The sequence below is a fragment of the Equus caballus genome, chromosome 17 (assembly GCF_041296265.1).
Source record: "Equus caballus isolate H_3958 breed thoroughbred chromosome 17, TB-T2T, whole genome shotgun sequence".
Classification (NCBI taxonomy): Eukaryota; Metazoa; Chordata; class Mammalia; order Perissodactyla; family Equidae; genus Equus; species Equus caballus.
Window position 1 is genome coordinate 37,517,066 of NC_091700.1, and position 576,716 is coordinate 38,093,781.

Here is a 576,716-nt window from a genome sequence, read left to right on the forward strand (position 1 = left end):
TAAAAAACACCAGGCAGAGCTAAATAATGTTGTTGACAGAGGTGGTAAAACAAATGGTGGTTGCCTACAGAGATGAGGGAGAGAACTCTGTTCAAGGAAGGGCAAAGGGGGCATTTCTAGAATGCCATAATGTTCTATTTCTTGGCCTGCTGTTGCTTTATAATTATTTGTTAATTTGTACTTATATTTTTCAAGCAATCTTCTATAAGCATATTATATTTTATAGTTTAAAAAGGTTCAAAATTGATTGGCCCTTCCTTGATGTGGATAATTGACATACAGTCTTATTGTTTCATATATCAGCTTCAAATTCTCAAGCAGGCTCTCAAGCCCTCTTAAATCAGTCCTAATTTATTTATCCAGTCTCATCTCTTGGCCCTCTATGATATGTATTCTATAAATAACCAAGGCAACCTCAAAGAAGAGTGGGGAAAAGTCAGGAACAGAGAATTCACAAAAGAAGAAATAGAGATGAAAATGATTTTGAAAAATCAACCTTACTAGCAAATAAAGAAATGCAAACATTTGATATATATTCTTTACTTATCAAATTGGCAAAATAATGATAATATTCAGGATGTTAATAATGATAATATTGAGTATGGTAAAGATGTGGGGAAACAGGAATTCCTGTTAAAATGTAGACAACAAGAATAATGAAAGGAAAACAGAATTTAATTGAGCAATAAGGAAATCAGCTGAATGCAATGAAGTGATGTTAGTTGACAAAAACACCCAAGAGACAGAGAGGAGAAACTAATCTCAATCAATACGAAAAAAATTTGCTTGAGAGAAATATCCAGATTACATAATCCAAACAATACATAAACTTAAAACTTTTTTCTAAAGTCATAATTCTTCCCTCAAAATGCTTTGACAATGGTCAGTTCCCTCTTTGTTTGGCTCCAAAAATCTTCGCTGTGAGACTTACCAACACTGTTATTAATCTCATCTTGTCAGGGGACAGGAGTTCCATAAGGGAAATTCAGAAAAGCAGGATATTCCAATGAAGTTAATGCTTGAATAACTTGAAATGCTCTGAGAATTATGGAAGACCCTTCTGAAAGACTAAAATGTTGCCTTGATGATTCCTTAAGTCTACCAAATAAAAGCAATTAGAGAGTCCTTTAAGGGGTTAGACATCCAGCAGAGAAGGAGCTAGGTAAGGGGAGGTGGGAAAACAGAGGATAATATTTCCAGAGAATGAAATAACACTGTGATATCTACTCACAAGGCTGACTACAAGCAAAACAATGACAAGGATGCTACTTTCTAACCTTCTCATTTCTCCATTTCTAGTGTGGGGCTTCTCTTTTTTGCCCTTTCATTAAAAAGTTAAATATCCTAAGTTCAGTTTGCTACTACAGTGCTTAAGACTTCTCAGGAAAGTCCAGCAACTTCCATTTCCCATTCTTTGTGGCCATTTCCTATTCTTGCAAATTTTCTCCGCTGAAATATTAAACGGGTTAACATTATGCTTCTCATTGGAGGCATTTTAACTAAGACTCTATACCTAACTAAGGAAGAGACTAGATACTGCACTTCAGCTGTCAGAGGAAATATAGAGGGTGGAGCTTTTGCATGAGCTTCATCTGTGAACGTCATCTATAAGTAATCCTTGTCCCTTCCTTATATCTTGCCATCTGGAAACTGTAAACTAATCCAGGAAAAGAACATTCCATCAAAAGTGAGAAAGTCTCAATTTTTTGTTTCAAGATTTATGAAAAGAACAATTGTTGCTTACTGGAGCTACCATTGTAAGTCAAGGGCAAGGACTGCTCACAATCAAATCGGGAAAATAGGGGTTTCATTTTAGACCCTAACACATAGCTCTTTCCTATCCTGGGCAGCTTGTTCCTCTAATCTTTTATGCTCTGTTCAGTTTTCCCCTATTTTCATGTCTTATCTATGTAATAGTTTAAAAAGATCTAATGTTATCATGTACTTTAAAGTTTGCGTCACTAATAATAACTCAATGTGTTACTTTCTAAAAGATATTTGCATTTTGAATAGAGAACACCCTTTTGATTCAAAGGAAGAGCGTTCAGCAGTAGAATTTCTGAGGTCAGCCTCAGGTTGAGAGGGCAAAAGTCTTTTCTGGAAACCTCTCAAGGCAATACTTTATTTTGATACTACTCTTGACATATTGTTTAAATCAGAGGCTGCAAACTGGTATACATGGGCCAGATTGGGGCCACATACATCTTAGATAGCCAGCATAGTATTTTAACTAAATATGAGCCAAATATAAATATTTGAATTTCCAGATTCTCTTGAAAAAAAAAAAAGAGGATGTTTGTCAATACTATCCTTGAATTTCCACAAGGCAACAGTTGTTTGGAACAAAATAGTTCTACCCTTTTACACAGGCCATACACTTTCTGATTTGCCACAATTCACATTACTCTCTTTTTCTTTCACAAACACTTGGGTCAAATGAGAGTTGCCATTTACCATCAAGCACCATTTTTCTTATAGTAGAAAAATATCGGTTTTTGTGTATCTTCCAAAAGTGGGAAACTAAGAGACAAAGAAGGTCACTTGACTTTTCTTGTCCTTGGTCCTACTTTACTCGTCTATCCTCCTTTGTTGGTCTCTGTAGACATTTGAGTTTAAGTAATTTAACATGCCCGTCAACATCAAGCCATTTGGCCAGAAAAAAATATGTTTGAGCATTAAATTTGGGTAGAAAAAGAGGTTGTAAGAAAAGGAGAGATTGAAGAGTCATTTTATATATAGCAAAAATATAAATGTCTATTTCTAATATTTTTGCCTTCCGCTCCCCCCCCCCCAAAAGAAGCAGTGGAAAGTGCTGCAGAAGTGCACAAGTTGGAGGACTGTGCTCCGTGTACGCAGAGGGGAGGCGGGAGGAAGGACTCACAAAGTAATTCTGGAGCCAAGCCTTAAAGGATGAGAAGGATTTTTCTTGGCAGAGAGAATTTTATTACTTCATGATGAAGCCTGGAAGTAAATATTGGAACTTTGGCTTATTCTTTCCCAATTCAATTTTTTTCTTATAGCGTTCATTGCTATTTTCTGCACTTAAACCCTGCCACAAAGGGGTCAGGATAACACAGATACATTAAATCGTACAATCTCATGTCAGTCACTCCCACTGTGATTGTGTCAATCACTCCCACCAGAATCACTTCTATTAGAATTTAAAGGTGAGAAACTTGCAGGGTGTAGAAAGAGTCCTGGAGGTGTGGGCCCTGTGGCAGAGTGGTTAATTTTGCACGCTCTGCTTGGAAGGGCTGGGGTTTACCGTTTCGGGTCCTGGGCGCGGACATGGCACCGCACCGCTCATCCAGCCATGTTGTGGTGGCATCCCACGGGGAAGAACTCAAATGACCTGCAACTAGGATATACAACTATGTACTGGGGTTCTGGGGGAAAAAAAAAAGAGGAAGATTGGCAACAGATGTTAGCTCAGGGCTAAGCTTTCTCAAAACAAAAAAAAAGAAAGAAAAAAGAAGGAGTCCTGCAGATGGAGCCACGAGCCCTGTAGTTGGGTTCTGGTTCTGCTTCTTACTCCTTGAGTGACTTTGAGCAGGACAAAACTTCTCTGAGTTTCTGCTTCCTTCTCTATGCATTGTAGATAGAAACAATCCCATTTTGCCTGCCTCACAGGCTGCTATGAAGTTCAAATGGAAGCGCATGAAAACACATTTTAATCGGTGGCATGTTCTTCAAATATGAGGTATTATCCTCAAGAATGTCCAGTATACAGCACATACTTAATGCTTTTTTTAAATAAACTTTTTATTTTGGAATACTTGAAAATTTAGATATATGGAAAATTTGCAAAGGTAGCACAGAGTATTCCTGCATATCCCTCATCCAGTTTCAGTTTCCTCTAATGTTTTCATCTTACATTACTGTGGTACATTTGTCAACACCAAGAAACCAACACTGGCACGTTACTATTAACTAAACCCCAGACTTTATTAGGATTTCACCGTTTTTTTTTTTTGCTCACGTCCTTTTTCTGTTGAGGACCCCATCCAGGATACCACACTGCATTTAGTCTCCTCTGATCTGTGACAGTTTCTCAGTCTTCCCTTGTTTTTCAGAACCTGGACAGTTTTGAGGAGTACTGACCAGGTATTTGCAGACTGTCCCCCAATCTGGGTTGGTCTGTTGTGATTAGATTGGGGTTATGGGGTTTTGGAAATGATACCACGGAGGTGGGGTGTCCTTTTGTCACATCATATCAGGGGTACCTGGTATCCACGCATCACTGGTATTGTTCACCTTGGTCACCTGTTGTCTGCTGCCTACTCCACTGTAAAGTTAGTACTTTTTCCTTTTCATAGTATATTCTTTGTGAGTCATTGAGTCCAGTCCACCCTCAAGGGAGTCAGGGAGGGGATAAATTCCATCTCCTGGGGCGGGGTGGGGAGTGTCTACATATGTTATTTGTAATTCTTCCATAAGGAAACTTCATGTTTCTAAACCATGAAATAACAGAAACAATATTGATTGATGTGAGGCTCCTTTTTTATTCCCTGCTTACTTAACCTCTGGTACGAGTGCTAAGATGAGCCTTTCAGCCAACTGGCAGGGAATGGGTGGGAGAATGAAGAGTCACCAGAGACCTACAAAATCCACAAACTACAAAATGTCTCTTCATGCTTGGGAGTTAACTATGTGTGATTCCAGGCCAGTCAGTGCCAAAGAGCCGTGCTTCCTAATGCGGCAGACCATACTCCTGTGTTATCGGTAGATGTCGCTATTCAGTAACAGCCATGTAGTTTCTAGCCCACAGGGTCTTCACCTAAATACTCAACTCGCTATAGACTGAAGAAGCAACGTGCTATTCCCATTATTTTAATTCTCTCCTGGAAGGATATTTTAAAATTTTAATAATCAAAATAAAATTTATTTGGTTTCTGAAAACTAATCTGTATAAAATGGTATCTGGGGGTTTATACATCAGTTCTAAAGTCTGAAGTCCATTTTAGTAGGAACAACTTCTTCATATGTTTGTACTCAAAGGTGTATCTCTATTCTCACAATGGCCAATAAAGTGAAGAATTAGATCATTGATAATTTTGCAGACTAGTGTGTTTTGTCTTTTATCTACACAGGTTATTAATTGTTATTAGCTAGAATTGATATAAATCAATGAGGGCTATACCACTTATGAGGTTACGTAATAAGGACTTTGGGATTGTATTAATGTCTTCCATATAGAACCCAAACTGCTTTCATTTATCTGTCCCTGCTAATCTGGATTGTCAAGACAGATTCAGAGACTGCAAGGGAAAAGGAAAGAAAGAAGGGAGGGGGCTTGGTGGAGAGTCGGATTGATTGGAGGAAAGAAAACAGACCCACAGATTCTAGCTTTCGGGAGCTTCACCCTCAGGTTTCTTGAGCTCACAGTAAACACATAGTTCTACCACTTCCCCAATGTTCAATTTTCATTAATTTGATGTATTAAAGTCCCCAAAATTATTTCCAATGGAAAAGTTTTATTGGCTACCATTTTGTGTAATATAGCATACTAAACAATACATCAAAATCAGGGTACATTTTGATACTTTTATTTATATGGAAAATTTGGTAGAATTTGTCTTCTCTTTTAAAAGGAATTGTGGGAAACATAACAGATGGGATATTGAACAATCATATTTTATTTTATTTTATTTTTATTTTTTTAAAGATTTTATTTTTCCTTTTTCTCCCCAAAGCCCCCTGGTACATAGTTGTATATTTTTAGTTGTGGGTCCTTCTAGTTATGGTATGTGGGACACTGCCTCAGCATGGCCTGTCGAGCGGTGCCATGTCTGCGCCCAGGATCCGAATCGGAGAAACCCTGGGCTGCCAAAGTGGAGCACGTGAACTTAACCACTCGGCCACAGGGCCAGCCCCCTGAGCAATCATATTTTAAAAAGAAAGCTCACTTTAATTTTATATAGAAATTCATCTTAAAAGGGTAGTTCAGACCTGTTAGTAATTTTGAAAGTGTTGGATTATTTGTTACTAAATGAATTCTAGGACAGTAGGACAGAAATCTTACTAAAATATAAGCTACCATTTATTGAGCAGTTACTCTGTTCCTGACACTGTGGTTTAAGTACTTTATATCTGTTATCTCGTTTAGTCTTTAGAATAACAGTACGGGAAGATATTATTATCTCCATTTTACAGATGAGCAAATTGAGTTTTAGACAGGCTAAATAACTTACTTATCCAAGTTGAGAAAAGCAGTAAGTGACAGAGCCCAGACTCTGCCTGCTCTAAATCATAACAGGCCTTCCTCCTGTAGGAGGTGATTCTATGGCTAAATCAAATTCAGATCAATCTTATCTTGGTAGCAGCAAGTCATTATGCGATACCTGATACTTCTATTTACCTTTACTTATACATCAATACTTAGTCCAAGAAACTTTGGAAAATATCCAGACCAAAAAACAAAACAACTTTTCTCTTTAATATAAAACAAGAAAGGCAATTTGGTTTAGGTTTGTTACACTATTCTATGACCCCTAAAATAGTCTTGATCTTTGCGTGCTCCTGGCAGAATAACAGCACCCTGAAATTCATCTTAAAAGAGTAGGTCCCACTTTTATTGTAGATTTGAACATGCTGGATTCTTTGTTACTAAATAAATTCTAAAACGGCAGGAGAGAAATTCTGCAGAACCTGACTGGGGAAAATAAACAATTCAAAATTGATGGTTTGGATTAATTTACTACATCGAGAAGCTTCGTGTCAGGTTGTTCTAGCATTCTCTAGCACTGATTAAGTACAACAGAATTGTTATTAAGGCTTTCGGCTGTTGTTTTTATCTAAGAAGCATAAGAACAAGAAATAGGGAAAATGTTAGTCCATTGCAAAATGGTGCATCTTTTCACCTACATCCCTGTGGGGGTTTACTGAACCCTCAAGATGTTTATTTTATATGGTTTTAGCTAACACGCTACAGCAGGGAATTTCCTGACACTGGCCTGATTGGCTATTGGTATTCATGTTATGTCTCATTATAGAACTGTGCAACCTTTTTTTTTGGAGGAGAGAACAATACAGTGACCAGATCCCTCACTTTACACTGTTACCTTGTGGCTAAGATCAAGCAACAATTTGGTAGCTAGACCAAGCCCAGTGCTGGGTGTTGCTGACTTCCACCCCTGCGTTTAGATCTCCTATTGGAGCTCCTTTTTGTGCCTTTTCCTATTCTGCTTCTTTACAGACAAAAATGAAGGTTAGGGAGCATCAATCAAAAACCGGATGTTTATTCCCTGTCTCTTCTGCTTAACCAGACTCAAAGGCTCCTTTGAATTAAGTAATCCAGGGCTTTCCTCTCTTCACTACACTATAATTATTAGTTTTCTAGACAATCCAAGCTCAAACAAGACTTGTGACACTTTTGGATCAAAAGCACATGGTAAGTGAAGACAAAGTTTAGCAGTAAGTATATTATACGCATTTCTGATTCAGCATCATGACCATGAAAGAAATAATAGCCATATACGTAAAAACAAAAACAAAGGTGAAGGGAGAGAAAACAATTGACAGGGAGTTTATAGCAAAGATAGAACGTGGGCTTCTCTTGGCCTAATGCCATCTTCAATATAACTATACTAATCCAAGTCTACTCCCATGTTATGTGTCAGGAGTGCAGACATTGGGTGTTAACCAATTATTAGCAGAAAAGTCAGACAAGGTTGGACTGAAACCTAATCCATGCTTAGGCCTGGAAGGAAAAGTACTGAAGGTCCAATCTCCTTTTTGCTGCATTTCTGCCACTAGGAGGCTTCTGGTATAAAGAAACAAATACTTAACATTCAGGAAAATCACATTAGAATCCAAGCACTACATTCATTCACGCTCTACCACTAACTAATATGAATAAATTGATTGATTAATTTAATCTCAGGTAAGTGGTCAGATATGGTGGTGAATAACCTTATTAGGTAAAGCCTCAGCCCTGTGTAAATGGGTTATAACCGAACTCATGTCTGAGTCATTATTAGTATCGTCAAGATCCAGACTCTGGGTCTGAGCTCAGGTCTTGGACTCCTCATGTAGTGCTCTTTCCACAGCTGAACACACTGTGGATTTTGATGATGATGGTCAGAAGCTGGCTCTGACTCTTCCTGGAAAAGAGAAATTTTTTTTGAAGACAGCATAGTGGTGTATTTTATATATTCTTTCTCAAACCAGTAATAATGTGGGGTTTTTTGTCTTAATATTTTGGGTCAAAGGGTCTCTAGGATGATATGGAACTCATGCTAAACAGATGAAAAGTTGTTGTTTTTAAAGAAGTGTGCTTTGAAACATAGTCTAATGATATATTTTAAGTTTATTTTATATTTTTAAAAAGCAGACTCATGTTTGAGCCAGTTAACACCTGAGGAAGGCACAAATCTAAATCCCCTTAGCAAGAGAACATATTTTTCACTTGGATTGGGGGAGATGGAACTGTTGTAGTGTCTTTGGCCGTGATGACCCCAGAGGATGCACAACAGTGAGAAAAAGGTGGAAAGCTGAGATGCTCAAACAGTACAGGGAACAGAGACTTAAGTTTCCAAGGGCAGCCTAGGAGAGAGGTCTGAAAGGGTTCAGAAAAAGTTAGGGATGCAGGAAGAGGCAATTGAGAAGGGAGGGTCCAGGAAGAGGGACCCACATGGCTGCTGTGAAAAATGACAGTGGCAGTAGGAGACAGCAGCCCCTGTCAAACTCGTCACAACATGGGCTCCAGGACTAGAGGCCCAGTATTCCGGTATTCCATTTCAGACGGCTGGTTTTGCAGTGCTGAAATGCAACCCCTCCCTGGTCCTCCTCTACGTCTTTAAAGAAACTTTGGAGTCTTACTTTGGAGATGAAGACAAAGAGGGCTTCTACCCCTTGGGGTTTGATGTGAGAACCCTGGGGTGACAGATGTGAGACCTACAGCTTAGTGAGGAGAGACTAGAGTTTCTCCAGGCAATTTGCATGAATATAGGGGCCTCTCTGGATGTGGGTTTAAGCTATTACAGGAGTGCTAAAGAGAAAACGGACCCCAGAAGAACAGAAGGGAACAGAAAAGAATCTAGTAGGACTTCAGACCAGGTCTGGATTGTTTTCTACACCATTGCTGACACACAGATCTGCTCTTTGAGTGGACATTTACTATGTTGGAGTTCACAAAAAGTCTTGAAGTGCACGTTCCACTTGGGGAAACTCCCACCCTTCTTACTCTGACCTGAAATATGCTTCTTGGTAAGTCGTTCTGTGCAGTGGGTTAGATTTAGTTATTCTGTGCTTCAGAGAGCTCGTTAATTGATGAATGACTTCTGCTTCTAATTGAACATTTTAAGAATGTAAGTAATCCAGGTTATTTGAGGAAAGATTAGGACACACAGATAAGCCAAAAGAAAAAAAATCCCTCAGTCTCACCAGATTTTAATTTTAATAATTTGTAAGTAATTGTTTATTCCAATTACATAGTAAAGTTTTACCCACACAAATCAAGGAGTGGCTGATTTGGTTAATATATTTCTAGATACCTAATGATTTCATATTCCAAACTTTTAATTTTTGCTATATGGAAATATTTCCAAGGCATGTTATATAATTATGTGTCTTTAAGTAAAACATAGACGTATATAATGTAGTCTTTTTAGATGATAAGATGATATGGGTTCAGACATTAATTATTTTATCAATTTATTCAGCACCATTTTAATCACCTGCTATTCACCTTATTGATGAGAGAGAGTTTCCCCATCCTAAATAGTGTGAGATGGCTGAACATATGACACTTGACACTGGACAGATGAGATGACAGCAGTTTATTAGTCACATATATTCACGGCTGGGGAAGGAGGATCCTGCACGTCATGTAAGGCCACACTTGGGTTGCCCTTGGGAGCAGAGTGAATCAGCAGGGGCTGTGAGAGACAGGCTTTCTAGTAACAAGAGGATGAAGTGACCCCTGGTTCCCACAAGATCATGTGACTGACTTGTTTGGATAATTTTGTGAGCTGGTAGGGCGATGAAACCCATTAGGTTGAGGACCAAGCAGGGTGCAGGTAAGCTGGCCAGTAGGGGAGCTAGTTGGGTGGGCAGCCTTTCTTTCTGTGTTGGGGGCATATCTGGCAAGAGCAGGGAAACTCTCAGCTGGGCCTTTGGGGCCCTGAGAGGCTCAAAGTTGTCAAGGCAGCCCATGAAATTTTAGGCCTTACAATGTAAGCACCTGCTATGTGCCTAGCAGGATGAGTAAGGTAATTCTTGAAGAGCTAACCATCAAGTTTGGGACACATGTTCACAACCAAATCATTGCAATGAATGTCATAAGCTCTATAGTGGAAGTAGGTATAAATTGATTGGAAGCATAGAGGAAGGATTGGCTAATTGAGACAGTTGGAAAAGGCATCATATTGAACACCACTTATTAGACTGGGTTGTTACTATACAAGTTTACAAAAGGTTGGGCAACATAGCTTATCATCTCTTTGCATATAGTGAATGTTCCTTCGACTGCTAACCTAATGCCAATGTCTTCCTCTGGCATATTAACACTCAGGCAGTAGCAATTGAGTCATTGGATCCCTATCTTTCCCATCCCTCAGCAGACATGGCAAGTACCCTATATCTGTGCTTTCAAGGTAGAAGACACAGCATTGCTATTTATCCCTCTCTCCCTGGAAACAAAGCAAAACAGAACCAAAACCCAGAAACAGAACAGTTGTTTTCTCTATCTCTCTCTATCTCTGTCTGTCTCCTCCCTCTCCCTCCCTCCCTCTGTCACTGTCTCCCTCTTTCCCTCTTTTCCTCCCTCTCTCTCTCTCCTCCCCCTCCCTCTGCTGTTTATCACCCCCATCACCACTTCTAATGTCTATCTGCTGACATGGCTGATGTTGTATATTGCTCTTAATTCTATTTTTATTTTATTCTTGTATCTTCTGCTTCTTGTCACCTCGCCCATGCTCTTTAGCTTTTAACACACAGAGACACTGATCTTTCAAAGACATAACTAGCCAAATAGCATTCTCTTTTCATCCACACATTCACTCTAGTTGGCAAGTCACCCAAGCACAGCATTTAAGATATAATCTTCGGCAGTTCAACTCACCTCTAACTGCTGAAAATAAGTTCTCTCTTTTCTCCTTGACCCCATTAGTACAGAAGTGGTGTTGCTGGCATATTGGTCATAAAACAGTAATATTTACTTAATATTTAAACATGCTTACATTCAGTTTGTGATAGTTGATATTGGAGTCTCTGATGGAGGCGAATAAATAGCACTTCTCTTCCCAGCTGCAATCTGAACCAATTGAGGGGAAAAGTGGCAGATGGAGACCAAAATATCACGATTACTATTGATAAAGGCTGACATGGAGGACGGAGCTTCTTGATGGGCAAAGGGCCAGCTAACTGAGCCCCAGAGCTCGGCAGATTTTCCCACTCTTTCAGTCTCAGCAGTGTGGACGAGGGCGGGCGCCCCGGAGCTGCAGGGGCAACTCCTGCCCCACGTGGAGATTCACCCACAAGCGAAGAGCAGAGCCAACCAAGCACACAAGGGGTTCCTCCCGGAGTCTCCATTTGCCCCAGGTGCTCAGATGAGCAGAAAGAGGCCAGCTGCATTTAAGAAAACATTCTCCTGAGGAAAACCAGAGAACTGGGGAAGCAGCATTTCCCCTCAACCATTTCACAATGGCTGTAATATGAAGTTATTTACTTTAGAAAATTCACTGTTCGTTGAACCTTGTTAGTATTGTAATACCAAATTAAGTGTTTAAGTTTTGGCTTTCTGCTCCTAGGTCATTTTATTAACACATTCAATCCTTGCAATGCATCTTATTTTGGTGAAGAGGGGATGATTTAAGATTTTAAAATACTGTAGAAACAAATCCCCAAAGGCCCAGCTGTGAGTTTCCCTGCTCTTGCCAGATATGCCCCCAACACAGAAAGAAAGGCTGCCCACCCAACTAGCTCCCCTACTGGCCAGCTTACCTGCACCCTGCTTGGTCCTCAACCTAATGGGTTTCATCGCCCTACCAGCTCACAAAATTATCCAAACAAGTCAGTCACATGATCTTGTGGGAACCAGGGGTCACTTCATCCTCTTGTTACTAGAAAGCCTGTCTCTCACAGCCCCTGCTGATTCACTCTGCTCCCAAGGGCAACCCAAGTGTGGCCTTACATGACGTGCAGGATCCTCCTTCCCCAGCCGTGAATATATGTGACTAATAAACTGCTGTCATCTCATCTGTCCAGTGTCAGGTGTCGTATGTTCAGCCATCTCACACTATTTAGGGTGGGGAACCTCTCAAGTGGCACATATTATTATCCACAAAAAAATAATTCTTGTCTCTTTCTATAAAACTTATTATACTCATCTTTCCATATATTCTGGGAAATGTTTTAAAAAACAGAAAACGTAGTCGTAACACCGAAAAAGCCTGAGATGATTTTTGATACTAAAAGTAAAAAGAAAAAGAATTTAAAGGTAGCAAAAGCATGACACTGATTCAATATTAAACATAGTTATGTGTTGCTTTAAAATGCATACTGGGTCATGTAGGAAAAATATAGATAATGTATTACAGACATTTTCCATTTTGATGGTTTAATGTGAAGTATTTACTATGTTAAATGTGATTTAACATTCCACATTTTTTTCTTCTTATGAATAAGTTACTGATTTAAAATTTGTATCCTACTTTAATTCATAAGAGAATAATATAGAGAAATTATATGGCACTTTATATTTCCAAAGTCATTTGCAAACTTTAAATGAATAATGCAGACAGCACCCCTAGGAGCAGACCAGGGACTATATGTACCTTATTTCCATGAGAGTTCCTGAGGAAAATAGTCATATGAATCACTATGTTTAGAAATTGTACATAACTAGACATATGCAATTTCTACAGGGGGAGGGGTCTATCAAACACAGGAAAGAAAGTGCATAGAAAACGAAATAGGCAACCCTACTATAATAGGGTGTTGGGTTAGCTATGGTAACTGTATGTATAAAAATGGGAGCACAGGCATTCTAACAGCAATACACCTCTCACTCCGAGACCACGTGAAATGGAGACCAGGAAACTTAAGAGGTCACTTGTCTCATGAGATTTTTTCCCTATATGTAAGATGGACACAGTGTAGTAAAATACCACAGCAATACCCATCTCGAGTTGTCTTAAGAAGGGATTCATGAAGGAAAAGGTAGTTTAGGAATGAAGGAAGGAAGGAAATGGCAAAAAGGAGGCATTTACCATGATCTCAAACTAGTTATTTTAACCCCTGTTCACCGCTTCTGTACTGAAAACCGTGATTCCAGTTTTTCAGCTAGTGGAGCATTTCTTGGGGTATCTCACAGCATCTGCGGAGGAACAAATGATATATTCTGATAATGGGCTGATGGGCTCCACAGCCAGGAGCAGTGAATGACACTCCTCCCTGGCTCTATTTAGAGCCTCTCTTTCGTCCTTTACTGGGGCTTTTTGCACCCTGCACCTTCCTGATCTCTTTCTCGCTGGTCTGTATTTGAGAGAAAACTTCTCGTATCAGGCCATTTTATAATGCTGAGAATTTCTGTCTTTTTAAAATTCTCAATGTTAAGACTTAACTTAACAATGTTAAGACTTAAGACTAAGACATTTTGAAAACTATCTTCATAACTGTTCCTGTTTCTATTCCCAGATTTTAAGAAAGGGGCATCTTCTGTATTGCATGCTATTGACAACAAATGCCTGTGGCAGCCACCATTTGCTGGAGAATAAATTGTCCCTTGGCAACATTCTGTCCTCTCTGCCCTGCTTAGTGTCTCCGTGCTGTGTCTAACCCACTTTACCGTGGTGCTGGCTCTTGGACTGCAAGAGAACAGTTAGTTCGAATAGTCTAGTAGGTACTCATTTATTGCTGATAAGTGTGACTTAACCAGCTAAGGGTTATCGGTCCTATCCAAGAGAAGTCTGAGGATAACAGCAGCCTAACGAAGATACCAAGGATCCAGACTCTACCACTTCACCCCATCATTCTTGGCGTGCTGGCTTTTGTCCTCATGCATGTCACCTCATGGTTGAAAGATGGCTACTGTGCAACAAGATGCTATCATGTCCGTTTTCTAGGGTAGAAGAAAGAGAAAGTGGATGTGATGGTGCCAGCACCCCTCGACTTTGGTCTCATTAGTTAGCACTGTCCCATGGCCACTCAAACTTGAAAGGAGGCTGGGAAATGGAGATTCTAGCTTTAATTGCTTCTATGGGAGAGAAACATATGGAAGAAAAGGGTTGGAAATGAACATTGTATCAGCCAAATTATAGGATCAGCCACAAATGTGAACTGAAGAATTCCCTTTCCAACCTCTCCCCAATGGTCAAAAGTGATGGATGGACTTTGTACTGTTTCCTGTTTTCCACTATCATACTCCTTCCCTAATTTCACCCAGAACCCCCAATTTGTTTAAAAAACAAAAAGTTAAATATCCACTCTGTAGGCTGCATTAAACAAGGATAATAATCACAATGACATTGATTTGTTCATTAATTCCTTCAGTTAATGTTCAATTATTATCTATCTTCTGTTGTCAAGCATTGGGATACAATGTTGACTAATGTGTCTTTCCTGTTATTGAGCATATGTCTTATCTGTACAGGTGTTTATCAATTAGGAATGCTTTCTGATACTAAAAGTAGAAAATTCAAGTAACCATGACTTAAACCATGTTGACGATCTATAATTAACTTTTAAAAAATTCAAAATGAGGTGTACAGCTCCACAATGTTAAGGTGCTAGGATTATATCTCTGTGATTCCCCTCACAGTTACAAGAAGGCTGCCATAGCTCCAAACATCTCATCCTTCAAGAATGTGTCCAAAGGCAGCTCAGGATGCTGAGAGAACTGTTCTCTCAGGCTTTCTCCTTTTATCAGAGAATACAATCTTCCTCAGAAATCTTCTCAGTAGACTCATTGGCTAGAACAAGGTCATGTGGCCACCACTAGCTTTAAGGGAGGTTAGAAAAGTATCTAGTGAACAAGGGAGGAGGGTTGGGAGTTAATACTGAGTAGCCAACCAAGAGTGTTGTCGTAGATGCTTTACAGCTTTCCACATACTTTGATGTTCATGATCTCATCTTATGACTCAATGGGACTACTATCCAAACATGCTAGAAACTCAAACCTGAAGTAAGAGGTATCAGTGACATCTGCTATGTGGGAACTTCTGGGTGGGAAGTAATTTAAGGATCCTTTGAAGGTGCAAATTTAATGCAAGGGTTTTAAAAATGTTATAATGCATTTTGCCTTCTAAGTATGCATACAAGAACCCAAGGAGTAATTCAGAAGATTTTATAGTTTGGGAAGATAATTACATGGCGGAATGAAAAGAGAAATCAAGGATACAGAGATTCTAAGCTCAGCTTTGGATAAGACACTGGAAGGATTCTGAGCCTCTGCACACTTACCTATAAAATTATGTACCTGAACAAACTTAGATGACCCCAAAACTCCTTCTTGTAAATAAGAGTACCTGCATAATCATGATACTAGAAGTCATGAGCTAGAAGAATATTAAAAATCATCTATTCCAACTTCTTTATACAAATGAGAAAACGTAGGCTCCGAAAGGTCGCTATTTGTCCAAATTCACTCATTTAAGTTAGAAATTCGAGTCTCAGTATATAACACACTACACTTTCCCAAATAATTGATATTGTGTCCTGATAGATTTTCTTGAAAATCCAGTCTCTTCCTCTATCTTCTTTTTTGTCTTGGGCAGAATCTCTCCAACGGCATTTACTCTGTTCATTAGAATGCAGATAATGAGATTTTTTTAAAGTTCACTTGTTAGCTGTAAGTTCTCAGGAAAATTACTTAACCTTTCTGTAAAATAATAATTACACCTTCTTCGTATTTTTTTTTTTTTTTAGAGAATAAAGTAATTTAAAAGAAAAGTTAGTGTGGTGACTGGCACACATCAAAAACGTCATAGCAGCCATGCACCTCACTGCTTGGAACACCCCTAAGCTTGAGAAAGTGTCCTGGACCAATTTCCCCAGCAGGTTGTGTGGAAGGTGAGTCAGAACCTCACTATCAGTATTTAGTCTTTATACAGTCATATCTTCTACCTGCACTTTATATAGATACGAAGGCTCTGTGTGATAACTAAGGGTGTGGTACATAGCTGGAAGTCAGACCAATCGTTAATATGCTGTCGCTGAGCTCAATAACCAGTGATTTGTACAAGATGATTTAAATCAGGGATTCTGAATCTGGGATTCACGGATGGGCTGCAGGGGAACAGGAAATCATCTGATATTTCACTGAAATAGGTTTTCTCAACCTTGGCACTATTGCTATTTCCAGCTGGATAATTCTGGGGGGCAGTCCCATTCATTGTAGGGTGTTTGGCAACATTCCTGGCTTCTACCCACTAGATGCCAGTAGCACTGCCCTGACCATGAAAATCAAAAATATTTGCAGACCTTGCCAATGTCCCCTGGGGGGGCATACTCTCCCTTCTCGCCCTTGAGAACCGCTGTGATAAAGCTTAATACATGCATTTTTTTCCTAGGAGGCTCATCAGTTTCATCATGTTCTTAAAAAGGTCTATGACCTCAAAAGGGTTGGAACCAATTACTCAAAGCCTTTCAAAATAATAATGAAAGAACGCACATCTCCAGCAGCAGTTCTGGGGAAAATGTACACCATCACGGCTAATTAAAATGGTGCAATTTGAAAAGTTACTATGGAATATATACCTACCCATTTATTTCTTTCAACTACTTTGAAAAAGCACTTCATAAACTGCATCTGAGGAAGTATTTGCTTCACAAACCGCTGTTCCCAGATGGCATGATTCTTAAAATACTGTCTGCAGCAGAGACTCCCATTGTCGTCTACTGAAAGTAGCTCGAAACTTCCAAAGGTGTTGGCGCTAATGACAAGCCAAAAAAGACCTCAACTCCAGAGGGGAAATCAAAATCAGTTGTCTCAGAAAAGCAATTCAGTGGTGGTATTGATTGCAAGACTGATTAGACAGGGGGATGGAAGGGAAGGAAGGGAGGGCGAGAAGGGGAAGAAAGGAGGGAGGGAGGGAGAGAGAGGGCGCGCAAGGCCTTGAAAGCAGTTCCCAAAGAAAGTATCTCTTGGGAGAGGCGCGCTGGAAGTCTCCCCCTGTCTTCTTCCTGGGCTGTCTGCAAAGGCGGCCTCCTGATGGAGTTGCAGAGCCTCGGGCTCTCCGCTCTTGTCTCTCATTCCCACGCCCACACTGGCCTTGTTCATCTTCTTCCCAAGTGACTACATTCCAGGAGACTCCTGAAAGCTCAAAGGGGTCATTTTAGCCAGTCTTTAAGGGTCTCCTTCTATCTACATCTCCTAAATGCGGCAGGAAACTGGAGCTTAAACCCCAAACACCAGACCCAGAAAAGCAGACAGGGAACGTGTCGCATCTTCCGTGGCCCCTCGGGAGCAACCGAGAGACAAGCAACTTTCTCCCCTACTTTTCAGTCTGCCTGCCTCCTCCACTCTTTTTGAAGGAGTCTCGAGAGGAGGTCACGAAAGGGCTTGGGGCTGGAGAGCCACGAAATCTGTCCCCGGGGGCTGAGCTTGCACCCCGTCAGCAGCGGGGTGCGCCCCCTTCCCTCCCCACCCCACCCCACCCCACCCCACCCCACCCCACCCCACGGACTGGGAAGGTCGCCGGCCGCCCCGCGTCCCCGGACTGTCTGCTGTGGGTCTGCCGGCGCGAGGGGAGGGGACAGGAGAAAGAGGAGGGCTCGGCAGCGGAGGGGAGGAGGCGGTGCGTGCCTCGCCTGCCAAAGGGAGAGCCGCTCCGCTGCTTGCGAGCCGGGCGCCCGCGCGGCCACAGCGCTCCGCCCGAGCCTCGCCGGACACACGCGGGGAGCGGGGGCTCCGCTGGGCGCGCGCGGCCGGTCCTCCGCGGACTCTCCGCCTCCTGTCCGGCCCGCTCGCTCTCCCACGTCGGGCCCGGGATCGCGGCGGCTGTTAAGACAGCGGCGAAGGAAGGAGCGTCTTCTTTGCCGTGGATGTTCCGCCCGGGAAAGACAGCAAGTTGTGCGTGCGCCCCGAACTCGGGAGAGAAGGTGGCCGCCGCCCGCCGGCCATGTGAGTAAAGCGCTCGCCGCCCCGCGGGCGTGGGCTGCGCTCCTTTCTCTCCGGGCCCCCTCGTCCCCGCCGCCGGAGTTGGGCTGCTCCCGGGCTCCGGACTTCCTGAGCTTGGCTGCTCGCTGGCCTCTCGCTGCCTGCCGCGTCCGCTCTTGGCGTCTGCCTCCGGGGGGTGCTGCCTTCCCATCCTTATCCCTCCCTTCGCCAGGGGGCCGGCTGGAAAATGCCCCTCTCCATCCTTTTGGGTTGAGGGAGCATTGTGTTTTCAGGGTGCAGGGCGGGCGAGGCCACGGCAGGGGGCTGACTATGGGCTTGTCTGGGAGAGATGCCTTACCCCAGCTGGAGATGAGGGCCCTCCTACCCCGGTGCCGCCCCGCGCTCGTCTTCCCCAGTCTCATGGCCCAGACAGACCAACTTCAGCCATTAACGCTGACCGCAGTTGACAAGATTTAAAAAAAAAAAAAAAGAGGTAGCCGGAGCTCCCCCAAAGTGACATATTGGACTAGAAATAAGACGGCGGGTGGAAAGAAAACGATAGGGGCGAGGGCTGGGAAAGGGGCGAGGTGAGGGAAGAGGGAGTTTGCTGTGGACTCAGAAAGCTGGAGTTAAGAGTTCTGGGCATGCAAATGTAAGGTGCGTGGGCTCTGTGCTGCTGTATTCATTTCTTTACGGAAAGTGTGGGAAATGGTTCAGGAACTCTTTCTGAAAGGGAAGGAGGGGTGGAACCATTTGAATGACTGGGGTTCGATGTGGAATACTGGAAAGTATGGATTGCTTTTCAGATTAGACAATCTGACAATCATTCAGCAGGAGGGATGGTTCCATTAATTTTATTGGAACCACTGAATCAAAACTGCAGACAGGAGAATAAGTCATACACAGCCTTTCTTTCATTTTCACTAGAAGACAGTTAAGACCCAAGGAATTCACAAACGCTACTGAGTGAGAACTGGGAGTGCCTAATGGTTCCATCCATTCTATGAGCCTAGACACTACATAATGTTTGTTGAATTTATGGTGCTCTGCAGTTGTGAAAATGATCTTAATTATTTTGTTTGGGCTCATGCAGAGAGTTACTGCACCTAAAGGGACACAGAAAAGTTGCTGCGAATTATGAGCATGAACTTCCAAGCCAAATAAACCATGATATGGTTCATTTTATTGTAATATTCAGAATTATGTTTGCTGCCAGTAAAAATGCTACATTACCCTTAATGTGAGGATATGAAATGAATTCACTGGCATGGCAAATAAAAGTCCTGAATTTCTTTAGGTAAATAGCTGTCAGAGTTAATTTGGGAGCATTTATAGGAGATAAAGAAATGAAAAAGCTTTGAGCTAGTTTGACAAAACTTGAATTATAGAGAAGTTTATAGAATTAGTTCATCCCGCTTTTGAAGTGTTGAGGCAAGTTTGAATGTTTATTAACTGAAAGTTGTAGACCAACTGAATTGGTGTTATCACGTCTCTAAAAACATTTAACTTTTAATATTTCTTATTGTTTTACCAGGGACCATCATCCTTACTACAGAAGATGGGAACCTGATGCCCAGTGAGACTGAAGACCTGTTCCATTAATAGACACTCCCCATTACAGAACTGTGGATTACCTGTGGTTCCCTGGTGATTTCACAACTTCCCTCACTCCTGTAGTCCCAGGGCAGTCACTTTGGGTCCTCATTGCCCTATCTGGTGAAAGATGGCATCCAGCCTGACTTGTACCGGGGCGATCTGGGCTTTGCTCTCTTTTCTTTGTGCTGCCACCTCCTGCGTGGGGTTCTTCATGCCTTACTGGCTCTGGGGATCACAGCTGGGCAAGCCTGTGTCCTTCGGTACTTTCCGGAGGTGCTCATATCCTGTGCATGATGAGAGTCGGCAGATGATGGTGATGGTGGAGGAATGTGGGCGCTATGCCTCCTTCCAGGGCATCCCCAGCGCAGAATGGAGGATCTGTACCATCGTGACAGGCCTGGGTTGTGGCCTCCTCCTCCTGGTGGCTCTCACTGCCCTCATGGGTTGCTGTGTGTCAGAGCTCATCTCCAGGACTGTGGGAAGAGTGGCTGGAGGAATTCAGTTTCTGGGGGGTAAGTGACTTGCTAAACTTGAGTTGTTTACCAGAATCCCAAAGCAATATTGAAAATTATGTTCCAGTTGTCTACTGAGATTACTATACTTGACACTTGGAATGCTCGGGAGAAATAGGCACGGAATTGCTTTGGTGATAGATTGTTAAAGTCAAAGATTTTTACTGGAATTGCTTTACAACTTCAAGAACTCTTAATTCCTGCACATCCTTAGACATATATACATCATTGGCCTGCTAAGTACCACCTACGTGAGGCAGTAATATCTAGGTTGTTTATAATGTAGTAGGGGAGACAGTCTGCATTTCATAGCTTCTTGCTCTTTATGTTCAACAGTAAGCAATTAGATGATCTGTGTCTTTCTGGAATCCTCAGGTCTTTAGAGTTGAAGACTTCTTCGTAGAAAAGATTTTTGATTCAACATTGTCATCATGAGTCTTTAATACTGTTTGATGGATGAAAAATTGACCCTTGCCCAATCTTAAACTATATTTCTGAGTAAGTGGTAACTGTTTTAAAGGCGAGATCAGTTTTACATTAACAACCATGAATTTCTTTATGCTACAAAGATAGCTGTAGGCTTAATGACCTGGTTAGGATTGAAGTTCCCTCGATGGTCTTGCCGTGAAGGGAAAAAAAAGAATATTTAGCAAATGATGTGTGCTTGGCCCAAATGGACTGGGTAGTCTCACTAACACCAGGAGAGGTTTGATTTTTACTTGGGTTTCCTCCAACAAGTATTGCTTCAATATCTCTGGTCATATGGTTTTAATTATACTTTATATATTTTCCACTGCACCTTTCACCTCCATTTTTCAACCTGACGGGCTGAACTTGTCTGATTTATAATCTGCTCTGGGGAAATATGACAACCTTCATAGATAGTATAGAGTGAGGGGAAATAGGAAGCCAGGAAAACGTATAAAATATATTTGTAACTTCCTTACAAAGTAAAAGTCTGTTACTCTTCCATTTGGTGTTTTCTTACAGTCTTTTGTGACAAATCCAGAAGAAGCAAAAGAAATAAAAATGGATAGTTCTGAGATAGAGTCTACAATGTTGGAGAAACCCCAACAGATTATTTCAGAGTATTTAATATAAAACTTTCAAGTAACATTTTAAACAAGAAAATTCTTATGCTGAGAATACAAGTGGCAAAAAGTTTTGTGTTTTGAGACGAGATAGAGTTGTCTGCAGTTCTTTATTTCCTCACCGGATGTAATTTTGTTCTCATCTGTTTTTTTCCCTGTGGTTTTGCATCTCTGCCCTAGGATGCAATCTGGGGACTTAACCGTCCTCTTGTTACTGCTTCAGTGTTCGACGTCGAGTAACAGTCTTGCATGTGATATTCATACAGAAATACAGTAAAACTATTAGGACACATAAAGAGGTGGTTGTTGAAAGTTGAAATATAAATCCAGAGTTGGAAAACTTGTTGATCCTGCAGATTTTAAGAATAGATCTAATGCCAGGAGTATTTAAAATTTTTTTCTTTACGAATAAACTTGATTTGCTGTTCGTGTTTCACTTGGCTCAGGAAAAATGCTTAGGCAGTTTCTTTTTCTCCTCTTATGGTAAATGTTACTTTCCATTTTTTTCCTTCATTTTAGGGCAGGGACTGCTATTATTTCTGGCAGAACAGGAAAATGCTTACAAAGAGAAATCAGTTTTTATTGATTATCTTTAAATGTATAATGAAGGAAGGCACCAGGAAGTGAATCTGACACCCAGGAGATTTATGCTTCCCTCTGTAAGCCATGTATAGATTTTTTGGAATTATATAGAGCTAAATGTCCTACTTTATGGAAAAGTCAAGGGGAAAGACCGTTGGGGAAGTTGTATATATTTTTCAAAGGACTGTTTTGTTTTCTTTGTATATGCTTTTTGTGAACTCTGGCTTGGTAAGAACCACTGACATTAAGCTAAGGATGCAGTTTATTACTAGAGTTGGTATTCTCTCATTTCTCCTAATTATTTCTCCTATCTGTCAAAAAAAAATTCTGAATGTAAAACCTAAGAGGCTTTTTCCCATTCACACCTCTTGAAGGCACAAATAAGTAAGTACATCCCACTACCCAAGATAATAGTAAATTTTGAATAAAAAAGTAGCTTGAATTATGGAAAAGGTTTTGAAAAATCTGCCATTCATCACTATCATTATCACTATCAATTAATGGTAGATCAGTTGACAAACGCTTCAAAAAGAATTCCTCCTGTTGTTCATTCCATAATTGTTTGGATTTTATTCCTAAAAACTAAAGTGGTAAGTAAGTTTATTTTATGAGTTTTTCCTAAAATGGGTGTGTTTCATAAAAACTGCAAAATACCAAACCAGTGAGTTCTCTGAATTCCATAGTTGGCAATGCTTCAGACATGCAGTCAACATACAGACTGCTCTGCTAGAAGGCGGATTCTCTCGCTAAAAATGATCCACCCAGAAAGGTTATGTTTAGCTAAAGTTAGGGCTGCTCCAAAAACAACAGGAAGCTGGAGAATGGCAGAGTACAGAGGCATCCTGCGTAACCCTGCCTGCTGTGTCTGAGTTTGCACATATGGTATAACATCAGGCAGGGAGACCCCTGCAGGACTTTGGATCTAGTTAAAGGACAAAGTGTCAACCTTAATTTTGAATCGTCTTGCTATGCTTGGTTAGAGGTTAAAATGTCACCTGTCAACTGATAGAATAGCACAATGTGGGACTGTTGTCCATGGACGTTTGCTCCCTTCTAGGAGGAATGCTTCCAGGAATCAAGACGTTTGCATTTCCTGTGGTCACTGGCACATCAACTTTAATTGCTACCATGTCCATCTTACATTTTAAGTCACGTTTTTGTCATGATTTTTTAATTTCTTTTTTCTTTTTTTTGAGGAAGATTAGCCCTGAGCTAACATCTGCCACCAATCCTCCTCTTTTTTGCTGAGGAAGACTGGCCCTGAGCTAACATCTGTGCCCATCTTCCTCTACTTTATATGTGGCCCACCTGCCACAGCATGGCTTGCCAGGTGGTGCATACGTCCGCATCTGGGATCCAAACTGGTGAACCCTGGGCCGCCGAAGTGGAGGATGGGAACTTAACTGCTGCGGCACTGGGCGGCCCTGTCATAATTTTTAAAAACCAGTCTGTGTTGAGTTTTACCCTCAACTGAGTTTTTAAAAGGCATGTAGAAAGACTTTGAGAAAGGTAACATATAATAAAAATGTTAACATGTATGTAGTACAGTAATAGTGTTTATGAGAAAGAGGTTTTTTTTTGCTTTTTTTTTTTTTTGTGGAAGATCAGCCCTGAGCTAACATCTGCTGCCAATCCTCCTCTTTTTGCTGAGGAAGACTGGCCCTGAGCTAACATCCGTGCCCATCTTCCTCTACTTTATATGTGGGACGCCTACCACAGCATGGCTTGCCAAGCAGTGCCATGTCCACACCTGGGATCCGAACCAGCAAACCCCGGGCCGCCGAAGCAGAATGTGCGAACTCAACTGCTGCGCCACCAAGCCAGCCCCAAGAAAGAGGTTTTAATGTTGTCTGTTGAATATGAAATTATGTGCTTTTGAATACTCTTGTAGTGATTAAGTACTTTAGCAGAGTTTTAAAAGATTAATGTCAAACTTTTGATGTACGTGTTAGTAAAATGTCTTATTTACGTGCTCTGTAAGTGAAACATATAAGAGCATTGCAAAGACATATTAAATCTATCTATAAGTTCTGCCAACTGAGGCTTACGAACGTCAGGATCTGAATTTGTAGATTTCATGTTAGGAAAATGAGGGTGCTGTAAGGAGAGGGCACCAAAGAGAGTCCCCTAGTTCATTAGTTTGAACGTGAGTCACATCTATGTATAAAATGGGTGTGGAATGCTAATCAGTGGCAAACAACTACCTTTCCAGTTTAGACTGTGTTCTGTTCCAAGAAGCCAGGGGAGACCATCTCCTCAACTAATTGATAGTTAACTGCTGCTCAAGACATTAATGATGACAAATTGTTTCTTTGAGCATCCCTTTCTCTATGTGCTGGAAGCATCATTGCCTCTCCAGAGTTCCCTCACCGTAGGGTCCCACCCGGGCCTGTCTTTCATCCCTTTAGGATGAGAGCTTGGGACTCTTCTCCACTTGGTCCACTTTAACCCTGATCTGTCATATGATATGCCACATTACGCTTTCCTTCATATCCAGGCTCTCTGTCAAGTGACAGCTGAGGAGTAAGATCAATGATGTGTTGGCGTATTAAAGGGCATAGTGACTTTTTAGTGACAGTGTCTTAACTGAAAGATGTTGCCCTAATTTTCAGAAATGCGGGCATTTCTTGGGTCAGTTGGGGGAACAGGCAGTGCTCTTTTGTTCCTCTTTGAATTACACCTTGTAGAGTACGAACTACTCCTTTTCCATTCAGCTCCCTCGGACTTGTGATATCAGGTCCAGGGGAGGTGTCTTGAGTTCTGAGCCAGGGTTCTCAAATGTAAGTGTGCATCAGAATCACCTGCAGGACTTTTAAAACCGTTTTTGGAGCCCACCCAGGAATTTCTGATTTAGTAGGTTTGGTGGGGTGGGGGCTGATAATTTGCATTTCTAACAAGTTTGCGGTTGATGCTGGTTCTGAGACCACACCTTGAGAACCCTGTTCTAAGTTAACTATTTCATATTTTGAAAAATGTGACTTCGGGTAAATGGTTTACTTTCAGAACTTATACTAAGTTTAGTTGTATCATGATCTGATATAAACCTCTCCAATTGGACCATAAAACGACCCCCACCTCTGTAGTTTGGTATTGGCTGAGCACATCCTTGTTCCATCTTTTCTTGTTTTTGTCACAGAAAATTTTCCTGGAGTTCTCTCTCTTAATTTGTATTATATACTTATTACAATTATTTTTAACTTTAAACATAAAACTTCCAGTTGTTTTACCAGCAAAATGAATTTATTTGGGAATAGCCAAAGAATTGCAACTTGGGATATGCATGCTATGGTGGACCATATGCAAATCTAACAAACAAGGGAGAGGAACATTATTTTGTAGAGAAAAAGGAGGAAACTGGAAGGGGTTGTGTTGACTGAAAGTCCATTGGGGAAAAACAAGAGTTTGGGGTGGTGATAGTTTCTCCTTGGCTAGGTTGCTGGGGTAGTTGATTTCTGTTTGAGATGAAATGTACGCTTCTCCCTGTAGTTGAAGATTCTTTCTTGTTGACATCTTTTTGTCAGGGTCTGTAATTGACTGTCTTTCCTGTAATTGACCTCGAGTGGCACTATATGGGAGCTCCCCTTTCTGGCTTCCTGACTCCATTTTAAATGAGGTTTCCCTTTATTAATTTTCACATTATAATACATACATTATATAATATATTCATATATATTATATATATTCTTTCATTTACCATTGTCGTATACCAGAAACAAGATTCTGTAGTTGGAGAACTCAAAATAAGACCTTAATACGCCCTCTGTAGTTTTCATGCAGTGGATTTTCAGTAAGGAATTGCTAATTGAAAGACATGGAGACCATTCTGCAGATCACAGAGAGGAGCCAGGACAGCCCTTGGACAACTTGGTAAAGCCATGTGTATCTCGGGAAAGCAGAATGGTTACCCAGGAGGGCACTCAGGAATCAGCCAGTCTGAGCTTCTGCTGCCAGGGAGGATGGTACTTAAGTCAGCTTTGACAAAGGAGAAGCTCACCTGGTCTTAAACATCTCTAGGGAAGAAGATGATGCACTCTTGCTGACTAGTAGTACTTTCTAGGGCCACAGACCACACCTTTTATCACAATCAGATGTCCTATGTACATCTCTAATAAAGAGGAGCAAGCTTGAGATGGAAGCCTCAACAGTGCAACGGTGCAAGTGGGGCTTTGCCAGCCAGGAAGGAGTGAAAGGGAGATGCAGTGTAGACAACCCAAAGAAAAGCCATGGATAGCATCTACTCCAAGCTCTGGATTTGTTAAAGGTAGGGATGTTGACGAATTAACTGATGTTTTATAAAAACGAAAACACCAATTTTCTATGTTTGTATCTAATAATGTTTTAAAATTACATCTTCAAATAGTCATTGTTACAGCCTTAGTTTTTCAAATACTTATTTTTCCTCCAGAGGAACTTGTTTTACTAAGCCTTAGTTTGGAAAGTTGTTTTTTTTGTGTGTGGAAGACTGGCCCTGAGCGAACATCTGTTGCCAATCTTCTTCTTTTTTGCTTGAGGAAGATTGTCACTGAGCTAACAGCCATGCTGATATTCCTCTATTTTGTATGTGGGACGTCACCTCAGCATGGCTTGAGCAGTGCGTAGGTCTGCGCCCAGGATCTGAACCTGTGAACCCCGGGCTGCTGAAGCAGAGTGTGCAAACTTAACCACTACGCCACCAGGCTGGCCCCGTGGAAAGTTTTTCATTGTTTTCAGACTTTCCTATGAAGCCTCCAGGTTCTCCATATTGATAATTGACATCAGCATTCAATACAATATTCTTTTAGTTCTCTAATGGGCCTAAAAGTCACCTGAGAGTTTATTCCATGGGGAGAGTCCCGAGCCCTGTCCCAGAGAGTCTGATTCGGTGGGTGTGGGCCCAGGTGAGGCACTTTTAACAAACTCCCCAGGGATTCTAGACACGCATGATCCACAGACTGCATTTTGAGAAATGTGAACCAATTTAATTCACTTCAAACCTTACGTGTTACTGGAATGGGGGCATAGACTTATACCAAGTGTTAAGCTAATTATGGGTTATCAATCTCTTTCCATCCATAGTTGTTATTTTGGGGACCATGTGATATAAGCAGCAAATATCAGAATTAGTGTAGGAACAGAGCAGTTTATAACTGTGTTCTCCTTTTATTATTTTACTGACCTTACGTGTTACTGGTGATGGTCACACCTGTGTATAGACTCAGAAAGCAGAACTAAATCTTTTCCATGCTATGCTTGAATGATGACTCTATTTCAATTTGTGACTCCAGCTGCAGATCACAAACACGCTATCATTCCCAGTGCTTGTTTTGCATCCCTCACCCTGTGGCAGTGTGCTGCTGCCAGTCCACGTTAGTTAGGATACGCTCAAATCCCCGTATTCTGTCCTGCCAGGTGTACTCAGTTTTTCCCTGTTTTGAGTTACTGGTTTTTACTTCCTGAGATTGTATCTCTGGAGTCAAAAATAATAATGATAGTATTTCTTAAAATGGTGAAGTAAAGAGTTATCCATTGCTCTTGGGCCTGTCACGTTAGCAACTACGCAAGATGTTTTGTCTAGAATTATTTAGATTGTTCTTTTTGACATGGTCCACATCTTCACTTACTTTGCCTGGAGTAGAGTCTTTCTAAGAGAGTGATTTGATTTTAACGTAACTTCCCTTTGTTACCACCAGCTGACACACCTGTAGCCAGATACTACTGAGGCCAGGGTCAGTGTGGGTTAGTTAGCCTCGCCAACACAGACTGCAAATTGATTAGCTGTCTTGTAAAAACGTGTTGTTATTTACAAAGAAAACCAACTGAGGAATGTGAATTCTTAACTATTCCTGTTTAAAAACCTCAAAATGCACACTCAAGAGAGCTTTACATCGTTCTCTACAGGATCACAAGATGCATAAAATTTGCGCTCCGCACAAAGTCATCATTGTTACACTGTTAGTACTTGAACTCTCCAGCTACCTCCAAGTGGGCAAGGGTGTCTTATGTGTGTGTTGGTTATAATTAGAAGGAATAACAGCATTAAGTTCAAAACTTTTATTGTTTGACGTCATTAAAATTCATCTTTTTCCTCTTAAGTCATCACTCTCAAGTGTGTTCTGAGGAACTCTGATTCCTGGGTGTACCAGCAGGTGTTAACAGGAAAAGTGAAAGTTTTGGGAACAAGTAAACTTGAGAAACACTTGGTTATGGAAAGTTAATAGATTTCCTTACAGCAGAACTCACAGAGCCTTTAGTATGTTGATACGTATAACCAGTCTCCTAAGGGGAATGGGGAAAGTATAGTATTAAGTGCAGAATTAAGTGTTTTCCTAATATATTTGTGTCCAGCACCCAGAATGGATGGGTGATCTGTGGAACGTAGTCAGTTCTCATTTCCCCCAGTGAGGCAGATAATTTATTCTTTTTTATAGTTGAGAATACTGAATTTTAGAGGACACCCAAAGTCATCCCATTAGTTATCCATTGAGCTGTTTATGCTATCCCCATGATATTAAAGTGTTAATTGAAATTCTACCTTGTATTATATATAGAATTCAGAATTTCTGACCATGATCGATAATAAGTCTCTTAATATGGATAGATATTTTTATTGTTTCTTTGGTCCTTAGTTTATGCTTATAGTAGGATAGAACCACTTGTAGTGTTATGATATAGCAACCTTTTGCCATTTCTTAAAAAATACGTTACAGGTTAATGTTAATAAGGTAGTATGTAGTAGAGAGACCATTAGGGGAAAATGCCAAAAGCAAACATTCTGTCTTTTAAAAATTATTTAACAGAAGAACTTGATCTCTCGTGATTGCATGCTGGCGAAGTTTTCCAGTGTAGGTATTCCATTGTTAGAAGGCCTTGTGATGATTCTTTGTTAGGGCTGAAGATAATGCTAATTCCAGAGGACATACTTAAGTAACAAAGCCAAGGAGCTCGTGTCTCTCTTCAGAAATGAAGGATAAGGTTCTACTTTTTCAATCTTGATCAATAAAATGTTATGATAGAAACAAATGGAGTTCTGGCTAGGTTGCGCTAACAGAGTCCAGGGGTTTCCCAGGGCTTTGGAATGTTCGCTGTTAGAAGCTCAGGAGCTTGGATTCAACACTGTCCCGGTTCTGGCGCATTGATATTGTTGACTAATGATTGTGTTGCGGGGGAGCCAATCCCTTGTTTTCTTTATATGGTAGATGTCATACCAGTTAGTTATTTACTCTTAGAATTTATGAAGCTCTAATTGTAATGGAAGCTCCAGAACTGACCTGCTTATAACTTCAGTAATTAATTTACCGTTGCGTATTTTCAGTAATCAGACAACACTAGATACCTTGATGTACTAAAACATGTGCAGATCTTCCCCGATGTACGATGGGGTTACACCCCAATAAACCCATCTTAACTTGAAAATTTGGTTAAGTCAAAAATGCGTTTAATACATCTAACCTACCGAGCATCATAACTTAGCCTAGCCTGCCTTAAATGTGCTCAGAACAATTACATTGGCCTATAGTTGGGCAAAGTCATCTAACACAAAGCGTATTTTATGATAAAGTGTTGAATATCTCATGTAATTTATTGAATACTGTACTGAAGGTGAAAAATAGAATGATGCTATGGATACAGAATGGCTGTAAGTGTATCTGTGGCTGACTGGGAGGTGTGGCTCGCCGCCATTGCCCAACATCAGGAGAGAGGATCGTACTGCATATTACTAGCCCAGGGAAAGATCAAAACTCAAAATTCGAAGTACAGCTTCTACTGCCTGTCACTTTTGCACCATGGTAAAGTCAAAAAATCGTTAAGTTGAACTATCTTAAATTAGGACCAACTGTATAAAAATACTCTCAGATCAAAAGGAAGTTCCATTTTATTGTTCTCTATTTCTCTTGTATGTCTTACCTCTTCAAATAGAGCAGGAGCTAAGGTTTATATTTTTCTTCCAGCCCTACAGTGATTAGAATAGTAAATGACATCTTATAGATTCAATTAATACATGATGTATTGTTTAGTTTTAACTATGTATTAGCAACATTTTAAACTGTGAGGTGTGCCCTTGTTCCTCTCTACTTCACAGGAATATTTCAAAGGCAAAATAAAATAATGCCACAAATGTGAAGACATTTAAATTAATGCCCCCTTAACTCCTGTCCCTGCATAATGTTAGTCCTTTGAAAAAAAGTGTTCTGTAGTCATGTATGTTGAAATGATACTGCCTAATACTACCTCTCTCTTCAAGCACGTTTTAAAAGCTCTGAATGAGCTTTATTTATTTTCTGCAATAAAGAAACCAGCTGCTATGGTCTGAATATTGATGTCCTTCTGCAAATTCATTTGTTGAAATCCTGATGCCCAATGTGATGGTATTGGGAGGTGGGGCCTTTGGGAGATGATTGGGTCATGAGGGTGGAGCCCTCATGAATGAGATTAATGCTGTTTTAAAAGGAGTCCCAGAGAGCTTCCTTGCTCCTTCTACAATGTGAGGCTACAAGGAGAAGTCTGCCACCCAGCTGGCATCCATCCCTGACTTCCAGCCTCCAGAAACGGTAAGAAATAAATTTCTGTTGTCCATAAGCCACTCAGTCTGTGGCATTTTGTCATAGGAGCCCGAATGGACTAAGACACCAGCTTAACTTTGTTGAACACTGTGTTTCACAAACTTATTTGGGAATGGCAGAGTGCTATTTACCTGTAATAGGCATTAACATCTCTTTGAATTAATGACCAGCAGAGCAAACTTTGGGAAATGCTGAGTTAAAGTATGTTGTAAATCCAGGGGATTAGTGTTTACAGGAATTTAACAGTATTTGTTGAATGCCTCCTATACGTCAAATACCCTGGTAGGTGTTGGGATGCAAATTGAGATAAGGTGCCTGGAATTGAGGAGCTCACAGTCTTATGGAGAAAGCCAACATGTGAGGTGTAATTACAATGCAAAGGACTCATGATAGATAACACACACTTGCGTGTTTTGCCGCAGAGAGTCATCAGCTGGCAAGGCTCACTCGGCAGCCAAGTAAAGTGCTCAGCAGCCTCACATAGTGTGCCAGTCATTTTCCATTCTGCCCTCCTCCTGCTTGGCTGTGTATCACAGGAGATTACATTTCCCAGAAGCCTTGACACTTGGCATCTAGGTAGGTTCAGCCAGCGGGAGGCACTTTTGCAAGACAGGAGGCAGAGAGAAGCCAGTGTATTTCTCCCTCTCTAGCTCCTCCTTGGGTGATATCTCTGGAAGCAGTTGTCTCTTCTGGAAAGCCCTGCCCTTCATGGTCCCAGCTCCTGTCAGGAAGCCAGCGTCACGAGGATACCCTAGTTAGACATCTCAGTTCTTCTAGTCATTGGTAACACCATCTTCTCCCAGTATCACTCCAGTCTAATGGATGAGAACAGTTGCCAATTTCTGGGTCACCTCTTTAAGTCTTGTTTGGCTTTTTAGCTCTTCCATCATGTGTGTAACCAATTTCCTGTGTTAAATTAACTTCTCTGCATTTGAAATACCTAGGATGGTTTCTGCTTCCCTGGATAAAATGTAATACATAATTCAAATTCCTACTTCAGCCAAGTGGTGGATTTTGTCATACCATGAACTTTTGTGAGTTTTGGTGAATAGACAAAAATCACAAGTGTTTAATCTAGGAATACCCAGAGTCCATTAAAGTGTGAACAAAATGCTGTAGGAGCACAGGAGAGGGAGTGACCTGTCTGGAGGGATCTGCGAAGGCTTCATAGCAGAGGTGCTAATTAAACTAGGTCTGAAGAATGAGCAGAAGACCCTGGGCCTTGGGGCAGAGGGTATGTCAAGTTCTCAAAGCCAAGGAGTTGTAAAAAGATCTGAGGTGAGTTCGGGGAATGGCAAAATACTATAAGGTATGAGGCGAGGGTGACGTGACACACGATAAAATGGGGAGGACATAGGAATCAGGTTGTGAAGGGCTCTGTTTATAGTCCATACTCAGGATTCTATACTTATTTAAACTAGAGCTTTTGAGTGGTTATAGGTAAAATTGACTTACAAACCATATAACCTAGTAACAATGAGGAGTAAAGATTGATTTGGGGAGCAACCAAAACCAGGAAAGGTAGTGAGAGGCCTGTTATACCTGTCTCAGCCAGAGATGGTGAGAAAATCATTGGAACTGTGGGAATAAAGAGAAAAGGAGTTTGAAGACGTTTCTGAGGTAGAGGCACACCAGTCTTACTGCTCCTATTTTTAGAAGAATAGATGAGTAAATGAATGAATAGCTCAGTAATTTTATGTATCTGTTTATATAAGAAACCAGACATTTTCCTTTTTTTCCTTCTAGTCCCTCAGAAAATTACAAACAAAACAAAACAAGAAAATATGACTTAAATTACAGCAGCTCTGTTTTTGATTATAGAGTGAGACATTTTAAAAAGTAATAAGTAATGTTGTTACCATGGTGTGTAGATATAACTTACTGTACAATTTTACCATGTGGATATCTCTGATTTTAGAATTGTTAGCATATTCGTCTGTGTGAAAGTGAGAGCGCCTGACTGCTCAGCACACCCGGGGGCTTCTCAGAGGAGCATTTGGATGACAGCTCAAGTAGCTGTCAGACTCATTGAACTTCACTGGCTTCTCACAAGCAGACATTTTCTTTTTCTCTCCCTAAAAGTGCAGGAAATAATGTGTGTAAATATGTAAACAATAAGTAGATGTAAGATTGAATTTATACATCTTATTTTCATGAAAAATTTTGACATTTTTAGTTATACTTTTATTTATAAAGAAATGAATGTTGTTATCAACATGTTTATAGTTGGAAATTGCTGTTACCTGTAGTAAATGCATCTTTTAGTTTGGAAACCTAGTAGAGTGCTGTCATAGTGTGTGTTAGTCATGTTACAGCTGCATATTAAGGGAAAGCAAGAAGGGAAACTAGTTATCCTCTGATTATTATTGATGAGTTAGTGTTATGTCCCATGAGCCAACTGCATTGAAGGCCATGAATCACAAAATGTACTTGTGTCACCCCAGTGTAATTTATGGTTCCCATATATTTGTCACATCAAATTTTTGAGAAAAAGTAATGCGCCTTTGAGCTCTAAACTAGTATGATTCTGTGGTTAAATCTAATCCTCTTTTGATATAGTGCTCCTTGGTGAGAGTCACTATATGAGGCATAACGTTCTTAGCTGCTTCCATTTATCTCTACCACTAAGCTCCTGCATCTACAAAAACACACACATGCCCCTAAAATTGTCTTATGATGAGATTACCCAGATTGTCCTCTCAGCAATCTACTAACATTCCTCCCATTTCGTAGCAGATTGCAGTTGATGATGTTGGGTGGGATGAGCACACACAGGAAGTACTGGCTTCCCTACAGGACCTTGGCATTCCAGCATACATGTGGCTGGAAAGGGGGAACATAGGTAAAGGATCAAAGTCGGAATAGCTTTTTCTCAGTCCTGGCTACCGTTGGCTCCCCGTAACAATCTAAGCTCCCATATCATTTCTCTTCCCGTACTATGTGTGTACAGTTGTCTTGGATGCAAATATAAAAGTTTCCTTGTTCTCTTCATGTCTAGAAGGGAACTACAATGGACTCAGTATTTTCTACAATTTGGTGTATGGTGCATCATTTCTGTTGCTGTTTGCTTATTTTTCTCATTTGGGGTTGCATTACCTCGTCTAAATGGAAAATTGTAATCCTTAGGTATTAAGGAAATTCCTTTATAGTCCCTTTAGTCACTTCTGAGTAAGTAAGAAATAATTCTCCTAATAGTATTCCGAGGAAGAACATAAATTTCAACTTTAAGAGAAGTTGCCCCAGTGCTTACAAGGCTTGAAAGTGTTGACATACTAGATGCAACTACATTAAGAAAAATGTACTGTACAGTGGTACTTTTTTTCCAGTCATTTATTCAACAAATGATTTTTAAGTGCCTGCTATGTGTCAGCTTCTGTTCTAGGCAATGGAGATACAATGCTGATCGGAAAGGTATAGTTCTTGTCTGCCTAGAATTTTAGTAAGAGAAACGAACGTTGATCAAATACTCCCCAAGGTGAATGTGAAATTACAAACGTGATAAATGTTAGGAAGAAGAGGTGCATCCTGGGCAATTGTGATCTAGGTAGGGGATGCTAAGGAAGGCTTTCCTGAGGACATCAGGTTTGAGTGGAGACCTGAAGTTGGGGGGGTACAGGGTAGGGGAGAGCATCCCAGGGAGGGAACAGCAGGGACAGAGCACTCAGAGTGAGCGAGCAGGTTGCCTTTGAGGTGAACTAGAGCAGAAAGCATGAGGGAGGATGAGTAGACGAGGCTGGAGAGGCAGGCAGAAGCCAGAGGGATTCGTGTTAAGATTTTGGTTAGGAGACTTGAGAAGTTTGAAGCCAATGAAGAGATGAAGAGGTGCTGCTTGTCCCTGTACCTGCTGACACGAAAAGTTTGTTCATTTAAGGCAGGTTGTTGAAGAGTTAAGTTGAGAGGTAGTTGGCTGGAAGGCACCTGGATTCTTTCGCTTATACCAGTCCTTTTGAGGTAGAGGTAATGATTGTTATATTTGAAAAGATAAAAAGTCAGTGTGAACTTTCAATATATTGTTTGAATGGGTAAGTTAAATAACACTGATATCTAGGTATTTGGTTACAGGGTGCAACTCTTAAAATTTTGCACCCCGTACTTTTCTTTTACCAAGTTTCGCAGACTTGTGATTACTTAATTTTGCAGTTATATGTATAATGGCTTTCTTCTCTTATTGGTATATCACCCTCAGGGCAGAGGCCTCCTCTGTTGTATTCACCATGCTATTCCCAGAGCCTAGCAAAGGGCCTGGGAAAGAATAGGCAATAATAATTTTCTCTCTGCCTGATACTTGATAATAAGGTCTCTTTGGAAAGCTATTATATGTGTGTTTTCAATCCAGTTCAATTTTGCAGCTGTTGATTAAAGTTATATTTTGCAAAATGGTAGATGTTAGGCCTGGTGTTGAATACTGACTTGAATATGAGAGTGTCTGCCTTCAAGAGGCTCAGACTCTAGGATGAGGAATTGCAGAGACAAGTGGGATGCAAGTGCTAAGAGGGTTCAGAGAGATGTTATTTGGTTGATGTCCTCAAGATCTCGTGAGATATATGTACTGAGTAGGCTGTGGAACAGGTCAGCTTCTGCCAGCCTTACCCAAACTCCTTAGCCTTTCTCATGAGTCTTCAGCATTGCCCAATGAAAAAACAAAAAGGGCCAAGCATGGGTATACCAGGAGTTTGGGATGTTTTGCTACTGATCAAATTCCTTTGTGAAATGCTTTTCCATTCGTTCGGGGTTAGACTAGGTAGCCACATAATCATTGAATTGCAACCTTCTCTCCTACCCTGCTTTACAGAATCGACTCTGTCTTTATTTCCTTGTATTCCCAACCCTCCCAGTCCCCCACTAAGATGAAAGTCCCACCAGACTGTTCTTCACTTGGTTAGGTCTTGCTGCCCACTCCCTAGAGATCTACACAGTGAGACTCTGGGAAATGTCAGAGTCAAAGAGAGATCTCAAAAATGGCATGAAAATGCAATCAACGTGACCTGGCAACTGATTGCGTTTGGTGAGAGTGAGCTCTCTGTGTTCACATCGGTGTCCCTCCTTGAATGAGGCTGCCGTTATGAAGAGTGGGATGTCTGAAGGAGGCGTGGTTGTGAGGCAAGATGATGAGTTCAGTTCTGGACAGTTTGTGGTTCAGGTTCTGGTTGGACTTCAAGGTGGAAGGTCAAGTGGGTAGCTGGAAACATGGGCAAAGAGCTCGTGAGAAAGATCAGGGTTAAATATATAGGTTTATAAAAATAGTGTCTTTGAAAACCCTCATGTAAGAGAGTATTACTTCATTTGTTCTTAAAAAGACATAGCTTTAAGTCCTGACATTTTCTTTTACTATTTGGCTCTCATGGTTGGATTGCAAGCTCCTAGCTATGTCTAACTTGACCTTCAGCTCTAAGCCTCTCCTTGGATAGCGCCAACTGCTTAATAGCCACTTGACTGGTGGACCAGGATTACAGAGAAGTTTGCACTTTGTAGGAACAGATTTTATTTTTCTGGAATAGATTGCAAGAAAAATCAAGGTAGGAAAAGAAATCATTCTGCATGATGTTCACTAACACAAAGGTACCTTGTGGAAAGAAGATTCTAGAAATGACCATGTAGTGAAAAAGCAGAGGTGTGAAGGATGAATATTTTAACCTGTCTGTCTCTCTCTGTTTTTTTCTGGTCTCCTGCTTAAAGATGGCATTCTATTTTGATCACCTAGGGAAAGAAAGTGAGTTCGTTTATCTCATCCACCCACTGGTGGCTATCCTGATTATAGCCTCCTGGTAGGCACTATTTAAAATTCAATTTGGCTGCCTCTGCCCTTGGTGCTCAGTAGGTTTCATTAAATTACACAGCAGTGAGCTTTTCTTCTCTGTGTGGCACCTTTTTATGTACATTTGACTTCAGTGTAATTTCAGACACTTGTGCATTGTGTGGAGTGGTTTTACCGTAATAATCTTGCAGTCCAGTTAGAGCAGATCTGGAAATCTGAATCTGATGAGATTTTAAGATGGTGGAAAATATTGGACGAAGGAAGTATTTTTATTTCTCTGTACTCTCCCTATTTAGCTTGTTAGGCTTCTAAATTGTGGCAGATTGTTTTTGTAACATTACTTACAGCATCAGCTTAGGATAACAACAGTTTTTCCCACATGGGATGCTTCAGAGTTTTACATGCAATCAGATCCTAGAAAAAACCATTTCTGTAAGACTGTAAGTAAAATGAAGTGTTAGTACTTTTTTCCTGTATTAGCAAATCTTCAAGTACTGCCTTTGTTCACGTGTTCACATTATTCTGCGGCCGCATGTTGTCATGTAAAGCAAGTGAACACAGGATCTGGACAGACATGGCTGAATTCTGCCACTGGTCTGCCTCATGGCCCCGGGCAAGTTACTGATGCTCCGCCTCAGTTCCTTCACCTAATACTACTAGTAATACTAACTCATTGGGTTTTCATGCAGTTTAAATATATGTAAGTCATGTAATCTCAGGCCTGGTACAGTAAATTGCCAATAAATGGTGACTATTACTCGTAGTTCATTTGGCTTCAAATACAGTTAGTGCCCCTCATTCTTTACTCAGATATTTATTGGATCTTCCTCTGTGCTAAGCAACATTCTAGATATTGGGGGTAAAGTAGTGAATAGAAGCCGACTAAGAAAGAACCATAGGGAAAGAACCATAAATAAAGAACTTCATTGGGTTATACTTTCGTCTACTTTTAGTGTGCTCTTGCTCCCCATGGCATTCCCCCAACCAATTTTTGAACTAGTAATATTCTTATCTGCAGGTGACTTATTATGAGGACCTAGTAAAAGCATTTTGTTACTAGCTGTATGTGACCTCCACAGATCATAGTTTGAGATGCAACATAGGTGTACATAGATATAGATATATATACAATATCTGTATAGATACTCTCAAAGTCTAGACAAGTGAGTTTCTTTAGCATATGGCCCCATGTTGTGGGTTTTCTCTGTAATGATGGTATTTTTTTAAAAACATATCATCTGTAGGTTCTGTGAGGTCTTTCCTTAAACCTTCCATCTCTCCTCCAATACACTCCCATGTATTTGTAGCCTAATTACTCCTTGTCCATATTTTAACCCTTTTGAATAACCACAAAGACCAATTGAGAGTAAATTCAACTTCCAAAGAACTCAACTTGGAGAGAGCTCCAAGTCAACTAAGATCAGCTATTTTTAATACAGCGTTTTATAAGGCACCAAACACTTTTGTACACATTTTCTCCTTTAATCTTAAGATCCTGCTGCAGCTCTGTGCTTGAAACTGTGGGAGGTGCTATGGGAAATGAAAGAAGTAAATATAATACAGGGCTGTGACCTCGAGGAGTTTACAAATTCATGGCTTTGGTCACTAGACTCTTTCCCTCTGAAAGAGGTCATTGTTATTCTACCCACAGCAAGCTGCAGAATTGTGTTATATAGCTCAATCATTATTTTATCTTGACAAAATGAACCATGCCAGTGATGTTTGCAGGTGTATGCTGAAGTGATATTCTCTAAGATTAGAGCTCAATTCAGGGGTTTTGGAGCTTTCATTTCTGATCCTCTGGGGAATTGAACAAAATAAAAAGAAAGTAATATCTTTGATGGTTGTGTCTAATTCTTTAAAAACTGTACCAAATATATTGTAGGAGACAGATAAAAAGTACTTTGAAATTGAAGATAGAGGAAGGATAGAAGAATGTGCTGTAAAGGTGTGAATTATTTTGATATTAGAGGCTGAATCCCATAGAATGATGATAAATTTTACTGTCTTGAATATCTTATGAGATAGTTAACGTAATGTGTAACTATGTCTAATTGGAACATGCTACTACAACGGTCATGATCTCTGTGTGACCATTTAAGATGCCACCTGACATTCAATATTGTTCTCACTGAGTGTCATGGTATACTCTCACATTTGTTTCAAAGGGCTCAGAAGACCTGTGCTAGACCTGTGCCGTCACTGGCCTCCACTCCCTTCCTGCACGCCTGACTCCCTCCTGTCCATCTGCGGGTTGCTTCCAGAGTAAGCTTCTTGGCTGTGATCATGGCCCTTCATGCTCTTAGTACCTCGCTTGCTCCCTTTAGGATGAGGATCTTCCACAGTGTGCCCCCAGGCTTCATTTGTCACACTATCATCCACTGACATCCTTTCTGTGCGTTCCATTTTGGCCAAACTGAATTTTATGATGTTTCTTGTGCACTCTCTGCATAGTCCCACTCTGGAGCCTTTGCTGACACTGTTGCCTTCACCTTTTTCTTCTCCTTTTCACAGGCCTAAATTCTTGTCTTTCAAGGCCACATCTGAATGTTGACTTCTCCATAAAGTCTTCTCTGATTACACAGCTTGAAGGAATGCTGCCTTTTTTGAGTTTCCTTAGAACTTGTTCAACATTTTTCTTTGCTGGGGGGGACACCAAGGGGAAGCACTATCTACCATGTGTGATTGTCCGTCCCCTGCTGTAATGTCTCAGCACACTCTGTACTTACCACAATTTTCACTTTCGCTTGACTGATGATTTGCTTAAAATGATTCTGGAAATTATTAAATCCAGGTATTTGATTTGATTGCTGACCTGAGCATGATCCTAATCTGGGGTCTATGACGTGCTTGGCCTGTGTTCTCCATGTAACACTAAATTCCCCCCCTTTCTTTTGGCTAGGCCACTCCTTGTGTCCAGGACTGTCACCCTCATAGTAAAATACAGATTCTGTGGAATTTTCTGTTTTGGATGCCAATAGCCCTATGTTTAAAAGAAAGATATTTTTAAATGTAAATCTTTCTCATCAAGTTAATTTCAAAAGATGATCTTATTTTAACCATTTTAGTTACATTCAAACTGCAGTGAAAACAGCAGTGAAATAGTCATCAATTGAAGATGTTACTGTGAGACAGCTCACAGCTATTACTTCGTGTTGGTTTAGTCATTTTTGTCAGAGGTCTTTAGCAGGGTGCTTTGGTCCTGTCACTCCGTGATGATTGATTCAGCCATTTACTGTAGAAAAAAACTAACTTGGTTGCTCCTCTCCTGAAAAGGAGAAAGAGAATTGTCAGTGATATGGGTTGAGACTGAGAAACCTTCTCTTCAGTTCAGTCTTTGTGGATGGAGAGCATGTCTTTTCTGGCAAACTGCCGGGACATCCTGGCTTCTGTGTTCCCAACATTTCTATTTCAAAATATTAGCAAATCTGGCGTCAATATTGGGGTTATTGGAAGGAGACCCATAAGTCATCAATTAATGTGGATACCATGAGGTTCATTAGGGCCGCCACAGCAGACTACCCCTGGTGGGTGATCATGATTCAGCTCGGGGGGGGCGGGGGGTGCGTGGAACCTGGCACTTTTGAGATAAGTGGAGCACTTGAGTGTGTGTGCATTGACTTTCATTCCCTTCACTTGTACTTGGAAGCACTTGTGCTCCTTTCCGAAATGCTAACCTTTCCACATTTATAAAATGATTTCCCAAAACTGCGAACTACAGTTGGCCCTCGAGTGTTGGCTACTTCTGTTCTGCTTGGAGGAGCTCTGCCTTGTTCCTCAGTGTGGAGCACGGAGGAGAGAAGGGGAAGGTGCTTCGGAAGACCAAGAGGATCAGCCAAGCTGGATGTATTTGTTCAATTTAGCAATGTGTCCTTTTTAACTGTCATGTGGAATTTTTGCTCAAGTTCTAAAGGTCAGTTTAGCACTTAAGTATTTTTCTTATATAAATGTTATCATTGTTTTCCTGTTTTGTTTTTTCTTTAGCCTATTAACTCCATGAGGATAATGAATATGTCAGTCAATTATTAGAGTTTCTCACATTTTAGCACACAGTAGGTCTCAACAAATAGCCATTGAATGAATGATTGAATGAATTATATTCTGTTAGGAGGTAAGAACATTAGATTGATAATGTTCACACCTCTCATGCAGGACTGGTGACATAATTTGTGTGGCTCAGTGCTAAATGAAAATGCAGAGGGGCCAGCCCAGTGGTGCAGCAGTTAAGTTCGCATGTTCCATTTCCGCGGCCCAGGGTTCACTGATTCAGATCCCGAGTGCAGACCTACACACTGCCCGTCAAACCACGCTGTGGCAGGTGTTCCACATATAAAGTAGAGGAAGATGGACATGGATGTTCGCTCAGGGCCAGTCTTCCTCAGCAAAAAAGAGGAGGATTGGTGGCAGATGTTAGCTCAGGGCTAATCTTCCTCAAAAAAAAAAAAAAGAGAAAGAGAAAGAAAATGCAGAGCCCCTTATTCAAACATTATTAAGACTTTCAAGATGGTGCCAGTGGAGTATTGAGACCAGGTGTGGCTCTATGCAGTTGTACAGGTCACACGTCATGAGGCCACCCTGCTCTAATGAGGAGGAAAGAAGCCAGAGGTTTGAATGCCCATCCTTCTTGCTTTTGCTTGTGAATTAAACATATTTTATTCTTTTGTTTCTCGTTAATAGCGTGAATGCTTTGCTTCTTGGATTCCTAATGAAATAGGGAGAACAAGTACTTAATAGTAGTACCCGTCACCCCACAAATTTCAACTAATGTTGAATTTACCGTCTTTGAAGTCAGGCTGTGCCAGTTTTCTTAGCATAAAATTTAGCACAGTAAGCTCCAGCAACCTGAGCAATCTTTTCTCATCCACAGTGCTAGTATTTTACTGACGCTAACTGTGTTGCACTAGTAAATCATTTTGACCCAAATCTAGTCTGTTTGAACTCTGGTAAAATGATTATAAATTAAAGCAGTGAAAAATGAGCTAATTTCCTCTTTAGCTTTGGAGACATAGGAACAAGTTCAAAATGGGACTGCCAAAGACTCACTGGTCCCAGGAAGAGGTGAGAGAAACCCTTATGTTTCAGAAATCCCCTGGGGTAGGTTTAGTTTACAAGAGAAATTGAATTGTAATAAAGCAGAAGGAAGAGATATCTCCTCCAGGGCCACTTGCACGGTACATAAACCAGAATGGAAAGTAAATGTTGGCTCCTCCGCGGTCTCCACAGATTTCGAAGTAAATTGGTGATTTCTAATCAGACTTGTCAGCGTAGATTATCCTTCAGCTGCTGAAAGTAAATCTGAAGATCAGGAGCAGCCTGCAGTCTGCACCCGGGCTGCCCCACGGCTAGTAGTGAGCCGCGAGGAGAAACTGCACATCCCAGGCACAGGGAACTGGACCCCGCGGAGGATGGTGCCTCGCCACTTCAGAGCCGTCCCTGTGTCCTCTTACCTCGGGACTTTGAACTTTCCGAATGTCACGTTGCTACCAGGGTCCTTTGCTGCTCCTTGTCCTTTAGTTGACTGCCTTCATGGCGTATCACTTTTTACCAAAAACTAGTCCTTCTGGAATTAAAATGAAGCTAAAAATAAGTCTGGCCATTTGTGCTTCTTGATCCCTGGACATAAAGATTTAGTAGTGAAAGAGGAAGATGTTGTGACTAAAGTGATAAATTATGATGATCTGTGGATTTTCATTATATTAGTTCTTAAGTTATATAGATAATGAAATGCTAGTAGACTGGGAAAATGTGTTTAAAAGAATCATTACTGAATTGTATGTTAAAGTGTGAGATGTAAGGAAGTGTACTAGCAGCTTCTGAAATGATTGTCCTGTGGACATTAGCTGGATCACAAACCAGGGTTTATTAACACATTATCTTTCTGCCTTCACATCTATGCTCTGTGCTCTGCTACTCCCGGGAAAGGTAATATAGCTCTGGTCACCCATGTATGTGGTCATGATTGTGTTTTCATTTGGTGAGGCAGCGGGGAGGAGGGAATAGAATGAAAACTTGTTAGACTCAGCTCCTTTCCTAATAAATGTAGGAACCACATCTTAAGTCCTCCCCACACACTTCCAGCCTCTTGTAAAGCAGTCTCATTTTGCAAGGACCTCAGTTTGTCATCTTCGAACTACCTACTGATGCTGGACCTTGCTCTGCAGTGTACTGGGAGGACAAGATTTAAGCGCACAAAAATTGATGAATAATCTAAATGTGAAATATAATCTATTATATACATTCTGTAGGCTGAACACTTTTATTTGTAATCTCTACCACATTTCGGTAAGGGAAGGTTGGCCCTATTTTACAGATGAGAAAGCTGAGGGTTAGAGAGGTCAAGCACATGGTGAAGCTAGTGACGAGCTGTAATTCAAACAGGGATCAGGTAAGTCCCAAACTGTTTCTCTTCCCACTATAATAACATGCTCCTTTCCTCTCTATGACGCAGATGAATTGTAGTAAAGCTGGACATTTTCTTTCAAGAGACAAGTCAGTTTTCTCTGGAATGATCATAGAAAGTGCCATAGACCCATTTGTAGGTTTTGAACTAAGCCTGGAAACATCTATGGTTTGAATAATTAGGAAATAGACGAAAAATATTTCTGGCTTTTAAAAAAAATATTTTATATGTATTTACTAAAAAATTTCAAGAAGATTAACTATTAGCTAACTCATAAATATTCATATTAGAAAGAATTTACTAGATGCAAGATTATTTCCAATACTTTCTCGTGGGGCAAAGTAGAACAAAGATACACTGTCATTTAAAGATTTGTTGAGTATTTTGTAAGAAGTTATATTATGTAAAACAAGAGCTTATAAAGTTCTGACCTTCAAGCCCAGGAATTTTCTACTCATGAGTGGTTGCTTTTCCTTAGATGTAGACATTCATTCTATTTTTATTGTAATCTATTTTGATGATCATTGGCCCCTTTAAATGGTATTCTTTGGGGGCTGGCCAGGTGGTGTAGTGGTTACGTTTTGTGCTCTGCTTCAGTGGCCCAGAGTTCACAGGTTCCCATCCTGGGTGTGGACCTAGCACCCGCTTATTAAGCCACGCTGTGGTGGCATCCTACATAAAATACAGGAAGATGGGCACAGATGTTTGCTCAGTGACAATCTTCCTCAAGCAAAAAGAGGAAGATTGGCAACCGGTGTTAGCGCAGGGCCAATCTTCCTCACACACACAAAAAATTGTCTGTTTTTATTAAGATCTTCTAAGTATTTCTTAATTCCAGAACAAACTCTATGTGGGAAATTCTTTTTTCAAAACATACATACGAAAGATGCTTTCCTTTTGAAGGCTAAGACCTATTGATATATACTCATGTTTAAATTGTAAAATAATCTACTCCAGGAATTAATTTGTTTCATCTGTTCTTTTTTTTCCTCCTTAATAGATAGAGGAGTATTTAAGCAAGAACAAATCTTTATTCTCTATTTTCACAGGAGAAAATCTCTATTAAATTTGTTTTGTACCCCAAATGTTTTTGTATTTAGAATTGTATACTGTACATTTTTAGAAATCTTAAAGAACAATAGCCATGGCTTTGGTTAGATAAAAATAGTATGCATGCAATACATTTAGTTTCAACCCTGGTTCTTTTTTCTTTATGGGAGTATAAGCTGGGAAGTCTGCCATTATTAGACATTAGATTGTGTACCTCGCCTTTAACTTCAATACCATACTTCATTACTTTCTTGTGAATTCTGATGCCCTTGCCTGTGGCTTTATGACCTAGTGGCTCAAACATCACGTGGCTGTGGCTGTCTTAGAGGAGGAGAAGGTAATGGTCACTAACTGAAGTCTCCTAATCCTCTTACTTAGGAGAATGATAGCTTTTTCCACCAGTTTTTGATGGCTCAGCTGCGTAACCTCGCAAGGTAAAGGTTGGCTATTTGTGCAATAGCTGAGGCTTAAAGCGAAAGGTGATGATCAAAACCGACAGAGGACAGAAAGGTCAGGAAGACAGAAAGAGTGAAGGAGATGTGGGGAAGCTGAAATATTATCGAAATGAATAGAAGGAAGACAAGTGGCCAAGCTTACCTTGGTTGAAAGTTGGACTGTGATGTGTGTGCCTTTTTAAAAGTTATAAAGCTTTCACTTCTTAAAGAGAAGTTTTTGAGTGACAGGAGGTACACATATGTATAATATCATTTAATGACCATAGGACTTGAACCTCTAAATTAGGACTTTTATTTCATACATTCATAGAAGGCCCACGTCTGGGCCCAGCATTGGTGCAGGTGTGTCCATATCTGGAACGAGGTCTCAGACTTTCATCTGATCCCCAGTGGGGACTGAGACACACACACACAGTGTAAAAAAACGACAAACCACTACTACAACTCTGAGCCCTAGATGAGTAACTCTTTAGATTGTTCTGTGTCTTAAATGTTTTATTTTACATTTGATAGTATTCAATTTTAGGTGACTTTCAAGTATTTCTATGAAACTTACTAGTTTGCTGTCTGATTGTTACTTATGTAGAGCACAAATACTATTCTAGGAATTCCTTGTTCTGTGGTATATTGTAGTTGTCCAGCTCACGTCTTTTTCCCCTGATTTAATGATTACATTTATGATCTTTTCCATATGTGGTCAAAAACACTGGCTCTTCAGCCTGATTTGTGGTATGAGGCATCTCTTGAGAGTTCCTAAAAAGAATAAGATTGGCTAAAATTTGGACTACACGAAATGGTTAGTTTTTGTTGTTGTTTATACATTCCAATGGCTATATGGTTGTACTAATGGGAATGAAGGATTCTTGTTTACTGAGTCTGATTGGATGAGGAGATAAAGAATGTAAACAATGGGTGAAAGAAATTATAGGGTTCTCTCTACTTTGAACATTCCTCTTCAAGAGATAGCCTCATTTATTTTAAGCTATTTCCTTAAGCACTTAAAAGAAAACAACAACAGCAACACCACACAGACACACACACACACTGTTACCAGATTGACAGTTGATGTTACTTAAAATGAAACCATCTGACATCTGCCATGGCTTTAATCATGATTAAGCCCTTGTTGTCCGCAAATGCTAATTGTGTGGCTATTTCCTTGCTTAGCTTTTTGAGTATCATTCTATCATTTAAGGTTCCACCCCCCCCACCTCCTCTTTTCTTGCCATTGTTTTTTATGAACCCCGCTGGATAGTTTAAAATTATATAAATCTTCTCAGGGATGAAGCAAGATTTCCGTTATCTCAATTTTGTGAGTTTGTGGTTTGGAATATAAAGGAAATCATTGAGGGAAGTACGAGTTTCCCTTGCTTCAAGTCACCAGAGCCTTCCAAGAACATGTGAGGAACTGGAAAGGCGAAATGAAGAAAGATTTGCTTGTGTTGATTGCTGATCGATCCTGATATAACTTTGGCTTCCTGTGTTCCTGTGATCAGTTCCTGAAGAAGAGTTGGCAAACACAGCAACATGCGAGTTTGGTTAAAGGGAGCTTTGGAGTCAGCACGCCTTTGGGTTTTAATCCTTTCTCTCTGCTGTTTAAACTTGTGAGCTTAACTTTAAGGCTGTTTTGAGGCACTTGGACTTTAACTTGATGTGACGGTGAGACATTGAAGGGTGTAAGCAGTGCAAAGTTATTGTGGTTTTGTGGTTTAGGTAGACTACCTTCTGTAGAATAGATTTATAAAGAGGTGAGATGTAGGGCAGAGGATCATTAGGAGACTCATGTCCCATCTGGTGAGAAGGAGTGAGGGTGTAAACTAAAGCAGCAGTTGAAGTGGGGAAGAGGACTTGGGGTTTGAATCTATTTTGGAGGCGAAATCATCAGGACCTGGTATTGGGAATGTGTCTGTGGTTGTGTCACCAATTAAAACAGAGTTCGGGGATAAAGGTGTACTGAGGGATATCAATGATTTCAATTTTGAACACTATTGAACTTGCAGCAGGTCTGTCTCGCAACCAGTTGGATACGTGGTGGTCACGTTTGAAGGAGATCGTGGCAAGACATAAATTTTATACTTGTCATTATATGGTGATGGTAAAGCTATGAGAGTGAGTGAGATAATTAAGAAAGCATGTAGAAGTCAGTAGACCACTAAGCATAATATATGCTGAATAAGATATGCCTTGTAAGACTTACTAACATGACATTACGAGTCCAGGAAAGGTTAAGATAAAAAATATTTTTTAGAGAGTGGACGGGATGAAGAGAAGTTTAAAGACAGCATATGTGATGGGCCTTTGAGGATGAGGAGAATTTTAATAACGGAATAAAATTAAAATATTAATATAATTAATATAAAATATTAAAGATATCATCCAGGAAAAGAGAGAAGAATCTGCAAAGGTGGGAAATTGTGGGGTGTGTTTGCGAAACTACACACAGTGTAATTTTGCTGGAGTGAGGAATACAAAAGGAGTAAAGAAAGATTAGGCTTGAAAAGCTAAATTGGAACCAGAAGCTGCACATGTGGTTTTTCATTATGCCATTGTTCTCCTTCTATATAGATATTTCACAGGCTTCTAGATTTTTAAGGGAAAAGGCACATGATAGTTTACTCATCTCTCATCATTCTAAGTCATCCCTTCTAGACAGCCAGAGCCACCCTGTGCTTGAACAGGTGCTTAAGACTTCTGGAAATTGTTTCATCCGTTTGACAACCTTTCCAATTGTTAGCATTTTCATTATTTCGTTATTTAAGGTTATGCTTTCTTTCCTGTAACTTCTGTTGTTTCTACTTGGACCCTCTGTATATACAAGAAGATTAAGGTGTTAATTTATTCATAATACTCTTTAGTAATAATATTTCAGTCAGTTTTGAATCCACCTTACTGTCCTGCCATCCAATTTACATTTTTTCATTTTGACCATAAAGAACATTAACGTTGTCAAATACCTTGCAGAAATCAAGACACATTATGCCTGTAACATTTTCTTAGCTTCTCAAAACTAACAATGAGGAGAATTTAATACAGTTTATTCTTAGTGATATAGCACTGCTTCCTGGTAATCTTTCCCTTGAGTAAATCTTTTAGACCACTTGGTTAATAATTAAATCTGCAATTTTGGGGGGGTTTCAATATAAAATTATTGATCTGTGGTTCCAAAAACTAAAATTTCTAAATCATTTTCCCTTTTGAAAATGAGAGCAATAGTTTGAAGGGTTCTAAGACCTGGTCATCTAGACTGTTTATGCTTGCTGATATCCTTGTGATCACTTCGTTGCTAATAGGTCCCTTATATTTATAAACTCTTAAGTCACCATGTTTAACGATTATTCAAATATGTTTGCAAAGACATTTGTAGATAAACATTGCATAGTTTAGAAACCAAGCATCATTCCAATGTTTAGAGTTTTCATCCTTCCATCCATCAACTGTCTATTCATCCAGCAATATTTCCTTTCTTTATATTTACTCTATGCCAGGCACTGAGCTGAGGGCTAAAAATATATAAGGGCTAAAGGTACAAAGCAGACATGATCTTTGCTCTCATGTATCTTACTCTACTGGGGTTTTCAATTTTCAAGCAGTAATGAAAATCAGCATGGAAAATGGTTTCAAGCACCAGTGAAAATACTTAACTGCTCAGGTTGAGGAAGGATGATTGAGGAGAATGGCTGAGGGTTCACCATATAACTGCCTCTGTTTGTTGACTCCTCTATTGTTCCTCGATCTGCAGAACAGAGGTCACTGGATAAGTTAACTTAGATTCTGGTCTGCTATTGGGCAGCAAGGGAAGAATCCTTCCCTGAAGGCCGTGTTAGCCTCTGCCTAAACTGGACAGGACCAACATTGGTGGTGGTTGGTGGGGAGCCAGAGCCTGGAGCTTCTGAGATGGGCAGGAAGATGTTTTGACTTATGGCATCAGGCAGAGGGAACGTGAAATACAAAATATGAAAACAATTTCAGAGTGCTTTCCAAATTTAATTTCTGGGATAAAATATTCTGTTTACAGAATAGAGAGAAAGCTGGCTAGTTGAGAAATGTAGCTTTTGGGAATGATTTGATTTGGGTTAGTTTTTTGTATTCATATAGGCAGATATCTATGGTGTTTTGCTCTGTTTGCATAGTTTTATGTTTTTATCTAGTCTGAATTGAAATTGATAGGTAGAAGTGTCACCAACTAATGGCCCTAAGGATCTCAGGGGAGGTTTTGGAAGCATTTAACTGTTTCTCCAAATTGTTGTGTTTTTTTTAAAAAAAATTTTGTTATGTTACAAGATGCAATCACCAACGGCCCTGAACCAGCCCCAGCCCCAGTGCAAGACCAGTGCCCATACAGATGAGCCAGCTGAGCCTGCACAAGTGAATGCCCACCTCTCCCTTTTGAATATTCATCCACCATTGGAAATAAAAAGCCCCTGCTGTCCAGTGCTCTGGGAGAGCCATGACTTTGGAAATGATTCTACATGGTCTCCTATTTGCTGCAAATAAACTCTACTTTGTGTGACAACTACTTCTGGGGGAAAGTCTGATTTTAACTCACCTGGAAGTGAACCCGCTTTGGTTTGGTAACAGAAGCAACATTTTCAGAAGTGAGCAGGTCATTGTCCTGAGTAAACTGATGGAGTGTGTTCTAAAGCACCATGCAAGCTCACCCAACGTTCATAGACCACAAAAGGGTGTTTCTCCTGCTTAAGTTTATGTTGTATATTCTATTCTGGGTTTTTGGATCTGCTATTTCAGCTTTGTATTGCTTTCTTTTAACATTTCATAAGAGGCAGTATTTCCCATTCTCTGTTGTTATAAAAACTGTGAAAATACGTGCCATCCATTTAAAGAAACAAGTGGATGTCCAGAATTTTTCTCTACCCAACACTAGTTTCATGTATAAAATGTATTATGTTTCGGCGTTTATGGTGTTTAGCAGTTGCAAAAAAATAAATAATTCTCTAACTAAGGCCATTTATTCTCGCTCTTTCCATAGTGGGAATGGATAGAGAAAAGTTATATTAATGAAGCATTTTCATGACTCTACAACAGAGATTGACAAACATTTTCTTGTAAAGAGCCAGATGGTTAAGTATTTTTGGATTATGGGCCATAGGTTTTCTGTTAAAACTACTCAACTCCATTTTTGGGATGGGAAAGCAGCCATAAACAATTAGTAAATGAATTGGAGTAGCTGTGTTCCAATAAAACTTTATGTATAAAGACAGGCAGGATATAAGCTCTGCTCTGTTGTTGCTGAGCCCTGCTCTAGAACAGGAATTGGAAAACTATGGCCCTTGGGCCAAATCTGGCCTGAGGCATGTTTTTGTATGGCCCTAGAACTAAGAAGTTTTTAAAGAGTTGCTAAAAAAAGAAAAGAAAGAGAAGGAGGAGGGGGATGGAGAGAGGAGGAGGGGAAGAAGGAGAAGAAGTGACAGAGACTTTCTGTGGTCCGCAAAGCCTAAAATATTTACTGTTTGGACTTTTATGGAAAATATCCATCGGCTCTTGCTCTAAAAGATCAATTACTTCTTCCTTGATAATTTCAAGTTATGCATTTGATTTTGTGCTCATTTTCTATTTTCCTGTGGTTAAAGTCTCAGTGATATGGAACAAGAAAGCTTATTAGTCAGATAAAATGTAGACTTAAAGTTTTGATAATATGTTGGATATCAGAAAAAATAGTACTGTTGGTTTTCTTTGGTCACTTCATTCTTTTAAAATTTAAGATTTTGCAGGAAATTTTTAAAATGTGAATTATTCTGTTTTCTTGAAAATGTTAAGTGGAAATATAAGGCACAATTATGTATTCCTCTTTAATTCTGTGCCTGAAATTTTGAGTCTCCTGACCTTTATTTGGGACAGAGCATGCTCTATCAATGCCAAGACGTTAAAATAATTGAAATATTCTTTGATTTTAGCCAAAAAAATAATACTAGTTAACATTTATTCAGTACTTACTATGTGAAAGGCCCCAGACAAAGTACTTAACATACATTTTCTTACAGGGATTCTGGAAGATAGGTGTGATTATAAACCCCAGTTTTAAGGCTGAAGTGATCAATGCAGAAAGAAGTTAGGTAACTTTGTCCAAGGTAACACAGCCAGTTAATGGCAGAAATTGGATTTGAACCCAGGTTTTGGACAACTTCCCCAAGTAAAGGTCACTTTCAATTTTCCTTCAAGGCCCTTTAAAGTGAGCTCTTACCCGTTCTCACTTCATCAATCTCATAAACTTTCGTGAGTCATGCTGCAAAACATAACATATATGGCGAGTCATTGAGATACCATTTCTGCTTTCTAAGGATTTATTATCTCAAAATGATGCTTGAAGTATAGCAAGTAGAAAAATAAGTTGCCTTAACAGGAAATAAAGAAAAAGAAGGTGCTAGAATGTTAGCAGTCAGATGTTCCTTTGTTCCTCTCTACAGCTAAATACAATTTCCATCCTCTTAAAGAGGGGGTGAGCACTTCCATTTGAAGACTTCCTCCTTCCTTTTCTTTCTAGTCTTTCCAACAGGATAAAATCATGCATTGACACTTTGAACTTGAGAGACATACACTTGCTATAAAAAGTACTTACAGTTTCTCAAGTTCCCAGAAGCTCTTTCTGTATTTGAGTTTGTGTTTCAGATGTATTTTTGGGTGTAATAGTTTAAAAATTGAGTTAAAATAGAAACAAAATGGCCTTGTGGCTTTTCTATTGATTTGGCTCTTTTTCACTTGGCAGCAAGCTTTCTCATCACCTTTGTTGCTCCCCACATGACTCCCATGAGCTGGTGTGGGTCTGGAATCCCCGCATGCAGTGGGCTGGGACTCATTTGGCCTGGAAGCCCCAGTGTAGGTGGCGGAGGCAGTGAGTCAACACGACTGGAATTTGCTCACTTCAGAGTGATAATTCTCATGCAAATAGTTCTCAGATTTTCAACAGAAGGGCTTGTCAGCCTCATACTTTTGAATTGACTCTGCCAGGAATTTACAGAGTTTTACTAGATTACACAGAATGTTCTTTTATAATACTCAAATGTTCATTCAGAAATAACCCAATTAATGCAGCTTGAAAAAACCCCCACCATTCCCACCCAGATCCCTTTCAAACTACCGGTCACCTCCTGACTCTGATTCTTTGGTCCTTTCCTCCTCATTTGGTGGCTTGTTTTCTGCTCTGTGATGATTGTGCCAGCTTCCCGTCTTATTTTAACAACTACGCAAATATAAAAACCACAACACCAAAATTATAGTTGGAGCTTCATTTTGCACTATTTAAGAACTGTATTGCTATATGTAATTTGCAGTAAACTTGAACTCAAAATGAAATTAAAAAACCTCTTTTTTTTGACCATAAGGTTTAGAAGTGATACTTTCTTTGACATAAATTGGATTATTTTCTTAAGAGAATATTTTATCCCTCTGTGATGGGATGTAATTTACTTTCATTGCTCCCCCTCTATTTTTCCTTCCTGGCTTTATCTTCCCTCTGGATAGGGGATGAGCTGACGGCAAGCTTATTTCAGGACAGTTCGCTTTTTATTCTAAGCAAATGGTATCTTTAAACAGCATTGATCATTCTGGTCTGTGAAGTGTTCTTAGAGCATTGGAATGTGGAAGAAGTGTTTATGTCTTGGGATTGCCACTCACCCGGAGTGGTTCCTCTGTGAGAATACAATCTTTAATTTATTGCCCTTTATATTTATTTTACTTATTATTGAAGGATGCTAGCTATACAATATCAAGATATAATGAGGTATCTAGGCAGAGTGTGCAGAACATTGCCCCATCAGCATTTTTTCATTTTGTCATTTAGAATTAGTATACTGCCCCAAATTCCAGATGAGAGTTGTTCAATGGCAGAATATGGAAGTGGTATTCTTAACCCTTTAAAATCAAAGGCTTTATATTTAAATAAGTAAATTTAATCTTTCATCAGTGTTTCCATTTCCTAAGGTCCAAAATCAGTTGACTTGCTGATGGTTAGCTGCTTTCAACTTGTATGTTTCCCAGAGGCAACCAAAATAGTGTAATGTCACAGAACGATTTTATGGAAGTCTCATTTGGTGTCACCGTAATTCTTTTTGATATACAGTTCACCTGTAGGTGGGGTAGTTACAGGTGATGTATTACAAGCAGAATGGAGGACCATTATTTAGTGGTTTTGAGTTTTGTCCTGCGTGGGCTACTTACTGCAGTTTAGAAATATGAAGATGCACACATACTTGTTGCTCTGGCTCAGTCTGGATAACACAGTCTAGATGGATTGCGTATAAATAGATAGATATTTAATATTCACTTTTTCCTTTACTGCCTTCATTGGAAGGAATCCAAAGAGGTCACCTCATTTACTCCTGGAGGTAGACTTTACCATTTTTATCCAACACTCCTCATTAAGCCCTCTATATTTACAATGGTGTGCTAGGTGCTATATTCAGAGTATACTAAATAGAGTTTATCCTTGGCCTTGGTATTTGTCTGCTGATTTGGCTAAACCTGTGCTATATTTCTTTTAAAAAAAAAACTCTCCAGAGGAAAGCAGCCCAGGATTTCCTGGATTTGACGACTCTGGATGGCAGGAAGCCTTCCAATGCAATGATAACACAGCCCACATCAGTCACTGAGTGCTCGCCATGGGCCGGCAGGGCACTAGGAGACCGATGTCCATATTACACAGTTTTGGTTGGCTTTGAGGCCTAGACAACAAATGTCTGTTCTGTACTCGACAGCCCTGAGGGATTGTGTCTATTAGCCTCATTTTACAGGGGAAGAAGCAGAGGCTCTGAGAAGTAAAGGAACATGCCATTCTTAATTTTGTTTCTAATCCCCTGAGTTAGCTGTTAGACTTTACGACCTGATATTGTGGCTATAATCTGTTACCCTGGCAGGAATAATAAAATATAGAGACATGACAATGGACTAATAAAGACCTGATGAGGAGCAACAACCTCCAATCACCTTAAGAAATGCTGCTCCCAGGAAAGTAGAAATGATGTTCCAAGTCCCACATCCCTCCTTCTCTTCTCTGTTTTGTTCTTATTAGCCAAGAAGGCATTAAAATAGGCAACGATGCTGCTCTTGAGGATGCCTCTGTACTGCTGACTTGTAAGCTTTTACCTTCTAGGAATATTTTTGGTCCCTTGTCTCATTATCCAACACCTATATTGAACTGTGTAAGTCACTTATCAACCCACCGGACTCATTTATTCTAGTCACTTAGGAATACGTGTGCTTTTTTCTTGTGCACAAGCATATCTTTCTGTATTTTGTTTCTGTCATCAGCAGATTTAGTCACTTTAGGGAGAATGGAATAGCACAGAAGGGGTTTTCTCACTTGATCCATCCCTCTAGTTTTTTTGCTTTTTATATGATCTTTATAATTTAAAGTTATTGGAATTTCAGCTCCCTCTTATTTTTATTTCATCCTGATTTTTATTTTTAATATTTAGCCTGGCATTTAAAAAAGTCCTTTTTTGTCATTGTTGCTTTGCTGGGTAATTCAGAGACGCTGCGTGTGTGTGTGTGTATTTCTAGTATTGTCCTGTGCCCTTTATGACTCATTTAGTGAGGAAGTAAAAAAATTATTATTACTCCTACTGCATTCATTACCAGCTAACAGTCATCAGCTTTCTGCATAAAATATTTTTTCTTTGAATACCCTCCATTTCCCCTCTGTGAGGAATTTATTCTCCCCTTGGTGCGTGGGGACAAATTATATTCATAATAGCCATTAATGATAATGGGAAGAGTGTGTAAATCTTTGATGCCTTTAAAACTGAATGGTGCCCAGGTGGGTCTTTTTCTCTATCTTGCCTTTCCAGATTTTGTTTGGCAGCATGTACCATGGGTTGTTTAAAGTGCCTTTCCTCATATTTTCTTCTTTATTGTATGCACATGATGTGTATACACACACACGTGTGCGTGTGCACACACACACGCACGCATTCACAGGTGTGGGCTTAGAAAATTGAGATAAATGAAATAAGCTAAGTTCTAACATGTGATTTTGTTCTCATAGAGAGCCTGACTCTATGTCTGAGTTCTGGGTCTCTCCTCTGTGCTTCCGTCACCCCCTGGACTCCTGGCATGGCACTTCTCACGCTGGGTGAGGATTGCTCTTTATTTGGTGGGATCCCCGTGAGGGCAGGAATGGACTTGATTAGTCCTCCTCTACATCTAGTGCCATGCATGCCACATGTGGATGCTCATTAAGATTTCACTACATAAAAGAATGAATGAGTGCGTGAACCAGAAAGTGAAGTGTCTGCCAACTTGACCTTGGCAATATTCTAATGCTAAAATAAATATCATGTGACTTATTGGAGAAATATTTCTTCTTATGTCTAATGCATGAGATATAGTATAGGGAGGTGAAAAGAATATGGAATTTGAAGTTAGAAGATTTGGACCTCATCTTGCTAATCACTGCCTGTGTGAGTTTTAGGAAATTTTCTTCAAGCCTTTAGCTTCAGTTTTCTCATCTGTAACAGAGGGATTAATTCCTATCTTAGAGGGCTTTTGTGAGAATTGAATGGTGTCACGTATTGACTTTGATTCAACCAGTATTTACAGAGTATTCCCTCAGTGCTGGGCCCTGTGCTAAGTTCTGAGGATAAATAAAACTCCATCCCTCTTATCCTGAAATTCATAGACTGTGAAAGTTCTTCTCAGAGTCTAAAGTGCACCAGAGTGAAGGCGATCTTGCTAGCACTGTCAATTCTGATTCTGTAAGTTTAGGGAGCATCTGAGATCCCCAGGAGATGTCAATGCTGCAGGTCTATGGACCACATCTTGACTAATAAGGTTTTAGGAAGAGGTTGGCAAGCAAGTATTAATGCAGGTGGTAAGTGCTGCTGTCCTGACATTCTAAAAGTACGAGAGAGCATAAAGAGAGCAATCAGCTAGTGCTGGGCAGCAGGAAGAAGGCAGGCAAAGCTCCGTAGAAGTGGGTCATCTGAGTCCTGAAGAGCTGAGTCAATTTACCAGGCAGAAAAGTAGGAAAGGCCTTTGGTCAAAGGCAACAACATGGATGTGGACCTGGGCCGGCTCCAGCATGGAGAGTTAGGAAAGCATGGGAAGAGGAAAGATGACAAGAGAGGAGGCTAGAGGGCTCACCTGGGGCCAGTCGGTGAAGGGACGGTCCTGTATGCCAAACTAAGCCCTTAGGCTCAACGCTGCAGTCAACACGGAGTCATGAGGTTTAGCAGAGCCGTTACATGATACTTGTAAAACTGCTTTGAAAATAGGCAAATGCTATAGCATGTTAGGTAGTTTCCATAACTTAAGGTAGATTATGCTGGAATATTCCCAGGTAGTAAATGAAAAGAATAAGACTGTAGATGAGAGGCGGGTTTAGGTTTCCGTGGGCTTTGGAGACAAACAGCAGGAAGTGAATTCTGGCCTCACTAGAAGGATTTTACTGTCTAGCTTGATAGCCTTGAGAAAATCTGTTTACTTTCTGAATCTCAGTTTTCTCATCTACAGAGCAGAGGTATTAAATACGATCTCATAAGATGATTGTGAAGATGAATCATTGACTTCATTGAGACGCCATTTTTTGGCAAAGCATGCAGTTTGGTGCCAGCAGGAGGTGCTTGCTAACTTATGACTATTAATAATGTTGATTTGAGCTCTTATAGACTCTTGCCTAGGAAATAACTTAGTGAATTTGGACAATTGCCATGCTGATGGATTACTGAGGGCCTTTTCTCCTGTGTGCCATTCTGGTGCCTTCGCAGACTGGAAGCTCAGGTGGTCTTGTGGGTGGCAGAGAGCACTGGATGTCTCTTTCGATAATCCTGTGAGAGAATTTATATGATGTTGAGTAAAGAGTGGGAAGGATTTTCTTAAATGTTTAAAAATAAAGAAATCAAAGAAATGTTTTCTTTTTAGGGAAGAGAAGCTGGAGGACTGCCCTAGTAATGGCCCAGGGATTTATTCCATGGAACATATTGACTGTGTTTGAGAAGGTTTTCCCGACTCAACTGGATCTAGATTAGCTGGTGTCTCTGCGTTCCGCAGCAGGCAGTGGCCATCTGCAACACAGGACTCATCTATTTTGCCTCCTCTACTAGACTTTGAGCTTCTTATGTCAGAGATACTCGTCTTCCTCATCTTTGTTTTCCCACTGGCTGGAGCAGGGACACAAAGTTGGCTTTCAAGAAATGCTTTCATCTTCACGATTATTCTGAGACATATTACCCTCCCTAAAAAGGAGTGACACCAGAGGAGGTGGGGCTTAAGGAGCTCTGGGGATCTGCAGTGTCATCTTCAATCAGTCCAATGCTGATTCTGTGCCCTATTTTGGATATTGTTTTTGAGATCCAACTGCCCCTCTTGAACCCTATCTGCATCTACATCTTGTTTCCTATTCATTAGGCCAATCACAGTAGAATACAGACCTTGTCTCCTCCATAATTCCCATTTCCAGAAACCAGATGCTGTCTCTGAATCCCAGCCTGGGGAGTGGAGCCAGTGGGCCTCTACGGTGGGTGTTGGATGTGGCCGTCCTGGGAGGACATTACCACCTGTCCCTGGAGGAGAGGCACTGGGTGCTCCCTTGGCCTTCAACCTGAGATCTCCTTTGCCTCTAACTGTCTCTGAGACTTCCAGCACCTGCCTGTTATCGTCTCCTTGGATGCTGTGTTTGGTCTGATAGACGGGGTCTCATCTCTGGACTGGCGTAGAACCTGTCTCTGAGCACCTCGCCAACAGGGAGCCCTGGTTCCAGGGTCTTCCCCTCCTAGTCTATTTTGTCCAGTTAAACTTGAGTGGACCAAGACCAAAGGCATGATTACATTAAATGAACAGGAATTTTATGGAATGGAATGTTTCATAGAATGTTCTTCATTTCCAATAAGGATCTTTAAAAGGTCAACTTTGCTTAAATATATGCAAAGAGGGTGGCATTTAGAGATTAGAAAACATCATTTAAGAAAATGAGAGATTCTTCCCTTCCTAAAATAGGGCATCCTGCCTAGGATTGGGGAAAGCGTTAGGTAGATCAAGGCTTTCTACTCTCTCTAGTATTTCTACTAACCAAAGTTGTTGTCAGATATTTCTTGACTTTATTTCATATGCCACCATACAACTTAAGCCAAACTTGTGTCAGACCTATTTTTGTGAATAAATTTATTGTGGCTCTTTTTATGGCATCATCATCCTGCCTTCTAGTAAACAGAGGAAGTAAGTGACTTTGAAGCATGTGCTACCTGCAAAAATAAAATATTTCAGCATTATGAGAGAATGTTGAATGATGAAAACAAATAAGAGCATTATGTAGGTGAGAGATAACTTGCATCCATGCATTGTTAAAGTGCTTTTGAACTTTCTTTCGGATGGTGGAGAAAGGGAAATTAACATTTCTTTAGTATCTCGTATCTGGTCACTGCATGGGCATTATCTCATTCAATATTTACAACCTCCAATGAGGCAGGAATTATTATCCCTATTTTTCCAATAATGAAATGAAGGTTAAATAACTTGTTCAAGGCCCTACAGCTCATCTACAAAGCCTGTGGTTTGTTCACTCTCTATAAGACCAGTATTTTAATATTCACAATAGTATCTTTTTTTTTTTTTGAGGAAGATTAGCCCTGAGCTAACATCTGCAGCCAATCCTCCTCTTTTTTTTTGCTGAGGAGGACTGGCCCTGAGCTAAGGTCCATGCCCATCTTCCTCTACTTTATATGTGGGACGCCTACCACAGCATGGCTTGACAAGCAGTACTTAGGTCCGTACCCGCGATCTGAACCAGCGAACCCCGGGCCGCTGAAGCAGAATGTGCAAACCTAAGCGCTACACCACCGGGCCGGCCCCAGTATTCACAATAGTATCTTGATTAACTTGACCATGTGGTAGGAAGATTTTGCTCTTGTTAATTGAAATTTCTAACTAATTGAAAGCCATGAAAATACTCTATTTCTCACCTTTGTTAAAAATCTTTCAGAATTATATTGGTGTCTTTTGCTGTCCTTGTAAGTATATTATACATAATTTAGTACTTACAGTTTTTGTTACTGAAAATCTTGCATTTCCTAACATTTATTATTGTGAACACCACTTTCTCTAAACTGATGTTTAAAAAGCTCGCTGAAGCTCAGTGCTAAGTTAGTCTTAGCCACTCATTTCATAGATGAGGAAATATGGACCCAGAGGAATTAAGAGGCTTTGCTCAGGGTCACAGTGCTTCTTTTTAGAGGTAAAATATGTGCATGTAATTACAGAACTCTCTTCTGAATATAATATATGCCTGAAAGTAGCTATCGCATGAGTCCTGATAACAACTTATTTTCTTTCTTCTTTTTACAGCGGAATTAAAAAAAAATGGTTTGCTTAACAGAGAGCTCTGCTTTTCAAAGTTTTACTGTATTTAGAAATTACCCTGACTTATATGATTCTGCCAAATATGACAGACAGACAAGGGTGAGAACAGAAAGGGAATATAACAAGTCAGGGTTCTGATTCTAAATGGATTTAACATAGTCTTATTTGTCAGTTTCCTGGAGAGGAGTGAAATAGCTGATGTTGTATTGTGATACTTAAGTTTAGAGATTTGGAGTCAAAGGCTCACTTTCTGCTGTGCATAAGTTTCCATTTCTGATCATGGAGCAAAGATGTTTATTTGCCTCACATCTGGATTTAGCTATTGACCAGAAAACTAAATTCCCTCTGAACAAGTCCTCTCCTCTCTTGGACTCCAGGATCCATAGCATATTACATTTAACGTATTAAGCATTGTGCTGGGTATGTGAGGGATGCAAAGATTCACATGCCATACTGTCAAAGAATTTACGACCTTCCAGCATTCAACTAAGTATAGATTAAACTATAATGAAAAAATTGCCACAGTAGAGGCATATGTGGGATGTTGAGGGGAAAGGACAATTCCACCCACGGCATTAGGAAGCAGGTGTGAGTGGAGGGGAGGGCTGCATGTCTGTCGGAGAAGAGGGTCATAGAGTTGTCAGTAGTTGAATCAGTTGATTGGGATTCAGTAGATAGGGAAGAGAGGAAGAAAGTAACAATTCAAAGGCACAGAGATGTGGAAGAGCACGGCCCATTTGGGTGATAATTCTAGCTTGATGTGACTGAAGAGGTGTGGAGAGATGCAGTAGGCAATGACTAAAAGGAAAGACTGAGAGCAGATGGCGGAGGATCTTGAATGCCGTGCTAAGCTGTTCAGAACATTCGGTAGGCTACTGGGAGCTATTGAAGTATCTGAGATGGGCAATGATATGTCCTAACATGCATTTTAGTAAAATAATGATCTTGATTTAGTAAGAAAATTACTCTACTTTAGTGACTGAAGAATGTATAAAAAAACAAAAGAGTAAAGAAAGGAGATGATTAGAAGACAAATGGTGAAGGCCTTTACAAGTGGAGTGCAGAAAGAATGGAGAAATTCGGAAAGATTTGAGACCTACTTCTGTATAGAAGCTACAAAACTAAGTGACTGATTATGGGAGAGGCAGAGGTCAAAATCGACTGAATAATCAGTGATGATACTGGTAACTGAGAAAACACAAGGGAAAGAGAAGAGAATGGTATAGAATGCAAGCTAAGGAGCAACTTGGGAAAGTAGGTGATTGTATCAGTTAGTTTTTGCTATGTATCAAACCACCAGCAAATTTCACGGTGAAACCACACCATGTATTAATTATGCTCTTGAGTGTATGTGTCAGAGGGGTGGTTCACAGGTCTGGGCTGGCCTGTCTCACCTGCTGTCACTCATGGGTGTGCAGTCTGCAGACAGATTGGCTAGGGGCTGCCTGGTCTAGGATGGCCTTGGCTGGGATGGCTGTCATCTATTTGTTTCTCATCCTCCAGCAGGTTAGCTCAAGCTTGTTTTCATGACAGCAGGGCTGGATTCCATGGCATGTAGAGTCTTTTTTTTTTTAAAGAGTGGCTGTCACTGCTTTTTTTCTCCCGAAAGCTCCAGTACATAGTTGTATATTCTAGTTGTAAGTCCTTCTAGTTCTTTCATGTGAGCCGCCGCCACAGCATGGCTACTGACAGATGAGTGGTGCAGTTCTGTGCCCAGGAACTGAACCTGGGCTGCCGAAGTGAAGTGTGCTAACTTTAACCGCTAGGCCATCAGGCTAGCTCTGTATGGCCTTTTGACATCTAGTCTTCATACTGGCATAATATCAGTTCCACTGCATTCTTTTGGCCAAAGCCAGTCACAAGGCCAGTACAACTTCAAGGGGTCAAGCTGCAAATTTTCATTTCAAGGAGTATAAGTATAGGGAGGGGTGAAGAATGGAGGTATTATTTTAATCAATAAGGCTATTATTTTAATCAGTCTACCACAGTGATTCATAATTATTAGGTGATTATAAAAATAATTTAAAAATTGTGTCCCATTAATTCTGCTTCCCAATGAAGATTAAAATGAATGATTTTCTAATGTAAACATAAAAGTGTTGGTATTTGTTTAAATTTGTCTCATTTTGTTGACATTATAGGAATATTCTTCTGGTTTTCCTTCACTTAGTTCTTGCTGCTTTACATTTCTGCATTTAATTCCGTTCAAAAACATTGATGATGTTTTCCTCTTTTATTTAAAATTACCCACAGAAAAATAATAGTTAAGTAGACAGCCAAGCCTGCAAGTGTCAACCCCCTCTTATCATCACCTCCAAAAAAGCAACATTAAATAAAAGGACTTGAATAAATGAGTAACTGTGCCCTCATTGTCTCTGGGAGCCCTTCATTTCACATTCTTCGGAACTGCATGGGCTGCTCTGTAAGATGCCACGGTTGGCAAGGTGTGCTTTGTCTCTATAATTCTTCTGTATCATTCTTGTTAATGATGTTTTGCTAGCCCCATGCAGAGCCTTTGAATAACTTTCTCAGAAAGGACCACCCACAGTGAAAATATTAAGCCTATCCAGTGGACTTGAATATATCCCTTATGAAGTGGAATCTCTATGTAAAATAGACACTTGGGAAGCAATTATTATTAATTACAGGCCCTTTTATCACAGCTTTTGATCCTCTGCATGCACCAATACTCACTACTGCTGTCCATGTTGATGACAGTGGTAGAGCCCAACAATGGCTTTGATGCTGTTAAGAACAAAGGGGTTTTAAAAAAAATACTCAGTTTAACAATTACTGTCACAATCATAGTCTTTGAACATGGTCGTGTGTGTTCCTCTCAGTTAATGGATTCTCCTTATATTTATGTTGGCCCCTACCTCTGCTTCAAGGGCACATGTGTAAGCTGGTCTGTTGACATTGCGGTTAGGTTGCCCAGGTGTACAATTTATTTTGATCAAAAACCCTTGTGAATGAGCTAATTACATCCAGTTTCTGACCCCTGAAGGGAATGATAGCTGGCACAGGGGTACTGGTTTTTGAAATTTTATGTTCCCATGAATTTTTTCCAATGTTTGAATATTGCACTTGTCCAATGAAAAGCACAGGCCAACTGTATTTCCCTTATGCACACATAATTAAGAGAGTTAGCCAAGATATTCTGAATCACTATTAAGTGGAAACTTTTAGGTACAGAGGGCTACATTTATATTAGTAACTGAAAATTTAAAAGTATAAAAATGTTACTTTTTATATGTCTTAAGCACATTATTCAATGTGTCACAACTTGACTTCAAGGAATGGAGGGAGGGATAGGCAGGAATGAAAAAGGAGATGCTGGAAATAAAAACTAGATTTCCCTTTAGAAAAAAAATCAACGAAAACCTAACTAAATGGAGAGATATAATGTGTCCTTGCGTTGGCAGAGTCAATTTTGTTAAGATGTCAGTTCTCCCCCAATTGATCTGTAGATTCACTGCATTCCTAATCAACATTCCAGCTGGACTTTTTGTAGGTGTTGACAAGTGCTTCAAAGATTTCAGTGGGAAAGTAATGGAACTAGAAAAGCTAAAACAATTTGGAAAAGGAAGAGCAAAGTTGGCAGACTCACACTATCTGATTTCAAGCTTTACTAGAAAGCTGCATTAGTTAAGGCAATATGTGTTGGTGTGAGGATAGATACATAGACCAATGGAACAGACTAGAGAGCCCAGAAGCAGACCCATATATATATATGTGCAAGAGAAAGTGACAACAGATAGGGTAAAAGGTCAATGATAGGTCAAGTGGGTAAGTGGTCTATAGGTGTTCTTTGTACTATTCGTTTTCTTGCAAATTTTCTATGTGTTTGACATTTTTTGAGATTTAAAAGAATTCTGCTTTCCTAGTAGAAAACTCTTAACACACTTTAAGAAAATATCCAAGAATCAAATAATTCAGTTTGGGAACATTTCTCTTAAATAAGCAATTAAATTTCCCTCTGTAAATGCTTTTCAAGAATGTAAAGCCTGTTAACATAATAAGCACATGTAAACTGAAATTTATCTTATTCATAAAACCATAATAAATAGACTCAGAGCTAGTTAATAGCTTTATAATTGTGGCTGGAAATACGTATTACTGCATTACTTTTTTTTTTTTAATTTTTGTTTTTTTCGGATGTACATCATATTTCAGATTCTGGATACATTACATCATGTTCACCACCCGAACACTAATTATAGTGCATCCCCTCACATGTGACCCTAATCACTCCTTTTGCCCTCCCCCCTCCCCCCTTTCCCTAATGATAACCACCAGTCCAATCCCCAGTGCTATGTGTTGTTGTTTTTTTTTGTCGTTTTTATCTTCTACTTATGAGTGAGATGATATGGTATTTGACTTTCTCCCTCTGATTTATTTCACTCAGCAAAAGGAAACCATCAACAAAACGAAAAGACAACCTAACAATTGGGAGAAGATATTTGCAAACCACATATCAGATAAGGGGTTAATATCCAAAATATACAAAGAACTCATACAGCTCAACAACAAAAAAACCAACAATCCAATTAGAAAATGGGCAAAAGATCTGAACAGAGATTTCTCCAAAGAAGAAATACAAATGGCCAACAGGCATATGAAAAGATGCTCAACATCATTAGCTATCAGGGAAATGCAAATCAAAACTACAATGAGGTATCACCTCACTCTGGTCAGAATGGCTGTAATTAACAAGACAGGAAACAACAAATGTTGGAGAGGGTGTGGAGAGAAGGGAACCCTTGTTCACTGCTGGTGGCAGTGCAAACTGGTGCAGCCACTATGGAAAGCAGTTTGGAGTATCCTCAGAAAATTAAGGATAGATCTACCATATGATCCAGCTATTCCACTGCTGGGTATTTATCCAAAGACTTGAAAACACAAAGGCATAAAGATACTTGCACCCCTATGTTCGTTGCGGCATTATACACAATAGCCAAGACTTGGGAGCAATCTAGGTGCCCATCAAGGGACGAATGGATAAAGAAGATGCATTGCTTCTTATATTTATTTTTAAAAATGTTTAAAAATGGAATAAAACCACTTCAGTTATATAAATGTAATGACAAACCATATATCCGGAGAGATTATGATTGCGACAGACCACTGATAATACAGTATCTGGGGTAGGTGAATAGTGCTATCACTCCAATACAAATTCAAAACCATAAAAGTAATGGCTATTTTTTCTGCTAGGAAGTAAAGTTGTTTTTTATTTTTAATGTCAGGTTTATTGAGGTATTATTTACTTGCCGTAAAATTCATCCTGCTTAGTTAACTGTTACGTGAATTTTGACAAACACCTACAATTGTGTATTCTCCACTACAGTCAAGATGCACAAAAGTTCCTGCAAGCCCTTTGTACTCAACCCCTCCACATTCCCTAGCCCCTGACAACCGGTGGTCTGTTTTCTGTGCCTATCGTTTTGCCTTTGGAGAATGTTATGTAAATGAATCATATACTATGTAACCTTATTTTTTACAAAAAGAACCTTAATGAGATAAAATTCACATGCCATACAATTTACCCATTTAAAGTGTACAATTCAGTGGTTTTTAGTATATTAACAAAGGGGTGCAACTATCATCACAATCAATTTTAGAACATTTTCATCACTCCAAAAAGAATCTCAATATCCAGTAGTAGTCACTCCCTGTCTCCCCACAACCTTCTCAGCCCTGGGTGACTGCTAATCTACTTTCTGTGCTAATGCTACCTTTTGAGTCTGGCTTCTTTCACTTGGCATAACGCGTTTGAGATTCATCCATGTTGTTGCATGTAACAACACTTTATTTCCTTTTATTGCTGAGTAGTATACCATTGTATGGATGTATCACATTTTGGTATTATATGTGCCAGTTGAAGGACATTTGTTTTCTTTTACTTTCAGTTTTTAGTGATTATGAATAAAGTTGCAATAAACCTGTGCCTAAAAATTTTGTGTGAGCATAAGTTTTCTTTCTCTTGCGTAAATGACTAGGAATCAGATTGCTGGATTGTATGGTATATGTGTGCCTAACTTTATAAGCCAAACTGTTTTCCAAAGTGACAGTACCATTTTGCATTCCTACCAGCAGTGTATAGGAGTTCCGGTGCTCTGCCTTCTTGTCAACACTTTGTATAGTCTGTCTTTCTAATTTTAGCTGTTCTTATGTGTGTGTAGTAATATCTAATTGTGGTTTTTGTGTTGTGTTTAATAAACCTTTGCTTAACCCAAGGTCACAAAGATTTCTTCCATGTTTTCTTCTAGAAGTTTAACTGTTTTAGGTTTTATACTTAGGTCCATTTTTGTATATGGTGGAGGCCAAATTTTTTTTTTTCTATATGGACATACAGTTGTTCCAACATCATTTGTTGTAAAGACTATTCTTCCTCCATTGAATTGCCTTTGCACTTTGGTGGAAAAATCAATTGACCATATATGCAATTTCAATCTACATTTTCCTAATGATCAGTGAGCATTATTTCATATGCCTATTTGCTATCTATGTCACTTCTTTGATGAAGCATCTCTTCAAAGTCTTTGTTCATTTTGTGATAGGTTCGTTTTAGTAGGATTAAGTTTTGAGAGTTTCTTATATATCCTGGATAGATGTCCTTTATCAGATAAGTGTTTTGCAAATATTTTCTCAGTCTGTGGCCTGTCTTTTCATGTTCTTCTGAATTGTGTTTTTCAAAGAGCAGAAATTTTGACTTGGATGAAGTCTAATTTATCAATTTCTACCTGTATGGATTGTGCTTTTCGTGCTTTCAAGCTGGCTCCTTCATCCTTGTGACATACATTCATCTTTTTTTCAAGCGCTTCCTCATTTTCTGGTATAACAAGATGCCTCAAGTCTCGCCTTATGCTTGCCCTGCCCACCATAGTCTCAGCCATTTCTCCAGACCAGCCCTCGTTTCTTTTACTGAGGCATGGGATTAGGCAGGCTGAATTTTGATAATTACTTTTTATCTCTTTCCTCCCCTAACACACACCATAGATTTATGAGTTATCCTGCTTAGTACTTTTGGGCATGAATTTTATTCTGAAGTTAACTATGACTTTTCCAACCAAGAAATAATAAGGAAAAAGGAAAGCTTGTCAGTGACTGTGAGTTGTCTTAAGACAAATCATAATGCGTCCATAGCTAATCTGCCTCAGTTGCTAACCGTGGGAGATGTGTTGTTATCCAAATAATGGGAATATAATAGAAAAGACACTAGTCCTTTCTATATTTTAAAAACATTCATATCGTCCTTTAATTTGAGATTTTGCTACTATATGTGGAATCTGTTGTTTTTCAAAGATTTTCTCCTCACGTTGTCAGAATATCAACAATCAAACCAACCATAGAGGAACACAGTCTCTGATTCCTAAATTTGCCCATTGATTTGTCATTGGGGAGAAATGTCTGCTTCAAATTCCCAATGTATATTCTATTATGAAATCTTTTGAAGTGGGTAATTTCCCAGGTAATGTTTCCGTAATATTTTGTTTAATTTAATTTAATTTAATTTAATTTAATGACCTGGTTGTACTCTTTGGAAGCAGTCTTTCTTAATGCTTTGTTTCACCTAGCCCTTCTTATCTTGCCCTAGTAATTGTTTTATCTAAGACCTTTAAGTTTTGTTGATTTTCCAGGGGTAGGATGGAATGGGGTGAGGGTGGGTATGTATAGACCTGTTTTCTTCTGAAAAGGAAATAGTTAAGTTTGTGTCTAATGTACTGCATTACATAGCATTCCCCACTTTGGGGAATTTTGGCTTCACTTAACCTATTGCTTCTGATAATTGAAATAAATAATTTATGTCAGAATGACGCTTCATTCTTAACAATGTTAGTAGACAAAGAAAGGAATAAATATTGAAAAAAGAGCTAGGAAACATTAGGTGTGTTCTATGATTTGTAAAAAATTTATGATTTCAAAATTGGCTGAACCTTTCTACCCATGGCATTGTTTCAGATTTAGCAGTATCCAACAGCAAGGCTTCATTTCTCAGTAGCTGGTCCTGGTCAGGCTTGCTGCAGTATCTCACTGTTTTGCAGAATGTTCAGGATATAGTGTCTGTGTTCACTGATTTAGTTAGTTGGATCATAGTAGGAATGAATTTAAGACCAGTTCCTTGGACAGACTCTCTATAAAGAAAAGTACCTGGCCACAAACCACACCCCCAATCTCAGCCATCAGCTTAGTAAATGCCTGTTATTGGTGGATTAAATGGTTCAGCAAAAGTAACAAGGTTAGAAGCCGGAGATTTGGTAGGAGGCCTCTATGGAAGTCAAGGAGCAGGAGGACAAAGGTGTGGAATAGGGAGTAAAAGTAGGGTTGGAAAGAGGACAAAACAAAATAGGTGGTACTTGGTCCTTGATTGGAAGTTGCAAGTGGGAAAGAGGGATGGAGTGGAGTGAAGAGTGACCCCAGGTTTCTGGTTCTGGTGCTTGGATCTCCGGCTGTATCTGGATGAGAAGGTATAGATCAGGGTAGCGGTTCTCAAACTTTAGTGTCCATCAAAATGAGCTGGAGATTTGTAAAACACGTATGATTTACTCTGGAGGTTCTAATTCACTAGATTGGGTGGACCTAAGAATTTGCGTGTCTAACAAGTTCTCGGGTGATGCAATCTTGAGAACCACTGGATTATTGGTTCTCAGATTAAAATATATGTCAGAATCTGTTCAGGTGCTTTTTGAAAATGTAGATTTCTAAAACTAAAACTAGTTAAGTTCCACTCTCTAGGGGTCAGCCCAGAAATCTACATTTTTAATGAAGACTGGAGATGACTTCTAATGTTGGTGAGTCCACAGGCCACATTTTAAGGATCACTGGTCTGGATGAAGGGCAATCTCTGGAGGCAGTCAGGCATGGATTTCCAACTGGGTCATCTGGCCTCAGTTTTCTTATTTGTAATCTCATCATGAGATTTCACAGTCTAACAGCTAATATTTATTGTAGACTTACTGTGGGCGAGGCACTCTCTAGTCACTTTACAATACATTATTTTATTAAAGGTTTGCCACACTTTCTAAAGTACATACTCTTATTATTCCCATTGTTCAGGTGATGGAACTGAGAGCGGTATCTTGCTCAAGATCCCAGAGCTACTACATAGATTTGTACCTCTCTCTGATCACACAATTCCAGCGTCACTTACTGCCTGCATGGTATACAGTTCTCGAGGGTGTAAGAGTGGTGCAATTTAGGAACTGAGGGAATATGTATGGCTGGAGGGGTAGTGGCTAGTGAGGGGCCCGGTACCAAATAGGATGCCTTCTTTCTGTTGTTATTCTGTTTGATTTTTGACCAGTTACTTGTGGTTGCTTTTTATTCATTTTTAGTAATTTTGATTTATGAAAATTAAGTTGGGTCTTAATTTGCTTACTTATAATAGGTCTATTGGTGTTATTTATTAAATAATCCTTCAGATAATTAGTTAGATGAATAATGCAAACTTAGTAATGAAAGAATACTTGAAACTTTTTGTACTCTAACAATTTTTGACATACAGGTCATTCTTTAGGACTTTTTTGCATTGACAGTTTCATTTTAGTATCATTCTTTTTACCATCTTGTAATCTTCTTCATCCTTTGCATGTGAATTATTAATGTTAGTTTATTATTTTATAAGGAAAAGATCATTCTCGTTCAATAGGCTGAGAGGGTTTCTGTTCACTTTTGTTGTACTATTTTTGTGGGCAATAATTATGCCCCACTTATCACCCAATGAAGACACCAAGTGCCCTCCTAGAAGGATCACTTGGAACTCCTTAGATTCTTAAGGAAAAGCTTCATGAAGAAAAGCAGTACTTATGTATCATTAGATTCTCTCTTCTGTGTGGTCACCCTCCACTTATTAGCCTTCCGGTTTTTGGTTCCTCCTTTTAGATTTCACCACTTCATTTCTGTCATCAGCAAATCGCCAAAACAGCTTGAACTTTCATGAGCTGGAAAAGTGTCTAATAATCTAATTCCCTGCTCATGCATTCAGAGAAGTTTCTAGAACCAGGAAAGTTCATGTAGAGACAAAATGTGCTAGCCAACGCTGACTGCAGAATAAATTATTTCTCAGTGAGAGAACCAAAACAATTTTTCCCCCAATTTTACTTGTTTTTTTCCTCTCTTTTGGTAGTATCTTCACTTAATTCTTCAAGTTTTTAGGCAAAATTAACATTATTTCCTCTCATTTCCTTCTACTTTCCAATAGTGATAACCAAGTAGTCTAGTTCTCGCTGGAAATGATATCTCCCTTGCCACTGAAGTAAAAGTCTGGGGTAGTTTTCCAAGCTGTTGAAATACAAAAGAAATAATGCAGTGGAATTGGTAAAGAAAGCTGTAAATAAACTGTTTTTGTAGATCATAAGAATTTTTAAGAGGTTTTTGATATTTTACAGATATGTTTGACGCATTTCATTGAGATATTGCTTTTCTACTTTATGCTAATTGGCATCGTACAATTTTAGAACTGAACACAATCAGTGCAACATCTTTATTTTAGGTTATAACCATAGTTTACTGCGACCCGAGGAGCATGTGACTAGGCATAGTTATGCCATAGCAAAGCTGGAACTAAAACTCACATTTCTTGACTCCCAAGCCAGCACCATTTGTACTTAGAATTTCTTGTAGATACTCTTTTCTCTGGGCTGGAGAGAGGAATTCAGTAAATATTTGTGTCTATAGGGACTAGATGTCACTAGTCTTATGTAGAGGAAAATAAGCGAGCTACTAAAGGCGGGGACTACAATTAAGTAAAGGAAACTTCAGAAAGAATCTCCTCAGGAGACCCCAGAGAAAGTCTTCCATTCATTAATAAACAGCTATTAGCTGAGTGTGTATTATGTACTGGCACTATGGTAGACAGTGGCATAAAGAGGTGAAAGAGACACATATGTCTGTGCAAAAACAAAACCCAAAGTATATTGGGATAGAAAGTTCTAGGTTGATAGAACAAATATTGACAAAGATCAGCAAAGTGTAGGTAAGAACTAGTGCACTTTCCCTGCTAGAAATAAACTCTTCAAAAACAGGAGGTGTTGAATGGATAAACAAAATGGGGCATATATGTACAATGGAATATTTATCAGTCTTAAAAAGAAATGAAATTCTGATACATGCTACTACATGGATGAATCTTGAAAACATTATGCTAAGCCAGACATAGAAGGACAAATATTGTGTAATTCTACTTTTATGAGGTACCTGGAATAGATTTATAGAGATAGAAGGTAGAACACAGGTTGCCAGAGGCTGGGAGGAGGAGGGATGGGAAATTCTTATTCAGTGAGTATGGAGTTTCTGTTTGCAATGATGAAAAAGTTCTGGAAATGGACAGTGGTGATGGTTGTACAAGATTTTAGGTGTACTTAATGCCACTGAATTGTACACATAAAAATGATTAAAATGGTGAATTTTATGTTAGGTATATTTTACCACACACATACACAAAAAAGTGGGGACATGTCTTATTCATCATTATTACCCATTCCCCAGCACTTAGCACATGACAGGCTCAAGTATTTTTTTAACTGAATTGAACCAGGTGCCAAAGAAGGAACTGAAGAGAAAGTTGTGATATACATCATGTCAGGAGTTGCAGAGAACTGGGGATTCAGCTCAGGCAGGCATGATGGATTCCCGCAGCGGGAAGAGTGCTTCCTGGAGGGTTGGCATCCTGACAGTGAATGGCTTGTTACACAATCAGGGCTGGAGCCTTCTTGGAAGGTCTAGGCTATTGCTTGGTGCAGAGGAAGCACAGTGGAGTGACGAGCCAAGAAGGAAAGACTTTCTGTAGTGTATGCATGTGTGTGTGTGTGTGTGTGTGCACATGCATGCGTGTGTCTGTGTGCGTGTGCGTTATAGCTGTGTTTTCCGAGGAAAGCATCTTGTATTAGTTTGGATACTTTCTGCTACCAGTTCATTCTTGCATTTCTTCCACGATATATATGTGTGTGTGTGTGTGTGTGTGTGTGTGTGTGTGTGTGTATATATATATATATATATACAGCTCAGTAAAATTTTACTATGTAAACACCGCAAAACTACCATCCAGGTGAAGATAGAGAATATTCCCAGCACCTTGGGAGGCCCCCCAATCCCTCTTTCCAGTCAGGCTTTCCCCTAGCTCCTATAGTAACTTGTTCCATGCGGTTTAAATGAGCATCTACTGTGTGTCAGACACCACTGTAGGCACTGGAGCAGATGCAAAGATGAATAAGGTGATCCCTCTCTCTAGCAGATCAGAGCTCAGAGATGTAAATAAACACGTGAACAAATAATGTGATAACTACTCCAATAGATGTATGTAGAAAGGGCTGTGAGAATAAAGGGAGATAATGCACATGAGTTGGAGGACAGTCATATGCCACAGAGCAACGTTTCAGTCAACAATGGACCACATGTACGACGGTGGTCCCATTAGATTAGCACCATATAGCCTAGGTGTGTAGTAGGCTATACCATCTAGGTTTGTGTAAGTGTAGTCTGTGATGTTCGCACAATGGCAATATAGCTTACCGACACACTTCTCATATCCATAATGACGCAACAGAACATATCCTGTTGTTAAGTGATGCAGGACTGTAGTTAGGAAGGCTGTGCATTAGAGGTGAGAATTAAGTCTGACCTTGAAGGACACTAGGTAGGATGCGGAGAGGAGAGTTAGAAGATGAGTCCTCCAGGTAAGGAGAGCACCAGGAGTTAAGGATCAGAGAAAGGAGTAAATGTGGCAGCGGGTTAGGGAGGGTGTAAAATCCCACAGGACCGCATAATTGATGACATAATGTTGCACAGGTAGGGGACAGCCTGTGGAGAGCCTTGAACACTGGGATGATGAAACATGCCTGCAGGATTTAATTTAATTTTTCTTTCTGTCTGAAGTTTTTCATAAAGAGCAAATGTGGAAGAATGGCAGAATTTGATCTGTATTCAAGCTGTGTCTTTACGGCCACCCAAACCAAACTCCCCTCAGTGTGGTTGTCCATGTGATCCATTTCCTCAGCAACAGCCCCGCTGGGGTGGGGTAACGGAGGGTGCTCCCCGGAACAATACTGGATTGTCCAGAGGCAGCTTACGTTCCCATAGCTGGGAACGCTGATAGTTATTAACACAACCTGCTATGTTACAGGAGAAATAGACCTTTGCTAATCTTGTCAGGCTGACTCATCTTGTAGAGGAAATTATACATCTAGTATAATTGTTTCTTAGTGACAGTACTTGCCAAGCATTAGCCATTCCTATTTCATGTTAAACGTGTACTCAAAACTGCAATGTGTATTTTAGTTTCCCTCCTGGTTCGTATCTGTTCTGATGTTTAAGAGAAAAAAATTTGTAAATGCCTTTGTTGCTGCTCTTTGGTAAACTGTCTTTTATCCAAGTTAATAAGGAAAGAGGCAATCCCAAATTAGCTAAACAGAGGTTTGACAACTTAAAATCCTTTGAAAGGAGTATAATTTTATTATTTCCTCATGAAAACAACTTTTTCAACTTTAGGTAAGTATTGTCCATTGAAAGCCTATTTTACAGAAGGATCAACTATTTTATAATTATGATATTAATTGCTAACCTCCAAAACTCCCACAATGGCTTGAAAATGTATTATATCGAGTAGATTACATATATTCCTGATGATCTTATTTCTCATCCAAAACTCCTTTCTGCTGGATTAGGGCAGAGATAAATCTCCCCTCCTCTTGACAAATTTACATAAATTTCAGGATGCAAATTATTGAGAAATACAGTAGTATTTCTAATAATGTATGTATTGTGTCCTGGGTAAGTACAGCACTTAAAAGCAGATATTTTAAAAACAAGTAACGTGTTTTTATAAACAACTTTCTAATAAGACTGAGTAATTTTTTATATTGTTTCTGGTCAATTTAAATTAAGAATCCAAAAATAGTACCTAGAATTAATTAAAGACTCTAGTGTGGTACTTTTTCATGAATCTCCTACTTTACTGCCCAGTTTGAACCATAAAGTATATTACCATGAAAAATGTGGTCCCATACACAGCTTTGTATTTTATTTCAATTACTTTTATGACCATGAAACTTGGCAGGGCTGCTACTCCTCCACTGTTCTCCTCCCATTTCCAAAGAATTTATAGGCTATCTGAACTCTGTGGGGTCTTCTTTTGTCCCTAAAAATTTGAATCATGATTTGCGTTTCTTTTTATTAATAGAGGAGCTATATAACATGAATTTTCTCTGTTTTTACTTGTCATCTCTGTGAAACTCTTTTTAGTCTATTCAAATTTCACACCGTGCCATTGTCTATAAAAGTTTATTACGCACAGTTTTAATGGCAGAGCACAAAACTGCAGAGACTCAAGCTTTCCATTATAGGTAAACTTTTAATAGGCAATCTGAACCAATGGTGCAACTTAATTAACCCTCTAAATATTTTATCCTGACTTCTATATTTCTAATGTCATCTTGAAGAGAAATCTGAGTGTGTGGGGATCATTTTTGCTGCATTGCTCATTTATGAGCATCCAGACAGACTGACACATCTATTTTAATTGAACCTCTACTTACTTACTAAGAGGTGCTGACCTCACTTATGCCGTGTGTGGGTTAGTTGAGTCCAGTTTGCCCAGCGGCTTATCCACTGAAGGTAGTTTATCCAGACCCATTGGGAACCCATGTTTACTCTCCCAGACCACTGGCACGTGTGGCATATTGTGCAGGAAAATAGTGATTTGCTAAGTAGCCAGCATCCCGAGGACCTGAAAGAGTGAGCTGGGTTCCAGTGGTGTAGTGAGATGGAGGTCCAATGGCTTTCCCAGTTGTCTTCAAAAGCTTGTCAAGTGTTGATCAGTTGCAGAACCAGAAATCCCTGGTGTATTTTGGACAGAAGAGCCTTCTCAGAGTTGAATTTCCTTCTGATAAGGTTCTTTCACTTTATAGGCACAGTGATTTTGTTTTTTAAAAATAAAATCTGAGTCACATGATGGAGAAAAAGACTAGCTGTATAGGAAAATAGTTGGCAGATATTGTGGATCTCAAAGTCAGTAGGAACCATATGCTGCTGCTGTTCCAAAAGCAGAGGAAAAAAGAACTAAAAGGATAAAGTAATGCCATATTGTATATTGTGGCCAAGGACTATATTTGTTATGAGCCCAGCATCTACTTTTAATTGCAGGAATAGATTAGGAGTCAGCAAACTGGCCTGTAGGCCCCTGTTTTTGTAAATGAAGTTTTATTGAAACACAGCCATGCACACTGATTTATGTATTGTGTATGTTTGCTTTCATGCTACAACAGTAAAGTTGTGTAAATGCAGCAGAGTCTATATGGTCCGCAAAGTCTAAAATATTTACCATGTTGCCCTCTATAGAAAAAGTTTGCCAACCCCTGGGGTAGATGTATAATCCTATGGTAGATGAATAAATCACATTTCGCGTAGAGATATTTTAGTCTAAATTAGAGATACCCTCACATTCAACCTCTAATTTCTTCAGTGGATATCTTAAAAAAAAATTTCTGTATAGCCAAATTAAAATTATTATACATAACAAAACTATTAGTAATCCCTTAATGTAATCTCATGCTAGTTCAAATAAAAATTTCTGAATTGTTCCCAAAATATAATTTACAACTGGTTTGTCCACGCCAGGAGCGAATCCAGGGCTATGCCTTGCATCTAACGTTTGTGTCTCTCAAGTCTCCTTTACGCAAGTCCCTTTTATCATGGCACTGACTTCCTGTAAGGGCCCTGCCGTTTGTCCTGTAGAATATTTCACCTTCTGCAGTATATCTGATTGCTTTTGAGGGGTATCAAGTAGTACGCTCCTCTCTGCCCTTGATTGACTGTAAATTGAAAGTTGGGTCTCAACTGAATTCAGGTTAAACATGGTTGTCCAGAAATCATGAGAAGTGATCCTTAAATCTGCATCAAAGCTGAAGATTTGTGTCACCCTTGGTGACACTAAGATTGATTATCAGCTTAATCAATGAATTATTTTAAAAATATGAAAAGTGGCTTCTAAGAAGTAAAAACGTAGTGCCAGAAGTAGAGTTAGAAATGGAGCTTGAAGCCTGACGTTGATTTCCTGCTGTCTGTCCTGTCCCAGGCTGGCCCTCAGCGTGTAACCTGACCTTGACTCTCTGTTGCTTTTTTAAGTGATTTTGTCCCTGGATCATGTTCTGACTCGATGAAGTTCTGTAGTAATGGTTTAGTGGCCTATTTTCCTGATAATTGTGTCTGGTTTGGGTTCTGAGTTGTGAGGGTCTTGCTTTGTTGTATTTCTTTCTTTGTTTTTAAGTAAAGGAATAACAGAGAAAAGCAACACAATGAGTAAAGATTGTAAAGATTGATAATTAGATGTGAAGAAAATTAAAAGGAATTGTGATCGATACTTAGATAAATAGAGAAACCCAAGCTGTAAGTTAAAAATTGCGTTTAGGTAATTATAACCATTTAAAAATTTGAATGAAGTTTTAAAGCATTTAAATTACCTGGTATGGAAGGGTGTAGAGGCTTCTTCTCTGGCATGAAATAAACTGGATATGTAAGGATAAATCTGCCTGGGCAGACACACGCTGGAACTTGTGACCTTTGAAGACAGACTTTCATTGTGTTACTCTAAGTTTTCCATTTTGCCTTGTAACTATTATTTCTGGGATTCATGAACTTGTGTTTTACAGCCCAGGTCTAGTTTCGTATGCATCTTAGCTAAAATCGTGTAGTGTTATTTTGTGTGTATGTTTAGGACTGTGAACTTAGAGCTGCCAGGGACCTACCCTGTCTCATGATTTTCAGGCAGGAATGCGTTTATGGCCCTTGCAAGAGGAGGGATAGAGTGAGAGGCGGGAAGACACTGCAAACAGAACAGTGAATGAACTTTAAAAATTCCCACATGGCTCAGAGGGCTCCCGTCAGTGGGGAGACCGTTAATCAAAATGACAGGTGCAGAAGTACAAGCCTGTCAGAGGGAACATGCTGAACAGCCTTGTAATGACCTCGGGGAAATGTCTGAGCTTCTCTTGGATATTGGATGTATTAGAATTGGTAGAGAGAGGAGAGAGCTAAGATTCAACAGTTGAAAAATAAAGTCATGCTTCGTTGTTTTGGGAAGAGTGACTGCCTAAAAGAAACTGCCTATCACCTGCCTGTGATGTCTTAAGTAGACAAAAGGTAAATCAGAACTCGGTTCATTACTGAGTGATTCACTATTATACTAGTTTAAATAGAATTGTAACTGCATTCTGCTGGTCAAACATGCAAGAGAGCTGGGTTTAGGGGGAAATGCTGGTGAATGATAGAAGGAGAGGGGTCAGGAGAAGGTGGAGAGAGCTACTAGACTGGACTGTAGGTGTGACCCGTGCAAAATGAGAGAAGGGAGGAAGAAGGATTGGGTGGGAAGAGCTTCAGACGTCACTGCAGTTCTGAGGAGACCTCAGCCAGGCCAATGGGGAGTCCCTGAGCACGAGTTGCCCGTGAGAAGAGCCCTGAGCCGGGCAGGAATGCCTCGATCTAGTTGTACCCTCCCTGTGCTCCATCACTGGCTGGGAGGACCTTGGCACTAGCGCAGACAGCCTGAAGATGTGGTGACCAGTGTCTACTTCATTGACCCTGCTCCCTCCTTGAAGGGAGATCTGAGTGGGGCAACTCCATGGCTGCCACAGCCAAGACTGTCCACAAAAGCAACCTCTGTCACTCCTACCTCTCTTCCTTATAGGGTTTCCACGCACTTGTAGCAATCGCTTAGTTGTATAGTTAAATTTAACACAGAGAACGACAATTTGCAACATACATTTCTTTCACATTTTAGAGATTGCTCCTATGTTTTGATAATGTAAATTGACTACTTGCTGCTTGTGAACTTAGGGCTGTGACCTGACAAACAGGTAGATCTTTTGCCAACTAGATAATGAAAAAGACACAATGCATAAAGAAAATGGTGGGATTACCGTATCTCGTTTTTCCTTTCTTACAGAGTGTCAAGTAGAGAGCTGAGGTAGGTAATCAATTAATGCTTCATGAATGGTTGAGTGAGTTTATTCTGATTTCTACTTACTGATTAGTTATTTATTTAGAATTATTTGTTTGGAATGCTGACTATCTCTGTCTAATCCCACACCCCTTCTTTCTTGTGTCCTGAGCTTAGTTTTTTATTCACTATAATAATTAAGAACAGATGATTATGACTCTTAAAGGAAAAGATGAAATCACTGCAGAAGAAAAGTGTTTTTGTCTCTAACAAATCTTCAGTTTGATTTCTTATTTCCTTTAATTTAGCTATAAAATTTAACAGTAGACGAATCTACGTAGGTCAGCTTCAACCAGATAAAAATTGAGAGCTAGTAAACAGAGTATGTACAGACTACCACTGAATTCAGAAAGCAACCTGATCCAGTGCCTGAAATTCCCATTTAATGGTATATAATGACCTTACTTTCCTACTAATATAGCTAAAAAATATCCATCCTTCTGTTCTCTTAAATTTTTATTTAAATTTCTTCTACCAAGAGATGCATTTTCACCTTTATAATGCCAGGCAAATCTTTAAAGGAAGATGAGCGATCATTGGAGTCACCAAGCCGCTCTGTTGTATTGAGCTCAGATCAAAAAGAAGAGGGAGAAACAAGGTCTATAGAATGTAGTGAGTGACAGTGTGGATGACAGTGGTGTTATGGGGTTGAATCGGGTCCCCCTAAAAATATGTGGAAGTCCTGACCCCAGGTACCTGTGACTGTGACCTCATTTGGAAACAGGGTCTTTACAGATGTAATCAAGATGAGCTCATACTGGCGGGCTCTAATCCGGTATGACTGATGTCGTTATAAGAAGAGGGAAATGTGGACAGAGTCAGAGAGAATGTCGTGTGACCACGGAGGCAGAGGTTACTGTTAAATTGCCGCAAACCAAAGAAAGCCTGGGGCTGCCAGAAGCTAGAAGAGGCAACGAAAGATCCTCCCCTGGAGGCCTGGCAGAGAGCTAGCCTTGCCAACACCTTCATTTTAGAATTCTAGTCTCCAGAACTGTGAGAGGCTAATTTTTGTTGTTTTAAGACACGCAGTTGGCGGTACTTTTGTTATAACAGTCCTATGAAAATCATATAAGTAGTGTTTTAAATGGTAAGAGAGTGAAGATTGCAAAAGTACCAATGAGAAAATAATATATAATTATGAATTTTCATTTATTTGAACTGGTGATGCATGGATACGGTCCACAGTTATAAAAGAATAAAAGAGGATATAGTGAAAGTGTCTCTTACTACATTTACCCCACCTGCCCAGGTCTCCTGCGGAGGAGGTCCGCTGATACCGTTTCCTTGGATATCATTCAAAAGTATGTAATGCATTTACAAGCATGGAAGAATATTTCCTTTCCTTTCCCAACCCCTCTCAACAAATTTTGTTGTTAGTGTACTCCCGTCGATTCCGCCCCCTAGCGACCCTGTGTACAGCAGAGCGGAACCCTGCCTGGTCTTTTTGCGCCATCCTCTCGTCTTCCAGCGCTGCACCAGATCAGCCTCTGCTGCCGTTCACAGGCTTTTCATGGCCAGTTTTTTTCTGAAATGAGTGCCAGGTCCTTCTTCCTAGTCTGTCTTAGGAGGAGAGCTTTCTCTGGAAGCTCCTCTAAAACCTGTCCACCATGGCTGACCCTGCTGATGTTTGAAATACCAGTAGCGTAGCACAACTCAGCTGCCACAGTATGGCAATGACAGACCGGTGGCGACAGGTGGTGTGGTTCCCTGCCCAGGAAACAAACCCCGGCTGTGGCAGTGAGGATGCCCAATCTCAACCACTAGACCATCAGGGCTGGCTTCTCAACAAATGGCAACATGCTCTTTACGCATTTTGAACCCTGAGTTTTTCATTTACAATATATTTTTGAGATCTTTGCATATTAACACTTGTAGAACTACTCTGTAATAAGGAGAATTTAAATTTGACTTCTGTAGAGTTCTTTGTTTATGAAACCCAATAATTTTTCTGTTGCTATTACTGCTGCTATTATTAGTGTACCACACTATCATATGGAATGCGTAATACTACCGTGCTTTGAAAACTACCATGTGCTGGGTACTATGCAGCATGGTTTGCATATTTTACTTAACCTGTTCTTGGGTAGGGGCAGGAGGATTAACAAGAAAGCTTCAATTTCCTTGGCCTAAAGAACATAAAAGAATGTTTACTATTGGAACAGGATCAAGTTCCATTTGTGCTGCAGGCTCCTGAAAAGAATAAAAATGGAAATTTTTATAGGTAGTCCTGATTACTGCCAAACTGCCTGAAGGTTAGTTTTATGTTAAAATCCTTATCTCTTATCTTTTGCTTGTCATTACTAAAAGAACATTATTTCTTTGGTGCTATAAATCTAACTTTTCTTTGTACAGAACTTATGCTCAGCAAAGCAGAGCCTGGTTTTTATTTTCCTGAATGTTCTTAACTAGGATCAAAACAAGAGTACATTGTATTTTGTACTGAGGATGTTAGCCAATTACGTGTGCAACCCAACCTGCCACCCTTGAATCACTATGACTGTCACCACCACCCACGGTTCAAATATGGGTTTTTCAATGGAAACTTGACAGCTGGGAATTGGAAGGATGTGGAATGTTGTCTGTGGCCACAAAGAAGTGGGGAAATCTTTGGCATTACTGTCCTGCTTCAGCATGGAAATGTAACAGATCACATGACTTCTAACACGATCCAGAAATAGGGTAAATAGACCAGGACTTCTGAAAGTATACCAAAAGACTTCATTCTCGGCGCGGACTCCAACAACAAGGAGGACTCCCTTCTGTTGTAATTGATTGTGTCTTTGCAGAGCTATGTGGTGGCAGAGACTGATGATTTTCCATCAGCATCCCAGCTAGGGAGTTTATACCAGCCTCCTTTGCAGCTGAGTGTGGCAGGTAACCAAGTTCTGGTCAGTGGGATGTGGATGGAAGTGATGTGTAGGGGTACTACCAGGCCAGGCCCTGGAAAGAAATGGGTGCATATGCCTTTTCTGTTTCCTTTCCTGCTCTTCAGATACACATGTGATGCTGGAAACTGGAGCTGCCACCTTGGTATCAAGAGGGAATCAATGTGTTGAGGATGGCAGAGCCACCCTACCACCATGGACTATTCCTCAAGGGAGAAATAAACCACTCTCTCATGAAAGTTCCTGTATTTTGCAGTTGCTTTTTGTTTAAGCAGCTTAGATTATGCCCTAATACACTCGTATGCCCAGATATTGGTAGGGAAACTGGCCACCCACATCTTTCAACTACCTTCTGGAATCAAATATTAAACATGCAAATTGCAAGTCTCAGAGCAGCCTAGGTTCCAAGATAACACTTCTCTTGTTTTCTTTATTTAATTTGGTGTTTTAGAAATGTCTGTGACATGAAATGAGACGAGTTAGTATCAAGTTGGTTATAGCAATTTTTTCCAAGCTGCTTTTTAGGAAAGCTGTATTAATGAGTTAAGGGTTCTGTACCCAGTTCCAACGTGAGGGAGAGGGTTCCCCCACGCCAACAAACAATTCTCTGACACCCGCTGGATGTCCTACAATGCAGCTCAATTCTGACACTATCCACTCAGAGATAACATCAGATTCCACATGTTAAGGGCTCAGTCCAACAAGACGGCCCTCCATTTCAGATGTCAATCGCAAGTCCAAATTGTTACTTGTACTTCTGACCAACTGGCTATATAAATCAGAGGTTCCCATGACCCCTTCTTGGGTTTGATTAACTTGCTAGAGTAAACTCTGGAAACCCGTTTACTCACTAGATTACCAGCTTGTTACAAAGGACATTAAAGGATACAAGTCAAGAGCTGGATGAAGAGATATGTGGGACAAGGTCCTGAGCAAAGGAGCTTCCGTCTTTGTGGAGCTTGGGGCCCAACACAGTGGCATGTGGAAGCGTTCTGGTTCCCCACCCAACCTGGGGAAGCTCTCTGAACTGCCTCCTTTTGGGTTTTTGTGGAGGCTTCATAACATAGGCATGATTGATTAACTCATTGGCCATTGATGATTGATTCTGCCTCCAGCCCCTCCCACTCCCTGGAAATCAGAGGGTGGGACTGAAAGTTCCAACCCTCTGTTCATGGTTGGTTCTCCTGGCAACCAGCCCCCATTCTTAGATGCTTTCCAAAGTCACTTTATTAACATAAACCCAATTGTGGTGGAAAGGGTCTTGTTATGAATAAGAGGACACTTTTTTCACCTTTATGTCTCTGAAGAGATCTCAAGAACTGAGAACAGGAGACCAAATAGTAAACAAAAGATGCTCCCATCACTCTTATCACTCAGGAAATTCCAAGAGTTTTGGTGGAGTTGTGCATGAAGACCAAAATATATGGTTATTATAAATCACAATATCACAAGAGTGTTCTTCTAAAAAAGGTGTGGGGGATGATTTGAAGATGCTAAGTGTGAAAAGTAGTGAGTCAAACAATTTTAACCAGTTTCTTCAGCGCCTATAATGAGAAACTAGTACCACTAATCTGCCACTGGGAGGATATAATGTGCAGGGTTTTCCAATATTATTTGGCCATGGATCTCTTTGGGACGCTTATGAATGTTTTGTGTAACTAGGGTTCTCCTGAAACGTAGCTTGTGATTACAGTGTTACAACTGTCTTGTGTTTTCCTGGTCTGTGGACCGTCTGTCTCTATTAAAGAAGACTATGTGTCTCATCCATTTTGGCTTGATCAAAACTTTAACTCTTAGAAGGCAACCGCATTTGCCTCATATTCAAGGTCAGGAGGAGTTCTTCACATTCAGTCCCCTGGGCTATAAACATGCTACAAGGAAAAGTATTAGTATTTGTCTTCATACAAAGAAAATTATATAAATTTGAATAATGAAATAAATATATTCTAATAAGAAACCGCTTTATCTGCTATATATTACTTGGATCATCATCTGTAATATTTTATTGGCAAAAATGGCGATGTTGCAAGAAAAATAAGTTGAAAAATCATTGTTGGTGTTACTAGAGCCGTGGTGATTGTTGGGTTGGAAAACATCAACTGGGGCTGTATTGTGGGGGGTGTGATTTTATACTTAATTTGTAGGTACTTGGGAGCCACTGAAGGTTTCTGAACAGGGCAGGCGTAGAATTAGTGTTGTTCTTGAAGAAGAGTAATCTGACATCAGAAGCAACAATGGTTGGGGGTAGGCAAATGCTGGAGGGAAGCTGGATGATCGGGCAGGAGGCCATTGCAACCCATCCGGGGGAGAGGGTTGAAGGGAAGATGGTTCAGGGGTAATTTTCAGAATTTCTGTGTTTCACAGTCCTACTGTTGGCATTATATTTTGTCTAGAGCTGACGTGTGGGCTTTTAGAAACATAAATCAATACTAAAAGATTAAAACATAGAAGCACACGACTACACTTGAAAATATAAAAGCCGTGTCTGTCTCCTGGTTGCCGTTTGACAGCTGTTGATGAAGTGCCTCAAATGGTTCTTCACGGTTTAAACTTATGTCACATGACCTGTTGCCCCATAACTCCTCATCCTTGACCGTATTTGTGGCAGAAGGGTTGAATCATGAAATTATGTTCTGCAAAGAGTCATTTGTTCAGCACAAGTTATTTACTCTTTAGTTGAATTTCCCATGCGCTTAATGTGGTGGTTGAATTCTTGCTAGGAGATTTGCAAAGCCTCCAGGCCGCATGTATCCAGTGTCCATGGTTGCTGGAGGGCTGTGGTACTTGTAAGGCATCTGCAAGAAGTCCGATTAGCTTTTGCCACCTAAAGCTCAGAGTGTGAATTCCTAATTTAAATTTGGTCCTTCTGTGTGGTGCACTTTTAGTTCTAAGAGTATATGCTTTCTTCAGTCCTGCAACAATGTTTTGACTTGAGTTGTCTAGGTTCTGCACAGAGCCTCAAGGTACATTTTTTTTAATTTAAAATAACCTCTTCCCTTTTATATAGGTGCGTTCCAATTTTTTCTTTGTTTTTAAATTTTTATATGTCTAAAGGAGAACAAAATATAAGCACAGCTGTCTACACAGAGACAATGAGGTTCGTTAATTCTCATCTGCATAAAAGCCATTTCTACCAGTACAGCCTCTTTTTCTGTTACAAACTAGGTGCAATTTGTCCAGAAAAATGAAGGATGTTTCCTAGTAGTATGTCACTAGGATATGGCCTATGTCTAGATTGCTTTTAATACTTGCTCCTGAGTTATACCGGTAAACTTTCCTCACACAGATCTTTGGAAAAAGCTGTAGTTTGTTTATTAGCTGTAATACATGATCCTGGCATGAGTTAACTTGCAGACAATTACTCTGTGACAAGCTGAGGCAGATAAGTGTATATTGCTTGTAATACGGTAGATACTTCTTGAATGCCACCCTTGTTACAAGTTTTAATTAACTGAATCTCTTCCTCTGTACAGCAAGCAAGAGGCAGTGGTTTCAGAGTTTCTGCTTGATTCTCTACCCAGCACTGTCGTTTCAACAGGATGTCCTTTAAGGAGGCTTCTTTGTCTCTGATGTTATGTAGTTGCGAGCTTGAACTGTCACTGCTACTTTTAGGCTCTTTTTCACATGCTGCTTACCTAGGTTCCGTCACAGGTGTGCAGGATCTTTCATTTACCTGATCGGGACTTCCATTTGCCCAGTTCCAGGGGACACTATTTATAGAAAATAGAAAGTGGACGGTGCCCTTTGGATTTGTGGAATGCGATGACACTGATCTTGATTACCCACATTGGAAACTTTCCAGTGATAGAATGTGCCCCATCCCCAGTGGGAGTGAGTTCAAGTTCTTAAACACAGGCAGGTCTGATACTGCACAGTCTGCCACTGCCCAGCCTTCCAGGCACCTCTCTTCCTCCCGATCTCCCCACCCTCTCACAGTTCCCAGAGGGGGAGCTGGGGTTTTTGGAGGTCTCCATGGCTTTACACACTCTCTCCTTTAGAAATGCTATTCCCACTCTAGGTTCGCCTAAAGAAATCCTACTCATTCATTCAGTAATCTAACCATTATTGAATACCTACTATGCGTCATGCCTTGTACTAAGCATATAGAAAGTGCTCAACTATAGTCTTGAACTGGATAAATTAATCCTTGGAGAAGGCTCAGCATAAAATTACCTCTTTTATAAAACTTTCTCCTTCTGGTACTTTGTGCAAAACTTCTTGTAAATGATCATTTTGTTTTCATTTACATTGTGTTGTGGTTGCTTAATTTACCTGAGTATTTTCTCCTTCTGGATCATGAGTGCTTTGAATACAAGATCTTATTTTTTACTTGTTTCCCAACAAATAGCTCAGTAAATTGGAAAGAGCAAAAATTAGAGTAGAATAGACTGTTTGAATTCCAACGCCATCTCTTACCAACTGGACAAGTTAATTAACTTTTCTAAATCCTGGATTACCGATTTGTGTTTTGGAGATAAGAACATCAAATTAAATCAGTTCCACAAGGTTTATTTGTTTTTACTGTGTCCTTAGACTTTAAATGAGAACATGATTGTACATTTCCTGTACAGTGCCTTCCACACTGAGAATGAACATACTGAGGTGTCTACTCATTATAGTTCTCTTCTTCCCCTTTCCTGTACTTTGAACATAGTAGGAACTCATGAATGTCTACTGAATAAATGGACAAAGCACATATGTTTCTATCATTAAATATGTTTAGCAATGAATGAGAGAATTGGCATGAATTTTGTATATTATTTCTTGGCAGTGGCATCTCTGCTAATCAGCTCCTGGGTAACAGTGACCTTGCCCTCTAGCTGTCTTAAACAGCAACTAACAGGCTCAGCCTTAGCCATCTTTCTCTCTTTTGACAAAAGAAAGTAATTATTTGAAAATCTAGTCATATACATTTTTTTCCTTCCAAAAAAGATATAAGCAACACAATAAACAAAATTATTATTCATTCTGTATTAATCCTTCCTGCCAAATGTGAAAAATGAATTTAAAAGGAATTCCTGGAAGAATATCTGAGGACCTAAAAACAAAAATCATGGTTTTATTTTAAGCTTGTCAATAGGGGTGACAGGTGCAAGAATTGTAGCCCAGATGTACGGGAAGCAGCTCATAAATTCTATTTCTCACTGTGTTTTATCTTGCCTGCCACTTTCCCTAAAATGGAAATAATTTTTAATATCATAGAGAGAGAGATGGGAAAGTTCCACTTTTATTTGGAAAGGTGACACTGTGGTGAATGAACATTCACGGGGACACTTGGCACTTATCTATTTTAGTGGCTGGCTTCTGGGAGAGAGGGATGCCCTACAGCTTGGCACTCAAGCTCTTCAGGATGCTGCTGGGCCTGTCATTACTCTTCCTCTTTGTGGTCTCCATGCTCCTGTTAAAGGCACTAGGAGGTGACCGTGGGACCTGATTAGAAGTCCTTTTATTTTCCTAAGCCAATATTCAGAGGCTTAGCTCTTTTTAATTAGAGAGGAGAGGAAGGATTTTTAAGTTTGAGGGGGGGCGGTAGACATCCCCATTGAGAAGGAGATTCAGCCTGGACAGGACTACAGTACATCAATGAGTGTAGAGCTGGCCTGGACTCTGAGGCCCAGCGTGGGGAGTGTGCCGAATCGTCTTTCTGTTTGACTTCTGGCTTGTTTCATAGTGTGGACCACTAGATCCTTCTTGTTACCAACAAAAGCCACAATGGTGACTTGTCTTTTTGTAGGGCTGTCTCCTGTGGAAGGAGATGAGATTCTGTATGACGTAAAACTAGACCATGAGCTACGGAGTCTGTGCAAAATAGGAGGTAGGTCAGATACAAACCATATTTTCTAGCCTAAATTTTTATGACTGCAGGTATTATTTCTAACAGAAGTAACTTGGAATTCTCAAACCTATAATTCTGACAACTTGGTCGAACCCCTGGCATGTGTATGGAAGTTTCTGCAATGTAAATAAGGAGAAGTGTGAGAGTAGGTCCCTGTCCTCCCGATTTTATAATCTATTTGGGGAGGCTAAAAGCAATTGCTAAAGCTAAGTAACAAGGAAACAGGAAATAACCAGTACGTAAATAGAAGCTGCCCTCAGTTTGATACCAACGCCGGGAAGTTCTTGGGTCCAGTGCAAAACTGGAGACCTGACTTGGTGTGTTCTGACCACAGAGCAGTAGATGGTTTCTGCTCTGGGGAGCACAGTGTCATCCTGTGGAGTTAACTTTGGCTAGGTAGGTCCCAATCTAACAGCGCAAATGTGTCACAGGAAAGAAAGAAGAAACAATCCCACTGCTCAAAGAGGTGGAATTTAGCTTTCATTAGGTTGTAGAATATACACTTTTTTTTTCTTTAACAACAGATAGAACCATGTTGTCTATAGTTCAAGGATGGACAGGAGACAGAAATCTCTTATTCACATGAAGTTAGCCCTAACCAAAGCTATTTATAGTCTCTTCCCTAAGTATTATCCTGTTTCCCACAAAGCTGCCTTGCTTGTTGCACAACATTATATGTGGCTTTGGTCAAAAGTAGACCACGTCAGGCAATAGCGTGAAGGTCAAAGTCCTCTTGGCTAGGGATGGATGTGAAAGGTTGGTGGATTGGGGATCAATTGAGGAAAGGAGGACATTGGGGCAAATGCAAATACCGTACAGCATTGTTTAGTAAGAAATCTATATGATCAGATGGCGGAAAATATAAGAGCTTTTAACCCAGAATGCTAATTTCTAGATATTTATACTTTTTTGGTGTATCAAAAGTCACTGAGCCGTATAGGTACCAGCACTTACTAGAATTTATTGAGTACCCCTACACTGAGTACTAGGGACTTGGGATACAGTTGTAAATAAGCTCTTGAAGCTTTCATCAGTCGATATAGGAGTGTTGCCTATTTACCAAGATTATTTTTAGGTTTTTGTCTGTTTGGTGATATGATAATGCACATATTTATTCCTAACCAATATTCTTTAATAATATTATAATTTAATAACCAATAATGTTACGAAACAGTGTTAATAGCGGAAGGTGAGAGGCTTCATTTTAACGGGCAGGACTTGGTTCTCTCTAGGATGCTGCATTTGTTAAGGTTTAGTGCCTATTGAATAACACTCTCTTTGACTGATCAGAAGCATTTCTTTAAACTTTCCCATATCCACTGAGTTTTAAGTAAAATGAAGAAAAACTGTTATTATGTATTAGTAACCTTGAGACTTTTTATGAGGATTATGCTTTTACTGTGTTGGTGATAAGAAATGCCTTTTGTGTGAGTGGTGCCCTGGTTTCTATCATACGATTATGAATGATTCCTAATGGATCAGCTTAAAAAGAGATAAAGCCTCTTGAATACATGACTTTTGGGTACATGTCTTTGGCCTGACCGTCCTTATTTTTTATTGTCATTGTTCTTCAATGTCAGAGCGCATAAAGAGGATGCAAGGTTACGTAGGCAGTTAAGTACCATTTACCAGTCACCCTCCCTTTCCAGTGGCTCAATGCTATTTAATTTAACCCTTGAGTAGTTATTCTGGAATTAGCGTGTAACGTTAAACTTAACTATGGCTGGACATGAAGGCTTAAGATAATGTTAAATGCAGAGAAACTCCTTACTGAATTGGATGATATCCTTCCAGAAATACAACACTATGACAAAAGATGTTCTTCTGGAAATTAGTTATTTTATCTTCTTTCATATAAATTTTAAGTCATAAGCAGAACTATGTCACAATGTTTTCAGTTTTGTTTTTTTTTTGTGGGGGGAAGATTGACTCTGAGCTAACATCTGTGCCAATCTTCCTCTGTTTTGTATGTGGGACACCGCCACAGTGTGGTTTGTCGAGCGGTGTGTAGGTCCATGCCCGGGATCTGAACCTGTGAACCCTAGGCCACTGAAGCGGAGCGTATGAACCTAACCACTATGCCACCAGGTTGGCCCCAATGCTTTTCAGTTTTGAAACTCAAGTATTAGAAAGACAATTTCCTTTCTCAGGCAGTGACTCCAGAAATAAACCCATATTAAGGATTTGCAATGAAAATGACTTTTAAAAGGATCTGAGAGGTAGAAATATGATTCACATCCAAAAAAATTAAAAATTCCAAAAAACCCTAAAAAACAGGCCACCCAGAGGGTTGCAGCAAGATCGGAAGGAAGGCAATCAACAGCTCCTTTGGCCACCTTCTGCCCATGCTCTTCTCCTGCTCCTGTGTGCAGAACTCAGATGCCCGAAGCATTTCCCATGGGAGGGCTGCAAATGCAGTTTTTTTCAGTCATGTTCTCTTTCATTTCTATCAGCTGGGCTCATTTTCTAGCCATTATTTCATCAGCAGCATAGCAAAGTTGCCACTCCTGGCAGATAATAAAATTATTCAAGCGATTTTATTTCCTTTGCTGATCTTATATTCTCATCATTCTGTATATCCCAGACTTGGACAGAACCCCCACTTATATGCTATTTTAGTAACATTTTCTACTTACCTATAAGATTTCCCATAAAAGTAGTTTATTATTCCTGTACCTACTAGTGTTAAGGTCAACCTCTCCGGGGGCCTCTAAGCTCCATGATAGTGGGAGACCCATTTGTCTCATTTCCCACTAAATCCATTGCTGCATACTAGGTGTGGACAAAGGCAATCAAATGTGGCTACTATTTATACCATTCGTTTAAAGTGCTATTGGTAAAAGAAGACCAGGGTTTTCTAAAAGTCCAGGTACCTTTCTCCTTTTGCACAAAGTACTGTCTACAGATCAAAACGGGTAACTGCAAGGGGCCGGCCTGGTGGTGCAGCGGTTAAGTGTGCACGTTCTGCTTCGGCGGCCTGGGGTTCGCCAGTTCGGATCCTAGGTGCAGACATGGCACTGCTTGGCAAGCCATGCTGTGGTAGGCATCCCATGTATAAAGTAGAGTAAGATGGGCACGGATGTTAGCTCAGGGCCAGTCTTCCTCAGCAAAAAGAGGAGGATTTGCAGCAGATGTTAGCTCAGGGCTAATCTTCCTCAAAAGAAAAAAAAAGGTAACTGCAAAATGCTCTAGAGGGTTGAGTCAAGCTCTGGTTCTTTTCTTTTGGTGAACCTTTGAGTCAGGCAATGGTACCAGTTCTAAGTAGGTTCATTTCCTGCAAATTTTGTAATATAAATTTTGTGTAATTCATTATGTGTAATGAATTTTGAAAGGTGTATTAATAAATTTGGTTTTGATGGACCCACTTAGAATCTCTCCCACCCCTCTTTTATTCCAGGCCTTTCCTATGAATTGCTTTCCTTAAAAACTGCTGATTAAACCATGTTTATTTGGAAGAAAATCCAGTCTATACAAAATAGACTCAATTTCCCTCAATATATGTACTAAAGAGATATTTGTTGAACAGTTAATTCTCAAAGGTGCCGTGGCATTTTTACGTCTCTTGGCTTCCTTCTTTCCTTTATCTAAGCTTCTGTTTCATATTTCCTACCATTAGTATGTTCTTTCCATCTTTAAACTACGACTGTTTGTATTTCAACCATCCTGTCATCGCCCTTGCTTTTTATTATCGTTTATTCGTATGCATGCCATCTTGTCCTGTGTTCCCTAATACAACTATTCAAACAGTCCTTTCTTTTCAGTGTTAAGATGGTGTTAACTCTCTTTTGAAGTTCACCCAGCCTATTTAGGGAGTCTCACTTTAGTCTTAAGGCTGTACTCCATTAAGCTCTTTTCTGTCCCTCTTCTCTCATTTATTCTAAGACCAGTCTTAATTCTGGAACTTTTACTTACTTTTTCATCTTTTGTAACATAAATGGGCCTTGTATTGATATACCTACTTAGAGAGCAGAGCAGCTGTGGTAGAAAAAGATAAAAAAGTAAATTCTGTATCTAAGATTTCTCTCCCAGACCTTTTACAGTTTTTTTTGACATCATTCTGGAATATTCTCCAGAATCCAATCCCATTGCAAAGTTCTCTTACCAATGAAGAGTCCAACAGACTCGTTCCTCCTGTGGTCTGGATCTTCATATCTGTTAATGCAGCTTCAGTCTGCACTAACTTTTTAGTAATTAAGCCACATCGTTGGCTAGTATTGAGTTTTCAGGAACCTAAATCCCTTATAATAGTAGTAACAGCAATAGTTACAAGAAACTGCATTCTTTCTGTATAACAGGCCCTCTGCCTGTATCCATTCTAAAGCGTGAGGTTATATAGAATGTGAAATAAAGGCTTGAAGTGGTTCTGTAAATTATCCAAGCTTATGCAATTAGTAAGGGTCAAGGCAGGTATTTTTAAATTTTTTGCTTTTTCTCCCCTGCGATGACTTGTGAAGTTGTCTTTCTTTCATCCTACATTCTAATGCTGCTCATTTCGGGCTTTTTTATGTATTCATATGATATTCCAGTTATGGTAGTTTCAACCCATTCTTTGAGGCTGATTTTGTCATGCTATTTTTTTCTATCCGTCTCGTATATTTGCATCCTCCAATGACCTGATAAATGTTCCTTCTGTGTCCGCCTGAAAGTTATTGACAAAAAGTGCTTGTCAAGACAGGACCGAGAACATAGGAGAGTTGCCCACCACCTGAAGATTCCTGTCATGGTGACTTCCATTCATCAACACATTTTGGATAGAATTGATCAGCAAGCTATGGCTCCATTTAATTATACTATCATTCAGCCCCTATTTCTATATTGTCCACAAGAAGAATTTAATGCAACTGAAATCAACAAGAGTGAGCCACCACTTCAGATCCTGTGCAAACGACAAACAGAACAAAACACAGTCTTTTTGTGGTTGTGGGGAGGAGGGAACAGGCAAGTACACAGGTAATTGTAGTTAAACATGATGAGTTTTCTCCATATATATATAAAACTAGAGAAATATGAAATGGAAGAGAATAGATCTTTCCTAGGGGGTTAAAGAAGGCTATATCTGGATGGTAGTCTGCCCCCTGAACCTTAAAGGGGGTGTAGAGGGCTGTGTGGGCTGAGAGGACATCGCCTGTACATGTGGACATGGACTGGTGCAGACATGGGGGTGGAACAGCCAGTCATCTACTCTGCCTTGTGAAGTGTGGGGTGCTTGGGAGAGTGCAGTAGGCAATCGTGTTGGAGGGCTTGGTCATGGACTGACATGGAGAACTTTTGTCATGCTAAGGAGCTTGGACTTGGCCACACCGACAGCAGTGTGCCAGTTAGGAGCACAGACTCTGGAGCCAGACTGCCCAGGCTTGAATCCTGCTGTGGCACATATTGCTGTGTAACCTTAGGTGAATTACTAAAACCTTCTGTGCCTCAGTTTACCTCTCTGCAAAATGAAGTTAAAATATCAACTACCTCTTAAGGTTTTTGTGAGGATTAACTGAGTGAATATTTGTTAAGCACTTACACATTGCCTGTCAGATGGTAAGCGCGAAGTGTTTGTTCAAGAGGAGATTTTTGTCTTTGGAGGAGGAAAGTGATGTGACAAAAATTGAACAGCAGAATGCTCCCTCTGGGGTCAGTGAGAATGCTGGACTAGTGAGAAGCCCTGTGTGTACGGGAGACTGGGGAAAGGTGGAGGCTGTAGTGAAAGCAATTAGAAAGCCAATAGAATGAGCCACTTTCATTCAGTATTCCATTCATTTTCCTTCTGCTAATTGGCCTCTCCTTGTTGCTTGGTCAGAGTTAAATCTCAGTGCACAAGCTCCCATTTTGTTCTCTTCCATCTTCTGAGAAAAGAAATTATCAGCCAGGCAATTCGGCCGTCAGGCATCTTCCAGCTGCTCTGCAGTGGGCACAGTAAGACATGTTGTCGATATTTGGATAGATGATGGTTCTTCATCTTGCCTACATCTTAACCTCTGTAATTTGAGGAAAGCGTCCAATTCACTGCTTTCTGTGTGGAGGTGGCTAATAAACAACAAACACACGTAAAAAAAACCCAGCAACAGCATATCTGATCAGCAGTCCTGCTGTATGTAAAATCCTGTGTCTGTTGCTGACGAAATGGTATGAGCCTGATAATCAAGCCGGAAGTTCTTCCTGTAGAGTAGAGGAAATGGGATTTTCATTTTTAACCTCTAATCTGCTTTTCATCACGTGAAATGTACATGAAACACACATCCAGCAAATGGTAGGTTAACAGTAGACCCTGGCTATGTGTAATATTTGGTATTTCAGGACACTCTGAAGTTCTGCTTTCTAAGATTCAAGTCAAGATAAAAGGCTCACGTGAGTATTGTAACGCACAGCCCTGGTGGTGAGTCTTTGTTTCAAACTTGGAAGCAATATTGATTGAAGCTCTGAGCAAGGGCCCTTGTTTCTGTCTCTGGATTTGTCGAAATGATCCATCTAAAAGGCTGTAGGAACGTTATGCTCCCTCAGACCTGTGAAGGTAAGACAGTTGTTAAAAGGAAGGCACAGAATCGGTGTCTGCAGAGACAGTTTCAGGATGATATGGAGTTTGATTCTAGGCCTGTGTTTTCAGATCCCAGCATCTCCAGTTGCCTTTTCCCCACAACAAGCACTACACATGGCCCGTCAGTTGTCCTTCCACAGTCCTGAAGTCATTCTCAACCCTGGCTGCACAGTGAAACCACTTTGAGCACTAAAAAATATCAATGCCCAGGCCTCACACCCAGAGAGGCTGATGTGATTAGATTGGCATCAGTGATTCTCATGTGCAGCCAGAGTTGAGAACCTTTGTTCTAGAGACCGCCTGGACCTCAGGCAGGAGGGATCTAAGGAGTTGGAGGTGTGCATTGGCTCAGCTTTCCCATGATTATTGCTATTGTCTGGCTTTGACATGGCTACACTTTTTGAAGCTGATTTCTCTACCAGCATCAAAGACCCGAATCCCCTTTGACCCACTTCTGATGACAGAAGTCCAGCCTTCTTTCCCTGTGGCTGAATGAGTTCACGACTTGTTAATCTGCCCAGTTCATCACAGTCTCTGAAAGACCAGAGCTTTTTATTTTTTGCCCATGAAGAATTGGAGCCTGGCTTGGTGAATTGCCGCTAGAATTCCTTGGTCTTAACTAGGTGTTCTATATAGCACTATTCCTGAATGCCCCCTTTCACTAGTCTCGCTCCTGGGACGTGTTCTTGCCTCTGTTGGGTGTCTCTGCGATGAGGTCTGCTCAGAACAACGACCAGGCGCCATGTTCCCAAGTAGCTTTGCACTTGGTTGATTAGACCTGATGCACATGAAGCTGGGTCTTATCTTGTTTTCCCACTGTTTATTGGAGCTGAGAAGCTGGATCTAGTTCTTGATTTGGGCCCCTTCAAATCTACTTCCCTCTGTTCTAACTGTAGGTCATTGAATTCTACGTAGCCCTTTACATAATGAAAATTATTAATTCAAATGAACCCATTTTGAAGACCAGGCTGCTGGGCATTCTGCTTCTGGACAGGGATGGTGGATCTGAACCTTCAGAGAATTCTGATACATCCTGTTTTCCACTGAAATCACTGATTTATGAGGCTTGGAATCCTTTCTTGTGTGGACGATTCCTATGAATGTCTCCAACTGGTGAGACCAGTGGTTAGTGGATGCCTAGGGGCATCATAGGTCTGTAGGCAGGTGGCTTGAATGTTAGTGATTTGCTTTGGGTGGATTTAACCTCATTTCAGTGATTTTTTTTCTTTGTTAATAATACCCAGAGTGCTTCATATATTACCTTATCTAGCCTCCAGAAGTCCAGGTGTGAGGATTTGTGGATGCTCTTTCTCTTATTGAGATAGAAGGAGAAAGCGTGGGGCTCCCATGAAGATCACAGGAAGAGTAGGAATAGATGGCAGCTTCCATTCTCAGCCTTGTATATTTCTCATATATCATGCTTAGCTTCACAAGTTTAGCTAGTGAAAATGCTTAGAAAAAATTGATCTATTAGTGTTCGGTCAGTAAGGATTTTGTTTGTTGTTAAAGCCATGACTTGAAATTCCCTGGTCTAACTGATGTGACATCAGTTACAGATGGAGGGGGAGATGTAGAAGATGGCAAACTAATATTTGATAACTCTTTTAATATTCAGAGTGTTCTGGGGCTTTGATGCTGACCTAATCAGTAATTTGAAGAAAAAGTCCCTGCTGGCTCCATTGAAAAATTCATATGTTCAAAAGCCAAATTTAAGGCAATTAAATTAGTGACTTTTTAGAAGTGGACTTATTGTAGAATTTCTACAGTTAGCAAACTCCTCACACATATTTATATTTGAATTGGACTTGTAAAATTTACAATTTTATGCATGAAACATTTCTGTAGACATGTTGGTAATCTGTGTTTTTGAGGCAACGTAGGAGGAAGACTTATTTTAATGATATTCTTTCCATTTTGGTAGAATGTTGCTGACCTTCCCAGATTTGATTGCTTTAAAGTAAATGGTTTTTATGTGAGGGTTGCTTTTTGTATTGTTGTGGGTTTGAAGAGAATTAGCCAGAAGCTGGTTATGTTCTAGTATTCAAAAAGTCACTAAATAGCTTTGAGTACCATTTGTCTGTCACTTGACCCTTTCTGAGTGAAAGCCTCATTTTAGAGTGATATGCATTGATTTGGCAAATCTTTTGACAGGCAGGTTGAACTGTGACCCTGAGGAGAGAAACCCAGTGGAATCAGCTTGTGGAAGTCCTGAGCTGGAGAGGGTGGGGGTTTTGGATTCGCTGAAAGCTTATGGAAGGGAGGCGTATCTGACTTCTTTTCCTTTATTTTTTAAAGTTAAATAGTCTTCAGTAGTGTTTTGTTTTGTGATGGCTCCTTTTAATTTTTGGTAAGAAAGAAGTGCTTCTGGGAGCCTCTCTTTATAGGTACTGATGGATAATTCTGAATTACATTTTTGAGCTCTTATAGGGTTAACTATTTTGCTCTTAATTCTTAGCCCTAAAGAAAATGAAAATGTTAGGATAATAATGTATAGCGAACGCACTTTCGCCTGCCCTTCTAGCTTTCTTAGTTATGCATATTGGCTCACATTAACATTGCTGGTGTACGTGAATATGTCTTGAAAATTCACCTGGACCAGTGGTATCATGATCAAAATAATAAACTATATGCATCATGTGAAAATTTTTACTATCAAGAGAGAAATCCAGTTTGAACTCCATATCTAGTTTTCTAACGGTTTTTTACATACCCAAATTGGTAATATACTTACCTTCACTATGCTCTTAGTATATGTAGACATAGTTTTAGGATTATATAAAATTTGACTAGTTTGGATAGTATGAAGCAAGATTCCTAGAAATAAACCCCAATTTTAAAATATTTACATATTTTAAATAGTTTCTCACATACTTGGGCTCTGATTTTCCAAGCAACTACTTTGCTTAACACCTCTTTTATTAATTCATTTTCAAATGGAAACCAAGTAAGCTTTGGTTCTGCTGGTTTGTCAGTTCTCTGAGTGTTCCGCCGTGGACTGCATGCTCTTCATCATTGTCCGTCTGCAGGGAGCATTGGCACACACACCTGTTGGGGCCTCATCTCTGGAGATTCTGGTTCCTTAAGTCACAGATGGGTGCCTGAGCATGTGGATTTTTGAAAAGCTCTCCAGGTGAATCTAATGTATCTACTATTGTAGAAGGACTCAAATAAACCCCAGACAGGTGTGGCCTTTAAAGACTTCAACTCTGAGATTCCTTACAGGTTGGTCCAGAGTGAGGTATCAGAAAGTTTTAGAAAGATTTAGAAAACTTACGAAAATGAGAAGTTAACAAACAGAAAAATACACATTATAAAAGAATGGTCTATCATTCAGAAGGACTTTCTCCAGGGCTATTTCAAATAGAAAGCTTCTCTAGTACATTCAAAATATCAATGTAAATTCTTAAAAAATGTGAAATGACTGACGTGTAGTTTTTTGAAACACAGCTACTGAGGACAGTGGCCAGATTGTCCCAGATCTCTTGTCTTTGACCAGAAAAGAAGTTGTTCGGGACCTGAACTGTTGACTTATCAATACTTTAGGATCTGGGAAAACTAACTCAAAGTTTTACATTATTATTATTAATAGGGAGGTTCGCATATAGTTAAATTTGATGAACATGTAATACATTTTTCGACAAAAATGTAACAAACATGCAATGTTTTTTATTATTGGTCTTTCCTCTCAGTTAATAATGCTTTTTATTTAAGCAGTTTCTTCAATTTGCATCTCCTTTCCCTCTCTCATCACCATTTGTATGTTTGTATGGCTAGAAAGATAATGTTGACGATACTGAATGATTAGGTCAAATCACGGAGGACTTTGAATTTGGTGCTATAAAGCATTTAAATTGTTTTCTGAAAGTAGGCAAAGCCAGTGAAGCAGGAAGGTGACCTGATTAGATTTTCACTTTAGAAAGATTCACCTATGCTGGATGAATTGGAGGGAAGGGCACCATGGAGATTGGAAGCCTAGTTAATAGGTTATTTCAGCAGCTGGAGCTAGAGACGATGATATAGACCTACCTAAAGCTAGGGTGGGTGGAGTGGAGGAGATGGGGAATGGATACGGTGACCACATAATGTATCCTTCCAACCTGGACCATTGTGAGTGTGAAAGGAAGCATTATTAATAATTGCCGCAGGACAACAGGCATCAGCTGGGACTGTCCCAGACGAACATATATCGGTACCATGTGTGGGGAGAATAGAGACAACTACTAGGGATCTTCAAGAAGTTGAGGGAAGTTGGACGGAAATTTGGATGTGGGGAATGTCTGGGCTGGAGACGTGTATTTGGGGTCTTCAGTATAGAGAGGATTGATAAAAGCTGATGCCTGGCTTCTTGAGGTTGTTTTGGATTTTGAATAAAGAAAAGGAAGACAAGGACCTTGTATCTATTTGTAAAATCAGAGCAGAAAAGCATTTTTTCATCTGATCCTCTTGAAAATCTTGAATGCTTAGAGCATAAGCAGATAGGGTTTTTTTTTTCCCTCCCATCCCATAAATCTTCGCTGGCTTAACATGTGGTATCTTCATTACCCTCTTTGTACTTCGTTATTTTTTTGTTTCCCAATCAGCAAATTGCATTTTAAATAGTCTGGGGTACTCAGGAACTAATTATATAATTTGGAAGTGTCAAAGTTCTCATTACCCCCCTGCAGTCTGCAGTGTTTTTCTTTGGAACCCTCAGAACACTTGGCAAGCCTTTCCCTTTAACACCATGCTAGGGTTTCTTTAAAGCAATTTCTAGGAAAAGGTATTATTTTTGGATCCCGTAGGGAGATCAGAATTTTTTTTTTTTAATGTCCTTCTCTCCTTAAAACTGCATAGCACACTCTGTGTCCAATATGAGAGATGGAAATTGCCGTCACGTCGTGTGCTTTACATCAATGGTGTGCTCTGCAGGCTGACTTAAGAGACCCGGTAATATGTTGGACAGCTGAAGTGATACAGCTCCCTCCTGGGCTGGCACTTTTGATGTTTGCTTTGTGTTTTGACTATTGTCTTTGGGATTGTAAATTACTCCAGAAAGCTCATCAGAGTCAATTAAATTCAACATCTAATTTTCATCAAGGTTTTTGTTTTATTCAGTTTTACTGTTCAGCTAATTGAGGCTTATGGAGGTCAAGTGCCTTGGCCAAGGTCGTCTAGCATGTCAATGTCTTAGCTCAGATGAGTTTTCTTTTAGTCCCTGTTGATTCCTGTATTATGCACTCATCAATCTGTTAATTAACATCTGAGTCATCCTTGTTGCTCTCCTGATGAACTGGCTGTGTTTAAGGGCCCTCAGCACCCTTTATGGGAAGTTTATGGGAAGTCTGCACACTCATGCGTTATCTTTTATCTGCAAATGAGAAACATATAGGGATCAATTATGATAATCTCCTGCACGGCAGATGCAGCTCTCTGGGGATTTGTCACCCCACGCCAGTGAAATCAAGCTGCGGGCTGCTCCGGCTCGCCACTGGGATGCCTGTGTGGGGTGGGAGATAAGTCATGCACTGTCTGGTATTTGAAGCTGGCATGGCAGAAGGCAGGGTGGCCTGCACATAAATTACTTCATTTCAGGGGCACGAAGGCTTTCCTTTGCCAGGAGAGAAATGTTTTGCATTCATTTCCTAGAGGCTGCTGGAAGTGTGGCATGACTGTTAAATTTTTGTTGCTGCTGCTGAAGAGCCTTGTCTGCTCAGATACCAAATGTGAAGCTCGCAGGAATCCTGCTAGGAGACTATTCCACAAGGATTAGACAATAGAAACCCGCAATTAGCTTCCATAGTCGTGAGCCTTCTAGGATATGCTAGAATGCGAAACACTTTGAAAAATTCCTTGGTTGAAATTTAATTTAAGTGAATAGCATGAATAAAGAGAAGGGTATACTGTAATTATATCTAACTTTTGAGGTATGAGTTCATCTAAAGCTATACTCAAGCTACAGTTTTTTCTCTCCTGTGAAACTGTATTCCCATAGTAATTCATTTTTTTAATGAAAGCAAATTCTTTTATTATTGGTCTCCCCTCTCAGTTAATAATGCTTTTTACTTAAGCCCTTCCTTCAATTTGTGTCTCTCCCGTCCTTCCCTCATCACCACTCGTGTCCATGTGCCTGGGAAGACAATGTTGATGTTCATTTAGGGACAGTCTGTGAGCCAGTTAATCGCCTACCTCCGCACAGATAGCTCGGGAGCTGCTTTGCTGTCGGGCAGAGATAAATTAGAAAGGGAGAAAGATGATTTAAAGCAATGCTTTCAAATGATTATCAAACAAAGGCAAGCATTTAGGAAGCTGTTAAGATGGAGAGAAATCCCCAGAAAGGATATGACGACGGACTTTATCTCGCAATAAGGGCGAATGGTAAAAATAAAGTGTCAGCCCAGGCACATTTTGTGTCAATTCAAGTGAAGAAAGGCCAATTTGGCACAGCAAGTGTTTGGATCATATGCTGTAAAATGCACAACCTTGTTTCCTGATGCTGATTTATAGCATTGTGTGCTTCAGGATTCATTTTGCCCTCTGAAAAAATCCTGGACCCTCCATGGAAAAGTAGGCAAAGCCTGAAGTGGCTGCAGACTTCAAGGCGCATCACTTCTTGAGGGTGACAGGGCACATTCCTGGTTTATATGGCTTTGTGCGTGGAGCTAACAGGCAGGGACAGTATTTTGTCAGAAAAACCATAATGTGTGAAGTAGAATAAGATTCTTTGCAGGTGAAGTGGGCAGACCTGTTAGAGGGGCAACCACTCCATTTAAAGGGGATTCGGGTCTCATCAGGATCAAATGAAGTTGAGCAGCAGTGGCTCAGACGGCCCTCAAAGAAGTGCATCCGACTGCTTTGGTGGTTATTTATTGATCTGATCTATTCCTGCAAATGTCCGGAAAGCTCACATGTTCATCTTACACCTTCTTTGAGCTTGTTTCTAACACGTGGCATTTCTTGGGGGCTAGGAGTCCTTATGCTTTAGCACTTACTTTGCTATTTTTCTTTTGATGTTTGGCTGGCTGGAATGAAAAATTTTACATCTGTCAGTTGTGTCCTTGGTTAGCTTCTTCAGCTTTGGGGTTATTGAATTCTTTCTTTTCTGCGTAAGAGCAGAAATGCATTTACATTTAAGTCGAGGCCCTGCTGCTCCATGCCTGCCCCTGGTTTTGGAGCTCTGCTGAGTTGGCGGGGTGTGCCTTTCCCTCCTCCCATCCCTTGGCACTCTGTTAATCTCAGCAGAATAATAATGAGCTACTCCGGCGAGATTTGTGGCTCACATGTCTTTGGTAAGTTTTGTTTTCACGTATAGCACGGTGTTCCTGCTTAGACTATCGTGGTCCCCGTTGGTAACCTGCTTTTCAGAGCAGATACAACGTGGTGCCAGGGGACCAGCATTGATGCCAGACCACTCTTCCTTTATCAGCGTAAACACTGAGTAGACTGATCAGACTTCAAAGAACAGACGTTAGTCATTGCTCTGCTGAGCCACAGGTGCAGAGTGAGGATAAGGCTCTTGTCTGTGCTTTGTCACTGTGGCTCCACTCTTCCTTTTAGTCTATGTTTTAGTCCATTTATAACCAGGGAAATAAGAGGGAATTGCAAAATCCTGGAGCTTGCTGGGACTTTAGAAGTCATCTTTCCAGTCATTCAGTTCACAGATGAAGGGAGTGAACCCAGTTACTTTAATTCAGCCGGTTTCAATAATCAGTGCCTAAGACTGGGTCAGAATGTGGGTCTCCTGACCCTCAGTCTAAAACATTCTTCTCTAATCACTCAGCTTCTCACTGAGGTGAGGGTAATGACCAGGAGCAGGGATTACAGAGACTGCTTGTTGGATTTCAAGAAGCATGTTGGAAAGAGTGGGGTCATCAGTTTTTTTGACTGGTTCTCAGAGTTGGAAAGAGGGGAGCATTCTTGAATATTCCATAAGGATCTAAGTATTAGTCTCTGTAACAGCCTTTCAGTTTTGCCTGGAGAAATCTGACCTCTTGCTTTCATTATTAGTCAGGAGACATTGCTGTTCCTGGACTAGCCATTGATTTTCCACTTGCTTCAGCTTTCTCCTGTGTAAAGTCAGAATAATAGTCCTCATCACCACAGGTAGGAGATGATATGAGCCTCCATCTGTCCTAAGTTTCTTGTGTGGGAGGTTGATCATTCTGGGGGTGATCTAAATCAGTGGTTCTCAAAGTGTGGTCCCCACATCAGCATCAGCATCACCTGGAAACTTGTTAGAAATGCAAATCCTTGGGCCTCATCCCTGACCTCCTCTGTATCACAAACTCTGGGGTAGAGTCTAGCACTCTGTGTTTTAATGAGGCTTCCAAGTGATTCTAATGCACACTAAAGTGTGAAAACCACTGATCTAAACAACTCTTTCTCGCCTTCCTCTAGCATAGATGATAGTCACGGAACTAAGTTAAAAGATAGTATGTATATGAGAATAGACTAATATTCGCAGAAAACTAATTACCACTTAAACTTCAGGAAGGAAAACCAAGTGTTCTGTAGCTCTTTGTTTTGTATTCCATGCCTTTATTATTAGCTACATGGGGTGGTGGGGTGGGGGGGGGGCTGGAAATGAGAATCTGTACCCAGCTGTAAGCTCTGTAGGGCAGGGGCCACACCTGGCATGTTCTCTGTTATTTCCACAGCATCTATCATAGTCTCTAGAAGGCACTTTGGATTGAGCATTTCTTGAAGGATGAATGAATGAGTTTAATATGCCTTGGCACTATAGCATGTGGATGAAGCATGAAATTGGACAAAGAACAAGTCCAAAGTCCAAGTTTGATCCTCTTTAGCTGCGTAAACTTTGTTGGGTTCCTTATTCTTTAGGGTTGAGGGTCCTCGTCCATGTAATGATAGGATTGAGCTACAGTCGCTATTGGAGGGCTCTCCCACTCTAACATGGAATATTCTGTGAAAGCAGGTGCAAGGGCAAGTGGAGTGTAGGTAAAATCTCAAGCTTCATTAAGGCTTAGTTTAATTAGTTCTTTTCCATGGGGTTTCCCATGTCTCTATCAGTCCATCAAGATCTTCCTTTTCTAATACATTGATTGTATTTCTCTCTCTGCCTCCCCCTACCCAATTTTTTTATGATTACTTGGCTCTTACTTGGAAAAAATGGAATATATTCATACTAAAGCTATTGAGGACAGGCGCTAAATTGTATATATTATTTATCCCACAGTATACTAGTGCAGTAGGAATCATATAATACATATTCAATAAATACTTCCTGAGTGTAATTGGTGAAAAGCATTATGTGAACTAATAAGGGTTGTATGCATGTTCTTACCATGAAGGTCAGAATCATAAAGACCTGGGTTTAAATCTGGGCTTAGAAGGTGTATGACCTTGGACAATGAAGTTTATTCTCTCTGAAGTTCAGTTTCCTACCTGCATAGTGGAAATAATACTTACTTTATAGAGTTATTGTGAAGATTAAATATGGTAACATGAAAGCTTCTACTATAGTGCCTGGCACAGAGTGAACACAATAAAATATAGTTTACTTTCCTTATTTTCACACTTCCTTGTGAACTAGCTTTCTAAACATCTATAGAACATACATACTTATGTATATATATGCATATATACTTGTGTTCATTCTCAGAACTTTCTATCTTTAGGTAGTTTTAGCCCTTAAGACTTTCAGAGAATGTCTTGAGAGATTCAAATAAAGAAGCCCTCTGGAAGATGTAGAACAGAAATATAACCCAGAAGCAAAACTGAGTGTAGAAGATGATCCAAATTTGAGAGTATAAGAGATAAGAGCTGAGAAAATTTTACCTGGATGATTAGAATAAAAGAGTTGCTTTAGGTCATAATTCCATGAATGCCATAAAAAGTGTCATTCCCTTCTACTTCCAACTGTAAGTTATTTGATATGATCTAAAATGGTTGAACTTAGGACAAACACTCTCAGAACCAACATTTCCAGCTAGTAAATTTTTTAATTTATTCACTAGTATTCGAAAAATGCCTTTTGAACTTACAAAGGAAGAGATGTGGGGTCAGGGAGGGCAAAGCCAGCAAATGGTGAGGATATTTCTTCTCTAGCAACACCCAGCACATCTTGGCCATAAGTCTTGATAAATGTCATTTCTCCGGTAGCCAAGAGCAGAGAAATGAAAGGCAGAACAATGTAGGCATGTCTGGGTGGGCCTTTCCCACCCCTGCCAGCCATCCAAACCTTCCAAGGGCAAGGGATGGTCCTTAGAAAAAAAGTGGCAGGAAGAAAGCCTGGATTCTTATCTTGTCTTCTTCCAAATTCCAAACATCCCAGGCCCAGTCAAGCTGCCCCAACTGTTTTTAGAATTGAAGAGCAGCCTGAAGATATGAAAATTTTCCAAAACGACTTCACAGAGTAAAATAAAAAAAGAGAACAGGATTGGCTCAAACATTTTGTAACTGATGACAGAGAGAAATTGGTTTTTATTTCTTATATATTTTACATACTATGAAAGGAAAAAATGAAAAGTCTGGCTTGGTTTTCAGTCAAGGAAACAGATGCCACACAGACAGAGCTGTAGAATGAAGTAAGATAAGATAAAACATGAAGACAGAGCATTAAGCATGAAGAAGAGGTCAGGATTGGGAAGTTGTTGACATTGTAGGTAAACATTGGAAACTTTATTTGAGCTTTATATTTATTGAGTCTTCCATTAAAAAAAAATCTTAATCATTCATCCTACTTCAGAATCAGAAAGCAAAAGGGGTTAACAGGTGGACACAGGACAGTCTTGTGAACCACTTGTCAAGAGAAGGAAACTTTCAGAGAACCCACAGGTATTTTCTGGGTTGGTTGAGAAATCTAACAGGTATATGCTGCAGAAAATGCTGGAAAATACTGAGTGGATGATAGGAAGTTATGATGGAGGGTGCAGGAAGGAACCCTATGTCATTGTTACTATCAAGAAGCATTTCCCAAGGACAGCTCTGCACCTGTTTTTGTTCTATGAAGCAGATACCTGATTGCAGGCAAAAATCTTGCTACGGAGCACCAGAAAAATACATAGCAAATACCTTTTCAGTATAACTCTTGATCCAGAGAAAACTAGACTTTAAATTGGTCATTGATTCCAAAATATTACTAAAATTCAGAGAAAAAAAGTTTTTCATTATCTTCCTAACCTTTGCCCTTTCTTTCAATACCTTGGGATTTTCACAGAAAGAAAATAATATGGCCTGAGGTAATTCATTTTTCATAAAGCAAAATTTCTGCAAGTATTAGTAAAGTCAAGCCAATTGGTCTAGAAAGCTCAATTTCCCCCCATTTTTAAGTTGATCTTTTTGTTTACTCCTCTTATGCATTTATCAGGGATGATAATTACATTTTTTTGAACCAATTTTAATCAGTTGATGGAGGTAAGGAACAAAGAAGCCATGATTGATTACTAATGCCTGCGGAAGGTGGGAGGGAGTATAAGTCTATTTCTCATGCCTTGCAGTTCATTCTTACTTGTAAATTTTTAATCAAGAATGACTGTATGTATAACACTGTATTATTTAAGAAATAAATAAATTTGGTAAAATGTTAAGATTTGATAAATTGGGAAGTGGGTACAGAAATGTTCATTGTATTAACCCAAGACTTTCTATGTATTTGAAATACTTTATGAGGAAATATTTTAAAAATAATAACCAAGGATCCAGTTCCAGTAATTTAATTTCAGGTTTAAATTGCATATTTCAAACTGTAGTTTCTCTCTTCAACTATTTTTTGTTGTTTTTTTTTTGTTGTACTTAACTTTGCTACCCAGGAAGCAAAGCTTCATATCTGTAAAGAATACTTAGTTTCAATTAGTTCCTGTGACTCCTAACTTGTTACCTTATTCCCCCTTCTTTCTTTTTTTCCTCTTTTTCTAGAAAGATGCATACTAATCTCCTCATTAATGTAGGGTTTGTTGAAGAATTTAAGTTTTAGATCCAGTGATTTGAGACCAATGTAAAAAATGCAAGTTTCCTGGGCGCCCGCCATTCCTGCCTCCCAATGCTGAAAAGTGAAAATCCTGGAGCAGCAGCAGATGCAATTACTTGTGGGTTTCCAGTTTCTAGTGACCTATCCTTGGAGAGGACAAAGTAGCATTCCTGGCCGATACTACAGACTGCTCCTCCCAGTTTGCTCCAGGGCAAAAGTAGCACTTTCTGGAAAACTGGAAAAGTGTCATGTGAAAAAGGGTTTTATAATTGGGAAAAAAAGAAGATGAAGATAAAGGAACCTTGAGAAGTATTGCTTATAAACCATGCTGCTCAGAATGTATAATTTGCCAGACTTAACTCTGCCTTTAATGAGTGGTGCTATCTTTAATCAGTTTTTTAATCTTGAGTGAGGGGCCTTGATTGTACAGTCATCACTCTGTATGGGGGTGGGAGGGCATTGGTTCCAGGACCCCTGCAGATATCGAAATTAGTGGATGCTCAAGTCCTTTGTATAAAATGACATAGTGTTTGCATATAACCTAGCATATCCTCTTGTATACTTTAAATCTCTAGATTACTTACAATACATAATACAAGGTAAATGCTACATAAATAGTTGTTATACTGTGTTGTTTAGGGAATAATGACAGGGGAAAAAAGCGTGTGCGTGTTCAGTGCAGGCACAACCCTCGTAGGCCCTTAGATCCGTGGTTAGTTGAATCTGCAAATGCCTTAGAGCCATGGTTGGTTGAATCTGCAAATGCAGAACCTGCGGAAAGGAGGGCTGACTACATAGGACTCCAGAACAATGCTGTATTGCCCTGCATTGTCACCATCTGCAGACCAATCAATAACCGCCAGCAGATGGGAGATTGAGTGGGATTCAGTCTTCTGTCAGGATTCTCTCTGAGCATAGTGAGTTCCTCTCTCGGAGCCTAGTCTACTTCTTAGAACCTGTCAGCTGTTCATTTAATATTGTCTGGTTTATACTATTTATCCTTCTGTATTGATCATCTTGGCATTCCTAAAGAAAAAGCATTGATAACATTGGAACAGAAGGACGCTTTAAAACCGTCAAAAATAAAAGATTTTAGGGGCCAGCACAGTGGCTCAGCGGTTAAGTTTGTACATTTCTCCTCGGCAGCCCAGGGTTTGTGGGTTCCAATCCTGGGTGCGGACCTACACACCGCTTGTCAAGCCATCCTGTGGCAGGCATTCTACATATAAAATAGAGGAAGACAGACACGAATGCTAGCTCAGGGCCAGTCTTCCTCAGCAAAAAGAGGAGGATTTGTGGCAGATGTTAGCTCAGGGCTAATCTTCCTCAAAAAAAAAAATTTAAAGAATGAAATATAGAATAGTGAAATAAAAAATAATCAAATCATAAATATACATATGCAAAAAAGAACTTCAGCTCATACCTCACAACATATTCAAAATTAACCCCAAACATATCATATTCCTAAATGTAAAACTTAAAACTTTAAAACCTCTAGGAGAAAATGTAGGAAGAAATATTTGTGACCTCATGTTAGGCTAAGATTTCTTAGATACAATATCAAAAGCATGAACCATAAAAGAAAGAATGATCAAATCTGCCTTGGTTAAAATTAAGAATGTCTGTTCTTTGAAAAACACTAGGAGAAAATATTTACAAATCACCTATCTGGTAGAGGACTTGTAGCCAAAATACATAAAAATGCACCAAACTTGATAATAAGAAAATAAGATAATAAGACTTGATAATAAGATAATAAGAAACTTGATAATAAGAAAACAAACAATGCAATTAAAAATGGGCAAAATGAGGGGCTGGCCTGCTGGCTTAGTGGTGAAGTTCACACACTCTGCTTTAGCTGCCTGGAGTTCATGGGTTCAGATCCCAGGTGCAGACCTGCACACCGCTCATCAAGCCATGCTGTGGCAGCATCCCACATATGAAAAATAGAGGAAGATTGGCACAGCTGTTAGCTTAGGGACAGTCTTCCTCCCCCCCACAAAAGGGCAAAATGTTTGAACAAAGAAGATATATGGATGCAAATAACCACATGAAAAGATATTCAATGTCATTTGTCATTATGGAAATGCAAATTAAAATCATAACGAGACACTATTCAGCACCTGTTATAATGATTAAAGTTAAAAAGACTAACCATACTAAAGTGTCAGTGAGGATGTGAATGAGCTGGAACTGTTACATACTGCTGATGGCGATGGAAAATGGTACAACTGCTTTGGAAAACAACTTGGCAGCTTCTTTAAAAAGTTAAACATACACATACCATATTACCATTCATACTATGTTACCCAGCCATTCCACTTCTAGGTATTTGCCAAAGAGAAATGAATGCAGATATTCATACAAGGACTTGTGTATGATTGGTAATAGCAGCTGTATATATAATAGCCCCAAACTGGCAACAATCCAGATGTTCATCACTACATGAGTGGATAAACAAATTGTGGTGTATCCATATGCTGGAATATTATTCAGCAATAAAAAGGATTTCATAAAAAGAATTTATGATACATGTGACATGGATGAATCTCAAAATAGTTATGCTGAGTGAAAGAAACTAGACAAAAAAAAATAGTGAATACTGTATGATTCCACTTATATAGAATTCTCAAAAATTCAAACTAATATATAATGAAAGAACACATTAGTGGTTGCCTAGAAAGGAGGAGTATGGAATGGGGGCAGAGAGGAATTACAGAGGATCGTGAGGAAACTTGATGGGGTGATGGATATATTTATTTTCTTCATTATGGTGATGTTTCTACTGTTATATACACATCAAAATGTATCAAATTGTACACTTTAAGATCAGCTTACTATATGTCAATTATACCTCCATAAAACTGTTAAAAAGAAAGAAAGGGAAGGGAAAGGGAAGAGAAGGAAAGGATGAAGGGACAGAAAGAAAAGGAAGGAAGGGAAAGAAGGAGGGAGGAAGGGGAAGGAGGGAAGGAAGGCAGGAAGGGAAGGAGGAAGAAAGGAGAGAGGGAGGAAGGGAACAAAGAGAGGAAGAAGGGAGGGAAGGAAGGAGGTGGGGCAGGAGGGATGTTAAAGTGGGTGTGGGGAGGAGAAAAGAAGCGGGCATGTTCATCTTTTCCTGTGAGATGGAAAATAAAACCTGAAACTTGTTAGACTGCTCCTCGCACAGGAACTGCTCTCCGGCTGCCCTCCTGTGTGGGGTCTGCAGGTCCCAGCATGCAGTGCTCCAATTTAATGTGGGCCACAGAGCACTGCTTTAAGGACGTGCAGTTTCTGTGGGTTACCCCCGGTAGAGAGTAATTGAAGCAGAAACGGGCAATAAATTCTTAATACATCACACACATTATGCATCATGTTATTTTTAAACAAAAGGCATACCACACATTTTCCCTGTAAGCTAGAATACATCTATGCTTACCAAGAGGTGGACAGCTATTGTTTGGATAACATAAAGATCTTTTATCAACATAAAAATGTTGATAAAGAAATTGTTTAGAAACATGCATATACTTGTCAAAAAAATTGGCGTTTTTGTTTCCATGAAACATCTACTCCTTGGATAGCCCAGAGTGTGGAAGTCGATGCAAAGCGCTAAGCCATTTAAAATCTAAATCAGACTTTAATAAGGGAATGTCATGTTTCATTTAAAAGCTTCCCTTCACCTCTTTTCTTATGCTGTCAAGTGAAAGAAAAGCTGACTTTATAATTACATGGCTGCCTCTGTGTTAGATTCTATGTGAGATCTCACATTATTTTTCCACACCTTTCCCTCTCTCAAGCCCTATCCCACCTCCTTCCATGTCTGCTATCTAATCCCCCCTCCCCAGCTTTCTTCCTTCTGCTTCCTGCTTCTTAATGAGCTGACAGAATGATGGAGCTCTGTTGATTAAGCTGCTGAATGGCGGTGGCCCTTATTAATTTAGGAATGACGAGCAAAAAATAAAATAAATGACGAGTGTGAAATGTTTCTCACTGCGGATCATCATCATAGCCCTACTGGGGAGAAGATTAGGTGATTTTGGTTTCCACTGCACAGCAGAGCGTGAAATCAGATGGAATTTAACTTTGACAGATATTTACTCTCTTCCATTCGGTGCTCCTACGTAGCAGCAGTAACAACAGGATCTCTTTCATATATATTTTCTGGGAGCCTCTCTTTTTTTCCCTCCTAATCACAATGATTAACTGCACTGTTGGTCACAGAATAGGAATATGAAGTCCACGAAGCCAGTGCTGAATATTGGAAACCATCACATAGTTCCCTAGAAAGTTGTTTTGTAACCAAGATAATGCGGAAGTTCACCATGTAGAATGAAGCTATGTTATTTTAATTCTATTTCCTGCTGTGATATACTTGGAGTTATTTTGTCTGTAAAGAGAGATGCTTCTTGCCCGGTCCCCTGCAGGACAAGGTGGCCAGTTTTGATTGAAGGCCTGATCTGAGTTTAGTGGCAGAGGGTAGAGGGAGAGGTGTGTCACAGATCCTTTACAATGACTGGTGAGGACTGAAGAAATTTTGGCTAATTCCTCTGTGATAGTAAGGTAAGGCATCATTGAATGATAATATTTTTATTTATACTCTAGACAAAGTATTATTTAGACAATGCATAAAAATAGACATTTTCATTCACTGTATTGTTGGAAACCTGTAGAGAGAGTGAACCTAATGGGAGAGTCTCCGATTTGGAAGGAGCAAGGAAGTTGTTTATTTTCTGCCAGACACATGAATCCCTCTACAGCACCGGCGAGCCTTGGTTTGAATATACTCAGTGAGAGGGAGACCCCAGGGTTACTGGATAGTTTTGTTAGGCAGTCATCTTTCTGTATCCAAAATCAGCCTCTCAGGATTTGAACCAGTTGATCCAACTCTGCATTCTGAAGCCTCTGAGAATAAATTGAATCCTTCTTCTGCTGGAGAGCCCTCCAGTTTTTTGGACAGCTTTCCTTTCTCAACTAAATCTTTCATTCGCCAAGTAAAAAAATCCTCACTTCTTTCAGTAGTTTCTCGCTAAATCTCCCTTGGGTCTTGCACAATTCCTTACACATAGTAGGGCTTCGGGGAGTGTTTAACTTGACAAAATTCCGACACCAATTTTGTTCTGAATTCTACTGACAACTGTGCTCCTCTCGGATTACACTCTATGTAATGTGGAAATAGCGGTGATTCCTGGGATGTTTTGATGTTGATAACATCTATACATGTTGATTTTAAACCGTTAATTTAATCTCCTGTTTCCTCCTGGATTGGTTGACTGATCCTCCCTAAGGTGGATTTTTTTTCTATTTTTAATTTGCACCAATGCCCAGAGAAGCATGTTTAGGAGAAACAGGCATGTCTGTGTAAACCAATCTAAAATAAAATATCTAGGAAGAAAGCCTGAGCTTTGAGGAAAATATAAACTCTTTTTCTCTCCCTAGTCGATGAGAAAAACTAGAAATATTTATTGTAGTTAAATTAATTTTAATTAATTCATTTATATTATCAGCCAGTTCATTTCTGTTTACTTTAGGGAGATCATGTGCATTGAATATGAAATTGTGTGTTTTTCTTTTAGCTTTTGGTTGCGTATATGACAGCAGGTAAAGATGTGAAATTATTTGCTTATTCCTGAATGTTCTAAGCATTAGAATTAGGACTGTAGGTGTTATGAGCTGAATTGTGTCCTCCAAAATTCATATGGTGAGACTCTAACCCCCAGTACCTCAGAATGTGACTATATTTGGAGATGGGGTCTTCAAAGAGATAATGAAGTTAAAATGGAGGCATTAGAGTGGGCCCTAGTCCAATATGAGTGGTGTCCTTATAAGAAGAGGAATTGGGACATGGACACACACGGAGGGAAGACCATGTGAAGACACAGGGAGAAGATGGCTATCTACAAGCCAAGGAGAGAGCCTTTGAAGAAACCAATCCTGCCGACACTTTGATCTGACTCCCAGCCTCCAAAACCATGAGAAGATAGATTTCTGTTCTTTAGCCCCCAGGCTGTGGTACTTTGTTATGGCAGCTCCAGCAAACGAAGAGAGTAGGGAAAGGCTTACAGTGTCAATTCTGAAACCTGAAGCCAAACTAAGATTAAAGAATGCTTAAGACCCCATAAGATGTAACTACAAGGAATTGGTCACTGATGATAATATTGGGTCTTGTTCATGTGAAATCAAACCAGTCCTTTCCTTCTAACAGTTTTGAAAGAAAAATTTATGAAACTTGGTGATTGAACTATATGTTTTAAAACGTTATTATTTGATGTAACTTAATTAGTATAATTTGGAACATGTTAGTATTCCTCCTGATGACTCACTGACACATTGCTTACTATACTCATGTATTTATTACAACTTTGCTGTGGAGCCTCAAAGCTAAGTTAGCATTTTGCAAAGGAATCCTATGCCAAAACTTCTAATTTGTCATTTTATCATCTATCTTATTTGCACATGGTCTATCATCACGTATAGTTCTTGGCCACCATGCATAGTCGTTAACCTGTGGAGGAAGCTTTTTGTATTTGACTGGTCAAATGGAACATTCTGAGAAATTGGGCTGATGACTTAAGTAGGCACCCAGCAAGTTATTGGCAAACAAGCAACGGAATTTTAATTGTGTCAGTGCTTTTCACTAACCAAGTAGTGAGTTGTAGCCAAGACTTTAATAAAATAAATGAGAATCGAATTGGATCGACCATATCAGAGTACATTCCATAGTAAAGTTAAGGATTGTTGTGTGAAGTTTTGTTTCAATTATATTCATTAATTCAACAGATGTTTATTGAGCACCTACTACATACCAGGCACTATTCTAGGTGCTTGGGATACATCAGTAGACAAACAAAGACCCCTAACCTCACAGTGCTTACCCTGCAGCAGGAGAAGAAAGGTCATAAACAATAAGCATAATAAGTAAATTATGTGACATGTTAGAAGGTGATAGTTTAGAGCAAAAAGAAAAAAAAAGTCCAAGAAAGAGGGTATTAAGAGTTACAGGAAGAGAGGATGCCTGCAGTTTTAAATAGGATGATCCGAGTGGTCCTTATCGAGCTGTTGTTAAGCAGAGACTTACGGGAGATGAGGGAGTTGGCCATGTGGGTATCTGGGGGAAGAGTGTCCTAGGCAGAGAGGACGGCAAGTGCAAAAGCACAAAGACAGGAATTCCTGGAGTGTTTGTAGAATAGCAAGGGGCTGTGTGTCTGGAGAGGAAGGAGTGAGGGAGTGATGGTGTCCAAGAAGTAATAGTGGGCCAGATCATGTCGTGCTTGTGGGCCACTGTCAGGGTTCTGGGTGTTATGCTGAGTGAAATTGGAAACCGCTGAGGGATCTGGGCAGAGGACTGACAGATGTATAGATTGTAATAGAAATGAATTTATTGCTCTGAGTCTCTAAAGAAAAGACTAAAAGAGACTGTACAACTCCCATGAAATGGAGTTTCTGTTTTCGATATGTTGGGAGTAAATAGAAAGTTCCGTAGATGGTCTCTTAAATTTTGCAATTGGTTTACCAAACCTCAGTGAAAAATCAGAATCACCTGGAGCTTTGTAAAGATCCTGTTTCCCGGCCTCACTCCAGACCTACTAGAGTAAGATGTGTATTTTTAATAAGCAGCTCAAGTGGTGGTTTTATGATCAGGATCGTTTAGAGATCATTGACTTTTTTGAAAGATCTGGGTTCAATTCCTGCCACTTTCTAGCAGTGAGGCAGTGGTCAAGTCATGTAACCTGGAGCCACAATGCCTACCTCGCAGGGTTGTTTTGAGGTATTCGTGAGCAATCTGCACCTCGCAGTAAACACTCAGGAAATGAGAACTATCTAAGTCCTGCCATTTTCCTTAAGTGCAGCACTTCAGACTGGGAATACAGGGCAAAGGATTCCCGAGGGAGTGATTTACAAGAAAATGAGTTCTGCCTGTGAACAGTTAGTCGAAGGTCTCCAGGGCTGTTTGCTAACTGCTCTCAGAGAGTCATGTGGGCCTGTTGAAGTCTGTGAGCCCAGGTCCCCTTTGATGTGGCTAATTATAGTGAAGCATGAAAAAAATGTTAATTGCTTGACTCTTGGCTCCTGTTTTCCTTAGCATCATGCTTCTCTGCCTGGCTCACTCTGGGCCAGCCCCTTGTCAAGCTTTAGAACACATGGTTGATGCCTCTTCAGAATCACCATGCCCACACGAAGAGCAAGGTTCCAGCCTGCACTCTTCATGGGGAAATGAAAGAGAGCAGGAAACAATGAATCTTGTTTTTGTGAAATACTGCAAATGACCGTTCTCCACCATGGTAATGGGGTGGAGAATTCCATAGACAGTGCCAATAGGAATCCCCAATCTATTTTGTAGGAAATCTGTTAATAATTGTCAGGAGGAGAGGAAGCAGGATTATTTTGGGCCTAGGATGTAATTTATTTTAATGCACAGACTTTCTAAAAATTGAATTTTAATTGAATTAGGCTGAAGGAAAAAATATATTCTGTGATTTAAGGAAAAAATTCTGGGCTGTTCAAAGAAAGATAATTTCAAATATTGTAATAGAACAGAGTAATAGAACGAGACTGAGAAAGGATGATGTTAGAGGCGGGTACTATAATGAAAGGTAGGGTCACACAAGAGATATTGAAAGGTAAAACATCTCTGAAAGAGATATTGTTGAGTTAAAGGAATCCTGGACTGGGAATCAGAAGACCATCAACTTCCTGTTGCTAACACCAATAATATCACTACCAGTAATAAGAGTCGGAATTTACCAAGCATGTACTGTGTGCTGAACCTTGTGAGAAACACTTCTACTCCTTGTCCGTGAGATAAGTACGGAAATATTGTAATTGCCTTGTGCTACACGTTAGGAAGTGGAAGCCTAGAGAGAGTGAGGAATTTGCTTGATCAGTTCACTCAACAACATGGTGGATCTGGATGGTAATCTAGTCTGTGTGACCACAGAGTTCAGACTCAGAACCTTGGGCTCTGTTGCCTCAGATCATAATTTCTTGTGGTCATGGAGAGGCAGGGATGAAGTTCTGGATCTAGACCTCAAAGACCACGCTCCTCTTAAAAATGGGGTGGAGGAAAGAAGGAACATGCATTCAGGACAATGGTTCTCAAACTATGGTCCTCAAACCTGAGAATCAGCATCACTTGGGGATGTGTTGGAAGTGCGCATTCTCACGCCCTACCCTAGAGCTACTGAAAAACAAACCAGGCAAGGAACCAGTAATCTGTGTTTTCCTAAGCTTTCCAGGTGATTCTGATGTTCATTCAAGTTTGAGAACCACTGTTCTTGGGGATACAATCCAAATTTCTTGGCCAAGTTGAGTTTAAAAATGTATATTTGGTATTATACCAAATATTGAGTTTGGTTTTGGTCACCATATTTGATTTGTTTTGACGTTTCAGATGACATTAAAAGAGATGTGGAATGTTCAGTTATCAAAAGGGGTAGCATAAATTTTAAAAGGTTTGAGAACACTCATTATACATTCACAGTCCTTTTCTTAAGAAATGTATAATTTAATTGAGGAAACAACATGTCCATGTATCTGTCATCAGGTGCATACTGAAGGAGTACAGGAAATAAACAAGTGCTGACAGGAGGTAGAATGAGAAGTTCGGATGAGTTTTGAGAATAGCATTGAAAGATGCAAAGGACTTTTATTTAGAAAAGGAGATAATAAAGGGGTTTGAGAAAAGCACTGAGCCAAGACCAAGAGGGTGAAGGCAGGGAGAAACTGGCATGTCTGGAATAAAGGGACTAAATAAATTGGAAAGAGAGAGGAGTTTGGAAAGGAAGAATGGACCGGCTTGGATTTCACAGGAAACTCTTCTGGAATCCTGAGCAAAAGAGCATACTGGAGGAGTTCTTGACTAAGAATGTTGTGTCAGAGGTGTGTGTGATTGTATCAGCCAAGATTATTTCAGCAGAAATAAGTGACAAGTGACAGAACCCAATTCAAAGTGGCTGAATCAAAAAAGGAGGATTTATTGGCTCATGTCATAAAGCCCAAGGACAGCCTGATTTGGGCCTGTTGCATCCAGGGCTCCAGCAAGGTTATTAGTTATGCATGCCCTTCTTGCCATCTCTGTGCCCAGCTTCTCTCTCAGGGAGGTGCCCTTGTTGTGGTGATAAGCTGGTAGTCAGAAGTTTCAGGCCTACATCAAATCCTCAGAAACCCAGGCAGTGCCCTAGAACTGAATTTTGGGTTCAGATGGGCAGGACCAGGTCCCTGCCCCTCCTGGAAGTGGGTGGGTAGAGCCGTTGACGCCTGAACCTCGTGGCTTGAGAGTGGGAGTAGGAGGAGGGTGGTTCCACTGTACACGGGAGTCTGGGTACTGGAAAGAGGCCGCCTAAGTCTGGGGCTGCAGGCCTGTCCTCGATAGGGACATTGCAGTGAGGAAGGATTGAGAAGGAAGATCAGCAAGGAGGCTGCTGCCCTGATCCAAGGACAGACTGATGAGGCAGGCTTGCAGTTGGTTCTGGAAAATTGAAGAGGACAAGCTTTGACCATCACTGGAAAGAAATAATCACCGTGACTTTTAACAGCACAATAAAAGAAAAACACCTCGTTGTCATGCCTGGTGTATAGGAAAGAGATTGGTTGGTGCTCTTGATAGCCACAGTGAAGTGAAGAAGTTTGGAGAAGTGGCGAGGCCTCACAGTCTCACGGGGGGAGGGTTTTGTGGTTGCTGGTGGGAGATCCAGGCGGCACTGTCCGAGCCATGGCCAGAGATGTAAACTGTGGACACTCACCCTCTGCATCCTCCATCTTTGAATTCTTAATACCGAGAGCTGGCAGTGCTTATGTGCCTTTTTGCTTCCTTTGTCAAACTATGTTTTGGGGGCCTTCTGTGTCCCCGCCCAATGAAGCTGTAAGCGTTAAGAGCTTGCTATGTCCTGGACTTCCTGAGCACAGCTGCACACCCTAATCACTCAGACTTTCTGTCTCTCCTGACTTTTTCTCCCTGATTTTAACCTTTAAAGTAAATAAATCTCAGGAGGAAAAGTGGTTAATATGACTTTCTAAAATTATAAAGTATCTTGATCCTCCTTGTTCTATATGTAGTTGGAAAATGTGCTCAATGTTGGAAGCACTTTCACGAATGGAGCACGCTTAGCGTGCTCCTGTCATCCAGGTTTAGCACAGCCCTGCGCAGAGTGGGTGCTGGAGAAATGCTCTTTCTCTTAATGGAGCAGTTGACGAGGAAACAAAGTTTTCAGTTAGTTCTTAATTGGGCAGTGGATAACTCAGATCTCAGGAGAGCCACATGTCCTCTGTAGGTCTTAACTGGGAACCAGACCACTTACCTTTTGTGGAGTGATTTGGGAAGAGTCACCAAAAACAGAGCCAAACACTTGGAAAATAAAGCGATACTAAAATGTTAAATATGCCCTAAGGCAAAATGGCCGTGTTCAGTGTTCAGTGGTTTTAACTGATAGGGACCCTTTGTGGGGCGAGGGGATTTACATAGCATGGTTCCCAGCTAAGAAGAGCGGCACTTTACAAGAGTGCGCTAGCACACAATCAGACAGTGTCTTAGTTAGAGGATTAATCATGGCAGCAGTGGGAATTAAACTTGGCAACGTGACAGAGGAGCTGACATCAGAGATATTAAATTGAAAAGACTGCCACTCAGATCAAATCAGATCATGCTATTGTCATCATCTTTGGCACCCTCAAAACTACACTAAAGAGAGTGGAGAAAACAAACCCTAAGTTAGACAGCTGTGTGCCTCTGCCCCATCCCTGGGACAGCTGTCATAATACCAGAAGATTAAATATGAAGACAAAACAGGAAGACTTATCACTGATTGATTCCTATACAAATATTCGAAGTTCATTGGTCCCAAACTAATTTTTCCCATGGCTAAAAAGTGGAAAGAGAGCGTCTTATTGCCTGAGAGAAGTAAATTACACTAGTAAATTTAAGCCAAGTGTTAAAACATGCACACTTTGCTCTTCAAGGGCTTTGTTCCTTATGCCTCTGTAGCATGAGAGCATCTCTAGGGATGACATGAAATTCTTCCTGGGAATTTGGTAGAGTTCCTATAAATCGGAATGTTCTCTCCCTCAATCATGGCAAAGTTAGTGAAACAAGCCCATGAATCAAGAATAAAATCAGCTTTTGCAGACCTCTGTCACCTTGACCCTTCCTTTCCATGGTGTTTGCAGTCAGTGCCGGTAACTAAAGCCCTTGGTTTAGTGATCACCCGATTTCCTACCTCACTCTGGCTTAGCATTGCCATAAAACCCGCCATCGTGCCCCTTCTGCCTCTTGCGGAGACTGCAGTAAGTGGGGGTTTGGCTTCAGGCCCATGAGTAGATGTGGAAAGTGGTTTACTTGCTCGAGATGATGAGTGACACGATCTATCACTAAATCCATACTCCCTACTGAAGTTTAATTGTTCAGTTTTATTGTTCTGGCTCCGCAGTTTACAGCCAGCAGGTAGATTTGGGACAGGCTTCTGCATTCTGGGTGGAGAGTGTTACTGTGACTAACTGAAGGAAGACAGAGGCTTCAGGCGGCCACCTGCAGCCTGCGCGCCAGAGGTGTTCTGAATGCTGTGGTCTTTGCTTCTGGGGACTGAGCTACACCCGGGGTTTTCTGGAAAGTAATGACTGTGCTTCACACCTGGCCAGTCACTGGAAATGCCTGTGGCATGAGTGACCTCTGGATCTCTGGCCAGCAGAGCAAACATTTTCTAAAATGAGATGTAATTAGCCTTTTCACTAATAACAGATTGCCTGCTGTCCTGTGGTGACTATTTTCGGTCTAGCCACTCTTGGAGATGCGCACTCTTTTCCATAGCTCTCTCCTGGAGAGTTGCCCCGTCTGTGGTGTGCAGGAGAGATGTCTTTCTGTGGCACTCAGACACTTGGTCCTTCTCTCATTGGGGAGGTGTAAATGCCATGGTATGCATGCGTTTTTGAAGTGCTGGGTTTTGAAAGAACCTTTTTAAGGGTCTGTTCTATCACATTTCATAACACTGGTCTCAGCAAGATGTCAAGGGATTGAGTTGGCTGAGCTCTCTGTCTTTTTCTTTCCTTCCCTCTAGTCTCCAGTTTCCACAGAGTTACTATTAATAGAATACCTACCATGTGCCAGACACTTGATATCCGTTATCTTATTTTACCTATACATTTGCCTGGAAGTTGTTTCCGTTGGCTCTAGATGAAGAAACTGAAGCTCAGAAAAGTAAAATGACTCCTACAGTCACCGAGCTGGTAGCAATTGAGCCAGGATTTGAATTCCAGGACATTTCAGTTCCAGGTCACTTGTGTAACCTGATGAGTTACAAAACCCCTTGAGTTACATCCCAAGCTCGTATCCTTAGCCCAAGCTTCGCGCCTGGGACTTAGTAGACACATTACAAATATTAATTTGATGCCCAGCAGTTTGGGGCGGGTAGTAATCAATCTGTAATGTTTGAGTCATGGAATGACCATGTACTTACAGACAAATCTTGACGGGGTTGTTGAAAGGAGGTACGTCCTCGCTCCGTGTAGCACCACAATTCTTATATCTTCATTCCCAGCCTCTAAAATGGGCATAATTTCTTTTTATGTTCGTAACTGAAATGTTGTGATTACTCAATGAATGCTTTGAGAACTATAAAGTACAATACAAATGAAAGGTATTATTATCATCAGACAAATGATAAGAGCAATTCCGTATGTAACTGACAGGATTCACTGAGTCTGATTAAATGAAATCACGGGTCAGAGTGCACAAGGTTGTAAACTGGGACTATAGTTTACTGAAGAGGTTCTGGGAGACCCACCGCTGACATCTGAAGAGATGTGTAAACTTGAGGTCTGTTTTTATGTTAATAAAATGTGTTACAAGGTCTTGAGGCAATACACAGGGAATGTACTTGGAAAATAGACTTTTCCCTGTTTGATCCACAATGTTTCTGAAGACCTTTTTCTTTTAAGTCTCAAAGTTAATTGAGTTCAACTGTTTTCCATTGCTCCCTTCTCCCAGCACATGGGAATGTGGAGAACAAGGAAAATTTGGGATAGGAGAATGGGGTGCAGTCATTTCCTGTTCTCACTAAATGCCTGAGGTTGACGTTTGGAATGTAGTGGCCTGAAGGTACAGACAGTTCACAGTCACATGGTCACATGGTCACTTACTGCTTCCAGCTCATGTGATCAGTGGTACAAACAATTGGTTAATAAAAATGGAAAATTCTAAACTAATTAATTAGAAAAGGAATGCCCATAATCTCAGAGAAACGTTTATTTGGCACTGGACAATTCGGTTCTCCTGTGAGTACTATAATACAGTAAGTTTGGCAAATTTTATTAAAATTAAACCTAAATGACTCTGGAACCTAATTTCAAATTGAGTACTCCAGTGAATCTAGTTTTTTGAGCAAGAGCTATGGAAAGGGTTTTCTTTGAATTATTTTTCTTTCACTCTGATGTTATTGGGATAATCGTTCGCATTAGCTAGAAATGGTTTACATATAAATAAGTACATAAACTTCATTCTGATTATGTAAATAGTGCTCAGAGCAGAGGTTAAGAGCCTGGTGGAGCGGAACCGGGAAGAGAGAGGAAGGAGGGATGGAGTCAGGCTCTGGAGCCAGACTGCCTGGGCTGAAATCCCACCTCTGGCGCTTTTTTAAGTAAAGGACCTCAGGCAACTTATTTATCTTCTCTATCATTCAGTTTTCCCATATGTAAAATGGGGATATTAACAAGCTCTTAATATTTCCCCATCTGCCAAAGGGGAAAATGGTGAAAACTAATGTGAACAGCTTAGCATAGTGTCTTCCTTACGGGCAGCACGAAAAGACAGCTGACGCTAGTAATAGTCCTGCAAGTGGTAACAGCAGCGTTGAGGCCAGTGTGCTTTAGCTGTCCTTATGCTTTTTCATATGGGCAGTTGTTTCAACACTGTGGTCATGACCATCTGCCCAGTGTTTTTGAATGGTAGTATGGGGGACCCTTGGCAGAATCCCCTACACAGAAGACCTGAGAGTCTGTGACATGGTAACGTAATGATTTTTCTTTCTAAGGGGAAGCAGATGAACTTAACATTAGATGACTATTGTCCCAAGGTTTTAAGAAGGTCACCGAGTCTTTAAGCCCCTATCAGAAGGGGGTTGAGAGCATGCACTGTGTTCAAACTCCCTGTTAAGTCTTTGTTTGCTTAGAAATCACGCTGGCTTGCTTTTTTATATAGGAATATAGAGAAAGTTGTCTCACAGTGTCCTAAATAACTTAAAGTTGTTCTTGGATGTCACCATGGGCCATGATGTCTTCTCTGAGGACATTAGTGACAGCGTCTCAGCACCCTGTGGTCTTAACCACGACACTCTATGGACTCCTTAACAGAAAATTGTGTCTATTATAGAACTTTTGATATGTGGAAATATGGAGGTGGAAACAAATATAATTACTTTCTAGTCTCTCAGCCGAGGAAAACCATTGCTAGTATTTTTCTATATCTTTCCCAGGCTTTTTTTCCCCCCTCTCTATGTATAGATTTTGGTTTTGATTTAAAAACTGGTGATTATACTACTTATGTAATTTGATGTTATGTTTTTTTTACTTACTTTGTAAGTATTTTCTGTCTCATTTCAAATTTTCCATAAACAACTTTTGTAAGTTTTATAATATTCATATAACATAATTTACTCTTCTTTTGTGGTTTGATGTTAAAGCCAGTTAGCAGTCTTACACTATTATAAATAATTCTTGGATGCCCATTGAGGCTTGTTTCCTTAAGATATTTTCCTGGAAGTGGAGTCAATAGTCAAAGCTATAGATATTTTAAGTCTCTTGATGCAGATTGCCAAATGGCATTCTGGAAGATTGGAAACAACGTTGATGACCAACAGTGGGGATATGGCTATATAAATTATGGCATTTTCCCATGATGGGATATTATGCAGCTGTAAAAATTGTTTTAAAAGAATGCTGACATTTCTTGTGGTATAAAGATTTGCTTTATTTAGAGAAAAAGTTGATATATATATATATATACATTTTTTATACAGAAAAAAGACATAAAGGAAATATAATAATTTCTCAGCAGTGAACATCTTTGGTTATGTTATTGTATATAACTTTTATTTTGTCCTTTATTATTTAAATAATTTTCAAAGCTTTTATAAGACATACATATTGCTTTAATAATCAGAAAATTGCTTTCTAAAAGCATTAAACTAAATGTATGATGGTGTTAAGTTTCTGCCTTTTATATGAGTCCTTTGGCATTTTTAAAGCTCTTGAGAAAAATAACACCACCAATTTCACTATGAAAATGAAACTTCAGTTCTTCCAGCTATTCAGTTCTATACTCTAGTATCTTGATTTTTGGAGCAATCAGGGAATGAAGCTATAGAGACAGCGCAGAGTTGCTACCTTCACCCATTAAGACATTTGCCTAAATTCAACTCTTTAAATGGTGAGCTCTAAACTGCATACACGTAATGTGTTCATTCATTAACTCATCTGTGTATTCATTCAGAGTTGTTTATTGAGCACTGACAGTGCTTAGGACTGTACTAGGGCCTTGGAGATAGAAAGATGGATGGAAAATGATGCCTGTCCTCTAGAAGTTCACAGCTTAATGTACTTTAACAGGCACTTGATACATGCCAAAATTTTGGGGAAGTTACCAAAAGTAATGGAAATTTTTGCCTTCTGTTACTTGGACACATTTTAAATATTATTTCTCTTGATTTTTTTGACATCTGTGCAATATTTATGACTTGAGAACTGTGCTGTCCAATACAGTAGACACTAGACACATGTAGCCATATAAATTTAAATTAATTAAAATGAAATAAAATTTAAAATTCAATTTCTCTGCCACACTAGCCGCATTTCAAGAACTTAGTGAGCATGTGTGACTGGTGGCGACCACATTGGATGGTGCAGATAGAGAATATTTCCATCATTGCGGAAAGTTGTATTGGACAGCCCTACCCTAGGAGGAAGTGTATCACTCTCCTTTCCCACCATCCCCACTCCATGTCCTCACCAAGTCCTTCTGAGACTTTTATTGTAGCCCCCCAAGTGGACTCCAGTGATTCCCCTTACAATCAATCTTGCCCATCCTCCTCAGACACATAAACCTTAAAGAACCGTGAAGAACTGTGGCTCCCCAATTAAAAAATGTTTCATCCACTTATCTCTTGACTTCCCAATAAACTCCAGCCTCTTTAGGCTAGCCCTGTATAACCCATCCTCCACTTCCCTCTCAGGCCTATGGATGACTTCAGCTAGTTGCAACCATTCCCCATCTCCCAAGCTCCCTCTGCTCTTTCTTGCCTTTGAGCCACCCTTCATGCTAACCCAGCTGTCAAAAATGCCATTTTCCCTCTTGGCCCAGAGAAAGAATCACTTCAAAATGCCACCTTTGCCATGAGTCTTTCTTTGATCCCCAATCAGAAGGCCCCCCTTCCCCCTCTTAGCTTAGGGCTAAGAATTTGTAACATTACATGGCATTATTGCATAACAGATTGTATTGTATTTCTTGCTCATCCCCTTTCCTCTTCTAGGCTGTAAAGTCTTAGAATGGTTTAAATGTGCCGTGATAGGACTCAAAAATTTTTGTTGACTAAATTTAGAGGCACACAGGAGTCACTATCTTTATTTTAATTGTACCATTTAAGTGCATTAAATACCAGAGTGGCTCTTATTCTAGGAGTTTGAGTTGATAGTCCGTTTTAGAGAGCTAGTATTTTGCTCACATGCCTGGTGTAATTGGAAGTACTGGGATTTCACACGGATCTTTTGGTAGGACTTCCAGGAAAATCAGGTTTAAATACAAAAGAGAACCACATTAACAATAGAAACATTTCTAAAACCAAATAAGTAGGAATGAGTAAAGAAAAGCTGTATCTTTAGCAGCTGTCCTTGCCAGCTTTACTTTTCAAATTAAATGAATAATTAAAGCTTCCTTGAGGCTTTGTGGTGTTATTGTTTTACGTATTGGTGTTATCAGTTCACAGATCGTAGTTGCAATTTTGTGGCAGATGCTTTGCTTTACAGCTAATTACATGGCCACAGATGTAGCTATAATTCCAGCATTAGCGCCTAATTACTTGCAGTAACCAGATCCTTTCCCTAAACAGTCCAGCAACTCGGCATTCATTGCATCTAGCATCATTCTTTTTAGTGTGGAGATGGAGTTTACAGAGACTGATACACCTGAGAAATACTCTACCCTTGGCAAGACTAGAACAGTCTGTCTTTGGGACGTCAGAGGGTTGTTCATCCGTGTACCCATTTAGAGACCACAATTTGGTCCACCCTGCTTTATTCCTCCATCAGGCTTTTATGGACTTATTCCCCTCTTGGTTTGTACTTGTGTTGCAGTTCTGTTCTCTCAATTTGGGGCATCAAAAAACGTCTAAACTGGGGCCGGCCTGGTGGTGCAGGGGTTAAGTTTGCACGTTCTGCTTCGGTGGCCCGGGGTTCACCGTTTGGATCCCAGGTGCGGACCTATGCTCTGCTTGTCAAGCCATGCTGTGGAAGGCGTCCCACATATAAAGTAGAGGAAGATGGGCATGGATGTTAGCTCAGGTCCAGTCTTCCTTGACAAAAAAAGAGGAGGATTGGTGGCAGATGTTAGTTCAAGGCTAATCTTCCTCAAAAAAAAAGAAAGTCTAAACAATTCCTGCATCTTTTGGGATCAGTGAATAGGAAGGAGAGGCTGAGTCCCCCACAGGACCCTCTTTATTTCGTTATTTTATCTATCTTTTGTTAGCTACTATTCCTTTATTTGTTGCCTCCAGCTTTCCAACTTCTAGTACAGGAACAACAGTTTAGATTTTATTTAAATTGGTGCTTGCTTTTAATTTCATATCTGTTACCTTTCCTTGTTTATGTAGACTGTTTTTGGGGAGAACTTTAAGTAGAAGTTTATACTTATTCCAGCTCTCCAAATGTTGCACAGAAAATCAGAATCAATCATTCAAAAAACCATAGCAGATTTCTCCATTCCTTTAATATATCTTTTAAATAAACATGATTAGGAAAAGTCATGGAATCATATTATTATATATATTTTGAGATTAATAGGGAGTTGAGGGGCCTGCCCCATGGCCGAGCACCCCAAGGTTACACTGATTCGGATCCTGGGTGCGGACCTAGCACCACTCGTCAGGCCATGCTGAGGTGGTGTCCCATAAAGCACAACCAGAAGGACCTGCAACTAGAATATACAACTATGTATATTCTAGAACATAGAATACTATGAACATAAAATACTATGTATTCTATGTGTATACAAATATACGGGGGGGGGGGCTTTGGGGGGGGAGGAGGAGGAGGAAGAAAAAGATTGGCAATAGACGTTAGCTCAGGTGCTAATCTTTAAAAAAAAAGGTAGAGAGTTGAGAGATCATCAAGTTCAACCCTTCTGAAGAAACGTTGGCCTAGGAAACTGAAATACCTTATCTAGGGTCTGCTCCAGCTCAGGGGCAGCACTGGGACTAGAACTCACGTCCCCTGAATTCCAGCTCAGTGCTCCATCAGCAAGATTCTTTAGCTCTGGAAATAGAAGAAACTATCAGCTTTGCAGAGCAATTCCTCAGGGTTGTACAGTAGTGTCCTAGACCTCCCAATGGTTAGCGTTTAGGTTCTCTGCCATTGTTCAATGACTTTGCACACCAGTTATGGTGTGAGCATCAACCAAAACCTCTTGATGAGATGCCACAAAACCCTCCACAGCAAAGAACATATCGGGACTGCATAATGCACTGGCAGATCTGTTTTTGTAAGAAAGGAGTGATGGGAGTCTTTAAATGATGTTGGGCAGGTCATGCATGAGAAATGGGGTAAAAGGAAATTAAAGCCAACAGATAAAGGAAGGCATAGGAGCCACATAAACTGAGCAAGTTTCCATTAATGAGGTTTTTGTCTCCATCTTCCAAATTCATGATGAAGGACATAGAATAGAATCTGAAGCAATATCTACAAAGTCACATGTGTTGAGACCAAGTACAGTCATGCATTGCTTAACGATGGGGATATGTTCTCAGAAATGTATCAGGTGATTTCACGGTTGTGTGACCATCATAGTGTGTACATATGCAAGCCTAGATGGTATAGCCTACTACACACCTAGGCTATATGGTGCTACTCTTATGGGACCACTGCCGTATATGTAGTCTGTCATTGATTAAAACGTTCTTATGCTGCACGTGACTGGGTGGTATTGGTGACAGTTTATTTTTGAAACTTTGCACTGTGATAAACATCTAAAGAGTATTTTAGAACTAATCAGCACCATTCAATGCATGGCCACGGAACTGAGAGTGCTGTGCTTGCTCGTGTTACTCTTTAGGAAGTGGGAGCCCAGGGCCTGGCACCTAGGCACCGACAGTCTTACGAGGGTCATATGTTGGCATAAAGTTCACTACAGTTAACAGTGTATGACATGAGCCAACAAGACGTAATCACAGCTTCATTTGATAGTTAAGATTTTCTCCATATGGCTAGAGTGATAGAAATAGGGTGTATCTGACCTGAAAAGTCTGCCTTAGAAATTGCATCTTTGATGAGAGAGAAGGACGTGATGCTGTGGAGAGTGAGAGAGGAGGTCATCGTGATAGTGTTAAGGGCAGGATTGGGAAAAGGCACAAACTGTTGAGATAAAAGCGACGATCCCCTCGCCAGCTATCCGTTACCTGTTCTCAGAGCTCTCACTGAAACAGTCAAAGGCTGATCTTTTACTTGGATACTTTTGTAATTCTCACTAAACTGGAGATGAGATTTTAAAATTGCCTTTCTTCTTCTTCCTCCCTAGGGTAAATAGCAAAAGCAATTAAACAAGATATTTCTTTTAGTTTTACCTAAAGCCTCACCGCAAAGTAACCTGCATGCACTTTACCAAGGAAAGCCTGGGCCGCAATCCTGTGGACCACACGTGCTACATTAATGTGGGAATTTGCTAACTGTTCTCAGATGCTGTTAAAGCATAAACATTTTCAAAGCCCAGTATGATTAATTCATAAAACACTTCAGTGAGGTATGTAGGTGCTGAGCCTTATTATTGTTGTTATTATCTTTCTTATTTCACAGTTGGACACACTAAAATGCAAGAAGGTTAAGTGCTTTACCCAAGGTCACTCAGGAAGCCAGTGGTGTAGCTGGAGCAGGACAGGAGAGCTCCACGCTGAAGAAGGATCCAATCCTTTGTCTACTAAAAATGGGGAGATTGCTCTTTTGTCTACTAAAAATTAAACCAAAAAGGCACTATAAAGTTTTTGAGAATTGAGGAATCTCTATTCCATTTCCGTTTGTTTCTTGAATAATGTTGGAGGGGCATATAGTATTTCCCAATTTGGTCCATTTATCATTTTTAACAATTTTTGGAAGAAATGATTTCCAGAGTGGCCCTTTTTGTCTGTATGATAGTTTCCAAAAGCTTCCAAGATTGTACCTTTAGTTTCTGAGAAACAGCTTCCATTTCATTTATCAGTGAGTTAATGACGTGTCTTCCTTTGAATACAAAGGGTAAATATGCATTCATTGGGTTGAGTGTTGACCCTTTTGTAAGCTGTGGCTGCCTCAGAAGACGGCAGCATTTGTACTAAAGTCTCTGCTGTGTGCTGATTAAGTACCACTGAATGAATTAATAAGAATATTGAAACAACTTTTAGTGTTTTTTTAATAAGCAAAGACACAGTTTCAATCTGTTTTTTAGGACCACCTGCTTGTTCTAAATTATTGAGGCAGAGTAATCCAGTCAGGAGCTAAACTGTTTTCTCTTTTGAAATTAGACATCCTGATATGTTAGCGTTTCTTTCTCTTCTATAAAAGGGGCTCAAAGTGACCCCTGCTTTCCAAGCTGGCGAGATTACACTTCCACTTGTAGTGACAGATTGCAATGCCTCTCTTCCTGACAAATCTATCTTTAGAGTGGAGCAAGACACCCTGACCGCCGTCATCGCATTGGCAGTAACACTCAGTGACTGCTTGGGACGATACAGTTTGCATCCCGGCGTCTGCTCCAGTGGCCCGCTGGGATGGGTTTGTATGTGTACTACACATTTGTAAGTGAGAGCACAGGGCTGCAATACATTTTTAAAATATTACGTTAGCGAACACAATCTATACTGTTGGTAGCAAAAGCACTCCTATCCCCACACACGGCAACTGCATTGCTGCAGCTGGTCTTTCTGTAGAAACAAAAACGACACTAAAACAAACCAAAGTCCCCTACCAAAATGGAGACACAGTCCGTAGTACTTATTGAGCACTGCACACAAGACAATGAGTGATGCAAAGATGTGGAACTTCTGGGTCCTTGTCCACTAAGGATTCCATCAGATGCTTGCAGTCTCATTAAGAAAGAGAATAAGACCTGTACACGGTTACACCTGACATTGAGAAAGCTGTGTGTAGAGGGTTTGGGGGTCAGCCAGTCTCGGGTCCACACTTTACTTGACCACTGACCTAGGGGTCTTTGTGGCCTTGAGCAGGTTACTTACCCTGAGCCTTTGTTTTCTTATCAGTAAAATGGGAATGATAATACTTATCTTGGAGGGTTGTTGTAAGGATTAGAAACATTGTAAGATGCCTAACATAGCCTAGAATTTAGTCAAAGATCAATAAATGTCAACTGTTAGCATTACTGACAATAATGGCACAAGCCAGTGTGTGCTCAGTGCCACATTGGTGATACAGGTATAAATGCTGTAGAGGGTAAAGCAAATTAAATTTCTTTCAGTCCAATTTCTAGATTTTAAAAAATTGTAGTTCATTTGTCATTTTCCTTTAGTTCCATCCTGATTTCTTTTGTTCCCCGAAAATGTACTGATTTTCATAGCTGCCTTTGTAATGGCGAGCTCTTGATTCTTCACAGTGGTGGAAGCCAAGGAACACATAAATAATTGAAATTCCAAGGTAGAACAGGGGGAAATCTTATTTTAGTCTACTTTCCAGTCCAGTCTTTCATGGGCCAGAATTCTTCCAGAAACATAGTAAGCAGCAACGTGAACTGGTTTTAATCTTCCTTTCCCCATTGCTTGCCCATTGTCCCAGGTGCTGCTCATGACTTGTGAAACGAATGAAAGATGGCTGTCAGGTGGGAGAAGAACAGATTTCCCTTGAATCATTTATAAATTAGATAAGTAATTGTAGAATACTTGAAAAATAGCCGAACCCTTTTCTCTGAATCTGAGATACAAATAAAATTTTCGGAGAGTATTAAAATGCCTCTGAGGCATTGTTCAGTTAGAAAGTGGTAGTGTTGATAATACAAACTATGAGCTATACCAGAAACATTCCTATTTGTGCTTTGTATGCAATATGATTTTTCCTGCTGATTTGTCTTCCTTCATATTTTTCTTAATCCAATATTAAATGTAGTTGGTATTCCCTGAACAGTACCTGACTAATGAGGGGAAAGTGACCCTGAGGGATAGAAGCTATCAGTAGAAACCTTCTGGAATTAAAAATTGGCCATGGAAGATCCACAGGCTTACAAGTGGATGATTGTGAATTGACTCTAGATGAAAACTGCCATGTTTGGTCATTTGTCTTCATCACTGTGAATATCAGTAAGTTCTCTCTTGCTATGCAAGGAAGGGAAAACAAGTCCCAGGGGTCATTCTGAAGGTGAGGGTGATGGTAGGCAGTGACATATAAAAATCTCTAGGGAACAGGCCTGCACCCCCTCATTTTGAAAGTCACCCCCCCAACACACACAGTGTGAACTTCTGCATGTATTGAGAGATATTCCTGAGAGTAGTTTATGGCAAATGCAGATGAGGTGAAGGCTCATATTTAAAGCCCCCGTAACTGACTGCAGCCTCCTACTATGACACATTGTTCTTCTAGGGGACGTTCACACTCATGGGAAAGAATTCAAAAACGAAAATAAATCATCCCAGTACATGAAGGCAGAGAGGAAACCAGTAAAAGAAAGAGCGGGAAGAAAAGAGGACGGGAGGGGCTGCCGATTTTCTGTCAGTGGCTGATTTTCCCCAAGAGAGCGTGCCCTGATTTACAATTCAGGATCATATGTTCGTTGAAGAAATGATTTGTCTGACCAGCCAGGGTTTCCTCTCATTAAGTTTTCTTACAACGTAGTAAACTAAAGTAAAATTTAGAAAACTGTGTTTGGAAAGTAGAACTAAAAAGTACCTGTGTAATTGTACTCCTCCAAGTGCATTTTTTTAAACTGAGAGAAATAACTTATTTTTCAACTAAGAAGATGAATAATAATTCTGTGGCTGTGATCAGTAGTATCCTTCTTCTTTATGGAATGCCAGACTTTAAACTACCTTAAACATCTGAAGTCTCTTATAAATGTTAAAAGGCAAACTGAGCTCAGTGCATCTCAAGCCACTCTCTTCCACGGCAGGAAAAGGGTGACAGATACTCATGAGTGATGGCTGCAACTCTAGCTACTTCCCGTTTCTCAGTCAATGAGCTATTTACATTGGCGGCTCCATCTTCTTCCTCTTTGCATTGATTTTTGGTTGTTTTGTAGAGTCCTAAATTGGGTCTGCTTGGGTTCTGAAACCAATGAAGAAAACTGCATCAGTATTTCATCTAAAAAAAAAAAAAGGAAATAGAATCTACATCAATAAACTGTGTGTTTCATGACATCGTAAAATGCCTTTGCCTGAGGCAGAATTGGATGAAAAGCAGCAGGATGTGGTTTTGTTAAAAAATCATGACCAGGCAGATAGCAGTTTGGGATAATTTAGACCTATTGTTTTTGTATATACAACATTTTTATGTTAGACTTGAGTTAGGAGCAAAGAATTCTGGTTGAGTTCCAAAATCACAATATTGGTGCAGTTTCTGGAGCCTTTGCCCCAAACTCAATCCCTAGAAAGAAACTGACAAGAAGAGAAGCGTGTTTGACAGCTGGAAAGCTGCAACAGGGCAGAGATTGTGCCACAAAATTTTCTCTCTTTTTAATGTATGTTCGAATAGATCTCTTGTGTAACATTACAATTTTTAAAGTTTTCAATGTTTCCAGTTTGCTCCAGTTGTCTCGTTCAATATTTGGTTTATAAATAATGTTTGTCTTCATTATAAGTGTAATATATGCTTATTATAGAAACTTCAGAAAATACAAAAAAAAGTGTTGTAGCATTACAATAAAATCCACCAATAATCCAACCCATCCAAGATAACTACTGTTAAAATTGGACAGACGAAAGATGGCAGCTCCCCCACCCATCCTCTCCAATGTTTACCAGACGGTCTGCATGTGTTCCATGTTCTGACTTCCCTTTTGTTACAGTGGATGAAGGGCAACCACTTGAACCCTGTATCTAATCCCTTCTCTTGCAGTCAGCTTTGTACCTTCCTTTCTTTAATGAAACTACATTTCCTTCCAAATGCTACTACTTTGCTAGCTTTCATACAATTGGGTTTCTGTATTTGCTGTCTTTGCTTCCTCCTATCCTATTCTTTCCTTCTCCTGCTCCACTGGGTCTTCCTTTTCCAACACTCTACCAAAACTGTCATTGTCCAGGTCACCCGTGGCCTCAGTGTTGCAAATCCAGTGGTTAATTCTCTGTGCCATTTTACCTCTATGCAGTATTTGATACATTGATCATTTCTCCTTCTTGAAATAGTCTTTGGGCTCATCTTCCACGACATCGTATCCTCCTAGGCTTCTTGATTACTCATCAGCTATTCTTATCTTCCTCTGCTTGACCTGTTAGTTTGGACAGGATTGATTCTTCTTGAATATTCTCTACTTGCCCTCACTTTTTATGTGACTATGCTTTAAATGTCATTTCCATGGCAGTAATTCCTAAGTTTTTCACCAATCCTATCCTCTGCACTGAGCTTCAGATAGCCAGCTGCATACTAGGCACTTTACATGGTATGTCCAACAAGACATGGCCAGATCGAACTTTTGGTTCTCTAGATCCGTATCCTACCACTCCAAAATGTGTCCCCCTCTTAGTGGTCATCACAGGATGGCACTACCATCTAGCCATAGCTCTAAACTTTGGAGTCATGCTTGATATCTCTTCTTCTCCCAAACGTCACCTCTACTCCATCAACAAGTACTTAGATGATGTCACACTCCTGTTTAAAATCTTACTGTGAATGCTAATTAACTAAATAAAAGGCAGATTCATTACTTTGGCTTTGCAGGATCTGACCCTTGTCTGTTCTCTGAATGCATCTTGTCGCAGTCTCCCCACCTTCTTGCTCCCCATGTTCCAGCCCCAACAATCTCGTTTAATTTAGGCGTCTTTGTCCTTTTATTGCTTATTCCTCCTGTCCTTACACCATCAAATGCTGGTGCTTTCCCCTCCTATTCAGGTTCCATCCCAGATACCTTTCCTCAAGGCAGCAACCCCATCCCTCCCACTTACCTTCCATCACATATGCCTGTTATAGTTTCTTCACAGCATTTACCAGAAACTGAAAAGATCTTGTTTCTTTAAGTATTTGACCATCGTATTTTATTCATTTAGAATGTAAGTTCCAGGAAAGCAGTGACCTTGTCTGTCTTCTCTACCACTTTAGACTCAGGGACTAGAACAGTGCTTCATATGAAGTAGGTGCTTAATAAATATGGGTTGAATGATTATTGAACACATTTTTTTTTTTTGAGGAAGATTAACCCTGAGCTAACTGCTGCCAATCCTCCTCTTTTCACTGAGGAAGACTGGCCCTGAGCTAACATCTGTGCCCATCTTCCTCTACTTTATATGTGGGACGCCTAACACATCATGGCATGCCAAGTAGTGCCATGTCCGCACCTGGCATCTGAACCGGCGAACCCCGGGCCGCCGAAGCAGAACGTGCGAACTTAACTGCTGTGCCACCGGGCCAGCCCCAAACAAATATTTTGAAGTAATTTCCTCAAGTCCTTTTTTACTGTGAACTAAAAACACTGTATTTTAATCATGTCTTACATAGTTTTTCATTGCCTGATTTTTTTCAATTACTATCATAAAATTAGCATTTTCCTGTGTTGTTAGACATTTTTTACAATTTTGTTTAAATTAAAAAAACTAATACAAGTTAGTTGGGCAAACTTCAACGTATAGGTAAACTAAAAGAAGAGGGAAAACTGACCCGTAATTCTCATCGATAATTTGCCACATAGCCCTTCATATATAGATGTATAAATACATAATACATTGTATTAAATTATACATGCTTAATAAATACAGCTTTTAATGACTAAATAGTGTTTTGTCCCTATGGCTGTGTCGTAACTCATTCATTATTCTATGAATATTAGTTAATTCCAGTTTTTCAATTCTAAAATAATGTTGCAGTATGATCTTTTGATCTGTAAAGCTAATTTCAAATTCTATGATTCTAAGATTCGTTCTTTTAATAATATTGGTAAGAGATAAGCTTGTAGTCTTGTGTTTACTTCAGGTTAATAATCATAACACAATGACATCATAGCTGCCTAATTCTGCTTTGACTTACTATTTCCAAGTGTGTCTTTCTAAAGGGATTTTCTTGAGTGGAGAAAGGTTGCTTCTTAAACCAAGGAGTACCTATGAGAGGGAAGGACTAGAGGGACCCACATAAACATATTCCTTTTGTGGCGTTTTCTCTAAGACTTATTCACAAGCTACCAATTAAGACAAATCCTTTTGGGGTAACAGTAAATGGCCTTCATCCCAAGGGATTTGCTTGGTATCTCTCCATCTTAACAAGACCAGAAGGGATCCTTTATCTTGGGACAGCAGTGGACAAATGACAGGGCCAGTTGAGAAGAATTATAGTAGGGGGCAGGCCCCATGGCCAACTGGTTATGTTTGTGCATTCCGTTTCGGCAGGCCAGGATTTGCTGGCCTAGATCCTGGGCGCAGACCTAGCACTGCTCACCGGGCCATGCTGAGGTGGCGTCCCACATAGCACAACCAGAAGTACCTGCAACTAGAATATACAACCATGTACTGGCACTTTGGGGAGAAAAAAAAAAAGAGGAAGATTGACAACAGATGTTAGCTCAGGGCCAATCTTCCTCACCACCCTTTCCCCCCAAAATTATAGTAAATAGATGCTCTGTATGAAATATACATATAATATAAATATATGGCTATAGATGCTTCATATCAAGATGCAAGTGTAAAATTCATATGTAACTATCATGTGTTTTGGGTAGTAAGCACTTTCACTTAAATATAGATGAAAACCTTTATCCAGGAGGTCAACATTACGTTATCTCATAATCTAGGTCCAATTTCACATTTTTTTCTTCTTGTACTTTTTAAATACTCTTGTCTTTCTCAAGTTGGTGCCTTTGGAAGAATCTGTGCCAAAATATTAATGGGGATTTTCTATGCCTGTGGAATTGTGGGTGGAGTTTCCCCTCATTTTTATTTATCTATATTTTCTAGTTTGTTAAATTAACTTGTCTTCAGAGTTTCCAATAACATAGGAAAATGCAAATTTTACACTGTAAGTTAAAAAAATCGGGCTATGAAATACGACATAGATGTGCTTGGATCCACATTAATGGGTTTTTGGCACTTTGGTAGTCAGCCTCGCCCTGGCATTCGCATGTCGAAGTGAGGTCATGTCCGTTGCAGGGGATTAGCCATATCCACCTGCTCTCAAAATATGTTTTCTGGCCCATGACATAGAGTGCTGATTATGGTTTATGGTGTTTCTATTATCCGTTCCTATTTTATCTTTTCTTTGTATTCCTGTCTCTGTTTTTCTATTCCGAAGTGTTATCAGGCAGTAGCTTTGCAGTGATTCCGAGACAGCTCTGGAGAGCCCTGTGGTCCCTGCCTTCCCTGTGGCTGATGAACTCCTCTGGGGAAGGGAAGAGAGACCTCCTCGATGAATTCAGACAAAGCACTCTTAGTCAGCTTCTGCCCAGGGGTCCCCAGTACTCAGATGTTTTCGGAATTACTTCCTATCTCTCATTTTCAAAGGGCATTTGTGTCATCTTGCTGTTACTCTGCTCATGACCACAATAGATGGGTAAATCTTAAAAGCTAGGTAATTGAGCTAGATTTTTTAGATTAAAAGTACATTTACTGTGCTATTAGTATCAAAGTTATGGAGTAATTCTTGTGTGTTCATAGGTCTAGTCTGAATTCTTTCAACTGTTATTTTTTTTATGATTGTATTTCCAGCAGTTAGCACAGTGCCTGGCACCCCAAAGAGGCTCAAAAAATGTTTGCAGCTTAGTTCTGGTTTCCTAAAGGAAAATTCAATAAAGATATAATTGACTCTGAAGAGCCTCCTATGGATATTCTAAATTCCATTTAGATATCACTTTTCAGAACCTCCATTAATTACCGCGTTGAACATGCCCACTCCTTGAAACCTTCTTAACGATGCTTCTTAGAGACCTCCCTCCCCTTCCTCCTTAGAGTGGTGCTGCCTGTGTAGTAAGTGCTCAGTAAACTGATCATACTTCAGTTGGATTTTGTAAATGGGAGGACTGTCCTCATTTTGGAGCATTTTCTTAATTTAATTCCTCTCAAAACTGGACATTGGTTTCAAGAGCAATGCTGTTAAATTGGCATTGATTGGCTTATATCTTCATAATTCCATCAGTATTCTTTTGGGATGAGTTTATCCATGATTGACTTTTAGGGAAATCAATATATGAATGATTCATGTTTAGTAAGACCATCACTGCTTATTAGCTACCTGTTGACTCCATGACATGCCACCAAGGTGCTTCTCATAAACCAGGAGAAGAGCTAGAACCAGAACCAAAAAATCATTTGGTCTTTTTTTCTTCTCAAAAGTCACACTTTCTTTCCACTTAACTAGGGAGCAGATATATCAGTAAACAAAAGACGGTTATTTTCTCAGGACAAACTCTCATATGCTATGAAAGTGACTCTTGGTTGACATACAGAACACTTTTTCTTTCCTGACAGGATCCTAAAACAAGGTACCTGGGGGATTCAGTAACAGGATTTTGTTCCTCTTCACCAGTCCTCTTGGGACAAAGAGTTTGTTTGCAGATCAAGTTCTACTGCTAAACCTGATACTCCATAGTTTCCATGGTGGAGATGCAAATAGAATTCTGAAAATACTCGTGAATAAGTCCCATCCCATGAAACCTACTCAGAGAAACAGAAGCACATGAAGTGCTGTCATGAAATAAGCGATGTAGTGCTGACTGTATGCACAACAGTGGTTTAGGGAGAGGAGAGAACCCACCCAAGATGGAATAGTTAGAAAAGGCTTCAGAGTCGCGGAGGAGGAATCCGGTCATGAAGAGCATCATCAGCTTAGAAGCAGGGGCTGGGGGGGTGGGAGAGCTGGTGATGGCAAAGTCAGGGGAGATGGGGGAGTATTGGTTTGGCTGCACAGTGAGAAGACCAGGTTCTGAAAGCACAGAATGCATGCTAGGGAGCAAAGGGACACGAGATTGAGTTTTTAAAGTGTCAAAATCTCTCTTTTACTAACCATGTTGGATCTGTTACTATTTGCAAATATTGTCAACAGCTTATCAAAGATTCTGTTTGTGTAACCACAAAGACAGTACAGAATACCCTCCTTGGCAGTGGAGCAATGGGCTTCACATTTAATGAGGCTCAAAGACTGCATATTTCATTGAACTCAGACACGACGTTTAAGCTTGAGAGTCTTTGCTGTGGTCATAAAGGGAAGAGCCTCCTTGCAGGTTCTGGAATATTCAGTACGTACATTATTAAATATGACTGCTGCTGTCACTTTGCAAATATCATTTACAAATTCTTCAGACCTGAAGTACGTTTTTTACAAAACTTATATTCCTGGTGATGCTACAATTGATATAAATTGTATTGGAGGCTGGAGGAAATGCAATAAGAATGCACTTTGCCCTCAATTCAGTTTTTATTAAAATTTTTACTTACCTTCTACAGAATCTCTTTAGACTCAGCTACTCTGCCAAATTCTTGCTAGATCTTTAGTAAGAATTTAGAAGTTATGCCAAGGACCAAATAACTCTTTGGCACATGGTATCTTATTTTAGGCGCAAGCCTTGATTCAAATAGTATCTATCTAATTGAATTTAAAATAGAGCTTATTTTTTATTTTGGAGTTCAAATTTTTATTTTTAATTTAGTTAATACTCATTTCAATGAAACTAGAGTTCTCATACAGTCTAAAAAACCAGGATATATGCTTCTTTATGTTGAATACAATATCGATCATGTGTTTTTGCTATAATTCATTAATAGAAATAGTGAATATTCCGTTTATGGAAAAAGGTAATTAATCTTTTTAGTTTGGATCAAATAAAAATGTCACTGGTAATATATAGTCAGGACACAAATATGAGCACACACCATCACCTACATGATGTTTCATTTCCTGCATTGTGGAACTCTTTGCTATGAAGTAGCTGTTCCACACAGGGGTGCTGTGGACTCAGCCCTTCACTCTTGGTGGCAGTGCCACATATCATTGTTTGTGCTCCCCCTAGGTGGTGTGGGACAGAGGGTAGTAATCCTCCGACATTTTTACTGGAACTGATAACTGGTGTCGCTTCATTTATAGTCTGACCATGGTCCCCTGTTGCTGCTACTTCATGTGGGGGCCTCCTTGTGATGTTAACTGACATCTCCTAGCAGTTGGTGGTCTCACCTGGGATGCAGAGCTGTCCCTGGACACTTCATGGTGCCAAAGAGAAGAAGGTGGCTGCTGTCCCAGAAGCCCCCTTTTGTGTGGCTGTAGATGGTGTCTGCAGTATTCGTGGGCCACCCGGCATCATCTGTTATGAAACGTCCTGCTACCACAGTACCCCAAAATGTTGGTGGTCATTTTAAACCATTGTGTTCCGACATTAGTATCTGCATTAAAAACACCAAAAAAGGTATTTCTCATTTCTTCATGGCTTTAAAAAATGGATTAACTAATCAAATTGAAAGGATTGACCCTCAACTTTGTTACTATCCTGAAAAGTTATTAAGCACATTTGATCTTATTTCTGATTTTTATTAACACTGAAATTGATTTTCCATCACATTCAGGATCAAGTTCAAGCTCCTACACATGGAAAGCAAGGCCTTCATGATCAGGCACCTACCTACATCTCTGATATCTTTGCCCTTCAATTTCTTAGTTACTCCATGCCTATGCACACTGCCCTACTGTCATTTCACAGATGGCTCCTCCTGCCAGATATGCCACCTCCATTCCACTACCTACCCCATCTGTCTGCTTTGTGGTGCTCCAAGGAGGGTCCTGGGACCACTTAAAATAAGATCAGATGGGAAGCTTATTAAAAACACAGATTTCTGGGTCACATCTGAGATATATTGCATATGATTCTCAGGGAGAGCGGAGTTGGGCTCTGTTTTTAACAAGGTCAACCTAACATGTGAGAACCACTGATCTACAAAATGACTTTCTTCTTTGAAGAATTGGTTCCACCATCGTCCATCTAGGAGGTCCTTACTTGTTAGGATCTCTCCTCGCCACCTGCTCCTCTGGTGTTGTGTGTAGTGTGCAATGCTTTACTGCCTGCTGTATTTGCCTGTCCCTGCCACTGGTCCTGGAGCTCCTCATGGGCTGTGACATCATCTGACAGCTCCCTTCGTCCAGGACTTAGCACACAGTTTAATAAGTGCCTATTTATTTGTTCATTGCCAACTCCAGATTAGCATGCTGTGACATTAAATTATCCTAAGAGTATTCAAATTAAAGTCACACTGACTTGTTAGTTTGACTCTAGAAGCCTAAGAAAGTAGGTGGAGAAGCATTGTTTTCTCCGTCTTTTTTAAAGAGATCCTGTTTAAGCAAGTGAGGGGAAAATAATAATATGACATTTTAAGTTATGAAGTAAAAACCAAGTATGAATAAAAAGTTGTTACCTGTTTGTCTTGCCAAGCTTCTTCGTATGTGAAAACTGAAACATTGACTCAGATAAGGAAGAATGGAAAAATAAAGACAAGTGAAATTCTCTTCATGAAAATGAAAAATAATTTATATTGTTATTTGAAACAAACCCATAAAATAGAAAAGCTGTATTGCTACAACAAGTAGACAATTTGTTCCTTTTATTTCTAAAGTGATATTACTTAAACCTTTTTTTATTACATTTTCACAGACCACAAGATACAGAATGTTTAATACAGGGTCATAAAAAAGGCATACCCATAAAATATCTGTAAGCAGAGGCTCTGTGGCAGAATTCTTCTGGTGTTGCAATTGCAATGTTATTCAGGAAGATAAACAATCCAGCATCGCCCTCGAATCAATGACTGTGTATTGAATAGTTACTCTTTCTCCAAACTATGTCCTCACATATTGAGGACATTTTGTGTAATTGGAAATTTGCTAGATAGTCATTTAGTTCTGGGACGTTTTTTTTCTCCTCATTTCTTATTATCTCTCTAGAGGAGTAGAGAAAGATAGAAATTGGACTTAACATGTTCCTTAGTCATACAAAAAGAATCCAAAGGATATTCAAAAGTAGCATTGATGGTTTATTCAGCTTTAAAGTTGCTCTTTGCCAAGACACTAAGTTGGACTTTAATTATAAACTTGTCTCAGTGAGAATTTGTATTGGTTCAGCAGCAGACCAAGGAGTTCCCTGTTGGTATTTACATCCTCGTGTAAATACCATTCCTGTTTTGAAACCATCCTCCTGATTCAATGCGAATTCCTGTACTTGGATCTCTCAGCCATTTGAAGTGTCCTTTGAGCTGTTGTGGACAATTTGCAGTTGTGATATAATGTCAATAGTGTTTACTTTGTAACTGCAAATAGTATTTGGCTGTCATAAGTCTAAGTAATACAATTGTTTTGTGTTTTAACTCTACCACTGTCCACTGAAAGATTATTTCATACTGAATATTGGTGTATGACGTGTTCACCTAAAGTGACTCAAGAAGGACGTCTCTAGGTGAGGTTGAGGCAGACTGCTGTCAACGTGTCTGAAAGAAAGACTTCAGTGAGCTCAACTATGTAAAATCTTCTAGATTAACATAATAGAAAAGGTGAAATTGGACACATTTATACTGGAAGAAATTAAATTAAGTTTGAATAGCATTGTGGGGGAACAAAAATGCTGCCTCCTTCACCTGAACTGTCATTGGCTTTCCTTCTTTCACTCCGGAGTCTCTGAGGAACTCAATGACTGCCTGCAAGTTGTATAAGATATTTCTCAGTGTGGCCTATTGGATGGGTAAACACAAAATGTACTTGTGTTTAATTTGTATGTGTGTATGTGTGTGTGTGTGTGATCTTCTATCTTCCTGTCCTTATTCTGGAAGAGTTGGGTGTTTCCCTGGAGACCTTTGGTTCTTCAAGCACATCTGTTCCAAGGGGGCAGGTGAGGTGGTGTCACGGCCCAGGTTGTGTGGATATAGAGAGGATCTGGGCCATCTTTAGAGCTCTTGTTTGAGAGGCAAGCTCCCTGCAAACCTGTGTTCCCCACGCCCCATCTCCACCCTCTGCCCCAGCCCACATATCTGCGTAGCTGGTGGTATGAGGGCTCCAGGAGTGAGTGCTCTGTTATCTGGAGATGCACACCTTGGCTGTGCTCCAGCTGTCCCCTTCCCCCTATAATTCCCACTCCCCTGAAGCAAAGTCTCATCACAGTGCTAATCCTTCCAGGGATTTTAGCTGCACTTATAGATAGAGCTGTACCGGTGCAGAGGACTCTTGTTAATAAAGAAGGGAAAGTTCATTAAGAGAAAAGAAATGTTCCTGCTCTCACTGCTGAGCCTTGTCATATTCCCCAGGAAATAAAACAAATGGAAGCAGTGTGTTCTTTATCAGACTTTGAGGTACGAGTTCTGTAACAAGGAAGACACCAGGAGAATGAGAAAGGGGGCAGTGGTCTTCCTTACACACACCTGGTGGGGACATGAGCCTGAGAAAGTGAGTGGAAGAGGGAGTTGTAAGGATGCTAATAACTTAGAAGGGGAAGGCATTTTAAATTGGGTTAAACTAATCGGTGACTTTAGTTGTTATTGACTGGTTCTTTTCTCCTCTGCAAATGACTGAATAGTACATATTTGGGAAAGGATACACTCAGCTGCAGGGAGCAGGCTTGTTTATAAACTACTAAAAATCTGGGGCTAGCAAGATGAGGGGAAGGAAAGATGGATTGAGAACCAGAAGACCCAGGAGTCCCAGGTTTCACTCACAGCTCTGTCACCAATTTGCTGTGTGATTTGGGGAATACCGCCTCGCCTGTCTGGAGTGTTTATTCCCTTCCTGTGACACCAGGTAGAAGAAAATAAATTCATCACATGTATCCTATCCACACCATCTTCTGGAAGGGACAAGAATCAGTCTGTGATGAGTTGGTGAAAAGGTTTTAGAATAAGTCCCTTTTTATTGAAAATAAATCTGAATTTTTCTAGAATAACAGTGAATGGGAATAATAATCGTGTTTACATTGTTCAGTTTTATGCTACAAGAATAACTTCTAATGCCTACAAAGTTCATTACAGTGCCTTGGTTAATTTCTCCACAAGGTTGACCACCCTGGTCCCTAGTGAGATGTGTGATACCTATGGTACAATACATGCATGAATAATGATACATAACATAATGCCAGCTAAAATCTAACAGCAGCAGATTTATATGTGTTCTTGATAAATCTTTTTGCAGGGGATTCAGAACTGAGGCTGGGAGGCAGAGAGGCTTGGAGGGATCTCTGAGGTGCTGGGACCTATGTGGCGACCGTGTTTATAGGAATTCCTGAGTGGGCTGTGTGGATAAAGGGCTGTTGAGGCATTGTTGCTGTCTGCAAGGTAAAGTGACAGCCTTCTCCTTTCTGTCCTCACTAGACCTTAACTTGTCTTGGTACCTAAAGCCCTCTAGGGAATTCATTTATTAATATCTTCCAGGAGAAAATGCTGAGGGTCTGAAATAAAGCAATGGCAGTGACGATGGAGAGAAGGGAGCAGATTTCAGTGATATTTTCAAGGTGCAAAGGTGGAAATGATAGATATTCGTGCCTCCTTTTCCTGAAATAGCCTTCTCTTCTGGCTGACACTTCCTCATCCTTCAGTCTTTCAAAATTCAGTACAGGCATCATTTCCTCCAGAAAATCTTTCTTCCTCACTCTGATTGGACACTCCTCTAACATCCAGCTTCTACTTCCACTGCACCTGCACTGTGGTTATTGATTTTCTTGGTGTCTCCCTGAAGGACCCTCTTATTTTAACTTGTTGCTCAGGGTGCCTAGAATAGAGCTTTGCTCACTGTGGTTACACAATGAATATTTATTGAGCAGATGTCTGAAGGCCTGAATTGGAGGGTGAGGGCAAAGGAAGCATCTAGAATGATGATCAGATTTCTGTTTTGGAACACTCATTGAAATGTTCACTGTTGTTATCTAATAACGTTTTATAAATTGAAAAGCATTATCTAAAACCTATTATTCAACTTACTTTGAAATCAGTATTTTTTCACTCAAATTCTTTTTAAAATTGACTTCCAAGTTTACAAAGTTGTTGGACCGAGAATTAGGCTTTTCTTTGTATTTGACAGAAAGATTATAAAATCTTTCATACATGTATCATGGAGCATGAATTTATAGGAGTGTCCATTCCTCTGTTTAGTAAGTTAGAAGCATATGTGTGTAGTTGAAATGCAGTCTGTTAAATCTCAAAAGAAATTTTCATTTTGATTTATTGAGATTTTTTTAGTCTCCATTTGTAATTAAAAGAAGTTTCCTTTTCAATTTAGTTCTTAGCAGCCAATGTTTAATTATCATATAGAAAAACTGACACACAATGGTGAGTTAAAAGTTGACAGTGTGAAAAAAACAGAATATAAACTGAGAATAAATTGCTAAATATTAAATTGAAATTGAAGCTTGTTATTCTCTAAATTTGACAGGAGGTTTCTTAACAAATTGAACACATTAGATGGTTTTCCTCTGCACTTCTTTGAACACACCCAGCACAAAATGTTGTATTTGATATGGGAAATATTGAAGAAGAGTTCACCTTGTCCATTTACTTTAGCAAAATTTTACCAAAGGAATTTTTCACTTTAGCTGGCTATTTTGACTTTGATTATGTATGTTAAACAGGGAGCAGCAGAGAGATGAAATGGTTAGCTTGATTATTCAACCCCAAATGCCATTTCACTTTAAGTTCTAGAAAGAACTATAGCCCTTTGCAGGACTTTCCTAACATTCCTTTGAATCTTCTTGGAGGCATAATTTATACTGGTGATTTGTGCTCTCCTAGCACTTTGCATGTGTTTCTACTGTAGATATGATGCCATCACAGTGTGAGTAACTGTCTGAGACTATAGCTGGTTGTAAGAGCTTCATAGAAAGAGACAATTTGTGGCATTGTCATCTTTGGTTTTCCTAGTGCCTAGCACACAGTAGATATTCAGCAAAGGCTTTGTAAAATTACTTTAATTATCCCTTGGCTCTGTTTCAGTTTGGTGAGGAGACAGATGTAGTTCAACTGAAACCACGAATGTCTGCTCCAAGGTCACTCCATTAGCCTATTTGGTCTTCCAAAGACAGGGCGTATTATATTGCTTTGAAGACTTTCTCTTGATTTATTTTTGGCCCTGGACACTTACCCATTTGCTTTCTCTTAGAGCTAGTAAGGAAGTAGGGCCATGGTAGGGAGGATCTGGGGGTTAATTCCAGATTCGACAAGCATCCTGGGAGCCTTAAATATCCCATATTTTATAGGAGTGAAAAAAGGCATCAGCCACCTAGGAGGAGGAAAAAAAGAGCTAGAGGACCATGGACCGTGTTGATAAACAGGGAGAGAGAAAGTGGTGGATAGTGTACGCATATGATAGAGAAGTGGGCCCAGACAGAGCTATGAACTGAATGACCTCAAGAATCTGAATCTCAGGAGTATTTTCAACATTAGGTTACTTCCTGGCTGCTGGTAACATAAAGTGTGTGTTGTAGGGTGGAGGGTGTGAAAGAGAGGTGGCGAGAAAGGGAAAGAAGCTGTCAGGGAGGCCAGGAGACAAAAGGCAGAGTCTGACTTGAAGCACTTTGAGGATGGCCCTACTGGGAAGAGAGTTAAGAAATGTCATGTTGCGGTGACTGGTGACTTACAGTTGAAATCTTTGTGAGTATGAGTTTTCTCCTAGAATAGCTACTGCTGTCCTAGGCCTTACACAATTATGCTAGCCTGGGGTGTACAAACTTAGTTAAAACATTTCTAGCATGGAAAACAATGCTTTGGTGCTTACTTAAGAGAACGTTGAATTTTGAACCTATTATAGGTCTTTATTCTTACATTTTGGCATCTTCCCACTGTACAAATGGTGAAAAGAAGATGCTAATCATAACATTAATTCCCATAGGAAATCAAGATTGAGAGTTGTTTTTTGTTTTTTGTTTTTGTTGTTGTTGAGGAAGATTCACCCTGAGCTAACATCTGTTGCCAGTCTTCCTCTATTTTGTATGTGTGTCACTGCCACAGTACGGCTGATGAGTGGTGAGGTCTACACCTGGGATCCGAACCCTTGAACCCAGGCTGCCAAATTGGAGCTCACTGAACTTAACCAGTACACCATGGGGCCAGCCCCTAGATTGACTTTTTGATGAGAGAAAAAAAAAACCTAAGACTTGGCTTCCTCTGAGAATTTTTTTCATGTGTAGGGAAGTTCTAAGTAGTTGGTAATGAGAATGTAAAAGGATAATGTTGGATATTTTCGCTCAAGAAGATGTATTTGGATAATTTCCTGGGGACTATGAATAATCCTCATGAACTTCAGAGTGCAAATCATAACATTCTATTTAGGACATGGCCAAAGATGAAGAGATACATCATGGAGGCATTATGCTGGTGACGGAAATGTCAAGATATTTCATGAATCTTGGCCCAGTTCAAGAAATCAGCCAGCATTTTTTTTTCCAGGAACCGTTAAATACTAGAGGGTCTGCCCATGGTTAGAGCGCAGGAGCTGAGTCCCAGGCCCTGCTGCCCTCGCCAACTCGCTGTTTGGAATGAAGTGATTAAGGCCAGGCAAAAATGCATGATAACCCTACAGTGGCTATAAAGGGAACTGTTTAATGATCATTCTCTATTATGGAAAAATGAAAAGATAAGTAAGAGGAATGACTTGAGGAATAAAGAATTTTCAGAAAGGCAGTAAGAGAAAGGTGATAAAGGAATATGAGAAATACAGAAGCTTGCACAGATCTGCTAATACTCATCAAGAAGTTTGCCTTAGGTAATATAACTATGAAGACTTGGGTTTGTGTGGATGGGTGGAAAAAAAACAGCAATACGGTGCCATTTCAAGAATTTCGAGGAGAGTAGTGGTTGGGAAAGACTGCAATGACATTGAATGTAAGGATTTGGAACAGAGAAATGAGTTTTGTATTAATATGACAGGCAAGAGGAGCCCTTAACCCTGTGGACATGGACACACCCTTCAAAAATTATGAGAGACGAATGTTGAAAATAGTTGGGAGAAGATTCACTAACTCACTCCTTCAACACACGTGTGTGGAGTGCTTTCCATATGCCAGGCGTTGTACTCAACATGACGAATAAAAACATAAATAAGAGATGGCACCCAAACTCAGGCAACTTAGCATCTCGAAGAGAGGCAGGAATCATGGCAAATAAAGGCAGCAAAGGGGGAGAAGTGCTCTTCACGGGGACACAGAGGAGAGGGTGAAGAAGAAACCCAGGCTCCCTCCGTGAAGAAGAATCAGAAGTGCTCTAGACCTTTGCCCAATTTTATCAGAACTCACCTTTTGTTGTTTTAGTCTGGCAGACCTCTATGTTGTCTTTGTCCCCTGTCACTGAGTAACAAAGGTCAGTTTATAAAAAGTAATGTAGGACTCAGAGATTAAAATAAATAGATGATTGAAGATAGTGCAAAATTTCTAAGTTTAGTCCTTGATATTCAATATATGGTTACCTAAGAGTTACTTAGCAAAACCTACGTAAGAACAACAAAACTAATTTATTCCGCACTGTTTTTGTATGATAACTACTTAAGAGGTTTGGTGGGAGAAGGTGTTTGCTGATGAAGCGTGGAGTCTTCTATAACCTCATTTATTATTTATTTTATATAGAGATGTGAGTGAGGAGCAAGGGCTTTAGTTACTTTTATAAATGCTATGTAATGAGATGATATTACAAATTACCTTGGGTCACACAATTTGTCATTGACTGAGTCTTATTTCAGCCTGAGCCATCTGGTTCTGAAGCCTGGGGTCCAAACTACTAATTAGATTACTTGCCTGAATGAGACCATGCACGGGAGGATACTCTGAGCACTTTCGTCTTATTTGTGAACTTTGTGAAGTCAGGCACTACATATTAATCAGACTCATAAGGTGCTTCATATCTTCTGTGCAAGACAATAAGGTATAAATACAGAGAAATATTCATCCCTGCTTTTCTCACAGAAGTTCTTTGCACGTGCCCAGGGTGCTGTTAATATTTGCTAACTTAAATTTAGATATCAGGTGGAAGTGAATCTGAATCAGAAGATCTTCTTTTACCCTCTTTATTAGTCTTTGTGACTGAGGATTCTGTTTTTCTCAATCTGGGAGTGTCTAGAATCAAGTGACAATATTGAGAGAACTTTAGTAAAATCAGTCAGTTAATCAATCAAACAAACAAACTCAGATACAAATATTTTAGCTGAATATTTTAAGGCTTCCTAAATAATGTCTCCAAATCTCTCGTCTTAGTGAAAGGTACAGAGCTGAAGAACAGAGAGAAGTGGCCTTTTCCATAAAAGAGAGCCTACCTTGAGCTGAAGGCTAGCATCCAAGAGGGAAATACTTTTTAAAAGAGCATAGAGGGCAATGCTCCAGGGAAGGGCATGCACATTCCACTCAGCCGCCCCACATTTAGGATCACAGACATGGGATTTTAGAGGAAGTCACCGCTGCGAGCTCTGCTAGCCCAGCCTTCTGAGCAGTGGGAGGCAGTCTTCCAAACTAACATCTGAATAGGTCATTATGGCCTCTGCTAGACCATCATTTTTCAGTGAAGGAAACTCTCTCTCCATTCAGGTGACTCTTTTCTTCTTCTTCATCTTGATTCAAACCAGGATCTGTCTAATGTGCTGCCTCTGCTTTCTGAGGCCACTCTGAAATTCCACACCTTGAAACTGTGTAGGATAGGTTTGATCTTTTTTTTCTACAGATGAACATTTCAAAAGTTTTCAAACAAGGATTAAGAAGTACTTTCCCAGTTTTTCTTTTCGAGATGAGCATCCCTAGTAACATGATGTGCTCAACTCCTAACCTTTCCTCCTGAAATTGGATGCTGGGACGGAGGACAAACATATGGGGAAATATGATCTCAGGACAGTGGGACTCTCACTTTTTTTAACCTAAAATTGCATTAATTGAGTAATGGCCATTTGAAACCCTTGAATATGTTGGGTAAGTAGTTCCTAAATTAGGGAAATGAGTTCTTTAGAGGCCACAGAGACAGGAAGACCCTAGAATTTTTGAGCTCTCACCTCAGGTGCTGTCCAGGCATCGCCTTCTTGAAACTCTTGTTAATGATAGATTGGGATGCCTCTAGCTGCCTCAGGTCACTTTAAAAATTAGTATTGGTAAAGCCAGTTAAACACTTCAGAAGAGAAGCAATTGCCAAGTATTATTATTATTTTTTTTTTTTTGGCCATAGTCAGTAACCTGGTGGGTGTTTTCTCTTTGTAGTTACTGATTTCTGTGAAATCCCATGAGAGTACAGAATCTCTCAGGTGATCAAATCTTCAACCCTTCCCTGATTGCCGTAGCAACAAATCTATCTTTACTACTCAAATTAGTTAATCAATTGTGGTCCCTCATTTATGTTGCTTGACATAACCATCTCTGAGGATTACTGGCTCTTTGTTCTTCTTTAGCTAATAAGTGCCCCATTAGAAGACAGTATTCCCAGATATAACATACACTGAATTATCTGAAGCACTCCTTCAGTGTGTGAGTCAGAGATCTCATTCCAGGATAATTAGTTTGACTATCAGTTAAGGCCATGTTTTCCCTCATTGTATGTTACTGATTAAGGAGAGAAACGTGCACAATTCAGTTTACTGGAAATAGGTCGTATATTTTATTTCTGTAGTGACCAAATATTTAAAACCCAAATCAAGACATCAGGTCTGACAAAGACCATATTGGTTTTTTTTCCTGATATTTGAATTTATTTACGTTGAATCTTTGAAATGTTACAGAAATAAAATCATACTTAGGTATATCTTTAGTCTACTCAACAGACTTCGTTGAGTAGAATAAAAGAACTGCAGATTTGGGCTTCTGTACATTTTTTTGTAGCAGTTTGTTATTGAAATGTGGTTTTTTTCCATATATTCTTTCATATGGAGTCAACTACTACAGTTCACCCAAAATTCAATATTAACAGTCTGTAGCAACTACTAAGGTTATGAATTTATCTTCCGTTTCATTTGACTTCCACCTCTGTTTGGTTAGCCACTTTCATTTTGTTGGTCTGGGTCAAATGTGAAATGCTGACTGTCCTTTGCTGTTTTATCTAGGGTATGTTTGCTAGCATCAGTTCCTCAATCATTGATTTGTATAAAAATTACCACCAGAGGGGCTGGCCCCGTGGCCGAGTGGTTAAGTTCGCGCGCTCCGCTGCAGGTGGCCCAGTGTTTCGTTAGTTCGAATCCTGGGCGCGGACATAGCACTGCTCATCAGACCACGCTGAGGCAGCGTCCCACATGCCACAACTAGAGGAACCCACAACGAAGAATACACAACTATGTACCGGGGGGCTTTGGGGAGAAAAAGGAAAAAAATAAAATCTTAAAAAGAAAAAAAAAATACCACCAGAAAGATTTAATTGGCCCCAAAGTATCACTTCTAGTTGGGTATAATCCACCAATTTTCACTGGTGTTTCTGTGCTGTACGGAGATTTCTTAATGGGTCACTCCTTTGAATCCTAATTCATGAACTACTTCATCGCTGAACTTATAAGAAAGAAATGTAAATTACTGACCTACTTGAAAACTCACCTTTTTTGAGTATCTCCCTAGTTCCTAATTCCCTTTGTGCCTGGCGTATTTTATGTGTGTAGAGTTTGTGACCATGTGAATTATGACTCCAAATCTCAATTCTGGCCATTGTCTTGTTAACAGCAAAACAAGAGGGCTTCCTCATCACAGTGAGGGCCTCCATGTCCATTCAGCGTCAATGTATTAGAGTTGCTCAGTTTGTATATCTAGAAAACTTATAGCCGGATGAGCAGGAGTAGCAGGCGACCTGCAGTGTGCACCTATCACATCTGGAGTCCACTAATTGGGGTTTGTTCATATAGCATGAGTGTGGTACAACAGAACCCCTCAGGAGACCAATTACTGCAAGAGAATTCTCCACTACAAAGAATGAGAACTATGAGATTCACCATGATTCTAGTACCAAGTCCAGTGCATGGGTTTTTTCCCCATACATCCAAGCAGTTCTCCAACATCAGCTGGGCGTCCTATGATTCAACTCAACACTATCAACCTGGAGGTAGCATCAAATTCCAGGGGTTAAGGGCTCAGTTCCACAAGACTGTTCCCCTCACCACATCCCCGCTTCAGGTGCCATTTGCAAGCCCAGATTATCACCTGTGCTTCTGACCCACTGGCTATACATTGGAGATTCCCACAACCCACCCTTGGGTTTGATGAATTTGCTAAAGTGGCTCACAGAACTCAGAGAAACATTTTACTTACTAGATTACCAGTTTACTATAAAAGGATATAACTCAGGAACAGCCAGATGGAAGGGAAGCACAGGGCAAGGTATGGGGGAAGGGTGCAGAGCTTCCTTGCCCTCTCCAAGTGCTCCCCTCTCCCTGCATCTCCGTGTGTTCACCAACCCAGATACTCTCCCAACCCAGTCCATCTGGCTTTTTATGGAGGCTTCATTACATCATCATGATTGATTAAATCCTTGGCCATTGAAGTTGAACTCAATCTGTGGGGGTGGGTCAGGACTGAAAGTTCCAACCTTCTAATCACATGGTTGGCTCCCCTGGCAATCTGCATCCATCCTTAGGTTTACCAAAAGTCATCTTATTAACATAACAGAAGACACCTTTTACCACTCTCCTCACTTAGGAAATTCCAACAATTTTAGGAGCTGTGTGTCAGGAACAGGGTAGAAGACCAAATATGTATTTCTTATTATAAATCACAATATCACAAAGTTCCTCACCTTCCTGCCCTTTTCTCTCCTGACACGCCTGATTGAAAGTCTGTAGCTGAAATCTTCAGAGCTTTCTTATCCAACTGTAGGGTGTCTCCATACCTAAAAGGGAACTCATGGACCGTCAAAGGCACCCATCTAGAGATCAAGGTACTATGACCTTTACCTCTACCCCAAATTAATATTTGTATGCAAGATATGTTAATAGGAAATTTGTATGCAAGATTAGATCATTTTATGTTGGATACTTTTTTGTTACATTTAAGAGTTTTATCATCCATATAAGTACCCTTCCAAGGCTACCTCTGATCAGCTTCCACTAATTACACCAACACCAGGAGAGTAAACATAGTAGGATCCATTGTAGACCTTGGATCTACCTCCCCAGTTTTGACAATGTGTAAATTGCCAAAATCCTTTTATGGTTGTGGAGAAGTTGTAGGGATGATGGTAGGGGAGATTGAAGCCATATGGGGTTGAAATCATTTGGCCAGGCTCATACCAGGAGCAAAAATGTAGGGAGGACAGCGAGTCTTTGCTAATTGATTCTGTACCCTTGTCGTGGCCCAGAATCTTTTCGGTCCATCACTCTTGAGAGCATCTCTCAATCTGAGTTGACAATAGTGATGGTACCCATTTCCTGTGCTGCCTTAGATGGCTTTGTGGGTGAGGTGGAGGAAGAGGACGCTCATGAAGGATGTGAAGTTCCCTTGGGAGCTACTTTCCTTCCTGAACATGCTAGTGGGACCCTTCTCAGAGAAGCAGAGGGCATTAGCTGATAATAGCTTACATCATTACAGCCTGGTTTGGCTTAGCCTTTCCTTGAGGATAACCATGATAACACTCCCAGCCCTAACCTGAAGAATGATCCTAAGCCTGTCAGAGGCGACTGTCACCTTGTACTCACAAAACATCAATTCCTGAGACCTTTTAAGGGTCACAATAAGCAGAGGAAAGGACACCAATGGAACTTAGAATCACAGAGACTTGGGTTTAATTCTTGCCTATGCCATGTACCCCTTGTGAGACTTACCTGAATTTGTTCCTGATCCAATAAACGATGACAGTAATATCCATTTCCTGCTTCACAGAGTGAGACATAATGGGAAGTGCAAAGCCTAGTGTGAGGCATTGATTTCTTGCTTAATATAGGTTTGTTCCCTTTCTCTGAAAGTCCTTGAATGACGTACGAATTTATAGGGATAGGATGGTAGAATGTGGAAATATTTGTAGAGGAGAATGAGTTTAAACATATTGACCATTATGTGCGTGAGAGCAAAAGCCAGATGTTTTCAATTCACTAAACTTTGCCAAAGACACGGTGCATGAGATATAATGGGACACATGTTAGGAGAAAGAGGAAAAGGGAACCAAAGTGAAGGAATTTTAGCTGTAGTCCAGAAGAAACTCTATCCAGGGAGCACTGCTTTGTAGTGACAGTTTGATAAATAAATCCTTGGGGGAGTGTTTCTGAGAGTTGAGCCATCTCTTCTCCTTCCTCTAAAGGTAGTGTCCGCACTGTCATCCCCAAGCTTTCTGAGGAGGCAGATAATGAGGGAAAAGGGATCCAGTGCTGAGTGTCTGCTCCATCCACAAAGAGTTACAGGATGCACGTTTAGTTCAGTGAGAGAAGACAGCCCACAGGTCTGCAAGTTCCCTGAGCTTCTGAGGCAGGAAACCAATAATGTCAGTCTATCTCTGCTGAGTACTGAAATGGGGGACTGACTTCCCATAATCCCCAGATGACAGGCTCAGCCACAGAGCTTTTTCTATGAATCCTTGTCTGCTCCTCTCTCTGTTGTTGTGAGAGGTTTCTAACTAACTCTCTAAAAAATTTAGAGATTGAAAAAATAGTAATAGTTGATGGCATGACGAATGCCTCTAGTAAACTCTTATTTAGGGAAGAAGAAATTCCAGTTGGGTGTACCGTTGTATGCCGGTTTGAGACTTTTTAAATACACATCCTTCAGCAGCAAGTGTCCAGGTAGATTTTTATCTTGGCTTTTGCAGCTATCCCTCCACCTCCACCCTCCATGCGTCTCTCTTCCCCAGGTGTATCTAGCTAAGGGTCATATTTTTTTTTCCTTCTGGCTGTAGACTAGCCTTAGTATCTCTGACTCCAAACCTCAGCTGTAAGGAAAGCTTGCCTAAGGCACAGTGACTTGTGATGATGTTCAAGTTCTCCAGATGCGCTGTTGACTGTGGAGTTATGCGACCCCCTACTGGCCCTTGCAACTGTAGCTGTAAACACATACGGATGAGGACGTTTGGTTTTAAAGCACTAGCAGGACCACAGAGAGAGTCTTTTCTCCCCATTAATATTTGCAAAGAGGAAACTAAATGTCTACTCCAAGGGAGCTAACTCCTACGTAGAGCATCTGTTAGGAGTTTAAAACTCTTAGGAGTGTGACTCTCAAAATAACCAACACTGTTTGCATTTGTTTTGCCATCAAATACTGTTTATTAAGGGCCCACAAATGTCGTCCTGGGTTCTGTACCAAGTAACTGAAAAGGACCAGCTATTGCTCTTTGAGAAATCGTAATTTCGAATTGCTGCTTGTTTGTGTTTTGTTTTCTTTGCTCCTGCAAGTCGAAATCGGCGTGCAAGATGTCTTGCAAGTCTGCAATTTTAGTATTTGCACCGTGGTTCATGTTGAAGCGTCTCCTTTTGAGCAATCATTGGAAATCACTAGGAAAAACGAGAGTGAGAGAAGCTCTGAGACAAGCATGGATATGAGCTTGCTTTCAAAGGGAAGGGTTGAAGTTTCTAATTGATTTGATCTGAGGGCTTTTCATAACCTTACTTTAGATAATCAGCCATTGGATTCTTGAGCCTTGACTTGCATAAAGGTAGATGTAAGCTTTGCTCTTTCTTGAGCCTGTCCTGTCATCCAGGGTTGTATCAAGTAAATTACCAAGCATCCTGTATGACCGGCCTACTAGTTTGCAGAGAGCAATTAGTCATAGTGTGAAAAGAGAAATTTCAATAGGTACTCAAGGGGTTTATTGAATAAGCGCAAAGTAAATGAAGACGAGGAGGGATTAAGATATATAAAGGTATATTATCTTTTAAAAAAAAGATCCTCTTATACTACATTATTTCTGATAATTGTGGGAATCTAAAAGAGTTGAAAGGTGTGCTGATATGCCAACACCAGTCAGCATATTTTCAAACCTACTTAAGTGATTTCTTGCACGTCAAATTCTTTGCTAAAATGAGGCCCGTTTTCCTGAAAGTGTTTGTGGTTTAGGTTGCTGGAGCTTTTGTTGTTGCCATAATTGATTATCCTCTGTTTGGATGATCCTGTTTACATCTTCAGCTCTGAAGGACCCTCAGGCTATCTTGTCAGGCTGAGTTTTAAAATTCCAAACTGAATTGTGAAGACAAGACATTTAGGAGATGGGGAGATAATTGTGTGTAACTGGAAAATTATCCAGAAAGGCTTAAATTCTCATAGGAAAGAAAGTCTTCCTTTTACATTGAAAAGGGTTAATATTGGAGGATAGAACAGTCGATAGTTGCTTCTCCTTAATGTTAAAACACTGAAAGTTACTGATAAGTTAGCCATCTCCACGCCAGTCCAAATCTTGAGTAGAACCGACCCCTTGTGGTTTTATGTTCTCAGTAGCTGACACAGTGCTCAGCGTAGCGTATGCTCTCAATATTCGTTGGAAGGGACGAAGAAGGGACGAAGAAAAGAAGGGACGGAGAGAGCTTGAGAAAAGGATTGAGGGAAGGAAGGGAAAAGCAAGCGTTAAGAGAGAAAGAAGAGTAAAAGGAACTGGAAGAGAGTTTGTTTTGTTAAAGTATGTGTGCACGCGCACGCGCGCGCACACACACACACACACAAATTAAGGGACTTGTCCAACCCGTGCAGCTGCTGACAGACTTGGAAACAGAATACAGGTGTGTCTTTATAATATATCTCCTTCTTGTCCTTCTGCTTCGCAGTGGGAAATTGTTTCATAAGCACTTTCAAATCTTTGAAAAGAGTTATAAAAATAAGGTATAAATTAAAATGTCCTTGGAAGAGAAACCATGACTTAAATTGAGTTAAGTTTAAGGGAGCCAAAGAAGATTTTGAAAGGCCCCAGGAAGGTTACATTTCATAGAAGGAAAAAAAATTATGTTGAGAACATCTGGAAAGAAGTTCTTCAAGTTCTCTCTCTGATAGTTCCCTGAAATATTTTAATTTTATAAAAAAATAATACACTGGCAGGTTCATATCTCACATTGCCATCCAAATTTGGACATCTTAACTCTCCTTAACCTCGTTTTTTTCTTTCCTCATTTGTGGTGTCCATATTTTTCTTTTCTCTCCTTATCTGTTCTGCTTGGTTTCTGACTCTGCATGCTTTCCTTTACCTTGATTATTAGTTCTCACATCTCTTATTTGTCTCTGTGCTTTTCCTTTGATATCATTCAGTTCTTCCTCAGCTTTTCCCTTAACCTCTTTTCACCTGGTCCTTTTCTGCTGGTTTATTTGCCAGCTGTTCCTCTTCCTGGTTGGCACTGCTCTCTCCCCTTCTCACTTTCGGTCATTTTTTTTTTTAAGAAGTTATTTATTTATTTATTTATTTTGAGGAAGATTAGCCCTGAGCTAACATCTACTGCTAATCCTCTTTTTTTTTTTTTTTGCTGAGGAAGACTGGCTCTGAGCTGACATCTGTGCCCCTCCTCCTCTACTTTATATGTGGGACGCCTGCCAAAGCATGGCTTGCTGAGCGGTGCCATGTCCACACCCAGGATCCAAACCAGCAAACCCTGGGCCACTGAAGCAAATTGTGTGAACTTAACCCCTGTTCCACCGGGCCGGTCCCTCTCCCCTTCTCACTCTAACCCTCCTTCTTCCATCCTCTCCCCTCCCACTCTTTCCTCTTCCATTCTCCAAGATTTACTAATGGCAGACTGTCACTAGAAATCTCTGATAGGACTGAGATATTTCTCCAGTATGTAATTTAGTGTACCCAGAAACAGCTGTTCTTACTGGGTTTTTTTCCCCCCGATCAAGATTTTGCCAGAAAATAAAATTCTACTGGATGATATTCATAGTATTGGAAGGTAGTTTGCTTAGGTTGGACTTGACATTTTAGCATCTGGATTTCTGATCACTCCTTTCTCAAGATCTTATCTTCACTGTCTTATTCTGTGGTGGTTTTTCTTGGGACTGTGTTATTTTCTTTATCAAAAGCAGTAGACAAAGAGAAATACTTATATAATTTAAAATTTTATTTATTAAGGTATTTAATGAAATAAAATTCACTCATTTTGAGAGTATGGCTTCATGAATTTCTGTAATGTACACAGTTGTTTCACCACCACCACTGTGGGATATGGAACAATTCCCTCAAAAAAAAAGGTTTCCTCGTGCCCCCTTACAGTCGAGCCTCACACCCTGTCACTGCTCTGCTTCTTGTCACCGTGGTTTTGCCTTTGTGCAGACTTCAGTTTTCATTTCTCTTGGATAAATTCCTAGGAATGGAATTGCTAGGTCGTATGGTAAATATGTCTTTAATTTTATGAAATATTGCCTTACTGTTTTCCAAAGTATTGGTACCATTTTTCATTCTCATCAGCAACGTAAGAGAGTTCCAGCTTCTCCACCTCCCTCCCAGCACTTAAGATTGTCAGTTTTTTTGACTACAGCCAGTCCAGTAGGTGTGTAGTCGTGTCTCATTGTGGTTTTAATTTACATTTCCCTATAACTAGTGATGTTGAATGTATTTTAATATACTTATTATCCATTTGTATACCTTCCTTTGTGAAGTATTTGTTCAAATATTTTGCTCACTTTTAACTGGATTGTCAGTCTTCTTGAATTGTACGAGTTCTTTATATATTCTGGATACAAGCTATTTGTTGGACATATGTTTTGCAAATATTTTCTCCTAGTCTGTTGCTTGTATTTGTTTTAACTATCTCTTTCAAATAATAAAGTTTTTAGCCTTGAAGAAGTTTATTTGAGTAATTCTTTCTTTCATAATTGAGGCTTAAGAAATTTTTGTTTAAGAAATCTTTACCTAACCTAATGTCACAAATATTTTCTCCTATGTTTTCTTCTAAAATTTTAGCTCTTATATTTAGGTCCATGAACCATTTCGACTTTATTTTTGCATGTAATATGAGGTTAAGAGGCAAAGTGCTTTTGCTTTTTGCTGTACAGATGTCCAGTTGATGTGGTTCCATTTGCCTCTTTTCCCCCATTGACTTACCTTGGTGAATTACATTAATTGCCTTGCATTTCTGGTATAAACCCCACTTGGTCATGATATATTGTCCTAATTGTATATTTTTTGATTCAATTTTTTAATATTTTTTAAGAATTTTTTTCTATTGGTCTTTAGTTCTCATTTCTTGTGATGTCTTTGTCTTACTTGGCATCAGGTTATTACTAGTCTCATAAATGAAGTGGGATATGTTCCCTCCTCCTCTATTTCTGAAGAAGTTGGTTAGGATTGGCATTATTTCTATATTTGTTTTCAAAATGCAAAGATAAACCCAAAAAGAGTGATATACTAGATGTAGATATTCACATCCATCTCTTGGATCTCTGGGCTTGTTCTAGATTCTTAGGTCAAATAGTGCCATGTAGGGAAATACATTAATCCTTTGATTTTCCCAATTTATCAAAAGTGAAAATTTGTGTTTATGCTATCTAAGATCAACTTTTTTACAGATTTGGGAGTAAAATCAAATCCTTGAATAGCCATTTTCTAAACAGTCCTCTGAAATTTGGAAGAGTAAATACATCTCCGAAAGCTCAATCTTTTGCCAGTCCGAAGGCTATCCACAGGAAGGTTTGGCTCAAGTTGGTTAACAGATCCCTTCAAGAAACTGACACTCGTTTAGATGTGAGTCCAAATATGTTACCAATGGCTTTGCCCTAAGGTGGCTTGTACTCTTCTCTTGCTTACACTAGTAGACTCTTCTTATTTCCCTGTTAACCGTGCTGAATAATGCATTATAGCTTTGACCATTCTCATCCTCTGGCAGTTGAAACTCTAAGAATCAATAATCACCTTGAATATATTTGTTTCCTTTGTAGGGTGTTTAGGAGATGATGATTCTCACTATACTGTGGATTTCAGAGGCATTCGTGTTTACAAACACACACAAAATGGCTCATCATAAATTTAACCAAATTTCTATGATCATTTTATTTTTCACGTGTTTTGTTTATTTGAACACCAACATTGGTTGTGTGATTTTAATGTGGTTCTAAAAGATCACTTCTTTTTCTCCACTCTCTCACGTGGTAATCTTATTTGCCAGTGATGGCTAGAGCATATGAAGTAAATGCTTCATAGCATTTGCTAAATACATCTACCATGAGAAGTAGCAAGACACTTGAAAGCCGTATTCCCTAGAGAAATAAAATCAGGTTATTGTTCTCATCAACCATTTCTCTTTCCAGGCTTCTGAGCTGAAGTCATTGCTGCTTCGACTAGCATGTCTGCTCTCTCTGGAACTAATGGAACTCTTTGGAAATTTAGAGTAACGATCATTATTTTTAACAAAATGGAAAATAGGGTTTATTATCCAACAATCTAATTAGTTTACATTGAAAATATTGATGGTGTGTCACAACAAAGGCACGCCTTTTCTTCTTTGAGGAGAGCAGAGTATGTCTTTATATTCAGTTATTTCAGAGCATGCTGTGAAATCTCCAACTTTTCCACTTCCTGTATCCTTCAATGAGTAACCCAGATGGGGTTAGCGGCTGCTGCCGCCACCAGTTTGTAGCAGCTACAGGTAGAGAGTTGTGTGTACTCTGGCTGCCCAGTGAATTTTATTAAATGATTTAGACATTAAAAAACTGAAAACCACTTGACTTGTACTAACAGAATTGCCAAAGTGACAATAATAAGAAGAAAAAAGTGAAGGACACTCTACAATGATAACATTTATTTTTCTAAAAGAGTTAAAATGCCAGCAATTACATGCATTGTGACCTTTTGGATGAAAATATATCTCTATTCTTTAAACAATACCACTAGGAAGCCAAAAATGATGAATATGTATAATAATAAGTTCATTTTATCTATAAAAAGCAGCTCTTTAAAGCATTCATGTTAATTAGCTGATGCTAAAATGGAGTCATGGAAAGAAGAACTTCAGTCTTATCTTTAAAGTGCATCCAACTTGTACCCAGGCACACTTGATTACCACTCTAAGGACACATTATGAAGAGAAGAAAAACATGTCACCAACCCAGAAGACCAAATGGTGTTGGATTCTGTTTTAAAGTACAACTATAGCTTTCAATAATCTTGGTTTCCTTATTCTGGGCTCTTAACTTGTCCTGCAGAGGTATAATAATTTACCATGCAGACATATTAGAAGGTTATACTGGTAGTTGGAGATGTAATGTTCCTTAAATTCTCAATTTTACCTCAGTTTTTTATTATCCACAGGGATGAAGGGAAGCTGTGTTGGACCATTCAAAGATAGTTCCAAAATTAATTGCCTTTGCCCGGGGAATGCAGTAAAAGAACTCACTTGAAGTACATCCAGGCATGCACGTGTAGACACTCAACACCTCTGGTCCTGGCCTTGACTGTCCTTTCTCAGTTCTCTCTGGGAGTTGATGGTCTAGTGTATTGAAGAGAAGTTTAGATTCTGCTTTTCTTTAAATATATCAGACACATGGCTTGCTTGTTGAGTTCTTTCTCCAGTCATGGTGAAGACTTTGCAGTAGTCCATCTGTCTTGTACAACCCATACCCCTGGTATTGAGTTAAAGAATGACTGAATGGACCGCCCCCCCAGGGAAGGCAAGGGACTCACTTCAGATCAGGTTGCCAATGATGAGGCGGAAGTGAAAACACTCCGTTACCAATTGTATGGCTTGGTTTTCATTTAGCTTCTTTGTACACCAATTTGTCCTTATAAACAGGGGATAATAATACTTATCTGGCCAATGCCATGTGTTTTAATGAAAATTAAATGAAATCATTAACATAATTTTTTTTAAATTTCAGCACTATAAAAAACATGATACATAAAAGTTTTTATTTCCTTTTCAAGATAAAACGTTCTGTATTTTTAGATGAAAGGCACTGCATGAGTTTAAATGCACATCATGATACACTTCAAGGCTTCCAACAAAAATACTACATAAGCCTAAAATTGATGTAGCTTAATTAATCTTTCTTAATTAGCCTGATGCTGCCTTTTTACTGCAGTCATGTACATTCAATGACATGTTGCTTAGATATTTTATTTGAATAATTAAACTACCCTGTCTTAAGCCATAACCACAGTGTCATCACTTAAATGTAATTCTTCAAATAAAGCCAGTGAAAATGTATTCTCTTCGATCGGAGAATGACCCAATTCCCAGGGTAAAGCCAAAAAAGGAACAGCCTGGTGTGTTCCTCTGCCCAGTGTGTGTAGGTGAGTGGAGTCAGCAGGCTTCTCTTTATCCTAAGTGTCCATAAAAAGCTTCAGAAAGGTCAGGATTCCAGGGAGATGTCTTTGTTGTTGGCATCTCAGTTTTCCCCAGGCTGCCTTTGGCACACACGTTTGTGCCTTTCTGCAGAGTAGCAATAACGTTACACTCTCTGGGGGAAGAAACTGGGACAGATGGACAAAGCCAGAGGGTGGATCTGAATGATAGAGAACAGGGCCCACTAGGCAAGGGGTAGGCCTTGAAAGGGAAAAGGACTGGGGTGTCCTGTATTATAACTGAATGGCCTTTGTAATTAATAGAATCAATGGATATCTCTGTTTTTAAATTCTCCTACTTTTATGCACTGGCCACTATTCCTGCTGTTCTGCCTTTAGCTTGAATTACAGCCTTTAACATCTTAACTCCAGTATTTGAAGGGGAGACTTGCAGAGGCGGCAGAAAAGGAATGTGTGTGAGACGGCCGGCGTCTGGGTGTCATCGTAATAGGCCGTTTCAAAGCCCCGCCGCCCCACACTCCAGCAGACATGGGAGACAACCCTGCTGTTTGTAAGGGAATAGAGGAGCATCTCCCTCACCGCTCAACCTGAGATTTGAAGACATAATTGTAGTATTGGCAGTTGTGGTTTTACCTAGGGTTTGGGTTTGCCCTGACCGTAATGTATGACCCCCTTCCTCTTCTCTAAATTGAAGGCTGTATTTCTGAATTTGGCGATTCCTATCAAAACCTGGGCTGACTGAGTAAGAGTTTCTCTCTGAAGGGCAGACTTTGAAATAATAAGTTCTAACAGCACTCCATAACCCGGGCTGGCTGAAGATTGTTTTCCAGCGCGACTCTGTGTTGATTTTCTTTCTCTGTGAAGCTTTGTCTGGATTAAACCTCAGGTATCGTGTGGGTTGCCTCACTTCCCTCAGCAGCCTGGTGGGCAGTGGCACCAGCTGGTGTAATTCTGTTGACCTCTTTTACACCCTCAGTTTTACACTTTTTCTTTTTAAACTTGATGTAGCTGTACATGACGAATTTTCTATGGAAAGCTTTTGTTCCTTTTACGTGCAGGGAACCTCTTTGGGCTCCATGAAGTCCACATGGACTCAATTCATGCTCTTGATCCAAAAATGTTTCTTAAGCCCATTTAGTCTCAAGAGAGAGCAATACACACACATACACACACACACACACACACACACACACACGTATTTCGTGTAGTTTTGTGCTTCTGCGTTCTGTAGTTTTATTAGTATGCTTAGATAGGATTTTTCTCCCAAAATTTAGTAGGAATGTTTGAATATACTTGAATCTTTAGGAATATTAGTGTAGGGTGCAACTTGATAAAGCTAAAAACAAACAAACAGGAAAACAAAACCTATTTGGCTTAACTCTACCTTATGAGACTTATTGGAAAGAAACATTAGCTGTAGAGATGTGTGATATAATAGAACATGTGAAGAATTAAAGTACCATTATAGTAACATGCTTGGTTACAAACAGGTTTATGTACTTTCAAACTGTACTATTTTAGTCTTGCGAATAACATATACTTCAGTACAAAACAAGCTCCTTTAATAGTCTACAAATAGTGCAGGTGCTTCCTACAGTGGCTTCTTGTGAACAGTTTTATCTTTGACTAGAATATGTAATAGATAGAATGCAAGTTTTTTTTTTCAGGAGAGATTATCAATTGTTATAAATCTTGATCTTCTGAAATCAAAAGCATACACCCAGCTGGGAAAGAAAATTACTTATAGTAAAACCATAATACCATTTGATGTTTTTCTTTTTTCCATTATTAATCCCCCAATATCTTAGTTGTTGGAGAATAAAACAGAAGTGGGTTTTTTTGGTTTGTTTTACTAGAGATACGAGCAAACAATAATTTCTTCCATTGTCTCCACAAACTATTTGTAACTACCCTGTCCCCTTGCTAAATTAATAAACAAACAAAATGGAGCCCATGACTCGGAGAAGAGCCTGAGATTTCAGATTTCCTGGGTGATCATAAGCCAGCAATGAGCTATCTTCTGGGTAGTATAAGTAAAATACCTCCCAATACTAGTGTGAGTTAAAATTAAACTCTTCATGGTGAATTTGTGGTAACTGAGGATCCTAATCTATGACCTTTCAAATAGCAACCTTTTTATCATCATCATGATTTCCATTGAAACATTAACCAAGTTTTTCATGCTAGGGTCCCCACTATCCAATTACTGTAAATATATATAACCTAATTTTTTAATTGGCCTAAGTAAAACATAATATGGAGAAGGTAAGCAGATCACAAAATAGTCCATAAGGCTTTGAAATGTGTACTAATAGGTACAGCCATGTGAAATTGCCAATATTTGACTACTTTTCACCTACAAAAATGGCATTCACTTAGATCAGAGCTACCAAAATGCCACTATTTAGTGGTTCAAGTCAAGAAACCACCATTGGTGAAGTGAAATGTGTGGTGAAGGGGTTCAAAAGGAGCAGACTTTCAGTTATAAATAAATGTCATAAAAACCAGAAACCCCCCCATGGAGTGCTCCCAGAGCAAAGATTAGTTCAGCGCAAAGAGCGTGGACTTTGGAGCAAATCAGTGCTGTGTTTCTGCACAGACGCTGGCCTTGTAGCTCTAAACTCAGGCCAAGTTGTTCACCTTTCCTGAGCCCAGTCTTCTCATTGATAAAATGGAGACCAGACCTACCTTTCTCTGCTATTTTGAGAATTAGAAATAATTTGTGAAAGAAGCCTACCATACTACTTGGGGCTTAGTACAAAACCAGTAAATAAGATTTGTTTTCTTTTTATTATTATTTCTATCTTCTAGACACTATGCTAAATATAAGAGGTACATGACTAATTGAAAATTGAATTCAGGCAAAATCAACTTGAAATTCTTAGAATCTAAGCATCTCTCTCTCTTTCTCTCTCTCTCTCAAGATAGGTAGGTAGATAGATAGATAGATACCCACCCACCTACACATGCGTGTATACACATATACATATAGATATTGCTTTGAGCCTTTTAAATGGATACTTTTCTAAAATAAGTTAGTACTTTTATGACTTGTTAAATGGACTAACCAAACAAAATACGAACTTTTCTGAATGAATCAGACATCAACATGACCATCAGTTCTTCTGCCATGCATATAATACCATGAGGCCAGTGGGACCTATTGAGTTGTATTAGGTCTTGTCTTTTTCTCCCCAGAATAATGTGTTTTGTAAGCTTTTGTCAGTTTTAATAGATTTTCTACTTCCTCTACTATTGTGGCCATGATTTCTCTGTGCTGTCATAGAACCTATAGCAAGTCCTAACCCAACTTACTTATGGCTTCTAATATTCTTTGGATTTAGAAAATAGGTCACCAAGCTTGTCATATTTTTAGATAAAGCATAAAAGCAAATAATCTGTGAAGTCAATGGTGTAAGAGCCTTTCCTCCAAGACACAGCAGAGAATTTCATTGCTTGAATTTTGTGACTTGACTCATTGATTCTCAATTATGTTCCAAATATGTAAGATTGCCAGATAGATATTGGTGGATAAATGAGATGTCTCAATAAGGAACCAGGGGTGGTAAATCTGATGCAGAGCTGATAGAAATTACCAAATTATTCGATTTTAATTTGAAACTCGTTTCGTTTCTTTCACCTCAGAATCATTAAACTCTTAACCATTAGCTTTGGGTGGACTTGGCAGTTCAGTCACAGATATAGTTGTTATCTCTTCATTGGCATAATACCTTTAGTTTTCAGTGCAGCTTCTAATAGTGGCTACAGGAATGAAAGCTTAGCTGCTTGGATATTTGGGTCAGTATCTGTAGATCTCTCTCATATTCTATCTTGAAAACAAGCTCCACCATATAAATGAAAGGTAGGGCAAGTGTATTGCATAAACTCAGTCTCATTTTTAATTCTAAACTTTGAAGTAAATGTTAAATATTTCAAACTCATGATATTTTTTAGATGACAAAACTGTAAATCAACTTTTGTACATAATATTGTAGAAAAATCATAGTGCCTGTAACCTTGAAAAAATGCTTTTCCTGTCAACATTATTTTTTGTTTTCCATACTTCCTCATACCATGTCCATTTACACTCTTGACCATGACAAACTGGGAAATACTGATAATAACTCTAACCTTTTATGTAAGTAAAAATTTCTTTGTTAATTTATCTGATTGAGAATTAGGTGTTAATTTCTTGGGTTTGCCATTGAAGTACATTTCAAACATGTATGTGTTTAGTGCATATTTAAATATAACTATCATGAAATATAGTAAGGAGTATCATTGGTCATTCGATGCAAAGTGTCAGTTTCCAGTTGACCTGGACTTCTGTTTCTATGAGAAGTAGAGGCATCAGGTGCCATTAGAAAGCTTCTCCCTCTGACTGTGAGGTAAGTCTCACCTCCTTTCGTTCTACTAAGGCTACAAACTAGAAATAAACTTCCATTTTTGCATCCACATGGTTGAGGCAGTTTTAGGAAGTATGACTGCATTGGGATCTGCATTTCCCAGATCAGATGATTCCTAATGCATCTGCTCACATGATTTTGCCAGCACCAATTGGCTAAGTTCCTCTCAGGCTCCTTTCATTGCAAAATCTAATCCGATTAGTTTCTTTTCCTTTGGAAAACAGAGCATTACTCTTCTTTTTTATCTTGAAATAAATTCATTAAGGAATTTATTATCGTCTTCCAGTAAATGATTTCTATTAGGCAGTTTAAATATTTCCAAACGATCTTGCTGGATTAAGATCAGTAAATTAGAATCCATCACCTTTCTAAATTTAGAGTTCTCTCATGAATGATGCTTTGAACAACCGAAAATTCTGTTAAAAAGAAGTGTAGCCATTTGATTTCTCTTAATAGGGCTTTTCCATATTTAAATCTACAGTGACCACCAGAAAGTATGATAGCAATTTCATACATAAAGTTGTGCATTGTTTACAGAAAATAAAAATATAGACATTGGAGCAAATGATGAATTCCTAGTGTATGTAATACCTGGTCTTTTCATAATTGCAGAATTTTTCCAACGTGCCAGATACTTTAGCTAACATTCACCTGCCTCTTCAAAGGACACTTCTCTATTTTTCACTATTCCTCATTTTTTTACTTGATGAATAAATGTGCACTATGCACTACAAGCAAGGCTCCTACATAGAAGCATTGGAACTCAGAATGTTATGTTATGAGGTTTAAGATCCAAGGCCAGCACATGAAAGCCTATTTAACTCAAAATTACCTGAATAACAGTTCTATCAAACTTAGTCGTCTTGGAGAACATTATTTCTATGAAAAGACAGACTTCTAAATTAAATGCAACCAACAAAGCTACTCTCACTGAAACTATAGAGGAGATGCCCACAAGTCTGAATGTGTGATTGCTGTGGCCCCGCCTGGCTACGATGAGGGAGATTAAGAGTGGGATTAGGGTGGTTCAAAGAGTTATAATGAAGAAAGTAGGAAGATGTTAGGAGGTTTGGACTGAGGGAGGAGGAATGGAAGAGCAGCCCCAGATGAGTTCCCTTCTCCTACTTTCTTCCATTCTTCCCCTTATCCTTTCTGTTTCTCACTTTCCAGCCTTTTCAAAATTAGCAAGAGTCTATGGAGGGTGAAGATCAATGGCCCACATACTATACTAGGCAGAGGTTACAGCTCCCTCGTCTTGCTTGCTTCTCTTTTCCTCTCCTGCTCTGCAAGAACTCAGCCCTTAAGTGAGTTTCATTCAGCTGAGAAGTGGGTGGGTGGGACTGAGCCTTGTGTAGAGGACAAGCGCAGTGTGCTGTTGAATAGGCCTGAAGCCCAGTAGCAACAGGTTAGGGGAAGCGGTGTCCTGTGTCAGACTTTCTCGGCTTACAGATCTTAGCAGTTATGTGAGTGGTGTTATTGCTTTTTATTTAGGACACACTATGGGATACTTTTATAGGATACTCTCAAACCAAGAATTCGAGGTCTGCTTTTGCCTATGGGGTGGAGTTTAATGAATCCAATGAAAAATTGGCATCTTGACCATGATTCTTCTAAAGACCCTGATTCTTATGGTAGATATATTATTTTCAAAGCAAAAAACAAGATGTAGCAAAGCGGAGGCATTGCTGCTGCCAGGGAACCCCAAAATAAGATTACTGTTTTCCCTTATAGTTTCATTTGTTTTGGGATACTTGGAGGACATGCTGTGTGCTAAATGGGGGCACACGCAAAATCAGTGCATATTAACTCTGTGCTCCTATAAAGGGTCAGCTCAGGTTGTGATTTGAAAGGATTTGGACCCTAATTTTTCCACCTAATAGTCTATGGCTAATTAACTGACTTGGTTAGAAATTAGCCCTCGAGAGCTTAAGGTCAAGGGTTTAGTTTCCCTGTGGACCAGTTTATCTTCTCTGTTTCACGGTCATTGATTACACTCCTAATCTCTCTTCAGGTGACTTGCAAAGTTATGTTATTGATTATGGAAGATTGAGTATGAATGAATCAAAGCAAAGCCATTACCAGAGCAAAATTACTGCCTGTGGTTGGCAGGTCAAAATGGCACACTAGTTACCATCATGAAGTTTGCTGTTGGACGGGACCTCAATGAAAATCCTGCCTCTGCCACTTTACTAGAGTACTTTGGGCAAGAGGTTTCACTTCTCTAAATCTTAGTTTCTCTAGCCACAAAATGAGGATGATATTAGCCTCACAGGGCAGTTATGAGGATTATCAAGACGTGAGCTGTTATACACAGGAGGAAATATGATCCTTGTGTACACTGGCCCAGCTCCCCTGGGGTGTGGCTTTCTCACATGCTCAGGGTCCCAGAACCTCTTCCCATTCCAATATGCTCTGCTGCTGCTCATGTGTCTGCTCAACTCCCTGCCCCACCCTAGTTCAGGCAACTGCCGTCTGGAGCCATCCACCGGGAGAGCTGCCTATGAGGGCAATTTGTTCAATGATTTCATTTATTTAATAGCACCTTTAAACTAAATGATTCTGAGTCGTGGGAGTTATACAGCACAAGGAGAGGATGGGAATCTCACAGAAATGTACACAAAAGATAAATAGGCCTATTCTGTTGGAGGAAATTACCTAGATGGGCTTAAAGCTGTATCTGAATCTCCATATTTCTTCCACTTTATCAGGGCCTTCCAGTTAGTTCTAGTCCTAAAGTCATTTTCAAGTTTGTGCTCCTGAGTAACTACTCTGCTTGTTTCCTCATTTGCAAATTTGCTCATCTCCTAGGAGAGGGCTGGGAGTAATAGGGACCATAAAGAAGATTCAGCATACAAATTATAAATAAGATCAATAAAAATATGACGGAATGATGCTTTTAAATTCTCCTTCTAAGATTATTAGCTCTTTTTTTGTGGAGAGAAAAATGCAAATGTGATGCTAATTATGAAGATCCATCTGTTATACTTAAAGTACCATAGAAAAAAGCCTAAATTTAAAGCTGTTCTGTGGTACTTTGCCATCTTTGAAGACCCATTTTGGAGAGGCTGTTTCTCTTTCAAACAAACTTTGATGTCCTCTAAGGTAGCGGGTCTTCCTGAAAGACTCTGAGCTGCTGTTCGAAGGGCCCAGGTTATTCTGATCATACCACTTTTTGTTTGTTTCATTCTGCAGTAAATATGTGGTCTGTACCAAATATATCCTTACTGGACAATTGAATACTTTGGAAAAGGCTGTCAAGTAAATTATGAAAAGCAAGTGTCAGCTAACGACCAACCCCTGAGGAGCTGTTCAGAATATTTGTCTCTTTTAATACCTCACTGACAGGGATTCCAAAGAATGCCTTAACAAAAACAAAAGTTTACTGAAATCAGCTCTGCGCTAGGACTGGGCACTCTCCTGTCAATTTTGGTAAGGTCCAACTTAGTAGCTGGGTGGGTAATTAATCTGACCTCTCTCATTCTATTTTTTTTTTAATTAGTAAGATTGGAAAAGTTATTTCCAACAGCTCTTTGCAAAGTCCTGAGTTAAAGGGCATTTCTAAGTATTGTTAAATCCCCAAAGCCATTCCCAAAACCCTTTTCCATTATGTGATGTGACATCATTAGGCTTAGAGATAGAAATGTGTAAGTTATTGATACACAAGTACTAGTGGAAGACACTAGAAACTGTCAGCTATTTGAAAGAGAAGAGAGAGAGGGTGGCCGTTCAGGAACTGAGCCATGAGGGCCTGCCACAATTGAGGACAGAAGTCCATGGGATGAGACCCTGAGTTGCCCTCACAGTGAAAGCCAAGGAAAGAGTTTTCAGGAGACTCTTGTAAGTAGTGTCAATGATGCAGAGGCCGGGAGAGTGACAAGGCACAAGTTCACAATACAAGAAATAAAATGAAGAACAGAATTTCAGAGCTCAAAGAAACTTCTGAGATGTTTAAGTCCAGTCCTCCCAGTATTATACACAGACTGAGAAAATGAGGTCAGGAGAAATGAAGGCACTTGGGCGAAGCCACACAACTAATCAGCAGTAGATCCCGGATCAGTTCCGTCTCCTGATTCTCAGCCCGGGGCTTCTGCAGCTTTATGGCCTTCCTTTGCCTTTGCCCCCAGGCGATGCCCACACAGACCCTTGAGCATTTCCAAAGTTTTGATGAAAGTGATATTTTGTTTATTTATTCATTTTTTGAGATTATGAAGTAGTTTATTAGGCTCCTACTTCAGTGAGCACACACACTTCTTGCTTGGAAAAGAACTAATTAAAAACTTCCCTACCATCTACAATTTTAACTGAGTTGAAAAAAAAGGAACCTCTGTGGTAATTTTTCATAGACAGGAAATGATAATGATTTCTAAAAAAATCATAGAAGCCTTGCATTGCTTCAGTGAATGCAACCAGCATCTGTGAGTTTTGGTGTGTAACTCAGAGCATGATTGTCTTTATGTAGAATGGATCCAATTTCCCACCTCTAACTCTGATGTGATTTTTTTTTTAATTTACTTTATTGAGGTCATATTGGCTTACAATATTGTATAAATTTCAGGTGTGCATCAGTGTATTTCAATTTCTGTATAGACGGCATCAAGTTCGCCACCAGTAGTCTAGTTTTATCTGTCACCGTACATATGTGCCCCTTTCGCCCCCCCCCCCACCGCCTTCCCCTCTACTAACCATTAATCTGTTCCTCTTATCTATGTGTTTTTTTGTTTATCTTCCACATATGAATGAAATCCTATGGTATTTGTCTTTCTCTGTCTGATCTCTTTATAGTCTGTCACATAGAGCGATATTTTAAATGTGACTGTGAATCTTTCTGGAAAGTTTCTCTCCACACAGAAACATTGTGTTTTTTCTTAAAGTTTGCCCAAGAGCTTCTTACACTTTAGAACTTACTCATTATCTCTTAATACTTGGCGATGTGTTTCCTAATAGGAAATAGAGAGATTTTGTGATATAACATTTTAAACAATTTAACAGTATACTTACTGAAATATTCAAACTTTCCAATCATTTAAAAAAAATACTCAGTTCTCTTCCCCAACCATGGAAGAATATTTAATGAAGTTGGACTAGAAAAGAAAGTAGCCACTGTTACCCATTATAATGATGTCTACGGAAAGCAGAACTAAATGAGGAGTTAACGTCTAGAATCACGTCAGTAACAGTGATACTAATAATATAGTAAAAGCACAGCGGCGAGCAATTACCGTCTATCAGAATATGTAAGACTTTTAACATTATAATAACTGTGTAAAGTTCCTCGCTTTTTGGAAGCAGAAATTGAGATTAAGAGAGTTTATAAAATATACGCAGGGGCTCAGAACTGTGGATTTTCTTTCAGTTCTGTTGGACTCTAGTGGCTTAACCACTGAGCCATGAGGTGGCTAAGTGGACCCAACATGCAGGTCATTCTTCTCACCACCTCTGCCATTGTTTGGACCGTAGCTCTCTTTTAGCCCATTGTTAGGTGTCAGTGGGATGCTGGAAAGTGAGACTGGCTGAAGAAACTGCAGTGATCAACATAATTTGATGTGCAACCTGCAACAGGTATGATTGCACAAAACATAGTGTTGTCACTGGGCTTTACAATAAATAATTGGAGACAACAATGACTTTAGTATTTGTTCATCACCTTCATGAGAAGAAAGGTTGTTTTATAAGATAAAGTATTGGTGGGACTTAGAGGGTTAGGGACCCTCAACCAGGAGGCAGGGTCTGTGAGACGAAATGTGCATATGAGGAATTTATAGCTGGGCAGAAAGAAAGGTGGGCATTGAATAAAAATAAGAGGCTATGGAGAAAGAAGTTTCTTTCCTAGAGTAAAACTATTATCATGTATGACTTAATTCAGGTATTCATTTGTTTAACAATTTGTTATCTTTGTATGTAAGCAATATTCATTTTATAAAAAGTTTAACAAAACATTAAAACTAAAAAACATTGCAATTTCACAACTTACAGATACTGTTAACATTGAAGTACATCTCCCTTCAGTTATTTTTTCTTTTCATGTTATATTTTATCTTTCTCGACTAATCTTCTGGAATATTCAGTGGCTACATAAAATTCCCTTATATCACTGCTTCTCAGATGAATAGGTCTTAGGACCTCTTTACAGTCTTAAAAATTACTGAAACCTCCAAAGAACTCTGGTTTATATGAGTTATAGCTATTGATATTTACCTTAGTAGAAATTAAAACTGAGAAAAGATTAACATATTTATTTATTAACTAATTAAAAAATATTAAACCCAATACATGTTACTAGAAATGTATTTTCCCAAACAAAACATAGTTAAGAACAGTGGCATTGTTTCACATTTTTGTAAATTTCTTTAACGTCTGGTTTAATAGATGACAGCTAAATTCTCATATGTGTTTGTGCATTCAATCTGTTGCAATATATTGTTTTGATTGAGTAGATGAAGAAAATTCATGCTGACACAAATACGTAGTTGTAAAAGAAAACGGTATTTTGGTAGCATTTTCAGATAATTATGTATATTCTCCTTTGGAGCCACATTAAAACTTGATAAGCGGTGATTTCTTAAAAGTTCGTTGAAATGTAGAATCCTTGAACTCTTCATATTTTGTTACATTAAAATCCATTGTCTTATCTTGCGTTTTGAATGGAGCCTTTACCCTTGCATAATTTTGTAACATCATACATTAGTCACCTGGAAAATTGATTTACTAAGTTTATAAATCTTCCAAATATTGATACCTTTCACTTTACAATATACAAAAAATTATATTTATTAATATCACTAATGACTTCACCTGAAAGATCTTTAAGTATTGAGAATATGTCAATCATACTGTGATGGAAACAAATTTTCCACAATTCTTATTTTTGCTTGAAAGCTCAAATGTTATCATTGGGAAAAAACACTGTCAGTGCTGGGTTCACTTTCCTCATTGTAAATAAAATGTCTGCCAAATACTCAAGTCGGAACAATACTTTGCCATTTGTTGTTTCAAATAAAAATGATGTTTCACGAACAATGAGGATAGTTCAACTTGAATCTTAAAACGATCAACTACACAAATGCTTTACCTCAAGACAAACATCATATTTCTGTGTGCAAACTTGCCATTTTGTTACCTAGAATGTTAAAAAGACATGCACTCAAGGGTTGATGTTTAATAAAATTAATATTTTGTATTTGTTCATCAAGGATATTCTTAAGTGACACTGCACTATTCTTCAATTGCAAGTATGTGGTGGTGAAGACTAAGTGGCTGCTAGTACACTTTGGTGTGGCTGTTAGTACCATTTGGTGCTGCCACCTTGACTTGTGCTAAGCTGCCTGCAATTTTAGCCACTGTTGCTTTTGCACTGTTGGTGCAAATGTCAGCACAGTGAAAATGGCTCATAATATCCTAGTGTTATTATGAAAGCAGATTCAACCTCATGAACCCCTGCCGGGGATCCACAGACCACACTTTGAAAACCACTGTAATACATTGAAATTTCAAAATTAATTCTGTCAATCTCCTGCTTTGGGGGCATTCTGGTTATTTCTAGAACTGTAAAGAAAATTTTTGTAAAATATGTTTCTAGAAGTGGAGTTGCTGTATTAAAACAAATAAATAATTTGCAAAACTTTTGAGGCATATTATCAAATTGTCCTTTAGAAAATTATATACGTGCATCAGCAACATAATTGTGTGCTTTATTTTCATATGAGCTTTCAATAAGTGTGCACAGCTTTCATGCTTAGAAGATATTTAACTTGACGCCAAAATGATTAGCATTTGTGTCCATTTGACCACTGTACAGTATGCAAAGGAGAAAGTAACATTGGAATCACTCATGCTATAATGCTTAATGGAGATACAGCGTGTCAGAGCAGCAAGCGGGGAGTCTTACGTTGGAATCCTGGTGTCTCCTTTGTATATTTATTAGCTATGTGACTTTAGATGAGTCATTTAACTTCTCAGGTCTTCCATCTGTAAAGTGTCACTAATAATGAATTTCCTCACAAAGATGTTGTAGGGGTTAAATGAGACTACATGGGCAAAGTGCCCAATGCAGTACCTGCCATATGGAAGGTGTTCGTTAAGTAGAAGAGCTTATATTCTTATTGATAATTGTGGGAAACCTCTTCCTGATTCCAGGACTGAGGCTGAGAGGCTCTTAGTTAGACCTGTAGCCGCCTCGGAGAGGGCAAATCAAAGAACCCGTTGGTAGATGTGGTAGCAGAATCTGGGCAGTTCGATAGGCATCAAAAAGCCTGATACAGAGTTGATAAGAGTTACCAGAACAGAAAGAGGGTCAGAAATAGGTCCAGAGAGCCAGGGAAACGGGGTCGGAAATCAATGTGTTGAAGGAGTAGAAGAAACAAGGTTTAGACCAAAGGAGGCCCCTGGTGGCTGCTGGATTATTCGAGCTCTGTGACTGAGGGAGCTGGTTTATAGGGCCGGGGTGGGACAAATCAGAATTCCTATACTTTTAGGCTGAAAGAGAATTTTCTTGTCAACTTGACAGCTTTGAGCAGCAATCAAGGGCTTCACATTTTCATGAAATCTGAGGTTGCTCAGCTTGCATCTTACTTGCCAGTTTTGTTATTATCCCTAGTTTCATATTGGATTTGGGGTAGTAATTGTTTATCACTGAATATGAGATTGACACTAATTCTTTCTCTAGGGTCTTCTGTACAGATCACTGACTTTTGAACAGATGTTCATGTCCAAATGTCTACAGCCTTGTCAGGAGTTTCCCCTGGCCTCATTGCTGCTTTTTGATATTTATTAAGCACTCCTCAACGTGATGGATCATCAAAGGAATATGCGTATTCCATGCTCTTTATAGAAAGTGCATTAAAGACAGAATTGTGCATGCACATCCATCATATAAAGTTGTAAAAACCTTAATTACAAGAAATGCCAGTTACTTCTGGTGCTTAGCTTTGTTGTTACCATTCTAACATTAATCAAAAGAAAGCTAGAGTGGCTGTATTAATAGCAGACAAGTAGATTTCAGAGCAAAAAAATGTTATCGGGAAACAAAACCATTCCCTACTGACAGAGAGGTCAGGATGACCTAATAGTTCTAAATACTTATGCACCCAATAATAGAACTTCAAAATATATGAGCCAAAAAAAGGTAGAACTGCAAGGAGAAATAGACAAATTCACAATTATAGTAAGAGACTTCAATACCTCCCTCTCAGTAATTGATTGAACAGTGAGAAAGAAAACAAACAAGTACATGGAAGACTTGAACAACACTGTCAACCAACTTGACCTCATAGACATTTTCAGAATACTCCACCCAACAATGGTAGAATATACATTTTTTCAAGTGCAAAAGGAACATTTACCAAGATAGACCATATACCAGACTATAAAACAAGTATCAATAAATTTAAAAAGATTCAGGTTACATAACATATGTTGTTTGACCACAATGGAATTAGCTTAGAAATGAATAATATAAAGATATCTGAAAATTAGCAATTAAGTGAAATATAAATAAGACGTTTCTTAATAACCCATGAGTCAAGAAGAAATAAAAAGAGAAACTAGTATTTTGAACTGAATGGAAATGAAGATAAATATATCAAAATTTGTGGGATCCTGCTAGAGCAGTATTTGCAGAGAAATTTACCTGAAGACAGTATTATACTATTAGAATAGAAATGTCTCGAATCAGTGACCTCACTTCCACTTTAAAAAAAAGGAAAAGAGAGTAAATGAAATCCAGAGTAAAGAAAAGAAAGGAAATAAATATCAGAGTGGAAATCAATGAAATACGAAACAGACAAAACAATAGAGAAAAGTGCTGAAACCAAAAGCTGATTCTTTGAGAAGATCAATAAAACTAATAAAGCTCTAGCCAGACCAATTGGAAAAAAAAGGAGAGAAGACACTAATTACAAATATCAGGAATGACAGAAGTGATATCACTAAAGATTCTATAGATGTTAAAAGAATAATAAGAGAATATTATGAATTGCTACATGCCAGTAAATTTGACAACTTAGATGAAATGGAAAATTCCTCAAAAAAAGCAAACCACCAGAGAAGGAATAGAAAAGATGAGCAGCCCTGTATCTATTTTTAAAATGAATTTGTGGTTAAATATCTCCCCTTCAAGAAAACTCCAGGCCCAGCTGACATCACTGGTGAATTCCACCAAATATTTAGGAAGAAATAATATTAACTCTATAAATGTCTTCCAGAAAACTGAATAGGAGAGACTACTTCCCAACACATTCTCTAAGGCCAGTGTTATCTGTAAGGCCTGACAAAGACATTACAAGAAAAGAATACAGTTCACTATCATTCATGAACATAAGTGCCAAAGTTCTTTAAAAATTTCAGCAAACTGTATCCAACAATATGTAAAGGTATAATATCTCAGGACCAAGTGGAATTTATTCTCGTAATGCAGGGCTGGTGTAACATTCAAAAATCAACCAATGTAAATCACCATATTTTTAAAACTTAAAAAATTAAAGCATGTGATCATTTCAACAGAAGTAGTAAAAGCGTTTGACAAATCCAGCATCCGTACCTGATAAACACTCCCAGCAGACCAAGAATAGAATGGAACTTGCATAGCCTAGCAAAGGGCATCTATGGAAACCCTATAGTTAGCATCATTTTTAATGATGAGAGGCTGACTGCTGTCCCTGAAGATGGGGAACAAGGCAGAGAAGTCCTCTCACCTCCCTTCATTCAACATTGAACTGGAGGTTCTAACCACTGCAATAAAATGAGAAAAAGAAATACAAAGCATCCAGATTAGAAAGGAAGAAAGAAAACTGTCTTTATTCTCAGATATCATGTATGTCCATGTTGAAAATCAGAATGAATTCCCCCCAAAATTTCTTGAACTAATAAATGAATTTAGTAAAGTTGAAGGATACAAGATCACTATACAAAAATTAATTGTATTTTTATATACTAGCAACGAGCACATACATGGACAACAGATTTTTGACAAAGGTGCAAAGGCAGTTCAGTGGAGAAAGAATAATTTTTTCAATAAATGGGCCCGGAACAATTGGAGACAGACAAAACTTGGAGATAGTGCAGGTTTGGTTCCAGACCACCACCGTAAAGCGAATATGGCAATAAAGTCAGTCACACAAACTGTTTAGTTTCCTAGTGCATATAAAAGTTACGTTCACACTATACTGTTGTCTATTAAGTGTGCAATAGCTTTATGCCTTAAAAAAGTACATACTTTCTTTTAAAAATACTTTATTTTATTAAAAATGCTAACCATCATATGAGCCTTCAGCACCGATAGACTTGTTTGAAGCAGGATTGCCACAAACTTTCAATTTGTGAAAAAACACAGTATCTGCAAAGCGCAATAAAACGGGATATGCCTGTATTCATGTGCAATAAAATGCACTTCAGTCTATACTTCATACCGTATACAAAAAAGGAACTCAAAATGAGCCAAAACCTAAATATAAAACCTAAGACTATAAAAATGTATAAGCAAACATGGGAGAAAATCTTTGTAATCTTTAGTTAGTCAAAAATTTCTTGGGTATGAAGCCAAATATACGATCAATAAAGAGAGCACATTGATAAATTGGACTTCATAAAAATAAAAATTTCTGCTCATTAGAAGATTGTTAAGGAAAAAAAAATGGGGGCATATACATTTTTTGTTGTTAGTGCCATTGAGTCAGTTCGGACTCCTAGCAACCCTGCGTAGAGCAGGGCGGAACCCTGCCCAGGCTTTTTGTGCCACTCTCTCACCTTCTCCTGTATCAGACAATGCTCTTCTGCTATTCACTGGGTTTTCATGGCCATTTTTTTCAGAAGTGGGTGGCCAGGTCCTTCTTCTTAGTCTGAAAGCTCTGCTGAAACCTGTCCTCCATGGGTGACCCTGCTGGTATTTGAAATATCGGTGGCATCACTTTCAGCATCACGGCAACACGCAGCCACCACAGTATGACAACCAACAGACCAGTAATGTGGTTCCCTGACCAGGAAAGAACCTGGGCTGCGGCATTGGGAGTGCTGAGTCTTAATGGCTAGATCACCCAGGCTGGCCGGCATGTGCCTGCCATGGAATATAATTCAGTCATATAAACGAATGAAGTTCTGATACATGGTGCAACACGGATCAACCTTGAAAACATTATACTAAGGGAAATAAGCCAGACAAAAAAGGACAAATACTGTATGATTCCACTTACCTGAAATGTCTAGAATAGGTAAATTCATAGAGAGAAAGTAAATTAGAGGCTACCACAGCTTGGGGGAGTGTAGAGTTATTGCTTAATGGTTACAGAATTTCTATTTGAGGTGATAAAGTTTTGGAAATAGTGGTGATGGTTGCATAACATGGTGAATCTAATTAATGCCACTGAATTGTATACTTAAAAATGGTTAAAATAGCAAATTTTATGTTATATATATTTTATCACAATAAAAATAGAAATTTTTTAAAAGACTGTTAAGAATGAAAAGACAAGTCATAGACAGGGAGAAAATATTTGTATATCATATATTAGTAAAGGACTTATGTCAGAATATATAAAGAACTCTCCAAACTCAATAAGAAAACAAAAAGAAAACAATCCATTAACAAAAATGGGGAAAAGATTTGAACAAACGCTTCATCAAAGACAGTATATGGACAGCAGATAAGCACACGATGAGATGCTCCACATCATTAGGCATTAGGGGAATGGAAATCAAAACCACAGTGAGATGCCACTACACAGCTATTAGATTGGCTAAAATTAGGAAGAGGGACCATACAAAGTGTGGGTGAGGATGTAGATGAACCCAGACTCTCATGTACTGCTGGTGGAAAAGTAGAATGGTAATGCCACTCTGGAAAGCAGTTTGGCAGTTACTTAAAAAGTTAAACATACACCTGTCGTATGATCCAGCCATTCTAGTCTTAGATATTTCCCCATAAGCAAAGGAAATATCTGTCCATACATAGACACTTGTATACAAATGCGTATTGCAGCTTTGTTTGTAGTAGTAAAAAATGGAAGCAACACAAATGTTATCAGCAGGTGAACAGATAGTAAATTTTATATCCATGCAATGGATGATTGCTCAGCAATAAAAAGGAATGAACTGCTGATATATGCTAAGGCATGGATGAATCTCAAAATAATTACGCTGAGTGAAAGAAGCCACACAAAGGGTACATACTGTATGATTCCATTTATATAAAACTATAGAGAATGCTAGCTAACCTGTAATGACTGAAAGCCAATCAGTGGGTGCCTGATGGAGGAGAGACGTTGGCAGGGGTAAGAGAGAGGGGTTACAGAGGGACACAAGGAAATTTGGGGGAGATTTTTATCTTGATTGTGGCCATGGTTTCCTGGGTATATACTTGCCTAAGTTTACCAGATTGTACATTTTAGATATGCGGAGTTTATTGTATGTCGTTTATACCTAATAAATCTGCCTAAAATAATTTAAGGGTACAAAATAAAACTGTAACTTCAATAGCCAAAAAATGCTAAGATACTTTGCCCTATTTTAAGAGTTCTCAGAAATATTCTAGGAATGTATGGTGCCCTTTGTCTAAGTTTCATGTTAATTTATTAGAGACAGAAATAAGATATGATAGCCACATAGATTCCAGATCGCTGAAAGTATACCAGGGCATTTTCATCATTTTGAAAAATTGCAATAACATTTTTTTAACTTGGTAAAAATCCCTGTAATTTTAAATTGTCGTGTCACTACCTATTTATGTGAATGTAGGCTGGCACATAAACAAGTGATACATTTTTCTGTAGCTCCACTTTGCAATTTCTTTACTATGTGCCCTTGTACTTCACATTCGCAGAATATGGGTGTTTCCTTCACAGCCCACATTCTTATTATCAGTATAATGAGGCTGAGCTCATGGTACAATTGTTGACAGCTTTATTTAGCAGTCTGTTCATAACAACTTGGTGTTTTTCATTTTCACAACTTTCATTTATTTCAGCCTTCTTAAAACTTTATTCTCCTGAATTCTGGGATGAGACTCTAAGATGGAAATCTACTTTTTCCAATTTTTTTTGAATTTCCAAATCTAAGGTCAAACTATTTTGAAAAGCTTTTCCATGTTATTATCCACTTTCACCTAATCTGAGTTCTATTTTCATTTTAATGCATGAGCCGCTTTAGGAAAAACCATGATTTTATGTAACTATCTTGTACATGCTCTTTTTAAAATATGTATATTTATGCTGGCTTATAGGAATTCAATACAGAGGAGATTTCACCTTCTTCCCTCCCACTGCCCTTACTGTAGTTCTTTGCCACTATCATCCCTGGATTACTGCTGTAATCTCCTGACTGTTTTCCAGGGTCCCATTTCACCTGCTTTTATCCAGTTCCAGCCAGAGTTAGCATTCTAAAATATAATCATGTCACAATACTGCAGAGAATCCTTCTACAACTCCCCATGGCTTTGGAAAAAGAATGCAGACTACTCAGTGTGACTTACATAAGGTCCGGTATGCCCTGGCACCACTTTATCTCATCTCTCTATTCCCTTTCTCATACTTGACTCATTCTCCATTGACGTTCTTTTGGGCCTTTTTCACAGATACTCTTTCTTGTGCCTGGGATCACTCTTTCCCACCTCCTAATTCTTACTTATCTTCCACGTCTCAGCTTATACATTACGTTTCTCCAGAAGCCTTCCTTTTCCCAAGCTGGGTTTGATGCTTCTTTGTGCATTGTGGAGCACACTGCATTCTTCCTGTCAGACCCTTTATTAGAGTGTTTGAATTCTCTGTGAACCGTCTGTTTCTCCCACTGTATCATATGCTGTATGAAGTTAGGGACTATGTCTGTCTTGATCAGGCATCAAGACATCAAGACAATCAAATGGTGTCTTGATCACCATTTTATCCTCAGGGCCTACCTAGCATCATATCTGGTATATGACAGGAGGCGAATAACAGATGAATTAACCTGAAAAGGAAAGGCACGCATAATAAACTAAAAGCATTTGTGATCATTTTAGAGCAAAAAGTAAAGACTTTTTTTCTATTCAGAATTAAAGATACTCAAGCCAACAAAAGGAAGTCTACCCATGAACAAAAGCCAACTTAATTAGCTTGATGTGTTTATTTCTTGAGATAAACATTATTCTACTTTTGCCTTTTAAATGTAAGCCAGCTTAATTTCCCCTAATGATGTACCTAGAATATCAAATTCACAAAGAGAAAGCGGAATGGTGGTTCCCCAGGGCTGGGAGAAGGGGCAACGGGGAGTTAGTGTTTAATGGAGACAGAGTTTCAGTTTGGGATGTTGAAAAAGTTCTGGAGATGGATAGTGGTGTTGGTTGTACAACAATGTAAGTGTACCCCGTGCCACTGCATATACACTTAAAAATGATGAAAATGGTAAATATTATGTATATTTCACCATAATAAAAAATATGTAGAGATGTGAAAAAAACTCAATCAACCTAAAACTCTATTATGAGTAAAATTACATACATCCCCCAGTCCTATAACTAATTCATTTTGAAGTTTGAGAGTGAGGATAAGATGGAAAATGGAAGACAAAGAGAGACCATCATTGAGAAATGCGAGGCAAAAAGGTTCCAAGGTAAACAGCTCAGGTCCCATAGTTTATTTAGACAAGTACATATCGTGCAGTGTCTGTATGTCAGAGAGTTACTGGCATTTGAATCAATTGTCTCAAATTACTATTTTCCTCTCAAATTTTAATTTGCTGTTAATAGAGAATTAACGCATATTAATAAGGAAAAAGCATACCTTTAAAAATTGCTTGTGAATTTTAGAGACACTGGTCAATGTAGCCTTGAGTAAAGTTTTTTGGCATTTAAAAGTTGTTTCTTGCTTTATCTTTTTTGAAAAAATGGTGTTTTTTCATTTGATAATACTTGAAGTTTCTCTTAACCAGCTATTTGTGTCAATGTTGTGTTTCCCTAGTCCATACTAAGCCCCATTTTATATTGTGTCTAGAAAAATACAGTATAACCAAAATCAAGGCAATGCTCCAATTATACACATGTTAAACACTGCTTTAATTATAGTAATACATTCCTAATGTAATAACTGTAGGAGCTATTGAAGGGGAATTTTTTTGTAGAGTTTTAGTGTCACTTCTATGAACTTCCTGAAGAATATTTTATATTAATCAGGATTAGCCTGTGGCCTAAGGATCCTCCACTTGGTTGTAGCTTGGCCTCCAAAGGCCTGTGTCTTCTAACCCGACACTTAGCCATGGTTAATCTGTACAATTATCTAGAAGGTAGTGATTATAGGTTCACATTGACAGTGCAGTTTGTAAACCAAATGTACACATTAATGATCTAGGAATATAGAGTTTTCCCACAGCTCTGATGGACAAGGAAGTATATGAGTTGTCAGACAAGGAGAGGACAGAAATTTTGACCCCTGATACTCTGATAATGAATTAAACACTAAGAGTTTCTGTTTTATCTATGAGACTGCAGATGATTCTGTAGTTAACACCAGAATGTGGAAGAAATTAAAGCAAATAAGGAAGAGAAATGAAAGTTTTTTGCCGGTGCAATTCCCAGCTATAGAAACTAGTATCTACAAAATCCCATGTAGACTGGACTTTATGCCCTATATAGTCCATATAACTTTGAAGATTTCACTGCATTGTGTGTTTGAAAAGTACATAACTTCAAATATTCCTGAAACAAGCCTAAACTGTAGTCCGTTGGCATATGGAAGTGTTGTTATTCCAATCAAGTAAATTTCTGTGTAATGTCTGAGATAATCTGAGAACTGCAAGAGACCTCTTGAGAATTATACACATGTGACATCCTTTAATTTGTTATTGGAACCAATAAAAGTCACACCAATGAGGCTCCTGACTCAAAATAAGTTGCTGAGGGAAAGGAACTAAAATAAGAGCTTTCCAGGTAAAAGAGTATATTTTTATAGGGAACTTATGGCTGTCGCCCACTGTATTTAATTCTTGAAGTGACATACACCAGCATCACTTTTTTAGAATTAATAATACCTAAATTAAAACATGCCATGTAGTCTGCTGCCATTTATCTAGAAGATCATGATGATAGCAGCATAACCTCTTTCATCACTTGCCATTTCCTAGTACTGCCCCCAGGTTATTGACCCATGATAATCTCGGACAAAATCTGCTAAAATGGACGTGAGACAAAGTCATCTCCTGAAGATTTAAGTAGAAACAAATGAACACATAAATAATGGTAACAATAATAAAAACCCCAAACCAATTGTTTATGCTTACTCACCGTTTATATTACTGAGCCAGCCAAGTGTTAAGACAACCAGTCTACTTGATTGTCCCCAATGAGCAGACAGATTCCTGAGATTGATTTTGTGCATGTGTATTTTGCCAGGTAAGGGAACAGAATTCAAATATGCTATATAAAAGGCTTTGTTCATATAGCCAGCCTTCAAACTATAGCATTCAGAAACTACTGTTCAACCTTTCACCGTCTTCCCTGGAAGGTCCTTTTGTTAGACTGCTTTGAGTAAGCAGAAACACAGAAGACAACTGTGAGTTTCCAAAATGGACCCATTAATTTCTCCGCTGTTTACCAGTGGGAATGAACTGGAACCTTGAATTTGTCAGTCCATTAACATGGGATCTTGCCAAGTGAATGTTCATTTGGAAATAATAATTATTAGTATGAAACATCTGATTTCATACCTTGTAAAACAAAAAGTGGAACAGTGGACTACCATTCACCCAAAGAAGTCATCTAAATGACATCGAGAATGGTTTTAAATTCTTTCAACATATAGGATCAGTCATAAAGCTGGAATCTGTTTCATCACAGTATGTGTGTGATTGGTATGTTATGAACCTAAGGCTTAAAGGTTTATGAATTCAATAGTTAGTACATCTGTAAGAGTAATTTAAAATTATTAGTTATATTTTGCAAAACATTTTTTAAAATATTTTTTAAATTGAGGACATTTTAAACCAATAAGCACATATGATATCCAAGCATCACTTTTTGAAGTTTTGCTTTCAATCTCTGGCTTTTCTCCATGATTGACAGCCTGTCTGTTGGGGATTTAATAGGAAAGTAAATGGGCATCCACACTTGTGATTTAGTTTTTGTGATCTGTTAGACAGATATTCGATATTGCTACCACCAGGAGTAAGAATGCCCTCCTGGCAAAACAGAAATGATCAAGCATAACTCCTTTTCAATTCTGTTACCAAACTATTTCCTAGTTTTGAGAAAGAAAATAACCCAGACTCAGAATTTAAAGACAAGATATTGCTGTTTATAAGAACTGCACTGTAGGAAAGAATGAGGCGAATTCTTTCCAGGACAAATAACTTCAGGACCACTGGTACGAACTGAGACACTGCTGGGCAAATACAGACTAGGGAATTCCTAGCAGTTTTTATCTGCTTACCGTTGTCTGCATCGGTAGACCAGAAGGTCCACTTCCTGCCTCTCAACTTGTCCATTTCCCTGAAGTAGCTCTTACAATGAAAGTGAAAAAACAATTCTTTCAAGCCTTTCAAATAGCCTTTTGAAAGTTTTCTAACTGTTGACAAAATTCCCCTTCGCCTTCCCTGCTGAAAGTTTTAAGGTGTTATCTTTCCTACCCTAATGTCACACAGCTCTCCTCCCTTGATATTCACAAGCCTATTCTTGGAGGGGCCTTGGGCTGTGCTTATCTATGGAAGAAATCCTGTAATTTTGATGTGGTAGGAAAACTGGTGGGGTGGGTCCCAGTTTCTGGCTATGAGACTAATTCTTTTAATTGGCAAAGTCTTATTTTTCCCCCATGATGCTAGCTAGCAACATTAATTGCTACTTATAGAAAGAAGACACAAAGTGTGAATGGTCCATTAATCAAACCTGCCTAAAGAGGTTCAAGTTCAGGTATAGATTACACTTGGATAGGCAAAGGCAGTCTCTGTGTGTTGAGGATTACATAATAAACCAGACTATAATCTTCTGACTCTCCAGAGGAGTCTTTGGGAAATAATCCATATTTCTGAGGGTGTGGTTCACATCAGTTAGGAAAGGAGCTGTGTAAGAACAGTGGCTACAGATTCCAGAAAGCCTAATTTAAAGGAGGCTTGTCTGATACTATAAAGGCCAGGGCAGCTAAGCAGGTGCAGACACAGCTGGTGATCCAGACCTTCTAGGAACACACAGGCTGTTAAGCTGTGTGTTTTCTATGAAACCTCATTTTGCCTTTGGTCACTTTATTGAAAATCATCACTCCTTCTATTTTTATTTCTGTAAAAGAATTATGTATCTTATTAACAGTTATGAAAAGTACTTGGATTTTTTAAGTATCTCTAGAAGAAGACTTAGTTAATTCTAACCTGTGTCGTTCAACCTCAAATTGGGGAAAGACCCTCAAGAAAAAAAGAAAAATAGTTTCTGAACTCTTTGCAGGCGTGGGAACAGGATGTTATTTTTAATTTGGGACTGGTATGAGCAGAACTCATAATGATTAAAAATTTCAATAAAAATTAGGATTTAGAAGGAATTATGAACTTCAACTACTTTGACCAAACAATTAGGAATTAACAACTTCAGTAGAAGTTAAGACATTTTAATTAATTTCAGAAGACTAACTCAACTCTTATTTCACATACAGTGAATGAGGAATTTATTGGTTGTAAACTTTTTACTTAGGATTTTTTAATGGAGTAAAGTTATGTTTATTTAAGAATTGTAATAATTTATTTTACATTTTTTTCTAGAGAAGAGGGTGAGAATACCAACTACGTTTTGAAATGATTTCATCCAAAGCTGGCTGAAAATGTTCCTCTCTTTCTTTGTTCACCAATATGTAAAAGACTTTGACCTTAGATCACTGTAGTCCCACCAGTGACATCAGTTGTAAACTTACTGACAAGAGGAGATGGAATTGTGCTTGTATTTTACAAGACGCAAGCAGTCCCAGAGTATAGAAACAACCTGTTATTATTTGTCATTTATTTCACGTTTAGAAGTGTTTGTTCTCTTTTGCAAGCAAGACAGAGTTCAGTTCAGAAGAGAGGCAGGCTGTCCTGGGTTTTGTGGGACTGTTCTAAGTCCCTACTAAGTTCTAAGTTCTAAGTGTTTGGGATTAGCACACCCAACCTTTGAAATGTAGACATTCACCTGTTGACAAATTGGACTTAATCCACCCCCTTACTATTTTTCTTTTTGAAAGAAAAAAGGAAGAGAAGTAACATTGCAGAAACATTTCAGAAAAAGTGAATCTGTTGAATCCTTGGTCTGATCATTGACCACTGCCTTATATATGATTAAATATTGAATCAGTTTTCCACCTTTACTCTCCTAGGCGGCTCAGGATGAATGTGACTGTCTATATGCTATAAAGTCTGCAGGGCTGGTTGGCAACAGTGGATATTTTATGTTAATGCTCGAGATTCAGAGTATGAAATAGGAAAGGCAACGCTGTTTGATTTCCCAAAGATAAGACAATAATGTGAGATTTCTGTGACCAGATCAGATATTTTATTTGGATAAGTGAAGAAAATGCACACCTGCTATTTGGATGTTTAAGGAATTCTGCCTGAATGAGGGTTTTGCAGATGTCTATCATTTAACGTGTATGATAATCATCAGGGGCTGCACACATTCAAATTGATATTACTTCTACCATTTTTAACATGCAGCCACGTGCATTATAAGGAGATTTATGGATAAAAGGTAAAATATGCATAAATCTGTTAAAAATCAGGCCGTAATACAAAACTAAGATATGGCCAGTTCTTTTTACTCCAATATTAGCTCTATTGCATCCTAAAAAAACAAAAACTTTACTATTCTTTAAAATTTTATTTTGGAAATCAGAGTATATTTCTAGCCAATGAGTAATTTAATTTTGACTCTGTTACACTCCATGTGGATAATGAGGACACCTTAATTAATTTGTTAAGTTCACTGAATGTTTAAATATTCCTGTAGCACTTTTTTTCCAAATTCCATAAAAAAGAATTAGCAACTAATTCAGCTTTTGCCTCTACATTCTTCATAAGAAAAAAAATTATAAACAAGACTTGCCATAGCCAAAAAGAACTTGTTTATTTCATTAATTCATTCATTCATATTTTTTTTTGCCATGACAGAGTAGAAGTGAGATGGTGGCGGGGTAAGAGTAGTTGTGGGTTTTGTTTAGGTTTAATTTGAATCTATTTTAGAAGATGATGTATAATGTCTTTGGCCTTCTTTTCAAGCAGATCTGCCTGTGGATTGGGTGCTGGGACACAAGAATAAATCCTCTTTCTTTCCCTCCATAATGCTCTAAATCTTCCAACAATACTGACTCAATGACTCCAAATCCCATGCCCTTTTCTTCCTTTCTTTGGCTTTCTAAACATGTTTGTGTTATGAATCATCCTCAGACCCAGGGCCCATTCGATGGCAGGGGCTGGGTTTCCTTGTCCCCACCTCACTGGATTGGAATGCAGCCCACAGAGCTGCCCCTGCCCTGGCCCAGAAGCTCCCCAGGCTGGGGAGAGTTCATTGATGTGCTGAATATCACAAAGACTTAATTCTGCGCTGAAAGGTTAAAAAGAAAGGAGGGGGAAGGGGAAAAGAGAGAGGCATAAAGATGAGGTCTGTGGAGAATGGTTTATTCAGCTAATGAACTTTTGCAGAACGGCTAACAAGGAAGAATTTTGCTGAAGGAAACTTGGTCATTGATGTGACTCCTTCCCCGCTGCTCTTTGCCATTTTGAGGAGGAGGAAAGTTAAAGGAGTTGTTGGTTAAACGACAGAGGAGGAGAGAAAGATGTATTCTACAAAAGCAAAACAAAAACTCCCACTTTGGCCTCCAATTCCTGCTTTTAGGAATGTCAGCATCCTGTGGATTTGCTCACACGGTCCTTGCCTCATTCAGTATTATGCAGTTGATTTGACCTACTTTAGCCTTGTCAATCTGTGGTATACAAGTCAGAGATTCGATGGCTTCCCACAGATGCCTCTGCACCATGGCTGCCAACAGACAGCACCTTTGAGAGAAAGACTGTGTAGTTAGTCTTTATGGTAAAGTCCAGTCTCAAGCTCCATATGAATAAGCCAGGGTGATTTCAAGGAGAGAAAAGACACTGGTAGGAAGTGTCATAAGAACAAGTCTGACCTGTTCACCTGTTTCTTCCTGGAGTTGAGAGGAATCTCCATACACCCTTGGGCTCTTGTAACTTTGTCATAACCTAAATGTATAGTCAGGACAGAAAAAATCCACAAATGACATTTTAAAACAAAAATGTGTTGACGTTTATGAAAACAACATTATATGATTGCCCAAAATATATTCATCATTTAAATGCCTGTGACAAATGTTTATATGCCTATTGTAGACAGCAAGATAAAAATAAGTGCTGGAACCAGCACAACTGAGGTTTTAACAACTTGAGGAAGAAAATTGCAATTGCACGCCATTTACAAATGCTTTCCACCACCTCTGACACCAGAGTTATAAAAGTTGAAAAAACTGCACAGTGACTTTACAACTTCCCTATATTTGATTTATGTTCACGCAAACTGTAAAAGAGGGAGAGCTGGCACTTTCTTCTCTCTCTTGCAACTAAATAATCCACTGTACACTAAATAGATGAATCCAGTTCTACTGTTCTCCAGCTTCAATCTTTTGACTTTATTGCCCAAATATTAAGAGATTGTAAAGAAAAGGAGCCCGAGGTGGGGAGAGAAAGAAAACCTTTTATTCCCCATCTTTTTATCCTTTAAACTGTACAATCATAACTGTCATTATGTGGCACCACCATTGGACAGTATTGTTATCTTCCGCTTTCAGTTGAGAAGATCTAGAGTAAAATGAACTGGCCAACGAATGCACCTAATATAAAAGTGTTTAATACCCCTCTTTTTTTCTTTTTAATACTTTAAAGTTTATTCATTCATTCAACAAATATGTGCTGGGAATCCACAATGTGCTAGCCATTGTTCTAGACCCTTGGGATACGTTAGTGAACAAAGCAGATGAAGATACCAGCCCTCCTGGGATTTCTCTCCTAGGGCAGAATCTTGGTCTGAGCCATAGAACCTGATGCTAATTGTTCAGATTCCCCCACCCCCCACATCTTCTCAATATTCTTAATCCTAGCAAAGACTTCAGTTCATATTAATTTTATTTACCATTCCCATTGCAGTTTATATTTGCTCAGTGCTCCACTTTCAGATGTTATCCATGGAGACCACGTAATCTCATCCACTGGACATTTCTTCAACTTATATCCATTCTATTTCTTATTAAACACTTCCCATGGGCAGACAAATAGAGGCGATATCTGAAGCGTATTCCTAGTCTTTATTCTGTAAATACTTAAGTATCAAATATCCACTGAAGCTTGGTAAGTACTGTTTCCTTTTCTCTCCTCATTTCTTTTTTTTTTTTTTAATTATTGAGTTAATGATAGGTTACAATCTTGTGAAATTTCGGTTGTACATTATTGTTTGTCAGTCGTGTTGTAGGTGCACCACTTCACCTTTTGTGCCCACCCCCCACCCCACCTTTCCCCTGGTAGCCGCTAATCTGTTCTCTTTGTCTACATTTTTAAATTCCTCATATGAGTGGAGTCATACAGAGATTGTCCTTCTCAAACTGGCTTATCTCACTTAACATAATTCCCTCAAGGTCCATCCATGTTGTTGCAAATGGGATTTCTCTCCTCATTTCTTAATATATTTACCAAAGGTCTGGGCAGAAACTTGACTGCAAATGGGAATGGCTTGAGAAGAGTCAAATTCAGCACTTCGACTCTGAAGCTTGGCTGCTTGTTTTATTTATTCTCCCATTCACTTATTCATTCATTTATTCTTCACCCAGTAGACTTCCGGTTACTGCAAACTATGTGCCCGACACTGACCCCACCACTAAGGCGAGCGAGAACAAACCAGACAGCCATTCTCTCTGGAATTCAGTCTGGTGGGGGACCAGGATGCTTCTTTGCAAACACAATTCCTGACTTCATGTCATGAAGGACTTAAGTGTTTCTTCAGCTGGCTTTTGCATTTTTCTTTTTGATATTTTTATGGCAAGTTGTCTGTGCCATCAGAGGAATACACCATGAACACACTGATTACAGATTTGAGTTGTTTGGCACATGTGTGTGCGCACGCTGCATACACACGTGTACATGCATACACATGTGCACAAAGATTTATTTTTCCTCAGCTTTGCTGAAGTGCTTTTCCTTCAACTATCTGGCATGGCAATACAGTGATACACAAGCCTTTCAGAAATCCGATGGGATTCATGCCCAACTGAATTATTTCATTCTGCACTCTGGGTCAGTTCCTGGAAATTAACAATAGACCATTTCACTTTGGTCTTTGATCCCACCAGCTCAGTCATGGTATTTTTCCAGATGTTTCCGTCTTGGGTTGCTATTACAAAAAAGCACAACTTAAACCAGGCCAAGTTGTTCTGTCCCCGGGGGCTGAGGAATGTGCTCTTCACCAAATAACCTGGTTGTGTGCCATGTAAAGGTCAGGAAGAGGGAGAAACTCAAACTTGAAAATCTGAGTGATCCCTTGACTTATAAGTGTTTTTAAGAAAAATATCATGCCCAGTGTCTTCACAAAGACATTAATTTGGCCTGGTTCTAGTATATTTATGCTTTAAAATAAATTGACATGCTGTTTTCTTTCAGTTTAATTTACCCCAACCTGTCTGACACTTGAAGGATCTAAACACCAATTGACAAGGAAAATAGTCTTAACTGCCAAGGGATTATGCTGTTTAGGTATTTGGGCAGAGATAAGATGAATAATTGGCATTATTATGCCATCTATCAGAATTTCATGAGCAAAAATTTCATAGCATGTTTTAACACAAATGGCAAAAAATGAGCCCACAGCAATAGGAACTTGAAGCACTGTATGTGAAATTCCCTTGATTGCACTAGAATTAGAAGAACCAGTGAAAAAATTGCCCGAGAGAGATTCCCCAGAGGCCTAGCACCCAAACCCGAGGTCCTTGCTCTTCCTGCACTCCAGCCAAAATCGACCATGAGGACATTTTTAGATGTCCTGAAGCACATGCCCTAAAGCTCAGTATGAGGTTTTAAAAGCAATTTCTTGGAAAATGACTACTAGAGTCAGTCCCTTTGATAGGCTACCAATGAACTGTGGCTAAAATCTAGCTCTAGAAAGAGTAATCAGAAAGATTGTGTGCTGTGGCACTTCTATTCTCACAACCCGTGCTTATTTTATTAAGTCGTTCTGATTTGCTTTGTGCTTTCGCTGACACATCACATGATTTACTGACCTTCGTTCCCAGGTAGGAAAGATCTTTAAATTGCCTACATACCCTATAATCTAGCAATTTTCCTCCTAGGTATATTCCACACAGCAATATGTAGATATGGGGATAAAAAGATATATATCAGAATGTTCGTAGAGGCATTTTTTATAGCAAACAAAAACTGGAGACTATCAAAATGCCTACAACAGTAGAGTGGATAAATTATGGTGTATTCACACAATGGAAAGTTATGCGACAATGACAATAAAACAATTATGTTGACGCTCAGCAGTATGGATGACATAAACATCTCACAAACATAAAGTTGAGTGAAAGAAATCGTAACGAAAGAGTACATAATTTATGATTCCATTTATATAAGTACAAAGACAGGCCAAACCAAACCTAGGCTGTTAGAAGTTAGGATAATGGTTACCCTTGGGATAGGGTAGTGATTAAAAAGGAGCCGAAGGAAGGCTTCTGGGGCACCGATCACATTTTGTTTTTTAATCTAAGTAAAGGTTACATGGTGTATTCAGTTTATGAGAATTCTTTGAGCTGTGCCCTTACATGTGCACTTCTCAATATGCATGTGAGATTTCAATCTACTTGTACAAATGCAAACACATGTTCACTCTTTAATAAAAGAGTAACACAGCAGAAAAACTCATTTAAAATATACTTTAAAAAACCCCACAAAGTAGCTCAGGGTTTGAAGTTTAAATAGGAACATATTTTATGAATATTCAAATCTTATTTTCTTACTTTAAATAATAGACTCATTTCCTGAGTGCATGTTAGTGTGGATACATTTTGTAGTTATTATTTGACTAGGTACTCTTTGAAGAGCTGGCGTAAAATGGTGCTCAATCAAAGTATGTTGAGTTGAATTAAAACAAATAACAAATGCTATTTTCCTCCATAAAATATTCCAAGTTTTTTAAATTAGATATCCTCTCTCCTTTCTTTGAAACTCAGAATATTTTGTCTTTTCCTAGTGATGCGTATATGACCTTATATGATACATAATTTTATGAACTGCTTGGGTCAGAGTCAAGTCTCATTCATCTTTGAATCTCCCGTGATAATCTGGAGATGGGCAATATAGTGATGAGATTAAGAGCATGCACCCTGGTTCCAGACGGCAAGGGTTCAAGTCCCTTCTCTGCCTCTTAACTACACTTTTCCTCTCTGTACTTACGTTTGCTTATTTTCCAAATGGGGACAATTGTGGCACCTGTCTCTTAGGGTTGTTTTAATGATTGAATAAATGAGATGCATGAAGTTCTGAGAACCATTCTAGACACATAGTAAGTGCTCAATAATTGTTAGCTGCTATTTTTAGTCATTCTAGTATCTTTATGATTCCTAATGTGGTTCTGAATGAGAAAAAGAAAAGAAAAAAAACTAAAAAGACCTAGGAGTAGTGGTCAATCAAAAAGTTGTATAAAAATGCAGAATTGTTTGGTAAAGGCCCTGTCTGCTAATTCCCAAATACAACTTTTTTCTCAGATACTCTTCAAACACAATGTGTTGATTACTTGTAGTTAAGTCTATTCAAACTGTTCTAAATCAGTTTGTTATACACAATTATTAGGTTCATTTTGATAAATATTGATGATTTCCTGACTCAGGCAGGTAGACTAGACTTTGGTAATAAATGGATCCAAAAATGTGTAATTGCTGAAACACAATAAAAGTTTACTTCTAGGGGCTGGCCCGGTGGCATAGTGGTTAAGTTTGCATGCTCCACTTTGGCGGCCTGAGGTTCACAGGTTCAGATCCTGGGCACAGACCTAGCACCCCTCATCAAGCCATGCCGTGGCGGCATCCCACATGAAACAGAGGAAGACCGGCAACAGATGTTAGCTCAGGGCCAATCTTTCTCACACACACACACACACAAAAAGTTTACTTCCAGCTCACATTACAGTCCAAGTAGATATTACGAGTCAGCTTCCATATGATGACTCAAGGACTCAGGCTCCTTCTATAGGTCCATTCCCTAAGCCTTATCTATTCCTATATCTAGTTGACAGAGAGGGAAAAGAGTGCAGAGATGCTGCATTTACTTCCTAAAAACCATGATGCCAAATGGCATACATCACTTGTTCTCTTATTCCTTTTGGCTAGACTTCAGTTAATGCTCACATCCATTTGAAGAGAGGCTGGTAAGTGTGTGCCTTAAGAAAAAGAAATTGAATTTTGGCAACAGTTAGCAGTGTTTGTCAGTGTTTAGAGATCGTTGAGGGTTATAGCTCCCCTCCGTCACCATCCCACTACAAATATAGAAGCATACTCAAAACAAATTTTCCCACACATATATTTATTAACAATCAGGCCCTAACAATAAAAGTATCTTTTCTGAAGCTCATCAAAATCCCAGGTCTCTGTCCTTTTAGGTGCTTCAACCACAGCTGACATGAAAGAGTCCCCTTAGGGTAAACAAAACAATATTCCCGGGGCAGGACTTCAGTTAACCTGAGAGATGGAATCAGGCAACCAAAATCCTATGCAACAGGCCTGGATACAGCGCTACTTTGGATTCAAGTCTCAGGAACCATTTCAGAGAATATTGCCTCCATAGCTCACTAGATTCTTCTAGATTCTTCTCGTATGTCTGTATAAGAGTGAAGGATGTCTCTATTCTAGCCAATCCACATATCTTAAGCACCAGTAATTTCACTAACCAAAACCCCCACCTCTTACATCCATTTTGCCAATTGTAGAAACTTTGAAGGTTAGTGTAGACAAAATTAATTTAAGCAAATCTATAGCAGCGACCCTGGAATACAGCTTTTGATGAAACCCTAGCTAACCATAGTTGATGTGTATCTTCCTCGTTAGAGAAACTAATCACCCCTAAAGTATAAAGTGAACAGATGACTCAGACTTAGCTGTCATACTGCCCATGCAGAAACATGTTTATTACAGACAACATACCATTATGAAAAGCAAATTTAGCCTTTTATTCAAATATACCCCTGGCAGAGACATCCACCTCGGAAGGTTTCCCTATAACAAACCATTTATTTATAATTCTATGGTTTAATGTGTAATACTTATTTGAAATGTGGAATGTTGATTGGAAGACCAGCAGCCGTGCTGTGCCATGAGGAAGTTGTAGATCCCTGCCATTATTTTTTTCGCTTCAAAGATTAATTCAAAGACCAGAGAGGACAATGACTTCCTGATTCAATAACCTTCAGAAAAGAAGGAAGCAATGCAATGTTAGCATTCTTCCGAGACTTTCTTTTGGAAAACATCCCAAAGCCACTGTGCACTGATTGATCATCTCAGTGGGGGTGTCCTCTGGGTGGTTTTGTACAAAATACTTGTGTTTAGCTTGTGCTGCAAGGAGCTGCACCTCCCCAGGATGTGGGAAGTATCTGTTGTGAATGTTATTCATACCTTTTTTTTTTCAGATACGGGAAAGTTCTTGTCTTTCTTGAGAGTCTTTTGTTAGTTTTGTATCACAGCTGCTAATGGGATGGAGGAAAGAGGGTCTGTTTCCCTGAAATGGTATTTGAAGCGATGTTTTCTAGATCCTGGACGGAGGGTTCATTTCCAAGTTGTAATAATTTGTTTTTAAGTTCAATGGTGGTGTTCCAAAGGAATATTGGAGACCACCCTACTTGTGCTGGGGGACTGCTATCTTCATCCGCTGTGATTTTCACCATGGCAATGGGAATAGAATTTCCAGTGCTCTGAACTCTTCTGCATTCTTAAGCAAGCTTGCATAATACTGCTGGGGACAAAACAGTTGCCTGCTGAAAGCCAAGGGAATGAATAAATTTGGCCTCAGGATTTTTGAACTGTTTTGAAAGACTTTTTGTTTCTTGGCTTTTTTTTTAAAATCACAGTTAGAAAATTTTTTCTTTCGATGATATCCTTGTTATCTAAAAAAGTGATGTGTAATCCAGATAGGCAGACAACTTTAGCGCATAAAAGTTATAAATAAAATATTTGGGTATCTGAACAATGCTTTCCAGTCTATATTTTTAAGAATTTTTATATTACATAAAAACTCCCCTTTTAAACATTTGTCTGGAATTTGGAGCTGAGCATGCTCCAGCACAGGGTTATTGTGTCTGGAACAAAAATGATAAACTCTCTAGAACCTGGCTTAGAGATCTTGCTGTAGTATGGAACAGCATTAAACAATATTGAATTATTCTTTTTCTAGAAGATGACTGAGGCCAAAAGGAGCCTATTGTTATAGAACAACTTATTTTGGATTGATTTTGTTTTGTTTTCTTTTTTTTTTTCTTTTGTCACATTATCATCCCTAACCAAGTACCAGTTTGAAATAACCATTACCTAAAGACCATTCTTGTAAGTTTTATCAAAATAACTCAGTGATTACTTTAGGAAATGTCAAGAGTTATTGTGTATGTTGAATAGTCATGTCAGATTGTGTGTGGGTGGAAGGCAGACATTTAGCTCAATAAGGACCACTTGGCCCAGAGACATATGTAAATGTCTGAAGCTCATCAGGGCTAGAACACTATGATGACAAAAAATGCCTGTCAATGCCAGTCATGTATAGTATCTCAGTGCATCTTAATTTGAACTATAAAGTGTTTAGATGTCAGGTAAGATGAACCAAGGAGTTATGTCTTGAAGCGAAAACCCACTTAGAATTGTGAATCAAAAGCCATTTTCAGGGCCAGCCCAGTGATGTAGTGGTTAAGTTCACGCACTCTGCCCTGACGGCCGAGGTTCCCAGGTTTGGATCCTGGGCACAGACCTACTCACCACTCAGCTCATCAAGCCATGCTGTGGTGGCATGCCACATACAAAATAGACGAAGGTTGGCACAGATGTTAACTCAGGGCCAGTCCTCCTCAAGCAAAAAGAGGAAGATGGGCAACAGATGTTAGCTCGGGGCCAATCTTCCTCACCAAAAGAAAAAGAAAAAAGCCATTTTGGTCTATAGATCTAGGTGATGTTGTTAGTCACCTGCTTACAATGACAAATTCCTCATATCTTACAGTACACTAAGGCACTTTCCTACTATAGCACCTTAACCTTCGACTACTTTCATTGTTGTGATGGCTCTTTACAAAGCATTCAAGTTGTTTTAGGTGAAGTAAGCCAAATGAGAAGCCCTTATTTTCTTAAAGACAACCAGTTTAGCCAATTCAAAAAATAATAACCTAAACTTCTCATCCCTTTCATTACTATTAAGAATGTTTCTTTAAATTACATTTCTGGCCATGCTGCTGGAAACTCCAGACTGGACCTGCTTCATCTTTTTGAAGATGACAGGCAAGGTGTCATTGTGACAGGACATCAACTGGTTGTCTGTCATGGTCCACTTCCATTTGAACTTGGTTTTTATTTTTCGATGACTCAAACCACAGCAGTTCAATCTGGGCAAGGGTTAAAGGTAAGGAATAAGTATTTATTGTGCATTTGGTGCAAAACATAGGAAAGCACCATAACAAAAATAGAATGGGCCCAAATTGTGGGAGGATGCATTATTTATTAAATCATTTTGGTTTCCTGTAATGAGAACCGGAAAGTCTCCGGGTATTTATAATTGACTCTATGCAAGCAGTATTCCTGGAAGATCTGTATAAGGATCGCATAAATTACACTTAAATAAATGATTGTATCAGGAACTTTGTAACATTGTTTTAAATTTGAAGATGAAAAGATGTCTTCATTGCTATGGAATAATTCCCTGGCCTTCTGGTCTGATAGTCTGGGGTAAGATTTCTGCCTGCATTGGGGCAGTTTAGTCTGTCAGTTAGACCACCAAGATACTGTCATAAATAAAACAATAATTTCAATTTATGTAACTTATTAATGTTTGCCTAAAACTCAGCTATTTCTCAGCATAATTGAATAGTTTATTCAATAGTTTTTGACATTTTTAAGATTGCGTATATATATTTTTTTATTTGTTTAATTTCCATTGTATTTGAAAAAGGATTTGAGATAACTAAATATAAACATCCTGCTTTATTCTATGGCAGGTACAAAGTAAATAAGTGACTTCTGGCATCCATTTCCACTCCTCGGTTATTAGGCAGAAGCAAAGCCCAGTGCTGGACACTATGCCCCAAACAGGCACCTGCCACCTTCCATCAGAAAGAAAATGCTCCTGTTTCTTTTCAAGAGAATCCAGTACTGTTTATCTGACTCTAATAATTGTTTTGTTACATAGTCATCGATGGCTAATTAAGTTAGTCAACTTTTATAAAGTGATTCTTGAAAAAAAGTTGATAGGTCATAAATCAGTTGTTAATAATCGCATGCAAAGGTATATGTTCTGTGTACTTACGTGTATGGATGGATCAGTGAATATTAAGATGAAACACCATTTTAAATACATGTTTAATATGTAGAAAAGCATCACTTTCATAGCTCATTACCTTTAACTCCTATTTGTAACTCAGATCTTCTTTTTGATTATAAGTAGATATTTTCTAAAGCTTGTCTGAATCATTCTTCTTAGCAAATACCAAGTTTTGATAACATGACCTAATTCTTCCAGTTTTCAGTTTCTGAGCTGTTTGGCCTGTGCTCCATTTGGCACTTACCGGGGAAGGATCAAGTAAAGTTAGTGAAGATGTTTGTAGCTAAAGGTCAGGAAAAAGGCAAACTTGCATGCTGTAGAGTAATGCCTTAGCCAGCGTCCAGGTCAACTTCATGCAGAGCTGTGTTCAGAATATGGGGTACTCGGGGGCTTGGTCTGAAAGAACCAGATTCTACCCTAGAAATTCTCAGGCAGGAATCTACAACAGTATTAGAGAGACTAGGAAAATCATTAACTAGTTGGTTCGTACAGAAGTTTTCTTAAAAAGGGAAAAGGATCCATGGACTCCAATGAAGAAATTAAATATCTATAAAACTCAAATAAACACAAATAAATACAATTTGAAAAAAGGAAGGACATGAGTTCCAAACTTAATGTGGGTTGCAAAATTATGTTAATAGAGGAAAATTAAGTGAAGGTAGGCCTTTCATCTAGAGACCTGGGCTACAAGACCACCCTGTTTGGAGGGCATGGTCTTGAGATCCATGTTGGTTTAATGACTGTCAAAGCAAAATTACGTTGGCACATTGACAATGGTACCAAGAAAAATTAGCCTGGATCTCTTGCAGTTCCTGAGTTTACCTCTAGGCTGAAACCTGCCGTTGATATTCAGTCACTCCCAGTGAAGAATGTAGTCTCAAACTTCTGCTTATCAGCGTGACCACAAAATTGTTTGAGGTGATTTGGTTGTTTTCGTAAGAAGACTTAAAATTAAATGTACAATGGAGAATCACCACATAATATTAAACGTTTTTGTATAAAAAATTTGGATGTCAATGACATCTTAACTGTTTGAATATCTTCATTGAGCCCTGGTGATTAAATTAACATGGATGATTGACTATTTTATTCAGACTTGTATTTTTAAGTTAAAATATTAATAAGTTCATAAACAATATTGAACCCTTTGAGATAACTTAAGATTCACTATATTTAAGGTTTAATCTGTTGTATTTACAAGAACTGCTTATGTGTGTCGTAGAGTTTATACTCAAACAATTGAAGCAATTAAGGAAGATAAACATAGTCAATTTATAAATGTGGTTTAAAATGTTTGAGTTTGATTAAATTAATAAATGGGCCTAGTCATTGATCAAAGATCACTTAAAAGAAATTATTAACATTTGCTAAATCTAAAAAGAGAATAAAAAGATTTTAAAAATTTTGGACTTAGAAACTTTGAGAATATCTATTTTTTAAAAATAGCTTCTAGGTAATCTTAATTATGCACAAACACCACCCTGGGGAATACTAAAAAGTTGCACACTGATACTATCCTGACACAATTCTTCCTCAAATGGTGTATTGTTTATTGAAAAGAAAAGACACCCAACTGGACAACATTTTACATAACAATTTCACGCCTTGATTGGGAGAGAGAATCTGCTGCCTTCTGAGACACAAGACTGAGCTGGACCACGGAGTGAAACTGCTAAACGCCTTATTGTCATTTCCCATTCATCCTGAACTCTGGGGAGCTCAGTTACAATACAGAATAATAAGTTAATGTCAGGCACACCCGCAAGGCCTCTTTAATGTTACCCACTGCAAAACTAGTTTGGACAAATTCCATCCTTTGCTTTAATAGGATGAGTCCTGCCATTAACTCCGTTTTAGCCTAGAAAATGGGCTGTCGCTGCTCCCCAAGCAGCTTGAACTAATCTTGTGTGTTCTTCTTTAGGATTTTTACCACATGCCTTCTTTCACCCTGGAGCTCCCTAGGATTTATTCATCCTCTCTCTCTGATGTGGCCTGTGAACACTACCTTAATTTGCGGCACCTGCTTATGTTATGAGGCAAAAGGGCCCCGGAGCTTCTTTGGGTTTGTTTGTTTAGGTGTTGTCTTCTTGAAATTAGCAAGAATATTTATTGTCCCCTGCCCCCAATCTGGGTTCCTACTCATAAGTCATCTATTCCTGCCGGATGCAGAAATTGTGGTTTGTAGAGACAGCCTAGAAAACGTTTACATCATCAAGGATTTGAATGGAAGATAAGAATGCAAGGAGAATAAATATTTTAGAGCCCACAAACACATCTATTTCTTCCAGCACAGCTCTATGATTCTACAGGCTGATCCTTTCAGTATTATCCCAAATGCTTGATCAGAATTAAATAAAGATGACAGTTTTCGAGGTGGTGATATTTCTTTCACATTTTGTGAGTGAATCTAGTTTTCTGATTCAGGTAAGCGAAAGGCTGCTGATTTAGGTGAACGCCGCATGAAGATCAGGAAGACTTAGTGGGTGGTGGAATTCAAAAATCTGAGAGAAAGTACAAAGCTGGGATGGGCGGAGATAGCCTGCACTGTACAATTTATAAATTTGCCTGTCCATACCCAAGTTCACTCAGAAAAGCCTTGGAGGACAATTGTCCATACATCTGTGTTACTTGTCACCTTGTACTCACTGTCACTAGGTAAGCCCTTGCTTTTTATGTATTCTGCCTCATTAGTTCTCTTATGATTTCATATGCATTAATCCTGCTTACAAATAGATTGCAAAATCCCTCCTATCATTTCTAAGTACCTGTTAGAAAACTGGTCACACAGCACTCAAATATTTGGTTAGTTGGCTAGTTTTAATTGGTAGAGAAAGTATCAGTAAAGAGGTAAATATTGAATTTCTTTTGCACAAATATATATTGAGCACCTCCTATGTACCAGGCACTGTACTAGCTGTTTCAGATGCTGAGATGAGAAAAATAGTCAAGAGCTTGGCCCTCTTGGAACGTTCAGTCTAGGAAGCAGAAAGCACCAAAACAAAAATCGCACAGCTAATTATAAAATAAGAAAATGTACAGAGAGCTATGAGAAGCTAAATTACAGAGGGACCTAAATTAGGTGGAGCGGTTAGCGAAGTCTTCACTGAGAAAAATAACATTGAAGTCCCTGATTCCCAAATGGCTGCACAATGGGATCCTCTAGGAAATCTTTAAAAAGTACTGATGCCTGGCTCCCGCCTCCAGATGTTCTGATTTAATTTGTATGGGGTGTGACCTGGGCTGCGGGATTTTTTAGAAGCTGTCTGGGTGATTTTAATGTGTAGCAAAGTCTGGGAACCAGAGATTTATGTCAAGACCTGAAACGTGAATCAGAATTGACGAGGTGAAGAATGCCGAGGGGGACTTCACTGTGCCCTGGAGGCAGGAAGGATTGTACACCCAAGGACTGAAAGAAGGCTGTTGGATCAGGGTGAAAAAGGAGGCTGTTGCCTACGGACCTAAGCCAGTTTGACCATACACGACACCCAGGTTAATTTTGTTAGATCATAGTGACAACTAAGAAGTTCCAGGTAGGTGAGAGAAAGCCACTCCCTTATCACCAGGCTACTAGGTTATAAAACATGTAAATTTCAAACAGAATTCTATCACACATTTATTTAATGAAGAGCAAAGCAGGCACAAAACAGTTCATACCCTTTGTTTCCTAAGCCCCATAAAGTCTCAACTCTCTATTCCTAGGTATGCTGACTACCTTGTATGAAAGATTTACTTGAGATAAAAACAACAGCATTTACAAGGGAGCATTCCAGGCTTTCTACTTGGCATCATAAATCAGGAATCCTTCTAAACCAGTGGCTGGGCACGAATCCAACTAGGGATCAAGCCACAGGCACCGCTCTTCCAAGAGATGCAGGAGTCAGGCCTAAGGGATACAGGATACAGGCTGGGCTGGATTCTGACAGCCTCATGCAACTGTGGGGGTTTGGCTAACTTATTTTTGTTAGTGCACATACCTTGAGTATCTGAAATGTCACCCAATGAGATCCTGTTATTACATCCGTCCTGCCAATTACCAAAACATTACTTTCACCAATAAGAACCCATTGTTGATGTTTATTTGTATCGGCAGAATTTCTGCTCTTGACTGATGGACAGATAACAGCAGGGCTTGTGGTGGCTACTTCTCTAGACTGTGGCTCCCTCTGAGATGTTACCTCGCCACCTTGGCCTGGACATTCTTCATAGCATGTCAGCTGATGACTCCTGGGCATGAAAGTTTAAACCAACTGGTATATGCACAATATCACACTGATTATAATGAAGTAATTTAAAGTAAATTACAGACTTTTTAACTAGGGAGTAATGGTCATCTCTAAGCCTGGAAAGATTAAAAAGGAGGCAGGGATAAATTCCTCTTGGATGAGAAAGCTGACGCTAATTAACTTCCCTTCCTGCCTATTTATAGAACACAGAGCTTATATAGCACAAGGACATAAACTTGGAAATGAAGGCAGAAACAGAGAGCTGTTTGATTGTTCCCTTTTCTAAACTGGCGAATGCCTTCATTATCTTGCTCTGTGAAGGACTTGAATTGCCATTAGATAAAAGCATCTCTTCTCCCAGTTCTCATACAATGTATTGATCCTTATTTTTCCCTGTATCAATATCTGGGGATTTAAATATTATTCAGAAAACTCTCAGATGTAATTATCAAATTATCTTGCTGTCTCCCTGGGTCATTGTATACCCTGCTGGAGAATTCCTTCCAGGAGCCTTTGACTCTTTTGCAGTAATGAGGTGCCATCTTTGATCAAGAGAAAATCAAAGTGAGGATTTGAGTCCCTCAGAGTCACAGCCCCAACCTCTAGCAGACTGTGAGCGCTCGGTTCCCACAGTCAGTTCAAAAGACAGCACAGGGATTTTGAAATCTGCGCTTGATTTCTTTTTGATACTAATAGATTACATAGCTTCAGCTGCTGGCTAGGCCTTTATGTTGCTCTCAATAGTAGAGATATTTATGATGCCTTCTCCAGTTCCAGCCACTCTTCTGCTTTTGATGCCCGAGGATTCTTTTGCCTTCATAGCAGATAATTTTTAGAGTGCTTTTCATGAGTCAGCATTTTCTAAGCTCTTTTGTATTACAGATAGAGCCTGTGATCATGGTCCCTGTCATCAGTAGAAATATAATATGGGCCACATATGTCATTTAAAATTTTCTAGGAGCTATATTTTAAGAAGCAAAAAGAAGCATGAAATTAACTTTAATAATATGTCTTTTTGGAATCCAATACATCAAAATATTGTCCTTTCAACATGTTATCAATATAAAAATTATTAATGAGGTATTTTACTTTTTTTCATACTAAATCTTTGTAATCAGTGTGTATTTTACAATTTCAGCATATCTCCATTTGAACTAGCCACAGTTCAGGTGCTCAATAGCCACATGTAGCTAGTGGCTAACATGTTGGACAGTAGAAGTTTATATAATATTACCAAGAAACTTATTATCTAAATAATTGATTTCCTATTCACCTTATCATTTGGATTAAATGCATATGCCCAAAACCCTCCCTCTTTTCCCAGTGGTTCCCCCAACCAATGGCCCCCGTTTTTGAAATGACAGGGTTCAGGGTATGGCTGGAGGGGAGTTAACTGGCCCTGTGGAGTTCAAACATGTGACCTGAAGTCTTTAGTCCCGTGTCCTAACCATTTTGGTCAAATGTTCACAACAATATAAAAGTGATAGAAATCAGACTGATGGCTGACGGTGGTAGAGCAGTGGCAAATCAGGAAAGGTGTGAGAATGATTAAGCAGTAGAGCTCATGATACGCTTGTGAAAGCTAAATTTTAAAAAATCAGAAGGAAAAGGCTGAGCATGTGTATTACCAAGAAGCACAGAGATATTCATAGTGCTAATCTTTCTGCTTTAGCGCCAGTCTAATAATAACTACTGGAAAGAACAGGCACCAATGGAGAGTGTCCCCCTCTCCACACCTTTGGAATCTGACAGCTTGAGACGGTAAGGGCATTATTTCCCCTGTTGACTCCAAGTCTCGCTTCTCTGTATCATCCTGAAGCTGATGAATTTCCCCTCTTCAGCGAAAACAGTGAAGTTCTCATTTTTAAAAGAGAGAAAAAGAGAAGGAGGCACAAACTGTACTTGTTTTCTTCTTTTCCGGTTTCTACTTTTATCGTTATTTATATAAGAGGGTTCATGCAAATGACTTTGGCACTTGTGTGCACTTTTTAGAAGTCCAAATAAATGTTATAAAGTCATCCACCTTTGAAAGGGTTTTGGGGATTCTGTAACTGTTGGACTGGAGGATACTCAGTGTGTCTGCTCTGGATATTTCTAAGTACACTCAACATAGATGTGAGATCAGAATTTAAGGTCACATAGGCTCCGTAAAGGAAGAATTCAAATTAGTTTTCTATATATTAAGTATAGGATGTCATGCTCTATGTTTAAATCATCTTTTTCTATAATATTTCTCCCTTGTTTATTTCTATCATGGTTAAGCTTGAAAACTGGTGAAACTGAGACATAGTAATGAAAAAGAACAAATGAAGAAAGTTTAGAATAAACACAATGGATGATGCTGACAGGCATTTTGGTGCCAGGAAGACACAGAAGGATCTTACTAATATCAGCCATCCTTATAATAGTCTAAAAGGTCTGAAAAGTGTTCCCTCTAAAGCAGTGTTGTCCAATAGAACTGTCTGCAAATGATGAACATGCCTTATATCTGTGCTGTCCACTACAGCAGCCACTAGCCTTGTGTGGCTGTTGAAGATGTGAAATGTGGCTAATGGGACTGAGAAACTGAGTATTTCATTTACATTTTGATTGAACTCAGGTCTTTTTTTTTTTTACAAGTTATCATTAACAGAAAATATCAATTGAAGCAAAAGATATCACACTGAGGTACACATTATTGTCATCCTTCATTTTAAATTTGCCTATTATTACTTTCCACTTCACTTGGGTTTGCTTTCCTGGATCAGACTTCATTTTATGCATTTCTTTATTTTAATCCTGGCAGTCAAAGTCCTCTGAGCTTCAGAGGCCCTGCAACCCCTTTCGGGTGCCGATAATGATGGAATTCATCTTGCCCAAGATTCAAGAGGCAGCATTAGGCAATATTACCCATAACATTTTGACCTCTCAAGGAATTTCTTTCTTTTTCACAATGTTGTCTTTGTAGAGCACTATCCTTCTAAGTCCCCATGCTTCTCCCCTTCCACAAACAAGAGTTAGTAATTCCCATCTTGCTTTCCCAAGTCAGCTATACTAAGCTTCCAATCACAATATACCTACATAAATTTTTCGCGTGTATGTGACGAAGATTGTCACTGAGCTAACGTCTGTGCCAATCTTCCTCTATTTTATGTGGGATGCCACCACAGCATGGCCTGATGAGCAGTGCTAGGTCTGCACCTGGGATCCAAACCTACGAACCCTGGGCTGCCAAAAACTTAACCACTACGCCACCAGGCCAGGCCCCTATGTAAATGTTTTTGATAAGAGTTTAGAAATAACTTGTGGACCCCCTTCCAATTTTATCTCCTTTCTCTTCTGATAAATGCTAATTAATATACTTTTCTTGCTGGTTTAGAACTGTCTGTTTTAACATCCTTTTGCTCAAAGAGGCAAAACTTAGTTTTTCCTCTGAATCCTTCAGATCATTTTGAGCAGACATGAATACATCCAAACCACTTCAGGCTGTGATTTCTGTACTGTTTTTCACAACAAGATGGCTGCAGATACCATAGAAATGTGGTTAGTTACAGATTTTAATATAAGCAACAGAATAAACCAGATTGAGTATTAATCTTGGCTTGAAACCACTTGTGTTGAAACATTGAAAGCTCTTGGTTGCCGTTTTATAGCATCTGAAAAACTTTAGGGTTTTAAACACTTGAATTCTTGCACTAATTGTTGGCTCAAGGAAAGACTTCGAGTTGTAGGGTGGGTTGGCCTCATACACATCAAATGATGTAACGAATGCTCTGCTGAATTAGAAGCCGACGGCACTTGGTTGAATCTCATCAATCCATAATATCCAAGAAAGCAAACTGATACCAACAGAGCTCCCAGGTTGGTAAAATGTCGCCTCAGAAATGGGCTAGTAAAGATTGAAGTGCTTACTTTTGCTCCACCCTCTGCAGCAGAGCTTTAACGCTTGGCAAATCGAGAAATACAGATATTAACATTTCTCCTTATGGTAAATGAAAGGCAGAGCCGCACAGATCAGGTCCAGAGAACCCAATGTTACATGGTACTTTTTTTTTTCTTTTTAATAACTTCTTTTTCTAAAGAGCTCAAAGAAATTTACTGATCTTTCTTGAATCTTTGCCTAACATCCAATAAGGTGCTCAGGGGATAGAACTGCTTATTCAGCTCAGTAGGAAAGCAAGCAAAGGAGAAGCAGCCCTTTAAAATAGGGGCTGGAGCTGAAGTCCCTCTTTCTCCAGTTTCCTTGATTATTTGTCTTCCACGTCTCCTGGGCACAGCAGTCCTGGGAAGAGTTCCAATGGAACACAGTCTGAAAACTGACCAAAAGAGTTATGAAAGATGTGTGTGATGATGAGGTGTCTGCTGAGATGCTGAGATGCTGTCTCCACCCCTAAAAGACTTTTTATGGCATTCTGATGCCATTTGGCAAGGCTATTGCTTCTCTTTCTCTCTCTCTCTACACACACACACACACACACACACACACACACGCATACTGAGTCTCTTAGACTCAAGAAAATTCAGGAGTGCAGGCTTTAAATGGTAATTCCAGAATAGATTGGCCCTTTCTGAGCAACCTCCCCCAAAAAGGGAGGGGGAAGTGGGGATAATTTTCTTCTACTGACCAGGAGCTCCCAGAAATAGAGTGATGTGGATATATGAACATCAGCTTCAAAATGCAAGTCTGTATATCAAGAGAAGAGAAACTCAGCAATCCCGAAAATAAGAATAAAGGGGAGAACAAGTGGCCCTACCTTGAGATGCCAGAGGAAAGGGGGATATATGACCTTACTTTACCTTTTTCATGGATGGCTTGCAAGGATTAATTAAGTAAAAGTCTGTAAATTTCTTCGAGCCCTTTGGAGAAAGGAGCTATTTAAATATAAATGATGATCACGCAGCTTGCATCTCACATATCAAGCACGCATGGTTGACTGTGTCTGATGTGTAAGTTATGCTTCCTCCAGGTTATAAAGACGAGGATCCCTGACTGACCTTCTTTCTTAGACCCAGGGTAAGGCAGAGATTTACGGTGTGACATGTGGCATCTGAATGCAGGCCTCCTCTTTGAACCTTGGTGTTGTTCTTGGAGAAACCAGAGCCTCTGTGTATGGCTTTTCTTGGAAGCATTTTCTTAAGAGACATATGGAGTGGGGGTGGGGGTGAGGGGTAGGAGTTGGTTAGTAAACTGAGAAAATAACTTTCTACTTTTTTCTTTTAATGTACTTCCCTTTATCAGCTTATTACCTAAGAGGGTAAAAAAATTACAAAGTGAGAGAAGAAAATATTTTTGACCAGGTCTATTGGTTTCCCTGTAAACTTTCCCACAGGCTGCTGTAAGGAAAGACCACAAACTGGGAAGCTTAAAACAACAGAAATTTCCTCTCTTGCCCTTCTAGAGGCTGGAAGTCTAGCATCAAGGTGTTGGTTGCGCTATGCTCCCTTTGAATGTTCTAGAGAAGAGTCCTCCCTGGCCTCTTCCTAGTTTCTGGTGGCTCCAGGTTATCCTTGGCTTGTGGCAGCATAACTCCAAACTCTGCTGCCATTGTCACACGGCCGTCTTCCCTCCGCATCTGTCTTCACATGGCCGCCTTCTTGTAAGGACACCAGAGATACTACATTGGGGCCAAGTCTACTCCTGTATGGCCTCATCTTAACTAATTGCATCTGCAATGACCCTATTTCCAAATAAGATGACATGCTGAGGCCCTAGGGGTTAGGGCCTCAACATATCTCTTTGGGGGAGAGGGGACACAATTCAACCCATAACACCAGGTTAGGGTAGTTTCAAAAACGTTTAGGAGCTGAACCTTTCCCTCGTATAAAATATCGTGTGGAAGCCCAGTGTGAGAGCAGATAAGAGCAGCACTGCCCTGGTGGAAGCAGCAGTGGAGCCCAGGGCCTTTCTGTTCTCCGCCTGTCCACATCTCCTTGCTCTTTCCCACCTGTGTATGTGCTCTTTAAACACCACGGGAATCCCACCAGGGCTTCGAGGGGCACAGTGGACGGGGGTTGAGGGGGGTGGGGGAGGAGCTGTGGAACTAGATGTCCCATTGGGTTCCTTTCTCAAGTAAAATCCCATTCCTTTATAGTAGCAGCTTTAAGGAACCTAAATTCTGAAAATAGTCTGTTTACAAAGCTTGTTTGAAAGCAGTTGTATTTCCTTTGTTTGTTGTTTTTAACATAAAGGAAATAGAATCTATACTGAAAGCAGACCTCCTCCAGTGTCACCTTAGCATTGTCACCAGCAGCCATTCAGAGTTGGGTGAAAAGCTTAACACAGACGAGGGATTGATTTTCTTTCCCCCTAGACTTGAACATCTGTATAAAATTGTGGCATACAGTTCACCTTCTAGAATCTAACTCTCTCCTTTCCTAAAAATTAGGAAAGTAGAAACTCATCCTTGGAAGAACTGAAACAGACTGATTCCCGGCCAGTCCCACCTCTGCGGCAGCACCAGGTCCACCAACAAAACCAATTAGTCCCCAAGAAAAACTCTGACAGGGGCACATGCCACATCCCTGCCCAAACCAATGGAGCCCTTGGAAAGTGTTGCCAGGCTCCTGGGAAGAATGCTGTCTTGCTTATCAGTCTTTGGGAGGCATTGATCTCCCCCAGCAAGGAGAAAGAACAGTATTTTTTAGATAGTTAGATGCTGTTGGAAGAGCAGGCTCTGGGAAAGAATACACAAAACAGCCCAAGGGGAAAGTCCTAACGTTAACTCCATAAAAGGAGGCTTTACATGGTCTCAGCTGATCCATATTTTTAGAAAATTGTTTTGGCTCAGCCTGCCTGACTGTAATACTATTGCCAGAACCAGCAATGAAAGGGAGATAAACATGGTGTTGTGATCTTTCTTTTTATGCCTCCCATGAAGCCCTGGGTGGTATAAATCATACTTGACAGGCTTTGATTAGCAGCTGCTCAGTTCCACTCAGGAAAGGAAGCATTTATCAGAGGCTCTGTTCTCCCTTTCAAATAAGCTAGAAATTTCAGCGTAGGGCATAGTTCCCCTGGAGGAAGCCTGGTCTAAGCCATCTCTTTCACACTGCTCAAGATAGCTCTGTTTGCAGCCCTGTTGGTGGGCAGTGGCTGGTGGGGCGTGGTGGAGTCCATGGGGCCAACTGGGGAATTCTGTGTCTCACTCTGAGGGTAGCGCTGGGTGACATAGGAGCCTTTTTGAATGAGATGTGCCCTGTGCTAGTCAGATCAGGTACTTTCTTTTCTGTGTCATAATGCAGTGTTGCAGAAAAAGCTTTGGACAGAGGGATAAGAGGTATCATCTCGTTTCTGATTCCTTTACTAACTAGGACTTTGAGCATATCACTTAATCTTTCGGAGCTGCAGCCTAGATTCTTCTAAAACTGAGCTCCATGTGTACTAAAAGGGAAAAGGGTGGCTCGGACACATACGCAAAGCCACAGGACAAAACCCAAATATCTCACTGGAGCATCAATTTTACTTCAACGTTTTGGAGAAAGCATTTTTATGCAAAAAATAAGGCTGTCTGTGGAGGAGAATGGAAAGTCCCACGATGATTTTTCAGGTAGAAGTAAGGAGGACCTGTTTCAGAGGAGAACTGATTTAAGATACAACCCATGACTCCATAAGGTATGAAGTTCGCTTTTCTTGGTCTTTAGGAATATTTTGGTGGCACAGTTTGAGAAGCACCAGATTAGATCATCTTGAGGGTCCCTTTCTGGGGAACCCAATTCACATACCTTAAGCCCCCTTTACCCACTCAGTAAAGACCAACTCTCTTGGCCCAGAATTAATGACCTTCTGCAAGGGTTGCTGACCCATCCTAACTATTTGGCCACTGCTCTCCTCGACTCCCTTGATTCCTACCTTATTCTCCTTTCATTTTCCCTAAATTTGCCTTGAACCTGCCCATCTCCAGACTTCTTTTCCCCACCCAAGAGGACGACATCTAGTTATCAAAACCCTGTTCATCCTTCAAGGGCCACCTTCCCTTATTTCTAGCCAATAATTAACTGATCTCTGTGGTAATGATTAGTTTTGCCACTAAATGGCAGAAGTCCAAACTCGAAATGTGATTGTTTCTGTGTTTCTTTTCTTCCTCTCAGATCCTAGAGTGTGTGGACCTCCTTCAGTTTCTTAATTCCTCCACAGTGAGAGGCCCCCCGCTGTGCACAGACCCAATAGCCCACCAGCTTAATTCATGAAGCACATGAATTAGTATTGCTTTCTCTACCAAATATTTTATATATGTATATTTTTAAACACATCTCATGGTTTAAACCCTAGGTATTATCTGGTGTTGAGTCTTTGCTTGTATAAAATTCCTCTTCTGATAACCAGATCATGAGGCTAAGAATGAGAATTCCTGATTCTACCTTCTGCTCGTTCTGTTATTTGAGAAGCAGCATTTACTCACTTAGGGTTTTGTTTTTACATTTATTTTAATGTGCTTCTTAGGATAAGCTATTTGAAAAAGATATGAGTGATTTCATTGTGACTACTTATGATATTTTAAATACTTAGAGTATTTTTTCCTATTGTGAAATAGTTTGTAATCCTATTTCAATGTATGTTTTTAAATATTTTAATTTTTAAATATCAAAAAAATTTAAGACAGAATGTCGTACTTTAAAAATGGAATTAAAATTGAAAAGACAATATTGGACTGACTGGAAACAAATTCTTGAGTACTTTCAAAACTTGTTTGGGACTGATCTGTAAATCACAGATGGAAAAGTAAAAAGTTTCGGTTATCCTTGACATTTCAATACGGAAAGAAAACAGAAAAGGAAAATCATTATAGCTGTCTTGAAAGAAATTGCTTCCAAATTGTTGTCTGTTAGCTATTCCAGATGGCTTTGCTGTTTTTTAGTGGAGCTGATGGTATTTTAAAAAGACCTGAGGAAAATAGATGGGGTTTTTCTTTCCTGATGTCCCAGAAGGTGGATGAAGGAAAAAACCGTCTTTAAAGAACTGTCTGTTTTAGGTACATTGGCTGCCTGTACCACCTCATTGATGGTCCCCATTCATGAACTTATGGTATATTTATACTCTCTAATTTTTTAGTGTGAAAAAAGTGTTTATGAGTATATAAGTTGTGAAAATAATATATATCCTTAAGCTTGAAGGTTAGTAGAAGCCTGTTACAAAGGTCTTACATAGTCTAGACAAAAAATATATATGCACATATATAATTTAGACAAAAAATATATATGCACATATATAATTTAGATATATCATATTCAAATTATAATATAAGCTACATATATAATTATATATGGTTTGTGTGTATGTGTACATATGCACACACATATATGTATGCCTGTATGTTTGTTTTCTATGTATATAAAATAATGCATACAGCACCTCTATAGTGTGGATTTTATTCCTATTTTATTGATGAGGAAACGTGCCCAAGAGAAAGGGAAGAAAGCCACCCAGGACTCCAGAGCCAGAGGGGATGTGTCATACTTCCAAGGCTGCGTGTGGAGTCACCCCACAACATTATGGCAGTGTTTGTGGAATGCAGGTGGCGTGTGCTTCTCACTGTGGCATCAAAATCAGTTGTAAAGACCTAGATTTAAGTGTCGCCTCTGCTGCAGTAGCTTGGCAAGACCAGAAAATCCAGACAACTTCAGGCTTTAATATTTTTGTTTGGAAGCTAGTGTGAGTAATATCTGCCACCAAACTATCTAGAACTTAAAGAAAAAAATGCCATGCCACCGTGTGATAGGCTAGTTTTCATTGGTACAGAGAAGTTTCACTTGATACTCTCTGCAGTACATTTTCAAAAGCCTTTTAAATACTCTTCCCATTTGCCTAAGCTTCGAGGCTCCACGTGGCTCACTGTGACAGGTTGCAAACTGCACAGAGGCCTCATCCAAGTCAATTTGTAGAAGGTCTTTCACTAATTATTCATTTTATTACATATAGATTTTACTACTTTTTCAACATATGCCTGGCATCCTACTTTATTATTATCATGGGGCCCCCGATTGAAGTATTTAAGGACCTTAAAAATAAATAGGAAGATAAATCATTTCTTACCCTGACGCTTTTTTTAAGTCCAGCAGAAATGAATGAATAGGGTTTGGAAGGAAGGACTGTCCATTGTTAGGCAGCTGAAGTGTTGGTTAAGGCACTAGTTGGGAGAGAGGTTTTGCTTTGCCTCCTAAATATGTTATGTTAGAACTGAAACAGGTTCCTGGAATAGAGCTTAGTTCGTAGGGAAGCTGCAGTAAAAGCCCCAGGGATTATCAGTCCTTTACAAGAGGCCTCTGCCTGGGCTCTCCACTGTCTTGAGTAAGTTTATGATATTAGCATGTCAGAACTAGGGAGGGAGACGTTTCCCTCCAAATACTTTGCCCTCTCTGTGTGCTTATCCTGAGTCATCTGCAGGGCACTCTCTCCTGTGTTGTGTGAACATGCTGTACCACCATCTACTGGAGCATCTGCCATGTACCGGGCAATTGGCGTGCATTGCTCTGATTGTCACACCATCCCAGAGAGGTGCAGGTGGCTTTATCCACATGGGCCATGAAGGAGTGGCTGACGCTCAAAGGGAGTGACCTGCCTTAGACCAGCAGGGCAGAGCCTGGCTCCACACTGAAGGGCCTCTGGCTCCTAAGCCTCCTGCCCTTCCTCTGCAGCAGCCTTCCAAGTCAGGACTCCACTGGAGTTAAAACCTAGCCATGCCCCTTGAGGGGGCTTCAGACTCTATGGCTTTAGATAATAATTAAAAATTAATAATTTAATGTTTTTTGCAACCATATGAAAAGATTCGTACTCTGGCCCCTTGTCTCCAACCCACAATCCTTCCTCTCTTTTCTTCCAAGGAAATTGGTTACTCATACCCGACTAATTCCCGACTCAGCCAGCCCCTTCCCCAAGTCCCTGGGTCTGTAGGTCCACTGTGTATCTGTGCAATAAACAATGTCCTTTCTCACATGATCTACACAGAACCAGGGCAGCTCAGTTCCACTGTTGTCTCCATTCCAACAGGACAGGACCCCCAAATCCGCTGCAGTTCTTGCAGGAGACAGTGTGTTGCAGGAGCCTCTTCTCCAGCTGACTCTGTCTATACATTCCTGGGCCCTCAATCTCATCACCACTGGCGCTGGGGTCAGCTCACCCAGGGCCTTTGGGATGAGCACACAAGGGCATATGTGATGTTATCACCCACTCCCAGGGCAAATCCCTCTACGGGCTGGAGGCGAAAGGGAACTGGGAGTTAGTGCTTTAGCGGGAATCAAGGCAAAGATCTCTAGGCATGTGGGGGGGAGGGGGCGGGAGGAAGGCTCAGAGGTGGCTGGGGATGGCATTGTAGTTTCTGATGTGATTTGCTGTGATATGTTCCCTGTGAGTCTTCAGACACGTGGCATCATCTGCCCTAGAATCCCAGCAGATGTTCCGCAAACCTGTCCCACAAACCAATGCATCCTGGTGGTGGTGCACTTTGCTTTCATAAAGCTCCTGTTGTGTAAATAAAAACAAGTGTTTCTGGGGCCGGCTCTGTGGCTGAGTGGTTAAGTTCGCGCGCTCTGCTGCGGCGGCCCAGGGTTCGGATCCTGGGTGCGGACATGGCACTGCTCGTCAGGCCACATTGAGGCGGCTTCCCATGAGCCACAACTAGAAGGACCTGCAACTAAGATATACAACTATGTGCGGGGGGGCGGGCGGGCGGGAGTTGGAGAGATAAAGCAGAAAAAACAAACAAAAAACACAAGTGTTTCGAGTGTTACCTTTCCTTTATTTTCCTCATTATTTCGTAAGAGGGAAGCTACTTCTGCATGCTCTGTGCTGTTCTGGAACATTTTATCTAATCCATTCAACAACTCTTCGAAGAGGCATCCGTATGTCCGTTTTGTAGATGGAGCTCTTGGGGCTCAAGTCGAAGAGACTTGCTCAGTCAGCATCTGGTAAGTAGCGACTCAGTATCTGAATACAGGACTCTGACTCCAAAACACTTGTTCTAACAGTTTTACTACCTGAATGTTTATCTGAGTGTGGATAACCACAGTTTGGCAACGTGCACTGACCGGAGTTTGGTTTGGAATAGACAATGCATTTTCAAAGCGGAGGCGAGATGGGTTCAGAGTTTGCAGTGTAACTGTACTTATAGCTGGAGTTATTTTGTTTGTTTGTTATTTGTTTTTCATTTTCTAGTCAGAAATTTTCTGATAGGATGTGGTTGGAGCCTAGTCCTGCCCCTGGAAAGCGTTCATGTTGAAGTGTGATGATCATGTTAGTCCTTTTTTTCTTCTTTAGAGGGTATCAAGAGTGACTCATTTTGTACAAAACAGCAGTGATCCTTAAGAGAAAATATATCCACTGAAAACTCTGAGCTGAGTGGCCGGGCTGTGCTGGAACTCTATGTTGTTGTCATTCCGGGCTTTGTGAAATGTCTCGTGAAGTTCATTGGTATTTCTGGGTCAGACAGCTGAAGCAAGCTGATCCTATTTTAGGTTGTAGGATGGTTGTTAGAGAAATGTGAAAAGCTTGGAGGTATTCACTGCTCTAGATTGGTATATAAATCACTTCCAGGTCCCAATTTAGTGCCATCAGGCCGTAGGCTTACAGTCTTGTGTCAGTTACGCCTTTTGGGTCTAGCTTTTGTGGTCTGCTTCATAGGTCTGCGCAGACTGCTGGGCCAAGGGAAGAAAGAGGGTGGAGTATGAATTATGAAAAGAAGCTTCACATGTGCTGATGCTTGAAACCTACTGTGATAAGCATCTCCCTCCCCCCCAGAAATGGTGGGTTGATGGATCAGTACAGGAATGGGAAAATGGATGGATAGATGATAAAGCAAATTTTAAAAACCTGTTAATCATAGAACTTAGATGGTGTGTGTGGTGGAGGTATGGGTGTTTACTATATAATTCTTCCAACTCTTCTGTAAGTTTGAAATTTTTCGTAATATAATGTTGGGGGAGGGGGCGAGAAATGTGATCACTTTTAGGTGTAGCGATGTGGTCAGTTCCAGAAAATATCTGCATTGTGAAGATGTGAGCAAGCAATAAGGCAGAGCCCTCTGCTTTTGATTAGGTAGTGTTTTTGTGTATTTGTTTGTTTTAAACTGGTGAGCACCAGTAGCTGCTAATGAAGAATCTGAAACTGGCAGGGAAAATAGAATGACATGTTTGCAATTCTAAGGAAGCGGCTCCAGTGGTACAATATCACTGTTAATAGTGACACCAACCACTACCATTTAATGAGACCCTATCTTATGCCAAGCCCTGAACTGGGCACACTTAGTAAGCCTTTCATTTATTCCCAATAACAGTGCTGAAGATATGGGCACCACTAGATCTATTTTGTAGATGAAAATCTGAGCTCAGCGAAGTCAAAAGCATGCTGCTCCAGGTCACACATCTGGGTAGGTTTTGATCGACATCAAAGCCTGCACTATTTCCACTAGACCCTTGCTGCTCTAAGTGTGGTCTGGACAGCAGCCTTGGTCTCACCAGGAGCTGGTTCCGAATGCAGGAGGTCCAGCCCTGCCCCAGAACTATGGAGCCAGAATCTGCATTTTAGCAAGCCCCCAGCTGTCCTGTGTGCACATCAGTCTGAGAAGCGCTGTCCTGGACCATACCGCTCTGGAAACGTGGGACGGTGTCTTTATTTTTCTCCTGGTGTAGCACAGGACACCTCAGGGTCAGTGAAAACTAGCATTTCTTTGTTTCAGAGGTGTAGCTGCAGTACTGAGCATTGTTAGCTTCCTTTCCAGCAGTCTCAGAGTGAAGCCAGTAAACCAAAGCACAGAAAGAGGAGTCCGGGGCCCTGAGTTTGTGTCCCAGCTCTGCCTTTGCTTTTCCACATGATGACACTCAGATTTCCCCACCTGTCTTTGACTCCATTCCTACATCTACCAAGTGGGAACATCAGTTCTGGCTCTATCTGCCTCACAGAAACGCCCGAAGTGCCTGTAAAAGTAAAAAAGCAAAAGCAAGACAAAAAAATGGCACAAACCAAAGTAGTACTATCCTTGTACAAATCCAGGCTGTGGCTGTTTCACTGGCACCTACTGAGGTCTGCATGGCTGATATGACTGCGGGGCAGGTGTTCATTGCTCACAGTTGGTTTCAGGAATGTGCTTGCTAAACCTTTCCTACATTCCATCGAAGAAGAGGAGCTTCTCTGAGAGAGGAGGACTCGATTTCAGGCAAGTGTATACAAACACACATTGGCTTCAACCAAATCCACCACGCTCCCCCACATGCAGCCCCAAACCAAAAGCTTAACAATAGAGACCATTCACTGAATTATAGTGAGGGGCTGTGCCCATCTCTTGACGTGCACTCTCTCATTTAATCCTCACAACCACCCTGAAAGAGAGGTCTTTTCCCCATTTTACACATTAAAAAAACTGAGACCTAACGAAGTGAAATGGCGGAAATGGGGCACTCTTAACTACTATCTGCTTTCAGTCAGATGTAATTTACCAGAAAACTCTCCCATAGAAATTGCAAAATCTCCCCCAAAGTTTCATCATTTGAAACAAATTTATTTTTTTCTATCAATGATTGCCTAGGACTCTAGACAGACCAAAGACGACAGGTCACTCATGGCTGAAATTAGCTTGTGAAGTTTTTGCTTTGAGCTAAGGAGCAGATATTCTGGCATCTAATATGCTGTGTATGTCTTTTGTGTGCCTTCAAACACGTGAACACATGGAGGAGAAGAAATGAGAATCAAGGAGCTATTCTGGAAAACGTTTTAACAAGACCTAAAGTATGTTGTCTTCTGCAGGATATTTTCAGCAAAAAAATAAGTCTTGTGATTTGTAAAAATATTTTTGATAGTTCAGAAGTGATCGTATTTTTATTTTATATTGTAGCATTAGGACAAGATATGCTTTCCTTGGCTAAACTTCTGATGATAAAGAATTCATCGCTCATCTTTATGACTTAATGTGCTCTTTGTGGACGAGCTTTGTGTGTTAGGGCTCACATCCAGGATCTGCTTCCCTGTCACTCAGGGAAGGGGGATCTGTAAAGTTCCCAAGGGCCCTTGCCTGTGGTTACAGGTGGGACTAGAGTCAATCCTGGAGAAATGGTGCCTTGAAATCTCTCTTCATCTTCTGTCGCATTCTGCCTTCTCCGTTTATATATATGGAGTTCAGTACATGCATGGACATGAGTGGTCAGCCCAGAGCTGGGGCCACGAACACTTGGGGATCTGGGAGGCATTAGAAGGTAAAGGTTAGGAGTACTGGGTGAGGGCTCAGGCAGACTGGAAGTAAGTCCCTGGATCTGCCGCTTACTAGCCTCATGAACATGAGGCTGCCTCTCTAAGCTTCACTTTCCTCCTCTGCCAAATGAAAGCAATTATATGTTTTCTATTATCTATTATATAGCTATCACATAATTATTCTGAGGCTCTTCTAAATGTTGAATAAATAATATTACTTAGTATTTAACAAATACCATGAGTTGGTGAGCAAGCGAACATATGCTAGAGTTTCTAGCCTTCCAGGAGATGTGATACTGACAAATAACTACCATGCAAGGTGGAAGGCCCCAAAATAAACGGTACAGAGTGCACCCCAGTAGGAGTTCACGCGAGGGCGTAAAACCTGTAGCTCACTGCTGGCCTGGGCAGGGCAGGGTGCATGTTGAGGTTTCTAGACCTTAACAGCCAGTATTTTCATGGTGGTGTCTCAGCTTATGGTAAGGAGAAAGAGTGTCTCAGTCAGAGAGAAGAGCTTCAACTTTCAGAGATGAGCAAGTTCAAGACGTATTCAAAGAACCAGTAATGGCTGAAGTAAGCCAGGGATCCCCATTCTGACATGCCTTCTGGACTGGCCAGAGCACCTGAGCTGTTTAATGGGACCACCATGACTTGGCTCTAGCCAGCTGTGTGCAGGCTCACTGTTGGCACGTCTTTCAATCGTTCAAGAGACACAAGAAATCTGGTCTTGCAGGTGAAAAGTTCCACTTAGTAAAACATGATGTTGGTCAAATCCAACATGTCTGTGGCTGAACTCAGGTTGTGGGTGGTGACCATGGGACCTTAGAGTGGACTTATGTCCCAGTATTGGGATCATGATAGGTGGGGAAAAGCCCTGCACTGGGACCTGGGAGCCTGTCATTGACCTGGGCTCTGTGTCCTTGGACAAACCTCTTCCGTCATCTGTGCCTCAGTTTCCAGAAAGCACTTTGAAAGGAGCTGTGGTTTACAAGGCTGAAGAGTTGTAGTACTGGCCCTTGCTCTCGTTCCCTCCCCACTCTGGATTTATTTTGTTGTTACATTTTGTAAAGGGACCCTTATCTAAGACTGAAAATGCTCGAATATCCTGTACATAAATTAGCATATGGAGACTTGGAGATGGAACCGTGCCAACGTCTTCCAAAGAGAAGTCCAGATAACAGGCTACAAGACTGGCAGCTTTCATGAGAAAAGTAAAGAAAACAATTTCCCTCGGTGCTTGCCACAGAAATGACGATAAAGGAACTGGAGGACGGATAAAAGTATCCAAAAAAACATAAAAGATGAATTGATGGGAAACGCTGCTGTGACCACTGAAGGGGCGATAGGTGGCAAAAGTCACACTGTAGGAAAAAAATAACAAACTGTGGAAAAAGAATGGAGCAATAGTCATGGAAAAAAAAGTGAGATCACATAAAAACTTTCAAGCGTGGCCTGGAAAAAATAAGGCTTTATGAGTTTCACATGAGGATTCTATTCTTCCCACCTGTGGAGAGTAATTGGCGGTGGCTGACTAGAGGTTTGTTTTGCCTTCTTGGCAGGAGCCGAATTGTTATGTTAATATTCCGCTGGCTAAGTGTTAAGTACTGACTTTGAATAGAAAGAGTTTTGCAGAAGGGAAAATTCCCAGCATTGGGTTCTTACTCTGACCACTGCGTTCTTTAGACTTCAGACTTCACTCTCAAATTCTAAGAAATAATTAGTATCATGGCAGATATTTCCAGCATTGTGTGAAACGAATAGAGTTCCCACTAGCAACTCTCTCCCGTAGGTGGTTTACGGGCAGGCAGTGTGTCCGAGCTAAGGGTCAGGCACAGCAGTCCATTTGGGGCTGAAGGCAGACCTCTGATAACACAGCATCATTGCACACACAGCTGCCAAGTGCTCCCACCCTTTGCATTTGTCTGTGCTTTCACTTCTCCGTTAACGTTGTCTTCTCCCTAGATGTCATTTCACTGACCTGGCTCTGAAAATATTTTAATTATCTTGAACAGAGTGAGGCCAAAACCCTAGGGTACTCAGGTTGAAATGGCCTAATAGTCAATGCATTATTCAAATGAAGTTTGTTAAATTTAAGAATTACTGAGTCATTTGTTGGATTTTTTTTTTCCTTTTTAGGAGGCAGCCTCTCTCTAAATTTCTAAGACCTCCTACGAAATGACCTTCCTCGTGGTCTTTTGCTTCCAGATAGCTGATTTCAGCTAGTTGCTGGGTGAAAACTTAGAGATTGAACTGATTTACACTAATTTGTGATTTACTCCTGACCCCTTAAAAGTTGCAAAGTCTTTAGGATTGCAAAAATAGATTCATTCTTAATTGCAAATGAGCCTGTAACTGCAAACGATCTCACACCTCTTCCACCCACCTCATCTCTGTTGCCACCTTCCTGGATTGTTTCCTCAATTTACAGTCTTTTCTCACTTCTACTCCTATGCTCACGACATTCAGAAAGTGTGATAATGTGACTTTTTTTTAATGATGTCTTTTATGGCAGTGACATAGGAATTTGGTTAAAATACCACATAATTAAGCCCATGTGGTAACCACAAGATTTATAAATCTAATAAAGAAAATCCATGTAAATAATATAAAAGTTTGTGAGCCAGCAATTCTAACTAAGCCGTTTACTCCCCAGGAGCGAATTAGCCAACTGGAGCTTTTAAAACCCATTAGGTCACCAAGACATCATTTGAGCAACCACCTCAAATTCCAGAATATTCTCTGAGCCCCATTTTCAGTACACAGTATAATATCTAAGTGGTATCTAATTCAGGAATTTTCAAACTATGCTTCCATCACACGATTTCCACAAGCTGGTCTAGGGTTTAACACTGCTAAAACCAAACAGTGCAGAAGAGGTTAATTAGCGTGTTAACTTCCCTAACCAGAGCCCATACCACAGAGGTGGGTTAACACAAAGCCTTCTAACATCACTATCTCTACTTACTCAAATGTTTGTTAATTAGCATAAACTGTATTAGAGATAATTTTTTTTTAAAGATTGGCACCTGAGCTAACATCTGTTGCCAATCTCTCTTTTTTTTTTCTTCTTCTCCCCAAATGCCCCCAGTACATAGTTGTATATTTTAGTTGCGGGCCCATCTAGTTGTAGCATGTGGAACACTGCCGCAGTGTGACCTGACAAGCAGTGCCATGTCCATGGCCAGGATCCGAAACCCTGGGCCACTGAAGCAGAGCGCACGACCTTAACCACTCGGCCACGGGGCCAGCCCCGAGATAATTTTTAATTAAGAAAATGGATGATGTTCAAGTAGAGGGGAGGATAGAAAGATTTGTATCAGTCCCTCTGTCCTTGAACATGGACATGGGCATGCGCCAGCCAATGTCTGGCCAGCAAAAGAAACCACTCTAGGTATTTCAAGTGGGAAGGGACGTGGCCCAGGGGTTTAAAGTTTCACAGACCTAGTAGAAGGTTTTGGGAAGTGGAGGCCAGAGAAGCTGCTTTGACGAATTCAGGAAATCAGGAAATTAAGGGTAGGTGATGATCTGCCCTTCGTGGGTGATGCTGAGGGAGATGCCTGGAAGCCACTCCCAAAATCTCACATCTACTCTCTGCAGAAAGGCATGCCCCTGGCTGCAGCTGCTAATGGGGAACGTGGAGTATCCTTCTCTTTTGCCTTCCAAATCTCACTTGAGGGCTTCTCACTGACAGAGTATAAACCGGAACTCCTGCTAGCAGGAGAGTTTTTGAAATGTAGCTTCCTGGCCTTTAGTTCCAAGTACAAAAGGAGAATCTAAAAGAGCAGGGATGATTTTGATTGTTAACAAGTAGTATCAGGCTTAGGGTATTGGAATCTGGCCAGCCCAGCATCCTTTTGAAGGATGTCTTAGGTCTAGAACATCCCTCTCCAAGAGCACTTTCTGCGATTATGAAAATGGTTCAGTAGCACATGGCTACTGAGCTATTTGGCATGGCTATTAGGCAGTGTACGTCTAGAACTCTCTTTGGTCCTGTGCCCCCTCTCCCGTTCCATTTTGTTGCTAGTGCCATGGAGTCCATTCTGACGCCTAGTGACGCTGTGTACAGCAGAGTGGAATCCTGCCCAGTTAATATTTTTCAGGAGTGGGTGGCCAGATCCTTCTTCCTAGTCTGTCGGTCTGGAAGCTCCACTGAAACCTGTGCATCAATGGATGTATTTGAAATACCAGTGGCATAGCTTTCAGCATCACAGCAAAGCACTATGACACCCGACAGACAAGTGGTATGGTTCCCTGACCAGGAAATGAAATTGGGCCCCGGCAGTGAGAGTGCAGAATATTAACCACTAGATCACCAGGGCTGGCTTCTCATTCCATTAAATGGAAGCTATTGCCTGCTCTGACCTGAAATGCCCTCCTCTTGATATTTGAATATTTGTTGTACTTGTGTGTTGAAGGTGCTGGTTAGAATGGCTATCTGATGGAGTCGGGGGAAGGGATTCACTGAGCTTACAGTATTGGCCATCTGACTGCTTTTTGTGACAACTTGCTAATAAGTATTTGTTGTATATTTGGCCGAATTTGGTCTGAGACTTGCTTTCACCTTAACCCACAGTGGTAGCAAGGTGTTGAGGAGGGCACTGCTGTTTGCTTACAGAACCTAATAATTGCAACAGCCAATTTAGACTGATCAATTTGCAACATACACTTTTCTCCCAGGAGTGTTACTCAAACTTTCAGAATCTGCAGTATCTTTGCTGTTAGCAAACATTCCCAGATGACAAAAGAAAGACTACGTAAATATTAATATAAAAATCCAGATAAGCTAATCGCCCTGCAGTGAACAACTCTTTTTAATGTGAGCGTATGCTCATGGTATTTTTCTTTTTTAAAAATCATACACTTAACACAAATTTCCTGTGCATAAAATTGTTCCTAATTTTTGTTGTTGAATCAACATTTCGTAGTGTCCAAAGACAGCCCAGTGTTCTACAGAAGAGCCCTGACTGCCACGTGCTCTACCGCTCGGAGGACCACAGGCCCTCTTGCTTTATATATAGGTGTTTATAAGCTCCTCTCTGTTGAGCCTCCCAAAGTGCCCAGCATAATACTGGACCAAAGCAGGTGATTTCATGAATGCATGACATGTATTTTTTCAGCCATACTTAAAAGAACACTAGCTTTTCAAATGAAACTGTTCATCATTTATTTGCTGTCAGATAAAGAGAAAACTGATGGTTTAAATGTTACTGTTTTTCATTTTCCTCACACTTGGACATTTTCTAACTGCCTGTCTCCCTTGTCATCCGTAAACAATTGCTCACAAGTCTCAGAAAGTGGTGTTACTTATTAATTCAAGAACTGAGTATCATGGAAAGGATACTGCATTATTTATTAAACGTTCATGAATTCAGTTTACACAAACTTTGGCATCCTCGTTGTCTCTTTACCTGATGGTGGTAAAACTAGTTTGGAGTTGTTTTCAGAGTGTTGTAAATTCTATCCTAAGGGCAAAAGCCTAAGGAAGCTGGTCACTAGGGCACTTGCTTAGTCAGCGAAACCTCCTATTACTGCTTTCTGGATTATTCTTCTGCCTCAACACAATTCACATTCATACAATTGCATATGGGCATCCTGGGATTAGTGATTTGCAGCTTCAGTGACTATAGGTGTTTCCTTGGATCACAGCCCCTCTGCATTAGGTGGTCGCTTTATTCTTGACCAAAGGACAGATTGGAGAGAGGGGCACCAGGATGGGAAAAGCGTGTCAGTTCATGGAGGATGTCTCTCCTAACAGCTCAGCATAGAGGTTGGGGGAAGGGGGTGGAAAGGAGCTGCTCCTTAGATGCCTGTGAGGAAACAGACTATTTGTATAGGTTACAACTGCTCCAGTCCCACCAGAGGTGGGGGAGAAGGACCAGAGAGGGGCAGGAAGAGACCCAATCCAGAAATATTGGTGGTCTCCTCTTCTAGATGCATTTGGGACCCTGTTATTCCACCTCTACGTTACCATATTAATGGATTTTCTCCTTTAGGGGGCTCCCTCATTTAGTACCTTAGAACCCACATTCCCCCAGACATGGCTGGTGTTCTCACCAATCAGAATGTGGATGCATTGGTCCTAACGGCTCAGCACGCTTGTGGGACTAACAGGTTATGATAAGACTCATAATACTTGCTGATTGATGTGACAGGATGTGGCTTTCAGATTAGCCTACACATTCAAATGCTGAGTGCTTAAGTCTCATTCAGCTTCTTGTAAAACCACGCAGGTTTAGACGCAAAAGTAAAGATTTGCCAATGGACAACTGTCAGCTCAGAGTGTGCTGCCATTATAGCTTAATTTATATTAAAATAAAATGATCACTTTCTTCAGTTTCATCATTAAACTTTTTGGTCTTAGCTGCAAGGAGGACTTAGATTACACTAAGTGTCTGTCTTCTAGGGTATTTCTGAGACAAGTAGATGGATGCTCCCTGATTCTCAACTTCTCAGTGGAGCATAATGGCACATATTACAGTTCACAGGTTCAATCAATGTGTCAAAGTGGGTCCTGAATATCTCTACATTCCCTCTGCCCTGGTAAAATTTGGTGATGCTGAAACAGTCTATTCTGATTCTTAAATTGGAAAAAAACACTTTAGTGAATGATGAAGCGTAACCTATTAGGCACTTTTGCTTGCTCTTGAATTACTTGTTTACACGGATTGATGGTGGAATTGGTTGGCTTTTTACAAGAGTGATTAAACGGGCTTCTGGGTTGTATTTCATAAACAGGATTTGCAAGGCTTTTAATGCTTTAAAAGGCAAAGTTGGAACCAATCTGAGCTGTCTGTCAAGGTTTTTTTTCCTGTTAAGCAGACTTGAAATTGTTCTTGGAATTGAACTGACCTTTGATTGCTTAAGGGAGCTGTGGCTGGTGCTTTCCAAGAAGCAGACACCATGCTCCTTTGTTATCGTGCTAATACTGATACCCCATCCCCCCCCCCCCCCCACTTTATCTAGAGATGCAGAGGGGCACTGGTAAAAGCCCTCTCCTCTATCTCTTTGCAGGCTTGTTGATCGGTGCTGGCTGTGCCCTCTACCCCTTGGGCTGGGACAGTGAGGAAGTCCGGCAGACTTGTGGCTACGTTTCTGGCCAGTTTGACCTGGGTAAGTGATCTTTATGGATGGCCTTCCTTTTAGAAAAGAACCTCATCGCATCTCTCATAGACGCAGAAGGTGGAAAAGGGACAGGGAAGAAAAGCACATCCCAGTATTACAGCCAGCAGTCATGTGTACTAATACACATATGTTATTTATCTGTTTATTTAATGAAGAGTTATTGATAATCCACTGTTTGCCTGCACTGTGGGAAGTATTGTACATAAAAAGAAAAGAAATGGCCCTGCTCTGAAGAGTTTATACTCATTGATTAATTCATTCAAAATCATATATTTATTACTCATTGCATATGCTAAAAATAACTCTCTCTGTGGAATTCACAGTCTATCTGAGAAGATAAAGCAAACAAAATGATCAAGGCGAAGACAGGAAGGGCTAAAGAATCCAAAGTAATTTCACTCCAGCGTCATCAATAACTTTGTGAAAGGGGTGGGCATCGAGCTGGGTCTTGAACAAAAGGATGCACGCGGATTGTCTGGCAGCAGACAGAAGCACCTTGCAGGCAAGGATTACAGTATAGCGAGGCAGGAGGGAGGAATCAGTAAGGCTCCTCAGATCAGAGAGACCAAGAAGGGGGAGAGGTGTGGTTAAATAGGTGAGAATTCACATGCTAATGAAGGGCTCCTGAATTTTCCTGTGTACTAAAGAGAAAATTTCAGGTATTTTTCACTTGTACATGTGTGACTATCTACTTCTTTAGCATTCTATAAAAATTTTTGGCATGGTACTATATGGTTTGCACCATTATAATTTGTGATGATTAGGTAATATTTCAGTGGGTTGATAAACCTATATTTACATAACCACTTCTTTCGTTTTAGTTGGACCTTTAGTCTATTCCAGGTTCAGTTATTTTAAGACATATTGCAATGAGTAGTTTAATGAATGTCTTTTCTTAACTGAATTATTTTCTTATGATGTTTTTCTAGAATTATTGTTACTAGATCAAAGACTATGACCCCATAAAACACATTGCCAAATGAGAGCAAATATATTTCCCCTTAATGTATGGATAGACTAGGTTTTTGACAATTAGTGCATAGTGAGTTACTAACTTAAACATCCACTTTTCACATTAAATATTTCACTCTAAGAAGAAAAGTTTTGAGGGAATTGATCCAGTGGCAGTATTACTATATCCCAAAACATTTACAACAATTTTTGTTAGAACGTCTATGAAAAAAAATGTTCTGTTGGATACTGAGAAAAATGGACAGTGTGACACCAGATCGAAAGTCTGCGAATTTGAAAATGAAGCAATTTTTGTTTGACCCAGTGGATAACAGATTCCCTGCTTCCCTCAAAATAATCCTGGCTCTTGGAGTAGAGAAGACAATGCTCTAAATACCACCTAATTTGCATGGATAAAAAATAAGAGATTTCCCACTGCCCATTCTTCCCTCCTTGATGACGAAGCTTTCCTAAGTCTGGATTCGTTTGTGATGGCCATAAATGCAGAGAAGGGAAAAATGCTGGCACAAAGTTGACGGTCAGCTTTTATTTTTTTTGGAAGGCAAACTGTCCAGGGGAGCTATTTTAGTACAGTGTTTGGTATTTTGCTTTCTCTGGTGTTGGAGGCCTTTTTGGCTCTTTCACACAGGCCTCAACTTGATTAGAAGCCTCTTCTTGCTGATCGCTTGCTGTTGTATATTGTTAGATTAATTAGCAGGTTATAATGAAACTCAGATCCTATTTTTGCAATTTTCATTACTGCACCCCAGTATTTTATAGCTTCTCAGAATTGTGGATTAAAAATTTGAATGTCAAACTTTAATTTTAAAAAATAAAACACTTGCCTCTTTACCAGTGATAATAATTTCTTACGTTATTGAACTCACCAAAGCCATTTTAGCAATTTAAAAAACTATAGTTTTGTTTTAATTTTTGCCTCTTTATTTTTAAATTTCTCTTAGATTGGATGAGGAGAGAAAAAATCAAAACTGGCATCATCTACAGATAAAATGGTTCTAGTTCCCTTGAATAAGTACTTTGGATTTATTGAGATCTATTTCTCTAGTTACTATTATTTTTGTAGATTCCATGATCTTTTCTTTCAAAAGAAGACCTAATGAGAAACTGTGGCACAGAGATGTCACTGTGCCTGACCCATGTAACTTCCTATTTTTCTGGCTTGATAAAATTATTGCTATTGCCCTGAACACTGATGAAGCCTAAACTTCAGTGAATGAGTGAAGTCACAGATTATGGAGCAAACTTGGGAGAGAACCTTGGACTGGGGTTAGGAGCTGTAGCATGTGTGTGAGGGTGAGCATGCTCAGTAAGGATGGCTCTGGGGCCCAGTTTTAGTGGCATATATGCTGCTTGCCATGGCCACATCCTGTCTCTGCCACTTCTGAAAATCCAGCTTATTTTTGCCTCCTCTCAGAGGAGACAGCATGTGGACATGTCTTCCTTCCAAGGATTGGGACATATTAACATTATTAAGCTTCATGCCCTCCTTTTTGTGGAATATGGGTCACTTCCTTGGCATGCTGTTGTTGAAATGTCGTTACTCTCTCTCCAGAGACACCCTGGAAGAAATAATTGTTGTTGATTCCACATGGAAGATTATTTAAGGAGTGCGTTCATTCAATTATTCAGCCAACAAATATTTGTGGGATGCTTACAATGTGCCAGGCCCTGTGCTAGGTGCTGGGGATATGGCATCAGCAATGAATTTAAACAGACACTATTCACCGTCTTTAGGAAATTTAAAAACTAGCAGGAGAGGCAGATATTCAAAAAGAGAATGTCCATGGGAAGTGTGTGAGAAAGGACAAAGTGTCAGGCACTGCGGTGGGCATTGTGGTTGCCTTGCCAATATTATTCCACTCTCGATGGTGAATCTAAGCCAGAGGTTGGCAAACGCCTCTGTAAAGAGCCAGATAGTTTTCAGCTTCGTGAGCCATATGGTCTCTGTTGCAACTACTCAGTTCTGCAATTGTAGCATGAAAGATGATTCACGTATCAATGGGTATGACTATGTCCCAATAAAACTTTATTTACAAAAAGAGATGGTGGAGCTGTAATTTGAAGATCCCTGATCTCAATCAAAGCATACCCCTGACATGCCAGGAATGTCTTCATTCCAGATGTGCTCATTTATTCATCTCTTTTGCCCCTAGAGCAGCTGGTCAGCCTAGACCCTGCACTGAGCAGCCCCATCCAATTATCCTACTATGCTGTATAAATACTACAATTTCCTTGTTATGTGGTGTTGTGAAATAACTTGGCAAGCACTGTAAATTAAGCTTGGTCATCCCACCTCTTGACACTAGCATAGGATGGGAAAGTTTAAGCCCATTTGGGCCGGTAAGACTGGAGGAGATGTTTCCAGAGGCTTCTGAGGAAGAAGGGATCACACGCCCAAGAAAGAGGCACCAGAAGCCACACTCTCCCTCTCTGGCAGCCACCACTGCCCAGGTGGAATGGCAGGAGGAAGCAGCCTATGGGACCAAAGATGGGCAGAAAAACCCACCGGTGGTTCAGTTCTGCCTGAAGCAGGCCTTCCCTGGGAATTTCCAACCTTGCTGCACACAGAAATCCATTTCCTTGTTGGGTAAAGTTTGAGGTGTGCTTTCTCTTACTTGCAGCTGAAAGCGGCCTGACTGGTATTTTATTTAGTCGCTCTATCACCATTCAAGGGATCCTGACCTCACCTGGGGGCCATCTAAGGAAGTATTATTTTTAGCTGAGCCCTCAAGTCTGTAGAGGACTTAGGTAGGTAAAGAGGGAGTGTGGGTGTGTTTTGGGGGGCATAGAGGTAGGTTTCAGGAAGGCAGGGCTAAGATCAGGAAGGAGGCTGAGTAGGCACACTGGAGGGGGTAGGAATACTTGGAGGGATAGGAAGGGCCTCCCAGGGAAAGAACATTGAAACCAAGTCCAAAAATAGTCATAGTAGTTAGGCAAGGAAGGGGACTTCATAAAATAGTTCACATTTGTGGTTGTAATGTAATGTGGCAGGAGTCTGATAGAATCTACTTTTAAAAATGCCTCCTTCCTTTAGAAAGGAGGTTTGGGGAAAATTTTTTTTTTTTTAACATGCCTTGAAAACAATTTTATAAGGCTATTGATTATTTCTCAAGCATCATCATATTTTATCAAGTGCAGCACCTTGAAGCAATTTTGCAAAGATACTCACTTTTGCAAATCAAAGATTGTTATTCTGCTTATCTTTGGAACTTATTTATAAAGAAGCAAGGAGCAGGTTTGAGTACATACATTTTTTAAACAGGGCAACAGGAGTCCAAACAGGCTGCATAATGAATTTCTAAATTCCCCTGCTGAAATTGTATAGCTTGTCTTGACAGTAGCTCTCAACCTTTAGCATTAGAATCAGAGGTAGACTTGTTGAGAATGTAGATTTTTAGTTTCTATGCCCCAGAATTGATGATTCTCTCATTTGTATTTTAAATAGGTATCCGGGTGATTCTGTTGCAAGTGGTCAGCGACCATACTTCGAAAAAAACTGCCCCACTTTATATAAAAATTAATTTTTCCTACTTTGCTAGAATTTAGTTTAACAAATTTCATTTTGTTTTATATAAATTAGGATGCTCTAGCTTTAGGTTACAAAATCTGGCTCAAACAGGCTTAAACAAAGACATTTAAGATCTTTTATTACAAGAGGGTCAGAGCTACGGTGAGCTGCAGATTTGACTGATCCAGGGGCTCAAAGATGTTGTCCATCTCAAAGTGGGCTTCATCCTGAGGCCACTTCTCCCATTGGTCATAAGATGATTGCATTTGGCACTTCAGGCTGTAAGCATCCTTGTTCACGTCAAACAGGAGAGGGTGAGCTTCTCCCTCAAAATAATGGAATAAAAGTCTCTTTCCTCAGTCTAATTAGGCCAACTTTGTCAAGTGCCCAGTCTTGAATGAATAGCTGCCACCAGGGGATACCATGTACTAATTGGCTTTTTATAGTCCAGCTTGAATGTAGTCCGAGTTTTGTAGACCCGGATTTTAGTGAGAAGTACCGTCATTTGTAAGTGGAAGATGAGGCTAAGAGGAGAAAAGGCATCTGAGTCTGTCTTCCATTTGTTGGACTTCAATGCCCTGTGCTCCTTCAATGTGAAGTTTGTGGTTGTGGACGAAGGGTCAGTAATGGTTTATGCTGTGTAAGTGTTAACAATGGTAATTTTATTTATTACTTTTTTAGAGAAGAAAACAGTACAAGTGATAAGAATAATACATAGTGTAGCTCAGCATCCTCATATAATAAAAGCCCAGTAGATGTTTCCTATTGTTGATCACATTGTTTATACAGGACCATTTTTAATGACTATTGCTGATCGATTTTTATTCTTCCTTTTACATTCCATAACAGTAAGTTTGGATTGACACATTAAGCATAAGGTCTTTATAATCAGGTTGTCTAATTGATTTAATTCATGCCTCAGAGATATTTTCATCCACCAAAGACTTTTCTAATTATATCCTTATGATCAAAAGTAGTGTTTCAATTAATTTGTCTTGCTAATTTGCCAAGTAAATTTGAGTAATTATTGCTTTCATTTTGCTATTTAATTTGATTAAGAAGCCATCGTGTTTCCTGTTCTTGCAATTATGCTCTTGGCTTCTCAAGAACAGTACCAGAAACTCTGAAAACTCAGAGCCTCTCAGGGCTGGAAAAGATGAGAGTGTGTTTCTTCCACATTTTCAATTCAGTGAAGAAATCTCTTCTACTCTAATCTGAGCACTGACCATCCCACATCTCTTTGGACACAACTCCTTTAACTCTGACTCCTGACTCATGTTTTCTTTCCTCTAAAGTCTATTCACACTTGGGAAAAAGCAACTTGGAAGTTCTGGGGAGGTCAGTGGGCAAAAATGGGAACAGAAATAGAAAATTTGTTTTTTGAGCTTTTTCAAGCTTGGTGTTAGTGGGTTCTTCTTAAACTGAGTGACCTAGTTTTTTTGATGGCCACACAGAAGCCTCTACTTCTGCAGAAAACAACAGGAGAAGCTGCTATCGGCTTCTGTGATATTTAATAAAATAAGCTTCTCTTTAGCCAGAAAGTAGAAGACTCCTTTGACTGATGTGGACTCTCAAGGCTGCTTCATGCCCATGCTGAGCAGGCAGCTGAGGCTCTGCCCCATGGCTGCAGGCAGCTGAATTGCATGCTGCCTGACTTGCCCACCAGGTGTTTGTGGAGAATCTGTCACTCAGTCCAGGAAGAGGCTCCTAGCCCTTGAGGAGTTTCTTGTCATTGATTAAGGAAAATTTATGATTCCAGTCTGAGATTGCTGTTTGGGAGATTGGTTAGCAGTGAAGTGTTGAGTATGCATTGAGATTTAGACAAATTTAAAGTCTTTGAAGCTGCAATGATGTCCTGTCTCCTCCATGGCTGTTAACTGCATCTGTTCCAGACTTTTGACACTGAAGTCCAAGTTGCTGGGAGTCATTTGGAAAGTTCAGCAGGAGCCTGTGTTCCCTCATGCAAAGCTCAGGTGCAAGAGGATGACAGAGGAAAGCCAGAAAGCTGCTATGAGTTAAACCAAGGCTCAAACTGAGTAGGCCCAGGGGCACCCAGGGAATACTCTGGAATGTGATGCTAGATATGATGCCAAAAAACTGCCACAGGCAGAGGAAGCCCAGCGTGGCAAGTGATGAAGTGATGGAGCAAAGTGTCCGGGTACCTCCAAGGAAGAAAGAGTCAGCTTCGTTGATCACTCAGCCTTCTTAGAGACCTCTTTTCATGAGAGGAAGGGTTTTTCCATTCATCCCAGAAAGTGGAAAGAAGAACCAATTCATTTTAGGGGCATGAATTCAACCTGTCCATTCCAGGGGGACCATGATAACAACAGTAGAGCCTGAACATTTCCACTTTCAGTTACAGCTTCATAAATGCTTCTAGTCCTGCTTTAGGAAAAAGTACCCCATTCTGTATAATCACAGATCCAATTCTAACTGTTTCCCTAAACACATCTTTGCAGGTTCCACATGAACCTATGGGGCAGGATTTTTGCAACTTCAGTGCATATATCAGTGTTTAGCCCATAGCAGTATTCAATAGATTTATTTATTTATTCAACAAATATTTATTAAGCACATACTAGGTAACAAAAATTGTGCCACATACTTAGGATGAAATTATAAATAAGGTAGACATAATCCTTACCTGCATGTCACATATCTGCCATCTACTGAATGGTTAAAAGAAGAGAGGGAGGAAGGAAGGCAGGAGGAGAGGGAAAGAAGAAGGAGAGGAAAAAAGAAGGCAGAAACGATATTGCTAATTTCCACCATCATATTTCTGTATATGCTTGCCCACTGATATCCTGGTGAAAATCATAGTGTTACTCTTCAAGGGCCAATGGCTTAACCATCTCCCAGAAAAAAATCAAGTTCAAGGTCATGGTTTAAAGAACCAAATGCCCTGAGAGATGAAAAAAGTAGTTGCTCTAAATCTTTCCTTCTTGAAGTCTTTTTTGGTTTGGTTATTTCAGAGCAGGATCATTGCCATTCTTGTATTAATGCCTTTTTGAAACCTAATTCAGTGGCATGTGGCAATTTGTAGCAGTGGAATTCAGTGATTACAGGAAAAAGGAAATTCTTTTAGCAAACCTGTGGGAAATAATATTTCTCAAGATACAGTCAATGAAACTATTGGAAAAAATATGCTAGTCTCTCTTTTAAAGAATCTTCATTTTTTTCAATGCTATCCTTTTGTAAAAACAAAAACAAACAAACAAAAGACCCCCAAAAATAGATATACCTGAGTTGTGTACTTTTTTAGGTATACTTTACTTAAGCAAGTTTAGGAAAATGAACTGGTTCGTTCTAATTATTCTTTTGTGTTATGAGCTCTTAACTATTTGCTAGTATGTTTCACTTGAATGTTGCTCTGGGGGTAGAAATGCACTCATTTTAACTCAATTAAGTTTAACTGTTTGTGATGTTTTAGATCCTCTCTCAGGAATTAACTTTGTTCAATTGACTATGTCAAAGATATCTGTAAGAAAGAAAGGGCAATTAAGGCAAATGGCCTATATGAACATCATCTTGAATAAGTCTGTCGATTTTACTAAAATTTTCTGGTACTTAAGGATTTGGGGCTAATCTATTAATTAAGAAGAAGAAGCTGCCTGCTTGCCACCCCTCACCCCTGCCATCCCCAGCTGAGTACTTCTGATAATGTAATGCAACCCCGTTGGGAAGTACCTTATGTGTTCCCTGCCCTCAAGGAGATTAGAGTTGAGAGATTTATCACAGCTTTATCTTAGACCATCTCTATATAATTATATATTCTTTCAGAATAGTAGCACTCTTCACTGATATTGTTGGGAGATTTGTCTCTGTGAACACTAGGGAGGGTTCTTTCAAATCTTTGTGTTACGGTGCTTCATCCCAGGAGAAATATTTCTGCCCCAGAATGGAGAAATTGTATTAGTGTGTTAACACATGTGTTTGTGACCTTGCTGTGTATTTTTGCCTTTGTTCCATGATAGAAGATAGAAATTAGCCACTTCCTCTTAAGAAGTGTCCTGTTAGGAAAGGACCATTTGTAAGCATTATGGATTAATAAACCTATCATAAGTGTTTTTAGAATAAAACCAAAAACATAACAAAGTAATCAAAGGGCTGATCTGACTTCCAACCTGACTTTTAACCTGGTAGAATGTTGACAAAAAGTAATAAATATAGAGGATTTATAGAGAAAAACTAATTTTTCAGATCTTTTCAGAAATTCCATGTGAATGAATTATTCCAGATAAATGAATTTTCCCCCCAAAGGAAAAGTCAATGGAAAACATGTGGACTGGATTTGAATCTCAATTTGACTCTCTAACCACTTTTTGATTCTGGGCAATTTATTTGAGCTCTTGAAACTTCAGTTCTTTAGTCTTTTAAAAGAAAGGACAGTACCTACTTCACAGGCCTGTTAAAGGGATTAAATGTGATATTGGAAGGTGCTTTGCACATGGAAGACATACAATAAATATGAGTCCCTCCTTTCTGCCTTAAACACCAACACATTTCCTATTGTAATCAGATTGAAATAGTTTTAGGATGTATTATATACTTTTCCATCCTTTGAGCCAGGATATATAAAACCTGTAAGAAACATAAACAAGTCTTCTTTTTTTTATCATTAGTGGTTATGCTATCCTGTGAAGTCATTCCTAATAGTTGTGGACATTTATAGAGTGATTCACCCTTTCACTAAATTACCAAGACTGAAAAAAAAAATTTTGAGTTCTTTCTATTTTTTTTGTTGTTTTGCAACAAAAATGTGTCACACTGTCAGCGATTATTCATTGCGGTTATTAATTATGCCTTTCTCTCTTCATTCCCTCACTTCTAATTTGTGTCCTTTCTAATCGAATCATTGTAAATCATCTTAGAATCATGCTTTAAAAGAACACAGTTCAGCTCTGTTTCCGTGCACTGTGGATCTTTGAAGCACTGAATTTTGTAAGCTCTGGACAGTTTTTGGTGACCTCCTGATTTGGGGTCTGGCTCTGGGTATCTGAAGATGTCAGTCACACAATATCTGAATACAGAAGCTACTTTGAGTTAGCAAATGGATATTTTGATGATACTGGTAAATGATTTCAATGTTATAGTAACCCTTGTTCCAGGGGTAGATTTTTCTTGAGGTCTCCAGACCATTCAAGGGGCCCAAAGTCCATCCATAGCCTTCAAGGAATTTGTGATCCTGCTGAAATTGTGTGCAAACTTTACATGCTTATGGGTATGTGTTTTTTTATGAGGAGAGTATTTATAGCTTTTATTTATTATCAAATGGGTTCCTGACATCTGAAGACTTAGAACCTCTGGTAAACAAGATTTGGAAGTCTGACCTTAGAAAGCTTAGAGACTTGAACTCTAGAGGTAACCTCCCAAGAAGCTTTAATCTTCCCAGGAAGCTGGAAAGCCATTGAACCCCTTTGACTTTATTTCATTATCTATGAAAGCATTAATCAGAGGGATGTTATAGGGGAAAACACCTCTGCTTACAATAAGCATTATTGCAAATAAGTACTTCCATACACCAATTCTAATTTGAAATCGTATCTATGAAAAAGAATATTCGACCTTCCTAGTGAGTTGACTGTACTTCCACTTAGAATCCTAACCAGTTTCATTAGTGTCACTGCTGGGAGAAGATTCTCCAGCATGTCTCAAGAGCACTTTGTTCCTAAATATCTTTTCAAAGATGTTGGTGTAGTGAACAGCTTTGGAAGACAATGAATTCTGGGAAAGAGGACAGGTTTCTTTATTGTTTAGTATAAACAATTTCTAAAGTGCTGATGCTGTGAAAAGATACTCTTGTGCTGTTTTGATGAGCGTGCCTGTTTATCAGGAGCTCCGAGACCTTCATAGCATTTCTTCCACCAGGAAGGTCTACTCAGTCGTGCATTCACCTTAAGAGCAAGTCACCTCCGATACTTAAGTTACTGGCCCACGCCAAAAATCACTTAAATTACACTGGCAATAATCCAACAGCACATCCACACAGGGCAGAAAGCTGTAAAATAAAATGACACCACGCTTTAAGGAAGAAAACACGGTGTAGAAGATGAAAATAAATACAGCTTGGGAAGTCTGAACCAAAGCAATGGGAAGGCCGTGACTGTCACACTGAACTGCTGTCAGTAATAGGCCGAGACCCTTCCAACCGAGGAGGCATTTGCTGTGTGGCCGAGCGCTAGAGAGAATTCCTTTACTCCCGGGTATACAATAGCTTCTTTGAATAGTGCCTTTTCACAAAGCGCCAGAGAGCCATAGAAACAGTCTATAATTCATTAGCAACTAAAAGATCAGAGAGGCCAATTCACTGTTACAGCTTTCATAGACGACTGCACGTTCCCAAACGTAAGGATGGATTTCTTTGCGGGAGGCGGAATGAGAATATTTCTCATCACCACCTTTCCAGTGCTTTCGTTCTCAATTATAACTTAAAATCAAAGCCTTGAGCCCCGAGGCCCGGCGAGGTTAACAGCCCCGGGACTTCGGGCCGTTCTCCCATCCCCGCGCCCTGCGCCGCCCAAGGTCTCCGAGGCCCCGGGAAAGGGAAGCGACTGGGAGGCCGGCCCGGCGCCGCGGCCGCTCCCGCTTCTGCAGCTCCACGCGCTCCGCGCCCCCGAGGCCTGAGCGCGCCGCCGGCTTCCGCCTCGCGGAGGGCACCTCCCGGGCCCGGGCCCGCCCGCCGCGGGGGCGCTGGGGGCGGAGCGGAGGGCCGGGCCGCGGCCGACGTGGGCGGTAAGAGGCGGCCCCGGCGCGGAGGGGAGGCGAGAGCAGGCGGCGGAGCCCGAGCGGGACGTGGCGGTGAGCGCAGCCCCGGCCGGCGCTCGCGGGCTGCGGGGAGCCCGCCGGGAGTGGGGCGCGGGCAGCGGGCTGGCGGCGCCACTTTCCCGGGCGCCGGGCTGGGCTCCTGGGTCGGCGGCCGCCGTGCACGTGCGCCGGGACCCGCGGCGCCCTTCGCCCCGCGCTGCCCGGGAGACTGGCGGGCCGGGCGGCCTCCTGCCCCGGGGATCACCTGCTGCCCTCCTGTGCTGCGCGCGGTGGCAGCCGGCCGCCCGAGCGCCGGGGAGGTCGGAGGCGCCGATGAATGGAGACGCGGGCAGGTTGCCGGGGCCGAGTCGGCGGACGATCGAGCGGGGAAGAGAAAGTTGGAACTGGTCTCGGCGAGCTGTGCCTGGGGCGGACCGGGATCCCGCGCCCAGGAGGAGGGGCGGCTGGGGGGCGAGCCTGGGGCGCCTCCGAGCGCCCTCCCGCCCCGGCCGTGGTGACTCGGCGGCAGGCGGCCTCCCGCCGCGCCGGCTCCGGCCTGAAGCTGGAACCTTCCCGTGGCATTTCGCGTACGTGGTGGAAAGTGTGGCCTCATCGGATCCTCCCATAAGAGAAATTAATTTCCCCAGGGAACGAGAAGGCTGTATGATCGGCCCTGTGGTTTGTCTTTCCCGGAGGCCGACTCGGGTGCAGTTTGAAAGAGGGGTAAAGGGACGCTGGAAGGGTTCAGTTTTTCCCCTCTAAGCGGTACCGAAGGCTCACGAATCGGTTTTAACTCATGCTGATCAGTCTCGCCTCCCGCGAGCCATATGTCGTCTTCAAGCCAAGACTGCGTGTAATTTGAGTCAATTGACCACACCTGAGTTAATCTGTTCCTCTCACTGTTTACTATCCTGATAATTCTACAAGTAGTTATTTGTAGGATTTGGTGTGTTCAAGTCTGACTTACCTAAAGGGGTTGAATTCACCTTGATATAGTACAATCTGTTGTGCCTTTCTTTCCTTCTAAGTTAAGAAAGAAAGGTCCACAATGAAAGGAATGAACACACTGAAAAGGCCACGTTGTGCCCTGCACGTGTGACTTTTCTCCCCGCTTGCCTTCATTTTCCTTTAAAGTGCACGGTTGGATTTTTTTTTCTCCTTTCTGGCCAGGTTGGAAAACTCTGGAATTAAGTATTGGTTGGTAAGCGCAGACCCAAAAGGCAAGAGTTGAGCTGAGTCCTCCCTCTGCCCTGACTAGTCTTATAACCTTGGGCAGGCCCTTGTTTCCCTCTGGCCTCAGTATTCCATCTGGAAAAGGAGGAGATTGGGTTAAGCCCTGATGTCGTTCTCTGCATCCCCCAGGCCGCCTCATCAACCTTAGTAATTAGTCCTGGCGTTCTAGGCCCATCAATAATGTTAAATTGGTGTCTTGTATGTCTTAGTTGCTTTTATTAAGTTCTGTGCTTTTCTTGTTGCTGGTTTTAAAATTTTTTGTGGAGAAAGGAAGATTCTTGGTGTCTGGTCAGAGAGAACGTGCTTCAAGTGGTTAAAAAACTTGGTAGCTAAGATTATTTTCTGCTGACGTTTAGGCTGATGTTGGCATTCGTCAATGATCCGGCCTGGCCCGCGCACCTCCTCTGAGAGGTGGCCTGACTGGGATCACAGCTCTCTTCAGTGTGATGAATAAAAATCCCTTGTTATTCACGAATAAGTCACTTACATCATTTGAAAACCATACAGAGTTGGTTATTTGAATATTCTATGTTAGTGTAGTGAGCCAACTTTCCTTTTTCTAGTCAATGTTTATGAAGTCCGTGCTCAGCCATAGTTAATTGATTTTTGTCTAAAGGGAGAGGAGTAGACTCTAGCTTTCCCAGACTGCCGGCTTCAGCCCAAACCTGCTGAATCAAGATTTCCAGGAGAGAGGCCTGGTCATTTGAATATTTAACAAGTGCCCCAGGTGATTCTTATCAAGCAAATTTGGGACACAGTGGACCAGGTATTGCTTCTCGGAGGGTTGGTGCCCAGGCATTAGCCTCATCTGGGAGCAGGTCAGGACGGGCAGCACTCCTGGTCCCACCTGAGGCCTGTTGGATCAGAATGTGCATTTTAACAAGGCCCCCCGGTGATTCCTGTGCGCATTCACAGTGGAGCTCTGGAGGGGACTCCGAGGTGACAGTAACTAATGTTTGATGCTGTGCTTTGTGGCTATTCTAAGGACCCGTGCTGCACGTTCACAATTCGTCATCACATCTGTCTGACGTGGCTATTTGTGATTGCCTTTTGTATTATAGTGACAATACTTTATTCACCTTGTGTAGATGGGGACCCCCAGCTCTAGAGGCCCAAGGAGCCACCCTGCTGGTGGCAGAGCAGGCATTCAGATGACCCAGGCGTGTGTCACTCGCCAGAGCTCCAACCCTGCTCCTTCCCAGATGGTTTTGTGACCTCCTCTTAGGGACCCCCACAGGCCACTGTCTGAATTTCGAACTGAGCGTGGTGCACAGGTAGTTCAACGTCAGCCTCTGAAAAACTAGGCTGATGTGGCTTGGGATGTCTGTGGTTGGCTCACTTATTTGGCATTTGTTTCTAAGGGTTCCGGAAAGGTTGGTTGAAGGCACTCCCCTCCCCCGCCCCAAGTGGCTGTGGCATTGATATCAGGAAGGTTTTTGACCTGAGAGCTTTTCGTGGGGAGGTGGTGGACGGGGAGAGGGGAGGCTGATGGCTCAGCTGTGCGGACACCCTGAGCCCTCTTCCTTCACAGCAGCAAGAGCCGATTTCCCAGCTCCCAGAAGTTCAGGCCCAGTAACTGGGCAGCAGGCCTAGAGAAGGGGAGGCTGCGGGGCCCGAATGATGGTGAACCCTTCCCTCCTCCCAGGGATGTGAGGTGCCCGACATAAGCTCCAGAGAGTTGCCTCCCACGGAGCCCAGCAGAGGAGCAGACGAACATGAAGTCCAATCCTGCCATCCAAGCTGCCATTGACCTCACTGCCGGGGCCGCAGGTAATCCCGGAGAAAACCTGTCCTCTCTTCCTCAAGTCTCCTCTCTAAGGGAGGTCGAGTGAAAGGGTGGTGGAACTATTACCTTGGGCACTCCAGACGCAATACGCCTCACCCCCGGGACGCAGCCCTTTACTGGCGTGTAATACCGTGTTCAAGCACGGCAGAAGGTGGGGGAGTTCTCGCTGTGTTAAAACTTTTTGAGTCAGGTTGTGGGTTGGGGGCATCCCCAGTCTACAGCTGGAAAACATCGCAGCTCAGAGCTGAAATCACTCGTCCATTGTCACATGGCCGGGAGAGGCAAGTGACACGGGATTCCACATGCCTGGCCGTCTTCAGAGCCCTCATAGTGCAAAAGTAACACTGTGCCAACTCTCCAGGGAAATCTCAGTGATTGTCCTTACGACTGCTGGGGAGAGAAAGGAGGGCTCTCTTCAGAAATGTCCTTGGTAAATGAGACGGACAGGAAAGGAAAGGAGAGGCCCCAGCATTTGCCTGGGGATAGTGGGCTGGGCTTCGGGGCCAAGTCCCAGGGCAGACCGTGGCCGGTGGGCACAGGTGAGCACTCTTGGGCAGGGCTTGCAACACACAGGTCACTCTTTAGAAAAGGTCACCTCACTCAGCCTGAGGCAGATGACAGAGTCGGAAGTCCTGGGTGGTGACTTGGTTCTCCAGATGCCTGTGTTGTTGTAGGGCCTCTGGAGCACTCGTGCTTCTCAGATGGAAACCCCGTCTACCCTGGCCTCCTGATTCTTACCATGGGTCACAGCTGCCCTGGGTGGAGAGGCCAGAGGCTGGATGGCCCTGTCCTCTTATCTGGTGGGACCTCCTGGGTCAACAGCTCAAGTGTGGTTGTCTCCTCTTATCTTGTCATTGCTTAGTTGTAAAAAAGAAGTTGGGTTCAGAGAGGAACAAAGTATTTTCCCATAATCCAAAGGTCGGGTAAGGTAGGCTAATAAGGCCATGAGGAAGGCCAGAGACACAGCATTGCAGACACTGATAAGAAGTGCAGGGGAGGGCATGGCCCCCGGGTTAGAGGCCCAAAGGAGTGTCCTGCCCCAGGAACAGGGAAACTTAGGGCCATCCAGGATCTGCCCCAGTGGCCTCTTGCCTAATGTGTGACTTTGGGTCAGCCCCTCGTCCTGCCGTGGAATTGAGCTGCAACGCCCCCCTGCCCTCCCCCCCTTGTCACATTTGGAGGACACTGACCACGGGAACAGTGGAACCCTTTGCCAGCCTCTGGCATCCTCTTCCTGTCGTGTGAACACCCTGGGCTCAGTTTTTGTTTCTGCAGCAGGAGGGCATTTAACCACCTGAGAGATTCTCAGCTTTTGGAATTAAATGTCCTTCAGTCAGTCTATCAAAGATGTGGGATCTGTTGTGATAGAATTAAAATGCTTACCTTTTCCTAGAAAGGTGTTTATGTGTGGGCAGGTATGGGGTGCCACATTTATAACTTGTGGTAAGTTTTTAAAGATAGAAATTGCAAGAGTATTGTTGGGAGTCTGGTGTGTAAGGCATTTGCTGGAAGATGTGCTGCTTTGCAATAGTATTAACATGTATCGAGCCCTTATGCGTATAAGTAGTTACTCTTCCTGGTTACTCTGGGTAGCTCTTTCTTCCTGCGCTGGTACACAGGGTCGCCCCTCTCTGATGTAGCCCTGCCCTGGGTTATTCTAACTTCCAAGGACAGCAGGCTCCCTTGCAGGGGGTCTAAGCCTGTGGTGGCTGTGAGCAGAAGAGGTTCCTGTTAGTGACCTGAGAACTCCCTCTGCTGGGAGGCACGAATGCAAAGGGGAGCAGCAGTCCCACCTTGGAGGCGTCCCAGTCTTCAAAGGATGGAACTAGAAGGGCCTTTAGAGACCATTGACAATAGTGCTCATTGTATATGTAGAAAAGAGGCCCAGAGAGGGATGGTGGTTCAAGGTTGCACAGCTATATAGTGTAACGGCAGGGCTGGGACGTTGGTTGCTTCGTTCCTTGTCTAGTTCTGTTGTTTGTGTTAATTCTGCATAATGGGCCAACAGCATTCCCAGAGAGGGGCATCAGTTTAGAGACCTTGCTGCCCCAGCTCTGTGGTTGGGGAGATTGTTGGGCTTTGGGATTTTTCATTTTCTTTTCCATTGCCAGGAGCAAAGGACCCCTAGTGTTTTGTGGACACAGACCACCCAGGAAAGTGATTCGCGCCTGAGAGCAGAGCCAGTCGTGGTCTGAGGTGACATGGGTGTAGACTACATGTGCTGTTCTCCGTGGCTCTCCTTTTCCTTGTAAACAAACGTCCCCCACCAGACAGGTTTTCAGCCCAGCTCCTCTGCTCTAAGGTGCTGGGAAGCCGTCGCTGTCTGTCTGCGCTGCCGGGGGAGAGGTTCCCGGAAAGGATGGAGAGCCCCAGGCAGCCGGGAGGGGAGTGTGTGAAGAAGATGGTTAGGTAACTGGATCATTATTGAAATGAGGCAGCATGGATCTCAAAGTTAAGTTGCCATGAAGGGAAACCTTGGCGGCGCTTGAAGATTTAGAGGTTTAACAATTGCAAACTTCCGCGCTTCCTGCCGACTGCTCTGTGCAGTGTGTCTGTTTAGTGTAGTTGGGCACTGTCACATTTTATATAATTGAAGTTTGTCCTCTCAAATGTCAAAACTAAAACCAAACCCAAAGTCTTTTTTGATGGGAATATTTTGGAAATTTCCCGCCTCTGTGTGCTGTTAAGTGGAATACCTGTGGACCGTCTCCAGGGCGGTGTGCCATTCTCGCCTCTGCCTGGGTGGACAGGGCGGACCAGGTCCTTCTGGTTGACGGTCTGCTTCTCGGTGTTCGCCTCTGTCCTCCCTGTGTGCTGTCCTTGCCCCTACAGTTCCCTCAACACCTCGTCACTTGCTGCCTACTCTGTCGAGGACTGAAAATCCACGGCACCCGCCTTGGTAAAGTGTAGGGAGCAACACATCTGAGTGCCTCTCTTAGAGACTAAGATGCAATTGTGACACCTGTGAAAGAAGGCAGAGGCTGTTTCCATTCCTCTCTTGAGGAGAAAGAGATGATCACAGGTCTGAGCTCCAAGTCGGGAAAAATATTTACTTCCTCTACATTATGTGTTTCTTCATTGACTTGTCAGAGATCGGAAGACCGGCTAGGTGGTCGGGCTCAGCGGTTGGGGCTGGTGTCCAGAATACTCATCACCCACTAGAGGGGCCACGGCAGGTGCTGCCACAGTGTCATTTGTGAGTGGGAAATTACATGGGAAATTAGCTTACCTCCATGGATGCAAGAGAGAATTGTAGCTGGCATTTGAAAATTCATTAGCCTCCTACCTTCTCCCTGTTGGAAATGTAACTGTTACAGATATACCAACCAATGCATCTTGTAGTAAACTCTGATGTCTGAACTGTTCAGGATGATTGGGTTAGAATACGGAAGACTTCCAGTTAAAGTATTACTCTGTATTAAAAATGTGTTTTATGTCTATAAATTAAACATTAAAATAGACTACTCTGGGGGCTGGCCTGGTGGTGTAGCAGTGAAGTTCGTGCGCTCGGTTTTGGTGGCCTGGGGTTTGCTGGTTGGGATCCCGGGCACAGACCTACACACCAGTTATTGACCCATGCTGTGGCAGGTGTCCCACATATAAAATAGAGGAAGATGGGCACAGATGTTAGCTCAGGGCCAGTCTTCCTCAGCAAAAAGAGGAGGATTGGTGGTGGATGTTAGCTCAAAGGTAATCTTTCTCCAAAAAAAAAAAAAAAAAATATATATATATATCTCTTTCTCTGAATTATATGCTTTATTCAGCTTATCTGCATCTGGATTATCTAAATCATGTACCCATTTAAATTCTGACATTCACCTCTTCTTTTGGGATGAATTGTTTTGATATAATTAGGATCTTTTTTGATTCTAGCCTAGCAGTCCCTGAGAGAGAATAACTCTGATTATAGTAACATCTTATTACATTATATTCTACTAATTCAGAATTTGTGATAAGGTGGCAAGACAAAGTGGAAATGTGTCCTTCCTCTTGTGGAAGAAACGAATAGCAGTGACATGATCCTGGAGCTTGGACTTGTGCTCAGATCAGACTTGTAGTCCTTAAAGAAGGGATCAGACGACTTTCAGACTCTTTGGAAATGTCTGTTTCTCTGCCCATAATTAATTGGGAGTTAACAGTCCCTCCCCCATCTCTGCTTTCCACAGTTTAGTTGGAGTAACTATGTACAATGTCAAACTTATGAAATTGTCTTTCTTAAATATTTTATGTAAGCCTTCTCTTCAGTTTTGATGAGGCTTTAATAACCTCACCCAGTGGTGGTTTCCTGACACGAGCAGGGGACATCTTGAGCCCAAGGGAGGTGGAAGCGCTCACCCGTGGCAGTTCCCAGAATGCTGACCCCAGTCCAGGGGCTGGGGGTAGATTAGAGTGGTTATGGCTCATTCGCTTCCTTGTGTTCAGAATTTTTATTGAAGGCATCTAATGCAATCTAGAGTTTGCTGTGTTTAGTACTCCTACAGTATAAAAGCTTATAAATAATAGGATTTATGCCAAGCAAAGGTAAGTTTCAGTCTGTTCCCTATCTGAATACAAATCATTAATGGAAAGAGTGCAAATTAGAGGTTTTTCCCTAGGGTCAAATATTTAGCTCCTCAGGGATTAATTAGCCAGACTCTGTTTTCCTTATCTGCTGCCTGCTGCTCTGTAATTTTTCTGATAGTCATCAGTGCCACTGGGCGTTAGGCAAAGAGAGTGATTAACTCTTCCGAGATTTCTCCTCCCCTTCCTTTTATATGGCTGCGCGCGTACGCGCGCGCTCGCTCTCTCGCGCCTCGCGCTCTCGCGCTCACACACACTAACTGCTGTTTATTAACCGCTTGTGGAGCAGGCGTTAGGTTAGGCCTGCTCATCCATTTTTCCTGAGTCCTCGCATGAACCCTATGAGCTGGGTGTAGCTGAGGAACTGAGGCTCAGAAGTTACATGGCTTGTCCAGGATCTCACGGCAGAGCCAGGCTTCAAGCCAAGGTCCCTCTGACCCCTTGGCTGATGCTCCTAAACACACCCCCTGCCTTGCCTCCTGTGGCTTTCACTATCGGCTACACATCTCCCTCTACCACGTGTGAGCTCCTTCAGGGCTGGACCTGGGTGCTGGGCCCCTTCCGGACCTCCTAGAAGTTGTTTATTGGACTCAGCTAGAAGGTATAGGGGGAAAGAGGTCAAATGAACTGCAGCAGAGGCGCGCCCTGTGGTGGGCTGCCTGTCCCTCATTCCCCCGGGTGATTGAGGCTGCGCTCACACACAGCCGTAGATGAGTGCTGGAGAAGGATTCTGTCCTGGTTGCAGGGGGCACAGCGTGCGTTCTGACGGGGCAGCCCTTCGACACACTGAAGGTGAAGATGCAGACGTTCCCCAAGCTGTACAGAGGGCTCACTGACTGCTGCCTGAAGACCTACTCCCAGGTGGGCTTCCGGGGCTTCTACAGGGGGACCAGCCCAGCGCTGATCGCCAACATCGCCGAGAACTCCGTCCTCTTCATGTGCTACGGCTTCTGCCAGCAGGTGGTGCGGAAAGCGGTTGGATTAGACAAGCAGGCAAAGCTGAGGTGAGTCGAGGACACGGACACTCTTTTTTGTTTTAAGAAAAACCAATACCATTGTACAGTCAGGATTTTTATGATACCTTATGGGGAAGGAGGTTTCGTTTTTTAAGATAACTACTTTCTGATTACGAATTTATACACTGTCGTCGTATAAAACTTGGAAGACACGTATGCATCATGCAAAAGGAGAATTGCCCATGATCCACCGTGGAAAACGAACCACTCGTACGTGTTGGTATTCAGGAAGATGCTTTTCAAATGCCAACGGTGGTGTTGCTGCTCGTGTGGGCAGAAGTGCTGGACTGAAACCATAGACACAGCTTGTGACCCATGTTATGGGCTCCAGTTCATCAGCAAAATGCAGAGTATTGGAAGACGTTGCCCGAGCCAAATAGGTTTGAGGAGAACCTTGGAATTTTAGCAAGGGTCAGAAGCATCTGAGAAGATGCCGGTGAACCTGCGGTTTCTTTGGCTGAGTCTGCCCCAATGTCAGACTTCGGCTTATGCTTGGTCATCCCTTGGGTGTTTATTATACGGACAAAAAAGAATTAGGAAACCACTGGCATGTACCTTGGATAGCATCCCTCCTTTGAACATTGATTTGTCTTAAATCACTTAAAATTATTGTGTCGGCTTTGTGGTTGCAAAGGGCGGTCTTATTGGGTGTTTTGGTAGGAATTTGAAACCCTAGTGCAACTACAGGTCCCACATGACTAGAGTGGGTTCCTTTATATAGAAATGTTCTCTGGAGGTGGCTAGAAGTCTAAAGATGTGCCCCTTTGTAGACAGGAATTCTATCTTGATGGATGGAACTTGCTCTTTAAAGGCTTGGGACTGGATGAGGTCATCCGGGGAGACAGGATCTATAGAGGGTTGAGCTCTGGTGATGGGACCCACCAGCACAAAGGGGTCAGGAAAGAGCGGAAGGAAAGAAATAAGCAGGAGACCACCCAGGAGAGAGTGGTATCCCACGATGGAGACTGACAGAAGGAAGACTGTAGCGACCGGAGCTCTCCCAACTTGAGGGTGAGACTTTCTACTCTGGGCGACCTGGAGTTTGGGTCTCCTTCAGCATCCTTCGAAGGACGAATGAGGGAGAAGACAGGGAAACAGTGAGCAACCACGTGAGAAAGTCCTGCAGGAAAGAAGCCATCCTATTCACTTGGCCTAGCCCAGCACTCTCATCCTTTTGAAGTTGGGGGGCTGCTGCTTTTTCATCCTGCAGACCGGTGTTTGCTCATTACCTGTTGGGAAATGCCCCCTTAGTTTACAAACCTCCGAGGTGTATGTTGTGTTTTTAGCCCTCACTCTGGTCCTGTGAGGGGAGCAAAGCAGGTGGTGATATCTGTTTGGTCGACGGGGAGACTGAAGCGCAGACACTGACGTGCTCAAGATCACTGGTTGGTAACTGAGAAAGCCAGGATGCAGACCATGTCTTCTGAGCCCCCAGCCAGCAGTCTTTCCCTACGACCCCAGTCGGGGCTCTGGAATATTTTTGGGGGTCAGACCCAGAGAAAAGACTAATAAGCAGAAGTAGTGAAAAGTGCCTGTGAGAACCTGCTGTGAATTTCTGCAGTAGTGTTGTAAATATTTGTCTGCTCTCGGTTCGAACTACCTTGCGTAGTGTTCTCCTTTGACCTTTGCCTAGATGGGATCTTACACAGCAAGGGGGGTCCAGGTACATGTTTGTTGAATGGGTGACAAACAGTTGGTTCTTAGAAAATGCCACCCTACGCCTAGTGCCGTTTCCATTCCAGTTCTGAACATGTATGCTCTAGGCCCAGCCGGGGGCCTGTGGCCCTCATTTAGCACACTGGCAGCTGAAAGTATTTATTAGAAAGCCGAAGTCCACTGCACATCTGATGTGGCCTTGTCGTTGTGCTGTAACAAAGTGCTTGGTGGTCATTCAGCGTCCGAGCCGGTGCTGCATCTTGGATTGACTAGACAGCTGTGTTTGTGGATGCCACCTTTGTTCCAGCGGACTTGGCAGATTCTGACCCCCATTGACTATTGCCTGTCAGCAGGTTGACAAAGAGTCCCTGAGGGAGGCAAGTACGGATCTGCAGGCTGGCTGGAAGACAGCAGACGCCATTTAAGCTTTGGTTTTGACAAATGAGCCAAGTAGGAGTGAAGGGGGAAGGAATGGAGTGAACGGCCTGGGGCAGTTTCCACACTCTGGAAAGCTGTGTGCAGATACAGTCTTGAGTCTGGCTCTCCTCTGGAAATGGTCGGATGTTTGGTTCTCTAAGATCAAAAGGAAGTCCGTACTGCAAGCAGTGTCTTCCTCCCGGAAGAAAACCTTGTCTGAGCCAACTCTTCTGAGAACCCTGAGTGTGTGACAAGCTGCCTCAGCCCCTGGACACCTGCCTTACACCCATGTGCATCACCGAATAGGGAATAGGAAGTCAGGGCTGAGATGGGAGGCAGCCCTTGATTTCATGTTAATACTGACGTTAGTTTGTGTAACTGTTAGTTTAATGTAACTTTAGGACAACTGAGTGTGGTAGGTCAATTAGGCTTCTGCTCACAGTTTGCGGAAAAATTATTAGGGGATCTCTCTGCCTCGGGCAGTTGGCTGCGGGGAAGACCTCCTAGGGCCCTTCTGGAAATCGGTGACCCATCCTGGTTGTTCAGTGACAGCACGATGCTGACATTTAAAGGTGAGCGCCAGGGAGCCAGTTGTCCTGCTTTGAGCAGTTTGGTCCTTCTGCCGTGGAAAGGATGGTCCCATCCCACGTGACAAAACACCATCCCAGTGTTTGGAGAGGATCTTCTCTTCTGATCCCCGTGAACTCTCCGAGAAGTCTTCTGGCAGTTTGTTTCTCAGACTTTCCCCCATACTCTTGGACTCTCACTGGATTCCACTGTCACAGCCCTGCTGGTGACTGTGGCTGGTTGTATTAAACCCATAGGAGATGCGGTGAGTGCTTCCGCTTTTGGACTAATGTGCGTTCATTCCTCCGTTTACATTTCCAGTATAGTCATTTTACCTACAACCCTCGAACTGCTGACGTGCACCGGCCTTATGCTCTCCTCCGGCACCATCACGCCCTCATGCCGTCTGTTGCTGAGGTTGAGGCGGTCATCAGCTGACCTGGGAAATCTTTCTGCAATGGCAGCTTTTTGGTTAAAAATTTATCCTGGGTTTTCATCTGTGGCAGTTATATGCTCCACTGCTCCAGGTTGGATTTTGAGCATGTAGGCATAGCCTCAGAACCTAGTTTTATTTAAAGCTTAGCGGCAAATACACTAAAGTATTAATAGTGTATGTTTTTGGGTGATGGGACTATAGGTAATTTTTTCCTCCTCCATGGTTTTTGGTTTTGTTTTGTGTGTCACTGTGTTTCTTGTTCTGGCTGCTGTAACAAAATACCATTGACTGGGTGGCTTAAACAACACACATTTGTTACTCATACTTCTAGACGCTGGGAAGTCCAGGATCAAGGTGCTGGCTGGTTCCGTGTCTGGGGAGGGCCCTCTTCCTGTTTTGCAGAGGGACCACTTTGCTGTGTCCTCACATGGCAGAGAGCGAGCACAGCCTAGCTCTCTGGTCTCTTATAAGGGCGCTAATCCCTTCATGAGGACTCCACCCTCGTGACCTCATCTAAACCTAATTACCTCCTACAGGACCCTCCCCCCCCTCCCCCCGCAAATACCATCACATTGGGGTTAAAGGGTTCAACAAAGGAATCTGGGGTGGGGGGCCCAACATTCAGTCCATAGCGTTGTGACTGATAAAGGCGCATGGATCCTGCAGTCAGGCAGACCTGGGTTCGAATCCTATCATTGCCACTTAGCAGCTGTGTGACTTTGGGCACAACATGTATCATGTCTAAGTGTCGTTTTCTCCGTTTTCGCCTCACCGAGTTGCAGATCCTTCAATGAAACAGCACGTGCACGTTCCTGGTGGGCACTCAGGAAGTGTTTCTCTTCCTTCATCTGCACTCTCCTTTACCACTGAGTTTCAGCACAGTGAGTGCTGCATGAATGAACGGCTGGACAGGTAACTGGTCTCCTGTGCTGTGTCCTTTCAGTGACCTGCATAATGCGGCTGCCGGTTCCTTCGCCTCCGCGTTTGCTGCCCTGGTGCTCTGCCCCACTGAGCTTGTGAAGTGCCGGCTACAGACCATGTACGAAATGCAGATGTCGGGGAAGATAGCCAAAAGCCAGAAGTAAGCACCGCTTGGGCACAAACATTAGGTCTCGAGCATGTATTGAGTATTTTAAAAAATATATTGTACTAAAATTAAGTGACAGATATAGAAACAGATTTGTCTAATCCAAAATACTGTTTCTAGAACTTCTACCAATCAGAATAATTTTCTGAACGGACTATTTGTGGTGGTGGGACCCACCCCCCAGGCCACAGAACATCATAGACAGGTGTTTAATAGCCCAGAAGTGATGAAGCCAGGAGCTTCTACCCCTTTTGACCGGTTGAGGGCATAAGGCATGATCCCCAGCTGTTTTTGGAGGCACATGGCAGACAGCTTTGGAACTGTGTGTGAGAACTGAGCCTTCATAAGGGCCGCTTGGGTTCTGAGATGAATATTTGATGCCCTTTCCCAGGTTTCACGTAGATGTTCAGGCTGATCGCCTCAGATCCCCGCGGTAACTTTCTTTACGCCCCTCCCTAATCCTTCAAGGGGACCTGCAAAGGGCGCCAGTTCTGGGAACACTGAGCAGGACCGTTGTGAGCATAGCTGCCCTTCAGATCAAATTCCTCTCCAGCTCAGTCTTGAAAGATCCTAGTTACCCTGTGAAGGTGTATATGTCACGTACATATGATTTATTTGAATTGTAAAGCAATTTATTATCCTTATTAATCTCAAAACTTGCTTATTTATCTTCACATCTGGCTGACTGCAGTTCTGCGGGTGAATATTGCTGTGGTTAACTCAGACCCTGTCAATCCACTGGGGAAAATTGGTAGATAAATTGACCATTTTCAGAGTTACCAGTCCCCTTGCAGCAGCGAGGCTGGGGTTTGTAATAGAGCCCAATTTCCTGCACCCTTGGGATTCTTTACAACCAATTTGAATCTATTATTCATAGCCCAGAGTCCAAAACTGTGAGTCTTTAAGACTTTTTATTGAGATAGTATGTGTACACAGTAACACGAACACACACAGAAATCGTAAGTGTGAAATGAACATGCCTTTGTAACCAGTGCCCAAGAAGTAGGACGTTAATAGCCCCCAGAAAGTTGCCCTCATGCCCCTTGAAGTGGTTTAAGGTATTTTTAAGGAAAATAGTTAGGTCCAAAGGACTTAGGCAGATGGACAGCTTGCGTGAAAGTAAGTACTGGCTGACTGTATTTTAGGCATAGCAGTGGCCACGCAGGGGTGTAGAGTAGCTTGCGGTTAAGACTTGGATGGGAAGGTAGGCTGGCCGTGTCGAGTTGGGTTACTTTGCTACGTTCACATCCGAGGATGAGAGCAGCATTGCAGGAAGGACTTGGCTGATGGATAATACCCGATGAAGCCTTCTGAAGTCCGAGGAACGAAGATAATCATTAAAAGCAGGTGGCCTTTATTATCTCTGGGCTTGGTCCTTCATTGGTCCAAACTGAGTCACCTGCTCTCTGAGAACAAAGTGAGGAGTGAGGGGTCCGCCAGGCTGCTGAGTGTGCGGGTTCTGCGCTCTTCCTGCCACGGCGCACGTACTCGGGAAGAGGAGTCTAGATGGACGGGGTGCTGTGTTCCGGCTGCTGCAGGACTCAGATCTGCTTAATTAGAAAGCCTTGCACACCTACCTCTCTAAGAACTAAGTCCTGGTGCTTCTTGCCTTACAGGAGCTGTAGCTCCATTCTTAGAATTTCTTTTGTCTTGCCTTAAAGTAATGTTTAATGTTACTTGCTCGTTTCCCTGCACTGACACAGAACAAGACAAACCCTAAACACCTGAACCAATTTTCTCAGAACACAGCAGATCAAAAGAAAGGTTGGGGAGATAGAAATCGAGGGAGGTAAGGGACTGGGCAAATAGGATACCGTTTTATTCTTGCTGAGTTCGGACAACTCCTTATTGTAATTTTGCTTATTCCGTATTGAAAAATTGGATGTTAGCTTTTTTACATCTTTGATAATATGCCTTCTAGAAATGTGTGCATCCATTTTAATGAGATTTCTTTACCCTGGAGTAGTTCAGGTGACAAAGGTTGTTATAAAATAGCTGTATCTGAGCTTCCCTGAGATTTCCTTCCCACAGCGGCCTTTTAGAACTCTGGTTCTCTGTTTACAGATTCAGCTGCTTTGCCTGCTGTAACTGTCTCTCTGTGTCTCCTCCCAGCACAGTTTGGTCTGTCGTGAAGAGTATCCTTAGGAAGGATGGCCCCTTGGGCTTCTACCATGGACTCTCGAGCACTTTACTTCGAGAAGTACCGGGCTATTTCTTCTTCTTCGGTGGCTATGAACTGAGCCGATCGTTTTTTGCATCTGGGAGATCAAAAGATGAACTAGGTAAACGTATTTGCGTGGACGGCGGGTTGGTTGATGGTGTCTGCTTCCCGACTGTGTGGTTGCTGCGGATTCCGTGCACTCTGCGCCGCCTTGTAGGGGACCCACCTGGCACTGGGGAGATTCTAAATCGCAGAAAGTAACGTGGCCTAATGATTTCTAGCATCTTGTTCTGGGCTTCATAATTTCCTCAGGACAGGGGCTGGAGCAGCACATCCCAAACTTCTTCCCTAGAATAACATTTGTGAATTTCTTCTGGATCTATTTTCGGGAAGAAGAAATATAGAAATTACTTTCCCTGTGGGAAATTACCTATAAGTCAGCTTGCAATAAACTTAGAACTTGGTAATAAGTCTTGATAGTGTTTTGAGAGCAGTGAAAAGTGTAGTTCTTTCTAGTTTGTTCTCTTTAGCTGCTGGATACAACCATATCAATGTTTGAATCACATGGGTGATAACTTTTTTCTTGAACACCTCCCTTCATGGTTGGTGGACTTATTCTGGGGTTGGTCAAGCTCCCAGGCTTAACTGTCTTGTTTAATAAGACAACTTTGGTTTTTCAGGGTAAAGGAAGAATCAGGGCTGTGGGGCATTAAGATAGTTAAGAGAAGGCTGATAAATGCCTCACCCTGCATTTCAGTGGCCTCTATTCTCATTCCTCCTGTAAGGCATTGCCATGCTGCTGGGGGCCTGCTGATTCTAGGGGCCAGCCCTCCAAGGATGGCACAGGAGGGCCACAGTGCCACAGTGATCAGCCTAAACATGACCCTCGCTCGGGCTTCTCGTCCTGGCATGATGAGGGGTAGACCCAGGCCACCAACCGGAACGTTATGCTCTTAGAGCTTTGACAGTCTCCTCAAGGAATTGTGTTTGCAGCGTTTTTGTTTGTACCTACCTCCGGCCACTGCCATTGGCCTCTGGAAATATCACATCAGCTGCCCTTGAGACAAAATACTGTTTGCTAATTTTCTTCTCTAGGCCCTGTCCCTTTGATGTTAAGTGGTGGCGTTGGTGGAATCTGCCTCTGGCTTGCTGTATACCCAGTGGATTGTATAAAATCCAGAATTCAAGTTCTTTCCATGTCGGGGAAACAGGCAGGATTTCTCGGAACCTTTATAACTGTTGTGAGAAATGAAGGTGAGTCTGGTAATTGCAGAAACAGGAGGTATGTTTAGAGGGGCTGGTCATTTCGGTGCTAGTCTCGTTGAGGTGGTCAGGTGTGTAATTGCTTTCTTCCCCCTCCGCATATCCCTTTTCTAGTACTGTATATTAATCCACATTTGTGGATTTCTGTTTCCAACCCCCTTTCTTTAGTTTAGTTAGTTAGTTAGTTTAGTTAGTTTCATTACTCTCAAGAAAATTTAAAGTTCTTATTCCTAACCCCTGGCCCGGGTACCTGTCAGGATTCTTTGTTCTCAATAGCCTGGAGGGAATTGTTAACTAGGGGCTTTGTCTAAGGGGATAGGTGTTTTGAAGTTAGCACCACTTGTTTTGCATAATGTATTATCAGAAAATGATCTCTAAGAACCACGAAGGGATTTAAAAGAATGTACAACATCCTTAATGCTAAGACTTCTGGAATTAGAAATGCACTAAGCAACTTCTGAAGGTAATTTGCTATCAATTTTTAGAGTTAAGCAGGAGGATAAAGATTTTCCAGTTAATGTTTGTTTAAAGCCAGTTTTATGCAACTAGTGAGTAAAGTTCTGTCCTTCCAGCATCCACTGTACGTCTTAAACCTTGGGATGTGAATGTCCCTGTCTTGATTTTAAGAGAGAGAGCAGGGGCCGGCTCCGTGGCCGAGTGGTTAAGTTCGCGTGCTCCGCTGTGGCGGCCCAGGGTTCGGATCCTGGGTGCGGACATGTCACCGCTCGTCAAGCCATGTTGAGGTGGCGTCCCACATCCCACAACTAGAAGGACCTGTAACTAAGATATACAACTATGTACAGGGGGGGTTTGGGGAGATAAAGCAGAGAAAGAAAAGAAAAGCACCATAGCAATATGCAGAAACTGTTTAGTTTGTATCCCAAATAGAGTGCAGACATCTTGTACATTACTGATAGTAACCCCTCTTTAAATTTGCATAACACTTTATGATTTTACAAAGTACTCACACCTCAATTATCTAACTAGTTCTTCATAACTACCTTGGGCAGTGCTAATGCTAGAAACAGGTCTCTGACTTCAGTGCCGGTGCTCTTTCTGCTGGCCCCATGCCTCGTGGCCCTCACCCCCCAGGAGAAGCTGCAAGGCTGCTGCCTCCTGTGGCTCTGTGGTTGCCTTCTGTCTGCCCACGTGAGGCCTCAGCTCTACCCAATCCATTTACCAGAAGTTAACCAGGTGTGGAATTGGTATATGTTACCTAAGCATCAACCAGCTTTGCTGGGAGACCTGACACTTGTCCTGTTTCTGTTAGTTGATTTGTTTCCGTCAGTCCAGGGAAACCCGGAAATAAGTCTTTCCATCACTTGTTGGTTTTTAGTGCTATTGGCTGGATTTCTAAGTGTAAAAATATCTATGCTTTGCAGCTTTGTGGGGTGGCTCCAAGGAGGGGAGTCTCGGTCTTCCATCACCTTTTATCTTCTAGGAATAATGGCCTTGTATTCTGGACTGAAACCTACTACGATCCGAGCGTTCCCTGCCAACGGGGCACTATTCTTGGCCTATGAATACAGCAGAAAGTTGCTGATGAGCCAGTTTGCAGCTTACTGACGTGTTCTGTGAACCGAGATCCAAATAGGCGTTTGAGGACTGCAGTTCCTCTCAGGGCTTCATGGAGCACAAGACCAATGTGGAATTATTTTGATTTTGTGGGAAATTTGTTTTTGTCTTCTCTTCTTCTGCTTTAAATCTTCAGCTTTATGGAAGGACCTCTATTTTGCATCATGTAATTTCTGCTCATAATTGTATTGAAATAGAAAAGTTACTGCTCTTGTCCTTGGTGGGACTTTCAGGGCGAGCTGCTGGCCCTCTGTACCGAATCTGAAAGGCTAAATATAGTTACATCAGGGCTTTTGCGTAACCCTGTATGTGTACATGCAGTCTGGATGGTTATGTGTTGTGAGTGAAGCACACTTTGTTCCATGTTTGATCTCAAATCTCACCAGGAAAACCTAGAGGCGTAAACCACGTTTCATAAAGATGGTTATAAGTGATGGCTTAAGCCATCCTATATGTAGGGTCTCTTTTAAAATCTGCTTAGCACCTATACTATACTAAGTGGTTAAAGTTTTTAAAAAGTTTTCCTGTAGTGCTTGAAAACTAAAATATCCATCTGTGTTTTAAAGAGGAGACCATACCTGCATACTGGTGTGGCTTCCATGTTCTTGATTTGTTTCAGAGTAGGCATCCTGGATTTTCCCAGGTTGCTCTACTGTTAAAATAGTGCCATTCATTTTCTAGGTGGAATCATATTCTACACTCTGACGTCTTGTTGGGTTTGGCCTAGAGCATCAGGCCTTCGGGCAACAGCACGCCCTCCCCGTGCCAACTTCCCTTCCCTCTCCCAAAGAGCTTCCTGTCTGCTGGGCTTTAGGTTGAGGAAGGGGCTGAAGGGAGGGGGCTGTGCTGCTGTGCTTTGTGAAGTCAGCTTGTGGCTGACAACAGCCCTTAGCTTCTGTCTTGCTCCTGGTCTGGGTGGGATTCCAGAGTATTGTGTTGGACCATCTATGGGCTGTTGATCTACTTTGAGCCTCTCACTCATTACCTGCACCAATTGGAAACCCATCCAGGGAGCAGAGTGCCAAAGCCAAGAGAAGCCCTCGTTCCCTGTCTGGTGACTGAGTGATGGGGCTCATGGGTGGAGTCCTCCCATCTCGGACAGAACTAGACACAGTGTAGTGTTTGCACTCCACTGTGAGTAATGTCTGGGCTGACCCATTCTAACATGTCTCAGGATCCATACTGCTTGCCTTGCTTTTACAGTTTCGGAGCCTTTCACATTTGGTACTGGCAGTCAGTGAATTTTAATGGTGACCATGTGGGGTGTGACTTTATAAAGCAAGGAAACAGGAAAAGTAGTTTTGTTAAACTCTGCCATGTATGTGTACTAACCACAACAAAAACCCCAGTTCATCCGATCCCCAGACTTGGGGATGGGCAGCTGCTCCTTGGCCACCTGGTGTAAGAGAGTCCTCCTCGTCACCACTAAAGCAAGCCACCTCATTCCGTGCCGCTCCAAGACCTGCAAGGGCTCTCGCAGTAAAAAGTGTTCTTAAGCAGCCTGTGAGACTGAAAGCAGGCAGCCTGACAATGTTAATAGTAGTCCATACCAGGTGTGTCTGTCCCTGTTGGCAGAATGTAAATAATTTTTCTACCTTGCTTTTCTCTCCATACTTAAATGGTCAGTAGCTACTGAGGGGAGCCTCATCTCAGCAGTCTTGGCTTGAAGCGAAGTAGAAAATGGGACTGGCTTCCAGCAGGAAGTGAAGTGCTTCAGAGTCTGTGGTCCCCCTGCCCGGCGCCTGTGGGTCGTCTGGGGGTTAGCCCTGTCGGCAGCAGACCCTCTCATGTTGTCCTTTAAGGATTGAACTAAGTGTCTTGAGTAGAAGCCGTCTGAGGCAAGGAAGAGTGAGTGGGAGTAAGGAATGGAAACCAAAGTCAGGAGAATTTTTTTTTTCATTCTGTTTGCTTAATTCATGGTTCAGTATTTGGGTACAATTGGTACCATTTCAGATTTGTACTCCAGACAAAAATATAGTAACTTGAAATATTGTGTTTAAAGAAATTCTATTGTTCTATCATCATTAAATTATTTACCTAATATTTGAGCATATGATGAGTTGTTTTGTTTAACTACTTTATATCCATGCAAAGAACTAAGTGACGGTGATGTTTGAGGCGTGTTTAGTAATATTCCGAGGTGGTGGTTTTCTTGCAACAAGCATTGGTTTTTGTCAGCAAGATTCCTGATGTAAAATTATTTCACTGTAGGTAAATGGACCAAAATACACACTTTTTATATACACTGGCGGTATGAAACTTGGCTCTCTGGAATCACTCCCCCTGCACCAGGCTGTGGATGGGACGGGACTGATTTGGCAGGATGCCATTCTATTTTTTGAAATAGTTAAACTTCTTGCTATTAAGTTTTGGATAATTCTATTTCATATTAGTAAATTCTGTTTAAGAAAACCAGTATTATTCTAATGTATTATGATGGAAGTTTCTTGCATTGGTCAAAGAACGCTTCACACTGGGTTTGAAGAAAGCAATACCCAGGAGGCCCTAAACCAGTTCTTGTTAGGTGAGCAAAAGCAGGGGAGTGTGGTGACTCAGAATTGCCAGAAATCTTGATGCATTTTGGAGGATTAGGGGAGAGAAACCCCAACTGTAGTCCCCTTTATTTCTAAAAGCCAGGTTCTTAAAAACTGCGCTTTCCTTCCCTTGTTGTTGGCAGTATTGAGAAAGGTGACTGGCTCGGTTGAAGAGTGAGATCGCAGTTTTTCCCCATTCCCCTAAGCCCGCCGCCGCCTCTGCCCTCCGTGGGTTGTTGCTCCAGGAATTTTAAAGGAAACCGTACAACGTATTCTGCCACAACACGTTTCTGTCACACAAATACAGGGAATAAAGTAGTCATAACGTGGAAGGAACTTGAAAGCATGTTCCTCCAAGACCTCTTCCTCCAAGGGGAGCCCGATTAGGGGAGTAAAATGACAACTTCTGTCAGAAAAGCAGACAGCCTTCAGCTAGGCTGCTGCACTGGTAGCTGGGACCCTTTGTGGGCTATTTTGAGGGGAAAAAAGAGCACCATAACCAGGCAGCCTGCCAGGATTGCACGGCTTTCTGTGCCACCATGATGCCCAGCGGCTCAGAGCTCTACTCCCATCTGTGCCGCTCTGCCACCACCAGCCCTTCTCTAAAGTACGGCTCTAGGTCCCCTTTAAAAAAGATACCTATGATGGCAACTGCCAGATAGTCTGAGCTGCCAACCTGGGTGGTGAGTGGTTAGCATGCTGGTTACAAAGTTGCTTAGTTGGAGTGGTCTGTCCCAAATCCTATTTTTTCCCCACGAACTTGTTGTTTTTTTTTTAGTGTGCTTTTTGCCGAGCACAAGGTTTTCAGGAATGAGTACTGTTTTAGCAGAGGCACCGGTTCTTATCAGTTGCTACCTCTCACTTCTTGATAAATTCAACTTGGTCTAGACTGTTGAGAGCCTTGCCAATAAAAGGAAAATCACTCAAGGATAATTTAAATAAAGCCAAAATAGAACTGTTTTCAAGGACAATTATGGCCCTGAGATAAAGTTGCAGTGAAGGTACTTAGAATAAAATAGCACCCAGTACCAATGAGAATATGATTTCCGGTGGACACAGGGCTAGCGTGTGTTTATGACAGAAAGGTGACCTTTCCTCGCAGTTCCACGTCACCCGAGTGAAGTCGGTTGTGAGTAGGGGTGGGTTGTAAAGTAATCTAGATTTCTCCAGGCAAATATTTCCTTCGGCTTCACTTATGATGTTACGCAAAAGCAAAAGTTACTGAGATTCTTTATCCTTCATGTTTACCAAGATTCTGTTAGCCTCCCCGACGTCTGTGCCTGTAGAATTAAAGGAAGCTCGTCACTCCGTGCGGTGCTTGGGGCAAGAGAGAAGTGTGTGTTGGGGGTGGGGGACTGCTTGTGGAATGGTTCTTGGGGTTTGAAACAGTCTTTGCTGCCAATGTGATGTTTGCTAACAGACAGTTTGTAAATCAAGTGGAGGAAGAAAATAGGGATTGCCTTTCTAATAAACCTGAAATTACAAATGTGAAAGCAGGGAATACATACTTGTTCAAAAATATATAAGTAAATGAAATAACCCCACAGTATTGGGGAGAATCGCATTTTTAAAATATCTCGATTATTTTGATATGAAAGTTTTATTTCAAAGTTCTTAAAAGTGGTAACTTTTAATGTTCCTGTTAGTGCTGTTGAGTTAATTTCGACTCCCAGCGACCCTGTGGACAGCAGAGCAGAACCCTGCCCAGTCTTTTTGTACCATCCTCTCGCCTTCCAGCGCTCTATCAGACAATTCTCCGCTGCTCTTCACAGGGTTTTCATGGCCAATTTTTTTGGAAGTGGGTGGCCAGGCCCTTCTTTCTAGTCTGTCTTAGTCTGGAGTCTCTGCTGAAACCTGTCCTCCATGGGTGACCCTGCTGGTATTTGAAAAACTGGTGGCACAGCTTTCAGCATCACAGCAACATGCAGCTGCCACAGTATGACAACCGACAGATGGGGTGGTGTGGTTCCCTGACCAGGAAACGAACCCAGGCCGCAGTGGTGAGCACGCTGAATCTTAACCACTAACCCCCAGGGCTGGCGAGTGTTCCTGTGTACTGTGTTCCAAATTTATCTCAATACAGATGAAAACTATGTGTGAAGTATATTCCTTCAAAGAAGAAAAAAAACTGCCACTGACATTTTACCTTTTATATTTTTAATAGATTTCTTAACACATGTACATATATGTAAATAAAAGTATACTGTCAAAGAGACAGGTTTTTAAGATGTCAACGTGCAGTAGGGATTGAAAAGACGTGATTCTATCCTGGAAAGGACACTGTGCTCAGTCAGACGTTAGTTCTGGCTTTAAAATATATCTCGACTGCAAACTTTGGACCGTAAATTTTCCATGTCTTCTGTTTATGGGGATTATCCAGTTCGCTTCTTGAAAGATAAAGCCTAGAATAGAAAAAAAATCATTACGTTTAATTTTGGGCTAAGAGGAAAGCCATGCAGCCGGGCCCACTTGTTAGAGCTTTAGAAGAGACCTGGCCACGGTTAGGCTCAGCCCCTTCTCAGAGCCCGTCCTCCCACCTTCTCTAGGGAGACGCAAAGTATCTTAATCCTCAGTAACACAGCAGTAACAACATGTCGTCGATTCTTTTAACATTGCCTGTAATGGAGTTAATGACATCTGGGTTTAATAAAATAAGTTTCTATATGTGACAAATCAGCCAGAGAGACTCGATGTGTATTAAAACAGAGTAATAAAATACTGAGTGTCTTTTAAATGATGAAGCTGGCATTTTCAGCTGATTAAGAATCTTGTAACTAATAAAGACAGCTTTACTAGGTAGTATGGAAATTTAAATGTTAAATCTTTAGAAACACATAAGTGAGGAGAAAAGTCATCTAATTTGTTGCCTCTCCTATATGATTATGGTGTTTTAAAGGAAAAAACTGTTCTTAGCAAGAACCACTTTTCAGGAGTAGCATCAAGTGACGTTCTGCCCAGATGTCTATATGAGGGACTTTGTTCCTGTTAGGAATCAAAGTTTATTGTTTGCAAACATCTAGGGAAAAAATTGCTAGAAATTTTCCATTAAATCCAAAGTTCAGTCTATCAGAACCCGTTAAATGTGTGTCGTTGTAAGTGTGTAGGCTGGATGTTCAGTTCAGTGTTGCCTCACTGGACTTGTGTGATTAGATGTAGTTCAGGGTTGAAGGAAAGGCTAGGCTTGCATGTAGTGAGAACTATCAATTCATGCCACGTACAGTCACAACCACTTCTTCAAAACTCACCTGCACAAGGTTTTGGATATTACTTTCCTTTTGTATTTCATGGTATGGTGATACCAATGATCTGAAATTTTCAGCACCACAAAACATACTCCTTAAAGTGAAGAACTTATAGACTCAGGAATGAGTTTCCAGATATGGTAGAAGATTCTTTGGAATAATAATCTTCAAATCAATTAATTTTTAAAAAAGCTTTCCCAATTTAGTTATTAGAAAATCATTTTAAATGGGAGACTATTAATGATTTTTTTTAGCTGTCTTTATGGTACTTATTGTGTCTTATAACTTCTGCCATTGATATAAATGAGTCAATCAGCTTTTAAACTAGCTGAAGCCTTGCTAGATGATGCCTTCTTTTGGAAGAGAATTTGCTGGTGGCCGGTCATCAGTAAATCAACACATACTGAGGACCTGCCATATTCGAGGTACTGAGCAGACTCATATTAAACTTCCATGGGAGGGATTTACCACCACACCCGAGATCTGATTAGAATACATTTTAACTTATAATGCAGTCCTATGGTATAGACCTTGAGGATGATGCAACAGGGGGTCTCAAGAATAACCATATTTTTTAAATACTCAGATTAAGATGAGTAAGGCAATGAAGAGTGGTGACTAGAGGACTTTTTGGTTTCTATAAATTGAGCTTATGGTAATCAGCAAAAGACTTGCCATTTCACCTTACACATACATTGAAGATGAAGCCATTTCTACTGGATTATATCATAGCCATACCTGTTTTTCATGAATGATGTATGAAAGCAGAAGAAAAACGGGCATTTGTCATAGTACTTAGGAATATTCTAAAAAGACATGGTTTAAAAATAAAAGGTTATTTTTCATAGTAAAATTGATACCAAGAACTAATCATTCCAAAGTGATTAAAATTCCTTCCTTTATTCATGTTTATCAAACAATTGTAGCCATTAAATATGCAGCACTTACAGTCTTTAACATTACACTTAACACACAAAGGAGAAGGCTTTAAGAGATGGCTCTTTTTTTTTTTTTTGAGGAAGATCAGCCCTGAGCTAACATCCGCCACCAATCCTCCTCTTTTTGCTGAGGAAGACTGGCCCTGAGCTAACATCTGTGCCCATCTTCCTCTACTTTATATGCAGGACCCCTACCACAGCATGGCTTGTCAAGCGGTGCCATGTCCGCTCCCGGGATCCGAACCGGTGAACCCTGGGCCGTCCAAGCGGAACGTGCGAACTTAACTGCTGCGCCACTGGGCCGGCCCGAGACTGCTGTTCTTTTGCTGTTTCTACCAAAAATTTCAAGGAAATCTATTTTTTCTGTGATAGGTATTTATAAATGTAGACAGTGGTCTTTTAATCTGGTTTAGATAGTGCTAAACAGAATCTACTAAGGATCTATGATTATTTATGCCCAAATATATTGTCCATTTCTACAAGGAGCAGCTGCATTGGATAATTAACCGTCATTATTGATGATGATAAAAATACCTAAATTTTTTGAAAGTGCTTTCATCTCATGGCCCTGGAAAATCACAAAGGCCAGGTATTACTAATGTCCCCTGGGTCAATGCCGTTACACCAGTGCTTCTGCTTGGTGTAGAGACCACTGATAGAGAATTCAAACTGGTCCATTATTCAAGGGGTAACCATCCACTGTGGGAACAATCCAGGTCACCTGCTTCAACATATTTACCATTTCAATACTTAACAGATTCTCTCCCAACAGGGAGCAAGCAGCAGCTGAAGGAAGGCACAGGAAATAAGTTTTAAATTGATCAGCATATTTACTTATTGGCAGTTCTCTTTGGTGATTTAATAGGAAGATGAAACGACTGAGGCTTAGAAATTTGTTATATACAGAATAATACACATTTTTTTTGAGGAAGATTAGCTCTGAGCTAACATCTACTGCCAATCCTCCTCTTTTTGCTGAGGAACTGGCCCTGAGCTAACATCCGTGCCCATCTTCCTCTACTTTATATGTGGGACGGCTGCCACAGCAGGGCTTGCTGAGCGGTGCCATGTCCGCACCCGGAATCCGACGGTGAACACCGGGCCGCCGAAGCAGAACGTGCGAACTTAACTGCTGCACCACCAGGCTGGCCCTACTCACACATTTTATGACTATCAATATAAACTATATACGTGATATTCAGAGTAATGACAATGGCAGACGTTCAGTTTTTCATAAAGTAAATATTAGATTAAAACTACCATTTACAATGTATTATAAATCAATTCAGAGGAAAATAAAATCTCCCTCACTTTAAAGTATTTTGTAAATTATGGGGAGTGATGAATTTTTTTTTTTTTTAGTTTGACACAAGCTAGTGTTATTTTTTTATTTTTTTAATTTTTATTTTTTTCGGATGTACATCATATTTCAAATTCTGTATACATTACATCATGTTCACCACCCGAACACTAATCATAGTGCATCCCCTTTGGGAGTGATGTATTTTAAAGATACAAAAGAAAAATGTGATCACTGCTATAGAGTAAAACATACCTTTGTTGTTTTAACATCTTGGTTTTTGTATTTTTTTCTTATTTGAAAGTTAATCCATGCAAATTGTATAGAATTTAGAAGAAACAAATGAGCAAGAGAATTTTTAAATTACATATGCTTTTCTTTTAAAAAAAAATTATAGATCTGACTTGTTGCTTTTCTTTTCTCCCTCTCCCTGGCTAGGGATTGACATCTCCTATCATCTCCCTTGTTGGGAATTGTAGCAAAGGAAATCCGAAACCAGAATCAAAGACCAGACAAGAATAATGGCATAGGTTGTTTCTTGATTACTCACGGAGGAAGAGAAAAATTGCACTTTCACGTCGTCATACAGAGGTGGACAGTTAACTGGAGTAATTATCACTCTGTCTGTTTTGACATCATGATGTATCTGTGAATGAATACATGGAGTTCAGAACTATAAACCTAGCTAATAATGAGATAATGAGTAGAACAGCGAAGTTCACGTTCACTTATTGAGGCTTCCTATATTTATTGAGTACTCTTGGTCTCATAGCCCAATCACATGTATATCTACACGTTAATCATTATTTCTATAAAGTTGCAATACTGTTGTTTACATTTTTGAAAGGCCAACATATCTGAGGGTTATGGTGGGGCACTGTTGAAAAGCAAGTATTCAATTTTCTATTAGAGGTTTACCAAGTAAACTTTACTGTTGAATGTGTGTCACTCAATTTTCATATATTAGGAACATGCTAAGAAGCTCAATTTTAAAGTTGATATTCACATTCAAAAAGCAATGCATAATTGGTCACGTTCTATCCAAAATGTTGTGATTGCTGATGGGATCATAGGCCTTGTTCCTAGCAGACTGCTGGATGGAGTGGCCAAAGATATGTCAAGTTTCTGGAATGAGCAACTTTGAAGCTATACTGAATATTTCTGTTATTGCTTCATCCTTGTATAATAGTGGCACCACAGTGAGAAAGGTCTATACTAGACCTTGTGAAAAATACAGAAGAAGGTGCAGACTCAGTTGACGCTTCAGGGAGCTATACACATAAGGAACAATAGTAGCATGGCATATAATGACGTGTCAAGTTGTATGATGAAGACTGAGTGTGCTGTTGTGTGCTTCAGGGGAGGTTAACCAGAGGTATAGAATGAGAAAGCTTCACTAAGGGGGTAGAAATTGAGTTGGGCGTGGAAGGACTTGTATAAATGAAGAAGAGCATTGAAAAGATAATCCAGTTCAGGCAGGAGGCAGCTGGGGGTGGGGGATGGGGCCAGAAAGGGGAAGGGGGAGGAAAGACCAACAAAAACATGAATCAGACATTATTGTGTTCCAAAGGCCAAAGGGGACCCAGTCTACTTGGAGTGGAGACTGCAGGTCAAGTTATGATGGAAATAAGCTCAGGTATGATAGGGCTGTATCTTGAGAGTTGAAGAGCCAGGGAAATAAGAAGGAAGTTGTTGAAGAATATGGTGGGGCATTTCCTTTGTGACAAAGTGGCCTGATAATTATCACATATAACATTTATTTAGTGATTAATAGCTCACAAAGCAACTTCAACTATATTATGTAATTTAATCCTCACAACACTTGAGATGTAATCTTTATTTTACAGATAAGAATACTGAGCCAAATATAGTAACTGGCTTTGACCATGGGCACGCAGTTTGTCTTCTGCTCTACCTATAAGCTTTTCACAATGAGAGCAGTATTTCAGGATGCATATTGCAGGATCCTATATACTGCATTATAAGGAGAAAGAAAAGGTAAGGAGATGATTGTAGAAATCTAGGCGTGAGCAAATGAGGTCCTAGACTAGGTGGTAGCAATGGGAACAGAAAGGAAGGGAGAGAGTGAAGAGAGATTTCAAAGGTATAATCAGCGGGAATTGGTGACTAACTGAATATAGGGGGCCAAGGCAAAGAGAGAACCAAAGATAATACCAAATTTGAAGGCCTGAGCGAGAGAATGCTGGTGTCATTTGCAGAAGCAGAGGAAAAGCTCATTTGATAAATACGGATTGACAAATGTGTTTGAATTGTTAGGGCAGAGACTGTCCATGTTGTAGCTCCAGTATCTATCACAGTGGGTGCTCATAAATATATTGAGTGAATGAAAGAAAAAAATTATAGTTTAAGCCAGGGGGATGGATGAACAGAACCAATAATAGAGTATGTGTGGAGAGAAGAACAGAAAGCCAAGGATCAGGCCTCGGTGAGTGCCCTCAGTTGGGAGGGGGGCACAAAAAGAAGGGAAAGGAGTGCTGTTGGAGAGGTAATAGTAGAACTAGAGACAAAAGCCTGAGAGAGAATTTTAAAAGTTAATTTTTCTTAGACCCATTAAGGAAGCTTGCTTATTGCTTCAGAAAAGGTCCATAGTCTTAGGCATTTCTCCAACATGTAAGAAAACATTGACTACCAGCTCCCATTGCTTTGGGTAAAGAGATTCCTCTTGCATTGTTTCTCACAGAGCAGTTCCATGGGACATCTGAGTTAGAATGACTTGGGACATCACTAAGTCTAGAGATTCCTGGGCCCCATTCCAAATTTCCTGAATTATACTTTTGGGGTGCAACCTAGGAATCTGCATCTTACAAGCTCCTAGGTGATTTTCATGCACACTAAAATTTCACAATCAGTGCCATCCAATAAAAGGACCATGAGGCAGCATCCCACAAAGCACAACCAGAAGGATCTACAACTAGAATATACACCTACGTACTGGCAGGGGGTGGGGGAGAGGCCTTTGGGGAGAAGAAGAAGAAAAAACAAATAAGATTGGCAACAGATATTAATTCAGGTGCGAATCTTAAAAAAAAAAAAAAAACCAAAAGGATTCCTTTAAAAAGAAAAAATACTCTGGTAGATTCCTGGGAAACTGCTTGACATTTATGGAAAAATGAAAGACAATGCAACACTCTGAACTGAAAATATATTCTGGAAAATGCCCTGAAAAAACTAGTTTGAACAGTGAGTTTAATTTAGCTCTGACTAGGGACACTCAGTCGGATGGTAACCAGAAAGCAACTTGGCCTCTCTTTGTGGTGAGCACTGGTCTGGGGAGGTCAAGATGCTGATTTGACATTGAGATTGAGACAAATACCAGAATTTTCAGTTCACATGCTTTCTCTTACCCTACAGTTCTTGGAAGCAGCACAGACAAAGACAATCCTTTTACGCATTATTATTTGTACTTTCATATCACGTCCATTTCCGTTTCCAACACCTGAATGAAATTAAAAAGTTAGGCTGGTTAGAGCAAAGATCAAAATGTCTCCCCAATTAAAATTATGGATTAAAACGAGAAAAGATTATCCCAGCTAACAACGTGTCAATATAGAAACATTTGGGACATGCATAGATTTTGTCTTTGAAGGACAAGGCTTTAAGCCCAAATCTGTCTCCTAAAGCAGACATTATAAGGCTGGAGAAAAATAAAAAGTCATATAGGTCAGCTTCTAAGACTTAGAATCTCATCTTTTCATCTTTCTAAGAAAAAAAAAATAGAAAAGGTGACTTGCAACCTTCCTTGTTAATGTGTTTCTTTCTTCAGACTTCTAATCGTGATGTTTCTTAACAAATTTAAGTCCAGTTCCTAGCGCAGTCTCTGAAAATATCGAATAGCTGTATCCAAACATTTCTATGGTGCTCAGGATGTATTTACAGACAGATGGTTTCTTGCTCCTTTTTCAATTCCAATGGCCCACTTCCCTTAGCATTTCCTCAAAGGGCTGGTTTCTCAAGCCTCCAATTAATTTTTATTGTTTTCCTTTCAACCCTGCATATTTCACTTAAATATGCATGGAACTAAAGGTACAAAACTAAAACAAATATTCAAATAGAGTCATATACCAATCATTCTTTTTTTTTTTTCCAAGGAAGATTAGCCCTGAGCTAACTACTGCCAGTCCTCCTCTTTTTTGCTGAGGAACGCTGGTCCTGAGCTAACATGCATGCCCATCTTCCTCTACTTTATATGTGGGACGCCTACCACAGCATGGCGTGCCAAGCGGTGCCATGTCCGCACCCAGGATCCGAACCGGCGAACCCTGGGCCGCTAAGAAGCGGAACATGTGCACTTAACTGCTGCGCCACCAGGCCCCCCATATACTAATCATTCTTGATTGTTCATCTTATATTATGTTTGTGTTGCTTTCTCTAATACCGTATTATTTTTTTTCATGTTTTTTTTATAGCCTTTTTTTTTTTAAGATTTTATTTTTTTCCTTTTTCTCCCCAAAGCCCCCCGGTACATAGTTGTATATTCTTTGTTGTGGGTCCTTCTAGTTGTGGCACGTGGGACGCCGCCTCAGCGTGGTTTGATGAGCAGTGCCATGTCCATGCCCAGGATTCAGACCAACGAAACCCTGGGCTGCCTGCAGCGGAGCATGCGAAGTTCACCACTCGGCCCCGGGGCCAGCCCCAAATACTGTATTATTGATTTGTCATTAGGAATCATGGTTTCTTTGCCTCAGCTCCCTCTGTCCTATTCCAGTTGCAAATCTTCTTCCTACTGATGTCTACCAGAGATCAGTAAAATGTAGAACTAAACTAAGTCAAATGCTTATCACATGACAAGAAAAGGGCATTGATTTATAAGCTTAAATTAATTCTCACACCTTTAAAATTTTTTAAATAATTGAAGTATACTTACATGACTTAAAAATAAAAGGTAAAACAGATGAAGTGAAAAGTCTCTGTCTCACCCATCTTCCCGTTTAGTTCTCCAGCCCCAAAGAGATAATCACTACTATTAGTTTCTTGCTTTTCATGCATACATAATCAAATATGAATATATATTCTCCCAGAGAATTTTATATGTGTACACACACACAAATATGAATACACATTACTGCCCCCTTTTGTCTTACAGAAATTGTTGCATACCATAGTACTGTCCTGTACCTTGCATTTTTTTAACACACATTAAAAATTTTATTTAACTCCTTAATTAATAAGGAACCAGTAAAATGTTACAGCTGGTTCAAAGTACTGCACATTTATAGGCAAATAAGGAATGATGAATTTACAGATATAAAACTGTCAACAATCACTTTTCACTGAACACAACTAATTTGCATTTCTATGTACAAAACTTATTTGCATTATTATCAGTTTTCTACAACTTACAGAGTTGTAGAATAGCTTAAAGACCATGAGAGGTGGGCGGAACCACGGAAGGGCACCCTAGACAAGATACTGCCTGTTTCAAAGTCTTCCACACTTTTTCCTGACAGTCTCCCATCCCCTTTCTGTTGTGATCAAAACAATCTGAAAGGAAGATTATTATTCCAAAAGAAGGCTGGTGTCATTAGGTTTGGCCTGATGATTTACATGGTGCAGCAAGAATTTTAACTTCCCATAGAGGCCTTCTTAAGTTGGCCCCACAAGCCTAGACCCACATTGTACTGAACAGCTGCTAAGGTCACAACTTTCTATCTGGAAGTCTTCATGAGGAATCTCAAATTGGACTTTTAAAATCCTCTATTTTATGTTAGCCCGAGATTAGGAAACCAAATGCATGAAATTCTCCATTTTTCACCTGCAGTACTTAAAAATTTGGGTTAGTTCCTCTGTTCACCACATCTACACCTTATGGTTTTACTAAATGTCTCCACAGAGTTTAAATAAAATTCAAAATATTAAGAGAGAAGTCACAGTCTTAGGATACAATATCAGACTGGAACAACATATGAAATTCTAGAACTTATTAAAAACATTTCTAAGCTTAGGATTTTGAGAAACTAATCTTATTCTCATTGTTCATATTAGAGAAATGCATTAAAACTCCATTAAACTAGGAGCCCGCCCCGTGGCCGGGCAGTTCAGTCCGCGCGCTCCGCTGCCGTGGCCCAGGGTTTCGCTGGTTCAGATCCTGGGTGTGGACATGGCACTGCTTGTCAGGCCACGTTGAGGCGGCGTCCCACATGCCACAACTAGAAGGATGTGCAACGAAGATATATAGCTGTCTACCGGGGGGATTGGGGAAGATAAAGCAGAAAAAAAAAAAAAAAGATTGGCAACAGCTCAGGTGCCGATCTTTAAAAAAAACTCCATTAGACTAAATGCCTGTTTGCCTGTTTTGAATAGTTTAATACTCACAGAAGTTTGTATAGATACTGTTATTCCCATTGTTAACAAAGAGGAAACTGAGGCAGAGTGTGCACTCAGGTACCATACAGGCTCTCACACCATCCAGTTGGTCTATAGTTGGGTTTAAATTTCTTAGAGGAAGAAACTGCTCCAACAGCCAACTGTGTTGCCTCTCTGTGGAATAAAGCAGCCTTGCAGTCTAGTGTGCAGGGCCCCACTGAGGGTGGGAAGGAAGGGGAGCAAAGCGCTTCTGACCTCTACTGGGCAGCCTCCTGCTAGAACAGGCTGTGTTTCTAGGCTTTGCCTGCATGATGCTTGCTTGAAAATCTAGACCAAAATTTCCCACAGAAACAATGCTACTAGGTTGAAGTTGGTTTCAGAAGCCAGAAACCTACATAATCTGTTTGTGGTAATCCACCAAAATTCCTCACCACCACCTCTTGGTGATGGTGATATGGGTGGGTGTGTGTGCATGGAGGAGGTATGTAAATAATTTGAAAAAAGCATTTTATATTTTAACAACTGTAATCTATCTTTTCAACTATGTAGTTTATATATATTTATTTAAAGATTCTTTTATTTGTAAATGATTGGATGAAATGTTAAAAAAAATAAATATCTAGATCTTACTTTGTGTGACTCTTCAGAAGGCTGAAAACACTAGGCTGTCTGGGTGGATACCAATGCTCTGGCACCATTCCACCCATGAGAGGTCCAGCATTCAGCACCTCCTCATGGTCTACAATCTGGCTGTTGCTTTAGGGATCAGAAGCCTCACCCCCTGCTGCACCTCTGGCAGTGAGAGTGAGGCCCTATCCCCTTTCTGCTGAGACATCCCTGCCTTCCCACCTCCTGGAGGTGAGCTGTGCAGGAAAGAGAGGTGAGTGATGGAGAAATAGAGACATGGGACTTGAGGCCAGTTCCTCTCCCTTCCTTCCTTTCTTTTCTTTCTCAAGTCCCAGAGATGGACGATCTGACCAATTTTCCTGCCTCCCTGGGCGGTGGTGGATCCCAGTCTCTCTCCATCATTCTTGAAGCAGGCAAACATCAATTCTTTTGAAGCTTATAAGGATTTTTACTCCTGGTAATAATCAGTAACAGTTGGGGCGTTGAAAGACACCCCATACAGCCCAGGTTTCTCTCAACCCTTTCCAGGCTCATGTGGATTCAGGTAGGGAAGATCTAAGCACTGTCCCCTCAAGAAGCTTTCCCTGACCCCCAGGCTGGGTGGGGCCCAGACTCTGTGTGCTCCCAACACTGTGGTCAGCTCTTTATCTTCGTACTCATTCCGCCCCTCTGCTAACCACCCAGGGGCTCCTTAAGGGCAGAGAAACACTAGCATGGGGCTGGCCCAAAGCAGGTATTCGGTAGTTATTTGTAAAAAGAATTTGTGGCAACAAAATTCATTTGCTGTTTGGGCATTTAAGACATCTTGATGGAGCTGCTGAGAGTGAGGGGGCTACAGGTGGAGGAGTGAGGGCAAAAGGAGAGACCAGGGTGGTGAGAAAACAAAGGGTCTCTGAAAGGAGTAGGTGAGAAAATGGTAGAGATGCTGCTGCCAAGACCATCCCTGAACTAGAGGTGGGTATGAGAGAGAAGTGGTCTCTAGGGCTCACAGGCCCTTCCTCTCTTCTGCATCAGAGGTTCCACTCTGAAAAGTCCACTTGGGCTGAGACCAGAGCAGCAATAAGAACAAGAGAAAAGGGAAGGGGATGGACCCCCCAAAGTGGTGATGGGAGAGGAACGGAGAAGATGTCTAAGGGTTGCTAATATGACCACAGCACTGCTAGGCCAATAGGAAATTCCAGGGGGAGGGGTTCATATGTGAGGATACATAAAAAGGCAACTGTGAGTTGGGATTGTCTGTTTTATATAACCGTAAGGGAAACTCTCTCGAATAGTAAGAACACTGGCCTTCCTGCCCAATTTTCCAATTATACTAAAGCACTTACCATGAATTGAATGAACAATAATTTTTTTTATCATAAGTATCCTTCTTGGAGGAAGATTCATATTGTAGATATTTTTCACAGCTGCAAAGTATCCAACATACCTATTCTGCAAAACAACAGAAGCCTCAGTTTAAGTGGAGATGAAAAGTCTAAAGTCAGCATTCCTGATTTTTTTTCTATACATAGAACTTGTTAAGGAGAGTAATTAATTAAGGAAACATTTATTGGATGACATTATATGAATCTACATACATGCCATTATAGGCGTTTTTATATATGTTGCCTCATGACTGAATATCTACCTTAAAAAAAGATACTGAACTAAGTGCTGTGGGGAAGGAACAAGAAAGGAGCCAGGTGTTGCTTATAGGCTGCTATGATTGAGAGGTTGACCAACCAGAACCAACAAAGCAGTTTCAACAACATTACAGTGAGATGCAGCTAACTGCAACTGTGAAAAAGGTCGATCCAAGGGTAGAAGCTTGACTGTGACGGAGTTAAAGGAAGGCTTGTGGTTTGGTGGAGAGTCGCCTCCTAGGCATGAGAGAACTGCAGATGTGAAAACTCAAGAGGAAGACTTCTCTAGGCCAGTGGTAGATACATATTCTTCTCTCGTTCCTTCACTTTGCATTTCCCCAATTCTATTTTCAAGGAAGCCCTGTCCTTTTTAGTCTAGTTCTTCTCCTGTGGCAGGCTGCTCACAAGGGCTCTCTCCTTGAATCTTTCTTCAAGAAGCTGAAGAGTTCAGGTACTGAATCAACTGGACTTAAAAGTTTGCGGACTCTTCTGCACCCAATGAGAAGTGTTAAATTAACTGCCATACTTTGCATTGGAAAGGGCCAGCCAAGGGAAGCGCTCTTGCAATTTCTTAACTCAGAGGTGGATGAAATGTAGTCTGTAGAATGGCCCACAATGCAGGGTCAGAATTTGATGGTATCTGAGAATTACCTCCCCACATGGAGGGAACTCTGTCCTGGGGCTTTGCCAACACAGCTCGGAAACCTGGGGCCGGGTCCTTGTACTGCTCTCGCAGTGAATCAGAAAAGATTCAGTTGTAGCCTAGGGAGTGCCAGTTCTGGACCAAAGTTAGAGAAACTGTGCATGACTACAGAAGAAATGGGGAAGGGAATCTGTACAGCGAGAGTCCTTGAAGGAGTTACATCTAGCGTCCCCTTGGCTTCTGCCACTAGATTCTTGATCTTTCATTAAAGGATGTAACCCATCATGGCCCTAAAGCTGCTCTTACTCTCACTCTTCCTTCTCCTTCAGCCTAAACCAATAGGGTTTGTAACACAAGTTAATAAGACAAGCATCTATTTAGTAAGCATTCACTACAAACAAAGGAGATACTATAAGAGGTGTTTTGGGATGCCAAGGTTGGGAAGATGGGTAAGACATGGGCCTTGTCTGCAAAAGGGGCAGAGAAGTCGCCACTTCAAATAGCTAGAGAATAATATAAAGTCACTTAGTCCCTAAAAGAAACACAAAGGGATATAAAAACTGAAAAAGCAAGAGACTACATCAGGCTGGGAAGAGAAAAGGACTCCAGGAAAAAGGGTCCACATGAGCAACAGCATGTGGGTATAAAGTGGTACCAGGCTGAGAAACAGCAAATGGTCCAAATGTGTTAGAGCGTAGGACATGTGAATGTACATTATGGAAGAAATGGTTGGAAAAATAAGATCTTGATGCCAGATTAAAATGTTTATATTTGTTGCCCTTGGCAGAGGGGAGCCATTATGGATTTTGAGCATGGAAATGTCATGATTAGAGCTGGGCTTCAGTAAGTTCAAGTATTACTTTTAGCCTATAGCTTATTACTATCTTTTTCTTTTCTTGGGTGTGGCAGAAAAGTATCAGTGGATAAGGCTGAGTTCTTTTACCCCAAACTAAATTTCTAGAGCCAGCAGTTACTAAATTTCCAGAGCCAGCTAACAAGGCCAAGGTTATCTATTCAGCTCCCATCACTTCATTCAAAGAAAACTTTCTTTCACAGCCGCATCCACATCTACTTAACAATTGCCAACCAACTCTCACTTCGGTTTGAGAGGCAATATAGAAAAGGCAAAAACAGATGAGATGCTGTGCAGAGGATGGGAAATAATGGGCTTCAGAGTCTGACAGATCTAGACTTGAGTTCTCGGTTCAAAAAAATTTCGCTGAACTTCAATGTTCTAATCTGTAAAATGGGAATCACAATGGTGCCCTCTCATGGAGTTATTGAGAGTATTAAAGGAGATAATGAATACAAAGCACTTAGCGTGGTTCAACAAAGTCTAGTATGTTGTAAACTCTATAGGATAAATGTCCAAGTTCCTTCAATAAACAAAGTACAAGGAATAAAGAAGAGAGATGGAAAACCTATAAACTAAAAGAGACTTAACAGACAAAGAAACCAAATGAAATGTGTGGCCCTTGTTTAGACCCTGATTGAAACAAACTAAATTTAAAAAAAGATTTAAAGATAATTGTGGAAATTTAAACATGGAGTAGACATTTGAAATTATTAAGATATTATTAAGGTATAATATTCTTAGATATGATAAATGGTTTTAAGGGTTTTTTAAAGAGTCTTTATGTTAGATGTCACACTAAAATATTTGTGGGATAAAATGATCTGATGTCTGGGATTTCCTTCAAAATAATCCAGGTATAGAGAAAGGATGGAGAGTGAGTGTGTGTGTGTGCACGCGCGTGAGGAGAATGGGGAGAGAATGGATGAAACATGGTTGGCTACATGATGAAATGATTGTTGAAGTGGTGAGGTGACTGTAAGGAATTTATTATGTGATTGTCTTGACTTTTTGTGTGTGTGTGAGTAAGTTTCACCCTGAGCTAACATCCATTGCCAATCTTGCTCTTTTTTTTCGCTTGAGGAAGATTGTCCCTGAGCTAACATCTGTGCCAATCACCCTCTACTTTGTATGTGGGATGCCTCCAAAGCATGGCTGATGAATGGAGTAGGTCTGCACCTGGGATCTGAACCTGCAAATCCTGGGCTGCAGAAACAGAATGTGTGGAACTTTAATCACTTGGCCATAGGCCGGCCCTGTCTTGACTTCTTATATTTGAAAAAGTCCACAATAAAATGTTTTCAAAAGGAAAAAATAGGGTAATAGCATATATTTCACATGGGTTGTCTGAATATTAAATGAGCTAATATATGTAAAAGTACAATAGTGTCTGGTATATAATAGGTTTTTGAAAAATGTTAATTTCCTCTTTTCTCTCTGTTTAAAAACACAGCCTCCCCATCTCTCTTTCTCTCTCTCTCTCTCACACACACACATGTGTGCACATACACACTTGTGATGTTCTGCAAGGGCTGAATTGTCCCAGTAGGGGTTTGTGAAAGACTCAGTTCCTTTCTGCAGGGAAATAAAAGGCTGATGACTTTAGATATTTTCAGAGGTCTGGAATCTTAGAATTGGACCTTCCTACTTTGGGAGGGGAATCAACTCCTGAATTCTGTAAACAATAACCAATATAAAATGGAAAGCAGGATGCTCTGGGGAGAACTCAGTGCTTGCAAAGCACAGGCATGCCATAGGCATGGCTCTCGGGCCCTGGGAAGGATCCAGGCCTGTCACGGGGCACCCAAGTGCTGCTACCTGATCACCAAAGGAGAGAAGTCTAAATGAAACTAAGTAATAGGCACCAATCTTAACCAAATTCCCCAAAGAACCCACCTTTTTTTAAAAAGAAACTTACCTGGGAAGGAGTTTCTACTCCCTGAAATTTAGAGCTGCTGGTTTTATCTGTTCGTCGTTCTCCAAAATAATAAAGGCTCTCCTATAGAAAAGGGGACAATCCAATCATGGCTCATTTTCACTCTCCTTTCCTATATAAGGTACTCTTAAAGTTTCCAAGGCACATTATTTCCTTAAACCAGCGGTCTTTGGGCAGAGGCTATCCAATATAACAAAACTAAGAAGGCAACATGAAGATCTGCTCTCATCCAAAGGCTGATAAAGACATGGGGTTTCAAAGCTGGAAAGACCTTAGGGATCATCTGGTCCTTCTTCCTACCTTTCCATTTTACAAATGGGGAAGATTGAGACCAAAAGAAAACCAAGTGACCTGTCGCGGAGACGTATGCAGCCAGGTGAGAGAGCACAGGCCCAGAGCATAGGTCTCTGGCTCTCAGTCTAGGGCTCTGGGTCAATGGCTTTTGATCTTTTTATTTTTTTATTTATTTTATTTATTTTTTTTGAGGAAGATTAGCCCTGAGCTAACTACTGCCAGTCCTCCTCTTTTTGCTGAGGAAGACTGGCCCTGAGCTCACATCTGGGCCCATCTTCCTCTACTTTATATGTGGGATGCCTACCACAACATGGCTTGCCAAGCGGTGCCATGTCCGCAGCTGGGATCCGAACCGGCAAACTCCGGGCCGCCAAAGTGGAATGTGCACACTTAACCGCTGTGCCACCGGGCCGGCCCTGATCTTTTTATTTTTAAAGCTACAATCTACATTAATAAACCTAGGACACACACACACACACACCCCTGAAACAAAAGTTTCACAAAATAATACTACCATTTGACATTTTCTATTTAATCTATTTTATTTTATTAAAAAACATGCTGGTCACAACCCAATAAGTTGATTTACAACCCACTGATAGATCATGATCCGTAGTTTGAAAAACACTGTCCTAGAACATCCATTTTATAATTTGTGTGTCTCAAATTAGAAAAAAAGAAGATGGTGGAATTAGAGTGCTGGGCATTGTGCATAACCCACAGCTCCTCTTATCTGGACTGGCGGCCAAACGAGGAGCAGAGCTGCTGAGAGTGTGTCCTTTAAGTGGTAACCTCTCAGCAAGATCATGGCAGAAAAAAGACTGACGACCCTACTTAAAGACGTAGAAACAGCCCACTCTGTCTTCTCACAAATTTCTAGAGGGCACAGACCCCACATATACTGAGTACGCAAAGATAATAATATTCGGGCAAGACTTTGCTCTGAGTTGAAAAACGATACTGTCTATCTTCCTAGCACTTCTGAGGATGTTTAAGGTCCTTTGGAGAATTTACCTAATCAATCTTGGTACTATTCTTGTGAGGAAGGAAGAATTCTGCAGTTGGTGGGAGTAACAGCAGATCTGGGACTAGGGGAGGCGAGTAAAACCTCTAGATTGCTGAGTATTTGTACAATTGCATAACTTGGACCTTACTCATCTCATCTCAATCCTGCCCCTGTTGAGTCCTGTTTCTATTTAAAATGTTGCTATTGTATACATCATGGAGTTTTTGCATTAATTTTTATTTTTGAAAGTATTGAATTAGAATATTATTTATCTTAATTACTAAAATTTTTGGCATTCCCTTAATTTTTGTGCCCAAGGTGAGTATGTCACTGACATCACCCTCATCTTGGCCCAGAGTAAGAGGTACCTAGGCTAGTTACTAACTAGAGCAAGTTAAACAAGGATGTATTAAAACCAAGCTTTCTAATAACCACCTCTCCAATTACATTTTCATAAGTACCATGACTCAAAGGATCATCTTAACATCCTACCAGTAAGGTTTCAGAACTAGCGAATTCAATCAGCACAGGACAGAGTTGATAGTAACATCTTTCATACCTCTGCAGTTACAAATATTTCACAGGCAATCAGGCAGGCACAAACCATAGTACCAGTCCGTCCTGGAAAAGAAAACAGTTAGTTCGTGAACCAATGTTCATGGTAATACTTGGTATAAAAATACTCTTAGAAATATCCTAAGAGTTCATTTTGGATTGATTTTCTTTCACTCTGAAAGTGCTTGTTCAAAATATTTCAATTCAGAAATAGCCAAAGCTGTTTCACTGCTCAGAGGTTCCTCCTGGAATTCTGCCCTAACTCTGTGCATGAACGCACATGGGCACGTGTATACCGTTCTTGAGTTACTACTGCTGGGGGCTGCAGTAATAGGCAGAAGCAATCAGCTCTGCTCTAGGACTCCAAAGCTAAAGAGCTGCTTACCAATTAAGACCTAATTACATACCCTGTTTTTCTAACTAAAATACCTATAAAAGATAAAACATGGTCAGAACCCAAAACACTATCGAGTATTTGAATACCCTTTACTCCTTACATTTTCATTAGAGTTTTTAAGTGTGTTACAAAACATATATGAAAGTAAAAAGAGTAGTATAATGAACCCCCATATACCTGTTTCCCAGATTCTATAATTATCATGTTATATTGCTGTACTTGTTTAATTTCTCTTCCTTCTTCCTTCCTTTCTTCCCTCTCTCCCTCTTTCTCTCTCTTTCCTCTATAGCATTGTAAAGCAAACCCTTGATTTCATGTCATTTCATTCTCGAAGTCTCTTATGTTTTATTCCAATTGATACTTTTGTCCTGCCATACAAAATCTGAGTTTAAAAAACATGTTACTTTTATTTTTATGATGATCTGTAGCTTTTGTCTTAGCCAGTATATGCTGAACTTATTTTATGTAATTCCAAACTTACTCTTCTAACTTGAGATGCACTCTATTTTCTAGTCCTTTTTTGTTTGTTTGTTTAATGGACTACTAAACTTATTTTGCAACCCATAGTTTGAAAAACACTATTCTAAGCCAAGTGCTTCCAAAGAGGACTTTGTACCACCGTCTGCTATTACAAATAAAAGCTTCTTGCTAAAGGAAGCTACTGACCATTAACAACCTGGCTCTCAGTTGTATAGACTGTTAACATTTCAATTTTCAAGGACATTTCTGGTCTCTGTAACTCTGATATTTTCCCATTTGAAGAAAACTTTTGCAGATTCATGTCCTTGTGACTGTAGATAAGTACAAGCACAGACAAAGTAGATGCTCTCTCATCCAGTCAAGTCGTGTACAGCGGGGAATCGTAAAAATGATACATACTTGCCTCCAATATTTTATTTTAACTTAAAACATAAATGTACATTCATTCACTAAACTTCTGATATTGGACGAAGGTTTTAACATTTTGAGTGCCCCCAACTGGAGTTTTTTCTTGGAAAGGCCAGACTCATGGTATAAACCATTGCCTCATCCATATTTCTAGCTTCAGATTCTTCCGAGCAATCTAGGTGCAGGATCCTTCTAGATTTTACTACTGGAATTTTTCTCCCAATGTTTTACATTAGTCGTACTTGCATTTAATTCAGCTGCAATTTTGGTTGTAGGCAGTCAGCTTCATTGAATCTTCTTGAAACATTCAACTTAGGTTTCATAAAATTGTAACTCTTTCTGTTCACTCTGACATTTTACAGATCTACATAATATTTGATTATTTGACATAAGTATAATAACAAGTAGAACTGGCAGACACTGGTGGAAGCAGAAACACATAGGCATACTAAAAAGAAGCATACTAGCTACAAGTTTTCAACATGCCAATGGACACCAATAGGTGTGTTTATGGAGGGAATGGAGAACGTGAAATAATCCACCAAGTTGGTCAGATGGAAGTCGTAAGAGAGCTTTTGTTATCCTGAAGTCGGCAAAAGCATCTTGCACCTCTAAATATAATACAATTTTTGGCTTTCATAATGATAACAACTAACATTTGGGTAATGCTTTACAGATCTCATATAATCTTTACAACACCTCAGTGAGGTAAACAACCTGGCATAAAGAAACTGAGAAACTGAGGTTCTGTAAGTTTAAGAAACTTTCACATAGTCAAATAGCTAGATACCTTAATGCCAGCTTATATGACCTTTTGCAACAATCCTTAAACTTTATTCTTTCTCAAGTGGTGTCCATCACCCTTCCTCACAATGCAGATCTTATATTTCAAGTTCTTGAATCTATAACCAGAGCACTGAGGTGATTTTCCAGACACCAAGAGTGGTAGCTCTATGTATGTATGTATGTATATATGTATGTATGTATGTACGTGTGTGTGTGTGTGTGTGTGTATCCCTTAGAGTTGTTTAAAGCACTTAACATATAACTGAAACAATTTCTCATTCAAGATATTCAGACCAAAATAGCCTTTTGTCAGTTTGACTGCCTTACTTGATACAATGAATGTCTCAAATGAAAATGTACTTTGTAGCATCCATTAAAAAAGACTTTGAAAGAGCTAGAGACGCTTAAACATTCACTCGTATTATTTAAATAAAAATATGTTCATTGTATATCTACTAGAAAAAGACTCAGGAAAGATAAGTCTGCTGCTAAAAACTGATAGCATACCAGTTGAAGGATAACAATAATGGCCAATATTATCAAGCCATTGATACTTCTTTCAGATAGATAATTTTCACATTTCATTTAATCTCTAAAATAGGACCATGAGGTTGGAACTGTCATCATCCACATTAGAAAACTATTAGAAAACTAAAGCATGGAGAATTTAAGTAATTTACTCAATGCCGCAAAATTCTTTAACGGCATAGTTGGGATTTAAACCTAGATCTTTTATTTCAAAGCCTGTGCTTTTAATCATTATGTTTTGATAACTGCAACTTTTCAATTTCTTTTCTTTTTTTTTTTAGTCTCTCAACTGGGAAAAAAAATCCAATTGAAAAGGATAGACTAAACATTGGTAAAAGACACGTATAAAAGATAGCTGATGAAGCTGTGAGAGAGTTCTCAGTTAATCTAGTCCTTGGGCCCAGTGGAATTATTTTCCAGAAAACTTAGAATTCCTGACTGGACAAACTTGCAAAAGAGATTCCTCAGCATCACTGGATATTCCTTATGGTGGAGAGCAGGAGAGGTGTGGATAGCCTAGAGCTGATTCATTTCCTGCTTTGCAAATCAGGAGGTAGTGCATTTCCCAAATTGTAAGCCAGTAACCTTGGTGTTAATTTAGGGAGAAATTTTAACACAAATATACTTAAATGGATTTGTTGCATACACATAAAGAAAAGCTATGATCACTCAAGCCCAATGTGAATTTTCCAAGTTCTGGTGGATTTATTTCATTGATAGTCTCTTGATACTCTTTATACCCACTTTTCCCTACACATCTGTACGCTCACAGTACTCCTTGTATGACGTCTCTGCTCAAATGTCTTTGTATTGGTAAGACCTTCCTTGACCATCTACATATCAGTTAGCAACCTCTCTCCCATTACATATTCTCCTTATTTTTATTTTTTCAATTGCACGTGTCACCATCTAATACATATATTTTCTCTGTAAACAATAGACTGTGGTCTCCATGGGAGATGTGCATGTATCTGCTTTGTACACTGTCACATAAATGCATCTAGACAGGATCTGCTGTTCAAGGCATGAATGAATATATTTGCTCTTTCAATTTATCCTGTCATCCAGTCCCATGGCCACTCATTTTTCTCATTTTGTTTTCACTTCCTCATCCACCTAGAAGTATGACGGACAATTTCACTGTTGGTTTTACCAATACTAAATAACAGTGCCAGTAACATTGCCATTCTTGCTTCTGGTCCTTTTGCTGTGCCCATTCTGTAAAAACCTAATACTGGGTCCATTTGGGCACCCACTTCCTCCATTCCTACACCAGAAATGTAGAGACAACAGAGATGCAGAAACACCAGAGATACAGAGAACCGCTGGAGAAAAATCACGCAACTTTTCATGTTGGTAATAATGTCAATTAATGGTCTGACACTTAAGCTAGGCCCTCACTGCAGCCAAAACACTTCTCAATGGTGCTAGTCAGTTCTTTTTCTTGGTTCCCTTAGAATTTGGTTGAAATTTTCCCTACATTCCTTAGGTCGCCAACCCAATTGCCTTCCCACTGACTCTGAGTTTGTGTCTTCATTTCTTTCTTCCCAGAGGCAGGATCTCCGATAACGTGTTGCCTCCCTGAATCCCCCTTACAAGCTTCCTGTAACTACATCTATTCCTGTGACTACACCTCTTCCCTTGAATCTCACTTGTGAGGAGTTTCTCCTCTTAATTCAGCCAAATCCTCCACTTGGGCTCTGGATCCCATCCCCTTCTCTCAACTCAGGGTTTTGACTTTATCAGGCCCTACTCTTCTGTGTCTTCAACCACTCCCTCTCTTTGACTCCTTTCCCTTGGCAAATAAACATATTCAGCTCCCCTTACCCTATCTTATAAACAACACTCACTATCAGCCCCAAATGCTCAGACAACTAACTTCTCTCTGTCCTTTTACAGACAAGCACCTTGACTCTCTAGTCTACACTTGCTATGGTCACTTCCTCCTCGTTAACGATTCTGGTGCTGGCTGTCTTTAGACTCTATTTTAATAATTATAATAGCTACCATTTACTCACTGTTTACTATGTATCAGGTGCTCTACTACACAGTGTAATATGCATTACTTCATTTTAATTTCTTAACAATCCTTTAAGGTAAGTATTACAATTCCCATTTTACAGATGGGAAAACTGAGGTTTTGAATGGCTATCTAACTCACCTAAATGGTTAGCGATGGTCCTAGGTTTTATATCTGCACAGTTCAATGCTAATTATCCCACCATTACCAACTGCATAATAATATGCACACTTTGAGAAAGACTGTTCTACATCAATGTATCTATCTTAGTCTTGAGCTCCTTTATATCCCACTGATGTGACTGCCTTTTCCAGTCACCTGCAGGCTTGCTTGACTCCTCTGGTCTTTTCAGTATTTCTTCACTGCACCTGGATCACTGTTTTTGGAGTTTTCTTTGCTGGACCCTTTTTTTTTTTTTTTTTTTGCTTCATCTGAGGTATTTTGTTATTTATCTGGCAAATCTGGCAAGGAGGTTTCTCTTACATTTTCCCATAAAAGATAAAAGAATATTTATTCTAAGAAATCTAAAGAGTTTTCTTTACAAGGGTACTGAGAATATTAAATCTGGGTACTCTTTGCATTAAAGTTCAAGAAATCTAACAAAGATGATTGAAAGTTAAAAAGACTATTTCTAAATCAAGATGATAGTTTGAGCACCAATGATAGATTGAAAACTTCCACCTCTGTATCAAACATATGGAAATGATAAAGAAAAAAAATGGCTGAACTCAAAAATAAAAAGGCAAGGAAAACTCAGAGGATCAGAAGTGGAGAGAGGAGTCAAGCTGGTAGGTAGGAGTTGAAGCCAAGAAACCTCAAAATAAACTATTATAGGAAAAACAAAAGGGTGAGAGGATCCACAGAATGCAGGAAAGTAGATAAAAAGAAGCATAGAAAAATTGTGGTAAATATAAAACACATAGCTGAATGTCATAAATAAGTCCAAATATGTCAGCAATTGCAATAAATACATTGAAAATGAAGATACTGAGATTGCATTTTTAATGATGCAGGTATATGCTCTTTAAAGAGACATATCTAAACCAAAATGACACAGAAAGGTTGAATGTAAAATGATGAAAAATTTATAACAGAAATAACCCACTGAGAAGATATAATAATCATGTATTTGCATGCACCTAACAACACACTATGAAATATAAAAAGCAAAAGTTGATAGAATTAAAAGAAGAAATCAACACACAAAATAGTTGATACAAAGAAATAGTAAAAAAGAAAAGAAATACTAAATAGAAAGATTTGAGTAATATAATTAATAAGATTGATTTAATGGACAGATAGATAGATAGATAGATAGATAATGGATAGATAGATAGAGGAAAACTGATACGAATGACAATTTATAAAAAGGAGGCTGCCCTGATGTGCACCAGCTGAACACCAGCCCTCCAAACAATCCTAAAGGGAAATCGATGAAAGACATGTGAACACAGAATAGTCCTCTCTCAGAAAAAAGAAAAAAAATGAAATTTGAAATGAATGTTTTCCTTCAAGCAGGGAATTAGCTTTAATTAAAAGAATAGTGAAGCCAATTGCTTGAAATTATAATATTTTAGGTTGAGCCATGTGAAATGGCCATTTTTATAAGTGAAAGATGGTCCAAAACTGACAGTTCCATGTGGTTCAACCTCTATATTCTTCATTTATCCATGGTATTGTAAATTGCTAACATATACAGAATATTTCAACCTGTGGATCTGGAGACAGAACTTGCCTACTCACTAATGGGCTTGAAACTAGTTTTCAAATAAGACTAAAACTTGATTCTACTCAAATATATACGGCAGTTTTAAAGAGCTATGTTTTCCCAGAATTCAATATAAAAAACCATTTTACGGCTCACCAAAAACATAATTCTTTGCCAAAAATTGTGAAATATGCTTGGATGATTATTAAAAGTCTAAAGTTGAATGAGAGAAAATCTAATTCAACTTAAATTGGTTGGATTTACTAACAGCTTTTTTTTTCATTGTACACCCACCAAAATCATCTTCTTTGTATCATTACACTATAAAAATTCCAGTAGATTTGGTTTTTGAAATAGCATCACTGTTGGTGCCCTTAACTTTAAAAGCCTCTCACAAAGTTTAAGAACAATCTTAAATAGAACACAAGTGCTCAGACAGTTTCTAAACACTGTATTTTGACAGATGATTTTAGCAAATCAACAATGAAGAAACCAAATAGTCAATAACAACGGAAATTTCTTAGTTTTTATTCCTATTTTCTTCCCTTCTTCACTCTCTGCCTTCCTCCCCTACTCCCCCCTTTCCTTCCCTTTCTTCAGTCTTGAAGCTAATATTAAAAAGTGTTAACAATTATTAACACTGATTAATAGCAGTATGACTTGGTCTTGTACCTTAATATGTTTTTCACATTTCTCTAGAAAAAGAGAAATAAAAAGAAAAATGTTTTTACCTTTTCCGCCTTTACAGTGAATCACCACAATGTTTCTTTTATCCTCAGCCATCCACTCAATGACTTCCTTCGAAAGAGTCAGCATCTCTCTGATTTCAAACGTAAAATTTTTAGTTGAATTAAAGTACTTCAAAAAAATTGAGCTCAATTCATTTAGCCCTCTTCTGACAGCCAACTTGGCAAGAAACTTACTTTAGAGTGGGCACATTGTGATCATCAATCATGATTCGATGGACCCTGTGGTGGAAATGCTTAGGATTGTAAGAACTTTCACCTAAAATAGATGATGCATGGGTCATACCTCTATATCTAATAAACAAAGTAAATGATCAAGTTATGAATAAGTTATGCTTTTCTGTTAGAAATTCCTTATTCACCTTTAAAAGGAGCTTTCTGACTGGCTCCTCCTGCTCTAAAAGAAACTTAAGGGTCTCAAAAATATAAGGACAGTAGTGGTTTGTCCATCTTGAGTAACCTAAGTTCAACCTATTTTGGTTTGCTTAATAGGACTTACTTTTAATTTTCTAGCAGGCTACTCATTACATTATTATAGGGTAGTTAAGCACCACAGAGCAGAAGCAAATGTGGTCGACCAAAATGTTTGCCTCCTGAAAATGATAATTTAATGTACAGGAAGAGGAGAAAATCAAGAAAGACAAAGTAGTAAGCTGAGATATAATCTGTTTTCTACACCGTTTTCTTTTTTTTCTGTGTAGGGCCCTGCTCTCCTCACACCCCACTCCTAGTGGGTTAGAGAATGAATTTGTTGAATTATCTGTCTTCAAAACAGGAGCTGGCAGGAAGAACAGAAATATTTTCTTCACCTAAAACCACTAGAGCATACAGACTCCTAAAATGGCTCCGCCTCTACCCCAGCCTCCTGTCTCGCTCACGGGGCACTTCGTGCTGTTGAGCTATCTTTTCCCACCAAATAGGGCCAAGAGCAAGATGGAGATTTTTTAACTCACTTCCCACCACTACCAAATACTTATGACTAAATGAAACGTAAAAACTGAATCGTCTTCTTACATGCAGTGATTTGTTTTCTATCTATAGTAGGAAAATATCTAGTTAAGTACGTACTGCATAGATTGTAGACTTGGTAGTGGTTTCGATGCTTGGTGTCCAGGAACCGCACAACTTCCTAAAATCGATGGACACATATATTACATATATCCACATGGCACCAACATAAGCCACTTCCTAGGAGTAGCCTGAAATGGTTATTACCTTTTATTCCCTTGTCCCTCACTTAGCACCTTTTAGGGGAGATTCAGGGACTATAAGAGTATGTGCATTCCAAATCACATCTAACCCACTGATAGTTTTCAAATAGCCCACAAGGTTGTGCTTGACTACCCTGATTAGCCTCTACTATAAATACACATTGTTTAAAGATACCAGACAAGGAAATTAGCTGGTTGACTAGTTTTAAGTGAATTTATTCCTACTTATTAATTCGCAGTACTATATGATTCTTATCTAGATCTAATTCTACATAGATATGTATTTTAGATAATGATCTGGATTTTACCATCTACCTAAGCATTACTTAAATAAATAAATGCAAAAAATGTATGTATGATTGTGTGCATGTGTGTGCATGACAGAAAAAGATAAACACATTATGTCAAATTTTAGATAAATGGTAACAATATGGAGAATTTCTTGGCTCATCTGTGTTTTCTTATTTTCTAAAATGAATATATATGTGTGTATGTGTATATATGTGTATGTTATACACACATATATGTATATATGTATAACTAAAAATAATAAATAGTGGTTATTATTTAAAATACAGTTAATATCACCATACTAATACAACAATATTTCCAGCAAACTTATCCAACTGCAACACACACATGTGCATGTATCTCTGCCAAAAACAAAAGTGACTGTAAAAAATGTCAAAAATTGATTAGTACAGTACCCTTATAGCAATGTTTACTGACTTAATATTGAGAAAAAGAAAAATTAAGGTATCAAAATGATCAATTTGTTAAATTGGTTATCCCTGTCAGGAGGAAATAATAAATCAAAAAGAGAAACACTCTGAGTCTGCATAGCACTGTGGTAGGGGGGATAAATAGTCTTACACGTGTCAAAAATGTGTGGGATCCCTACACCAAGATAAAATCCAGATGGACTGAGGTATCAAATATAAAAAGCCACAAATATCTCTAAGAAATGTAAATGAACATCAATCAATTCTTTGGATGAGGAAGAACTAAGGATTATCAATGGAAGATCAACAGATTTAGGTTTGACTTCACAAAAATTTGAAATTTCTGTTTAAAAAAAGCCACAGTACAACAAACAAATGACAGGAGATTCTTCAGTAAAATTGAGAGAATAAGGACTATGCCTAGTGTAATCTATAAACTAGTTATAGTAGTACAAACTAATAACACAGTAACAACAATTTAAAGATTACTCTCTCACCCTATAGATAAATAGGCCATAAATAAAAGTGTCAATTCACAAAAGAGAAAATCCAACTGGCTAACAACCTACAAAGATAAATATTTAGCCTCACCAATAAAGATGCCAAAACAGTAATGAAATGCCATTTTCACCCATAAAATTAGCCTTTCCTTTTTAATGAGAAGACCCAATGCTGGCAAATATGGCATGAAAATTCCTTGCAGGCCAGTTAATAAGTACATTTCAAGAAAAGAAAATTGAAGGTTAATATCTCATTAGTATGTACAAAAATTTCTAAATAAAATATTAGCAAATAGAATCTAATGATATATTAAAAAGGATAATACATTAAGACCAAAGGGGGTTTATTCCAGGAATAGAAAATATTGTTTTAATATTCGAAAATCTCAATGGAATAAGAGAAAAACATTTTGATTATCTCAGTAGATGCAGAAAAAGTGTATGATATATTCAGCACCGATTGACGATTAAAAACTCTTAGCAAACTATAAATAACATGGAAGTTTCTTAATCTGGTAAAGGATAGCTACAAAAAGCCTCTAGAAAATATCATTCTAATATTGAAATAGCTAATTCTTTCTACCTAAATTTGGGAACAAGGCAAGGCTGTCTACTCTTACCACTTCTATTCAACATTACATTGGAGGTCCTAGACAGCTGAATAAAGAAAGAAAAAGAAATGAAAAGTACAAAAAGTGGAATTAAAGTAGTAAATTACATGATTATGTATGTAAAATATCCCAAAGAATATACAAATTAATTATTAAAATAAATGCATGAATTTATGAAGGGTGCTGGAAATACATACAAAAATCAGTTATAGTCCCAGCAAATAATTAGAAAATGAAAATTTAAAAGTACCATTTAAAATAGCATCAAAATCCATCAAATAGGGATAAAGCTAACAAAAGATGTGCAAAGCCTGTACAGTGAAAATACTGCTAAAAGAAATTAAAGAAGACCTAAATAAATTCAGAGATATATTATGTTTATGGGTTGCAAGACTCAATATTTTTAGATGTTGATTCTCCCCAAGTCAAGCTATGTAGTCAATGTCATCCAAGTTAAAATACCAGCAGGGTATGTGTGTGTGTGTGTATGTGTAAATTAACAAGCTGATTCTAAAATTTATATAGAAATTCAAAGGACCTAGGAAAGTCAAGATAGTTTTAAAGAAGTACAGGTTTTCTGGGTTGGTGAGCAGGTGGAAATGCTCACCTGAGAAAAGTGAGAGAAAAGGGAGCCTGGAGAGGGTTTAGAAGCTTTGTGCCCCTTCCCCCATGCATTGCCCTATGCATCTCTTCTATCTGGCTGTTCCTGAGTTGTGTCCTTTTCTAATAAAGTGGTAATCTAATCACCAAGTAAATAAACATCAAATGAAGATGCTGTGGAAGCTGAGGAGCATGAGGTAAAAAGACTCAAGTTTGACAAAGAAGGAGAAGTCAGAGAGATGGCCAAACAACTTCAAGTGAAATTTCTTCAGTTATGATAGAAGAAACAAAATCATCTTCATCTAAGAATAAAGACAAACAAAGTAGTTGTATCAGGCAGCACTGTACAGAGGAGGATGAAGAGGCAGAAGAGAGTCTTTAATGACATCAACAGAAATGATCCCAGAAAGAAAAAAGTCAAGAAAAAGAATCTGATGCCTTAACTAACTGTGAATGAAGAGACTTCTGAGAAAAATAACCAAATGGAGGAATCTCATTGGTCTCAAGCTGAGAAAGATTTACATTCTGAAGGTAGTGCAAATATAAGGCCCTGTAAGTAGCGACTGTGACTGCCATGAAACAGAAGAATTAGTAGGATCCAATACCAGTAGACATGGAGAGATTCTCTCAGAATCATCCATGGAAAACGATGATGATGCCAGAGAAGTCACTGATGAACCAACAGAACAAGACTATTGGAAACATTTAGATGCAGTATTTTACATACAGTTCTAGTTTTATACTGTATCAAATTCCTATGTAATAAAGTGGAGGTTTAGTTTTACAAGAGAAGTAGGTTGTAAAATAAAGTACTTTATGGGATACATCCTGAGAGAGTTGTTCATATAGGAACAGTGAATTATCAGCTCCTCTGGGTCCTGCTTATTATTGACAATTTTTGGTGGGCGGAGTCTGGTTAATCAGTGGTTTGTGTATAGATTTTTTTAAATTTAGAATTAAAGTTTTTAAATGGGAAGGTAATAATTACAATTTTTAAACTTTGAGGACAGTATCACATTTAGTTTATACATACGCAAGAAAGCTTTTTGTCTTGTCTTTTTCTGACAGCTCTAGAAGTTTTCCTATTTTGGTCATAGTTTCAACATTTTACCATGTGAATTATAGGGTTTTGTGGTAGTTATATATTATTTATATTTATAAATATACATTACATATAATTCATCTCTTACAGAAACAGAATAATATAAAATTTGCCTCCTTAGAATAATATTGTACATTTACATGTAATCTATTATACAGGGTATATTATATCACACATATAATAACATATTATATAATATAACGTGGGATATAATACATATTATAATAAAATAATAAATAACATATATTATGTTATGTAATATGATTAAGTACAATTATATTTATATAATATATACCATATAATATATTATATATAAAATATATAATTTTAAATACAAATATACGTATATTATTCTAAGGGAGGCCATGTTATATTTTTATCCTTCTATAAGAGATGAATTTATATTATTATATAAATTATATATATTTATAAATGGAATAATATATATGTATATATAATATGCATTAAATTTTTTACCTGAAAGAGTATATTTTTAGGAGAATACTGCCACCTACGTGTTATAAGTTATATTAAATTTATAACTCCATAGTCTGTTTACTGAGAAAAATGAGCATTTGTTAGATAAATACCCTTACCTTAATGGGATTCCTATAGAAAGAGTGTTTTCCAGAAGATGGGAATGACATCGCAATAATACGCCCTGGAAGTCAAAATAGTCACTATTACAGATGTTATTATACATGTGAAACAATAAATGAGAACTTAATTTACATATAATCAGACTCTTTTTTCATAAAAAAGAAATTTCAGGATTGAGAATGACAAAAAAGCTAACTAACCCTCAGAATAATCAACATAACATATTAAAATATCCAATATAATGACCACTAAACTCACACAGTGCTCCCAAGACTCAACTGCTTCCAGCCAAATGCAACAGATTTGTGTTGATCTCAGTCTGGAGCTGCCCCCATGGTGAGAATTTCTTATCTGAACACTAAAGAAAAAGGAGAGATCTGGGATCCAGCAATCGTGGGAACTCCCAGGGTGCTCCAGTGCTCCTGACTCAGAAACCTGAGACCTACAAAGGGTTCCAGCAAGAGAACAGGTCTCTCTGAGATCCTTGAGACCCAGGATAACTATTAGAACTCAACAAATTCTAAACCAAACAAATGGAGTCAGCTGAAAATTCCTTCAACTCCCTGTACTGTAACCAAGTAACCCTGATTTGGGATGACAATGGAGATTTTCCATTGTCAGGGTTAAACTACAAATATGTCACACTACCATGGTGCTAGATGTCTTCACAGATAAAGAATGCTTCAGACAAGGTAAGAACCAAAATAAACATATAATTACCCACACACAAGAAAAATGTGAAGTTAATGTAAGTAAATCAACAGTTAAACTTCACAAACCAGTAATGTAAGTGAGGTCTAAGTCAAATCCATCTTTCCTGTATCGCCGTTTGTTTCCTGAAACCTGAGAGTTTAAAACAATCATTAATTTGTAAAATATAAATCAACATAAAAATAAAGAAGATTATATACATATCTATAACACTCGCCAGTATTTCCCGAAACACAAACATTTTTCTGAATCACAAACATGTTTTGCCCACTTACCATCCTTCTGGTCAGTATTTCAAGATGTCTTTTTTGGTAAGCCAGATGAAAAACTCTCATCAGAATGATAAGTCGTAGAGGTCGAAATATAATTGCCAATCTAACAATAAATTTTAAAGATCCATTTTTACTTCAGAAATAGAGGATTTTGTCAATATGGACTAAGTCTTGAGCAGTGATTCTTAAGCAGGGGCAATTTTGTACACCCCACCTATCCCCAAGCCTCTCACCCACTTACCCAAGGGATATTTGGCAATGTCTGCAGGCATTTTTGGTTGTTGTAACTGTGTGTTGAGGGGGTGCTACTTGCATCCAGTGGATAGAGGACAGAAAAGCTGCTAAACACCAATGAACAGGACAGCTTCCATAACAAAGAATTATCTGGTCCAAAATATCAATAGTGCTGAGATTGAGAAACTCTGGTCTAGAGAGATAGCTATATGATGGATGCTTAGAATTTGTGGATTTAACTTTTGTAGCTTAAGATGAGCATTTTTCAATCTTTTCCCCATCAAACAAACTGAGGGTTCTTGTTCACCTGTGTTACTCCCATCAGTAACAGAGGTTCACTACACTACTAACACACATCAGGCAGGCAGTAGATTGAGATACTTCCCAAGTGTGCTAGCTACTGTCTCTCCTGCCATCAGAAAAAAAACACAATGGCAGAGAACTGATGGTTTGGACTAGTGCTTCTCTAACTTGAGTGCACACACTGATTCAGTAGGTCACTGGGGCCTGCGGTGTTTTCCTTCTTGCATTTCTAGCTCTTAGATGATGCTGAGGTTGTAGGTCAGAGGACCATACTGGCTCCAGCTATTTTCAAACAACTCCAAAAGCCTATCGCATAACATCAAGTTTCACTAGCACCTGAATTGAAGTCCTGGGAAGCTGGAGTGCAGAAAGAAGCAAGCTATTAGACTAATAAATAAGCCTAATGAGCCACCCAACATCTACATCCCAGTACGCATTTGTTCTTCTTTTCCTCATCGCCAAAGTAGAAAGAAGAAAAGCCATCAGTTCTTCATACACATTTTAGTTTCCTGATCCCCAACAGTTCTGATTTTGCCTCAGCTTTCTTCATTCCAATGATACTGCAAAATTCCACCTCTGTGTTGCTATCCACGTCACCTGGTTTTCTGTTCCATTTGCTTTTTGAGAGAATTATCATTGGAGTCACTCAAGTTTTGCATATGCTCAAACCAATACTCTCTTTGTTATAGGAAAAACCCAGGAATTTCATGTGTAAGGAATTTGTGATTGAAGCTTAAACGGGAATTTAGTGGGAATTTCAAAGTATAGCGAAGTTAAAGTTAGTACAAGAGGCAAAGTCCCCAGTTTCTTCTTTGAGTGCTCCATCTTCTTCATTCAACCAAAGGTACGTAGTGCGTACACCCTTCATGGATCCCTAAATACCACCAGCCTTTAGTTTCTAAGTATGTGGAAATTTATCTAAACATTTCATTTTCAAGCAGCTTATCTGGCATAGAATCATCACATTCAGAGTTAAAAGATTATACAAAATGAAATCCATAGAAAACGCAAAAAAAAAAAAGACAGTTTAAGAAACGTGAATCATGTCTCTTACCTGGGGATATCATTAAAATAACTGAAGTCATAAAAAATGTAAATTATATCAATCAGTAGAGTCAGCAGAATAATGACAGCATCTAAGGAGTTAAGTAAATCAGAGAAATATCGTTGCATCCTATAATGTAAAACAAAAAATACAAGTTTATGCTCCCCCAAAGAAGAGACAGGGAAATTTTAAAAGCAAGAATTATTTGACTCATCTCCATTAACAATTCTATTTTAATGAATTATCTAAAATGCATTTACTAGACTAGACTAAGAGAAAAGTATTCATATTCATTATTTTATACATATATATGACAAAAGCATAAATATTGCAGTTTAAGTTCAGTTAAGAGATATAACCAAACCATCAAACAAGAGGCAAGCAATGCCTTCACATAGGTGGGAGAGAAAGGTGGGATGTTGGAGAGTACTATTGGGCAGTGGAAGCTGAACATGTCACAGCCTTAGAGCAACTGCGGCTGTGAGGAGGGCAGAAGAGGAGCTTGTGAGAGGCAGACAGGTCCACTATTTTGGCCTGCGAACTCATCATCTGGCTTTGTACCTAGAGTGGAATCCCAATGGGCTGGTATGGCCTCCCCTGCAAAAGCTGAACTTGCACCCACTGCACCTTCCTCCCCCCAACGCTGGCTCCTTCAGCTGTGGGCACTGGTGATCCGCGGGAAGGTTCTAGGGTAGCTTCCGCTTCTAGGGTAGCCCCTTTCAGGCTCTGAGTAACCCGGCAGTGGGCAACTGTCCTTAGCTCAAACGCATGAGGGTAGAGTTCAGGAGGAGAGGAATCAAGCTGCCTTCTGAAAGGCTCTGGATGAAGTGAGGCCAGGGAACTTAGTCTCTGACTTCCACAGCAGTCCAGCTCTAAGGCTTGGCTTACTCCATCCACCTTCTCAGAAAGCCAGCAGCGGAGAAAATCAACTGCTGCCTCACTACTAAGCCTCGCTGACAGGATGAGCATGCCTCAGATCTCCTGTGTACCTTAACAAAAGTTTTTATTTTAACTGAGGTAGGGGATTGTTCATGATCTATTTTCTAGTATTTAATATGCCATCAGATTTTATTTAGATTCAATTCTTAATGAAAGTATTAATATTTATACTTCACATACATGTTCCTCTTAATAATGTGCATGTAGACACATCAGCTGCCTTGTCCCATTTTGCAAACCCATTAAGCTTTACCTGTTGAAGGAACCATCTAGAATACATTATTGGAGACTAGAGTGACAGTTACAACAAAAATATTAAAGCCCAATCTAGTAGAAATTGGGATTTGGATAGTTGTTTCTCTGGTGGACCGTGCCTTCGAGGAGAATTATTTTGATAAAGAGGGACAAATTTGGTTGTGTTGACCTGGTAATTACTTTGGGATGCTTCTCATAGCACTACAAAATAGCTTTATATGTTTTTAAAAAATTAATCAAACTTACCCTTCTACACATACTCGAAGAAGAACATCCATTAAAAAAAATAAAGCAATAGCTAAAGAAATTGAACGATATTCCAAAGGAATATACACTTTGCTATCAGAGATGAATTGATCTGCGATGATAAGAGACATGTCCACAAAGACGAGCAAGATTCCAAATATTCTAAAACAAACAAACACATAAACAAACAGAATAAAGATGAATTGGTTTTCACCTCTATAGTTAGACTACATCTAGCCCAGGGATCTGATACTAAAATGTCATTATTTAGGATTAAACTGTCAGTGGCAGGGAGAACTGTGTTGTCTTAGAATTTCAACAAAATTACTCAGTTTTCACCCAATGGAAGCATTTAGGAAAATAAAATTCCCACAAAACCACTTCATGTTATCATGCTCCTTTATAATAGACACATCAGACTAACCCTCCAACATAGAACTGTCAAACTGAATTAAAATTACTTATCTCTGCTTGTAAACTCTTCTTAAAATTCAAGAACTTTATAAGAGGTCTCTACGAATTTCTCATAGTAAATAAAACCTCATTAGTCTTGATAATTATTAAGAATTTAGTAATAAAAACCAAGTGAAAGCATGACTAACATAAGCCCTAAAAAGACCACTTTGACCAGTAAGATCTTTTCATCAGTGAGATTTTCAGCAAGTATATGATTACACATTAATGGATGTTTCTAGCATATGCTGGGCACATGAGAAGGACTTCAATTCCAAAAATATATACATGATTGAACTCTAAAGTAACTCCGAAGCCTTTCTCTTACGTATTCTAAACACATTATCCATAAATTGATTACACTATTTGTAGAATCTATGAAGATGAATTAATTAGTCTTCAAAGTACTTTTTTCCAATTGCAACACAAATTAAAATATTATAAATTTAAAAGGAAGTAAGTATATTGCGTGAAGCTGTATGATAGTATGAAATCTTGCCATCATGTGGAGAAGAAGCCTAAATAGAATGCTTTCAGAATTAAGGAGTAATTCGAGACAAATAAGGTATTTAATAAAACACTTTACTTGTAATTGTAGAATTTTAAAGTGCATGCATCATTATTTTTACTTTTCCAGGTAGGAAAAAACATACTAATATGTTACCATTAGACTTAGGGGAATGCCGTTTCTTTGAAATTCTTAATGTTCAGGTTAAACTAACCTTCCAAGATAAATTAGATTACATTATATGGGACACGGGGGCTATTTAGTAACATACTGACAGTGGAAATGCTTTTTTTCTCCTCCTAGATCCTTTCTCATTAAAACAAAATTCACATTAAATGGATACATATTTAATTACCTCTTTTTTTAGGGTCTCACATACCTGATTATGAAAGATGATACAATTAAGCGTATAACTTTCTTAATCTCTTGGCTGCAAAAAGAAGTAAAAATAAAATTCAAGAGTTTTCAAGTTTATCACAGATTTCTTCTAACATACAATATGAATTTAACCAATAAACAAAGGCCTTTATAAATATAATTTTAAAAGAAAATTCTTCAGAAGTTTCATAACAAGGTGCTTTTTACTAATAACTAAAATTTTCACATTTCTGCTTCATGATATTTTTTTTACTTTCATATGTGGAATATGAATAAAACACCAAACTTTAGATGTCTAGTAACATTTCCTTTGCCTATAAAGCCCCAACCCCACCTTTATGGTAATATTAAGCTTGGCGTCATCAACTAAAGCAACATAGCGTGGAGATAGAGGGAGTGATAGGAGAGACCTGTGTTCCAGTTCTCCCATTCATGAGCTGTGGGATCCTGGGCAAGTCATCAAACCTTGGCCAGACCTATTTCCACAGCAATCAAAGAAGGGACTTCAGGCATGGGTAGGGAGCACCCATCTTGTCCTGTAATATTCATCTCTTGAAACAAGACATCCCATGAATATGACAGTTAAACATTAAGGAGAGTCACATTTGGAGTTGCAAGTGCTCTTTGGAGGTAATTTAATAAGGAATTTTAATAAGATGCATTTCAAAGGAGAAATAACATACAGACTGGGCTCCTTCCATTAATAGGAGGAGGAAGAGGAGCCTCTTTGATGAACTCCACAGTTACGCCTCATTTTATCCTATGGCTAAAGACAAGGTAGCCACTGGGGTGCAGTTTCATGCCCTGCTGAAGCTTCCAACACAGGACACAAATTCCACTCCAAGTGGGATCAAGCCCAAGGCAGTGCTCATAGCCTGTGCCCAAGACTGAAGAATGGAGATGATGGATGAAGAACAGAACTAGGGCGCCACCAAAATTGGCCATGGATGAATACTCTTAGGCTAACCTGGGATACAAGAGCTCCCCACTCCCTCTAATCTCTCCCTCCTTTACCTGCACCCACAACCTCTGCCCAGGCTTAGTGAGTTGAGGCTGACATGGATGGGAACTGATTGGCCAAAAGAGGTGAATTTCCCCCTGAGGTTACCATTCTCTTAATACAAGCCCTTTCTCAACCACACAGACTACTGGATCTCCAGATAGCAATGAAATGTTATAATAAATCTGAACTTGCCCGACAAAGTGAACATACAGAACCATGACTGACAGAATCATGGGGGCACAAAGGTATGACTTAGGATGGCTTTAGGGCCTCCTATCACTTTCAGTGCCTCACAAAACTACCCCAAGTAAATATGCAATTGAGATTTTTTAAAAACAGTGTGCTATGTAAATGGAACTTCAAACAATATGTTTAGAGTTTGCAGGGAAAGGACTGTGACTCATTGACTCTATATCCAGGAAAAGTACTGTTCATATTTAGGAGCAACAGACAGATACTCTCCAACATGAAGCAACTCAAAGCATAGCAGCCACATACCTTTCCTAAAAACAATTACTCGAAGTGCTCAAGCCAACTGAGCAATGAGTCAAAAGGAAGAATGCAGGAGTAAGAAAGATACCTTATAGAGACAAGGTTAAGAAATTAAATCATAACAATTCAGAACTGTCTAAATAATCATTGTTAATGGAGCACATGGAACAAATGATTCTAAAAACAAAGATAATCTAAGATTCTTGATAATACCATGGACTTAAATTTGCAGGTTTTCTCACACAACTTAGGATTTAAGGTTTGTAAGAAGATAGAAGTAAAAGCAAGTCTCATTTCTTCTCTTTCCCAGGTACAAGTCTAGTGTTAACCTGGATACTGACGGAGAAACAAGGGCACAATTATGTTCTCTAAAAATAAGTTTATAACTTTCATATCATTAAAAATTGACAAGAATAAAAACAATGAATTAATAGCAAAATACAGAAAAATTTAAAGATAAAATATGAAGAGAATGTTTAACACAGAAAACAAAGGAAGATGATAGCAAATAAAACCTAAAATACCAGAAATGATAGCAAATACAAGCACGTTACTGTCATATTAAGTACTGGCAAATACTCTCAGATAAGTTTAAAAACTAAATGCACAATATGCTATATACAAGAGACAAAAACTGAATTAAAATGATAGTTTGAAAATAAAGAGATGGACAAAGATATGAGATGCAAACGTTAAATCTCAAAATATTAAAAGTTGTAATATTAATATCAAAGTTGAATTCAAAGTAAACATATTAACTATGACCAAGACATCTTATATTGATAGAAGGTAGATTCTATAGGACATTAACAAGGCCATGTTGAAAAGAGGTGAGATGTGTATTGGGGTCAGGTCCTGTCTTTCCCATTGGACGCTTACTTCTCTGTACAGATGCTGGAGGAGGCATGTGGCCATACTCAAAGCACTAAGGGCACCAGCGTGATTCTTTGGTCTTCCTGCTCTCACACTAGGGCTCTGGACTTTCCCCCCAAACTATCCACAACACACAAGGCTACATTCCCAGTTTATAGTGTAAACTCTGGTTGAAGAGAGCTGAGTCCGGCTTCAGATCTGATTCCAACCTAAGTTAGCTCATTAGAATTCTCTACCGGGGTTTGGAGAGGAAGCTCCAAAGTAACTAAGAGTGTCTTTTGCCTGGCTTGGTCCACAGGGTATGTACTTCCCTTGGGAGTATTGGTGGCAAAGATAAGATCTGAGTGTCTCTGGCCAAATACTATCTATTCTTAAATATATATATATTGAAATATAGAAACTTCTATTGCGCAGCAAACACATACTTAAAGAATTCGTATGAAATATTTGAAGAAACTCATCCTGTAATAAGACACAAAAAACTTCAATGTACTTTAAAATATAAAAATTATGCAGGCTATATTTTCTGACCACAATGTAATAAAACCATTGCAGTGGGAGAATACTGACATACAAGATATTTAATCGCATTTTATCATTACAGAAATTAAAAAGGTGCCATACATGACAACTTAGATTAAATGGAGATATTGCCTGAAAGACATAAACTACTAACATTTGCTCAAGAAAAAATAGATAAGCTGAATAGTCTAAAAGATAATATACCTTTTAAGGAAATTGAACTTGTAGTTTAAAACTTTCCAACAACAAAAACTCCAAGCCCAATTTTTAAGTGAAGAAATAATACCAATTCTAAACAAACTCTTCCAGAAAAGAGAAAAAGAGGACTATTTCCAAACTCATATTAAGAGACCAGCATTACCCTGATTATTCTATCTTTGTTAGACCAGCCAAATCAGTAAAGATGTTACATGACAAGAAAATTACCAACCAACATCCCTCATGAATACAGATGCAAAAATCCTTAACAAAACGTTAGGAAATCGAATCCAGCAACATAAAAAAGAAAATGCATCATGACCAAGTGGTGTTTGTTCCAGGAATTCAAGGATGGTTCAATACTCTAAAATTAATGTAATTCACCATGTCAATAAACAAAGGAAAATAAAACATACAGTCATCTCAATAGATGTAAATTTTTTTTTCCAAAAAATTTAAGGTCCATTCATAATAAAAACTTTCAGCAAACTAGGAATAGAAGGGAACTTCCTTAGCCTGACAATGGACATTTACAAAAATCCCATGGCTAATATCATTCCTAATGGTGAAAGACTGAATATTTTCTCCCAATGATTAGCAATCCAGGATGTCAGTTCACTATTCTTCTATTCAAAATTGTATTGGAGGTTCTAGTCAATGCAATAAGGCAAGAAAAGGAAATAAAAGGCGTATAGATTTGAAAGGAAGAAATAAAACTCTATTTGTAGAAGATATGCTTGTCTACCCAGAAAATCCCAAGGAATCTACAAAGAAGCTAATAGAACTAATAAGTGAGTTTAATAAAGTTATCAGATAAAAGGTCAATAAACAAAACAATTATATTTCTATATACTAGCAATGAACTATTGAAAAATGGAAATTTAAGCAACTACACCATTTATATTAACACCAAAACCCACAAAACACTTTGGTGTAAATTAACGAAATATGTGCAGGATCTGTACACTGAAAATTACAAACATGATTAAAGAAAAAAAGATTTTAAGGTAAGAGATGTACCATGTTCATAGATTAGAAGACTCAACATTGTTAAGTTGTCACTTCTCCTCAAACCAAGCTATAGATTCAATACAATTTCTATTAAAAAATCACAGCACAATTTTTTGTAGATATTGATAACCTGATTCTAAAATTCACATGGAAAGGCAAAGTGATACCACTCCCTGATTTAAAGACTTACTATAAAGTTAAATAATCAAGACAGTGTGGCATAGAAGAAAGAATCGACACATAGAACAGTGGAACAAAATAGAGTCCAGAAATAGACTCTTGTACGTGGTCAACTGATTTTCAACAAAGATGCAACGGCAATTCAACAGAGAAAAAATAGTCTCACAAGAAATTGTAGTAGAATTATTGGACATACATATACAAAAGAACAGTCTTCAACCTATATCACACAGCATACACCAAAACGAACCCAAAATGGATCCATGTACCTAAATGTAAAACCTAAAACTATGAAATTTCTAGAAGAAAACATAGGAGAAAATATTTGTGACCTTGGGTTAGAAAAACATATCTTAGACAGTACACCAAAAATCATAATCATGAAAGAAAAAATTGAATTTTATCAAAATTAAAAATTTCTGCTGTGTAAAAAAAATAAACCAAAACAGGGACAAGCTATAGATTGGGAGAAAATATTTGCAAAATATTTATCTGATGAATTTGTATCCAGAACATATAAAGAACTCTCAAAACTCAACAATAAGGAAAAAGAATTTAAAAACAGACCAAAAACTTGGATAGACACTTCACCAAAGGAAATCAATGGATAGCAAGTAAGCATACGAAAAGATGCTCAACATCATTGGTCATTATGAAAATACAATTTCAAGTCTCAGCGAGATACCTCTACTCACCTATTACAATGTCTTAAAAAACAAAGTGAAACAAAACAGACGGACAATACGAAGTACAGGCAAGGATGCAGAGCAACCAGAACCCTCATACATGTGAAACAGTACAGCCATTTTGGAAACTATTTTTTATACAATTAAACTACACTTTACCATAAGATTCAGCAATCCTTACGCCCACACAAAGACGTATATGCAAATGTTCATAGCCACATTATTCATAACAGGCCAAAACTGGAAATAATCTAAACGTCCATCAATGGGTGAATGGATAGGAAAATATGGAATATTCATATAATGGCATACTACTCAGCAATAAAAAGAAACAGACTACTGATACACGTATTTATATGGATGAATCTCCAATGCATTAAGCTATATGAAAGAAGCCAATTTCAATTGGCTACATACTGTTCAACTCAACTACATGACATTCTGGAAAAGGTAAAACTATAGGGACAGAAAATAGATCAGTCATTGCCAGGGGCTAGATTTGGGGGAAAGGTTGAACACAAAAGGACTTGAGAAATTTTAAAAGGATGATAGAATTTTTCTGTGTCGTGATTATGACAGTGGTTACACGAATCTATGTATTAGTCAAAACTCATAGAATTGCCACACAATGCATAAAATTCATTAAATATAAATTGTAGCTTAAGTTTTTAAAGAACATTTACTATGCTGTAAATTATACCTTAAGGTGTGAAAAGTGTGCTGTAATCAAAAGGCTAGTAAAATGATGGAATAAAATAAATTCTGGAAACAGAGCCGGTATGCAAAGATTCATAATAAAATAGAGAGACATTTAAAAATCACTGAAGAAAATAGAAATTTTTTCAATAATAGGTTCATTCATTCAACCAAAGTCATTGAGTGCCTACTACGTACTATGGTGCTGTTTTAGTCACTGGAGATACAGCAGTTAACAAAATGGACAAAATTTTCTTCCTTCATGATGCTTGCACTCTTGTTATGAGGACAGACCATAAGTATAATAAATAAGTAAATAACATAATAAGTTATAAAGTGATAAGTGCAATAGAGATCATTAAAACAGGGCAACAGCAATGGAGGGGGATGCAATTTTGATGTTGGGGAAACTAGGTAGTCACTTGGGAGAAAAGTAGATTCCTACATTTTATATCTTAATACAAAATAAATTCTGGACAGATGTTTTATTCAAATGTAGAAAACAAATTCAAAATATAGAAGAAGAAATTTTGGTGACTATATTAAAATCTTGGGTAGAGAAAGACTTTCTACGTATGACACTAAAGGCATAAATCACAAAGGAAAGTAGAGATATATTCAAATGCATGAAGATTATAAACTTCTATGGGCCAGCCCTGGCAGCCTAGTGGCTAAGTTCAGTGCACTCTGCTTCTGCGGCCTGGATTTGGTTCTCAGTTGCGGACCTATGCCACTCATCTTTCAGTGGCCATTCTATGTTGGTGGCTCATGTAAAGAAAAAAAAAAAGAGGAAGATTGGCAACAGATGTTAGAAAAAAAAAAAAAGACTATAAATTTATACACAGTGAAAAGCTAGACAACCTGGGAAAAATTACTTGCCCTATATATGACATAAAAAAGATTGATATATTTAACTTTTCAATCCAATGACAGAGATAACATCCCAATTTTATTTTATTTTATTTTTTAAATTTTTTATTGAGGTAATGATAGGTTACAATCTTGTGAAATTTCGGTTGTACATTATTGTCTGTCACTCGTGTTGTAGGTGCAACCCTTCACCCTTTTTGCCCACCCCCACCCCCCCTTTCCCCTGGTAGCCACTAATCTGTTCTCTTTGTCGACGTATTTAAATTCCTCATATGAGTGGAGTCATACAGAGATTGTCCTCCTCTATCTGGCTTATTTCACTTAACATAATTCCCTCAAGGTCCATCCATGTTGTTGCAAATGGGACAATTTTGTTCTTTTTCATGGCTGAGTAGTATTCCATTGTATATATATACCACATCTTTTTTTATCCAATCATCTGTTGATGGGCACTTAGGTTGCTTCCACGTCTTGGCTATTGTAAATAATGCTGCAATGAACATTGGGGTGCATGGGACTTTTGGAATTGCTTATTTCAAGCTCTTTGGATAGATACCCAATAGTGGGATAGCTGGATCATATGGTAGTTCTACTTTTAATTTTTTGAGGAATCTCCATACTGTTTTCCATAGTGGCTGCACCAGTTTGCATTCCCACCAGCAGCGTATGAGGGTTCCTTTTTCTCCACAACCACTCCAACATTTGTTACTATTAGTTTTAGATATTTTTGTCATTCTAATGGGTGTAAGGTGATATCTTAGTGTAGTTTTGATTTGCATTTCCCTGATGATCAGTGATGATGAACATCTTTTCATGTGCCTATTGGCCATCCGTATATCTTCTTTGGAGAAATGTCTGTTCATGTCTCCTGCCCATTTTTTAATTGGGTTGTTCAATTTTTTGTTGTTGGGTTGTGTGAGTTCTTTATGTATTATGGATATTAAGCCTTTGCCGGATGTTTTACTTTCAAATATTTTTTTCCCAGCTAGTGGGTTGTTTTTTTGTTTCAGTCCTGTTTTCCCTTGCCTTGAAGAAGCTCTTTAGTCTGATGAAGTCCCATTTGTTTATTCTTTCTATGGTTTCCCCTGTCTGAGAAGACATGGTGTCCGAAAAGATCCTTTTAATACTGATGTCAAAGAGTGTACTGCCTACGTTTTCTTCTAGAAGCCTTATGGTTTCAGGTCTCAGCTTTAGGTCTTCGATCCATTTTGAGTTTATTTTGGTGAATGGTGAAAAAGAATGGTCAATTTTCATTCTTTTACATGTGGCTTTCCAGTTTTCTCAGCACCATTTGTTGAAAAGACTTTCTTTTCTCCATTGTATGCTCTCAGCTCATTTGTGGAAGATTAGCTGTCCATAGATGTGTGGTTTAATTTCTGGGCTTTCAATTCTGTTCCACTGATCTGTGCACCTGTTTTTGTACCAGTACCATGCTGTTTTGATTACTGTAGCTTTGTAGTATGTTTTGAAGTCAGGGCTTGTGATGCCTCCAGCTGCGTTCTTTTTTCTCAGGATTGCTTTAGCAATTCGAGGGCTTTTGTTGCCCCATATGAATTTTAGGATTCTTTGTTCTATTTCTGTAAAGAATGTCATTGGGATTCTCATTGGGATGGTGTTGAATCTGTAGATTGCTTTAGGTAGAATGGACATTTTAACTACGTTTCTTCTTTCAATCCATGTGCCTGGAATGTCTTTCCATCTCTTTACGTTGTCATCCATTTCTTTCAGAGAAGCCTTGTAATTTTCATTGTATATGTCTTTCATTTCCTTAGTTAAATTCATCCCGAGGTATTTTATTCTTTTTGTTGCAATTGTGAATGGTATTGTGTTCTTGGGTTCTTTTTCTGTTAGTTCGTTATTAGAGCATAGAAATGCTACTGATTTATGTAAATTGATTTTATACCCTGCAACTTTGCTGTAGTTGTTGATTACTTCTAAAAGTTTTCCAATGGATTCTTTGGGGTTTTCTATATATAAGATCATGTCATCTGCAAACAGCGAGAGTTTCACTTCTTCCCTCCCTATTTGGATTCCTTTTTCTTGCCTAATTGCTCTGGCCAAAACCTCCAGTACTATGTTAAATAAGAGTGATGATAGAGGGCGTCCTTGTCTCATTCCTGTTTTCAGGGGATGGTTCTCAGGTTTTGCCCATTGAGCATGATGTTGACTGTGGGTTTGTCACATATGGCCTTTATTATGTTGAGGTAGTTCCCTTCTATCACCATTTTGTTCAGAGTTTTTATCATAAATGGCTGTTGGATCTTGTCAAATGCTTTCTCTGTATCTATTGAGATGATTGTGTGGTTTTTATTCCTCAGTTTGTTGATGTGGTGTATCACATTGATTGCTTTGCGGATGTTGAACCATCCCTGTGTCCCTGGTATGAATCCCACTTGATCCTGATGTATGATCCTTTTGATGTATTGCTGTATTTGGGCTGCCAACATTTTGTTTAGAATTTTTGCATCTATGTTCATCAGTGATATTGGCCTGTAGTTCTCCTTTCTCGTGCTGTCCTTGTCAGGCTTTGGTATCAGCGCGATGTTGGCCTCACAGAATGTGTTAGGAAGTGTTCCATCCTCCTCAATTTTTTGGAATAGCTTGAAAAGGATAGGTATTAAATCCTCTCTGAAAGTTTGGTAGAATTCCACAGGAAAGCCATCTGGTCCTGGGGTTTTATTTTTTGGGATGCTTTTGATTGCTGTTTCAATCTCTTTCCTTGTGATTGGTCTGTTCAAATTGTCTGCTTCTTCTTGAGTGAGCTTTGGGAGATTGTAGGAGTCCAAGAATTTATCCATTTCCTCTAGGTTATCCATTTTGCTGGCATATAGTTTTTTGTAGTATTCTCTTATAATCCGTTGTATTTCTGTGGAGTCTGTTGTTATTTCTCCTCTTTCATTTCTGATTTTGTTTATTTGAGCTTTCTCTCTTTTTTTTTTGTAAGTCTGGCTAGGGGTTTGTCAATTTTATTTATCTTCTCAAAGAACCAGCTCTTTGTTTCATTGATCCTTTCTACTGCCTTTTTTGTTTCAATAGCATTTATTTCTGCTCTGATTTTTATTATTTCTCTCCTTCTGCTGACTTTGGGCTTTGTTTGTTCTTCTTTCTCTAGTTCAGTTAGGTGTAGTTTAAGACTGCTGACTTGGGATTTTTCTTGTTTGTTAAGATGTGCCTGAATTGCAATGAATTTTCCTCTTAACACAGCTTTTGCTGCATCCCATCTGAGTTGGTATAGCATGTTATCATTGTCACTTGTCTCCGGGTATTTTCTGATTTCTTCTTTAATTTCTTCCATGATCCATTGCTTGTTCGATAGCCTATTGTTTAGTCTCCACATCCTTGTGCTTTTCTCAGCTTTTTTCTCGTAATTAATTTCTAGCTTTATAGCATTATGATCGGAGTAGATGCTTGTTATTATTTCAATTTTTTTAAATTTGTAGAGGCTTGCCTTCTTTCCCAACATATGGTCTATCCTTGAGAATGTTCCATGCACGCATGAGAAGAATATGTATTCTGCTGTTTTTGGATGGAGTGTTCTATATATGTCTATTAAGTCCAACTGTTTTAGCTTTTTGTTTAGCTCCACTGTTTCTTTATTGATTTTCTGTCTGGATGATCTGTCCATTGATGTGAGTGGGGTGTTGAGGTCCCCTACTATTATTGTGTTATTTTTGATATCGTCTTTTAGGTTTGTTAATAGTTGCTTTATGAACTTTGGTGTTCCTGTGTTGGGTGCATAGATATTTATAAGCATTATTTCTTCTTGATGAAGTGTCCCTTTGATCATTATATATTTTGGCCCTCTGTGTCTCTCTTACCTGCCTTATCTTGAAGTCTGTTTTGTCTGATGTAAGTATTGCGACACCTGCTTTCTTTTGTTTGCTATTAGCTTGGAGTATTGTCTTCCACCCCTTCACTCTGAGCCTGTGTTTGTCCTTGGAGCTGAGGTGTGTTTCCTGGAGGCAACAAATTGTTGGATGTTGTTCTTTAATCCATTTTGCCACTCTGTGTCTTTTGATTAGAGAGTTCAATCCATTTACATTGAAGGTGAGTATTGATGCATGAGGGCTTAATGCTGTCATTCTGTTGCTCGTTTTCCAGTTTTCCTGTGCTTCCTTTGTTTCTCGTCCTGTATGTTTTAGCCTACCTATTGACTACTGCAATTTCTTATGCTGGGTTTCTTAGATCTTTTCTTATTTATGTTTCGTGTCTCTGTTCTGTTTTTTAGTTTAGTGGCTACCCTGAACTTTGTATTCAGAATCTCGTGTATAACATAGTCCATTTTCTGGTGGTCTCTTACTTCCTTAGCCTAGACTGTTTCAGACCCTTTCCTCCTCTCCTCCTAAATTATTATTTTCATCTCTTATTCCAGCTCGTGTTGTGAGTTTGTGGTTAGAGTGATAAGATTGTCTTTGCTTTGGTGATTTCCTTCCCTTTATCCTAATGATATAGTTGAATATTTGCTATCCTATTCAGATTCTATCTGTCTCCCTACTCTGTGTTTTGTGACCCCTTTCTCCCTTTTTATCTTTTCTCAGGTATGAGAGCCTTCTTGAGGATTTCTTGTAGTGGAGGTCTTGTGACTGTGAAGTCCCTTAGCTTTTGTTTGTCTAGAAAAGATTTAATTTCTCCCTCATATCTGAAGGATATTTTTGCTGGATAGAGTATTCTTGCCTGAAGATTTTTATCCTCTAAAGTTTTGAATATGCCACTCCAATCTCTCCTAGCTTGTAAGGTTTCTGTAGAGAAATCCGCTGAAAGTCTGCTAGGGGTTCCTTTGTAGGTTATTTTCTTCTGCCTTGCTGCCCTGAGTATTCTTTCTTTGTCATTCATTTTTGCCATTTTTACTACTATATGCCTTGCAGTAGGTCTTTTTACATTGACAAATCTAGGAGATCTGAAAGCTTCCTTCACACACATTTATCTCTCAATCCCTAGATTTGGGAAGTTCTCTTCTATTATTTCGTTGAGCATACTTTCTGCTCCATTTTCCTTTTCCACACCCTCAGGAATTCCGATGATTCTTAAGTTGCATTTTCTCATTGAGTCAGCTATTTCTCTGAGATTTTCTTCAGTTTTTTAAATTCTTAGTTCCCTTTCTTCCTCTGTCTGGAGCCATTCAGCCTGTCTATCTTAGATTATGCTAATTTGCTCCTCTATGGTGTCTACATGGGCATTCAGAGAATCCGTATCCTGTTTTATCTGATCCATTGTATTTTTCACCTCTAGTATTTCTAATTGATTCTTCTTTATAATTTCAATCTCTTTTGGGAAGTAACTCCAGAACTCATTGACTTGTTTCTCTATATTTCCCTTTACCTCATTGAATATTTTGATGATAGCTATTTTGAACTCATCTTCACTTAGTTTACCTATTTCCAAGTCCTCAGGACCTACTTCTGTATTTTTATTGTTTTCCTGTTGGACTGGAGCTTTTATAAATTGCTGGATGGTAGAGGAGCAGTTTTTGCACATGATGCTATTATTTGGTTGCAGTTACAGCCTGTTGCCACTAGATGGGGGTCGAGAGCCTTGCATTCTGAGCCCTCTACCTTCAGCTGCGATGGCCGCGTGCAGTGTGGGTTGGGGGAGGAGGGGCACTTTCTCTTGCGTGCTGACCTGGATTGGGGTCAGCTCTTGCTCTCTGGTCTCCGAGGGCCCTGGCTTGCTGGGGTTCCCCCATGCAAAAGCTTTCCCCCGTTAGAGGGTTTCCACTGCACCGGCGGTGGGAGTCCTGGATGATCCCCACACGCGCGGCCCCTCCCCCACTCCTTCCCTCACCCACAGCAGCAAATCCCAGTCTCTAGGGGAGGGAGCAAAGTTCTTTCCTACCCAGTTCCAGCTCCTCCGAGGGTGGCTCCAACCTCTCCACCCTCCGGCATTTGGCTGCTGTGGGTCTCTGACAATTTCTGTTATTAGCAATTATTTTTTTGGTTGGAAAGCAGTTGCTCTCTTTGGTTGTAATTTGGAGGGGAGAGTCCCGGGTGAGCTCATGCCACCATGTTGCTGACGTCACCCCCCGATAACATCCCAATTTTATTTATTTATTTATTTGTTTATTTTTTTAAAGATTCTATTTTTTTCTTTTTTCTCTCCCCAAAGCTCCCTGGTACATAGTTGTATATTCTTCATTGTGAGTCCTTCTAATTGTGGTATGTGGGACGCTGCCTCAGTGTGGTTCGATGAGCAGTGTCATGTCCACACCCAGGATTCGAACCAACGAAACACTGGGCTGCCTGCAGCGGAGTGCATGAACTTAACCACTTGGCCGTGGGGCCAGCCCCTAATATCCCAATTTTAAATGGGCTAAGGTAATTTGCAAACAATGAAATACAAGTTCTATGAAACTCATGGGAATGGAGGAAACGTACACTTTTATATTGTGATTTGGGAGGGCATATCAATATCAAGAGCCTCACAAGCATTCCTTTTGACACAATTTCCATTTCTGAGAACTTATCATAAGGAAATAATAATATATAGAGGTTTGGTCTCAAAGATATTCATCACTCTTTGTATGAGTAAAAAGTTGTAAACAATTTAAATGTCCATTGATATCTGATTACTTAAATAAACTATGACACATCTACACTATGAGGTATTGTATAGCTGTTAAAAATAATGTTGTAAATTTAAAAATAAATAAAGTTAGCTATTGGTAGGACTTCAGGCAACAATAAAAAATCTGAAATTAAAGAAAATATAGTGTTGTAAATGCATATGTATATTTATTAACAAAGAAATATGTGATACGTCACTGAGCAATAAGGTTATTTTTAAAAAGAAGGTACATATGATACCATACCCATAAACAAAAAATGTATATCTCTAAAGAACCTGGAAGGGCATGGATCAAAAATTAAGAATGGCTATTTATGGGTGAATTTATTGTTTGTCTGTATTTTCTGATTTTCCTAATAATGAACTGTTGTGTTACTTTTGGTTTTTAGCATAAAGCTTATTTGTGGTGCTTTAGAGCTTTAAAAGCACTTTCACACATACTAATTTACCTTTATTAGTAGTTTTTTATTCTACAACACCCAGTAGATAGATACTGTACATAGCATTATTTTTACAGTTTACAGGTGAATGATCTAAAGTTTAAAGAGGTTTAGTGACTTGCCGAGTGTCCAGTGAATATTAGATGTCAAAGTCAAGCATTGTTTCCAGGTCAAACTCCAAATCAAAAACCATCCTCCTAGTCTGAAACACCAGTGTTTCTCCCAGATACTATCGCAAATGTCACTTGTATCTATACAATAAGCATTTGTAACTAAGAAAACAAAACAAAACCACTTTATTTTGTTTGGAGGGGGTAAGAAAAAGGAAATGCTTGCCTTGCTCAATCTATTCAAATTTTGCCCCAGCCCTCGGCCTCACTGCAGAAGATATACAGCTAATATGCAGACATAAAATTTAATGAAGTGACAGAGTGAACTCTTCATTGATGGCCCATGGTGAAAAAAGTCACAGAAAATGGAAATTAATGGGTAATTTGAAGAACTATTTGTATTCACTGGTCACTCTTTTATTTTCCATATTGTCTTTGTCCAGACAACAAAAAAATTGCAAAAGTTATCAGTTAATATCCTCTTCAGCACTACTCACTCTCCAACATTGACACAAGCTGGTGAATGGTTAAATAACTGTCCAAGAGACGAGCAGAAGAAAAATCTCATGAATATTTCCACACTTCAGACTCATGCCATTTTGGGAATCTATTGTTTCCTTGCTGTGAGTCTGTGGTAAAAATGCCTGAAGATCAGTGCAGCAGGAAGTACTCTCAGTAAGATTACTCAGAAACAAGTCAAAATTAATAAAATTCCAATAATCATGAAGAGGGCTTTATTCAGCAGAACACATTTGCTTTTTCTATCAGTCTCATTTCCTCATAGACAAAATCAACAAAACCAAGAGTCAGTATATATCCAGGAAAAACAGGAAAGGAATACAGTTGAAGGGTAAACAGCATTCTGCAATCCTTTGTTAAGAAAGAAACTTTATAATAAAATTATTATCTACTAAGTCTATTTTCACATTTTCAAACTAGAAGAACATTTATTTGTGAGTATGTGGAAATACTTTTTTTACACGTGGTACTTATCTGCAAATTCAATTAGTTATTATTGTGTACCCCCCCTCCCAAACATTTGGATACCTTTCCACAATTTTCCTTTTTCTTTCTTGCCTCAACACAAGCCCTATCTTTGCAAAGATAAGAGATCCACCAACTGCTCCCTCCCTCCAAATTTCAAACTGACTTACCCACAAGAATCAGACAAGTCAGTGTCCTCAGTACCATTATCGAGCCTGGAGAGTTGTTCCTTTATTCTTTAACCACCAACAAATGCAAGAATATATCATTAGAAATGTGCTACATGGAACAGTGATATGAAAAATTTATTTCAACAAAAAGAATCCTTTGAATCTAAAAGACAGAGGAAACATGATTTGGCTCACTGGAAGACCTAATTTTTTAGAAATAATTTTAGAATTATTCTCCAGGAAACACTGTATTTCCATAGACACTTCCAAGACTGAATTTTGCAAATAGCTGTTTCTCTTTCTCTCTCTCTTTCTATCTCTGTCTGTCTGTCTTTCTCACTCTCTTTTTCTCTCTCTCTCAAGATTGATATATATAGCACTGACTCAAACAAATGACATCGGTATTGCTGGATGGAACCTTCATTGACAGGTAAGACATATCAAAGCCATCACAGACTTCTGATATCAATTTATTCAGGCCAGTGTGAAAGATTGAAAATGTACATTGTCAGAACCAAGTAACTTTGTATACTTACTGTTTTGGTTGAAATCAGGTACAATTGCTCTACAATTCATAAACTGATAGAACTCTAAAAAACTATAAGTTAATTAGTTATTTGGAACCTGGGTCCCTCTACCACCTTCTACTTGTCACATATCATGGATATCTTTTCTCCTCCTTGGACAGGATTCAAATAACTTCCTGAGATAAGGACTCCATTCAATAAATAATCAGATTTCACAAGTGTCAATATCCCCCCATCTCTTTCTATATATGTATTTACATCTCACCTTTCAGGCATGGGTCTAACATGGGTTATAGTTTTCGGCTCATTTGAGTCACAGCTAAAGGATTAGAAATGCACATAGTAAGACGTTACATGTTTCTCTAGACTTATTTTTAAATGAGAATTAGCTACAATTTTTCAATAACTTGTAATCTACTTGTCCTAAAAAATAATACTTTAATCAGTTACTTGAAACTGATATTTAATTTTTCCCTAGAAATGAGACTTTATATATTTGTAATGAAGATCTGAGTCCTAGGAAAAACAACTTAGTGAATCAAGTTCACGTACATTTCTTTACTCCTGAACCCCTTCAGAATTACTTCTCCTTGCTTCAAATAGGTTTTCCTGCTCTCTGGGACCACTTTAGCAGAGTCTTATAGATGGGCAATCTGACAGCATTCTAAGGGTTTTTGCTGCTAATAAGGGTGACAAAAGGGGTAAGAAGCAACCCTCTTACGACCTATTTCTCTTTTATCCAACTAGTGTCAAGGACACTCTGTAATGTCATGCATGCTGCTGAAAACAAACCCCCCAAATCTCAATACATCTCCCTCTCTGTATTTATATATATATATATTTCTGTTTATATATATCTATCTTTCTATCTCACATTTCATCAGAGGTTTCATCAGCGGTTTCTGTTGTCAATTTACTCAGGACAGTGTGAAAGGATTAAAAACACACATAGTAAGGTACCACGTGACTTCCAGACTTACTTTTTTGGTTCAAATTAGTTACAATTACTCTTGACCTCATTAACTGGTTTACTCAGAAAATTCACATGTAATCAGTTATTTGGAATCCAATATCTCCTTTTCCCTAGATATAATGCTATATATGTTTGTAACAAATATTTTAGACCTACCAAAAAAGTTAATGACTCGAGATTTAAGTACAGTTCTTTACTACTGAACTTGACCCATGGTGTACCAGCCTTTTGTGGTGGAATTTATTTCAAAATCAACTTCAATTTGCAGGTGTGCATCCCTCTTCCGCTACCTAATTTCCTGCTTCTCAAGTCCCTCCTTCACCCTTGACTGTCCTCGATCATGGCTGTCTTTCCTGGCCCTCAGATAGGGTCAAGTCACTGCAGGCCAGAGTCAGGGACTCCCTCTATACTAGGGTGGGTTTGGGTCTGGGACACCAGCCTCACACGGCAGCAGAACTCTGGAGGATGGGGGACAGATCCCAGTCTATTAGCTCCCATCTTCTCTGCTAAGGCCTCCTCTGGCTCCCTGTCCACTGCTAACTCCTCCTTGCTCCAAATAAGTTTCTCTCCTTCCTTGCCATCTCTAGTAGAATTTCATACACAGTAATCAAGGGCGACAAATTCTAGGATTAAAAAGACTTCCTTTATGACCTGTGCGTCTTTTCTATCTCAATTTCAAGACAAAGAATATTACACGTAGAAGCTTACCATGAGAGGGCTTTAAAAATATATGAAGGGAACTCTGTATTCCCAGGTGCTCCTGAGAGTGAACATCCCAAACATCAATTTCTCTGAATGTGTGTGTGTGTGTGTGTGTGTACACATATACGGACACATATATACAGATTTATTCGTCATAGCTCACTTGGCATCGTAGAAGGTTTCAGAAGATACTGTGGTCAGTTCACTTGGCGCAGGGCTAAAGGATTAAAAACACACATAGTAAGGCACCACACGACTTCTAGACTTACTTTTTTAGTTCAAATTAGCTACAATTACTCTTGATTTTATCAACCGGTTGACTCTTAGAAAATTCACATGTAAATCAGTTATTTGGAATCCAATATCTCCTTTTCCCTGGAAATGATACTATATATGTTTGTAATGAATATTTTAGACCTACCAAAAAAGTTAATGACTGAAGATTGAAGTACAGTTCTTTACTACTGAACTTGACCCATGGTGTAACAACCTTTTGTGGTGGAATTTATTTCAAAATCAACTTCAATTCTCAGGTGTGCATCCCTCTTCTCCTACCTAATTTCCTACCTCTCAAGTTCTTCCTTCACCTTTACTTTCACCTAACATGGTTGTTTTTCCTGGCCCTCAGAAAGGGTTAAGTGACTGCAGGCCTGAGTTGGGGACTCCCTCTATTGGGTGGTGGGTTTGGGTCTAGGACACCAGCCTCACATGGCAGCAGAACTCTGGAGGGTGAGGGACAGATCCCAGTCTATTAGCTCCTTTCTTTGTGATGAGGGCTCCTCTGCTCTTTGTCCACTGCTACCTCCACCTTGCCTTAAATTGGATTCTGTCCCCCTTTCACTCAATCTATAGAGTCTCAAAGGCAGAATGCTCCTATTTGGAGCATTCTGAAATTTTTCTAAGACTTTTGGGTGGTAGTTACTAGGAGGAAGAAGCATTCCTCTTATGACCTGTTCCTTTTTTATCCAACCAAATCCAATAAGATGAAAAGTTACCTAAAGGTGCTATGGTAAGATTTAGAAACAGTGTCAAAGACACTGTACTGTCAAGGATACTCCTAAGAATGAATTTGGAAATTTATCTCTCTTTCTTTCATTGTATTTATGTTTGTGTATGTGTGTTTGTATGTCTGTGTTGATATAACTATATAAATACACATGTGTATATATAAAAAGATATATATTTATTTTTATTTATTCATTTATATCTCAAATTTCATGGGTGGCCCCCTCATAGCTTTTTGATGTTAATTCATTCAGAGCAGTGTTAAAGGACTAGAGAGTTACCTATTCAGATACCACATTTTAATTTTAGACTTGTTTGTTTTAATTCAAATAGCTGTAATTACTTTACAGCTTATGAACTGGTTGATCTTTACAAATTCACATATAGAGGAGATGGAGTTCAGCATCCCTGTTTTCTCATACTGCTGTTGCCTGGGACATGGGGGCTCCCAGCCTTATGACTTCAGAGGCACCCTTTGAACTGTCGCAGCATCTAGTCGTTGAGGGCTTTAGCCTCAGTGTCTACAGCACTCCAGAAAGCTTCAAGGAAAAGTTCCTTCTCAAGACCTGCAAGAACCCAATGGTACCCATAGGCTGCCTGGGCACGGTGGCTGCCCTCACCCATGACCTCTACTGCTTCCCTAGGGATCAGAGCCAGTGCTGCCAGCTCATGATATACAACCAGATTGCCACCCAGGGCTTCTCGCTCACAGCCACCTTGCTGGATCCAGCTTCATCAGCTATGAAGTCTCTGCCCAAGCCTGGCTTGGTCTTGAAAGCTCCGTGGAGATTATTCCCAGCCTGGGAGTAACCACTGGTCCTGCCACAGGATTTATTCCCTCATCTGCCCTGACCAGTCCCTGTGTCAATGGAGGAGCAAGTGGCCAATTGTGTAATCGACAGATTTTTTTTCAGGAATCTCAGATTCTGTTCACTTTGGGTGTTGCATACTTCTACTTGTGCCACACCCTCTTCACCCCCTACTTAATAAACTCTGATCCACTTGTAAAAAAAAATTCATGTATATATAACTAAATCTAGTATGTTAGTTTTTATTAGAAATGAGGCTTTATATAAGGTAGTAATGAAAATTTTAGCCTGTAAATAATTAATGCATCAAGATACAAGCAAAGTTCTTTACAATTACCCTAATCCTAGTGTGTAACAGCCTTTTGTGGTAGAATTTATTTCAAATTCCACTTCAGTTTGTAGGTACCCATCCCTCTTCTCACGTTTAATTCCCAATTCTTAAGCCCCTCCATCACTTTCTTGCTTTCACCATCATAGATATCTTTTCTGACCCTCAGGGTCAAGCAACTGCAGGCTAAGGTAGGGGCGGGGGGCTCCTTCCAATATGACAGTGAGTATGGGCACTAGCCTCACACCGTGGCAAAACTCTGGAGGGTCATTGACACATCCAGGCTCTATTAGCTCCATTCTTTTCTGCTGAGGGCTCCACTGTTCTCTGTCCACTGCTACCTTGTCTCCTTGCTCCAAATGAGATTCTGTGCTCTCTTGGTCCACTCTAGTAGAGTCTCACATGTGGGCAATCTGATAGTTTCTTAAGAGTTTTGGCTGCTACTAATTAAGGGTGACAAAACACACTTAGGGGAAGAAGCATCCCTTTATAACTTGTTCCTTTTTTATCCAAATGGGTCCAAAAAGGTAAAGAGTTACCTACAGATGCTACCATGAGATGATTCCAAAAGAGTGTCAAAGACACTCTGTATTGTTATCCACTGACACCCTGCTATCATTCTCCTTGTTTCCAAATAGAAATCTCTCTTCACTTTGTGTGTGTATCTTTACAGATATATCTATAATCTCACCTTTTGCTGGAGACTTCCTCAGTGGTTACTGATGTCAATTTATCCCAATCAGAACTAAAGGATTAAAATGTACATGATCAAACACCGTGTGACTTCATAGACTCACTTTTCTCATTCAAACTAGCTACAATTTCTCTATAACTTACAAAATGGTTGAACCCTGTAAGTTCACATGTAATTTGGTTATTTGGAAAATATTTCATCTTTCCCTAGAATTGAGGCTTCATATGATGGTAATAAAATTCTTAGGCCTGTAAAAGAATCCTTAATGGATCAAGATTTAAAAACATTTCTTTACTACTAAACTTAACCCCAATGTGTAATTGCCTTTTGTGATTACATTTACTTCAAATTCAGCTATAGTTTGTAGGTAGGAATCCCTCTTATCCCATCTCATTTTCTGATTTCAAGTCCCTCCACCACCTCCTTACTCTTCATGTTTCATGGATGTCTTTCCTTCTCCTCAGATAGGGTTAAGTAACTGTCGGCCTGAGGCAGGGCCTACCTCCAGTATGATGGTTGGTTTGGGTTTGGGATACCAGCCTCCCATTGTGGCAGAGCTCTGGAGGGTAAGGGACAGATCTCAAGTCTATTATCTCTTTTAGTTTCTGCTGAGGGCTCCTCTGCTCCCTGTCCACCGCTACTACCTTTGTGCTTCCAAATAGTGTTTTCTCCCTTGACCCACACTAGCAGAAAGATATACACAGGTACTCTAATATTTCCCTAAGGATTTTGACTAGTAATCCCTAAAGTTCACGAACGCACAAATAGTAAGTGTTCTCTCTCTTTAGACCTGGTCCTTCTTGATCCAAAAAAGAAAAAAGTTATATATAGAAGCTGACAGGCTATCACGGACATTCTGTATTGTCACCAATGCTCCCAAATGGTTTTCCCACTCAGATGACAGAAAATCAACTCACCTATTGTTGATGATCTGGCTAGAGGACTCTGAAAAGGCTACTAAAGCATTCTTATTTCTGTCAAAGAACAAAAAGAATATGCAAAAAATAAAGCCAGACAATGAGGAAGGAAATAATAACAGGAAGTGATTCCTTTTTTCAAGAGGAAATCATTCCTCTTTCCTGACAGGAATTTCAGGCACAAAAAGTCACACATGACAAATTTGAAGGAATGTGACAGGAACTGAAGGGGTTACCACAGTGGCACCTGTAAGCAAGCCTCTTGGGGTGTGTGTGTGTGTGTGCGTGTGCATGTGTGTGTGTGCCTGTGTGTATTTATTGGAAACAGAAGGAAGCAAGCAAGGGAGAAGCAGCAATCATGATTAAATGTTCTTCCTTCCTTCCTTCCCATTTTCTCTACCATTCTGGTCATCATTGAATAAATTTGGGAAGAGGGAGACACAGAGAGAAAGAGGGAGACACAAGAGTGTAGGGATGAGGTGGTGGATCCAGGTAAGTTGATGAGATGATACAAAGACAATGGAAAGAAAATGCCAGAACAATGAGAATTTCAATGGCAAGGGCTAATCCCTGGTTGCCATTTGGTAGGGCAGAAACAAGTAGCTAGATTAGGATCTGCCTAAATTACGTTTTCAAGATTTTATGAATTGGAAGTAGAGCACATGATCTGAATGATTTTTCGTCTTGCACATTTTTTTAAGTAGACTTTTTTTAAAAATAAGTTTAGGTTTACAGAAAAATTAAGCAGAAAGTACAGAGAGTTTCCATATACCCCCCTTCTCCCTCACAGCTTCTCCTATCACTAATATCTTGCATTCATCTGGTATATTTGTTATAACTGATGAATCAGTATTTACACATTATTGTTAACTAACATCCATAGTTGACATTGGTGTTCATTCTTCGTGTTGAACAAGTCTATTGGTTTTTCCAAATGCATAATGTCATGTATCCATCATAACAGCATCATACTGAATAACTGTACTGCCCTAAAAATCCCCTGTACTCTACATATTCATCCCTTTGCCCCCCACTCCAATTCCTAGAAACCACTGATCTTTTCACTGTCTCTATAGTTTTACCTTTTCCACAGTGTCATATAGTTGGAATCCTAAAGTATATCACCTTAGCAGACTGCCTCCTTTCACTTAGTACTTATGCAAGGATTTAAGGTTCCTCTATTTCCTTTTGTGGCTTGATAGATTCTTTTACTTTTTTTAAATTGCTTGCTGAATAATTTTCCATTGTATATAGGCATTACAGGTTATCTATTCTTCTGTGATGTCTTGGTTGCTTCCGATTTTTGGCAATTATGAATAAAGCTGCTATCAAATTTGGGTGGAGGTTTTTGTGTAGGTATAACTTTTCAACTCATTTCGGGGTTGAAACTCATTAGGAGCACAACTGCTGAATCATCTGATAAGACTATGTTTTGCTTTGTAAGAAATTGCCAAAATGTCTTCCAAAGTGGCTATACTATTTTGCATTTTCACCAACAGTGAATGAGAATTCCTGTTGCTCCTTATCCTTGACAGCATTTGGTGTTTTCAATATTCAGATCTTGACCATTCTAATAGGTGGATAGTAGTATCTTCTTGTCTTAATTTGCAATTCCTGAGTGACATATGATGTTGAGCATCTTCTCATAAGCTTATTTGGCATTTGTATATCTTCTTTGGTGAGGTATCTGTTCAGATCTTTTGTCCATTTTTTGAGTACTTTCGTTTTCTGATTGTTGATTTTTAAGAGTTCTTTGTATACCTTCAATAAAAGCCCTTTACCAGATACGTCTTTTGCAAATAATTTCTTCTAGTCTGTGGCTGACTTGTCTTCTCATTCTCTTGATAGTGTCTTTCACAGAGCAGAAGTTTTAAATTTTAATGAAATCCAAGTTGTCTGTATTTTCTTTCATGATTTTATTTTTGGTGTTATATATAAAATCATTGCTGTATCAAAGGCCATCTGGTTTCTTCCTGTGTTATCTTCTAGGAGTTTTATGGTTTTGCATTTTATATTTACGTCCGTGATCCATTTTGAGTTAAGTTTTGTTAAGTGTGTAAGGTCTGTGCCTAGATTTTTTTTTTTTTCTTGCACATAGATGTCCAGTTCTTCCAGCAACATTTGTTGAAAAGACCATCCTTTCTCCACTGGATTGAGTGCCTTTGCTCCTTTATCAAAGACAAGATGTCTATATTTGTGTGGGCCTATTTCTGGGCTCTCTATTCTGTTCCTTTGATCTACTTGTATATTCTCTCACCCATACCACTCTACCTTGATTACTGTAGCTTTATAGAAAGACTTAAGTCAGGTATTGTCAGTCCTCTGACTTTGCTATTCTTCTTCAATATTGTGTTGGCTATTCTGGGTCTTTTGCCTTTTCACATAAACTTTAGAATTAGTTTGTCAATATTGAAAAAAATGACTTTTCAGGATTTTGATTCAGATTGCACTCAACTACAAGTTGAAGGAATTGACATCTTAACAATATTGAGTCTTCCTATCCATGAACATGGAACATCTTCCCATTTATTTAGATCTTCTTTGATTTCATTAATCAGTTATGTAGTTTTCCTCATATAGATTTTATACATTATTTTGTTAGATTTGTACCTAAGTATTTCAAATTTTTGGTGCTAATGTAAATGGTGGTGTGCTTGTTTCAAATTCCAATTATTCATTGCTGGTATAAAGGAAAGCAATCAACTTTTGTATATTAACCTTGTTCTTGAAACTCTGCTATAATTTCTTATTATTCCAGAAGGTTCTTTGTAAATTATTTTCGATTTTCTACAGAGATAATCATGTCACATGTGAACAAAGACAGTTTTATTTCTTCTGTTCCAATCTGCATACTTTTGTTTCCTTCTTACTGCATTAGTTAGGACTTACAGTATGATGTTGAAAAGGAGTGGTGAAGGGGGATATCCTTGCCTTGTACCTGATCTTATCAAGTTTCTCACCATCAAGTATGATGGTACCTGTGGATTTTTTTTTAACTTTCTAATCCCTTTTTAAATTTTTTTATTTTTATTTTATTGAGGTCATAATAGTTTATAACATTGTGAAATTTCAGTTTTACATTTTTCTTTGTCAGTCACCATATATTTGTGACCCTTTGCCCTTTATGTCCATCCCCAAGTTCCTTCCCCTCTGGTAACCACTAATCTGTTTTCTTTGTCCATGTGTTTGTTTATCTTCCACATATGAGTGAAATCATACACTGTTCGTCTTTATCTGTCTGCCTTATTTTGCTTAACATAATACCATCAAGGTCTATCCGCATTGTTGCAAATGGGATGATTTTGTCTTTTTTTATGGTCGAGTAGTATTCCATTGTATATATACATACACACAAACACACACACATATATATATACAATGTATATATATACATATATATATATAATGTATATATACCACATCTTCTTTATCGTCAGTTGACAGGCACTTGGGTTGCTTCCACATTTGGCTATTTTGAATAATGCTGCAATGAACATAGGGGTGCATAAGTCTCTTTGAATTGTTGATTTCAAGTTCTTTGGATAAATACCCAGTAGCAGGATAGCTGGGTCATATGGTATATATATTTTTAATTTTTTGAGAAATCTCCATACTGTTTTCCATAGTGGCTAGACCAGTTTGCATTCCTACCAGCAGTGTATGAGGGTTCCCTTTTCTCCACATTGTCTTCCATTTGTTATTTTTTGTCTTGTTAATTATAGCCATTCTTACAGGTGTTAGGTAATATCTCATTGTAGTTTTGATTTGTATTTCTCTAATGATTAGTGATGTTGAATATCTCTTTATGTGCCTGTTGGCCATCTGTATATCTTCTTTGGAAAGATGTCTGTTTATATCCTCTGCCCATTTTTTGATCAGGTTGTTTGTTTTTTTGTTGTTGACTTGTAGGCGTTATTTATATATTTTGGAGTTAAACCCTCGTCGCATACATGATTTATAAATATCTTCTCTCAGTTGGTGGGTTGCCCTTTCATTTTGTTCCTGGTTTCCTTTGCCTTGCAGAAGCTCTTTAGTCTGATGAAGTCCCATTTGGTTATTTTTTCTTTTGTTTCCCTTGCCCAAGTAGACTGGTATTCAAAAAGATCCTTCTAAGACTGATGTCAAAGAGTGCACTGCCTATGTTTTCTTCTAGGAGTTTTATGGTTTCACATCTTACCTTCAAGTCTTTAATCCATTTTGAGTTAATTTTTGTGTATGGTGTAAGATAAGGGTCTACTTTCATTCTTTTCATGTGGCTGTCCAGTTTCCCCAACACCATTTATTGAAGAGACTTTCCTTTCTCCATTGTATGTTCTTAGCTCCTCTGTCAAAGATTAGCTGTCCATAGATGTGCGGTTTTATTTCTGGGCTTTCAATTCTGCTCCACTGATCTGTGTGTCTGTTTTTGTACCAGTACCATGCTGTTTTGATTACTATAGCTTTGTAGTATGCTTTGAAGTCAGGGATTGTGATGCCTACAGCTTTGTTCTTTTTTCTCAGGGTTGCTTTAGTTATTCAGGGTCTTTTCTTGCTCATTATGAATTTTGGGATTCTTGGTTCTCTTTTCATGAAGAACATCATTGGGATTCTGATTTGGATTGCACTGAATCTGTAGATTGCGTTAGATACTGTGGACATTTTAACTATGTTTATTTTTCTAATCCATATGCATGGAATCTCTTTCCACTTCTTTATGACATCATCAATTTCTTCCAATATTGTCTTACAGTTTTCCTTGGTTAAATTTATTCCTACATAATTTATTCTTTTTATTGTGGTTACAAATGGGATTGTATTCTGGAGTTCTCCTTCTGTTAGTTCATCATTAGAGTATAGAAATGCAACTGATTTTTGTAAGTTGATTTTGTACCCTGCAACTTTGCTGTAGTTGTTGATTATTTCTAACAGTTTTCTGATGGATTCTTTAGAGTTTTGATATATAAAATCATATTATCTGCAAACAGCAAGTGTTTCACTTCCTCATTGGCAATTTGGATACATTTTATTTCTTTTTCTTGCTTAATTGCCCTGGCCAAAAACTCCAGTACTATGCTGAATAAGAGTGGTGAGAGTGGGCACCCTTGTCTTGTTCCTGTTCTCAGAGGGAGGGCTTTCAGTTTTTCCCCATTGAGTATAATGTTGGCTGTGGGTTTGTCATATATGGCCTTTATCATGTTGAAGCACTTTCCTTCTATACTCATTTTATTGCGAGTTTTTATCATAATTGGACGTTGGATATTGTCAAATGCTTTCTCTATGTCTATTGACATGATCATGTGATTTTTATTCCTCATTTTGTTAATGTGGTGCATCACATTGCTTGATTTGCAGATGTTGAACCCTCCCTGTGTCCCTGCTATAAATCCCACTTGATCATGGTGTATGATCCTTTTAATGTATTGCTGTATTTGGGCTGCCAATATTTTGTTGAGGATTTTTGCATCTATGGCCATCAGCGATATTGCCCTGTAATTTTCCTTCTTTGTGTTGTTCTTTTCTGGCTTTGAGATCAGGGTGATGTTGGCCTTACAAAATGTGTTAGGAAGTGTTCTATCTTCTTCAATTTTTTGGAATAGTTTGAGAGGGGTAGGTATTAAATCTTCTTTGAATGTTTGGTAGAATTCTCCAGAGAAGCCACCTGGTCCTAGACTTTTATTTTGGGGGAGGTTTTTGATTACTGTTTCAATCTCTTTACTTGTGATTGGTCTATTCAGATCATCTATTTCTTCTTGATTCAGTTTTGAGAGGTTGTATACGCCTAAGAATTTGTCCATTTCCTCTAGATTGTCCAATTTGTTGGCATATACTTTTTCATAGTATTTTCTTATAACCCTTTGTATTTCTGCGGTATCCGTTGTTAATTTCTCCTGTTTAATTTCTAATTTTATTCATTTGAGTCTTCTTTTTTCTTAGTGAGTCTGGCTAAGGGTTTGTCAATTTTGTTTATCTTTTTAAAGAACCAGCTCTTAGTTTCATTGACCCTTTCTACAGTAATTTTTTTGTTTATTTCAATTTCATTTATTTCCACTCTACTTTTTATTATTTCCCTCATTGTGCTGACTTTGGGCTTTGTTTGTTCTTCTTTTTCTAATTCTCTTAGGTGTAGTTTAAGATTGCTTATTTGAGATTTTTCTTGTTTGTTAAGGTGGGCCTGTATTGCTATGAATTTCCCTCTGAGGACTGCTTTTGCTTTATCCCATATGAGTTGGTATTGGTGTATTTTCATTTTCATTTGTTGCTAGATTTTTTTGATTTCTCCTTTAATTTCTTCAATGATCCATTGGTTGTTCAGTAGTATGTTGTTTAGTCTCCACTTATTTGTCACTTTCCCAGCTTTTTTCTTGTAGTTGAATTCCAGTTTCATAGCACTATGGTCAGAAAAGATGCTTGACATGATTTCGGTCTTCTTAAATTTATTGAGGCTTGCCTTGTTTTCAAACATGTGGTCTATTTTTGAGAATGTTCCATGTGCAGTTGAGAAGAATGTGTATTTTGTTGGTTTTGGATGGAGTGTTCCGTATATACCTATTAAGTCCATCTGGTCTCGTTTTTCATTTAATTCCACTACTTCCTTGTTGACTTTCTCTCTGGATGATCTATCCACTGATGTAAGTGGAGCGTTAAGGTCACCTACTATTATTGTGTCGCTGTTGATATCTCCTTTTAGGTTTGTTAATAGTTGCTTTATGCACTTCGGTGTTCCCATGTTAGGTGCATATATATTTACAAGAGTTATATCTTATTGGTGGAGTGTCCCTTTTATCATTATATACTGCCCCTCTTTGTCTCTCATTGCCTTTTTTTATCTTAAAGTCTACTTTGATACAAGTATGGCGACATCTGCTTTCTTTTGTTTGCCATTAGCTTGGAGTATCATCCTCCATCCCTTCACTCTGAGCCTGTGTTTATCTTTAGAAGTGAGATGTGTTTCCCGGAGGCAGCATATTGTTGGGTCTTGGTTTTCAATCCATCCAGCCACTCTGTGTCTTTTGAGTGGACAATTCAATCCATTTACACTTAGAGCAATTATTGATATATGAGGTCTTAATGCTGCCATTTTATCACTTGTTTTCCAGTTGTTCTTTATTTTCCTTGTTTCTTCTCCCATTTATTCAGACCTGCAATTCAGTTTGGTGGTTCTCTAGGATCGTTTTCTCACTGTTTATCATTTCTGTCTCTGTTCTGATTTTTTGTTTAGTGGTTACTGTGAAGTTAGTATAAAAGATCTTGTAGTGAGACAGTCTATTTTCTGATAGCTCTTATTTCTTTAGTCTAAGCAAGCTCTATCCCTTTATTCTTCCCCATCTAAGTTATTGTTGTCACACTTTATTCCGTTTTGTGTTGTGAGTTTGTGGGTAAAACAAAGTGATTATAGTTATTTTTGATGTTTTCCTTCCCTTTATCTTGAACGTTATAATTATTTACTAACCTGTTCTGATACCTGCAATTTTCTGATTTTATCTGCCTATTTATCTCCTTGCTCAAGCCTTTGTAAACTTTTCTCTTTTTTTGAGGTATGAGGGCCTTCCTGATCATTTCTTGTAGGGAGGGGCTCTTGTGGCAATGAACTCTCTTAGCTTTTGTTTCTGGGAAAGTTTTGACTTCTCCATCATATCTGAAGGATATTTTCACTGGGTAGAGTATTCTTGGCTGAAAGTTTTTGTCTTTCAGAATTTTGAATGTATCATTCCACTCTCTCCCAGCCTGTAAGGTTTCTGCTGAAAGCTTGATAGGGGTTCCCTTGTAGGTTATTATCTTCTGCCTTGCTGCCCTTAATATATTTTTTTGTCATTGTTTTTTGCCAGTTCTACTGATATATGCCTTGAAGAAGGTCTTTTTACACTGATGTAATTAGGAGTCCGATTGGCTCCTTTTACTTGTAATTCCAGCTCCTTCCCCAGGTTTGGGAAGTTCTTAGCTATTATTCCTTTGAACAAGCTCTCTGCTCCTTTCTCCTTCTCTTCTCCCTCTGGAATACCTATAATCCTTATGTTGCATTTCCTAATTGAGTCAGATATTTCTTGGAGAACTTTTTCATTTCTTTTCAGTCTTAGTTCTCTCTCCTCCATCTGAAGCATTTCTATATTTCTGTCCTTTAAATTACTAATTCTGTCCTCCATAATATCAGCTCTGTTATTTAAGGACTCCAGATTTTTCTTTCATTCTTTGTGTTTTACATCTTCAACATTTCTGATTTCTTTTTATACTTTCAATCTGATTTGTGAAGAAATCCCTCTGTTCAATAATTTTATTCCTGATTTCATTGAGCTATCTTTCTGAGTTTTCCTGTAATTTGTTGAGCTTTTCTATGATAGCCATTTTTGCTTCTCTGTCATTTAGCTTGTACATTTCTGTGCCTTCAGGATTGATTTCTGGGTGTTTGTCATTTCCCTTCTGGTCTAGAGTGTTAATATACCTCTTCATCCTATTTGGTGAGGTAGCTGTGTGATTTGCATAGTGTAGCTTCCACCTGCTGCCACTAGGGGTGGGCAGGAGCTGAGTATTCTGAGCCCATCTCAATCCCTGGCAGCTGTGCCTGTCCTTTAGATGCTATGTTGACAGGGCCTGTCTGCATTTGCTCACTGGCCACCTCTGCTTTATACATGTGTATGCAGGCACTCTTGTGGGAGTCCCTTTCTCTGGCCCACTGTCTGAGCTGGAGTGACAGATAGGGGAAGGGTCACTTTCTTTTGTGTGCGCAATCCTGGGGTGCTCTCCTTCTGCACTCGCTGTCTCCCTTCCTGGGCTGCTCAGCTTAGTGAAGATGTCCTTGTTATTGCTTAGCCTCCTTGGTGTGGAGCTTTCCCATGGGCTGGGAGGACACTCCAAGGGCAAAGGCATTCCCATGGAGTTCTGCCCCCTCCCCCCTCTCTTTTCAGAGCTGCACGCAGTCCCACACCCTAGATCACTTCTGTTTGGGGAGAGAGAGGCAATCCCCTTACCTCCTTCTGCTACCCCCCAGGGGGTACAGCACTTCCAATTTCAGACGTATGGCTACATAGATCTCTCAGACATCTATTGTGTTGTATGAATTGAATGTCTTCTGTTGGTTTATGAGTGTCCTTTTCATAGTATCTTGGTGGGGAGAGTCTAAGGGAAGAGCTCACTCCACCGTGATATGCTGTCAATCCTCCTAGCTGTAGGCCTTTTGTAGATGTTTTTTCGTCAAGGTAAGGAAGTTCCTCCCTATTCCTAGTTTGCTGGGAGTTTTTATCACAAATGAGTGTTGGAGTTTGTCATATGCTTTTTCTGCATCAATTGATATGATGTCATTTTTCTCCTTTGACCTTTTGATATGATGGATTACATTAATTTTCAAATTTTGAGCCAGCCTTGCTTACTTGGGATAAATCTCACTTGATCTCAGTGCACAATTGTTTATATACATTGTAGGACTCAATTTTCTTGAAAGTTTTTACGTTTATGTTCATGAGAGATACAGGTCTGTAGTTCTCTTTTCTTGTAATTTCTTTGTCTGATTTTAGTATTAGGGTAATGCTAGCCTCATAGAATGAATAAGGAAGTGTTCCCTGTTCTTTTATTTTCTGCAACAGATTTTAGAGAACTGATATCACTTCTTCCTTACGTGTTTGGTGGAATTGACAAGTGAAATCATCTAGGCATATTATCTGTTTTGGAAGGTTTTCAATTATTGATTTAATTTCTTTAACAGACGTGGGTCTATTCAGACTATCTATTCCTCCTTGTGAGTTTTGGTAGTGTCTTTTAAAGAATTCCTCAATTTCATATAAGCTATAAAATTTGTGGGCTTATGGAGTTGTTCACATTATTCCTGTATTATCCCTTTAATGTCCATACGATCAATCATGATAATCCCTCTTTCATTTCTGATATTAGTAATTTGTAACTTCTCTCTTTTGTTCCTGGTTATCTCTCCAGAGAGATATTAGTTTTATTGATATTTTCAAAGAAACAGCTTTTGGTTTTGTTGATTTTCTCTATTGTTTTCTTGCTTTCAATTTCATGGATTTCTGCTCTAATTTTTATTATTTCTTTTCTCCTATTTTTTTAAAGTTTATATTGCTCTTCTTTCTCTAGCTTCCTAAATTGGAAGCCTAGATTATTGATTTTAATAATATTATTAAATGTATTCTAACGTATGCATTAGAATCTAATGTATTCATCTCTTCTAATGTATGCATTCAATGCTATAAATTTTCCTCTAAGCACTGGTTTTGCTGCATCCCACAAGTTTTGATTGGTTGTTTTTTCATTTTCATTTAGTTCAAAATATTTTAAAATTTCTCTGAGACTTCTACTTTGACTAATGTGTTATTGAGAAGTGTGCTGTTTAATCTCCCAGAATTTTGTGATTTTCAAGCTATCTTTCTCTTACTGACTTCTAATTTAATTCCGCTGTGGTCTGACAGCATACTTTGAATGATCCCTATTTCTTTAAATTTGTTAAGATGTGTGTTATGGACCAGTACGTGATCTATCTTGGTGAATCTTCCATGTGAGCTTGAGAAAAATGTGTATTCTGCTCTTGTTAAATGAAGTATTCTGTAAGTATCAATTAGATCCAATTGACTGAAGGTGATGTTCAGTACCACTATACCCTTACTGACTTTTCGCCTGCTGGATTTATCAAATACTGATAGAGGAGTGTTAAAATCTCCAACTATAATAGTGGCTTTGTCTATTTCTCTTTGCGGTTCTATCAGTTTTTGCCTCACATATTTTGATGTTCTGTTGTCAGGTGCATACACATTAGAACTGCTACGTCTTCCTAGAGAATTAACTCTGTTATCATCATTTAATGTCCCTCTTAATCCCCAATAATTTTGCTTGCTCTGAAGTCTGTTATGTCTGAAGTTAAAATAGCTATTCCCACTGTCTTTTAATTATGTTATCATGGCATATTTTTCTCCATTCTTTTACTTCTAATCTACCTTGGTCTTTACATTTAAAGTTGGTTTCTTACAGATAACATATAGTTGGGTCTTGTTTTGTTATCAAAGAAATTAGTCTCTGTCTTTTAATTGGTATGTTTAGCCCAGTCATACTTCAAGTTTTAGACTATTGATATAGTTGGATTAGTAGAATTATTTTTGCTTTACTCAAGTTCATTTTTAGAAAGATATTTGGGGGCCAGCCAGATGGTGCAGTGGTTAAGTTCACACATTCCACTTCAGTAGCCTGGGGTTTGCCAGTTTGGACCCTGGGTGAGGACCTACGCACTGCTTGTCAAGCCATGCTGTGGCAGGCATCCCACATGTAAACTAGAGGAAGATGGGAACGGATGTTAGCTTAGGGCCAGTCTTCCTCAGCAAAAAAGAGGAGGATTGGTGGCAGGTGTTACCGCAGGGCTAAACTTCCTCAAAATAAAAAAAAGATATTTGGCTATATCACTGAAAATCAAGACTCTCCTTCACCCAAACCACTGAATTAGGTAATTTAATCACTCTATAATTTAATTTCCTCATCTATGAAATGAAACACATTCAAAATGCACTTTCCATCTGTCAACTTCATAAAATCATGATGAATCTTCACCATTTCACAAATATTATTTGCTTTTAGACAACCTGCCCTCTTCACTGGGGTTATGCAAAAACATCAGTATGTGACAACAATATAACCTGAGTATTCTCTCTGTCTTTTTTTTTGCAGAGGACAATTTGCCCTGAGCTAACATCCATTGCCAATCTCCCTCTTTTTGTCTTTACTTTTAAAAAAAAATTTTCAAGTTATTTTTTAAATTTGTTTTCCTTTTTTTAATTGCAGTATCATTGGTTTATAACAACATATAAACTTCAGGTGTACATCATAATATATTTTGAATTCTCTGTAGATGACATCATGTTCACCACCCAAAGACTAATTATAATCCATCACCACACACACGTGCTTGATCACCCCTTTCGCCCTCCTCCTTCCCTTTTCCCCTCTGCTAATCACCAATCCAATCTCTGTTGCTATGTGTTTGTTTGTCGTTTTTCTCTTCTACCTATGAGTGAGATCATATGGTATTTGACTTTCTCCCTCTGATTTATTTCACTTAGCATCATACCCTCAAGGTCCATCCATGTTGTCACAAATGGCCAGATTTCATCATTTCTTATGGTTGAGTAGTATTTCATTGTGTATATATACCACGTATTCTTTATCCATTCATCCCTTGATGGGCACTTAGGTTGCTTCCAAGTCTTCGTTATTGTGAATGATGCTATGATGAACATAGGGTGCATGTATCTTTATGCATTTCTGTTTTCAAGTTCTTTGGATAAATATCCGGCAGTAGAATAGCTACATCATCTGGTAGATGTATTCTTAATTTTCTGAGAAAACTCCATATTGTTTTCCATAATGGCTGGACCACTATGCACTCCCACTAGCAGTGTATGGGGGTTCCCTTCTCTCCACATCCTCTCCAGCACTTACTGTTTCCTGTCTTGTTAATTATAGCTATTCTGACCAGAGTGAGGTGATATCACATTGTAGTTTTGATTTGCATTTCCCTGATAGTTAATGATGTCGAACATCTTTTCATGTGCCTGTTGGCCATCTGGATATCTTCTTTGGAGAAATCTCTGTTCAGATTTTTTGCCCATTTTTAAATTGGGTTCTTAGTTTTTTTTGTTGTTGAGATGTATGAGTTCTTTGTACATTTTGGATATTAACCCCTTAATATCTGATATATGGTTTGCAAATATCTTCTCTCAATTGTTAGGTTGCCTTTTCATTTTGTTGATGCTTTCCTTTGCTGTGCAGAAGCTTTTTGGTTTGATGTAGTCCCATTTGTTTATTTTTTCTATTGTTTCCTTTGCCCAGTCAAACATGGTATTTGAAAAAAGCTGCTAAGACTGATGTCAAAGAGCACACTCCCTGTGTTTTCTTCGAGAAGTTTAATGGTTTCAGATCTTACATTCAAGTCCTTAATCCATTTTGAGATGATTTTTGTGCATGGTGTAAAGTAATGGTCTACTTTCATTCTTTTGCTTGTGGCTGTCCAGTTTTCCCAACACCATTTATTGAAGAGACTTTCCTTTCTCCATTGTATGTTCTTGGCTCCCTTGTCAAAAATTAGTTGTCCATAGATGTGTGGGTTTATTTCTAGGCTCTTGATTCTATTCCTTTGATCTGTGTGTCTGTTTTTGTGCCATTACCATGCTGTTGTGGTTACTATAGCTTTGTAGCATGTTTTGAAATCACGGAGTGTGAGATCTCCAGCTTTGTTCTTTTTTTCTCAGGATTCCTTTGGATATTCAGAGCCTTTTGTTGTTCCATATAAATTTTAGGATTCCTTGTTCTATTTCTGTGAAAAATGTTGTTGGAACTTTGATAGAGATTGCATTGAATCTGTAGATTGCTTTAGGAACTATGGACATTTTAACTATGTTAATTCTTCCAATCCAAGAGCACAGAACCTCTTTCCATTTCTTTGTGTCTTCTTCAATTTCTTTCAACAATGTTTTCAGTTTTCTGTGTACAGATCTTTCACCTCTTTGGTTAAGTTTATTCCTAGGTATTTTGTTCTTTTTGTTGCAATTGTAAATGGGATTGTATTCTTAATTTTTCTTTCTGCTACTTCACTGCTAGTGTATAGAAACACAACTGATTTTTGTGTTTTGATTTTGTATCCTGCAATTTGACTATATTCACTTACTATTTCTAAAAGCTTTTTAGTGCATTCTTTAGGGTTTTCTATATATAAAATTATGTCATCCACAAATAGGGACAGTTTCACTTCTTCCTTTCCAATTTGGATCCCTTTTATTTCTTTTTCTTGCCTGATTGCTCTGGCTAAGACTTCTAATACTATGTTAAATAAGAGTGGTGAAACTAGGCATCCTTGTCTCGTTCCTGTTCTTAGAGGGATAGCTTTCAGTTTTTCTCCATTGGGAATGACAGTAGCTGTGGGGTTGTCATATACAGCCTTTATTATGTTCAGGTATTTTCCTTCTATGCCCATTTTATTTAGAGTTTTTATCATAAATGCATGCTGTATCTTTTCAACTGCTTTCTCTGCAGCTATTGAGATGATCATGTGACTTTTATTCCTCTTTTTGTTAATGTGGTGTTATCACATTGATTGATTTGTGGATGTTGAACCATCCCTGCATCCCTGGAGTGAATCTCACTTAATCATGGTGTATGATCTTTTTAATGTATTGTTGTATTCAATTTGCTAGTATTTTGTTGAGGATTTTTGCATCGATGTTCATCAACGATATTGGCATGTAATTTTCTTTTTTTGTGTTGTCCTTGTCTGGCTTTGGAATCAGGGTAATGTTGACTTTGTAGAAGGAGTTAGGAAGCTTGCCCTCCTCTTCAATTTTTTGGAAGAGTTTGAGAAGGATAGGTATTAAGTCTTCTTTGAATGTTTGGTAGAATTCACCAGGGAAGCCATTTGATCCTGGACTTTTGTTTTTGGGGAGGTTTTCGATTACTATTTCAATCTCCTTACTGGTGACTAGTCTATTCAAATTCTCTATTTCTTCTTGATCCAGTTTTGGAAGGTTGTATGATTCTAAGAATTTATCCATTTCTTCTAGATTATCCAATTTGTTGGCATATAGCTTTTCATAGTATTCTCTTATTACTTTTGTATTTCTATGACGTCCATTGTAATTTCTCCTTTTTCATTTCTGACTTTATTTATTTGAGCCTTCTCTCTTTTGTTCTTGGTGAGTCTAGCTAAAGGTTTCTCAATTTTGTTTACCTTTTCAAAGAACCAGCTCTTGGTTTCATTAATTTTTTCTATTGTTTTTTACTCTCTATTTTATTTATTTCTTCTCTGATTGTTCTTATTTCCTTCCTTCTGCTGATTTTGGGCTTTGTTTCTTCTTCTTCTTCCAGTTCCTTTAGGTGCACTGTTAGATTGTTTGTTTGGAATTTTTCTTGTTTGTTAAGGTAGGCCTGAATTGCCATAAACTTCCCTCTTAGAACCACTTTTGCTCTATCCCATAAATTTTGGCATGTCATATTTTCTTTTTCATTTGTCTCCAGGTATTTTTTTAATTTCTCCTTTGATTTCTCCATTGACCCAATTGTTGTTCAGCAGCATTTTGTTCAATCTCCACATATTTGTGGCTTTTCTGATTTTCTTCCTGTAATTGATTTCTAGTTTCATTATCTTTGTGGTCAGGAAAGATGTTTGGTATTATTCTAATCTTCTTAAGTTAGTGAGACTTGTTTTTGGCCTAATATGTGATTGAGCCTGGAGAATGGTCCAGGAGCATTTGAAAAGAATGTGTATTCTGTGGTTTTGGGATGGAATGTTCTATATATATCCACTAAGTCCATCTGGTCTAATGTGTTGTTTAAGGCCAATGTTTCCTTATTGATCTTCTTTTTAGATGACCTATCCATTGGTGTAAGTGGAGTGTTCAAGTCTCCTACTATTATTGTGTTACTGTCTATTTCTCCTTTTTTGTCTGTTAATAATTGCTTTACATATTTAGATGCTCCTATGTTGGGTACATAGATATTTACAAGTGTTATATCCTCTTCTTAGATTGTTCCCTTTATCATTATGTAGTGCCCTTTGTCTCTTGTTACAGTTTTTGTTTTAAAGTCTATTTTGTCTGATGTGAGTATTGCTACCCCAGCTTTCTTTTCATTGCCATTTGCATGGAGTATCTTTTTACATCCTTTCACTTTCAATTTGTGGGTGTCTTTAGGTCTGAAGCTTGTCTCTTGTATGCAGTATATATATGGGTCTTGTTTTCTTTGTCCAATCAGCCAGCCTATGCCTTTTGGTTGGAGCATTTGGTCCATCGACACTTAAAGTAGCTATTGAAAAATATGTCTTTGTTGCCAGTTTGTTACTTTTTTCTGGGTGTTTTAGTAGTTCTTCTCTGTGCCTTTCTTCTTCTCTTTTTCTCTTCCCTTGTGGTTTGATGGCTTTCTTTAGTAATATGTTTGACTCCCTTTCTCCTACTTACTCATATATTTATTACAGGTTTCTGGTTTGTGATTACCATGAAGTTCATGTATAGTAATCTACGTATACAGCAATCTATATTGAGTTGATAGTCTCTTTAATTTTACCTCTTTCTAACAGCTCTACTCTTTTACTCCCCTCCTCCCACATTTAATTTTTTGATATCATATCTAACCTCTTATTTTGTGTGAGTGTATCCATTCCCTCTTATCATTGAAATAGGTAATTTTAGTACTTTTGTCTTTTGACCTTCATATTATCTTAATAGGTGGTTGATCTGCTACCATTACTGTATTTTTGCCTTTAGTAGTGATTTTTATTGTGGTTTCTTTTTTTTGGATAATTTTCTTATTCTTATATGTGATCTTCTCTTTCCCACTTAAATAAGTACCTTCAGCAGTTCTTGTAGAACTGGTTTCTTGGTGATAAACTCCTGGTTTTTTGGTGATAAACTCCTTTAATTTGTGCTTGTCTGGGAAACTCTTTCTCTCTCCTTCCATTCTGAATGATAACCTTGTCAGGTAGAGTATTCTTGGCTGTAGGTTTTTTCCTTTCAGCACTTTAAATGTATTGTGCCACTCTCTTGTAGCCTTTAGGGTTTCAGCTGAGAAGTCAGCTGATAGCCTTATGGGCTTTCCTTTGCATGTCAGTCATTGCCTTTCTCTTGCAGCTTTTAGGACTCTCTCTTTATCTTTAATTTTGGACATTTTAATTATAATGTGACTTGGTGTGGGCCTCTTTGGGTTTATCTTGTTTGGTGCTCTTCGTGCTTCATGTACTTGGATGTCTGTTGCCTTCCTTAGGTTAGGAAAGTTTTCAGTTATAAAATAAATTCTTCAAGTAAATTCTCTACCCCTTTGTCTCTCTCTTCCTCTTCTGGGACACATATAATATGAATGGTAGTGCACTTGATCTTGTCCCGGAGTTCTCTTAGACTGTTCTCGTTCTTTTTCACTTTTTCTTTTATCTGTTCAGCTTGGGCGATTTCCTCTAGTTTTTTGTCGAGCTCACTGATCCCTTTTTCTGTATCATCTACTCTACTATTGAGACCCTCTAGTGAAGTTTTCATTTCCAGTATTGTATTCTTCATTTCTGATTGGTTTTTATATTTTCCAATTCTTTGTTGACGATCTCACTGTGTTCATCGAGTCTTCTCCCAAGATCAGTGAGCATCCTTACGAATTTTTGGTTGAACTCTTTGTCAAGTAGATTGCTTACTTCTGTTTCATTTCACTCTTTTTCTGGAGTTTTCTCCTGTTCCCTTGCTTGGAATGTATTCCTTTACCTCCTCATTTTGCCTCTTTGTGCTTATATCTATGCATTAGGTGACTGAGCTATGTCTCCTGATGTTGGAGAAGTGGCCTATGTAAAAGATACCTTCTGGGGCCTAGCAGTGTGCTTCTCTCTCGTCACTAGTCCAAATGTTCCAAGAGTGACCCCTGTGTAGGCTACTTGTGTCCTGCTACAGCAGGGCTGCTCTTCCTGCAGGTACCCAGAGAGTCTAGGCTTCCCCCACCCACCCCGGCTGTCTATTTGTAAATTGGGTTTGAGGAGCCCCAGCACAGTTGGCAGCAAGGTCTAATAGCACGCTCCTGTTGCAGTTTTTCTGTTAAGTGCGTAGGCGTCCAGTGTGGCTGGTTGCTAGGCTCGGGAGCTTACAATTGCTGTAGGCCTCAGGCCTACAAGGCTGTGGTCAGCTCTCTCAGGATTGCAGCTGAGTGGGGATGGCCCCAGGCATGGGTGCTCCCAACTGTTTCAGGCTTTGGAAGGTAGGGCACATCCCCTATAAGGCTGTTTGACAAGCACAGGTCTTCTGCCACTTATAACCCCACCACACATACAGGTCCACACACACTGTCCACACAGTCCTGGCACATGCACACCTCCTGACCCCCTGAAGCAGACCCAGTCACCCCACTGCAGAGACCCCCCTCACATTCTCCACCAACACCCTCAACACTCCACCTGCTCCTCATGCAGGCCCTGCCCCCAGAGGAGGACATACTTGCTTGTCTGCAGAAGATCAAGGCACCCAGTCGATGCAGCCAACAGGTAGCCTGAGGGCTTTCTCTTGTGTGGGACCAGTCCCTAGGGCAGGCTGCCTGCCCTGGCTGAGCAGGATTAAATCACACTCTAGTGGGTGTGGCAGACCTCTGGGCTAACAGGCCAGGGGAAGACCCCCAATTGTCTCTGTGTCAGCACACTTGTACTTGTTCAAAACAATGGCTGCTGCCAATGCGTCGGTCTCTGGAGAGGCCTCATCTCTCACCAAGATGCACCCAGAACTTACCAGCTGAGTCTCTTTTCATCAAAGGTCTGTGTACCTTTCTTTCTGGTGATTTTAGGTAGCTTTCTGACACAGGTGGATTTGTGCATGGGCCCTTTAACAGTTAGGTTTTTCCGCTTATGTCCAATAGCTTTTCTAGGGGTATTCCCTGTTGTAGTTACTAGTCACTGAAGGCAGATATTATGACACTTGTCTCATTTGTGCTGAGTCCTAAAGGTGCTTATAGCGGTAATGGTCCCCTGCTCAGGTTCACACTCATCCAGAGAAGGCTGTGTACCTTAGGGTTAGTCCCAGTCAGCTGGCTGTGAAGCTCTGTGGCTTGGGAAAGTGGCTTTTTTCTCTCGAGAAAGGAATTTTTGCTTCTTTCATTTCAGTCAGGACAGTCGTTGGTTGTGGGGGTTCTTTTTATACAGTTTTCAGTAATCTCTCTCAGGAGTAATTTTCCAAGAATAGCTATAACTTCGTTTTGTTCATGGGAGGAGGTGAGTTCACAGTCTGCCTAAACTACCATATAGAAGAGATCCTTTCTTTCTTTTCTTATGTGAGCCACCACCATAGCATGGCCACCGACGGACAAGTAGTGTAGGTCTGTGCCTGGGATATGAACCCTGGCTGCCAAAGTGGAGTGCACTGGAACTACAAGATCCATATTTTTAATTTCAAATACATCACCACTCCTCATATTAAACTTACTTAGAAAAACACACCTTAGGGCCTAGGTCTCAACAAAGGTGACTATATAATACAGCACCCAAGAGAGGACACTTCTGAGAGTGAAAAGGACACACTATTAATAGTTATTCTGAGATAACAGCCACAGACTGAGATGGTCCCAAGCAAAACGTTAGCCCTTCTCTAATACAAGATGCCAGACCGAGTAGCCAACAGCCACAAGGAATGAAAGCTCACAAGTCAAAACAATTACATACCTGAGGAGTACAACGACTGAAAAAGAAATACAACAAAGTGAGCAACATATACCATTTGAAGTAGAACTACTGGAACATACTGGAACATAAGCATGACAAATACACTTAAAGATACTAGGGAAGATGTTAGTAACACGAAATGACAATGAGAAACCATAAGGAAAACCTCATGAGGAAATAGGTGTAAAAGTACGATTGTTAAAGACTTAAGTCATGGGATAAATAGCAGTGTGGATACATGAGAACAGCAAATTATTTAGACATGGAAAATGACTTTGAGAAACTCTCCCAGAAAACAGAATAAAACAATAAAGTGAGGGAATATTTAAAAGAACAGCAGTGTGATATGGTGGGTAAAAAAAGACATCTAACATCTGAAATAAATGAAATCCAAGACATCTAAGATGAAAAAAAAAGAAAACAGAGAAGAGGAAATATTCAAAAACTAATGAAGATAAATTTCACAAAGTTAAAGAAGGAAGTAAAAAATTATCTGTAAAGGATCCATGGAAATGAAGAGAAAATTCTAAAAGCTTCCAAAAAGAGCAAAGAAAATAAGAACAGACTGACACGATCTCTCTCTAGAGCAAACAGAACACATCTTGTTTGAGAGCACACAAGTGACATTTATGAAAACAGACAACATATTTGGACATAAACAAAGCATTACTAACGTGCACGGGAGCAATATCATATAGATTTTCTCTGACCGTCTCGCAACTGCAATAGCTTTTTAAAAGTCAACATAATATCAAAGAAGAAAAAAGTTGAAGGACTGACATGAGCCAATGTCAAAATTCACTATAAAGCTACAGCAATCAAGACAGTGTGGCACTGGTGAAAGAACAGACAAATGGACCAAAGGAGCAGAACAGAGAGCCTAGAAATAGATGCCCGTTAACATACTCCACCGTTCTTTGACAAAGGAGCACAGACCATACAATGGAGCAAAGACAGTCTTATCAACGAATGGTGCTGGAAGAACTGGACATCCACGTGCGAGACAATGAACGTGCACATGGACCTTTACCCCTTTACAAAACGGAAATCAAAATGCATTATAGACCCACATGTAAAAAGCAAAACTCTAGAATTCCTAGAAGACAATAACACGGAAGAAAACCGAGATGACCTCTTTAGAAACATGACTTTCTAGATGTGACAGCAAAATCAAGATCATGAAAGGAATAACTGATAAGCTGGACTTCATTAACATTTTAAACTGCTGCTCCACAAGACACAATGTCAAGAGGATAAAAACACAAGCCACAGACTGGGAGAAAATATTTGCAAAAGGCACAGTTGATAAGGGAATAACAAATATACAAATACGCAAAGAAATCCTAAAACTAAACAACAAGAACACGCACAACCAGATTAAAAAATGGGGCAAACAACTTAACAGACATCTGGCCAAAGAAGACATAAAAATGGCAACTAAGAGTACGAGACGATGCTCCACATCATATGGCTCCAGGGAAATGCAAATTGAACAACAATGAGATACCACTACACACCTGTTAGAATAGTCAAAATACGGAACACTAACAACAGCAATTGCTGACAAGCATGTGGAGCAATGGAGACACTCATTCAGTATTGGTGGCAAGGCAAAACGGAACAGCCACTCTGGAAGGCAGTTTAGGGGTTTCTTACAAAACCAAGCATAACCCTTAACGTACGATCCAGCTTAACATACGCTCCTTGGTATTTACCCAAAGGAGTTCAAAACTTACACGCAGATGAAAACCTGCACACAAATGTTGATAGCAGCTTTACTCGTAATCGCCAAAAAGCGGAAGCAACCAAGATGTCCTGCACCAGATGAACGGATGAACAAACCGTGGTACATCTAGTCAATGGCATATTATTCAGCACTAAAAAGCAACGAGCTATCAAGCTGTGAAAAGAAACCTTACATGCATGTTACTTTGTGAAAGAAGCCAATCTGAAAAGGTTGCATACTGTATGAGGCCAACTATATGACATTCTGAACGTGGCAAAATTGGGGCGACAGGAAGAGATCGGTGGTTGCCAGGAGTTGGCGGGGAGAAGGATGAATAGGCGGAGCACAAAGGATTTTTAGGGCAGTGAAAATACTCCATCGTTATGAAACTCTAATGACAGATTCATGTCATTCTACTTTTATCCAAACCCAGAGAATGTATGACACCAAGAGTGAGTCGCAATGTAAACCATAAATCAGATAATATTCTATTATGGCTTTCATTTTCCAATTCTGGTAATCGTATTATGGTTACGGAAGTGAAAATTTTCTGATTTTGATCACTGTGCTGTGGTTAGGTGTCCCTGAAGGTAGAAAAATAAAACTGAAATATTCAGGAGTAAAGGGTATGTGGTCTGCATTTTCTCTCTAATGATTCAGGAATAGAGCCTAAGTGTGTAGGAAGGTGTGTGTCACGTGTGTGTCTATCAAACATCTTCTGCCTCAACTCACATAAAAATCAGGTCTAGATACAGGTATATTGAGAGAGAGAGCTCTTTCTATGTGTATATCTATATGTAAACGTATTTTCTTTCTCTCTCTCTCTTTCTATATATATCTATAGATAGATAGATAGATAGATAGATTTATGTCTATATACCTACATATCCATATGATGGGAATAACAAAGGAAATGTGACAAAATGTTAACAATTGGAAAAGTAAGTAAAGGGTATACTGGAGCTTTTGGAACCACTTGTGAGAAATTTCTGTATGTGTTGGAATATTGTTCAGTCTTAAAAAGAAATGAAATTCTGACACATGCTGCAACATGGATTGACTTTGAGGGCATTGTGCTAAATGAAATAACTAGTCACAAGAAGACAAATTTTGCATGATTCCACTGACATGACATACCTAGAGTAGTCAAACTCACAGAGACAGAAGGTAGAATGGTGGTTGCCAAGAGCTTGGGAAAGGGGCAACGGGGAGAGTAGTTTAATGTGTACAGAGTTTCAGTTTTGCAAGACGAGAAGAGTTCTGCAGGTTGGCTGCACAACAATATGAAGGTACCTAACGCTACAGAATGGCACACTTAAAAATGCTGAAGATGATCAATTTTAGGTTACATGCATTTACCACAATTTAGAAATCTGCATAAGTTTCGAATTCTTACAATGGAAAAAGTGTTTCAAAAATAGCTCTCCTGGTGCTTGTTCTGGTGAAAATGAGATTGGGGAAAAAAGGAGATAGTACAAAAAAGCTTACGTTGAAAAACCAAAAGTTTTCTGTCTCAACTCATCCCACATCCAACCTATTCTACCAAGGAAACTTGAAAGTGCATTTAGAACAATGCCCCTTATTGAGTCTATGTCTTGATTTGCTCTGTCAACCTCCTGACTAAAGACTCAAAGGGCTATCTTCACTGTGTTTCTCCACACTGTGGAGTCCGCTCCCTGTTTTGTGGTCAGCTCTCACTCTTCTCAGCATTCACGTGGGAGAGGGAACATCGAGCTGCACAGACTCTCCAGCCCTTAAAAGCCCATATAGCGGCAGAGACAACATACCCTCTCCACATCCCAGACATCACCCCTAAAGATGTCCACATACCTGGGAATGCACAGTCTAGGAGTGCATCTCTAGAAGAGCCTACCTCTCTAGAAAGCTACAGTTGGTACGTCTACGGTTCACGATTGGAGTTTGTATTGTTTGTAGAGCCTCAAGCATGACCCCTCATTGCCTTGCCAGTGCTACTAGGATTGAGCCAAAACCATTCAGCAGAGCCTACAATGCCCTTCAAAATCTGGCCCTGCCAGCCCTCATCCTTGTGGCGCACCTCTCTCTCCCTCAATCCTGTTCTCCAGTCCTGACCTCCTTTTATTTCCTCCCAAGAGCCATATGCCTTCCAACACTGCTCAATGACGTCAGAAAAAGAAGTGAGAGGTATAAGGACTGGACAGGAAAAATGAAAATTATCGCTGTTTTCAGATGACATGACTAAGTACACGGAAAATTTTTGTTCCATCTAATAAGCACATAAATGGTATTTATTACGTGCCAGACATCATCCTAAGTGTTTAACACTTATTTGGTCCTCATAACAAATCATCACGGAGCCTGGAGAGTTGTTCCATGTTAACGTAAACACCAAGAAATGCAACAACATGTCATTTGAGATTTCCTACATGGGACAGTGATGTGACCAACTTATTTGAACAAGGATTCTGTGAATCTAAGAATATGATAAACATGACTTAGCTCAGTGGATCCGAAATTTTAGAAAAGATCTTAGAATCATTGTCCAGAATATTCCGCATTCCCATGGATAATGCCGCATCTGCATTTCACTCATTCTCTCTCTCTCTCTCTCTCTGAGTATATACGTCACCTTTTGTTGGTGGTTCCATCACAGATTACTTCTGTCAGTTCATCGGGGTCATTTCTAAAGAATTAAAAGCATATATGATCAGACTCCTAGTGACTTCATAGAGTTACACTCTTGTTTGCAATTAGTTACAAGTAGTCTTCAAGTGGTAAACTGGTTGAACCCTAAAAAATTATGTGGATGTTAGTTATTTGGAAACTAGTATTTTAATCTTCCCTAGAAATAGGGCTTTCTATAGTTGTAACGAAGATCTTCGGCCGGTCAAAAAGCCTAATGAATGAAGATATTGAAATACAATTCTTCACTACTGAACCTTACCCTCACGTGTAATTGCATCGAGGTTGAATTCAGCTCAAAATTCAACTCCAGGTTGTAGGTACACATTTCCCCAGCTCCTCCTAATTTCCTGATCCTCAACACCCTCCACCACATCCTGACCCTTCATGTATCATGTATGTCTTTTCTGTTCCTCATACAGGGTTCAGATGACTGCAGGTCTGAGGCACGGGCTCCCTCCAGTATGACGGTGGCTTGGCATTCGGGACACCAGCTTTAGATGGTGGCAGAGCTCTGGAGGCTGAGGAAAGGAGCCGAGGTCTGTTTAGCTCCATTCTCTTCTGCTGAGAGCTCCACTGCTCCCTCTCCACTGCTACCGTCTCCTTGCTCCAAATAGGATTCTCTCCTCTCCTGGCCCACTCTAGCAGAGTCTTACACACAGGCATTCTGAGAGTTTCCTCAAAGCTTTGGCTACTACTTTCTAAGGCTCACAAACAAACCGTGAGTAAGAAGTCTCCCTCTTATGACTCCTCCTTCCTTTTGCCACCTAGGCCCAACAGGAAAGAAAGTTACCTACAGAAGCTTATAGTCTCTTATGGAAACCTGTTGTTGCCATCGATGCCCCCCATACCTTTCACCACTCAGATCACTCATGTCAACTCACCCCATCTTGTCACTGTTGCCAGACGACATTCGGGAAGAATCCATAACCCTGCCATAGAGTAAAAAACATGTACAAAAAATAGAGTCAGACATTTTGGAAGATAATCAGGTTCTTTTTCCCAACAGAATTGCAGCACACAAAAAGTAAAGTCACGAGGAAACACGACAGAAACAAAAGCATCCGTTTCAGGGTCCAGCACTGGAACCTCTGACACAGTTTCCGGGTTCTGTATGTGCGTGTGTGCGTGTCTGTGTGTCCCTGTGTGTATCCACTGGAAAGAGAATGAAGGGAACAAGGGAGACATAGCATTCATGATTAAACCTCCTTCCTTCTTCACCATTTTGTTTCTCCTTCATGCACTCTGGAATCAATTTGGGAAACGTGAGAGGGATCTGAGTGTGTCGGGATGGGGAGGTGCATCCAAGTAAGAGCTAACACAGAGATATAGATAGAAAGAGAATACACAAGAACAATGAACATACAGTGTCAGGGCCTAGTCCCTGGTTGTTATTTGGTAGGAAAGAAACAAGTAGGAAGGTCAAGGATGACCAAATGATGATTAAAAGATTTTCTGACCTGCGTGAAGACCATGCGTTTACAATGATTCTTTTTCTTTTTCTTTTCCTCTACAGTCCTTTCAGAAAACGTTTTCTGGTTATATTATCCAAAATCAAGACTTTTCACCTCAAAACTGGCTTGGGTAATCTTTTCTCTATTTACCTTTTTCTTCATCTACAAAATAAGACACTTGCAAAATGCACTTTGAGTCTGTCACCTTCACAGTATCATGCTAATATTCAGCATTGCACAAATATTATTGATTTTTGGACAGCCTGCACTCTTCACCAAATTCTTTCAAATTTCATCAATTCTGTATCTGGCAACAATATACATTAGTATATATATCTTAAAGTTCAAATACACTTAAAGGTTCTCATCAAAGTAACACACCCTGATAATTTCCAGAGAAATCATGGGTTCCTATCAAGACGCCAAATGGTACAGCATGTTGCATCCTCCTCCCAAAACTTCAGAAGTCCTAAGGAACTATGCATTCCCAGAAATAACAAGAGTGACAACCCTGGGAAATGACAGAGGCCTGAAGGCTGTCTCTTAATTGGTGGGTAGCCCGGGATTAGGGGCAGTGGGTGGCAGCCTTGAGGGGCTCAGTGTGAGGGAAAATTTTAAGGACCGTTCTTGCCTCTCCCCTGAGTTGCTTGGAAGCGATCACTTTCCTTTCTCAGCAGAAACAAGTAGCAACCACCCAGATGTAGCTAGGATAAAATTAGAGTAGCATTAGGTTAGCTGATGAAAGCAGGGAAGGGCTGAACAATCCTTGATCCTTCACTCCTCCACCTCCTCCGTCTCCCAAGCCCCAGGTGACAACCTCAAATGCCTCCTCAAATGCCGCTTTCCCCAAGAGCTCAAAGGTGACAGATCCTGACCACAGGAGTTGAGTGGTCACAGTGTTTCACGGTTTCTGAGACTGTCTGCGCCTGGGGCCATCACCTCCCCTCATATTAAACTTACTTAGGAAAACACACCTTAGGGCCTAGGTCTCAGCAAAGGTGAGTATAAAATACAGCACCCAAGAGAGGACACTTCTGAGAGTGAAAAGGACACACTATTAATAGTTATTCTGAGATAACAGCCACAGACTGAGATGGTCCCAAGCAAAACGTTAGCCCTTCTCTAATACAAGATGCCAGAGTAGCCAACAGCCACAAGGAATGAAAGCTCACAAGTCAAAACAATTACATACCTGAGGAGTACAACGACTGAAAAAGAAATACAACAAATTGAGCAACATTTACCATTTGAAGTAGAACTACTGGAACATAAGTATGACAAATACACTTAAAGATACTAGGGAAGATGTTAGTAACACGAAATGACAATGAGAAACCATAAGGAAAACCTCATGAGGAAATAGGTGTAAAAGTACGATTGTTAAAGACTTAAGTCATGGGATAAATAGCAGTGTGGATACATGAGAACAGCAAATTATTTAGACATGGAAAATGACTTTGAGAAACTCTCCCAGAAAACAGAATAAAACAATAAAGTGAGAGAATATTTAAAAGAACAGCAGTGTGATATGGTGGGTAAAAAAAGACATCTAACATCTGAAATAAATGAAATCCAAGACATCTAAGATGAAAAAAAAAGAAAACAGAGAAGAGGAAATATTCAAAAACTAATGAAGATAAATTTCACAAAGTTAAAGAAGGAAGTAAAAAATTATCTGTAAAGGATCCATGGAAATGAAGAGAAAATTCTAAAAGCTTCCAAAAAGAGCAAAGAAAATAAGAACAGACTGACACGATCTCTCTCTAGAGCAAACAGAACACATCTTGTTTGAGAGCACACAAGTGACATTTATGAAAACAGACAACATATTTGGACATAAACAAAGCATTACTAACGTGCACGGGAGCAATATCATATAGATTTTCTCTGACCGTCTCGCAACTGCAATAGCTTTTTAGAAGTCAACATAATATCAAAGAAGAAAAAAGTTGAAGGACTGACATGAGCCAATGTCAAAATTCACTATAAAGCTACAGCAATCAAGACAGTGTGGCACTGGTGAAAGAACAGACAAATGGACCAAAGGAGCAGAACAGAGAGCCTAGAAATAGATGCCCGTTAACATACTCCACCGTTCTTTGACAAAGGAGCACAGACCATACAATGGAGCAAAGACAGTCTTATCAACGAATGGTGCTGGAAGAACTGGACATCCACGTGCGAGACAATGAACGTGCACATGGACCTTTACCCCTTTACAAAACGGAAATCAAAATGCATTATAGACCCACATGTAAAAAGCAAAACTCTAGAATTCCTAGAAGACAATAACACGGAAGAAAACCGAGATGACCTCTTTAGAAACATGACTTTCTAGATGTGACAGCAAAATCAAGATCATGAAAGGAATAACTGATAAGCTGGACTTCATTAACATTTTAAACTGCTGCTCCACAAGACACAATGTCAAGAGGATAAAAACACAAGCCACAGACTGGGAGAAAATATTTGCAAAAGGCACAGTTGATAAGGGAATAACAAATATACAAATACGCAAAGAAATCCTAAAACTAAACAACAAGAACACGCACAACCAGATTAAAAAATGGGGCAAACAACTTAACAGACATCTGGCCAAAGAAGACATAAAAATGGCAACTAAGAGTACGAGACGATGCTCCACATCATATGGCTCCAGGGAAATGCAAATTGAACAACAATGAGATACCACTACACACCTGTTAGAATAGTCAAAATACGGAACACTAACAACAGCAATTGCTGACAAGCATGTGGAGCAATGGAGACACTCATTCAGTATTGGTGGCAAGGCAAAACGGAACAGCCACTCTGGAAGGCAGTTTAGGGGTTTCTTACAAAACCAAGCATAACCCTTAACGTACGATCCAGCTTAACATACGCTCCTTGGTATTTACCCAAAGGAGTTCAAAACTTACACGCAGATGAAAACCTGCACACAAATGTTGATAGCAGCTTTACTCGTAATCGCCAAAAAGCGGAAGCAACCAAGATGTCCTGCACCAGATGAACGGATGAACAAACCGTGGTACATCTAGTCAATGGCATATTATTCAGCACTAAAAAGCAACGAGCTATCAAGCTGTGAAAAGAAACCTTACATGCATGTTACTTTGTGAAAGAAGCCAATCTGAAAAGGTTGCATACTGTATGAGGCCAACTATATGACATTCTGGACGTGGCAAAATTGGGGCGACAGGAAGAGATCGGTGGTTGCCAGGAGTTGGCGGGGAGAAGGATGAATAGGCGGAGCACAAAGGATTTTTAGGGCAGTGAAAATACTCCATCGTTATGAAACTCTAATGACAGATTCATGTCATTCTACTTTTATCCAAACCCAGAGAATGTATGACACCAAGAGTGAGTCGCAATGTAAACCATAAATCAGATAATATTCTATTATGGCTTTCATTTTCCAATTCTGGTAATCGTATTATGGTTACGGAAGTGAAAATTTTCTGATTTTGATCACTGTGCTGTGGTTAGGTGTCCCTGAAGGTAGAAAAATAAAACTGAAATATTCAGGAGTAAAGGGTATGTGGTCTGCATTTTCTCTCTAATGATTCAGGAATAGAGCCTAAGTGTGTAGGAAGGTGTGTGTCACGTGTGTGTCTATCAAACATCTTCTGCCTCAACTCACATAAAAATCAGGTCTAGATACAGGTATATTGAGAGAGAGAGCTCTTTCTATGTGTATATCTATATGTAAACGTATTTTCTTTCTCTCTCTCTCTTTCTATATATATCTATAGATAGATAGATAGATAGATTTATGTCTATATACCTACATATCCATATGATGGGAATAACAAAGGAAATGTGACAAAATGTTAACAATTGGAAAAGTAAGTAAAGGGTATACTGGAGCTTTTGGAACCACTTGCGAGAAATTTCTGTATGTGTTGGAATATTGTTCAGTCTTAAAAAGAAATGAAATTCTGACACATGCTGCAACATGGATTGACTTTGAGGGCATTGTGCTAAATGAAATAACTAGTCACAAGAAGACAAATTTTGCATGATTCCACTGACATGACATACCTAGAGTAGTCAAACTCACAGAGACAGAAGGTAGAATGGTGGTTGCCAAGAGCTTGGGAAAGGGACAACGGGGAGAGTAGTTTAATGTGTACAGAGTTTCAGTTTTGCAAGACGAGAAAAGTTCTGCAGGTTGGCTGCACAACAATATGAAGGTACCTAACGCTACAGAATGGCACACTTAAAAATGCTGAAGATGATCAATTTTAGGTTACATGCATTTACCACAATTTAGAAATCTGCATAAGTTTCGAATTCTTACAATGGAAAAAGTGTTTCAAAAATAGCTCTCCTGGTGCTTGTTCTGGTGAAAATGAGATTGGGGAAAAAAGGAGATAGTACAAAAAAGCTTACGTTGAAAAACCAAAAATTTTCTGTCTCAACTCATCCCACATCCAACCTATTCTACCAAGGAAACTTGAAAGTGCATTTAGAACAATGCCCCTTATTGAGTCTATGTCTTGATTTGCTCTGTCAACCTCCTGACTAAAGACTCAAAGGGCTATCTTCACTGTGTTTCTCCACACTGTGGAGTCCGCTCCCTGTTTTGTGGTCAGCTCTCACTCTTCTCAGCATTCACGTGGGAGAGGGAACATCGAGCTGCACAGACTCTCCAGCCCTTAAAAGCCCATATAGCGGCAGAGACAACATACCCTCTCCACATCCCAGACATCACCCCTAAAGATGTCCACATACCTGGGAATGCACAGTCTAGGAGTGCATCTCTAGAAGAGCCTACCTCTCTAGAAAGCTACAGTTGGTACGTCTACGGTTCACGATTGGAGTTTGTATTGTTTGTAGAGCCTCAAGCATGACCCCTCATTGCCTTGCCAGTGCTACTAGGATTGAGCCAAAACCATTCAGCAGAGCCTACAATGCCCTTCAAAATCTGGCCCTGCCAGCCCTCATCCTTGTGGCGCACCTCTCTCTCCCTCAATCCTGTTCTCCAGTCCTGACCTCCTTTTATTTCCTCCCAAGAGCCATATGCCTTCCAACACTGCTCAATGACGTCAGAAAAAGAAGTGAGAGGTATAAGGACTGGACAGGAAAAATGAAAATTATCGCTGTTTTCAGATGACATGACTAAGTACACGGAAAATTTTTGTTCCATCTAATAAGCACATAAATGGTATTTATTACGTGCCAGACATCATCCTAAGTGTTTAACACTTATTTGGTCCTCATAACAAATCATCACGGAGCCTGGAGAGTTGTTCCATGTTAACGTAAACACCAAGAAATGCAACAACATGTCATTTGAGATTTCCTACATGGGACAGTGATGTGACCAACTTATTTGAACAAGGATTCTGTGAATCTAAGAATATGATAAACATGACTTAGCTCAGTGGATCCGAAATTTTAGAAAAGATCTTAGAATCATTGTCCAGAATATTCCGCATTCCCATGGATAATGCCGCATCTGCATTTCACTCATTCTCTCTCTCTCTCTCTCTCTGAGTATATACGTCACCTTTTGTTGGTGGTTCCATCACAGATTACTTCTGTCAGTTCATCGGGGTCATTTCTAAAGAATTAAAAGCATATATGATCAGACTCCTAGTGACTTCATAGAGTTACACTCTTGTTTGCAATTAGTTACAAGTAGTCTTCAAGTGGTAAACTGGTTGAACCCTAAAAAATTATGTGGATGTTAGTTATTTGGAAACTAGTATTTTAATCTTCCCTAGAAATAGGGCTTTCTATAGTTGTAACGAAGATCTTCGGCCGGTCAAAAAGCCTAATGAATGAAGATATTGAAATACAATTCTTCACTACTGAACCTTACCCTCACGTGTAATTGCATCGAGGTTGAATTCAGCTCAAAATTCAACTCCAGGTTGTAGGTACACATTTCCCCAGCTCCTCCTAATTTCCTGATCCTCAACACCCTCCACCACATCCTGACCCTTCATGTATCATGTATGTCTTTTCTGTTCCTCATACAGGGTTCAGATGACTGCAGGTCTGAGGCACGGGCTCCCTCCAGTATGACGGTGGCTTGGCATTCGGGACACCAGCTTTAGATGGTGGCAGAGCTCTGGAGGCTGAGGAAAGGAGCCGAGGTCTGTTTAGCTCCATTCTCTTCTGCTGAGAGCTCCACTGCTCCCTCTCCACTGCTACCGTCTCCTTGCTCCAAATAGGATTCTCTCCTCTCCTGGCCCACTCTAGCAGAGTCTTACACACAGGCATTCTGAGAGTTTCCTCAAAGCTTTGGCTACTACTTTCTAAGGCTCACAAACAAACCGTGAGTAAGAAGTCTCCCTCTTATGACTCCTCCTTCCTTTTGCCACCTAGGCCCAACAGGAAAGAAAGTTACCTACAGAAGCTTATAGTCTCTTATGGAAACCTGTTGTTGCCATCGATGCCCCCCATACCTTTCACCACTCAGATCACTCATGTCAACTCACCCCATCTTGTCACTGTTGCCAGACGACATTCGGGAAGAATCCATAACCCTGCCATAGAGTAAAAAACATGTACAAAAAATAGAGTCAGACATTTTGGAAGATAATCAGGTTCTTTTTCCCAACAGAATTGCAGCACACAAAAAGTAAAGTCACGAGGAAACACGACAGAAACAAAAGCATCCGTTTCAGGGTCCAGCACTGGAACCTCTGACACAGTTTCCGGGTTCTGTATGTGCGTGTGTGCGTGTCTGTGTGTCCCTGTGTGTATCCACTGGAAAGAGAATGAAGGGAACAAGGGAGACATAGCATTCATGATTAAACCTCCTTCCTTCTTCACCATTTTGTTTCTCCTTCATGCACTCTGGAATCAATTTGGGAAACGTGAGAGGGATCTGAGTGTGTCGGGATGGGGAGGTGCATCCAAGTAAGAGCTAACACAGAGATATAGATAGAAAGAGAATACACAAGAACAATGAACATACAGTGTCAGGGCCTAGTCCCTGGTTGTTATTTGGTAGGAAAGAAACAAGTAGGAAGGTCAAGGATGACCAAATGATGATTAAAAGATTTTCTGACCTGCGTGAAGACCATGCGTTTACAATGATTCTTTTTCTTTTTCTTTTCCTCTACAGTCCTTTCAGAAAACGTTTTCTGGTTATATTATCCAAAATCAAGACTTTTCACCTCAAAACTGGCTTGGGTAATCTTTTCTCTATTTACCTTTTTCTTCATCTACAAAATAAGACACTTGCAAAATGCACTTTGAGTCTGTCACCTTCACAGTATCATGCTAATATTCAGCATTGCACAAATATTATTGATTTTTGGACAGCCTGCACTCTTCACCAAATTCTTTCAAATTTCATCAATTCTGTATCTGGCAACAATATACATTAGTATATATATCTTAAAGTTCAAATACACTTAAAGGTTCTCATCAAAGTAACACACCCTGATAATTTCCAGAGAAATCATGGGTTCCTATCAAGACGCCAAATGGTACAGCATGTTGCATCCTCCTCCCAAAACTTCAGAAGTCCTAAGGAACTATGCATTCCCAGAAATAACAAGAGTGACAACCCTGGGAAATGACAGAGGCCTGAAGGCTGTCTCTTAATTGGTGGGTAGCCCGGGATTAGGGGCAGTGGGTGGCAGCCTTGAGGGGCTCAGTGTGAGGGAAAATTTTAAGGACCGTTCTTGCCTCTCCCCTGAGTTGCTTGGAAGCGATCACTTTCCTTTCTCAGCAGAAACAAGTAGCAACCACCCAGATGTAGCTAGGATAAAATTAGAGTAGCATTAGGTTAGCTGATGAAAGCAGGGAAGGGCTGAACAATCCTTGATCCTTCACTCCTCCACCTCCTCCGTCTCCCAAGCCCCAGGTGACAACCTCAAATGCCTCCTCAAATGCCGCTTTCCCCAAGAGCTCAAAGGTGACAGATCCTGACCACAGGAGTTGAGTGGTCACAGTGTTTCACGGTTTCTGAGACTGTCTGCGCCTGGGGCCATCACCTCCCCTCATATTAAACTTACTTAGGAAAACACACCTTAGGGCCTAGGTCTCAGCAAAGGTGAGTATAAAATACAGCACCCAAGAGAGGACACTTCTGAGAGTGAAAAGGACACACTATTAATAGTTATTCTGAGATAACAGCCACAGACTGAGATGGTCCCAAGCAAAACGTTAGCCCTTCTCTAATACAAGATGCCAGAGTAGCCAACAGCCACAAGGAATGAAAGCTCACAAGTCAAAACAATTACATACCTGAGGAGTACAACGACTGAAAAAGAAATACAACAAATTGAGCAACATTTACCATTTGAAGTAGAACTACTGGAACATACTGGAACATAAGTATGACAAATACACTTAAAGATACTAGGGAAGATGTTAGTAACACGAAATGACAATGAGAAACCATAAGGAAAACCTCATGAGGAAATAGGTGTAAAAGTACGATTGTTAAAGACTTAAGTCATGGGATAAATAGCAGTGTGGATACATGAGAACAGCAAATTATTTAGACATGGAAAATGACTTTGAGAAACTCTCCCAGAAAACAGAATAAAACAATAAAGTGAGAGAATATTTAAAAGAACAGCAGTGTGATATGGTGGGTAAAAAAAGACATCTAACATCTGAAATAAATGAAATCCAAGACATCTAAGATGAAAAAAAAAGAAAACAGAGAAGAGGAAATATTCAAAAACTAATGAAGATAAATTTCACAAAGTTAAAGAAGGAAGTAAAAAATTATCTGTAAAGGATCCATGGAAATGAAGAGAAAATTCTAAAAGCTTCCAAAAAGAGCAAAGAAAATAAGAACAGACTGACACGATCTCTCTCTAGAGCAAACAGAACACATCTTGTTTGAGAGCACACAAGTGACATTTATGAAAACAGACAACATATTTGGACATAAACAAAGCATTACTAACGTGCACGGGAGCAATATCATATAGATTTTCTCTGACCGTCTCGCAACTGCAATAGCTTTTTAGAAGTCAACATAATATCAAAGAAGAAAAAAGTTGAAGGACTGACATGAGCCAATGTCAAAATTCACTATAAAGCTACAGCAATCAAGACAGTGTGGCACTGGTGAAAGAACAGACAAATGGACCAAAGGAGCAGAACAGAGAGCCTAGAAATAGATGCCCGTTAACATACTCCACCGTTCTTTGACAAAGGAGCACAGACCATACAATGGAGCAAAGACAGTCTTATCAACGAATGGTGCTGGAAGAACTGGACATCCACGTGCGAGACAATGAACGTGCACATGGACCTTTACCCCTTTACAAAACGGAAATCAAAATGCATTATAGACCCACATGTAAAAAGCAAAACTCTAGAATTCCTAGAAGACAATAACACGGAAGAAAACCGAGATGACCTCTTTAGAAACATGACTTTCTAGATGTGACAGCAAAATCAAGATCATGAAAGGAATAACTGATAAGCTGGACTTCATTAACATTTTAAACTGCTGCTCCACAAGACACAATGTCAAGAGGATAAAAACACAAGCCACAGACTGGGAGAAAATATTTGCAAAAGGCACAGTTGATAAGGGAATAACAAATATACAAATACGCAAAGAAATCCTAAAACTAAACAACAAGAACACGCACAACCAGATTAAAAAATGGGGCAAACAACTTAACAGACATCTGGCCAAAGAAGACATAAAAATGGCAACTAAGAGTACGAGACGATGCTCCACATCATATGGCTCCAGGGAAATGCAAATTGAACAACAATGAGATACCACTACACACCTGTTAGAATAGTCAAAATACGGAACACTAACAACAGCAATTGCTGACAAGCATGTGGAGCAATGGAGACACTCATTCAGTATTGGTGGCAAGGCAAAACGGAACAGCCACTCTGGAAGGCAGTTTAGGGGTTTCTTACAAAACCAAGCATAACCCTTAACGTACGATCCAGCTTAACATACGCTCCTTGGTATTTACCCAAAGGAGTTCAAAACTTACACGCAGATGAAAACCTGCACACAAATGTTGATAGCAGCTTTACTCGTAATCGCCAAAAAGCGGAAGCAACCAAGATGTCCTGCACCAGATGAACGGATGAACAAACCGTGGTACATCTAGTCAATGGCATATTATTCAGCACTAAAAAGCAACGAGCTATCAAGCTGTGAAAAGAAACCTTACATGCATGTTACTTTGTGAAAGAAGCCAATCTGAAAAGGTTGCATACTGTATGAGGCCAACTATATGACATTCTGGACGTGGCAAAATTGGGGCGACAGGAAGAGATCGGTGGTTGCCAGGAGTTGGCGGGGAGAAGGATGAATAGGCGGAGCACAAAGGATTTTTAGGGCAGTGAAAATACTCCATCGTTATGAAACTCTAATGACAGATTCATGTCATTCTACTTTTATCCAAACCCAGAGAATGTATGACACCAAGAGTGAGTCGCAATGTAAACCATAAATCAGATAATATTCTATTATGGCTTTCATTTTCCAATTCTGGTAATCGTATTATGGTTACGGAAGTGAAAATTTTCTGATTTTGATCACTGTGCTGTGGTTAGGTGTCCCTGAAGGTAGAAAAATAAAACTGAAATATTCAGGAGTAAAGGGTATGTGGTCTGCATTTTCTCTCTAATGATTCAGGAATAGAGCCTAAGTGTGTAGGAAGGTGTGTGTCACGTGTGTGTCTATCAAACATCTTCTGCCTCAACTCACATAAAAATCAGGTCTAGATACAGGTATATTGAGAGAGAGAGCTCTTTCTATGTGTATATCTATATGTAAACGTATTTTCTTTCTCTCTCTCTCTTTCTATATATATCTATAGATAGATAGATAGATAGATTTATGTCTATATACCTACATATCCATATGATGGGAATAACAAAGGAAATGTGACAAAATGTTAACAATTGGAAAAGTAAGTAAAGGGTATACTGGAGCTTTTGGAACCACTTGCGAGAAATTTCTGTATGTGTTGGAATATTGTTCAGTCTTAAAAAGAAATGAAATTCTGACACATGCTGCAACATGGATTGACTTTGAGGGCATTGTGCTAAATGAAATAACTAGTCACAAGAAGACAAATTTTGCATGATTCCACTGACATGACATACCTAGAGTAGTCAAACTCACAGAGACAGAAGGTAGAATGGTGGTTGCCAAGAGCTTGGGAAAGGGACAACGGGGAGAGTAGTTTAATGTGTACAGAGTTTCAGTTTTGCAAGACGAGAAAAGTTCTGCAGGTTGGCTGCACAACAATATGAAGGTACCTAACGCTACAGAATGGCACACTTAAAAATGCTGAAGATGATCAATTTTAGGTTACATGCATTTACCACAATTTAGAAATCTGCATAAGTTTCGAATTCTTACAATGGAAAAAGTGTTTCAAAAATAGCTCTCCTGGTGCTTGTTCTGGTGAAAATGAGATTGGGGAAAAAAGGAGATAGTACAAAAAAGCTTACGTTGAAAAACCAAAAATTTTCTGTCTCAACTCATCCCACATCCAACCTATTCTACCAAGGAAACTTGAAAGTGCATTTAGAACAATGCCCCTTATTGAGTCTATGTCTTGATTTGCTCTGTCAACCTCCTGACTAAAGACTCAAAGGGCTATCTTCACTGTGTTTCTCCACACTGTGGAGTCCGCTCCCTGTTTTGTGGTCAGCTCTCACTCTTCTCAGCATTCACGTGGGAGAGGGAACATCGAGCTGCACAGACTCTCCAGCCCTTAAAAGCCCATATAGCGGCAGAGACAACATACCCTCTCCACATCCCAGACATCACCCCTAAAGATGTCCACATACCTGGGAATGCACAGTCTAGGAGTGCATCTCTAGAAGAGCCTACCTCTCTAGAAAGCTACAGTTGGTACGTCTACGGTTCACGATTGGAGTTTGTATTGTTTGTAGAGCCTCAAGCATGACCCCTCATTGCCTTGCCAGTGCTACTAGGATTGAGCCAAAACCATTCAGCAGAGCCTACAATGCCCTTCAAAATCTGGCCCTGCCAGCCCTCATCCTTGTGGCGCACCTCTCTCTCCCTCAATCCTGTTCTCCAGTCCTGACCTCCTTTTATTTCCTCCCAAGAGCCATATGCCTTCCAACACTGCTCAATGACGTCAGAAAAAGAAGTGAGAGGTATAAGGACTGGACAGGAAAAATGAAAATTATCGCTGTTTTCAGATGACATGACTAAGTACACGGAAAATTTTTGTTCCATCTAATAAGCACATAAATGGTATTTATTACGTGCCAGACATCATCCTAAGTGTTTAACACTTATTTGGTCCTCATAACAAATCATCACGGAGCCTGGAGAGTTGTTCCATGTTAACGTAAACACCAAGAAATGCAACAACATGTCATTTGAGATTTCCTACATGGGACAGTGATGTGACCAACTTATTTGAACAAGGATTCTGTGAATCTAAGAATATGATAAACATGACTTAGCTCAGTGGATCCGAAATTTTAGAAAAGATCTTAGAATCATTGTCCAGAATATTCCGCATTCCCATGGATAATGCCGCATCTGCATTTCACTCATTCTCTCTCTCTCTCTCTCTCTGAGTATATACGTCACCTTTTGTTGGTGGTTCCATCACAGATTACTTCTGTCAGTTCATCGGGGTCATTTCTAAAGAATTAAAAGCATATATGATCAGACTCCTAGTGACTTCATAGAGTTACACTCTTGTTTGCAATTAGTTACAAGTAGTCTTCAAGTGGTAAACTGGTTGAACCCTAAAAAATTATGTGGATGTTAGTTATTTGGAAACTAGTATTTTAATCTTCCCTAGAAATAGGGCTTTCTATAGTTGTAACGAAGATCTTCGGCCGGTCAAAAAGCCTAATGAATGAAGATATTGAAATACAATTCTTCACTACTGAACCTTACCCTCACGTGTAATTGCATCGAGGTTGAATTCAGCTCAAAATTCAACTCCAGGTTGTAGGTACACATTTCCCCAGCTCCTCCTAATTTCCTGATCCTCAACACCCTCCACCACATCCTGACCCTTCATGTATCATGTATGTCTTTTCTGTTCCTCATACAGGGTTCAGATGACTGCAGGTCTGAGGCACGGGCTCCCTCCAGTATGACGGTGGCTTGGCATTCGGGACACCAGCTTTAGATGGTGGCAGAGCTCTGGAGGCTGAGGAAAGGAGCCGAGGTCTGTTTAGCTCCATTCTCTTCTGCTGAGAGCTCCACTGCTCCCTCTCCACTGCTACCGTCTCCTTGCTCCAAATAGGATTCTCTCCTCTCCTGGCCCACTCTAGCAGAGTCTTACACACAGGCATTCTGAGAGTTTCCTCAAAGCTTTGGCTACTACTTTCTAAGGCTCACAAACAAACCGTGAGTAAGAAGTCTCCCTCTTATGACTCCTCCTTCCTTTTGCCACCTAGGCCCAACAGGAAAGAAAGTTACCTACAGAAGCTTATAGTCTCTTATGGAAACCTGTTGTTGCCATCGATGCCCCCCATACCTTTCACCACTCAGATCACTCATGTCAACTCACCCCATCTTGTCACTGTTGCCAGACGACATTCGGGAAGAATCCATAACCCTGCCATAGAGTAAAAAACATGTACAAAAAATAGAGTCAGACATTTTGGAAGATAATCAGGTTCTTTTTCCCAACAGAATTGCAGCACACAAAAAGTAAAGTCACGAGGAAACACGACAGAAACAAAAGCATCCGTTTCAGGGTCCAGCACTGGAACCTCTGACACAGTTTCCGGGTTCTGTATGTGCGTGTGTGCGTGTCTGTGTGTCCCTGTGTGTATCCACTGGAAAGAGAATGAAGGGAACAAGGGAGACATAGCATTCATGATTAAACCTCCTTCCTTCTTCACCATTTTGTTTCTCCTTCATGCACTCTGGAATCAATTTGGGAAACGTGAGAGGGATCTGAGTGTGTCGGGATGGGGAGGTGCATCCAAGTAAGAGCTAACACAGAGATATAGATAGAAAGAGAATACACAAGAACAATGAACATACAGTGTCAGGGCCTAGTCCCTGGTTGTTATTTGGTAGGAAAGAAACAAGTAGGAAGGTCAAGGATGACCAAATGATGATTAAAAGATTTTCTGACCTGCGTGAAGACCATGCGTTTACAATGATTCTTTTTCTTTTTCTTTTCCTCTACAGTCCTTTCAGAAAACGTTTTCTGGTTATATTATCCAAAATCAAGACTTTTCACCTCAAAACTGGCTTGGGTAATCTTTTCTCTATTTACCTTTTTCTTCATCTACAAAATAAGACACTTGCAAAATGCACTTTGAGTCTGTCACCTTCACAGTATCATGCTAATATTCAGCATTGCACAAATATTATTGATTTTTGGACAGCCTGCACTCTTCACCAAATTCTTTCAAATTTCATCAATTCTGTATCTGGCAACAATATACATTAGTATATATATCTTAAAGTTCAAATACACTTAAAGGTTCTCATCAAAGTAACACACCCTGATAATTTCCAGAGAAATCATGGGTTCCTATCAAGACGCCAAATGGTACAGCATGTTGCATCCTCCTCCCAAAACTTCAGAAGTCCTAAGGAACTATGCATTCCCAGAAATAACAAGAGTGACAACCCTGGGAAATGACAGAGGCCTGAAGGCTGTCTCTTAATTGGTGGGTAGCCCGGGATTAGGGGCAGTGGGTGGCAGCCTTGAGGGGCTCAGTGTGAGGGAAAATTTTAAGGACCGTTCTTGCCTCTCCCCTGAGTTGCTTGGAAGCGATCACTTTCCTTTCTCAGCAGAAACAAGTAGCAACCACCCAGATGTAGCTAGGATAAAATTAGAGTAGCATTAGGTTAGCTGATGAAAGCAGGGAAGGGCTGAACAATCCTTGATCCTTCACTCCTCCACCTCCTCCGTCTCCCAAGCCCCAGGTGACAACCTCAAATGCCTCCTAAAATGCTGCTTTCCCCAGGAGCTCAAAGGTGACATATCCTGACCACAGGAGTTGAGTGGACACATTATTTCATGGTTTCTGAGACTGTCTGTGCCTGGGGCCATCACCTCCCCTCATATTAAATTTACTGAGAAAATCAGACCTTAGACATAGCCTTGATGGCCTAGTGGTTAAAGTTCAGCACTCACCGCTTCGGCGGTGTGGGTTCACTGTCCAGTCTCAGAACCACACCACTCGTCTGTCAATCAGACATCATTTAAACTGTCATCATCTCAAAGAGATCTTTCCTGACCCTCAACCAGAAGTAGGCTTACACTCACTCCCTATCACTTGTTTAATTTTCAACAGGACTTCTCATTACTGCTTGGTTTTCATTTACTAATTTGTTTTCAGTCTTTTACACCTCCTCTGCCCAAATGTAGACTTCAAGAGAACAAAGACCTTGTCTCTGCTTCTTAATCTATATCATTAGCACATATATTGATGCCAGGTGCATAGTAGGTGCTCACTATATTCTTCTTCAGTGAATTATTAATAAAGTACTAATAAAATAATTAATTTTCTGATACATTCACTGCAGATTTCCCTTTAAAATGTGTTGCCCAAGTTATACTTAAAATATTAATTTATTCAGAACTTTGATTACTCACATATAGGAATGTTTAAACAGAGGAAACTGTATCTGTAGGATTCTCAGATTGGAAATAAGACTAAAAAAATTACCCAGAAATGAGTTCAATTAAGAAAAACCTATTATTCTACAGAAAATCCTAAGTCAGAAAACCATCTGGCACTGTACAATTTTGTCCTCAGATTTGTTTTTTTTTAAATTTTTTATTAAGATTATGATAGTTTACAACCTTGGGAAATTTCAGTTGTACATTATTGTTAGTCATGTTGTAGGTGCACCACTTCACCCTTTGTGCCCTCCCCCCACCCTCCCATTTCCCCTGGTAACCACCGATCAGTTCTCTTTGTCTCTATGTTTAACTTCCACCTATGAGTGGAGTCATACAGAGTTCGTCTTTCTCTATCTGGCTTATTTCACTTAACATAATACCAAGTTCCATCTATGTTGTTGTGAATGGGACAATTTTATCTTTTTTTCTGGCTGAGTAGTATTCCATTGTATATATATATACCATATCTTCTTTATCCAATCATCAGTTGATGGGCATTTAGGTTGCTTCCACATCTTGGCTATTGTAAATAATGCTGCGATGAACATTGGGGTGCATGGGACTTTTGGAATTGCTGATTTCAAGTTCTTTGGATAGATACACAGTAGTGATATGGCTGGGTCATAAGGTATTTCTATTTTTAATTTTTTGAGAAATCTCCATACTGTTTTCCATAGTGGCTGCACTAGTTTGCATTCCCACCAACAGTGTATGAGGGTTCCTTTTTCTCTACAACCTCTCCAACATTTGTCACTTTTTGTTTTGGTTATTTTTACCATTCTAACAGGTATAAGGTGATATCTTATTGTAGTTTTGATTTGCATTTCCCTGATGATCAGCGATCATGACCATCGTTTCATGTGTCTACTGGCCATCCGTATATCTTCTTTGGAGAAATGTCTGTTCATGACCCCTGCCCATTTTTGATCGGGTTGTTTGATTTTTTGTTGTTGAGCTGTGTGAGTTCTCTATATATTATGGAGATTAACCCTTTGTCGGGTAAGTAACTTGTAAATATTTTTTCCCAACTAGTGGGCTGTTTTTTTGTTTCAATCCTGTTTTCCCCTGCCTTGAAGAAGCTCTTTAGTCTGATGAAGTCCCATTTGTTTATTCTTTCTATTGTTTCCCTCGTCTGAGGAGTTATGGTGTGTGAAAAGATCCTTTTGATACTGATGTCAAAGAATGTACTGCCTATATTCTCTTCTAGAAGACATTGTTTCAGGTGTAATCTTTAGGTCTTTGATCAATTTGGAGTTTATTTTTGAGAACGGTGAAAAAGAATGGTCAATTTTCATTCTTTTACATGTGGATTTCCAGTTTTCCCAGCACCATTTGTTAAAGAGACTTTCTTTTCTCCATTGTAGGCCCTCAGCTCCCTTGTCAAAGATGAGCTGTCCCCTCAGATTTGTTTTAATGTCTTCTGTTGACACTGTGGGAGTCAAAGCCTCCAGCTAAGTATAATGAAACCTAGCAGAAGTATAGAACTTTGTCTTCTTGCTGTAACATACAATTTCTAAATAGTTATCTGAGAATCTAGTCATAAAAGATTGTCTAACGCTCTGCTTGAAAATCTCTTGCTTAGTAAGCAACATAAAAATGTGCTAATCCTTCACAGAAAAACACGATGACCATCAAAAGAAAATCTCTTACTGTGCCGTCACCCTCAGTCTGCATGTCAGATGTCACACTCTGAACCAAGAATCCACGAAAACTGAATGGGAATAGTCAGCTGCATGCGTAACTGACTACAGATGATGTGTAAATGCATGATGGATGGAACCGAAGTACCATTCAAATCTTCCAAAGTAACTAGGGGGTCTTCTGGTCTCAGCAAGGAAACTAAAAATAATGCCAAATCATCTGTGATCTAACTAATGGTAACATGCAGGTTCTAATGTCATGTAAGGAAGCAGAGCCAATATGCACTCAGGGGAAGAACTCCCGAAGATTTCATGTTGGTCAGTATACCAAGAGCTCCAACCAGGCTGACAGACATTTCCTGGACCACTTGCAAGGTGAGGCCCAACAGGAAGAAAGGGCACAGAACGTCCTTGAGATCACTCAACTGCGTTTATCCTGACTATCCTCATCAACAAAACTTGACTGGGTTTTCTAAGGAGAAATTTATTCTGGGAAGAGAATGTGCCAACCAACTGTAATGAGCATTCTATCCCCTTCCAACTACACATCAGACTGAAATTAATAAACTGGGATTCTAACATGTCGGTTAATATCAGTTAGTGTGCCTGGAAAATGTGAACATGTAAAGCGGAGTAGCAGATGCTCAGCATGTAGTGTCTATCAAATGTAACTGGCAAGCCAATTTGTTTCATCAAGCAACCAACCTGTGTCTAATCCTCTCTACCATTACTCAACACAATAGAGATAGGACTCATGCAACAGCTGTGTGACATTTAAAAGAGGAGGCACTTGATCCGAAAGTGGTATTCAAACTTTCATCTTTCCTTTAAAAAGGCACAAAATTACTTGCTATCATCTCACATGAAAGATTTTTACAGTATTTTAAGAGTTTGCATTCAAATGTCTTTAGAAAGAGTCGTAAGAATAGTCATACACTAAGAAAATGAATGCTGAAATTTTAGAACAACTAGATATTTTAACCTCATAACTTACTTTTTATTAACTGAATCATCTCTCTCTCATTTCAAAAGTATCTAAAAGTAGGTTTTAGACATTGTATTAGGTCTTCCTGGTGACAACTGAAATGTTTGGAGATTCCATTTTTCCATCATTTCAATATATCTGTCTTTTAAACATTCTTTTGCATTGGAAAGTTTTCTTCAGTGGGCTTTTGGACATCACACATGCTTAGTAAGCATCAAGTCTGCAAATGATCTTAAGACAAATGTCACAGGAAATGCCTTCTACAAGACATGTTTCAATGACCACACCAGCATTTGCTCTTATGGCATCCTTGGGTCACATACAATATATTAATAAGTGCATTTCCCAATGTGTATGTAATGGAAGAGTAGTTTGAGGAGATATTAATAGGATTTAATAATAATAATAATAGCACTTATGTGCTAGGTACTATTATAAATACTTTACATAAAATAATTCATTTAATTTTCACAATAATCCCATGGAGGTATATAGTATTATCATCCCCATTTTATAGATGAGAGAAATGGGCTACAGAGATGGTGAGTAACTTGCCCATCATCACCAGCCTGAAATGGTAGAGCTGAGATCTGAATCCATCTGTTAATGAATCCATGCTCTTAGCCACAACACTTTCCTAACTCTCCAAATGTTCAATAAAATTAAGAAATTATTGATTGCACACATTTTTTTGTGTGTAGGACTTGTATACTAATAAGCATTGTGATTATCTGAGAGAGACCAGAGTATGCAAAGATTCCTGAACTTATTTGACCACAAAAACCTCTTTCTCACAGTGGAAATACGTGAGGAACACATTTTAGAAACACTGTATCAAATGGTTTTTCTTTATTCCACCCTACAAACCAATTTTGGACTCTGATCAATAGCTTAGAACTCTAAGCACAGATAGATTATGTTATTCTTGCAAACTGTCTGGAAAGAAGAGCTAGACTATGGGTCATCAAACCCCTTGGCCTGGGCTGATGGTCCATGAAAGGAGCAGTCCCATTTTTAGATGGGTGTACTGATGCCCATGAAGCATGGCTCATAGAAGTCCCTTCAGGCCTTAAGAGAAAAGATTACCTCAAAAAGAAAGACCTCTATATGTATCAGTTGCTTTTCAACAGGAAGACTACCAGGATTGACTGTGCAGAATACACTAATAAATTACATCAGGGAAAAATATTTGGGTAACCAAAAAGGTAAGAATTTGAGTTTCTGACATAGGTAGCCTATTGAATGATTACTGGATTTTCCAGACGGCTTCTGAGAAAGAGAACTGGCAGATACACAAATTACCCCTGAGATCCAGATGACAGGCCAGGACTGCTAAGAATGTTGCTTGGGGCACCAATCTACCCACAGGGCATGAGCTGTCCCTAGATATTACCTGAACTCCTTTCAAGGAGAGTAGTATATGAAACCTGAAAGACTAGCTTGATAAACTGCTTGGGGACATAGATGTGACTCCTTCATGGGACATGAATAAGCAGGTAGCTAAACTGCCTTCTAAGGAAAGTGGGTTTTGCAAACTGACCTGAACTAACTTGGCCATGCACAATTCTTAGGTGCTTTTTGGTAGGAGGAGCCACAGTAGAAATCTAGGGTAGTTGAAGAGTAGCTACACCTTTAAGTCATGCTACCAGGTTACAACAAAAGCAGGTCTTAGACAAAATATGCCATACATACAGACATTCATTTAATGAAACATTCAGTAGTAAGCAGGCACAACCATTTGTAAGCTGTCTGTCCTTTTAGGTCCTCCAAACATCACCTTATATGAAAGGCTCATTTCCAATAGATTCCCCATATTCTAGAGGCTGAAATCTTCCTCAACCAATGGCTTGAGACACTATAAGGATAAAGCCTCTGGTGTCATCCCTAAGGGTATATATACTACAAGCCTCACTCATTTGATTCTGATAACCTGTTGATGCAAGAGTGGGCTGTCCCTAAAATATTTCAGCCAATTCCACAGATCTTGAATATTCCTACAATTCCAACATCTATCATGCTGATTTGCACGCCACTAATGTCACTAAGAAAAATTCATTTGTGACCTTCACTGTGGGAATTAACAGTGTTTCAGGTGTTGATCAAGATGGGACAACGGAAGCCGTTGCAGTGGCCTTCTCTGGAAAATGGCTTCCTGAGTTGAACACTAGCTCACCATCCATGGACAGAGCAACCAGTCACCCCTGGAGGAGCTTGAAGGGACCATGACTGGCACATGCATTTTATTACTGGCACACTGCCTAAGCTGTGCTGTTTTTAAGGAAATTACAGGCATAAAACAAGGTCTTTAAATTCTGAGTTTGACAAATTTCATTTGCATACAGTCTACATCTATTATGAAAGAAGGGACGCATGTATTCCCTATTCGATTAACCAAGGCTGAGAATTATGTTTAAAATTCAGTGAATTTGAATCTTATCACTTACGTATTACTCCTGCAACAGCTGAACCAGAGATCTAAACTATTCCTCTTCATAGTATTGTTGCAGTCATGTGGTTGAATTTACTCTAAATCAATCTAAGAAAAGGAAAAGAATGCATTTTTATATTCAATGAGTTTAAAACACAAATGATATTCCCAACTTAGAAAGAAAGTCACACATAGAACTTACTAGGTATGGATCAGCATTTCTAAAGTTTTGAATCCACAAACATGAAATCTACAATACTGTGCAATTTTATCAATCCTGTGAAATAGGCATTGTGTACTTGCCCTCAGTATTTTATTTTAGTTCAAGAAATAGAGGAAAACATTTTTTGAATGTTCAATAAAATTCAAGTTTGGCTCAAGTATAGGGCGCTTTAAAGATTGTTCACTTGCTACACAGGACCCAGAAAGTGAAACAAAACCCGTTTCAAACCAATTTTACATCATCATAGTGATTCACGATATTTTAACCCTGAAATAGTCTGTAGAATAAATCAAAGGACTAGGAAAGCAAAGAGATGTGCCTCTCAACATTTCACAGAGCAGATTTATGTCATGTAAGAAAACTGGAAGTCACTAGAGAGTAAAAAGACACTACCAAGTACACTGTCAAGTTAATCAGTAGCAACATTATATCTACACTGAAAAACGTGCCACAAGCACCTAAACTCTGGGCAAGGAGAGAAAAGTGAAAACAAATAGAAAAATACTTTTAAAAGACAGATTAATTTGGGCATAAATGTTGATTTTGAGTATTGGGCTTGGGGCCCAAAAGAACACCAGTAAATGCCATACTTTCAAGGGATACCAGCTCATGTGCAATGGAAACAGTAATCTCAAAGCTCCGAGGCCACTGCCATCTGTTCCAGAGAGGCGGCCCAGAGAACCAGGAAGGGCCAACGGAGAGCTGGATTTCTTGGGGGTAACCCTCCCCTACAAACCCAAGATTCACTTACCTGTCGATAAGCTGCTTTCGATGAGGCGCTGCAGCTCACAAGGGGCTGGGGCAGAAGGATAGAGGGGCCGAGGGGCAGAGGGGCGGTGGGACGGTGGGGCCGTAGGGTGCAGGACTCAGATATTTGACTTGGGTACAACTTTTCCTAAATGGGAGAGAACTTAACTTAAAATCCTAGTAGTAGTTTTCTCTCCTGTTGTCTTTCGGGATAATGCCTTTTCTTTTTTTTCATTCTTTTTAATTTTTAATTTCCCAAAACCAAGCCCGTTAAGTCATCTTGCCCCAATTCCCGGCCTGCAACAAGGTTACTGCTACTTGGTCCTACATCCACCTAGTTGTCCCCAGTCCCCCAAGGGTGAGGGGGCTCAGGGAGGTCTCTGCGTGGAAGAGAAATGTTAATTAATGCTCCCCATAGATGAGCGCAAGGCAAACCTTCCTGTCTTTGGGCCCCAGAGCCCCCCATCCTGCCCCTTCTCTCCACCCTTCTTCTTCCCCTCCGTAACCCAGCCGCCTCTAAAATGTTACACTCTAACTCTGTGAGGATGAGAGGGCAATATAGTGGGCAGAGGATGGGATGGGATGTCCTTGTCCAGAGACCCCCATCCTTAGGTCTTTACCTGTGCTGGGTACAAGCCAGTACTGAAACAAGAACTCCATCTCCATGGCAGTCCCAAAGAAGAGATTCCTGACATTCCTGAGATCATAATAGAGTGAGGAATAGAATGAACTGGGTTCTAGACTGCAGGGACTTAAAGACAGACGCACACACCATATAATTTCACTCATATGTGGAAGATAAACAAACACACGGATAAGGAGAACAGATTAGTTGTCACCAGAGGGGATGAGCATGGGGGGAGGATGAAAGGGGTAAAGGGGCACATATGTATGGTAATGGATAAAAACTAGACTATTGGTGGTGAACACCTGCAGTCTATACAGAAACTGATATATAATAATGTACAACTGAAATTTACACAATGTTATAGGCCAATATAACTTCAATAAAATAAGCTTTTTTAAAAAGCAAATAACAGACACACAGACGCTGTTCTTCTTAAAGAAATGTTGGGAGGGAGGGGTACCAAGATCAAAGATCCCAGGATAATAATTTCAGAGTAGACTGTCTCACCTGTTACTTTTTTTTTTTTTTTTTTTGCATCTGATGGAGGGGATGCATCTTATATATTTTGAGTCTGAAGAAGGTTACCATAAGTTTTTGGCTTTCCCTGTGGATTGAAGAGAATGACCAGAGGGCTCAATGTTTTCCAGCTAATATTAAATTTGACTAAAATAGGCAAGGTTAATACAAGACTCAGGAAAAAAACATTTCATTTACTCAGGCTATGATTTCACAGGATTGAAAGAAAGCAATCAAATATTACATGTAAATCAAAAATACACCCATATTCCTAGTACAGTAAATCTGAAAGGCAGAAGCACACGCTAAACAAATGAAAACAAATATGGAAATAAAGATTTAAAAATATAGATAAAGCATTAGAAATTTCTGTTTGGAAATTACGATATAAAAATTACCACAAAAAGAGGAATAAATAAAGACAGTTAAGTTTGACAGTCTGTATTGGTACATGTTCTGGTATTGAGTAAATGGCCACAGTTGAAGACATGGGAAAAAAAAGATTAAAGTCATATTTATTTAGTATTTCTCTAAAGCACTTTGCAAGATACAAAAATGAATAAAACGGTCACTGACTTAAGTGTCAGGTTGATGACTTAAAGGCCAGATCATTTTGAAATATGCTCGGAGCATTCTATTCTCTGTGAGAAAGACCGGCCCTAAAGAGAAACCACTCTATCAGAGCCTTATCTGGCCTAGGGGGAGGGTAACAAGAGAACCCAATCCCCCTCTAGCCTTCCTGTCTCATATAAGAGGATGAAAAAAAGGCCAAGAAACTCTTCTGAAGGTCACAGCCCTTGCTTCTTTCTATGTCTCTAAATTTTTTGTTGAAAACTGGACTTTTTGAAGACTAGAAGAGGGGCTGGCCTGGTGATACAGTGGTTAAGTTTGCACGATCTGCTTCAGAAGCCTGGGGTTTCGGGTTCCTAGGTGTGGACCTACACACCATTCATCAAGCCATGCTGAGGTGGCATCCCACATACAAAATAGAGGAAGACTGGCACAGATGTTAGCTCAGGACCAATCTTCCTCACTGAAAAATAAAAAAGAATACTAACAACTGGAAATCAGACTTTTCCCCTTCCTCAGGGTTTATTGATGCTGTTTTTTTGTGTGTTTGTTTAATGACTTTCCTGAACTACTTCTGTAAACTCTCTATTCTCTGTGCAGTGTGACCACTAAAGTCAGTTTGATTTGCATAATGGTCAGCTAATAATTGGACAGAGATTCCCTCAGATGTCTGGAACCACTAAGTCTCTCAGTTGTTAAGAAGGAGCTTTGTGTGCACGTTAGAGTATGCCTTCAACATTTAGCCAAAAAGTTTACAACTCCACCATAACCTTCATTTTCTTCTTGAGCATAGCCTCAAGGTTAGCCAGAGGTGAGAGCTTTGGGCCTTTTCACATCTTTCCTAAGTATGCAAAGTCCTGGACATGTGCACATCCCAAGATGTACAGGTGTCCTTCTAGATTCCTGGGAATGTGTTGCAGTTTTTCAAAGCTCCCTATGGACATCTCATTCCACAGCTTTTTCTTTTAAGCATTTTGGTTAGCCTATTGTTTGCCCCAACTGCTATTTACACCTCAGGAAGCTATGACATTTGACAATTGCCTCTGATTGATTGTTTTCAACAAATGTCCTCAGGGAGGAGGCTGGAGGAGCTACAAGTCAGGTCAAAGGCAGTCTTTTGAGTGGGGTTTTCCAGGGACCCACTAGATGGGTCAAATAATGACAGTTCTCTGGGAATGGGGCTTTGAATGAGTCCAATCCCCTTTTATTCCCTCCAATGGCATCCAAGAGACTGGTTTTTACCATGACTGCAGGATGTTGGTTTTCAAGGCTACTATGGAGCTGGGGAGGGTGTGATAGGAATAGGGCAAGTTAGAACATCACAGAGCCCCCTGGTCCCACCAAAATTCAGCCTATGTTCTTAAATAAATGCTCCCCAGATGGCTGCAAGCCTTTGGTTAATTTCCAGAGTTTTGAAAAAGTTGATTCTCACCATTTTCCCCAAGTGTTCTTGTTGCTTTTATAAAGGGAAGAATATCTGGAGGTCTCTACTTTGCCATTTTCACTGACATTACTTTCAAACATACTTTTAAATGCTAAACTCACAAGAAAGTAAGAGAAGTACTAAATGTTTACATACGCACGCGTGCGCACACACACACATACACTCTTACACTCTAGAGCTGAAACTAAAGTGGTAAGCCAACACGGAAACCAGGGATGCCCTGGAAGTGTGTCAAAACCAAAAACATAGAGCTTTGTTAGTTAACATGTGGCTGCCTAAAGTGGTAGATAGGAGGTGGGGCAAACAATAGGTAACGTTACACGCTTTTACTTAATACGGGCCCTCATATTGGTTCCCCTGCATTAAACCCAGCATATACAGGGTTAAAACCAGAAAGCACTCATCCCCTTTCCCTGCTTCTTTAGTTACACTCATATGTAAATATCTGTTTCTTTAACCTTTGACTCCCTAAGCTTTACAACCAAATATAAGTTACAAATTGTTAAAGCCCAGGTGGCCTCACACTGGACTCACACTAAAGTTTTGGCTAATCATGGGTCCTTGAAGTTTATTACAGGAAAATTGATGTCCAGAGAATATCAAGAAACTGAAGCTTCCCAGGCCCCAACTCCTTGGCTTCCTGGCACCAGAATCCACCATCTACCACGGAGGGAGACAACCAAGGTTAGCCACCTGCAGATTCCCTTATCTCACCATTCACCTCTCTGCAAGCAGCCTCATGAGGCCAAACACAGGCTGGTGGGAAAGCGCTAATCAGCAAGGTCACAGGCTCTCCTTCCCTACAAGCAGCAAACCTTTAAAACCCTTTACCCACTTCTTAACAGGGAGCCAGTAGCTCCTAAGGCATTAGCTAACTGGTACCCCCTTTGCCTGGGAAAGAAAATAATAAAACTGTTTTTTTCCTTTTTACCCAAAACTCTGTTCTCATTATTTGGATTGGCACCAAGTTCAGAAACTTTCAGTAACAGTAACATTTAAAAAAAAAACAAAACTGTGGAACAGATGTCAAGAGAGGGCTTTGAAAAGCTCTGACATATCCCTGGGAATCTAGAGTTTTGCTGGTTAACCAAGTAATAGGATTTGAACCTAAAGAAGTGTGCAGTTGACTCTGAGACCTCCACAGATATCCAGGCACCCAAACTGGATATATATTTAGTTGAAAAGATAAACTTGGAAAAATCTATATGCTGGCAAATTGAACCTACAAGCAAGTCAGTATATCTGCTGGCACTGGATTTTAAAACATTAATAATTTTAATAGTCTTCCCTAATGTTTTGTAACCAGCCTTATTCTCATGCTGGGATTTGAATTTATGCTACAATCACAGTTCAAGAAACCTCAATCCAATAAATTAAATTGAAACAGTTCCTGATTGGTAGTGACCCCTAGCACCCAGGAGAAACCAAGGCAAATCATCTCAGTTCGGGTCCCTCAGGATTCTCACAAAGTTCAGACAAATACAAGCTCTTGATAAAATCTAGCAAACATATGAGGAATCAAACCACCATGAGCAGGAGGCAACAACAATTATAAACAGAAGAAAAAGGAATGAACGGAATGACTATAGATATTGAAATTATAAGAAACTTTATTCTCAGGAGGTAGGTTTAAAAGGATGTTGAAGTGCAAAGATAGAGACCAACACTATGTGGAGCAGAAAGAAGGGTCATTGGCCCACTCTGGAACTTCAAGGTAGATTTTCTGAAGGAGATGATGCCTGAGCTTGGGCTGGAAGGACAGTAAGTAATTAGGCAGGAGAAAAAAAGTGGTGAAGAAATTCAAGACAGAAAAAACATAATAAACAAACACATGGAAGCACTGAACAGCATGGGGACTTCAGGGGAAAATGTAGACATTTATCTATTATTCTAGTAACAAATATAGAGCAGAGAGTACCAAAATCTACAAAAATAGAGAGCCCTTTACACCATATTAAGAAATATAGACTTTATTTACTAGGCAATAGAGGATCGCTGAAGGATTTTAAGTAGGGGTGTTTCATGATGATTTTGTGGTGGGCAGGTTGTCTAGAGCTAGAGAGGGGAAAGAATTTAAGAGGGACAGCGCTGAGGGATTAGAAATCAAGTAGGAGGCTACTGCACAGCTTAGGTGAGAGATGTTGAGAGCCTGAAAACCAGTGTAGTAGGGAAAACTGGGAGAAGACACAGACTTTAGAAAAAGCAGACAAAATCAGCAAAACTTGTGACTGACTAGTTATTGTGAAGGATGAAGGGGAAAAATGGCTCCTGTCTTTCTTCCTTGGATGACTGGGTGCTAATTATTGGTGCTGGAAATAAAAAGGAAGACGAGGTTGGTGATAGAGGAAGATAATGGGTTAAGTTTTGAAGATCTTTGGTCTGGGGTACTTGTGGGAAACCGAGGTTAGGAAGCAATTGAATTTATGAGTCTGCAGCTCAGAGAAGAAGTTAGCACTGATAACTAATGACTTGAGTGGATAACTCAGTAGAAAGAAAAGAGCAGCAGCCCATGGGTAGAACCTTGGGTTTTCCTGAAATTCAGGAAAATACTGATGCTTTTTGGAACAAGATCAATTTTAAGTAAAAACAATTATGTGGAAAAACCTAAGTCTTATAACATCAAAATATTGAAAACTACCTAAACGTCAAAGAAAAATAGAACGGTTAAGTTAATATGGTATATCCACCTCAGAGAATATCATAGTTATTTTAAATAATGTGTAGGAAGAGTTTACATAAACACAACATGTTTATGATTGAATGTCAAAAGTTTTTTTACTTTTACTTTTAAAACCATGTATTATATAAACCATGTCTGGAAAGAAATATATACATATATTAAAAGTAATTTTTTCAAATTATTCAAAATTGTTTCTATAACATTTTTATAATGAGGAAACAACTGTTAAAAACGCATTTCCCTACAATGAGATAGCACTTCACACACAGTAGGATGGTGATAATCAAAAAGACAGATAATAACAAGCATTGACAAATACAGGAGAAACTGGGATCCTCACATATTGCTAGTGGAGATGTAAAATGGTACAGTCACTTTGGAAAACAGTTTGGTAGTTCCTCAAAAGGTTAAACACAGAGTTACTATATGACCCAGTAATTCCCTGGTATATACCCAAGAGAAATGAAAGCATACATCCACACGAAGACTTTTCACACAAATGTTCACAACAACATCATCCATAATTGCCAAAAAGCAGAAATAACCCAAATGTTGATAAATGGATGAAGGGTTATTTAAAATGTGGGATAGTCATAATATTATTTAGCAACAAAGGAAATGAAGTGTGTCACTTAACGACCAGGATATGTTCTGAGAAATGCATCATTAGGTGATTCCGTCATTGTGCGAACATCATACAGTGTACTTACGTAAACCTAGATGGTACAGCCTACGACATACCTAGGCTATATGATACTAACCTTATGGGACCACCTTTGTATATATCATCCATCTTTGATCAAAATGTCATCATGCTGAGCAAGACTGTACTGACGTGCTACAAGTCAGATGAACCTTGAAAACATCATGCTAAGGGAAAGAAACCATGCATAAAAGATCACAAATTGTGGGATTCCACTTATATGAAATGTCCAGAATAAGCATATCTATAGAGGCAGAACGTACACTAGTGGTTGCCTACACAAGGAGTAGCCAACCCTAGTGGTCCAGTGGTTAGGGTTCAGAACTAGGGTTCCTAGTTCTTAGGAAACCACACCACCCATCTCTTGGTTGTCATACTGTAGTGGCTGCATGTTGCTGTGACACTGAAAGCAATGCCACCGGTATTTCACACATCAGCAGGGTCACCCATGGCGGACAGGTTTCAGCAGAGCTTCCAGACTAAGACAGACTAAGAAGGAGGACCTGGCCACCCGCTTCCAAAAATACTGACCATGAAAACCCTGATAGAGCACTGGAAGCTGAGAGGATGGCGCAAAAGGACCAGGCAGGGTTCCACTCTGCTGTCCATGGGGTCACTCGGAGTCACCATGGCACTAACAACAAAACAAAGACCCGGGATGGAGGGTGGAGGGTAGGGAGGAGAATTAGGGAAAACTAGAAATAAGTTGGGGCTTCTTTTTGGGGTAATGAAAAAGTCCTAAAATTAGATAGTGATGATGGCTGCACAACTCTGGGAACATACTAAAAATCCATTGAACTGTAGGCTTGAAAGGGGTGAACTGTGTAGGAATTCTCTCTCAGAAAAACTTTGTGAAAAACCCTCATTTCCCTCCCCCTCGGGGGGAACAAACACGGCTACAGATCCTATGGAACACCAGGCCTGAGGAGCGCAGGATGCATCAGATGCGGAATGGAAGCAGCGGTCTCGGACGCTCCGCCGGGTACACAGCCTGCCGTCGGGTTCCACCTGCGGGAGGTGGCCTGAGGCCTCAGGACGAAGTGTCCTGGTGTCTGGGGCACGTGGCCTTGTCCCCGCCTTTCCCGCCGCCTCCCGCGCACCTTTCCAGTGGGCCTCGCTGCTGGCACCACCGAGCTTCATGGAAGATCAGCTCTTCTGGAAGCAGGTCCCAAGGGACCGTGAGCACCCTCCACATCCCGGATCCGGGTCCCCCAAAGACAGCGCGGGATGCTTACCCCAGTCTCGGGCGGAGCGGCAGAGGCCGACGGCCTGAGGTCTCGCCCGCAGTCTTTCTGACCAGGCCTAACGCCTCTCAGCGAGGGGCAGGGGCGGGCGATGGCTGTGGGCTGGTCCCCAAGGCCACGTGGCAGCTGCAGCAGGGCCACACGCCAAGTCCTCAATTCTGGTCCTGTCTGCAGTGCCTTTCTTGTTCGCTCGCCGTCTCACCACAGCTCTATCGGACAGGTCTGAACAGATTCCCAGGAAAAGTGGAATCTGGGCCTCGGGTCCCGCCGCCCGCCGAAGCCCTGACTCCTCATGGCGGTTCAATAAACAGCAGTCCTCCTGACTACCTCATGTCAGGATGTTCGTGGACTCTCAGCACAGAGGGCTCGACACCTCGGAGGCCCAGCCCTGAGCAGCCGCGGAGCACCGGAGCACCGTCTGAGGCCAGGAAGTGCAAGGGCCCTGGAGGGCTCCGGAGCCTCCCTGCCGTTCTGACAGGGATGTCGGAAAAGCCCCTCGGGCTGGGCAGGCTGAAAAGACGCTTGGACATCCGGAAAGGCTGGCGACCCTGATCTGGAAGATTATGTGCCCAACTCTTGTCTCCGGGAAGCCAGAGAGGGGAATCTGGGTTTCCTGAGGTGAAGTTTGTTGAACCGCCACGAGGGCGCCAGAGAGGGGCGTCCAGCTGGCGCCGCCCCCGGCGCCGGCGCCGCCCTCAGGGGACGCTGGGCGGGGCCTCCTCCTGGAGATCCAGCCTGTGGTTCGTTCACTATTCCCAATGTTATTGAGTAGCCACTACACATTGAGCTCCAGATGCTGGGGACAGGGCAGTGTGTGGGATAGACAGTGTTCCTGTCTTCAGGCAAGAGAGACAGCCAAGCCAAAAGTTACAATACAGTGTGAAAACTGTTGGGATGGAGAAAGGAAGAGACAAGGAAAGTCTGGTGCAGATACTGCTTTCAGAAGAAAACAAAGGAAAGAAGTGGTGGGATATAAGTCTCTTTGGAGGTTTGTTGATGTAAAGTTCCCATTTGATGGGTTCCGGTTCCTCTTTGTAGGGGCTCCAGCCCATCAAGCCGGGGGAACAAAAGTTTGAGGAAAGTGGAGAATATGTGAAATAGTCTTGAATAGGATGGAAGAGAGGATTGACTAAGAAGGTCATGATGTAAACTCTACAAGGCAGGAAGCTTCTTGTGTTGGGGTTCACAAGGGTTAAGTACAGTACTTAGCACATGGAAGGTGCTTCATAGGAATGGAATGAATGAAGTAGTGAATGAATAAAGGATTTTCACTTGGTGTTGGAGCAGATCACTAGTTGCGACCATGAGTTCATAGTAGCACCAATATCCTCATGTGTGTGATTTTATCAAATAAGGCTGAATCACTTACTAGAGGGCAGACCTGGAAGAGGCAGAGTTGGGATTCTGCCAGGCAGGCATGATGAAAAGGAAATAAGGTGGAGGTGTTTGGGATGTCGTTTAAGTGATAGACCTTGAAATCAATGAAAGAAGGAAGAAATGAAGACAAAATAGGTTGCTAATGGTTAGAGAGTGGGTGGAAACGTTGATGGACTGAAGATCCTGACACGGTTGAAGAACTGGCATTTGGCATACTGAGGACATAGGCTGGAAGGGCTGGAGGTTGAGGTCAAAGTGAAGGATATCAGAATATTATTTCAGAAGGCAGAGCTGTTCCTGGAAATAAGCTCTAAGACTTTCCATAGCTGAGTTAGAATGGAAATTAAGATTAAGAGCTCTGAGATGAGGAAATCTATTAATTAAGAGTCTAGGTTATCAGATGGCCCAATCACATGGAAGGTAGGATCTCCTAGAAATTTTCATCTGCACTGGGACACGTCCCGCCCCTTTCCCTCTGCCAGAGCCTCCAGAGAATTTGCATCCACCCTTTAACTGAAGTTTGAGAGGCTAGAGGTGCAATGAAATGTCTCAGAGCCAGAAGACAGCAGCAGAGCAGGGAGAGAAGGATGTAGTAGACAACTGTTTTGATTGTTTTTAGCACCCAGCATTCATTCTCCCATCTGGAACCAGTATCTCTATTGTTCTCTGGGGAATTACTCCCATTCTTCAGTCTCAGTCTATGTGCAGATATTTTTAGTTTTCCCCACCACACCCCTACGCCAAGGATGAGTTTGTGACTCAGGCCTGGCAAAAGAGGTGAGCATGTGACTCAACTGGAGCTGCTAAGGCACAATGAAACTTTCACATGGACCGTTGTGAACGAGGTACCATATTTTTCAGCTACATTTGAACCTGGGAGGGTATTGTCCTGAACTTGCTGGCAGCCATCGTGCCACCATATAAAGTCTGAGAATGAAGCCAGTACAGAAGACGGAACTAAGAAATGGAGAGACACTGAATCCTAACGATGTCAGTGGAACCAGGTGTCAATGCTTCTGCCTAAAGCCAGTCTTTATCCAGGCTTTTCAGTTACATGAGTCAATATATTCCCTTTTGTATTTGGGCCATTGAGTTGTACTTTATATCACTTATATTCAGATTATTCCTCATAATACCAGGGAGTTCTCCATCCCTGGTTCCTGCTTCTGAGCTAGTCCACTAAATGTATGTTAACTTCTCTGTGCCTCAGTCTCTTTTTCTGTCAAAGGGGATGAGCAATACATAGAATTGTAAGATTAAATTGATGATAAATTTAAAAATATGAATTTGTTCCACAACATTGAGATGCAAAAAAGTCACATTAATTTTTCTAAATTAAATTAAATCTGGCTCTATACCCCCATTACTAAGGTAAGAAAACACCCAATATCAGTCATTTTGGGGGGCCCTTCTCCTTCTTTAGCATGATATACACTGCCCTTAAAAAAATCTTAAGAACGAGCATCTGGTCTTCAGTTGATCATGTGTTTTCAAATTCACAAAAGATATTAAGTTCCAGGATTCAGGAATGAGAAATTTCAACTCTTAGGAATTCTCAAAATCATAAGTTATTTTATAGTTTTATAACATTTTATTTACATATTTTTAATAAATGAGAAATGCTGTTTATTAATATTTTTAAGAAAATATGGCCTAGAAGAAATATTCAAACACTGCAAATGACTATGTAAACATTATTGAAGAACATTTAAATAGCAACTTTTGATGTTCTAGTAAAGTTAACAGTACTGTGTGAAATCGTGTCAAAAGTGCAAAATTAAAGACAGTTTGTTTCCGAAATTTGTTTCATGGAAAATCATTTTTAGGATTTGCATAATACATACTGTGTTTAAACTTACTAATTTTTATTTTATTTTCAAGAATAACTAGTTGTTGGTGGATAGGGCCATGAACACACACTCAGAACATGGCAACAGCTGCACAGTACTGGTTAGGTCATGACCCCTTTACTCTTACAGTAAGGAGATAGAGCAAGAATCCTTACGTAGGGAAATTATCCCCCTAGTCTTATCAGCTCAAACTTTTTCCCACACTGAAGCATTGCCATGGGCCCTCCACCTGCCAGATAATCTGCCTTTCTCCAGTCCCCATAAGAAAGAAGGAACAGACCCTGCATCTAGGGGACAGCAGCCACAAGTTCCTGAACTGCCACTTAGTCTCCCTAATAACACCCAAACTTGTTCTTGTGACCCAATGCATGGGACAGGTAATTTAAGCTCTGGATCCCAGTGCCAGTGGAAGTTCTGGGTGGCAGGTCTCAAAAAGAAGAGGCCCTTTCATTGCTGGGGCCCCTGCCCTAAGCCTGAGGACTGATAGTGAATTCTCAATATTAATAACTATCACGAAGCCTGCCACTCTAGTGAGAAAATATAGCGCCAGCAGCTGGGCTCTGGGATCCTGCTCCCACTCCATACCCAAGATGTCAGCCCATTCATGCATTTTGATTGTCCTGATATTAGGTGTGGAAAGTAGGGCCTGGTATTGTCTAACTCCAAGGAGCCCTATTCTTATTGTATTCAATGTCAGTGGCAACTCTTGGAACAACACTCTTTTAGCAAAATGATTGATTCCCATAAAGATGTACAAAACTGTGAGTCCTAGGCGTCAGTACGAAGTATGTTTTGGTAGGTAAATAGTTCCTCATCCTCCCTCTGTTATTTGGCTAATGAGATTTTTTTTGTTTCCCTGAAACCTCCTACTTTCCCATTGTGCTGGGGGAGTATGGGACATGGGAAAAGTGCTGGAAGCAGAGCAAGAGTGGGGCGTCCCTCCAGGATGTACCCCAACTTCATTTGAGATGTCAATTATTAGCTCCCTTGTGTGTGCAAATCCTGATTGCCTCTTCCTCTGTGTGTCTCTGGAAGTAAGCAAACACCTGTACTCAGAAGTGGAATTGCCAGGCCATATGGTAGTTCTATGTTTAATTCCTTCAGGAACCTCCTTACTGGTTTCTGTAGTGGCTGTACCAATTTACATTCCAACCAACAGGGCACAAATGTTCCCTTTTCTCCACATCCTCGCTAACACTCCTTATCTTTTGTCTTTTTTTTTTATAATAATACATCTTAACAGGTGTGAGGTGATATCTCATTGTGATTTTGATTTGCATTTCTCGGATGATTAGTGACGCTGAGCATCTTTTTCTATACTTGTTGGCCATCTGTGTGTCTTCTTCAGAAAAATGTCTATTCAAGTCTTCGGCCCATTTTATGTCAGATTATTAGTCTTTTAGCTATTAAGTTGTATGAGTTTCCTATGTATTTTGGATATTAACCGCTTATCTGATATATATGGTTTGCAAATATTTCCTCCCATTCTGTAGGGTGCCCGTGTCTTTTTGTGGATTGTATCTTTTGTTGTACAGAAGATTTTCTGTTTGATGTAGTCCCACTTGTTTATTTTTGCCAAGATCAACGTTGAGGAGCTTTTTCCATATGTTTTATTTTAGGAATATTATGGGTTCAGGTCTTACATTTAAGTCTTTAATCCACTTTCAGTTAATTTTTGTGAGTGGTATAAGATATGGGTCCAACTTCACTGTTTTGCATGTGGATCTCCAGTTTTCTCTTGCCCTCTTTCTAACTTCTTAAACTGGATGCTTAGCTCACTAATTTTCAGTCTTTATTCCTTTCTAATCCCAGCATATGAAGAAATAAACTCCCCTCTAAATATCGCTTTACCTATTGTGTTAGGGGACCCTAAGACCACTCTCAAGTTCAGGAACTAGCTTGAAGGGCTCACGGTACTCACAAATGCTGTTATACTCATGGTTGTGGTCTATTACATTGAAAGGATGTAGAATACAGTCACCAAAGGAAAAAAGCACATAAGGTAGAGTCCAGGAGGTTACCAGGCACAGCTTCTGGTTGTCCTCTCTCTGTGGAGTTGTGTGAACAGAACCTAATTCTCCTAACAATGATGTGTGACAACGTGTACAAATTATCTCCAATCAGGGAAGCTCGTCCAAACTTTAATGGATTTTACTGGGGATCAGACACATAGGCTTGGAGCCCTCATGTGATTGACCTTAACTACTCAGTCTCTAGTCCCTCCCAGAGGTCAAATCCATACAGCATGACAAAGGGCCCCAGGCAAACAAAAACAGGTGTTTACCATAAATCGCATTATTAGCATAACCTATCTGGCATGGCTCAAGGCCCCAGGTATGCAGACCCTCTTTTTGTTTTTTTTGTTTCTTTTTTTTTGAGGAAGATTAGCCCTGAGCTAACTACTGCCAATCCTCCTCTTTTTTTTTTGCTGAGGAAGACTGGCCCTGAGCTAACATCTATGCCCATCTTCCACTACTTTATATGTGGGACACCTACCACAGCATGGCTTTTGCAAAGTTGTGCCATGTCCACACCTGGGATCCAAACTGGCGAACTCTGGGCCGCCGAGAAGCAGAATGTGTGTACTTAACTGCTGCACCACCAGGCTGGCCCAAGACACTCTTATCAGGCAGGATATTCCAAGGATCATTGGTTATCTCCGGGGAGACGTCTTTAGAATGTACAGAGTTTGAACATCCTAAATCTGCTGAGTTAACCCTTTAATAGTCACATTTTATGAGTTAGATCTATAGTTCTACTTTTAAATTTTATTTATTTCTGAATCTATAAACTATTACCTTTTACATTTAAAAAAATGTAAGTATATATTTATACTATATACTAATATACTATACTAAACTATATACTAATACTACCATACTATATACCATATACTAATCTACACCTTGCTTTTTTCACTTGAAGTTGTTCCATATCTGTAAAAAAAAAGAGAACTTTTTCATTCTTTTTATGGCTGCATTTTATCAACCGATTTTCTATTGATAGATGTTAGAGTTTCTTTTTTTCTTTCAATTTTTTGTTATTTCAAATACCACTGAAATTAATAACTATATATGTATAATTTTATTCATGTTCTAACATATTTGTAAGATATATCCCTAAAAGTAAAATTATTGGATAAAATTTTGTGTTCATCTGTAATACTGATAGATATTGCCTATCAAATAAACTATTTTCTATAAAGCTTTCACCACCTTTTAGAGTCTCCTTCTAGCAATGTAAGAGAGGGCCTGCTTCCTCATGTTCTTGCTAAGTCAGTGTATTATAAAAAGTATTCATGTTTGTCAATGCTGTAGGAGTGATAACATTGTAGCATTACCTTTATTTCACTCATTGTGTGTAACGCTGAGCATCTTTTCACATTTGAGTCACTTTTATTCTTTTTCAATGAACTGTTTGTATGTATTTTTTGTCTAGATTTCTGGTGGCTTATTGATCTTTTTCTTATTGATCTGAGGGAGCTTTTTCATGCCAGTGATATTAGCCATCCATACATATTGTGAATTGGAGATATTTTTCCCTTTTTTGTTTACTTTTTTATTTATGTTAGATTTTGCTACACATTTTTTTAAGTTTATATGATTTAATTGATTGGTCTTTTATTTTATGTTTTTTGAGGGTTTTTTGTTATATTGTACTTTAAAAACTCTTCTCTACTCTAAAATTCTGAAAACATCCTCTAAGAGTTTCTTTTACTAATTTTACTTTATTTTTAAAATTTACTCTTTGATCTGGAATTTTTTTGATATAAGATATAAAGTAGAGCTAAAATCATTTTCGTTCCAAATAGCTACCTAGTTATCCCAACACCATCTATTAAATAATCCATCTATTTTTCACTGACTTGAAAAGCCACCTTTACATTGTATATACTGTCACACGTCTTCGGTCTATTTATGGATGTTCTGTTCTGTTTCAGTCGATCAGTCTCTCATCACATGTCAGTACCACACTGGAGTTTTTTTTACGGTTGGGAGATGCGGATGAGGAAGGCTGATGTTGACTTCTGCAGGTTGTAAAATTTTGGTCGAGGTATAACGACATACAGAAAAGTGCACAAATCCTAAGTATAAAGTTCAATGAGTTTTCACATTGTGAACATACAGTATAGTATGTACTTAGTACTCATAACCAGTACTCAGCTCAAGAAGCAGAGCATTACCAGTACCTAGAAGCCCCCATCTAGTCACTTCCCTTGTGAGGGTAACCACTATACTGGATTAATTCTGACTTCTAATAGCATAATTAGTTTCACCAATTTGGAAATTCTGTGAGTTAAATTACTCGGTATCTACTCTTGTGTCTGACTTCTTTCGCCTTACATCTTATTCAACATTACGTTTGTGAGAGTCAGCTACACCGATACATATAGTTGTGGTTCGTTCAATCTCATTGCTGTAGACTATTACATTGCATAAATATAGCGCTTTTAATTTATTCATTCTACTGTTAAGGGACATTGGGGATTTTTCATTTTTGCTATTATGAATAGTGCTTACATGAACATTTTTAACACGTTATTTGGTGAATATGTTCGTATTTCTTTTGGACATGTAGCTAGGAATGGAATTACTGGGTTGTAGGGTATGCATATGCTCAGCCTAAGAAGCCAAACAGTTTTCCAAAGTGATCATACCGGTGTCTGAGAGTTTCCATTGCTCCACATCCCTGCCAATACTTGGTATTTATAGCAGAAGCTGTTGAGGGCTGCTCGTTTACCCTCAAGCCTTCCCATTTCAGTGCACACCAGCATCATAAACTCTTTCTCTGAGAGTTTCACAGGCCACCCAGACCCCTTTGATCTCCACTCAAACAGGTGAGAAGGGTAGGGGAAGCCCTGAGTAGAGATGTCAACCAATGACTGATGAGAGGTCAGCTCCCTTGACCTTTGGATAGTGTAATTCTGAAACACATCGTCTACACTTGCTGTTGGAGTCCCCCAGCAAGATTAAGCTCCATTTGGAGACAGCCTTTATCTCTTTCCTTTCTTCTCTTACTTTTCTACTCCCCTACTCATGTTTTAAGTCCTTGTCCCAGGCCTGCTTCTGTGGGAATCCGGACTATCAAAGTCTATTCTTTTTCATTTTGGCCACTGTGGAGGAGAGGTGATTGGGGGGAAAATACGTCTAAAAAGGCTCCTAAGAGGAGGAGGTAATAATGAAAAAAGGATTGAGAAACACTGGTTTAGAAATATGATCCATCTCAAATTTATTTTTGTGTATAGTGTAAGGTAGGCTTTCAGTCTCTCTTTTTTTTTAATTTGCATATGTTTATCCAGTTCGATAATACCATTTGCTGAAAAGACTTTTTTCCCCATTGAATTGTTTTAGCACAATTGTCAAAATGATTGACTATATATATGTGGGTCTCTTTCTGGATTCTATTCTGTTCCTTTGGCTTCTTTGTCTATTACTATGCCAATAGCACGCTGTCTTGATTACTCTAGTTCTCCAGTAAGTCTTAAATCAAATAGTATAAGCTCTAGCTCTTTTCTTCTTTTTTGAGACTGGTTTGTCTATTTTTGGTGCTTGGCATTTCTATATTAATTTTAGAACCAGCTTGTCATTGTCTAAAAAAAGTACCACTGAGATTTTTATTGGGGTTGTGTTCAATCTATAGATCAATCTGAGGAAATCAACAAACTTGAGTATTCCAATCCATCAACATGACGTGCCTCTCCATTTATATGCTTGTATTTTTTATAAATAGGTTTATGTATTTTATGCTATTGCAAATGGTAATTTTTATTTCATTTCTCAATAGTTTCTTGCTAGCTATAGAAATACAATTGATTTTCTTTTATAATTTGATAAGTCATGCAATTATCTTTCTAGCTGCAAATATTGAATTCGTAACAATAATAATATTGTTATTTACTTGTGTTATCTATTAAAACAAAACAAATCCAAAATACTGATGAATGGCAGGATTCACATTGAGTTTGGGGCATTCGTTTTTTGTATAAAATATTGTTGAGTGAACAAGTACCAATTCACACTAAAGTGATAGGTGGGAGAAAATGCTATAGAACATTGTGTTCCTATAATATACAGCAAGGATGATTTTAAACTTTAAGTTTCTTAAGTCCTCATATGAAAGCATTGTAATTCATTTACCTCTTTTTTATGCTACCAGAATTTCTCTACTCTGTAATATTCAATGTTCATCAGCATAATATACCTTACTATATTTATGCATATGTATCTATTTATACCAAACAATATATTTAAGTTACAATATTGTTTAAAGTTAACAAAATAGTTTTAAAACATAGATAATTTTGTTGAAGCATATTATATGGTAATACTCATAGTACTTATCAAATTTTGCCTTTATGAAAAACCAATACATATCACACTTGGATAAAAATATGAAAGTAGAGTATACATGAAGGTTATGTTGCAACTGTATTCATTTCTTTATTTTATTTTTTCTTTCTTCTCTTTTTTTTATGCATATCCTTATATACTGGTACTTTGTTTCTGTAGGAGATATTCTTAAAAGTAGGATTACTGGGTCAAAGAATATGTACATCTAACAATAAAATAAACATCCATGAACCCATGACTTCACACAGATTGAAACATTTCTAATCTAGAAGCTGCTGGAGGTTGCTCTCTGCTCCATTCCCCCTAGCCTCTCCATAAAGGTGACCATCATCTGAAGGTTATGTTCACAAATTTCTTGCTTTTCTTTATAGTCTACAGAAAGATAGACAGAGACTTACCTAAACAATAGATCTTGTTATCTTTATTTTTAAGCTTTATAAAAATGAGTATTATGATGAAATAATATTTACTTTGAAGCAAATTTTGATGACTAAAAAGTTCTCAATAAACACTTAAATCAAATTGCTGGTATTATTTGCATAGTTTACAAAAATGTTACTCTATAAAATATCTAGATAACGTTGTGTTAATAAATATCAATAGCTCTTTGATTTAAAAGTGATGAAAGACAACCTAATTATAATTGTTTTTCATATATCCACATTTTCTTTCAGTGGTATGAAACTGTCTGGATATTTAAAAATAGTTTACTTTGGCAAGAGAAAACTTGCTGAACTCTGGAAAGTACAAAGTAGACACAATGGAAGGTTTCTGAACCTGGAGAAGAAAAGATAATTTTCTATAAATGATTTTTTTCACATCTGTGTTTCTTATATTCACATGTAGATATCTCAATTGCTGTATTACCAATTTGCTTCACTAGATGGAGATATGAGGCATAATAATTACAGATGCCTTCAAAAAGGAAAAATAACAACTTGAGAAAATAATTATTTGTAGAGGAGAAACTATTGCTTGTAAGAAGTCATCTTAAAGGATATGATCTTCCATGTAGTGAATTGTTCGCTCCAGGGAGAAACATTTGCTGGAGATTGATAATGAGTACTTTATTAGTGAATAATAATTCATTAGTGAACTGAGTGGACTCCTTCTTTTATTCACTCACTCATTTGTTCATTTTTTCATTCAGTGACTAAGCATTTTTCACACCTAGTGTGCCCAACATGGCCAGGCACTGGGGATATGGAAATAGGAACACAATCCCAGCCCTCAAGGAGCTCACAGCCTCAGTCAAGTAGGGGAGATAAGTACATAAATGATCAATTAGAATACATTTGGGGAAGAACTATCGAACGGATTCACATGAGGTTCAGTGATGGCATCAAGAAAGAAATGACTAGCTCTTATTGAGTAGGAAAAGATGCCTGGGATGAGTTTTAAGGGATGAACAATTCAAGGATGGGAAGAAAACTATAGCAATAGTCCAGACAAAACTTGGTAAAGACCTGAACCAAGTGAGTACCTCTGGGATAGAAAGGAGGAGATAAACGTACAAGATATGGAGGAGGCAGAATAGGTTAACTAAATGACTAAATGATTGCAGGGATCAGAGAGTAGGAAGAAATTTCCTAGATAGTTTAAGGTAAGTGCTGTGGAGGTCAGGATAAAAATTCAACATGACAATGAGAAACTGAAAACAATTTTAATAAAGCACCGCTACTCATATCTTAAATTGTAGACTGCCTCCCCACCCTTTCCCTCTTCTTGAGATCTCACCCCATTCTCTGTTTGCTCTGGCGTGTGAACTTGTTCTTCCTGCCAAATGAGTCAGTCTCAGTTAGATTTGTGCTGACATGTATTAAATTTCCTGTAAAAGTAAGAAACTAGTGTGTCATCCCTTTCTCTCCCTCTCCTTTTCCCTCTCCCTCTCTTTCCTTCTCTCGTCTTCTCTCTCTCACACACACGCACGCCACACACATGCACATACAGGGAAAAGCATATAGAAAAAAGTATAGTGTCATTTGTAGAAAACTACAAATAAAAAGATGTGGAATGACTATTCATACAGCAGAAAAACAACCTTACACTCACAGCGAACTCTAAGAAACTGCAGTTTTTACTCTTAAGTGTTCTTAAATCCTGGAATGGAATATGGGTCTTACTGCAAGTATCTAAATCATGATACATACTCATCTATTTGCAATAGTTTTCTAAGCGGATTTTTAAGTTCTATTGTTTTATGCAAAAGATTAGAGATCTAGAATTTTAAAGTTTCTGTTTTTGGTCTTCCTTTGAATTTCCACTGTGAATTTAGCTATGTTTTCATTTAACACCCATATGTTGAATTTTATCTGTCCCTAACACAGAGAGTATATCAATATGTCCTCAGTGAGTGTGTGAGACTCAGCAAGAAGAAGACTTGCCATGACCCCACAAATCAGCCCAGACAGCCCCGGAGTCAGCTTGAGAGAGTAAGAGAGAGCGAAGAGAATCTGAAGTCACAGAGAGCACCTTCCGAACAGGTAGAGTGGAGCAAGCACCAGAAAGAAATGAAACTTTAAAAATTCTGACTTGCGTTTGAAACTTTTGTGTTTTTTTGATTTGCATAGTGGGGAAGCAGAATGAATTTACATGTGTATATTTGAGTCCCATCCAGGGATTCTCCCAGCCTCCCATTCATGTCTTCATCTATATCCACATCATTTCTGTCTACATCTGTACCCTTAGCTACACTCAAATCCACTTCTGTATCTTCTCATCTTCTTGCTACCTCATCCCAGCAATCAAATAGAGTGGACAGAAGAGCTTTGGGAGTAACCACAAGGCAACATCGGACGATTAGAACGAACTTGACAAGTACAAACTCCATTGACCTTTATAGTATATTTCTGAGAAAATTTACAAAGAGTTCAAGTCAAAATCGTTTCAAATGTAACGCAAGCTGGTGGAAGGAGCATAAGAGGTTTATATCAAAATGTCTTGGGCCAGCCTGGTGGCATAGTGGTTAAGTTTGCTCCGTTTTGACAGCCCAAGTTCGCGGGTTAGGATCCTGGGTGTGGACCTACACCATTCATCAAGCCATGCTGTGGTGGCAACCCACATACAAAATAGAGGAAGATGAGCATAGATGTTAGCTCAGGGCCACTGTTCCTCAAGCAAAAAGAGCAAGATGGACAACAGGTCTCAGCCCAGGGCCAATCTTCCTCACTAAAAAAAAAAAGTCTTGATTTATAGTGATTGATTCTAGGGCTGGAGTAAGAGAAATCTAATCGAGCCTGGAAAATCTTGTGTCAGAAAATAAGGAAATACTCAAAACAATAACAGCCTCACAATGATGAGGCATGACAAAAGAATACAAGATCCAACTTACAAGAGTTCCCAATGGCCAAAGTTGAAACAATTTCAGCAAAAAAATAAATAATGATAGCCTTCGGTTATAATCCATAACAGAAAATAAAAATCCATCAGTCTATACATATTGATATAAATACATTACAAAATTTCCACCACGTAAGTATCACAATATTAATTGTTGCAGGCAAGATCCAGTGATACTGAAATCCATGGGTGAACGTTTGAGGGAAAACAGATATTAGCAGAGTCCCCATGTATCTCCTGCAAGATATTTATCAATTACAAAGGAAAAATAGTAAAATGACAGTGGAGAAACCCGGCGGACATGATCTCAACCAAGAGATCAAGGTTCACTTCACCAGTAATAAGACAGATCAACATGTGTATTTCCTGATAAAATGCACTGAGAAAGACACTTCACCTCTGTGGTATTTGTGCCAAAAATACGTAACTTCAATCTAATCTGGGAAAACGTTAGACAAATCCCAGTTGAGGGGCATTCTACGAAATACCTGAGAAGTACTGTTCAAAAGTGTCAAGGTCATGAAAGACAAAGACTGAGGAACTATCCCAGATTAGAAGAAGCTAAGGAGACCTAACAACTAAGTGCAATGTGAGTTTGTGGACTCGATCCTAGAATGACAGTGTAGTCTAGTATAGACAGTGTAGACAGTCTAGTGTCTTTTTGACATTAGAGGGAAAACTGATGAAATTCAAATAGGGTCTGTAGTTCAAGTAATAGTATTGTACCACTGTTAATTTTCCGGTTTTGATAATTGAACTGTGGTTGTGTAATTGTTAACATTAGGGGAAGCTGGATGAAGGGTCTACCTGAACTCTATGTGCTGTTTTAAAACATTTCTATAAATCTAAAATTACCTTAAATTAAAAGTTTTATTTTTTAAGAATTTGGTTCAAATCTCAGCTCTAGCACCTTTTAGTTCTGTGAACTTTCTGGTTATCCTTTTCCTTATTAAACAGGGAGCTAGGATGGATGACCCCTAACCCATTATGGAGAATGGGTTGCTCTCTTACCCACAATATTTGCCTTCCTTTACATCAGCTGGCCAAAGGACCATTGATCAGCAGTTGTTGAAAAGGAGAATCTTGACAACAGTTGTAAAATGATATTTTCAGGTAATTCGTCTCTGCAGTTCAAGTTTCCAGTTTAAGGCAGAATGATATAATTCTCCAGAATGACTGGAGAATTGTTCCCAGTTTATTAAGGGTCAGAAGCTGCTTTAATACATATTATGCCAAGAGGAAACTTACTCTCCCAAAAGTATTGCTAAAGAAAGAGAATTATAGTCTAGAAGAAAACAGAAAAATAGAATACTACCAGTTAAAGAGCAGCGGAATTATGAGGGGTCGTTTTGTTTCCAAGTTTCTTTAATGTCATCATTGTCTTTTTAGAATTTAAAATACATCTGCTAGAAAAAAAAATCCTTGTGCTTCTAATGCGTAAACATATTGCTGAAACTGGCCACCTCTGTAATCCTAGCATCTAGAGAGAATGTCCCAGGAATGCTTTGGCAGCTAGAAAATAAATCAGCTTGGCAGAGTTCATTTCCCTTGATACCCTCCCACACACCCACATGTGCATGTCTCTTGACCACTACGGACATTCCATGCTCTCCCCTTCCAACAGCATCCACCTCCCTGTTCTCATTCTCCATGGCCCTTTATCCCTGTAAATACACAGCATCTAATTCAAGCATGAATCTGGGCTCAAGGATACAATGCCCCAACTAGGATGGATCCCCTTTTCATTATGTTTTCCAAGTTTAACAAGGTTTAGTTGTTGACAATCAGAAAATTTCGTCTTATTGACTGTTCCATTTTTTCTCTAGTTTTGAAGTTCTACTCATCAAGGTTGTCCTTCAATGCAACAACCAAGTGTTTTTAATTTCTAAGTGTTTAATTTCTAAGTGTTATAGGAAGTTGAATTTTGGGTTTTTTTTTTTTTAAGTATACCAGAAAGTTTCTGCAATCAAATCTCTGTAGAGTAGAAATCATCCAGAAAACTTTCTAGGAGCCCGTTTAGAATGATTTACTTTCAGAAAAACTAGCAAGACCTTTTCATGGGCCTCACCCTCTGGAGTGCTCACAGCCATGTGCCCCAAGGAAAGCACATGCTTTCTGCATTATTTAGCATCGTTACAGCGGTAAGGAAATTACATGGTGGTAGTAATGGTGTTAGGTCAGTACTTGTCGGGATTGCATGACCCCTTCCAGTTGCCTGGAGCTCCACTCAATTGTTTAATGGTAGCCATCTACTCAGAGGTGGCTCCTTTGACACCGGTCCTAGGTTCTACCAGGGAGTGCCTTTAATCTCTAACTGGGATTAATCCAAATATCTGAAGTTTTATCCCGTTGAGCACCAAAAAAAAATTATTTAAACTGTTCTTGATGGAATGTTCATGTATTTACTCTTACTTGAATTTAAAATAGACTATATTGCATATAATTTAACATTTCTGGGTAAAGCCTGTTATAAAATGTGATGCCCTGTGGCTAGGGGAATGTATAGCATTGTCTGATTTTGTTTCAATTATTCTAGGACCACACTCTTTTGAATTCTTAGGTCATACTTTCAGTTTTTCTCTTTCTCCTTCACTGTCAGGGTGTCAGGCTATTTACTATTATCAATGTGCCTTCCTGTGTACTTTTCTGCTACTTCTAATCTGATGTAGGCTTGGGGATGAGATATCTGGGATCATAACACCGCGTGTACAATGGGATCCATAGATCCAGAGGGAGGCCTGCTAATGTCTCACATTATTAACATGCATATGCTTTTAATATGATCCAGAAGAAGTGAAGGAAGCTAGAAAGAAAAGAAAATGACTCAGTGGACTTCATTCTTGAAAAAATCTCCTTCCAGCAGCAAAATTACAAACACATAAGATTATATAGTTCTTTAATTGAGGCATATTTCATACACAATAAAATGCACAGATCTTCAGTGTACAGATTAAGTTTTGACCCTACCTATGTAACCATTACCCAAAGCAAGATACAGAGCATTTCGATCACCTCCGTGAAACCAGCAAACAGGTAGACATTGATGATTAAGAAGTTAGGAGCAAAAGTCCTTTTCCTTTTTGCAATTACTGATTATAGCCTTTAGCTGTTCTCCCGCTCATTGTTAACTGTGCTGTTTAGGCAACATGCTATCTGACTCCCACTAGGTTCCTATAGATAACGTCTCCCTGGAGCCTGGGTCACCATAGTAATGGGTATTTGAGCTGTTTTTCAGGGATTAGAACCCCTTGTCCTCTTCAGGCCTGTTGAGACCACCAACCCATCAACTGGGCCAGCGCAGATATCCGATAAGTGACTTTTTGACGTCAAGAGGCTAAAACTCCTCCCTCAGATCATGCTAATGCCGCCTTTTTGTGAACATGCATCCTATGAAGAGCCATGAAGTCTGACTACGCTTGTGCAGATCATCAATTATCTCACCTCTCCTCACCTCCAACCATCTATCTCCACATTTCAGACCACTTTGCCCCCTATCCCATGTATATCCCTGAGTCCCTGTTTTCAGGGAAGTGGATTTGAAACTCATTCTCTTGTTTCCTCACTTCACTGCCTTGTGATTAAAACTCTCTCTCTGCTTCAATCTTGTTGGCTCAGTGTTTGGCTTTCTGGGTGACAGGCAAAAACGAACCTGGGTTCGGTAGCACCTGGAAGTTCCTTGTGCCATTTCAAGCCAATGCTCCCTTCCTTCCACCACCACATACACGTCCAGAGACAACAGTTGTTCCAATTTCTATTGCTATAGATTCATTTTACTACCCTCGAACTTTACATAAATGGAATCATGCAATATGTACTCTTCCATGTCTGGCTTCACTTGTTCAGTATAATGTTTTGGAGATTAAACTTATTGTGTGTTATTGGTGGTCCATTTCTTTTCGCTGTTGAGTAGTAATCTATGTACAAATATGGCACAATTTGTTTATCCAGTCTTCTGTAGATGGAATTTGGATTGTTTCCAGCTTGTTGCTTTTATAAATAAAGCCCTATGAATATTTGTCTTTTTATGGACATATGTTTTTGCTTCTCTTTTTTTTTAAGATTGGCACCTGAGCTAACAATTGTTGCCAAACTTTTTTTTCTTTTTCCTGCTTTATCTCTCCAAATCCCCCTGGGACATAGTTGTATATCTTAGCTGCAGGTCTTTCTAGCTGTGGCATGTGGGACGCCGCCTCAGCATGGCTTGATGAGTGGTGCCATGCCCACGCCCAGGATCTGAACCCACGAAACCCTGGGCTGCTGCAGCAGAGTGCAAGAGCTTAACCACTCGGCCACGGGGCCAGCCCCTGTGTTTCTCTTGAGTAAACACCTAAGAGTGAATTTTTTTAATGGGTCCAATCTTACTACTTGTTTTTATAATGACTTATATTTACATAATCATTTCTTAAATATTATTTATTGGCTTTTAATTTTTAGAGTTAACCAAAGACAAAGCAAGTGAAATATAACTGTAATTTCAGAAGAGAGAAAAGACTGGAGAAAAGAGCATGGCAGGTAAAAAGAACAGTACATGCAAAGCCCCTGAGGAAAAAAGCATTTGACGTGTTTGAGGATCTGAGTGAAGGCCATGTGGCTGGAGCATAATGTGTGAAGGGAATAGTGGTAGGAGATGAAGCTGATATGTACAGCTGGGGTCAGATTATGCAGGGCCTGGTAGGCTGCATTAAGCATGCTAGATTTTATCCTAAACCCATCCAATGAATGGTTTTAGGAAGCTGAGTAATATGGTCCATTGTTCTCCATGGAGGAGATGGAAGTATAAAGGAAGAAGCAGACAAAGCTTCATTAGTAAAGCTTTGGAGAGATGGGCGTGGCCTTTTGTAGGCTAGAGAGGGAGAAACACGTGCATATTTGAGATATATTTTGGAAGTAGAATTTGAGCTCATGGCATCAACCAAATGAATTTCTAAGTAAAAAATATGGGAAAATTATTTTTATTTTTTTAAATATTGGCACCTGAGCTAACATCTGTTGCCAATCTCTCTTTCTTCTTCTCCTTCTTCTTCTTCTCCTCCTCCTTCTTCTTTTCCTTCTCCTTCCCCTCCTCCTCCTCCTCCTCCTTCCTCTTCTCCCCAAATCACCCCCAGTACATAGTTGTGTAGTCTAGTTGTAGGTCCTTTTAGCTGTGCAGCAAAATTTTAAGTAAGTGTCCAGGCACTATTTTTGAAATCTTAAATTTATCATCTTTTTGGCGTGGGCTGATTTTCTATAAATCATTAAAAGATATTGCCAGGACAGCTAAAAGAAATGAGACAAAGGAGAAAAGGCGAGCAAAAAAGCAAAGAATGGGATAGAAAAAGAGATTACCTATTTAATTTCAAGTATTAAGGAGCCTGTCCTAAAAACAGAGAAGTGGGGTATCAACAAATGATGCCTTATTGCAGCCCATCTCACTAAGCTTTTCGAGAAGGATGGGCACAGAGACCTGTTTCTTCTCTTGGTTTCATATCTGCCTCTTTGATGAAATAGGGAAACACTCAAGCCCTTTACTACACAGTGGTGCAGAAACGCTGCTGTCCCCAAAATACGTTTTGTAACACGAACATATGCTTCTGAAATCACTTTAAAACGCATTTTATTTCAGTGAAATAAGTCAGACACAGGAAGACAAATACTGTATGATATCACTTATATATGGAATCTAAAAAAGCTGAACTCAAAGAAACACACTAGAATGGTGATTACCAGGGGCTGAGGGGTGGGGAAAAGAGGAGATGTTGGTCAAAGGGTACAAACTTCTAGTTGTAAGATGAGTAAGTTCTGAGGATCACATTTACAGTGTGGTGGGCCGGCCCCGTGGCCAAGTGGTTAAGTTTGTGCGCTCTGCTTCGGCGGCCCAGGGTTCAGATCCTGGGCATGGACATGACACCGCTCACTAGGCCATGTTGAGGCGGCGTCCCACATGCCACAACTAGAAGGACCCACAACTAAAATATACAACTATGTACTGGGGGCGTTGGGGAGAAAAAAAAAAAGAAGATTGGCAACAGTTATTAGCTCAGGTGCCAATCTTTAAAAAAAAAAAATTTACAGTGTAGTGATTACAGCTAATAATACTGTATTGTATACTCGAATGTTGCTAAGAGAGAAGATCTTCAATGTTCTCACTACAAAAAAGCAATGGTAATTATGTGACATGAGGCAAGGGTTAGCTAAAATCATTTCTCAATGTAAAAGTGTATCAGATCAATGTGTTGTACATCCTAAACTTACACAATGTTATATGTCAATTACATTTCAATAAAGCTTGAAAAAATAATAAAACACATTTATTTTACTAGACTCATTCAATTTGGGATCTAGCCAGTGGCCATGCCAAGGGATAGTGTAAGGAGACTTTACTCATGCCCATCATCTCCTTCGGTCCCCCTGTTGAAGCTCCCAATAAATACACCATAAAGAATAAGATACATGCTCTACAAATGAAGCTTCGAGGCCTATCTGCTAACCCCACTGAATTAGTTTTCTAGGGCTGTTGTAATAAATTACCACAAGCTGAGTGACTTAAAACAAGAGAAATTTATTCTGTCACAGCTCTGGAGGCCAGAAGTCTGAAGTCAAGATGTTGGCAGGGTTGACTCCTTCTGGAGTCTCTGAGGAAGGATTTGTTCCATGCATCGTTCCTAGATGGTGGCTGCCGGCAATTCTTGGAGTTCCTTGGCTTGTAGATGCTTAGCTCCAATCTCTGCCTTCATCTTCACATGGCCTTCCCTACTATGTCTCTCCATGTCTTCTCCTTTTCTGTTCATTACAAGGACTTTTACCATTGGATTTAGGATGTACCCTAAAGCCAAGACAATCTCATGTTGAGATCCTTAATTTAATCACATCTGCAAAGACCCTATTTCCAAGTAAGTTCCCATTCACAGATACCGGAGGTTAAGACTTGGGCATAACTTTTTGGAACCACAATTCAACCCACTACACTCACCTTCTAATCTGATTGCTGCCTCTAAGCCTCTCCTATAGAAATTCTGGAAAACCTCTGAGTGTGTCCTCCTGGTTCTCATCTACAGTTCACCACACAGCACGAAAATAACTACCAACTACTGAGTATTTACCAGTGACAGGCACTGTATATGAACATCTATATATGAAAAGAGTGCTGCTATTTTAAATTAATCATTGTTGTTAAAATCTTACTTATAAATAATTTTGAAAAAGCTAACGGTGCCACAAGATTTCTGATGAAGAACAGCAGTCCCTTGTCTCATCATCCTTTTCTAATCCCTTCCTATCCCCTAGAGGAAACTGCATTCAGTTCATTTGACTTTCTGCTAATTTTTACATCCAAGATTATAAATAAAATCCTTATGCTGCTATTTCTTGATTTTTCTATTTTAGACAGTATTTATTGACTTCTTATTATGGACTATGAGAATTTTGCCTCAACTCCTTCATTTCTTTTCCCATTCTCCCAATAGGGGGAGAATATGACAACTTTGTTTACTTCTGAGCTGAGTAGAGTACTATCATCATGATATGTTTACTTGTACAAATTTTGTTTTTCCTGGAGTTAATAATTGCCTTGTTTTAGTTTTTTGTGTATATACATTTGTTATTCCCAAACTATCAAAATCATTGTAAAATCGCTCTTACTACTATATTTTCTCATGGCCAAATGCATCAGGTAATCCATGAATTCCATTTTTCTTGATGTAGGGGGCTTTTTCCCAGAAGTGACCATTGTCCTGCTCCAGTTGAGGCCTTGTGCACAGTTGTCCTGACTCTTCCCTTCTCCATCTATTGAGAATTCCTCCTGCTTCTCTTCTATATTGGAGTCGCTGTTTCCTGCCCTTTGTGTCTTCTTGGTTCACTTGCCCCAATTTCATAAAGCACATTATCCAGTAACTTCTTGAGAAAGAAAACATAGGAAGTACCATTTCTGAGACCTTTTGAATCTGAAAATGTCTTGATTGATAGTTTAATTTGATACAGAATGCTTCATTTAAAGAACATTTTTTTCTCTACATTTGACAAGAGTTATTTCATTGTCTCATTAACCTCTGAGTTGCAGTTAAGAAGTTTAAGTCTAAGTCTGCTCCAACACACATTTTTTTAGCCAGTCTCCCTGTTTTAGCCAGTCGCCCTTATTCCTCATCCATGTCCTCAGTGGTGTTTGGTGCTGCCAAATCCTGAGCTCTCCCAGTGTTCTCTGGAGAAAATCAGCTTCTCCTCATTGGTGTCCCTTTCCTCAGGCCCTTAGGTTCAGCTTTCTTGGGTTTAGGTTTGAGCTTGCTAAGTCAATTACATTCCTCCATCCAGGGGTGACCACGAAAATACTCAACCACTAGGAGGGCATAAGCACTGAAGGGACATTGCCTAAAAACAATCAATAGGGTCATATTAATGTCAACTGATGAGTGCCAATTAAATGTTTGCTCTGCCTCCATCCGATTTCTTTTTTCCAAAACTGGTAACATTTCATGTTTATTGTTGTCTCCTTTCCTATTCTCCTTGTCCTTAGGTGTGTTTGCATTTTTATATTCCTTTACTATCATTTTGGTGGGACTTCAGCATAAGTAGAAACAAATGTATGTGTTTAAAAGCTGTGTTTAGCAAAAAGTCTACAAGATGCTCTATTCTGTTATCACATTTACTCCTTAAACCAACCTTACTGTGAAAGGTATTAGCTCCATCTAACAGAAGGAAACTGAGGTACAAATATGTTTACAATGCTTTCTCAAGACTGGATAGGCAATCATTAGTATGGAACAAAGTTCGAATCAGTTGGTCTGGTTCCAAAGTCATGCTCTTGCCTCCCAAAGAGCAAGTATCTCTCAAAGTCCATGGGGGTAATTCCTATAGCCCTCTCTCTACATTAATATGCTTTTCCTAACCTTCTGCTAGTTACACGTTTTTCGAAGTAGGTCAGCTGTCCCCTTGTATTGGAAGCACTTGGAGGTGACTGTTCTAAATGTGGATTCCTGGGTTCCACCCTAGACCCACTGAATCTCAGTCTCATGGAAGTTAGAGATTGAGATTTGCATTTTAAACTAGTTCCTCAGAAGATGATGATTCCTAGACATTTTGAGAAGCATTGCTCTAGTCAATGTATGCCTCTCCAAAGCAGTAACACCAACCATGCCTTACTAACCTGAAATCCTTTTGCTCTTGGGTGAGTTGGGTAGGTCTTAGTGAGTCCAAGCTGTTACACATTAATAGTAGAAAAGAGTATCTCAGATAAGTGAGGGGCAATATTGAGAAGTAAGTGTTCAGAGTCATTTTTCCCAGTATAGAATATCTAAAAATGCTACAACAAAAAAACCCCATAAATATGCACTACAAAAAGTACATTTTTAAAAGCTAGCTTGGGATAAAAATAAGGCAAATGGTAAGAGGACCAGAAAAGACTAGAAAGCAAATCCAAAGGATAAGCTAATGTTTGCACTGATCCTGGTGGCTGGGACATCCCAGGGAGTCAGGAGACAAAGCCTGAAGACTGAGCAGGTGGAAGTCAGACTGTACCCCCACACAAAGTCAGGCTAAAGATGACATTGCAGTAAACGAACCAGATAGATTACCCACCACACTAATGTTAGTTGTGAATCTGTTAGAAGAGAATGTTGTGAATAAATTTGCTGTGAGCCCTTTTGAGGGTAAGCATTGCTTAGATACCGCTCTAGAAGCCACGCCTCAGAGAGGCAGCTACAACACAGTGGTTAAGACTGTGACCTCTGGAGAAAATCGTCTGCGGTATGATCTTGACCCCATCATTTTCTCATTGTGATCTTGGACAAACTCTTTAACCTCCCTGGGTCTCAATGTCCCTGTCTGGAGACACATAGCTCACAAAGTTGGTGTAGAGATTATATTATTAAATACACGTCAAGCGCCTTCACCAGTGCGTACACAAAGCAAGCTCTCAGCAAATCTTACCTGGGATTACGTACAGTGGTTCCCTGACAGCAAATGCGAAGCAGATGAGGCTCTTTGGGCTTAAGCTTTTAATGTCCAAATAACACCCATTTAGCTTAGTATATAGAAATACAAAGAGTGGTCCTGATTTCTGCTATAAACATTGGCGAGTTATTTCTTTAACATCCTAAACACTGTGAGTATAAGTAGTAGATGTGCTCATAACTACTTCTTCATAGATATGCAATTCCACATATTAATTTCAGGGCCTAATTTATTCTGACTGGATCTAGTCCCTCCTTCTTGTTCTCTGTTCTCATCTCCTGCCATTGGCCCATCACTGCCAGCTCCGGAAACACAACCTCAACATGGCCTATGGCCCATCCCAAACTCAATTGTTCACCAGTTCTGCTGCTGCTATTTATTACCAAATTGGCTTCTTTAACACTTTCAAACATTCTGCTTTGCCAAGCCTGTATAACTTCTACATAAAGTCAACAAACAGCTGTTGATTTTTATAGTCACCACACCCTCTCAAACGCTAGAAAACCGTCAAATTCCCTGAAAGTAAATTTCATATTTAAAAATATTTTTTAAATGGAAAAAAAAAGCCCCCTCTTTTACTTGAATTGTGTCTTATGGGATTGGTCATAAAACTTTAAGTAATAGAACTTTGGATAGGTTATTCCTAGCACCCCAAATGTATCCTGCATTATATCCAGTCATAACTCACTGACGTCATAGGTTGGAAAGGAACATTCAAAATGAAAAGTGGTGTTACAGATCTGGGAAAATTTTTTTCTTCTTCACAAGCTTCCTTTTAGTCTTAAATCAAGTTTTAAATATGTGGAAATTAATTTAAAATTACTCATTAATGACTTTCCTCTTTTGATTCATGTAACTTTCAAACAACCATTATTTATGAATATCATCTTGTGAATCCCCAGAATCAACTGGTTTTTAAAAAGATGAAGCGAACAATCTTGTCATAATGTTATTTTTACAACTGTGAGCAAGGAACCCATAGCAAATTCCTGCTACATCTCATATTTTAGAAGGAATTTTTCCTGTAATATCCCATACTTGAAATTTAAATATTTTGTTCTGACATGCAAAAACCAAAGTTTAATGTAATGAATGAGGGGGCCATGTTACTGATTGAGAACACAGCACAAAAGCAACAGAAGAATCTTTTAATAAGTGATGGCTCAAAACAGCCAAAGTCCAACCTACATAAAGCATTGCTCTGCCTTGATTTGCTTGAACAAGAAGTTCTGGTCACAAAGCATTCACCATGGGGATTGTACTTGGAGGATAAGAACATCTGGACCCAGCCATAGTAGAGTAGAAACAGATGGCGACTTCACGGAGGGAGAGATGTGGCTTTTCTACTGCTGAGAGGTGCTCATGTTTTTCCCCCTGTTTTCCTAATAATAATAAACAACTAGGATAACAAGGAAATTGCTTAGGTGTCTCTATCTAATTAGCTTCAAAAAATACTTCATAGTTCTAGAACTTTCCAAAGAAATTGTACATTTGTATCACAAGATGCTATAGTAATAAAACATTACATGTTAAACAAAATATCAATAAAGATCACATCATTATCTTTATACCAGAAATATTTCATTGGCTTTTGAATGCGGCCTAGTGCTTACTTTGCTGTCTCCCATCATCCCTCCTCCTTCACCAAATAAAAAGGAAATTACAACATTGTTTAGTGCATATATATAAACTTTGAAGCTAGACTGTCTGGGTTCAAATCCTGACTCAGTGGTTCACTAGCTGTGCCCTGGGGCAAACAAGTTATTTAACTTCTCTGTACTTTACTTTCTTCATCTGTAAAATGGGAATAATACCTTATAGAGTTGATGTGAGAATTAAATGAATTAACTTAATACATGTCAGCACTTAAAACAATGCCAGCACATAGTAGGCACTCAATAAATGTTATGTTAATTTTATTATAATCTTTCAACAGACCTTTCTTCAGGCTGATCATTGATAAATTACGAAATTCCTATCCTTCTTTTCAGTGCCCAATATGATAAGAAATCATGTTGCCTCAGGGACCAGTGGAAAGAACATGGTGTTGGGATCAGAAGATTCTTCCTCAGACACGGTGACAACTGTATAACCTTGAGCGAGTCCTCCCACAGTCATGCAAATTCACTGAGACGTCAGATGCCCATCACCTAAGCTGCTACCTAGGACTCACACAATAAGCAGTTCTTGATTACTGGAAAAAACGGATATCTGTAAGATTCTCTGGGATGTTACTCATAGTGAGCCCTTCTTTATTAAGTTTGTCAAAGGTTGTAGCAGTCAACAAAGCTCTTAAGAGAAATTAGATAAGGAAACAATGTCCATCAGTTCTGAAAGCTTGGTTAAGCCAATTTTGAAGACTAGATTCTAATATTAGGCCAGTTGGTACCCAAAGGTTTCTCTTTGGTTTCTGCTCCCTGTAAGCCAGGGGTTCCTGCCTTCAGGAGGCTCATATATTACATAAATGAGTGAAACAGTAGAAGAGGGAGTGTTAGCAGCCGTGGAAAACTGGATTGCATGGGCCCCATCAGAAAAAGGATTCTAATTAAAACATTCTGTCCAAAACTCATGTGTAGGCCAAAGTCAATCCTCAAACAACCAGACATCAGCTTTTGTTTTTGCTTTTTAATTGGTATATTTAACTGAACGAGGTTTACATTAACTGGTATTTAGTCTTATTTGCAGTTTTATGCAGTTCTTTGCTAAACTTCTCTTACTAAATTCCTAGATATTTATTCAGGGTGTCCTTTCTCCTCCTCTGTCATCTACTGATGATGCTAACATCATGCATATCTTACAGCTGTCAGGCACTGTTAAGGGGTGTGGCTAGCTTCTCCTAGGAGCTCATTAAAGCCATACCCAGGGGAGTAACTGGAATCATTCAACACTCATTCAACGGGTATTTAGAGAGCACCTAGTCTGAGCATAACCAAACATTACGGTGACATCTAGGCAGGCTTTTCCATTTTCCAGCCCCCATTTTACTAAAAGGATTTGGATTTAGCAAATCATGTCATCAGTTTCCTTTCTTATTCCTATAGACAAGCTGGTGCCTTCCATTTATCAGGAGTAAAGCGTTTTTTTCCTTGTTACTTATAAGTAAAATCACGGCAAATCTGCTTCTAATCTTGCCATTTCTGAGCTTGCTCTAAGGTTGTTCTGAACTCTGTTCAAGTCACCCAAGCCAGGATCTATGAAGCACCAGATACTCTGCTCAACCACATGCTGAGGGTGGTAGGGCTTTTTGTCCCTCTGGGATCTGTGATCTAAAATGACCACCTGTGACTCTGGTAGACATAAAATGGATAAACAGAATTGTAATTGCACTACAAAACCAGACGAAATACAGGGCTGATTTTAGAATGGTAAAGCTCGTAAATTGGTTGTCAGAGGAGAATCACGGCTGTTACTTTAGTCCCACTTACATTTTTTGTTTGCTCTCAGAAATCAGGTTGTTCTCTCCTCATTTGATAGTTGAGGAGACTGAAGCCTGATGGGGTAAACACCCTGCAAATCCTCACAGAGGCCGAGAGACAGGACCTCGGGCTCCTGACAGACAGGACACTCTGCACTGCGCAAGGATGGCCTCCTCCTTTCTGCACTGAGCAACAATCGCCAATTGCCCAAAACCCAGAGAGTGTTTTAGGAACATATTAACTTAAGAATTTCATGTTAGATGTGAGATGACAATGATGATGATGAAGAGTAGGGTTTTTTTTTTCAATTTAATACATTTGATTGAGTGAAAAGTTTGTGCCAGCCACTGCCCTGAGCCCTCAGGTAGCAAAGACGATTTTCTTGGGGAAGACAAACACGTGAAAAACACTGCAACATAATCAGTGCTGGAAGGGAGGTACTTAATGGGGGCAGGGGACACAGAGGAAGCTCCTTATCTCTGCTTGAGGATATCAGGGAGGACCTGAGGAGTCCCCAGATGGACAAAGAATGGAAGGGTATCTGTGCATTGGAAACAGCATGTGCAAAGTTTGGGAAATGAGAAAGGGTGTGGCTTCTGTAAGGAACCGTACACAGTTTGCAGGATACTTGTGTCAATGTAGGAAATGTGCCAGATCTTGAAGGGCCTTCCATCTCATGCCGAGAAGTTTGGATGATTTCTGCAGACATTTGGAAGTCACTAAAGAGGACTCCCTAAGAGGAATGTCATGGTCAGATTTGCATTTTAAAAAGGGTGCTCTGGCTGCCATGTGTGGGATCAATTAGAGGAGGGCAAGATAGAGGCAGAGCAATTTTAGAAAATTAATGAAACAATACAAGCATGAAACGATAAGGCAGCAATAGGGCTAGAGCAAGCAGGGATAACACTGACACAGCTTTGATGACCTGCTAGATGCAGGGGGCTAGTGAGAGACAGGAGAATTTCAAAGTGACTCCTAAGCTTCTGACTTGAGGGGTCAGTTGTGTGATGGTGCTTTCAGAATATAGGGTAGTTTGGGGAGAAAAGAGGATGTGTTGGGTTCCAGGTTGGGAGGACCATTTTGAAGATGGAAGGAGCAGGGTCAAGAGCTGGGAATACATATTGGAGAATTTTCATCTTGTGGGTGGTAGTTGAAGCTCTGAGTGTGGATAGGGTTGCCTGGAAAGATGTGGAGAGCGAAAAGAGAAAAGTAACGAGGACAATACCAGGATGGCCAATACTTGAGAGTAAGAAGAAGAGGTGAAGCTGACAAAGGGAAATAATAATAAGTGGTCTGAAAACAGGAGGAAATCCAGGAGAGAGTGTGGTCATGGAAGCACAGAGAAGTGAGTGTCAACTGTCACCAGAGGCCAAGTAGGACACAATCTGAAAGGGAGACATTGAATTTGGAAACCAGAAAGTCATTTATTTGTTCAAGTCAGTGAATATGCATTAAGCACCTATTAAGTGAATATGCTGCTCAAGGCACCAGGGATAAATCAATGAACAAAACACAAAATAAAAACCCTGCCCTCTAGGCTTACATTCTAGTGGGAGACACAGACAACAAACAAATAAATATGCGAAATTTTAGTATGTTGGATAAGCACTATGGAGAAAAATAAACAGGAAGGAGGTGTGGAGTTGGGGTTGAGAGAGATGTGGATGCAATGTAACATAGAGTGATTCAAAGGTTTTGGTGAGCAAGTGCAAAGGCCTTGAAATTAGAGTGATTTTTACTTGTATCAGTTTCAATCTAGTGAAAGTAAAAGTAAGACTGCAGCGACTTGAAGAGTGAATGAGAAGAAAAAGAAGAAAAGAGCTAACGAAAGAGAAAGGAATGGAGTAAATAACTTCTCCATGAAACCTGATGCTAAAGAGAAGGCATGAGATCCTAAGTGCAGGTAGAATGGATGGGGAAAGAGTAGATGAAGGTTTGGAAACTGATAATTTCACAGGGTGGAGGCTGGGAATCGGGGCTGCGAAGCTGCACAACTCCAGGGACGTCCGTTGCTCCCTGTAATTGTGAAATGGGATCTTCCCAATTCCCTCACTCCATTAACTCCATTTTTGCTATGAATTAGGAAGCAAGGATGTCTATTTTCAATAGAAAGAGAACAGTGATGTCATGTGGGGCTTCAACTGGTTGGGACACTAATAGTAAAGAAATAAGTAAAATTTCTCGAAAGAGTTGATGTCAGAAATAGAAATGAAAGTTGAATCTAGGGACAAGCAAAATGGTGGCCAAGTGGCACTGAGAGCTGGGAGGATGGTTGGGCCATACACTGCACCCTTCACTCACATCATCTCACCCAATCTTGCCAACAGTCTAGCAAGAAGAGCTTATTCTGACTTTATGGATGAGAAATCCGAAGTCCACCGTGGGGAAGTACCATGCACAAGCTCATGAAGCTGGGAGGTGGTAGAGCCAAGATTCCAGAGATGATGAACTTTCCCCTACAACATGCCACTTGAGATACAAAGAGGAATAGAATATACAGTCGCTGCTCTCAGCTCTCACACACTATTGGGAACAAAAGCATATAAATAACTATAAAACAATGAGATGAACGTGAAACTCGTTTATGAGCAAAGTGCCGTGGGAATATAGGCTTGTAAATTCTCCCAGGCGGCTGTATATTTACGGTCAGCAGGAAGGGAGAACAGGAATGACGAAGGCAAGATATTAATAAAATCTCACGATAATACAATGAGTATCCTTCACTGCTACTTTATTTTAAAATATGTATCCATCATTTCTCATTTTGAACCAGCAACTTCTTTAGTTAATATGTAGTTGGTTATTATGAGCCTGATTTGCAGATTTTTAAAAGTAGAGAGTTTAAGACTCATATAGTTAAAGTGAAGTGCTTCGAGATACGAAAACTTTTACATTTTGTATAAGGAATGAGGGAAATAGGAATTTAAATGTATAGTTATAGACTAAATGTATATATAGATATAGCAAAGACTATATCTAGTTTTTGCACGAAGAAACGCTAGAAGGAAAAACCAAATCCTCTCGGGTAGAGGTGTGGGGAACGATTAGAAGGGATAGGCATATAAGTGAGACTTTTCTGAGTACATCCTTTTACAGAGTTTTTGTTTGTGATCCTTGCAAATGTTTTACATATTTTTAAAAAAGCAAACCCTAAAATTAAAAACAGACTGAAACAAATTAATCAAACTATGTATCAAATGGGTAAGATAACCACACAGAGACAAGAATTTTGAATGAATTTTTTAACACAATGCTCTGATTATATATCTTACTCCTACATATTCTAAGGACAAAAATAATTTTGAAGACATCTTAAACTGCACCCTGTACTTCTATTTTGAGTTGTAATCATAGCATTTTCGAGAGTACTTTGTGTATATTGTAGAATAAAGCAAATAAATACTTTGAAATTATTAGAACCAAGATGTTTAGTGTAAGAAAAACAGTGTACAAATATGAAATTATAGAAGTTAAGAAAAAATGTAATGTTAATATCTGAACTGACCTGTGCATCAAAGGACACAATCAACAGGTGAAAAAAGCAACTTAGAGAATGGAAAAAAATATTTGCAAATCACATCTCTGATATAGGATTAATATCCTGATATATAAAAAACTCCTACAACTCAATAATAATTTTCAAAAAACAGATAATCTGATCAAAAAATGGGCAAAGGACTTGAACAGACATTTCTCCAAAGAAAATATACAAATGGCCAACAAGCATGTGAAAAGATGTTCAACATCACTAATCATTAGGAGTATACAAATCAAAACCACATTGAGATATGACTTCACACCCATTAGGATGGCTACTATTATTTTTAAAAAACACAAAAATAGCAAGTGTTGGTGAGGATGCGAAGAAATCAGAACCCTTGTGCACACTGTTGATGGGAATGCAAAATGGTGCAACTGCTGTGGAAAACAGTGTGGCAGCTCCTCAAAAAATTGAACATAGGATTACCATATGATCCAGTGTTGTCATTTCTGAGTATATACTCAAAAGGATTAAAATCAAGGCCTTAAAGAGATATTTGTACACCCATGTTCATAGCAGCATCATTCACAATGGCCAAGAGGTGGAAGCAATCCAGATATCCATCAGCTGATAAATGGATAAACAAAACGTGGTATACACATACATTGGAATATTATTCTGCCTTAAAAAAGAAGGAAATTCTGACACTTGCTACAACATGGATGAACCTTGAAGACATTATGTTAAGTGAAATAAGCCAGTAACAAAAAGACAAATAATGTATGATTACACTTATATGAGATACCTAGAGTAGGGAAATTCGTTAGAGACATAAAGTAGAATGGTAGTTGCCAGGGGCTGGGGCAAGGGTACAACGAGGAGTGGTTGTTTAATGGGTTTAAGGGTTTCAATTTTGCAAGATGAAAAAGTTCTGCAGATTGTTTGTACAACAATGTGAATACATTTTACATCACTGAACTGTACAGTCGAAAATGATTAAGATGGTAAATGTTGTTATAGATATTTTACCACAATTTTTAAAAATCTGAATCAAAACAGCAGTATGAGCTCCCGATTTTTAAAAATATATTTCTTAGTGCTGTCCTTTGAAAGGACCAGAAGCAATGGTATCCTTAGTCTTGGTTTCTCATGCCATTTCCCACCAAAAGGACCAGAACTCCTTAGACAAATGCCTGATTTCAGCCCTGGGCAGAGAAATACAAGATGAGCCCAGGACATCTTAATGCACCAAAAAGCAGGAAAGCTCTGAAAGACTAATGGGGATGTGCCAAAAGGACACAAGAGCCAGGGTGAAGAGGCTCCCACTGGACAGATCCAAACAATCCGGACATCAAAAGGAATAACTGATTGTAAAATGTTAAATTTTTAAAACTCGATGAGTTCATGGAGACAGAAATTATTACACCAACACCCTACTCTAATATTTGATAATTAAAGGGGAAGAATTAAGCATTCATCCTACCTTTTCGTAAGGAACTGTAGTTCATCGCCAGTGGATGAGGGGAAGCTCTACGGAAGAATGCAGTTAATACATGTGGAAAGAATAATAGAAAGAGAAAATCACCATTTTGCTACCTCCAATAAACTTGTTGATTCAGGCAAAGATTATATATGGAATCTAAAACCATTAGGTAAAGTGTTGTAGAGAAACAAGATATTCACACAGTGCCAATGTATCACCCATAGATTACTTACTAATTACAAAGGGAAACATTATCAAGAACTGTGAAGGGTCTGAGAAAGCCCTATCTGCAAACTGACCAGGTAGCCAGCCAGTCTCTTGGATATCTTCAAAAGACACAGGACTTCTGGCTTCATGAGAACTTATTCCTCACTGTGTATCAGCATTTTTGTGTTGGTTCCTCAAAACCCACAGGGCAAAGCAAAGAGGGCCAGGTGACACCTGCACACCATGGGTTGTATAACAATGAAAGAACCCTGAACTTAGGGAACCCTAATCTTTTATACTGGACAGTAAGCATGCCTGCCCTTGGCTGCAGAGACTGACACTATGTCTACCTTCCAAGGCTGTTTGCTATCCAAACTTCCTCGAAAACATAGTCCAGTGGGAAAAAAGGGCATTCAGTGCCTTGCTCACAAGTTGTCCAGAAAAACGAGAGACCCGTGGAGAACTGTCTCTCCATACATACACAAAGTGGAGAGGTCTGGCCATTGCCACCTTAATCAAGTGTTCAAACTTAGCATCACTAATGATGGGACACCTGTGCCTCCTGATGGGCTGCAACACAGAGCACACAGGCTCCCTATGAGTCTTCACACGGAATTGAATCAAATCTTTAAACATAACGTCCCGGTTACAAGACTTACCAGGAAGACAGGGACAAGTTACCACCACCAGGAAGCAATCAGACAAATCTACATTTGACAAAGACAACTGGTCCAGTCAATTTGAAAAATCAATGTCGTTTTCTAAAAAAGGATACGTGGAGGGAGAATCTAGTATAAAAGAAGACATAACCAAATACAATGCATGAATCTTGATTGGATTCTGAAGCAGAAAAAAGACACTTTGGGGACAACTGGGGAAATTCGAATGTGGACCGGATATTAGATTATTTTAAGGAATTGTTTTCTTAGGTGATAATATGGGTTTTGCAGCTGAATGTCCTTATTCTTAGAAAATACATTTTGAAGAGTTATGTATATCTGCAACATATATTCAAGTTGTTCAGCAACACACCCACTCACTCAGACATTAGATTGAACTACAGGAAAGTTTTCCTATTCAACCATTTTCTATTACAATTTCATATGGTTTAACCTAATAAATAAACAAAACAAATATAGCAAATGTTAACAGTTGTTGAATATGGTGGTTGATATACAAGTGTTATTGTACTATTGTTTTGACTTTTCTGATTATTTGAAAATTTTACTAATAAAATTTTGAGAAAACAAAATGAGAAAAAAGATAGTTTGACATAAAAACTCACTGAGGAAGTCAATCCTGCCTTGCCATTTAGTAGCTATGTGACAGCCATGATGCCAAGAGAAGGTTCTTGGGGAGGGGAAGGGAACTGGGAAGGCTTGATTCTATCCACATCCTCCTTGGGGACCCCACCCACGCAGCCCCAATAAGCATAACCCTACTTAAGAACAGGGTAATTTAGCACAAGTTTCCTAAGTACTAGATTTTTGCTCCTAAGGCCCACCCACCAGATGCTACGTGACCCAGGCGAGTTACTTAATTTCTCCAAGGACTTATTATTCAGTAGATCTGAAGGATGAAGAGGAAAGAGGAGTTTAGGATGACTTCCAGATTTCTGGCCAGAGTGACACCTCAGGAAGAGGAGGCGTAAGCATCCCTGGGTGGTTGGGAGCTATTTCAGGCCAAAGGACTCAAAGAGGAAAGAGACCTTCTCTTTAGAAGTGATTTGGGTACTGTCTAATTTTAACGAAATGGGATTTCTTTCTGTACCCCAAGCTGATGAAGAGGAATACAGCAATTATGTCTATTTTCCAAATGTTCTATAACAAGCACATACTGCTTTACTTTTAAAGAAAAATTATAAAGTAGTTCTGGTATAAAGCTCAGAAACAGCAAAAGCTGACACAAGATTTTGTATATTATGAGCCATATTTTTAATTGAGCGATTATATGATTATGAGCTAAATAGTAAGCTTTCAAGTTCATGCATTTGAACTTAGGAAATAAATTTACATCAATCAATGAATAATAAGAAGATGCAGCTTGGTGTGTTTTGGCAGCAGCTGAGGGAGAAACTGACAACAGCAATAACTGCATGCTCAGGGCACCCACACTGGCAGCAGAGGTGGCATCCGGAGAAGAGGTGGGCAGTGAGAGACAGCTCACGGTTGGAATGCCGGGAGACAGAAGACATGACAGGGCAGCTGGGGCTATGAGCCATGCAAGATCCCCAAGGAAGGAAGAAACATGGGTGGGGCAGGTTGGAGGTCCAGTAACACCACCAGGAGCAAATTCTACTAATAAGAGCCACACGATGGCTCACCAATTAGATTCCTAGGCATTAGTAATAGGTTACCCCTGACCCTCACCCTAACGCTGTAAGGCAGGATTGTTACGTTTGGTTTTTGCTTTGTCAAAGTTAAAAAAGAAAAGAAAGGCAAATAGGACAGGAAGACTTACAGCAAAAAGCAATTGTTCCTTGCTTTTTGCTTCCCAGCCTCAGACCCACTTTGCAAGTGCAAATCACTTTTACCTTCCTGGCTTTCCGTTGTCCTGCTGATGCTCTCCAATGGTGTATAGATAGACCATTGAGATGCTATTCATTTATTGACTCCTGCAATGCCAGGTCAAGATTGAGCTTACTTAGTATCACACCCACACACACAATAGTTACATCACTATTTTTAGTTCTATTGTTCACTTTTGAAACTCTCATTTCCTTAAACTTTTGTTTTTAGTTCTCTCAAACACAGACAGCATCTCTTGGCTCTCCATTTTGTGAGGAGGAGATTTGAGCTCCTACCTCTCCTAGACTCCCCTCCTCTACTTCTACCTCCAAACTTTTCATAAAGCTGAACTCTTAGATTTCCATGACTGAGAACATTTCCATTCCCTTCTGCAACCATAATTAAGTCTTCCATAATTGGTACGCAGGTTAGAGTCTGTTAGATCTAACAGACAGTGACCAATAAAGAGCACTAACACCAGGATGTTTATGAAAACTTTCCTTCACGGAGAGCAAGAATTGTGTTTTTCTGTAATTAGTGTCACAACCTGTGCTGCTCAGTTGCTCAAAATCTTGGTTAGCTTGATTTTTGATGCTTACCGTTTTCTTTTCTTATTGAATGAGGACAGCTGTGTCACCTTGTCTGTTCTATCTATTGCCTTCTTTTTTCTCTTTCTTTTTGAAGCCCATTGACGTCCTATTCTAACTTGATTCACAGTTGGATTTGGACTTTCTTATAGAGTCTTTTTAAAAAAAATTTCTAGTTGCTTTTCTTCTTTTCATGCATTCTTTGCTTATAGTGTAGCTTCAAGTTCCTCCAACTCTATGTTATATGAAATTCTTTTCTTTCCTGAAGCCCTATTCTTGCTGCAATATGAACTGGTGGCTAAGTCACCCACACAGCTGACATTCTTGGTCACATCTGGTATTTCCTGAATCCCACATCTTCCTCATGTTACTTTGTTGTTTTACTGATGGAACACATGCTCAAATAAGTTCTTACGAAAAGGTGTATGGCAAGTAAGCTTTCTGAGTCTTTAACAATGTCTTTATTTTGCCCTCACAAGTCATTTGACTGGGTATAGGTTTCCCAGGTCAAAAATCATTTTTCCCCTGAATTTTGAAGCTGTTATACCACTACTTCTAGTGTAGCTATAAGAAATCTAACGCCGGTATGATTCTTGTTTCTTGTAGGAGTTGGTGTTCCCTCACCCCAGGAAAGCTCTTAGGTTCTTCTCTGTATAACTTGTTCGAAAGCTTCAAATGATGTGTGGTTTTTTGCCTTCCCCCTAATCAAAATCCAGAAGGCCCTTTTTAATTGAAAGCTCCCATCTTTAGTTCTGTAAATTTTCATTGTATTGTTTCTTTGGTATCTTTCTCTCCTTAGTCTTCTCTGCTCTTTCTAGAATTCTTATTGGTCTCTTATTGAACCCCTCTGGATTGATCTTGTGTGTGTGTGCATGTTTATACTCTCATATTTTACACATTTTTGCTCAAGGGTTTGGGAGATTTTCTCTACTTTATCTTACAATCTTCTATGGAATATTTCATTTGCAAAAGTTCCTCCCCATTTTATGATTCTTGCTTTTTATAGCATCATGTTCATGCTTAATAGATGCAATGTCATTTCACATCTCTTTAGTAATAAAGAATTAGTTTTGTAGGGTTTTTATTTGACCCTTCTTATATTCCCTGAATTCTACGTTTCCTCTGGGGTCAGTTTTTCTCTGTTTAGCTTTCTTCTTCATACTGTAGGCTTTTCTCAAATATTTGGGCATTCTCAGTTGTCTGGCTATTCTTAAGAATGAGACAGGAGAAAGACTGACTAGACACTCTAAGCACAGGAGTGGAACTTGCTGACCGGCTGGCTTCAATTTAGGGTAAACAGCCAGAGATCTGTTTGTTGTGCTGTGGCCCCTCAAATGCCAGAATGTAGATGGCTTCGTGCTGGGGTACCAGTGATGACTCTAGATGCCCAAGTGTTCTCAGAAAGATCCTTCAGTGTCTTTTAAAAAGTCCCTGTTGGTCATTTTTTGGTTGGCTGGTTGGTTTTGCTCTTTTCTGTGGTCAAACTACCTAGTTGCTGGGGTTCTTGGCACCAGAGTTGAGGAGTGGTGTGGAGGACGACCATTTCATACACAGACCTTCACTGTCTTCTGTCTCCCCTTCATCCAGGAACTTCTCTGAGTCCCCGACCTCTGCAAGGTTCTACCACATAGGGAGGCACCCTCATCTCCTGCGAGACTCTTCAAGCATATCCTGAGCTATAGCTTCTTCTACTCAGTGCTCTTCCATATACTCTGTCTTCCAGAAATTCATTGAAATCACTTATCCTCTTGTTCTCTAAACCCTTTTTGGTATGTACCTTTTATATCCCATTACTATAAGTATAAGTGAGTCTTAGAAGGGATAGGAAATAAATATGTATGCTCAAATCCCCAACATGAACCAGTAGCAAGGGTAGGTATTCTTCCCATTTTACCCATGGAAAACAGAGGCTTATGTGATTAAGTGACTTGCCTAAGATCACGTAGCTAGAAAGGGAAGGGCCAGGATTAAACTTGTATTCTTTTGACTCTGCTAAACTACTTCTTTTTGTCCAAACCATGACTCAGCTGGTATGACCTGGAAAAAAAAGAATTTACATAATACTATGAGTTTTAAATATGCTGTCACTTGTGCATAAAAATGACTCAGAAACTGCCCAGACTAAAAACTGTGCAACATCATTTTACAAGTTGCATACCTAGAATACAATGAGAAATCATCAAAGTCATAAAACAGCAATTTTATATTGGGTGGGTCAGGTTGGAGTGGACCAGAACTCGAGGAGAGAAAATTGGTAGGAAAGGCTGGATTATCATTTGGGTAACGGTGGCAAGGGCTTGGCACACTGAATGCTCTCAGCTCTAGCAAATCTACTTTAGAAGTCACAATTGGGGAGCAATTGCCCCAAAGAAGTGGTGCAGACTCCAAAGCAGTGGCATGGATGGAAGAGACTTGTTGGGAAGACAGGGCACCCCATCCACTTGGAAGCCACTCTCTCATATACATTTAATAATTGTTAAGTGACTGCCATGTACAGACACTGCAATAGACTCTAGAGACACTTTCACCTTCAGTCAGGGTGATATCTGCAAAAGATGAAGATCTCTTTGTTTCTGGAGACTTCTAGAAATCAAAACCCTACAATATCTCATAGGAACACATCACATTCATAATGGTTTAAGATTTAAAGTATTAGAATTGTTCTAGTTCAACTGCAAAGGTAGTTTTGAGGGCTTTTGAATAGCTAGTCATTTATTCCACAAATCTTTATTGAGCTTCTAGTTAATGGCAGCCACTGGGGCTAGGACCTAGGGACACAATGGTGAAGAATACGAGATTATTTCTAATGTTTACCACTTAGCCACCAAAGACAATGCTGAGGCACCTAGTTTTCTCTTTCTCAGAGGCAGAGGCCAAGTTATCTTCTAAGTATGAAATGTAGAGATTGACTCTTGTTAGGGCCACAGAAAACTGGGGAGGTGGATGGTGAACATGCTATTAGCTGGTATTAGTTCACTGTGATATTAATTTAGATGCATGATATCCTGGCGAAGAACAGATCTTAACAGAAGATCTTTCTGCTCACAGTGTTTTTCTCGAATTTTCACCTTTCCTGTGGCTGTTTTGGTCTCATTCTGACACTGTAGGAAAATTCACTGTGAAATCTGGAACAAGTGAGCATGTACCCTCTGTCCTCAAAGGTTGGGACACAAGCCTGTGAACTTGGAAAGAGAACAAAGCTTTCTAGTATGATAAACAAAGAAAATGGAGATTAAAAAGTCTGGTTTCCTCTTTTTTGCATCAGCACATACCAGCTGTCAGATACCTCTGAATAATCTATTTCTTCTGTTCCTGAAAGGTAGATATTATTATTACAGCATTTCCAGAAGGAAGTATATTTTAATTTTCAATAAAAATGGCCACAAATGAACTGGTAATGCAAAGAACAGAAGAGAAACTTTTACAGCTATAGTATTTGCATTTGTGACTTTTTCCGGTCTAATTGCACTTTCTCCACTGATCCCTGAAACCTCGCCAGCAGGCTGACACCCTGATAAACTCCAAAAGGAAGAAGGAAAACAGTCTGAAAGGCAGGGAGGGTGTGGTCGCTAGAGGGGTGATGGTGAACAAGAAGAAAAGTGCAGCTACTCCAGTGCAGGCAGATAAGGCGTGAGGTTCAAGGGCTGAAAGGAAGCACACAGATTGCAGCGTGCCCACTTGGTACTGGTGACAGACTTCCAACGGAGGAGCCCCACCTTCGGGTTCTTTTGTTTAGGCCTGACTTCCAAACAAAGCAAGCTGGACGACCAGTCCTAACATCAAGCAGCAGAAAGCTTCCTTCCTTTGGGAAAATCTAGTAAAGGCATCTCTCTAAGCCCTCTTATTGCAAAAACGGCCTGCTTTCTCCTGAAGTTTCTGCTGTTAGAGAAGACTTGCGAAGGCTGTGATAGCAGAGTGCAAAGAGGTAGGCATTTAGGATAAAAACATGAGTGCACATCCATCCAACCCCTCAGGGCTAATTCCCCTCCCTGAGCCTCAAATTCTTCATCTGTATAATGTGGTCGGGAGGTTGAATCAGAAAACAAAAGTGGTTCTAAATTTCTAAAGGACTTCTTTTCTCTATTTCCCTCTTTACCTCTTTCTTCCAATTAAAAAAGCTTAAGCTGTAAAATCATAATCCAGTCTACCTACTTTCCACATTTTTTTCTGAGTGTGCTGTGGAGTCGACTCTGACTCCTAGTGAGCCTACCCAGTCTTTATTGGCTCCATCCTTTCACCCTCCAGCTCTGTATTTGACAATGCTCCACTGCCCTTCACAGGGCTTTCACAATCAACTTTTTTCAGAAGCGGCTGGCCAGGTCCTTCTTCCTAGTCTGTCTTAGTCTGGAAGCTCTGCTGAAACCTGTCCACCATGGGTGACCCTGCTGGTGTTTGAAAACCAGCGGCATAGCTTTCAGCATCCCAGCAACATGCAGCTGCCACAGTAAGATAACTGACAGACAAGTGGCGTGGTTCCCTGACCTGGAAACGAACCCCAGACTGCAGGGTGAGAGCGCTGAATCTTAACCACTAGATCACCGGGCTGGCTGCTTCCCATATACCCGAGATTAATTTAAGCACATTCTGAGTAACATGATAAAGTTATCTTTAGAAACATACACACACCAGTTTCAGAATGGCACCCCCTGGGGTCCCTGCTGCCAATTTGGTCCAGGAACACAAAGTCAGCATCTTGATGTCAGGCAGTGTCCTGGCCAACACCCACTTCCCACTGCAGTTGGTGCTTTCTCAGAAGACAACACCTTGCTTTCAAAACTGTCTACTTTTTTGCTCAAAACAATGATGGATGGATGGATAGGTCTTCATTTGACTCACTACCTGAAAAATCAGCTTCTCATGTGATTTCCCCAAAGCAGAATTAACTCACATAATTTTGTGTCACATACCAGGGCTCTTCCTTGCATAAAAAACAGTAAGATATCACCAAACTCTGGCCTGAAAGTTCTTCTAGGATATCTTATGGTATCACCATTCCTAGGTGCATGGTAGTCATAAGTGACTTCGTCAGCCAAATATGAAACTGGTTCGATACTGCCCTTGTAGGAGTCAAATTCTTATGCATTTACAACTTAATAAATTACCATTCAGGGTTGTATTAGCAAGTTTGCTTTGTTCCAGCCCTTTTATAGTTGAGACTCCCAGATTTCTGTTTCAGGTTGGAATTGGCAAATGAACTTTTCAAAGCATTTCATCCTCACAAGTCACATCTTGTCATCTTTCATATCCACATGAGACACCAAGCCCTATTTCACTCTTGTTTAAATTTTATTATCATTGTTATTAGGAATAAACCAATAGAAATAGGATTACAAAGGGAAAGGTTCAGGATGAATAACTTCTTCCTTATAAATTCAAACACAGGTGCACACACACATGCTGGTCTGTGTGAGTTACTTCCTCCCCACATTCTGTCCTCCGTCACAAACAGTTATACCAAACAGTCCGCACAACAATGTGAGCAGCTGGTACCACAACCTGAGCAAAGGACCCCAGTTGTGTCAAGTCTCAGGCTGACTCTTGGTCGAGATGACCAGCTTCTCCACGCTAAGAGTACTTGTGGTTTCATCCTCTTCATTTGACCCAAAATATCCCGGGAGGTCCAGCATCCTCTGCTCGGCTTCAGTGAGGCCGAATGATGTATTGTCCTAGAAGGCGAACTCGGGGTGCGCCGGGAAGCTCTGGCACTTGTCTTTCCGACATTGAGAAGGGCTCAGAGGACTGACCCTCTGGTAGCTATCTTTGGGGGCAGTGGGGGAGGGCTGCTTCCTTGAGACACTCCTGTGACTGGGGGACGGTCCCCGCCGAGCTCTGTGAGGCTCTGTTCTCTCGCCTCCTGCCACCAATCCCGCCTGACGATCCCCTAGGTCTGGCTTCCTGGTGGGCTGCCCCAAGGTGTAGCATTTAGGGAGGGGGCTTAGTGGACCAGCGGTTCCACCTGCCCCTTGGAAATGGTCCAGTTTCTCAGGAAGCGCGGCAGCACCCCGACTCTGAGGCCTGAACCTGTCTTCTGCCTGGTCCCAGGTCCGCGTCCTAGAACTGTAGGCGGGGGCCTGCCGCGGGGTCAGGGTAGACATGCTCCTCTCCCTGAAGGGCCGCGCCTGCTTGGTCTCGTGGAAACTGGCTGTCCTCCGGAAGTGGGAACTCCTGGGGTGGCTCCGCTCTGACAGCCCCCATCTGCTGCCCACGTGCCTCATCTGGTATTTGCGGACCACGGTCTGGCTGGGGCTCACCGCACAAGCGGCCTGCGAGACCCCGACATCCAGCCTGGAGGGAGGCCTCTCCCCGGCGCTGACCGCGGGCTGGTCCAGAAACGGGGATTTGATCCTGAACTTGTTTGCGGCAGCTTCTTCCGGGCTCTCCAAGGCTAAGGGGGCGACGGCGGCGGCGGCGGCGTCGATGGCCGTGTCTGTCAGGGGGCTCTGAGACACGTGGTACACCTTGGTGGTTTCTGTCAGGCCTTTCTTTTTCATCTCCTTCAGCTGCTGCTGGGCAAGGCGGTAGCTGAACAGCGGTGGGATTATCTTCTGCGCGTTGGACTGGAAGCTGTCACTGCCGGAAGCGTCGTCCTCGGGAGTGGCCGGCACGCTGCGCCTGTAGGTCAGAGGGATGCCCATGTCCCCCGGGCCCCCCACAGGCCCGTCACCCCCATCCGAGAAGCTCCCGCGCTGCTGGCTCAGCTCGCAGATGTTCTCCTCATCTGAGTTCTTCCGGAAGCTGGGCGAGTGGAGGGAGTTGTGCCGAGCTGGGGTGCTGCACTTGGGGGGGCGGCCGAACTTCCTCCACAGCGTGATGAGGACGGTGGCCACGATGATGAACAAGCACAGCGAAATCCCAGTGACCGTCACGATGTTATTGGACTTCACCGGGCCCTGCGGCTGAAGAGGAGACGGGCTGGATGGCCGGAAAGCTACAAAAAAGGCAAGAACAAATGTATTCTCTAGTAGTGTTTTCTCTGGTGGTTTTCAGGTCTCTGAGAGGCTTTTCTAAGGACAAAGGTTTCTGGTCCTACATCTGCATCTCTGCTGGCAGCTTAAGCCAAACTAAGAAACAGAGACCCATGTAAGTGAGGTGACCAGATAAGCCACAATTAAGGTGATTCCTGGACTCGGGGGCTCCTGCTGACGCTTGTCTCACATTTTTCACAAAGAAGTAGCATGAGGAAAGTTTCAAGGTAAAATCCAGGTTTTTGCTTACAATGATGTAAACATGGGATATCTGTAGTTAAATGTACCTTTGAGATGCACGTTGGAAAATTCCTACCAAGTATAAAACTTGAAATGCAAAATAATTTAGGTAGGTTGTACCTAAATTTGCACATCTCGAGAGAAATTGATAGGTGAAAGAAGATCTTCGGTAATACAACAGAATTCATTCCTCCCTTCTAATATCCAGGAACTGTCTTTCGTAAATGTTGAAGCCTCTGCTTTCTCATTCCTCTATTTTCAGCTGTCCACTTCCCTTCCTCCCTTCCATGTGGCCTTGAGTTTTCCTCTTCTTCTCTGCTCTCTCAAACTGGTTTGTCCCACAGTCATCAAAATGTTTCAGCAAGGCTCAGAGGCCAGCGGGGCCTCAGGCTGTACTGCCACCGAAACACCTGGGAACCTGAGACCACCTAATGCCACCAGGCCTCATCTCCCTTTCCTCCGTGGTCACTGTCCTCCATTCAAGCCCTCCCAGTCACCTGTCCTCTCTCTTCTTGCCTACTCTCTTATCACCACCAGCTCTCTGCGTCATCTGCTAGACCCACACTCTCCCACTCTCCCCTCTCCTTTCTACTGTACCCTGTGGTAACCAACCTCCTCAACATCCGGAATCTCTCCACCAAACACTCCCTTTGCCTCCTTGCCTTACCTGAAGACGGAATATCCTGCAGGACACAGCTTCCCCCTGCCCACCCTCTTGGGTGGAAGCTGTGACACATACTTTATAAGCAAACAGGGCCAGAAGTAGGGTGTATCCTGTCTCCTCATTCCTGACTGCCATTTTCAACCAACTCTTTCACCTCTGTATAAAACTTCTACTCTTTTGATGCCCGTGCCATCCACCCAAACCGCCCCCCGACTCCTCCTTCAACTCTGTTATCTGCCAACCTCGTGGCAGCCATCAGTCACTAGTACTTGAGTCCTACTTGAGTCCCAGTGCTTCAGTGTCCATCCAACATGTCATACCTTTCCGTTGTCTGCAGCTGCTCCTCTTCTGAAATCTTGAACTTCACAGCCCACTTTCTGGCTGTATCCTCCCCTCTCCTTCACTCATGATTACTACACTGGGTATTCAACCTCACTGCAACTTCAGATTCCCCAACCCTTGCATTTTCTCCCAATCTGCCAGCCACCTCCTGGCCTCACTTCTCTCCCTACACCCATGATCCATCACTTAAACCATTCTCCTGCCAAAACCTCAACTCTCTGGCCACTAATACTGAGCTATAGCCCTTTCCCTGCTCTGCAGAAAAAGTCCATCCCTAGATAAATCCAGGAATGTGGGTGTGGGAATCCCAGCAGATTCTCAGCTGCTGCACCCAGGCCCTGAGCTCTGGTGGAGAAAATAATGCACCCATGCAGGCCAGTGCCTCTACGCACTGACAGCGCCCAACCTCAGCTGCCCATAACTCCGTCCATGGCTCCCTAAGCAATTCTCTCTTCCATCTTCCATTCCAATAAAACTGCCTCAAAGTTTCACCACTTTCCTCACGCCCCCACCTAATCCCCTTCCTTGGCAGTCTGCTAGGTCACAAAAATAGACACCATCAGGCAAGTACATTCCCAACTTCTTCTGCCATCCTCTCCTCCCCCATAAACTTAGCAGCAGGCACATCTCTACTTACCTCTTTCTCTATGGAATTAGTGGGAGAAGTCTCTTCTTATAAAGCAAGTCCGCCCAGTACTCTCTAGGCCACCCTTCTCCAGGGGGATCGTCCCTTGGTACCAATTATCTCCAGCTTCTCCTTTGTGCAGCTCCACAGAAACATGCTCAAGCTCTTCTCACTTTGTAAAGACCTTTCTAGAACCCTCTCACTACTGCCATAGCTGTATCTTGCTCCTGGTATTCCCAGCCAAGCTTACAGAAAGAGGAGTCCACATTTGCTGACTTACTGCTTCCACATCGTCGCCTCTGGCTCCTGCAACCTGTCCCCAGGATTCCAATGAAACGGGTCCTGTCGAGGTCATTAATGATCTAATAGCCAAACGACAAATGCAAAGGCGCTCTGTCCTGATATTCCTTGACTGCTGCAGCACTGGTTACTGTCTTGACACTTCCTGTGAGTTTTTCTCTTCTTGGTTTCAATGATAACATTCACTTAACTAACTGGAGAGAAGAACATGAACTTTGGAGCCAGGGAGATCTAGATCTCATCCTGGCTGCAATAGCTCTGCTCTCTCCATCAGCATCCCAGACACCTTCACCTCCACATGCCCAAGACTCATCATCCTCCCCCCAGAACCCCCCAGTACGATATGTCCAATCTCAACAGCATGGCCCTGCTGTCCATGCAGTTGCCAGTACCAGAATCCTGGGTTTCATCCCTGATGCTTCCCTCTCCATCACTCACCACATGGGAGTCTTGGAATCCCTCTCTCCTCTGCATCCCCATTGCCAGTGCTTCATTTCTTACCTGGGTTAGTGAAGAACTCTTAACAGGCCTTGCTGCTGCCACCCCTACCCCTTCTGATTTATATTCCACACTACAGCCGAGAGATCTCTCTAGAATACAGGTCCAAACCTTCACAGCCCCTCAGAATCTGTCTCCTGCCTACCTGTCCAGCCTCGTTTTTACCACTGCCTCCTGACACACTATCCTCTAGCCACATGAAACCATTTTCCATCCTCTGGGTCTCTTAATGTGCCACTTTCTTCCATGCTTTCCTCCATTGCTCCCTTTGCTAAAATTTCCCTTCTCACCTATTTCACCTGGTGACACCTACTCAGCTTTCAAACTTCAGTTCAATTATCACCTCCTCCAAGAGCGGAGGTGTTCCCAGCATACGTTATCACCCCTGTAAGCATCCATAGCAAGCTGTGGATACCTTCATCATTGTAGGCTCTCTATTGTACTGTGTATTGTGCCTGTTTATATGTCTGCTGAGCTACTATATCATAAGCCCCTTCCAGACAGGGACATGTCTTATCCATATAGTCCCAACCCAGTCACAGTAACTTGCACATAGTTGATACTCAATAAATGTTAGATTAATTAATTGATTCATTATTAAAAAGGTAACCACAAAATGATCAATATCCCACCAGACAGAACGTGGGTACAAGGGCTATTGGATCCTCCCACTCTTGTATTGAACAAGACGGACCAAATTAATACAGAACTACCCTCAGACTTTGGCACAAAAATATCCTTTCAAAGCCAAACAAAACTCTAAACTCTCAACCAAGTGAAAATAGTTGAATGATGACAGACTTGATTGCTGACTCATCACTTCTTCCATCTGCAGTGGCTGCTTAGGTCAGTGGGTAGCAGCATTGCTCCGGTACATTAGGGAACCCCTTATTTAGCTGTCATCTCTGACTCTGGCTGGTTCCCTGCAAAACTATGGCTGGAGGAAAGCCCAAAAGCTGCGGACCTCGCCCATCTCTGCCTCATCTAGCCTTTCCCCCTTCACCAAAAGTGATGGAGATTTCTTGATGCTAAGCGGCCTGCAGACAGATCTTTACATTTCCAAAGAGCAGAAAATAGGTTGAATAGGAAAAAGAGAACACTTGGAAGAAATGACCATTTTTACCAATGTAAGCATTTAACTGAGGACCACTTAGAGTAGAAGTAGGGTACCTGTAGCACTTACCCTTTTCACTAATTTAGAATGTACAAATTTCTAGTTCCCACCTGGAATTAAAGAGTTGAGATGCCAGAACATGAAATAATACCACATATCCTAAAAATGATTGCAAATTCCAGGCTGTTGGTGCTTCTAGAAAGCTAGACTGGCTTGTATATTAAGGCAATTATTCAAGATACGTAGCTTAGTAGATAGGTGTCATATCTAGGTCCCTGCTTTCTAGCTTTATGGTCTCGGGCAGGTCACTTACCCTCTCTGGGCCACTGAGTCCTCATCTGTATGTGGAGATCATGATGTACCTACTTCATATGTTCAAGGCACTTAGAAAAATGCCTGGCAGGCAGCAAGCTCTCAAGATTTGAGCCCAACATAATAATCCTTACCTTATAGAATTATTGTGAGCTGTAAGTGAGCTAATGTATTTAAAGTGCTGGCACATAGCAGATGGTCAATAAATGGTTGACACTGCTGTCACTTCCAAGGGTGCAGTAGAAGCCAGTGGCAATTAATTTTAAGTTCATCTTAGTATTATGGAACTCTACATGGAATATCTTAACCCGATTCTGTTCTCCCAGAATTGAGAGGAGCAGGCATATGTGGAGGAAGTTATACACAAGGAAGGAGCTGTGGAAAGTGAAGAGGACTTGAAAAGAGCAGACAGAGCAGAGAGCCTTAGACAACAGCATGAGACACAACTGGAGAAAGAACAATTCAGGGTGGGGCCCAGGGCTTATGAAAGAAGAGGGGCAGGGTGAGGGCTAGGAGAAGAGCCTGGGCCTGAGGCTGTAATAGGAAAACACGGAAGTGAGAATATCCTCAGGATGCTAGAATAAAGAGAACAAAGCCTACAGTATTGGCTGCAAAGACGAGATAGCAACAATGATTTTCTAAGGCCACAGGTCGGGACACTGGCCAAGATGTAGCCAGATGCCTGTGGTTTTGGCTAAAAGGTGCTCCTTAGCCAAAAGTTGTGTTGAGAGCCAAACACAGAAAAACACCTAACTTCTCCCTATCCCAAAGGGAAAAGGAACTAGGGATGGCTTTTTAACCTGGAACTGGACAGTGGAAGAAGGCAGGACTTGACAGAATGACTTTATCTAAGAGTTGGGACCAGAGCAAAGGCCAGCCAACTAAGTGGAGGGCTGATTGTATATCAGAAGGTGGGATGGTGTGTGGGACGAGCAAGGAGCCTTTATTACTATAACCTATGCCAAATGAATGGGATGCAGCTAAGTCATGTGAGCATCACATCTATGGACCACTCACATCACTTATTGAGCATCTACCAGTGTGTACCTTCAAGATGCTTAGACGATTAAGGAAAGGTCAGTCTCCAGGTGAAGGAAAGAAGAAATCTCCCCACCTTCTCCTCCTGGGTAGGGGTGGTATGGAACACATGTAGAGCCATTCAAGGGACAAGACAAGCTGTCTTGCCTGGTTCTGACAAATAACCGTCTGAGTGGTGCCCTAGGGCTTCTCTGGGATGATAAGGAGAAGAAAACCTTTTGAATGTTTTCCCACAGTTTTGGTGGGGAGAAGTAACAAAACAGAAAAGCTCTTGGGAAGAAATGATCATCCCACCCATTTTTGTAGTTTTAAAAATTATTTAATATATCTGAAGTTTTAAGTTAGATAGATTTCCTTGTCATTTCCTGATCTTCCACAGTGGTAAATGCCCTGTCATCCCACTGGCCAGTTACTCCCAGTCATAGACACACTAAGGAATACAGGGTTAGTACAGCCAACAGCAATAACAGAACGTTAATGAGTCCACCCCCGAACTCAGACTGGTGACTTTCAGGCAGCTTGGGTTCAAGAATCTCTCAGATGGAGGCTCTGAGGAGAGACTCCTGAAGGCAGAATACCTACCAGCACACTCCTCCAGGGAACACAGGGAGGTCTCCGAGGACATTCCGGGGCAGCCAGGTCTGGAGGGGAAGGAAGTCAGGCACACGCGGCGACGCTCTCTGACACCATCCCCACACGTGGCACTACACTGGCTCCACGGCTGCCACAGTCCCCAAGTTTCTGCAAGGACATTAGCCATGCTTTTAATGCTAGTTCATTTGAGAATCAGACTTTAACTGTACCCAAATGAAGCAGCCAACTCAAATCTCAGGTCTTGAAAAGTCAGTAAATAGAAACATTCCTAAAGATGTGAAAAAGCTGGAAAAGAGTGTTGCTCCTACCCTTAAAACAAAGAAAGGCTATATAATCTACAAAACACTAACCTTCCTAGAACCCCACAGAGGTAAGATCACAGGGCCACCAACTAGCCTGGAATATAAGGAAAGACAGGATGCAAACACTGCTTACCTGGGGCAGACACCAGGCCTCATATAAGCTGGTGAGAAGTCATCTAAAAATGTAATGAACTGCTAGAGGCCTAGCATGGGCTAGCATGGGAATATAGGACCCCTGGGAGCCACATATGCAGGGGGAATTTGTACCCATTTGCAGGCTCTTCCCGGATCTCAGCAGATGCTCACAAGGACTGAGAGCAGAGAAAGCCTCCCTTGTGATGGAAGCCCAAGCAGGGAAGGAGCAGCGCTGTGGGAAAGACACAGACCTCACCCAGACCCTCCTCCACATCTGCTCTATCAACAAAAGCCTCGACCACTGGGGACAAGGCAGCAAACCTTGTAACTCTAAGAGCACCGGTTGAAACTCAGTGCCACTACGGAATGGAGAAGGAAGAAAATCCTTCACCCCGGGGAGGAGCAGACAATATCCTGGGCCCAGACTATGAGAGAGCTTCTACCACTGGGGAGGGGCAGGATCATCAGGAAGGCCCCATCACTGAGACTTTGGGGCACAGCACTTGCCTGAGACTAAGGCTGAACTGGAACAAGAGGATGCTCTCCCACACCCATTGCCCGACCCCCATGCTGCACCAGGCCAGCAATTACCACGTATCAAGTAACAACAGTCTACTGCTGAGGCAGGGGCAAGAGTGACAGGAAAACCTCTCTGATGTACAGGCTCAAGCCTAAAGCTGAGGGTGCAACAGAAGCATGGAGAAAAACCCTCTGGCAACCCAACTCCTACCCTAATCACAAAGTAACATTAGAAAATTTTGAACTCTGTCATGCACTGAAGGTAGCCATAGCAACAGCAAAAGCCCAAACAGCCCCAATTCCTTACCACATTGACCCAATCCCCACACTAAAGGCCTAGCAAAAACAGGGTATGCCCATTTCCAGGCATAAATACTATCTGTCGGTGTCTACAATTCTAAAAAAGATGTCCAGCTTTCAAACAAAAATTGTGAGATACACAAAGAAGCGAGAAAAAACCATAAACCATCTAGAGACAAAGTAATCAAGAGAACCAGACTCAGATGTGACCCAGATATTGGAACTATCAAAGAGAGAAGTTAAAATAACTATAATTAATATGTTAAAGACTTTAGTGGAAAACATGAGCAAGATGCATGAACAGATGGAAAATTTCATCAAAGATTCATAAGCTTAAAAGAATCAAGTGGAATGAAATGAATAGCGTGCTAACAGAGATGAAGAATGCCTTCCAGAGGCTCACCAGGAGACTCGACACAGCTGAGGAAAGAAGCAGTGACTCTGAATACAGATCAATAGAAATCACGAAAACTGAAACACAAAAAGGAAGAAAAAGAGTGAACAAAACAGAATAGAATACACAAGAGGTCTGGGACAATATCAGATAGTCTCTTATACAAGTAACTGTCAAATAGCAGGAATGTATTATGTGTTTATAGGGCATATAAAGTAAAATGTATGACAACAATCACACAGAGAATGGGAGGAATGAATTGGGAGTGTACTGTCACAAGACCCTTACACTACATGTGAAGCAATATAACATTATTTGAAGGCAGACTGAAAGCAATTAAAGATGAATATTGCAAATTCTAGGACAACCACTAAATAACATTTTAAGGTAGAAACAATAAACCAACAGTCTAAAGTAAACCATAAAAAATATTCAATTAATACAAAAGAAGCCAGATAAAAGGGGGAAAAGAAACAAAGAAGAGATGGAACAAATATAAAACTACCAATATGGTAGATCTTGGGGCCGGCCCCGTAGCCGAGTGGTTAAATTGGCACGCTCCACTGCGGCAGCCCAGGGTTTCGCTGGTTCGGATCCTGGGCATGGACATGGCACTGCTCATCAAGCCATGCTAAAGCGGGGTCCCACATGCCACAACTAGAAGGACCCACAACTAAAATATGCACCTATGTACCGGAGGGCTTTGGAGAGAAAAAGGAAAAATAAAATCTTAAAAAGAAAAAAAGCTGGTAGATCTTAATCCAACCATACAATGATTACAGTAAATATAAATAATCTAAAGACACCAATTAAAAGACAGATTGTGAGACTGGATAAAAAAGCATGACCCAACTACATGCTGTTTACAGAAAATACCTTAAATACAAATACATAAATAGGTTAAAAGTAAAAGGATGGAAGAAGTTATACCTTGTGAACATCAATCAAAAGAAAACTGGAGTGGTTATATTAACGTCAGACAAAGTAGACGCCAGAACAAGGAATACTACCAGGGATAAAGAGGGACAATACATAGAGATAAAAGGGTCAATTCAGCGAGGAGACTTAACAACCCTCACAAGACCAGAGCTTCAAAATACATAAAAAACACTCCCCAAACAGTCATTATTGCTTGATAAATGCAAACTTCTCTTCCAAGCATAGGTGCAACCACTCCCAGATAGGATAACTGAGTAGTCCCCTCTTAAAAAATAATCCTAATTGCCTACTCTATCAGCACCCATCCAGCCCCAAGACCCATCAGGTCACGCCAACACTAGGCACCAAAACAACCTCTGCATAAAAGCCCTTCTTCATCCTTTATGGAAAAAAAACTCATACCGCAGTCAAAGGTATATAAAGCACTATGAAAACATGAGGAGAACGTGGAGGGCAGAGACATTCTCAGGTGAGCCAAGTGGTGCAATCTTTGGAGTGAGTGACTCATGGAATATGAGTTCTTCACAGCAATTAAAAGTTTCTGGGATCTTCACAAGAGTGGGAGCATTACAAACCAGTATCCTGGACTCACATCAACTGAGGTGTGGTAATTATGTTCCATCCAGAGGTCCAACTGAACACAATATCGGTTCTGTGCCTCCCAGATCACACTGCAGCTCCTCAAAGGGTAGAACAATGAGCCGGCTTTGTCCTCAAGCTTCAGAGCTGTCCAGACACTAAGCCCCCAGTGCTCGCAAAGCTTTGGAACTCTCATATTAAAGTCTCTCTAAGTTAAAGTATTATGATTTATTTTTCAAATATCTACTAGGAATTCCACTACTGTGAAATCTAAATTGAAAATTAAGTCAATGTATACTTTATCCTTCCCTTGTGCTCATATTTAAGACCACAAAAGGGAGAATTACAAAAGCTGAGAATCTTTCTGTTATTCTTTCTTAACTCTGCCTTTACTTTACATAAATGTAATTTATTTAAATACTGAAAGTCATTTGTCAAACGGAAAACAAAAATTTCATTAGTAGGTGCCAGAAAAAAATGAAAGTTTTAATAAAAGCTTGAATCTTAATGTCAAAAATCTCATTTTGAAATGTTGTGTCCTTTGCCCTTGAAAGTGAAATCACAGCTTATATGATAATCAACAATGAAAATAAGCAAACATTTAAGCTACGTTTTGTCTTTTTATTCCAGATCAAATTAATCAAATAAGAAACACAGGAAAACATTAAAATAAAGCAATGGAAAAATTTAATCAGGCAAATAAAAAAATGCCTTAAGTAACTCTATCTGTTCCCTGAAGATTTCTACTAATAACTTTGAGGGAAATACTTGGCAAAATGGGAAGTAATTAAATAACTGTAGTTCATGTTTTAGAAATGAAGAGCAAGATGACCAATATTCCAAATAGTCTTAACTTTATGAATGGAAGGCTGTCTGTTTCGTCCTGTTTAGATGTCCACACATGCGTTCACACTCCATAACAAACCTGTTTTGCCAGGATAAATACCTTTCAGGCCACTCGAGAGGATATTAATTCTGAATGAGCAAAATTTTTCTGGAATAGGAGAAGGGAGATTGTTTCCACCCCAAGACTATCTGAAGGAATGCAGCCTATGAAATATTCACATCTGCAAGACATTTCGCTCAAAAGACTAAGGTAACTAAACAAAACATGCTTATAAGAAGATTCTACTGACATGAGTGAGTAGCTACAAGCAGCAGTAGGAGCAAAGTCTCCTGGATAAGCAGCTCAGATTTTCTGGTCACAGAACAAGGCTCACCTATATTGGCCAGTGGACTCCAAAGTGAGTTATATGTCGCTCAAGGGGGTGGGCAGCACAAGATGAACCCGTGAGACAAGGAGGAAAATATTAGAACTTTTTTTAATCTAAAAGCTTTATATTGTTTAATACATGGGTGGACAGCTGATTATATGGGAGGCACCATAGAATAGTGGTAAAAGCAAACTGTCGAGCCAGTCTAACCACCAGTGGTGGTTTAGCCACTTAACCACCATTGACCTTGTGCAAGTTACTTAACCTTTCGGTGCCTCCATTTCTGCACCTATAAAATTGACAGCCCTAACTCATAGGGCTGCTATGAAGATTAAATGGGTTAATATTCATAAAGCACTGAGACCAGTGCCTCATGCAAAGTAATCACTATATAAATGTTAGCTTTATCATGTCACATGGTCACATACAGCACGTCAGCTGTCCTAAAGGGATCCCAGAGGAAGAGGGGGAGCTGCACTGAATGAAAGGGTTTTACTGGTTCATTCACTTTCATGGAAGTGACGAGTATTACAGCATCCAAGGGTCTGCTTACAGGGATTTTTAAATGATATTTTCTAGTTTTAGGTAAACTAACTCACAAAGTAGACAAGTGGCTTAAACCGATTTCAGCAAAGGATTAAAGATAAAACCATTATCGCAAACAGCTACAAATAAGAACAAAATGACAGGGGTGACAGCACTCCTATTCTTGGTAAAAAGCTCCTGTTTAGTCATTATGAAGGAAAAACAAGATCATCTATTCGGAGAAACAAAAAGACGGCCAAAAATGTTAAAATATCAAGAAAACTATGTATTAAATATGTACAATTTTTGTCAAAAAATAAGTAAAAAAATAAAAATATGTGAATATGAATTTATACCCTCTATCAATAATAATTCTCAACTCAAATATATATATTTTTGGCCTTGAGATACAGGGTCCATACTCCCTATCTGAAACTCTTGGGGCAGATGTGTTCAGAATTTAGAATTTCTCAATTTCGATTTTTTCAAGTTATTACAGTGCCTGTGCTGTATATTACTAACACTCCCCTAGCGGGATCTCAGGCAGCATCCCATAACCAAACGCATTAACATTTCTGCAGAGAAAAATATAAACATTCACACTAAATAGGATAAATGAAAATCATAAATAATCATTTTTGGCAACATCTATTATATATTTGCTGTAAATCGTTATTTACACACTATCTTCAGGCCCCAAGGGGACAAAAATCCATAGGACTTAGTGATTTATTATTCATAGGAGCTGAAGGAGAAGAGGAAGACGCCTGGGTTTCTGGTTTGAACAATGAGATGGGAGGTGGAGTCCAGCACTGAGGAGCAAGATTGGGGGTAAGATGATGAATCCAATTCCAGGTACATTGCTTTTGAGGTGCCTGGGAGCCATCTGAGGGGTGACAGCTATTCAGCAGCTCTTGGATGCAGGGGAGAGGCGCCAATCTGGAGTCGTTGGCCAGGACAGTAATCACTTAGGAAGTGTGTGAGGAGTAAAACAATGCAGAAGTCCAACACTGAAGGGATGAGAGGAGGTGGTGGAACTGGCAGGCAAAGGAGACAGCCACGGAGGTAGGAGGTAAACAAGGTGAGTATGAGGTCACGGAATCAAGGTCAATGAAGATACGGAGGACTGAAAAGCACCCCCAGATTTGGAGACCTGGAAGTCGTCTGCTGGCTGCTTTAGTGACACCATTTTCAAGGGAGGGGTGTGGGTTTCGAGTGGGTTGAAAAGTGAATGTGAAGTGAAGAAATGAACCCCAAAGTGTAGGCAACCTTTTCAAGAACCTGGACTATAAAAGGAAGAGAGAAAGAGGGTCTTAATTGTTGGAGAACCAGGGGTTGAGGGGCTGGGTCTGTTTTGTTTTTAGATAAGAAAATTAAGTACATCTCAAAGTTGATGGGAATGAGCCAGTAAAGAGGGACAGTTAAAGACAGGAGAGAGAGAGGATAACGATTAACACAAGTTTCCTGAAATGAGCGGAGAGGCTGGGATCCACAGTGGAGGGGAGGGTTGACATTGCACCGGAGGAATGACGCCTCTCCTCCGGTGACAGCAAAGAAGGGGGAGAGGATGGGACGATGCCTGTAGGTCTACAGAGATTTCAGTGGGAGGGCGAGGAAGCTCACACCTGATGGCTTCCAGCTACTCTGTGTGGTCAGAGGCAAAGTCAGCTCTGAGAGTTAGCCAGGGAGTAGGTGAGGTCCAAAGAGAAAGCAGGAGGTCTAAACGAGCTGTGGTGGGGAACAGGAGCAGAGCCGACCAGGTGCCTTACTGGGTGGCATGGTGAACCCAGCGGAGAGGAGAGGCATGACCCACCCACACTGGCCCCAGTGTGCTTGGGTGTGACCTTCTCGTCCAGCTTGGGTACAGTGGGCGGCTGGCAGATTGCTGCATCCATGCAGAGCTGGGGTGTGGCCTGGCAGGTGCAACGGAAGAACAACAGGGCAGAGGAGTTTACGGTATTAGTAGGAAAGTGATTAAAGGGATGGGCCACAGAATCTAGGCCAGATAGAGAGGTAAGTGCAAGCAGGGAAGTGGCCAGTGGGCGGGGACAGAGTCAAAGGAAGGGGACGTCTTCTAAAAAGAGAATGTGGGTGAATTTGGAGCAAAATACACTTGGAGTTACAAAGATGGCCCAGGTTTGGGCCATGAGGGGGCACAGGCTCAGTAGGGATGAAGGTAAGAGCATATGTAAGTGACCCAGGTAATCTCTGCCAGATTAGCCTCTTGCCAAGACCAGGCCTGCACCCAGCAAAAGGGAAAGAAAGGCAGAGGAACATGCGGGGTGGAGGGGATGGTGATAACCCCCTTTCCTGTGATTAGCTAGGGCATTACCCAAAGAATCCAGAATTTGAAGAAGTTTAAAAATCTTGCCCTGTAATCTCACTAAACAGACTTCCTTCCTCTAAGGAAGGAGATGTACTCAGCTGAAGGAAGACAGAAGTTACTAAACACGATTTGGGATTTAGCTTTGAACTCTGATCGTACCTGCCATGGATTTGCCATGTGACATAATAATATAATTTTTAAAATATAATGTAATAATAGCTAATGTTTATTGGTGCTTCCTATATGCCAGGCACTATGCTAAGAACTGTATCCATTTCCTTCATTCAATTCTCACAACTCTCGGAGGTAGATACTCTTACTATGTCCACTTTACTGATGGGGAAACCGAGACCTAGAGAGGTTACATGAGTGGCCAGCCAGGTCTGTTTATCGGGACTCTTGACTTTTTATATAAGGATGATAATGCCGTTTGGGACATTATGAGGAGTAAACCATAAAAATTATGATATAGTTCATAGAAAATTAAGTTCACTTAAATTCAAAATCATAATTTTGATTGCATGAAGGCATCAATTTGATTTAAAAAATTTTTTTTAAATCTCAATACCAACCTATATTTCTCTGAATTAGCATGCACTCCTTCTCCTTTGTGGAAAAATGGCTTCTGCTGGAAACACCAAAGTCAAAACAGTACTTATTCCTCCCCATGTCAAACAAAGTGCAGTTGAATACTGTTCTCCTCTCTCCCAAGTTCAGGCTGTTTTCAGCCAGTCGAATGGTCGCTTCCCCAGGGCGTCTGGGGGCTTCCTTGAAGACGGCGACCACTCCTTGGACAAAGATGCATGGTGGGGGCAGCACCATCACCTCCACCCCAGACTCACATGTGAGTTCCGGCACCATCACTAGTTTGTATCCAAATTTCTGGGCCAGGTCAATGGGTCCTGTGGAGGTAATGACCGAGTCTCGGCCAAGCAGCTTCAGCACCACAGTGACATAGGCTTCAGGCCCCACAGGTGCACAGCCAAACTCAACCCATTGGCCTTGAGAGAGTTCTGTCCTCTTGCTAGTTCTTATCTCCAGTGGCTGTCCCTGACTCTTTCTTGCCTCGGGAAGACTGTTGGTGAAGATGACATCCACCAAGATGTTGGGCTTGTCCACAGGGAACTGGCACAGTGGCTGATTGGTAAAAAGGCCCACCTGGAAGGTACCTTCTGCTGCCTTGGATGTCCTATTTAAGTCAACGTGAAAGACAGGCCATTCCACCTTGGGAAAGGCACTTTTCTCCCACGAGGGGACGGGAGTGCTGTTGTCTGCTGCTTCGGGAGTCATCGTGAACCAGTAGTTGCCAGCCTCTTTGAAGTAGAAGCACTCAAACTCGAGCGTCCCCTGGGACTGGTTGGTCAGAAGGTACTTGGTGGTAACAGTCTGGTTGGTGTCAGCCTCCAACGACAGGACAGATACATTCCTCAGCGTCCCATTAGCACCATCGAAATAATGGAAATCCACAGACACCGTGTGGTTGCTTAGCGCTACATGGCCTGGCTCTCCCAAGAGGAGGTATTCAGCTTCTCCAAGAACTGAAATGAAATGGTCAGAAAGGGCTTTAAAAAGGTGTTTTGAGCAGGACTATTGGTGCCATTGAAGAAAACAGCATTTTAGACACAAGAGAAGTCTGAACTGAGCCAAGGATGATGTAAAATGATGCCGAGTGCTTATCCTGGGAGCTGGGCACTGTGCTGCTCCCATTCTAAAGGGGCTTGTTCCTACATTTCATCTTTCATGGTTATGTTTAAAGTAACTAATCAGCGATAAATACTCTGAACTCACAACACTGAATAATGTAATATATTTGCAATGAAAATCTACAGTGCAAGAGTAACGACTCTCAACATAAAAATCCAACACCTCACTTTTCTCACTGTAATCAAATTCTGGTGTTTAAGTATTTGGGGAAAATGGATTTACAGTGAAGTGAAAGAAAGCTTGGTTTAAATGATATAATATAAACTGCTCTAGACTATTTAAAATGTAAGATCCCAAATATACTTCAAAGTTATTATTTTCTGATATTCAAGACAAGTACTTGGGCATTTTCACCAGTAAAGGAACCAGTGCCCTTGGTTTGTATGAGACAGAAGTGTTTAAAGGAATAAGAAATGTTGACACTATTCTCCAAGGATCATCCAAGGGGTAGAGTGACCATTTATGAAGTAGCCTGGCTTGCCCTTGACAATTTTAATGACATTACAGTAAGTCCTATTGGCCTAGAGAGAAGAGATGACTACTAGCCCACAAGTATCACTCAGTTAGGATCAATCATACCTTCTTAAAAAAGACCTATCTGAGCAGCTGAAGTAGAGGGTGGAAAAAACAGACACACAAGAATCCTTGTTTCTATTTTGAATCTTATCCAAATACATATCAAAGGAGACAGAATTTGGCAAAGTAATAATCAGCTGGCCCATGGCTGCGGTAAGAAATAATTCTAGACTTAAGGGGCTGCAGCATCCTTTTGGTTGAAAAACAACATATGTATGAATTTATTAGTCTTAATATGTATACATAATATAATACAATATATTAATAATAATAACATACACATCCTATATGTCCAAAAGACTCAATGTGTTGTTTGGGTTGGTAGTCTTTAAATATACCTCACATGTATTCAATCAATGATTGTTAGAATCAGCACATGAATATATGGGCACATAAAGGTTTGGGTTTGTTTTTTTTTAATTAGTTCAGCATTTTACCCATTTCTTATTTAAGATGAGGTGAAATAAAATACATAAAACTTGGACAGACCTGAATGCTTGATCACCACTTGCTTGGAAACCGTAATATGATACAGCTCTTTTTTTTCACTTAGTCAGTACAGAGGTTGAGGGATACTCCCCTTTGGATGGAGATGACTCACTAAGACTGAGAACACAGGTCAGATTAATTTGAATCTGATGGGGCAGGATGGTTCTGAGATGCATTTTAAGATCAAGAGGCATACACCCCTTAGCTAACTAATGAAAGCCTACTGTCAAGGACAGAGATTGGCAATGAGGCAGATCAGATTCTGATTTGATGGGCAGCCAGCTAAAGAAAGAGACACACGTGCTCACTTGGAAATGGAGAAAAAAGATACAGTTGATGGGTACCAGCAGTGGCAAAGAGAGAACTTGCTACTTTACTCTAAAACCTTTGTTTTTACAAAGAAGAATACATTCTCATTTGGAAACCTACAGTTTGGTTGTATCATATCCTGACTACTACAGTACAGTCACGACTCGCTTAACAGTGGGGATATGTTCTGAGAAATGTGTTAGGCGATTTCATCATTGTGTGAACATCATAGAGTGTACTTACACAAACCTAGATGGCATGGCTTCCCACACACTAGGCTATATAGTACTAACCTTACAGGAACGCTGTCATATATGTGGTCCATTGTTGACTGAAACCTCGTTATGGAGTGCATGATTGTATAGTGTTCTCTATTCTCTCATTTCTTCTCTCTCCATTCCTTTATTGTATTTAAAGTAACTCATGTCTCAATATAAGCATGTTTTTTTAAAAAAAAACTAACTGGTAGCAACATATTTAATCAACATCAAGTGATATTGATGGAGAAGAAGGGAAAAAATCCAGCTCTATGAAAATATCTCCTTTTCCCTCAGTAGCTTGTGCACTCAACTTCTATGTTCTGCTCTATTTTACACTCACTCAACTTTTATTTTTACATTCCAGTGAGATATTTTGCTCTCAACAATGACAAACATCCTAGCAGATTTTATTTAAATAGAAGACTTTGATGTCTTTATTTACCATTTTGAAACCAGGGACACTTTTATAATTTTTTGTATGAGGCTGTTACACATAGAACAATCTGTTTTTAAGTAGGGATCAACGATTCTAAAAGAAATGAATCCCAGATTGGTTTTCAGTAAATCAAGCATCCTCTTGTTTAACTAAACTTCTTAAAAAGAAAAGACTAGGGAAGGAGATTCCCCGGACACAATGAACAATATACACTCTGGTCTAATGAAGTGGATATGCCACTGATGTGACACGAGCCAGGATGCTCTGTCTCTTGAATCATAATTTCTTCATCAATTTGAAAACAATTTCCACTCTCATACCATCAACTGCTTAGACGAACTGCTATGAACTATTTGGAAATCATCAAAAGAAGAGAGTATTACATTGTTGAATCTATCGGTTCAGTAGTTGCAGACAACTGAGAAATGAGCTCTATTTTTTGAGGCAAAAATGCAGTCCCTTAAGAGAACCCAGGGTTGCAAGGGTCACAGTCTAAAAGGTGCCGCACTGGAGACCCTGCCTTGCCTCCTCCACACAGGGTCGACATCAATGCATTTCTAAACCTCACGCTGATGTTTCTTTGTTGACACCTATAGCATTAAGTATGCTCACAATACTCACCGCAGTCACAGAGCACCACCAACAAGCGATTTGAAAAGTCTTTCAACATTTGTTTCATTCTGATCAGCAAAATCCCAGGTCTTTGGTCTCCTCATGTCCTTTCTCGCATCCAAATTGTGAATTTTTTTTCAAAAACACCTGAAACCAGAACCTCAAAAAACACATGGCTCTGTTCAATGTGATTCATAAAATAGTAATCATGAAATGACAAAACCATTCTAAGAAGTCAAATTTCCTAGTTGATACTGAAAACAAAATAAGGAGGACACTAATTTTTCCCGGGGAAATGATCTGTAATTCTGCATGTCCCTTTTGTTCCGTGATAGCTCACCTGTTAAGAACATTCAGGTATGCCCAACACCAAGATTGTCTTTGCGAAACAGCAAGTCTTTCTCTTTATAGCACATCCTTACATGGAGAGTTTGCTATTATTTGCTTAATTTCATCAAAGCCAATAGCCAATCTAAATGATACATCTGCTAGTCATTTCACAATGATTAATATACTAAATTTTTGCCAAAGTTTCATTGCACTGTGTAGACCTGCCTTGCTTCCACAAATGGGCTTACCAACACTGTCTCTCTTACACAATTGGTGTGTTAGTAGGATTGCTTCATTTCTTAATGCCTAGGAGCTCCATCAAAACTATCAGACCTTTAGAAAAGATACCCAGGGTATTACAATTAAATCAGAACTCCCTGTGACCCTGAGTCCCTTGTTTAGGGCACTGTAAAGAGAAAACACAAATAACAATTATCATCTTCTGTCAGTCTTCCAATACTTGCCACTGCTGGTATCCGTCAGGAGACAGACGACTTCATGCGGCAATCTTCCCAAAGCACCTAGGAGGGCAGGAAAGACCCTGCTGGCCTGTGGTTCAGAATGACTTGTGGAAAGAGGCACTTTGATATAAACAGACTATTAGGTAATAGAATAAGATGTAGGGCATTTAAGTGCCACTTTTTTCATACCAAAGTCTAGTAAACTATGGGCTACTAAACATAAGACAATGTATATTTTCTTAATGTTTACATTCCCATTATCCACAGCTAATATATTTTTACTAAGCATATTATATTCCAATATATGTATGTTACATCCCTTTAGATAAGACAGAAATTAATGGAATGTAAAGAATTGATGGAAATAATAAAAAATTCAATGGAAAGAGAACTGGTGTGTCTCCACGAGCTTTTTTTTTTCCTTTTGAGGAAGATTAGCCCTGAGTTAACAGCAGCTGCCACCATCTTCCTCTATTTTATATGTGGGACGCCTGCCACAGCATGGCTTAGCAAGTGCTGCGTAGGTCCACACCTGGGCTCTGGGCCCTCGAACCCCAGGCCGCTGAAGCGGAATGTGGGAATTTAACCATTGCGCCACAGGGCTGGCCCAGGAGGTTCCTTTCAGTAGAAATTAGCTGAACAAAGGAAATACTGGACTTCCTCAAAGGGAAGCAGAGATTTGAAGTGTAATTATGCAGATGATTAGAGCTCCCTCCCCTCCCTAACAAAAAAAGGGAAATTCAGTTTTGCTGGAATTAAGCATAGATTGGACCTAATCTTTCCCTTGAGAGGGGATGGGAAACTTGGCCAAAGACAGCAGGTGAGCATCATTGGGTCTCCTGGGCAAGTGTGGGTGCTGAGGGCACTTTAAACACTTCCTTTAAGTCACTGATCCTCAGTAACCAAAGAAAGGAGGAGCAAGGCTGGCCCTGTGGCTGAGTGGTTAAGTTTTCGAGCTCTGCTTCAGCTGCCCAGGGTTTCTCTGGTTCGGATCCTTTGCGCGGACATGGCACCACTCCTCAGGCCATGCTGAGGCGGCGTCCCACATGCCACAACTAGAAGGACCCACAACTAAAATATACAACCATGTACTGGGGAGACTTGGGGAGAAAAAGCAGAAAAAAAAAAGATAGAAAAAAAAAAAGAAAGGAGGAGCAAGTGATCTGTAGCTCCCAAAAGTTGAACTTGCTTCTCCCAAATTGCTTGCTTCCCCTTGACAATCATTGCTTAAAGAAGCTCCTAATCACAACTGATTTTGCAATTATAACACATTTTCCTTCTTTGAAAATGACCAGTAAAACACAGAATTGTGTGATAATCTACATTTAGAGCTGAATGGAAATGGAATTATAAAATACACCAGCCTACCTGAAAATCATAATAAGGATGTTTTTAAAAATGTTCTCACTTTTGAAAATAAATGCTCAATTTTTACCAGCTCAACCATTAATTTGAAGATATTAACAGAACACCCCAGAATGGAATGGAAGGCTGGATAAAAAGCACTACACTTTTTAAAGAAGATAGCATGCTTCTTTAATTTTCCTTTTTTTTACACCTTGCTTGCTTTTCTTCCAACGTGTTCCCAATACACTACTGGCTACTTATGTTTGGCTTGAGAATCATTTTGAGAAAAGAAGAACTTAGGTGTATTTCATACACATTTTAAGATACTTCTATATAGCATTCACATACAAAAACGTTTACAGACAAATTTTAAATGTATCTGTTGTGAATATTCTCAATGGCTAACAGCATCATGCCAAGCTCAGATCCCATGTTTTTGCTGAAACCAGCTAAGAGAAACCCCTACAGGGTCTTCATAGCTGCCGAAAAAGAAAATAAATTACGCTAAAGTCCATGGGACCAATGACTTACCAAATAAAAGGGAAAATAAAAATAAGCAAAGTGAGTTTTGACCCTTCTGACAAACACGCACACGCTCGTGTGTGTATATATCTAATAATAATATTTATTAGGAGGAAATCCCTAATTCCAAAGCAGCTCGTGTAAACAGGCTTTATTTATATATTCGATCGGCTCTACCCTGGTCCCCCGGGCTGGACGCAGCTTCCCTAGAAGCTGGGCGCTCCCCACCTCCACTCAGCTTTCCAAAGGCCCGCAAGTCAAGTTCATACTTGGAAATCCAGCCCTGCCCGCGTCGCCAGCACAAAGCCCTCTTAAAATGAGGACTGTTCTGAAATGCTTGTATCTCAGAGAGGATTTCTTTTTAGAAAGACCCAAACTTGTTCTGAAACGCTTAGCATCCCAACTGGGACTCAACACCCCGCTACCTTCAGCCTCAGCCCCTCGGCCACACCTGCGCCAGGGGAGAGCCGCGCTCGCGTTGAAGCCAGGACTCCGAGAGGCGGAGAGGCACACTTTTCCAAGCGCGTTCCTCGGCGGCAGAGGCTGAGCACTAAGAAGCGAAGGCAGGGGACCGGGAGCGTCCAGGGAACGGGAGTGTCCACCTGTGCTTTCAGGCTGCGGGGAGGGAAGGGGCGGCAGGGTCCGGGCGCAATGCCAGGCCCCGGCGGAGCCACCGGGAGCCCTCGCGGCCCAGCAGCGCCCGCCGGATCGCGGAAGGCTCTTCTTACCTCTCCGGACTGGTGGGCGCAGCAGCCCGGGCCGGGGCGAGCGAGGCGACGAGAAGGGTGGCAGGAAGGAGGCCTCAGGGGCCGCGAGGCAGGGCGTCGAGCATCCCGCGGCCCAGGACTGCGCGCCCTGGACAGCAGCGCCGGGTTCCCGCAGCCCCGCCCGGGCCCGCCCCGAAGGCGCGAGGAGGGCGGCACCCGGAGGGCCGCACCCGGAGGGCGGGGGACCTTGGCGAGCGGCCACATCTGCCCCCGCCCTCTCTGGGCTGCGCATCCTTTCCTGCCCGCGCCGGGCGAGCGCGCTGCTGGACGGGAAACCCGGCAGGAAAAGCTCCTGGCTGGCCGGGGCCTGCGGGAAGCGGGTGCGGAGCCCCGAGCGCGCACACACCCGCAGCCCGCAGGCTGGACCTGGATTTTAAGGACAAGCCAGCAGTCTCCCACCAGTTCAAATTCAGTCACTTCCCCAGCGTCATCTTCTTCTGGGGTAACACAAAAGTCAGTCGTTGAAGTGCATAACTGGTGGGTTGTAAACTTGGTTTCCCAAATGTCATCGAAGAGTTTCAAAAGGAAGCAATTCAGGTAAAGTGCATCTTCGTTTTCTTAGCAGCCAGAAATGGTTGTTCAATAAATCAAAAAGAACATTTAAAAACCTCTAATCCGCAAGTGTTAAAGTTGTCTTCTTAAAAGAACACAAGAGGATGGAGTTCACCTTAAGAGCTGTCATTTTCGAGTCCACTGTGAAGTGCAATACGCTTCACCATTTGCTTTTCTGTTACACAAAATACACCACTTGACAGACAAAACTAACGTGTGGTAGTAGAAATCAGAGCACGGTGGTGGCCTCTGGGGAGCAGGTGATGGGAAAGAGGCACCAAGGACCTCTTGGGAACGACAGATATCTTCGATTGTTTGGTGTGCGATTTACATGGATTTTTTATGCATTTGTCAAAACTCATCCAACTTAAGATCTGTGCATTTCACTGTGTAAATTTTACCTCCATTTTTTTAATGTTTTAAAGATTTTTATTTTTCCTTTTTCTCCCCAAAGCCCCCCAGTACATAGTTGTGTATTTTTAGTTGTGGGTCCTTCTAGTTGTGCCATGTGGGACGCTGCCTCAGCGTGGCTTGATGAACGGTGCCATGTCGGTGCCCAGGATTCAAACTGGTGAAACCCTGGGCCACCGAAGCAGAGTGCACGAACTTAACCACTCTGCCACGGGGCCAGCCCCTACCTCAATTTTTAAAACAAAAAAATACAGCATTTGCAGGTCTTTGAATCTAACTTAATCTTTTAAAAGATAGCACAATTATTCAATTATCAGTTTACCAGAGGTACTAAACTTGCTAAGTATTTATCTTGTCAAATAACTAATTCTAGCAGTATTCATTTAATCTACCCAAAGTTTCAAAAGAGGCTTTAAAGTCATCATCCACTTTCACTACCAACAGAATTATCTAGTCCAATATCCATTCATCAGCTCAAATTGGGATTCCTTTTCACATGCCACAGTCCCTGGCATTTTCAGTTTTAAAAGCAAAAGCTCAATGCAAAGAGTGGGCTTTGGAGTTAGATACAGCTGAGATTAATTCCAGCCCTGCCTCTGTAACCTTGGGCAAATTACTTAATCCCTCCTTTCCTTCACTATAAAAGGCATATAATAATGGTTATATTGAAGTTTTCTGGTGACTGGGTGAAACAGTCAGAAAGCAACTTGCTCTGCGTTAATCTTTCAAAGACACTCTCTCCCCAGGACCTCAATCCAGGTACAAGTGGCTGGTTAACGTGCTTGGTCATTTCTTAAATAACAGCTTTATTGAGATGCTTGGTCATTGTTGCCTTCATTAGAATTCTCACCAAACTGTATTACTGTCTTTATTGGACAGTTAAAACAGTTTAATCTTTTCTAAAAGAAGGCACATAGACTTGAAGGGAAAAAAAAGCTTTCAAAAGGACAGCGGTATGTTCTTGTCAGTATTGAACTAAAGCTGGCTGTCTAGATATCCTGAATTCTCTTTATGGGTCAGTGACTGGTCTAATGATCTTGTGCAAATTGTGTGAAAATTGTTCACTATCTCAATAACATCCTTTATACAAATGGAGAGATCTTGTATTTCCCTAGATAATACCCTGAGAGAAAAGCTTTAACTGACTCCTGATTATCAGGGCACAAGGAAGGACACGAATTACCCAGTTTTCACACTGTAATAACAAGATCTTACATGTGTGTTAACCTGACTTTTCTGGAGTGCTTCCCACATCATGGATGTGGCCTGTGTCATGGAATTTGAATAAGATAGTGTATCTCAGACTGGCTGAGCCCTGACAAGTCTGGTTGAGAAGCCCCTTGGGAAGAAGGGTAAAGGACTGATTTAGGTTTGTGAGTCAACTCCTGGCACATTATAATCCAAAATCGCTCCATTCAGTTAGTACTTAACCAGGATCTACCTTGTACAATCACTGACTTAGGAGTGGGAATTCAAAAGTTGTGTCATATGAAAGTCCTTGAACTCAAAGAAATCCAATTTCTCTATTTTATTACGGCATCAAGACAACAAATAGAGAGCAAGATAAAACACAGTCAAGTATATGAGACGGACAGTAACTCTTAGGGAGTTTAGAAATAGAGCTGTGTACTGGAAACAGATTTTTCTAGAGCAGGTGGGATTGAGCAAAGCATGATTTTGATTAGTGGGGGTAGGGGTGTGAGTGGGAAGAAGGAACGATGGGAAGTCTGGACAGACAAGGGGAAGCATCCCAGCAACAGGAAGAGGCACACCTCACGCTGTTCCCGTGACCCAATGCCTGCCACCTACTGACCATCTCTTGGTCCTCGTGAGTCTAGTTTACCAAGCTCTTCCTCTCCCACGAGGCCTTCCCAGGTCCCTCCCTCAAAACGAAAAGCTCCTTCCTTGTCTTCCACAGCGTGGTACCTGTGCCCCTTTCATGGCATGGACTTCCTTCCATCTTCAATTAAGGTTGCTCACATGTCTCTTTGCCCAACTGGGGCACCCTCTTAAGGGCAGGGGCTGTATCTTATTCACTTTTGTATCCCCACCAATGGCCCACAAAGCTCCTCACACAAATTCAGCATGTATTAAAAAAAAATGTGTTTTAATTGAAGTGAATGGGAGATAAAAAGTAGGATAAAGTGGAGCCAAATTATAAATAGATATATACACCGGAGTTAATTCATTCAATAACTATTTATTGAGTCATACTGTGTGCCAGGCCCTGTTCTGGCCTCTGGGGATCTATCCATGAACAAACCAGTGAAACATCTCTGCCCTGTGAGCTTACACTCTAGAAAATGGATGGGATCAGCAATAAATTTACATAAATTCAACCATACTATTCAGGAAAAAAAAGGATCCATATTTAAATAGTTTATTGGTGCTGTAAAAGTCTACTGTTGATATGTAGTTTGTATTATATATTGTACTTACTATATTCATAAACTATTCATCCTCATGTATCACACTACAGGGAATCTAATATAGAGAACTTTATTGGCAGTTGAAGAGATTCTCAAGGATCATTTTGAGCATGCTCGATTTCATCCTTAGGCAGTCTTTAGCACAGTCTTTGAAACCTAACCACCTTATAAGTTGTGACTCTACTGAAACAAAATGAAAACTCTGAGATTGTTGGGCAAAGAAGAACCAGTTTAAGTATTTGAGCATGAGAATGCTGACAATCACGTCTGGTCAGATTTGTCTGGTAACAGGGAACGAGAGACAGTACATTCACATGAACACACAAGGTCAATCAACAGTGGAATTCACATCAGGAATTAGAAGAAAACAGTTCATGAGCCATTTCCCATTCTTTTAAAACTAAAATAGTAAGAGCTTGAGGTCATAAATATTTATAATCAACTCTTGATTATAAAATCTAAACAAAAAAATTGTAAACATACTGGCTTATTCTAACTAAAGGTTTATCATTTTCATATATTTTTCAAAGAGTATTTAAAAAGAACGCCAAGAAACATCATTTTTAAATTTTGCAAAAACTTTACTCTATATACATTAATTCCAATCATTTAATCCTGAAAGCAATCTTCACTTGTACAATGTAAAAAAACTTTTGACAGTATGTGACTAGAAATATCCCATTACCATAAAGCTACAAACAGATTTATGCTCCTAAGAGCAAAGTTAGGAAAGCAAAAATAATAACCACACCAGTGATAAGCACCAAGACAGAACTTTTTTGCACTTAGAGCCTGATTGGTTCTATTTAAACAAAACCTCTACCAACAGAGGACCAAAATAACATCTTATTTGGCAAAAAAAAAAAAAAAAAAGAGATAAAAATATACATACAGAGGTCTGGAAACAGTGGAGAATGCCCACTTAAAAAATTAAACAATGAAATTATTCATATGTCACTTTTCTTCTTTAGTTCGCCTTATACAATTCAGGTTGCGCCATGTTTGTTAATGTTGTCACACTACTGTAAATCAATATGGTGAACAATGGGAGTTTGCTGTAATGAATCCGAACCATGAGAGCTAGATCCAAGAGCCCAAACAACCTTAGTTGCAACTCATTAAGCGGTGAAACAGATTATTTATCTTTGTAATTTTTACAAGCCGTAGCCAGATATCATGTGTGTATGTGTGCGTGCATGTGCACGTGCAAGTATGCCAGAGCAGTGAGAGAGAGTACAACTCAGAAGGGAGTGACATAAACAGGCTTACACAAGGACCCAAAAGATTTGGGCAGCCGACACTGAATTTCCCCAAAACAAACCTGAAGCTGAGCAATGGGGGAATTCGGGGATCTGTCATCACAATATAGAATCAGTGACAGATTTGGAGAACAAAGACTAAGTAAGGCAGGATGCCTCAGCCACAACATTCCCATGACACTGGAGGACACAAAGCAGTGACAGCCACTCTTCAGGCAGGGATCAGGGACAGACTCTGCCTGCACTTGGAGGGATTCCCTGGGTCTGCGGCCGAGGGTTCCTGCAAAGGCAAAGGGGCCCCAAAGGGCATCTGCAGTAGCCTCAGGCAGTGGCCCTCCACCTCACTCAGTGAGAATGTCTTAGGGACCCCAGAGTGTGGCCCTGGGTATCCCCTCCTCCTGGTCTCAACCGTTCTCTCGATACAGATACTATCCCTTCCAGAGACTTGGTCAAAAACTATCGCTACCTTCCACTTCCAACTCTGTCTCAGGAAGAGGGTGTTCTCGTCCCCGTGGGGTCCCTGAGTTTGAGGTAATGCCGACATACTGTATGCTGTACCACAGTAACATATGAAGGCAGGCAAGTCCACTTTAAAACTCAATCAATCTAAATTCAACATCAGCCAGCTTTTGTTACCTCAGTAATACTGTTTGGTGAGATAGTTTCTCCACACAACTTATGATGTGTGGGGTAAAGAAAAAAAATATTGCTAGAATGTGATAGAAATATTTTTAAAAGTTCAATGTTGAAACTCCTTAAGGGAAGGAAAAGGAGACATTTTACTTTTCCACTGTCTATGTTCCTGTCCTTGGCTTCGAGGTCAAAGAGCACCAAGGTTCCTGTTAAGCTAGTTCAAGCTTCTCCCAGCCCCTCCCCTGCACAACAATCCTAGGGAATTCCGGAGCCGTCTGCTTCCCAAATTTGTAATCTTATCTCTGGGCATGTCTACACAGCTCTTTAATTCAGTTTCAAAATCCACAGTACTTTTTAAACAAAATGACATAGTTGCATTCTTTAAATGCCAGCTATGAAATCATCACTTAAAAAAAAGAAAGAAACTACTCAGATTATATATACGTAAGACAAATAAACTTCTCTCCCTTTTTAAGTGCTTTATTTGGTCTGCTGCAGACATGCGTATGGCTGCTTCCAAAGAAAAGCCCTTAGGAGGAGCTGCTGACAGCATTCCGCAGTTTGATATTTGTTCTAATGTTGTCAGGTTCTTAGACGACCCCATACGTACGACTTGCTTCATGAAACCCCCCCAAAATGGGCACATTAGATACAGGAAAAAACCTTATTTATAATTCAGTGAATTTTTCTCACATCAAAATAACACTCTAACCTGTCCAAACATGCAGCTTCTCCTTTTCTTCCCCCATGAACTAAATTCCTTTCCTTAAAAAACAGTCAGACTTGAGGATTGAGTGAAAATCTACCATATTTCAAGTTCAACTCTGAGGGTTCTTTACAACCGTAGCATGATTTCAAATTCACATTGTCATTCATTTTTCTGTATTTTCCTATATTTATCCTAAATAACCTTCCTGGACCCTTATATTTAGGCAGAAACTAAAAGGGTTTTATATGATACTGCAAAGTTCCTGTAAATGCTCAGTTTATCAGGGTTTACTCTGAGCTCAATGTCAGACAACCTCTACATGACGCAAAGATATGCACAAGAAGTATTTCAAATACAAAACCCTTAGCTCTGTGTCATAAATAAATTTGGGTAAAATCGCAAGCCTTCCACAGAATCATCTCGGCAAAGATGGCCCATCTTCTCTGCAAGAATCAACCTAGAAATCAAGAGGAAAAGCCACAATCATGTGTCTGTTCAGAAACACAAACTACAAGGTGTAATGAAGAGCAAGGACCTTACGTACCGTTCTTTGGCCAGGAGGACAGACATTCCTACGAGCTTGGCAAACTCTTCTGACGTTAGGGATCCCTTTTCTGAAACCTAACAGAAACACAGAGCAGAAAAATGTGATGGTGTGGACCGTCTAGGCGCCAACCTAAGGAGAGCGTCCACCAGTATACTCGGGAAATAACTGACTGAATTTCCTACTAAATGTAAGAATATCCACTACAGAACCACCTCTTCTTCACTAATGTTTAATTCTGCAAAAGCTGAACGACCCAGAACAAACAGAGAAGAGGTTAAAATATCACGAAGTGCATAGTAAAACAGTGCGGGAGTACAAAGGCACTGCGGTAAAGCTTAAAAAGAACTATTTGCTATTCTAAGAAGGAACATACGACAAATTCTAATTGAGTGCATATTACACGCTCCACTGAGGACCCTTATCTACAGATGTAGTTTAAAATATGTGGTAGAAATACCTATAGTCTTGGGATTTTCATCGAGCTTAAAATTAGAAGCATAATAAATATGAGTTATTCAAATTATACAGGCTCGCCGCAGAGGCTATGAAGGCAGTAATATTTCAAATATCCTAATGAGTAATATTAGCAGTTTGGCCAGCAAAAGCCATCTAAACTACAGTTGCTTTTCATATTTTTTGAAGCAATTATTTCACAAAACAACTTGTGATGTTTTATAATGCTGCTTATGTGGGTGTTACTGAAAGAAAAAGTTCAGTCATGGGTAACATTCTGATTAACAGAGTTAAGAACCTGTTCTCAACACTGGGCATCAAATGAAAAGAGAACGCCTCACTAATTCTATCTCCTTACTTACAAGACGTTACGAGTATCGGGAAGTTTCAAAAAGCTTTCAAAGTATAATTTTGATTACTATTTATTCATTAATGATAAACTGTTTTTAATTGGGTCTTCAAATGTTACTTTTTAGTAAAGTTAAACCCAAAAGGAAATCCTGTTTCTCGAGTTGCTAAGCATCGCGTCTTGGTAGCAAGCCCTAATAACCAGAGGAAGCTGGGTTCACATACTGTCTCCAAGGCTGAGGCCACCATTTCCTCTTCCTTGTGGGCCTGAAGCTCAATTACCATGACGCCGCTGTCGAAAACTCGGAGCCTACAAATCGCAGATGGGAGAACAAAGCCATGAATATCCGGGATTTTCAACCCCTGAGGAGGCGCAAGTATTTCTTGATATCTTTCATGCCCAGGTATGAGGGGAAGAATAACACAAAATAACCTTTAAAGCATAACGACCACAAGCAACCATGGCATAACTAAAAAGCTCATGAATAAACAGGTAATAAAATTATGAACTATAATCCAGAGGCTTTTCTATAATCCAGAAATACGTATGGCTACTTTTTTTTAACCTGAGGATAAGGAAAATATAATTCACGGCTCAATATTTGCACTTCTAAGCTTCCAGAAACTAACGCAAAATGTCTAGGGGAGGAGGCGCTGGTTACTCTGGCCTCATGGGAGGTGCCTACATTCTACTCTCACTGCCCTCAATCCACAGCCATCAGACTACTAGCACCCGCAGGCCACGCCCAGCCCTAAGGATGGAGGCCAGAATGACAGAGATGCTTGTGGGCCCAGTGAATTCTGTTCACACGGAATGTAATTTCAAGAGGGGTGATATGGTGGCTGGCCCTGCAGGACGGCACCTGGCAGGGCTTGCCTGTCCACTCTGTGAGGAGTAGCGACTACAGCCAGCAAGGCCCCGCGGAGGACCTTTTACCTGAGAGGTAATTTCAGCGCTTCCAGCATCTTGCACGCATTCACTAAATCTTCTGGCGAGAGCAACTAATGGGGAAACAAATCCAGTTTACACTGAAAATTAATAGAGTGATGCTATATAATTATAATGACCACTGAAACAGAAGAGCAAACTTAAAACATCGTTTATCAAGGATTTTAGGTAGCTTAATCACTACAAGGCAAAAAGGATTAACAAAGAAGCAGACTTCTACTCATTAAAGCAGTGCTATCCAACAGAAACAAAATGCAAGTCATAAATGTAATTTTTAATTTTCTAGTAGCCACATTAAAAAAATAAAAGGAAACAGGTGAAATTAGTTTTAATACGTACTTTTTATTTAACCCAATAGGTCCAAAAATTCAACACATTATCAATACAAAAATTACTAATGAGATATTTAAGAATTCTTTATTCTGTACTAAATCTTGTAAAGTCAAAGTATAATTTACACTTACAGCACCTCTCAGTTTACATTAACTACACTTCAAGTTCACAGTGGCCACACGTGGCTAGCTAGCGGCTACCCTTCTGGACCACATGGCCTTAAAGACTCAGCCCATGTGGTGGCTGACAAGCACAGCTCTGAGTCACAAAGAATGGCTCCAGAGCCAGCCCAGCCTGGGTCCAAATAATTTGCCATGGTCAAATTATTTAATCTTTCTAAGCTTCAATTTCCTCTTCCCCAAATTATCCCCCAGACAGGGACAGTAAAAGTAGGCCCCTCACTGAGTTCTTGGGAGGCTAGATGAGGGAACACTTGCAGAGTGCCTGGTGGATGGTGAACACTCACTGATGGCAGTTATGATGACTATTGAAATAAGAACAGAGCAGAGGCTTAGCTCATGGGGCGGGCTGAATGCTGGAGAGACAGGTGTGGGTCATTTGCATGGAGCTGACACCACAAAACTGATTTAGAGGGCACAACGGCGAGAACCCTGGAGGCCAAGGACATCTGGGTGTGAAGGGACAATGAGAGTTGAACAGCGGCTGCAGAGTCAGAGCCAAAGAAGCGGGGCAGCTTTTTCTGTATCATTTACAGGCAATTGGTATCCAACCCAGTTAATTCAAACAGGTAACTATCACAGAGAAGGGGCATCACACTCAACCTTATTAATCACAACAACACAAACACAGAACATTAGAGCTGAAAGGTATCTGTGCGTCCAAACCCTTATTTTAAAGGTAGAAAACCTGAGTCCAGAGAGGTTAAGTAAGCTACTCAAGGTCACTCAGCAAATCACTGTCAAAACCAGGAACAGAATCTACCTCCTAGACCCCAGGGCAGTATTCTATTCACTGCACCACACTGCTTCTCCAAATAGTTTTGATATTCACAACCCTTCCTCAAATTCTATTCACTATAGGGGAATTTGTACTATATTAAGAAAGTCTATAATTAGTTAAAAGAATATCTAAATATTCTATTCTTACTTCCATTCCTCGAGCTCGGTTTACTAAACAGTATACCTCTGTGAGTGACATTATTCCTCCTCATTCCTGTTAAAAGTGAAGCAAAAGAAGTATTACATTACACTTAGCACCAGTTGGCATTTAACAGAAGTCACAATCAGAGTGAAATCAGAAATCATAAAATTTCTTAAGAAGCTTTTAGAAACTGTATTTACAAACAGGATGACCTGTTCAGATACCCTGAGGCAATTCAAATTCAATACTTGGACTTGTCATTATTACTGTTTTAACATTTACTCAACGAAAAATGGGGCTCTCTTCTTTCATGTTTCAGAAAGTGTATTTAAATGTTTCAAGTTATTCCAACTAATAAATGAAAAAAATCATAGAATTAAATAGGAATATCACCATTTTACAACCCCTAATAAAGTAACAGATCTCCATAATGACTACCAATGGCTGCCAACATCACAAAAAAAGACGCTCAGACGTTATGCACCTCCTGATGGAAATGCTGCTGACTGTGGCTGGTGGTACTAAACCCATAGGAGATGCGGTGAGTGCTTCCGCTTTTGGACTAATGTGCGTTCATTCCTCCATTTACATTTCCAGTGTAGTCATTTTACCTACAACCCTCGAACTGCTGACGTGCACCGGCCTTATGCTCTCCTCCGGCACCATCACACCCTCATGCCGTCTGTTGCTGAGGTTGAGGCGGTCATCAGCTGACCTGGGAAATCTTTTTGCAATGGCAGCTTTTTGGTTAAAAATTTATCCTGGGTTTTCATCTGTGGCAGTTATATGCTCCACTGCTCCAGGTTGGATTTGGTAGGCATAGCCTCAGAACCTAGTTTTATTTAAAGCTTAGCGGCAAATACACTAAAGTATTAATAGTGTATGTTTTTGGGTGATAGGACTATAGGTAATTTTTTCCTCCTCCATGGTTTTTGGTTTTGTTTTGTGTGTCACTGTGTTTCTTGTTCTGGCTGCTGTAACAAAATACCATTGACTGGGTGGCTTAAACAACACACATTTGTTACTCATACTTCTAGACCCTGGGAAGTCCAGGATCAAGGTGCTGGCTGGTTCCGTGTCTGGGGAGGGCCCTCTTCCTGTGTTGCAGAGAGACCACTTTGCTGTGTCCTCATACGGCAGAGAGCGAGCACAGCCTAGCTCTCTGGTCTCTTATAAGGGCGCTAATCCCTTCATGAGGACTCCACCCTCGGGACCTCATCTAAACCTAATTACCTCCTACAGGACCCTCCCCCCCCAAAATGCCATCACATTGGGGTTAAAGGGTTCAACAAAGGAATCTGGGGTGGGGGGCCCAACATTCAGTCCATAGCGTTGTGACTGATAAAGGAGCATGGATCCTGCAGTCAGGCAGACCTGGGTTCGAATCCTATCATTGCCACTTAGCAGCTGTGTGACTTTGGGCACAACACGTATCATGTCTAAGTGTCGTTTTCTCCGTGTGGCAGTTGGGGTCTTGCTGTTCGCCTCACCGAGTTGCAGATCCTTCAATGAAACAGCACGTGCACGTTCCTGGTGGGCACTCAGGAAGTGTTTCTCTCCCTTCATCTGCACTCTCCTTTACCACTGAGTTTCAGCGCAGTGAGTGCTGCATGAATGAACGGCTGGACAGGTAACTGGTCTCCTGTGCTGTGTCCTTTCAGTGACCTGCATAATGCGGCTGCCGGTTCCTTCGCCTCCGCGTTTGCTGCCCTGGTGCTCTGCCCCACTGAGCTTGTGAAGTGCCGGCTATAGACCATGTACGAAACGCAGATGTCGGGGAAGATAGCCAAAAGCCAGAAGTAAGCACCGCTTGGGCACAAACATTAGGTCTCGAACATGTATTGAGTATTTTAAAAAATATATTGTACTAAAATTAAGTGACAGATATAGAAACAGATGTGTCTAATCCAAAATACTGTTTCTAGAACTTCTACCAATCAGAATAATTTTCTGAACGGACTATTTGTGGTGGTGGGACCCACCCCCCAGGCCACAGAACATCATAGACAGGTGTTTAATAGCCCAGAAGTGATGAAGCCAGGAGCTTCTACCCCTTTTGACCGGTTGAGGGCATAAGGCATGATCCCCAGCTGTTTTTGGAGGCACATGGCAGACAGCTTTGGAACTGTGTGTGAGAACTGAGCCTTCATAAGGGCCGCTTTGGTTCTGAGATGAATATTTGATGCCCTTTCCCAGGTTTCACGTAGATGTTCAGGCTGATCACCTCAGATCCCAGCGGTAACTTTCTTTACGCCCCTCCCTAATCCTTCAAGCGGACCTGCAAAGGGCGCCAGTTCTGGGAACACTGAGCAGGACCCTTGTGAGCATAGCTGCCCTTCAGATCAAATTCCTCTCCAGCTCAGTCTTGAAAGATCCTAGTTACCCTGTGAAGGTGTATATGTCACGTACATATGATTTATTTGAATTGTAAAGCAATTTATTATCCTTATTAATCTCAAAACTTGCTTATTTATCTTCACATCTGGCTGACTGCAGTTCTGGGGCTGAATATTGCTGTGGTTAACTCAGACCCTGTCAATCCACTGGGGAAAATTGGTAGATAAATTGACCATTTTCAGAGTTACCAGTCTCCTTGCAGCAGCGAGGCTGGGGTTTGTAATAGAGCCCAATTTCCTGCACCCTTGGGATTCTTTACAACCAATTTGAATCTATTATTCATAGCCCAGAGTCCAAAACTGTGAGTCTTTAAGACTTTTTATTGAGATAGTATGTGTACACAGTAACACGAACACACACAGAAAACGTAAGTGTGAAATGAACATGCCTTTGTAACCAGTGCCCAAGAAGTAGGATGTTAATAGCCCCCAGAAAGTTGCCCTCATGCCCCTTGAAGTGGTTTAAGGTATTTTTAAGGAAAATAGTTAGGTCCAAAGGACTTAGGCAGATGGACAGCTTGCGTGAAAGTAAGTACTGGCTGACCGTATTTTAGGCATAGCAGTGGCCACGCAGGGATGTAGAATAGCTTGGGGTTAAGACTTGGATGGGAAGGTAGGCTGGCCGTGTCGAGTTGGGTTACTTTGTTACGTTCACATCCGAGGATGAGAGCAGCGTTGCAGGAAGGACCTGGCTGATGGATAATACCCGATGAAGCCTTCTGAAGTCCGAGGAAGGAAGATAATCATCCAAAGCAGGTGGCCTTTGTTCCCTCTGGGCTTGGTCCTTCATTGGTCCAAACTGAGTCACCTGCTCTCTGAGAACAAAGTGAGGAGTGAGGGGTCTGCCAGGCTGCTGAGTGTGCGGGTTCTGCGCTCTTCCTGCCACGGCGCACGTACTCGGGAAGAGGAGTCTAGATGGACGGGGTGCTGTGTTCCGGCTGCTGCAGGACTCGGATCTGCTTAATTAGAAAGCCTTGCACCACTACCTCTCTAAGAACTAAGTCCTGGTGCTTCTTGCCTTACAGGAGCCGTAGCTCCATTCTTAGAATTTCTTTTGTCTTGCCTTAAAGTAATGTTTAATGTTACTTGCTCGTTTCCCTGCACTGACACAGAATAAGACAAACCCTAAACACCTGAACCAATTTTCTCAGAACACAGCAGATCAAAAGAAAGGTTGGGGAGATAGAAATCGAGGGAGGTAAGGGACTGGGCAAATAGGATACCGTTTTATTCTTGCTGAGTTTGGACAACTCCTTATTGTAATTTCACTTATTCCGTATTGAAAAATTGGATGTTAGCTTTTTTACATCTTTGATAATATGCCTTCTAGAAATGTGTGCTTCCATTTTAATGAGATTTCTTTACCCTGGAGTAGTTCAGGTGACAAAGGTTGTTATAAAATAGCTGTATCTGAGCTTCCCTGAGATTTCCTTCCCACAGCGGCCTTTTAGAATTCTGGTTCTCTGTTTACAGATTCAGCTGCTTCGCCTGCTGTAACTGTCTCTCTGTGTCTCCTCCCAGTACAGTTTGGTCTGTCGTGAAGAGTATCCTTAGGAAGGATGGCCCCTTGGGCTTCTACCATGGACTCTCGAGCACTTTACTTCGAGAAGTACCGGGCTATTTCTTCTTCTTCGGTGGCTATGAACTGAGCCGATCATTTTTTGCATCTGGGAGATCAAAAGATGAACTAGGTAAATGTATTTGCGTGGACGGCGGGTGGGTTGATGGTGTCCGCTTCCCGACTGTATGGTTGCTGCGGATTCCGTGCACTCTGCGCCGCCTTGTAGGGGATCCACCTGGCACTGGGGAGATTCTAAATCGCAGAAAGTCACAGGGCCGAATGATTTCTAGCATCTTGTTCTGGGCTTCATAATTTCCTCAGGACAGGGGCTGGAGCAGCACATCCCAAACTTCTTCCCTAGAATAACATTTGTGAATTTCTTCTGGATCTATTTTCAGGAAGAAGAAATATAGAAATTACTTTCCTGTGGGAAATTACCTATAAGTCAGCTTGCAATAAACTTAGAACTTGGTAATAAGTCTTGATAGTGTTTTGAGAGCAGTGAAAAGTGTAGTTCTTTCTAGTTTGTTCTCTTTAGCTGCTGGATACAACCATATCAATGTTTGAATCACATGGGTGATAACTTTTTTCTTGAACACCTCCCTTCATGGTTGGTGGACTTATTCTGGGGTTGGTCAAGCTCCCAGGCTTAACTGTCTTGTTTAATAAGACAACTTTGGTTTTTCATGGTAAAGGAAGAATCAGGGCTGTGGGGCATTGAGATAGTTAAGAGAAGGCTGATAAATGCCTCACCCTGCATTTCAGTGGCCTCTATTCTCATTCCTCCTGTAAGGCGTTGCCATGCTGCTGGGGGCCTGCTGATTCTAGGGGCCAGCCCTCCAAGGATGGCACAGGAGGGCCACAGTGCCACAGTGATCAGCCTAAACATGACCCTCGCTCGGGCTTCTCGTCCTGGCATGATGAGGGGTAGACCCAGGCCACCAACCAGAACCTTATGCTCTTAGAGCTTCGACAGTCTCCTCAGGGAATTGTGTTTGCAGCGTTTTTGTTTGTACCTACCTCCGGCCACTGCCATTGGCCTCTGGAAATATCACATCAGCTGCCCTTGAGACAAAATACTGTTTGCTAATTTTCTTCTCTAGGCCCTGTCCCTTTGATGTTAAGTGGTGGCGTTGGTGGAATCTGCCTCTGGCTTGCTGCATACCCAGTGGATTGTATAAAATCCAGAATTCAAGTTCTTTCCATGTCGGGGAAACAGGCAGGATTTCTCGGAACCTTTATAACTGTTGTGAGAAATGAAGGTGAGTCTGGTAATTGCAGAAACAGGAGGTATGTTTAGAGGGGCTGGTCATTTCGGTGCTAGTTTCGTTGAGGTGGTCAGGTGTGTAATTGCTTTCTTCCCCCTCCGCATATCCCTTTTCTAGTACTGTATATTAATCCACATTTGTGGATTTCTGTTTCCAACCCCCTTTCTTTAGTTTAGTTAGTTAGTTTAGTTAGTTTCATTATTCTCAAGAAAATTTAAAGTTCTTATTCCTAACCCCTGGCCCGGGTACCTGTCAGGATTCTTTGTTCTCAATAGCCTGGAGGGAATTGTTAACTAGGGGCTTTGTCTAAGGGAATAGGTGTTTTGAAGTTAGCACCACTTGTTTTACATAATGTATTATCAGAAAATGATCTCTAAGAGCCACGTAGGGATTTAAAAGAATGTACAACATCCTTAATGCTAAGAATTCTGGAATTAGAAATGCACTAAGCAACTTCTGAAGGTAATTTGCTATCAATTTTTAGAGTTAAGCAGGAGGATAAAGATTTTCCAGTTAATGTTTGTTTAAAGCCAGTTTTATGCAACTAGTGAGTAAAGTTCTGTCCTTCCAGCATCCACTGTACGTCTTAAACCTTGGGATGTGAATGTCCCTGTCTTGATTTTAAGAGAGAGAGCAGGGGCCGGCTCCGTGGCCGAGTGGTTAAGTTCGCGCGTTCAGCTGTGGCGGCCCAGGGTTCAGATCCTGGGTGCAGACATGTCACCGCTCGTCAAGCCATGTTGAGGTGGCATCCCACATCCCACAACTAGAAGGACTTGCAACTAAGATATACAACTATGTACAGGGGGGGTTTGGGGAAATAAAGCAGAGAAAGAAAAAAAAAGCACCATAACAATATGCAGAAACTGTTTAGTTTGTATCCCAAATAGAGTGCAGACATCTTGTACATTACTGATAGTAACCCCTCTTTGAATTTGCATAACACTTTATGGCTTTACAAAGTACTCACACCTCAATTATCTAACTAGTTCTTCATAACTACCTTGGGCAGTGCTAATGCTAGAAACAGGTCTCTGACTTCAGTGCCGGTGCTCTTTCTGCTGGCCTCATGCCTCGTGGCCCTCACCCCCCAGGAGAAGCTGCAAGGCTGCTGCCTCCTGTGGCTCTGTGGTTGCCTTCTGTCTGCCCACGTGAGGCCTCAGCTCTACCCAATCCATTTACCAGAAGTTAACCAGGTGTGGAATTGGTATATGTTACCTAAGCATCAACCAGCTTTGCTGGGAGACCTGACACTTGTCCTGTTTCTGTTAGTTGATTTGTTTCCGTCAGTCCAGGGAAACCCGGAAATAAGTCTTTCCATCACTTGTTGGTTTTTAGTGCTATTGGCTGGATTTCTAAGTGTAAAAATATCTATGCTTTGCAGCTTTGTGGGGTGGCTCCAAGGAGGGGAGTCTCAGTCTTCCATCACCTTTTATCTTCTAGGAATAATGGCCTTGTATTCTGGACTGAAACCTACTATGATCCGAGCGTTCCCTGCCAACGGGGCACTATTCTTGGCCTATGAATACAGCAGAAAGTTGCTGATGAGCCAGTTTGAAGCTTACTGACGTGTTCTGGCGAACCGAGATCCAAATAGGCGTTTGAGGGCTGCAGTTCCTCTCAGGGCTTCATGGAGTACAAGACCAATGTGAATTATTTTGATTTTGTGGGAAATTTGTTTTTGTCTTCTCTTCTTCTGCTTTAAATCTTCAGCTTTATGGAAGGACCTCTATTTTACATCATGTAATTTCTGCTCATAATTGTATTGAAATAGAAAAGTTACTGCTCTTGTCCTTGGTGGGACTTTCAGGGCGAGCTGCTGGCCGTCTGTAGCGAATCTGAAAGGCTAAATATAGTTACATCAGGGCTTTTGCGTAGCCCTGTCTGTGTACATGCAGTCTGGATGGTTATGTGTTGTGAGTGAAGCACACTTTGTTCCATGTTTGATCTCAAATCTCACCAGGAAAACCTAGAGGCGTTAACCACGTTTCATAAAGATGGTTATAAGTGATGGCTTAAGCCATCCTATATGTAGGGTCTCTTTTAAAATCTGCTTAGCACCTATACTCTTCTAAGTGGTTAAAGTTTTTAAAAAGTTTTCCTGTGGTGCTTGAAAACTAAAATATCCATCTGTGTTTTAAAGAGGAGACCATACCTGCATACTGGTGTGGCTTCCATGTTCTTGATTTGTTTCAGAGTAGGCATCCTGGATTTTCCCAGGATGCTCTACTGTTAAAATAGTGCCATTCATTTTCTAGGTGGAATTATATTCTACACTCTGACGTCTTGTTGGGTTTGGCCTAGAGCATCAGGCCTTCGGGCAACAGCACGCCCTCCCCTGTGCCAACTTCCCTTCCCTCTCCCAAAGAGCTTCCTGTCTGCTGGGCTTTAGGTTGAGGAAGGGGCTGAAGGGAGGGGGCTGTGCTGCTGTGCTTTGTGAAGTCAGCTTGTGGCTGACAACAGCCCTTAGCTCCTGTCTTGCTCCTGGTCTGGGTGGGATTCCAGAGTATTGTGTTGGACCATCTATGGGCTGTTGATCTACTTTGAGCCTCTCACTCATTACCTGCACCAATTGGAAACCCATCCAGGGAGCAGAGCGCCAAAGCCAAGAGAAGCCCTCGTTCCCTGTCTGGTGACTGAGTGATGGGGCTCATGGGTGGAGTCCTCCCATCTCGGACAGAACTAGACAAAGTGTAGTGTTTGCACTCCACTGTGAGTAATGTCTGGGCTGACCCATTCTAACATGTCTCAGGATCCATACTGCTTGCCTTGCTTTTACAGTTTCGGAGCCTTTCACATTTGGTACTGGCAGTCAGTGAAGTTTAATGGTGACCATGTGGGGTGTGACTTTATAAAGCAAGGAAACAGGAAAAGTAGTTTTGTTAAACTCTGCCATGTATGTGTACTAACCACAACAAAAACCCCAGTTCATCCGATCCCCAGACTTGGGGATGGGCAGCTGCTCCTTGGCCACCTGGTGTAAGAGAGTCCTCCTCGTCACCACTAAAGCAAGCCGCCTCATTCCGTGCCGCTCCAAGACCTGCAAGGGCTCTCGCAGTAAAAAGTGTTCTTAAGCAGCCTGTGAGACTGAAAGCAGGCAGCCTGACAATGTTAATAGTAGTCCATACCAGGTGTGTCTGTCCCTGTTGGCAGAATGTAAATAATTTTTCTACCTTGCTTTTCTCTCCATACTTAAATGGTCAGTAGCTACTGAGGGGAGCCTCATCTCAGCAGTCTTGGCTTGAAGCGAAGTAGAAAATGGGACTGGCTTCCAGCAGGAAGTGAAGTGCTTCAGAGTCTGTGGTCCCCCTGCCCGGCGCCTGTGGGTCGTCTGGGGGTTAGCCCTGTCGGCAGCTGACCCTCTCATGTTGTCCTTTAAGGATTGAACTAAGTGTCTTCAGTAGAAGCCGTCTGAGGCAAGGAAGAGTGAGTGGGAGTAAGGAATGGAAACCAAAGTCAGGAGAATTTTTTTTTCATTCTGTTTGCTTAATTCATGGTTCAGTATTTGGGTACAATTTGTACCATTTCAGATTTGTACTCCAGACAAAAATATAGTAACTTGAAATATTGTGTTTAAAGAAATTCTATTGTTCTATCATCATTAAATTATTTACCTAATATTTGAGCATGTGATGAGTTGTTTTGTTTAAGTACTTTATATCCATGCAAAGAACTAAGTGACAGTGATGTTTGAGGCGTATTTAGTAATATTCCGAGGTGGTGGTTTTCTTGCAACAAGCATTGGTTTTTGTCAGCAAGATTCCTGATGTAAAATTATTTCACTGTAGGTAAATGGACCAAAATACACACTTTTTATATACACTGGCGGTATGAAACTTGGCTCTCTGGAATCACTCCCCCTGCACCAGGCTGTGGATGGGACGGGACTGATTTGGCAGGATGCCATTCTATCTTTTAAAATAGTTAAACTTCTTGCTATTAAGTTTTGGATAATTCTATTTCAGATTAGTAAATTCTGTTTAAGAAAACCAGTATTATTCTGATGTATTATGATGGAAGTTTCTTGCATTGGTCAAAGAACGCTTCACACTGGGTTTGAAGAAAGGAATACCCAAGAGGCCCTAAACCAGTTCTTGTTAGGTGAGCAAAAGCAGGGGAGTGTGGTGACTCAGAATTGCCAGAAATCTTGATGCATTTTGGAGGATTAGGGGAGAGAAACCCCAACTGTAGTCCCCTTTATTTCTAAAAGCCAGGTTCTTAAAAACTGCGGTTTCCTTCCCTTGTTGTTGGCAGTATTGAGAAAGGTGACTGGCTCGGTTGAAGAGTGAGATCGCAGTTTTTCCCCATTCCCCTAAGCCTGCCGCCGCCTCTGCCCTCCGTGGGTTGTTGCTCCAGGAATTTTAAAGGAAACCGTACAACGTATTCTGCCACAACACGTTTCTGTCACACAAATACAGGGAATAAAGTAGTCATAACGTGGAAGGAACTTGAAAGCATGTTCCTCCAAGACCTCTTCCTCCAAGGGGAGCCCGATTAGGGGAGTAAAATGACAACTTCTGTCAGAAAAGCAGACAGCCTTCAGCTAGGCTGCTGCACCTGTAGCTGGGACCCTTTGTGGGCTATTTTGAGGGGAAAAAAGAGCACCATAACCAGGCAGCCTGCCAGGATTGCACGGCTTTCTGTGCCACCATGATGCCCAGCGGCTCAGAGCTCTACTCCCATCTGTGCCGCTCTGCCACCACCAGCCCTTCTCTAAAGTACGGCTCTAGGTCCCCATTAAAAAAGATACCTACGGTGGCAACTGCCAGATAGTCTGAGCTGCCAACCTGGGTGGTGAGTGGTTAGCATGCCGGTTACGAAGTTGCTTAGTTGGAGTGGTCTGTCCCAAACCCTATTTTTTCCCCACGAACTTCTTTTTTTTTTTTTTAGTGTGCTTTTTGCCAAGCACAAGGTTTTCAGGAATGAGTACACTGTTTTAGCAGAGGCACCGGTTCTTATCAGTTGCTACCTCTCACTTCTTGATAAATTCAACTTGGTCTAGACTGTTGAGAGCCTTGCCAATAAAAGGAAAATCACTCAAGGATAATTTAAATAAAGCCAAAATAGAACTGTTTTCAAGGACAATTATGGCCCTGAGATAAAGTTGCAGTGAAGGTACTTAGAATAAAATAGCACCCAGTACCAATGAGAATATGATTTCCGGTGGACACAGGGCTAGCGTGTGTTTATGACAGAAAGGTGACCTTGCCTCGCAGTTCCACATCACCCGAATGAAGTCGGTTGTGAGTAGGGGTGGGTTGTAAAATAATCTAGATTTCTCCAGGCAAATATTTCCTTCGGCTTCACTTATGATGTTACACAAAAGCAAAAGTTACTGAGATTCTTTATCCTTCATGTTTACCAAGATTCTGTTAGCCTCCCCGATGTCTGTGCCTGTAGAATTAAAGGAAGCTCGTCACTCCGTGCGGTGCTTGGGGCAAGAGAGTAGTGTGTGTTGGGGGTGGGGGACTGCTTGTGGAATGGTTCTTGGGGTTTGAAAGAGTCTTTGCTGCCAATGTGATGTTTGCTAACAGACAGTTTGTAAATCAAGTGGAGGAAGAAAATAGGGATTGCCTTTCTAATAAACCTGAAATTACAAATGTGAAAGCAGGGAATACATACTTGTTCAAAAATATATAAGTAAATGAAATAAACCCACAGTATTGGGGAGAATCGCATTTTTAAAATATCTCGATTATTTTGATATGAAAGTTTTATTTCAAAGTTCTTAAAAGTGGTAACTTTTAATGTTCCTGTTAGTGCTGTTGAGTCAATTCCGACTCCCAGCACCCTGTGGACAGCAGAGCAGAACCCTGCCCGGTCTTTTTGTACCATCCTCTCGCCTTCCAGCGCTCTATCAGACAATTCTCCGCTGCTCTTCACAGGGCTTTCATGGCCAATTTTTTTGGAAGTGGGTGGCCAGGCCCTTCTTTCTAGTCTGTCTTAGTCTGGAGTCTCTGCTGAAACCTGTCCTCCATGGGTGACCCTGCTGGTATTTGAAAAACTGGTGGCACAGCTTTCAGCATCACAGCAACATGCAGCTGCCACAGTATGACAACCGACAGATGGGGTGGTGTGGTTCCCTGACCAGGAAAAGAACCCAGGCCACAGTGGTGAGCACGCTGAATCTTAACCACTAACCCCCAGGGCTGGCGAGTGTTCCTGTGTACTGTGTTCCAAATTTATCTCAATACAGATGAAAACTATGTGTGAAGTATATTCCTTCAAAGAAGAAAAAAAAACTGCCACTGACATTTTACCTTTTATATTTTTAATAGATTTCTTAACACATGTACATATATGTAAATAAAAGTATACTGTCAAAGAGACAGGTTTTTAAGATGTCAACGTGCAGTAGGGATTGAAAAGACGTGATTCTATCCTGGAAAGGACACTGTGCTCAGTCAGACGTTAGTTCTGGCTTTAAAATATATCTCGACTGCAAACTTTGGACCATAAATTTTCCATGTCTTCTGTTTATGGGGATTATCCAGTTCGCTTCTTGAAAGATAAAGCCTAGAATAGAAAAAAAATCATTACGTTTAATTTTGGGCTAAGAGGAAAGCCATGCAGCCGGGCCCGCTTGTTAGAGCTTTAGACGAGACCTGGCCACGGTTAGGCTCAGCCCCTTCTCAGAGCCCGTCCTCCCACCTTCTCTAGGGAGACGCAAAGTATCTTAATCCTCAGTAACACAGCAGTAACAACATGTCGTCGATTCTTTTAACATTGCCTGTAATGGAGTTAATGACATCTGGGTTTAATAAAATATGTTTCTATATGGGACAAATCAGCCAGAGAGACTCGATGTGTATTAAAACAGAGTAATAAAATACTGAGTGTCTTTTAAATGATGAAGCTGGCATTTTCAGCTGATTAAGAATCTTGTAACTAATAAAAACAGCTTTACTAGGTAGTATGGAAATTTAAATGTTAAATCTTTAGAAACACATAAGTGAGGAGAAAAGTCATCTAATTTGTTGCCTCTCCTATATGATTATGGTGTTTTAAAGGAAAAAACTGTTCTTAGCAAGAACCACTTTTCAGGAGTAGCATCAAGTGACGTTCTGCCCAGATGTCTATATGAGGGACTTTGTTCCTGTTAGGAATCAAAGTTTATTGTTTGCAAACATCTAGGGAAAAAATTGCTAGAAATTTTCCATTAAATCCAAAGTTCAGTCTATCAGAACCCGTTAAATGTGTGTCATTGTAAGTGTGTAGGCTGGATGTTCAGTTCAGTGTTGCCTCACTGGACTTGTGTGATTAGATGTAGTTCAGGGTTGAAGGAAAGGCTAGGCTTGCATGTAGTGAGAACTATCAATTCATGCCACGTACAGTCACAACCACTTCTTCAAAACTCGCCTGCACAAGGTTTTCAATATTACTTTCCTTTTGTATTTCATGGTATGCTGATACCTACCAATGATCTGAAATTTTCAGCACCACAAAACATACTCCTTAAAGTGAAGAACTTATAGACTCAGGAATGAGTTTCCAGATATGGTAGAAGATTCTTTGGAATAATAATCTTCAAATCAATTAATTTTTAAAAAAGCTTTCCCAATTTAGTTATTAGAAAATCATTTTAAATGGGAGACTATTAATGATTTTTTTTAGCTGTCTTTATGGTACTTATTGTGTCTTATAACTTCTGCCATTGATATAAATGAGTCAATCAGCTTTTAAAACTAGCTGAAGCCTTGCTAGATGATGCCTTCTTTTGGAAGAGAATTTGGTGGTGGCCGGTCATCAGTAAATCAACACATACTGAGGACCTGCCATATTCGAGGTACTGAGCAGACTCATATTAAACTTCCATGGGAGGGATTTACCACCACACCCGAGATCTGATTAGAATACATTTTAACTTATAATGCAGTCCTATGGTATAGACCTTGAGGATGATGCAACAGGGGGTCTCAAGAATAACCATATTTTTTAAATACTCAGATTAAGATGAGTAAGGCAATGAAGAGTGGTGACTAGAGGACTTTTTGGTTTCTATAAATTGAGCTTATGGTAATCAGCAAAAGACTTGCCATTTCACCTTACACATACATTGAAGATGAAGCCATTTCTACTGGATTATATCATAGCCATACCTGTTTTTCATGAATGATGTATGAAACCAGAAGAAAAACGGGCATTTGTCATAGTACTTAGGAATATTCTAAAAAGACATGGTTTAAAAATAAAAGGTTATTTTTCATAGTAAAATTGATACCAAGAACTAATCATTCCAAAGTGATTAAAATTCCTTCCTTTATTCATGTTTATCAGACAATTGTAGCCATTAAATATGCAGCACTTACAGTCTTTAACATTACACTTAACACGCAAAGGAGAAGGCTTTAAGAGACGGCTCTTTTTTTTTTTTTTTGAGGAAGATCAGCCCTGAGCTAACATCCGCCACCAATCCTCCTCTTTTTGCTGAGGAAGACTGGCCCTGAGCTAACATCTGTGCCCATCTTCCTCTACTTTATATGCAGGACCCCTACCACAGCATGGCTTGTCAAGCGGTGCCATGTCCGCACCCGGGATCCAAACCGGTGAACCCTGGGCCGTCCAAGCGGAACGTACGAACTTAACTGCTGCGCCACTGGGCCGGCCCGAGACTGCTGTTCTTTTGCTGTTTCTACCAAAAATTTCAAGGAAATCTATTTTTTCCGTGATAGGTATTTATAAATGTAGACAGTGGTCTTTTAATCTGGTTTAGATAGTGCTAAACAGAATCTACTAAGGATCTATGATTATTTATGCCCAAATATATTGTCCATTTCTACAAGGAGCAGCTGCATTGGATAATTAACCGTCATTATTGATGATGATAAAAATACCTAAATTTTTTGAAAGTGCTTTCATCTCATGGCCCTGGAAAATCACAAAGGCCAGGTATTACTAATGTCCCCTGGGTCAATGCCGTTACACCAGTGCTTCTGCTTGGTGTAGAGACCACTGATAGAGAATTCAAACTGGTCCATTATTCAAGGGGTAACCATCCACTGTGGGAGCAATCCAGGTGACTTGCTTCAACATATTTACCATTTCAGTACTTAACAGATTCTCTCCCAACAGGGAGCAAGCAGCAGCTGAAGGAAGGCACAGGAAATAAGTTTTAAATTGATCAGCATATTTACTTATTGGCAGTTCTCTTTGGTGATTTAATAGGAAGGTGAAACGACTGAGGCTTAGAAATTTGTTATATACAGAATAATACACATTTTTTTTGAGGAAGATTAGCTCTGAGCTAACATCTACTGCCAATCCTCCTCTTTTTGCTGAGGAACTGGCCCTGAGCTAACATCCGTGCCCATCTTCCTCTACTTTATATGTGGGACGGCTGCCACAGCAGGGCTTGCTGAGCGGTGCCATGTCCGCACCCGGAATCCGACGGTGAACACCGGGCCGCCGAAGCAGAACGTGCGAACTTAACTGCTGCACCACCAGGCTGGCCCTACTCACACATTTTATGACTATCAATATAAACTATATACATGATATTCAGAGTAATGACAATGGCAGACGTTCAGTTTTTCATAAAGTAAATATTAGATTAAAACTACCATTTACAATGTATTGTAAATCAATTCAGAGGAAAATAAAATCTCCCTCACTTTAAAGTATTTTGTAAATTATGGGGAGTGATGAATTTTTTTTTTTTTTTTAGTTTGGCAGAAGCTAGTGTTATTTTTTAATTTTTTTAATTTTTATTTTTTTTGGATGTACATCATATTTCAAATTCTGTATACATTACATCATGTTCACCACCCGAACACTAATTATAGTGCATCCCCTTGGGGAGCGATGTATTTTAAAGATACAAAACAAAAATGTGATCACTGCTATAGAGTAAAACATACCTTTGTTGTTTTAACATCTTGGTTTTTGTATTTTTTTCTTATTTGAAAGTTAATCCATGCAAATTGTATAGAATTTAGAAAAAACAAATGAGCAAGAGAATTTTAAAATTACATATGCTTTTCTTTTAAAAAAAATTATAGATCTGACTTGTTGCTTTTCTTTTCTCCCTCTCCCTGGCTAGGGATTGACATCTCCTATCATCTCCCTTGTTGGGAATTGTAGCAAAGGAAATCACAAACCAGAATCAAAGACCAGACAAGAATAATGGCATAGGTTGTTTCTTGATTACTCACGGAGGAAGAGAAAAATTGCACTTTCACGTCATCATACAGAGGTGGACAATTAACTGGAGTGATTATCACTCTATCTGTTTCCACATCATGATGTATCTGTGAATGAATACATGGAGTTCAGAACTATACACCTAGCTAATAATGAGATAATGAGTAGAACAGTGAAGTTCACGTTCACTTATTGAGGCTTGCTATATTTATTGAGTACTCTTGGTCTCATAGCCCAATCACATGTATATCTACACGTTAATCATTATTTCTATAAAGTTGCAATACTGTTGTTTACATTTTTGAAAGGCCAACATATCTGAGGGTTATGGTGGGGCACTGTTGAAAAGCAAGTATTCAATTTTCTATTAGAGGTTTACCAAGTAAACTTTACTGTTGAATGTGTGTCACTCAATTTTCATATATTAGGAACATGCTAAGAAGCTCAATTTTAAAGTTGATATTCACATTCAAAAAGCAATGCATAATTGGTCACGTTCTATCCAAAATGTTGTGATTGCTGATGGGATCATAGGCCTTGTTCCTAGCAGACTGCTGGATGGAGTGGCCAAAGATATGTCAAGTTTCTGGAATGAGCAACTTTGAAGCTATACTGAATATTTCTGTTATTGCTTCATCCTTGTATAATAGTGGCACCACAGTGAGAAAGGTCTATACTAGACCTTGTGAAAAATACAGAAGAAGGTGCAGACTCAGTTGACGCTTCAGGGAGCTATACACATAAGGAACAATAGTAGCATGGCATATAATGACGTGTCAAGTTGTATGATGAAGACTGAGTGTGCTGTTGTGTGCTTCAGGGGAGGTTAACCAGAGGTATAGAATGAGAAAGCTTCACTAAGGCGGTAGAAATTGAGTTGGGCATGGAAGGACTTGTATAAATGAAGAAGAGCATTGAAAAGATAATCCAGTTCAGGCAGGAGGCAGCTGGGGGTGGGGGATGGGGCCAGAAAGGGGAAGGGGGAGGAAAGACCAACAAAAACATGAATCAGACATTATTGTGTTCCAAAGGCCAAAGGGGACCCAGTCTACTTGGAGTGGAGACTGCAGGTCAAGTTATGATGGAAATAAGCTCAGGTATGATAGGGCTGTATCTTGAGAGTTGAAGAGCCAGGGAAATAAGAAGGAAGTTGTTGAAGAATATGGTGGGGCATTTCCTTTGTGACAAAGTGGCCTGATAATTATCACATATAACATTTATTTAGTGATTAATAGCTCACAAAGCAACTTCAACTATATTATGTAATTTAATCCTCACAACACTTGAGATGTAATCTTTATTTTACAGATAAGAATACTGAGCCAAATATAGTAACTGGCTTTGACCATGGGCACTCAGTTTGTCTTCTGCTCTACCTATAAGCTTTTCACAATGAGAGCAGTATTTCAGGATGCATATTGCAGGATCCTATATACTGCATTATAAGGAGAAAGAAAAGGTAAGGAGATGATTGTAGAAATCTAGGCGTGAGCAAATGAGGTCCTAGACTAGGTGGTAGCAATGGGAACAGAAAGGAAGGGAGAGAGTGAAGAGAGATTTCAAAGGTATAATCAGCGGGAATTGGTGACTAACTGAATATAGGGGGCCAAGGCAAAGAGAGAACCAAAGATAATACCAAATTTGAAGGCCTGAGCGAGAGAATGCTGGTGTCATTTGCAGAAGCAGAGGAAAAGCTCATTTGATAACTACGGATCGACAAATGTGTTTGAATTGTTAGGGCAGAGACTGTCCATGTTGTAGCTCCAGTATCTATCACACAGTGGGTGCTCATAAATATATTGAGTGAATGAAAGAAAAAAATTATAGTTTAAGCCAGGGGGATGGATGAACAGAACCAATAATAGAGTATGTGTGGAGAGAAGAGCAGAAAGCCAAGGATCAGGCCTCGGTGAGTGCCCTCAGTTGGGAGTGGGGCACAAAAAGAAGGGAAAGGAGTGCTGTTGGAGAGGTAATAGTAGAACTAGAGACAAAAGCCTGAGAGAGAATTTTAAAAGTTAATTTTTCTTAGACCCATTAAGGAAGCTTGCTTATTGCTTCAGAAAAGGTCCATAGTCTTAGGCATTTCTCCAACATGTAAGAAAACATTGACTACCAGCTCCCATTGCTTTGGGTAAAGAGATTCCTCTTGCATTGTTTCTCACAGAGCAGTTCCATGGGACATCTGAGTTAGAATGACTTGGGACATCACTAAGTCTAGAGATTCCTGGGCCCCATTCCAAATTTCCTGAATTATACTTTTGGGGTGCAACCTAGGAATCTGCATCTTACAAGCTCCTAGGTGATTTTCATGCACACTAAAATTTCACAATCAGTGCCATCCAATAAAAGGACCATGAGGCAGCATCCCACAAAGCACAACCAGAAGGATCTACAACTAGAATATACACCTACGTACTGGCAGGGGGTGGGGGAGAGGCCTTTGGGGAGAAGAAGAAGAAAAATCAAATAAGATTGGCAACAGATATTAACTCAGGTGCGAATCTTAAAAAAAAAAACAAAAACAAAAGGATTCCTTTAAAAAGAAAAAATACTCTGGTAGATTCCTGGGAAACTGCTTGACATTTATGGAAAAATGAAAGACAATGCAACACTCTGAACTGAAAATATATTCTGGAAAATGCCCTGAAAAAACTAGTTTGAACAGTGAGTTTAATTTAGCTCTGACTAGGGACACTCAGTCGGATGGTAACCAGAAAGCAACTTGGCCTCTCTTTGTGGTGAGCACTGGTCTGGGGAGGTCAAGATGCTGATTTGACATTGAGATTGAGACAAATACCAGAATTTTCAGTTCACGTGCTTTCTCTTACCCTACAGTTCTTGGAAGCAGAACAGACAAAGACAATCCTTTTGCGCATTATTATTTGTACTTTCAGATCACGTCCATTTCCATTTCCAACACCTGAATGAAATTAAAAAGTTAGGCTGGTTAGAGCAAAGATCAAAATGTCTCCCCAATTAAAATTATGGATTAAAACGAGAAAAGATTATCCCAGCTAACAACGTGTCAATATAGAAACATTTGGGACATGCATAGATTTTGTCTTTGAAGGACAAGGCTTTAAGCCCAAATCTGTCTCCTAAAGCAGACGTTATAAGGCTGGAGAAAAATAAAAATTCATATAGGTCAGCTTCTAAGACTTAGAATCTCATCTTTTCATCTTTCTAAGAAAAAAAAATAGAAAAGGTGACTTGCAACCTTCCTTGTTAATGTGTTTCTTTCTTCAGACTTCTAATCATGATGTTTCTTAACAAATTTAAGTCCAGTTCCTAGCGCAGTCTCTGAAAATATCGAATAGCTGGGTCCAAACATTTCTACGGTGCTCAGGATGTATTTACAGACAGATGGTTTCTTGCTCCTTTTTCAATTCCAATGGCCCACTTCCCTTAGCATTTCCTCAAAGGGCTGGTTTCTCAAGCCTCCAATTAATTTTTATTGTTTTCCTTTCAACCCTGCATATTTCACTTAAATATGCATGGAACTAAAGGTACAAAACTAAAACAAATATTCAAATAAAGTCATATACTAATCATTCTTTTTTTTTTTTCCAAGGAAGATTAGCCCTGAGCTAACTACTGCCAGTCCTCCTCCTTTTTGCTGAGGAACGCTAGTCCTGAGCTAACATGCATGCCCATCTTCCTCTGCTTTATATGTGGGACGCCTACCACAGCATGGCGTGCCAAGCGGTGCCATGTCCGCACCCAGGATCCGAACCGGCGAACCCTGGGCCGCTAAGAAGCGGAACATGTGCACTTAACTGCTGCGCCACCAGGCCCCCCATATACTAATCATTCTTGATTGTTCATCTTATATTATGTTTGTGTTGCTTTCTCTAATACCGTATTATTTTTTTCATGTTTTTTTATAGCCTTTTTTTTTTTTTAAGATTTTATTTTTTTCCTTTTTCTCCCCAAAGCCCCCCGGTACATAGTTGTATATTCTTTGTTGTGGGTCCTTCTAGTTGTGGCATGTGGGACGCCGCCTCAGCGTGGTTTGATGAGCAGTGCCATGTGCATGCCCAGGATTCAGACCAACGAAACCCTGGGCCGCCTTGCAGCGGAGCATGCGAAGTTAACCACTCGGCCACGGGGCCAGCCCCAAATACTGTATTATTGATTTGTCATTAGGAATCATGGTTTCTTTGCCTCAGCTCCCTCTGTCCTATTCCAGTTGCAAATCTTCTTCCTACTGATGTCTACCAGAGATCAGTAAAATGTAGAACTAAACTAAGTCAAATGCTTATCACATGACAAGAAAAGGGCATTGATTTATAAGCTTAAATTAATTCTCACACGTTTAAAATTTTTTAAATAATTGAAGTATACTTACATGACTTAAAAATAAAAGGTAAAACAGATGAAGTGAAAAGTCTCTGTCTCACCCATCTTCCCGTTTAGTTCTCCAGCCCCAAATAGATAATCACTACTATTAGTTTCTTGCTTTTCATGCATACATAATCAAATATGAATATATATTCTCCCAGAGAATTTTATATGTGTACACACACACAAATATGAATACACATTACTGCCCCCTTTTGTCTTACAGAAATTGTTGCATACCATAGTACTGTCCTGTACCTTGCATTTTTTTAACACACATTAAAAATTTTATTTAACTCCTTAATTAATAAGGAACCAGTAAAATGTTACAGCTGGTTCAAAGTACTGCACATTTATAGGCAAATAAGGAATGATGAATTTACAGATATAAAACTGTCAACAATCAATCACTTTTCACTGAACACAACTAATTTGCATTTCTATGTACAAAACTTATTTGCATTATTATCAGTTTTCTACAACTTACAGAGTTGTAGAATAGCTTAAAGACCATGAGAGGTGGAGGGAACCACGGAAGGGCACCCTAGACAAGATACTGCCTGTTTCAAAGTCTTCCACACTTTTTCCTGACAGTCTCCCATCCCCTTTCTGTTGTGATCAAAACAATCTGAAAGGAAGATTATTATTCCAAAAGAAGGCTGGTGTCATTAGGTTTGGCCTGATGATTTACATGGTGCAGCAAGAATTTTAACTTCCCTCAGAGGCCTTCTTAAGTAGGCCCCACAAGCCTAGACCCACATTGTACTGAACAGCTGCTAAGGTCACAACTTTCTATCTGGAAGTCTTCATGAGGAATCTCAAATTGGACTTTTAAAATCCTCTATTTTATGTTAGTCCGAGATTAGGAAACCAAATGCATGAAATTCTCCATTTTTCACCTGCAGTACTTAAAAATTTGGGTTAGTTCCTCTGTTCACCACATCTGCACCTTATGGTTTTACTAAACGTCTCCACAGAGTTTAAATAAAATTCAAAATATTAAGAGAGAGGTCACAGTCTTAGGATACAATATCAGACTGGAACAACATATGAAATTCTAGAACTTATTAAAAACATTTCTAAGCTTAGGATTTTGAGAAACTAATCTTATTCTCATTGTTCATATTAGAGAAATGCATTAAAACTCCATTAAACTAGGAGGCCGCCCCGTGGCTGGGCAGTTCAGTCCGCGCGCTCCGCTGCCGCAGCCCAGGGTTTTGCTGGTTCAGATCCTGGGTGTGGACATGGCACTGCTCGGCAGGCCACGTTGAGGCGGCGTCCCACATGCCACAACTAGAAGGATGTGCAACGAAGATATATAGCTGTCTACCGGGGGGATTGGGGAAGATAAAGCAGAAAAAAAAAAAAAAGATTGGCAACAGCTCAGGTGCCGATCTTTAAAAAAAACTCCATTAGACTAAATGCGTGTTTGCCTGTTTTGAATAGTTTAATACTCACAGAAGTTTGTATAGATACTGTTATTCCCATTGTTAACAAAGAGGAAACTGAGGCAGAGTGTGCACTCAGGTACCATACAGGCTCTCACACCATCCAGTTGGTCTATAGTTGGGTTTAAATTTCTTAGAGGAAGAAACTGCTCCAACAGCCAACTGTGTTGCCTCTCACTCTGTGGAATAAAGCAGCCTTGCAGTCTAGTGTGCAGGGCCCCACTGAGTGTGGGAAGGAAGGGGAGCAAAGCGCTTCTGACCTCTACTGGGCAGCCTCCTGCTAGAACAGGCTGTGTTTCTAGGCTTTGCCTGCATGATGCTTGCTTGAAAATCTAGACCAAAATTTCCCACAGAAACAATGCTACTAGGTTGAAGTTAGTTTCAGAAGCCAGAAACCTACATAATCTGTTTGTGGTAATCCACCAAAATTCCTCACCACCACCTCTTGGTGATGGTGATATGGGTGGGTGTGTGTGCATGGAGGAGGTATGTAAATAATTTGAAAAAAGCATTTTATATTTTAACAACTGTAATCTATCTTTTCAACTATGTAGTTTATATATATTTATTTAAAGATTCTTTTATTTGTAAATGATTGGATGAAATGTTAAAAAAATAAATATCTAGATCTTACTTTGTGTGACTCTTCAGAAGGCTGAAAACACTAGGCTGTCTGGGTGGATACCAATGCTCTGGCACCATTCCACCCATGAGAGGTCCAGCACTCAGCACCTCCTCATGGTCTACAATCTGGCTGTTGCTTTAGGGATCAGAAGCCTCACCCCCTGCTGCACCTCTGGCAGTGAGAGTGAGGCCCTATCCCCTTTCTGCTGAGACATCCCTGCCTTCCCACCTCCTGGAGGTGAGCTGTGCAGGAAAGAGAGGTGAGTGATGGAGAAATAGAGACATGGGACTTGAGGCCAGTTCCTCTCCCTTCCTTCCTTTCTTTTCTTTCTCAAGTCCCAGAGATGGACGATCTGACCAATTTTCCTGCCTCCCTGGGCGGTGGTGGATCCCAGTCTCTCTCCATCATTCTTGAAGCAGGCAAACATCAATTCTTTTGAAGCTTATAAGGATTTTTACTCCTGGTAATAATCAGTAACAGTTGGGGTGTTGAAAGACACCCGATACAGCCCAGGTTTCTCTCAACCCTTTCCAGGCTCATGTGGATTCAGGTAGGGAAGATCTAAGCACTGTCCCCTCAAGAAGCTTTCCCTGACCCCCAGGCTGGGTGGGGCCCAGACTCTGTGTGCTCCCAACACTGTGGTCAGCTCTTTATCTTCCTACTCATTCCGCCCCTCTGCTAACCACCCAGCGACTCCTTAAGGGCAGAGAAACACTAGCATGGGGCTGGACCAAAGCAGGTATTCGGTAGTTATTTGTAAAAAGAATTTGTGGCAACAAAATTCATTTGCTGTTTGGGCATTTAAGACATCTTGATGGAGCTGCTGAGAGTGAGGGGGCTACAGGTGGAGGAGGGAGGGCAAAAGGAGAGACCAGGGTGGTGAGAAAACAAAGGGTCTCTGAAAGGAGTAGGTGAGAAAATGGTAGAGATGCTGCTGCCAAGACCATCCCTGAACTAGAGGTGGGTATGAGAGAGAAGTGGTCTCCAGGGCTCACAGGCCCTTCCTCTCTTCTGCATCAGAGGTTCCACCCTGAAAAATCCACCTGGGCTGAGACCAGAGCAGCAATAAGAACAAGAGAAAAGGGAAGGGGATGGACCCCCCAAAGTGGTGATGGGAGAGGAACGGAGAAGATGTCTAAGGGTTGCTAATATGACCACAGCACTGCTAGGCCAATAGGAAATTCCAGGGGGAGGGGTTCATATGTGAGGATACATAAAAAGACAACTGTGAGTTGGGATTGTCTGTTTTATATAACCGTAAGGGAAACTCTCTCGAATAGTAAGAACACTGGCCTTCCTGCCCAATTTTCCAATTATACTAAAGCACTTACCATGAATTGAATGAACAATAATTTTTTTTATCATAAGTATCCTTCTTGGAGGAAGATTCATATTGTAGATATTTTTCACAGCTGCAAAGTATCCAACATACCTATTCTGCAAAACAACAGAAGCCTCAGTTTAAGTGGAGATGAAAAGTCTAAAGTCAGCATTCCTGATTTTTTTTCTATACATAGAACTTGTTAAGGAGAGTAATTAATTAAGGAAACATTTATTGGATGACATTATATGAATCTACATACATGCCATTATAGGCATTTTTATATATGTTGCCTCATGACTGAATATCTACCTTAAAAAAAGATACTGAACTAAGTGCTGTGGGGAAGGAACAAGAAAGGAGCCAGGTGTTGCTTATAGGCTGCTATGATTGAGAGGTTGACCAACCAGAACCAACAAAGCAGTTTCAACAACATTACAGTGAGATGCAGCTAACTGCAACTGTGAAAAAGGTCGATCCAAGGGTAGAAGCTTGACTGTGACGGAGTTAAAGGAAGGCTTGTGGTTTGGTGGAGAGTCGCCTCCTAGGCATGAGAGAACTGCAGATGTGAAAACTCAAGAGGAAGACTTCTCTAGGCCAGTGATAGATACATATTCTTCTCTCGTTCCTTCACTTTGCATTTCCCCAATTCTATTTTCAAGGAAGCCCTGTCCTTTTTAGTCTAGTTCTTCTCCTGTGGCAGGCTGCTCACAAGGGCTCTCTCCTTGAATCTTTCTTCAAGAAGCTGAAGAGTTCAGGTACTGAATCAACTGGACTTAAAAGTTCGCGGACTCTTCTGCACCCAATGAGAAGTGTTAAATTAACTGCCATACTTTGCATTGGAAAGGGCCAGTCAAGGGAAGCGCTCTTGCAATTTCTTAACTCAGAGGTGGATGAAATGTAGTCTGTAGAATGGCCCACAATGCAGGGTCAGAATTTGATGGTATCTGAGAATTACCTCCCCACATGGAGGGAACTCTGTCCTGGGGCTTTGCCAACACAGCTCGGAAACCTGGGGCCGGGTCCTTGTATTGCTCTCGCAGTGAATCAGAAAAGATTCAGTTGTAGCCTAGGGAGTGCCAGTTCTGGACCAAAGTTAGAGAAACTGTGCATGACTACAGAAGAAATGGGGAAGGGAATCTGTACAGCGAGAGTCCTTGAAGGAGTTACATCTAGCGTCCCCTTGGCTTCTGCCACTAGATTCTTGATCTTTCATTAAAGGATGTAACCCATCATGGCCCTAAAGCTGCTCTTACTCTCACTCTTCCTTCTCCTTCAGCCTAAAACAACAGGGTTTGTAACAGAAGTTAATAAGACAAGCATCTATTTAGTAAGCATTCACTACAAACAAAGGAGATACTATAAGAGGTGCTTTGGGATGCCAAGGTTGGGAAGATGGGTAAGACATGGGCCTTGTCTGCAAAAGGGGCAGAGAAGTCGCCACTTCAAATAGCTAGAGAATAATATAAAGTCACTTAGTCCCTAAAAGAAACACAAAGGGATATAAAAACTGAAAAAGCAAGAGACTACATCAGGCTGGGAAGAGAAAAGGACTCCAGGAAAAAGGGTCCACATGAGCAACAGCATGTGGGTATAAAGTGGTACCAGGCTGAGAAACAGCAAATGGTCCAAATGTGTTAGAGCGTAGGACATGTGAATGTACATTATGGAAGAAATGGTTGGAAAAATAAGATCTTGATGCCAGATTAAAATGTTTATATTTGTTGCCCTTGGCAGAGGGGAGCCATTATGGATTTTGAGCATGGAAATGTCATGATTAGAGCTGGGCTTCAGTAAGTTCAAGTATTACTTTTAGCCTATAGCTTATTACTATCTTTTTTTTTCTTGGGTGTGGCAGAAAAGTATCAGTGGATAAGGTTGAGTTCTTTTGCCCCAAACTAAATTTCTAGAGCCAGCAGTTACTAAATTTCCAGAGCCAGCTAACAAGGCCAAGGTTATCTATTCAGCTCCCATCACTTCATTCAAAGAAAACTTTCTTTCACAGCCGCATCCACATCTAGTTAACAATTGCCAACCAACTCTCACTTCGGTTTGAGAGGCAATATAGAAAAGGCAAAAACAGATGAGATGCTGTGCAGAGGATGGGAAATAATGGGTTTCAGAGTCTGACAGATCTAGACTTGAGTTCTTGGTTCAAAAAAATTTCACTGAACTTCAATGTTCTAATCTGTAAAATGGGAATCACAATGGTGCCCTCTCATGGAGTTATTGAGAGTATTAAAGGAGATAATGAATACAAAGCACTTAGCGTGGTTCAACAAAGTCTAGTATGTTGTAAACTCTATAGGATAAATGTCCAAGTTCCTTCAATAAACAAAGTACAAGGAATAAAGAAGAGAGATGGAAAACCTATAAACTAAAAGAGACTTAACAGACAAAGAAACCAAATGAAATGTGTGGCCCTTGTTTAGACCCTGATTGAAACAAACTAAATTTAAAAAAAGATTTAAAGATAATTGTGGAAATTTAAACATGGAGTAGACATTTGAAATTATTAAGATATTATTAAGGTATAATATTCTTAGATATGATAAATGGTTTTAAGGGTTTTTTAAAGAGTCTTTATGTTAGATGTCACACTAAAATATCTGTTGTATAAAATGATCTGATGTCTGGGATTTCCTTCAAAATAATCCAGGTATAGAGAAAGGATGGAGAGTGAGTGTGTGTGTGTGCACGCGTGCGAGGAGAATGGGGAGAGAATGGATGAAACATGGTTGGCTACATGATGAAATGATTGTTGAAGTGGTGAGGTGACTGTAAGGAATTTATTATATGATTGTCTTGACTTTTTGTGTGTGTGTGAGTAAGTTTCACCCTGAGCTAACATCCATTGCCAATCTTGCTCTTTTTTTTTGCTTGAGGAAGATTGTCCCTGAGCTAACATCTGTGCCAATCACCCTCTACTTTGTATGTGGGATGCCTCCAAAGCATGGCTGATGAATGGAGTAGGTCTGCACCTGGGATCTGAACCTGCAAACCCTGGGCTGCAGAAACAGAATGTGTGGAACTTTAATCACTTGGCCATAGGCCGGCCCTGTCTTGACTTCTTATACTTGAAAAAGTCCACAATAAAATGTTTTCAAAAGGAAAAAATAGGGTAATAGCATATATTTCACATGGGTTGTCTGAATATTAAATGAGCTAATATATGTAAAAGTACAATAGTGTCTGGTATATAATAGGTTTTTGAAAAATGTTAATTTCCTCTTTTCTCTCTCTTTAAAAACACAGCCTCCCCATCTCTCTTTCTCTCTCTCTCTCTCACACACACACATGTGTGCACATACACACTTGTGATGTTCTGCAAGGGCTGAATTGTCCCAGTAGGGGTTTGTGAAAGACTCAGTTCCTTTCTGCAGGGAAATAAAAGGCTGATGACTTTAGATATTTTCAGAGGTCTGGAACCTTAGAATTGGACCTTCCTACTTTGGGAGGGGAATCAACTCCTGAATTCTGTAAACAATAACCAATATAAAATGGAAAGCAGGATGCTCTGGGGAGAACTCAGTGCTTGCAAAGCACAGGCATGCCATAGGCATGGCTCTCGGGACCTGGGAAGGATCCAGGCCTGTCACGGGGCACCCAAGTGCTGCTACCTGATCACCAAAGGAGAAAAGTCTAAATGAAACTAAGTAATAGGCACCAATCTTAACCAAATTCCCCAAAGAACCCACCTTTTTTTAAAAAGAAACTTACCTGGGAAGGAGTTTCTACTCCCTGAAATTTAGAGCTGCTGGTTTTATCTGTTCGTCGTTCTCCAAAATAATAAAGGCTCTCCTATAGAAAAGGGGACAATCCAATCATGGCTCATTTTCACTCTCCTTTCCTATATAAGGTACTCTTCAAGTTTCCAAGGCACATTATTTCCTTAAATCAGCGGTCTCTGGGCAGAGGCTATCCAATACAACAAAACTAAGAAGGCAACAGGAAGGTCTGCTCTCATGCAAAGGCTGATAAAGACATGGGGTTTCAGAGCTGGAAAGACCTTAGGGATCATCTGGTCCTTCTTCCTACCTTTCCATTTTACAAAGGGGAAGATTGAGACCAAAAGGAAACCAAGTGACCTGTCGCGGAGACGTATGCAGCCAGGTGAGAGAGCACAGGCCCAGAGCATAGGTCTCTGGCTCTCAGTTTAGGGCTCTGGGTCAATGGCTTTTGATCTTTTTATTTTTTTATTTATTTTATTTATTTTTTTTTGAGGAAGATTAGCCCTGAGCTAACTACTGCCAGTCCTCCTCTTTTTGCTGAGGAAGACTGGCCCTGAGCTCACATCTGGACCCATCTTCCTCTACTTTATATGTGGGATGCCTACCACAACATGGCTTGCCAAGCGGTGCCATGTCCGCAGCTGGGATCCGAACCGGCAAACTCCGGGCCGCCAAAGTGGAATGTGCACACTTAACTGCTGTGCCACCGGGCCGGCCCTGATCTTTTTATTTTTAAAGCTACAATCTACATTAATAAACCTAGGACACACACACACACACCCCTGAAACAAAAGTTTCACAAAATAATACTACCATTTGACATTTTCTATTTAATCTATTTTATTTTAATAAAAAACATGCTGGTCACAACCCAATAAGTTGATTTACAACCCACTGATAGATCATGATCCGTAGTTTGAAAAACACTGTCCTAGAACATCCATTTTATAATTTGTGTGTCTCAAATTAGAAAAAAAGAAGATGGTGGAATTAGAGTGCTGGGTATTGTGCATAACCCACAGCTCCTCTTATCTGGACTGGCAGCCAAACGAGGAGCAGAGCTGCTGAGAGTGTGTCCTTTAAGTGGTAACCTCTCAGCAAGATCATGGCAGAAAAAAGACTGACGACCCTACTTAAAGACGTAGAAACAGCCCACTCTGTCTTCTCACAAATTTCTAGAGGGCACAGACCCCACATATACTGAGTACGCAAAGATAATAATATTCGGGCAAGACTTGGCTCTGAGTTGAAAAACGATACCGTCTATCTTCCTAGCACTTCTGAGGATGTTTAAGGTCCTTTGGAGAATTTACCTAATCAATCTTGGTACTATTCTTGTGAGGAAGGAAGAATTCTGCAGTTGGTGGGAGTAACAGCAGATCTGGGACTAGGGGAGGCGAGTAAAACCTCTAGATTGCTGAGTATTTGTACAATTGCATAACTTGGACCTTACTCATCTCATCTCAATCCTGCCCCCATTGAGTCCTGTTTCTATTTAAAATGTTGCTATTGTATACATCATGGAGTTTTTGCATTAATTTTTATTTTTGAAAGTATTGAATTAGAATATTATTTATCTTAATTACTAAAATTTTTGGCATTCCCTTAATTTTTGTGCCCAAGGTGAGTATGTCACTGACATCACCCTCATCTTGGCCCAGAGTAAGAGGTACCTAGGTTAGTTACTAACTAGAGCAAGTTAAACAAGGATGTATTAAAACCAAGCTTTCTAATAACCACCTCTCCAATTACATTTTCATAAGTACCATGACTCAAAGGATCATCTTAACATCCTACCAGTAAGGTTTCAGAACTAGCGAATTCAATCAGCACAGGACAGAGTTGATAGTAACATCTTTCATACCTCTGCAGTTACAAATATTTCACAGGCAATCAGGCAGGCACAAACCATAGTACCAGTCCGTCCTGGAAAAGAAAACAGTTAGTTCGTGAACCAATGTTCATGGTAATACTTGGTATAAAAATACTCTTAGAAATATCCTAAGAGTTCATTTTGGATTGATTTTCTTTCACTCTGAAAGTGCTTGTTCAAAGTATTTCAATTCAGAAATAGCCAAAGCTGTTTCACTGCTCAGAGGTTCCACCTGGAATTCTGCCCTAACTCTGTGCATGATCGCACATGGGCACGTGTATACCGTTCTTGAGTTACTACTGCTGGGGGCTGCAGTAATAGGCAGAAGCAATCAGCTCTGCTCTAGGACTCCAAAGCTAAAGAGCTGCTTACCAATTAAGACCTAATTACATACCCTGTTTTTCTAACTAAAAGTACCTATAAAAGATAAAACATGGTCAGAACCCAAAACACTATCGAGTATTTGAATACCCTTTACTCCTTACATTTTCATTAGAGTTTTTAAGTGTGTTACAAAACACATATGAAAGTAAAAAGAGTAGTATAATGAACCCCCATATAAATGTTTCCCAGATTCTATAATTATCATGTTATATTGCTGTACTTGTTTAATTTCTCTTCCTTCTTCCTTCCTTTCTTCCCTCTCTCCCTCTTTCTCTCTCTTTCCTCTATAGCATTGTAAAGCAAACCCTTGATTTCATGTCATTTCATTCTCGAAGTCTCTTATGTTTTATTCCAATTGATACTTTTGTCCTGCCATACAAAATCTGAGTTTAAAAAACATGTTACTTTTATTTTTACGATGATCTGTAGCTTTTGTCTTAGCCAGTATATGCTGAACTTATTTTATGTAATTCCAAACTTACTCTTCTAACTTGAGATGCACTCTATTTTCTAGTCCTTTTTTGTTTGTTTGTTTAATGGACTACTAAACTTATTTTGCAACCCATAGTTTGAAAAACACTATTCTAAGCCAAGTGCTTCCAAAGAGGACTTTGTACCACCGTCTGCTATTACAAATAAAAGCTTCTTGCTAAAGGAAGCTACTGACCATTAACAACCTGGCTCTCAGTTGTATAGACTGTTAACATTTCAATTTTCAAGGACATTTCTGGTCTCTATAACTCTGATATTTTCCCATTTGAAGAAAACTTTTGCAGATTCATGTCCTTGTGACTGTAGATAAGTACAAGCACAGACAAAGTAGATGCTCTCTCATCCAGTCAAGTCGTGTACAGCGGGGAATCGTAAAAATGATACATACTTGCCTCCAATATTTTATTTTAACTTAAAACATAAATGTACATTCATTCACTAAACTTCTGATATTGGATGAAGGTTTTAACATTTTGAGTGCCCCCAACTGGAGTTTTTCTTGGAAAGGCCAGACTCATGGTATAAACCATTGCCTCATCCATATTTCTAGCTTCAGATTCTTCCGAGCAATCTAGGTGCAGGATCCTTCTAGATTTTACTACTGGAATTTTTCTCCCAATGTTTTACGTTAGTCGTACTTGCATTTAATTCAGCTGCAATTTTGGTTGTAGGCAGTCAGCTTCATTGAATCTTCTTGAAACATTCAACTTAGGTTTCATAAAATTGTAACTCTTTCTGTTCACTCTGACATTTTACAGATCTACATAATATTTGATTATTTGACATAAGTATAATAACAAGTAGAACTGGCAGACACTGGTGGAAGCAGAAACACATAGGCATACTAAAAAGAAGCATACTAGCTACAAGTTTTCAACATGCCAATGGACACCGATAGGTGTGTTTATGGAGGGAATGGAGAACGTGAAATAATCCACCAAGTTGGTCAGATGGAAGTCGTAAGAGAGCTTTTGTTATCCTGAAGTCGGCAAAAGCATCTTGCACCTCTAAATATAATACAATTTTTGGCTTTCATAATGATAACAACTAACATTTGGGTAATGCTTAACAGATCTCATATAATCTTTACAACACCTCAGTGAGGTAAACAACCTGGCATAAAGAAACTGAGAAACTCAGGTTCTGTAAGTTTAAGAAACTTTCACATAGTCAAATAGCTAGATACCTTAATGCCAGCTTATATGACCTTTTGCAACAATCCTTAAACTTTATTCTTTCTCAAGTGGTGTCCATCACCCTTCCTCACAATGCAGATCTTATATTTCAAGTTCTTGAATCTATAACCAGAGCACTGAGGTGATTTTCCAGACACCAAGAGTGGTAGCTCTATGTATGTATGTATGTATATATGTATGTATGTATGTACGTGTGTGTGTGTGTGTATCCCTTAGAGTTGTTTAAAGCACTTAGCATGTAACTGAAACAATTTCTCATTCAAGATATTCAGACCAAAATAGCCTTTTGTCAGTTTGACTGCCTTACTTGATACAATGAATGTCTCAAATGAAAATGTACTTTGTAGCATCCATTAAAAAAGACTTTGAAAGAGCTAGAGACGCTTAAACATTCACTCCTATTATTTAAATAAAAATATGTTCATTGTATATCTACTAGAAAAAGACTCAGGAAAGATAAGTCTGCTGCTAAAAACTGATAGCATACCAGTTGAAGGATAACAATAATGGCCAATATTATCAAGCCATTGATACTTCTTTCAGATAGATAATTTTCACATTTCATTTAATCTCTAAAATAGGACCATGAGGTTGGAACTGTCATCATCCACATTAGAAAACTATTAGAAAACTAAAGCATGGAGAGTTTAAGTAATTTACTCAATGCCGCAAAATTCTTTAACGGCATAGTTGGGATTTAAACCTAGATCTTTTATTTCAAAGCCTGTGCTTTTAATCATTATGTTTTGATAACTGCATCTTTTCAATTTCTTTTCTTTTTTTTTTAGTCTCTCAACCGGGAAAAAGAATCCAATTGAAAAGGATAGACTAAACATTGGTAAAAGACACGTATAAAAGATAGCTGATGAAGCTGTGAGAGAGTTCTCAGTTAATCTAGTCCTTGGGCCCAGTGGAATTATTTTCCAGAAAACTTAGAATTCCTGACTGGACAAACTTGCAAAAGAGATTCCTCAGCATCACTGGATATTCCTTATGGTGGAGAGCAGGAGAGGTGTGGATAGCCTAGAGCTGATTCATTTCCTGCTTTGCAAATCAGGAGGTAGTGCATTTCCCAAATTGTAAGCCAGTAACCTTGGTGTTAATTTAGGGAGAAATTTTAACACAAATATACTTAAATGGATTTGTTGCATACACATAAAGAAAAGCTATGATCACTCAAGCCCAATGTGAATTTTCCAAGTTCTGGTGGATTTATTTCATTGATACTCTCTTGATACTCTTTATACCCACTTTTCCCTACACATCTGTACGCTCACAGTACTCCTTGTATGACATCTCTGCTCAAATGTCTTTGTATTGGTAAGACCTTCCTTGACCATCTACATATCAGTTAGCAACCTCTCTCCCATTACATATTCTCCTTATTTTTATTTTTTCAATTGCACGTGTCACCATCTAATACATATATTTTCTCTGTAAACAATAGACTGTGGTCTCCATGGGAGATGTGCTTGTATCTGCTTTGTACACTGTCACATAAATGCATCTAGACAGGATCTGCTGTTCAAGGCATGAATGAATATATTTGCTCTTTCAATTTATCCTGTCATCCAGTCCCATGGCCACTCATTTTTCTCATTTTGTTTTCACTTCCTCATCCACCTAGAAGTATGACGGACAATTTCACTGTTGGTTTTACCAATACTAAATAACAGTGCCAGTAACATTGCCATTCTTGCTTCTGGTCCTTTTGCTGTGCCCATTCTGTAAAAACCTAATACTGGGTCCATTTGGGCACCCACTTCCTCCATTCCTACACCAGAAATGTAGAGACAACAGAGATGCAGAAACACCAGAGATACAGAGAACCGCTGGAGAAAAATCACGCAACTTTTCATGTTGGTAATAATGTCAATTAATGGTCTGACACTTAAGCTAGACCCTCACTGCAGCCAAAACACTTCTCAATGGTGCTAGTCAGTTCTTTTTCTTGGTTCCCTTAGAATTTGGTTGAAATTTTCCCTACATTCCTTAGGTCGCCAACCCAATTGCCTTCCCACTGACTCTGAGTTTGTGTCTTCATTTCTTTCTTCCCAGAGGCAGGATCTCCGATAACGTGTTGCCTCCCTGAATCCCCCTTACAAGCTTCCTGTAACTACATCTATTCCTGTGACTACACCTCTTCCCTTGAATCTCACTTGTGAGGAGTTTCTCCTCTTAATTCAGCCAAATCCTCCACTTGGGCTCTGGATCCCATCCCCTTCTCTCAATTCAGGGTTTTGACTTTATCAGGCCCTAGTCTTCTGTGTCTTCAACCACTCCCTCTCTTTGACTCCTTTCCCTTGGTAAATAAACACATTCATCTCCCCTTACCCTATCTTATAAACAACACTCACTATCAGCCCCAAATGCTCAGACAACTAACTTCTCTCTGTCCTTTTACAGACAAGCACCTTGACTCTCTAGTCTACACTTGCTATGGTCACTTCCTCCTCATTAACGATTCTGGTGCTGGCTGTCTTTAGACTCTATTTTAATAATTATAATAGCTACCATTTACTCACTGTTTACTATGTATCAGGTGCTCTACTACACAGTGCAATATGCATTACTTCATTTTAATTTCTTAACAATCCTTTAAGGTAAGTATTACAATTCCCATTTTACAGATGGGAAAACTGAGGTTTTGAATGGCTAACTCACCTAAATGGTTAGCGATGGTCCTAGGTTTTAAATCTGGACAGTTCAATGCTAATTATCCCACCATTACCAACTGCATAATAATATGCACACTTTGAGAAAGACTGTTCTACATCAATGTATCTATCTTAGTCTTGAGCTCCTTTACATCCCACTGATGTGACTGCCTTTTCCAGTCACCTGCAGGCTTGCTTGACTCCTCTGGTCTTTTCAGTATTTCTTCACTGCACCTGGATCACTGTTTTTGGAGTTTTCTTTGCTGGACCCTTTTTTTTTGCTTCATCTGAGGTATTTTGTTATTTATCTGGCAAATCTGGCAAGGAGGTTTCTCTTACATTTTCCCATAAAAGATAAAAGAATATTTATTCTAAGAAATCTAAAGAGTTTTCTTTACAAGGGTACTGAGTATATTAAATCTGGGTACTCTTTGCATTAAAGTTCAAGAAATCTAACAAAGATGATTGAAAGTTAAAAAGACTATTTCTAAATCAAGATGATAGTTTGAGCACCAATGATAGATTGAAAACTTCCACCTCTGTATCAAACATATGGAAATGATAAAGAAAAAAATGGCTGAACTCAAAAATAAAAAGGCAAGGAAAACTCAGAGGATCAGAAATGGAGAGAGGAGTCAAGCTGGTAGGTAGGAGTTGAAGCCAAGAAACCTCAAAATAAACTATTATAGGAAAAACAAAAGGGTGAGAGGATCCACAGAATGCAGGAAAGTAGATAAAAAGAAGCATAGAAAAATTGTGGTAAATATAAAACATATAGCTGAATGTCATAAATAAGTCCAAATATGTCAGCAATTGCAATAAATACATTGAAAATGAAGATACTGAGATTGCATTTTTAATGATGCAGGTATATACTCTTTAAAGAGACATATCTAAACCAAAATGACACAGAAAGGTTGAATGTAAAATGATGAAAAATTTATAACAGAAATAACCCACTGAGAAGATATAATAATCATGTATTTGCACGCACCTAACAACACACTATGAAATATAAAAGGCAAAAGTTGATAGAATTAAAAGAAGAAATCAACACACAAAATAGTTGATACAAAGAAATAGTAAAAAAGAAAAGAAATACTAAATAGAAAGATTTGAGTAATATAATTAATAAGATTGATTTAATGGATAGATAGATTTATAATAGATAGATAATAAGATTGATTTAATGGATAGATAGATAGATAGATAATGGATAGATAGATAGAGGAAAACTGATACGAATGACAATTTAAAAAAAAGAGGCTGCTCTGATGTGCACCAGCTGAACACCAGCCCTCCAAACAATCCTAAAGGGAAATCGAAGAAAGACATGTGAACACAGAATAGTCCTCTCTCAGAAAAAAGAAAAAAATGAAATTTGAAATGAATGTTTTCCTTCAAGCAGGGAATTAGCTTTAATTAAAAGAATAGTGAAGCCAATTGCTTGAAATTATAATATTTTAGGTTGAGCCATGTGAAATGGCCATTTTTATAAGTGAAAGATGGTCCAAAACTGACAGTTCCATGTGGTTCAACCTCTATATTCTTCATTTATCCATGGTATTGTAAATTGCTAACATATACAGAATATTTCAACCTGTGGATCTGGAGACAGAACTTGCCTACTCACTAATGGGCTTGAAACTAGTTTTCAAATAAGACTAAAACTTGATTCTACTCAAATATATACGGCAGTTTTAAAGAGTTATGTTTTCCCGGAATTCAATATAAAAAACCATTTTACGGCTCACCAAAAACATAGTTCTTTGTCAAAAATTGTGAAATATGCTTGGATGATTATTAAAAGTCTAAAGTTGAATGAGAGAAAATCTAATTCAACTTAAATTGGTTGGATTTACTAACAGCTTTTTTTTTCATTGTACACCCACCAAAATCATCTTCTTTGTATCATTACACTATAAAAATTCCAGTAGATTTGGTTTTTGAAATAGCATCACTGTTGGTGCCCTTAACTTTAAAAGCCTCTCACAAAGTTTAAGAACAATCTTAAATAGAACACAAGTGCTCAGACAGTTTCTAAACACTGTATTTTGACAGATTATTTTAGCAAATCAAAAATGAAGAAACCAAATAGTCAATAACAACAGAAATTTCTTAGTTTTTATTCCTATTTTCTTCCCTTCTTTACTCTCTGCCTTCCTCCCCTACTCCCCCCTTTCCTTCCCTTTCTTCAGTCTTGAAGCTAATATTAAAAAGTGTTAACAATTATTAACACTGATTAATAGCAGTATGACTTGGTCTTGTACCTTAATATGTTTTTCACATTTCTCTAGAAAAAGAGAAATAAAAAGAAAAATGTTTTTACCTTTTCCGCCTTTACAGTGAATCACCACAATGTTTCTTTTATCCTCAGCCATCCACTCAATGACTTCCTTCGAAAGAGTCAGCATCTCTCTGATTTCAAACGTAAAATTTTTAGTTGAATTAAAGTACTTCAAAAAAATTGAGCTCAATTCATTTAGCCCTCTTCTGACAGCCAACTTGGCAAGAAACTTACTTTAGAGTGGGCACATTGTGATCATCAATCATGATTCGATGGACCCTGTGGTGGAAATGCTTAGGATTGTAAGATCTTTCACCTAAAATAGATGATGCATGGGTCATACCTCTATATCTAATAAACAAAGTAAATGATCAAGTTATGAATAAGTTATGCTTTTCTGTTAGAAATTCCTTATTCACCTTTAAAAGGAGCTTTCTGACTGGCTCCTCCTGCTCTAAAAGAAACTTAAGGGTCTCAAAAATATAAGGACAGTAGTGGTTTGTCCATCTTGAGTAACCTAAGTTCAACCTATTTTGGTTTGCTTAATAGGACTTACTTTTAATTTTCTAGCAGGCTACTCATTACATTATTATAGGGTAGTTAAGCACCACAGAGCAGAAGCAAATGTGGTCGACCAAAATGTTTGCCTCCTGAAAATGATAATTTAATGTACAGGAAGAGGAGAAAATCAAGAAAGACAAAGTAGTAAGCTGAGATATAATCTGTTTTCTACACCGTTTTCTTTTTTTTCTGTGTAGGGCCCTGCTCTCCTCACACCCCACTCCTAGTGGGTTAGAGAATGAATTTGTTGAATTATCTGTCTTCAAAACAGGAGCTGGCAGGAAGAACAGAAATATTTTCTTCACCTAAAACCACTAGAGCATACAGACTCCTAAAATGGCTCCGCCTCTACCCCAGCCTCCTGTCTCGCTCACGGGGCACTTCGTGCTGTTGAGCTATCTTTTCCCACCAAATAGGGCCAAGAGCAAGATGGAGATTTTTTAACTCACTTCCCACCACTACCAAATACTTATGACTAAATGAAACGTAAAAACTGAATCGTCTTCTTACATGCAGTGATTGGTTTTCTATCTATAGTAGGAAAATATCTAGTTAAGTACGTACTGCATAGATTGTAGACTTGGTAGTGGTTTCGATGCTTGGTGTCCAGGAACCGCACAACTTCCTAAAATCGATGGACACATATATTACATATATCCACATGGCACCAACATAAGCCACTTCCTAGGAGTAGCCTGAAATGGTTATTACCTGTTATTCCCTTGTCCCTCACTTAGCACCTTTTAGGGGAGATTCAGGGACTATAAGAGTATGTGCATTCCAAATCACATCTAACCCACTGATAGTTTTCAAATAGCCCACAAGGTTGTGCTTGACTACCCTGATTAGCCTCTACTATAAATACACATTGTTTAAAGATACCAGACAAGGAAATTAGCTGGTTGACTAGTTTTAAGTGAATTTATTCCTACTCATTAATTCGCAGTACTATATGATTCTTATCTAGATCTAATTCTACATAGATATGTATTTTAGATAATGATCTGGATTTTACCATCTACCTAAGCATTACTTAAATAAATAAATGCAAAAACTGTATGTATGATTGTGTGCATGTGTGTGCATGACAGAAAAAGATAAACACATTATGTCAAATTTTAGATAAATGGTAACAATATGGAGAATTTCTTGGCTCATCTGTGTTTTCTTATTTTCTAAAATGAATATATATGTGTGTATGTGTATATATGTGTATGTTATACACACATATATGTATATATGTATAACTAAAAATAATAAATAGTGGTTATTATTTAAAATACAGTTAATATCACCATACTAATACAACAATATTTCCAGCAAACTTATCCAACTGCAACACACACATGTGCATGTATCTCTGCCAAAAACAAAAGTGACTGTAAAAAAATGTCAAAAATTGATTAGTACAGTACCCTTATAGCAATGTTTACTGGCTTAATATTGAGAAAAAGAAAAATTAAGGTATCAAAATGATCAATTTGTTAAATTGGTTATCCCTGTCAGGAGGAAATAATAAATCAAAAAGAGAAACACTCTGAGTCTGCATAGCACTGTGGTGGGGGGATAAATAGTCTTACAAGTGTCAAAAATGTGTGGGATCCCTACACCAAGATAAAATCCAGATGGACTGAGGTATCAAATATAAAAAGCCACAAATATCTCTAAGAAATGTAAATGAACATCAATCAATTCTTTGGATGAGGAAGAACTAAGGATTATCAATGGAAGATCAACAGATTTAGGTTTGACTTCACAAAAATTTGAAATTTCTGTTTAAAAAAAGCCACAGTACAACAAACAAATGACAGGAGATTCTTCAGTAAAATTGAGAGAATAAGGACTATGCCTAGTGTAATCTATAAACTAGTTATAGTAGTACAAACTAATAACACAGTAACAACAATTTAAAGATTACTCTCTCACCCTATAGATAAATAGGCCATAAATAAAAGCGTCAGTTCACAAAAGAGAAAATCCAACTGGCTAACAACCTACAAAGATAAATATTTAGCCTCACCAATAAAGATGCCAAAACAGTAATGAAATGCCATTTTCACCCATAAAATTAGCCTTTCCTTTTTAATGAGAAGACCCAATGCTGGCAAATATGGCATGAAAATTCCTTGCAGGCCAGTTAATAAGTACATTTCAAGAAAAGAAAATTGAAGGTTAATATCTCATTAGTATGTACAAAAGTTTCTAAATAAAATATTAGCAAATAGAATCTAATGATATATTAAAAAGGATAATATATTAAGACCAAAGGGGGTTTATTCCAGGAATAGAAAATATTGTTTTAATATTCGAAAATCTCAATGGAATAAGAGAAAAACATTTTGATTATCTCAGTAGATGCAGAAAAAGTATATGATATATTCAGCACCGATTGATGATTAAAAACTCTTAGCAAACTATAAATAAAATGGAAGTTTCTTAATCTGGTAAAGGATAGCTACAAAAAGCCTCTAGAAAATATCATTCTAATATTGAAATAGCTAATTCTTTCTACCTAAATTTGGGAACAAGGCAAGGCTGTCTACTCTTACCACTTCTATTCAACATTACATTGGAGGTCCTAGACAGCTGAATAAAGAAAGAAAAAGAAATGAAAAGTACAAAAAGTGGAATTAAAGTAGTAAATTACATGATTATCTATGTAAAATATCCCAAAGAATATACAAATTAATTATTAAAATAAATGCATGAATTTATGAAGGGTGCTGGAAATACATACAAAAATCAGTTATAGTCCCAACAAATAATTAGAAAATGAAAATTTAAAAATACCATTTAAAATAGCATCAAAATCCATCAAATAGGGATAAAGCTAACAAAAGATGTGCAAAGCCTGTACAGTGAAAATACTGCTAAAAGAAATTAAAGAAGACCTAAATAAATTCAGAGATATATTATGTTTATGGGTTGCAAGACTCAATATTTTTAGATGTTGATTCTCCCCAAGTCAAGCTATGTAGTCAATGTCATCCAAGATAAAATACCAGCAGGGTATGTGTGTGTGTGTGTATGTGTAAATTAACAAGCTGATTCTAAAATTTATATAGAAATTCAAAGGACCTAGGAAAGTCAAGATAGTTTTAAAGAAGTACAGGTTTTCTGGGTTGGTGAGCAGGTGGAAATGCTCACCTGAGAAAAGTGAGAGAAAAGGGAGCCTGGAGAGGGTTTAGAAGCTTTGTGCCCCTTCCCCCATGCATTGCCCTATGCATCTCTTCTATCTGGCTGTTCCTGAGTTGTGTCCTTTTCTAATAAAGTGGTAATCTAATCACCAAGTAAATAAACATCAAATGAAGATGCTGTGGAAGCTGAGGAGCATGAGGTAAAAAGACTCAAGTTTGACAAAGAAGGAGAAGTCAGAGAGATGGCCAAACAACTTCAAGTGAAATTTCTTCAGTTATGATAGAAGAAACAAAATCATCTTCATCTAAGAATAAAGACAAAGTAGTTGTATCAGGCAGCACTGTACAGAGGAGGATGAAGAGGCAGAAGAGAGTCTTTAATGACATCAACAGAAATGATCCCAGAAAGAAAAAAGTCAAGAAAAAGAATCTGATGCCTTAACTAACTGTGAATGAAGAGACTTCTGAGAAAAATAACCAAATGGAGGAATCTCATTGGTCTCAAGCTGAGAAAGATTTACATTCTGAAGGTAGTGCAAATATAAGGCCCTGTAAGTAGCGACTGTGACTGCCATGAAACAGAAGAATTAGTAGGATCCAATACCAGTAGACATGGAGAGATTCTCTCAGAATCATCCATGGAAAACGATGATGATGCCAGAGAAGTCACTGATGAACCAACAGAACAAGACTATTGGAAACATTTAGATGCAGTATTTTACATACAGTTCTAGTTTTATACTGTATCAAATTCCTATGTAATAAAGTGGAGGTTTAGTTTTACAAGAGAAGTAGGTTGTAAAATAAAGTACTTTATGGGATACATCCTGAGAGAGTTGTTCATATAGGAACAGTGAATTATCAGCTCCTCTGGGTCCTGCTTATTATTGACAATTTTTGGTGGGTGGAGTCTGGTTAATCAGTGGTTTGTGTATAGATTTTTTTAAATTTAGAATTAAAGTTTTTAAATGGGAAGGTAATAATTACAATTTTTAAACTTTGAGGACAGTATCACATTTAGTTTCTACATACGCAAGAAAGCTTTTTGTCTTGTCTTTTTCTGACAGCTCTAGAAGTTTTCCTATTTTGGTCATAGTTTCAACATTTTACCATGTGAATTATAGGGTTTTGTGGTAGTTATATATTATTTATATTTATAAATATACATTACATATAATTCATCTCTTACAGAAACAGAATAATATAAAATTTGCCTCCTTAGAATAATATTGTACATTTACATGTAATCTATTATACAGGGTATATTATATCACACATATAATAACATATTATATAATATAACGTGGGATATAATACATATTATAATAAAATAATAAACAACATATATTATGTTATGTAATATGATTAAGTACAATTATATTTATATAATATATACCATATAATATATTATATATAAAATACATAATTTTAAATACAAATATACATATATTATTCTAAGGGAGGCCATGTTATATTTTTATCCTTCTATAAGAGATGAATTTATATTATTATATAAATTATATATATTTATAAATGGAATAATATATATGTATATATAATATGCATTAAATTTTTTACCTGAAAGAGTATATTTTTAGGAGAATACTGCCACCTACGTGTTCTAAGTTATATTAAATTTATAACTCCATAGTCTGTTTACTGAGAAAAATGAGCATTTGTTAGATAAATACCCTTACCTTAATGGGATTCCTATAGAAAGAGTGTTTTCCAGAAGATGGGAATGACATGGCAATAATACGCCCTGGAAGTCAAAATAGTCACTATTACAGATGTTATTATACATGTGAAACAATAAATGAGAACTTAATTTACATATAATCAGACTCTTTTTTCATAAAAAAGAAATTTCAGGATTGAGAATGACAAAAAAGCTAACTAACCCTCAGAATAATCAACATAACATATTAAAATATCCAATATAATGACCACTAAACTCCCACAGTGCTCCCAAGACTCAACTGCTTCCAGCCAAATGCAACAGATTTATGTTGATCTCAGTCTGGAGCTGCCCCCATGGTGAGAATTTCTTATCTGAACACTAAAGAAAAAGGAGAGATCTGGGATCCAGCAATCGTGGGAACTCCCAGGGTGCTCCAGTGCTCCTGACTCAGAAACCTGAGACCTACAAAGGGTTCCAGCAAGAGAACAGGTCTCTCTGAGATCCTTGAGACCCAGGATAACTATTAGAACTCAACAAATTCTAAACCAAACAAATGGAGTCAGCTGAAAATTCCTTCAACTCCCTGTACTGTAACCAAGTAACCCTGATTTGGGATGACCATTGTCAGGGTTAAACTACAAATATGTCACACTACCATAGTGGTAGATGTCTTCACAGATCAAGAATGCTTTAGACAAGGTAAGAACCAAAATAAACATATAATTACCCACACACAAGAAAAATGTGAAGTTAATGTAAGTAAATCAAGAGTAAATCTTCACAAACCAGTAATGTAAGTGAGGTCTAAGTCAAATCCATCTTTCCTGTATCGCCGTTTGTTTCCTGAAACCTGAGAGTTTAAAACAATCATTAATTTGTAAAATATAAATCAACATAAAAATAAAGAAGATTATATACATATCTATAACACTCGCCAGTATTTCCCGAAACACAAACATTTTTCTGAATCACAAACATGTTTTGCCCACTTACCATCCTTCTGGTCAGTATTTCAAGATGTCTTTTTTGGTAAGCCAGATGAAAAACTCTCATCAGAATGATAAGTCGTAGAGGTCGAAATATAATTGCCAATCTAACAATAAATTTTAAAGATCCATTTTTACTTCAGAAATAGAGGATTTTGTCAATATGGACTAAGTCTTGAGCAGTGATTCTTAACCAGGGGCAATTTTGTACACCCCATCTATCCCCAAGCCTCTCACCCACTTACCCAAGGGATATTTGGCAATGTCTGGAGGCATTTTTGGTTGTTGTAACTGTGTGTGGAGGGGGTGCTACTTGCATCCAGTGGATAGAGGACAGAAAAGCTGCTAAACACCAATGAACAGGACAGCTTCCATAACAAAGAATTATCTGGTCCAAAATATCAATAGTGCTGAGATTGAGAAACTCTGGTCTAGAGAGATAGCTATATGATGGATGCTTAGAATTTGTGGATTTAACTTTTGTAGCTTAAGATGAGCATTTTTCAATCTTTTCCCCATCAAACAAACTGAGGGTTCTTGTTCACCTGTGTTACTCCCATCAGTAACAGAGGTTCACTACACTACTAACACACATCAGGCAGGCAGTAGATTGAGATACTTCCCAAGTGTGCTAGCTACTGTCTCTCCTGCCATCAGAAAAAAAACACAATGGCAGAGAACTGATGGTTTGGACTAGTGCTTCTCTAACTTGAGTGCACACACTGATTCAGTAGGTCACTGGGGCCTGCGGTGTTTTCCTTCTTGCATTTCTAGCTCTTAGATGATGCTGAGGTTGTAGGTCAGAGGACCATACTGGCTCCAGCTATTTTCAAACAACTCCAAAAGCCTATCGCATAACATCAAGTTTCACTAGCACCTGAATTGAAGTCCTGGGAAGCTGGAGTGCAGAAAGAAGCAAGCTATTAGACTAATAAATAAGCCTAATGAGCCACCCAACATCTACATCCCAGTACGCATTTGTTCTTCTTTTCCTCATCGCCAAAGTAGAAAGAAGAAAAGCCATCAGTTCTTCATACACATTTTAGTTTCCTGATCCCCAACAGTTCTGATTTTGCCTCAGCTTTCTTCATTCCAATGATACTGCAAAATTCCACCTCTGTGTTGCTATCCACGTCACCTGGTTTTCTGTTCCATTTGCTTTTTGAGAGAATTATCATTGGAGTCACTCAAGTTTTGCATATGCTCAAACCAATACTCTCTTTGTTATAGGAAAAACCCAGGAATTTCATGTGTAAGGAATTTGTGATTGAAGCTTAAACGGGAATTTAGTGGGAATTTCAAAGTATAGCGAAGTTAAAGTTAGTACAAGAGGCAAAGTCCCCAGTTTCTTCTTTGAGTGCTCCATCTTCTTCATTCAACCAAAGGTACGTAGTGCGTACACCCTTCATGGATCCCTAAATACCACCAGCCTTTAGTTTCTAAGTATGTGGAAATTTATCTAAACATTTCATTTTCAAGCAGCTTATCTGGCATAGAATCATCACATTCAGAGTTAAAAGATTATACAAAATGAAATCCATAGAAAATGCAAAAAAAAAAAGACAGTTTAAGAAACGTGAATCATGTCTCTTACCTGGGGATATCATTAAAATAACTGAAGTCATAAAAAATGTAAATTATATCAATCAGTAGAGTCAGCAGAATAATGACAGCATCTAAGGAGTTAAGTAAATCAGAGAAATATCGTTGCATCCTATAATGTAAAACAAAAAATACAAGTTTATGCTCCCCCAAAGAAGAGACAGGGAAATTTTAAAAGCAAGAATTATTTGGCTCATCTCCATTAACAATTCTATTTTAATGAATTATCTAAAATGCATTTACTAGACTAGACATAGAAAAGTATTCATATTCATTATTTTATACATATATATGACAAAAGCATAAATATTGCAGTTTAAGTTCAGTTAAGAGATATAACCAAACCATCAAACAAGAGGCAAGCAATGCCTTCACATAGGTGGGAGAGAAAGGTGGGATGTTGGAGAGTACTATTGGGCAGTGGAAGCTGAACATGTCACAGCCTTAGAGCAACTGCGGCTGTGAGGAGGGCAGAAGAGGAGCTTGTGAGAGGCAGACAGGTCCACTATTTTGGCCTGCGAACTCATCATCTGGCTTTGTACCTAGAGTGGAATCCCAATGGGCTGGTATGGCCTCCCCTGCAAAAGCTGAACTTGCACCCACTGCACCTTCCTCCCCCCAACGCTGGCTCCTTCAGCTGTGGGCACTGGTGATCCGCGGGAAGGTTCTAGGGTAGCTTCCGCTTCTAGGGTAGCCCCTTTCAGGCTCTGAGTAACCCGGCAGTGGGCAACTGTCCTTAGCTCAAACGCATGAGGGTAGAGTTCAGGAGGAGAGGAATCAAGCTGCCTTCTGAAAGGCTCTGGATGAAGTGAGGCCAGGGAACTTAGTCTCTGACTTCCACAGCAGTCCAGCTCTAAGGCTTGGCTTACTCCATCCACCTTCTCAGAAAGCCAGCAGCGGAGAAAATCAACTGCTGCCTCACTACTAAGCCTCGCTGACAGGATGAGCATGCCTCAGATCTCCTGTGTACCTTAACAAAAGTTTTTATTTTAACTGAGGTAGGGGATTGTTCATGATCTATTTTCTAGTATTTAATATGCCATCAGATTTTATTTAGATTCAATTCTTAATGAAAGTATTAATATTTATACTTCACATACATGTTCCTCTTAATAATGTGCATGTAGACACATCAGCTGCCTTGTCCCATTTTGCAAACCCATTAAGCTTTACCTGTTGAAGGAACCATCTAGAATACATTATTGGAGACTAGAGTGACAGTTACAACAAAAATATTAAAGCCCAATCTAGTAGAAATTGGGATGTGGATAGTTGTTTCTCTGGTGGACCGTGTCTTCGAGGAGAATTATTTTGATAAAGAGGGACAAATTTGGTTGTGTTGACCTGGTAATTACTTTGGGATGCTTCTCATAGCACTACAAAATAGCTTTATATGTTTTTAAAAAATTAATCAAACTTACCCTTCTACACATACTCGAAGAAGAACATCCATTAAAAAAAATAAAGCAATAGCTAAAGAAATTGAACGATATTCCAAAGGAATATACACTTTGCTATCAGAGATGAATTGATCTGCGATGATAAGAGACATGTCCACAAAGACGAGCAAGATTCCAAATATTCTAAAACAAACAAACACATAAATAAACAGAATAAAGATGAATTGGTTTTCACCTCTATAGTTAGACTACATCTAGCCCAGGGATCTGATACTAAAATGTCATTATTTAGGATTAAACTGTCAGTGGCAGGGAGAACTGTGTTGTCTTAGAATTTCAACAAAATTACTCAGTTTTCACCCAATAGAAGCATTTAGGAAAATAAAATTCCCACAAAACCACTTCATGTTATCATGCTCCTTTATAATAGACACATCAGACTAACCCTCCAACATAGAACTGTCAAACTGAATTAAAATTACTTATCTCTGCTTGTAAACTCTTCTTAAAATTCAAGAAGTTTATAAGAGGTCTCTACGAATTTCTCATAGTAAATAAAACCTCATTAGTCTTGATAATTATTAAGAATTTAGTAATAAAAACCAAGTGAAAGCATGACTAACATAAGCCCTAAAAAGACCACTTTGACCAGTAAGATTTTTTCATCAGTGAGATTTTCAGCAAGTATATGATTACACATTAATGGATGTTTCTAGCATATGCTGGGCACATGAGAAGGACTTCAATTCCAAAAATATATACATGATTGAACTCTAAAGTAACTCCGAAGCCTTTCTCTTACGTATTCTAAACACATTACCCATAAATTGATTACACTATTTGTAGAATCTATGAAGATGAATTAATTAGTCTTCAAAGTACTTTTTTCCAATTGCAACACAAATTAAAATATTATAAATTTAAAAGGAAGCAAGTATATTGCGTGAAGCTGTATGATAGTATGAAATCTTGCCATCATGTGGAGAAGAAGCCTAAATAGAATGCTTTCAGAATTAAGGAGTAATTCGAGACAAATAAGGTATTTAATAAAACACTTTACTTGTAATTGTAGAATTTTAAAGTGCATGCATCATTATTTTTACTTTTCCAGGTAGGAAAAAACATACTAATATGTTACCATTAGACTTAGGGGAATGCCGTTTCTTTGCAATTCTTAATGTTCAGGTTAAACTAACCTTCCAAGATAAATTAGATTACATTATATGGGACACGGGGGCTATTTAGTAACATACTGACAGTGGAAATGCTTTTTTTCTCCTCCTAGATCCTTTCTCATTAAAACAAAATTCACATTAAATGGATACATATTTAATTACCTCTTTTTTTAGGGTCTCACATACCTGATTATGAAAGATGATACAATTAAGCGTATAACTTTCTTAATCTCTTGGCTGCAAAAAGAAGTAAAAATAAAATTCAAGAGTTTTCAAGTTTATCACAGATTTCTTCTAACATATAATATGAATTTAACCAATAAACAAAGGCCTTTATAAATATAATTTTAAAAGAAAATCCTTCAGAAGTTGCATAACAAGGTGCTTTTTACTAATAACTAAAATTTTCACATTTCTGCTTCATGATTTTTTTTTTACTTTCATATGTGGAATATGAATAAAACACCAAACTTTAGATGTCTAGTAACATTTCCTTTGCCTATAAAGCCCCAACCCCACCTTTATGGTAATATTAAGCTTGGCGTCATCAACTAAAGCAACATAGCGTGGAGATAGAGGAAGTGATAGGAGAGACCTGTGTTCCAGTTCTCCCATTCATGAGCTGTGGGATCCTGGGCAAGTCATCAAACCTTGGCCAGACCTATTTCCACAGCAATCAAAGAAGGGACTTCAGGCATGGGTAGGGAGCACCCATCTTGTCCTGTAATATTCATCTCTTGAAACAAGACATCCCATGAATATGACAGTTAAACATTAATGAGAGTCACATTTGGAGTTGCAAGTGCTCTTTGGAGGTAATTTAATAAGGAATTTTAATAAGATGCATTTCAAAGGAGAAATAACATACAGACTGGGCTCCTTCCATTAATAGGAGGAGGAAGAGGAGCCTCTTTGATGAACTCCACAGTTACGCCTCATTTTATCCTATGGCTAAAGACAAGGTAGCCACTGGGGTGCAGTTTCATGCCCTGCTGAAGCTTCCAACACAGGACACAAATTCCACTCCAAGTGGGATCAAGCCCAAGGCAGTGCTCATAGCCTGTGCCCAAGACTGAAGAATGGAGATGATGGATGAAGAACAGAACTAGGGCACCACCAAAATTGGCCACGGATGAATACTCTTAGGCTAACCTGGGATGCAAGAGCTCCCCACTCCCTCTAATCTCTCCCTCCTTTACCTGCACCCACAACCTCTGCCCAGGCTTAGTGAGTTGAGGCTGACATGGATGGGAACTGATTGGCCAAAAGAGGTGAATTTCCCCCTGAGGTTACCATTCTCTTAATACAAGCCCTTTCTCAACCACACAGACTACTGGATCTCCAGATAGCAATGAAATGTTATAATAAATCTGAACTTGCCTGACAAAGTGAACATACAGAACCATGACTGACAGAATCATGGGGGCACAAAGGTATGACTTAGGATGGCTTTAGGGCCTCCTATCACTTTCAGTGCCTCACAAAACTACCCCAAGTAAATATGCAATTGAGATTTTTTAAAAACAGTGTGCTATGTAAATGGAACTTCAAACAATATGTTTAGAGTTTGCAGGGAAAGGACTGTGACTCATTGACTCTATATCCAGGAAAAGTACTGTTCATATTTAGGAGCAACAGACAGATACTCTCCAACATGAAGCAACTCAAAGCATAGCAGCCACATACCTTTCCTAAAAACAATTACTCGAAGTGCTCAAGCCAGCTGAGCAATGAATCAAAAGGAAGAATGCAGGAGTAAGAAAGATACCTTATAGAGACAAGGTTAAGAAATTAAATCATAACAATTCAGAACTGTCTAAATAATCATTGTTAATGGAGCACATGGAACAAATGATTCTAAAAACAAAGATAATCTAAGATTCTTGATAATACCATGGACTTAAATTTGCAGGTTTTCTCACACAACTTAGGATTTAAGGTTTGTAAGAAGATAGAAGTAAAAGCAAGTCTCATTTCTTCTCTTTCCCAGGTACAAGTCTAGTGTTAACCTGGATACTGATGGAGAAACAAGGGCACAATTATGTTCTCTAAAAATAAGTTTATAACTTTCATATCATTAAAAATTGACAAGAATGAAAACAATGAATTAATAGCAAAATACAGAAAAATTTAAAGATAAAATGTGAAGAGAATGTTTAACACAGAAAACAAAGGAAGATGATAGCAAATAAAACCTAAAATACCAGAAATGATAACAAATACAAGCACGTTACTGTCATATTAAATACTGGCAAATACTCTCAGATAAGTTTAAAAACTAAATGCACAATACGCTATATACAAGAGACAAAAACTAAATTAAAATGATAGTTTGAAAATAAAGAGATGGACAAAGATATGAGATGCAAACGTTAAATCTCAAAATATTAAAAGTTGTAATATTAATATCAAAGTTGAATTCAAAGTAAACATATTAACTATGACCAAGACATCTTATATTGATAGAAGGTAGATTCTATAGGACATTAACAAGGCCATGTTGAAAAGAGGTGAGATGTGTATTGGGGTCAGGTCCTGTCTTTCCCATTGGACACTTACTTCTCTGTACAGATGCTGGAGAAGGCATGTGGCCATACTCAAAGCACTAAGGGCACCAGGGTGATTCTTTGGTCTTCCTGCTCTCACACTAGGGCTCTGGACTTTTCCCCCAAACTATCCACAACACACAAGGCTACATTCCCAGTTTATAGTGTAAACTCTGGTTGAAGAGAGCTGAGTCCGGCTTCAGATCTGATTCCAACCTAAGTTAGCTCATTAGAATTCTCTACCGGGGTTTGGAGAGGAAGCTCCAAAGTAACTAGGAGTGTCTTTTGCCTGGCTTGGTCCACAGGGTATGTACTTCCCTTGGGAGTATTGGTGGCAAAGATAAGATCTGAGTGTCTCTGGCCAAATACTATCTATTCTTAAATATATATATATATTGAAATATAGAAACTTCTTGTGCAGCAAACACATACTTAAAGAATTCGTATGAAATATTTGAAGAAACTCATCCTGTAATAAGACATAAAAAACTTCAATGTACTTTAAAATATAAAAATTATGCAGGCTATATTTTCTGACCACAATGTAATAAAACCATTGCAGTGGGAGAATACTGACATACAAGATATTTAATCGCATTTTATCATTACAGAAATTAAAAAGGTGCCATACATGACAACTTAGATTAAATGGAGATATTGCCTGAAAGACATGAACTACTAACATTTGCTCAAGAAAAAATAGATAAGCTGAATAGTCTAAAAGATAATATACCTTTTAAGGAAATTGAACTTGTAGTTTAAAACTTTCCAACAACAAAAACTCCAAGCCCAATTTTTAAGTGAAGAAATAATACCAATTCTAAACAAACTCTTCCAGAAAAGAGGAAAAGAGGACTATTTCCAAACTCATATTAAGAGACCAGCATTACCCTGATTATTCTATCTTTGTTAGACCAGCCAAATCAGTAAAGATGTTACATGACAAGAAAATTACCAACCAACATCCCTCATGAATACAGATGCAAAAATCCTTAACAAAACGTTAGGAAATCGAATCCAGCAACATAAAAAAGAAAATGCATCATGACCAAGTGGTGTTTGTTCCAGGAATTCAAGGATGGTTCAATACTCTAAAATTAATGTAATTCACCATGTCAATAAACAAAGGAAAATAAAACATACAGTCATCTCAATAGATGTAAATTTTTTTTCCAAAAAATTTAAGGTCCATTCATAATAAAAACTTTCAGCAAACTAGGAATAGAAGGGAACTTCCTTAGCCTGACAATGGACATTTACAAAAATCCCATGGCTAATATCATTCCTAATGGTGAAAGACTGAATATTTTCTCCCAATGATTAGCAATCCAGGATGTCAGTTCACTATTCTTCTATTCAAAATTGTATTGGAGGTTCTAGTCAATGCAATAAGGCAAGAAAAGGAAATAAAAGGCGTATAGATTTGAAAGGGAGAAATAAAACTCTATTTGTAGAAGATATGCTTGTCTACCCAGAAAATCCCAAGGAATCTACAAAGAAGCTAATAGAACTAATAAGTGAGTTTAATAAAGTTATCAGATAAAAGGTCAATAAACAAAACAATTATATTTCTATATACTAGCAATGAACTATTGAAAAATGGAAATTTAAGCAACTACACCATTTATATTAACACCAAAACCCACAAAACACTTTGGTGTAAATTAACGAAATATGTGCAGGATCTGTACACTGAAAATTACAAAACATGATTAAAGAAAAAAAGATTTTAAGGTAAGAGATGTACCATGTTCATAGGTTAGAAGACTCAACATTGTTAAGATGTCACTTCTCCTCAAACCAAGCTATAGATTCAATACAATTTCTATTAAAAAATCACAGCACAATTTTTTGTAGATATTGATAACCTGATTCTAAAATTCACATGGAAAGGCAAAGTGATACCACTCCCTGATTTAAAGACTTACTATAAAGTTAAATAATCAAGACAGTGTGGTATAGAAGAAAGAATCGACACATAGAACAGTGGAACAAAATAGAGTCCAGAAATAGACTCTTGTACGTGGTCAACTGATTTTCAACAAAGATGCAACGGCAATTCAACAGAGAAAAAATAGTCTCACAAGAAATTGTAGTAGAATTATTGGACATACATATACAAAAGAACAGTCTTCAACCTATATCACACAACGTACACCAAAACGAACCCAAAATGGATCCATGTACCTAAATGTAAAACCTAAAACTATGAAATTTCTAGAAGAAAACATAGGAGAAAATATTTGTGACCTTGGGTTAGAAAAACATGTCTTAGACAGTACACCAAAAATCATAATCATGAAAGAAAAAAATTGAATTTTATCAAAATTAAAAATTTCTGCTGTGTAAAAAAAATAAACCAAAACAGGGACAAGCTACAGATTGGGAGAAAATATTTGCAAAATATTTATCTGATGAATTTGTATCCAGAACATATAAAGAACTCTCAAAACTCAACAATAAGGAAAAAGAATTTAAAAACAGATCAAAAACTTGGATAGACACTTCACCAAAGGAAATTAATGGATAGCAAGTAAGCATACGAAAAGATGCTCAACATCATTGGTCATTATGAAAATACAATTTCAAGTCTCAGCGAGATACCTCTACTCACCTATTACAATGTCTTAAAAAACAAAGTGAAACAAAACAGACGGACAATACGAAGTACAGGCAAGGATGCAGAGCAACCAGAACCCTCATACATGTGAAACAGTACAGCCATTTTGGAAACTATTTTTTATACAATTAAACTACACTTTACCATAAGATTCAGCAATCCTTACGCCCACACAAAGACGTATATGCAAATGTTCATAGCCACATTATTCATAACAGGCCAAAACTGGAAATAATCTAAACGTCCATCAATGGGTGAATGGATAGGAAAATATGGAATATTCATATAATGGCATACTACTCAGCAATAAAAAGAAACAGACTACTGATACACGTATTTATATGGATGAATCTCCAATGCATTAAGCTATATGAAAGAAGCCAATTTCAATTGGCTACATACTATTCAACTCAACTACATGACATTCTGGAAAAGGTAAAACTATAGGGACAGAAAATAGATCAGTCATTGCCAGGGGCTAGATTTGGGGGAAAGGTTGAACACAAAAGGACTTGAGAAATTTTAAAAGGATGATAGAATTTTTCTGTGTCGTGATTATGACAGTGGTTACACGAATCTATGTATTAGTCAAAACTCATAGAATTGCCACACAATGCATAAAATTCATTAAATATAAATTGTAGCTTAAGTTTTTAAAGAATATTTACTATGCTGTAAATTATACCTTAAGGTGTGAAAAGTGTGCTGTAATCAAAAGGCTAGTAAAATGATGGAATAAAATAAATTCTGGAAACAGAGCCGGTATGCAAAGATTCATAATAAAATAGAGAGACATTTAAAAATCACTGAAGAAAATAGAAATTTTTTCAATAATAGGTTCATTCATTCAACCAAAGTCATTGAGTGCCTACTATGTACTATGGTGCTGTTTTAGTCACTGGAGATACAGCAGTTAACAAAATGGACAAAATTTTCTTCCTTCATGATGCTTGCACTCTTGTTATGAGGACAGACCATAAGTATAATAAATAAGTAAATAACATAATAAGTTATAAAGTGATAAGTGCAATAGAGATCATTAAAACAGGGCAAGAGCAATGGAGGGGGATGCAATTTTGATGTTGGGGAAACTAGGTAGTCACTTGGGAGAAAAGTATATTCCTACATTTTATACCTTAATACAAAATAAATTCTGGACAGATGTTTTATTCAAATGTAGAAAATAAATTCAAAATATAGAAGAAATTTTGGTGACTATATTAAAATCTTGGGTAGAGAAAGACTTTCTACATATGACACTAAAGGCATAAATCACAAAGGAAAGTAGAGATATATTCAACTGCATGAAGATTATAAACTTCTATGGGCCAGCCCTGGCAGCCTAGTGGTTAAGTTCAGTGCACTCTGCTTCTGCGGCCTGGATTTGGTTCTCAGGTGCGGACCCATGCCACTCATCTTTCAGTGGCCATTCTATGTTGGTGGCTCATGTAAAGAAAAAAAAAAAGAGGAAGATTGGCAACAGATGTTAGAAAAAAAAAGACTATAAATTTATACACAGTGAAAAGCTAGACAACCTGGGAAAAATTACTTGCCCTATATATGACATAAAAAAGATTGATATATTTAACTTTTCAATCCAATGACAGAGATAACATCCCAATTTTACTTTATTTTATATTTTAAATTTTTTATTGAGGTAATGATAGGTTACAATCTTGTGAAATTTCGGTTGTACATTATTGTCTGTCACTCGTGTTGTAGGTGCAACCCTTCACCCTTTTTGCCCACCCCCACCCCCCCTTTCCCCTGGTAGCCACTAATCTGTTCTCTTTGTCGACGTATTTAAATTCCTCATATGAGTGGAGTCATACAGAGATTGTCCTCCTCTATCTGGCTTATTTCACTTAACATAATTCCCTCAAGGTCCATCCATGTTGTTGCAAATGGGACAATTTTGTTCTTTTTCATGGCTGAGTAGTATTCCATTGTATATATATACCACGTCTTTTTTTATCCAATCATCTGTTGATGGGCACTTAGGTTGCTTCCACGTCTTGGCTATTGTAAATAATGCTGCAATGAACATTGGGGTGCATGGGACTTTTGGAATTGCTTATTTCAAGCTCTTTGGATAGATACCCAATAGTGGAATAGCTGGATCATATGTTAGTTCTACTTTTAAATTTTTGAGGAATCTCCATACTGTTTTCCATAGTGGCTGCACCAGTTTGCATTCCCACCAGCAGCATATGAGGGTTCCTTTTTCTCCACAACCACTCCAACATTTGTTACTATTAGTTTTAGATATTTTTGTCATTCTAATGGGTTTAAGGTGATATCTTAGTGCAGTTTTGATTTGCATTTCCCTGATGATCAGTGATGATGAATATCTTTTCATGTGCCTATTGGCCATCCGTATATCTTCTTTGGAGAAATGTCTGTTCATGTCTCCTACCCATTTTTTAATTGGGTTGTTCAATTTTTGTTGTTGGGTTGTGTGAGTTCTTTATGTATTATGGATATTAAGCCTTTGCCGGATGTTTTACTTGCAAATTTTTTTTCCCAGCTAGTGGGTTGTTTTTTTGTTTCAATCCTGTTTTCCCTTGCCTTGAAGAAGCTCTTTAGTCTGATGAAGTCCCATTTGTTTATTCTTTCTATGGTTTCCACTGTCTGAGAAGACATGGAGTCCGAAAAGATCCTTTTAAGACTGATGTCAAAGAGCGTACTGCCTACGTTTTCTTCTAGAAGCCTTATGGTTTCAGGTCTCAGCTTTAGGTCTTCGATCCATTTTGAGTTTATTTTGGTGAATGGTGAAAAAGAATGGTCAATTTTCATTCTTTTACATGTGGCTTTCCAGTTTTCTCAGCACCATTTGTTGAAAAGACTTTCTTTTCTCCATTGTATGCTCTCAGCTCCTTTGTCGAAGATTAGCTGTCCATAGATGTGTGGTTTAATTTCTGGGCTTTCAATTCTGTTCCATTGATCTGTGCACCTGTTTTTGTACCAGTACCATGCTGTTTTGATTACTGTAGCTTTGTAGTATGTTTTGAAGTCAGGGCTTGTGATGCCTCCAGCTGCGTTCTTTTTTCTCAGGATTGCTTTAGCAATTCGAGGGCTTTTGTTGCCCCATATGAATTTTAGGATTCTTTGTTCTATTTCTGTAAAGAATGTCATTGGGAATCTCATTGGGATGGTGTTGAATCTGTAGATTGCTTTGGGTAGAATGGACATTTTAACTACGTTTCTTCTTTCAATCCATGTGCCTGGAATGTCTTTCCATCTCTTTACGTTGTCATCCATTTCTTTCAGAGAAGCCTTGTAATTTTCATTGTATATGTCTTTCATTTCCTTAGTTAAATTCATCCCGAGGTATTTTATTCTTTTTGTTGCAATTGTGAATGGTATTGTGTTCTTGGGTTCTTTTTCTGTTAGTTCGTTATTAGAGTATAGAAATGCTACTGATTTATGTAAATTGATTTTATACCCTGCAACATTGCTGTAGTTGTTGATTACTTCTAAAAGTTTTCCAATGGATTCTTTGGGGTTTTCTATATATAAGATCATGTCATCTGCAAACAGCGAGAGTTTCACTTCTTCCCTCCCTATTTGGATTCCTTTTTCTTGCCTAATTGCTCTGGCCAAAACCTCCAGTACTATGTTAAATAAGAGTGGTGATAGAGGGCGTCCTTGTCTCGTTCCTGTTTTCAGGGGATGGTTCTCAGGTTTTGCCCATTGAGCATGATGTTGACTGTGGGTTTGTCACATATGGCCTTTATTATGTTGAGGTATTTCCCTTCTATCACCATTTTGTTCAGAGTTTTTATCATAAATGGCTGTTGGATCTTGTCAAATGCTTTCTCTGTATATATTGAGATGATTGTGTGGTTTTTATTCCTCAGTTTGTTGATGTGGTGTATCACGTTGATTGCTTTGCGGATGTTGAACCATCCCTGTGTCCCTGGTATGAATCCCACTTGATCCTGATGTATGATCCTTTTGATGTATTGCTGTATTTGGGCTGCCAAAATTTTGTTGAGAATTTTTGCATCTATGTTCATCAGTGATATTGGCTTGTAGTTCTCCTTTCTCGTGGTGTCCTTGTCAGGCTTTGGTATCAGCGTGATGTTGGCCTCACAGAATGTGTTAGGAAGTGTTCCATCCTCCTCAATTTTTTGGAATAGCTTGAAAAGGATAGGTATTAAATCCTCTCTGAAAGTTTGGTAGAATTCCACAGGAAAGCCATCTGGTCCTGGGGTTTTATTTTTTGGGATGCTTTTGATTGCTGTTTCAATCTCTTTCCTTGTGATTGGTCTGTTCAAATTGTCTGTTTCTTCTTGAGTGAGCTTTGGGAGATTGTAGGAGTCCAAGAATTTATCCATTTCCTCTAGGTTATCCATTTTGCTGGCATATAGTTTTTTGTAGTATTCTCTTATAATCCGTTGTATTTCTGTAGAGTCTGTTGTTATTTCTCCTCTTTCATTTCTGATTTTGTTTATTTGAGCTTTCTCTCTTTTTTTCTTTGTAAGTCTGGCTAGGGGTTTGTCAATTTTATTTATCTTCTCAAAGAACCAGCTCTTTGTTTCATTGATCCTTTCTACTGCCTTTTTTGTTTCAATAGCATTTATTTCTGCTCTGATTTTTATTATTTCTCTCCGTCTGCTGACTTTGTGCTTTGTTTGTTCTTCTTTCTCTAGTTCAGTTAGGTGTAGTTTAAGACTGCTGACTTGGGATTTTTCTTGTTTGTTAAGATGTGCCTGAATTGCAATGAATTTTCCTCTTAACACAGCTTTTGCTGCATGCCATCTGAGTTGGTATAGCATGTTATCATTGTCACTTGTCTCCGGGTATTTTCTGATTTCTTCTTTAATTTCTTCCATGATCCATTGCTTGTTCGATAGCCTATTGTTTAGTCTCCACATCCTTGTGCTTTTCTCAGCTTTTTTCTCGTAATTAATTTCTAGCTTTATAGCATTATGATCGGAGTAGGTGCTTGTTATTATTTCAATTTTTTTAAATTTGTAGAGGCTTGCCTTGTTTCCCAACATATGGTCTATCCTTGAGAATGTTCCATGCACGCATGAGAAGAATATGTATTCTGCTGTTTTTGGATGGAGTGTTCTATATATGTCTATTAAGTCCAACTGTTTTAGCTTTTTGTTTAGCTCCACTGTTTCTTTATTGATTTTCTGTCTGGATGATCTGTCCATTGATGTGAGTGGGGTGTTGAGGTCCCCTACTATTATTGTGTTATTTTTGATATCGTCTTTTAGGTTTGTTAATAGTTGCTTTATGAACTTTGGTGTTCCTGTGTTGGGTGCATAGATATTTATAAGCATTATTTCTTCTTGATGAAGTGTCCCTTTGATCATTATATATTTTGGCCCTCTGTGTCTCTCTTACCTGCCTTATCTTGAAGTCTGTTTTGTCTGATGTAAGTATTGCGACACCTGCTTTCTTTTGTTTGCTATTAGCTTGGAGTATTGTCTTCCACCCCTTCACTCTGAGCCTGTGTTTGTCCTTGGAGCTGAGGTGTGTTTCCTGGAGGCAACAAATTGTTGGATCTTGTTCTTTAATCCATTTTGCCACTCAGTGTCTTTTGATTAGAGAGTTCAATCCATTTACATTGAAGGTGAGTATTGATGCATGAGGGCTTAATGCTGTCATTCTGTTGCTCGTTTTCCAGTTTTCCTGTGCTTCCTTTGTTTCTCGTCCTGTATGTTTTAGCCTACCTATTGACTACTGCAATTTCTTATGCTGGGTTTCTTAGATTTTTTCTTATTTATGTTTTGTGTCTCTGTTCTGTTTTTTAGTTTAGTGGCTACCCTGAACTTTGTATTCAGAATCTCGTGTATAACATAGTCCATTTTCTGGTGGTCTCTTACTTCCTTAGCCTAGACTGTTTCAGACCCTTTCCTCCTCTCCTCCTAAATTATTATTTTCATCTCTTATTCCAGCTCGTGTTGTGAGTTTGTGGTTAGAGTGATAAGATTGTCTTTGCTTTGGTGATTTCCTTCCCTTTATCCTAATGATATAGTTGAATATTTGCTATCCTATTCAGATTCTATCTGTCTCCCTACTCTGTGTTTTGTGACCCCTTTCTCCCTTTTTATCTTTTCTCAGGTATGAGAGCCTTCTTGAGGATTTCTTGTAGTGGAGGTCTTGTGACTGTGAAGTCCCTTAGCTTTTGTTTGTCTGGAAAAGATTTAATTTCTCCCTCATATCTGAAGGATATTTTTGCTGGATAGAGTATTCTTGCCTGAAGATTTTTATCCTCTAAAGTTTTGAATATGCCACTCCAATCTCTCCTAGCTTGTAAGGTTTCTGTAGAGAAATCCGCTGAAAGTCTGCTAGGGGTTCCTTTGTAGGTTATTTTCTTCTGCCTTGCTGCCCTGAGTATTCTTTCTTTGTCATTCATTTTTGCCATTTTTACTACTATATGCCTTGCAGTAGGTCTTTTTACATTGACAAATCTAGGAGATCTGAAAGCTTCCTTCACACACATTTATCTCTCAATCCCTAGATTTGGGAAGTTCTCTTCTATTATTTCGTTGAGGATACTTTCTGCTCCATTTTCCTTTTCCACACCCTCAGGAATTCCGATGATTCTTAAGTTGCATTTTCTCATTGAGTCAGCTATTTCTCTGAGATTTTCTTCAGTTTTTTAAATTCTTAGTTCCCTTTCTTCCTCTGTCTGGAGCCATTCAGCCTGTCTATCTTAGATTATGCTAATTTTCTCCTCTATGGTGTCTACACGGGCATTCAGAGAATCCGTATCCTGTTTTATCTGATCCATTGTATTTTTCACCTCTAGTATTTCTAATTGATTCTTCTTTATAATTTCAATCTCTTTTGGGAAGTAACTCCAGAACTCAGTGACTTGTTTCTCTATATTTCCCTTTACCTCATTGAATATTTTGATGATAGCTATTTTGAACTCATCTTCACTTAGTTTACCTATTTCCAAGTCCTCAGGACCTACTTCTGTATTTTTATTGTTTTCCTGTTGGACTGGAGCTTTTATAAATTGCTGGATGGTAGAGGAGCAGTTTTTGCACATGATGCTATTATTTGGTTGCAGTTACAGCCTGTTGCCACTAGATGGGGGTCGAGAGCCTTGCATTCTGAGCCCTCTACCTTCAGCTGCGATGGCCGCGTGCAGTGTGGGTTGGGGGAGGAGGGGCACTTTCTCTTGCGTGCTGACCTGGATTGGGGTCAGCTCTTGCTCTCTGGTCTCCGAGGGCCCTGGCTTGCTGGGGTTCCCCCATGCAAAAGCTTTCCCCCGTTAGAGGGTTTCCACTGCACCGGCGGTGGGAGTCCTGGATGATCCCCACACGCGCGGCCCCTCCCCCACTCCTTCCCTCACCCACAGCAGCAAATCCCAGTCTCTAGGGGAGGGAGCAAAGTTCTTTCCTACCCAGTTCCAGCTCCTCCGAGGGTGGCTCCAGCCTCTCCACCCTCCAGCATTTGGCTGCTGTGGGTCTCTGACAATTTCTGTTATTAGCAATTATTTTTTTGGTTGGAAAGCAGTTGCTCTTTTTGGTTGTAATTTGGAGGGGAGAGTCCCGGGTGAGCTCATGCCACCATGTTGCTGACGTCACCCCCCGATAACATCCCAATTTTATTTATTTATTTATTTGTTTATTTTTTTAAAGATTCTATTTTTTTCTTTTTTCTCTCCCCAAAGCTCCCTGGTACATAGTTGTATATTCTTCATTGTGAGTCCTTCTAATTGTGGTATGTGGGACGCTGCCTCAGTGTGGTTCGATGAGCAGTGTCATGTCCGCACCCAGGATTCGAACCAATGAAACACTGGGCTGCCTGCAGCGGAGTGCATGAACTTAACCACTTGGCCGTGGGGCCAGCCCCTAATATCCCAATTTTAAATGGGCTAAGGTAATTTGCAAACAATGAAATACAAGTTCTATGAAACTCATGGGAATGGAGGAAACGTACACTTTTATATTGTGATTTGGGAGGGCATATCAATATCAAGAGCCTCACAAGCATTCCTTTTGACACAATTTCCATTTCTGAGAACTTATCATAAGGAAATAATAATATATAGAGGTTTGGTCTCAAAGATATTCATCACTCTTTGTATGAGTAAAAAGTAAACAATTTAAATGTCCATTGATATCTGATTACTTAAATAAACTATGACACATCTACACTATGAGGTATTGTATAGCTGTTAAAAATAATGTTGTAAATTTAAAAATAAATAAATTTAGCTATTGGTAGGACTTCAGGCAACAATAGAAAATCTGAAATTAAAGAAAATATAGTGTTGTAAATGCATATGTATATTTATTAACACAGAAATATGTGATACGTCACTGAGCAATAAGGTTATTTTTAAAAAGAAGGTACATATGATACCATACCCATAAACAAAAAATGTATATCTCTAAAGAACCTGGAAGGGCATGGATCAAAAATTAAGAATGGCTATTTATGGGTGAATTTATTGTTTGTCTGTATTTTCTGATTTTACTAATAATGAACTGTTGTGTTACTTTTGGTTTTTAGCATAAAGCTTATTTGTGGTGCTTTAGAGCTTTAAAAGCACTTTCACACATACTAATTTACCTTTATTATTAGCTTTTTATTCTACAACACCCAGTAGATAGATACTGTACATAGCATTATTTTTACAGTTTACAGGTGAATGATCTAAAGTTTAAAGAGGTTTAGTGACTTGCCGAGTGTCCAGTGAATATTAGATGTCAAAGTCAAGCATTGTTTCCAGGTCAAACTCCAAATCAAAAACCATCCTCCTAGTCTGAAACACCAGTGTTTCTCCCAGATACTATCGCAAATGTCACTTGTATCTATACAATAAGCATTTGTAACTAAGAAAACAAAACAAAACCACTTTATTTTGTTTGGAGGGGGTAAGAAAAAGGAAATGCTTGCCTTGCTCAATCTATTCAAATTTTGCCCCAGCCCTCGGCCTCACTGCAGAAGATATATAGCTAATATGCAGACATAAAATTTAATGAAGTGACAGAGTGAACTCTTCATTGATGGCCCATGGTGAAAAAAGTCACAGAAAATGGAAATTAATGGGTAATTTGAAGAACTATTTGTATTCACTGGTCACTCTTTTATTTTCCATATTGTCTTTGTCCAGACAACAAAAAAATTGCAAAAGTTATCAGTTAATATCCTCTTCAGCACTACTCACTCTCCAACATTGACACAAGCTGGTGAATGGTTAAATAACTGTCCAAGAGACGAGCAGAAGAAAAATCTCATGAATATTTCCGCAGTTCAGACACATGCCATTTTAGGAATCTATTGTTTCCTTGCTGTGAGTCTGTGGTAAAAATGCCTGAAGATCAGTGCAGCAGGAAGTACTCTCAGTAAGATTACTCAGAAACAAGTCAAAATTAATAAAATTCCAATAATCATGAAGAGGGCTTTATTCAGCAGAACACATTTGCTTTTTCTATCAGTCTCATTTCCTCATAGACAAAATCAACAAAACCAAGAGTCAGTATATATCCAGGAAAAACAGGAAAGGAATACAGTTGAAGGGTAAACAGCATTCTGCAATCCTTTGTTAAGAAAGAAACTTTATAATAAAATTATTATCTACTAAGTCTATTTTCACATTTTCAAACTAGAAGAACATTTATTTGTGAGTATGTGGAAATACTTTTTTTACACGTGGTACTTATCTGCAAATTCAATTAGTTATTATTGTGTACCCCCCCCCAAACATTTGGATACCTTTCCACAATTTTCCTTTTTCTTTCTTGCCTCAACACAAGCCCTATCTTTGCAAAGATAAGAGATCCACCAACTGCTCCCTCCCTCCAAATTCCAAACTGACTTACCCACAAGAATCAGACAAGTCAGTGTCCTCAGTACCATTATCGAGCCTGGAGAGTTGTTCCTTTATTCTTTAACCACCAACAAATGCAAGAATATATCATTAGAAATGTGCTACATGGAACAGTGATATGAAAAATTTATTTCAACAAAAAGAATCCTTTGAATCTAAAAGACAGAGGAAACATGATTTGGCTCACTGGAAGACCTAATTTTTTAAAAATAATTTTAGAATTATTCTCCAGGAAACACTGTATTTCCATAGACACTTCCAAGACTGAATTTTGCAAATAGCTGTTTCTCTTTCTCTCTCTCTTTCTATCTCTGTCTGTCTGTCTTTCTCACTCTCTTTTTCTCTCTCTCTCAAGATTGATATATATAGCACTGACTCAAACAAATGACATCGGTATTGCTGGATGGAACCTTCATTGACAGGTAAGACATATCAAAGCCATCACAGACTTCTGATATCAATTTATTCAGGCCAGTGTGAAAGATTGAAAATGTACATTGTCAGAACCAAGTAACTTTGTATACTTACTGTTTTGGTTGAAATCAGGTACAATTGCTCTACAATTCATAAACTGATAGAACTCTAAAAAACTATAAGTTAATTAGTTATTTGGAACCTGGGTCCCTCTACCACCTTCTACTTGTCACATATCATGGATATCTTTTCTCCTCCTTGGACAGGATTCAAATAACTTCCTGAGATAAGGACTCCATTCAATAAATAATCAGATTTCACAAGTGTCAATATCCCCCCATCTCTTTCTATATATGTATTTACATCTCACCTTTCAGGCATGGGTCTAACATGGGTTATAGTTTTCGACTCATTTGAGTCACAGCTAAAGGATTAGAAATGCACATAGTAAGACGTTACATGTTTCTCTAGACTTATTTTTAAATGAGAATTAGCTACAATTTTTCAATAACTTGTAATCTACTTGTCCTAAAAAATAATACTTTAATCAGTTACTTGAAACTGATAGTTAATTTTTCCCTAGAAATGAGACTTTATATATTTGTAATGAAGATCTGAGTCCTAGGAAAAACAACTTAGTGAATCAAGTTCACGTACATTTCTTTACTCCTGAACCCCTTCAGAATTACTTCTCCTTGCTTCAAATAGGTTTTCCTGCTCTCTGGGACCACTTTAGCAGAGTCTTATAGATGGGCAATCTGACAGCATTCTAAGGGTTTTTGCTGCTAATAAGGGTGACAAAAGGGGTAAGAAGCAACCCTCTTACGACCTACTTCTCTTTTATCCAACTAGTGTCAAGGACACTCTGTAATGTCATGCATGCTGCTGAAAACAAACCCCCCAAATCTCAATACATCTCCCTCTCTGTATTTATATATATATATATATATATATATATATATATATATATATATATATATATTTCTGTTTATATATATCTATCTTTCTATCTCACATTTCATCAGAGGTTTCATCAGCGGTTTCTGTTGTCAATTTACTCAGGACAGTGTGAAAGGATTAAAAACACACATAGTAAGGTACCACGTGACTTCCAGACTTACTTTTTTGGTTCAAATTAGTTACAATTACTCTTGACATCATTAACTGGTTTACTCAGAAAATTCACATGTAATCAGTTATTTGGAATCCAATATCTCCTTTTCCCTAGATATAATGCTATATATGTTTGTAACAAATATTTTAGACCTACCAAAAAAGTTAATGACTCGAGATTTAAGTACAGTTCTTTACTACTGAACTTGACCCATGGTGTAACAGCCTTTTGTGGTGGAATTTATTTCAAAATCAACTTCAATTTGCAGGTGTGCATCCCTCTTCCGCTACCTAATTTCCTGCTTCTCAAGTCCCTCCTTCACCCTTGACTGTCCTCGATCATGGCTGTCTTTCCTGGCCCTCAGATAGGGTCAAGTCACTGCAGGCCAGAGTCAGGGACTCCCTCTATACTAGGGTGGGTTTGGGTCTGGGACACCAGCCTCACACGGCAGCAGAACTCTGGAGGATGGGGGACAGATCCCAGTCTATTAGCTCCCATCTTCTCTGCTAAGGCCTCCTCTGGCTCCCTGTCCACTGCTAACTCCTCCTTGCTCCAAATAAGTTTCTCTCCTTCCTTGCCATCTCTAGTAGAATTTCATACACAGTAATCAAGGGCGACAAATTCTAGGATTAAAAAGACTTCCTTTATGACCTGTGCGTCTTTTCTATCTCAATTTCAAGACAAAGAATATTACACGTAGAAGCTTACCATGAGAGGGCTTTAAAAATATATGAAGGGAACTCTGTATTCCCAGCTGCTCCTGAGAGTGAACATCCCAAACATCAATTTCTCTGAATGTGTGTGTGTGTGTGTATGTACACATATACGGACACATATATACAGATTTATTCGTCATAGCTCACTTGGCATCGTAGAAGGTTTCAGAAGATACTGTGGTCAGTTCACTTGGTGCAGGGCTAAAGGATTAAAAACACACATAGTAAGGCACCACACGACTTCTAGACTTACTTTTTTAGTTCAAATTAGCTACAATTACTCTTGATTTTATCAACCGGTTGACTCTTAGAAAATTCACATGTAAATCAGTAGTTTGGAATCCAATATCTCCTTTTCCCTGGAAATGATACTATATAGGTTTGTAATGAATATTTTAGACCTACCAAAAAAGTTAATGACTCAAGATTTAAGTACAGTTCTTTACTACTGAACTTGACCCATGGTGTAACAGCCTTTTGTGGTGGAATTTATTTCAAAATCGACTTCAATTTGCAGGTGTGCATCCCTCTTCCCCTACCTAATTTCCTGCTCCTCAAGTCCCTCCTTCACCCCTGACTGTCCTCGATCATGGCTGTCTTTCCTGGCCCTCAGATAGGGTCAAGTCACTGCAGGCCAGAGTCAGGGACTCCCTCTATACTAGGGTGGGTTTGGGTCTGGGACACCAGCCTCACACGGCAGCAGAACTCTGGAGGATGGGGGACAGATCCCAGTCTATTAGCTCCAATCTTCTCTGCTAAGGCCTCCTCTGGCTCCCTGTCCACTGCTAACTCCTCCTTGCTCCAAATAAGTTTCTCTCCTTCCTTGCCATCTCTAGTAGAATTTCATACACAGTAATCAAGGGTGACAAATTCTAGGATTAAAAAGACTTCCCTTATGACCTGTGCATCTTTTCTATCTCAATTTCAAGACAAAAAATATTACACGTTAAAGCTTACCATGAGAGGGCTTTAAAAATATATGAAGGGAACTCTGTATTCCCAGGTGCTCCTGAGAGTGAACATCCCAAACATCAATTTCTCTGAATGTGTGTGTGTGTGTGTGTGTCTACACATATACGGACACATATATACAGATTTATTCGTCATAGCTCACTTGGCATCGTAGAAGCTGTCAGAAGATACTGTGCTCAGTTCACTTGGTGCAGGGCTAAAGGATTAAAAACACACATAGTAAGGCACCACACGACTTCTAGACTTACTTTTTTAGTTCAAATTAGCTACAATTACTCTTGATTTTATCAACCGGTTGACTCTTAGAAAATTCACATGTAAATCAGTTGTTTGGAATCCAATATCTCCTTTTCCCTGGAAATGATACTATATATGTTTGTAATGAATATTTTAGACCTACCAAAAAAGTTAATGACTGAAGATTGAAGTACAGTTCTTTACTACTGAACTTGACCCATGGTGTAACAACCTTTTGTGGTGGAATTTATTTCAAAATCAACTTCAATTCTCAGGTGTGCATCCCTCTTCTCCTACCTAATTTCCTACCTCTCAAGTTCTTCCTTCACCTTTACTTTCACCTAACATGGTTGTTTTTCCTGGCCCTCAGAAAGGGTTAAGTGACTGCAGGCCTGAGTTGGGGACTCCCTCTATTGGGTGGTGGGTTTGGGTCTAGGACACCAGCCTCACATGGCAGCAGAACTCTGGAGGGTGAGGGACAGATCCCACTCTATTAGCTCCTTTCTTTGTGATGAGGGCTCCTCTGCTCTTTGTCCACTGCTACCTCCACCTTGCCTTAAATTGGATTCTGTCCCCCTTTCACTCAATCTATAGAGTCTCAAAGGCAGAATGCTCCTATTTGGAGCATTCTGAAATTTTTCTAAGACTTTTGGGTGGTAGTTACTAGGAGGAAGAAGCATTCCTCTTATGACCTGTTCCTTTTTTATCCAACCAAATCCAATAAGATGAAAAGTTACCTAAAGGTGCTATGGTAAGATTTAGAAACAGTGTCAAAGACACTGTACTGTCAAGGATACTCCTAAGAATGAATTTGGAAATTTATCTCTCTTTCTTTCATTGTATTTATGTTTGTGTATGTGTGTTTGTATGTCTGTGTTGATATAACTAAATAAATACACATGTGTATATATAAAAAGATATATATTTATTTTTATTTATTCATTTATATCTCAAATTTCATGGGTGGCCCCCTCATAGCTTTTTGATGTTAATTCATTCAGAGCAGTGTTAAAGGACTACAGAGTTACCTATTCAGATACCACATTTTAATTTTAGACTTGTTTGTTTTAATTCAAATAGCAGTAATTACTTTACAGCTTATGAACTGGTTGATCTTTACAAATTCACATATAGAGGAGATGGAGTTCAGCATCCCTGTTTTCTCATACTGCTGTTGCCTGGGACATGGGGGCTCCCAGCCTTATGACTTCAGAGGCACCCTTTGAACTGTCGCAGCATCTAGTCGTTGAGGGCTTTAGCCTCAGTGTCTACAGCACTCCAGAAAGCTTCAAGGAAAAGTTCCTTCTCAAGACCTGCAAGAACCCAATGGTACCCATAGGCTGCCTGGGCACGGTGGCTGCCCTCACCCATGACCTCTACTGCTTCCCTAGGGATCAGAGCCAGTGCTGCCAGCTCATGATATACAACCAGATTGCCACCCAGGGCTTCTCGCTCACAGCCACCTTGCTGGATCCAGCTTCATCAGCTATGAAGTCTCTGCCCAAGCCTGGCTTGGTCTTGAAAGCTCCGTGGAGATTATTCCCAGCCTGGGAGTAAACACTGGTCCTGCCACAGGATTTATTCCCTCATCTGCCCTGACCAGTCCCTGTGTCAATGGAGGAGCAAGTGGCCAATTGTGTAATCGACAGATTTTTTTTCAGGAATCTCAGATTCTGTTCACTTCGGGTGTTGCATACTTCTACTTGTGCCACACCCTCTTCACCCCCTACTTAATAAACTCTGATCCACTTGTAAAAAAAAATTCATGTATATATAACTAAATCTAGTATGTTAGTTTTTATTAGAAATGAGGCTTTATATAAGGTAGTAATGAAAATTTTAGCCTGTAAATAATTAATGCATCAAGATACAAGCAAAGTTCTTTACAATTACCCTAATCCTAGTGTGTAACAGCCTTTTGTGGTAGAATTTATTTCAAATTCCACTTCAGTTTGTAGGTACCCATCCCTCTTCTCACGTTTAATTCCCAATTCTTAAGCCCCTCCATCACTTTCTTGCTTTCACCATCATAGATATCTTTTCTGACCCTCAGGGTCAAGCAACTGCAGGCTAAGGTAGGGGCGGGGGGCTCCTTCCAATATGACAGTGAGTATGGGCACTAGCCTCACACCGTGGCAAAACTCTGGAGGGTCATTGACACATCCAGGCTCTATTAGCTCCATTCTTTTCTGCTGAGGGCTCCACTGTTCTCTGTCCACTGCTACCTTGTCTCCTTGCTCCAAATGAGATTCTGTGCTCTCTTGGTCCACTCTAGTAGAGTCTCACATGTGGGCAATCTGATAGTTTCTTAAGAGTTTTGGCTGCTACTAATTAAGGGTGACAAAACACACTTAGGGGAAGAAGCATCCCTTTTATAACTTGTTCCTTTTTTATCCAAATGGGTCCAAAAAGGTAAAGAGTTACCTACAGATGCTACCGTGAGATGACTCCAAAAGAGTGTCAAAGACACTCTGTATTGTTATCCACTGACACCCTGCTATCATTCTCCTTGTTTCCAAATAGAAATCTCTCTTCACTTTGTGTGTGTATCTTTACAGATATATCTATAATCTCACCTTTTGCTGGAGACTTCCTCAGTGGTTACTGATGTCAATTTATTCCAATCAGAACTAAAGGATTAAAATGTACATGATCAAACACCGTGTGACTTCATAGACTCACTTTTCTCATTCAAACTAGCTACAATTTCTCTATAACTTACAAAATGGTTGAACCCTGTAAGTTCACATGTAATTTGGTTATTTGGAAAATATTTCATCTTTCCCTAGAATTGAGGCTTCATATGATGGTAATAAAATTCTTAGGCCTGTAAAAGAATCCTTAATGGATCAAGATTTAAAAACATTTCTTTACTACTAAACTTAACCCCAATGTGTAATTGCCTTTTGTGATTACATTTACTTCAAATTCAGCTATAGTTTGTAGGTAGGAATCCCTCTTATCCCATCTCATTTTCTGATTTCAAGTCCCTCCACCACCTCCTTACTCTTCATGTTTCATGGATGTCTTTCCTTCTCCTCAGATAGGGTTAAGTAACTGTCGGCCTGAGGCAGGGCCTACCTCCAGTATGATGGTTGGTTTGGGTTTGGGATACCAGCCTCCCATTGTGGCAGAGCTCTGGAGGGTAAGGGACAGATCTCAAGTCTATTATCTCTTTTAGTTTCTGCTGAGGGCTCCTCTGCTCCCTGTCCACCGCTACTACCTTTGTGCTTCCAAATAGTGTTTTCTCCCTTGACCCACACTAGCAGAAAGATATACACAGGTACTCTAATAGTTCCCTAAGGATTTTCACTAGTAATCCCTAAAGTTCACGAACACACAAATAGTAAGTGTTCTCTCACTTTTGACCTGGTCCTTCTTGATCCAAAAAAGAAAAAAGTTATATATAGAAGCTGACAGGCTATCACGGACATTCTGTATTGTCACCAATGCTCCCAAATGGTTTTCCCACTCAGATGACAGAAAATCAACTCACCTATTGTTGATGATCTGGCTAGAGGACTCTGAAAAGGCTACTAAAGCATTCTTATTTCTGTCAAAGAACAAAAAGAATATGCAAAAAATAAAGCCAGACAATGAGGAAGGAAATAATAACAGGAAGTGATTCCTTTTTTCAAGAGGAAATCATTCCTCTTTCCTGACAGGAATTTCAGGCACAAAAAGTCACACATGACAAATTTGAAGGAATGTGACAGGAACTGAAGGGGTTACCACAGTGGCACCTGTAAGCAAGCCTCTTGGGGTGTGTGTGTGTGTGTGCGTGTGCATGTGTGTGTGTGCCTGTGTGTATTTATTGGAAACAGAAGGAAGCAAGCAAGGGAGAAGCAGCAATCATGATTAAATGTTCTTCCTTCCTTCCTTCCCATTTTCTCTACCATTCTGGTCATCATTGAATAAATTTGGGAAGAGGGAGACACAGAGAGAAAGAGGGAGACACAAGAGTGTAGGGATGAGGTGGTGGATCCAGGTAAGTTGATGAGATGATACAAAGACAATGGAAAGAAAATGCCAGAACAATGAGAATTTCAATGGCAAGGGCTAATCCCTGGTTGCCATTTGGTAGGGCAGAAACAAGTAGCTAGATTAGGATCTGCCTAAATTACGTTTTCAAGATTTTATGAATTGGAAGTAGAGCACATGATCTGAATGATTTTTCGTCTTGCACATTTTTTTAAGTAGACTTTTTTTAAAAATAAGTTTAGGTTTACAGAAAAATTAAGCAGAAAGTACAGAGAGTTTCCATATACCCCCCTTCTCCCTCACAGCTTCTCCTATCACTAATATCTTGCATTCATCTGGTATATTTGTTATAACTGATGAATCAGTATTTACACATTATTGTTAACTAACATCCATAGTTGACATTGGTGTTCATTCTTCGTGTTGAACAAGTCTATTGGTTTTTCCAAATGCATAATGTCATGTATCCATCATAACAGCATCATACTGAATAACTGTACTGCCCTAAAAATCCCCTGTACTCTACATATTCATCCCTTTGCCCCCCACTCCAATTCCTAGAAACCACTGATCTTTTCACTGTCTCTATAGTTTTACCTTTTCCACAGTGTCATATAGTTGGAATCCTAAAGTATATCACCTTAGCAGACTGCCTCCTTTCACTTAGTACTTATGCAAGGATTTAAGGTTCCTCTATTTCCTTTTGTGGCTTGATAGATTCTTTTACTTTTTTTAAATTGCTTGCTGAATAATTTTCCATTGTATATAGGCATTACAGGTTATCTATTCTTCTGTGATGTCTTGGTTGCTTCCGATTTTTGGCAATTATGAATAAAGCTGCTATCAAATTTGGGTGGAGGTTTTTGTGTAGGTATAACTTTTCAACTCATTTCGGGGTTGAAACTCATTAGGAGCACAACTGCTGAATCATCTGATAAGACTATGTTTTGCTTTGTAAGAAATTGCCAAAATGTCTTCCAAAGTGGCTATACTATTTTGCATTTTCACCAACAGTGAATGAGAATTCCTGTTGCTCCTTATCCTTGACAGCATTTGGTGTTTTCAATATTCAGATCTTGACCATTCTAATAGGTGGATAGTAGTATCTTCTTGTCTTAATTTGCAATTCCTGAGTGACATATGATGTTGAGCATCTTCTCATAAGCTTATTTGGCATTTGTATATCTTCTTTGGTGAGGTATCTGTTCAGATCTTTTGTCCATTTTTTGAGTACTTTCGTTTTCTGATTGTTGATTTTTAAGAGTTCTTTGTATACCTTCAATAAAAGCCCTTTACCAGATATGTCTTTTGCAAATAATTTCTTCTAGGCTGTGGCTGACTTGTCTTCTCATTCTCTTGATAGTGTCTTTCACAGAGCAGAAGTTTTAAATTTTAATGAAATCCAAGTTGTCTGTATTTTCTTTCATGATTTTATTTTTGGTGTTATATATAAAATCATTGCTGTATCAAAGGCCATCTGGTTTCTTCCTGTGTTATCTTCTAGGAGTTTTACGGTTTTGCATTTTAGATTTACGTCCGTGATCCATTTTGAGTTAAGTTTTGTTAAGTGTGTAAGGTCTGTGCCTAGATTTTTTTTTTTTCTTGCACATAGATGTCCAGTTCTTCCAGCAACATTTGTTGAAAAGACCATCCTTTCTCCACTGGATTGAGTGCCTTTGCTCCTTTATCAAAGACAAGATGTCTATATTTGTGTGGGCCTATTTCTGGGCTCTCTATTCTGTTCCTTTGATCTACTTGTATATTCTCTCACCCATACCACTCTACCTTGATTACTGTAGCTTTATAGAAAGACTTAAGTCAGGTATTGTCAGTCCTCTGACTTTGCTATTCTTCTTCAATATTGTGTTGGCTATTCTGGGTCTTTTGCCTTTTCACATAAACTTTAGAATTAGTTTGTCAATATTGAAAAAAATGACTTTTCAGGATTTTGATTCAGATTGCACTCAACTACAAGTTGAAGGAATTGACATCTTAACAATATTGAGTCTTCCTATCCATGAACATGGAACATCTTCCCATTTATTTAGATCTTCTTTGATTTCATTAATCAGTTATGTAGTTTTCCTCATATAGATTTTACACATTATTTTGTTAGATTTGTACCTAAGTATTTCAATTTTTTGGTGCTAATGTAAATGGTGGTGTGCTTGTTTCAAATTCCAATTATTCATTGCTGGTATAAAGGAAAGCAATCAACTTTTGTATATTAACCTTGTTCTTGAAACTCTGCTATAATTTCTTATTATTCCAGAAGGTTCTTTGTAAATTATTTTCGATTTTCTACAGAGATAATCATGTCACATGTGAACAAAGACAGTTTTATTTCTTCTGTTCCAATCTGCATACTTTTGTTTCCTTCTTACTGCATTAGTTAGGACTTACAGTATGATGTTGAAAAGGAGTGGTGAAGGGGGATATCCTTGCCTTGTACCTGATCTTATCAAGTTTCTCACCATCAAGTATGATGGTACCTGTGGATTTTTTTTTAACTTTCTAATCCCTTTTTAAATTTTTTTATTTTTATTTTATTGAGGTCATAATAGTTTATAACATTGTGAAATTTCAGTTTTACATTTTTCTTTGTCAGTCACCATATATTTGTGACCCTTTGCCCTTTATGTCCATCCCCAAGTTCCTTCCCCTGTGGTAACCACTAATCTGTTTTCTTTGTCCATGTGTTTGTTTATCTTCCACATATGAGTGAAATCATACACTGTTCGTCTTTATCTGTCTGCCTTATTTTGCTTAACATAATACCATCAAGGTCTATCCGCATTGTTGCAAATGGGATGATTTTGTCTTTTTTTATGGTCGAGTAGTATTCCATTGCATATATATATATACACACAAACACACACACATATATATATACAATGTATATATATACATATATATATACAATGTATATATACCACATCTTCTTTATCGTCAGTTGACAGGCACTTGGGTTGCTTCCACATTTGGCTATTTTGAATAATGCTGCAATGAACATAGGGGTGCATAAGTCTCTTTGAATTGTTGATTTCAAGTTCTTTGGATAAATACCCAGTAGCAGGATAGCTGGGTCATATGGTATATATATTTTGGATTTTTTGAGAAATCTCCATACTGTTTTCCATAGTGGCTAGAGCAGTTTGCATTCCTACCAGCACTGTACGGGGGTTCCCTTTTCTCCACATTGTCTTCCATTTGTTATTTTTTGTCTTGTTAATTATAGCCATTCTTACAGGTGTTAGGTAATATCTCACTGTAGTTTTGATTTGTATTTCTCTAATGATTAGTGATGTTGAATATCTCTTTATGTGCCTGTTGGCCATCTGTATATCTTCTTTGGAAAAATGTCTGTTTATATCCTCTGCCCATTTTTTGATCAGGTTGTTTGTTTTTTTGTTGTTGACTTGTAGGCGTTATTTATATATTTTGGAGTTAAACCCTTGTCGCATACATGATTTGTAAATATCTTCTCTCAGTTGGTGGGTTGCCCTTTCATTTTGTTCCTGGTTTCCTTTGTCTTGCAGAAGCTCTTTAGTCTGATGAAGTCCCATTTGGTTATTTTTTCTTTTGTTTCCCTTGCCCAAGTAGACTGGTATTCAAAAAGATCCTTCTAAGACTGATGTCAAAGAGTGCACTGCCTATGTTTTCTTCTAGGAGTTTTATGGTTTCACATCTTACCTTCAAGTCTTTAATCCATTTTGAGTTAATTTTTGTGTATGCTGTAAGATAAGGGTCTACTTTCATTCTTTTCATGTGGCTGTCCAGTTTCCCCAACACCATTTATTGAAGAGACTTTCCTTTCTCCATTGTATGTTCTTAGCTCCTCTGTCAAAGATTAGCTGTCCATAGATGTGCGGTTTTATTTCTGGGCTTTCAATTCTGCTCCACTGATCTGTGTGTCTGTTTTTGTACCAGTACCATGCTGTTTTGATTACTATAGCTTTGTAGTATGCTTTGAAGTCAGGGATTGTGATGCCTACAGCTTTGTTCTTTTTTCTCAGGGTTGCTTTAGCTATTCAGGGTCTTTTCTTGCTCATTATGAATTTTGGGATTCTTTGTTCTCTTTTCATGAAGAACATCATTGGGATTCTGATTTGGATTGCACTGAATCTGTAGATTGCGTTAGATACTGTGGACATTTTAACTATGTTTATTTTTCTAATCCATATGCATGGAATCTCTTTCCACTTCTTTATGACATCATCAATTTCTTCCAATAATGTCTTACAGTTTTCCTTGGTTAAATTTATTCCTACATAATTTATTCTTTTTATTGTGGTTACAAATGGGATTGTATTCTGGAGTTCTCCTTCTGTTAGTTCATCATTAGAGTATAGAAATGCAACTGATTTTTGTAAGTTGATTTTGTACCCTGCAACTTTGCTGTAGTTGTTGATTATTTCTAACAGTTTTCTGATGGATTCTTTAGAGTTTTTGATATATAAAATCATATTATCTGCAAACAGCAAGTGTTTCACTTCCTCATTGGCAATTTGGATACATTTTATTTCTTTTTCTTGCTTAATTGCCCTGGCCAAAAACTCCAGTACTATGCTGAATAAGAGTGGTGAGAGTGGGCACCCTTGTCTTGTTCCTGTTCTCAGAGGGAGGGCTTTCAGTTTTTCCCCATTGAGTATAATGTTGGCTGTGGGTTTGTCATATATGGCCTTTATCATGTTGAAGCACTTTCCTTCTATACTCATTTTATTGCGAGTTTTTATCATAATTGGACGTTGGATATTGTCAAATGCTTTCTCTATGTCTATTGACATGATCATGTGATTTTTATTCCTCATTTTGTTAATGTGGTGCATCACATTGCTTGATTTGCAGATGTTGAACCCTCCCTGTGTCCCTGCTATAAATCCCACTTGATCATGGTGTATGATCCTTTTAATGTATTGCTGTATTTGGGCTGCCAATATTTTGTTGAGGATTTTTGCATCTATGGCCATCAGCGATATTGCCCTGTAATTTTCCTTCTTTGTGTTGTTCTTTTCTGGCTTTGAGATCAGGGTGACGTTGGCCTTACAAAATGTGTTAGGAAGTGTTCTATCTTCTTCAATTTTTTGGAATAGTTTGAGAGGGGTAGGTATTAAATCTTCTTTGAATGTTTGGTAGAATTCTCCAGAGAAGCCACCTGGTCCTAGACTTTTATTTTGGGGGAGGTTTTTGATTACTGTTTCAATCTCTTTACTTGTGATTGGTCTATTCAGATCATCTATTTCTTCTTGATTCAGTTTTGAGAGGTTGTATACGCCTAAGAATTTGTCCATTTCTTCTAGATTGTCCAATTTGTTGGCATATACTTTTTCATAGTATTTTCTTATAACCCTTTGTATTTCTGCGGTATCCGTTGTTAATTTCTCCTGTTTAATTTCTAATTTTATTCATTTGAGTCTTCTTTTTTCTTAGTGAGTCTGGCTAAGGGTTTGTCAATTTTGTTTATCTTTTTAAAGAACCAGCTCTTAGTTTCATTGACCCTTTCTACAGTAATTTTTTTGTTTATTTCAATTTCATTTATTTCCACTCTACTTTTTATTATTTCCCTCATTCTGCTGACTTTGGGCTTTGTTTGTTCTTCTTTTTCTAATTCTGTTAGGTGTACTTTAAGATTGCTTATTTGAGATTTTTCTTGTTTGTTAAGGTGGGCCTGTATTGCTATGAATTTCCCTCTGAGGACTGCTTTTGCTTTATCCCATATGAGTTGGTATTGGTGTATTTTCATTTTCATTTGTTGCTAGATGTTTTTGATTTCTCCTTTAATTTCTTCAATGATCCATTGGTTGTTCAGTAGTATGTTGTTTAGTCTCCACTTATTTGTCACTTTCCCAGCTTTTTTCTTGTAGTTGAATTCCAGTTTCATAGCACTATGGTCAGAAAAGATGCTTGACATGATTTCGGTCTTCTTAAATTTATTGAGGCTTGCCTTGTTTTCAAACATGTGGTCTATTTTTGAGAATGTTCCATGTGCACTTGAGAAGAATGTGTATTTTGTTGGTTTTGGATGGAGTGTTCCGTATATACCTATTAAGTCCATCTGGTCTCGTTTTTCATTTAATTCCACTACTTCCTTGTTGACTTTCTCTCTGGATGATCTATCCACTGATGTAAGTGGAGCGTTAACGTCCCCTACTATTATTGTGTCGCTGTTGATATCTCCTTTTAGGTTTGTTAATAGTTGCTTTATGCACTTCGGTGTTCCCATGTTAGGTGCATCTATATTTACAAGAGTTATATCTTCTTGGTGGAGTGTCCCTTTTATCATTATATACTGCCCCTCTTTGTCTCTCATTGCCTTTTTTTATCTTAAAGTCTACTTTGTCTGATACAAGTATGGCGACATCTGCTTTCTTTTGTTTGCCATTAGCTTGGAGTATCATCCTCCATCCCTTCACTCTGAGCCTGTGTTTATCTTTAGAAGTGAGATGTGTTTCCTGGAGGCAGCATATTGTTGGGTCTTGGTTTTCAATCCATCCAGCCACTCTGTGTCTTTTGAGTGGACAATTCAATCCATTTACACTTAGAGCAATTATTGATATATGAGGTCTTAATGCTGCCATTTTATCACTTGTTTTCCAGTTGTTCTTTATTTTCCTTGTTTCTTCTCCCATTTATTCAGACCTGCAATTCAGTTTGGTGGTTCTCTAGGATCGTTTTCTCACTGTTTATCATTTCTGTCTCTGTTCTGATTTTTTGTTTAGTGGTTACTGTGAAGTTAGTATAAAAGATCTTGTAGTGAGACAGTCTATTTTCTGATAGCTCTTATTTCTTTAGTCTAAGGAAGCTCTATCCCTTTATTCTTCCCCATCTAAGTTATTGTTGTCACACTTTATTCCGTTTTGTGTTGTGAGTTTGTGGGTAAAACAAAGTAATTATAGTTATTTTTGATGTTTTCCTTCCCTTTATCTTGAACGTTATAATTATTTACTAACCTGTTCTGATACCTGCAATTTTCTGATTTTATCTGCCTATTTATCTCCTTGCTCAAGCCTTTGTAAACTTTTCTCTTTTTTTGAGGTATGAGGGCCTTCCTGATCATTTCTTGTAGGGAGGGGCTCTTGTGGCAATGAACTCTCTTAGCTTTTGTTTCTGGGAAAGTTTTGACTTCTCCATCATATCTGAAGGATATTTTCACTGGGTAGAGTATTCTTGGCTGAAAGTTTTTGTCTTTCAGAATTTTGAATGTATCATTCCACTCTCTCCCAGCCTGTAAGGTTTCTGCTGAAAGCTTGATAGGGGTTCCCTTGTAGGTTATTATCTTCCGCCTTGCTGCCCTTAATATATTTTTTTGTCATTGTTTTTTGCCAGTTCTACTGATATATGCCTTGAAGAAGGTCTTTTTACACTGATGTAATTAGGAGTCCGACTGGCTCCTTTTACTTGTAATTCCAGCTCCTTCCCCAGGTTTGGGAAGTTCTTAGCTATTATTCCTTTGAACAAGCTCTCTGCTCCTTTCTCCTTCTCTTCTCCCTCTGGAATACCTATAGCCCTTATGTTGCATTTCCTAATTGAGTCAGATATTTCTTGGAGAACTTTTTCATTTCTTTTCAGTCTTAGTTCTCTCTCCTCCATCTGAAGCATTTCTATATTTCTGTCCTTTAAATTACTAATTCTGTCCTCCACAATATCAGCTCTGTTATTTAAGGACTCCAGATTTTTCTTTCATTCTTTGTGTTTTACATCTTCAACATTTCTGATTTTTTTTTATACTTTCAATCTGATTTGTGAAGAAATCCCTCTGTTCATTAATTTTATTCCTGATTTCATTGAGCTATCTTTCTGAGTTTTCCTGTAATTTGTTGAGCTTTTCTATGATAGCCATTTTTGCTTCTCTGTCATTTAGCTTGTACATTTCTGTGCCTTCAGGATTGATTTCTGGGTGCTTGTCATTTCCCTTCTGGTCTAGAGTGTTAATATACCTCTTCATCCTATTTGGTGAGGTAGGTTTGTGCTTTTGCATAGTGTAGCTTCCACCTGCTGCCACTAGGGGTGGGCAGGAGCTGAGTATTCTGAGCCCATCTCAATCCCTGGCAGCTGTGCCTGTCCTTTAGATGCTATGCTGACAGGGCCTGTCTGCATTTGCTCACTGGCCACCTCTGCTTTATACATGTATACGCAGGCACTCTTGTGGGAGTCCCTTTCTCTGGCCCACTGTCTGAGCTGGAGTGACAGATAGGGGAAGGGTCACTTTCTTTTGTGTGCGCAATCCTGGGGTGCTCTCCTTCTGCACTCGCTGTCTCCCTTCCTGGGCTGCTCAGCTTAGTGAAGATGTCCTTGTTATTGCTTAGCCTCCTTGGTGTGGAGCTTTCCCATGGGCTGGGAGGACACTCCAAGGGCAAAGGCATTCCCATGGAGTTCTGCCCCCTCCCCCCTCTCTTTTCAGAGCTGCACGCAGTCCCACACCCTAGATCACTTCTGTTTGGGGAGAGAGAGGCGATCCCCTTACCTCCTTCTGCTACCCCCCAGGGGGTCCAGCACTTCCAATTTCAGACGTATGGCTACATAGATCTCTCAGACATCTATTGTGTTGTATGAATTGAATGTCTTCTGTTGGTTTATGAGTGTCCTTTTCATAGTATCTTGGGGGGGGAGAGTCTAAGGGAAGAGCTCACTCCACCGTGATATGCTGTCAATCCTCCTAGCTGTAGGCCTTTTGTAGATGTTTTTTCGTCAAGTTAAGGAAGTTCCTAACTATTCCTAGTTTGCTGGGAGTTTTTATCACGAATGAGTGTTGGAGTTTGTCATATGCTTTTTCTGCATCAATTGATATGATGTAATTTTTCTCCTTTGACCTTTTGATATGATGGATTACATTAATTTTCAAATTTTGAGCCAGCCTTGCTTACTTGGGATAAATCTCACTTGATCTCAGTGCACAACTGTTTATATACATTGTAGGACTTAATTTTCTTGAGAGTTTTTACGTTTATGTTCATGAGAGATACAGGTCTGTAGTTCTCTTTTCTTGTAATTTCTTTGTCTGATTTTAGTATTAGGGTAATGCTAGCCTCATAGAATGAATAAGGAAGTGTTCCCTGTTCTTTTATTTTCTGCAACAGATTTTAGAGAACTGATATCACTTCTTCCTTACGTGTTTGGTGGAATTGACAAGTGAAATCATCTAGGCCTAGTATCTGTTTTGGAAGGTTTTCAATTATTGATTTAATTTCTTTAACAGACGTGGGTCTATTCAGACTATCTATTCCTCCTTGTGAGTTTTCGTAGTGTCTTTTAAAGAATTCCTCAATTTCATATAAGCTATAAAATTTGTGGGCTTATGGAGTTGTTCACATTATTCCTGTATTATCCCTTTAATGTCCATACGATCAATCACGATAATCCCTCTTTCATTTCTGATATTAGTAATTTGTAACTTCTCTCTTTTGTTCCTGGTTATCTCTCCAGAGAGATATTAATTTTATTGATATTTTCAAAGAAACAGCTTTTGGTTTTGTTGATTTTCTCTATTGTTTTCTTGCTTTCAATTTCATGGATTTCTGCTCTAATTTTTATTATTTCTTTTCTCCTATTTTTTTAAAGTTTATATTGCTCTTCTTTCTCTAGCTTCCTAAATTGGAAGCCTAGATTATTGATTTTAATAATATTATTAAATGTATTCTAACGTATGCATTAGAATCTAATGTATTCATCTCTTCTAATGTATGCATTCAATGCTATAAATTTTCCTCTAAGCACTGGTTTTGCTGCATCCCACAAGTTTTGATTGGTTGTTTTTTCATTTTCATTTAGTTCAAAATATTTTAAAATTTCTCTGAGACTTCTACTTTGACTAATGTGTTATTGAGAAGTGTGCTGTTTAATCTCCCAGAATTTTGTGATTTTCAAGCTATCTTTCTCTTACTGACTTCTAATTTAATTCCACTGTGGTCTGACAGCATACTTTGAATGATCCCTATTTCTTTAAATTTGTTAAGATGTGTGTTATGGACCAGTACGTGATCTAGCTTGGTGAATCTTCCATGTGAGCTTGAGAAAAATGTGTATTCTGCTCTTGTTAAATGAAGTATTCTGTAAGTATCAATTAGATCCAATTGACTGAAGGTGATGTTCAGTACCACTATACCCTTACTGACTTTTCGCCTGCTGGATTTATCAAATACTGATAGAGGAGTGTTAAAATCTCCAACTATAATAGTGGCTTTGTCTATTTCTCTTTGCGGTTCTATCAGTTTTTGCCTCACATATTTTGATGTTCTGTTGTCAGGTGCATACACATTAGAACTGCTACGTCTTCCTAGAGAATTAACTCTGTTATCATCATTTAATGTCCCTCTTAATCCCCAATAATTTTGCTTGCTCTGAAGTCTGTTATGTCTGAAGTTAAAATAGCTATTCCCACTGTCTTTTAATTATGTTATCATGGCATATTTTTCTCCATTCTTTTACTTCTAATCTACCTTGGTCTTTACATTTAAAGTTGGTTTCTTACAGATAACATATAGTTGGGTCTTGTTTTGTTATCAAAGAAATTAGTCTCTGTCTTTTAATTGGTATGTTTAGCCCAGTCATACTTCAAGTTTTAGACTATTGATATAGTTGGATTAGTAGAATTATTTTTGCTTTTCTCAAGTTCATTTTTAAAAAGATATTTGGGGGCCAGCCAGATGGTGCAGTGGTTAAGTTCACACATTCCACTTCAGTAGCCCGGGGTTTGCCAGTTTGGACCCTGGGTGAGGACCTACGCACTGCTTGTCAAGCCATGCTGTGGCAGGCATCCCACATGTAAACTAGAGGAAGATGGGAACGGATGTTAGCTTAGGGCCAGTCTTCCTCAGCAAAAAAGAGGAGGATTGGTGGCAGGTGTTACTGCAGGGCTAAACTTCCTCAAAATAAAAAAAAGATATTTGGCTATATCACTGAAAATCAAGACTCTCCTTCACCCAAACCACTGAATTAGGTAATTTAATCACTCTATAATTTAATTTCCTCATCTATGAAATGAAACACATTCAAAATGCACTTTCCATCTGTCAACTTCATAAAATCATGATGAATATTCACCATTTCACAAATATTATTTGCTTTTAGACAACCTGCCCTCTTCACTGGGGTTATGCAAAAACATCAGTATGTGATAACAATATAACCTGAGTATTCTCTCTCTCTCTCTCTTTTTTTTTTTTTGCAGAGGACAATTTGCCCTGAGCTAACATCCATTGCCAATCTCCCTCTTTTTGTCTTTACTTTTTAAAAAAAAATTTTTCAAGTTATTTTTTAAATTTTTTTTCATTTTTTTAATTGCAGTATCATTGGTTTATAACAACATATAAACTTCAGGTGTACATCATAATATATTTTGAATTCTCTGTAGATGACATCATGTTCACCACCCAAAGACTAATTATAATCCATCACCACACACACATGCTTGATCACCCCTTTCGCCCTCCTCCTTCCCTTTTCCCCTCTGCTAATCACCAATCCAATCTCTGTTGCTATGTGTTTGTTTGTCGTTTTTCTCTTCTACCTATGAGTGAGATCATATGGTATTTGACTTTCTCCCTCTGATTTATTTCACTTAGCATCATACCCTCAAGGTCCATCCATGTTGTCACAAATGGCCAGATTTCATCATTTCTTATGGTTGAGTAGTATTTCATTGTGTATATATACCACGTATTCTTTATCCATTCATCCCTTGATAGGCACTTAGGTTGCTTCCAAGCCTTCGTTATTGTGAATGATGCTATGATGAACATAGGGTGCATGTATCTTTATGCATTTCTGTTTTCAAGTTCTTTGGATAAATATCCGGCAGTAGAATAGCTACATCATCTGGTAGATGTATTCTTAATTTTCTGAGAAAACTCCATATTGTTTTCCATAATGGCTGGACCACTATGCACTCCCACTAGCAGTGTATGGGGGTTCCCTTCTCTCCACATCCTCTCCAGCACTTACTGTTTCCTGTCTTGTTAATTATAGCTATTCTGACCAGAGTGAGGCGATATCACATTGTAGTTTTGATTTGCATTTCCCTGATAGTTAATGATGTCGAACATCTTTTCATGTGCCTGTTGGCCATCTGGATATCTTCTTTGGAGAAATCTCTGTTCAGATCTTTTGCCCATTTTTAAATTGGGTTCTTAGTTTTTTTTGTTGTTGAGATGTATGAGTTCTTTGTACATTTTGGATATTAACCCCTTAATATCTGATATATGGTTTGCAAATATCTTCTCTCAATTGTTAGGTTGCGTTTTCATTTTGTTGATGCTTTCCTTTGCTGTGCAGAAGCTTTTTGGTTTGATGTAGTCCCATTTGTTTATTTTTTCTATTGTTTCCTTTGCCCAGTCAAACATGGTATTTGAAAAAAGCTGCTAAGACTGATGTCAAAGAGCACACTCCCTGTGTTTTCTTCGAGAAGTTTAATGGTTTCAGATCTTACATTCAAGTCCTTAATCCATTTTGAGATGATTTTTGTGCATGGTGTAAAGTAATGGTCTACTTTCATTCTTTTGCTTGTGGCTGTCCAGTTTTCCCAACACCATTTATTGAAGAGACTTTCCTTTCTCCATTGTATGTTCTTGGCTCCCTTGTCAAAAATTAGTTGTCCATAGATGTGTGGGTTTATTTCTAGGCTCTTGATTCTATTCCTTTGATCTGTGTGTCTGTTTTTGTGCCATTACCATGCTGTTGTGGTTACTATAGCTTTGTAGCATGTTTTGAAATCACGGAGTGTGAGATCTCCAGCTTTGTTCTTTTTTTCTCAGGATTCCTTTGGATATTCAGAGCCTTTTGTTGTTCCATATAAATTTTAGGATTCCTTGTTCTATTTCTGTGAAAAATGTTGTTGGAACTTTGATAGAGATTGCCTTGAATCTGTAGATTGCTTTAGGAACTATGGACATTTTAACTATGTTAATTCTTCCAATCCAAGAGCACAGAACCTCTTTCCATTTCTTTGTGTCTTCTTCAATTTCTTTCAACAATGTTTTCAGTTTTCTGTGTACAGATCTTTCACCTCCTTTGGTTAAGTTTATTCCTAGGTATTTTATTCTTTTTGTTGCAATTGTAAATGGGATTGTATTCTTAATTTTTCTTTCTGCTACTTCACTGCTAGTGTATAGAAACACAACTGATTTTTGTGTTTTGATTTTGTATCCTGCAATTTGACTATATTCACTTACTATTTCTAAAAGCTTTTTAGTGCATTCTTTAGGGTTTTCTATATATAAAATTATGTCATCCACAAATAGGGACAGTTTCACTTCTTCCTTTCCAATTTGGATCCCTTTTATTTCTTTTTCTTGCCTGATTGCTCTGGCTAAGACTTCTAATACTATGTTAAATAAGAGTGGTGAAACTAGGCATCCTTGTCTCGTTCCTGTTCTTAGAGGGATAGCTTTCAGTTTTTCTCCATTGGGAATGACAGTAGCTGTGGGGTTGTCATATACAGCCTTTATTATGTTCAGGTATTTTCCTTCTATGCCCATTTTATTTAGAGTTTTTATCATAAATGCATGCTGTATCTTTTCAACTGCTTTCTCTGCAGCTATTGAGATGATCATGTGACTTTTATTCCTCTTTTTGTTAATGTGGTGTTATCACATTGATTGATTTGTGGATGTTGAACCATCCCTGCATCCCTGGAGTGAATCTCACTTAATCATGGTGTATGATCTTTTTAATGTATTGTTGTATTCAATTTGCTAGTATTTTGTTGAGGATTTTTGCATCGATGTTCATCAACGATATTGGCATGTAATTTTCTTTTTTTGTGTTGTCCTTGTCTGGCTTTGGAATCAGGGTAATGTTGACTTTGTAGAAGGAGTTAGGAAGCTTGCCCTCCTCTTCAATTTTTTGGAAGAGTTTGAGAAGGATAGGTATTAAGTCTTCTTTGAATGTTTGGTAGAATTCACCAGGGAAGCCATTTGATCCTGGACTTTTGTTTTTGGGGAGGTTTTCGATTACTATTTCAATCTCCTTACTGGTGACTAGTCTATTCAAATTCTCTATTTCTTCTTGATCCAGTTTTGGAAGGTTGTATGATTCTAAGAATTTATCCATTTCTTCTAGATTATCCAATTTGTTGGCATATAGCTTTTCATAGTATTCTCTTATTACTTTTGTATTTCTATGACGTCCATTGTAATTTCTCCTTTTTCATTTCTGACTTTATTTATTTGAGCCTTCTCTCTTTTGTTCTTGGTGAGTCTAGCTAAAGGTGTCTCAATTTTGTTTACCTTTTCAAAGAACCAGCTCTTGGTTTCATTAATTTTTTCTATTGTTTTTTACTCTCTATTTTATTTATTTCTTCTCTGATTGTTCTTATTTCCTTCCTTCTGCTGATTTTGGGCTTTGTTTCTTCTTCTTCTTCCAGTTCCTTTAGGTGCACTGTTAGATTGTTTGTTTGGAATTTTTCTTGTTTGTTAAGGTAGGCCTGAATTGCCATAAACTTCCCTCTTAGAACCACTTTTGCTCTATCCCATAAATTTTGGCATGTCATATTTTCTTTTTCATTTGTCTCCAGGTATTTTTTTAATTTCTCCTTTGATTTCTCCATTGACCCAATTGTTGTTCAGCAGCATTTTGTTTAATCTCCACATATTTGTGGCTTTTCTGATTTTCTTCCTGTAATTGATTTCTAGTTTCATTATCTTTGTGGTCAGGAAAGATGTTTGGTATTATTCTAATCTTCTTAAGTTAGTGAGACTTGTTTTTGGCCTAATATGTGATTGAGCCTGGAGAATGGTCCAGGAGCATTTGAAAAGAATGTGTATTCTGTGGTTTTGGGATGGAATGTTCTATATATATCCACTAAGTCCATCTGGTCTAATGTGTTGTTTAAGGCCAATGTTTCCTTATTGATCTTCTTTTTAGATGACCTATCCATTGGTGTAAGTGGAGTGTTCAAGTCTCCTACTATTATTGTGTTACTGTCTATTTCTCCTTTTTTGTCTGTTAATAATTGCTTTACATATTTAGATGCTCCTATGTTGGGTACATAGATATTTACAAGTGTTATATCCTCTTCTTAGATTGTTCCCTTTATCATTATGTAGTGCCCTTTGTCTCTTGTTACAGTTTTTGTTTTAAAGTCTATTTTGTCTGATGTGAGTATTGCTACCCCAGCTTTCTTTTCATTGCCATTTGCATGGAGTATCTTTTTACATCCTTTCACTTTCAATTTGTGGGTGTCTTTAGGTCTGAAGCTTGTCTCTTGTATGCAGTATATATATGGGTCTTGTTTTCTTTGTCCAATCAGCCAGCCTATGCCTTTTGGTTGGAGCATTTGGTCCATCGACACTTAAAGTAGCTATTGAAAAATATGTCTTTGTTGCCATTTTGTTACTTTTTTCTGGGTGTTTTAGTAGTTCTTCTCTGTGCCTTTCTTCTTCTCTTTTTCTCTTCCCTTGTGGTTTGATGGCTTTCTTTAGTAATATGTTTGACTCCCTTTCTCCTACTTACTCATATATTTATTACAGGTTTCTGGTTTGTGATTACCATGAAGTTCATGTATAGTAATCTACGTATACAGCAATCTATATTGAGTTGATAGTCTCCTTAATTTGACCTCTTTCTAACAGCTCTACTCTTTTACTCCCCTCCTCCCACATTTAATTTTTTGATATCATATCTAACCTCTTATTTTGTGTGAGTGTATCCATTCCCTCTTATCATTGAAATAGGTAATTTTAGTACTTTTGTCTTTTGACCTTCATATTATCTTAATAGGTGGTTGATCTGCTACCATTCCTGTATTTTTGCCTTTAGTAGTGATTTTATTGTGGTTTCTTTTTTTTGGATAATTTTCTTATTCTTATATGTGATCTTCTCTTTCCCACTTAAATAAGTACCTTCAGCAGTTCTTGTAGAACTGGTTTCTTGGTGATAAACTCCTGGTTTCTTGGTGATAAACTCCTTTAATTTGTGCTTGTCTGGGAAACTCTTTCTCTCTCCTTCCATTCTGAATGATAACCTTGTCAGGTAGAGTATTCTTGGCTGTAGGTTTTTTCCTTTCAGCACTTTAAATGTATTGTGCCACTCTCTTGTAGCCTTTAGGGTTTCAGCTGAGAAGTCAGCTGATAGCCTTATGGGCTTTCCTTTGCATGTCAGTCATTGCCTTTCAATTGCAGCTTTTAGGACTCTCTCTTTATCTTTAATTTTGGACATTTTAATTATAATGTGACTTGGTGTGGGCCTCTTTGGGTTTATCTTGTTTGGTGCTCTTCGTGCTTCATGTACTTGGATGTCTGTTGCCTTCCTTAGGTTAGGAAAGTTTTCAGTTATAAAATAAATTATTCAAGTAAATTCTCTACCCCTTTGTCTCTCTCTTCCTCTTCTGGGACACATATAATATGAATGTTAGTGCACTTGATCTTGTCCCGGAGTTCTCTTAGACTGTTCTCGTTCTTTTTCGCTTTTTCTTTTATCTGTTCAGCTTGGGCGATTTCCTCTAGTTTTTTGTCCAGCTCACTGATCCCTTTTTCTGTATCATCTACTCTACTATTGAGACCCTCTAGTGAATTTTTCATTTCCAGTATTGTATTCTTCATTTCTGATTGGTTCTTTTTTATATTTTCCAATTCTTTGTTGACGATCTCACTGTGTTCATCGAGTCTTCTCCCAAGATCAGTGAGCATCCTTACGAATTTTTGGTTGAACTCTTTGTCAAGTAGATTGCTTACTTCTCTTTCATTTCACTCTTTTTCTGGAGTTTTCTCCTGTTCCCTTGCTTGGAATGTATTCCTTTACCTCCTCATTTTGCCTCTTTGTGCTTATATCTATGCATTAGGTGACTGAGCTATGTCTCCTGATGTTGGAGAAGTGGCCTATGTAAAAGATACCTTCTGGGGCCTAGCAGTGTGCTTCTCTCTCGTCACTAGTCCAAATGTTCCAAGAGTGACCCCTGTGTAGGCTACTTGTGTCCTGCTACAGCAGGGCTGCTCTTACTGCAGGTACCCAGAGAATCTAGGCTTCCCCCCCCAACCCCGGCTGTCTATTTGTAAATTGGGTTTGAGGAGCCCCAGCACAGTTGGCAGCAAGGTCTAATAGCACGCTCCTGTTGCAGTTTTTCTGTTAAGTGAGTAGGCGTCCAGTGTGGCTGGTTGCTAGGCTCGGGAGCTTACAATTGCTGTAGGCCTCAGGCCTACAAGGCTGTGGTCAGCTCTCTCAGGATTGCAGCTGAGTGGGGATGGCCCCAGGCATGGGTGCTCCCAACTGTTTCAGGCTTTGGAAGGTAGGGCACATCCCCTATAAGGCTGTTGGACAAGCACAGGTCTTCTGCCACTTATAACCCCACCACACATACAGGTCCACACACACTGTCCACACAGTCCTGGCACATGCACACCTCCTGACCCCCTGAAGCAGACCCAGTCATCCCACTGCAGAGACCCCCCCCACATTCTCCACCAACACCCTCAACACTCCACCTGCTCCTCATGCAGGCCCTGCCCCCAGAGGAGGACATACTTGCTTGCCTGCAGAAGATCAAGGCACCCAGTCGATGCAGCCAACAGGTAGCCTGAGGGCTTGCTCTTGCGTGGGACCAGTCCCTAGGGCAGGCTGCCTGCCCTGGCTGAGCAGGATTAAATCACACTCTAGTGGGTGTGGCAGACCTCTGGGCTAACAGGCCAGGGGATGAACCCCAATTGTCTCTGTGTCAGCACACTTGTACTTGTTCACAACAATGGCTGTGCCAATGCGTCGGTCTCTGGAGAGGCCTCATCTCTCACCAACATGCACCCAGAACTTACCAGCTGAGTCTCTTTTCATCAAAGGCCTGTGTACCTTTCTTTCTGGTGATTTTAGGTAGCTTTCTGAAACAGGTGGATTTGTGCATGTGCCCTTTAACAGTTAGGTCTTTCCGCTTATGTCCAATAGCTTTTCTAGGGGTATTCCCTGTTGTAGTTACTAGTCAGTGAAGGCAGATATTATGACACTTGTCTCATTTGCGCTGAGTCCTAAAGGTGCTTATAGCGGTATTGGACCCCTGCTCAGGTTCACACTCCTCCAGAGAAGGCTGTGTACCTTAGGGTTGCTCCCAGTCAGCTGGCTGTGAAGCTCTGTGGCTTGGGAAAGTGGCTTTTTTCTCTCCAGAAAGGAATTTTTGCTTCTTTCATTTAAGTCAGGAAAGTCGTTGGTTGTGGGGGTTCTTTTTATCCAGTTTTCAGTAATCTCTCTCAGGAGTAATTTTCCAAGAATAGCTATAGCTTCGTTTTCATCATGGGAGGAGGTGAGTTCAGAGTCTGCCTAAACTACCGTATAGAAGATATCCTTTCTTTCTTTTCTTATGTGAGCCACCACCATAGCATGGCCACCAACGGACAAGTAGTGTACGTCTGTGCCTAGGATATGAACCATGGCTGCCAAAGTGGAGTGCACTGGAACTACAAGATCCATATTTTTAATTTCAAATACATCACCACCCCTCATATTAAACTTACTTAGAAAAACACACAGTAGGTCCTAGGTCTCAACAAAGGTGACTATATAATACAGCACCCAAGAGAGGACACTTCTGAGAGTGAAAAGGACACACTATTAATAATTATTCTGAGATAACAGCCACAGACTGAGATGGTCCCAAGCAAAACGTTCGCCCTTCTCTAATACAAGATGCCAGACAGAGTAGCCAACAGCAGAACAGAGAGCCTAGAAATAGATGCCCGTTAACATACGTCACCGTTCTTTGACAAAGGAGCACAGACCATACAATGGAGCAAAGACAGTCTTATCAACGAATGGTGCTGGAAGAACTGGACATCCACGTGCGAGACAATGAACGTGCACATGGACCTTTACACCTTTACAAAACGGAAATCAAAATGCATTATAGACCCACATGTCAAAAGCAAAACTCTAGAATACCTAGAAGACAGTAACACGGAAGAAGACCGAGATGACCTCTTTAGAAACATGACTTTCTAGATGTGACAGCAAAATCAAGATCATGAAAGGAATAACCGATAAGCTGGACTTCATTAACATTTTAAACTGCTGCTCCACAAGACACAATGTCAAGAGGATAAAATCACAAGCCACAGACTGGGAGAAAATATTTGCAAAAGGCACAGTTGATAAAGGAATAACAAATATACAAATACGCAAAGAAATCTTAAAACTAAACAACAAGAACACGCACAACCAGATTAAAAAATGGGGCAAACAACTTAACAGACATCTGGCCAAAGAAGACATAAAAATGGCAACTAAGAGTACGAGACGATGCTCCACATCATATGGCTCCAGGGAAATGCAAATTGAACAACAATGAGATACCACTACACACCTGTTAGAATAGTCAAAATATGGAACACTAACAACAGCAATTGCTGACAAGCATGTGGAGCAATGGAGACACTCATTCAGTATTGGTGGCAAGGCAAAACGGAACAGCCACTCTGGAAGGCAGTTTAGGGGTTTCTTACAAAACTAAGCATAACCCTTAACGTACGATCCAGCTTAACATACGCTCCTTGGTATTTACCCCAACGAGTTCAAAACTTACACGCAGATGAAAACCTGCGCACAAATGCTGATAGCAGCTTTACTCGTAATCGCCAAAAAGCGGAAGCAACCAAGATGTCCTGCACCAGATGAACGGATAAACAAACCGTGGTACATCTAGTCAACGGCATATTATTCAGCGCTAAAAAGCAACGAGCTATCAAGCTGTGAAAAGAAACCTTACATGCATGTTACTTTGTGAAAGAAGCCAATCTGAAAAGGTTGCATACTGTATGAGGCCAACTATATGACATTCTGGAAGTGGCAAAATTGGGGCGACAGGAAGAGATCCGTGGTTGCCAGGAGTTGGCGGGGAGAAGGATGAATAGGCGGAGCACAAAGGATTTTTAGGGCAGTGAAAATACTCCATCGTTATGAAACTCTAATGACAGATTCATGTCATTCTACTTTTATCCAAACCCATAGAATGTATGACACCAAGAGTGAGTCGCAATGTAAACCATAAATCAGATAATATTCTATTATGGCTTTCATTTTCCAATTCTGGTAATCGTATTATGGTTACGGAAGTGAAAATTTTCTGATTTTGATCACTGTGCTGTGGTTAGGTGTCCCTGAAGGTAGAAAAATAAAACTGAAATATTCAGGAGTAAAGGGTATGTGGTCTGCATTTTCTCTCTAATGATTCAGGAATAGAGCCTAAGTGTGTAGGAAGGTGTGTGTCACGTGTGTGTCTATCAAACATCTTCTGCCTCAACTCACATAAAAATCAGATCTAGATACAGATATATTGAGAGAGAGAGCTCTTTCTATGTGTATATCTATATCTAAACGTATTTTCTTTCTCTCTCTCTCTTTCTATATATATCTATAGATCGATAAATAGATAGATAGATAGATTTATGTCTATATACCTACATATCCATATGATGGGAGTAACAAAGGAAATGTGACAAAATGTTAACAATTGGAAAAGTAAGTAAAGGGTATACTGGAGCTTTTGGAACCATTTGCGAGAAATTTCTGTATGTGTTGGAATATTGTTCAGTCTTAAAAAGAAATGAAATTCTGACACATGCTGCAACATGGATTGACTTTGAGGGCATTGTGCTAAATGAAATAACTAGGCACAAGAAGACAAATTTTGCATGATTCCACTGACATGACATACCTAGAGTAGTCAAACTCACAGAGACAGAAGGTAGAATGGTGGTTGCCAAGAGCTTGGGAAAGGGGCAACGGGGAGAGTAGTTTAATGTGTACAGAGTTTCAGTTTTGCAAGACGAGAAGAGTTCTGCAGGTTGGCTGCACAACAATAGGAAGGTACCTAACGCTACAGAATGGCACACTTAAAAATGCTGAAGATGATCAATTTTAGGTTACATGCATTTACCACAATTTAGAAATCTGCATAAGTTTCGAATTCTTACAATGGAAAAAGTGTTTCAAAAATAGCTCTCCTGGTGCTTGTTCTGGTGAAAATGAGATTGGGGAGAAAAGGAGATAGTACAAAAAAGCTGACGTTGAAAAACCAAAAATTGTCTGTCTCAACTCATCCTACATCCAACCTATTCTACCAAGGAAACTTGAAAGTGCATTTAGAACAATGCCCCTTATTGAGTCTATGTCTTGATTTGCTCTGTCAACCTCCTGACTAAAGACTCAAAGGGCTATCTCCACTGGGTCTCTCCACACTCTGTCTGGAGTCGGCTCCCTGTTTTGTGGTCAGCTCTCACTCTTCTCAGCATTCACGTGGGAGAGGGAATATCGAGCTGCACAGACTCTCCAGCCCTTAAAAGCCCATATAGCGGCAAAGACAACATACCCTCTCCACATCCCAGACATCACCCCAAAAGATGTCCACATACCTGGGAATGCACAGTCTAGGAGTGCATCTCTAGAAAAGCCTACCTCTCTAGAAAGCTACAGTTGGTACGTCTACGGTTCACGATTGGAGTTTGTATTGGTTGCAGAGCCTCAAGCATGACCCCTCATTGCCTTGCCAGTGCTACTAGGATTGAGCCAAAACCATTCAGCAGAGCCTACAATGCCCTTCAAAACCTGGCCCTGCCAGCCCTCATCCTTGCGGCGCACCTCTCTCTCCCTCAATCCTGTTCTCCAGTCCTGACCTCCTTTTATTTCCTCCCAAGAGCCATATGCCTTCCAACACTGCTCAATGACGTCAGAAAAAGAAGTGAGAGGTATAAGGACTGGACAGGAAAAATGAAAATTATCGCTGTTTTCAGATGACATGACTAAGTACACGGAAAACTTTTGTTCCATCTAATAAGCACTTAAATGGTATTTATTACGTGCCAGACATCATCCTAAGTGTTTAACACTTATTTGGTCCTCATAACAAATCATCACGGAGCCTGGAGACTTGTTCCATGTTAACGTAAACACCAAGAAATGCAACAACATGTCATTTGAGATTTCCTACATGGGACAGTGATGTGACCAACTTATTTGAACAAGGATTCTGTGAATCTAAGAATATGATAAACATGACTTAGCTCAGTGGATCCGAAATTTTAGAAAAGATCGTAGAATCATTGTCCAGAATATTCCGCATTCCCATGGATAATGCCGCGTCTGCATTTCACTCACTCTCTCTCTCTCTCTCTCTCTCTCTCTCTCTCTGAGTATATACGTCACCTTTTGTTGGTGGTTCCATCACAGATTATTTCTGTCAGTTCATCGGGGTCATTTCTAAAGAATTAAAAGCATATATGATCAGACTCCAAGTGACTTCATAGAGTTACACTCTTGTTTGCAATTAGTTACAAGTAGTCTTCAAGTGGTAAACTGGTTGAACCCTAAAAAATTATGTGGATGTTAGTTATTTGGAAACTAGTATTTTAATCTTCCCTAGAAATAGGGCTTTCTATAGTTGTAACGAAGATCTTCGGCCGGTCAAAAAGCCTAATGAATGAAGATATTGAAATACAATTCTTCACTACTGAACCTTACTCTCACGTGTAATTGCATCGAGGTTGAATTCAGCTCAAAATTCAACTCCAGGTTGTAGGTACACATTTCCCCAGCTCCTCCTAATTTCCTGATCCTCAACACCCTCCACCACATCCTGACCCTTCATGTATCATGTATGTCTTTTCTGTTCCTCATACAGGGTTCAGATGACTGCAGGTCTGAGGCACGGGCTCCCTCCAATATGACGGTGGCTTGGCATTCGGGACACCAGCTTCAGATGGTGGCAGAGCTCTGGAGGCTGAGGAAAGGAGCCGAGGTCTGTTGAGCTCCATTCTCTTCTGCTGAGAGCTCCACTGCTCCCTCTCCACTGCTACCGTCTCCTTGCTCCAAATAGGATTCTCTCCTCTCCTGGCCCACTCTAGCAGAGTCTTACACACAGGCATTCTGAGAGTTTCCTCAAAGCTTTGGCTACTACTTTCTAAGGCTCACAAACAAACCGTGAGTAAGAAGTCTCCCTCTTATGACTCCTCCTTCCTTTTGCCACCTAGGCCCAACAGGAAAGAAAGTTACCTACAGAAGCTTATAGTCTCTTATGGAAACCTGTTGTTGCCATCGGTGCCCCCCGTACCTTTCACCACTCAGATCACTCATGTCAACTCACCCCATCTTGTCACTGTTGCCAGACGACATTCGGGAAGAATCCATAACCCTGCCATAGAGTAAAAAACAGGTACAAAAAATAGAGTCAGACATTTTGGAAGATAATCAGGTTCTTTTTCCCAACAGAATTGCACCACACAAAAAGTAAAGTCACGAGGAAACACGACAGAAACAAAAGCATCCGTTTCAGGGTCCAGCACTGGAACCTCTGACACAGTTTCCGGGTTCTGTATGTGCGTGTGTGCGTGTCTGTGTGTCCCTGTGTGTATCCACTGGAAAGAGAATGAAGGGAACAAGGGAGACATAGCATTCATGATTAAACCTCCTTCCTTCTTCACCATTTTCTTTCTCCTTCATGCACTCTGGAATCAATTTGGGAAACGTGAGAGGGATCTGAGTGTGTCGGGATGGGGAGGTGCATCCAAGTAAGAGCTAACACAGAGATATAGATAGAAAGAGAATACACAAGAACAATGAACACACAGTGTCAGGGCCTAGTCCCTGGTTGTTATCTGGTAGGAAAGAAACAAGTAGGAAGGTCAAGGATGACCAAATGATGATTAAAAGATTTTCTGACCTGCGTGAAGACCATGCGTTTACAATGATTCTTTTTCTTTTTCTTTTTCTCTACAGTCCTCTCAGAAAACGTTATCTGGTTATATTATCCAAAATCAAGACTTTTCACCTCAAAACTGGCTTGGGTAATCTTTTCTCTATTTATCTTTTTCTTCATCTACAAAATAAGACACTTGCAAAATGCACTTTGAGTCTGTCACCTTCACAGTATCATGCTAATATTCAGCATTGCACAAATATTATTGATTTTTGGACAGCCTGCACTCTTCACCAAATTCTTTCAAATTTCATTAATTCTGTATCTGGCAACAATATACATTAGTATATATATCTTAAAGTTCAAATACACTTAAAGGTTCTCATCAAAGTAACACACCCTGATAATTTCCAGAGAAATCATGGGTTCCTATCAAGACGCCAAATGGTACGGCATGTTGCATCCTCCTCCCAAAACTTCAGAAGTCCTAAGGAACTATGCACCCCCAGAAATAACAAGAGTGACAACCCTGGGAAATGACAGAGGCCTGAAGGCTGTCTCTTAATTGGTGGGTAGCCTGGGATTAGGGGCAGTGGGTGGCAGCCTTGAGGGGCTCAGTGTGAGGGAAAATTTTAAGGACCGTTCTTGCCTCTCCCCTGAGTTGCTTGGAAGCGATCACTTTCCTTTCTCAGCAGAAACAAGTAGCAACCACCCAGATGTAGCTAGGATAAAAGTAGAGTAGCATTAGGTTAGCTGATGAAAGCAGGGAAGGGCTGAACAATCCTTGATCCTTCACTCCTCCACCTCCTCCGTCTCCCAAGCCCCAGGTGACAACCTCAAATGCCTCCTCAAATGCCGCTTTCCCCAAGAGCTCAAAGGTGACAGATCCTGACCACAGGAGTTGAGTGGTCACAGTGTTTCACGGTTTCTGAGACTGTCTGCGCCTGGGGCCATCACCTCCCCTCATATTAAACTTACTTAGAAAAACACACCTTAGGTCCTAGGTCTCAACAAAGGTGACTATATAATACAGCACCCAAGAGAGGACACTTCTGAGAGTGAAAGGGACACACTATTAATAATTATTCTGAGATAACAGCCACAGACTGAGATGGTCCCAAGCAAAACGTTAGCCCTTCTCTAATACAAGATGCCAGACAGAGTAGCCAACAGCAGAACAGAGAGCCTAGAAATAGATGCCCGTTAACATACGTCACCGTTCTTTGACAAAGGAGCACAGACCATACAATGGAGCAAAGACAGTCTTATCAACGAATGGTGCTGGAAGAACTGGACATCCACGTGCGAGACAATGAACGTGCACATGGACCTTTACACCTTTACAAAACGGAAATCAAAATGCATTATAGACCCACATGTCAAAAGCAAAACTCTAGAATTCCTAGAAGACAGTAACACGGAAGAAGACCGAGATGACCTCTTTAGAAACATGACTTTCTAGATGTGACAGCAAAATCAAGATCATGAAAGGAATAACCGATAAGCTGGACTTCATTAACATTTTAAACTGCTGCTCCACAAGACACAATGTCAAGAGGATAAAATCACAAGCCACAGACTGGGAGAAAATATTTGCAAAAGGCACAGTTGATAAAGGAATAACAAATATACAAATACGCAAAGAAATCTTAAAACTAAACAACAAGAACACGCACAACCAGATTAAAAAATGGGGCAAACAACTTAACAGACATCTGGCCAAAGAAGACATAAAAATGGCAACTAAGAGTACGAGACGATGCTCCACATCATATGGCTCCAGGGAAATGCAAATTGAACAACAATGAGATACCACTACACACCTGTTAGAATAGTCAAAATATGGAACACTAACAACAGCAATTGCTGACAAGCATGTGGAGCAATGGAGACACTCATTCAGTATTGGTGGCAAGGCAAAACGGAACAGCCACTCTGGAAGGCAGTTTAGGGGTTTCTTACAAAACTAAGCATAACCCTTAACGTACGATCCAGCTTAACATACGCTCCTTGGTATTTACCCCAACGAGTTCAAAACTTACACGCAGATGAAAACCTGCGCACAAATGCTGATAGCAGCTTTACTCGTAATCGCCAAAAAGCGGAAGCAACCAAGATGTCCTGCACCAGATGAACGGATAAACAAACCGTGGTACATCTAGTCAACGGCATATTATTCAGCGCTAAAAAGCAACGAGCTATCAAGCTGTGAAAAGAAACCTTACATGCATGTTACTTTGTGAAAGAAGCCAATCTGAAAAGGTTGCATACTGTATGAGGCCAACTATATGACATTCTGGAAGTGGCAAAATTGGGGCGACAGGAAGAGATCCGTGGTTGCCAGGAGTTGGCGGGGAGAAGGATGAATAGGCGGAGCACAAAGGATTTTTAGGGCAGTGAAAATACTCCATCGTTATGAAACTCTAATGACAGATTCATGTCATTCTACTTTTATCCAAACCCATAGAATGTATGACACCAAGAGTGAGTCGCAATGTAAACCATAAATCAGATAATATTCTATTATGGCTTTCATTTTCCAATTCTGGTAATCGTATTATGGTTACGGAAGTGAAAATTTTCTGATTTTGATCACTGTGCTGTGGTTAGGTGTCCCTGAAGGTAGAAAAATAAAACTGAAATATTCAGGAGTAAAGGGTATGTGGTCTGCATTTTCTCTCTAATGATTCAGGAATAGAGCCTAAGTGTGTAGGAAGGTGTGTGTCACGTGTGTGTCTATCAAACATCTTCTGCCTCAACTCACATAAAAATCAGATCTAGATACAGATATATTGAGAGAGAGAGCTCTTTCTATGTGTATATCTATATCTAAACGTATTTTCTTTCTCTCTCTCTCTTTCTATATATATCTATAGATCGATAAATAGATAGATAGATAGATTTATGTCTATATACCTACATATCCATATGATGGGAGTAACAAAGGAAATGTGACAAAATGTTAACAATTGGAAAAGTAAGTAAAGGGTATACTGGAGCTTTTGGAACCATTTGCGAGAAATTTCTGTATGTGTTGGAATATTGTTCAGTCTTAAAAAGAAATGAAATTCTGACACATGCTGCAACATGGATTGACTTTGAGGGCATTGTGCTAAATGAAATAACTAGGCACAAGAAGACAAATTTTGCATGATTCCACTGACATGACATACCTAGAGTAGTCAAACTCACAGAGACAGAAGGTAGAATGGTGGTTGCCAAGAGCTTGGGAAAGGGGCAACGGGGAGAGTAGTTTAATGTGTACAGAGTTTCAGTTTTGCAAGACGAGAAGAGTTCTGCAGGTTGGCTGCACAACAATAGGAAGGTACCTAACGCTACAGAATGGCACACTTAAAAATGCTGAAGATGATCAATTTTAGGTTACATGCATTTACCACAATTTAGAAATCTGCATAAGTTTCGAATTCTTACAATGGAAAAAGTGTTTCAAAAATAGCTCTCCTGGTGCTTGTTCTGGTGAAAATGAGATTGGGGAGAAAAGGAGATAGTACAAAAAAGCTGACGTTGAAAAACCAAAAATTGTCTGTCTCAACTCATCCTACATCCAACCTATTCTACCAAGGAAACTTGAAAGTGCATTTAGAACAATGCCCCTTATTGAGTCTATGTCTTGATTTGCTCTGTCAACCTCCTGACTAAAGACTCAAAGGGCTATCTCCACTGGGTCTCTCCACACTCTGTCTGGAGTCGGCTCCCTGTTTTGTGGTCAGCTCTCACTCTTCTCAGCATTCACGTGGGAGAGGGAATATCGAGCTGCACAGACTCTCCAGCCCTTAAAAGCCCATATAGCGGCAAAGACAACATACCCTCTCCACATCCCAGACATCACCCCAAAAGATGTCCACATACCTGGGAATGCACAGTCTAGGAGTGCATCTCTAGAAAAGCCTACCTCTCTAGAAAGCTACAGTTGGTACGTCTACGGTTCACGATTGGAGTTTGTATTGGTTGCAGAGCCTCAAGCATGACCCCTCATTGCCTTGCCAGTGCTACTAGGATTGAGCCAAAACCATTCAGCAGAGCCTACAATGCCCTTCAAAACCTGGCCCTGCCAGCCCTCATCCTTGCGGCGCACCTCTCTCTCCCTCAATCCTGTTCTCCAGTCCTGACCTCCTTTTATTTCCTCCCAAGAGCCATATGCCTTCCAACACTGCTCAATGACGTCAGAAAAAGAAGTGAGAGGTATAAGGACTGGACAGGAAAAATGAAAATTATCGCTGTTTTCAGATGACATGACTAAGTACACGGAAAACTTTTGTTCCATCTAATAAGCACTTAAATGGTATTTATTACGTGCCAGACATCATCCTAAGTGTTTAACACTTATTTGGTCCTCATAACAAATCATCACGGAGCCTGGAGACTTGTTCCATGTTAACGTAAACACCAAGAAATGCAACAACATGTCATTTGAGATTTCCTACATGGGACAGTGATGTGACCAACTTATTTGAACAAGGATTCTGTGAATCTAAGAATATGATAAACATGACTTAGCTCAGTGGATCCGAAATTTTAGAAAAGATCGTAGAATCATTGTCCAGAATATTCCGCATTCCCATGGATAATGCCGCGTCTGCATTTCACTCACTCTCTCTCTCTCTCTCTCTCTCTCTCTCTCTCTGAGTATATACGTCACCTTTTGTTGGTGGTTCCATCACAGATTATTTCTGTCAGTTCATCGGGGTCATTTCTAAAGAATTAAAAGCATATATGATCAGACTCCAAGTGACTTCATAGAGTTACACTCTTGTTTGCAATTAGTTACAAGTAGTCTTCAAGTGGTAAACTGGTTGAACCCTAAAAAATTATGTGGATGTTAGTTATTTGGAAACTAGTATTTTAATCTTCCCTAGAAATAGGGCTTTCTATAGTTGTAACGAAGATCTTCGGCCGGTCAAAAAGCCTAATGAATGAAGATATTGAAATACAATTCTTCACTACTGAACCTTACTCTCACGTGTAATTGCATCGAGGTTGAATTCAGCTCAAAATTCAACTCCAGGTTGTAGGTACACATTTCCCCAGCTCCTCCTAATTTCCTGATCCTCAACACCCTCCACCACATCCTGACCCTTCATGTATCATGTATGTCTTTTCTGTTCCTCATACAGGGTTCAGATGACTGCAGGTCTGAGGCACGGGCTCCCTCCAATATGACGGTGGCTTGGCATTCGGGACACCAGCTTCAGATGGTGGCAGAGCTCTGGAGGCTGAGGAAAGGAGCCGAGGTCTGTTGAGCTCCATTCTCTTCTGCTGAGAGCTCCACTGCTCCCTCTCCACTGCTACCGTCTCCTTGCTCCAAATAGGATTCTCTCCTCTCCTGGCCCACTCTAGCAGAGTCTTACACACAGGCATTCTGAGAGTTTCCTCAAAGCTTTGGCTACTACTTTCTAAGGCTCACAAACAAACCGTGAGTAAGAAGTCTCCCTCTTATGACTCCTCCTTCCTTTTGCCACCTAGGCCCAACAGGAAAGAAAGTTACCTACAGAAGCTTATAGTCTCTTATGGAAACCTGTTGTTGCCATCGGTGCCCCCCGTACCTTTCACCACTCAGATCACTCATGTCAACTCACCCCATCTTGTCACTGTTGCCAGACGACATTCGGGAAGAATCCATAACCCTGCCATAGAGTAAAAAACAGGTACAAAAAATAGAGTCAGACATTTTGGAAGATAATCAGGTTCTTTTTCCCAACAGAATTGCACCACACAAAAAGTAAAGTCACGAGGAAACACGACAGAAACAAAAGCATCCGTTTCAGGGTCCAGCACTGGAACCTCTGACACAGTTTCCGGGTTCTGTATGTGCGTGTGTGCGTGTCTGTGTGTCCCTGTGTGTATCCACTGGAAAGAGAATGAAGGGAACAAGGGAGACATAGCATTCATGATTAAACCTCCTTCCTTCTTCACCATTTTCTTTCTCCTTCATGCACTCTGGAATCAATTTGGGAAACGTGAGAGGGATCTGAGTGTGTCGGGATGGGGAGGCGCATCCAAGTAAGAGCTAACACAGAGATATAGATAGAAAGAGAATACACAAGAACAATGAACACACAGTGTCAGGGCCTAGTCCCTGGTTGTTATCTGGTAGGAAAGAAACAAGTAGGAAGGTCAAGGATGACCAAATGATGATTAAAAGATTTTCTGACCTGCGTGAAGACCATGCGTTTACAATGATTCTTTTTCTTTTTCTTTTTCTCTACAGTCCTCTCAGAAAACGTTATCTGGTTATATTATCCAAAATCAAGACTTTTCACCTCAAAACTGGCTTGGGTAATCTTTTCTCTATTTATCTTTTTCTTCATCTACAAAATAAGACACTTGCAAAATGCACTTTGAGTCTGTCACCTTCACAGTATCATGCTAATATTCAGCATTGCACAAATATTATTGATTTTTGGACAGCCTGCACTCTTCACCAAATTCTTTCAAATTTCATTAATTCTGTATCTGGCAACAATATACATTAGTATATATATCTTAAAGTTCAAATACACTTAAAGGTTCTCATCAAAGTAACACACCCTGATAATTTCCAGAGAAATCATGGGTTCCTATCAAGACGCCAAATGGTACGGCATGTTGCATCCTCCTCCCAAAACTTCAGAAGTCCTAAGGAACTATGCACCCCCAGAAATAACAAGAGTGACAACCCTGGGAAATGACAGAGGCCTGAAGGCTGTCTCTTAATTGGTGGGTAGCCTGGGATTAGGGGCAGTGGGTGGCAGCCTTGAGGGGCTCAGTGTGAGGGAAAATTTTAAGGACCGTTCTTGCCTCTCCCCTGAGTTGCTTGGAAGCGATCACTTTCCTTTCTCAGCAGAAACAAGTAGCAACCACCCAGATGTAGCTAGGATAAAAGTAGAGTAGCATTAGGTTAGCTGATGAAAGCAGGGAAGGGCTGAACAATCCTTGATCCTTCACTCCTCCACCTCCTCCGTCTCCCAAGCCCCAGGTGACAACCTCAAATGCCTCCTCAAATGCCGCTTTCCCCAAGAGCTCAAAGGTGACAGATCCTGACCACAGGAGTTGAGTGGTCACAGTGTTTCACGGTTTCTGAGACTGTCTGCGCCTGGGGCCATCACCTCCCCTCATATTAAACTTACTTAGAAAAACACACCTTAGGTCCTAGGTCTCAACAAAGGTGACTATATAATACAGCACCCAAGAGAGGACACTTCTGAGAGTGAAAGGGACACACTATTAATAATTATTCTGAGATAACAGCCACAGACTGAGATGGTCCCAAGCAAAACGTTAGCCCTTCTCTAATACAAGATGCCAGACAGAGTAGCCAACAGCCACAAGGAATGAAAGCTCACAAGTCAAAACAATTACATACCTGAGGAGTACAACGACTGAAAAAGAAATACAACAAAGTGAGCAACATAGACCATTTGAAGTAGAACTACTGGAACATACTGGAACATAAGCATGACAAATACACTTAAAGATACAAGGGAAGATGTTAGTAGCACGAAGTGACAATGAGAAACCATAAGGAAAACCTCATGAGGAAATAGGTGTAAAAGTACGATTGTTAAAGACTTAAGTCATGGGATAAATAGCAGTGTGGATACATGAGAACAGCAAATTATTTAGACATGGAAAATGACATTGAGAAACTCTCCCAGAAAACACAATAAAACAATAAAGTGAGAGAATATTTAAAAGAACAGCAGTGTGATATGGTGGGTAAAAAAAGACATCTAACATCTGAAATAAATGAAATCCAAGACATCTAAGATGAAAAAAAAGAAAACAGAGAAGAGGAAATATTCAAAAACTAATGAAGATAAATTTCACAAAGTTAAAGAAGGAAGTAAAAAATTATCTGTAAAGGATCCATGGAAATGAAGAGAAAATTCTAAAAGCTTCCAAAAAGAGCAAAGAAAATAAGAACAGACTGACACGATCTCTCTCTAGAGCAAACAGAACACATCTTGTTTGAGAGCACACAAGTGACATTTATGAAAACAGACAACATATTTGGACATAAACAAAGCATTAATAACGTGCGCGGGAGCAATATCATATAGATTTTCTCTGACCGTATCGCAACTGCAATAGCTTTTTAAAAGTCAACATAATATCAAAGAAGAAAAAAGTTGAAGGACTGACATGAGCCAATGTCAAAATTCACTATAAAGCTACAGTAATCAAGACAGTGCGGTACTGGCGAAAGAACAGACAAATGGACCAAAGGAGCAGAACAGAGAGCCTAGAAATAGATGCCCGTTAACATACTCCACCGTTCTTTGACAAAGGAGCACAGACCATACAATGGAGCAAAGACAGTCTTATCAACGAATGGTGCTGGAAGGACTGGACATCCACGTGCGAGACAATGAACGTGCACATGGACCTTTACACCTTTACAAAACGGAAATCAAAATGCATTATAGACCCACATGTAAAAAGCAAAACTCTAGAATTCCTAGAAGACAATAACACGGAAGAAGACCGAGATGACCTCTTTAGAAACATGACTTTCTAGATGTGACAGCAAAATCAAGATCATGAAAGGAATAACTGATAAGCTGGACTTCATTAACATTTTAAACTGCTGCTCCACAAGACACAATGTCAAGAGGATAAAATCACAAGCCACAGACTGGGAGAAAACATTTGCAAAAGGCACAGTTGATAAAGGAATAACAAATATACAAATACGCAAAGAAATCTTAAAACTAAACAACAAGAACACACACAACCAGATTAAAAAATGGGGCAAACAACTTAACAGACATCTGGCCAAAGAAGACATAAAAATGGCAACTAAGAGTACGAGACGATGCTCCACATCATATGGCTCCAGGGAAATGCAAATTGAACAACAATGAGATACCACTACACACCTGTTAGAATAGTCAAAATATGGAACACTAACAACAGCAATTGCTGACAAGCATGTGGAGCAATGGAGACACTCATTCAGTATTGGTGGCAAGGCAAAACGGAACAGCCACTCTGGAAGGCAGTTTAGGGGTTTCTTACAAAACTAAGCATAACCCTTAACGTACGATCCAGCTTAACATACGCTCCTTGGTATTTACCCCAACGAGTTCAAAACTTACACGCAGATGAAAACCTGCACACAAATGCTGATAGCAGCTTTACTCGTAATCGCCAAAAAGCGGAAGCAACCAAGATGTCCTGCACCAGATGAACGGATGAACAAACCGTGGTACATCTAGTCAACGGCATATTATTCAGCGCTAAAAAGCAACGAGCTATCAAGCTGTGAAAAGAAACCTTACATGCATGTTACTTTGTGAAAGAAGCCAATCTGAAAAGGTTGCATACTGTATGAGGCCAACTATATGACATTCTGGACGTGGCAAAATTGGGGCGACAGGAAGAGATCCGTGGTTGCCAGGAGTTGGCGGGGAGAAGGATGAATGGGCGGAGCACAAAGGATTTTTAGGGCAGTGAAAATACTCCATCGTTATGAAACTCTAATGACAGATTCATGTCATTCTACTTTTATCCAAACCCATAGAATGTATGACACCAAGAGTGAGTCGCAATGTAAACCATAAATCAGATAATATTCTATTATGGCTTTCATTTTCCAATTCTGGTAATCGTATTATGGTTACGGAAGTGAAAATTTTCTGATTTTGATCACTGTGCTGTGGTTAGGTGTCCCTGAAGGTAGAAAAATAAAACTGAAATATTCAGGAGTAAAGGGTATGTGGTCTGCATTTTCTCTCTAATGATTCAGGAATAGAGCCTAAGTGTGTAGGAAGGTGTGTGTCACGTGTGTGTCTATCAAACATCTTCTGCCTCAACTCACATAAAAATCAGGTCTAGATACAGATATATTGAGAGAGAGAGCTCTTTCTATGTGTATATCTATATCTAAACGTATTTTCTTTCTCTCTCTCTCTTTCTATATATATCTATAGATCGATAGATCGATAGATAGATAGATTTATGTCTATATACCTACATATCCATATGATGGGAATAACAAAGGAAATGTGACAAAATGTTAACAATTGGAAATGTAAGTAAAGGGTATACTGGAGCTTTTGGAACCACGTGCGAGTAATTTCTGTATGTGTTGGAATATTGTTCAGTCTTAAAAAGAAATGAAATTCTGACACATGCTGCAACATGGATTGACTTTGAGGGCATTGTGCTAAATGAAATAACTAGGCACAAGAAGACAAATTTTGCATGATTCCACTGACATGACATACCTAGAGTAGTCAAACTCACAGAGACAGAAGGTAGAATGGTGGTTGCCAAGAGCTTGGGAAAGGGGCAACGGGGAGAGTAGTTTAATGTGTACAGAGTTTCAGTTTTGCAAGACGAGAAGAGTTCTGCAGGTTGGCTGCACAACAATAGGAAGGTACCTGATGCTACAGAATGGCACACTTAAAAATGCTGAAGATGATCAATTTTAGGTTACATGCATTTACCACAATTTAGAAATCTGCATAAGTTTCGAATTCTTACAATGGAAAAAGTGTTTCAAAAATAGCTCTCCTGGTGCTTGTTCTGGTGAAAATGAGATTGGGGAAAAAAGGAGATAGTACAAAAAAGCTGACGTTGAAAAACCAAAAATTGTCTGTCTCAACTCATCCTACATCCAACCTATTCTACCAAGGAAACTTGAAAGTGCATTTAGAACAATGCCCCTTATTGAGTCTATGTCTTGATTTGCTCTGTCAACCTCCTGACTAAAGACTCAAAGGGCTATCTCCACTGGGTCTCTCCACACTCTGTCTGGAGTCGGCTCCCTGTTTTGTGGTCAGCTCTCACTCTTCTCAGCATTCACGTGGGAGAGGGAATATCGAGCTGCACAGACTCTCCAGCCCTTAAAAGCCCATATAGCGGCAGAGACAACATACCCTCTCCACATCCCAGACATCACCCCAAAAGATGTCCACATACCTGGGAATGCACAGTCTAGGAGTGCATCTCTAGAAAAGCCTACCTCTCTAGAAAGCTACAGTTGGTACGTCTACGGTTCACGATTGGAGTTTGTATTGTTTGCAGAGCCTCAAGCATGACCCCTCATTGCCTTGCCAGTGCTACTAGGATTGAGCCAAAACCATTCAGCAGAGCCTACAATGCCCTTCAAAACCTGGCCCTGCCAGCCCTCATCCTTGCGGCGCACCTCTCTCTCCCTCAATCCTGTTCTCCAGTCCTGACCTCCTTTTATTTCCTCCCAAGAGCCATATGCCTTCCAACACTGCTCAATGACGTCAGAAAAAGAAGTGAGAGGTATAAGGACTGGACAGGAAAAATGAAAATTATCGCTGTTTTCAGATGACATGACTAAGTACACGGAAAACTTTTGTTCCATCTAATAAGCACTTAAATGGTATTTATTACGTGCCAGACATCATCCTAAGTGTTTAACACTTATTTGGTCCTCATAACAAATCATCACGGAGCCTGGAGAGTTGTTCCATGTTAACGTAAACACCAAGAAATGCAACAACATGTCATTTGAGATTTCCTACATGGGACAGTGATGTGACCAACTTATTTGAACAAGGATTCTGTGAATCTAAGAATATGATAAACATGACTTAGCTCAGTGGATCCGAAATTTTAGAAAAGATCTTAGAATCATTGTCCAGAATATTCCGCATTCCCATGGATCATGCCGCGTCTGCATTTCACTCACTCTCTCTCTCTCTCTCTCTCTCTCTGAGTATATACGTCACCTTTTGTTGGTGGTTCCATCACAGATTATTTCTGTCAGTTCATCGGGGTCATTTCTAAAGAATTAAAAGCATATATGATCAGACTCCAAGTGACTTCATAGAGTTACACTCTTGTTTGCAATTAGTTACAAGTAGTCTTCAAGTGGTAAACTGGTTGAACCCTAAAAAATTATGTGGATGTTAGTTATTTGGAAACTAGTATTTTAATCTTCCCTAGAAATAGGGCTTTCTATAGTTGTAACGAAGATCTTCGGCCGGTCAAAAAGCCTAATGAATGAAGATATTGAAATACAATTCTTCACTACTGAACCTTACTCTCACGTGTAATTGCATCGAGGTTGAATTCAGCTCAAAATTCAACTCCAGGTTGTAGGCACACATTTCCCCAGCTCCTCCTAATTTCCTGATCCTCAACACCCTCCACCACATCCTGACCCTTCATGTATCATGTATGTCTTTTCTGTTCCTCATACAGGGTTCAGATGACTGCAGGTCTGAGGCACGGGCTCCCTCCACTATGACAGTGGCTTGGCATTCGGGACACCAGCTTCAGATGGTGGCAGAGCTCTGGAGGCTGAGGAAAGGAGCCGAGGTCTGTTGAGCTCCATTCTCTTCTGCTGAGAGCTCCACTGCTCCCTCTCCACTGCTACCGTCTCCTTGCTCCAAATAGGATTCTCTCCTCTCCTGGCCCACTCTAGCAGAGTCTTACACACAGGCATTCTGAGAGTTTCCTCAAAGCTTTGGCTACTACTTTCTAAGGCTCACAAACAAACCGTGAGTAAGAAGTCTCCCTCTTATGACTCCTCCTTCCTTTTGCCACCTAGGCCCAACAGGAAAGAAAGTTACCTACAGAAGCTTATAGTCTCTTATGGAAACCTGTTGTTGCCATCGGTGCCCCCCGTACCTTTCACCACTCAGATCACTCATGTCAACTCACCCCATCTTGTCACTGTTGCCAGACGACATTCGGGAAGAATCCATAACCCTGCCATAGAGTAAAAACCATGTACAAAAAATAGAGTCAGACATTTTGGAAGATAATCAGGTTCTTTTTCCCAACAGAATTGCAGCACACAAAAAGTAAAGTCACGAGGAAACACGACAGAAACAAAAGCATCCGTTTCAGGGTCCAGCACTGGAACCTCTGACACAGTTTCCGGGTTCTGTATGTGCGTGTGTGCGTGTCTGTGTGTCCCTGTGTGTATCCACTGGAAAGAGAATGAAGGGAACAAGGGAGACATAGCATTCATGATTAAACCTCCTTCCTTCTTCACCATTTTGTTTCTCCTTCATGCACTCTGGAATCAATTTGGGAAACGTGAGAGGGATCTGAGTGTGTCGGGATGGGGAGGTGCATCCAAGTAAGAGCTAACACAGAGATATAGATAGAAAGAGAATACACAAGAACAATGAACATACAGTGTCAGGGCCTAGTCCCTGGTTGTTATTTGGTAGGAAAGAAACAAGTAGGAAGGTCAAGGATGACCAAATGATGATTAAAAGATTTTCTGACCTGCGTGAAGACCATGCGTTTACAATGATTCTTTTTCTTTTTCTTTTTCTCTACAGTCCTTTCAGAAAACGTTATCTGGTTATATTATCCAAAATCAAGACTTTTCACCTCAAAACTGGCTTGGGTAATCTTTTCTCTATTTATCTTTTTCTTCATCTACAAAATAAGACACTTGCAAAATGCACTTTGAGTCTGTCACCTTCACAGTATCATGCTAATATTCAGCACTGCACAAATATTATTGATTTTTGGACAGCCTGCACTCTTCACCAAATTCTTTCAAATTTCATTAATTCTGTATCTGGCAACAATATACATTAGTATATATATCTTAAAGTTCAAATACACTTAAAGGTTCTCATCAAAGTAACACACCCTGATAATTTCCAGAGAAATCATGGGTTCCTATCAAGACGCCAAATGGTACGGCATGTTGCATCCTCCTCCCAAAACTTCAGAAGTCCTAAGGAACTATGCACCCCCAGAAATAACAAGAGTGACAACCCTGGGAAATGACAGAGGCCTGAAGGCTGTCTCTTAATTGGTGGGTAGCCTGGGATTAGGGGCAGTGGGTGGCAGCCTTGAGGGGCTCAGTGTGAGGGAAAATTTTAAGGACCGTTCTTGCCTCTCCCCTGAGTTGCTTGGAAGCGATCACTTTCCTTTCTCAGCAGAAACAAGTAGCAACCACCCAGATGTAGCTAGGATAAAAGTAGAGTAGCATTAGGTTAGCTGATGAAAGCAGGGAAGGGCTGAACAATCCTTGATCCTTCACTCCTCCACCTCCTCCGTCTCCCAAGCCCCAGGTGACAACCTCAAATGCCTCCTCAAATGCCGCTTTCCCCAAGAGCTCAAAGGTGACAGATCCTGACCACAGGAGTTGAGTGGTCACAGTGTTTCACGGTTTCTGAGACTGTCTGCGCCTGGGGCCATCACCTCCCCTCATACTAAACTTACTTAGAAAAACACACCTTAGGTCCTAGGTCTCAACAAAGGTGACTATATAATACAGCACCCAAGAGAGGACACTTCTGAGAGTGAAAAGGACACACTATTAATAATTATTCTGAGATAACAGCCACAGACTGAGATGGTCCCAAGCAAAACGTTAGCCCTTCTCTAATACAAGATGCCAGACAGAGTAGCCAACAGCAGAACAGAGAGCCTAGAAATAGATGCCCGTTAACATACGTCACCGTTCTTTGACAAAGGAGCACAGACCATACAATGGAGCAAAGACAGTCTTATCAACGAATGGTGCTGGAAGAACTGGACATCCACGTGCGAGACAATGAACGTGCACATGGACCTTTACACCTTTACAAAACGGAAATCAAAATGCATTATAGACCCACATGTCAAAAGCAAAACTCTAGAATTCCTAGAAGACAGTAACACGGAAGAAGACCGAGATGACCTCTTTAGAAACATGACTTTCTAGATGTGACAGCAAAATCAAGATCATGAAAGGAATAACCGATAAGCTGGACTTCATTAACATTTTAAACTGCTGCTCCACAAGACACAATGTCAAGAGGATAAAATCACAAGCCACAGACTGGGAGAAAATATTTGCAAAAGGCACAGTTGATAAAGGAATAACAAATATACAAATACGCAAAGAAATCTTAAAACTAAACAACAAGAACACGCACAACCAGATTAAAAAATGGGGCAAACAACTTAACAGACATCTGGCCAAAGAAGACATAAAAATGGCAACTAAGAGTACGAGACGATGCTCCACATCATATGGCTCCAGGGAAATGCAAATTGAACAACAATGAGATACCACTACACACCTGTTAGAATAGTCAAAATATGGAACACTAACAACAGCAATTGCTGACAAGCATGTGGAGCAATGGAGACACTCATTCAGTATTGGTGGCAAGGCAAAACGGAACAGCCACTCTGGAAGGCAGTTTAGGGGTTTCTTACAAAACTAAGCATAACCCTTAACGTACGATCCAGCTTAACATACGCTCCTTGGTATTTACCCCAACGAGTTCAAAACTTACACGCAGATGAAAACCTGCGCACAAATGCTGATAGCAGCTTTACTCGTAGTCGCCAAAAAGCGGAAGCAACCAAGATGTCCTGCACCAGATGAACGGATGAACAAACCGTGGTACATCTAGTCAACGGCATATTATTCAGCGCTAAAAAGCAACGAGCTATCAAGCTGTGAAAAGAAACCTTACATGCATGTTACTTTGTGAAAGAAGCCAATCTGAAAAGGTTGCATACTGTATGAGGCCAACTATATGACATTCTGGAAGTGGCAAAATTGGGGCGACAGGAAGAGATCCGTGGTTGCCAGGAGTTGGCGGGGAGAAGGATGAATAGGCGGAGCACAAAGGATTTTTAGGGCAGTGAAAATACTCCATCGTTATGAAACTCTAATGACAGATTCATGTCATTCTACTTTTATCCAAACCCATAGAATGTATGACACCAAGAGTGAGTCGCAATGTAAACCATAAATCAGATAATATTCCATTATGGCTTTCATTTTCCAATTCTGGTAATCGTATTATGGTTACGGAAGTGAAAATTTTCTGATTTTGATCACTGTGCTGTGGTTAGGTGTCCCTGAAGGTAGAAAAATAAAACTGAAATATTCAGGAGTAAAGGGTATGTGGTCTGCATTTTCTCTCTAATGATTCAGGAATAGAGCCTAAGTGTGTAGGAAGGTGTGTGTCACGTGTGTGTCTATCAAACATCTTCTGCCTCAACTCACATAAAAATCAGGTCTAGATACAGGTATATTGAGAGAGAGAGCTCTTTCTATGTGTATATCTATATCTAAACGTATTTTCTTTCTCTCTCTCTCTTTCTATATATATCTATAGATCGATAGATCGATAGATAGATAGATTTATGTCTATATACCTACATATCCATATGATGGGAATAACAAAGGAAATGTGACAAAATGTTAACAATTGGAAATGTAAGTAAAGGGTATACTGGAGCTTTTGGAACCATTTGCGAGAAATTTCTGTATGTGTTGGAATATTGTTCAGTCTTAAAAAGAAATGAAATTCTGACACATGCTGCAACATGGATTGACTTTGAGGGCATTGTGCTAAATGAAATAACTAGTCACAAGAAGACAAATTTTGCATGATTCCACTGACATGACATACCTAGAGTAGTCAAACTCACAGAGACAGAAGGTAGAATGGTGGTTGCCAAGAGCTTGGGAAAGGGGCAACGGGGAGAGTAGTTTAATGTGTACAGAGTTTCAGTTTTGCAAGACGAGAAGAGTTCTGCAGGTTGGCTGCACAACAATATGAAGGTACCTAACGCTACAGAATGGCACACTTAAAAATGCTGAAGATGATCAATTTTAGGTTACATGCATTTACCACAATTTAGAAATCTGCATAAGTTTCGAATTCTTACAATGGAAAAAGTGTTTCAAAAATAGCTCTCCTGGTGCTTGTTCTGGTGAAAATGAGATTGGGGAAAAAAGGAGATAGTACAAAAAAGCTGACGTTGAAAAACCAAAAATTTTCTGTCTCAACTCATCCTACATCCAACCTATTCTACCAAGGAAACTTGAAAGTGCATTTAGAACAATGCCCCTTACTGAGTCTATGTCTTGATTTGCTCTGTCAACCTCCTGACTAAAGACTCAAAGGGCTATCTTCACTGGGTCTCTCCACACTCTGTCTGGAGTCGGCTCCCTGTTTTGTGGTCAGCTCTCACTCTTCTCAGCATTCACGTGGGAGAGGGAATATCGAGCTGCACAGACTCTCCAGCCCTTAAAAGCCCATATAGCGGCAGAGACAACATACCCTCTCCACATCCCAGACATCACCCCAAAAGATGTCCACATACCTGGGAATGCACAGTCTAGGAGTGCATCTCTAGAAAAGCCTACCTCTCTAGAAAGCTACAGTTGGTACGTCTACGGTTCACGATTGGAGTTTGTATTGGTTGCAGAGCCTCAAGCATGACCCCTCATTGCCTTGCCAGTGCTACTAGGATTGAGCCAAAACCATTCAGCAGAGCCTACAATGCCCTTCAAAACCTGACCCTGCCAGCCCTCATCCTTGTGGCGCACCTCTCTCTCCCTCAATCCTGTTCTCCAGTCCTGACCTCCTTTTATTTCCTCCCAAGAGCCATATGCCTTCCAACACTGCTCAATGACGTCAGAAAAAGAAGTGAGAGGTATAAGGACTGGACAGGAAAAATGAAAGTTATCGCTGTTTTCAGATGACATGACTAAGTACACGGAAAACTTTTGTTCCATGTAATAAGCACTTAAATGGTATTTATTACGTGCCAGACATCATCCTAAGTGTTTAACACTTATTTGGTCCTCATAACAAATCGTCACGGAGCCTGGAGAGTTGTTCCATGTTAACGTAAACACCAAGAAATGCAACAACATGTCATTTGAGATTTCCTACATGGGACAGTGATGTGACCAACTTATTTGAACAAGGATTCTGTGAATCTAAGAATATGATAAACATGACTTAGCTCAGTGGATCCGAAATTTTAGAAAAGATCTTAGAATCATTGTCCAGAATATTCCGCATTCCCATGGATCATGCCGCGTCTGCATTTCACTCACTCTCTCTCTCTCTCTCTCTCTCTCTCTCTCTCTCTCTCTCTCTCTCTCTCTCTCTCTCTCTGAGTATATACGTCACCTTTTGTTGGTGGTTCCATCACAGATTATTTCTGTCAGTTCATCGGGGTCATTTCTAAAGAATTAAAAGCATATATGATCAGACTCCAAGTGACTTCATAGAGTTACACTCTTGTTTGCAATTAGTTACAAGTAGTCTTCAAGTGGTAAACTGGTTGAACCCTAAAGAATTATGTGGGTGTTAGTTATTTGGAAACTAGTATTTTAATCTTCCCTAGAAATAGGGCTTTCTATAGTTGTAACGGAGATCTTCGGCCGGTCAAAAAGCCTAATGAATGAAGATATTGAAATACAATTCTTCACTACTGAACCTTACTCTCACGTGTAATTGCATCGAGGTTGAATTTAGCTCAAAATTCAACTCCAGGTTGTAGGCACACATTTCCCCAGCTCCTCCTAATTTCCTGATCCTCAACACCCTCCACCACATCCTGACCCTTCATGTATCATGTATGTCTTTTCTGTTCCTCATACAGGGTTCAGATGACTGCAGGTCTGAGGCACGGGCTCCCTCCACTATGACGGTGGCTTGGCATTCGGGACACCAGCTTCAGATGGTGGCAGAGCTCTGGAGGCTGAGGAAAGGAGCCGAGGTCTGTTGAGCTCCATTCTCTTCTGCTGAGAGCTCCACTGCTCCCTCTCCACTGCTACCGTCTCCTTGCTCCAAATAGGATTCTCTCCTCTCCTGGCCCACTCTAGCAGAGTCTTACACACAGGCATTCTGAGAGTTTCCTCAAAGCTTTGGCTACTACTTTCTAAGGCTCACAAACAAACCGTGAGTAAGAAGTCTCCCTCTTATGACTCCTCCTTCCTTTTGCCACCTAGGCCCAACAGGAAAGAAAGTTACCTACAGAAGCTTATAGTCTCTTACGGAAACCTGTTGTTGCCATCGATGCCCCCCGTACCTTTCACCACTCAGATCACTCATGTCAACTCACCCCATCTTGTCACTGTTGCCAGACGACATTCGGGAAGAATCCATAACCCTGCCATAGAGTAAAAAACAGGTACAAAAAATAGAGTCAGACATTTTGGAAGATAATCAGGTTCTTTTTCCCAACAGAATTGCAGCACACAAAAAGTAAAGTCACGAGGAAACACGACAGAAACAAAAGCATCCGTTTCAGGGTCCAGCACTGGAACCTCTGACACAGTTTCCGGGTTCTGTATGTGCGTGTGTGCGTGTCTGTGTGTCCCTGTGTGTATCCACTGGAAAGAGAATGAAGGGAACAAGGGAGACATAGCATTCATGATTAAACCTCCTTCCTTCTTCACCATTTTGTTTCTCCTTCATGCACTCTGGAATCAATTTGGGAAACGTGAGAGGGATCTGAGTGTGTCGGGATGGGGAGGTGCATCCAAGTAAGAGCTAACACAGAGATATAGATAGAAAGAGAATACACAAGAACAATGAACATACAGTGTCAGGGCCTAGTCCCTGGTTGTTATTTGGTAGGAAAGAAACAAGTAGGAAGGTCAAGGATGACCAAATGATGATTAAAAGATTTTCTGACCTGCGTGAAGACCATGCGTTTACAATGATTCTTTTTCTTTTTCTTTTTCTCTACAGTCCTTTCAGAAAACGTTATCTGGTTATATTATCCAAAATCAAGACTTTTCACCTCAAAACTGGCTTGGGTAATCTTTTCTCTATTTATCTTTTTCTTCATCTACAAAATAAGACACTTGCAAAATGCACTTTGAGTCTGTCACCTTCACAGTATCATGCTAATATTCAGCACTGCACAAATATTATTGATTTTTGGACAGCCTGCACTCTTCACCAAATTCTTTCAAATTTCATTAATTCTGTATCTGGCAACAATATACATTAGTATATATATCTTAAAGTTCAAATACACTTAAAGGTTCTCATCAAAGTAACACACCCTGATAATTTCCAGAGAAATCATGGGTTCCTATCAAGACGCCAAATGGTACGGCATGTTGCATCCTCCTCCCAAAACTTCAGAAGTCCTAAGGAACTATGCACCCCCAGAAATAACAAGAGTGACAACCCTGGGAAATGACAGAGGCCTGAAGGCTGTCTCTTAATTGGTGGGTAGCCTGGGATTAGGGGCAGTGGGTGGCAGCCTTGAGGGGCTCAGTGTGAGGGAAAATTTTAAGGACCGTTCTTGCCTCTCCCCTGAGTTGCTTGGAAGCGATCACTTTCCTTTCTCAGCAGAAACAAGTAGCAACCACCCAGATGTAGCTAGGATAAAAGTAGAGTAGCATTAGGTTAGCTGATGAAAGCAGGGAAGGGCTGAACAATCCTTGATCCTTCACTCCTCCACCTCCTCCGTCTCCCAAGCCCCAGGTGACAACCTCAAATGCCTCCTCAAATGCCGCTTTCCCCAAGAGCTCAAAGGTGACAGATCCTGACCACAGGAGTTGAGTGGTCACAGTGTTTCACGGTTTCTGAGACTGTCTGCGCCTGGGGCCATCACCTCCCCTCATACTAAACTTACTTAGAAAAACACACCTTAGGTCCTAGGTCTCAACAAAGGTGACTATATAATACAGCACCCAAGAGAGGACACTTCTGAGAGTGAAAAGGACACACTATTAATAATTATTCTGAGATAACAGCCACAGACTGAGATGGTCCCAAGCAAAACGTTAGCCCTTCTCTAATACAAGATGCCAGACAGAGTAGCCAACAGCCACAAGGAATGAAAGCTCACAAGTCAAAACAATTACATACCTGAGGAGTACAACGACTGAAAAAGAAATACAACAAAGTGAGCAACATATACCATTTGAAGTAGAACTACTGGAACATACTGGAACATAAGCATGACAAATACACTTAAAGATACAAGGGAAGATGTTAGTAGCACGAAGCGACAATGAGAAACCATAAGGAAAACCTCATGAGGAAATAGGTGTAAAAGTACGATTGTTAAAGACTTAAGTCGTGGGATAAATAGCAGTGTGGATACATGAGAACAGCAAATTATTTAGACATGGAAAATGACATTGAGAAACTCTCCCAGAAAACACAATAAAACAATAAAGTGAGAGAATATTTAAAAGAACAGCAGTGTGATATGGTGGGTAAAATAAGACATCTAACATCTGAAATAAACGAAATCCAAGACATCTAAGACGGAAAAAAAAGAAAACAGAGAAGAGGAAATATTCAAAAACTAATGAAGATAAATTTCACAAAGTTAAAGAAGGAAGTAAAAAATTATCTGTCAAGGATCCATGGAAATGAAGAGAAAATTCTAAAAGCTTCCAAAAAGAGCAAAGAAAATAAGAACAGACTGACACGATCTCTCTCTAGAGCAAACAGAACACATCTTGTTTGAGAGCACACAAGTGACATTTATGAAAACAGACAACATATTTGGACATAAACAAAGCATTAATAACGTGCGCGGGAGCAATATCATATAGATTTTCTCTGACCGTATCGCAACTGCAATAGCTTTTTAAAAGTCAACATAATATCAAAGAAGAAAAAAGTTGAAGGACTGACATGAGCCAATGTCAAAATTCACTATAAAGCTACAGCAATCAAGACAGTGTGGTACTGGCGAAAGAACAGACAAATGGACCAAAGGAGCAGAACAGAGAGCCTAGAAATAGATGCCCGTTAACATACTCCACCGTTCTTTGACAAAGGAGCACAGACCATACAATGGAGCAAAGACAGTCTTATCAACGAATGGTGCTGGAAGAACTGGACATCCACGTGCGAGACAATGAACGTGCACATGGACCTTTACACCTTTACAAAACGGAAATCAAAATGCATTATAGACCCACATGTAAAAAGCAAAACTCTAGAATTCCTAGAAGACAATAACACGGAAGAAAACCGAGATGACCTCTTTAGAAACATGACTTTCTAGATGTGACAGCAAAATCAAGATCATGAAAGGAATAACTGATAAGCTGGACTTCATTAACATTTTAAACTGCTGCTCCACAAGACACAATGTCAAGAGGATAAAAACACAAGCCACAGACTGGGAGAAAACATTTGCAAAAGGCACAGTTGATAAAGGAATAACAAATATACAAATACGCAAAGAAATCTTAAAACTAAACAACAAGAACACGCACAACCAGATTAAAAAATGGGGCAAACAACTTAACAGACATCTGGCCAAAGAAGACATAAAAATGGCAACTAAGAGTACGAGACGATGCTCCACATCATATGGCTCCAGGGAAATGCAAATTGAACAACAATGAGATACCACTACACACCTGTTAGAATAGTCAAAATATGGAACACTAACAACAGCAATTGCTGACAAGCATGTGGAGCAATGGAGACACTCATTCAGTATTGGTGGCAAGGCAAAACGGAACAGCCACTCTGGAAGGCAGTTTAGGGGTTTCTTACAAAACTAAGCATAACCCTTAACGTACGATCCAGCTTAACATACGCTCCCTGGTATTTACCCCAACGAGTTCAAAACTTACACGCAGATGAAAACCTGCACACAAATGCTGATAGCAGCTTTACTCGTAATCGCCAAAAAGCGGAAGCAACCAAGATGTCCTGCACCAGATGAACGGATGAACAAACCGTGGTACATCTAGTCAACGGCATATTATTCAGCGCTAAAAAGCAACGAGCTATCAAGCTGTGAAAAGAAACCTTACATGCATGTTACTTTGTGAAAGAAGCCAATCTGAAAAGGTTGCATACTGTATGAGGCCAACTATATGACATTCTGGAAGTGGCAAAATTGGGGCGACAGGAAGAGATCCGTGGTTGCCAGGAGTTGGCGGGGAGAAGGATGAATAGGCGGAGCACAAAGGATTTTTAGGGCAGTGAAAATACTCCATCGTTATGAAACTCTAATGACAGATTCATGTCATTCTACTTTTATCCAAACCCATAGAATGTATGACACCAAGAGTGAGTCGCAATGTAAACCATAAATCAGATAATATTCCATTATGGCTTTCATTTTCCAATTCTGGTAATCGTATTATGGTTACGGAAGTGAAAATTTTCTGATTTTGATCACTGTGCTGTGGTTAGGTGTCCCTGAAGGTAGAAAAATAAAACTGAAATATTCAGGAGTAAAGGGTATGTGGTCTGCATTTTCTCTCTAATGATTCAGGAATAGAGCCTAAGTGTGTAGGAAGGTGTGTGTCACGTGTGTGTCTATCAAACATCTTCTGCCTCAACTCACATAAAAATCAGGTCTAGATACAGGTATATTGAGAGAGAGAGCTCTTTCTATGTGTATATCTATATCTAAACGTATTTTCTTTCTCTCTCTCTCTTTCTATATATATCTATAGATCGATAGATCGATAGATAGATAGATTTATGTCTATATACCTACATATCCATATGATGGGAATAACAAAGGAAATGTGACAAAATGTTAACAATTGGAAATGTAAGTAAAGGGTATACTGGAGCTTTTGGAACCATTTGCGAGAAATTTCTGTATGTGTTGGAATATTGTTCAGTCTTAAAAAGAAATGAAATTCTGACACATGCTGCAACATGGATTGACTTTGAGGGCATTGTGCTAAATGAAATAACTAGTCACAAGAAGACAAATTTTGCATGATTCCACTGACATGACATACCTAGAGTAGTCAAACTCACAGAGACAGAAGGTAGAATGGTGGTTGCCAAGAGCTTGGGAAAGGGGCAACGGGGAGAGTAGTTTAATGTGTACAGAGTTTCAGTTTTGCAAGACGAGAAGAGTTCTGCAGGTTGGCTGCACAACAATATGAAGGTACCTAACGCTACAGAATGGCACACTTAAAAATGCTGAAGATGATCAATTTTAGGTTACATGCATTTACCACAATTTAGAAATCTGCATAAGTTTCGAATTCTTACAATGGAAAAAGTGTTTCAAAAATAGCTCTCCTGGTGCTTGTTCTGGTGAAAATGAGATTGGGGAAAAAAGGAGATAGTACAAAAAAGCTGACGTTGAAAAACCAAAAATTGTCTGTCTCAACTCATCCTACATCCAACCTATTCCACCAAGGAAACTTGAAAGTGCATTTAGAACAATGCCCCTTACTGAGTCTATGTCTTGATTTGCTCTGTCAACCTCCTGACTAAAGACTCAAAGGGCTATCTTCACTGGGTCTCTCCACACTCTGTCTGGAGTCGGCTCCCTGTTTTGTGGTCAGCTCTCACTCTTCTCAGCATTCACGTGGGAGAGGGAATATCGAGCTGCACAGACTCTCCAGCCCTTAAAAGCCCATATAGCGGCAGAGACAACATACCCTCTCCACATCCCAGACATCACCCCAAAAGATGTCCACATACCTGGGAATGCACAGTCTAGGAGTGCATCTCTAGAAAAGCCTACCTCTCTAGAAAGCTACAGTTGGTACGTCTACGGTTCACGATTGGAGTTTGTATTGGTTGCAGAGCCTCAAGCATGACCCCTCATTGCCTTGCCAGTGCTACTAGGATTGAGCCAAAACCATTCAGCAGAGCCTACAATGCCCTTCAAAACCTGACCCTGCCAGCCCTCATCCTTGTGGCGCACCTCTCTCTCCCTCAATCCTGTTCTCCAGTCCTGACCTCCTTTTATTTCCTCCCAAGAGCCATATGCCTTCCAACACTGCTCAATGACGTCAGAAAAAGAAGTGAGAGGTATAAGGACTGGACAGGAAAAATGAAAGTTATCGCTGTTTTCAGATGACATGACTAAGTACACGGAAAACTTTTGTTCCATGTAATAAGCACTTAAATGGTATTTATTACGTGCCAGACATCATCCTAAGTGTTTAACACTTATTTGGTCCTCATAACAAATCGTCACGGAGCCTGGAGAGTTGTTCCATGTTAACGTAAACACCAAGAAATGCAACAACATGTCATTTGAGATTTCCTACATGGGACAGTGATGTGACCAACTTATTTGAACAAGGATTCTGTGAATCTAAGAATATGATAAACATGACTTAGCTCAGTGGATCCGAAATTTTAGAAAAGATCTTAGAATCATTGTCCAGAATATTCCGCATTCCCATGGATCATGCCGCGTCTGCATTTCACTCACTCTCTCTCTCTCTCTCTCTCTCTCTCTCTCTCTCTCTCTCTCTCTCTCTGAGTATATACGTCACCTTTTGTTGGTGGTTCCATCACAGATTATTTCTGTCAGTTCATCGGGGTCATTTCTAAAGAATTAAAAGCATATATGATCAGACTCCAAGTGACTTCATAGAGTTACACTCTTGTTTGCAATTAGTTACAAGTAGTCTTCAAGTGGTAAACTGGTTGAACCCTAAAGAATTATGTGGGTGTTAGTTATTTGGAAACTAGTATTTTAATCTTCCCTAGAAATAGGGCTTTCTATAGTTGTAACGGAGATCTTCGGCCGGTCAAAAAGCCTAATGAATGAAGATATTGAAATACAATTCTTCACTACTGAACCTTACTCTCACGTGTAATTGCATCGAGGTTGAATTTAGCTCAAAATTCAACTCCAGGTTGTAGGCACACATTTCCCCAGCTCCTCCTAATTTCCTGATCCTCAACACCCTCCACCACATCCTGACCCTTCATGTATCATGTATGTCTTTTCTGTTCCTCATACAGGGTTCAGATGACTGCAGGTCTGAGGCACGGGCTCCCTCCACTATGACAGTGGCTTGGCATTCGGGACACCAGCTTCAGATGGTGGCAGAGCTCTGGAGGCTGAGGAAAGGAGCCGAGGTCTGTTGAGCTCCATTCTCTTCTGCTGAGAGCTCCACTGCTCCCTCTCCACTGCTACCGTCTCCTTGCTCCAAATAGGATTCTCTCCTCTCCTGGCCCACTCTAGCAGAGTCTTACACACAGGCATTCTGAGAGTTTCCTCAAAGCTTTGGCTACTACTTTCTAAGGCTCACAAACAAACCGTGAGTAAGAAGTCTCCCTCTTATGACTCCTCCTTCCTTTTGCCACCTAGGCCCAACAGGAAAGAAAGTTACCTACAGAAGCTTATAGTCTCTTACGGAAACCTGTTGTTGCCATCGATGCCCCCCGTACCTTTCACCACTCAGATCACTCATGTCAACTCACCCCATCTTGTCACTGTTGCCAGACGACATTCGGGAAGAATCCATAACCCTGCCATAGAGTAAAAAACAGGTACAAAAAATAGAGTCAGACATTTTGGAAGATAATCAGGTTCTTTTTCCCAACAGAATTGCAGCACACAAAAAGTAAAGTCACGAGGAAACACGACAGAAACAAAAGCATCCGTTTCAGGGTCCAGCACTGGAACCTCTGACACAGTTTCCGGGTTCTGTATGTGCGTGTGTGCGTGTCTGTGTGTCCCTGTGTGTATCCACTGGAAAGAGAATGAAGGGAACAAGGGAGACATAGCATTCATGATTAAACCTCCTTCCTTCTTCACCATTTTGTTTCTCCTTCATGCACTCTGGAATCAATTTGGGAAACGTGAGAGGGATCTGAGTGTGTCGGGATGGGGAGGTGCATCCAAGTAAGAGCTAACACAGAGATATAGATAGAAAGAGAATACACAAGAACAATGAACATACAGTGTCAGGGCCTAGTCCCTGGTTGTTATTTGGTAGGAAAGAAACAAGTAGGAAGGTCAAGGATGACCAAATGATGATTAAAAGATTTTCTGACCTGCGTGAAGACCATGCGTTTACAATGATTCTTTTTCTTTTTCTTTTTCTCTACAGTCCTTTCAGAAAACGTTATCTGGTTATATTATCCAAAATCAAGACTTTTCACCTCAAAACTGGCTTGGGTAATCTTTTCTCTATTTATCTTTTTCTTCATCTACAAAATAAGACACTTGCAAAATGCACTTTGAGTCTGTCACCTTCACAGTATCATGCTAATATTCAGCACTGCACAAATATTATTGATTTTTGGACAGCCTGCACTCTTCACCAAATTCTTTCAAATTTCATTAATTCTGTATCTGGCAACAATATACATTAGTATATATATCTTAAAGTTCAAATACACTTAAAGGTTCTCATCAAAGTAACACACCCTGATAATTTCCAGAGAAATCATGGGTTCCTATCAAGACGCCAAATGGTACGGCATGTTGCATCCTCCTCCCAAAACTTCAGAAGTCCTAAGGAACTATGCACCCCCAGAAATAACAAGAGTGACAACCCTGGGAAATGACAGAGGCCTGAAGGCTGTCTCTTAATTGGTGGGTAGCCTGGGATTAGGGGCAGTGGGTGGCAGCCTTGAGGGGCTCAGTGTGAGGGAAAATTTTAAGGACCGTTCTTGCCTCTCCCCTGAGTTGCTTGGAAGCGATCACTTTCCTTTCTCAGCAGAAACAAGTAGCAACCACCCAGATGTAGCTAGGATAAAAGTAGAGTAGCATTAGGTTAGCTGATGAAAGCAGGGAAGGGCTGAACAATCCTTGATCCTTCACTCCTCCACCTCCTCCGTCTCCCAAGCCCCAGGTGACAACCTCAAATGCCTCCTCAAATGCCGCTTTCCCCAAGAGCTCAAAGGTGACAGATCCTGACCACAGGAGTTGAGTGGTCACAGTGTTTCACGGTTTCTGAGACTGTCTGCGCCTGGGGCCATCACCTCCCCTCATACTAAACTTACTTAGAAAAACACACCTTAGGTCCTAGGTCTCAACAAAGGTGACTATATAATACAGCACCCAAGAGAGGACACTTCTGAGAGTGAAAAGGACACACTATTAATAATTATTCTGAGATAACAGCCACAGACTGAGATGGTCCCAAGCAAAACGTTAGCCCTTCTCTAATACAAGATGCCAGACAGAGTAGCCAACAGCCACAAGGAATGAAAGCTCACAAGTCAAAACAATTACATACCTGAGGAGTACAACGACTGAAAAAGAAATACAACAAAGTGAGCAACATATACCATTTGAAGTAGAACTACTGGAACATACTGGAACATAAGCATGACAAATACACTTAAAGATACAAGGGAAGATGTTAGTAGCACGAAGCGACAATGAGAAACCATAAGGAAAACCTCATGAGGAAATAGGTGTAAAAGTACGATTGTTAAAGACTTAAGTCGTGGGATAAATAGCAGTGTGGATACATGAGAACAGCAAATTATTTAGACATGGAAAATGACATTGAGAAACTCTCCCAGAAAACACAATAAAACAATAAAGTGAGAGAATATTTAAAAGAACAGCAGTGTGATATGGTGGGTAAAATAAGACATCTAACATCTGAAATAAACGAAATCCAAGACATCTAAGACGGAAAAAAAAGAAAACAGAGAAGAGGAAATATTCAAAAACTAATGAAGATAAATTTCACAAAGTTAAAGAAGGAAGTAAAAAATTATCTGTCAAGGATCCATGGAAATGAAGAGAAAATTCTAAAAGCTTCCAAAAAGAGCAAAGAAAATAAGAACAGACTGACACGATCTCTCTCTAGAGCAAACAGAACACATCTTGTTTGAGAGCACACAAGTGACATTTATGAAAACAGACAACATATTTGGACATAAACAAAGCATTAATAACGTGCGCGGGAGCAATATCATATAGATTTTCTCTGACCGTATCGCAACTGCAATAGCTTTTTAAAAGTCAACATAATATCAAAGAAGAAAAAAGTTGAAGGACTGACATGAGCCAATGTCAAAATTCACTATAAAGCTACAGCAATCAAGACAGTGCGGTACTGGCGAAAGAACAGACAAATGGACCAAAGGAGCAGAACAGAGAGCCTAGAAATAGATGCCCGTTAACATACTCCACCGTTCTTTGACAAAGGAGCACAGACCATACAATGGAGCAAAGACAGTCTTATCAACGAATGGTGCTGGAAGAACTGGACATCCACGTGCGAGACAATGAACGTGCACATGGACCTTTACACCTTTACAAAACGGAAATCAAAATGCATTATAGACCCACATGTAAAAAGCAAAACTCTAGAATTCCTAGAAGACAATAACACGGAAGAAAACCGAGATGACCTCTTTAGAAACATGACTTTCTAGATGTGACAGCAAAATCAAGATCATGAAAGGAATAACTGATAAGCTGGACTTCATTAACATTTTAAACTGCTGCTCCACAAGACACAATGTCAAGAGGATAAAAACACAAGCCACAGACTGGGAGAAAACATTTGCAAAAGGCACAGTTGATAAAGGAATAACAAATATACAAATACGCAAAGAAATCTTAAAACTAAACAACAAGAACACGCACAACCAGATTAAAAAATGGGGCAAACAACTTAACAGACATCTGGCCAAAGAAGACATAAAAATGGCAACTAAGAGTACGAGACGATGCTCCACATCATATGGCTCCAGGGAAATGCAAATTGAACAACAATGAGATACCACTACACACCTGTTAGAATAGTCAAAATATGGAACACTAACAACAGCAATTGCTGACAAGCATGTGGAGCAATGGAGACACTCATTCAGTATTGGTGGCAAGGCAAAACGGAACAGCCACTCTGGAAGGCAGTTTAGGGGTTTCTTACAAAACTAAGCATAACCCTTAACGTACGATCCAGCTTAACATACGCTCCCTGGTATTTACCCCAACGAGTTCAAAACTTACACGCAGATGAAAACCTGCACACAAATGCTGATAGCAGCTTTACTCGTAATCGCCAAAAAGCGGAAGCAACCAAGATGTCCTGCACCAGATGAACGGATGAACAAACCGTGGTACATCTAGTCAACGGCATATTATTCAGCGCTAAAAAGCAACGAGCTATCAAGCTGTGAAAAGAAACCTTACATGCATGTTACTTTGTGAAAGAAGCCAATCTGAAAAGGTTGCATACTGTATGAGGCCAACTATATGACATTCTGGAAGTGGCAAAATTGGGGCGACAGGAAGAGATCCGTGGTTGCCAGGAGTTGGCGGGGAGAAGGATGAATAGGCGGAGCACAAAGGATTTTTAGGGCAGTGAAAATACTCCATCGTTATGAAACTCTAATGACAGATTCATGTCATTCTACTTTTATCCAAACCCATAGAATGTATGACACCAAGAGTGAGTCGCAATGTAAACCATAAATCAGATAATATTCCATTATGGCTTTCATTTTCCAATTCTGGTAATCGTATTATGGTTACGGAAGTGAAAATTTTCTGATTTTGATCACTGTGCTGTGGTTAGGTGTCCCTGAAGGTAGAAAAATAAAACTGAAATATTCAGGAGTAAAGGGTATGTGGTCTGCATTTTCTCTCTAATGATTCAGGAATAGAGCCTAAGTGTGTAGGAAGGTGTGTGTCACGTGTGTGTCTATCAAACATCTTCTGCCTCAACTCACATAAAAATCAGGTCTAGATACAGGTATATTGAGAGAGAGAGCTCTTTCTATGTGTATATCTATATCTAAACGTATTTTCTTTCTCTCTCTCTCTTTCTATATATATCTATAGATCGATAGATCGATAGATAGATAGATTTATGTCTATATACCTACATATCCATATGATGGGAATAACAAAGGAAATGTGACAAAATGTTAACAATTGGAAATGTAAGTAAAGGGTATACTGGAGCTTTTGGAACCATTTGCGAGAAATTTCTGTATGTGTTGGAATATTGTTCAGTCTTAAAAAGAAATGAAATTCTGACACATGCTGCAACATGGATTGACTTTGAGGGCATTGTGCTAAATGAAATAACTAGTCACAAGAAGACAAATTTTGCATGATTCCACTGACATGACATACCTAGAGTAGTCAAACTCACAGAGACAGAAGGTAGAATGGTGGTTGCCAAGAGCTTGGGAAAGGGGCAACGGGGAGAGTAGTTTAATGTGTACAGAGTTTCAGTTTTGCAAGACGAGAAGAGTTCTGCAGGTTGGCTGCACAACAATATGAAGGTACCTAACGCTACAGAATGGCACACTTAAAAATGCTGAAGATGATCAATTTTAGGTTACATGCATTTACCACAATTTAGAAATCTGCATAAGTTTCGAATTCTTACAATGGAAAAAGTGTTTCAAAAATAGCTCTCCTGGTGCTTGTTCTGGTGAAAATGAGATTGGGGAAAAAAGGAGATAGTACAAAAAAGCTGACGTTGAAAAACCAAAAATTGTCTGTCTCAACTCATCCTACATCCAACCTATTCCACCAAGGAAACTTGAAAGTGCATTTAGAACAATGCCCCTTACTGAGTCTATGTCTTGATTTGCTCTGTCAACCTCCTGACTAAAGACTCAAAGGGCTATCTTCACTGGGTCTCTCCACACTCTGTCTGGAGTCGGCTCCCTGTTTTGTGGTCAGCTCTCACTCTTCTCAGCATTCACGTGGGAGAGGGAATATCGAGCTGCACAGACTCTCCAGCCCTTAAAAGCCCATATAGCGGCAGAGACAACATACCCTCTCCACATCCCAGACATCACCCCAAAAGATGTCCACATACCTGGGAATGCACAGTCTAGGAGTGCATCTCTAGAAAAGCCTACCTCTCTAGAAAGCTACAGTTGGTACGTCTACGGTTCACGATTGGAGTTTGTATTGGTTGCAGAGCCTCAAGCATGACCCCTCATTGCCTTGCCAGTGCTACTAGGATTGAGCCAAAACCATTCAGCAGAGCCTACAATGCCCTTCAAAACCTGACCCTGCCAGCCCTCATCCTTGTGGCGCACCTCTCTCTCCCTCAATCCTGTTCTCCAGTCCTGACCTCCTTTTATTTCCTCCCAAGAGCCATATGCCTTCCAACACTGCTCAATGACGTCAGAAAAAGAAGTGAGAGGTATAAGGACTGGACAGGAAAAATGAAAGTTATCGCTGTTTTCAGATGACATGACTAAGTACACGGAAAACTTTTGTTCCATGTAATAAGCACTTAAATGGTATTTATTACGTGCCAGACATCATCCTAAGTGTTTAACACTTATTTGGTCCTCATAACAAATCGTCACGGAGCCTGGAGAGTTGTTCCATGTTAACGTAAACACCAAGAAATGCAACAACATGTCATTTGAGATTTCCTACATGGGACAGTGATGTGACCAACTTATTTGAACAAGGATTCTGTGAATCTAAGAATATGATAAACATGACTTAGCTCAGTGGATCCGAAATTTTAGAAAAGATCTTAGAATCATTGTCCAGAATATTCCGCATTCCCATGGATCATGCCGCGTCTGCATTTCACTCACTCTCTCTCTCTCTCTCTCTCTCTCTCTCTCTCTCTCTCTCTCTCTCTCTCTGAGTATATACGTCACCTTTTGTTGGTGGTTCCATCACAGATTATTTCTGTCAGTTCATCGGGGTCATTTCTAAAGAATTAAAAGCATATATGATCAGACTCCAAGTGACTTCATAGAGTTACACTCTTGTTTGCAATTAGTTACAAGTAGTCTTCAAGTGGTAAACTGGTTGAACCCTAAAGAATTATGTGGGTGTTAGTTATTTGGAAACTAGTATTTTAATCTTCCCTAGAAATAGGGCTTTCTATAGTTGTAACGGAGATCTTCGGCCGGTCAAAAAGCCTAATGAATGAAGATATTGAAATACAATTCTTCACTACTGAACCTTACTCTCACGTGTAATTGCATCGAGGTTGAATTTAGCTCAAAATTCAACTCCAGGTTGTAGGCACACATTTCCCCAGCTCCTCCTAATTTCCTGATCCTCAACACCCTCCACCACATCCTGACCCTTCATGTATCATGTATGTCTTTTCTGTTCCTCATACAGGGTTCAGATGACTGCAGGTCTGAGGCACGGGCTCCCTCCACTATGACGGTGGCTTGGCATTCGGGACACCAGCTTCAGATGGTGGCAGAGCTCTGGAGGCTGAGGAAAGGAGCCGAGGTCTGTTGAGCTCCATTCTCTTCTGCTGAGAGCTCCACTGCTCCCTCTCCACTGCTACCGTCTCCTTGCTCCAAATAGGATTCTCTCCTCTCCTGGCCCACTCTAGCAGAGTCTTACACACAGGCATTCTGAGAGTTTCCTCAAAGCTTTGGCTACTACTTTCTAAGGCTCACAAACAAACCGTGAGTAAGAAGTCTCCCTCTTATGACTCCTCCTTCCTTTTGCCACCTAGGCCCAACAGGAAAGAAAGTTACCTACAGAAGCTTATAGTCTCTTACGGAAACCTGTTGTTGCCATCGATGCCCCCCGTACCTTTCACCACTCAGATCACTCATGTCAACTCACCCCATCTTGTCACTGTTGCCAGACGACATTCGGGAAGAATCCATAACCCTGCCATAGAGTAAAAAACAGGTACAAAAAATAGAGTCAGACATTTTGGAAGATAATCAGGTTCTTTTTCCCAACAGAATTGCAGCACACAAAAAGTAAAGTCACGAGGAAACACGACAGAAACAAAAGCATCCGTTTCAGGGTCCAGCACTGGAACCTCTGACACAGTTTCCGGGTTCTGTATGTGCGTGTGTGCGTGTCTGTGTGTCCCTGTGTGTATCCACTGGAAAGAGAATGAAGGGAACAAGGGAGACATAGCATTCATGATTAAACCTCCTTCCTTCTTCACCATTTTGTTTCTCCTTCATGCACTCTGGAATCAATTTGGGAAACGTGAGAGGGATCTGAGTGTGTCGGGATGGGGAGGTGCATCCAAGTAAGAGCTAACACAGAGATATAGATAGAAAGAGAATACACAAGAACAATGAACATACAGTGTCAGGGCCTAGTCCCTGGTTGTTATTTGGTAGGAAAGAAACAAGTAGGAAGGTCAAGGATGACCAAATGATGATTAAAAGATTTTCTGACCTGCGTGAAGACCATGCGTTTACAATGATTCTTTTTCTTTTTCTTTTTCTCTACAGTCCTTTCAGAAAACGTTATCTGGTTATATTATCCAAAATCAAGACTTTTCACCTCAAAACTGGCTTGGGTAATCTTTTCTCTATTTATCTTTTTCTTCATCTACAAAATAAGACACTTGCAAAATGCACTTTGAGTCTGTCACCTTCACAGTATCATGCTAATATTCAGCACTGCACAAATATTATTGATTTTTGGACAGCCTGCACTCTTCACCAAATTCTTTCAAATTTCATTAATTCTGTATCTGGCAACAATATACATTAGTATATATATCTTAAAGTTCAAATACACTTAAAGGTTCTCATCAAAGTAACACACCCTGATAATTTCCAGAGAAATCATGGGTTCCTATCAAGACGCCAAATGGTACGGCATGTTGCATCCTCCTCCCAAAACTTCAGAAGTCCTAAGGAACTATGCACCCCCAGAAATAACAAGAGTGACAACCCTGGGAAATGACAGAGGCCTGAAGGCTGTCTCTTAATTGGTGGGTAGCCTGGGATTAGGGGCAGTGGGTGGCAGCCTTGAGGGGCTCAGTGTGAGGGAAAATTTTAAGGACCGTTCTTGCCTCTCCCCTGAGTTGCTTGGAAGCGATCACTTTCCTTTCTCAGCAGAAACAAGTAGCAACCACCCAGATGTAGCTAGGATAAAAGTAGAGTAGCATTAGGTTAGCTGATGAAAGCAGGGAAGGGCTGAACAATCCTTGATCCTTCACTCCTCCACCTCCTCCGTCTCCCAAGCCCCAGGTGACAACCTCAAATGCCTCCTCAAATGCCGCTTTCCCCAAGAGCTCAAAGGTGACAGATCCTGACCACAGGAGTTGAGTGGTCACAGTGTTTCACGGTTTCTGAGACTGTCTGCGCCTGGGGCCATCACCTCCCCTCATACTAAACTTACTTAGAAAAACACACCTTAGGTCCTAGGTCTCAACAAAGGTGACTATATAATACAGCACCCAAGAGAGGACACTTCTGAGAGTGAAAAGGACACACTATTAATAATTATTCTGAGATAACAGCCACAGACTGAGATGGTCCCAAGCAAAACGTTAGCCCTTCTCTAATACAAGATGCCAGACAGAGTAGCCAACAGCCACAAGGAATGAAAGCTCACAAGTCAAAACAATTACATACCTGAGGAGTACAACGACTGAAAAAGAAATACAACAAAGTGAGCAACATATACCATTTGAAGTAGAACTACTGGAACATACTGGAACATAAGCATGACAAATACACTTAAAGATACAAGGGAAGATGTTAGTAGCACGAAGCGACAATGAGAAACCATAAGGAAAACCTCATGAGGAAATAGGTGTAAAAGTACGATTGTTAAAGACTTAAGTCGTGGGATAAATAGCAGTGTGGATACATGAGAACAGCAAATTATTTAGACATGGAAAATGACATTGAGAAACTCTCCCAGAAAACACAATAAAACAATAAAGTGAGAGAATATTTAAAAGAACAGCAGTGTGATATGGTGGGTAAAATAAGACATCTAACATCTGAAATAAACGAAATCCAAGACATCTAAGACGGAAAAAAAAGAAAACAGAGAAGAGGAAATATTCAAAAACTAATGAAGATAAATTTCACAAAGTTAAAGAAGGAAGTAAAAAATTATCTGTCAAGGATCCATGGAAATGAAGAGAAAATTCTAAAAGCTTCCAAAAAGAGCAAAGAAAATAAGAACAGACTGACACGATCTCTCTCTAGAGCAAACAGAACACATCTTGTTTGAGAGCACACAAGTGACATTTATGAAAACAGACAACATATTTGGACATAAACAAAGCATTAATAACGTGCGCGGGAGCAATATCATATAGATTTTCTCTGACCGTATCGCAACTGCAATAGCTTTTTAAAAGTCAACATAATATCAAAGAAGAAAAAAGTTGAAGGACTGACATGAGCCAATGTCAAAATTCACTATAAAGCTACAGCAATCAAGACAGTGCGGTACTGGCGAAAGAACAGACAAATGGACCAAAGGAGCAGAACAGAGAGCCTAGAAATAGATGCCCGTTAACATACTCCACCGTTCTTTGACAAAGGAGCACAGACCATACAATGGAGCAAAGACAGTCTTATCAACGAATGGTGCTGGAAGAACTGGACATCCACGTGCGAGACAATGAACGTGCACATGGACCTTTACACCTTTACAAAACGGAAATCAAAATGCATTATAGACCCACATGTAAAAAGCAAAACTCTAGAATTCCTAGAAGACAATAACACGGAAGAAAACCGAGATGACCTCTTTAGAAACATGACTTTCTAGATGTGACAGCAAAATCAAGATCATGAAAGGAATAACTGATAAGCTGGACTTCATTAACATTTTAAACTGCTGCTCCACAAGACACAATGTCAAGAGGATAAAAACACAAGCCACAGACTGGGAGAAAACATTTGCAAAAGGCACAGTTGATAAAGGAATAACAAATATACAAATACGCAAAGAAATCTTAAAACTAAACAACAAGAACACGCACAACCAGATTAAAAAATGGGGCAAACAACTTAACAGACATCTGGCCAAAGAAGACATAAAAATGGCAACTAAGAGTACGAGACGATGCTCCACATCATATGGCTCCAGGGAAATGCAAATTGAACAACAATGAGATACCACTACACACCTGTTAGAATAGTCAAAATATGGAACACTAACAACAGCAATTGCTGACAAGCATGTGGAGCAATGGAGACACTCATTCAGTATTGGTGGCAAGGCAAAACGGAACAGCCACTCTGGAAGGCAGTTTAGGGGTTTCTTACAAAACTAAGCATAACCCTTAACGTACGATCCAGCTTAACATACGCTCCCTGGTATTTACCCCAACGAGTTCAAAACTTACACGCAGATGAAAACCTGCGCACAAATGCTGATAGCAGCTTTACTCGTAGTCGCCAAAAAGCGGAAGCAACCAAGATGTCCTGCACCAGATGAACGGATGAACAAACCGTGGTACATCTAGTCAACGGCATATTATTCAGCGCTAAAAAGCAACGAGCTATCAAGCTGTGAAAAGAAACCTTACATGCATGTTACTTTGTGAAAGAAGCCAATCTGAAAAGGTTGCATACTGTATGAGGCCAACTATATGACATTCTGGAAGTGGCAAAATTGGGGCGACAGGAAGAGATCCGTGGTTGCCAGGAGTTGGCGGGGAGAAGGATGAATAGGCGGAGCACAAAGGATTTTTAGGGCAGTGAAAATACTCCATCGTTATGAAACTCTAATGACAGATTCATGTCATTCTACTTTTATCCAAACCCATAGAATGTATGACACCAAGAGTGAGTCGCAATGTAAACCATAAATCAGATAATATTCCATTATGGCTTTCATTTTCCAATTCTGGTAATCGTATTATGGTTACGGAAGTGAAAATTTTCTGATTTTGATCACTGTGCTGTGGTTAGGTGTCCCTGAAGGTAGAAAAATAAAACTGAAATATTCAGGAGTAAAGGGTATGTGGTCTGCATTTTCTCTCTAATGATTCAGGAATAGAGCCTAAGTGTGTAGGAAGGTGTGTGTCACGTGTGTGTCTATCAAACATCTTCTGCCTCAACTCACATAAAAATCAGGTCTAGATACAGGTATATTGAGAGAGAGAGCTCTTTCTATGTGTATATCTATATCTAAACGTATTTTCTTTCTCTCTCTCTCTTTCTATATATATCTATAGATCGATAGATCGATAGATAGATAGATTTATGTCTATATACCTACATATCCATATGATGGGAATAACAAAGGAAATGTGACAAAATGTTAACAATTGGAAATGTAAGTAAAGGGTATACTGGAGCTTTTGGAACCATTTGCGAGAAATTTCTGTATGTGTTGGAATATTGTTCAGTCTTAAAAAGAAATGAAATTCTGACACATGCTGCAACATGGATTGACTTTGAGGGCATTGTGCTAAATGAAATAACTAGTCACAAGAAGACAAATTTTGCATGATTCCACTGACATGACATACCTAGAGTAGTCAAACTCACAGAGACAGAAGGTAGAATGGTGGTTGCCAAGAGCTTGGGAAAGGGGCAACGGGGAGAGTAGTTTAATGTGTACAGAGTTTCAGTTTTGCAAGACGAGAAGAGTTCTGCAGGTTGGCTGCACAACAATATGAAGGTACCTAACGCTACAGAATGGCACACTTAAAAATGCTGAAGATGATCAATTTTAGGTTACATGCATTTACCACAATTTAGAAATCTGCATAAGTTTCGAATTCTTACAATGGAAAAAGTGTTTCAAAAATAGCTCTCCTGGTGCTTGTTCTGGTGAAAATGAGATTGGGGAAAAAAGGAGATAGTACAAAAAAGCTGACGTTGAAAAACCAAAAATTGTCTGTCTCAACTCATCCTACATCCAACCTATTCCACCAAGGAAACTTGAAAGTGCATTTAGAACAATGCCCCTTACTGAGTCTATGTCTTGATTTGCTCTGTCAACCTCCTGACTAAAGACTCAAAGGGCTATCTTCACTGGGTCTCTCCACACTCTGTCTGGAGTCGGCTCCCTGTTTTGTGGTCAGCTCTCACTCTTCTCAGCATTCACGTGGGAGAGGGAATATCGAGCTGCACAGACTCTCCAGCCCTTAAAAGCCCATATAGCGGCAGAGACAACATACCCTCTCCACATCCCAGACATCACCCCAAAAGATGTCCACATACCTGGGAATGCACAGTCTAGGAGTGCATCTCTAGAAAAGCCTACCTCTCTAGAAAGCTACAGTTGGTACGTCTACGGTTCACGATTGGAGTTTGTATTGGTTGCAGAGCCTCAAGCATGACCCCTCATTGCCTTGCCAGTGCTACTAGGATTGAGCCAAAACCATTCAGCAGAGCCTACAATGCCCTTCAAAACCTGACCCTGCCAGCCCTCATCCTTGTGGCGCACCTCTCTCTCCCTCAATCCTGTTCTCCAGTCCTGACCTCCTTTTATTTCCTCCCAAGAGCCATATGCCTTCCAACACTGCTCAATGACGTCAGAAAAAGAAGTGAGAGGTATAAGGACTGGACAGGAAAAATGAAAGTTATCGCTGTTTTCAGATGACATGACTAAGTACACGGAAAACTTTTGTTCCATGTAATAAGCACTTAAATGGTATTTATTACGTGCCAGACATCATCCTAAGTGTTTAACACTTATTTGGTCCTCATAACAAATCGTCACGGAGCCTGGAGAGTTGTTCCATGTTAACGTAAACACCAAGAAATGCAACAACATGTCATTTGAGATTTCCTACATGGGACAGTGATGTGACCAACTTATTTGAACAAGGATTCTGTGAATCTAAGAATATGATAAACATGACTTAGCTCAGTGGATCCGAAATTTTAGAAAAGATCTTAGAATCATTGTCCAGAATATTCCGCATTCCCATGGATCATGCCGCGTCTGCATTTCACTCACTCTCTCTCTCTCTCTCTCTCTCTCTCTCTCTCTCTCTCTCTCTCTCTGAGTATATACGTCACCTTTTGTTGGTGGTTCCATCACAGATTATTTCTGTCAGTTCATCGGGGTCATTTCTAAAGAATTAAAAGCATATATGATCAGACTCCAAGTGACTTCATAGAGTTACACTCTTGTTTGCAATTAGTTACAAGTAGTCTTCAAGTGGTAAACTGGTTGAACCCTAAAGAATTATGTGGGTGTTAGTTATTTGGAAACTAGTATTTTAATCTTCCCTAGAAATAGGGCTTTCTATAGTTGTAACGGAGATCTTCGGCCGGTCAAAAAGCCTAATGAATGAAGATATTGAAATACAATTCTTCACTACTGAACCTTACTCTCACGTGTAATTGCATCGAGGTTGAATTTAGCTCAAAATTCAACTCCAGGTTGTAGGCACACATTTCCCCAGCTCCTCCTAATTTCCTGATCCTCAACACCCTCCACCACATCCTGACCCTTCATGTATCATGTATGTCTTTTCTGTTCCTCATACAGGGTTCAGATGACTGCAGGTCTGAGGCACGGGCTCCCTCCACTATGACGGTGGCTTGGCATTCGGGACACCAGCTTCAGATGGTGGCAGAGCTCTGGAGGCTGAGGAAAGGAGCCGAGGTCTGTTGAGCTCCATTCTCTTCTGCTGAGAGCTCCACTGCTCCCTCTCCACTGCTACCGTCTCCTTGCTCCAAATAGGATTCTCTCCTCTCCTGGCCCACTCTAGCAGAGTCTTACACACAGGCATTCTGAGAGTTTCCTCAAAGCTTTGGCTACTACTTTCTAAGGCTCACAAACAAACCGTGAGTAAGAAGTCTCCCTCTTATGACTCCTCCTTCCTTTTGCCACCTAGGCCCAACAGGAAAGAAAGTTACCTACAGAAGCTTATAGTCTCTTACGGAAACCTGTTGTTGCCATCGATGCCCCCCGTACCTTTCACCACTCAGATCACTCATGTCAACTCACCCCATCTTGTCACTGTTGCCAGACGACATTCGGGAAGAATCCATAACCCTGCCATAGAGTAAAAAACAGGTACAAAAAATAGAGTCAGACATTTTGGAAGATAATCAGGTTCTTTTTCCCAACAGAATTGCAGCACACAAAAAGTAAAGTCACGAGGAAACACGACAGAAACAAAAGCATCCGTTTCAGGGTCCAGCACTGGAACCTCTGACACAGTTTCCGGGTTCTGTATGTGCGTGTGTGCGTGTCTGTGTGTCCCTGTGTGTATCCACTGGAAAGAGAATGAAGGGAACAAGGGAGACATAGCATTCATGATTAAACCTCCTTCCTTCTTCACCATTTTGTTTCTCCTTCATGCACTCTGGAATCAATTTGGGAAACGTGAGAGGGATCTGAGTGTGTCGGGATGGGGAGGTGCATCCAAGTAAGAGCTAACACAGAGATATAGATAGAAAGAGAATACACAAGAACAATGAACATACAGTGTCAGGGCCTAGTCCCTGGTTGTTATTTGGTAGGAAAGAAACAAGTAGGAAGGTCAAGGATGACCAAATGATGATTAAAAGATTTTCTGACCTGCGTGAAGACCATGCGTTTACAATGATTCTTTTTCTTTTTCTTTTTCTCTACAGTCCTTTCAGAAAACGTTATCTGGTTATATTATCCAAAATCAAGACTTTTCACCTCAAAACTGGCTTGGGTAATCTTTTCTCTATTTATCTTTTTCTTCATCTACAAAATAAGACACTTGCAAAATGCACTTTGAGTCTGTCACCTTCACAGTATCATGCTAATATTCAGCACTGCACAAATATTATTGATTTTTGGACAGCCTGCACTCTTCACCAAATTCTTTCAAATTTCATTAATTCTGTATCTGGCAACAATATACATTAGTATATATATCTTAAAGTTCAAATACACTTAAAGGTTCTCATCAAAGTAACACACCCTGATAATTTCCAGAGAAATCATGGGTTCCTATCAAGACGCCAAATGGTACGGCATGTTGCATCCTCCTCCCAAAACTTCAGAAGTCCTAAGGAACTATGCACCCCCAGAAATAACAAGAGTGACAACCCTGGGAAATGACAGAGGCCTGAAGGCTGTCTCTTAATTGGTGGGTAGCCTGGGATTAGGGGCAGTGGGTGGCAGCCTTGAGGGGCTCAGTGTGAGGGAAAATTTTAAGGACCGTTCTTGCCTCTCCCCTGAGTTGCTTGGAAGCGATCACTTTCCTTTCTCAGCAGAAACAAGTAGCAACCACCCAGATGTAGCTAGGATAAAAGTAGAGTAGCATTAGGTTAGCTGATGAAAGCAGGGAAGGGCTGAACAATCCTTGATCCTTCACTCCTCCACCTCCTCCGTCTCCCAAGCCCCAGGTGACAACCTCAAATGCCTCCTCAAATGCCGCTTTCCCCAAGAGCTCAAAGGTGACAGATCCTGACCACAGGAGTTGAGTGGTCACAGTGTTTCACGGTTTCTGAGACTGTCTGCGCCTGGGGCCATCACCTCCCCTCATACTAAACTTACTTAGAAAAACACACCTTAGGTCCTAGGTCTCAACAAAGGTGACTATATAATACAGCACCCAAGAGAGGACACTTCTGAGAGTGAAAAGGACACACTATTAATAATTATTCTGAGATAACAGCCACAGACTGAGATGGTCCCAAGCAAAACGTTAGCCCTTCTCTAATACAAGATGCCAGACAGAGTAGCCAACAGCCACAAGGAATGAAAGCTCACAAGTCAAAACAATTACATACCTGAGGAGTACAACGACTGAAAAAGAAATACAACAAAGTGAGCAACATATACCATTTGAAGTAGAACTACTGGAACATACTGGAACATAAGCATGACAAATACACTTAAAGATACAAGGGAAGATGTTAGTAGCACGAAGCGACAATGAGAAACCATAAGGAAAACCTCATGAGGAAATAGGTGTAAAAGTACGATTGTTAAAGACTTAAGTCGTGGGATAAATAGCAGTGTGGATACATGAGAACAGCAAATTATTTAGACATGGAAAATGACATTGAGAAACTCTCCCAGAAAACACAATAAAACAATAAAGTGAGAGAATATTTAAAAGAACAGCAGTGTGATATGGTGGGTAAAATAAGACATCTAACATCTGAAATAAACGAAATCCAAGACATCTAAGACGGAAAAAAAAGAAAACAGAGAAGAGGAAATATTCAAAAACTAATGAAGATAAATTTCACAAAGTTAAAGAAGGAAGTAAAAAATTATCTGTCAAGGATCCATGGAAATGAAGAGAAAATTCTAAAAGCTTCCAAAAAGAGCAAAGAAAATAAGAACAGACTGACACGATCTCTCTCTAGAGCAAACAGAACACATCTTGTTTGAGAGCACACAAGTGACATTTATGAAAACAGACAACATATTTGGACATAAACAAAGCATTAATAACGTGCGCGGGAGCAATATCATATAGATTTTCTCTGACCGTATCGCAACTGCAATAGCTTTTTAAAAGTCAACATAATATCAAAGAAGAAAAAAGTTGAAGGACTGACATGAGCCAATGTCAAAATTCACTATAAAGCTACAGCAATCAAGACAGTGCGGTACTGGCGAAAGAACAGACAAATGGACCAAAGGAGCAGAACAGAGAGCCTAGAAATAGATGCCCGTTAACATACTCCACCGTTCTTTGACAAAGGAGCACAGACCATACAATGGAGCAAAGACAGTCTTATCAACGAATGGTGCTGGAAGAACTGGACATCCACGTGCGAGACAATGAACGTGCACATGGACCTTTACACCTTTACAAAACGGAAATCAAAATGCATTATAGACCCACATGTAAAAAGCAAAACTCTAGAATTCCTAGAAGACAATAACACGGAAGAAAACCGAGATGACCTCTTTAGAAACATGACTTTCTAGATGTGACAGCAAAATCAAGATCATGAAAGGAATAACTGATAAGCTGGACTTCATTAACATTTTAAACTGCTGCTCCACAAGACACAATGTCAAGAGGATAAAAACACAAGCCACAGACTGGGAGAAAACATTTGCAAAAGGCACAGTTGATAAAGGAATAACAAATATACAAATACGCAAAGAAATCTTAAAACTAAACAACAAGAACACGCACAACCAGATTAAAAAATGGGGCAAACAACTTAGACATCTGGCCAAAGAAGACATAAAAATGGCAACTAAGAGTACGAGACGATGCTCCACATCATATGGCTCCAGGGAAATGCAAATTGAACAACAATGAGATACCACTACACACCTGTTAGAATAGTCAAAATATGGAACACTAACAACAGCAATTGCTGACAAGCATGTGGAGCAATGGAGACACTCATTCAGTATTGGTGGCAAGGCAAAACGGAACAGCCACTCTGGAAGGCAGTTTAGGGGTTTCTTACAAAACTAAGCATAACCCTTAACGTACGATCCAGCTTAACATACGCTCCTTGGTATTTACCCCAACGAGTTCAAAACTTACACGCAGATGAAAACCTGCGCACAAATGCTGATAGCAGCTTTACTCGTAGTCGCCAAAAAGCGGAAGCAACCAAGATGTCCTGCACCAGATGAACGGATGAACAAACCGTGGTACATCTAGTCAACGGCATATTATTCAGCGCTAAAAAGCAACGAGCTATCAAGCTGTGAAAAGAAACCTTACATGCATGTTACTTTGTGAAAGAAGCCAATCTGAAAAGGTTGCATACTGTATGAGGCCAACTATATGACATTCTGGAAGTGGCAAAATTGGGGCGACAGGAAGAGATCCGTGGTTGCCAGGAGTTGGCGGGGAGAAGGATGAATAGGCGGAGCACAAAGGATTTTTAGGGCAGTGAAAATACTCCATCGTTATGAAACTCTAATGACAGATTCATGTCATTCTACTTTTATCCAAACCCATAGAATGTATGACACCAAGAGTGAGTCGCAATGTAAACCATAAATCAGATAATATTCCATTATGGCTTTCATTTTCCAATTCTGGTAATCGTATTATGGTTACGGAAGTGAAAATTTTCTGATTTTGATCACTGTGCTGTGGTTAGGTGTCCCTGAAGGTAGAAAAATAAAACTGAAATATTCAGGAGTAAAGGGTATGTGGTCTGCATTTTCTCTCTAATGATTCAGGAATAGAGCCTAAGTGTGTAGGAAGGTGTGTGTCACGTGTGTGTCTATCAAACATCTTCTGCCTCAACTCACATAAAAATCAGGTCTAGATACAGGTATATTGAGAGAGAGAGCTCTTTCTATGTGTATATCTATATCTAAACGTATTTTCTTTCTCTCTCTCTCTTTCTATATATATCTATAGATCGATAGATCGATAGATAGATAGATTTATGTCTATATACCTACATATCCATATGATGGGAATAACAAAGGAAATGTGACAAAATGTTAACAATTGGAAATGTAAGTAAAGGGTATACTGGAGCTTTTGGAACCATTTGCGAGAAATTTCTGTATGTGTTGGAATATTGTTCAGTCTTAAAAAGAAATGAAATTCTGACACATGCTGCAACATGGATTGACTTTGAGGGCATTGTGCTAAATGAAATAACTAGTCACAAGAAGACAAATTTTGCATGATTCCACTGACATGACATACCTAGAGTAGTCAAACTCACAGAGACAGAAGGTAGAATGGTGGTTGCCAAGAGCTTGGGAAAGGGGCAACGGGGAGAGTAGTTTAATGTGTACAGAGTTTCAGTTTTGCAAGACGAGAAGAGTTCTGCAGGTTGGCTGCACAACAATATGAAGGTACCTAACGCTACAGAATGGCACACTTAAAAATGCTGAAGATGATCAATTTTAGGTTACATGCATTTACCACAATTTAGAAATCTGCATAAGTTTCGAATTCTTACAATGGAAAAAGTGTTTCAAAAATAGCTCTCCTGGTGCTTGTTCTGGTGAAAATGAGATTGGGGAAAAAAGGAGATAGTACAAAAAAGCTGACGTTGAAAAACCAAAAATTGTCTGTCTCAACTCATCCTACATCCAACCTATTCCACCAAGGAAACTTGAAAGTGCATTTAGAACAATGCCCCTTACTGAGTCTATGTCTTGATTTGCTCTGTCAACCTCCTGACTAAAGACTCAAAGGGCTATCTTCACTGGGTCTCTCCACACTCTGTCTGGAGTCGGCTCCCTGTTTTGTGGTCAGCTCTCACTCTTCTCAGCATTCACGTGGGAGAGGGAATATCGAGCTGCACAGACTCTCCAGCCCTTAAAAGCCCATATAGCGGCAGAGACAACATACCCTCTCCACATCCCAGACATCACCCCAAAAGATGTCCACATACCTGGGAATGCACAGTCTAGGAGTGCATCTCTAGAAAAGCCTACCTCTCTAGAAAGCTACAGTTGGTACGTCTACGGTTCACGATTGGAGTTTGTATTGGTTGCAGAGCCTCAAGCATGACCCCTCATTGCCTTGCCAGTGCTACTAGGATTGAGCCAAAACCATTCAGCAGAGCCTACAATGCCCTTCAAAACCTGACCCTGCCAGCCCTCATCCTTGTGGCGCACCTCTCTCTCCCTCAATCCTGTTCTCCAGTCCTGACCTCCTTTTATTTCCTCCCAAGAGCCATATGCCTTCCAACACTGCTCAATGACGTCAGAAAAAGAAGTGAGAGGTATAAGGACTGGACAGGAAAAATGAAAGTTATCGCTGTTTTCAGATGACATGACTAAGTACACGGAAAACTTTTGTTCCATGTAATAAGCACTTAAATGGTATTTATTACGTGCCAGACATCATCCTAAGTGTTTAACACTTATTTGGTCCTCATAACAAATCGTCACGGAGCCTGGAGAGTTGTTCCATGTTAACGTAAACACCAAGAAATGCAACAACATGTCATTTGAGATTTCCTACATGGGACAGTGATGTGACCAACTTATTTGAACAAGGATTCTGTGAATCTAAGAATATGATAAACATGACTTAGCTCAGTGGATCCGAAATTTTAGAAAAGATCTTAGAATCATTGTCCAGAATATTCCGCATTCCCATGGATCATGCCGCGTCTGCATTTCACTCACTCTCTCTCTCTCTCTCTCTCTCTCTCTCTCTCTCTCTCTCTCTCTGAGTATATACGTCACCTTTTGTTGGTGGTTCCATCACAGATTATTTCTGTCAGTTCATCGGGGTCATTTCTAAAGAATTAAAAGCATATATGATCAGACTCCAAGTGACTTCATAGAGTTACACTCTTGTTTGCAATTAGTTACAAGTAGTCTTCAAGTGGTAAACTGGTTGAACCCTAAAGAATTATGTGGGTGTTAGTTATTTGGAAACTAGTATTTTAATCTTCCCTAGAAATAGGGCTTTCTATAGTTGTAACGGAGATCTTCGGCCGGTCAAAAAGCCTAATGAATGAAGATATTGAAATACAATTCTTCACTACTGAACCTTACTCTCACGTGTAATTGCATCGAGGTTGAATTTAGCTCAAAATTCAACTCCAGGTTGTAGGCACACATTTCCCCAGCTCCTCCTAATTTCCTGATCCTCAACACCCTCCACCACATCCTGACCCTTCATGTATCATGTATGTCTTTTCTGTTCCTCATACAGGGTTCAGATGACTGCAGGTCTGAGGCACGGGCTCCCTCCACTATGACGGTGGCTTGGCATTCGGGACACCAGCTTCAGATGGTGGCAGAGCTCTGGAGGCTGAGGAAAGGAGCCGAGGTCTGTTGAGCTCCATTCTCTTCTGCTGAGAGCTCCACTGCTCCCTCTCCACTGCTACCGTCTCCTTGCTCCAAATAGGATTCTCTCCTCTCCTGGCCCACTCTAGCAGAGTCTTACACACAGGCATTCTGAGAGTTTCCTCAAAGCTTTGGCTACTACTTTCTAAGGCTCACAAACAAACCGTGAGTAAGAAGTCTCCCTCTTATGACTCCTCCTTCCTTTTGCCACCTAGGCCCAACAGGAAAGAAAGTTACCTACAGAAGCTTATAGTCTCTTACGGAAACCTGTTGTTGCCATCGATGCCCCCCGTACCTTTCACCACTCAGATCACTCATGTCAACTCACCCCATCTTGTCACTGTTGCCAGACGACATTCGGGAAGAATCCATAACCCTGCCATAGAGTAAAAAACAGGTACAAAAAATAGAGTCAGACATTTTGGAAGATAATCAGGTTCTTTTTCCCAACAGAATTGCAGCACACAAAAAGTAAAGTCACGAGGAAACACGACAGAAACAAAAGCATCCGTTTCAGGGTCCAGCACTGGAACCTCTGACACAGTTTCCGGGTTCTGTATGTGCGTGTGTGCGTGTCTGTGTGTCCCTGTGTGTATCCACTGGAAAGAGAATGAAGGGAACAAGGGAGACATAGCATTCATGATTAAACCTCCTTCCTTCTTCACCATTTTGTTTCTCCTTCATGCACTCTGGAATCAATTTGGGAAACGTGAGAGGGATCTGAGTGTGTCGGGATGGGGAGGTGCATCCAAGTAAGAGCTAACACAGAGATATAGATAGAAAGAGAATACACAAGAACAATGAACATACAGTGTCAGGGCCTAGTCCCTGGTTGTTATTTGGTAGGAAAGAAACAAGTAGGAAGGTCAAGGATGACCAAATGATGATTAAAAGATTTTCTGACCTGCGTGAAGACCATGCGTTTACAATGATTCTTTTTCTTTTTCTTTTTCTCTACAGTCCTTTCAGAAAACGTTATCTGGTTATATTATCCAAAATCAAGACTTTTCACCTCAAAACTGGCTTGGGTAATCTTTTCTCTATTTATCTTTTTCTTCATCTACAAAATAAGACACTTGCAAAATGCACTTTGAGTCTGTCACCTTCACAGTATCATGCTAATATTCAGCACTGCACAAATATTATTGATTTTTGGACAGCCTGCACTCTTCACCAAATTCTTTCAAATTTCATTAATTCTGTATCTGGCAACAATATACATTAGTATATATATCTTAAAGTTCAAATACACTTAAAGGTTCTCATCAAAGTAACACACCCTGATAATTTCCAGAGAAATCATGGGTTCCTATCAAGACGCCAAATGGTACGGCATGTTGCATCCTCCTCCCAAAACTTCAGAAGTCCTAAGGAACTATGCACCCCCAGAAATAACAAGAGTGACAACCCTGGGAAATGACAGAGGCCTGAAGGCTGTCTCTTAATTGGTGGGTAGCCTGGGATTAGGGGCAGTGGGTGGCAGCCTTGAGGGGCTCAGTGTGAGGGAAAATTTTAAGGACCGTTCTTGCCTCTCCCCTGAGTTGCTTGGAAGCGATCACTTTCCTTTCTCAGCAGAAACAAGTAGCAACCACCCAGATGTAGCTAGGATAAAAGTAGAGTAGCATTAGGTTAGCTGATGAAAGCAGGGAAGGGCTGAACAATCCTTGATCCTTCACTCCTCCACCTCCTCCGTCTCCCAAGCCCCAGGTGACAACCTCAAATGCCTCCTCAAATGCCGCTTTCCCCAAGAGCTCAAAGGTGACAGATCCTGACCACAGGAGTTGAGTGGTCACAGTGTTTCACGGTTTCTGAGACTGTCTGCGCCTGGGGCCATCACCTCCCCTCATACTAAACTTACTTAGAAAAACACACCTTAGGTCCTAGGTCTCAACAAAGGTGACTATATAATACAGCACCCAAGAGAGGACACTTCTGAGAGTGAAAAGGACACACTATTAATAATTATTCTGAGATAACAGCCACAGACTGAGATGGTCCCAAGCAAAACGTTAGCCCTTCTCTAATACAAGATGCCAGACAGAGTAGCCAACAGCCACAAGGAATGAAAGCTCACAAGTCAAAACAATTACATACCTGAGGAGTACAACGACTGAAAAAGAAATACAACAAAGTGAGCAACATATACCATTTGAAGTAGAACTACTGGAACATACTGGAACATAAGCATGACAAATACACTTAAAGATACAAGGGAAGATGTTAGTAGCACGAAGCGACAATGAGAAACCATAAGGAAAACCTCATGAGGAAATAGGTGTAAAAGTACGATTGTTAAAGACTTAAGTCGTGGGATAAATAGCAGTGTGGATACATGAGAACAGCAAATTATTTAGACATGGAAAATGACATTGAGAAACTCTCCCAGAAAACACAATAAAACAATAAAGTGAGAGAATATTTAAAAGAACAGCAGTGTGATATGGTGGGTAAAATAAGACATCTAACATCTGAAATAAACGAAATCCAAGACATCTAAGACGGAAAAAAAAGAAAACAGAGAAGAGGAAATATTCAAAAACTAATGAAGATAAATTTCACAAAGTTAAAGAAGGAAGTAAAAAATTATCTGTCAAGGATCCATGGAAATGAAGAGAAAATTCTAAAAGCTTCCAAAAAGAGCAAAGAAAATAAGAACAGACTGACACGATCTCTCTCTAGAGCAAACAGAACACATCTTG

At 39.9% G+C, this 576,716-nt stretch overlaps 7 protein-coding genes, 1 long non-coding RNA gene and 3 pseudogenes across 27 annotated transcripts in view; 6 read left to right on the top strand and 5 right to left on the bottom strand.

Annotated features, from left to right (window-relative positions):
• The first annotated feature begins 17,924 nt into the window (after positions 1 to 17,924).
• On the top strand, positions 17,925 to 351,960 carry LOC138918383 (LHFPL tetraspan subfamily member 6 protein-like). 15 transcript variants are annotated; one of them, XM_070239660.1, is made up of 12 exons: positions 17,925 to 18,064; positions 19,575 to 20,148; positions 219,175 to 219,273; positions 303,063 to 303,129; positions 332,590 to 332,888; positions 333,177 to 333,291; positions 333,684 to 333,751; positions 339,609 to 339,907; positions 340,196 to 340,298; positions 340,703 to 340,770; positions 346,638 to 346,936; positions 347,225 to 347,435. In XM_070239660.1, exons 2-4 carry the CDS (start codon positions 19,764 to 19,766, stop codon positions 303,065 to 303,067), a joined length of 489 nt encoding a protein of 162 aa, XP_070095761.1. In that variant the 5' UTR covers positions 17,925 to 18,064; positions 19,575 to 19,763; the 3' UTR covers positions 303,068 to 303,129; positions 332,590 to 332,888; positions 333,177 to 333,291; positions 333,684 to 333,751; positions 339,609 to 339,907; positions 340,196 to 340,298; positions 340,703 to 340,770; positions 346,638 to 346,936; positions 347,225 to 347,435. The 15 variants fall into 15 exon arrangements, with proteins under 15 accessions (XP_070095761.1, XP_070095762.1, XP_070095751.1 ...); XM_070239661.1 differs by lacking the exon at positions 333,177 to 333,291 and having other exon boundaries at positions 340,196 to 340,302; XM_070239650.1 differs by lacking the exon at positions 303,063 to 303,129 and having other exon boundaries at positions 333,177 to 333,279; positions 339,609 to 340,302.
• Positions 230,443 to 248,556, top strand: SLC25A15 (solute carrier family 25 member 15). Its single transcript, NM_001433612.1, has 7 exons — positions 230,443 to 230,563; positions 233,388 to 233,512; positions 238,834 to 239,092; positions 243,124 to 243,261; positions 245,380 to 245,549; positions 246,524 to 246,682; positions 248,133 to 248,556. Exons 2-7 carry the CDS (start codon positions 233,458 to 233,460, stop codon positions 248,255 to 248,257), a joined length of 906 nt encoding a protein of 301 aa, NP_001420541.1. The 5' UTR covers positions 230,443 to 230,563; positions 233,388 to 233,457; the 3' UTR covers positions 248,258 to 248,556.
• On the bottom strand, positions 256,358 to 361,913 carry LOC138918374 (phosphatidylinositol 3,4,5-trisphosphate 3-phosphatase TPTE2-like). 3 transcript variants are annotated; one of them, XM_070239624.1, is made up of 30 exons: positions 361,804 to 361,913; positions 356,340 to 356,436; positions 355,825 to 355,901; positions 355,209 to 355,352; positions 354,251 to 354,342; positions 347,100 to 347,147; positions 346,163 to 346,216; positions 340,071 to 340,118; positions 339,134 to 339,187; positions 333,052 to 333,099; positions 332,115 to 332,168; positions 308,655 to 308,711; positions 307,735 to 307,788; positions 305,065 to 305,118; positions 303,492 to 303,545; positions 302,700 to 302,765; positions 287,905 to 287,955; positions 286,565 to 286,726; positions 285,134 to 285,253; positions 283,546 to 283,645; positions 283,339 to 283,402; positions 282,556 to 282,620; positions 278,282 to 278,342; positions 277,391 to 277,472; positions 277,199 to 277,287; positions 270,145 to 270,206; positions 268,268 to 268,348; positions 264,557 to 264,662; positions 259,646 to 259,737; positions 256,358 to 256,926 (listed from the first exon to the last, which is right to left on the bottom strand). In XM_070239624.1, the coding sequence occupies exons 5-30, from the start codon at positions 354,298 to 354,300 to the stop codon at positions 256,735 to 256,737; spliced, it is 1,968 nt and encodes a 655-aa protein (XP_070095725.1). In that variant the 5' UTR covers positions 354,301 to 354,342; positions 355,209 to 355,352; positions 355,825 to 355,901; positions 356,340 to 356,436; positions 361,804 to 361,913; the 3' UTR covers positions 256,358 to 256,734. The 3 variants fall into 3 exon arrangements, with proteins under 3 accessions (XP_070095725.1, XP_070095726.1, XP_070095727.1); XM_070239625.1 differs by lacking the exons at positions 356,340 to 356,436; positions 361,804 to 361,913 and having other exon boundaries at positions 355,825 to 355,916; XM_070239626.1 differs by lacking the exons at positions 332,115 to 332,168; positions 333,052 to 333,099; positions 356,340 to 356,436; positions 361,804 to 361,913 and having other exon boundaries at positions 355,209 to 355,848.
• LOC138918585 (serine/threonine-protein phosphatase 4 regulatory subunit 2 pseudogene) lies at positions 281,022 to 281,683 on the top strand (annotated as a pseudogene).
• Positions 361,914 to 374,893: 12,980 nt separating the features above from the next.
• LOC138918392 (uncharacterized) lies at positions 374,894 to 379,506 on the top strand. Its single transcript, XR_011427717.1, has 2 exons — positions 374,894 to 375,049; positions 379,167 to 379,506. It is a non-coding gene; the product is annotated as an uncharacterized lncRNA (long non-coding RNA).
• A 23,268-nt stretch (positions 379,507 to 402,774) lies between these two features.
• Positions 402,775 to 422,435, bottom strand: LOC138918372 (thrombospondin type-1 domain-containing protein 1-like; annotated as a pseudogene).
• LOC138918457 (uncharacterized) lies at positions 422,349 to 430,440 on the bottom strand. The gene is made up of 3 exons (XM_070240046.1): positions 430,320 to 430,440; positions 425,207 to 425,611; positions 422,349 to 422,669 (listed from the first exon to the last, which is right to left on the bottom strand). The coding sequence occupies exons 1-3, from the start codon at positions 430,438 to 430,440 to the stop codon at positions 422,584 to 422,586; spliced, it is 612 nt and encodes a 203-aa protein (XP_070096147.1). The 3' UTR covers positions 422,349 to 422,583.
• A 1,014-nt stretch (positions 430,441 to 431,454) lies between these two features.
• LOC138918387 (vacuolar protein-sorting-associated protein 36-like) lies at positions 431,455 to 435,042 on the bottom strand. Its single transcript, XM_070239666.1, has 5 exons — positions 434,976 to 435,042; positions 433,524 to 433,588; positions 432,812 to 432,896; positions 431,783 to 431,859; positions 431,455 to 431,695 (listed from the first exon to the last, which is right to left on the bottom strand). Exons 1-5 carry the CDS (start codon positions 435,024 to 435,026, stop codon positions 431,602 to 431,604), a joined length of 372 nt encoding a protein of 123 aa, XP_070095767.1. The 5' UTR covers positions 435,027 to 435,042; the 3' UTR covers positions 431,455 to 431,601.
• A 1,400-nt stretch (positions 435,043 to 436,442) lies between these two features.
• On the top strand, positions 436,443 to 441,885 carry LOC138918382 (mitochondrial ornithine transporter 1-like; annotated as a pseudogene).
• Positions 441,886 to 446,440: 4,555 nt separating this feature from the next.
• Positions 446,441 to 576,716, bottom strand: part of LOC138918366 (phosphatidylinositol 3,4,5-trisphosphate 3-phosphatase TPTE2-like) — a 257,717-nt gene continuing 127,441 nt past the window's right edge. Inside the window, exons 34-71 of one of the 3 annotated variants that reach the window (XM_070239617.1) lie at positions 574,346 to 574,393; positions 573,409 to 573,462; positions 567,280 to 567,327; positions 566,343 to 566,396; positions 560,209 to 560,256; positions 559,272 to 559,325; positions 553,134 to 553,181; positions 552,197 to 552,250; positions 546,061 to 546,108; positions 545,124 to 545,177; positions 539,884 to 539,931; positions 538,947 to 539,000; positions 532,836 to 532,883; positions 531,899 to 531,952; positions 526,687 to 526,734; positions 525,750 to 525,803; positions 503,155 to 503,211; positions 502,235 to 502,288; positions 499,564 to 499,617; positions 498,597 to 498,650; positions 496,990 to 497,043; positions 496,198 to 496,263; positions 481,415 to 481,465; positions 480,075 to 480,236; positions 478,646 to 478,765; positions 477,059 to 477,158; positions 476,852 to 476,915; positions 476,082 to 476,146; positions 471,812 to 471,872; positions 470,921 to 471,002; positions 470,729 to 470,817; positions 463,662 to 463,723; positions 461,787 to 461,867; positions 458,077 to 458,182; positions 453,160 to 453,251; positions 450,343 to 450,438; positions 448,291 to 448,358; positions 446,441 to 446,707 (exon numbers count right to left, since the gene is read on the bottom strand). In XM_070239617.1, the coding sequence (XP_070095718.1) occupies positions 446,596 to 446,707; positions 448,291 to 448,358; positions 450,343 to 450,438; positions 453,160 to 453,251; positions 458,077 to 458,182; positions 461,787 to 461,867; positions 463,662 to 463,723; positions 470,729 to 470,817; positions 470,921 to 471,002; positions 471,812 to 471,872; positions 476,082 to 476,146; positions 476,852 to 476,915; positions 477,059 to 477,158; positions 478,646 to 478,765; positions 480,075 to 480,236; positions 481,415 to 481,465; positions 496,198 to 496,263; positions 496,990 to 497,043; positions 498,597 to 498,650; positions 499,564 to 499,617; positions 502,235 to 502,288; positions 503,155 to 503,211; positions 525,750 to 525,803; positions 526,687 to 526,734; positions 531,899 to 531,952; positions 532,836 to 532,883; positions 538,947 to 539,000; positions 539,884 to 539,931; positions 545,124 to 545,177; positions 546,061 to 546,108; positions 552,197 to 552,250; positions 553,134 to 553,181; positions 559,272 to 559,325; positions 560,209 to 560,256; positions 566,343 to 566,396; positions 567,280 to 567,327; positions 573,409 to 573,462; positions 574,346 to 574,393 (2,566 nt within the window). In that variant the 3' untranslated portion in view covers positions 446,441 to 446,595. Of the gene's footprint in view, positions 446,708 to 448,290; positions 448,359 to 450,342; positions 450,439 to 453,159; positions 453,252 to 458,076; positions 458,183 to 461,786; positions 461,868 to 463,661; positions 463,724 to 470,728; positions 470,818 to 470,920; positions 471,003 to 471,811; positions 471,873 to 476,081; positions 476,147 to 476,851; positions 476,916 to 477,058; positions 477,159 to 478,645; positions 478,766 to 480,074; positions 480,237 to 481,414; positions 481,466 to 496,197; positions 496,264 to 496,989; positions 497,044 to 498,596; positions 498,651 to 499,563; positions 499,618 to 502,234; positions 502,289 to 503,154; positions 503,212 to 525,749; positions 525,804 to 526,686; positions 526,735 to 531,898; positions 531,953 to 532,835; positions 532,884 to 538,946; positions 539,001 to 539,883; positions 539,932 to 545,123; positions 545,178 to 546,060; positions 546,109 to 552,196; positions 552,251 to 553,133; positions 553,182 to 559,271; positions 559,326 to 560,208; positions 560,257 to 566,342; positions 566,397 to 567,279; positions 567,328 to 573,408; positions 573,463 to 574,345; positions 574,394 to 576,716 lie in introns of those variants that run through there. The other 2 variants (XM_070239618.1, XM_070239619.1) reach the window with 2 other exon arrangements.
• Positions 566,821 to 576,716, top strand: part of LOC138918378 (uncharacterized) — a 23,859-nt gene continuing 13,963 nt past the window's right edge. The window contains exons 1-3 of one of the 2 annotated variants that reach the window (XR_011427708.1): positions 566,824 to 566,934; positions 573,884 to 574,000; positions 574,978 to 575,045. Coding sequence is in view for 1 of the 2 variants with exons in the window: in XM_070239638.1 (XP_070095739.1) it covers positions 566,860 to 566,934; positions 573,884 to 574,000 (192 nt within the window). In the remaining variant the exon portion in view is untranslated. Of the gene's footprint in view, positions 566,935 to 573,883; positions 574,001 to 574,977; positions 575,046 to 576,716 lie in introns of both variants that reach the window. The other variant, XM_070239638.1, reaches the window with a different exon arrangement.

Excerpts from the sequence above, each read along its gene's own strand:
- LOC138918383 (XM_070239649.1), top strand. The coding sequence starts at position 19,764 with ATGGCATCCAGCCTGACTTGTACCGGGGCGATCTGGGCTTTGCTCTCT. Across the intron at positions 20,149-219,174 it reads AGGAATTCAGTTTCTGGGGG|GCTTGTTGATCGGTGCTGGC; the intron begins GTAAGTGACTTG and ends ATCTCTTTGCAG.
- LOC138918387 (XM_070239666.1), bottom strand. The coding sequence starts at position 435,026 with ATGTCACTCACAGAGGTATACTGTTTAGTAAACCGAGCTCGAGGAATG. Across the intron at positions 432,897-433,523 it reads GCGCTGAAATTACCTCTCAG|GCTCCGAGTTTTCGACAGCG; the intron begins GTAAAAGGTCCT and ends TGCGATTTGTAG. Across the intron at positions 431,860-432,811 it reads TGGCCTCAGCCTTGGAGACA|GTTTCAGAAAAGGGATCCCT; the intron begins GTATGTGAACCC and ends TGTTTCTGTTAG.
- LOC138918374 (XM_070239624.1), bottom strand. The coding sequence starts at position 354,300 with ATGAAGAGGAATAGTTTAGATCTCTGGTTCAGCTGTTGCAGGAGTAAT. Across the intron at positions 278,343-282,555 it reads TCTATAGGAATCCCATTAAG|GAAGTTGTGCGGTTCCTGGA; the intron begins GTAAGGGTATTT and ends CATCGATTTTAG. Across the intron at positions 259,738-264,556 it reads TATTGTTCATTCAATTCATG|GTGTTGGAAACGGAAATGGA; the intron begins GTAAGTGCTTTA and ends AATTTCATTCAG.
- LOC138918457 (XM_070240046.1), bottom strand. The coding sequence starts at position 430,440 with ATGTCGGCATTACCTCAAACTCAGGGACCCCACGGGGACGAGAACACC. Across the intron at positions 425,612-430,319 it reads CTCTGGAAGGGATAGTATCT|GTCCAGCCTGCGGGCTGCGG; the intron begins GTATCGAGAGAA and ends CTTAAAATCCAG. Across the intron at positions 422,670-425,206 it reads GCGCCCACCAGTCCGGAGAG|GTGCTTTGGGAAGATTGCCG; the intron begins GTAAGAAGAGCC and ends CTGCCCTCCTAG.
- SLC25A15 (NM_001433612.1), top strand. The coding sequence starts at position 233,458 with ATGAAGTCCAATCCTGCCATCCAAGCTGCCATTGACCTCACTGCCGGG. Across the intron at positions 233,513-238,833 it reads CCTCACTGCCGGGGCCGCAG|GGGGCACAGCGTGCGTTCTG; the intron begins GTAATCCCGGAG and ends TCCTGGTTGCAG. Across the intron at positions 245,550-246,523 it reads GAGATCAAAAGATGAACTAG|GCCCTGTCCCTTTGATGTTA; the intron begins GTAAACGTATTT and ends TTTCTTCTCTAG.